This window comes from Tamandua tetradactyla, chromosome 8 (assembly GCF_023851605.1).
Source record: "Tamandua tetradactyla isolate mTamTet1 chromosome 8, mTamTet1.pri, whole genome shotgun sequence".
NCBI lineage: Eukaryota > Metazoa > Chordata > Mammalia > Pilosa > Myrmecophagidae > Tamandua > Tamandua tetradactyla.
In genome coordinates, this window is record NC_135334.1 from 71,373,941 (window position 1) to 71,833,745 (window position 459,805).

Consider the following 459,805-nt stretch of genomic DNA (forward strand, 5'->3'; position numbering starts at 1 on the left):
TATCACCCAATGGCACTTCTAATTTTACAAACTTTTTTTGTGTGACATGCCCAAAGTTCCAACTATGAATCTGAAGCTGATGAATTCACCAGATCTACGTTTTTAGCCAGACCTCTTTTCCAAGCTTCAGAGCCATTCAACCAGCTATTTCAGATATCCCATAGGCACTTCAAATTTAATGGTTCAGACCTAAGCTTCATTTATTTCTCATCTCTGACTACTGCCGCCCCCCCACGCACACATGCACACACCAAATTAAGTTCCTGGTTCTGCTCATCTTATTTCCTAATTACATGAGAACTCCTTAATGCAATAGGATGAAGGTGAGAAGTGAAAAACAAAAAACTGAAGTTTATGGAGTATATGATTGTTGGGATTATGGAGCCAGCCTGGAGTTCTGGAGTTTGGGTTGTGCCATCCAAATCTAGCTACCCCTAGCTGCACCTGAAAACAATTTCTGGTTCTGAGCCTGTTCTTTTCCTATTACGAGGTATTGAGCACCCAATGGGCACTTTCAGTATTCTGCCTAGAGATCTCCTTAACCAAATCCAAAAGTTCCTTAAGCACTTTTTTCACCTTCTATATTAACATAGGCAAAAGTTTTGCAAATTGTTCTGCAACTGTAAAACATGGGTTACCTTTTTCCCAGCGTCCAATAATAATTTCCTCACCATTGTTCCAGGCACCAGAATATTTGCTTGACATTTTTTCAGTTTCTACCTACACCCTGATCCCAAAGCCAATGTCATAAACTTAGAGTTTTGTTAAAGGTATCCCAAAATTGGTATCCCACTTTCAGATACCAATTTCTGTATCAGTGAATTTTTGCTGTGGAACAAACTACCCCAAAACATAGTGGCTTAAAACAACAATGTATATATTCATGATTCTGCAGATTGATAATTGGACTGAGCTCACCTGGATAGTTCTTTTGGTCCTACTGGTTTCATTCATGGGTCAGAGGCCAGCTGCCAAGTTGGGGAGGTTCTGGTTAAGTTGAAATGGCCTCAGCTGGGATGTCTGAGCTCTACCTCCATGAGATCTCTCATAGTCCAGCAGGCTAGTCCAGGCTTGTTTACATGCATGGCTGGACAGGGTTCCAGAAGAGAAGGCCAGAGCGTGGAAGGTCTCTTGGTGCCTAGGCTCCGAACTGGCACACTGTCCCTTCCATTGCATATTATTGGCCAAAGACAGTAAAATAAGGCCTTCCCAGATTCATCCCCCAGTGAATCAGGGGAAGCTACAGAGTCACGCAGTAAGTGGTGTGATCCAGGGAGGAATGGGGATCATGGTATTTTGACAGTCTACTACACCTTCTCAGAGGCTACCTCTTCATGAATTTGGTATGAATCCTTCCCTTCCATATTTGTATATCTGTATACAGAAAACATAGTATTTTTTCTGTGAGTTGTATAAATTTCGAATGAGCTATTTCATACATACTAAAGAATTTGTGTAATATAAATGTAAGGTATAAGAATAAAACACTTTTTTTTTACCTACTACCCAAGGAAAGGTGTGGAATCTTAACAATACGTTTTAAACTCCCTGAGTGCCCCTCCTAACATTAGTTTTTCGCCTGGATTACCATAGCAGCCTCCTGACTGGCCTTCCTGTCTTCAGTCTTGCCTCTTCCAATCAGTCACTATCCACAATAGTCAGAATAAGCTTTAAAAAACAAAAATGTAATCACATCATTCCTCCACTTAAAAATGTTCAATTGCTTCCCATTGACCTCAGGATAAAATCCAGATTCACTAATAAAAGGCCCTTAACCATCAGGCTCCTGTTTATACTTTATGCCTTATTTTTTGCCATCCATTCCTCAATGTGCTGTGCCTTTCCTCAAAACTTACTGACTTTTATCCAGAGAAAGTGGCTCCCATATTCCCTGTGTCCTCCTTCAGGGTATGCAGCACAGTTGTTATTGGCTGTTTACTTGTCTGTCTCTCCTACTCAACTGCAAGTGCCCTGAGGCCAGGGACACCATCTGTCTCCTCTGCTCTATCCCTGGTTGCCAAGCACAGCACCTGGCATTACATATGCTCAGTAATATTTGGCATTACATATGCTCAGTAATATTTGAATGAATGAATGCTAGCCACTGAGGACAAAGAGAAGCTCCACAAAAATCTCCTAGACTAAGTGGGAAACAGATGCTTACATTGGTAAATCTTTTTTTTTTTTTTTTTGGATGTGTGTGATAAGAACAGTGTATTTAAAAATTATATTGAGTTGGCTTCTAAGTTCCATGAGGGAGTACTGTGGGAACACCTCAAATTTCTCCTAAAACCATGTTATTTCCTTGGGAAGATCCTACCTACTTTGAATGGAAATGTGATTCTCAAAGATGGCGATGATTGTTTTGTTTTATATTTTAATTCAGTGCCCTGGATAAAGCTTTGTCTGAACCATCTATGAGTTTCAAAGACTGAAGTAACCCCTGTTCATATCCTCAACTTTGTGCCTGAGGGTTCTTCAACTTCGAATCAAGAGCTTTCACAAACATTATCTAATTTATCTACCATACGAATTTATTGAATTCCAGTCTCTGGAAAAATAAGGATACAAAGGGACAAATTTAATGTCTTAGATGCAAAGACTGTCGAAGCTGGAAGGAACTTTGTAAATCTTCTTATAAAGTGTTCTCAATTTAGATGTGCATAAGAATCACCTAAAGAGCCAGTTAAACAAATGTTAAAATAAATTTAGTAGATTGAAATGCTGGTGATCAATGAAAAGGAATGGTAAGGGGTATAGAAAAAATAGGGAAACAAAGGCTAAAATACATTGGATAAATGGAAATACTAGCAGTCAATGTGAGAGAGGGGTGAGGGGTACGGTATGTTTGAGGTTTTTTTCTTTTTCTGAATTGATGCAAATGTTCTAAGAAATGATCATGGTGATGATATTGTGAGTTTTGATTATATACCAAGAATGGGATGATCATATATGGTAAGAATGTTCGTGTTTGTGTGTTGTTATGTTTAAAAACATTTTTTTATTTGAAAAAAAAAGAGCCAGTTAAAAATGCAGATTCCTGTTCTTTACTCCCCCATTCAGATTCAACAAGTATGAGTGGGGCTCTGGAATCTGAATTTTTCATAAGAACATCTGCCTTCACCTCCACCCTATTCCGATCCTGAGGCACTTTGAGAAACATTGAACAATTGGTTTAATTGCTTAGTAATATAGAGGAGAAAACTGAGGAGGTGTGACACCCCCGCCCCCGAAACTCTGTGGAAGTTACAGAGTAGGCTGGCCCACAGACGGATATTGAGCAGCCTGAAGCAATGATGTAATGGAAAGAGCACCTAACCAAGAGTTGAAGGCCCAAAGATTTGTGATTTTGCAGCTAAGTCATTTAACCTCTATGAACTACAGTTTTTTCAACTGTAAAATACAGAAGTATACATACCTCACAGGCTTATAGTGAGGAATAAAATAAGTAATAAAAGAGATTGGTAGAGGAGGGGAGAACCCTTGATAAAAACACTGATTGATAGTGTCTTTATTTTGGCATTATTTTGAAAGTTCTTTCTACTTCATTTATTCTTTTTTTTAATGACTACTTACTGTTGTGAGGTGCTCTATTAGTCACAGTTCTGCCTTCATGAAGCTGATCTAATAGAGAAGATAGCCATTATTTATACAAATAAGAAATGATAATTTCAATAAATGATACCAAGACCATAGAGTGTGTTTTGAACAATATGGGGATTCAAACCTAGTCGGCAGAGTAAGTTCCTGAGGAAATGACACAAAGGATAGAGGAGTTAGTTAGAAATTATGGATGAATCAGGATAAAACATGGACACTTTTTTTAAACATTTTTTATTGTGAAATATATAAACAAAAAAGTAATAAATTTCAAAGCACATTGTAACAAATAGTTATAGAACAGATTTCAAAGTTTCGTATGGGTTATACTTCTACCATTTTAGGTTTTTCTTTCTAGCTGCTCTAAGACACTGAAGACTAAAACACACATCAATATAATGAATCAGCAGTGAGTTATTTGTTAAATCCTGTCTTCTCTGTTATAACTCCTCCTCCTCCTTTGATCCTATTCCCAATCTTTAGGGGTATTTGGGCTATGCCCATTCAAACATTTTCATCTTGGAAAGGGGTGTAGATAATATGGGATAGGGGGGTGGAACTAGTTAATGTTCTTGAACTGGTTGGCCCCTCTGGGTTTCAGAACTTATCTGGCCTGGAAGTTGTAGGTTTCCGTAAAGTAATCTTAGTACATGAAACTTATGTAGAATCTTAGATGGAGCCCTAAGATGTCCTTTAAGGGTAATAGGAATAGTTCTGGTTGGGGGTGGGCAAAGCGTGGTGATTAGCAATATCTAGCTGAAGCTTGTGAAGAGTGGCCTTCAGAATCCCACAGTGCCAGGGCCAGGCTCATCCCTGGGAGTCATACATGTTCCATGTAGCTAGGGAGACTTTCACCCCTGAATGTCATGCCCCACATAGCAAGGAGAGTGATGATTTTCCTTGCAGAATTGGGCATAAAGAGAGAGAAGCTACATCTAAGCAACAAAGGTTTTCTGGAAATAACTCTTAGGCATAACTATAGGTAGCCTTTAGGTTCTCCACTACAGAAATAAGCATCACAAAAGGAAGCCTCAAGATCAAGGGCTTGGCCTTTGACTTGGGAGTTCCTAATATTTGAGACGGTATCAGGGTTTTCTCCAGTGGTAAAGCTTAAATACTTCCGAATTTTTTCTCTCATCCCTTAACAGACTTTGCCAATATTGCTTTTTAATGTTTTTATTGAGGAATCCTCACACACATACATTCCATACATGGTATACAATCAGTGACTCACAATGTCATCACAGAGTTGTGTATTTCATCACCATGACCATTTTTTAGAACATTTGCATCACTCCAAAAAAAGAAATAAAAAGGAAAAACTCATACATACCATATACCTTACTCCTTCCTCTTATTGACCACTAGTATTTCCATCTACCCAATTTATTCTACCCTTTGATTCCACCCTATTATTTATTTTTTTAATCCATATTTTTTTATTCATCTGTTCATACCCTGAATAAAAGGAGCATCAGACACAAGGTTTTCACAATCACACATTGTAAAAGCTATATCATTATACAATTATCTTCAAGAATTAAAGCCACCAGAACACAGCTCAAGTGTTTGGGTACTTCCCTCCAGACACCCCAATACACCATGACTAAAAAGGGATATCTATATAATACATAAGAATAGCCTCCAGGATAATCTCTCGACTCTGTTTGAAATCTCTCAGCCACTGAAACTTTATTTTGTCTCATTTCTCTTTTCCCTCTTTTGATCAAGAAGACTTTCTCAATCTCTTGTTGCCAAGTCCTGGCTCATCCTGGGAGTTCTGTCTCACATTGCCAGTGAGATTTACACCTTGGGAAGTCATGTCCCATATAGGAGGGAGCAATAAGTTCACATGTCGTATTGGTTTAGAGAGAGAGGCCACATCTGAGCAACAAAAGAGGTTCTCTGGAGGTGACTTCCAGGCCTAATTTTAAATAGGCTTAGCCTATCTTTTGCAGGAATAACTTTCATAGGGGCGAGTCCTGAGATGGAGGACTCGGCCTATTGATTTGGTTGTCCCCACTGCTTGTAAGAATATCAGAAGTTCTCCAAATGGGGAAGTTTAATAGTTCCTCCTTTCTCCCCATTCCCCCAAGGGGACTTTGCAAATACTTCTTTATTCACTGCCCAAATTACTCTGCGATTTATCAGAGCATCACCTGAACCTGGACAAACCAACAAACTCTCATGCCCTCTGCAAGATTCAATGTATTTGTGGTGTTTAACTAAACTGACTGTACAAGTTAAATTAGGAAATGCACTACCCAAAATATAAATTTTGCACCCAATAATCAGTCTCACACAGAAGTTGAAGTTTTAAAATATGGACGGTATCATCCCTTACCCTGTATTCTGATATACCTTAGTCCTATCCAGATCAGCTTCATTCATATCTCTACTCAAAGTTTGATCATTTTTTCAATTTTTAAATAGTTTAAGTAGTTCTGTATGGGGTATTGCCGGCTTTCATAGCTTTAAAGCTCTAACTCTGAGTCTCAGGTGTCACATAAATAGCCGAGGTCTCTGGTAACAACCATGTTATATACAAACAGCTCAGTATCTCAGAATTTAGAATTAACAGTTCTAAATCAGTTACTCCTCCTGAATACATGTGACTGCTGTTAAAACTTACAATCTAGGACCCTTTACAATAAGCCCTAACCTGATAACCCATACTCTCAACTTTAGTACACCAAGTATTTATATTATAGTTAGTCCATATGATTGAAGCATGATATTATTTGTCTTCTTGTTCCTGACATTTCATTCAACATACTGTGCTTAAGGTTCATTCACCTAGTTGCCTGCCTCACAACTTCATTCCTTCTTGCAGTCATTCAGTAGTCTATTTTATGTATATACCACAGTTCCCCCTTCCATTCTTCAATCATTGTACCTTTAGGCCACCTCCATTCATTGTGGATTGGGGATACACCGCCATAAACACTAGTATGCAAATGTCCATTCTTGACCCTACACTCGGTTCCTCCAGGTATATACTGAGCAACTGTGTTTCAGGATCATATGGCAAATCCACCCCTATCCTCCTGTGGAATTCCTCCAAGGGGCAGCACCTCTCGGTTTCCCTACTGACAGTGATTAGGTACATCTCATTCTCTGCATTTTTTCTAGCACTTGTTTCTCTCTGTTAATTTTTAAACAGTTTTATTGACACATCATACAGTCCAATCTCTGTATATAGACGTGCCTTTGCCACCATACTCTATTGAAGACTTCCTTTTCTTCCACAGAGAATCCATACCATTTCTCATGCTTTCCGCCTGTTGACATTTAGTTTTGGCATAATGCCTTTGTTACACTCAGTGGAAGCATATTACGATGTTACTGTTGACTATAGATCCTAGCTTGCATTGATTGTACTTTTTCCCATATACCATCTATTTTCAACACCCTGCAATATTGACATTCATTTATTCTCCTTCATACAAAAATGGTTGTTTAATTTGTACATTTAATCACCAGCATTGTCCACTCTAGGCATTCCTAAATTATGCCATCTTAGTCTTTATCCTCTATCTTTTCTTCTGATTTCATACGTGCCCCCAGCCCTTCTCCTACTGTCATACTCACATTTGGCTTCATTCAGGATATTTTCATTATTGTGCCACAATCAGGTAGTACTGTGCTATCCATTTCTGAATTTTTACAATCAGTCCTTGTTCTAGTTTGCTAGCTGCTGAAATGCAACGCACCAGAGATGAATTGGCTTTTAATAAAAGGGGATTTAGTTTGTTAGTTCTTCAGAGGAAAGGCAGTTAACTTTCAACTGAGGTTCTTTCTTACGTGGGAAGGCACAAGCCAATCTCTGCTGGTCTTCTCTCCAGGCCACTGGGTTCCAACATCTTTCCCCAGGGTGATTCCTTTCTGCATCTCTGAAGGCCTAGACTGAGCTGCAAGTGCTGAGATGAGGTATGCTGAGCTGCTTGGGCTGTGCTACGTTAAGTTCTCTCATTTAAGCACCAGCCAATTAAATAAAATATCGTTCATTATGACTCCCAGGGGTGTGGACCTTCCTCGCAACATGGGACAAAGATCCTGGAATGAGCTGAGACTCAGCATCAAAGGACTGAGAAAAACCCTAGAATGAGCTGAGAATTAACATCAAGGAATTGAGAGAACCTTCTCGACCAAAGAGGGAAGAGTAAAATGAGACAAAGTGTCAATGGCTGAGAGATTCCAAACAGAGTCAGGAGGTTATCCTGGAGGTTATTCTTACGCATTACATAGATATCACCTTGTTGTTCAAGATGTAGTGGAGAGGCTGGAGGGAATTGCCTGAAAATGTAGTGCTGTGTTCCAGTAGCCATGTTTCTTGATGATGATTGAACAATGATATAGCTTTCACAATGAGACTCTGTGAATGTGAAAACCTTATGTCTGATGCTCCTTTTAGCTACTATATCAACAGAAGAGTAGAACATATGGAATAAAAATAAATAATAGGGGGAACAAATGTTAAAATAAATTCAGTTTGAAATAGTGGTAAATGAAAGCGAGGAGTAAGGGGTATGGTACATATAGTTTTTTTTTTTCTCTATTATCATTTTATTTCTTTTTCTGTTGTCCTTTTATTTCTTTTTCTAAATCGATGCAAATGCACTAAGAAATGATGAATATGCAACTATGTGATGATATTAAGAATTACTGATTGTATATGTAGAATGGAATGATATCTAAATATTCTATTTGTTAATTTTTTTAATTAATAAAAAAAGTTAAAAAAATATATCATTCATTACAGCAGGCACGCCTCTTAGCCAACTGCAAATGTAATGAGCAACAGATGAGGTTCATGTACCATTGGCTCATGTCCACAGCAACAGAACTAGACACACTCACCTGGCCAAGTTGACACCTGAACCTAACTGCCACAGTCCTATTGCACAGTCTGCATTCCTTCAGCACCAATTGTCCAATCTCTACCCTATTTCTATCCCCTGATAACCTGTGTTCTTAACTTCAATTCTCCAAGTTCACTCATTAATGTTAGTTCATATTAGTGAGACCACACAGTATTTGTCCTTTATTTCTGGCTAATTTTACTCAACGTAATGTCCTCAAGGTCCATCCACATTGTTACATGCTTCATGACTTTATTCTGTCTAACAGCTGCATAATATTCCATAGTAGTATATACCACAGCTTGTTTAGCAACTCATCAGTTGATGGACATTTGGGCTGTTTCCATCTCTTGGAAATTGTAAATAATGTGCTATAAACATTGGTGTGCAAATGTCCATTTTTGTCCTTGCCCTCATGTCCTCTAAATAGATACCTAGCAATGGTATTGCTGGATCATATGGCAATTCTATACTTAGCTTCCCAAAGAACTGCCAAACTGTCTTTCAGAGCAGTTGTACCATTTTACATTCCCACCAACAGTGGATAAGTGTACCTCTTTCTCCACATCCTCTCCAGCATTTATTGTTTTCTATTTCATTGATAATGACCATTCTGCTGGGCGTGAGATGATATCTTATTGTGGTTTTGATTTACATTTCCCCAATGGCCAGGGAAGTTGAGCATCTTTTCATATGCCTCTTAACCATTTGTATTTCCTCTTCTGAGAAGTGTCGTGTCTTTTGCCCATTTTATAATTGGGTTGTTTGTCTTATTGTTGTTGAGTTGAACAATCTCTTTATATATTCTGGATACTAGACCCTTATCTGATATGTCGTTTCCAAATATTGTCTCCCATTGCATAGGCTGCCTTTTTACCTTCTTGACAAAGTTCTTTGATGCACAAAAGTCTTTAATTTTGAGGAGTTCCCTTTTATCTATTTCTCTCTTTGATGCTCATAACTTGGGTGTAAGGTCCAGGAAACTGCCTCCCATTACAAGTTTTATAAGATATTTCCCTATATTTTTTCCTAAAAGTTTCATGGTCTTAGCTCTAATGTTTAGTTCTTTAATCCATTTTGAGTTAATTTTTGGACAAGTATGTGACATATGGATCCATTTTCATTCTTTTGCATTTGGACATCCAGTTTTCTAAGCACCATTTCTCAAAGAGGCTGCTCTGTCCCAGGTGGGTTGTCTTGACCACCATATCATAGATCAATTGTTCTAGATGAGAGGGTCTATATTTGAACACTCTATTCGATTTCATTCATCATTTTATTTATCTTTATGCCAGTACCACGCTGTTTTGACCACTGTTGCTTTGTAATATTCTTTAAAGTAAGGTAGTATGAGACTTCCCACCTCATTTTCTTTCTCAAAATCTTTTCAGCTATTCAGGGCACCCTGTCCTTCCAAATAAAATTGGTTATTGGTTTTCCTATTTCTACAAAGTAAGGTTAGGATTTTAATTGGTATTGCATTGAATCTATAAATCAGTTTGGGTAGAATTGACATCTTAACTATATTTATTCTTCCAATACGTGAACACAGTATGCCCTTCCATTTATTTATGTTTTCCATGATATTTTTAAAGCAATTTCTTGTAGTTTTCTGTGTATAGATCTTTTGTATCCTTAGTTAAATTTATTCCTATATTTGATTCTTTTGGTTTCTATTGTAAATGGATTTTTTTTTCTTGATTTCCTCTTCAGATTGCTCATTACTAGAATCTAGAAATAGTCCTGACTTGGAGGTTTTGATCAAAGTGTACCCTGCCACTTTGCTGTACTCATTTATTGGCTCTACTAGCTTTGCTTTAGATTTTTCAGGATTTTTTTTACATATAGTATCATTTCATCTGCAAATAGTGAGAGTTTTACTTCTTACTTTCCAAGTTGAATGCCTTTTATTTCTTTTTCTTGTTTATTTTCTCTGGGTAGACCTTCTGGCACAATGTTGAATAACACTGGTGACAGTGGGCATCCTTGTCTTGTTCCTTATCTTAGAGGGAATGTTTTCAGTGTTTCCCCACTGAGGATGATGTTAGTTATGGGTTTTTCATATGTTCCCTTTCTCATGTTGAGGAAGTTTCCTTCTATTCCTATCCTTTGAAGTGTTTTCATCAAGAAAGGATGTTGAACTTTGTCAAATGCCTTTTCTGCATCAATTGAGATGATCATGTAGCTTTTCTACTTTGATTTATTGATACGGAGTATTGCATTAATTGATTTTCTTATATTGAACCATCCTTGCATACCTGGGATGAATCCTTTTGGTCATGGTGTATAATTCTTTTCATGTGCTGCTGGATTTGATTTGCAAGTATTTTGTTGAGGATTTTTGCATCTTTATTCATTAAAGAGATTGGTTTGTAATTTTCTTTTCTTGTAGTATCTTTGTCTGGCTTTGATAATAGGGTGATGTTGGCTTCATAGAATGAGTTAAGTAGCTTTCTCTCCCCTTCAAATTTCTTGAAGAGTTTGAGCAGGATTGGTACTAATTCTTTCTTGAATGTTTGGTAGAATTCATATGTGAAGCCATCTGGTCCTGCACTTTTCTTTTTTGGGAGCTCCTTGATGACTGATTCAATCTCTTTACTTGTGATTGGTTTATTGAGGTCATCTATTGATTCTCAGTCAATTTTGGTCGTTCATGTCTTTCTTGGAAGTTGTTCATTTCATGTTTGCTGTCAAGATTATTAACATATAGTTGCTCATAATATCCTCTCATTACCTCCTTTATTTCTGTGGAGTCAGTGGTTATGACCCCTCTTCCATTTCTGCTTTTATTTATTTGCATCTTCTCTCTTTTTTATTTTGTCAACCTAGCTAAGAGGCCATCCATTTTATTGATTTTCTCCAAGAACCAACTTCTGGATTTCTTGATTTTCTCAATTATTTTCATGTTCTCGATTTCATTTATTTCTGCTTTAATCTTCGTTATTTCTTTCCTTTTATTTGCTTTGTGGTTAGTTTGGTATTCTTTCTCTAGTTCTTCCAAGTGAATAGTTAATTTCTTGATATTTGCTCTTTCCTCTTTTTTAATATAGGCATTTAAGACAATAATTTTCCCTCTTAGCAATGCCTTTGCTGCACCCATAAATTTTGGTAAGTTGTATTTTGTATTTTCATTTTCATTTGCCTCAAGGTATTTACAGATTTCTCTTGTAATTTGATGTCCTTAATTAATTTATTCTGGAGATTGTTTTCACTCTTTTACCTAGGATTTACTTGCTGGATGGCTTTGTTCTCTATCTGTTCTTCAACATTCAGTTCAATTTATTCTAGATCTGTAGCATAGGTTCTGTTTAACTGATCAGAATTTTTCAGCTCTTGTTTTTCTGTTTTTTTTGCCCTGCCTATATGGAACCTTTTTTCCTTTCTTTCTTTCTTTCTTTCTTTTCTTTTTTTGAGGAGGTTTTTCTCAGATATTATAGACCTCAGTCAGATTTTCCTAGACCAGACTGGCCTCCTCTCAGGAGTACAGAATCACCAGCATCAGTTTTCCCTGATGGTGAGATCCAGTAGGTTGTCAGAATTCCTAAGAAGCCTCTAGACTCTGTGCTTCTCCTGTCCTTCCCAGAACGTGGTATTTGTCTGTCCATGGCTTTCCACCAGCATAAAGTGATGTAGTGCCTTTAATTTCAGCAGGCTCTCCATGTTGGGGGGCAGGGTGAGACAGAGGTGAGGTTGTAAGTTGGCATTAATTGCTTCAGTTTTCAGATCCCTAGGACCCAAATTCTTGAAGGAGAGATTCTACTTGAGCTGGGCCCCACCTTTCTCTTGGGAAAGGTACAGCCTTCAGCGAATTAATTCCATTCGCCTGACTAGTTACTTTGTTTCTCAGACAAACCTAATTCTGCCATGCCTAGGACAGTGCTGGAGTCTGAGAAGGTTTCCAGTTCTATCTAATGAGCTGTTAAAGAGTAGAAAAAATGCAACCCCACCCCCCCACAAAAACAACCTTTTCAGTGTGAGACCTCTGCTTCCCTCTTGCCAATCAGAGCTTATGTTGGTATGTGGCTCTGTGTATCTCCAGGCTCTATGTGCCCCCTTTTCTTGGGGTCCAGTACTTTGTGGTATCCAACTCAAAAAGCTTCTGTTTTATCACTGTTGTTTTTTTCTTCCATCAGCTCTGGCCCCTTTCCACTACAGCAAAAACTCCTGCTATCTTTAGCACTGATTCCAGGTTTATCTGTGCTGGGGGCCTATTTTCAGTAGTCAGAATTTTTAAATTAATTCCACAATTGGAGCTTGGTTGAGTTAGGCCCTTGCTGCTAGTCCAGGCTGTTTCCTTTCCCCTTGGGGAAACAGCATGCTGCGCCCATGAGGGAGGGATGCTGGCCTCTGTGGCTTGGGGGTCGTACAGGTTTGTGTGGGATCTCAGCCTGTCCACCTGGTCCAGACTGGTGTGTGCTGTATATCTGGTCAGTGATGTAGCCCCAGCAGTTGTTCTGTACTGTTCCTGGCTATTTACTAGCTGCTCTGGAGAATGAACTAAATTCCACACCTCACTAAGCCGCCATCTTGCCCACCTCTGCCAATACTTTTTATTTTTTTGTCTTTTTGCATGGGCAGGCACTGGGAATCATACCCGCATCTCTGGCATGGCAGGTGAGAACTCTGCCTGCTGAGCCACCATGGCCCTGCCAATACTTTTTTTTAAAAAAACATAAAAACACAAACATTCTTACCTTATGATCATTCCATTCTTGGTATATAATCAATAATTCACAATGTCATCACATAGTTGTATTATCATCACCATGATCATTTTTTAAAACATTTACATCAATTCAGAAAAAGAAATAAAAAGAAAGAAACTCATATACACCATACCCCTTACCCCTTCCTCTCACTGACTGCTAGTATTTCCATCTACCCAATATATTTTAGCCTTTGTTTCCTCTATTTTTTCTATACCCCTTGCCACTCCCTTTCATTGATCACTAACATTTCAATCTATTAAATTTATTTTAACATTTGTTCCCCTTATTTATTTATTTATAATCCATATGTTTTACTCATCTGTCCATAAGGTAGATAAAAGGAGCATCAGACACAAGGTTTTCAAAATCACACAATCACATTGTGAAAGCTATATCATACATACAATCATCTTCAAGAAACATGGCTACTGAACACCATAAGTACATGGAACCTTGAGTAGGACATGAGATTTTGTGGGTTTGTCCAGAGTGATGCCCTGATAAATCCCAGAGTGATTTGAACAGTGAATAAAAAAGTATTTGCAAAGTCCCCTTTGGGGAATGGTGAGAAAGGGGGAAAATTCAACTTCTCCAAGTTGAATTCTTGATATCCTCACAAGCAGTGTGGACAACCAAAGCTATAGGCTAAGCCCCCGGTCTTGGGGTTTGTTCATAGGACACTTAACCCCACAAAGGATAGGTCAAGTCTACTTAAGATTAGGCCTAAGAGTCACCCCCAAGAGAACCTCTTTTGTTGCTCAGATGTGGCCTCTCTCTCCAGCCAACACAACAAGCAAACTCATCACCCTCCTCCTGTCTATGTGGGACATGACTCCCAGGGATGTGGACCTTCCTGGCAACATGGGACAGAAATTCTACAATGAGCTGAGACTCAGCATCAAGGGATTGAGAAAACCTTCTCAACCAAAAGGGGGAAGAGTGAAATGAGACAAAGCTGAGAAATTCCAAACAGAGTTGAGAGGTTATCCTGGAGGTTATTCTTATGCATTAAGTAGATATCACCTTGTTATCTAAGAGGAAATGGAGAGGCTGGAAGGAACTGCCTGAAAATGTAGAGCTGTGTTCCAGTAGTCATGTTTCTTGAAGATGATTGTATAATGATGTAGCTTTCTCAATGTGACAGTGTGATTGTGAAAACCTTGTGTCTGATGCTAATTTTATCTACCTTGTCAACAGATGAGTAGAACATATGGAATAAAAATAAATAGTAGAGGGAACAAATGTTAAAATAATTTAGTTTGAAATGCTAGTGATCAATGTAAGGGAGGAGTAAGGGGTATGGTATGTATAAACTTTTTTCTGTTTTTGTTTTATTTCTTTTTCTGAATAGATGCAAATGTTCCAAGAAATGATCATGATGATGAATATGCAATTATATGATGTTATTGTGAATTATTGATTATATATGTTGAACAGAATGATCAAAATAAGAATGTTTGTGTTTGGTGGTTTTTTTTGGTATTTAAAAAAAATTTTAAAAAAACACTACATCGAAATACTTTGAAGAAGTCTAAGTAGTTCAAAACAATTTTCTTTCATTAAAGAATGTTTCCAATTAAAAAAAAAAGAAAGAAATATGGCTACTGGAACACAGCTCTACATTTTCAGGCACTTCCCTCCAGCCTCTCCATTATACCTTAACTAAAAAGGTGATATCTATATAATGTGTGAGAATAACCTCCAGGATAACCTCTCAACTCTGTTGGAAATCTCTCAGCCATTAAGACTTAATTTTGTCTCATTTCTCTCTTCCTCCTTTTGGTTGAGAAGATTTTCTCAATCCTTTGAAATGAGTCCCAGCTCATTCTAGGACTTCTGTCCCATGTCACCAGGAAGGTTTACACCCCTAGGAGTCATGTCCCAAGTGTAGAGGGGAAGCCTGCCAATACTTTTTAATTAACTGCCCAACATACTCTGGAATGTATCCAGTTACTACCTTAAACTACACAGAATTACAAGCTCTCATTCCCATTCTGGGTTCCATTGTGTTTAAGTTATTTAAATGAGCTATCCAGACAGATTAAGTTAGATTATGTGCTGCAGAAAATTTGGGTTTTGGATAAAATAAAGCTCTCTTCCTTTGGTTTCGTAGAGTAGGTAAAGTTCTAAAATACAGACAATATCATCCTTACCCCTGTATTCTGATTTACCTTAGTCCCAAACTGATTGGCTCTGTCTTATCTCTAATTGAAGCCTAATGGTTTTTTTGGGGGGTGGGGGGCATGGTTCTTTAATAGTTGTTGTATGTAGCAATGCTGATTTTCAGAGCTGCAGATCTCCATTTCTGAGTCTTAGGCATTACACAGATAGCCAAAGTTCCAGGGAAATATCAGGTTTTATATATATATATATGTATATATAGCACAATATCTCAAAATCTAGAAATAACATTAACACCTCTGGACTAAATGTGTCTATTATAAAGTTTATAATCTAGGCCCCAATTTTCTTACAGGTATTTTCTAAAAGAGACCACACAATATTTGTTCTTTTGTTTCTGACTTTTTTTGTACTACCTAATGTCCCTAAGGTTCAGTCACCTCGTTGCATGCCTCAGGACTTCGCTCCTTTCTGTGGCTGCCTGATATTCCATTATATGTATACTTCACAGCTCACCATTCTACTCCTCAGTCAGTGTATCCTTTAGCATGGCCACTTTTTTGTGCTCTAGTATCCCCTAACTTGAAGTTAAGAAGTTCTGAAAGCCAGAATTGGGCACCAGAGCATGGACTGAGAGATCTGCAGGAAAAGCCTTCTAGTTCTGGCTTGTGAAGAAGGAAAGAAGACTCTTCACACTCACAGTGGGGGAAATCCCCCATTTTCTTGTGTGTTCGTTTTTCTGTGTTCTCCTACATCTCTAGATCCAGGTAGTTCATGAGCAAAAGTGGCTGCACTGAGGTCCTGTGGCTGTCTATACCTTGAGTCATCTTATCCATTACATTTATATACATTGAAATTGCATCAAATAATACTGTAATTTTTGCATTCAACAATCCTAACAGGTGAGACAAACCTCCATTGCTTTTTTTTCTCATGCTGTCCTCCTGCAACTTATACCTAGAATTGTGAACATCATGAGAGGTGCACAGCGGAGAGGATTAACTAAGACTCCAGCTTTCCAGGTGGAAGACCAAAAATGGGATCCTCAGAAGACTGGAAAGTACCAGAGAGATTATGGAGAGGGAGAAGCTCAGGAGAGCAACCCGATAAAGTTCTCTATGAATTCCTGGGCTCACCCTTCAGCTGTGCATGCATAAATCTGATGCTAAATAGCATACCATAGACTTCGTGTAGTGAACTATAGAATGGTCCACTGTCCAGATCGCAGGCTGGCCACTGGGTGGCACATAACTGGGACAAATCTGAATAGCAAAACTTTGGAAAGTGAACTGACATTGGAACCATGGCCACAGAAGGCAGGTTGAGACTTGTGACCTAAATCCAAATTGGTTGGCTGCATGCTAAAACAAAAATATGAATATTGTCCATAAAATTTAAATAAAATCTCAAATCTTACAATATTCAAAATGTCCAGTATTTAATTAAACAATGTTTAGCATACAAAGAACCAGAAAATTCTCAATTAGGATGAGAAAAAACAATCAACAGACAATCAACAGTAAAAGAGATGACACAAAACTTGAAATTATTGAAGACTTTAAGCTAGCTGTTATAAAAATTCCAATAAGGGTGAACACACTTGAAATAAATGGGAAAGTAGAAAATATCTACAAAGCAATAGAAAATAAGAAGATATAAATAAAGAAGAGCCAAATGGAAATGGATAAGTTTTACTAATACATATAGTCATGTGAAACTATTACCAGGCTTTCCCCACTATCCTGAGGGCCTTTTTAAAAGGACCTGTGTAAGTGAGGGCCCTTGAAACTTAAGCTTTAAAAGCTTCATAGTAAATCTGCCTCTGGTAGCGATTAAGAAGATGGACTCTAGTTCAGCTCCCTGCTCTCCCACTGCTTACTAATTGCTTCTGTTGATGGTGTGATGTTATGGACTGGGTTCTTCAGTAACAGATTCTGAGCTAGAGTTTGGACTGCAAGATACTTACTGGAGATCCGCATCTGTGAAAGTAAGAAAAATGATACAGTAAAATGCAGAGGAAGAGGTCAGAGAGGCCTTATGAAGCCTTGATCAGGATGACAAGAGTCTGTCAAAGTTGCCTCACATGGGGCCTAAATGGCTGGGCCTTTCTTCCCTCACCTCACTGAGTCACTTGGGGCAGCCTGCCCAAGAAAGGGAGCTGACAGCTGGAGACTTTTCTGACTGCATCCCCTGTAGCTGTGCAGCAAGTCCTTGAAGAGGGATCTGGGTGGCACATCTCCATGTCTACCACAAGCAATGATGTACTGGAGTTGGCTCACACTAGCTTGTGAGAACTAATTAGCACCTCTAACCAACTGCATTCAGTGATGTCATCTAGGTACCTTAAAATTGGTCATTGTCCTCATGCTTTGTGAAAACCTTGTGTCTGAGGCTGCTTTTATCCAGGATATGGACAGATGAGTAAAAATATAAGGACAAAAATAAATAAATTATAGTGGGGGATAAGGGGTAAGGGATATATGAGTTTTTTTCTTTTTTTTTTTATTTGTTTTTCTGGATGATGCAGATGTTCTAAAATTGATCATGGTGATGAATACACAACTATGTGATTATTTGTGAGCCACTGATGGTACACCATGAATGGACTGTATGTGTGTGAAGATTTCTCAATTAAAATATATTTTTAAAATGGTCATTGTGAGAGTATTTATCCCACAGAAACCAACAAATGCCATTATTCAGTGCTCCCCTTACCCCTACCCCAGGCCAGAGTAGTGGTTTACCAAAACACCTCTGAATGTAGTCCACAAAGGATTAACATTGGGTACCTTATTTATCTTCTCTGTGCCTTAATTCTTCATTTGTATAATGGGATGAATAATACTACCTATGCTATAGGCTTGGCATGAGAATTAACTGAGCTAAAACATGTGAAATGATTGAGGCAGTACCTGGCACACAGGAAACACTCAGTAAGTATTAACTATTTTTCTCCTGTTGCTGTTATTATTATTATTATTATTGCTTCCTGTCCTAGTTTGCCCAGCTGTTACGGCAAATACCATACAATGAGTTGGCTTAAACAATGAGAAGTCATTGGCTCAGAGTTTGGAAGTCTAGAAGTCCAGGCATCAGCAAGATGACGCTTTCTACCTAAAGTCCGTAGCATTCTGGTGCTGAGTTGCCACAGTCCTTGGGTTCCTTGGTTTGCATCTCTGCCTCCCATCACATGGCAATCTTCTCCTTGTGACTCTTTTTCCAGTTTCTGCTTGACCTACAGCCTTTGGCTCCCCTGACCGTGCCTGAATTCCCTCTCTTAATAAGGCTTCCAGTCATATGGAGTAAGGTCTGCCCTTATTCAGTTTGGCCATCCACACATAGGATCTTAGAAGATGCTATTGACAAATGAGTCCACATGGTAACTGATAATAAATCTAAAGAGGGTCCTATTTATGAATGAGTTCACAGTTCACACCCACAGGATTGAGAATTAAGATTAAGAACATGTCTTTGTTGGGGTACATAATTCAATCTACCCACCTCCTTAAAGATTTACATTGGTGGGGGGGGTGCAAGGGTAGTTCAGTGGTAGAATTCTCACCTGCCATGTGGGAGACACGGGTTTGACTCTCGGTTCATGCACTTCCCAAAACACAAATAAGCAAGCAAAACAAAACAAACGAAAAATTCAACAAATGGTGCTGCAATAATGGGATACTCACATGGAAAAATAGTGAAATGTGACCCTGCCACACAGCATACAAAAAAAAAAAATTTTACACTGGATTTTCACCGAGGATAGAATAAAGTCCAAATTTTTACTATGAATATGCAAAGCCCCTTCATAATAGGGCAGTCCCAACCATAAGAAAATTTTCTTCATTTCCAGAACTCAGACTGTTTTCCACCTTGGTAACATAGCTACATCCTTCCCTCACCTGTTATATTTGCAGACAATTGTTTTTCATCCTTGAGGAGCATACATCACCTCTGTGATGCCCACTCCAACATCTATTCAAGGGGCTTTCTTCTCAGGGTTGCCACAGCACATCCACAGCACTGTTACCCTAATCGTACATTACTGTGGTTATTTGTTTACACACTTGTCTCCTCTTGCGAGCTCATTTAGTACCAGGGCTGGATTTGCTATTTCTCTGGGTCCTCAGCACAGTGCCTTAGATGCCAGCAAGTACTTGTTGGATGAATGAATGAACATTTTCTGCAAAAGCGTAGGTACTCTGATAGGAAATAATACTTTTGTTCCCTTGCTTAAGTGACCATGTTTTAGGTTTTATGGGTCCTCGATTTATCATGCACTGACCCTAATGTCATTCAGTCTCCTCATGAAACATCCTTCCAGAGCACTCATTCTGTATCCTCTGTGAAGTGTTTCCCCCCCTTCTGCTCTCCCAGGACTTTTTTACATGCTTTTATTACTCTCCTAGTGCCCACAGAACCCAGTGGTGTTTCTGTTTCCACTCCCAGCTTCAGTGGTGAGTATTGTTGGAATGGCCTTGTCCAGCCTTATGTGGGGGGTCAGGAGCAATAAACCAGGCAATAAATCAGGCCCTAGCAAGAAGAAGGTATCCAAAGTCACAAGATCCAGCACGGGAAGTTCCCAAGAATTAAAAATTGAACAATAATCATTGTTAAGAAACTAAAAGAATGGGATGTGTTGTGCAAGAGCAAATGGCATTTCTCTGCTTCTGTAGATAAGATTGCTTGCTTACAGCTGCAAACCAAGATGTGGCTCAAAAAGATAATGTCCTGCCTTTTTGGTAGAGCCACGAGAAAGCCAGCAGATGCCGCCATGTTCACCATGTGCCCTTCCAGCTGACAGAGAAACATTGAACATCATCGGCCTTCTTGAACCAAGAAGTCCTGCTGGCTGTGAAACCCAAGTAGTCGCTCCTTGCCGGCCGCTGACCCCGTCGTTTATCCATATCGCTGGGCAGGGCTTCTGCTGGTGGCCGTGCGGAGTCGAAAGGCCTGTCGGGGTCTTGGCCGCCAAACACAGGGAGAAGATGGCGGCTTAGTAAGACGTGCGGGTCTTAGTTCCTCCTCCAGAACAGCTACTAAAGAAACAGAAATGGTACAGAACAGCTCCCGGAGCCACGACAGAAACCAAAAAGACAGTGTACCCCATTCTGGAACGGCTGAACTGCCTGGGAGAATCGCTGCGGTGAGATCCCTGAGGGGCGCGCGCTTCCCCGGGCCATGGCAGCTGGTGGCCGGAGCCCCTCCCTCCCTTCTTCCCGGGCCGGCTGGCACATTTGGACAGGCGGTCCCCTCAAGCCGCGGTGGCCGGCGCACCCCCACGCGCGGATTCGCGGGTCGGCTGGGAGATTTGGAGCGGCACTCCCTCAAGCCGCTTCGGCTGGCGAACCTCCCCCACAGCGAGAGTCTTCCAAAGTTAAAGGAGCCACAGCATCTTTTACTGGTGGGACCCGCAGACAGACAAGTACCACATACTGGGCAGGATAAGAAAAACAGAGCCCAGAGATTTCACAGGAAAATCTTTCAACCTGCTGGGTCCCACACCCAGGGAAATCTGATTAAATGCGCAGATGCCAGCAAAAAATAATGGATCACACCAGGAAAATTGAAGATATGGCACTCAGTCAAAGGAACAAACCAATAGTTCAAATGAGATACAGGAGCTGAGACAACTAATTCTGAATATACGAACAGAAATGGAAAACCTCTTCAAAAACCAAATCAATAAATAAATCAGACCAAACTGTCTTCATAGGACATGAAGAAGACATGGGCTGAACAAAAAGAAGAAATAGAAAAATTGAAAAAACAAATCACAGAGCTTATGGAAGTGAAGGATAAAGTAGAAAAGATGGAAAAAACAATGGATACCTACAATGATAGATTTAAAGAGACAGAAGCTAGAATTAGTGAACTGGAGGATGGAACATCTGAATTCCAAAAAGAAACAGAAACTATCGGGAAAAGAATGGAAAAATTTGAACAGGGTATCAGGGAACTCAACGACAATATGAACCGCACAAATATACATGTTGTGGGTGTCCCAGAAGGAGAAGAGAAGGGAAAGGAGGAGAAAAACTAATGGAAGAAATTATCACTGAAAATTTCCCAACTCTTATGAAAGACCTAAAATTACAGATCCAAGAAGTGCAGCGCACCCCAAAGAGAATAGACCCAAATAGGCGTTCTCCAAGACACTTACTAGTTAGAATGTCAGAGGTCAAAGAGAAAGAGAGGATCTTGAAAGCAGCAAGAGAAAAACATACAAGGGAAACCCAATAAGACTATGTGTAGATTTCTCAGCAGAAACCATGGAAGCTAGAAGACAGTGGGATGATATATTTAAATTACTAAAAGAGAAAAAGTGCCAACCAAGACTTCTATATCCAGCAAAATTGTCCTTCAAAAAAGAGGGAGAAATTAAAACATTTTCAGACAAAAAGTCACTGAGAGAATTTGTGACCAAGAGACCAGCTCTGCAAGAAATACTAAAGGGAGCACTAGAGTCAGATACAAAAAGACAGAAGAGAGAGGCATGGAGAAGAGTGTAGAAAGAAGGAAAATCAGATATGATATATATAATACAAAAGGCGAAATGGTAGAGGAAAATATTATCCAAACAGTAATAACAAAAATGTCAATGGACTGAATTCCCCAATCAAAAGACATAGACTGGCAGAATGGATTAAAAAACAGGATCCTTCTATATGCTGTCTACAGGAAACACATCTTAGACCCAGAGATAAACGTAGGTTGAAAGTGAAAGGTTGGGAAAAGATATTTCATGCAAATAACAACCAGAAGAGAGCAGGAGTGGCTATACTAATATCCAACAAATTAGACTTCAAATGTAAAACAGTTAAAAGAGACAAAGAAGGACACTATCTACTAATAAAAGGAACAATTAAACAAGAAGACATAACAATCATAAATATTTATGCACCGAACCAGAATGCCCCAAAATACATGAGGAATACACTGCAATCACTGAAAAGGGAAATAGACATATATAACATAATAGTTGGAGACTTCAATTCACCACTCTCATCAGTGGACAGAACATCTAGACAGAGGATCAATAAAGAAATAGAGAATTTGAATATTACAATAAATGAGCTAGACTTAACAGACATTTATAGGACATTACATCCCACAACAGCAGGATACACCTTTTTCTCAAGTGCTCATGGATCATTCTCAAAGATAGACCATATGCTGGGACACAAAGAAAGTCTTAGCAAATTTAAAAAGATTGAAATCATACACAACACTTTCTAGGATCATAAAGGAATGAAGTTGGAAATCAATAATAGGCGGAGTGCCAGAAAATTCACAAATACGTGGAGACTCAACAACACACTCTTAAACAATGAGTGGGTCAAGGAAGAAATTGCAAGAGAAATTAGTAAATATCTCGAAGTGAATGAAAATGAAAACACAACATATCAAAACCTATGGGACGCAGCAAAGGCAGTGCTAAGAGGGAAATTTATTGCCCTAAATGCCTATATCAGAAAAGAAGAAAGGGCAAAAATTCTGGAATTAACTGTCCAATTGGAAGAACTGGAGAAAGAACAGCAAACTAACCCCAAAGCAAGCAAAAGGAAAGAAATAACAAAGATTAGAGCAGAAATAAATGAAATTGAGAACATGAAAACAATAGAGAAAATCAATAAGACCAGAAGTTGGTTCTATGATAAAATCAATAAGATTGATGGGCCCTTAGCAAGATCGACAAAAAGAAGAAGAGAGAGGACGCAAATAAATAAGATCAGAAATGGAAGAGGAGACATAACCACTGACCTCACAGAAATAAAGGAGGTAATAACAGGATACTATGAACAACTTTACACTAATAAATACAACAATTTAGATGAAATGGACGGGTTCCTGGAAAGGCATGAACAACCAACTTTGACTCAAGAAGAAATAGATGACCTCAACAAACCAATCACAAGTAAAGAAATTGAATCAGTCATTCAAAAGCTTCCCCAAAAGAAAAGTCCAGGACCAGACGGCTTCACATCTGAATTCTACCAAACATTTCAGAAAGCATTAGTACCAACTCTCCTCAAACTCTTCAAAAAAATTGAAGTGGAGGGAAAGCTACCTAATTCATTCTATGAAGCCAACATCACCCTCATACCAAAACCAGGCAAAGATATTACAAAAAAAGAAAACTACAGACCAATCTCTCTAATGAATATAGATGCAAAAATCCTCAACAAAATTCTAGCAAATCGAATCCAACAACACATTAAAAGAATTATACATCATGACCAAGTAGGATTCATCCCAGGTATGGAAGGATGGTTCAACATAAGAAAATCAATTAATGTAATACACCATATCAACAAATCAAAGCAGAAAAATCACATGATCATCTCAATTGATGCAGAGAAGGCATTCGACAAGATTCAACATCCTTTCCTGTTGAAAACACTTCAAAAGATAGGAATACAAGGGAACTTCCTTAAAATGATAGAGGGAATATATGAAAAACCCACAGCTAATATCATCCTCAATGGAGAAAAATGGAAAACTTTCCCCCTAAGATCAGGAACAAGACAAGGATGTCCATTATCACCACTATTATTCAACATTGTGTTGGAGGTTCTAGCCAGAGCAATTAGACAAGAAAAAGAAATACAAGGCATCAAAATTGGAAAGGAAGAAGTAAAACTATCACTGTTTGCAGACGATATGATACTATACATCGAAAACCCGGAAAAATCCACAACAAAACTACTAGAGCTAATAAATGAGTACAGCAAAGTAGCAGGTTACAAGATCAACATTCAAAAATCTGTAGCATTTCTATACACTAGCAATGAACAAGCTGAGGGGGAAATCAAGAAATGAATTCCATTTACAATTGCAACTAAAAGAATAAAATACCTAGGAATAAATTTAACTAAAGAGACAAAAAACCTATACAAAGAAAACTACAAAAAACTGTTAAAAGAAATCACAGAAGACCTAAATAGATGGAAGGGCATATCGTGTTCATGGATTGGAAGACTAAATATAGTTAAGATGTCAATCCTACCTAAATTGATTTACAGATTCAATGCAATACCAATCAAAATCCCAACAACTTATTTTTCAGAAATAGAAAAACCAATAAGCAAATTTATCTGGAAGGGCAGGGTGCCCCGAATTGCTAAAAGTATCTTGAGGAAAAAAAACGAAGCTGGAGGTCTCACGCTGCTGGACTTTAAGGCATATTATGAAGCCACAGTGGTCAAAACAGCATGGTATTGGCATAAAGATAGATATATCAACCAATGGAATCGAATAGAGTGCTCAGATATAGACCCTCTCATCTGTGGACATTTGATCTTTGATAAGGGAGTCAAGCCAACTCACCTGGGACAGAACAGTCTCTTCAATAAATGGTGCCTTGAGAACTGGATATCCATATGCAAAAGAATGAAAGAGGACCCGTATCTCACACCCTATACAAAAGTTAACTCAAAATGGATCAAAGATCTAGACATTAGGTCTAAGACCATAAAACAGTTAGAGGAAAATGTAGCCGATATCTTATGAAACTTACAATTGGAGGCGGTTTTATGGACCTTAAACCTAAAGCAAGAGCACTGAAGAAAGAAATAAATAAATGGGAGCTCCTCAAAATTAAACACTTTTGTGCATCAAAGAACTTCATCAAGAAAGTAGAAAGACAGCCTACACGATGGAAGACAATATTTGGAAACGACATATCAGATAAAGGTCTAGTATCCAGAATTTATAAAGAGATTGTTCAACTCAACAACAAAAAGACAGCCAACCCAATTACAAAATGGGAAAAAGACTTGAACAGACACCTCTCAGAAGAGGAAATACAAATGGCCAAAAGGCACATGAAGAGCTGCTCAATATCCCTGGCCATTAGAGAAATGCAAATCAAAACCACAATGAGATATCATCTCACACCCACCAGAATGGCCATTATCAACAAAACAGAAAATGACAAGTGCTGGAGAGGATGCGGAGAAAGAGGCACACTTATCCACTGTTGGTGGGAATGTCAAATGGTGCAACCACTGTGGAAGGCAGTTTGGCGGTTCCTCAAAAAACTGAATATAGAATTGCCATATGACCCAGCAATACCATTGCTAGGTATCTACTCAAAGGACTTAAGGGCAAAGACACAAACGGACATTTGCACACCAATGTTTATAGCAGCGTTATTTACAATTGCAAAGAGATGGAAACAGCCAAAATGTCCATCAACAGACGAGTAGCTAAACAAACTGTGGTATATACATACAATGGAATATTATGCAGCTTTAAGACAGGATAAACTTATGAAGCATGTAATAACATGGATGGACCTAGAGAACATTATGCTGAGTGAGTCTAGCCAAAAACTAAAAGACAAATACTGTATGGTCCCACTGATGTGAACAGACATTCGAGAATAAACTTGGAATATGTCATTGGTAACAGAGACCATCAGGAGTTAGAAACAGGGTAAGATAATGGGTAATTGGAGCTGAAGGGATACAGACTGTGCAACAGGACTAGATACAAAAACTCAAAAATGGACAGCACAATACTACCTAATTGTAATGTAATTATGTTAAAACACTGAATGAAGCTGCATCTGAGCTATAATTTTTTATTTGTTTGTATTTTTTGTTTTTTCTTTTTCCTTTTTTTTCTTTTTTATATTTTTTCTATTTTTATTTTTATTATTATTTTTATTTTTTTCTCTATATTATCATTCTATATCTTTTTCTGTTGTTTTGCTAGTTCTTTTCCTAAATCGATGCAAATGTACTAAAAAATGATGATCATACATCTATGTGATGATATTAAGAATTACTGATTGCATATGTAGAATGGAATGATTTCTAAATGTTGTGTTAGTTAATTTTTTTTAATTAATAATAAAAAAAAGATAATGTCCTTTTTCCTGCTTCTGTGGATAGCTTGTGGTTTTTACCTTTATAAGCCCCCCCTTGAGAACTTCTTGGGGCTACTCTCTGATTCCTCCTTCTTGAGTTTCTGAGGCAGTCGCCAGTGGGCTAATAAAGACTCCTAATTGGCTTGCAAATTGCTTTGACTTGTGTGGTCTCTCTTTTGGTGCGCCCCACAACACTTAGGCGGGTGAATCCATGGCTCTCTTTGCCCTCTGCGTCAAATTTTACCATGTGTGAAATGGGCACACAGGAAACATCTTCCCAGGGCTGTAAATGAGTGGCGGGCAGGCGGAACTGAGATCGCAGGCCCTGCCCCTCAGTCTGGGGCGCTGAGGGGCAGGAGAGTGGGAGCTGGCAGCTAGAGGAAGCGGCGGGGACAAGGAGTGAGTGGGGTGAGGTAGGGTGGGGGAAGGAGCGAGGCGGGGTCAGCGGGCGGGGCCAGCGGGCCGGGCGCGGCCGAGGGGCGGGGCGCGGCGGGCGCGGGGCCGAGCCGGGTGGGCCGCCTGAGGAACGCGCGAGCGCCGGCCATGGGCCCCGCGGCGCCGCTGGAGTTGCTGCTGGCGTCGCTGCTGGCGGTCGGGTCCGGGAGCCCGGCGCGGGGGGACACGTTCTCCGCGCTGACCAGCGTGGCGCGCGCCCTGGCCCCCGAGCGCCAGCTGCTGGGGCTGCTGCGACGCTACCTGCGCGGGGAAGAGGCGCGGCTGCGGGACCTGACCAGGTGAGTGCGTGCGCGATGGTGGCGACAGAGGGGCGTGAGGGTGGGAGGCTGAGTCACAGGGCGAGCCTGAGACGCTGTGCGACCCCAGACTCATTGTCACCTGCGTGGGACCTGGGACCCGGTGTCTTGCTCTGAGACAGGCACCGTGATATGGGGTGGAGAGTGACTCAGGCTGTGTGACCCAGAGCCGTTGTCACCCTGTGTGGGACTCTGAAGCACTGTGGCACGGAGTACTGGGGAAATTGAGATGGAGTATGACCCCAGAGGCGTTGGGTCACAAACTGTGTCAGACCCCAGGCTCTGTCACACACCTACAGTGACACCCCGGATTTGACGTCACACAGTGAAGTTGATACACTGAAAAAGTGTGGTGGGGGTGACTCTGAGGCCACACACGACCTCACAAGGTGCTGTGTCAAGCTGTGTGGGACCCCAAACCAAGACAGATTGATGCAATGACATAAAGACAAGGGCGAGAGAGAGATGGTGAGATGGCAGTGACACCGTGGCCTCACAAGTATTGACCTTGTGAGTGGACACTGAGTGGGCCTTCTGAGAAACACTATGTGACCCAGCAAACCTGTGTTTAGTATGAGGAGTCAGGTGTGGTTCTGTGACCTTCTGCGAAATCTGTATGTCAGGGGGACTGAATGGGCATGACACTATGGATATCATGCTATGCATGTGAAAGATGCTGAATCCAGGTCACTATACGTTCATTACTTCATTCAACACAGACGTTTGAGTGTCTCCTATGAGCCAAACAAGTTCTAGGCACTGGAGGTAAAATTGTGAACAAGACCTAACCTTGCCCTAAAGGAGCTTGGAGTCTGTAGTGTCATAATTGTTAATCAGAGAGGTCCATCTCTTCTTTGTTTTCAACTCTCCCTTCTCTTTACACATGGTAAGAGCTCCCTAGCTTACTGTTTAAGTAAGAAAAGAGATGTTTTTCTGTGCTAAAGTATTTGACGTTGTGAAAAACCTTACGTCATGCTGGAAGATACTGAGTAGAGCATATGCAAGCAAATGCTCATCAATATTATTTTGCTATACAGTCAACAAACTCTAGTGGTACACACTATGGGATAAAATATTTTAATTCTTGGGACACTGTAATCATGCCTTTTCTGCGACATACTATGAAAGATGAATGACTGTATATATGATACCATGTGTATGAGTGTATGTTGTGCTTCTGTGTCATAAAAGCCTGTGTCTCTGTGCTTGGGGCATAAAGTCCATAACACAGTGAGAAACAGTGGTTCCGGCATCACTTTTAAAGTATCAATATTTTATGTATATCATGGGAATATAAATGATATTCTGCTGGAAACAACTTGAGAGGAGACAATAGATGTTTCACAATGCACTGCTTATAAAACTGAAAGTGAGTGTAATTGCTATATGATAGTAATAGTGATTCTAGGGCATCATGGAAAGAAGGTGGATGTGATGTTGTGCGTAAGGGAGCCCGTATAGAAGATTCTAAGTTTGTGGAGGTGTGTGTGAAAGATCTTATTACTCGATGGTGACTGAATGATGATGTGACCTTATAAATGGTGCTTGCCTATAAGCAGTTTGTACCTGTTTAAATGTACTGTTAGTTTGACTAGGTTTATATGTAGAGAGAGAGAATTATGTGAGTGTGTATTAATTTTGTTTAACAATAAATGTATAATAATTTAAATAATTCTTGTTACCTCTTTGGAATACATATTGCTTAACATTCTGTGGGTACATGTTTATAGAGAAAGATATTTTAATTTTATTTTTAGTCCAGGATCACCAAAGTCCAAGTTTATTGATTGAAATGGAACATATTTTGTAAATTTCGGAACCCAACATGCTCCTTAGTGCCCGTGAGTTTGTTTTCATACCCCAGTCCCTTTCCCTGCATGGCTCAAATGGAGATGCATGTCAGAATCCTGGGCTGGGTCCATCAGGGAAAAAGCTCCAGAGAGAGCTCTTGCAACATTGTCCAAAGCAGCTGGTCAGGGGGGCCCCTCTGCATGCCTGTTGTGTCACTGTCACAGCTTTGTCGCACACAGTCCTTAGATAAAGGTTTGTATTTCTCTCTTTTACCGTGATAAGCATGTATTACTTTTTTTTAACATAATTAAAATATGAGAAAACTAAACTTCATAGAGATAAATGAGCTTGTCCAAGATTATAAATTTATTAGGTAGCATATCTAGGAGTAGAACACAATTTTTTTTTTTGCTTTTAATTGTAATAAACTATACATAACAAAATTTACCATTTCAACCCTTTTAAAATGTACAGTTCAGCAGCATTAAATACATTCATAGTGTGGCACAACCATCACCACCGTCTATTTCCAGAACATTTTCATCCCAAACAATAGAACACAGTTGTTTTGACTGTTAATCCGATTCTTTCCATCATGCTATGATATCCCTGCTGCTTGCTTTATGTTATATACCAGGGTGACAGACTAAGCCCAAAACTACCTGAGGTTTTATGAGAGACCACAGCGCACAGTGGGTCGAGTCTGGATTCAGGAATTCAACAGACCTCTGTTTGAATCCCTGGCTCTGCCTTAGGACAAGTTTCTTTAACTCTTTAAAGCTTTGGTTTTCTAATCTGTAAAATGATGAAAGTGATGGTACCTAGCCCCATGGAATTGTTGGGATGATGACATGAAATTAGCCGTGTAAGGTATTTATCATTGTGCTTCAAATATAATAACGCTCAACGTTAGCTCTTTGTGATTAAGGTTTATTTCTTTTAAGTCTGGCTGGTGAAACTAGTTGCCATATTTGGCTTTAAGCATTATCTAGAATTGTGAGGGTCCAGATAGTAAAAAAGAATCAGAAGAATTACAGATTCTTTAGCAATTCCTACACCTTTGTTTTTGTAAAGTTTAGATGGATAGCTTGAGGAGTCTGTCATTCTGTTCTCCAGTCAGTGCTTTGAAACCTAGTGAAATGTTTGCCTTTTAAAGCAAGAATTTTGGCTGTTCTTGCTCATTTTTCTATACTCCCAACTGGTGATCTTATGTAACTTGAGATGTTATTTCTAATGGCCTCAGTGTTATGGGTCTTTGAGTTTTTAGGTTGAGAAATGAAATATTTCTTAAACTTAAAACTACACACTACTCCCAGTTATCGAATGAAAATTACACTAGTTATAGAAAATAAAGTTTACCCCTAATTTTTTGTTACAGTTTGAAAAACCACCAAGAGGATAAGAGTAGTATCAGCAGCAATTATTTCTCTGCTAGGAATTAAGCATTCAGAATGTTTCGGAAGAACTGAGACAAAGACATTTTCGAATTCTAAAAGAGAAACATTGAATTTAAAATGCCCAAGCATTGCTATTGGATAACCTTGCCAGGCTATATTTAATGCAGGGATTGAGTTGCAAATTTTTTGTGTAGATTCTTAAATGAAAGAATCTGATTTTCCACTCTCAGCAGTATTTGTTTTGCAAAATTTGTGTGTATGTTCTTAAAGGAAAGGATCTGATTTTCCACTCTCAGCAGTATTTGTTAAAGCACATGCTATTTAGAAAGCCCTGAAGTTTGAATTCAGCATCTTGTTACTCCATCTCTGGAAACCAGCTATTTGCTTCGAGACTGGGCATAGCTCCAACATTTGGATTCCAAACCAGCCTCATATATCAGTTGACAGGCTTTTCTCCTCTTTGTGCAACAGAAAAATGGTGTATCTGAGCACTGGATTGAATTGATGAGCAGTAGTAGAGGTCAAACCCCTGACCTACACAAATAGAACCCCATAATGCAAATTGGTGGGATATAAAGAGAACAGGAAGATAGAGAAGTAAGCTTTTGACTGTTGGATGACTTAAGTCAAATGTTCTCCTCTCTTCCTTTGCCTCACTTTCCTCTGATTCCTGTTAAACATTAGTTCTCAGGCACTAAATGTGGAATTTATATATTCATTTGTAGAAAAGGTGATAGGATGGCAAGGCCTAGGAGTTGCTTCCAGGAAATCTCTTTGTTGCTCAGATATGGCCTCTCCCTCTAGGCCTAACTCTGCAAGGAAAGTCATTGCCCCCTGCCCCCGTGGGACCTGACATTCAGGGGTGAAAATCTCCCCATGGCGCATGGCTTCTGGGATGAATCTGGTCCTGGCACCCTGGGATCTACAAAGCCTTCTGGACAAGGGGCAGGAAACAGGTATAATAAAATAAGGTATCAGTGGCCAGGGGAGATCAAATGGAGTCATGAGGTTATTCTGGAAACTATTCTTATGTAAGCTTCAGTTAGATGGTGCTGATTGCCATGGTTTGCTAAATCTCAACCAACATCACTCTTGTTGACTTTTGGAAACACCTAGGGCTTGAACTGAGACCAATAAAGGTTTCATGCACCAAGTTTGCTTTCCCGGAACCTGTCATTCCTGGAGGGTTCCTAGGTCAGATAAATCCTGAAACCCAGAGGGACCAGCCTTTCCAAGATTATCAATTAACTACATCCCCCTATCCATTAATGTGACACCTCTTTTCAACATGAAAAAGTCAGAATGGTCATTGCCCAAAGATCCCTAGAGATTGGGAGAAGGATCAAAGGAAACGGAGGCGGTATAACAGGGAGAATAGGATTTGGCAAACGAGTATGACTGCTGAATCATTATATTAATATTCCTGCTAGCTTCCAGTATTTAGGAGCAGCTAGAAGGAAAAATCTGAGATGGTGGACCTGGGGACCTGACAAACTCTGGGATCTGTTCTGTAACTGCTTGTTGAAGTATGCTTTGAAAATTATTGCTTTTTTCTTTCTTTGCTTTGCATATATATTTTACAATAAAAAATTTGAAAAAAAAAAGGTTATGGGAAGAAATGATAGAATGATCATGCTGAAAAGATCCATAGAGATATTCTGGACTAGACAGATTCTTTCGCTTTACAGGGGAGGAGACTTCGAGGTAGTTGCTGGCGGGGCAAGGATTGAGGTGCAAATTTGAGTTGCAAAAGAAGACCTCAGGTCTCCTCGCAGCTCCTCCTTATCCAACTGTCTTATAAAATCATTGCGCAGTCAGCCTCAGTTGTTCCTGGACACTTACCCTTCACGTTGGACTTAAGCCTAAGTCTCTGCTCATAGATTTTTTTCATGTAGCAGTGGAATATCTTTCACTAAGTAGTTCCATATGGAGCCAAAGCAGGAAAGAATAGGCAGTATAAAAAAAAAACCCACACCCTGGAGGCTGGTTTCAAAACGCAGGAGTTGCAGTGCTCAAACTACCCAGTCTTTGGGATCAGAGATAACCTGATCTGGTACTTGTCAGTCTTCCCACTTCCTCCTTGGGGCACCAGAAGTATCATTCCCTAGTTTATACTTGAATTCCCAACAGGTTACCTATTTCAGACCCCATTTCCCAGTGAGAGCCCCACCCTTAAGAAATCCTTAAATCTGACTCTGCTTCAAAGGGTTGAGCTCCCCCCACCCACACACCCACTTGTCTTCTCTCTCATTCCCCTTTCCACTCATGGAAAGCTCCCACACTTTCCTAAGGATACCTGAATTCTCATGAGTTCTTGCATACTTAAACAGTATCATAAAAGTCCATACCCTTTTCACTTTGCACATGCTCTTTTGTTTTTGACTTCCATTGTTATTGTTTTTGAAATTAATGATCTGAAAACAAGGGGGAAAAATTCTTACAGGACAGGACTAGAACTTAATCCTGCTGTATTATAGATAATCAATTTTGACAGTGTTAATCTTGTTAATATCTTAGAGATGGAGTACCCATAGTACATTAGGAATGGAATCAGCATCTTTTGCCTCTATGAACACATTTGTAGCACACGAGGAAGAGAAGTTTACTAGAAAGATGATTACTTCAGGCCCCCCCTTTCTGGCCTCCTTCTGCATAGGTTGCTGGGTGACTGGCCACGCTAGAAAAGTTGGAAGCATGCTGAATGGCCCTACCTCTTCATACCTTATGTATAGTCATCACCAGTTTCTGCATCATCTACTTCCTAAATACCCCGCTTGAATCAATCCCATTCTCTGCCCCGAATGCCTTGGCATAGACTATCATCATCTTTTGCATAAGTTATTGAAATGGACTCCTAAGAGGGCTCTCTGCCTCCAGTCACTTCCACCTCAGAACCCTCCTCCCCATGCTCACTGATTCATATACGTAAACAAATCATAGCACTCATCCCACTTTCACTTAAAATCTTTTGGTGGCTCCTCACTGTCCTCAGGGTTAAAACTAAATGTCTTAACCAGGCCTGTGAACCGCTGTTCATCTCTCCTGCCTGACCTCACACCTACCCTGTGCTCCAGCTGTACCAACTGTTTGTAGTGCCCCTAATGTTTCTCTCTGTACTTTTACATATGTTGAACTCTGTTTGCCTAGAGAGAGGCCTCCTCCTCCTTTCCTCATTAGTTGCATCCACCCATCAAGTCTTGGTTTGTTATCTCTTCTGTAAAATCTTTCCTGACCTGCTCTGGCCTAATTAGTCACCCACTTTCTGTACTCCTCCTAAGTCTTATTCTTAAATCTGAGGTTGCAACGCTACTGTAATTATTTGTGCCTATCTTACCTAGTAGACTGGGAGTCTTCAGACATAGGTTTTTGCCTTATTTAAATTTTTGTTCCTGGCTCCTAGGAGAATATCTTTCATAGAAATATTTTTGAGCTTAGATGTACAGTGATGAGAAAAAGTTATTTTTTTGCCTGTGAAATCTTTGTGCATTGGACCCCGTCTTGCCTCCACTTAGCATGGAGTCTGGCATCTAGCAAGTGACTAGTATAGATTGACTTATTGAATAAACAAATATGTGTCAAGGCTCTGTGTCTTTGTACACATTGGTCCTTGTTGGCACAAAACATTTTTCCTTCCTTTTCTGTTCTATAAAATGAAATAATATAGCAAAATCAGCCATTGGAAATAATATAGCAAAATCAGCTAAGAACTCAGGCTTCAGAGTCTGGTAGACTTGAGTTTAATCGGCTTTGCCATTTCCTAACACTGTGGCCTTTTCTCAGTTTCTTCTCCTATAAAAGGGCCATAATAAAATCTACTCCAGGGACTGTGAAATCAATGATTCCATCCTGACCAAAAGGGGGAAAAGAAGTCTAACCAATAAAGTATCAGTGGCTGGGAGAGTTCAAATGGAGTTGAGAGTCTGCTCTGGAAGTAGCTCTTATGCAAGCTTCAGTTAAACCTTGCTACCTATCATAACCTGTGAAACCCCAACCAGGACCATTCCAAACAACCTTAAAGAACACCTAGGGCAATAATATATAAGATTCCACAAGGGTTCCATGCACTAGGGTAACTTTCTAGAAACCTACAACCTCCAGAAGGGTCCCTGGACCAGATGTGTCCTGAAACCTAGAGCTCCCAGCCTCTCCAGAACATCAGCTGGTTCCATCTCCTTACCCCACATTAGTGACAACCCCTTCCAATATGAAAAAGTTAAAATGGCCATAGCCCAAATATCGCTAAAGAGTGGGTCAGAAAGATCAAAGGTAATAGTGGAGTTATACAGAGAAAATAGGATTTAACAAACGGATATGAATGCTGAATCAATAAATTGATATCTCTTTTAGTCTCCAGTGTCTTAGAGCAGCTAGGAGAAAAAACCTAAAATTGTGTAATTGTAAAACCTATGTCAATCTCTGAAATATGTTCTACAACTAATTGTGGTGCAGCACTTTGAAATTTATTGCTTTTTGTATATATGTTATTATCCACAAAAAAAAAAGAAAGAAAACAAAGTTGATTGTGATGATAAAAAAATATTTAAGCCCTTTAGCCTCCTATATTCTAGAGCAGCTAGAGGGAAAAAATCTGAGAGGAGGGTATAGTAGCCCATGACAAACTCTGGAATCTGTCCTGTAACTACTTGTTGAAAACTGCTTTGAAAATTATTGCTTTTTTATTTCTTTGCCTTGTATATATATTGTACTATACAATAAAAAAGTTAAAAAAATTAAATTAAAATATTAAATTTTTAGAAAAAAAAATCTACTCCAAGGGTGTTGGTGGAATTAAATGAGACAGTATATTTAAAGCAATTAGCAGGGTACCTAATACATGGTAAGGACTCAATAAGGGAACTATTAATATTTTAATCCTTCAAGACTCAGATCAAATGCTGTCTCCTCTGGGACATCTTCCCCTTCACCCTTCTTCATTCCACAAGGGTTAGATGCTGTATTCATTTGCTAATGCTGTCAGAAAGCAACATAACAGAAATGGAATGGCTTTTAAAAAGGAAATTTAATAGGTTGCAAGTCTGCAGTTCCAAGGCTGTGAAAATGTCCAAATTAAGGCACCAACAAGAGGTTACCTTCACACAAAAGAGCCTGATGCTGTCCAGAACACCTCTATTAGCTGGGAAGGCATGATGCTGGCATCTGCTGGTCCTTTTTCCCAGTTCCGTTGCTTCCAGCTTCTGATACCAGTGGGTTCCTCTCTAAGCATCTGTGGGCCTGCACTTAGTTCCTCCAGCATACAACTCTGGGTTCTGGCTTGCTTAGCATCTCATGGGAAGGCACATGGAGATATCTGCTGGTCTCTGCCCATTGCTAGGCATCAGCTTTTTCTGTCGGCTCTAAGCATCTACAAACATCCATGTCTCTGTCAGCTCCTAAGCAACTGTTCTCCAATCATCTGCATCAGTGTCAGCTCTGAGCTCTCTCCAAAATGTCTCCTCTTTTAAAGGACTCCAGTAAACTAATCACGACCCACCCTGAATGGGTGGAGTCACATTTCCATTTACTCAAAAGGCCACACCCACGATTGGACATGTCACATCACTATGGAGATAATCTAACCAAAATGTCACACCCACAACTCGGTGTGTCACATCTCTATGGAAACAATCCAATCAAAGTTTCCCACCCTAAGCAATAGGTCTGGCCCCACAAGACTGGACCAGGATTAAAACATGACTTTTCTAGGGTACATAGTAGTTTCAAACCGGCACAGATGCCCTGCCTACAAGATGCCATAGTACTAAAGGCTCACTTCTCCTATAGCATGTGTCACATTATTGTAATGAAGCCAACAACCTTTTTTAACTTCTACCAGATGCTAAGAGTTGGGTATAGAACAATGAGAGAAAAATTTTATTTTCTAGTCTATGAACTCTTTGAGACCTGGACCCTGTTTTGCCTCAGGTATCTAGAATGGTACCTGATATATAGAAATTGACTAGTGTAGAATGACTCATCAAGTAAACAAATGAATAGACTTACTTTTGTTGTCTTTGCGGTTTTCATATTCTTTGTTTACTCATGGCCTATTGGTTCAAGTGTTATGTGATTCTCCAGGGGTTCTGCATTTCAATTTTAAGTATTTTTTATGCATATATATACCATGCCAACCTTCCTGTTCTAGTCTGCTAGCTGCTGGAATGCAACACACCAGAGATGGATTGGCTTTTAATAAAAGGGGATTTATTTTATTAGTTCTTCAGAGGAAAGGCAGCTAACTTTCATCTGAGGTTCTTTCTTACGTGGGAAGGCTCAGGGTGATCTCTGCTGGCCTTCTCTCCAGGCCTCTGGGTTCCAACAACTTTTCCCAGGGTGATTCCTTTCTGCATCTCCAAAGGCCTGGGCTGAGCTGTGAGTGCTGAGAGGAGGTATGCCGAGCTGCTTGGGCTGTGCCACGTTGAACTCTCTCATTTAAGCATCAGCCAATTAAGTCAAACATCATTCATTGCAGCAGGCCCACCTCGTAGCCGACTGCAGGTGTAATTAGCAACAGATGAGGTTCATGTACCATTGGCTCAAGTTCACAGCAACAGAACTAGGTGCCTTCACCTGGCCAAGTTGACAACTGAATCTAACTACCACACTTCCCTTGGTATAATGGTAGGTGAGATCATTCTATCCCTCTCTTTCAGGTTCTATGACAAAGTGCTTTCTCTGCATGAGGATTCAGCAACCCCTGTGGCTAATCCTCTTCTTGCATTTACTCTCATCAAACGCCTGCAGTCTGACTGGAGGAATGTGGTACATAGTCTGGAGGCCAGTGAGAACATCCGAGGTAAGGAAGAGGAGGGCTGACAGGGAAGAGAGAAGACTCTATCTCTGACTCAGTGCCAAGGAGAGAGATTTTGATAGGATATGAGGAAGGATAATGAAATGGATAGCTATTATTGATCTTCTTAACTTTAATAATACAAAGCACAATACTACCTAATTGTAATGTAATTTTGTTAAAACGCTGAATGAAGCTGCATTTGAGCTATAGTTTTTGTTTGTTTGTTTGTTTGTGTTTTTTTCCTTTTTTTAATATATATATTTTTATTTTTATTTTTTTCTCTATATTATCATTCTATATCTTTTTCTGTTGTTTTGCTAGTTCTTTTCCTAAATCGATGCAAATGTACTAAGAAATGATGATCATACATCTATGTGATGATATTAAGAATTACTGATTGCATATGTAGAATGGAATGATTTCTAAAGGTTGTGTTAATTTTTTTTAATTAATAAAAATAAATAAATAAATAAATAATAGGGGGAACAAAAGTTAAAAATAAATTTAGTTTGAAGTGCTAGTGGTAAATGAAAGCGAGGGGTAAGGGGTATGGCATGTATAATCTTTTTTTTTTTCTGTTATCGTTTTATTTCTTTTTCTGTTGTCTTTTTTATTTTTTTCTAAATCGATGCAAATGTTCTAGAAATGATGAATATGCAACTATGTGATGATATTAAGAATTACTGATTGTATATGTAGAATGGAATGATATCTTAATGTTTTGTTTGTTAATTTTTTTAATTAATAAAAAAATTTTAAAAAATAATAATAATAATACAAAGAACTAGGTCTCCATGTTACTATGTTTATGTGATTATAAATTCAAAAGAGCTTTCATGTACATTCTGTCATTTGATCTTTTTAAAAAATTTTTATTGAGAAATCTTCACACACATGCAGTCCATACATAGTGTACAATCAGTGACTTACAGTATCATCACATAGTTGTGTATTCATCACCATTAACATTTTTAGAATATTTGCGTCACTCCAGAAAAAGAAATAAAAATAAAAAATAAAAAATTCATACATCCCTTACTTACCTCTTACCCCTCCCTCTCATTGACCAGTCTCTCATTTCATCTTCATTACAGTCCTGTGAAGAAGTACAGGATATATCTTCCCCTGTTTTTTATATGTTGAAAGAAATGGTCTTCTAATAATTTCTGTTTCATGAAATTGTCCCAATAATGTGAGCTGTAGCGAGATCACTTTTCTTATTTTACTCTACTTTGTTCTTTGAGGAGTGTGTTGGCTTTGTCACCCCAAAAAGACAAGATTCCTGGTGACAGATAGTCTGATGAAAGCGTGTGCCTTACTTTTCACTCCAGAGCATTTGTTCCTCCTTTAAAAAGTGCATTTAAGCATCCATGCACTTCATGATCCACTGGGAACATGAAGATTAATAAAACAGTATCTTTGTCAAAATCACAATGAGATACCACCTCACTCAGTAGGATGGCTATTATTTTTTAAAAGATGGAAAATAACAAGTGTTGGTGAGGATGTGGAGAAATTAGAACCCTTATACATTGTTGCTAGGGGTGTAAAATGATGCAGCCCCTGAGAAAAATGGTTTGGCAGTTCCTCAGAAAGTTGAACAGAATTACTGTATGACCCAGCAATTCCATTGCTAGGTATATACCCCACAGAATTAAAAGCAGGGCTCAAACAGATACTTTTATGCCAGTGCTCACAGCAGCATTATTCACAATAGCCAGAAGATGGAAATAACCTTAGTGTCCATTGACAGATGAATGGATAAACAAAGTGTGGTCTAGACATACAATGGAATATTATCCAGCTATGAAAAGGAATGAAATACTGATATATCTACAACATGGATGAGCCTTGAGGACATCATGTTGAGTGAAATAAGCCAGATACGAAAGCACAAATATTGTATGATTCCATTCATATGAAATGTATAGAAGAAGCAAATTCGTGGAAACAGAAAGTAGATTAGAGGTAATCAGAGCTGGGAGGGCGAGGGTGGGAATGGGAAATTTTTGCTTAATGGGTAAAGAATTTTTGTTTTGGGTGATGAAAAAAGTTTTAGTAATGGAAGGTGGTGATGGTAGCACAATATTGTAAAAGTCATTAATGCCACTGAATTGTACACTTAAAAAGTGATAAGGAATAGCAACTTTTATGGCGCATATATATGTTACCGCAATTAAAAACAAAAACAAAAACAAAACATTTTCTTTGCTCATGAAATATTTGAAGAGGTCATCATGCTTTACATGTAAAGTGCTCACGACTTGTTTTCTGGATGATGGATTGGTGTTTTCCTGACTTTTACAGCTCTGAAGGATGGTTATGAAAAGGTGGAGCAAGACCTTCCAGCCTTCGAGGACCTTGAGGGTGCAGCGAGGGCTCTGATGCGGCTGCAGGACGTATACATGCTCAGTGTGAAAGGGCTGGCCCGGGGCCTCTTCCAGAGAGTCACCGACTCCGCTGTCACTGAAGTGTACAGTCCCAGACGGCTGTTCTCCCTCACTGCGGATGATTGCTTCCAGGTTGGCAAGGTAACCATGTTCTGAAAAAAAGGTGAATTGTTTGGCTCCAGTTTCTTGTGGATTAAACCACCATGCCCTGATTGCTTTTACTTATTTCTAATTTTTACAGCAAACTTGGAAATGTAGTAATAGTCCCATTTTCAGATGCAGAGACTGAGGTTCAGAAAGGGTAAATAAGCTTGCCTGAGGTTACACTGTTTAAAGTAGCAGAACTGGATATCAAACCCAAGTCTTTTAATTCTAAATCCCATGCTCTTTCCATGATAGCTGTGTGATCATATTTAGGATACTCTTGAGAGTGAAAGGGGTGTTGTTAATTATGCCAAGACACAGACATAAACTGGGACCATCCTGAGCAAAATGCCCCTTTGGTCACCCTGACCATAGCACCCTGCTGGTAAATGAAGTGGGAAATGAAAAGGGGAAGGAGGTTTAATTTAAAGGTGGGGGCAAGGGATAAGGTAGTGATATAGAGTAAGATAATGGAAATTCTCTCAGAAAACCTCCTGAGACTTTTGGAATTCTTGGCAACATTTCTTAAGTGTTAAGAAATACTTAAAAAAAAAAAAAAGGGAAAAACTCAAGGCCATTCACATTCACATTACTTGAAGAATTACACTTTAGGAACATCCTAATATGTTTCCTGTTAGGAACATAACGTGAGGTATGTAATTAATCTTTGATCATGAGTTTTAATAATAGTTGAGATCATTTTGTTATATTCTCTTTGCTAGCCTTTGCTTTAAGACGTAATGGAGTAAGTATTTTTTTAATTTTAAAGATGCATATTGCAGGAAAATGACATTTTCTCTGTTCCTTTACAGTTTTCGTTAGCAGATCTGAGAGTGAGCCTCATGTGATTTCCAAATTTGGGAATCAGTCCTCCAAATCATTCAGAGTGGGTTCCTCTAAGCCTCCCTATGTATCGTTTTCCCTTTTCTAAGATACTACATGGAATCAGAGCTCAATCATCATGTTCATGGATAATTTAAATGTAAACCAATTCAAATAGTTCCACATATGGTGCTAACATATGCTTCATTAGTAAGGCCTTTCTGAATTAAAACCATATGTTGAAAGTGTAAGAAATAATTTCCTGAAAGCCACACTGGCAGTTTTTATTTCTGTATTTATTTACTTCTTTTGAAAGATAAAACGTTTGAAACATAAGAAAAGAACATAAAATAATAAGCAATTATATCTACAATTGAGATTAAAGATATGTTAAAATTTTGTTATATTTGTTTCAAATTTTTAAAAAGTTGTTATTTAAAGTTAAAGCCCCATTCCCATTTCTTCTCACTTCTCCTCACCGCTTCTTCTTCACCTTTGCCCAGGTAACCATTATCCTGAATTAGTGTGTATCATTCCTGTGCATATTTTTATACTTTTCACTATGTATATATATATGTTTCTATATACTTGTTTTGTAGTTTTTTTTAAATGTTGAATAAATAAAATCATGTTGCATATCCTCTTTTGCAACTTACTTTTTTTTACTTATGTGGTGAGATGAAACTATCATGTACCCCAGAAAAGCCATGTTCTTTAATCCTCATTCAGTATTACTGGATGGGATCTTTTTGCTTGCTTCATGGAGATGTGACCCACCCAATTGTGGGTGGTAACTTTTGATTAAATGGTTTCCATGTAGATGTGTCTCTACCCATTCAAGGTGGGGTTGCTTACTGGAGCCCTTTAAGAAGGAACGATTTCGAAAAAAGCTTTAGTGCCAACAGAACCCCCAAAACCGGAGATCTTTGGAGATACAGAAGAAAAATTTCCCAGGGAAGCCTTATGAAATGAGGAGAGAAAACTAGCAGACGTTGCCATGTGCCTTCCCAGCTGAGAGAGAAACCCTGAACTTCATTGGCCCTTTCTTTGAAATTAAGGTATCTTTCTCTGGATGCCTTAATTTGGACATTTCTATGACCTTAGAACTGTAACCTGCCACTTAATAAATTCCCTTTTTAAAAGTTGCCCCATTTCTGGTATAGTGCATTCTGGCAGCTTAAACAAAGTAAACCAGATTTGGTGCCAGAGAGTGGGGTGCTGCCACAGTTTGCAAATACCAAACATGTTGGAACTGTTTTTGACATGGATAAGGGGAAGATTCCTGAAGAGTTGTGAGGAGCTTGATAGAGAAGGCCTCGAATGCTTTGAAGAGACTGTTGGTAGAAATGTGGACTCTAAAGATACTTTTGATGAGGCTGTAGACAGAAATGATGTATGTGTTATTGCAAACTGGAAGGAAGGTGACCCTTGTTTTAAAATAGCAGATAACCTGGCAAAATTAACTACTGGTTTGGATGGGAGGCAGATTTTAAAAGCCATGAACTTGGATATTTAGTAGAAGAGATTTCCAAATTAAATCTGGAAAGGGTGGCCTGGTTTCTCTTTGCAGCTTATAGCAAAATGTGACAGGAAAGAGATAAACTGAGAACTGAACTCTTGGGTATAAGGAAACCAGAAATTGATGGTCTGGAAAATTCTGGGCTTCCAGAAAAGGAGACCCCAGAGAATAGTGCCCCGTGTGAGGATTTAACCAAACATGGAAGCAGCCAGCCATTTCAGAAAAAGCCAGGATTGGAGATGGAGTTATCCAGACAATAGACAATAAGTCCTATTGTCTGATGGTTATGATTCCAGCATACTGCATAGAAAACTATCAAGAGTGTTATGGGATCTGTGTAAACAGAACCACACACCCATCTGAGCTAAAATGGACAGAAAAGGGACAAATTGCAGGAAAAATAACTTCAGAGGCAGAATCATGGAAGCTAAGGTCTGAAGACAAGAAACTTTGGGCCAGGAGAGCGGACACCACCCCTGGACCCCACCCCTCCCACCAAGCACTTGGAGAGGGTGAGTTTACCCTGAAGGCAAAGGGTAAACCTTCCACCTTGATGTTCTGGAAGAGTTGTGCCCCAGGTCTCAGAGAGAGTGGAACACATTCCTTGGGGATTGGGGAGAGATTTGTTGCCACCACATTGTTCGAGTAGGTTAGGTGTGTGCCCTGGAGATGGCATAGAGCCTGGGCGTTGCCTGATGCTTGGAGATGGTACAGCTCAGAAAAAGGTGGTTTTCCCAATGTCTGTCAAGGTTGCAACTCTCACCCCAGCATTTGGAGAGAGCCTGGCCACTGTGCAGACCCTTGGAAAGAGTGGGGCTTTCTCTTTCTAAAACCCTGAGGATAAATGACTCAGATAGAAATCTAATGGAGTTTGCCCTGCAGGTTTTTAGAACTCTTTGGGTTTGGTGACCCCTGTGTTCCTTTCAATTCCTCCCTATAGAAATGGGAGTATGACTGTCCCTCCTTTGTATAACTTGTTCTGAGTTTTACAGGTTCTGAGCCAGAGGAGAATTTTGCCTTAGGACAGACCAGGCCTTTAGCTGACTTTGATGAGATTTGGTACTTTTTCTAACTTTGTATTGTTACTGAAATGGTTTAAGACTTTGTAGTATTCTGATGGAATGAATGTATATGGAAAGAACATGCCTTTCTATGGTCCAAAGGGTGGAATGTGCCAGTTTTGAAACTATTGTGTACCCAGAAAAGCCATATTCTTTCATCCTCATTCAAAATTGCTGGGTGGGATCATTTTTATTGTTTCCATGGAGATTTAACCCTCTGAGTTGTGGGTGGTAATTTGATTAGATGGTTTCCATGGAGATGTGTCTCTACTCATTCAAAGTAGGATTGCTTACTGGAGCCCTTTAAAAGGGAACCATTTTGGAAAAAGCTTTCGTGCCAACAGAGCCCACACAGCCAGAGATTTTTGGAGAGGCAGAAGGAAAACACCCCTGGAGAAGCCTTAAGAAATGAGGAAAGAAAGCTAACAGACATTGCCATGTGCCTTCCCAACTGAGAGAGAAACCCTGAACTTCATTGGCTTTTTCTTTGGACTTAAGGTATCTTTCTCTGGATACCTTAGTTTGGACATTTCTATGGCCTTAGAACTGTAACTTGCAACTTAATAAATTACCTTTTTAAAAGCCATTCCGTTTCTGGTATATTGCATTCCGGCAGCTTTAACAAACTAAAACAATTAAGAATTATGTTTTTGAGATTCATCCTTAGACACATTAGGATTCACATTTCTATCACTGTTCTATGATCTACTGAATGAATATGCTGCAGTTGATTATATATTGCTCTTAGTTCCCTACTTTATTTTTTTTATGATCTTATAAACAGTGTTTCAGTAAACATCCTTGTACATGTTTCCTGTGCACATGTGGGCAGGTTTTTCTAGAGAAATATGTAGAAATAAAATTGCTGGTAGAAGTAAAATTTCTTATTTGATCCATGAGTCATTTAGAAGTATGTTTTTTTGGTGATGTTTTTATTGAGATTTCTTCATGCACCATTCAGTCTATCCAATATATACAATCAGTTGCTTACAATATCATCACATAGTTATATATTCATCACCATGATCATTTTTAGAACATTTGCATCACTCCAGAAAAAGAAATAAAGAGAAAGAAGAAAATATATATATCTTATACCCCTGTCCCCTGCTTCTCATTGGGGATTGGGGAGAGCTTTGTTGCCACCACATTGTTCGAGTAGGTTAGGTGTGTACTGCTTCTCATTCACCCTTTATCCTCCCCTTATTTATTTTTTTGTCCTTATTTTTTTTTTTACTTATCTTTCTATAGCCTAGATAAAGGGAGCATCAGCCCTAAGGTTTTCACAATCACACGGTCATATTCTAAAAGCTATGTAGTTATACAGTTGTCTTCAATAATCAAGGCTACTGGAATACTGTTCAACAGTTTCAGGTACTTCCCTCTAGCCACTCCAATATGCCATAAACTAAGAAGGGATATCTATATAATGCAAAGAGTAACCTCCAGGGTAACCTCTCTACCCTTCTTTGAAATCTCTCAGCTACTGAAACTTTATTTTGTCTCCTTTCTCTCTTCGGCCTTTTGGTCAAGAAGGCTTTCTCCATCCCATGATGCCAGGTCCCAGCTGATCCCCGGGAGTCATGTCCGATATAGTGGGGAGGGTAGTGAGTTTACCTGCTGAGTTGGCTTAGAGAGAGGCCACATCTGAGCAATTTTCAAGCCTTTAGTATTTTTTTTGTTGTTTAGGATTTTTTTATTGTGAAATATAATGTACATACAGAAACGTGGTACATTCTGAAGTAAGTTTAACAAGTTGTTATAGAGCACATTTAAGAGTATAGTATGTATGGGTTACAGTTCCACAATTTCACATATTTCCTTCTGGCTGTTCTGATGCATTAGAAACTAAAAAGACATATCAATGCTCTGGTTTCTCTTCAGATTGTGTAAATCTTTCACCTTTTAAAAAGAAATATCTATATAATGATTCAGTAGTTGTAATCCTTTGTTAAATCCTAACTTCTCTGTTATAACTCCACCCTTTCATTTGATCATTCTCTCTATCTTCAGAGATATTTGGACAATGACCATTCTAACTTCTTCATGTTGAAAACAGGTATTGACATTATGGGACAGGGGAATGCAACTGGCTGGTGTTCTGAGAGAAACTGGTATCTCTAAGTTTCAGGGCTTATGTTGAGTAGGAATAATCTGGAGGTTTTAAATTTCTGAAAAATAAACTTAATAAGTAAAACTTCTATAGAGTCTTAGATTGAGCCCTAGTTTTCCCTTAGGGTTTTCAGGAATATTGTTTATTGGGGCTTGGCATACCATGGCAATTTATAATATCTGGTTGAAGCTTGCATAAAAGTAACCTCCAGAATGGGGTGGGCCATGGTAACTCAGCAGGCAGAGTTCTCGCCTGCTGTGCCGGAGACTGAGGTTCAATTCCTGGTGCATGGCTATGCAAAAAAAAAAGTAACCTCCAGAATGACCTTACAATTCTATTTGAAATCTCTCAGCCACTCACGTATTTTGTTACATTTATTTTCCCCCTTTTGGTCCAGAGACATTTTCAATCCCATGATACCAGGGCCAGACTCACCCATGGGAGTCATGTCCCATGTAGCGGGGGTGGGGGGTGGGGAAATTAAAGAGTTTATTTGCAGAATTTGGCTTACAGAGAGAGAGGCCACTTCTGAACAATAAAAGAGGTTCTCTGGGGGTGACTCTTAGGCATGTTTACAAGTAGGCTTAGCTTCATCATTACAGAAATAAGTTTCATAAGGACCAGCCTCAAGATTGAGGGCTTGGCTTATGAAATTGGAGTACCCAGTGCTTGAGAGAATATCAGGAATTTCCCACGTAGGGGAGTTTAATAGTTCCATATTTTTTTCTCCAGTCCCTCAAAGGACTTTGCAAATACTTTTTAACTAACTGCCCCAAATACTCTGGAATATATAATGGTATTACATTAAGCTATATAATCACCAGATCTCATTCACTAGTCTAGGCTCCATATTTAGGTTGTTTAAATAAACTGGCCAGACAAGTTAAGTGGAGTGCTACAGAAAATTTGAATTTTGGATAAAACAAACATCTTTTCCTTTGGTCTCACACAGAAGTTGAAGTTTTAAAGTACAGACAAGATCATCCTTTACCCTGTATTCTGATTTACCTTAGTCCCAGCCAGATCAGCTTCATTCACATCTTTAATTGTAGTCTGATCTCTTTTTCATCTTCTTTAACATTGCTGTATGGAGTAATGCTGACTTTCAGAGCTGTAGAACTCTTAACTCTGAGTCATAGGGTCACACAAGTACCTATAGACCTGGGGACTACCAAGTTACATACAAGGAGCACAACATCTCGGAATTTAGAAGTAACACTTAAAACTCAGGGACAGATGTGACTATATATGTATTCATACCATGGTATTACATACCATGTAATCATCATCCTGCTCATTGAAATCCTTTTTCTTCTTCAAGGAAAGCCCATTTCAGATGCTATTTCTTCCCGAAAGCCTTTCCTCCCTTGTCTATGCTTCCACAGCATAATTTGCGTATTTCCTTTAAGCACTCTTGCCATTCTACACAGTGTTATAGCTATTTGAGTTCATATTTTTTTCTTCCCTAGGTTATAAATTCCCTAAATGCAAGAACCCTTGTGTCCTCTCTACACCTAGTACAATGCCTTGCATTAAATAGATACTTAATAAGTTATTATTAAATTGAATAAAAATGAATTTGAGATTCAAAATTCCCTTCTCAGGTTGTGAAGTCTGTCTTATTCTTTGAATTGGCTTTTCCTTCCCCTCTACCTGTGGACTGAGTCTTCAGTGACGGTGCTCCCGTTCTCTACAGGTGGCCTATGACATGGGGGATTTCTACCATGCTATTCCATGGCTGGAGGAGGCTGTCAGTCTTTTCCGAGGATCTTACGGAGAGTGGAACACAGAAGATGAGGCGAGCCTAGAGGATGCCTTGGATCACTTGGCTTTTGCCTATTTCCAGGTAAGGGAATAAAGTAAGGCTCAATGCTTTCATCACAAGAAATATAATACTTTCTACCTGCTTTATAGTTAACTAAGTATTTTCACATCTCAATTTATTTCATCTTCCCAACAGGACCAAATGTGAGCTAAGCAGGGCAGTTATTTTATTATTTCCATAGCACATTAGTAAACTGAGTCTCCACACAATTATTAATTTGTCACAAAGTTCACAGAGCTGGGATTAGAATTCACATGTTTATGACTCAGTCTAGTGCTCTTTCCAATGTATTTACTACTTTCAAATTGTTCTCTCCTATTCAGGAGGCCATTTCTCACCTGTAGTAGCAGCAGCTGTATCCGCAAATGTTTAATGAGTCCATGGTTGTCTTAATTTACCAGGCTGCTATGACACATGCAACACATTGGTTGGCTTAAGTGAAAAGAAATTATTGGCTCATGGTTTCAGAGTCTAAAAGTCCAAAATCAAGGTCTTGACAGGCCAGGCTTTCTTCCAGAGTTGGTAGCATTCTGATGATAATGCACTGCAATCCTTGGGGTTCCTTGGCTTGCATCTCTGCCTCCTATCACATGACATATGTCATTCCTTGTGTCTATTCTTACCATTCCCGCTGACTTCTAGCTTCTGGGACTAACAACTTCCAAATTTCTTTTGATTATAGAGGACTCCAGTAACATCTTTGAAAGGCCTTGTTTATAGATGGGATCACACCCACAGGAATGTGGATTAAGATTAAGAACATCTCTGTTGAGGTACATAACTCAATCTGTAATGATGGTAAAAATGTAGATCACTGTTTCACTCTCACCAACTCATAACTCCTCACAGATGTGATGTTATGATATTGCCTTTGTTCAACAAAGAAGTTTGATGTCATCCCCTCCCATCTACAACTGAGTCCAACTGCAACGTGACTAGTGCTCCGCTTCAGAGCTGGGTCATTGTTCCATGGTACCAGCCTCAGTATCTCCTCAAGGTGTTATTTTCCCTTGGCACTGTTGATGCACTACCTGTTATGCCTCATGGGAAAGCTCATTTCGCTAACCGCTGGAAATGTGCTCCTTTTATGCAGCTAATTCCATTTCCCACTGGAGTTGTATCATCTCCAAGAACAGACTGGGAAAATTGCCATGGAGCCAGTTCCATAGAGTTCCTGAAGCAAATAAACCATTTCTACTCCCTACGTTCCTTTTTCTTTCCTCCTTCTCCCAAGAAGAGGAAGGGGGGTGGATGTAGTTGGTCCAAACCCATGTGATATGGTCAAAACAGATATTTCTCAGTGCAGCAAACAGTTCTGTTCCTCCGATGGAAGTTCCTGGTAAGTGGATCTTGGCCATAAAACTTTCCACCATGCTCACCCTGCTCAGCTACTACATATTAAAACCAAAAAAGAATAACTGTGAAGTAACAAAGAGGGGGACAAGTAATTGAATTTTAATAGAGGAAGAAAATGGAGACTTGACATGGAGAGACTCAAAGAAGATAAACCCAGAGACAGGGTTTTAAATGCAGGGCCCAATTTTTATTGTCCCCCCTCTCCCAACCATGATGGCTTAGATTTCCTTTACTCACTGGTAGAGGATCACTTTCCACAGTCAGGCTCTGTCTGGTGAAACTCTACTCTGCTTACATGGCACAGTTCAAATGTCACCTGCTTTGTGAAGTCTTTCTTAATTCTCCTCAGGCTCCTTCAGCTTTCCTCCTTTGCACTCTTTTTACAAAATTCCACAGTAATAAAACACACATGGCATTGTCTTATAGATGATTTATGTTCCCTTTTTTTACCCACCCTAAATTAGGGGTAAATGTCCCTCCACGGACCTTTTATTATCATATAAAATTAAATGTGTGTGTATTTCATTGTATATTTTAGTTAAGAACTATTTCAGTAACTGCTAGTAATGAGAGACAGTAGAGTGTAGTGGTTAAACCACAGTCTCTGGAGTCAGACAGACCTGGGATCAAATTCTGTGAAAACTTAGACAATTGAATCTCCCTGGGTCTCCGTTTTCTTATCTGTAAAAGGAGAATTATAATGATGATTGCCTCAAAGAGCTGTTATGAGGGTTAAATGCACTAATACATGTGAAATCTTAACATGAAGTGTGACAAGTAATAAGCACTCAATACTTGTAAGCCATTATGATTATATTATACATTACAAACTTGTGTTATTTTTTTCACTTAATATTATTTAGTATACACATTTCCAAGGAAATTTAACTGGAATTAAACTCTCACTTTGTTCTTGACAGAATATAATCTAATCTCATGATAAGGTCCTTGAATTTTAAAAATATGTAAAATTTTATTTTAGTTCTTTTCATCTCACAAAGAGTCTGAAGAAGGTATAACCTTGAGTTAATAACTGGTAGTTTAAGGTATTCCTGTATTACTTAACTATTCCTCTGTTAAGTATAGAACAGAATATTTCATGGTATAAATAATCAAAAACAATCTGTATGTCCAACAATCACAAATGGTTAAGTCATCTGTGATGTAATTTTAGGATGGAATAAAATATAGCTATTAAAATTCTGTCTATGTAATAACACAAAAAGACTCATGATAGCAATGTACAGTGAAACAATCTGGATATAAAAATGTATAAAAATATGATTTTAACTATGTGAAACTATATATTAATCAAAGTACTGACAATGTCTGCATTTCAGTGGAGCAGTTTTTCCCTATTTCCCATCTGTTTTAGATAGAATCTTCTGTAGTGAGAGTGAGCATTTGTAAATTTGTAAATGAAGAAATTGAAGAGACTTGATTGAATCAGGTCTCCATTTCTAGTCTGCAGCTCATTTCCATGAACTGTGTTATCTACTAGTGGTAAAAATACTCTTTACAGTTAAAAAAAATACATTTAAGAGATCTGGTCAGAGGAAATAGCCTCAGTATGGTTAACTGTTTCCTTTCCTTTCCTCTTTTTTTTAGGTGGGAAATGTTTCATATGCCCTCAGCCTCTCCCGAGAGTTTCTTCTCTACAGTACGTAATGATAAAAGACAAGCCAAAAGTCTGATTTATGGGGAAATCCCTTCTGCTCCTTATAATAGCTGCAAGTGAAATACAGATATCTATTTTTATTTTTCTACTTTCATAATCTAAAGCACATTTCAAATTTTGGATTAAATCTTAGTTATATGCAGATCAATGTATTGAATTTTTAATTAGTTGGAAAATGTTGAAAAGGAAGTATCAACCTTTTCTCCTCTACCCATAACCGGTTACATATTAAGGTTGCTTTGAAGGGGAACAAGTCCAGGGTTGGGAGCGAGTTTCTTTAGAGGTATTTTAAAGACCTAGGTTTTGGAAGTAGATCTGGGAATGAATGAAATCAATGAGAGCTGTGTGTGCAAAGAAGGAGTAGGATTATTCACTTTGGTTATTTACAGAGAGATATCAGTTCCCTCTTTAAACCAGAGCCTACTTTGCTATGCAAGCACCCTGCCCAATTAGCCTCAGAATTCAGCTTCAACTCCCTTCAGGGAATGCTTCTCAAACAGTGCAGTGAACTAAACAGAAGGGAGACTCTTCCTAGCTCAGCTCTCTACTATGCTTGGAGATTTTGCTTAGATTTTTGGTAGTAGGAAGCTTCCCAGGTTTTTCTGGAACCAGGTATTTAGATACTAAGATAAGATACAAAATCACTATTGTTATTTTTTAACTATTCATAAAGTATTTCATGTAGGACTTTTTAAGTGTACTTATTCATAACTTTTTAATGAGTCTATTTAGTAACATTATGCTTTTCTGATAATCTTGCAAAGAGTAGAATAAGGAAATAGCTGTATGGTCTGGAAATGCCTGGTTCATTAGTGATGGAGGCAAAACTATAACCCACCCTGCCTTTATTTCTTTGTGCTTGAGCAGTTAAAATCTCTGCCTTTTCCAGAGAACCCAACCAAATTGTGTCTCTTGTGAGTGGATAAGTAGGACATGGCAAATTGAGATTCCTGGTTCCATTTCTGGCTTTGTATTATTTTCATTGGTGTTTTGAGCTTACCATTTCATTCTCCAAAACTTCATTTCTCCTCTTGTCAAAAAAAGGTTGATAATTTTGGTCCCCTTCTTTCTTCCTTTGCCAGGGTGGTGGTGGTGGTTAGAAGCTCACTGAGCTCCTCAGAGAAAGATGCTTTGGGAGCATTAGAACAACTCAGCACCTTCTTCTGAGTTGCCCTGACAGTCATGCACAGAGGGCAGCAGGCCATAGGTACCTTCCAATCCACAGTGTATCTTGCAGCCAAAGAGGGCACAAACAGGTGGACACAAGCAAGGTGTAAGATGATTGGGTTTCCCCAGACCCTTGAGGAACTCCAGGCTAGAACCATTTAGTTCCATAGTCCTCTGCTCTGAATCTAGGCCAGTTAGGAATTCTGAAGGATCTAGTGCAGTACAGCATGAACTACCTTCCAGTTCTCCAAGGATGAATATGTTGGGTCCCCCTGCTAGAGATTTTGGCTGTCTGGACTTCTCTTTCATAATACTTACTTACGGTGTTTTGCTTCAAGTAGTTATTTAATATTCCTTTTTCCCATCAGACCTAAACTCTGGGCAGTTATCCTCTAGCACAGTGTTCTGTACATAGTAGATGTTCATAGAAGATTCACTGAATGGATAGCTGAATGAATGAATAAATGAATAAGGCTTCTTCCCTTTACGTAAAGCAGACCATTCCACTGTCCTATTATAGCCACCCTCATGATTCCTTGGTCTAAGACTGTTAAGTACCATTTTCCTTCCCAAAGCCCTTTGTATCTTCAGATCTACCCCACCCAACTCAATCTTTTAAAAATACCAGGTACTCCTCTGGGAATGAGAGCCTTTCATGCCCCTGTGCATTGACACAGGTAGTTAACCAGGGTGTCTAGTTGCTTTAGGAAACCCTGGCAGCACTCCCTTGGTGTAGTATTTGTTAATCTGCATAATTTTCTGCTGTGATTTCTCCCAGGTCCAGATAATAAGAGGGTGGCCAGGAATGTCTTGAAATATGAAAGGCTCTTGGCAGAGAGTCCCAATCAGGCAGTATCTGAAGCTGTCATCCAGAGACCGAATGTACCACATCTGCAGACCAGAGACACCTATGAGGGATTGTGTCAGACCTTAGGCTCCCAGGTAGGATTCCTCTGGAAAAGGGAAAGGGGGACAGGCTTGGCTAGAGAGTGAGAAGGTAGAATTGGGATAACATGAGTGGGCAGAACTGATGTGTTTAAAAAATAAAGCTTATTTGGACAGTATCGGAGTGACTGCATTCTGTATCCCTGCATTTCAGTTTTTCCATACCATCGTTCCCCAAAATGGGTTTCTACTCCTAGACCCTTCTTCTCTTCAGCTGAGTCTGCTTTTTTTCTTCCAGCCCACTCACTTCCAGCTCTCTAGCCTCTATTGTTCCTATGAGACCAATTCCAGCCCCTACCTGCTGCTCCAGCCTGTCCGGAAGGAGGTTGTCCACTTGGAGCCCTATGTTGTTCTCTACCATGACTTTGTCAATGACTCAGAGGCTCAGAAGATAAGAGGACTCGCAGAACCATGGGTGAGTGTCCCCAAAGCCTGCCAGGAACTTCCCTTTGTTTCTTCACATGCCTGAAGCTCAGCAGACGGAACACCCAGACACTTCATCAGTCCAGGACTTAGACACATGAACCATTCCATGTAATTGGTAGAATTAAAAAGGGGTTGACAAGGGCAAGGAGTGAAATTTTAGTGCAGACTTACAGAATTAAATTAAATATCTAGTTCAACTTTGAACTGGAAAAATTATCTAGTTCAACTTCATTATTTTGTTTAAGAGGAAACTGAGACCCAGAAAAGAGGGGGGACTTGGTTAAGCTCACACATTTAGCTAGTAAAGAGCCAGTACTGGAACTTTGAAGTACATTGATTGCTGCTCTGCTGTTCTGCCTTCTTGTGTCAGGTAGTTCAGGTGAACTCACGCTTGGTAACAGGCAACCCCAAAACCTCAGGGACACTAACAATAAAAGTTTGTTTTCACTTTCTCATATTACATGAAGGTCTTGGCTTGGCTGCAGCTCTGCTGTGCAGTCTATACTCCAGGACCTGGCCTGATAGTAGAGCAGTGTCTGTTTGAGACATTGCCAGTCTCATGGGAGAGAAAAAGACAGAAGTGGCAAGCCGTCCGTGTTAAGCTCCTGCTTGGAAGGGCCAAATATTACTCCCATCCATATTTCATTGGTCAAAGCAAATTGTGTAGCCACTACTGAAATCAACAGGGAGAAGGTATTAAATTCTTCCACAAGGAAGGCACTGTAAGTCACTGTGCCAAGCTCAGTGTCAATGGGACTCTTCCCCAAGAAAAGTGGCAAATTTTAGAAAAGTAATCCAGTCTACCTCACCACTGTAAGTATTTGCCTCTTTTAAAAATGGCAACCCAGTGCTGTCTGTCCAAAACTTATTTTTCCAAGTGCTGTGGGGAAAGGTCAAACCAGACATTGTACTTCAATAAGTGCTCATCCATGTGTCCATTTCATCATTCATCGATATATACTGAGAACCTGCTGTATGCCAGACCCTGTATTGGGCCTTTACAAAGATTAGGTATTGGTCCCTTCTCTTTAGGGGCTTACTGCAAATTGGGAAAAAACAAATATTTACAATACACTATGATACCTGTAATTGAGATGTGTGCAGAGGGTGGGGCTATGGTAGCATAAAACAAGTGAGTCTTCTCTTGAAGAAAAGGCAGTGTAGATGGCAGAGAGCAGATGAAGAGGAGAGGAAGAAATGGGGAAGGCTTCACTCTGGAGGTGACGTTTATCAGAGTAAAGTCGCAAAAGGCATTCCAGGAACACAAAACAATGTGTACGATGTGTTCAGAGAATGGGGAGGAACTTGGTGGCTGAAATGGATGGGTGGGAGGTAATAGAGACAAGGCCAGAGGGTGAGACATCATTAGGAAATGCTGTCAATGCCATGCTGGGGAATTTGGATTTTGTCCTTCAGGCAGTGGGAGGGCTGTACAGGAAAGTAATATGAGCATGTACACAGATTTTAAAGAAGATAGACAGCAGACATGGATTGTTGGGAGAAGATGAACAATAATCATTTCATCTAAAAGCACCCCAGGGAAGTCTGCAATCTTTGTCCAGAAGCTTTCTGTGACGATAAAGCCCCACTGATGATTGGAACAATGTATCTTCAATAGTTTTGGTTTCTCAGTGAGTTACCTATAGTATTTAGCATAAGTTGTTTTTTCCTTAGAGTGACTCTGTCGCCATGCTAACAGGACAGAAGGCCCACCCAAAGAGGCTCATTTAATCCTCTGACCAGGTCATCCATTTGACATACACAGTTGTTGCCAACGGGCTTAAGACCATGCTAGGAATTTAAAAAAATACAACAAATGATCCTTCCTAGCTTATAGTATAGTTGGGATGACAAGATACTAGTTCATGAGCTGTTACCAGACAACAGAATAAATAACAGGTGTGGTAATTAGATTCAGTTGTCAACTTGGCCAGGTGAAGGCACCTAGTTTTGTTGCTGCGACATGAGTCAATGGTACTTGAACCTCATCTGTTGCTAATTACACCTGCAGTCGGCTAAGAGGTGTGCCTGCTGCAGTGAATTACATTTGACTTAATTGGTTGGTGCTTAAATGAGAGAGCACAATGTAGCACAGCCTAAGCAGCTCAGCATACCTCATCTCAGCACTCGCAGCTCAGCCCAGGCCTTTGGAGATGCAGAAAGAAGTCACTCCGGGGAAAATTGTTGGAACCCAGAGGCCTGGAGAGAAGGCCAACAAAGATCACCCTGAGCCTTCCCACATAAGAAAGAACCTCAGATGAAAGTTAGCTGCCTTTCCTCTGAAGAACTAACAAAATAAATCCCCTTTTATTAAAAGCCAATCCATTTCTGGTGTGTTGCATTCCAGCAGCTAGCAAACTAGAACAACAGGGTAGATATAAAATCAAGTGCCAGAAAACTGGTGAGGGAAGTTTTGAGTTCAGAGGAAATGGGTCATTATATGTGGCCCCCAAAAATGTACACTGAATGAACCGATGGATGTGGAGGGGTGAGGGCTAATGGGCCTGAGGGAGATCTGGGATTTCAACTGAGTCTTCAAGAATGGGTAGGATGTAGATAGGTGGAAAAGTGACGAGAGAGCTTTCTTTGGAAAAGGGACAGTGAATAGGAAGCAGATGTATTCAACACAAGCCACTGTGGTGGCCACAGTGCTCAGTACCCATGGGGAGTCTGGTAACACAGAAGCCCGGGCTTATTCCTGGGGTGGGGATCAGCACCCTCCACAAGAGGCTTCTTGGGGGGGAGCGATCTTGGATCTTGTTCCCAGAGTAATCTTTAAAAAGTCAGATCTGACCATGTCAAGCCCTTGTTTAAAACTCTTTGGTGGGTCACTTTTGCCTCATATGCTTACAAAGCCCCATGGCCTGGCTGCTGCCGACCCCTCCTTTCACATCTCCCCCTTTCACTCTGCACTCCAGCCACACAAACCGCTTGCATTTGCTTGAATGAGCTACGTTCCCTCTAGCTCTGCCTATTCCTCTCAGCGGGAAGTGCTTTCCTTGACCTCTTTCCACTTGTATGATTCCAGTTTGTCTTTAGTACATCCTAGAATGCCTTCCCAGTCCCTCCACAAGAATGAGCTAGATGCCCCTTCTCTCTATTTCCATAGCACCCAGTTCTTCCCCGTTAGGACCCCATTAGATGATATATGGGCTGGGACCTTATCTGGTTTAACATATTGTTTTCCCAATATCTAGCAAGGTGATTAGCACAGGGAAGAAATGATAAATATTTGCTAAAAAAAAAAATGAATGACTTATAGAGACACAAGAAATAACTATTAAAGGAATTAACTGCAAGGTGGCTGTTTAATGGGGTTGTGAGGGGGATGAGATTTCCCAGGAATGTTCTTAAGTCATTGATTTTGCCCGCACGGATCTGAAGGGAGCTTCTTTCCTCAAAGAATGGCTCAGGAAAGGATGCCTGGAATGACATTTCCAGGTTGTTGTGAAAGAATAGAAGCAATATCAGACTCCCACTGATTTCCTGCATCCTAATATTGTAACATAACAAGGCTGAGAGGAACTTCTGAGGATGTGTTGTTCAAACGCTGCATCTTACAGATGGAGAAGCAAGGGTCCAAGGAAACAAAGAAGCTTTTCCAAGGCCATCCGCTTGGTTTACAAGCTCAAACTGTCAAATTACAGAAGGCAAAGGGTTTCTAGCTTGTGCAGTTCAGTGCCTGATGCACTGCTGTGACTGTGTGAAGCACCGGAGCTGGGTCTGAGTCCTTTGGGTACATTTAAGAGCAGCCTCATGTTGAGTTCATTCATTTGTTCATTTCACCTATCTTGAGCACCTGCTTCTTCCGGGATATGACACTGAAAAAAGACCAAGTTTTTGTCCTCATGGAGCAGACATTCTGATGACAGAGTAGAGAAACCCTAATGAAAAAATTAACACTGTTCTTTCTGTCCCTAGTACAGAATATAAATTCTAACATCCAGAACAAAATAGAGAAACTCAGTTAAATTAGTGACCTCAGACCTGGTGTTTTTTGTTTTTTGTTTTATTTTGTTTTCTGGGTGAGAAAGGCTTAAATGAAGGGGAGGAAGAGGAGAGAATCAATGTGAATTCTTTTTAAAAGATAAAAACAGTACTCAATGATTGAATATATGTTAGAGGTGACAGGAAAGGAGGGGATTAGGGATGAGTCCCAGAATTCTGTCTTAGGTTCCCAGGGACAAAGTTGTTTGTTGAGATGAGGACTATTAGGTTAGTATGGAAACTCTAGTTGATATCCTCCCAAGTTCTTTCTTAATATCTAAATTATATACATACATATAAATCATATGATGAATATAATTTTATATAATCCGTATATATAGTCACTTTGTACAAAGCAAACATGCCCCATTTAGAATAAAAAGTAAAATAATAATAACAACACTGTTTTCATTTGTTAATGCTGTGGGAGGTGCAATATACCAGAAATGGGTTGGCTTTTTTTTTTTTTTTGACATAGGCAGGCTTCAGGAATCGAACCCAGGTCTCCAGCTCGGCAAGTGAGAATTCTTGCCACTGAGCCACCATTGCACAGCCCCTGGGTTGGCTTTTATAAAGGGAATTTAGTAAGTTACAAGTTTACAGTTCTAAGGCCATAAAATGTCCAAACTAAGGCATCCAGAGACAGATACCTTACTCAAGAAGGGACCGCTGACGTTTGGGGTTTCCCTGTCTGCTAGGAAGTTACTTGGTGATGTCTGATAGCTTTCTCTCCTTTTTTAAAAAGGCTACCCGGGAGGCGTTTTCCTTGTGCCTCTCCAAAGGTCTCTTGTCTGTGTCAGCTCTGAAGCTTTTTCCAAAATGGTTCCCTCTTAAAGGACTCCAGTAAGCCACTGGGGTCCTTTAAGAATGGGTGGAGACACATCTCCATGGACACCACCTTATCAAAATATCCCATGCAGTAATATTGAATCAGGATTAAAGAACATGGCTTTTCTGGGATACATAATAGCTTCAAACTGGCACAAATATCAGCACCTAAGGACTTCATTACTAATTCTGCTTTTTTCATAATTATGTTAGTTATAGCAAAATAGAGCTTGATCTCTGTTAGGAAGGGCTTTTGTCAGAATTGTTCAAAAGAAGCAGGCTGCATCTGAAGTAGAGAGTTTTCTGTATTTATTCATTTAATCTGACAAACACTAAATACTAACAGAGTCAAACCCTGTGCTGGACTCTGGGATTACAAAGATAAGTGAGAAATAGCTCTTGCTATTCTTGCTTTGACAGAACAATCAGTCTTAGAGAATCAAAGGGGATTCAAATATCAGTCACTTTTAGTTCAGCAAACTTTTACTGAGTGTTTACTGCCTGTCAGAAATGAGTTTACTTTTCAACTCAGATTTTTTGTTACTCATTGTTTCTTATTTAGAAGATGATAGCTACCAGTCAATTAGTAGCATGTGCAAAATATCCTTTCATTAGGGAGGAACTGGTGAGCATTATGCTTAGGTTTGAGAGAGGGGCATATGAAATTCATTGTGGAAATAAGGGAGCTGCTTCCCTTTGCATCATAACCTCTTAGACTTTTTCTCATGTCCTTCTCAACAGCTACAGAGATCAGTGGTAGCATCAGGCGAAAAGCAGTTACAAGTGGAGTACCGCATCAGCAAAAGGTAAGAAGGATCCTTCTTTGGCAGGGACACCCTGCCTTAAGGCCCTCTGTCTTGTGGTAGGGCTGCCTGCCAGGTCAGCAGCAGCCATTCAAGGTCTGTCAGTGATACCATTGGGGAACCTTTGATCACGTTTTCATCTGCACATTCTGTTTGAGAGGGAGAAGTTTCCACTCTCCCTCACTCACAGGCCTTTCAGATTGTTATAGCATCTGAAACTGGATGAAGGGAAAGACTTATAAAAGCTTCTGTGCCCTAAACCAAAAAATAGTTATGCAGTCATTCTCCTACCCAGGATTACATTTCCATTTGTTATTTTACTTTATAAAATTCCATTCCCACCCCTTGACTCATATTCAAAGCATGATTTAGTAACATAGAGCCAGGAAGGATGAATAGACTATATGGATATAATGACTTCTTAGAGGAGCAGCTTCAGCTGTGAGAGCCCCAATTTCATCCCCTTCCCTCAATTTCCACTCCCCCCTCCCCCAACACACACTGCAGCTCTTTATTTGTGCTGTTAAGATGTTATGATGGGGCTGATGATATAGTAAAATGAGGACCTTCCCTCAGAGCCATACCAGACAGCAGTGTCAGAATGTTTTGGGAGAGGCCAGACTTCAGAATTTGTGGTTAGTCTTTGTTGTCTGGCCTACAACCTCTCTGGAAAGTGAGATGAGTGATGGAATCTGTGATTCAGAATCATTTGGCTTAATTTATTTGGTCTGGTATATTTAAGGACCTTTCACATTAGAAGTTATTCTCTAAACTTTGGAAGGTCCATACAACTTTAACTTCATAGTTTTTCTACCTTTCTGATATTCTAGTGTCAAAGAGGAAATGCATTTTTATATTTGGATTCATTGCTTTTAGGGGAATGGGTAGTATTTTCTTTACTTTTCAGACGGAGAAACTGAGTCCCTCATTGCCTCCTCTTTCTCATCTCCCATCACTTCATAAACCTTCGAATTTTGGTTCTACCCTCACAAATTCACTGAAACTGGTTCTCAAAGGTCACCAGTAAACTTCTAATCACAAATCATTTTCCTGCCCACAAACCTTTACCGACTAGCCACAATCCACAAAGTTTTGATACTTGACCACCACTGGCTTTCTACAACATGGCCCTACTTTTCCAGCCTAATCTCTGATTACTTCTTCCATAGACCAAATGCTCTAGCTATTCCAGGTGATCTCCTTCACATATATGTATCATCCAGCCTCCATGTTCGTGCGTATGCTGTTTCTTCAGCCTCAAATTATCTCTACATCTTTTCCATCTGTTGAAATTTTATGTTGTTGAAATTTTGCTTAAATATCACTTTACCCCATTGCCCCAGTCAGAATTAACTGCCCCTTTCCTCCGTACTCCTCCAGCGCTTTATTTCAAAGTCTGTTTCACATTTTTCAACCTACCTTAATTTGTGCTTAGTTATTTTCTTGTTTCTTTTCTCCCACTTAATCCATGAACGCTTTGAAGGCGACAGCTTTCCTTGGGTATTTTTGGAAACCTCAGAGCACGTAGTGTACTTTTCAGGAAAGAGTGAACAAGTTAATCTATGCTTTAAAGAGCAAACAAGTGCTATTCCCCATATCATGCCAAGGCACTTCCTTTCAGGGACCTCATAGTCTCTCCCAGGAGGCTCACTGGCTTTGCTTGGGAAGCACTCCCTCATTTTCCAGGGACCTAAATTCTAATTCCAAATCCTGCACTTCGTTAGAGCCTTAACAGGACATTCACGAACAAGAGACCAGATTTGTTCTTGGTTTGCTCCTGGAGCAGAGCAGAAGAGCAAATTATTTTATGTTTATCAGAATTCACTACAGATAGCTTACAAAGCATCTTTATATGCATAATCTCTCATAGTTGCTGCAAGTCTCGAGTAGATATTATTATTTCCATTTTATAGATGAACAAACTGAACCTTAGAAAGATTAAAAGTTAAGTACCTGACAGAGGATCAGGGACTAATCTTATTGCTCTAATATCCAAGCTTTTTCCATTGCACCCAGCTCCCTCTGCTGAAATGTCTCTTAAAATAGCAGTTTTAAAGACACAAATTATTATTATTATTAAGATATATTATATATTCACATACCGTATAATCATCCAAAGTGTACAATCTGTGGTTCAGAGTATCATCATATAGCTTTGCATTCACCATTGCAGTCAGTTTTTGAACATTGTCATTATTCCACCCCCCAAAATTAAAATTAACATTAAAAAAAAGAACACCCAAAACATCCCATTCCCCCATCCCCCCATCCCCCCATTGTTCATTTATTTTTTGTTGTTTTTTTTTTTCAACTCATCTGTCCATACACTGGTTAAAAGAAGTGTCAGTCACAAGGTTTCCACAATCACATGAACATACCTTAAAGGCCATATATTTGTTCATTCATCTTCAAGAAGCAAGGCTGTTGGATTACAATTCAACAGTTTCAGGCATTTCCCTCTAGCTATTCCAATACACGAAAAACTAAAAAGGGGTATCTATATACTGCATAAGAATAACCTCCAGAATGACCTCTCAACTCTATTTGAAATCTCTCAGCCACTGAAACTTTATTTTGTTTCATTTCTCTCTTCCCTGCTTTTGATCCAGAAGGCTTTCTCACTCCCATGATGCCATGGGAGTCATGTCCCAAGTTGAAAGGAAGGGATTTTATCTTACTCCTGCATTCCAGTGTCTGGGGGCTGTGAACCTTTACTTTGTGCCTTGACACTAGCACAGGGCCTGGCACTCGTTAGGCCTGAGGATGTTTGTTGAGGTGAAAATGGGAATGTTGAGATAAAGGACAAAATGGACTAGGCAGACTTAACTAGTGGGTTAACGAGGACGAGTGGGTATATAGGCATTTGTGTTTATCCTTCTGTCCTTCCTTCCTTCTGACAATTGACATCATTCACTTATTCATTCACTCATTCATTCATTCACAGGCATCCTTTAGTCATTTCTGGCATCAGCTAGAATGAGTGGGCCCTAAGTAGGAGTCACTCATGTCTCATCTGTGCTGTGTTTTAGTGCCTGGCTGAAGGACACCGTTGACCCCATGCTGGTGACCCTTGACCATCGCATTGCTGCCATCACAGGCCTTGATGTCCAGGCCCCCTATGCAGAGTATCTCCAGGTGGTGAACTATGGAATCGGAGGACACTATGAGCCTCACTTCGACCATGCTACGGTAAGGATGGAGTCAGTGACTAGTCTCCTGGGTAGGGAGCTGGGACATTTCTTTCCCTGAGTCAGAGCTCTCATGCGGCTCTTGGGGAATGCTAAGTGACTTCTCTGGAGAAATGTTGTTGTTCCAGAGATCTGAAAGCCTTGGTCCCAAGTTGATTGCTGATGACTCATTTTCTTATCTGTCACCATCACCTTTCCAAAATTTGCTAGTGGGGACTTTTCACGTGGCCTGTAATAGAGTGGCCTGCTTCACTCAGGGACTTTCCAGTAAGGAGTCTCATTCCTCTTGTCACTTCCTTTCTTCATGATCTCAGCTCCCCATCTGTACTGACAGGTACTCAGCAAATATATATATATATTTATTATGAATTTTTTAATTTTTAAAAAATATAACAGCAAATAAACACAAACATTTTTAACATCTGATCATTCCGTTCTACATATATAAGCAACAATTCACAATATCATCACATAGTTGCATATTCATCATGATGATCATTTCTTAGAACATTTTCAGCAAATATTTTTGAAGATTAAAAAGATGTCGCCAAAATTGATCTATAGATTCAACCCAAATTCTGTCAAAATTCCAAGAGCTTTTTCTTTAAATAGAAATTGACAAGCTGATCCTAAAAGGTATATGGAAATGCAAAGAGCTTAGAGCAGCCAAAATATTTTTGAAAAGAAGAACAAAGTTGGAGGAAGCACACTACTTGATTTCAAAACATCTACAATAATCAAAACAGTGTGGTATTAGTGTAAGAATAGACATATAGGTCAATGTAACAGACTAGAGATTCCAGAAATAAACCCACACATTTATGATCAACTAATTTTTGACCCAGTTAGGCTCAGTTGTAAATGAGAAAGAATAGTAAATGATATTGGGATAATTGAGTATGTATTGGCAAAACAAAAATCTTTAAATGTACTTCTCACTCCACGTACAGATATAACTGAAAATGGATCACAGATCTACAGGTAAAATGCAAAGCTATAGGGCGGGCCGCGGTGGCTCAGCGGGCAAGAGTGCTTGCCTGCTATGCCGGAGGACCCCGGTTCGATTCCCGGCCCCAGCCCATGTGGGAAACAAACAAACAAACAAAATATAATAAAACAAGAAAAAGTTTGAAGATGTTTCCCTTTCTTCCTCCCTTCCTTCCTTCTCTCTGTCTTTCCTTCCCTTCCTCCCTCTAAAAAAAAAAAAAAAAAGAAAAAAAAATGCAAAGCTATAAAACTTCCAGAAGAAAATATAAGAGAAAATCTTTGTGACCACTGATTGGGCAAAGTTTTATGAGATATGACACCAAAGCATGAACCATTAAAAAAATGATAAATTGTGCTTCATCAAAATTAAAATCCTGTGCTCTTTAAAAGACATTTTATTAAAGGGCAGTGTGATGGTGGCTCAGTGGCAGAATTCTTGCCTGCCACACCAGAGACTTGGGTTTAATTCCCGGTGTCTGCTCATGCTAAAAAAAACAAAAGACACCGTTAAACCATATGGCCTAGCAATTTCACGTCTAAGCATGTACAGGGACTCAGACAGATACTTGCGGACCAGTGTTCATAGTAGCATTATTCATAACAGCAAAAAGGTGAAAAAAATCTCGGTGTCCTCCAATAGATGAATAGATAAACAAAATGTATTCTAAGCATACAAGGAATATTTTCAGCCGTGAAAAGGAATGAAGTTCTGATATATACTACAACTTGCGTGAACTTTAAAGACATCATTTGAATGAATAAGCCAGACACAAAAGGACATATATTGAATGATCTCACTTATATGAAATAGTTAGAATATGCAGATTCATACAGTCAAAAACTAGAATACATGTTACCAGGGAATTAATGCTTAACTGGTACAGAGTTAATGTTCAGGGTAATGGAGAAGTTTTGGTAATAAATAGTGGTGATGGTAACACAACATTATGAATGTCATTAATACCACTGAACTGTGTATTTGAAAGTGGCTGCAATGGGAAGTTTTAGGCTGTGTATATGTTATCAGAATTTTTTTTAAAGCCCACAGAACTGTAAAAGGAAAAAAAAGGTTTGGTAATGGTTGGTGGTAATGATGACACAACACTGCAAATATAATTAATGCCACTAATTGTATACTTAAATATGATTAAAATGGCAAATTTTATGTTCTATATAGTTACCACAATAAATTTTAAAAACATTAGAAAATGAAAAGACAAGCTATAAACTAGGGGAAAGTATTTTCAAATCATATAAACTACTCAGCAATAAAAAGAAATGAACTCCTGATACATCCAACAAAGTGAAGGAAGCCAGACATAAAAGAGCAAATGTTATATAATTCTATTTTTAAGAAATTTCTTTAAAAGGTACAACTATAGAGACCAAAAGCAGATCAGTGGTTGCCTAGGGTTGATGATGGAAGTAGAATTTGCAGACAACCATGAGGGAACTTTTCTAGCTGTTGGAAGTATTCTAAAAGTGGGCTTTGAGATTGTTTGTACAATTGTTTAAATTTACTAAAACTCATTGAACTGTAAACTTACAAGGGATACATTTTATGGTAGTAAATTATGTCTCAATAAAACTGTTCCATGACAAAAAAAGAAGTTCTCTTCTTCAGCAAATTGGAGCTCCAGTCTTAAGACTTGATATTCCCACAAATATAAATACATATATAAAATATATAAATATTTCGTATATTTCACAAAGAACCCAAAGATGCAATTAACCATCAGATAGTCCTTTCACTACTGACGAACAATTCTGTCTGGTTAGTCTACAACTCACTTATATTGAATATCTAATAAATTTGAAACAAAGTATATTGAGTACCTGCCAGCAATCCTGGGCACATACTTCCCTAGGTATAGCTCAGTGCTCTATTCCATCTTTGTCACTCCTGTTATACTTCCCCCGCTCCATTCCCTGCCGCCATTATGGTGAAATCCTTGCTGTCACTCTAATGCCATCTGCATGAAATAATGATATGTTTTGTTTTTGCCTCAGTCGCCGAGCAGCCCCTTGTACAGAATGAAGTCTGGGAACCGGGTTGCAACATTTATGATCTATGTGAGTCTGTGGCTCTGGAGAGACCAGGGCTTCTTAGTTAATGACTGGTTATTTATCTTTCTTTTATTTTATGGTTTTCAAAGCAATTTCGTATATTGATTTTATCTGATACAACCACCATTGGATAGTTATTTAGCACAAAAATCTCTAGAAATTTTATGAATTTCAGACAATTTTTATTAGGGATTTTTGTTAGACACTATAAGGAGATACAAAGAAGTACAAGACAGAGTTCCTGTCCTTAAAAATCATATAGTCTTTAAATCTAAATATGGCCTCATCGTGGGCTGTGAATTAGGATGGCAAGTGGAGTTACAGTGAAGACCAGGAGGTGATGAGACTTAAACAACGCAGGAAGAGGATGTGTGAGGCTCTTTCTTTGAGGTCCCGAAGACTAGTTACTATTGAAAAGCAGAGATCTGTAGATGACGTTGTGGAGCTGTGAAGGGAAAGAAAGGGAAGAATTGAGGCAGCTAAGATTAAAAGAGGGACTTTGAGGGAAGAACAGAGAAGCATACAGATAAATTGAATAAATGTTGATTTCTGATAAATAATGAAAATGCTCTTTCTTAAAATCTACATTATACTCCGTTAAAAAAAAATTGGTCTCCTCCCTTAATTCCCCACCTAATCCAATGGGATTCAGTTCCAATCTTTAAGTCTAACCTACCCTTCCATTCAGATCATGTGGGTTTATTTTCCTCTCTGTGGAGAAGTCATAATTTCAGTCATCTGTCAATAGAAGAGACCTTACTGTTAACTGAAGGGATATACATGTTAATACAAGGGCTCTGCTAACAACCAAAGATGCAATTTTATCAGCTACCCCTGCCCTTGTATTCCCTCTTCTCTCGTGCTGCATCTGTTCTCCACAGGGCAGCCAAGATGGGACAATCAGAGGTTGACCTTCACTAGTCTTGAATCCTGGCAGTTCTTACTTGTTTCTTTTCGTGGCTCAGTTTTATACTTCCTGCAGAGCTGGAAGGCTGCCCACCACAATGGCATCTGGCATCTTAGTGGCCATTTTGAATGTTCTCCTCAGACACAGAGAGATGGATGAAATCAGCTATCCAGGCAGGGGGACATCTTGGATCAGCGTCTGTCACTGCACCTCTGTTTTACAACCCAGGCTGGCATGGGAGGTCATAGGCAGTGAAGATTATAGCTGTCAGCCAAAAGATGCGTTGGGCCCCATATACCCCTCTTCTATATTTTCCCAAAATCTCCAGCTGGTTCCCTAGTTATAGAGGTCCCAGTTACTATGGTAAAGGAGCATGTAAGATCCCAACAGTTTAAAATGGTAAATGCAGGTGTATGCTGCTTTAAGCATTTGAGACAGCGGTGTGTAAAGGGCTTTGAGTTTGAGTCAGCCTAATCCTGATTCTGCCACTTAATATGTGGTCTCAGGATGAATTGCATAAACTCTCTGAGTGTAGTTTTCTTGCCATAAATTCCCTCACAGAGTTGTTATGAGGATCTGATGAGATCATGTAGGGGGATATCACTCTGGAAAATTTCAAACAATATGTTTCTATCTTTGAATCCCACAAGGCAAGTAAAGGGCCCCTTTAAGGGGAATCAAGGTCATAACGACCTAAGAAGTGCTAGGTTATGTCCAATTCTCTAATCTTTAGTTTGAAGAAAAGTCCATCATAAACACTTCTGAAGACAAGCTTTAAGGCTTTTGGGAAACACAAGAGTAATATTGTAGAAACCCCAATGCTGTCTCAAACACGAGGGGTTCCTGAGTCAATAGGCCAAGCCCTTGATTTTAAGGCTTGCTCTTGTGAAGCTCATGTATGTAGCAGAGAACTTATAGTTATGCCTAAGAGTTCCTTCCAGAGAACTTCTTTTGTTGCTCAGATATGGCCTTTCTCTGCTCTACATGGAAAATTATTACCTTCCCACCTATGTGGGACATGACATCCAGGGGTGAAAGTCTCCCTGGCAATGTGGGAGATGACTCCCAGGGATAAGCCTGGCCCTGGCATCATGGGATTGACAATACCTTCCTGACCAAAAGGGGGGAAAGAATTGTAACAAGGTTTGAGTAGCTGAGAGAGTTCAGACACAGTGGAGAAGCCATACTGGAGGCAACTCTTATGCAAGCTTCAGCTAGATATTGTTACTTTCTGTGTTTTACCAACCCCCAACCAATCATTCCTGTTAACCCCAAAGAACACCTAGGGCTCTCTCTGAGATTCTACAAAGGTTCTATGCACTATGATTACTTTCCAGAAACCTACAACCTCCAGATGGGTTCGTAGGCCAGAGAAGTCCTGAAATCCAGAAGGGCCAGTCTCTGCAGAACATCAACTAGTTCCATCCCTCTATCCCATATTATTGACAGCCCTTTCTAACATGAAAAAGTTAGAATGGGCATAGCCCAAATACCCCTAAAGATTGAGAGAAAGATCAAAGGAGAAGTTGGAGTTATAACAAATAAGATAAGATTTAACAAATGGGTATGATGGCTGAATCATTATATTTATATTTTGTTTAGTCTCCATTGTCTTGGAGCAGCTAGAAAGAAAAACCTAAAATTGTGGAACTGTAACCCATACCAACCTCTGAAATCTGTTCTATGACTAATTGTTGCGGTGTACTTTGAAATTTATTGCTTTTTTGGTATATATGTTATTTTTTACAATAAAAAAGTAATATTATAGAGTAATATCGTAAATAATCTTTAAGACTACAGAGAATTGAGTTGAAATAGAAAGGGTAGTGTTTTCCTATTCAGACAGTACCGGTCCTAGCACAAAACAGTGGGAGACAGACAGAAGCAAGATTTCCTTTCCCTCCAACTGTCCTCACAACTCCTGGCCCCACTCATGTGCTTCCTAACATACAGAATTGGGTTTTCTTTTTAATTTATTGAATATGTTATTCCTTTCCATTATCTTATAAAACCACAGGTAAAGGAACCCAGGGAAGTCCAGGTTTTCCTGTTGTATCTAGCTTATACTCATGTGGCTGACATCAGGAGTTAGAGCAGAATCATGCATTTTGTTAGTTAGTTGAGCACATTTTTGCCCTCATCACCCTTTCCAGTGCATTACAGAGGGAGCCAAGAAGTACTAAAAATCACCACTGCCATTTTCAGGTTCTGAATCACCAAGTCAGTTCAGTTTTTCCAAACAACTGTCAACATCCTAATTCCTATGGGTGTGAAGTGGGTGACTGTGGTGGCATCTGAATGCTGCAAGAGTGAAGCACGTGACTGTTCTAGTGGACAGTGCTAGCCAGGGTGAGTTGAGACTGGCACTCTCATGATGTGATGCTGGCGAGAAAATAATTTAGCAGTATGCACTGAAACATTAAACTTGCATATAGCATTTTGACCCGATTACTAATGCTAGGACTCTTTCCTATGAAAACAATCCAAAATGCAGAAGTAATTTTTTCCATGAAGGTGTTCAACCCACTGTTGTTTACTTTCGTGAACATTTGAAATAACAATTAGGTTCATGAGCATAGCATAATGATTATGAGCAGAGGCTTTTAGCCAGATAACATGAGCTCAGCAAATCCTGGCTGTCGCCGGAGTTGTGTGACGTTTTGGAAAGTACTTAATCTCTCTGAGACTCAATTTTCTCATCTGTAAAATGTGAAGATAATAATCCTAAATCATAGGATTGTTGTGAGGAATAAATGAGATAATATATTTGTAAGTATTCAGTGTTATACCTAGCTTTTAGTTAGTGCTCAATAAACATCAACTATTGTTATATAAACTGTAACAGTGCTTTTCTCTGATGAATAATTCTACTTTTTCTTTACCTTGTGCTTTTCCAAATGTCTATGATTTATTTTTTATTTGTTTAACAATGAGGAAAAAAAATCTTTATATGAAGAGACACACCAATAATTCTTGAATTTGCCAGGAGTGGAGCGCCTTAGCTTAGGTTACCCAGCGAGGGTCTGAGTGATCTGGAGAACACACCGACGGTGCCATCAGTATCCCTATGATGTCCGCCTTTCAAAATTAACCACAGTCGTCTAAACTGTGTTTCTTAAGCCACAGGTCATGATCCATTAGTGGACTGTGGAATTAATTTAGTGGATCTGACCCACATTAAAAAAAAAACTGAACCAGAACAAAATAAAATAATACATAAAAGAGGCAATGGTATCTCGCAGTAAGAATAAGTATCATTTTGTGAAACTTTTTCATCTGATGTATGTTATGTGTATTATATCAGGATATAAAATATGTTTCTTCTGGAGGGGTTCAGCCCACACGTTTTGAGCCTACTGAAGTGGAGTGAAGCCCTCGATAAGGATGTTAGCTGAAGGATAAGAGAGGAGGAATTCCTAAGTCTGTTTCTGATGGCCCTGCAGGTGAACACCAAAGCCGTTGAGTAGGGTCCCTTAATGCCTAAATTGGATAATTATTTTTCAGTAAGTATGTCTCTTGGAGCTGGAACAAGGGAATACAGGAAGGAATCTATGCAGAAATGACATCTGGATGTCAGGTTAATGAAGATGTGATAGAATAGGGCAGTTGGCAGCTATTTCACCTCTGGCTTCTTCCTCTGGCATTGCAGCTGAGCTCTGTGGAAGCTGGAGGAGCCACAGCCTTCATCTATGCTAACTTTAGTGTGCCTGTGGTGAAGGTGAGTGGGGTACTGAACTGACACCTTAGCCTTCTGGCACTCTGAGCTTGCAAGCTGGTTCTTAGGAGGAGGGGATAAAAAGAGCTCTTTCCCAATTCTTAGAATCAAAGATAATCCCTCCATCTTCTTTACTACCATGGCATGTTCCTTGTACCTCTCCCTTTGTTTTATGTCCAATTATATGATAAGTAGATTACAATTGTAATCTATTACAATACAGCTCCTTCAGGAAGGAACTCTGTTTTATTCACTTTACTATCCTCCATGCCCTTTAGTCATTCATTCAGTGTACATTGAAGACCACAAGCACTGAGGGTACAGAGAAAAAAAATCAATATTCCTTGTTTTCCATAGAGGAGTTAACAGGCAGTAATGATATATTGTGACAAGAGTTATTAAAAGGTCAAAGAACCTGGGTTTGAGTTCTGCTTTTGCTCCTTATTACCTCAAGTCCCTAGGACTCAACTTCCTTGCTAGTAAAATGGGGATTATGATAATGCCTTCCTCTGGATATGATAACGCCCTGTTAAGGCAAGGCGAGCTTCTGAATTATGTTCTCAGTTGTGCAAGGAATATGTTGTTTCCCCACTGTGGTTTTTGTTAGGTGTCGCTCTTCATTGATCCAATGATATCCTGCGCTTATCTTTCTCCTGGCACTTGCTGCACTATATTGCCTGGACTGTTTTCATGTGTGTGTCTCCCTCTAGACTGAGCTTCCTGAGAGCAGGAATTGGACACAATTTGTCTCTGTACCCCCAGAGCCTAGAGCAGAGTGGGCCCTCAATAAATTGTATGCATGAACGAATGGATGAGTAAATGGCTACTTATGCCATTCCATGCCCTTTTATGCGTACCTTGTCACCAACTACATGGAAAGTTGTCCTGTTTAATGACATACATGTTTGAGCCCTTAGCCTATGCTTCTCAAGACTGGGATTCTGGACAGGCCCTCACTGGGCTGGGCCCTCTTATTTTCAGAATGCAGCGCTGTTTTGGTGGAACCTGCACAGGAGTGGTGAAGGGGATGATGACACTCTTCACGCTGGCTGTCCTGTACTGGCGGGAGACAAGTGGGGTAAGGCTGGACTTTCTGGGCTGAAAATGGGGTAAGGGGTGTGGAGTAAAGTGAAATGGGAGGTAGGTGGAAAATAGCCTAGCCCTTCCCTTCTGCAAGCTTCATTATAATGCCTCATTATACTGAAATTTTCAGATTCTGTGTCTGTTGCCCAGAACAGATTGGGAATCCCTAAAGGTCAAGGTTTATAATCACAGGCAGGTGTCAATAAAGGTTTATTGCTGTGACCTGCAGACCTTGCTTCCTGAGCACAACTGAGGAAGTATACGGCGTCAACTCCCAACCCTGAACTCCAAGAAGAGAACCATCAATCCATTACTTCTGTCAGTTAGCGCCACCATAAAGAAATAGTCAAATAAAAAGGAGAGAAATAAGCAGCAGAGGTGTTTATATCATATAGCTGTCTAAGAGCATTTACCTTTGAAAACAGAAATAGAAGTAGAAGAGTGACTCATGCTGAGATGGACACAGCCAGGAGTAGCCATCACTTTTTCTCTCATTAATCTGGCATGGCATCACGGAAGACGTGGGCTTTTAAAAGCTTCATGATAAAGAGAGTGACCTTAGTTCCCACAAGTTTGAAAATTACTCTGTAATGGATGGGACCTGTCAGGAACTTTTTCTGGAGGACAGTGTCCTTTTTGCTATTTATCTCTGGTCAAGTAACATCTTGTCATCCATAGCAAGCCCAGGACTAGGGTGAGGTTAGTGAGGTGCGTAGGATGCACGAGGAGACACTGGCATGGCCCTGAGAGTGAGCCCTACTCCATAGCAGTGGGTCTGCTGCCGCCTGCCCTGCTGACCTGCTCTCTTCTTCATCCCTGTTCTCTCCCAGTGGCCAACAAGTGGATACATGAGTATGGACAGGAGTTCCGCAGGCCCTGCAGCGCCAGCCCCGAAGACTAAACTGTTGGCAGAGAGGAGCTCCTGGAGTCCTACAGCTTTCCAGAGAAGCCAGAAGTCAAAGGCTAGGGTAGGAAGGGAGAAAAGAGCACAGCCTTCTGGAAGACGGCCTTGTCAGCACTGGCTGTTCTTGCAAGTGGGAGACAGAGAACTGGGGTTTACTAGGGAACATGTGAGAAGCTACATTTGTTCTTCTTTGAGCATTAGAGTCAGAGTAGAATGGATACTACAAAGGAGGGCATGATGGAGGTTTGAAAGAAGTTTCTGGAGCACAGTTACTCTCTGTTAGGAATGGGACATATTGACTATCTTTGAGGTTTGGTCCATGGTGTTTCTGCTACTTTGATCCTTGATCACAGGGGCACAAAAGTGGTAATGAGGGCACCGGCGGGAGGGGCTCACCCACCACCAGTGATTTAATTCCTCCCCCCCACCCCTGCTGCTGCTCAGGACCGTGCAGGAGTGTCACCACCTCAGGAGCACGCCTCATGTGAGTGGTGTATGACATGATGATTTTAAAATACTCCCATTAAAAATGTAGACAAATTACTTTTTATAACTGAAAATATTCTTAAATTATAATATTGGGTGAAAAAAAGGAGAGTATAAACTTTTATTTATGCTGTAATATTTCAACTTAGCTTACCTCCCTCCACTCCCTTTTCACATTCCTTCTAGTTCCTCAGAACCACTGTGCTCACTGCCATCAGCATTGTTCCCACTTCCCAGGCCTGTGCATTCGTTCTTTCTTCACATCTTCCCAGGCTGAACTCTTCTCATCATTCATTGTCAGTTCAGTGTCAATTCAGAGTGAACTTCCCTGACAACCCCTTTCTGGATTCAGCCATTCTCACATTAACCTGTTTTCTTCATAGCACTTATGTTGATTCACAATTACTTTATACATTTATTTAATTCTGGTCCATTGTCTTCCCTGGCACCCCCCAGAGTGAGTATTTATAACTCCATTCTATTTTTTTTTTTTTACATGAGCAGGCACAGGGAATTGAACCTGGGTGTTCGGCATGGCAGGCAAGAACACTGCTTGCTGAGCCATGATGGCCTGCCCAACTCCACTATACTTTTTAAGTGCATCTTTTATAGCTCCTGTATTAGGTTCTCTAGGGAAACAAAGACAACAGGAGATATCTGTAAACATTGTAAGATTTTATGAAAGTATCTCATGCATCCGTGGGACTCAGTTTATAGAATTGTCTCACACTTAATGTGGGGGTGCATGAGTCCAGATTCTGTAGATTAGGCTGCAAGTTGGTAATTCTCATGAAGGTTTTCAATGAATTCCCCAGAAGAAGCTGGCTGGGTAAAGTAGAGGTGAAAGTTCTCTCTTCTGACTACTGAAGTCATCACTTCTCCTTTGAAAGCCTTCAACTGATTGGATTAAATGTCTCTTGCTGCTGAAATTGCTCAAGACACTCTCCTTAGTTGATTGTAGATATATGAGCTATAATGCAGTCAACAGACTGATGATTTAAGTTCGCAGAATGTCCTCACAGTAATAGTGCTTGCTTGACCAGACAACTGGGCACCATCACCTGGCCAAGTTGACATATGAATCTAACCATCACAGTTTATCCCTTGTCAACTTGGCAGCTATACACATCACCTTAAACCATACTTAATCTTTAAATAAAAAACAACAAAGACATATTTTTCATCTAACAATGAAACAACTGTCTTGTGTACAACCGGAAACACACTAACTCTCTACAGAATAGGGTGCAAATCTTTGGGTAATATTTACTTTTAAATTTGATATCCTATAATTTAAATACCACAACATTAACAGTATAACTTATATCATGTGATAAGGGCATAAGATAGAGAAGAAAACAAAGGTATTTGCTTTGTGCACAAACATACTCAAAACAAGAAAGAAATATTCCTACCATTATAGTGCTTGTTTCTATAACTGGTCATGTGGTTGTAGTTTGTATTTATCACTACCCTCTTCCACTACCCATTCTATCTTCCCTTTACCCTCAGCAAGCACTTCAGCTGGCCCTGGTTCTTTGCATGGTGGGGTGACCCAAACCTTCATTCCTGAAGTTTCTGAGCCATTGGTAATTCTGCCTGGATTGGGTTGTTGCAATTTTCTATTGACTTTAATCACAGGATATGGTAGTACTAAGAAACACCCTAGGGGATCTCCTGTATTCCAGGAAAGCTCCTCTTTAAACTCTTTATCTCCATTGGATAGTTGCAGTCCTGTTTTCCCTTGATAGTCAGGATCAGTCACCCCAGCCAGTATAGTAACCCCCTTCTTTGCCTGTTGATTCAGAGGCGTGAGAAGCCCAAAGTGGCCAGGCGGCATTCTTAACTTCTAGTTCAGTGGAATAATTGTTGTATCTCCTGGTGGGAGCACTTCTCCTTTTGGAACAAAGACTTGTAAACCAGCAGAGCTTAAGGTTGCAGGGACAGGAATAAAAAAATTCTGTAGCTGCTCACTGAGGGTAATAGTGAGTGGTGCTTCTCCCATTTCTACCCCTTGATTCCTGGACCCGAGAATCCTGGCTATGGGAGAAACAGCACCATAGAGTGGACGCTGATTCAGAGCATACACAGTCTCCTGGAGAATACTTTCCCCCATCTTGCAATGAATTGAGGACCTAGTTGGTGCTGTAATTGAGTCTTCAAAAGATCATTCACCATTCTATCAATCCAGCTGCTTCAGTATGATGGGGAGCATAGTAAGACTAGAGAATTCCATGACCATGTACCCATTCCCACACTTCATTTGCTGTGCAGTGGGCTCCTTGATCAGAATCATTGCTGTATGGAATACCATAACAGTTGATAAGACATTCTGTAAATCCATGGATGGTTGTTTTAACAGAAGCTTTGTGTGCAGGGAAGGCAAATCCATATCCAGAGTATATGCCACCAGGTAGTAGATTGATCACTTCGGGGAATTGTGCCTTATTAGGGTCTGAGTGTGGGTCTCTGTTACTGGCAGATTGGGCACTCAGTGGTGTCTGTAGCCAGGTTGGCCTTGGTGAGTGGAAGTCCATGTTGTTGAGCCCATGCATAATCTCCATCCCTACCACGTTGTTCATGAGCCCATTGGTCAATGAGAAGAATGGCTGAGGAAAGGGGCTGACTGCCATCCACAGGATGGGTCATCTTATCTACTTGATTACTAAAACCTTCCTCTGCTGAAGTCACCCTCTGGAAAACATTCACATGGAACACAAATATCTTCATGCCTTTTGCCCACTCAAAAAGTTCTATCCACATACCTCTTCTCCAGATCTCTTTGTCACCAATTTTCCAGCCGTGCTCCTTCCAAGTCCCTGACCATCCAGCCAAACCGTTAGCAACAGCCCATGAGTTAGTATATGAGCTCACCTCCAGCCAGTTCTCCATTCAAGCAAAATGAACAACCAGGTGCACTGCTCAAAATTCTACCCATTGGGAAGATTTGCTCTCACCACTGTCCTTCAGGGATATATCCCATAAAGGGGCTGCAGTGCTATAGCTGTCCACTTTTGGGTGGTGCCTGTATATTGTGCAGAATCATCTGTAAACCTGGCCTGAATTTTCTCTTCCTCAGTTAACTGATTGTAAGGAACTCCCCAAGAGGCCAAACCTGTGGGCTGGGAAAGAGAAGGTAATGTGACAAGAGTGGGGGCTAGTGGGCATTTGAGCCATTTCCTCATTACTTGTGCCTTCAGGACCTGCTTGAGCCCTATCTCATGTGGCTAACTTTATGGCCTGGTGGATCAGACAATACCCAGTTCATGATAAGGAACTCTGGTCTCATGGTAACTTGGCAGCCCATGGTTAAGCATTTGGTTTCTACTAAGACCCAATAGCAGACCAAAAGCTGTTTCTCAAAAGGAGAGTATTTGTCAGCAGAGGATGACAGGGCTTGACTCCAAAATCACAAGGGCCTGCATTCCGATTCTTCTATAAGGGCCTGCCAAAGCCTCTAGACTGCATCTCTATTTGCCACTGACACTTCCAGCACCATTGGATCTGCTGGCTCATATGGCCCAAGTGGCAGAGCAGCTTGCACAGCAGCCTGGACCTGTCACAGAGCATTGTCTTGTTTTGGTTCCCACTCAAAACTAGCAGCTTTTCTGGTCACCCAGTAAGTGGGCTGGAGTAGTACACCCAAATTAGGAATAGTTGTCCTCAGAATCCAAAGGCATTGTGCCTCTTTTTATGATTGGAGGGGCCAGATGCAATAGCTTATCCTTCACCCTAGAAGGGATACCTTGATATGCCCCACACCACTGGACACCTAGAAATTTCACTGAGGTGGAAGGCCCTGTATTTTTGTTGGATTTATCTCTCATCCTCTGACACACAAATGCCTTAGCAAAAAATCTGGAATAGTCGCAAATTCTTGCTTGCTAGGTCCAATCAACATGATATCATCAATATAATGGACCAGTGTGATGTCTTTTGGGAGGAAGAAATGATCAAGGTCCCTGCAGACAAGATAATGGCATAGGGCTGGAGAGTTGATATACCCCTGAGGTCGGGCAGTTATGGTATATTGCTGGCCTTGCCAGCTGAATGCAAACTGTTTCTGGTGGTTCTTGCTGATAGCAATTGAGAAAAAAGCATTTGCTGGCTCAGGTGCTACATACTAGGTACGAGGGGATGTGTTTGATTGCTCAAGTAATGATACCATATCTGGAACAGCTGCTGCAATTGGAGTCATCTCCTGGTTAATTCTGTTGTAATCCACTGTCATTCTCCAAGATCCATTTGTTTTCTGCACAGGCCAAATAGGAGAGTTGGATGGGGATATGATGGGAATCACCACCCCTGCATCCCTCAAGTCCTTGCTGGTGGCACTAATTTCTGAAATCCCTCCAGGAATCAGGTATTGCTTCTGATTCACTGTTTTGCTAGGTAGGGGCCGTTCTAGTGGCTTCCACTTGGCTTTTCCTACCATAATAGCTCACAGGTCCACAGCCGGATGGGAATTTTGCTCCAGGACAGACCATACCTGTAACTGATTTTTTTTGGGGGGGAGGGGGTGCACGGTCTGGGAATCGAACACAGGTCTCCCACATGAAATGCGAGCATTCTGCCACTGAATCACCTGTGCACCTCTGTAACTGATTTTTTTTTTTTTTTTTTTTAAAGAGAGAGGGAGGAAGGGAAGGAAAGACAGAGAGAAGGAAGGAAGGATGGAAGGAAGGAAGGAAGAAAGGGAAACATCTTTAAACATTTTCTTGTTTTATTGTATTTTGTTTGTTTGTTTGTTTTTTACATGGGCTGGGGCCGGGAATCGAACCGAGGTCCTCCGGCATGGCAGGCAAGCACTTTGCCCGCTGAGCCACCGCGGCCCACCCCTGTAACTGATTTTGATGAGACTTTATACTTTACTGAATACTGTTACTGAAATGATTTAAGCTTTTGTAATATTGTGATAGAATGGATGTATTTTGCATATGGAAGGAACACGTCTTTTTGAGTCCAGAGAGTGGAGTGTGTTGGGTTGAAGCTGTTATGTACCCCAGAAGAGGTCATGTTATTTTAATCCATTCTGTGGATGCAGACCTGTTGTAGGTGGGACATTTTGGTTAGGTTATTTCAATTGAGATGTGACTCACCCCATTCAAGGTGAGTCTTAATCCTCTTACTCTAGTCCTTTATGACAGGATAAAAGACAGAAAAAGTCTAGAAAGTTAGAGAAGCCCCAGAGAAGCTGAGAGAAAAGGACACACATACAGAAGCTGAGAGAGAAAACCACTGAAGTGAGATGCTAAAGCAATGAAACCCAGGAGAGAAGGACCAACAGATGTTGGTCATGTGCCTTCCCATATGACAGAGGTGTTCCAGATGCTCGTGGTCTTCCCTCAGAGGAGGTGTCATCCTGTTGATACCTTAATTTGAACATTTTCTTGGCCTTAGAACTGTAAACTTGTAAGCTAATAAATCCACATTCTAAAAGCCAACCCATTTCTGGTATATTGCATTCCAGCAGCTTTAACAAGCTGAAACAGTCCCTGTCCCATAGAATTTCAGTATTTGTTAATTTGTCCGGCTGTTCCCTCTAGACTCTGAAGCTCTTTATTCCTCTTGCTATCCCCAGAAAAAGGTCTGGTCAAAATAAGGAGGCACTCAGCAAGTATTTTTGGATAAATGAGTATGAAAGCATCATTTGAGCTGTATTTTGGAGGCCAGTTAGAATTTTTATAGGCAGAGCCCAATGAAGAGAAGTGTTTCCTAGCAGAATTAGCATAAGCTAAAGCTGCATTGATGAGTGACTATAATATTTGAGCACTTGTGCAGAGGAGATTCCAGGCAACTTGGCTCTAGTTCCTGAACAGGGATGGTGAGGGGAGGGGTGTGTCTTGCTCACAAAGAAGCCACACAGTTGAAGGACTGGTACCTTTAAGGTGGTTAGAGGCTGTGGTGCTTCTGTCCCTCCCCCACCATGCACTCCATATCTCAGCTTCCTAAAGCTCTGTCTTCCCCTAGTCCCTGCAAAGGAAGGAGTTGTGATGTGCTAGGATTCAGCTTCCTCCAGAGTCTTTGTGAGCTCCTGGTCACATCCCAATATTTCTGCTGAGTGAACTGGGATTCTCTTACTAAATTACTGACACATATTTGCAACCTGCTTTATCCAGCTTCAGAGGAACAGTCCTGAGACAGAAAGCTACTGTGTGTGGGTGAGACTGCTCCCCTTTCCTCACAGTTGCCAGGATTGGAACAGGCACATCTCAGAATTGCAGGGTTGGTCTGAGCTAATAATAGTGGGGAGCACAGTGCATTTACTATGTGACAAGCTCCATTTTCAGGGCTTAGATGAACTTTATTTCATCCTCATCCCAACCCTGTGAAGTTGGTACAATTATTATCTACCGTTTACAGATTTCGGAGCAAGCTTAAAGACGTAGGTAACTTACCTAAGGTCCCCCAGTCACTTTGTGCCCTTTTTTTTTTTTTTTTTAACTTTTTTTATTGTAAAATATAACATATATACAAAGCAAGGAGAAAAAAAGCAATAATTTTCAAAGCACACTTCAACATGTAGTTGAAAAAAGACCCCAGAGTTTCTTGTGAGCTACCATCTCAGATTTTTCCTTCTAGCTGTTCTGAAACACTGGCACCTAGAAGGAATATTAATATAGTGATTCAGCAATCATATTCATTTGTTAACTCCCATTTTCTCTCTTATACTTCCTCTTCCTTTAGTCCTTCTCCTAGTCTATAGGGATCTTTGGGCAATGCCTATTCTGACTTTTTCATATTGAGAAGAGGTGTCCACACTCAAGTTAGGGGATGTGATTAATTGATAATCCTGGATAGACTGGTCTCTCTAAGTTTCAGGATTTATCTGCCCAAGGAACCCTCCAGGAATTATGTTCTAGGAAAGTAAATCTAGCAGATAAATATAGAGTCTCAGTTCAAGCCCTAGCTGTTCTCAAAATCAACAAGAGTGGGAAAAAAATCAACGAGTGATGTTAACTGGGGTTTACTAAACCATGGCAATTAGCACTGTGTAACTGCAGCTTGCATGAAAGTAGCCTCCAGAATAGCCTTTTGACTCCATTTGATCTTTCTTGGCCTCTGATGCCTTATTTTATTGCACTTCCTTTCCCCCTTTTGGTCAGGAAGGCATTGTTAATCCCACAATGCCAGGGCAGACTTGGCCCTGGGAGTCACACCCCACATTGTCAGGGAGATTTTCACCCCTAAATGGCTTGTACCATGTAGGGAGGTGGCAACAATTTTCCCTGCAGAGTTGGACTGAGAGAGAGAGAGGTCACAGCTGAGCAACAAAGAGGCTTCTGGAAGCAGCTCTTCGGCCTGTTATGGGTAGTCTTAGTTTCTCCCCTACAGAAATAAAGTTTCATAAGGGCAAGCCTCATGACCTTATGAATAGGCTTGGCCTATTTTCTTGTGAGTCCCCAATGGTTGGGAGGGTACCTGAAGATTCCCAGATGGGCAAGTTTAATAGTTCCATATATATATATCTCCCCCTTTAGACCCTTAAGGGACTCTATCAGTACTATTTAATTATCAGCCCACCATAGTCTGAGATGTATTCTGATATTATATTAAGCTATACAGAATTACAAGGCTACCTTGTGCTTTTAATGACTACTTTTTTTTTTTTTTTTGGGAGGGAACACATTTACTTTAGGTATAAAGTTTTACTATTAATAGAATATCACTATTATTTACATGTTTTATAAAATTGAAATAAAAATGACATACATGTTTGGTGCCAAAAGTGGCACATCCAAACTAATGTCAGTACAAAAATAAATTTTTAAGCTATATGTCTTTAAAATAAATGTCACTGAAACAGTAAGAAGAAAAAAATCTGTATCAGTTGCTGTGTTGAAATGCAAACATCTTCACAGCAAAGAAGCTCTGGGGCAACAATGTAGCCAGTACCTGCTGGAACAGCCACCCCATGTGTTCTTGCAAGAACCCAAGCAAACAAACTAACAAATAATAGTTATGTTCCTGAGCTACAGGAGTTTACAGCATCTAAACCGTTGTGAATTCCTGCTAAAGAAGGTCCGCCGTGGGGTTTGAACTGATAAACTTTCACTAGTGCTCATCAGGAAACAGTACTGTACTCTGAGAAAGCTAAGCCCACTTGTGAAATATATAAATCCTTTGCTAACAAGGAACAGTGCTCATAAGTCTTCTTTGTGGATCACTGGTTCCCTGCAAATATCCTGGCCACAGGTAAACAGGGACATGGGAAGAGGAAAAACAAGGTGCATGATTCGAGAGCCCCTGTGTCTGCCAGGCACACTCCCCTTGGCGTTCCTAGCATGTCCAAGGTCTCCTTCCTTCATAGATATACAATGTTCACAACTGGCAGGATGCCTCATGGTCAATACGGCTATGGCCCTGCAGGGAAAGCCAGCCCAAGAAATCCTCTGTCCACCTTACTAGGTGCTTCAGCCTTCAGCAGCTAACTTTCCTCCCTATTCCCATAAAGCTGGGCCAGGGCTCTGTGCCTGTTTGAAGTGGCAGGCTGGGCCAGCAAGTGTGCCCAGTCAGCCAAGGAGCATGGCTGCCAGTCCTACTACATCTGGCACAGTGAAGCCTCTAGCCTGCCCCATACATAGGCTCCTCCTGGATCTCAGGAAGATGGTAAATGCTGAGGGGCGTGGGAAGGAAGGGGCTATGGAATGGGCTGCAGCCACTTCCAGCAGCAGACGTTTCCACATGAGCTGATGCAGGCTCAGCCCCACCTCGACCAGGTGGGCAGCAGCATGGAAAAGGCACCAAGCAGCCCCTGCCAGCTGCAGCTGAGCTCTGTTCACTGGTCCTGGACCTTAGCCCTTTTAGCTTTCAGGGACAGGTGCGTTCCTTGTTGATAGAAGTGTGGAGCTAGCTCCAACAGCCAAGCAGATTCAATAGCAGTCACATCTCTCATATAATACTTGGAGGTTTGTATAACTTCATTGTAGATAACCCAGCGCTGGGGCTTCTCCGCGTAGAGGACTGACGCAGGGTGGATGTGCAACTCATGGTCATCACGGATTGTCCTATAGCTTCCAGTAGAATGAAACCTCGCTGCATTTGCAAAGAATCCCGACACAATGCACCTCAGAACTGGGTCTGGATCACCTTCGCTAGATTTCTTTGGCACCTGAAACTTGACAAGAAGTTTTTTCAATTGTTCTCTCACTGTTGCAGCTCTAACAAGACCCTTGTAATTCAGGAAATGCTGCTGACACCATTGAGAGTTCTTATTGTGTTTGATAAACGCTTCAAACACATTGAGCATAGTGAGGTGATCACCCTCCTCCACGACAAATTTTCAGTGCACTCGAATTGCCTGAGATTTTTGGTTTGGGGGGATCACAAAGATATTCTGGATCTGCATCATGGCTGCAATGCTGAGAATTTCCTGAGAACAGCCAAAATTTCCTGATTCAAGCAGCATTTTCGCAAACATGGGATTCAAAGGAAATTCTGCTATTCTCATGCCAAGTGGTTCAGTTAGGCGACAGTCTTTGTCCAGACCCTGTTTCTAACTCCTGCTGGACTCTGTTACCAATGGCATATTCCAAGTTTATTCTCGAATGTCCGTTCACATCAGTGGGACCATACAGTATTTGTCCTTTAGTTTTTGGCTGGACTCACTCAGCATAATGTTCTCTAGGTCCATCCATGTTATTACATGCTTCATAAGTTTATCTTGTCTTAAAGCTGCATAATATTCCATCGTATGTATATACCACAGTTTGTTTAGCCATTCTTCTGTTGATGGACATTTTGGCTGTTTCCATCTCTTTGCAATTGTAAATAATGCTGCTATAAACATTGGTGTGCAAATGTCCGTTTGAGTTTTTGCCCTTAATTCCTTTGAGTAGATTCCCAGCAATGGTATTGCTGGGTCATATGGCAATTCTATATTCAGCTTTTTGAGGAACCGCCAAACTGCCTTCCATAGTGGTTGTACCATTTGACATTCCCACCAAAAGTGGATAAGTGTGCCTCTTTCTCCACATCCTCTCCAGCACTTGTCATTTTCTGTTTTGTTGATAATGGCCATTCTGGTGGGTGTGAGATGATATCTCATTGAGGTTTTGATTTGCATTTCTCTAATGGCCAGGGACATTGAGCATCTCTTCATGTACCTCTTGGCCATCCGTATTTCCTCTTCTGGTAGGTGTCTGTTCAAGTCTTTTTCCCATTTTGTAATTGGGTTGGCTGTCTTTTTGTTGTTGAGTTGAACAGTCTCTTTATAAATTCTGGATACTAGACCTTTATCTGATATGTCATTTCCAAATATTATCTCCCATTGTGTAGGCTGTCTTTCTACTTTCTTGATGAAGTTCATTGATGCACAAAAGTGTTTAATTTTGAGGAGCTCCCATTGATTTATTTCTTTCTTCAGTGCTCTTGCTTTAGGTTTAAGGTCCATAAAACCACCTCCAGTTGTAAGATTCATAAGATATCTCCCTACATATTCCTCTGTTTTATGGTCTTAGACCTAATGTTTATTTTTTTATTTTATTTTATTTTTTTTTTGCCTTATCAAAGATCAAATGTCCATAGATGAGAGGGTCTATAGACCTAATGTTTAGATCTTTGATCCATTTTGAGTTAACTTTTGTATAAGGTGTGAGATACGGGTCTTCTTTCATTCTTTTACATATGGATATCCAGTTCTCTAGGCACCATTTATTGAAGAAACTGTTCTGTCCCAGGTGAGTTGGCTTGACTGCCTTATCAAAGATCAAATGTCCATAGATGAGAGGGTCTATATCTGACCACTCTATTTGATTCCATTGGTCGATATATCTATCTTTATGCCAATACCATGCTGTTTTGACCACTGTGGCTTCATAATATGCCTTAAAGTCCGGCATCGCTAGACCTCCAGCTTCGTTTTTTTTCCTCAAGATGTTTTTAGCAATTCAGGGCACCCTGCCCTTCCAGATAAATTTGCTTATTGGTTTTTCTAATTCTGAAAAATAAGTTGTTGGGATTTTGATTGGTATTGCATTGAATCTGTAGATCAGTTTAGGTAGGATTGACATCTTAATTATATTTAGTTTTCCAATCCATGAACACAGTATGCCCTTCCATCTATTTAGGTCTTCTGTGATTTCTTTTAGCAGTTTTTTGTAGTTTTCTTTATATAGGTTTTTTGTCTCTTTGGTTAAATTTATTCCTAGGTATTTTATTCTTTTAGTTGCGATTGTAAATGGGATTTGTTTCTTGATTTCCCCCTCAGCTTGTTCATTACGAGTGTATAGAAAAGCTACAGATTTTTGAATGTTGATCTTGTAGCCTGCTACTTTGCTGTACTCATTTATTAGCTCTAGTAATTTTGTTGTGGATTTTTCTGGGTTTTCTACGTATAGTATCATATCGTCTGCAAACAGTGATAGTTTTACTTCTTCCTTTCCAATTTTGATGCCTTGTATTTCTTTTTCTTGTCTAATTGCTCTGGCTAGAACTTCCAACACAATGTTGAATAATAGTGGTGACAGTGGACATCCTTGTCTTGTTCCTGATCTTAGGGGGAAAGTTTTCAATTTTTCCCCATTGAGGATGATATTAGCTGTGGGTTTTTCATATATTCCCTCTATCATTTTAAGGAAGTTCCCTTGTATTCCTATCTTTTGAAGTGTTTTCAACAGGAAAGGATGTTGAATCTTGTCAAATGCCTTCTCTGCATCTATTGAGATGATCATGTGATTTTTCTGCTTTGATTTGTTGATATGGTGTATTACATTAATTGATTTTCTTATGTTGAACCATCCTTGCATACCTGGGATGAATCCTACTTGGTCATGATGTCTAATTCTTTTAATGTGTTGTTGGATACGATTTGCTAGAATTTTGTTGAGGATTTTTGCATCTATATTCATTAGAGAGATTGGTCTGTAGTTTTCTTTTTTTGTAATATCTTTGCCTGGTTTTGGTATGAGGGTGATGTTGGCTTCATAGAATGAATTAGGTAGTTTTCCCTCCACTTCGATTATGTTGAAGAGTTTGAGGAGAGTAGGTACTAATTCTTTCTGGAATGTTTGATAGAATTCACATGTGAATCTGTCTGGTCCTGGACTTTTCTTTTTAGGGAGCTTCTGAATGACTAATTCAATCTCTTTACTTGTGATTGGTTTGTTGAGGTCATCTATTTCTTCTTGAGTCAAAGTTGGTTGTTCATGTCTTTCCAGGAACCCGTCCATTTCATCTAAATTGTTGTATTTATTAGCATAAAGTTGTTCATAATATCCTGTTATTACCTTCTTTATTTCTGTGAGGTCAGTAGTTATCTCTCCTCTTCCATTTCTGATCTTATTTATTTGCATCCTCTCTCTTCTTCTTTTTGTCAATCTTGCTAAGGGCCCATCAATCTTATTGATTTTCTCATAGAACCAACTTCTGGTCTTATTGATTTTCTCTATTGTTTTCATGTTTTCAATTTCATTTATTTCTGCTCTAATCTTTGTTATTTCTTTCCTTTTGCTTGCTTTGGGATTAGTTTACTGTTCTTTCTCCAGTTCTTCCAAGTGGACAGTTAATTCCTGCATTTTTGCCTTTTCTTCTTTTCTGATAAAGGCATTTAGGGCAATAAATTTCCCTCTTAGCACTGCCTTTGCTGCGTCCCATAAGTTTTGATATGTTGTGTTTTCATTTTCATTCGCCTCTAGGTATTTACTAATTTCTCTTGCAATTTCTTCTTTGACCCAGTTGTTGTTTAAGAGTGTGTTGTTGAGCCTCCATGTATTTGTGAATTTTCTGGCACTCCGCCTATTATTGATTTCCAACTTCATTCCTTTATGATCCGAGAAAGGGTTGTGTATGATTTCAATCTTTTTAAATTTGTTAAGACTTGCTTTGTGACCCAGCATATGGTGTATCTTTGAGAATGATCCATGAGCACTTGAAAAAAAGGTGTATCCTGCTGTTGTGGGATGTAATGTCCTATAAATGTCTGTTAAGTCAAGCTCATTTATAGTAATATTCAGATTCTCTATTTCTTTACTGATCCTCTGTCTAGATGTTCTGTCCATTGATGAGAGTGGGGAATTGAAGTCTCCAACTATTATGATATATGTGTCTATTTCCCTTTTCAGTGTTTGCAGTGTATTCCTCACGTATTTTGGGGCATTCTGGTTCGGTGCATAAATATTTATGATTGTTATGTCTTCTTGTTTAATTGTCCCTTTTATTAGTATATAGTGTCCTTCTTTGTCTCTTTTAACTGTTTTACATTTGAAGTCTAATTTGTTGGATATTAGTATAGCCACTCCTGCTCTCTTCTGGTTGTTATTTGCATGAAATATCTTTTCCCAACCTTTCACTTTCAACCTATATTTATCTTTGGGTCTAAGATGTGTTTCCTGTAGACAGCATATAGAAGGATCCTGTTTTTTAATCCATTCTGCCAGTCTATGTCTTTTGATTGGGGAATTCAGTCCATTAACATTTAGAGTTATTACTGTTTGGATAATATTTTCCTCTAACATTTCACCTTTTGTATTATATATATCATATCTGACTTTCCTTCTTTCTACACTCTTCTCCATGCCTCTCTCTTCTGTCTTTTTGTATCTGACTCTAGTGCTCCCTTTAGTATTTCTTGCAGAGCTGGTCTCTTGGTCACAAATTCTCTCAGTGACTTTTTGTCTGAGAATGTTTTAATTTCTCCCTCATTTTTGAAGGACAATTTTGCTGGATATAGGAGTCTTGGTTGGCAGTTTTTCTCTTTTAGTAACTTAAATATATCATCCCACTGTCTTCTAGCTTCCATGGTTTCTGCTGAGAAATCTACACATAGTCTTATTGGGTTTCCCTTGTATGTGATGGATTGCTTCTCTCTCGCTGCTTTCAAGATCCTCTCTTTCTCTTTGACCTCTGACATTCTAACTAGTAAGTGTCTTGGGGAACGCCTATTTGGGTCTAATCTCTTTGGGGTGCGCTGCACTTCTTGGATCTGTAATTTTAGGTCTTTCATAAGAGTTGGGAAATTTTCAGTGATAATTTCTTCCATTAGTTTTTCTCCTCCTTTTCCCTTCTCTTCTCCTTCTGGGACACCCACAACACGTATATTTGTGCGGTTCACATTGTCCTTGAGTTCCCTGATACCCTGTTCAAATTTTTCCATTCTTTTCCGGATAGTTTCTGTTTCTTTTTGGAATTCAGATGTTCCATCCTCCAGATCACTAATTCTATCTTCTGTCTCTTTAAATCTATCATTGTAGGCATCCATTGTTTTTTCCATCTTTTCTACTTTATCCTTCACTTCCATAAGCTCTGTGATTTGTTTTTTCAGTTTTTCTATTTCTTCTTTTTGATCAGCCCATGTCTTCTTCATGTCCTCCCTCAATTTATCGATTTCGTTTTTGAAGAGGTTTTCCATTTCTGTTCGTATATTCAGCATTAGTTGTTTCAGCTCCTGTATCTCATTTGAACTATTGGTTTGTTCCTTTGACTGGGCCATATTTTCAGTTTTCTGAGCGTGATCCGTTATCTTCTGCTGGCGTCTGGGCATTTAGTCAGATTTCCCTGGGTGTTGGATCCCACAGGTTGAAAGATTTTTCTGTGAAATCTCTGTGTTCTGTTTTTCTTATCCTGCCCAGTAGGTGGCGCTCGTGGCGCACGTTTGTCTACAGCTTCCACCAGTGAAAGTTGCTGTGGGTCCTTTAACTCTGGAAAATTCTCGCCGTAGGGGAGGTTCGGCAGCCGAAGCGTCTTGGAAGAGTGCCAGCCGGCCCAGGGTTCCGAACGCGGGGAGCGTCGCCGGCCGCTGCAGCACGGGAGAGCGTCTGGCCGAATTACCTAGTCGGCCCGGGGCTCCAAGCGTGGCGGGAGGGCGCCAGCTGTCGCAGCCCGGGAGAGTGCACTGTTCCCAGGCGGACCGGGGAGTCACGTGTTTGGAAGGGACCCCCTGATCCCCGTTCTCCGCAGTCTGGGGATTTCTGACCCAACTCTTTCAGTTGGTCCGGGGGGCCTTGCGTGGTGGGGACGGCAGCCGCCGCAGCCTGAGGGGACCGCCTGCCCAATTCTGCCAGCTGGCCTGGGAAAGAGGAAGGGAGGGACTCCGGCCGCTTGCCGTCCTGCCCGGGAAAGCCCGCGCCCCTCGGTAATCTCACCGGAGCTGGTTCTCCCAGACAGTCAGCTGTTCCAGGATGGGGTACGCCGTCCCTTTGATCTCCGTCGTGGGTCCGGGAGCTGCTCTGTATTGTCTCCACTCCCCCAGTAGCTGTTCTGGAGGAGGAAAGGTGAAGGTGGCAAGGCTGTGGAGGCCAGTGGCAGAGGAGCCGGTGAAGGCAGAGGAGGAGGGCGGGCGGGTCGGCTGCCACGGGGCGTGGGCACCGCGCAGCAGGCCGGCGGACAAAGAGCTTAATGACTACTTTTACAAGGTCAGAGATGTGGCAATTATCAAACATCTTGACCAGGCAACTGAGACCCAAGAGCTGTCTGACTATACATTGAGTAACAACTGCTTAATGAGCATTCCCTATAGGCAGGGCCTGAGCTCATTTGGTCGGGCTATGTAGGTGCAGGGAGCTGATGGCCATAGGGGGATGAGACAGGATAAGTCCAGAACTAAATGTCTGTAATGGTTAGGTTCTGGTGTCAAGTTGGCCAAGTGATGATGCCCTATTGTCTGGTCAGGCAAGTACTCACCTGACCATTGCTGCAAGGATATTTCATGGCTGGTATCAACCAGAAGGCTACTGTATTAAATCAGTAGTCAGTTGATTGAATTTGTGGCTGATTACATCTGCCATCAAGTAAGGTGTGTCTCCCACCAATGGATAATCTAATCAGCTGAAGGCTTTTAAGGAGGAAGAGAGACTTTTTCACTGTTTCTTCAGCTAGTGAGCCTCTCCTGTGGAGTTCATCAAGACCCTTCATCAGAGCCACCAGCTTCACAGCCTGCCCTATGGATTTCGGACTCTTCCATTCTCACAGTTGTGTGAGACACTTTTATAAATCTCATATTTACAGATATCTCCTGTAGGTTCTGTTTCTCTAGAGAACCCTAATACAATGTTTGTTTAGCACAATGTGAAAATGTTACATGTAACAAGAGATGAATCACCATTCATGCAGCAGTCACACAAAGGGAGATCATTGTGGCTTGGGGTACCTGGGAACATATCATTCATTTATTGATATTGTAACCAGAGCTCCACTGAAACCAGAGCCCAGCTATGCTCCAGGCTCAGAGTCTTGCCATGAAAAAAATTTTGAGGATGAGAGAGAGAAAGTGCAGGCGAATAGCAGAGTTTATTCAAGAGAGAGTACATGCTAAAGAATTAGTACAAGCTCAAGAGAGAGTCATGCCACTCGGGGGGGGGGGGATAGAGTCAGTCAGTTTTATAGGGACTTTAGCCCACAGCAATTTTTATTTTTCTGAGTATCAGATGTTCTTATTGTTTCCAAAAAGTTAATTTCCACCTGCATTTGTGGCTTTCTTATTATGTGCTTATCACATGGTTTCAAAAAGTTCTTTCTGCTGACTTAATGGGAAACTACTTTGCAAACTTCTCAGCCTACTGATGAGGTCATGTCTCAATTCATCCTGGGGTGCTAGTGGTAAAACTTTTAACTCTTTCAGGACTAGGTGGAGGACGTGTGATCATAGCACAGGTGCCCTATTCTATCCTGCCTCAGTTTTGTGTTGACAAGGTGACTACTTGGTGCCAGGCTTTTGTTGGTACCTGGGATGGAGAGATTAGATGCTACCCAGCCCTCCAGGATCTCATGGGCTAGAAATGGAGACTGACCCTCAAATCATCACAAGATGAGTGGTGACGTGAACAGAGGCTTCTTGAGGAAGGAGGGACGCTACCAAATCTTGAAGACAGGGAGGGTGTATAAAGGCTCAGAAGGAGAGAACTATGCAAGCAGGAGGTGTGATAGTTAGATTCAGTTGTCACCTTGGCCAGGTGAAGGCACCTAGTTCTGTTGCTGTGGACTTGAGTCAATATTTGTTGCTAATTACATCTGCAGTCGGCTAGGAGGCATGCCTGCTGCAATGAATGACGTTTGACTCAATTGGCTGGTGCTTAAATGAGAGAGCTCAATGTAGCACAGCCCAAGCAGCTTGGCATACCCCATCTCAGCACTCGCAGCTCAGCCCAGGCCTTTGGAGATGCAGAAAGAAGTCACCCCAGGGAAAGTTGTTGTAACCCAGGGGCCTTGAGAGAAGGCCAGCAGAGACCATCCTGTGCCTTCCCACATAAGAAAGAACCTCAGTGGAAAGTTAGCTGCCTTTCCTCTGAAGAACTAACAAAATAAATCCCCCTTTATTAAAAGCCAATCCGTTTCTGGTGTTTTGCATTCCGGCAGCTAGCAAACTACAACAGGGGGCATGCCTGTCCCTAGAGCTATTTGAATAGTAAGCACCTTACTTTGGGGGCAGCATATTGGTTTTCAAAACTAACCCTTCTTCTGAACCTCACCTACCCAGGGAGGAAAGTGGAGCAGTTATTATGGAAAGGAGGCCCACATAGGTTAGTGCCACAGGAGAGCTTGGGTCCAAGGCCTACTCTTCTGTCTCAAGCACCCATGAGCTCCTTCTTTTGAGATAACTTTCCTGTATTCAGAGGTCTGGAGTTTTCAAAGCCAAGTCCTTTCACTACACCCTACCTAGAGAGTGGAAAGCCCTAATTCTTTCGTATGCACATCTGTCTCCATGCCCTCTGGCTAGTCCTACAAGAAGGCAGTGTGGCTTTGGAGCCAAATAGCTAATTCTAAATGGGACTCACCGTGGCTTGGGGCATTGATTGTTGAGGCTTCGTTTTCTTTCTTGCATTCTTCTGCAAGCTTTTTTTCTAACAACCTTGCCCAACCTGGGCTCCCATTTGACCTATATGTCATTCGAAAGCCTCCGTACAGGATACTCTTTACAGTAGTAACCATATTTGGACCAGTTATGACAAGCACTGTGTGAAGAATTAAAGTGCATTTGTCTCCTTTAATCCTTACAACGAGTTAGGTACTATCGCCCCCATTTTATACTTGGGGAAATCCGAGCCACAGAAAGTGTAACTTGCCTGAATTTACACAGCTATGAAGTGGCAGAGGCAGGATTCAAATCCAGGTCTGTCTGTCAATAAAGATCTCAGCAGGCCCTGTATTGTCTGCACTATGTGTTATTTTGCCTTAGATTCTTTGCTTTCATTTTGGCAATAGTATCTTTTGGAGCCAGTAACTTGGAGGGGGGGATGGGGGGAGTCTGCAACATTTTCCCAGAACTTGAAAAGGTCTATCCACGATGCCTCTGGTGCCTAAGGGTTAAGAGTCTTGTCCTATGTAGATATTTGTTAAATGCATGAACGAATGAGCTCAATTCCACAAATATACAGTGAGCGCCTATTGTGTGACCAGCCCCATGCTAGGCACTCCATGAGAATCCGAGAGAATGAGGAGACATGGCCATAGTTCTTAAGGCAAAATCAGCACATACCCAAATATGAAGGCAGAGAATGGGCTATACTCAAGCTGTCTCTCCCTAAGGATCTTGGGAGTGGGGAAGAAGGGGGAAAGCCTTGTGGCCAGAGTGGGCTGAGAGGGTCTCCACATTGGAACCCCGGGAACACAGTGGAAGGTGAGAGTGCGTGCCTATGGAGGGTGGGGAGCAGCAACACTGCCCTCCTCCCCACCCCCACCCCCTTGCACACTCAGCAAGGGAGCAAGGAGAGCTGTCTGGAAGGAGCAAGTGAGAGGGCACTGATTCTGGGGGACTCTCTGTCTTGCAAAGCCACGAGCAGTACAAACTGCCCTTTCACGGAACCACTCAAAGACTTCCCTGTTTTGGGGCCTTGGCTGCTTAAGCCGGGAGAAGCCAGAGGAGCCACCTGTGTAGGAGAGGGTTTGGGGTGGGGAGAGAGGGGCATTTGCCTGCAGGTTCTTGTAAACTTAGAAAAACTATGAAATCAGCTAAGGGCTAAGAGGAAGAAACAAACATTTGTGCCTACTCTTGCCAGCTATTGTTTCTACCTTATATTCACAATGATTACGATCCCATTTTAACAAATGAGGAAACTGAGGCTCAGAGAAAAGACTTACCTAAGTTCACACAGCTATGAAGGGGCAGAGCTGAATGAAGCAAGGCAGGACTTCCCCCACCAGCTGCCTTGAAACTTTCTTTCTCTCTAGACTTTTCTTTCCCACACTTTCCTCCCCTTTAGGATTGGAATTGCCTCTTTCCCATCGTCTCTCTGTCCCCATCCCTCTTTTCTTCCCTTTCTTGGTCACCAGACCCCTTCCATCAAGTGCTGGACCTGCCTAAGGTTTAGAGGGTTCCTCTCTCTCTCTGATGGGCATATCTGCATTTGAAATGGGTAGCCTGGGGAAATCCAACATTATCTCAAAGAAATTTGGCTAAGGGTTTACCCCTCCAGCATGGCTTAGGAGGATCTCCACAGATAACTTCGCCTCTTCCTTCTTTAAAGTTTGGTCCCACATTTTAAATTGGGTGGCCGTATCATATCTCCTGCAGAGTTATTTTCTCTGGCCCAGAGAGGTAAAATGACTAGCCCGCAATTACACCTTATATCAATGTTAGGACCAACACAAGAAGCCAGAAAATTCCTCAGAGACTCATGGTCTTTCTAAAGCTTCACGGATGCTCCTCAGGACAAAAGCGCAGTTGGCAAATGTTGGCACCGATGCTTGATGGTGCTTTAACCGGAATGAATTGCATTTATGGTCTCTTATTCATTCATTCAACTAAGTATTACCAATGCCACTTGCTGGGGCTGGAGGTGCCAAGATGAATCTGATCCAGTCTCTGCCCTTGAAGAATTCCCAGACCAGAGGAGAAAACACACACAACGAGAGCATCAGGTGAAGAGAAGAACATACCAAATGTTAAATGAGTTCCAAAGGACCATGATTATCTTTCTCGTGTGAGAAATTGTTTTGGGTCTTGAAAGATGAGGAGGTTCAGGTAAGTGTGTGTGTGTGTGTGTATGTGTGTTTGTGTGTCAGAGAGCTGTGGGAGTTTGTCTCCCTAACTTACAGATTTATAATGAGTCCTTAGATCAATGTTTCTCAACCTCTTTTAAAAAATCCAAACCTTTTTCTTTTAAGAAATCTAAAAATCTCTTAGGTCTGGAAGTTCAGATATATCACTCAGGAGAAAAGATTTTGTCGTGCTTTACTTCCTCTAAACTGTTTTAAGAAAACAGCAGATTGTTTTCATTTACCAAATAAAAAGATATATTTGATATTCTTTTAAAAACATGGAGGAAAAAAAACAAAACTATGCATGGTCCCCTGGGGTGGGTGCCTAACCTAGAAACTCCTACAATACTCTGCAGATTCTAGGGTTCTGCACTCTCTGTTTTGATTCTCTTGTAATAAAAAGGAAATAAGAATTGTCAGTAGATTTACCCTGGCAGAGGAAGGCTTTCCTGTAGTCCTGCTCAGTCATTTCTTTCTTTCTGAGCTGCTGAGTCTTCCAAGTGCCTGGGACCAGAGAGACTCTTCCTCCCTTTTCAGCTCCCCGAACCTGTCTCTTATATGGGGATGGGGACAGGCAGGACAAGCCCCCAGTCCCCTCCTGATTCTGAAGCCCCTGTGGGGGATGTGCTCAGCCTCCAAGGAGAAGGTTGCCCACTCACTCTCTCCCTCCACATCAGGCTGCCTGAGGGTGCAAAAATCCGGGAGGGATATCCCCAGGCCAGAGGAGGGTTTACAGAATTGGGCAGGATGTCAGGCCACAAATGCACACTAAATCCAACTAACTCTGTTTTGCTTGAGAGCAGCCCCAACGGGACTGGGTAAGAAGGGGGTATCCAGTGGTCCTGGGATATAACCGGGCCCCTGCTGTGGTTACCCCTCCCTTTTGGGATTCCTAATCAGTGTTTAGGTACCATGGAATTTACCGCTTTTCCCTTCTACCACTGCAGATAGCACACATTTGCTATACTTTATATACTTAGGTCTCATCTAACCCTCAACCTTACGAATTAAGGATTATCAACCCTTAATTCAGGTTTTCAGATGAGGAATCTGAAGTTCTGAAAAAAAGTGACTTGTAGAGGTGGCACAGCTAGTAAGTGGCTGAAGTGAGTTTGGAGCCGGAGTCTCCTGTTGCCAGGTCCTAATTTTCTTCTGGATACACATGGGCTTCACCCTTCACCCCTTTCCTGGTCTTGTTTGGGAGTGGTAAGACATGCACTGGTGTGGGAGTCAGGTAGCTTGAGCTTTAGTCCAGATTGAACTACTATTTGGCCTTGGGCAAATCACTTTCCTTATCAGAGCCTCCATTCCCTCATCTGTAGGATGGCATTGCTGATCTGCCCTACCCATTCCTCCAGGGAGTTGTGAGGACTCAAAAGGATATGAATGTGCTTTATAAATGGTATATCCTGTAGGTGTCAACTATTCTACGGTGAAACTTGATTAATCATCAGATATGTGGCATCGTCATTGCTCATCAACAAAAATCTTTCTCCTCCATCATTCAGTTAACTATTTACTTCTCCTCCACTCATCTGGAAGAGGCAGGCCAGCTACTTTGCTTGTCTCAGTTTCCAAAGTTTTGCCTGGCTATGGGCTGGAGTTTTCTAGAAAACTTCTAGGATAGGAAGCCAGCCTGAGGAATAAGGGAACCTCGTGAGTTTATATAACTTTCTGAGCCCTGGACTCAAACTGAGAGTGTGTTAATTCTGGCTGCAGATGGGACAGCCAGCTGAGGCAGAAGAGATGGTTCAAAGATTATAGGCAAAACACTTCCTGCAAGGATTGTGACTGTCTTTTGCTTTCTTTCTCCACACTTGTTGTAGGGTCTATTCTTGTTTTTCCCTTGTTAAAGTCTTGAGCTTTTAACTCCCTCCCTCCAGTTCTGATGGCAGGCCCTGAACCCAACTTAAGAAAGTCCTTGGCACCTTATTTTCCAAATCCAATTAGTTTTTGTTTTGTTTATTCCACCTACAAAATATTGACTTGTCTCCTTTTTCTCATCTCTGTAGCCAGTCCTAATGAAGTACCTTGCTTTTCACCTGAACAACCAACTGCCTCCTTGCTGATCTCCCTGTCTCTAGCCTGGTGCTGACCAATCCATCTACACAGGTTACCTGCATGACTTCCCTTAAAAAACAAACCTGATCTTGTCCTATCTCTGCCCAGGAACTTCTTACAACTCACTATTCTTGTCACTTGTTTCAGTTTGCTAAAGCTGCTGGAATGCAATATGCCAGAAATGTATTGGCTTTTATGAAGGGGATTTATTAAGGTACAATTCTAAGGTACCAACAAGAGGATACCTTCCCTGAGGAAAGGCAGCATCCGGGTTCCTGTGTCACAAGGTGAGGCAAATAGTGACATCTGCTGGTCCTCCTGGAATGGTTTCAAAATGACTCTCTCACTTCCTTCTGTTTTCAGGTTTCTGCTGGGGGGGTCTTTCCTTCTGCATCTCCAAACATCTGTGTCTGGTTTCATCTCTCTGTATTGGCTCTGAGCTCTTTCTCTCTTGTGAGCTCTCTTAAGGACTCTAGTATAAGACCCACCTGGAATGGGCAGGGTCCCATATCCATGGAAACAACCTAATCAAAAGGTCTTCGGGTTCAATTCTTGGTCCATGCACTTCCCAAAAAACAAACAAGCAAACAAACAAACAAAAATTCAACAAATAATGCTGCAATAACAGGATACTCAAATGGAAAAATAATGAAATGTGACTCTACCATACAGCATACAAAAAGAAAAAAAAAACGTCCTATCGAGAATAGGTCTACTCCCAAAGATTGGATTAGAAGAACATGGCTTTTCTGGGGTACATAACAGCTTCATACCAGCATACTCAAGGTCTTTATGTCCTGGCTTATGCCTGGCTCTGTGAACTCTTCTCTGTCACAGCCCACTCTCCAGTCACACTAATCCTCCTACAAGTTCTTAGACAAACTTTCAAATTTCCAGGACTTTTGTCTATGTATTGCTACCACCTGAATGTATTTCTCTGCCTTCTCACTTCCACCTTGTGATACTTCAAAGCTCAACTCAAATGCTATCTCTTTTGTGAACCCTTCCCTGACTTGTTTCCAAATAAGTTTAGTCGCCCCCACCCCTTTCATTTAATGTGATTACAGTTTCTATAATTGTCCCTCTCTCTTAAGACTTCCAGCTTATTTTAAGGACTTCAAAGTCATTAAAGTGGACCCAAAACAGAGGATTAGGTTTGCTTACTGAGCAAATAAATGTTTATAACAATATGTTAAGATGAGGATAGCACTAAAGAGCCATGCCCAGGTTCTCCCATACTTTTAAGTCCTCTCAATCTCAATCTCAGCTACCACCAATCCTACCCCCAAAAGATCTATCCCCAAATTTGCCTTTCTTCTTCTTTAAAGGAGTTGCCTTCGGAGATTCGTGTGTGTGTGTGTGTGTGTGTGTGTGTGTGTGTAAACGGAATCGACTTTGATTTGACAAAAATATGCTCCTTCTAGCTCTGTTGCAATCTTTCATTTAAGCGTCTTGGGGTCTCCTTCTTTATTTCCTTCCCAAGCTCACGTGTACTGACATTAAGGATCCACAAGGACATTGTTGTACTTGGTAGTAGGTGCTCATTAATGTTAAATAGGAACATAGAAATGATGCCTTCTCTTGCTCAGTAGATGGCTCAGTAGACCTGAAGTCAGAAGGCAAAGATGCTGCCACCTCCTAGCTATGGCTGTGGGCAAGTTATTTCACATTTCTGAGCTTCAGTTTCCTTCTCTTTAAATCCAAGGTAATAATACGTATACTTCATATGAATACAGAGGATTAAAGAGGTGCCTAGCACAGTAACACAAAGCTTTTTCACTCTCAGCCTCCAGCCAGCCAGCCTGAAGAGGCCTTATTTCCCTGGTTATCCTCCTCTTGCTCTTCTACTTCATAGGAACGCGGACCAGGGGTGACATCTGTCCAGGCCCCCTGCGCCATCCAGGAGGCGGTGTGGAACAGAAGCAACCTGTGCTTGAACTCTGACAGTGCCTTCTGGGTGGTAGGAATTTGGACCTGTGTACTCATCTTTAAAAGGAACATGCCACCACCTACTTCACAGGGTTGCTGTGAGGAATTGAGAGATGTGTGTAAAGTGAATGAGGTAACTATTCTACCTACCTCAGAATTTGGTTACCTATTAGGACTTGTCTGGTGAACAAAATAGCTAAAGTGAATGCCCCTGAAAACCAGACAGGTTATCACGCTGCCCCCATGTGGACAGGAGGACACTTAGTTCAGGAAAGGGACCCCAAGGGCTCAGTGGGAAAAATCAGATCACTTCCAAGGCTCTTTTCTCCTCTGCTAGGAAGTTCATGCTTTACCCTGAAAGTTAGTGAACATCTAAACCAGAACTTCTCCGACATCACTGTGCTTGTAAAATGCAGATCAGATTCCACATCAATGTCTGGGGTGTCAAAGTTCTCCAACTCTAACAAGTTTCCAGGTGATACTGATGCTATTAGCCTATGTGACATAACAGGAACTATTTAAGTGTCTACTCTGTGGCGGAGTCAATTAATCTATAACTTACATAGTTATCAAGACCCTGTGATGCTGGTAGACTTTATCTCCATTTCTTAGATAAGGAAACTGCAGTAAATGGAGATAAAGTATTTGTCATATCATACAGCAGTCAGGGGCAGGCCTTGGGTTCTAATTTAGGCAGTCTGGCTCCAACAATGGCTAAGATGACCCCGATTGTGTGGAGGGAGAGAAGGGCTGTGATGGGAAATTAGCAAGAGTACTGCAGTGACCTAGGTGAGCTGGTGAGGCCTAAGCTAGGACAGAGGCTATGTGGATGGAAAAGAGGGGACATGAAAGTGAATGGACAAGGTGGTGCGATGGTGGCTGAGCGGCAGAATTCTCGCCTGCCATGCCGGAGATCCAGGTTCGATTCCCCGTGCCTGCCCAGGCAGAAAAAAAAAAAAGGGAATGGACAAGATTTGATATTAGTTTGGGTATAGGTATAAGGGAGTAGTCTGAAGTGAGGAGTCTGACTCCTTGCCAAAATCACATGTATGGTTTTTCAGGCCCAACCACAGGCACTTACAAAGGCTTTATCTGGCAGCCTCATGGGGGAAGCTGCACTCCCCACAGCAAACTTTTGTGCCCAATCAGTGCAGCACAGTCTCTGAAGGCAGCTGCAGTCAGACATTCACGATCCCCTGACCAGCCATGCTTTTATGTTTATTTGCATCTGTGGCCCAGGTGACTCCAGTCAGAGGCCTTCCCAGAACTCTGCTGAGCCCTCCTTACTGGGATAAAAAGGGGACCCTTAAAGACTCTTCTTTACTTTTAGTAGTCAGTACTTTTCTACAGCTAACACTTCCCTCTCCCTGGCCCCCAGGCCCATACAACAGTAGGAGCCTTTGGTTTGGGGTTCCCTTGGCATTGAGGCCATCGCCACAAATACACTGACCTACCTGCACCTCATTTGAAAAATGGAGCACTGGGAGAGCCAGCCCCTTTCTCCTGATTAGCTTCTTGTTTACACTTTTGTAGTAAGTGATTAAAGGCTTGACTTAAAAATTTCACTTTGGGGTGTGAGATCTTGTTGGTTTGTCCAGGTTAGTGCGATGCCCCAATATATCCCAGAGTAATTTGGGCAGCAACTAAAGAAGTATTGCAAAGTCCCCTTAGGGGGCTGGGGAGAAAAGAAGAAATAGTCACCTTCCCCATTGGGAGAATTTCTGATTTTCTCACAAGCAGTGGGGACAACCAAATCAACAGGCCAAGTCCTTGATCTTGTGGTTCACCCCACAAAACTTATTCTTAAGGAGGAGCTAAGTCTGCTTAATTACGCCTAGGAGTCACCCCCAGAAAACCTCTTTTGTTGTTCAGATACGGCCTCTCTCTGCCAACATGGCAAGTGAACTCACTCCCTTCCCCCACAATTGTGTGGGACAAGACTCCCAGGGGTGTAAATCTACCTGGCATTGTGGGACAGGACTCCCAGGATGAGCCAGGACCTGGCATCAAGGGATTGAGTAAACCTTCTTGACCAAAAGAGGGAAGAGAGAAATGAGACAAAATAAAGACTCAATGGCTGAGAAATTTCAAACAGAGTCAAGAGGTTATCTTGGAGGTTATTCTTATGCATTATATAGCTCTCCCCTTTTTAGTTTATAGTATACTGGAATGGTGGAGGGAAAAGTACCTGAAACTGTTGAGCTGTGTTCTAATAGCTCTGATTCTTGAAGACGACTGTATAGATATAATATTTACAATGTGACCGTGTGATTGTGAAAAACTTGTTTCTGATGCTCCTTTTGTCCAAGGTATGGGCGGATGAGTAAAAAATATGGATAAAAAATAAATAATAGGGGGTGTTTGAGTTTGCAAGCTGCTGGAATGCAATATACCTGAAATGGAACAGACTTTAAAAGGGGGAATCTATTAAGTTGCAAGTTTACAGTTCTAAGGTTGTGAAAATGTCCAAATTAAGGCAAGGCTATTAAAATGTCCAAATTAAGACATCCAGTAAAAGATACCTTGGTTCAAGAAAGCTGCTGTTCAGGGTCTGCTGAATGTCTGCTAGCTTTCTCTCCAAGAATCTTACTGGTTTACCATTCTGTTGGCTCTGTTGGTTCTGGTGGCTCCTTCCAAAATGGTTGCCTCTTAAAGGGCTCCAATAAACAACCCCCCTTGAATGGGTGGAGACACATCTCCATTGAAACCATCTAAGCAAGTTACCACCCACAATTAGGTGGGTCATATGTCCATGGAAACAATCAAAGAGATTCCACCCACCAATATTGAATGAGGACTAACTGACATGGCTTTTCTGGGGTACATGATGGCTTCAAACTGGCACAGGGGGATAAGGGGTAAAATAAATTAGGTAGATGGAAACACTAGTGGTCAATGAGAGGGAAAGGTAAGAGGTATGGGATGTATGAGTTTTTTCTTTTTGCTTTTTATTTCTTTTTCCTGGAGTGATGCAAATGTTCTAAAAAGTGATCATGGTGATGACTATACAACTATGTAATGATATTGTGCACCACTGATTATATACCATGTATGGAATGTGTGTGTGTGAAGATGTGTCAATAAAAATATTTTTTAAAAAACTTTCAGTTTGGCTTGTTGCCTCAATTGACTCCTTTGATACCTGACAGCTCAGCCTAGCTATAAGGTAGACTTTGAGAATCTGGTTTAGACAACTGTAGAGATTGTAGTGCCTACCATTTACTGAGCTTGGTAGAAAACATGGAAGAACAAGTTTCAGGGGGAAGGTGAGTTCAATTTTAGAAATGGTCAATATGAAGTACCTTTTGGTCATCTTGGAGAGATATGAGGTAAATGAACCTAAATGCCATGAGCTCAGAAGACATTATAGGCTATGGAAAGAGTTTGGGTGTCAGCATATGTGAAGCCATGTCGTGACTGAGGTCATCTGGAGAGTGTACAGACTGTCCCGTACTAAAGTCAACCCAACAAATAACTGGAAGAGAATGGACTGGTGTCCAGGTTTTCTTAGCTGCAGTGGAGGCTGGCTCTGTCCATTCCACTGGGCATTCTGGAGCTGAGGAGCAGGCAGAGCATAAGATGCTGACCAGTTGCAGAAAGGGGTTTCTTGAATTCCACGGTGACTAATCCAATTAATTGTCCACCCCCACAAACCCTTGGCCCCAGATCAGAAGAAATAAGAACTCTATAGATAAAAAGACAGGTCAATAAAGGTTGGGAAATATTTATTTTCTTTAAACAAGGTCATAAATAACAAAAAACAAAGTAGGTCCCAGACTTTGGACCGTGCAGCAGGACAGGGATAGGAAGTTGTTTGGTGGAGGGGGCTATGCATCACCTAAGACAGTCACAGAAAAGATGGGCCTCAGAAGACTGCCCTGCCCTGCCCTTGAAAATGGCGTGCCTGGGCAGCAGGGGGGGATGCTGAGCTGCACTGTTTCTATGAAAAGTGACATGAAACCACAAATGGTGAAGAGAAGCTGTGGGTCTAGAAGAGGCAAGCAGGCACTGTACATACCTTCAGGGACCAATTATGAAAATGGTTAAATTTGAATAATTATTAAAAATTCCAGCAGGCTTTTGGCCTGTGGCTTTGTGCACGGGCTGTATTTAACCTGGGTTGCTCTGTGGCAAGTGAGGGCTCAAGAGGCCCCTGGAACAGCCTGGCCTCAGCCCAGGGCAGGTGCCCAGACATGTGGGAGTGGGATAGAGGGCTCTCCACAGATGGGAGGCCATGTGCTTGGACCGGCTGAACCTGGTTTTCAGGCTGACTTCTTGTGATGCTATTCACTACCCCTCCCTATACCTATGGATGGAATCGTTGCCTCTCTGGGTCTCCTAAGCCTGAAAGAATATGACTGGAATTAAAAAGGTACCTGACAGGTATTTCATTTGAAAGGGGAAAAATAAGGACCACCCTTTGCATGGTCCATCCTATGAGGTAGGGCAGGACCATGCCAAGAACAATTTCAAGGAATGGAGGTCCCTGAGCCTGGGGAGACATTTGGACCCAGTTGCATGGTCTGATGCCAGAATAGGGGCCCAGGGTGACAGCTCTGATGGAGGCTTCACTCTGGGCAAGGCAGGGAGATAGGCAGATGCTTCCCCTGTACAAGAAGAGGGGAAGAGCTGGGGAGCCCTGGACTAAGGAGGCCGATGCTGGTCAAAGGCCCTGGAAAACAATGCTTTTGGCAGGAATACACGAAAGGGTTTGTACAACTGGGGATGCCCGTTCTACCGGGAGCCGGTGTCAATGGCTGAACAAGAAGGTGAGGAGACGGCGGCATCACAGTGGCCTCTGGTGCGATGTATTTACAACAGAGCTCAATGCTGAGGGAAAGACGGATAGCAGTTCTCTAACAACCAGGAAATACACTGTGAAGAGCAGGAAGACAAGGTAAAACAAAGGTGACCAAAATTAGCTTTCCCTCTGCTTATCCTGCCTCCTCCAGGAAGCCTTCCCAAATGAGCACCAGGGCCTTTGCAGATCATACCCATCGTCCCACAAGTCCCACACAGGCTCTGCACTAAGTACACTGCTGATATGACCAGACCCCAAATAGTCCAGAGGCCCCAGAAAGTTTTTTTGAGCGAGATTAAGTATATTGTCGATTCTTAGGACCCATCAGTGGTCAGGTGCTTAAAGAATGGCTCAGCATAAGGATGTTACTTCCATGGCTGACTGTACCAGGTTCCTGCCATCATCTCCAATGCCCACCCTGCCCTGTCAACCCCTCACCTCCAAGGCCCCGGCAATCAGAGTTCTCTAACGCAGGAGCCATTTCGTTTTCTTCAGTATCAGGAACTTTCTGAGAGTGGGATACAAGTTCCCCTGGACGCTTACTAAAATCAGATGAGACTTTCCAATAAGCAGGACTGTGACTTCATATCAGGTTTATGGGCTCTCTAAAGATCTAAATAGCAAAGGCTATAGTCCTGAGGTGGGTCCCAGGACACTGTGTCTCTCTCATCAGATGGAGAGCTGACATGGCCCCTCTTCTTCCTCTAAGTAAGTGGTTCTCAAATGATTTTGGCTCCCTTGAGACATAATATCTGGAGACATTTTTGTTAGTCACAACTGTGTGTGTGTGTGTGTGTGTGTGTGTATGTGCATGCACATGCACGCACAGGCATGCCACTGGCTTCGAATGGGGTTGAGGCCAGGGACAATGCTAATTATCCTCAATGCACAGGACAGCTTCCTACAACAAAGAACTCCCAATATGCTAACAGTGCTGAGGATAAGAAACCCTACTCTAGATCTCTGTGCAGCCTCCATGGCCTGCCCAGCTTCTCAGGAGTAGAGCGGAGAAGACATTGAGAACTTCCCTAAGAGTCCTAGATAAGAAAGATTCCCATCCAAGCCTCCTCTGAGAAGGGGCACTTCAAGATGAAGTGCACCTCCAAGAGGGAGGTGGGCATAATTTCATCGCAGCCTTGGCAACTACCCTCTGGACCAGATGACATGAAACAATCAACTACAGTTTTGAAACACACATGCCGGCAACTTTGTTGTGGAGGAAGAGAGACATGGTGACCCAAACCAGACAGGGGTAAGGCAGAGATATTTACAGTCTTGCAAATGTCTGTTTGTCAGAGTAGGCCAGCACTGCTGAGGTCCTTAAACCCCCACACTTTCTTACCACTGGAATCCACCGATGGGCTCTGCAAACCTATGCCGGATCAGGAAAGTAGCAACAGCTTCAGCTACCTGGGAGAGGAGAAATATTCCAGGCCACATCAAGGTTAGTGATTGGTTTCAGCCTTGGAGTTCCTGTGGGCTTCTGTTAGACTGTGTGGTGGACTCATGAGTCCCATAAGCCTGTATAACCTGAAATCAAAAGAACCTGCATCCTAGCAGGGTTCTCCACCATTCTTGCCAGGGACGGCTCCAGAGAGGTAAAGAGGAATGAGGTGAAAGACTTATTTACCCCTCAGACTTACAAGGCACCCTTTCCCTATGGGAGGACCCCCTATTAATTCCTAACTATGACTGGAGTTCAGAAAGCAATTTCTACCACAATCATACCTTTTACCATCTGGCTTTTAGGGAGAAAATGGAGAGTTAAAGCTTAAGATCTTAATTATAGGGCCCTGGAATGAAATATCAGGGTGCCTGAAGTTCCTCAGCCCACACCAAGAAAGCCAAGACCACCAGCAGCTGCTAGGGAGAGGTTTGGGAGCTAATGAATTTCAACTGCATAGGCCCCTCAACAGCTGGTTCAGGCAACACAGGCTAAGACCCAAGGGCTTCTCTTATCTTCTGTGAGAACCCAAAGGTTACTCTTAAAATTAGTCCTTTTATAGTCATCGAGCACCAGACCCACCTTGTCTGGGGCATCCTCGTGGACTGCGTGGCCACATTGGGGGAGGACCTGCATCTGGAACTTCCCTGGGGAGGAAACAGAGCCAGGCAACCTCAGAAACTACAACAGTCTCCTCCTAATTACTTCTACAGCCTTATAGGTCACTGCCCAAAACCTGACCATTCCCTGCGCCCCCTGCACTACTCTTCACCCAATAATCAAGCCCTTGATAAGGAGGGAAATATTTGAAACCATAACCTTCGGCATGCCATTTTCCCTTCACTGTACCCTTCTGTCAGACACACAGGAAGAAACAGCACCTGTTCTCAGGGTTTGTCTAGTTCAGTGGGGGAAGAAAACACAAAAATAAACTGTTTTAAGGCGGCATGTAGTTCCTATGATAAAACTGAACACATGGGGCTGTAAAACATAGGAAAGAGGTTTCATAATCAAATAGGGACCCAGGAAGGTTTCTGAAACAGAAAGAATACCCTATACAAAGGAAAGGAGGCTTGAAATGCTATTTGTTCTTAGAAATAAAATAAGTTTGACACCGTCCTTGTGAGAGTGGTTACCAATGAGGCTGAGAGGTAAGTAGGTACCATATCATTCCGGGTTTCTGTAAGCTCTGTTAAAGATTTTGAAATTATTAGAATAATAAACCATTTGATTGCTCAACCATGTGCCAGACACACTACTAAGCACTTTCCCACAGTATCTTGTGAAACACAGTAAGCTCACAACAAATGATAGTTATAAAGAGTGAGCAGAGATGATTGACAAAGCAAGATCCCTAAGGAGACTGAAGAGGATAGGACCCAGAGCTCCCATAGGTGGAGAGGGCAGTCTCTCAGAGCTTCAGTTTCTCTATTTGCAAAACAAGGGAAATAAGCTCTGGAGGTCCTTTTGGCAGTCATGTTCTATAGTTCTTAACCCAATTATACAATGCTTTAAAAAGGCTTCAACTGTAGTCTTCTATACATTTTTAAAGTGAATTCCTCAAATCTACCTAATATTTGTCAAGCCAGGACAAATAGTGAAATCTTTGTTTGAGACAATGAGCTTGAGATCAAGACTAGAGAAATGATTTGCCCAAGGCCACTTAATTAGTAGAGGAACTAAGACCATTCCAAGAATGCCCAGCTTATGCCTGTCCTCTAGTAAGTTGCCCCTGGTCCCAGCCCAGTCATCTCTCCCCTCTAACTCCTAATGTACTACTGTTAATGAACCATCATCTAAACACTGAGTAGCTTGTGCACCTCTTGTTTTGTAAGATTGTATTTTCCATGCCACTGGAGTTTGCCTTCCCAGGAGTGTGTCATTTCCCTTAGAACAGGGGTTGGCATTATTATTTGCTCTATAACTTGAATAGAGCTGGGCACTGAATAGGTACCTAATAAGTCTTGGATGGATGAACGAATAACCAGATTCAAAACTGACAACTCCAATCTCCTTGGTCTTTCTATTAGATCAATTTCTGATGACTAGGGATTGATTTTTCATTCCTCTTTGAAGAATGGGTATAAAGAATCAAGGAGGAAGACTCACACATGCCAGTAACATTGGGCCGGGTACACATAAATAACATAATCATGGATAATCCTCATAACTATTCTATAAGATGGGAATATTTCAAACTCTCCTCTCTGATTTTATAGGAGAGGAACCTTGGGCTTAGAATGTGAATTATTCACCCAGTTATACCATGAATAAGTAGTGGGTTTCTAGGATTCTATAATTCAGTTGATTTGAACAGAGTGCAGAGAGGGCTACGGTTTGGAATCTATGCAGACTTAGTGATTCCCTTTGTGTTATGGGATATCCTTAATCCCAGCCATTTACTCTCATACTCATGGGATGCTTTGAAAGAGAAGGTGGCCTTGGCATAATCCATACTGGGGAAACAGGAAGGCATCTAACGAGGAATCATAAGTACTTCTTGAATATAATGAAAGGCATCATTTTTCAGACTCCTCACCCACATTTTCTCATTTAAACTCACACAAATGTATTGAGGTATATCATTGTCTCAATTTTATAGATGAGGATTAAAGGATTAAAGAAATTAGTAAATAACTCAGGTCACAAAAACCAGTAACAGTGATTTAAACCCAGAGTTGTCTGATTTCAAAGCTGGTAATGAACAATGCTTCTGAACATTATTCCATTCCAGGTCAACTGCTTTCAATAGTATCCGGGGCCTCTCTGTCTTCCCAGCATTGAGCACAGGTCTTGCACAGAAAGGGTACTTAGGAAAGGTTTACTCAAATTGAATTTAAGCTTAGAGTATCTGTCTAAGCCCAGCATTATCATTTGTGTCACAAAGGTCACAGTCTTAGCCCATGGTTCTGCTCCAGGCCTCAGGACACGATATAGTTAGAGGAAGGGAAAAGTGTGAGGATTTGGGCCAGAGTCTGATAAAACATTCGAGTGCCTCTGAACAGTATTGTAAGGAAATACAGCCCTTTTCTCTGCGGAGAGCTTAAGGCTGGCTAAAAGAATATTTTGAGGGACCATGAGACATCCAGGTAGACATGTCCAGCAGACAACTTGATACGTGGGCTGGGCATGGAGCTGAGGAGAGAGGTGTGAGCTGGACATATAACTATGGTAGTCTTCAGAGTATAAATGAAAGCCTTGAGATTGCCCAGGGAGAGTGAGTAGAGAAGGAAAGTCAAGTCTAAAACTTTGGTCTTGGAGATGGTATCTCTTCTTCCCAGAACCCAACAGTTGCCAATGCCTACTCACTTTCATTCATATAAATCAAAAGCCTCCAGAAAATTGTCCCCCACTGCCTCTATGGTCTCTGGCCAACATAGCCTGCACTTGTGGCATGGTATTGAACACATCACTTTCCTATCTATTGTCTCATGGTACCTGTGAGGCAGCCATCAATATTCTCATTTTAAGGATTAGAAAACTAAAGCCAAGGCAGGCTGTGTAACTTGCCCAAGGTAAAAAAATTGTAATCAGATCTAGTTCTCCGGACTTCAAAGCCTTTGTTTTTACCATGCTGTCTTCTAAAGAGGTTGTATATCTTTTTGCATCTGGACTACTGTGGACCTTTCTTAAGAATTCTAATAATACAAAATACAGAAAAGTATTCAGGATATTTCCTTTCAGAATAATATACATCTACAGAGTACTTTATAGTTTATAATAGTCTTTCAAACATACTGCCTTATTTTAATTCTTATAACCACTGAGACATACATAGCTTAATTCCCATTTTTACATGGAAAAAAAAAATGAAGCTCAGAAAAGGTAAATGACTTGCCTATAATAAAACAGCTCATTCTCTCTCCATTGTACCTCACCATCTCAGAACATTAGTTTCCACATGACCCTGCCTCTTTTCTCTTCTCTTAGAGCCTGACAAGGCCCAGGGGCTTCAATTCTTGATAACTCACCTTGCATTTGGCCAATGGTCAGATCTTTATCTAACCTATCAACACCTAGAACAAAACAAGAGAATCCATGAGTATCTTACCAGAAAAGGCCGCATGAAATAGCTTTTGCTATCCAAGTACTACACAGCTGTAAATATGATGACATTCTTAATTAATGTTAATGCCAAGCCTAACTCCCAAAGGGTAGATTCTCACCAGATGAAGTTGGCCAGGCTTAGCTTCTTCAGCAATGACTTTGCTCATTTAAATGGGTTTCTATAAACAGGGTTTTACTTTTTTGATTCTCATTGCACTCAGAACACTCCTACACCACTGTTTCTAGCTGTAGGAAAGGATACGGCCTTGAATTAAGCCATTCCAGGTGAATGCTCAAGCTAAATTAGGATTAGGGATTTGGTGTGAGAAGGGCATAGATGAATGAGGACAGTACTTCATTTTGAAAATCACTTCCCATTTGGTGAATAGTTGTAATAAAGACATATCTGGGTGATAACATACCCACACATACACACTTACCAGCCAACAGCAGCAATTTAGGAATAGGACAACTAAGAAAGAGATTGGATAAACCTCGGAACCAGCCATCCCAGTATTTTTCTGTTTTTGCCAGTTCAATCCTCCAAGTGTATGGATGGTCTTTCTTGGTCTGGAGGAATAAGAGAAAGGTCTGAGTAACTCCTGAAGGAACAGGCTAAAAACTAAGATCTCTTGAGAAAAAGAAAGGGAAGGACATTAGCATTTATAAAGGACCCATTATGTCTCAGGCATTTTAATATATATTTAATCCTTACAACAGCCTTGTGAGATATGTACTTGTTAAAATTTCCATTTGTAGATAATTAAAAGTTTACTTCTATTAGTTTTAGTGAACTTAAACTTTCTTAAGATCACAAAGCTAGTAAATAAATGGTAAAGCCAGTTAAGCTTTTCTTATACCCAGTTGACAAAAAGGACATATCAAAAGGATGATTACAAAGAACACGCTGCAGTATGAAAGAATAGCTTATGATATGATGTTAAGTGAAAAAAAATCACAGTACAACATAGCATCTAAATTAGGATTACTACTGGAAGAATGTGGTATACATATGGGAAAGAAGTGGAAGGGAAAAGTGAAATAGATTGATTTAAATAGTACTTTTTCCTAATATTTTGATTTATGATAAAAATATAATCTTCCTGCAATAGTAATTAAAAAAGGAAATCTGACACAAATGTGCAAAATGTTGGCATCTATTAAATCTTGATACTTTAGTGAATAGGCACAGAATATGCACTAATCCAATAGTAGTTAAACAAATTGATTCTCTGTACCTTTCTGCATAAATGAAACATGAACTATCATAATTGAAATAAATAATTGGTGTGCTGGTTTGAAAGGAAGTATGCCCCCTAGAAAAGCCATGTTTTAATCAAAATCACGTTTCATAAAGGTAGAATAATCCCTATTCAATACTGTATGTTTGAAACTGTAATCAGATCATCTCCCTGGATGATGTGATTTAGTCAAGAGTGGTTGTTAAATTGAATTAGGTGATGACATGTCTCCACCCATTTGGGTGAGTCTTGATTGGTTTATTGGAGTCCCATAAAAACGGAAACATTCTGGAGAAAGGAGATGTAGAGAGAGCAGAGAATGCTGTAGCACCATGGAGCAGAGTCCACCAGCCAGTGACTTCTGGAGATGAAGAAGGAAAATGCCTCCTGGGGAGCTTCATGAAACAGGAAGCCAGGGGAAGAAGCTAGCAGATGATGCTGTGTTCGCCATGTGCCCTCCCAGCTGAGGGAGAGGCCCTGACTGTGTTCGCCGTGTGCCTTCTCACTTGAGAGAGAAACCCTGAAAACCATTGGCCTTCTTGAACCAAGGTATCTTTCCCTGGATGGATGCCTTTGATTGGACATTTCTATAGACTTGTTTTAATTGGGACATTTTCTCGGCCTTAGAACTGTAAACTAGTAACTTATTAAATTCCCCTTTTTAAAAGCCATTCTGTTTCTGGTATATTGCATTCTGGCAGCTAGCAAACTAGAACAATTGGGATACTGCATCAACCACAATATGATAATCAACAAGTGAACACCAGACATGAGACAGTTAACATATTAAGTTAAAGATGGGGAATCTGCAAGGTTGAGTCTTCTAAGACCTGTCTGTGTCACTAGTTTGCTCAGGTTCCTTCACTTTTCTGGGCACTTGTTTTGTCATCGGTAAAAGGAAGCATAAAGGTACTTTATGGCACTGACAGTCATGCAAAACAATTCCTTTTAGTCTCTTCTATTAGTATTTTCCAGGCACAGGACACTTTTAAGTGAACATTAATTTCCACTTCAACTTGAACTTCAGACTATCCCATTACCCTGTTATATCTTCCATTTGTAAGTCATTTCTAGTAATTCAGCTCCATGATCAGAGACAGAACACAATCTTACAAGCCTCTTCCAACATGTACATTGGACTTCACATGCAAATGATAAATCTAGTAAGAGAAACCTGAAAGATGATAATATTTTAAAAAGAAATGAAGAAAAAAAGAATTCATCTCAAGTCCTGAAATTTGCAAAAACACAAAAAATTCTGAAAACACCCTGTATTTAGGGTATTGGAAATAAATTCTTTCCCTGAAGAGTTGAATCATGAGGTTAGTTTAGTTTAGATACTTCCCTCTGATAAATGGCAATAAAACAGGTTGACATGATGAAAATCTGGTTGTTGAAAGGGAGAAGTTAAAAGCTGGCTATTAATCTTCCTGTAATGTTCAACTGGGCAGGATGCAGTTGTCACGGAAAGGCATCCCTCAGGGTCCTATCATTATCTCCAATGCCTCACTTGAAAAGCGTTTAAAAATATAGGCTTTGTGTCAGTCAGACCTGACAGAATACAAATTCCAGCTCCATTATTAACAAATAACTATGGGTATGTAAAGCAATAGGAATATGGCCTGGCACATAGTATTCAAAAACATTTTTTTTAAGAATTTGGGATTTCAATAATCTTGAAAAAGACAAAATTGGAAGAGTCATCTTTTCTGATTACAAAGCTTACTACAAAGCTACAAGTAATCAAGAGAGTGTGGTACTGGCATAAGGAAAGACATGTAAACCAATGGAACAAAATAGAGTCCAGAGATAAACCCTCACATTTACGGTCAATTGATTTTTGATAAGGGTGCCAAAACAATTCAGTGGGGAAAGAGGAGTCTTTTCAACAAATGATTTTGGGACAACTGGATGGACCACATGTAAAAAAAAAAAAAGAAGTTGAATGCCTTCATCATATACATATAAATTTAAGTCTAAATGTATCACAAACCTAAACTATATATAAATTTAACTCCAAATGTATCATAAACCTAAACATAAGAGCTAAAACTAGACAACTCTTAGAAGAAAACATAAAACATAAATCATGGTGACCTTGAGTTAGGTAAAGTCTTAGATATGACACCCAAAAGCACAAGTGACAAAAGAAAAAATAGATAAATTGAACTTTATCAGAATTTCAAACTTGTATGCTTCAAAGGACACCACCAGGAAGTGAAAGGATAACCCAACCCAGAGAATGGGAGAAAATATTTCTAAACCATAGATCTGATAAGGGACTTGTATCTAGAATACATAAAGAATTTTTACAGCTCAATAATAAAAAGACAAATAACCAATTAAAAATGGGCAAAGGATCTTAAAAGACATTTCTTCAAAGAGATATACAAATGGTCAATAGACACATGAAAAGATGCTCCACATCATCAGCAATTATGGAAATGCAAATCAAAACCACCATGAGACATCACTTCATATTCACTAGGATGGCTATAGAAATTGGAACCCTCATACCCAGGTGGGAGGAATATAAAATGGTAAAGTTGTTTTGGAAAAGTTTGGCAGTTTTTCAAAAGGTTAAACTAGAGTTTCCATATGAGTCAGCAATTTCACTCCCAGGAGAATACCCAAGAAAAATGAAAACATGTCTATGTAAAAATTTGGATACGAATATTTGTAGCAGAATTATTTTTGAGAGCCAAAAGTCTATCAACTGATGAATGGATTTAAAAATGTGGTATATCCATATAATGAAATTATTCAGCCATAAAAAGGAATGAAGTGGGAGATGGGGAAGTTGTTGCATAATGGGTACACAGTTTCTGTTTTGGATGATGAAAAAGTTTTGGTAATGGATGGTGTGGATGGTAGCACAACATTACAAATGTAATTAATGCTACTGAATTGTACACCTAAAAATGGTTAAAATAGCAAATTCTGATATGCTAACACACACACATACGTACACACACACACACACACACACACACATAAAAAGGGAATGAAGAACTGACATATGCTACAACATAGATGAATCTGAAAACATTATGCTAAGGTAAAGGTTTCTTTTAGAGATGATAAAAATGTTCTAAAATTATGTTGTGGTGATTGCTGCACAACTCTGTGAATACACTAAAAACACTGAACTGTAAACTTTTAATTGGGTGAATTGTTTGAGATGTGAATTATATCTAAATAAAGCCATTAAGAATGAAATTTATGCATAAAGGAACATGTCTAGGGCAACTCAGTATACTCCTTTAAGGACACACATTTTTCCCTTTTTTTGTTTTATTTTAAACATTTTGCATTTGAGCCCCCCACCCCATAAAATGTATATCATCTTCTTTTAAAGAGCAAAATGGATAAAACTGTCCTCTTCTGTATGTCTGAGTATCATTTCAAACACTTCTTTTTATATTGTGGTCCTACAGGCTAATGGGCCCTAAATGGCCCCTGGCTATCATATTTTAGAAGTTGTGACGGTAGCTTGTAGTTTTTTTGTGTCCTTCCTCAGGTGTAGACTGTTCGGCTATACTCCTTATTGCTCAAAGGGTCTCAGTTTGTCCTTCCAACAAAATTGCTGGTGTTTACAAAATCATATAATTGAGCCTATAAAAAACTGCAATGAATAAATGAGTTGGATTTAAAAATCAGAGCATACGGATGTCAATTTTGGCTCTCACATTTATGTGCAATCGTGAACAAGCATCTGTACACACACTTCAGTTTTCTCAGTAATAAAATGGTGCTAATATCTATTATGTAAAGCTGAAATGTGGATTAGAGAAGCATTTAGCATAGTTCCTAGCACAAAGGTGAAAAGTAATTGATGGCTTTTATCAGTCTCAAATCTACTAAATAGTTGCGTTATTATCTTGGGCAAGTCTCTTAACCTCTGAGCCTAGTTTCTATGCTGGAACATAGCAGAAAAGATTTCTTCCCACTTTACAGGGTGTTGGAAGAATCAAATGAGATCATGCAATATTTATATCTTTGATACACTTAAGAGGTACAAAGTATTGCTCTGATCATTAATTTAAAGGATGCCAATAAGACCCTCTTTAATTAAAAATCCTTTTTTAAAAAAATGTACTCTCCTCGCTAATAGAAGCATCTTCAAATGCAAAGGATTAGGTACCATACAAGTCCATTACCTGCCATTAGTCAGATGTTTACAATCCACTCTATAAAGTCTGCTGCTCAATCTCACAAAATATTTCCTAGAAAAAAATCACTCCTTCCCACTACTATCTTCAAATCAATTGCTCACTTACTATGCACACAACTCTGAGCTAAATGCTGAAGGAAATGCCTGTAGAACATCAGTTCCTGTCCTCAAAATAAAGATTTCGGGGGCGGGGAGGGCTGGGAGATAAGCACAATAAGGGAATACCATAAATCAGCATTCTAAGGGCAAAATATGAATTATGAAAATCAGTGTTATGACTTAATAGCCATAACTTCAAGAAAAGAGTACAAAATTTTGTCCTACAGATTCTTCAGTGCTGTATCAGAGAGAGGCTGCCCTAAACTGATGTCAGGCAACTTCCCAAAGATCTGAATGGGTTTAGGATGGACTGGTAGGAGATGGGAATTTCTCATGAGAGAAACCACAGTAACAAAAGTACAGAGGTGAGAAAGCAGTCTTTTTGAGAGTAGGGTATACAACACCATAAGTTTTATGTTCTAGTTTGTGACAGCTATCAGCAAGTGTTTTATATCATAGTTAACCTAAGTATCTCTTATGACAATATCTTTGCCCTCTAAAATATCCAGTGATATTCAGTAGATATCCAGCAGATGCTCTGCATTCCCTACCCTATCCTTCCAAGAATGAGGCTATCACCCACCTCCATGTCATCTTCCTTTTTCCTCTTATTTACTGATTCACTTCCTTCCTCGTCTTCTTCTTCTTCCTCTATGATTCCTTCCACTATAGATTTTGAGCCTTCTGGACTTGTAATTCCTTCACACCTAGGTTAAAAAAAAAAGTGCTATCACATACCTGCATCCTATACACAACTAGCTCAGATATATTGATACCATAACCTTTTACAATCAAATATCAGCCAAAACTTCACAACTTTCTGGGAGAAGGAGGATCTGAAAATGTGCATTTTAAAATACGCGAAAGTCCACAAAGACTGTGGATGTCATAGCCGATGCATGACTATACTCCAAGTGTTGCTTTCTAGTTTGTGCAACAATCCTGACTCACAGGAAAGTAGCAAACATTTCCTGAAGAAAAGTGACAGGAGACTTAATGGCATTATCTGAAATAATTTTTAAAACAATCCTAGAAAGGAGCCCTGAGAAGTTAGTAAAATTGGGGTCAGGGTCATGAATGCATAAGGCTAGGTGCAAATCCAGGACCAACTAACTCTGAAGCATGGTGTTGTTCTGCTGTACCCTGCTTACAGTAGAACAAAGCTCAAATCAATGGTTAAAGACATCTACTTTTTAATTAGCCGGTAGAAACTGGCAATTACAAACACGGCAGCTGGGCCTTGGAGATTAGAACACGTGTTCCAACCTATTATTATTTTTTTCAGCCTAAAAAGCTTTATCTCTTATCATGTAATGAGGTAGAAAAATCATCAACATATGAACATCTGGTACCGTAATTCCTTTCAGAGACAACTCTTTGGAAAAATACACTAACAAATGCTCGAGGTAAAAATCTCAAAGGCCTGTGTAGGAGTTAGTGCTAAGGCTTGCTTAGCATAAGATCAGAGAGAGGAATTTGTTATTTTGCTGATGAGGAGGAAGGAAAGAAGGAGAACAAATTAAGATAAAAAAGAGATTGGGATAAATTGAAGGGTCAGTAAAATTTCATTCATAGTGGTAGATTTTTAACAACAACGGTACCTTCTTTGTCTTCTCTACCAAATTTCCTGTGAAGAGTATGCTTACAAATGTTTTGCTAAGTTGGTTTTGTGGTTCATTTTTTTTTTTTTGTGGAATTTGAGGACCCAAGTTCTGCAACTAGGTGAAGGAGATTTAACAAAGAAACAATATGTGCTTTGGACTTACAAGGTTTCTGAAATTAAAGTTAATTTCACCTAAATCAGGAAGGGCAGGGAAAACACCAGTTGATATTTACGTAACAAAGTACATACAGTCACACACATACTCACTTATGTCTGTAACTGAGAAATTGGGATTTAAGGGATGATTATGATTACTGAATCATTATATAGATACTCCTTTCTTCTTTCTGGAATATGACAGTACATAGAGGGAAATAACTGAAATCTTTGAACTGTGATCCAGCGGCCTTGGTTTCTGATAATGATTGTATAGCCTTTATGCATGTGCTCTTGTGATTGTAAAAACTTTGTGACTAACCTTCACTTTACCCATTTTATACAGTTTTTCGATGTTAGAATCTTTTTTTTTCTTTTTTTTTATTAATTAAAAAAAGAATTAACAAAACAATTAGAAATCCTTCCAATCTACATGTACAATCAGTAATTCTTAATAACATCACATAGTTGCATATTCATCATTTCTTAGTACATTTGCATCGATTTAGAAAAAGAAATAAAAAGACAACAGAATAAGAATTAAAACAATAATAGAAAGAAAAAAAAACAAAACAAAAACAAAAAACCTATACCTCACATGCAGCTTCATTCAGTGTTTTAACATAATTGCATTACAATTGGGTAGTATTGTGCTGTCCATTTCTGAGTTTTTATATCCAGTCCCGTTGTACAGTCTGTATCCCTTCAGCTCCAATTATCCCTTCTCTTTTTTTTTTTTTTTAATTAACAGAAAAAAAGAAATTAACCAAACATTTAGAGATCATACCATTCTACATATGCAATCATTAATTCTTAACATCATCACATAGATGCATGATCATCATTTCTTAGTACATATGCATTGGTTTAGAAGAACTAGCAACATAACCGAAAAAGATATAGAATGATAATATAGAGAAAAAAATAAAAGTAATAATAGTAAAATCAAAACAAAACAAAACAAAACAAAACAAAAACCTATAGCTCAGATGCAGCTTCATTCAGTGTTTTAACATGATTACTTTACAATTAGGTATTATTGTGCTGTCCATTTTTGAGTTTTTGTATCTAGTCCTGTTACACTGTCTGTATCCCTTCAACTCCAATTGGCCATTATCTTACCCTGTTTCTACCTCCTGCTGGACTCTGTTATCAAGGACATATTCCAAATTTATTCTCGAATGTCTGTTCACATCAGTGGGACCATACAGTATTTGTCCTTTAGTTTTTGGCTAGACTCACTCAGCATAATGTTCTCTAGGTCCATCCATGTTATTACATGCTTCATAAGTTTATCCTGTCTTAAAGCTGCATAGTATTCCATCGTATGTATATACCACAGTTTGTTTAGCCACTTGTCTGTTGATGGACATTTTGGCTGTTTCCATCTCTTTGCAATTGTAAATAACGCTGCTATAAACATTGGTGTGCAAATGTCCGTTTGTGTCTTTGCCCTTAAGTCCTTTGAGTAGATACCTAGCAATGGTATTGCTGGGTCGTATGGCAATTCTATATTCAGCGTTTTGAGGAACCGCCAAACTTCCTTCCACAGTGGTTGCACCCTTTGACATTCCCACCAACAGTGGATAAGTGTGCCTCTTTCTCCGCATCCTCTCCAGCACTTGTCATTTTCTGTTTTGTTGATAATGGCCATTCTGGTGGGTGTGAGATGATATCTCATTGTGGTTTTGATTTGCATTTCTCTAATGGCCAGGGACATTGAGCATCTCTTCATGTGCCTTTTGGCCATTTGTATTTCCTCTTCTGATAGGTGTCTGTTCAAGTCTTTTTCCCATTTTGTAATTGGGTTGGCTGTCTTTTTGTTGTTGAGATGAACAATCTCTTTATAAATTCTGGATACTAGACCTTTATCTGATATATCATTTCCAAATATTGTCTCCCATTGTGAAGGCTGTCTTTCTACTTTCTTGATGAAGTTCTTTGACGCACAAAAGTGTTTGATTTTGAGGAGTTCCCATTTATTTATTTCCTTCTTCAGTGCTCTTGCTTTAGGTTTAAGGTCCATAAAACCGCCTCCAGTTGTAAGATCCATAAGATATCTCCCAACATTTTCCTCTAACTGTTTTATGGTCTTAGACCTAATGTTTAGATCTTTGATCCATTTTGAGTTAACTTTTGTATAGGGTGTGAGAGATGGGTCTTCTTTCATTCTTTTGCATATGGATATCCAGTTCTCTAGGCACCATTTATTGAAGAGACTGCTCTGTCCCAGGCGAGTTGGCTTGACCGCCTTATCAAAGATCAAATGTCCATAGATGAGAGGGTCTATATCTGAGCACTCTATTCGATTCCATTGGTCGATATATCTATCTTTATGCCAATACCATGCTGTTTTGACCACTGTGGCTTCATAATATGCCTTAAAGTCAGGCAGTGCGAGACCTCCAGCTTCGTTTTTTTTCCTCAAGATGCTTTTAGCAATTCGGGGCACCCTGCCCTTCCAGATAAATTTGCTTATTGGTTTTTCTATTTCTGAAAAATAAGTTGTTGGGATTTTGATTGGTATTGCATTGAATCTGTAAATCAATTTAGGTAGAATTGACATCTTAACTATATTTAGTCTTCCAATCCATGAACACGGTATGCCCTTCCATCTATTTAGGTCTTCTGTTATTTCTTTTAACAGTTTTTTGTAGTTTTCTTTATATAGGTTTTTTGTCTCTTTAGTGAAATTTATTCCTAGGTATTTTATTCTTTTAGTTGCAATTGTAAATGGGATTCGTTTCTTGATTTCCCCCTCAGCTTGTTCATTACTAGTGTATAGAAATGCTACAGATTTTTGAATGTTGATCTTGTAACCTGCTACTTTGCTGTACTCATTTATTAGCTCTAGTAGTTTTGTTGTGGATTTTTCCGGGTTTTCGACGTATAGTATCATATCGTCTGCAAACAGTGATAGTTTTACTTCTTCCTTTCCAATTTTGATGCCTTGTATTTCTTTTTCTTGTCTAATTGCTCTGGCTAGAACCTCCAACACAATGTTGAATAATAGTGGTGATAGTGGACATCCTTGTCTTGTTCCTGATCTTAGGGGGAAAGTTTTCAATTTTTCCCCATTGAGGAGGATATTAGCTGTGGGTTTTTCATATATTCCCTCTATCATTTTAAGGAAGTTCCCTTGTATTCCTATCTTTTGAAGTGTTTTCAACAGGAAAGGATGTTGAATCTTGTCGAATGCCTTCTCTGCTCTATTGAGATGATCATGTGATTTTTCTGCTTTGATTTGTTGATATGGTGTATTACATTAATTGATTTTCTTATGTTGAACCATCCTTGCATACCTGGGATGAATCCTACTTGGTCATGATGTATAATTCTTTTAATGTGTTGTTGGATACGATTTGCTAGAATTTTATTGAGGATTTTTGCATCTGTATTCATTAGAGAGATTGGTCTGTAGTTTTCTTTTTTTGTAATATCTTTGCCTGGTTTTGGTATGAGGCTGATGTTGGCTTCATAGAATGAATTAGGCAGTTTTCCCTCCACTTCGATTTTTTTGAAGAGTTTGAGGAGAGTTGGTCCTAATTCTTTCTGGAGCGTTTGGTAGAATTCACATGTGAAGCCATCTGGTCCTGGACTTTTCTTTTTAGGAAGCTTTTGAATGACTAATTCAATTTCTTTACTTGTGATTGGTTTGTTGAGGTCATCTATGTCTTCTTGAGTCAAAGTTGGTTGTTCATGTCTTTCCAGGAACCCGTCCATTTCCTCTAAATTGTTGTATTTATTAGCGTAAAGTTGTTCATAGTATCCTGTTATTACCTCCTTTATTTCTGTGAGGTCAGTAGTTATGTCTCCTCTTCCATTTCTGATCTTATTTATTTGTATCCTCTCTCTTCTTCTTTTTGTCAATCTTGATAGGGGCCCATCAATCTTATTGATTTTCTCATAGAACCAACTTCTGGTCTTATTGATTTTCTCTACTGTTTTCATATTTTCAATGTCATTTATTTCTGCTCTGATCTTTGTTATTTCTTTCCTTTTGCTTGCTTTGGGATTAGTTTACTGTTCTTTCTCCAGTTCTTCCAAGTGAACAGATAATTCCTGCATTTTTGCCTTTTCTTCTTTTCTGATATAGGCATTTAGGGCAATAAATTTCCCTCTTAGCACTGCCTTTGCTGCATCCCATAAGTTTTGATATGTTGTGTTTTCATTTTCATTTGCTTCGAGGTATTTACTAATTTCTCTTGCAATTTCTTCTTTGACCCAGTTGTTGTTTAAGAGTGTGTTGTTGAGCCTCCATGTATTTGTGAGTTTTCTGGCATTCCGCCTATTATTGATTTCCAACTTCATTCCTTTATGATCCGAGAAAGTGTTATGTATGATTTCAATCTTTTTAAATTTGTTAAGACTTGCTTTGTGACCCAGCATATGGTCTATCTTTGAGAATGATCCATGAGCACTTGAGAAAAAGGTGTATCCTGCTGTTGTGGGATGTAATGTCCTATAAATGTCTGTTAAGTCTAGCTCCTTTATAGTAATATTCAGATTCTCTATTTCTTTATTGATCCTCTGTCTAGATGTTCTGTCCATTGATGAGAGTGGGGAATTGAAGTCTCCAACTATTATGGTATTTGTGTCTATTTCCCTTTTCAGTGTTTGCAGTGTATTCCTCACGTATTTTGGGGCATTCTGGTTCGGTGCATAAATATTTATGATTGTTATGTCTTCTTGTTTAATTGTTCCTTTTATTAGTATATAGTGTCCTTCTTTGTCTCTTTTAACTGTTTTACATTTGAAGTCTAACTTGTTGGATATTAGTATAGCCACTCCTGCTATTTTCTGGTTGTTATTTGCATGAAATATCTTTTCCCAACCTTTCACTTTCAACCTATGTTTATCTTTGGGTCTAAGATGTGTTTCCTGTAGACAGCATATAGAAGGATCCTGTTTTTTAATCCATTCTGCCAATCTATGTCTTTTGATTGGGGAATTCAGTCCATTAACATTTAGTGTTATTACTGTTTGGATAATATTTTCCTCTGCCATTTTGCCTTTTGTATTATATATATCATATCTGACTTTCCTTCTTTCTACACTCTTCTCCATACCTCTCTCTTCTGTCTTTTCGGTTCTGACTCTAGTGCTCCCTTTAGTATTTCTTGCAGAGCTGGTCTCTTGGTCACAAATTCTCTCAGTGACTTTTTGTCTGAGAATGTTTTAATTTCTCCCTCATTTTTGAAGGACAATTTTGCTGGATATAGGAGTCTTGGTTGGCAGTTTTTCTCTTTTAGTAATTTAAATATATCATCCCACTGTCTTCTAGCTTCCATGGTTTCTGCTGAGAAATCTACACATAGTCTTATTGGGTTTCCCTTGTATGTGATGGATTGTTTTTCTCTTGCTGCTTTCAAGATCCTCTCTTTCTCTTTGACCTCTGACATTCTAACTAGTAAGTGTCTTGGAGAACGCCTATTTGGGTCTAATCTCTTTGGGGTACGCTGCACTTCTTGGATCTGTAATTTTAGGTCTTTCATAAGAGTTGGGAAATTTTCAGTGAAAATTTCTTCCATTAGTTTTTCTCCTCCTTTTCCCTTCTCTTCTCCTTCTGGGACACCCACAACACGTATATTTGTGCGGTTCATATTGTCCTTGAGTTCCCTGATACCCTGTTCAAATTTTTCCATTCTTTTCCCGATAGTTTCTGTTTGTTTTTGGAATTCAGATGTTTCATCCTCCAAATCACTAATTCTATCTTCTGTCTCTTTGAATCTATTATTGTAGGTATCCATTGTTTTTTCTATCTTTTCTACTTTGTCCTTCACTTCCATAAGTTCTGTGATTTGTTTTTTCAGTTTTTCTATTTCTTCTTTATGTTCAGCCCATGTCTTCTTCATATCCTCCCTCAATTTATCGATTTCATTTTTGAAGAGGTTTTCCATTTCTGTTCGTATATTTAGCATTAGTTGTCTCAGCTCCTGTATCTCATTTGAACTATTGGTTTGTTCCTTTGACTGGGCCATATTTTCAATTATTTGAGCGTGATCCGTTATCTTCTGTTGGCGTCTGTGCATTTAGACAGATTTCCCTGGGTATTGGATCCAAAAGTTTGGAAGATTTTCCTGTGAAATCTCTGTGTTCTGTTTTTCTTATCCTGCCCAGTAGGTGGCGCTCGTGGCACACGTTTGTTTGCGGGTCCCACCAGTAAAAGGTGCTGTGGGACCTTAAACTTTGGAAAACTCTCGCCGTCCGGGGGGTTCGCTAGCTGAAGCGGCTTGAGCCAGCCCGGGGTCCAAATGCAGGGAGGGTTGCTGGTCGCCGCAGCCCGGGAAAGAGCCCGTCCGAATTTCCTAGTCGGCCCGGGGCGACAAGCGTGGCGGGAGGGCGCCAGCGGCAACGGCCCACCCGAGAGAGTGCACGTTCCCCGGGAGTCACGGGTTTGGAAGGGGCCTCCCCCACCTGTCACCGTTCTCCACGGCCTGGGGATTTCCGATCCAATTCTCTCAGTTGGTCCGGGGGGCTGCGTGTGGTGTGGGCGCCAGCCGCCTTGGTTTCAGGGGACCGCCTCTCCAATTCTCCCAGCCGGCCCGGGAAGGGGGAAGGGGATGTTAGAATCTTATGATTACTAAAGACAGCCCCTAATGTTTATTAATGAAGGGTCTTGGGTCAGCCCAAAACTAACCCATCCCAGGTCTGAAGTTATCTTGATAACTGAAGCTGGATCTAACCAAAATGGGCCTGTCTGACATGTGCGGTAGCTCAGACTTTAACTTATAAGTCACCTATACCTCAGTATAATATTAAAAATCACACCCATCACCATATTAAGGCCATCATTTTCTTACATACATTCTATGGCTAAGCATATAATCAATTTGTGCAAGCTGAATAATTAGATCACCCGTAATTACATCATCTGGAGCCACTGTGATTATCCTAAAACATGCCCATCTTTTTTTTTTAATTAAAAAAATTAAGAACAAACAAACAAAAACATTAACATATAATTCCGTTCTACATATATATTCAGTAATTCTCAATATCATCACATAGTTGCATATTCATCATTTCTTAGAACATTTGCATCAACTCAGAAAAAGAAATAAAAACACAACAGAAAAAGAAATAAAACAATAACAGAAAAAAAAGATTATACATACCATACCCCTTACCCCTCACTTTCATTTATCACTAGCATTTCACACTAAATTTAACATTTGTTCCCCTTATTCCTTATTTTTTAAAAATTTATTTATTAATTAAAAAAATTAACAAATCAAATAAAACATCAACATATATAATCAGTAATTCACAATATCATCACTCAGTTGCATATTCATCATTTCTTAGAACATTTGCTTTAATTCAGAAAAAGAAATAAAAAGAAATAGGAAAAGAAATAAAACAAACACAGAAAAGAAAAAAAAAAAGATTATACCTACCATACCCCTTACCCTCACTTTTATTGATCACTAGCATTTCAAACTAAATTTATTTTAGCATTTGTTCCCACTATTATTTATTTTTATTCCATATGTTCTACTCCTTTGTTGACAAGGTAGATAAAAGGAGCATCAGCCACAAGGTTTTTACAATCACACAGTCACATTGTGACAGCTATATCATTATTCAATCATCCTCAAGAAACATGGCTACTGGAACACAGCTCTACATTTTCAGGCAGTTCCCTTCAGCCTCTCCATTACATCTTGAATAACAAGATGATATCTACTTAATGCATAAGAATAACCTCCAGGACAATCTCTCGACTCTGTTTGGAATCTCTCAGCCATAGCCACTTTGTCTCATTTCACTCTTCCCCCTTTTGGTCAAGAAGGTTTTCTCAATCCCTTGATGCTAAGTCTTAGCTCATTCTAGGGTTTTTCTCAATTCCTTGATGCTGAGTCTCAGCTCATTCTAGGATTTCTGTCCCACATTGCCAGGAAGGTCCACACCCCTGGGAGTCATGTCCCATGTAGATAGGGGGAGGGTGGCGAGATTGCTTGTTGTATTGGCTGGAGAGAGAGGCCACACTTGAGCAACAAAAGAGGTTCTCTTGGGGGTGACTCTTAGGCCTAAATTTTAAGTAGACTTGACCTATCCTTTGTGGGGTCGTTTCATATGAATAAACCCCAAGATTGGGGGCTCAGCCTATAGCTTTGGTTGTCCACACTGCTTGTGAGAACATCAAGAATTCAACTTGGGGAAGTTGAATTTCTCCCTGTTCTCACCATTCCCCGAAGGGGCTTTGCAAATACTTTTCCATTCACCGACCGAATCATTCTGGGATTCATCGGGGCATCACTCTGGACAAACCAACAAAATCTCATGTTCTACCTGAGATTCCATGTACTTATGGTGTTCAACCAAACTGTCTACATAAGTTATATTAGGAAATGCACTAGTCAAAATGTAAATTTTGTAACGAACATTTTTTGCTTTAGTCTCACACATAAGGTGACATTTTAAAATATTAATTACCATCTATTTTCAGTACCCTGCAATAATGACATTCCTTTGTTCTTTCTCATGCAAAAACATTTTTAAAATTTGTACATTTAGTCACTATTATTATATACTCTAGAACATGCCCATATTTTAATACTACAAAACTCTCAGAATTACTGCAGTTGGGGAGAAAGATTTTGGGGTCAATAGGCTATTTGAACTCCAGTTTGGTGCCTAGCAATAAACTCTCTCTTTGAAACCTTGATGTCTCAGGAATTGGTCATTGACTGCATCAGGAAGAGATGGTACCTAGCAATAAACTCTCTCTTTGAAACCTTGATGTCTCAGGAATTGGTCATTGACTGCATCAGGAAGAGAGCTCACTGCCTTTGTCTGGTACCATGTTTACATAAGAGAAACACCATTTGAAGTAAGATTTAAAAAATCACAAAATACCTGCATATAAGCCATATAACTTCCTCACAAATATACTTTATTAATGCTTAGAGAAATCATATCTCAAAATATTCAGACACTGAAAAGTGGGAAGTCTCACAGGTTGTACAAAGCCTATGCATTATGGCTGCCTAATTTTATTATTCAAATGGCCCTTTTAGGCAAAAAGTTCGTAATACAAGCCTTAAAGTCAAATATACAGGAGTTTGAATCTCAGCTTTGTCATCTACTGGCTGTGTGATTCTGAGAAAGTCCCTTTACCTCTCTGAACTTTCATTTCCTTACCTATAAAACAGTACGTACCTTGACGAGGTATTGTAGGGTTAAATAAAACATTGCAAATAAATAAATAAGTCCAGATAATGATTATCAATGACTACTAACATTCAAAAAAAGAGACAAACATTATGGGCTTCCTAATGGCATTATACAACATCACTTATAAAATATTCTTGCAAAAAAAATCAAAGAAAAAACAAAACAAAACAAACAGACTTGAACTTGATCAAACTTCTGGATCTGATAATTTACAGGAAAGATAGGAAACAAAGGAATATGCTAAATTACACCTGGTAGATGCAATCGCTAAATTCAAATCATGGGAATTTCTACAGGGCAAACAACATTTCCTTAAGTAATAAACGGCAAGTTTTTTGTTTTTCTTTTTAAAGTGATAGAGTTGGAACCTATAGGTTAAAAGTTACTTAAAAGCTGTATCATTTGCTATGTACTTATCTAATTTTGATTCTGATTTGAACAAAGTATAAAAAAAGTATTCATGAGACCATCACAAATGTGCATATTGATTAGGTATTTGATGATATTAAGGAACTGATGTTAAATTTTTCAGACAATGGTATTGTGGTTTCTTAAAGAGTTCTAATCTTTTAGCGCATACTCAAATCTTAACAGAAGAAAAAATTATACGTGTCCAGAACTTGCTTCAAAATATTTTGTGTTTAGGAAAAGCAACTAGGGATTAGTAGCAATAAGACTGGCCATGGGACAATAACAGCTGAAAAGGGACAATGGGCACATTGGAGCTCATTGGATTATTCCACTTTTATATGTATGAAATTTTCCTATAATAAAAAGCTTTTTAAAAATGTAGTGCTAACAAAAAGAAAACAAAAAAATTGTAATGGTATAAAATACCTGCACAGTGCCAAGCAAACAGTAGGCATTCAATAATGTCATTATCATTACCATTTCTTCTGCTACTGTCTGTTCTGCTGGGCAACGTTTTCTCAGTTCACCTAAAGTTTATTTTTTGACTACATAGAAATATTCAGGACTCATGTAACCCTATTAAGAAAGATCAATTGGGCTAAAAAATCTTAGCTCTCTATTAGGATCTGGGATTCATTTAGGATGTGCCACACCTTTTATATTTTAATTTCCTCACAACCAGGTTTGACTTAGAAGGAGAATGTCACCAGAATAAAACCATAGCTACCTGTCTTAGAGTGGACACTTAAGTTTTAATATTCATTCTATAGGATTCTTCACCTTTTAACACCTAGAATTGTGCTAAGGTAATCCAGTATTATACAGAAGGTATTAATTGGCGTTGAAATTTCTTAAAAAGAAAGGAAAAGGAAAAAGAAAGGAAAGGGAAGTAAAAGAAAAGGAAAAAGAAAAAGAAAAGAGAAAATCTATATAGTTGCCCATTTTGAGCTTACTTATAAAAATATCTGAAATAATGAAGGCATTCATCAAAATGATAGGATAGGTATATGACAGAAGGGCAATCTGTAATTCTTTCACCATGTTTCAAGCCTCTAATCAGCCCCCAGAGGGGAAAATATGACCTACTGTTTGACTTGGCCAACCATTGAGACACGGGCAGACTCCAGATTTCGAATCTGGCCACTCTTCACACTAGGAGAGAAAAATGAGAAGGAAGAGAGAAGGTTATTCAACAACCATCTTATCATGCCACCCGAGTCAAATGAATAATTCTAGATTCTATGAGACCTACTAAAAATGATCTGCTTCTGGGTTGTGATTACCAGCCTGGTTTATTGTGGAGATTACCACTACTCCTCCTCCTGGCTGTTGTGGCTATAAACCAGGTAGTGAAAATTAAGTAACCATTATCATAGCCATCTGAGTTCTACAAATATGTACCAAGAAGATACTATGTGACAGATCTGTGTGTCAAGAAGCACATAATTCAGTGGGGTGAGAGAGACATAAACAGATACTTTTAATATAATAAGGTAAGGTTCAAAGGAAACACCTTATTCTGAAAGGGGAGGATAGAAAAAGTTTCCCACAAGTTTTACCTAACCAGAGGATTTTGAGGATAGAAGATGAGAAGTCAACTAGAAGATAAAAGAGGGTGGCCAGAGCATTCTAGGCAAAGGGCATATTGTGAACAAAGGCACTATGAAGTGATAAAAAGTCAGCAGGATGACCTGGGGAAGGTAAAGAGGAAGGTGTGACAGAATAAGATAAGTAGGCAGGAATTAGGCCCTAGAGGGTCTTGCATGCCTGACTGTAGAGCTTAAATGGCTATCTTCATAGATTAGTCTTCTCACACTTGCCTATCTAAGTGTGCTAAGGGCAAAGCAGAATGATAATATCCCAGGGGGAACTGGAAACACTACCTGAAACAGATCACCAAAAGAACATATTTCTTTAACACAACATTTAAAGCACCCCCATATTGATATCAAATCATTTCTTATTTTAATGATAAATGATAAGCAATGAGAACTACTGCCTTATCTTTCTACCACCAGTTGAATCTACTAATCTACCAGTATCTGCATATATTCTGCCTTGGTGCTTATTTAATATAAGAAACGTCTCTCTGTTTCCATTCAAGGCCAACCTTAGGTACTAGACTAGTTCCCATCCTTTTCTGTCTATGAAAAGACCTTGCTTCCTTCGGTTATCCTGTTTCTATCTTGCATCAACAATTTTTCTTTCTCTACTGGATATCATAAACAAAACTATGCTATCTAGTCTTTAAAAACATACTCAACTTCATATTCCCTACCAGCTCCTCTCCTAGTTCTCTCCTAAACAATAAAACTCCTCAAAAGATGTGTCTTACTTGCTTTCTCCACTTTGACACTTCCCATCCTTTCCCCAACCAATTTTATTGATGAGGTTTTTGTTTCCCACTTATTTTCTGAAATTACTTTTGTCAAGATCATTAAGATCTTGCCAATTCCAGTGGACATTTCTCCACCCTCTTCTTACTCATTTTTCAGCACCATTTGACACAGTTGTTCTCTTCCTCCTAGAAACACTTGTACTTTGGGTTTCCTTCAATCTTACAAACTGTGCCTTTTCAGTTTACTTTGTTGGATTTTCCTCTTTCTTCCCAAGCTCTAATATAATATAAACATATCCCTGAAGGGAGGATTAGAAAATTTAAGGGGTAAATAGTACAATATAATACAGATTTACTGAGGGATTATCTGAGTAGTTCAGGGGAATTAAAGAAGGAGTTCTGGAGAAAGGACGAGATAGATTTCTAAGAATAAGTAGAAGACAGGTTGGTGAAGATATTTTATTCCAAAACTGATTTCCTTGAGGGAAAGAACAGTGCTTTACTTATCTTGAGTCTTCATCTTTTAGCACAGAGTAAGTGTTTAATAAGTGTTTAAACAAATGATTATTGAATTAATTAATAAATTAATGACTGGCCTACACTTACGTAAATGGAAGCCAAAGCCAATTCTGTTAAGTGATTTTTATGAAAGCTAGAGGCTGAGATAAATTATTTACCTAAGATAAAAACATGGGAAAGGAATCTATACGCATCCTCTCTGTTACTCCATCATTTTATCTGGGACACAGAAAGTGAATCTAGAACTATGAAGCATCACAAGTGAAAGAGGCCTTACAGACTGTCTAGTCCAAGCGCTCACCTAGAGCAAATAGTAAGAGGGCACACAATCCTTAATTACTAAGATTCTAGGAGGTAATATAGGGTACTGGAAAAAGGACAGCTTTTAGAATTAGACAACTGAGCAAAGCCTGAAATGTTTTAAGTATTTCAACAATTCTGCTCATTACACAAATGTTTCCATTTAATACAACAATGCTAAGGCTTGGAAACTTGAACTTCTATTTCTTTGAACATGGTGCTTGAGCTGATGAAAAAGGAAAGCCACAATCTGACGTCTAAAATTAAGAAAACAAATTCGTGAGTTACCTCCATTCAATGGCATTCTCCAAAGACTTGAAGGTTTTAGGACGACCACGCAAGAAATTCTGCATGCTATTAAGTGCATCCATGGCGGTACCTAGATGTTAAAAAAAAGATACAGTTTAAGAAAACCAAGGCAATTGATGATATAGCCAGCCTCCAAGATGGCCCTAATGATTTTTGCTCCCTGGTTTTCACTCCCTGTATAGACCCCTCCCATACCGAATAGGGCTGACTTTTTAAACTAGTAGTGTGACTTCTGAGGCTGGGTCATAAAAGATGTGGCAGCTTTCACCTTCCTCTCTTTTGGCTCCTTCACTCTGGTTGAAGCTAGCTGTCATGTCATAAGGACACTTAGACAGTCCTATGGACAGGTGTACATGACAAGGAAATAAGGTCTCCTGATAACAGCCAATATTAACTTGTCAGCCATTCAAGTGAGCCATTCTGCAAATGGATCCTACTGCCTTGGTCAACACTTCAGATGACTAAAACCTTAGCAAGCTGCAACTTCATGATAAGACTCCCTAGGTAGAAACATCTAGCTAAGCTACTCCCTGATCCACTGAAACTATAAGATAATAAATGTTTATTGTTTTAAGATGCTAGATTTTGAGGTAGTGTATTTATGCAGCAACAGATAACTGATATAACCGATTTATAATGATATAATAAAATCCTCAAGTCTAAAACCTCTTTTCCCCCCTATTATTTATTTTTACTCCATATGTTCTACTCATCTGTTGACAAGGTAGATAAAAGGAGCATCAGACACAAGGTTTTCACAATCACATAGTCAAATTGTGAAAGCTATATCATTATACAATCATTTTCAAGAAACACGGATACTGGAACACAGCTCTACATTTTCAGGCAGTTCCCTCCAGCCTCTCCATTACATCTTTTTTTTTTAATTAATTTTTTGATTTTTTTTTTAAATGCCAAAAAACATCAAACAAACGCAAACATTTGTAACTTTTGATCAATATAACCAGTAATTCACAATATCATCACATAGTTGCATATTCATCATCATTATCATTTCTTGGAACATTTGCATCTATTCAGAAAAAGAAATAAAAAGAAAACAGAAAAAAATTCATACATACCATACCCCTCCCTTTCACCAATCACCAGCATTTCACTCTAAATTTATTTTAACATTTGTTCCCCCTATTATTCATCTTTATTCCATATGTTTTACTCATCTGATGATAAGGTAGATAAAAGGAGCATCAGGCACAAGGTTTTCACAATCACACAGTCATACTGTGAAAGCTATATCATTATACAATCATCTTCAAGAAACATGGCTACTGGAACACAGCTCCACTTTTTCAGGCAGTTCCCTCCAGCCTCTCCACTACATCTTGACTAACAAGGTGGTATCTATTTAATGCGTAAGAATAACCTCCAGGATAACCTCTCGACTCTGTTTGGAATCTCTCAGCCATCGACTCTTTCTTTTGTCTCATTTCACTCTTCCCCCTTTTGGTCGAGAAAATTTTCTCAATCCCTTGATGCTGAGTCTCAGCTCATTCTAGGATTTCTTCCCCACGTTGCCAGGAAGGTCCACACCCCTGGAAGTCATGTCCCATGCAGACACGGGGAGGGCAGTGAGTTTAATTGCTGTGTTGGCTGGAGAGAGGTCACATCTGAGCAACAAAAGAGGTTCTCTTGGGGGTGACTCAGGCCTAATTTTCTGTAGGCTTAACCTATCCTTTGTGAGGTTAAGTTTCATATGGTTGTCCACACTGCTTGTGAGAATATCAAGAATTCAACTTGGGGAAGTTGAATTTTCCCCTGTTCTCACCATTCCCCGAAGGGGACTTTGCAAATACTTTTTTATTCACTGTTCAAATCACACTGGGATTTAGCGGGGCATCACTCTGGACAAGCCAACAAAATCTCATGTCCTACTCAAGGTTCCATTTACTTATGGTGTTCAATTACGCTGTCTACATAAGTTATATTAGGAAATGTACTAGTCAAAATATAAATTTTGTACCAAATAAACATTTTTTGCTTTACTCTCACACATAAGGTAAAACTTTAAAATATTAATGACCATCTATTTTCAGCACCCTGAAATAATGACATTCCTTTGTTCTTCCTCATGCAAAAACATTTTTAAAATTTGTCCATTTAGTCACTATAATTATACACTCTAGGCATTTCTCGATTATACCATCTCAGTCTTTATTGTTTATCTTTCTTTCTGATTTCATTTGTGCCCCCAGCCCTCCTCCCTCTATCATTCTCACATTCAGCTTCATTCAGGGTTTTAACATAATTGTATTAGTTAGGTAGTATTGTGCTGTCTATTTCTGAGTTTTTGCATTCAGTTCTGTTGCACAATCTGTATCCCTTCAGCTCCAATTACCCAATATCCTACCCTATTTCTACCTCCTGATGGTCTCTGTTACCAACTGAAATTCTCCAAGTTCATTCACTAATGTCAGTTCATATCAGTGAGACCATACAGTATTTGTCCTTTTGTTTCTGGCTAATCTCACTCAGCATAATGTCCTTAAGGTCCATCCATGTTGTTACATACTTCATAACTTTATTCTGTCTTACAGTTGCATAATATTCCATCATACGCATATACCACAGATTGTTTAGCCACTCGTCTGTTGATGGACATTTTGGCTGTTTCCATCTCTTCGCAATTGTAAATAATGCTGCTATAAACATTGATGTGCAAATGTCTGTTTGTGTCCTTGCCCTCATGTCCCCTGAGTAGATACTTAGCAATGGTATTACTGGGTCATATGGCAATACTATATTTAGCTTTTTGAGGAACTGCCAAACTGCCTTTCACAGAAGTTGTACCATTTGACATTCCCACCAACAGTGGATAAGTGTGCCTCTTTCTCCACATCCTCTCCAGCACTTGTCATTTTCTGTTTTATTGATAATGGCCATTCTGGTGGGTGTGAGATGACATCTCATTGTGGTTTTGATTTGCATTTCCCTAATAGCCAGGGAAGTTGAGCATCTTTTCATGTGCCTTTTGGTCGTTTGTATTTTCTCTTCTAAGAAGTGTCTGTTCAAGTCTTTTGTAATTGGGTTGGTGTCTTTTTGTTGTTGAGTTGAACAATCTCTTTATAAATTCTGGATACTAGACCTTTATCTGATATATTGTTTCCAAATATTGTTTCTCATTGTGTAAGCTGTCTTTTCACTTTCTTGACGAAATGCTTTGATGTGCAAAAGTGTTTAATTTGAGGAGTTCCCATTTCTTTCTTTCTTTCTTCAATGCTTTTGCTTTGTGTGTAAGGTCTAGGAAACTGCCTCCTAATATAAGATTTATAAGATATTTCCCTACATTTTCTTCTAACCGTTTTATGGTCTTAGATCTAATGTTTAGGTCTTTGACCCATTTTGAGTTAATTTTTGGATAAGGTATGAGATATCATTCTTTTGCATATGGATATCCAGTTCTCTAGGCACCATTTATTTAAGAAATTGTTCTGTCCCAGGTGAGTCAACTTGTCTGTCTTATCAAAGATCAATTGTCTATAGTTGAGAGGGTCTATTTCTGAATAGTACTCTATTCCATTGGTCAGTATATCTATCTTTATGCCAGTACCATGCTGTTTTGACCACTGTAGCCTCATAATACACCTTAAAGTCAGGTAGCGTGAGACCTGTGACTTCATTTTTTTCCTCAGGATACATTTAGCTATTCAGGACACCCTGCTCTTCCAGATAAATTTGGTTATTGGTTTTTCCATTTCTGAAAAGTATGCTTTTGGGATTTTAATTGGTATTGCATTGAATCTGTAAATCAATTTAGGTAGAATTGACATCTTAACTATATTTAGTCTTCCAATCCATGAACATGGTATGCCTTTCCATCTATTTAGGTCTTCTGTGATTTCTTTGAACAAATTCTTGTAGTTTCCGTTATATAGGTCTTTTGTCTCTTTAGTTAAATTTATTCCTAAATATTTTATTCTTTTGATTGCAATTGTAAATGCAATTTCTTTTCCTTTCTTTTCTATTTTATTTTTTTACTTTTTAAATACCAAAAAAAAAAACACTAAACAATCGCAAACATTCCTATTTTGATCATTCCATTCTACATATATAATCAGTAATTCACAATATCATCACATAGTTGCATATGGAATTCTTTTCTTGATTTCCCCTTCAGATTGTTCATTACTACTGTATAGAAACACTACAGATTTTTGAGTGCTGATCTTGTAAACTGCCACTTTGCTGTACTCATTTATTAGCTCTAGTAGTTTTGCTGTGGATTTTTTTGAGTTTTCAACATATAGTATCATATCATCTGCAAACAGTGAGAGTTTTACTTCTTCCTTTCCAATTTTTATGCTTGTATTTCTTTTTCTTGTCTAATTGCTCTGGCTAGAACTTCCAACACAATGTTGAATAACAGAGGTGATAGTGGATATCCTTGTCTTGTTCTTGATCTTAGGGGGAAAGTTTTCAATTTTTTCCCATTGAGGATGATGTTAGGTGTGGGTTTTTCATAAATTCCCTTTATCATTTTGAGGAAGTTCCCTTCTATTCCTATCCTTTGAAGTGTTTTCAACAGAAAACAATGTTGAATTTTGTCAAATGCCTTTTCTGCATCAATTGACATGATCATGTGGTTTTTCTGCTTTGATTTGTTGATATGGTGTATTATATTCTATATCTGAGCACTCTATTCGATTCCATTGGTCGATATATCTATCTTTATGCCAATACCATGCTGTTTTGACCACTGTGGCTTCATAATATGCCTTAAAGTCAGGCAGTGCGAGACCTCCAGCTTCGTTTTTTTTCCTCAAGATGCTTTTAGCAATTCGGGGCACCCTGCCCTTCCAGATAAATTTGCTTATTGGTTTTTCTATTTCTGAAAAATAAGTTGTTGGGATTTTGATTGGTATTGCATTGAATCTGTAAATCAATTTAGGTAGGATTGACATCTTAACTATATTTAGTCTTCCAATCCATGAACACGGTATGCCCTTCCATCTATTTAGGTCTTCTGTGATTTCTTTTAACAGTTTTTTGTAGTTTTCTTTATATAGGTTTTTTTGTCTCTTTAGTTAAATTTATTCCTAGGTATTTCATTCTTTTAGTTGCAATTGTAAATGGGATTTGTTTCTTGATTTCCCCCTCAGCTTGTTCATTACTAGTGTATAGAAAAGCTACAGATTTTTGAATGTTGATCTTGTAACCTGCTACTTTGCTGTACTCATTTATTAGCTCTAGTAGTTTTGTTGTGGATTTTCCCGGGTTTTCGACGTATAGTATCATATCGTCTGCAAACAGTGATAGTTTTACTTCTTCCTTTCCAATTTTGATGCCTTGTATTTCTTTTTCTTGTCTAATTGCTCTGGCTAGAACCTCCAACACAATGTTGAATAATAGTGGTGATAGTGGACATCCTTGTCTTGTTCCTGATCTTAGGGGGAAAGTTTTCAATTTTTCCCCATTGAGGAGGATATTAGCTGTGGGTTTTTCATATATTCCCTCTATCATTTTAAGGAAGTTCCCTTGTATTCCTATCTTTTGAAGTGTTTTCAACAGGAAAGGATGATGAATCTTGTCAAATGCCTTCTCTGCATCAATTGAGATGATCATGTGATTTTTCTGCTTTGATTTGTTGATATGGTGTATTACATTAATTGATTTTCTTATGTTGAACCATCCTTGCATACCTGGGATGAATCCTACTTGGTCATGATGTATAATTCTTTTTGGTGTATTATATTAATTGATTTTCTTATGTTGAATCATCCTTGCATACCTGGGATTAATCCTACTTGGTCATGATGTATAATTCTTTTAATGTGTTGTTGGATTCGATTTGCTAGAATTTTGTTGAGGATTTTTGCATCTATATTCATTAGAGAGATTGGCCTGTAGTTTTTTTTGTAATATCTTTGTCTGGCTTTGGTATGTGGGTGATGTTGGCTTTGTAGAATGAGTTAGGTAGCTTTCCCTCCCCTTCAATTTTTTGAACAGTTTGAGCAGGATTGGTACTAATTCTTTCTTGAATGTTTGGTAGAATACACATGTGAAGCCATCTGGTCCTGGACTTTTCTTTTTGGGAAGCTTCTTAATGACGGATTTAATTTCTTTACTTGTGATTGGTTTGTTGAGGCCGTCTACTTTTTTTCCTGTTAATGTGGATATGAATGTCCCCTCTTTACTGGGAAATAGCTTCCTCAGAGTCTGGACACAACACTGTATGCCCTATAGCCAGGAATCCCTTACCTCATGAAGTCTTTTGAATGGTCTCCCACAGCAAACCCTAGGAGAGCTCTGTGAGCTACCTACCACACTCAAGGCAAGTTCAGGACAGAGAGTTCCTCAGATCACCACCAGAGATCAGACCTTATAAATATGCTCCCAATATGTGCATGAAAGTATTATGCTCCATGTAGAACCAGGGCCAGAGATCCAAACTGGGGACATAGGCCAGTGAGGGGATGGGGGAAAGTCTAGAAAGGGCAACAGAAATCCTCACACTTTTAAGTGTTTTTTTTCTTGATTCAGCACTCTCCTTCTGCTAATACTACAATCATTTAGCTATTTTCTGGAGCTTTGAAAAAGATGTTTCTGGAAGTTCTTACTGGTTCTTGAAGCTTTCTGTGGAGAGATAGAGTCCTGAAGCTTCTTACCCTGTCATCTTGATTGGGGCAGACTCCTGAGTAAAGATTATTTCTGAACACTGATTTTACCTTTACAAAGAATTTAAACAGTTATTTTCTCTTGCTGTTCTCTGTTCACACAAATATTTTCAAATTATTTTTAATTAAAATCGTTGTGTGTGTGTGTGTATATATATATATATATACACACACACACATATACACATATATGTTTGTATGTAAAATCTCCGGATAAGAGTGCACTGCGTGACTGTGATTACAATGGTGGGAGGCTGCCTAAGACATTGGTAGCTACATAAAGCATAAAGTCTTTTTGCTTGTTTGCTTCTTTGTTTTTTAAGTCTATTCATGTTTTCTATTTATAAAAAAATTTTTATTAATAAAACCAATCAACATACAACATGAACATTCTTAACATATGAACATTCCATACTTGGTGTGCAATCAATGGCTGACAATATCATCACATATTTGTATATTCATTAACATGATCATTTCTCAGAACATTTACACACTCCAGAAAAAGAAATAGAAAGAAAAATGGACAAACTCATGCATACCAAACCCCTTACCCCTCCCTCTCATTGACTACTTGAATTTCCCTCTATCCAATTTATTTTAACATTTGTTCCCCCTATTATTTATTTATTTTTAATCCATATTTTGTACTCATCTGTCCATAACTGTAGATAAAAGGAGCATCAGAAAAAGGTTTTCAGAATCACAGTCACTTTGTGAAAGTTATATCATTATACAATCATCTTAAAGAAACATGGTTACTGGAACACAGCTCTACAATTCCACACACTTCTCTCTAGCCTCTTTAATACACTTTAAACTAAAAAGGGGTTATCTATATAATGCATAAGAATAAGCTCCAGGATAACCTCTAGACTCTATTTGAAATCTCTCAGCCACTGATTATTTTGTCTCATTTTTCTCTTCCCCCTTTCAGTCAAGAAGGGTTTCTCAATCCCTTGATGCTGAGTCCCAGCTCATTCTAGGATTTCTGTCCTACGTTGTCAGGGAGGTTTACAACCCTGGGAGTCATGTCCTATGCAGAGAGTGGAGAGGGCAGTGAGTTTGCTTTCCTTGTTGGCTGAGAGATAGGCCTTATCTGAGCAACAAAAGAGGTTCTTGGGGGGTGACTCTTAGGCATAGTTTTAAGTAGGGTTAGCCTATCCTCGGTTGGGATATGTTTCATATGAAAAAACACCAAGATTAAGGGTTCAGTCTGTTGATTTTGTTGTCCTCACTACTTGTGAGATATGAAAAAACCCCAAGGTTGAGGGTTTGGCCAATTGATTTTGTTGTCCTCACTGCATGCAAGAATATCAGGCCTTCTCTATATGGGGAAGTTGAATTTTCCCTCTTTCTCACCATTCCCCCAAGGGGACTTTTGCAAATACTTTTTTATTCACTGTTCAAATCACTCTGGATTTATCAGGGCATCACACTGGACAAACCTACAAAATCTCAGGCCCTACTCAAGGTTCCATGTACTTACGGTGTTCAATTAAACTGTCCATGTAAGTCATATTAGCAGGTGCATTAGTCGAAATATAAATTTTGTACCAAATAAACATTTTTTGCTTTAGTCTCACACATAAGTTAAAGTTTTAAAATATGAATTACCATCCATTTTCAACACCCTGCAATACTGGTATTACTTTGTTCTTTCTCATACAAAAACATTTTTTTATTTGTACATTTAATCACTATCCTTGTACACTCAAGGCATTCCTAGATTATATCATCTCAGTCTTCATCTTCTACCTTTCCTTCTGATTTCATTTGTGCGCCCAGCCCTCTTCCCTCTATTATTCTCATATTCAGCTTCATTCAATGTACTAACAATATTGTATTATAGTTAGGTAGTATTGTGTTATCCATTTCTGAATTTTTACAATCAGTACTGTTGGACCATCTGTATCCCTTCAGCTACAGTTACCCAATATCTGTTTTTCACTGAAATTCTCCAGGTTCATTCATTAATGTTAGTTCCTATCAGTGAGACCACACAGTATTTGTCCTTTTGTTTCTGGCTAATTTCACTCAGCATGTCCTCAAGGTCTATCCATGTTGTTACATACTTCATAACTTTATTCTGTCTTATAGCTGTGCAATATTCCATCATATGAACATACCACAGCTTGTTTAGCCATTCGTCTGTTGATGGACATTTGGGCTGTTTGCATCTCTTCGTAATTGTAAATAATGCTGCTATAAACACTGGTGTGCAAATGTCCATTTGTATCCTTGCCCTCATGTCCTCTGAGTAGATACCTAGCAATGGTATTGCCAGATCATATGGCAATTCTAATATTAGTTTCCTGAGGAACCGCCCAAATCCCCACCAACAGTGGATAAATGTGCCTCTTTTCCCACATCCTCTCCAGCACTTGTCCTTTTCTGTTTTATTGATAATGGCCATTCTGGTGGGTGTGAGATGACATCTCATTGTGGTTTTGATTTGCATTTCCCTAATAGCTAGTGAATTTATCATCTTTTCATGTGCTTTTTGGCCATTTGTGTTTCCTCTTCTGAGAAGTGCCTGTTCATGTCTTTTGCCCATTTTGTAATTGGGTTGTTTGTCTTTTTGCAGTTGAGTTGAACAATCCCTTTATATACTCTGGATACTAGACCCTTATCTTATATATCATTTCCAAATATTGTCTCCCATTGTGCAGGCTGTCTTTTTACTTTCTTGATAAAGTTCTTTGATGTACAAAAGTGTTTAATTTTGAGTAGTTCCCAAAATTTCTTTCTTCAATGCTCGTGCTTTGGGTGTTAGATCTAGGAAATTACCTCCTATTTTAAAATTTATGATTTGTGATTGCTGAATCATTAAATTAGTATTTCTTTTGGTCTGTAGTATTTTAGAGCAGCTAGAAGTAAAAACCTAAAATCGTGGAATTGTAACTCATATCAAACTCTGAAATCTGTCCTACAACTAATTGTGCTGTGCTTTGAAATTTACTGCTTTTTTGTATACACATTATTTTTCACAAAAAGGAAAAAAAAGTCGATTGTGATGATAAAAAATATTTATTCCTTCTAGCCTCCTTTATTCTGCAGCAGCTAGAATATAGGATGGTATGGTAGCCCATGACAAACAATGGGATCTGTCCTATAACTATTTGTTGAAGAGTGCTTTCAAAACTATTGCTTTTTTCTTTCTTTGCTTTGTATATATGCTATATTATACAATAAAAACGGTAAAAAAAAAGATGTCAAAGTGAGGGACATATTTCAAGATGTATGAAATCAAAAATTATAACAACATAACAGTAATTTACCATGTCTGTCTCATTTAACTCAAAGATTCTGATTCGATCAGCACTAAGAAAACTTACCTTCCACAACATCAATCATGCAAAGACCCAGGAGGCTTGGCACCAGGTTGGATGATGCTGTGTGGACTGCAATAGCACCACCCATGCTATGTCCAATCAGCATAACTGGAGGAGGAAGGTCCCCATACATGGCCTCAACCACATTTCCAACATCTCTACAAAGAGAAGAAAACAAAACAGGGGATGTTCTCTGACAACTATGTAAAATGGTTTTCTTTCCCAACTCCTTCCTTTTGGTCTGTAACTAATCATCCTGGAAGACTGCGAAGATCTACTGAGTCATCTTGTATACATATCTATATAAGCCTACAGGTAACTAAATACCTAACTTACCTGGTACATAACAGGTTAAGGACTAAGAACCCAAATTTCTCGATTTTCCTTTGCAATACATTTTTCACTGTTCCACAGTTAGTACAAATACATAAACAAATAACTTTATTTTTAACTTAAACTCAAAACTGGAAAAAACCATGTAACTGCTTTATGCCTCAGTTTTCCCTTCTATAAAACAGTAAAAAAATTCATTGCACATCATAATGAAATGAAATTTGGAGTCATAAGATGAACAGCAGCTCCAGTTTGGTTTTTTTTACTATGTGATCTTGGATTAATTACTTAATATCTCAGGCACTACATTTCAACATCTATAAAATGAAGAAAAGAATATCAATTACTATAGATTGTTGTGAGGATTAAGTGAGACAATGAATGTGAAACTACTTTGAAAAGAGTAAAATGCTATACAAATTTTAATTATTTACAATTTGTCATGTAGAGTTGTTTGAAGGATAAAGAGAAATTTCAGTATACTCTGAAAAACTAGAAAGGTGTTTAGAGCTAATTTTCATTGACTTCTGTTCTAGTTTTCAATCATGAATGCGTGATTGAAACTTTAAAGCTTTTGAAAATGGGAACTGAAGTATGAAGTTTAGTTTTTGTTTGTAATATAGGCCTTCATTAGTATAACAATAAGTAGGATAAAAAACAGTAAGATATGTTGTTAGAGACCCCAAGGCTCTACTGCCTTCTTTTGGGAGTGGCTGAGTCAACTCTAAAAGATAGGTTGGTCTTGATGAATATCATTAGATACCTCAAATACTCACTCAGTTAGCAAGTGTGGATAGAAGGACACAGCCTTTCAAATAGGTCTTCACAATATTAATAATGGTGTGGGTAAATATCATTAATTAATGCTGAAGGAATTAATTTTGAAAATGTTGTACAATTTCAGGTGTGTATAATCTTAACTGCAGCATCTGCAAACATCTAAATGGAAAATAAGGAGACTATTCAATTTGATAAGTGAAAACAAATAACAGCTAAATATTGTTTCAGAGTTTAAAGGTTGAGAATGTAAAGCAGCTCAGGCAGTTAACTGAAGAGATAATATAGTTAAGGTAGAAAGTCCAAGCTTCTTTGAAACCAGTTCTGCTTCTATCTAACAAAAAATTCTCTCGGGAGGACAAAACAATATGAAGGGGAACAAAGAAACTAATATTTACTGTCTATTAGGTGCTATGAATACTCCCATAATCTAATCTAATATAATCCTTCAGCAGTATATTTACTGCTGGATATATCTATATATCCATATATCCTTCAGGTATATTTACTAGGCTAGAAAGTGTTATGATCAAGCACTTTATCATTCATCACTAGAGAAATTTTTTTTATTAATGTCTGGCAAAGTATTCAGTCACCAAGAATAATGCCTTACTTGAAACATGCCCTGAAATGCCAGAGAAATAAAATAAAGATGAAGTAGCAAGGGTTATCTATAAATCTAGCTTGTAAATGATGTACATTAAGGTACATCCTTTCTAAGAGGATTCTGTCATATTTACCGTAATACTAGATTCAGTTCTTGAGAAGTAGGATAGCATAGCACAGAATATCACAATGACCTGCACTCAAATCTTGGCTCTTTTACTTTCGGTGATGTTATTTTATGTACGGCTTAGGTCTTGTAGCTGACACGTAAGGCAAAAATCATGTCAAAACCACTTGAAATTCCTATTAAGTATTCCCATATTAATATTTTTTTTTCATAGAGTGATTGAATTCATAAATTATATAAACGTTTTATTGCTTGGATAATTTCAGCAAAAATCCAACTTGTTGGCTTTTCTAATTCTTGGTCATCATCTTTATTTATTGAGAATGATTTTTATCATATTTTTCTTTTCAACTTTTTGTGCCAGTGATCAACTTATTGCTTCTCTGCTCCAATTCATTGCCTGCTGTGCTAAAAAAAAAAAAAGATGGGGCTGAGCCCTTTAAATATTTAAAAAATATTTTTCCTTTGCCAGCTGGCATGATGTTAAATTATGTCAGCAGACAGCACTAAAGAGACATTGCAGAAAAAAACGGTTTTGCTTCCTGGTTCCTGTGTGCTCATTCTGCAGCTTGCAGGACTTCTGTAGTACTAGCTCCTACAGCATGGTGGCTTCTCCAGCACTTCAAAATCCCACACCCAATGTTTTGCAGTTGGGTGCCTGTGGTGAGGTACCTCCTAATGAACAGCCTCAAAAATCCTAGAGGGCAGCTTTCTGTCAAGTTCCAGAGGGCAAATTTCCAGAAAGTTCTGCCAGCATAGCATCACAGGGACTTGATCTAGATCTCAGCTCTAGAGGGGTCTCCTTTTTGAGTGCTCTACCTCCACCTGGGGGTTAATGGTTTTAACCTGCCATTCTTATTTTCTTTCGAGTTCTCTTTACTTCTTACACCTCAATCCCTCATTTGTCACTCCAATCTCCTGTTACAGTTAATAATTCTTTAAACTTTCCCTGTTCATATTTCTGCATGGTTTCTCTCTCTTGACTGGACCCAGGCTGATACACTTATAAGTCAATGTTTCCTTAGGTCCACAATTAATATCTTCCTTTAGAATATCAACCAAACCATCATCATCCATTTTTCTGGCTGCCCGGTCATTCAGATGATGCATTTTATTTTTTTTACCAATAGTCATGAAACCCTTTAAATCCTTAAATATCATTCACAAATCTTTCCATATTTATCACCAACATGCTTCAAGCTTTATTCTCATATTGCAAAAGACATTAGGCATTAAAACCAACTGGGGAGACAAATAGTTCCCTTTTAGTCTCTAAGCCATATGTTCATTGAGTTGAATGGTTCCCACACTATCTACATTGTTATTTCTCTCTCTTTCTCTCTGGCAAGCACAATAGCTGAATGGTGACAATTCCAGTCTGTGTAACTCATACAAATTATTCAACTTATATGCGTCTGTTTCCTCATCTGTTAAAAAAGGGGAAATATCTTTTTAAAGAGTTAATAATGTAGATTAATTGCAATAAATTAGTTGAAAATTTTAAGTTAAATTACTTAAACTGAATGAATACTTAATGACACAATAAAGCCTGGCAGATAGAAAACACACAAATAGCACCTACTATGACAATAAAATTATAACCACATGAGTTTGGGCTCCAAGGAAATATAGCTTCCTCTTGGATTAAAGTTCTAATGTAAGGGTGGCAAGATTTTCTTTTTTTATTTTGGCCAAAGCTGGTCAAATATCTGAGAGCAAAGATATTGAATACTTGAGAGACTATACAAAAGGCATGTAGTTAGAAGGATCCTGTTCACATTATAGGTCAGTGGTTTCCAAATACCAATCATTGGACTTCCTGTATTAGATTCCTTTATAGAACTTTTTCAAAATGTGAATATGCAAGTCCTACATAATAGAAATGGTATTTCCATAGCTCTGGGGTAGGGCCAAATGATCTATAGTTTTAATTCATTCTCAAGTGATTCCAATGAGCAATCAGGTTTGAGACCCACTATATATACTACGTTAATGTTTTACTTTGAGGCCCAGGAGAAAGTTTAATTAGTGATTCTTTAATACACTGTTTCCATCTTTCTATGAAACTGGATAAGGACACCTTAACATATTCTCAGAGCCTCCTGCACACAACTACTTTTCCAAGCATTGCTCCCCAACAGTACTGTAGATTCTGTTCACCTGCAACAACAGAAGAAAACTTTTCAAAAGCCAACACATTTACATAAGTTAAAAACTTATGTCCACACAAAAAAATGCATATGAATGTGTATAGTAGATATATTTATAATTGTCAAAAACTGAGAGCCACCAAGATGCCCTTCAACATGTAAATGGATAAAGAAACTGTGGCACATTCATTTAACAGAATATTATTCAGCAATAAAAAGAAATGAGCTATCAAGCCACAAAAAGACATGGAGGAATCTTAAATGCACATTGGTAAATGAAAGAAGCCAGTCTGAACAGGCTACAAACCATATGATTTCAACTATGTGACATTCTAGAAAAGGCAAAACTGTAGAGAAACAAAAAGATCAGTGGTTGTCCTGGGCTCAGTTGGGGAAAAGGGGGAAGGATGATTAGGTTGAGTACGAGGCACTTTTAGGGTAGTGAAGCTATTCACAGTATGATACCAAAATGGTGGATCCATGGTATTATGGCTATGTTAAAACCCATAAAACTGTGTAACACAGTAAATCCTAGTACAAACGCCAGATTTTAGTGACTAATAATGTATAAATATTAGTTCATCAATTGTAGCAAATGTATCACACTAATGCAAGATATTAATAATAGGGGAAACTGTGACTGGGTTAGGGTTGGGGGGTTGATATATGGGAATTCTGTACTTGCTGTGCAATTTTTCTGTAAGCCTAAATAGCTCTAAAAATAAAAGTTTACCATTAAAAAAAAGAGAAAAAGTCAGCCCAAACTAAAATGTGTCTTGAAGAATTTTAAAGTATTTTATGTGATAACCATCATAATGGACATAACAAAAATAGTAAAGAGTTGAAACCAAAATAAAAGGAAAGAGAACGGAAGCAAAATTTTCTCTTTGCTAATTATAGTTGAATAATTACACGGGGAGAGGGATGAAGTTATACTACTAATTATAGTATTTATGGGAGCCAGGCAATGTATAAGTAGTATTAGGTTACTTACTTTGCCATAGTTTCTGCAGACAGGTCTTCTGAATTCTTGACTTTTGTTTCACCTAAAAAGAAAATACTTTAAAAATAAAATTCCCAAGGATAGGAGTCATAAAAGCAAGAGTACTCTCTTCTAAAATTTCACCTTTTGACAATGACAATGAAATAGGCACTTAATATTATATGATGGGCTTAGTGAGGATTTCTAAATTACAGACACAGCAGTTAGCTGTGAATCTACCATTAAGGAGGGTAATCACAGTAGGCTAGCAAAGATTATCCATATTCCTTATACATTGCCAGCATCAGGATTTGGCTACTTTAAGAGTCATTTTATGGCTTGGCAACTATGTCACTGAGTCAATGACTAATTAAAAACTTCACTCACCATGACTTCGCAGATCCAAAGCCACAATCCTACACTGAACCCTACTAATGATCGCGGCCTAGGAAGAAAAGATAAAGTAGTAAGATACATCTGGGAGAGTAAGTCTTGTGCAGTTATCAGTTGTAACTTTGCTACATGAACTGAGATAAGAATTCAAAGAAAGCAAATTTTCCCAAGGAAAACTTTACACTTTTAAGCCAAATAAAAGAAAGATGATTCTCTGCCTTTCTGGTACCTATGCTGCTTGTCCCAACTTCAAAATATGGTTTTCTCTAGTTCAAATCCCTCTTTAAACTTTAATTCTTCCTAGCCTTTACCAAACACAAAGTAAACATCACCAGGCAATAACCCCCTGAACTCTATGGTTTTCATCTATATTTCTTGGATATCTTTTCCCTACTTTGGAAAAGGAAGTCCTTAGACAAGGAGTGTCAGTCAATTTATACCTTGGCTCTGGACATTATGCAAACATGACATTCAAGACATGAATAATTAATCCAAAGCAATGCAAGTCAGGAAATCTACCAATGACTGACTTAAAATTGATGCAGCTATATACACAAGTTTGTGTCACAGTTGAATATGTACTGGAAAAGACATCACAATGTCATTGGGGGAGATACAATTTTAGAAGTTTAAACACACCGGTGATCTTCTTACTCAATTGAACTAGATTCTTTGACAATAACATATCACAATTAGCGTTGGTAAATGTCACCAACCTATTATAGCTTTTAACAACAAAACAGGAGACCATCTAGTCCACAATGAACACTCACAATGAATGAATGAGGAAACTGAGACCAAGAGAAAGGAAATTATTTGCTCATGGTCACATAGTAGTATTAGTTAAAACTAGAACTAAAACCAAGTTACTAATACAATAGACAGTGTCTAACACAAAAAATCAGATTCTTAAAGAACATTTAAAAAATGACCTAGGAAATCAATCCTGTTTTCTCTTTTATAACTCTGATACTTAAAAGTCAACAACAGATTGAAATTCTACTAAACATTGCTATCTGTTCCTGAAAGCTAATTTTAGGAGTTAAGATGTAATGGCGATAGTAAAGCTTTCATGCCAGAAATAAATGTTTGTATTTAGAAAATGAAATTAAGGGGCACAGGCAGTGTCAAATTTGTTTGACTGCTCTATATTAAAAAAAGAAAAGTAGAAATAGATTCATAAAACAGCAACAAAATACATTTGAAGTCAGTAATCGTCAATTCTAACCTTTAAACACTAAAAAATAATGTTAAGAACAGATTTTTTTCATTAGCTTATTCAACAAATCTTTCTAAAGTATATCTGCTATAAATCTGGCACCAAATGAGTAATGGGAGAATAGTACTGAAAATACAGGCAACGTTCCTGCTCTCATGATGTTTGCATTCTAGTGGGACAAAGGCTAGAAAACAGTAAAACAGCAAAGTAAATTCAGAGGCTAAAACATGCTTTATAGACAATGAAAAAATGTCAAGGTCTGTCAGTGGAAATTATTCCAGATCATGTCTCAAGCAATACAACTTTGCCACTTCTGGAATGGTTGAGTGAAAAGCAGCTTCTTTTTTTTTTTGGTAGTTTTTAAAAATTTATTAATTTAAAAAATACAAACAAAAACATTAACATATAATTCTGTTCTACATATATATTCAGTAATTCTCAATATCATCACATAGTTGCATAATCATCATTTCTGAGAACATTTGCATCAATTCAAAAAAAGAAATAAAATAACAGGAAAAAAAAAAAACATTATACATACCATACCTCTTACCCCTCACTTTCATTTATCACTAGCATTTCAAACTAAATTTATTTTAACATTTTTCCCCCTATTATTTATTTTTATTCCATATGTTCTACTCATTTCTTGACAAGCAGCTTCTTAAGAATCAATTTAGCCAACCGTTCTCTCAGCAGAATTTCTTGTGTCAGTAACAGCAATAATAGTAGTAGCAGCTAACATTTATTAAATCTTACTATACGTCAGGCAACAATTTCAATGTTTCAAATGTTTTATCTTTCTCCTCACAACTCTTTACTATTCAGACCTAATTTTCATCATTTTACAGGTGAGGAAATTATACAGCAAGATCAAGTAACTTGCCCAGGGCCGAATAGCTAATAAAGTGGTGGAACCAAGATTCGAATCCAGGCATGCTGGCTCCAGATGGTTTTCATCTCCGGCTACATAACAGAATCACCTAAGGAGCTTTAGGAAATACTGCTGCCCAGGTGTTACCCTACCAGAAATTCTGACTTAAGTGATCTATAGTGGGGGTCAGAGCTTCTTTATATTTTAGAATTTCCCAGGTGATTCTAATGTACAGCCAAGTTTGAGGCCCACTAGACTAGAGAATTGGAGACTAGACTGGAAATAAAGAAGATCTGGGCAGTAATAACATGTTTCTGTATCACTCACCAAATTATCTCACATTATTTTCCAGAGGAGGAGGCTAGGAAAATATTAGTGTAATATTGTAGCTGACAAAACAGATTCTGAGAAGTGTATCAAGCATTGGTGAAGGTGTGGAGAAAAAGGGATCCTTACAAACATGTAATATCCTCAAACTTTGTAATTTTGGCCAATTTTGATGTATGAAAAATAGAATCTCATTTTACTTTATATTTTTCTTATTAACAAATAATGAGGTTGATATCTGTATACCTCATTTGAACAACTGAAACACAGGGAGTACAGAATAAGAAAGATTTCCTTTAGTCCTGTATAGATTATTGGAAAGCCTGGATACATTCTAAAGTATATTAAGCAGACAATAAAAAAGAACTGGCAAAGTCCCCTGAGGGATGGGAGAAAGAATATGGAACTATTAAACTATACCATCAGGGAATCCCTTGATACTGTGTCAAACTTTAGGGACACCCAAATCAATAGGCCATGCCCTCGACCATGAGGCTTACTCTTGTGAAGCTTATGTAGGTAGTGGAGAAGCTTAGACTACCTTTAGGCATGCCTAAGAGTTACTTCTGGAGGACCTCTGTTGTCCTCAGATGTGGCCTCACTCTCTCTAAGCCCAACTCTGCAAGTGAAATCATTGCCCACTCCCCTACGTGGGACATGACACCCAAGGGTGAATCTCCCTGGCGATGTAGGAGATGACTCCCAGGGATGAATCCAGACCTGGCACTGTGGGATCAACAAGTCCATCCTGACCAAAGGGGGGAAAAGAAGTGTGGTTAATAAAGTATCAGTGGCAGAGAGAGTTCAAACAGAGTCGAGGGGCTACTCTGGAGGTTGCTCTTATGCAAGCTTCAGTTAGACCTTGCTACCTATCATAACTTGCCAACCCCCAACCAAAAACATTCCAGTCAATCCTAAAGAACACCTAGGGCAATATATAAGATTCCACAAGGGTTTCAGGTACTAGAGTAACTTGCCAGAAACTTACAACCTCCAGATGGATCCCTGTTCCAGTTAAGTTCTGAAACCTAGCCCAGCCTCTCCAAAACATCAGATAGTTCCATCTTCCTACCCCATATAAGTCACAGACCCTTCCAATATCAGAAATTTAGAATTGTCATAGCCCAAACAGCCCTAAAAAGAGGGATGGAAAGATCAAAAAAGATGGTGGAGTTATACAGAGAAGATAGGATTTAACAAATGAGTATGAATGATGAATCATTAAATTGGTATCTATTTTAGTCTCCAGTATTTTAGAGTAGCTACAAGTAAAAACCTAACATTGTGGAATTGTAACCCATGTCAAACTCTGAAATATGTTCTACAACTAATTGTGGTGCTGTGCTTTGAAATTTATAGCTTTTTTTGTATATATGTTATTTTTCACAAAAAAAGAAGGAAAAAAAGTCAATTGTGATGATAGAAAAATATTTAAGCCCTCTAGCCTCCCATATTCTGGAGCAGCTAGAAGGACAAGTGTCAGAGTTTGCCCATGACAAACTCTGCGATCTGTCCTGTAACTACTTGTTGAAGAGTGCTTTGAAAACTATTGCTTTTTTATTTCTTTGCTTTGTATATATGTTATACTATACAATAAAAAAGTTGAAAAAAAAATGAGTTGAGCAAATTTTATGAGTTTATCAGTTATTTATATTTCTTCTGTGAATTGTCATTTCATATCTTTTGTTCATTTTTCCACAGGATTGTCTTTTTTATTTTGCTTTGTAGGAGTTTTTTTCCTTCGTAATAAAATGAAAACATTAACCCTTTTATAGTGAAAATATTAACTCTTTGCCTATTATTCATATTGTACACATTTCAAATATTTTTTACCTAGCATGGAGCTTGTGTTTTAACTTCAAGATGTCTTGCTCAGAAATTTTTGTGTGTGGGGGAAAACCAAATTCATCATCAATCTTTCCTTTATGGATTTCACTTCCTGTGGCTAAGTTTAAGAAGGTCTGCCTGTCCTAAGGTCATGAGTGTTTTTATGGTCTGCTTTTAAAATCCAGTCCTTTACTCCATTGGATTGCTACTTTTATCAGTAATTAAATTCCTTTTTATACGTGGGCTTTTTATTTTATTTTATTTTTTTTACTTTTCAGCCAGTACTATACTACTAGTTGAAAGAATTGTATATCTTTTGGTATCTGGAAAGGCAAAGTAGTCTCTCTCTTGTTCTTCTTCAAAATTATGCTATCATTGGGCATTGATTCTTCTGTATGAATTTTAGAGTTTGTTGATCAAGTATCACTGGGGTTTTTACTGGGGTCACCAGATTCATACAGTATATGACTTAATCCACTATCCAGGTTTCCTTTATATTCTTCAGTGAAGTTGTATCATTTTCTCGAAAAACATCTTACACTCAAAAATATAAGGCATATTCGTTGCTTTGTTGCTTTTATGAATATCATTTTTCCTATCACGTTTCCAAATTAGCAAGTGCTAATATTTAGGAAAATTAGGCTTTTTGTATTGACTTAGTAAAGTATCACTTAATTCGTTTGTTAGTTGATCTTCTAGGGAGATAAAATCTGCAAATTATGACTGTTGTAATTCATTTTTCTTTCTTATTATTTGTTTAGAACCTCCAGTACGATGTTGAAAATAGAACCTTTGCACCTGACTTTAAAAGGAATGTGCCCTGAGTTTTGGTATGGAAGCCTTCCAAACCTTCTCTGTCACTGGCTGATCCACGGCTGAAGAATTTCCTTTTTGAAAGAGGAAACATGCTCAGCAGAAACCAGGCATCTTTGTGGATCAACTATCTACTCCTTCTACAGGCCTGGTTCAGGCCAGAAACCTGGGAGTCAACAACTCCCTTGTTTCTGTACCTCCACCCTACCCCAATCCCCATACAACATTTAAGCCAATCCTGTCTGCAGAATTTATCACTAATCTTCCCACTTCTCAACTCCTCCTCTGCCTTCTCCTGGTTTGACTGCAACATCACTCCACAGAACACACACAGTCTCCTCCCCCCTGGTCTCTGGGATCCTGCCCTCACCCCCTCAGCAGTGTCCCCCCAGGATGTCCTCCCCGCAGCAGCCAGAGGGCGCCTGTGAGCACCGCAGTTGGGACAAATCTTCCCTGAGGCCCACCAGGCCAGGCAGGACATGCCCTTCCCCACCCCCCCTCCCCTCTACCCACTCTCCCTCCCACTCCCTTCACCCCAGCCACAAGGGTCTCCCAGCTGTTCTTCCAACTGCCAGACCTAGTCTTGCCTCAGGACCTTTGCACAGGCTGTTCCCTCTGCCCAGAATGCTCTGCCCCCAGCTGGAATTATTTCATTTCATTTCTTTTCTTTTTTAAATGTATGTCAAGGAGGTAAATCCCAAGAAGGCAGAAGCTCTGTCTATTTTGGTTAAAGTTGTCTTCCTGGTTCCTCCCAGAGTACCTAGCATATAAGAGGTGCTTAGTAAAGATTCCTTCCAAAAGGGAAAGCATGAATTCATGGAACCTCAGAATTAAGGGAAAAAAAACCAGCCTTGGTGTATTTCCTATATCCTGGCTAGGAGCATTCCGCCAGACATGGATTGAGATGTTGAAAATAAATAATGCCTCCAAATTAAAAAAAAAAAAAAAGCAATGTGCTTAATGTTTCTCCACTAAATATATTTATATAATTTTCTGGTATATAAACATTATTAAGTTAAGGAAGTTTCTCATCTATTCCTCTTGTCAAGAATTTTCATCCTGAGTGGATACTGTATTTGATCTTATGCTTTTCTGACATCAAGTGAGGTGAGAGATGGATTACATTGATAGATTTTCTAATACTGAATAATTCTTACATTTCTTAGATCAGACCTACTTTGTCATGGTGTATTATTCTTTTATACACTATTTGGATTCAATCTGCTATTATTTTATTTAGGATTTCTGCATCTATTTTATAAATGAGATTGGCTCACAGTTTTCCCGCATTATTGTTGCCCAGTTTTGGTATTAGGCTGATGCTACCTTCAAAAATAAGTTGAGTAGCTTAAAATAGTACCATTTTAATTAGTGTTTTTACATGGTGGGAAATTTAAATTGAACTTTCTATTTGTTCAGAAGAATTAACATTCCATAGGATGTTAATATTCAGATATTAAATAATTCTGAATATTAAGGTACTATTCAGAATTGGAACTGAAGTTTTAACTAGTCTCATAGCTTCCAGTTTGTGTCCCCTACTCAATCCATCATGTATATTAGTACCTTGATTTTTCTAAAGCCCTTCAATACCTTCCTACTGCCTACAACAGTGACCCTCAATTACAAATAGGTATATGGGAATCAAAGAGCTCATCTCCCCAGAAATTTATAACCTGGACTTACTTGCAATTGTTTCAAGAAAGTGTGCTTTAAACAATTCAAACACTCCTCCTCCCCAAATTTGGCATTGCTAAAATGTGTTTAGTGTGGATGTGGGTAGGGGAAGTGAGCTGTTTAAAATATTTCTCTGATTTAAAGGATACGGTGCAATTCCCCAGCTAGATACACAAGGTCCTTCCATAATTCTGGCTGTTATCGTTAGTCATTTCTTCCCCTTCCCACAATCTCATACTTTATACTTAAACTACAATCAAGCTACTTATAATTTCAAAATATGCTTTACTGTTATTCATTCATCACTACCTTTGCTTTTAGTTTTCCTTAGGATGCCTTCTCTGCTACTACAACTTCTATGCAGTCTTTAAAACCCAGTTTTAAAGATGACCTCTCTCTTGTGTCCCCTTACCCATCACCACTGAGTTTAATCATTCCCTTCTTTTGTTACCTTTGTATCTTGCACATAGATGGTATAAAACTCATCTAACCACCGAATGCTTACCTGAATCAAGTCCTTTACCAGAAACGTTACATCTCTTGCTTAGCTAGGTTTATCATACTCATTTTGCAGATTAAAAAAACTAAAGTTTAGATAGATTAAGCTGCTATGAGATTTAAAGCCATCTGACATTAAAGCTTCCTAAAATTATTTATATTATTTGTCTATATATATGCTCCATCTTCCTTTTTTCCTATCTTCCTCATCAGACTTCCCCATTTGCATCTAAGGACAGGAGGATAGTAAATATGTCTGTTCAATTTTCCATAAACCTAGAAAACACCTGGTACACAGGATGGGTTGAATAAATATTTGCTGATTGATTTTATTAGGGGGTGAATTTGCCCAAATGAACGGAATTATTAGATAGGAAATAGGAATCAGCAGACACTTTAGATTCAATTCTTGGCTTCAATTAATCAATCCATTCTTGGTTGGTTTGAACCAACACAATTACTTATGCACTTCAGAACTTCAGGTCCCTCAGAGGTACCAAACCTGAAAATAACTGGAGGCTGGCAAAATCTATCTAGCTGAACCTACATGTGCTAATGAGCCCTCATTGCTTCTCTTATCTCTCTTTTGGGTCAGTTAAAATGCAGTCTCCTCAGTACTGGGTTCTCCTACTACTATTATACTCAGTACTTGCTGATGGAGAGAGGCATAGTAGTCCTAAGTATTACCTATTTTATATGATCATTTTGCTTACAAAAGCAGCAACTACAGTAATAATTAACCAAGGGATAAAGGTGTGATAGGTTGAATTATGTATGCCAGAAAAAAGAAAAACATGTTCTTAATCTTAATCCATTCTTGTGGTTGTGAATCCATTGTAAACAGGACTTTTCGAACAGTATTTTTAATTAAGGTGCGGCCCAATTGAATGAGGTTGTGCCTCAATCCTATTAATGGAAGCTTTATAATGAGAAAGCCATTTGGAGGAGAAGTTAGACATCAATGGATCCCGGAAGGGAAAGAAGCTTTCTCCCACAGTGCCCAGGAAAATTATTTTAAAAGGTTGTACAATATTCTGTCTTATAGGCACATCCAATTTATTTAACCATTTACTTATTGCTGGAATTAGGAACTGTTCATTTCAAACAAATAGCTTTGCCTCATATTTAGTATTAGTTCCTTAGAACAGAGTCCCTGAAGTAGAATTTCTCTATCAAATAGTATAAATACTTGATTTGATGGTAGTGCCAATTTACTTTCCTAGAAATTTTCTTTACCAATACTAGAAAACATTAGTAACTTGAAAGCATCATTAATTTGACATGTAAAAAGTGGTATCTCCTATGAATCATATATGATTACTAGTGAGGATGAATGTTCCCTATGGTTGTTCTCCAGGAATTGTCTGTTCCTGCCTTTTGGCTTTGTGTTTGCTGGAGTTTGGGATTTTTCCCAAAACTGTCATGTTATATGACTTCTTTATGTATCAGACATATGTAAATGACTTACTGTCATTTGATAAAGGCTTTAGTATACATATCTTTTTGCTTTCTTAAACAGAATACAATAAATGAAATTTAATCCCTTCTTAACTGTTTGGGATGAACGTTAAATTTTTCAAGGAATAATTATTGAGCACCTACACCATAACTGGCCCTGAATCAGGTACTAGATATATAAAATGGAATAAGGTACAAGCCTTGCAAAAAGCTCATAGCCTAACATTACAAATATCAATCACAGTTGTTTATCTCCTCCTCGGGCTGTCAGTGTACTTGTCCTCCTGCTATTTTATTCCTCATTGCTTATAATTTACTGCCTTATTTTACCAATATTATCGGGGTGAAGGTCTGAGGGAAATTCTGTCTCTCCTGATTAAAAGGTGCTTGGATTTATTTCTGCGGTTTGCCATAGTCTTCTGGATCCAGAGATATGTTCCAATGCTTGACAAAATCTGACTTCTGAAGTCAAGTCAACTGCTAGAGTACTAACTTTTTGCAGTCTTTTTAAAATTTTCAAAGCACCATCACATATAAATTCAAGTCGGTGGACTGGTACACTGTCAGGAATAATAAAAAAAGGGCAGGTAAATTTAACCAGCCAAAGTCCAAACTACTAAGTTAATTGAGCGGTAGGGAATATCCTGCTATAAACTAATATAAAAGCTTCTTGGTTATACAAATAAACCAGGTAAGCAGTTGGAACATAACGATTTATCTAATAGAGTTTCCCAAAGTGCGAGATACTAATAGGTGTTTTAGAAAAAAGGAATTGAGTGGTCAAAAACATTTGAAAGACATAATTAAAATTAAATATTTTAGAACAATATCTAAGAGCTTTTTAAAAATTTTTTTGGCATGGGCAGGCTCCAGGATTCGAACCTGGGTCTGGCATGGCAGGCAAGAATTCTGCCATTGAGCCACCGTTGCACTGCCCTAAGAGCTTTTCTCTTGCTGCTTTCAAGATCCTCTCTTTCTCTTTGACCTCTGACATTCTAACTAGTAAGTGTCTTGGAGAACGCCTATTTGGATCTATTCTCTTTGGGGTGTGCTGCACTTCTTGGATCTGCAATTTTAGGTCTTTCATAAGAGTTGGGAAATTTTCAGTGATAATTTCTTCCATTAGTTTTTCTCCTCCTTTTCCCTTCTCTTCTCCTGCTGGGACACCCACAACACGTATATTTGTGCGCTTCACATTATCATTCAATTCCCTGAGCCCCTGCTCAAATTTTTCCATTCTTTTCCCTATAGTTTCTATTTCTTTTTGGATTTCAGATGTTCCATCCTCCGGTTCACTAATTCTAACCTCTGTCTCTTGAAATCTACCATTGTAGGTTTCCATTGTTTTTTTCATCTCTTCTACTGTATCTTTCATTCCCATAAGTTCTGTGATTTGTTTTTTCAGACTTTCCATTTCTTCTTTTTGTTCATCCCTTGCCTTCTTCATGTCCTCCCTCAATTTATTGATTTGGTTTTTGAAGGTTTTCCATTTCTGTTCGTATATTCAGAATTAGTTGTCTCAGCTCCTGTATCTCATTTGAACTATTGGTTTGTTCCTTTGACTGGGCCATATCTTCAATTTTCCTGGTGTGATTTGTTATTTTTTGCTGGCGTCTGGACATTTAATCAGATTTCCCTGAGTGTGAGACCCAGCAGGTTGAAAGACTTTCCTGTGAAGTCTCTGGGCTCTGTTTTTCTTATCCTGCCCAGTATGTGGCGCTTGTCTGTCTGCAGGTCCCACCAGCAAAAGATGTTGTGGCTCCTTTAACTTTGAAAGGCTCTCCCTGCTATGTGCGTGGTGGAGACAGGGGAAAGGTTGTAGGCTGGTTTTAATGGCTTCAAATTGCGAAGTCCTGGGATCTGAATTCCCTGAGAGAGGGACTCCACCTGAGTTGCGTTTCACCCCTCCTGTGGGGAAGGTTCATGTGGTAGAGAGCCCTGAAAGCAGCCTGTTTCTGTGTTTGGGGCAGTTGCACCTTGTGTAATCCTGGCGCTGAGCCCAGAGGCCACCGAGCCTCTGTAGAAACAGCCGCAGAAGGCTCTGTTTCGCCCCCTTTCCTCTTTTTCAGTTAGCCCAATAGGCGACTTCCGCCTTGATCAGTTTCGCCTGAGCTGGGGGCCTACTTCTAGTAGTCAGAATTTGTCCATTAACACCACTATTGGTGTTTGGTTGGGCTCAGTCCCCGCTACTGTTTGGAAACTCTTTCCTTTCCCTCCGGGTAGCCGCCTATGGGGGAGGGGCACCGGTCGCCAGCGTGGTTTGGGAAACTTGCGATCTGAGACCTGCCACCAGACCAGGAAGCCACCTGTGGGGGAGGGGCGTCGGTCGCCAGCCGCTGCAGCCTGGGAAACTCGCCGATCTGAGACTCGTAGCCGGTCCGGGAAGCCGCCCGTGAGGGAGGGGTGTTGGCCGCCGGCCGCCGCGGCTTGGGAAACTCGCCTCTCCGAGACTCCCAGCACGTCCGGGAAGGAGGGAGGGAGGGGCGCCAGCCGCCAGCAGCCGCGGCCCGGGGAGCTCACTGCAGCGGATTCTCGCAGCCGGACCAGCCAATCCAGACTGGGGTACACTGTGTGTCCGGTCCCTGCCTTGGCCCCGATAGCTGTTCTGCACTGTTTCTGGTTATTTAGTAGATGTTCTGGAGGAGGAACTAAGACGCGCGCACCTTACTAACCCGCCATCTTGGCCCCCCTAAGAGCTGTTAATATATTAATATGTAAGGCGAATTTTCAAGGAAGAGATAAGAAAGTAAAATATTATAGGCAATATTTCTTCTACTCATTGAATCACAAAATGCATATTTCATTAATTTCTCTTGGAATTAGTAATCTGTAGAATTTACTTTGGTAAAAGAAGAAGAACTAGGGTTTTCTCTACAATGATAACAAACACAATAATGTTAGCAGCCATTTCTCAATCACCTCCTAGTTGCCAGGCACTTTCCATGTTATTGAAATAACTTTCCATGTTATTTCATTGTTCCTATCTATAAACTAAAAATATTAAATATCAATACATGTTAACAAATAGCTTACTATAATATCTGTATAAGCCTTTATAATTTACACGCAATTTTCATATGCATTATTTTATATAATCTTCAAAGAAACCTTGAAATGTAAGGAGACTATATTTGGGGAGTAAAGGCTTAGGTATCCTGCTCAAAGTCATATAATCAGTACGAGTGAAATCAGGCTAGAAATTACATGTGTTAACTTCCAGATCATTTTTCCTTCCCTTAGTAGTAAAAGCCATAGAAGTTTCATGGAAAATCTGTTCTAAACCTCCCTAGGCCCTTCATTTTTAAGGATCTTCAATGTTGAAATAGGTAAATTAGCTCTGATTTTTTTATTGGAGCCCTGAGGAGCTATTCAAAAGTTCAAAGATTAGGGGGTACAAGGGTAGTTCAGTGGTAGAATTCTCGCCTGCCATGCAGGAGACCTGGGTTTGATTAAAATGGCAATACTTTGGATATACTGTGTTAAATAAAACCAGTGTTAGTTAAATTAATTTCACTTGCTTCTTTTTGCCTATATAATATGATTAGAATGATCAAATGACTTGTCCCCTGTCTTGTTTGTTTGCTACTTCCTTTCAGACAAATATATTGCCAGTGTCTTCCTACATGGGTTAGCCCACCCTAGAGTAAAGGCTATCAGGAAGATCAACCTTTGGCAGCATTGACACAGACACATATTCTCTTCTCTGAACGAGGGTATCATCAACCAAGTATTATTTACTTCTGAATAGTTCATGTGTCACTAAAACATAAAGTATTATTTTAATAAAGAAGAAACAATTCCCACATGTTTATGGGACATCTACACAACCAAAGCACCACAATAAGCTCTGTGAAGGAGACAAATAAAGCCAGACACATTATCTCTATCTAAGCACTTGAATAAAATATCCCCATTTATCTATTATATTACTAGGATATAGACCCACACTTCAATGATATACAAATTTCATCCCTCTCATCTCAATGCACATATATGCAAATTTTACAAATTCTTTCAACAATTCATAGACCAAGGCCCACCCCAGTTAAGAACCTCTGGTTTAAACATTTGGTTTAAGTAATCTTATCCCTATCATGACAAATATTTGGAATCTACTCAAATCCCTTATCTTCTTATATAAAGCCATAAGTAATATCAGAAGGAAGACTTAGGTTAAATTCATCAGAAGTAAATGACTGTGCTAACATTAACTTCTTCTATCACCAACTTACAGTGAACACAGCCCAGGAGAGGGCAGAATGGCCTCCTCCATGCAGAAGGAGCAGGACTGGACCCTCTGAACCACTCTTGTAAACTCGAAAAGTGTATGAATAGTTAAAGATAACATATCCAAGTTTTTGCTCACAGATAATTTCAATTATTTAATCATAATACTCATTAGAAAACCCAAGCAGCACAAAGCATATACAAAATTGCACACTTCCCAATGTAAACGAAACTTTGTTTAAGTTTGTTTAATACACTAAACTTCTGTTTAGAAGCATATAGCCAGCATGCCCATCTTTTCAATGGAAAACCAAAATGATTCCCTTTGCCCTAATGAGAATATAGTCCCTGGTTTCTAGTAGCTATTTACTTAAATCATGAAACCCTCCTTTGGGCCTTTAAAATATATCAGATTCAGGAATTTAAACATCTCAATGCTTTCCTCATACATTAAACAATTATAGCCAAGTAAGATATTGGCATGGACTTACAGGTAATACTCCATGATGCATAAAGAAAGGGAATAAAGTAGAATAAACATAGGACTAAACATTTTAAAAACTTCACAAGTCTTCAAACTTAGACAACATTATAAGCTTACTAAAGAATAAGCCATTTTGCAAAAGGATATATCTTTGCCAGTTTCATTTTCTACTTCCACATCTTCCATGGACTCAAAGTACTGACTCCAAGAAACAGGAGAAAAGTCTCGCTTTCGTCCAGGACTAAGGAAATCAAAAAAGAAAGAAAGAAAAAAAGATAAATTTCAAGTGAAGAATAGTTATGCATGAAAAGATAAAATCTTGATCAAGAAATGCTAAATGTAAATTGAAATGAAAAGAGCAAGGGTATGTTCTCTTAAAGACATGACGAATTTTCATACCCAAAACATCATATCAAAATGTTTTTATTACAAGTTCAAATATAGAGTTAAGGGTGCTATTTCTAGAATTCTAGAAAATTAATTCATTAATATATTTATTATAATATATAAATGTGCTTATATATACCACAAAACCTACCAGTAGTCTCTCCTTGTTCATGGCTATTGGCTCATTCCTACCTTCTCACCCCACTTTAATACCATTCTTGCTACAACTGTTTTGGTCAGTACTGCTTCATCATACTTTAATTCCTTATACTCTTTCAGGCTTCTTTGTCATTTCCCAGCCAATCAATATACAACTGTCATGGAGAGCAAAGTGATAATATCAGTACCCTTATCTTTAAGAATTTATCTGAAAATATGCACACCCAGAAGTGAAATGAGTTATCTATTCAACGTAGCATTGTTTTTAACAGAGAAAAATTGGAATCAGCTTAAATGCCCATCAACAGGGGACTGGTTAAATAAATTGTGGTACATAGAGAAACACTATTAAGCTATAAAAGGAAGGGATTATTATATACTGATGAGATTCTTTATTTAAAGATATGTAATAACTCCAAGATACATTGTTAAGTAAACCAAACAAACAAGCAACATGACACATATACTACTGTCTGGGTAAAATGGAAAACATAGAAAATATTCCTAAATAACTCTCGAAGGAAACCAATAACATTGATGCTATCCTGGGAAAGGAACAATGATTGGGAGATGAGAGAATTTTCAATATATATCCTTGTCTATGTTTTGATTTTTGAACCATGTATAATTTAAAAATATAAAATTATTTTAAATCAGGGCGGGCCACGGTGGCTCAGCAGGCAAGAATGCTTGCCTGCTATGCTAGAGGACCTGGGTTCGATTCCTGGTGCCTGCCCATGTTAAAAAAAAAATTATTTTAAATCAAAATAAACCAAAAATAACCAATAAATGTCTATTTGCAATCTACATCTTCATCCTTCAATAAGGCACAGAAGAAAGAGAAAACCTGAGCCTTGTTCTGTTTCCACATCTACTTTTCTCCCCAGTAATGGAAAATGTTATCTCCTGCTGATATCTTCCTTGTATATGCCACAGGGACAAATGGAGATTACGTACCAAGTGCAACACAAAGTCCCCTTTAAAAATTTAAGTTAATACAAAAGTGCTCTTGATGCTATAATACTGGAAAGAATTATAATGGAGCTGGGTAGTCAGGCATGTACTCTTTCAAGAGTCAAGCATTTACTGAATAGTAAGGTCAGTAGTTTCTCAATCTCTGTAAAATGAATAAATCTGTGAACAATGAATCTCTGTTCCACCTGGGGAGCTTTAAAAAATCCTGATGCTTGGAAAAAATGTTTATGTGGTACAAAATTTATATTTTTAACTAGTGCCTTTCCTAATATAACTTATATGGACAGGTTAGTTGAATACTATAAGTACATGGAACCTTGATAGGACATGATATTTCATAGGTTTGTCCAGTGATGCCCCGATAAATCCAGAGTGATATAAACAGTGAAAAAAAGAAGTATTTGCAACGGTGAGAAAGGGGGAAAATTCAACTTCCCCATTTGGAGAATTCCTGATATTCTCACAAGCACTGGGGATAACAAATCAATAGGCTGAGCCCTCAATCTTGGGGTTTGTTCATATGAAACTTATTCCTGCAAAGAATAGCTAAGCCTACTTAAAATTAGGGCTAAAGGTCACTTCCAGAGAACCTCTTTTGTTGCTCAGATGAGGCCTCTCTCTCTCTCTCAGTCCTCATCACTTGACACGCAAACTCACTGCCCTCCTCCTCTCTATGTGGGACATGACTCCCAAGGGTGTAAACCTTCCTGGCAAGATAGGACAGAAATCCTAGAATGAGCTGGGACTCAGCATTAAGGGATTAAGAAAATCTTCTTGATGAAAAGGAGAAAGAGGGAAATGAAACAAAATAAAGTGGCAATGGCTTAGAGATTTCAGAGTTGAGAGGTTATCCTGGAGGCTATTCTTATGAATTATATAGATATCACTTTTTTAGTTAAGGTACATTGGAGAGGCTGGAGGGAAGTGCCTGAAAATGTAGAGCTGTGTTCCAGTAGCCATGTTTCTTGAAGATGATTGTATAATGATATAGTGTTCGCAATAGACTACAGGTAGCAAGGAATTGTCATTATCTTTGTATTCTAGTCAGAAAAGAATATACTATATTTTAGGGATGATGACAGTTTTAGTTCATATTTTTAATGTTCTAGTTTCTCATTCTTTTAGCCCAGTTATTCTGAATGTTAATCATTATTAACCTATGGTAATACAGCCTGTGTAGGTGTTTTAGTAATACTTTTTAAAATAAGTTAACTACTTTTTCCTCCATGGGGGTCATAGTGAAAGAATTTTGAAATAATGAAAAGAACTTTCAAAAGCATAGGAACATTAAGTTATACTTTAAAAATAATTCACCCATTCAACAAATATTTAGCAAGAAACTGTTACATGTATTAGGGCAGAACTGAGGATAATTATAAAACTCGTGAGAAGCTTCTGCCCTCATGAAGCTAATGTCAAGCCCATAAATATCTAATATGACATACAAAGAATTAAATATCCTGACAGGGACAATTAAATTATTGTGAATGTTCAGAGGAAGGAGGAAAGATTTCTTTCAGCATGGGGAATAAAAAGAGAGTCTTCACAGGAAAAATAACATTTAACCTAATATTTGAAGGATAGATAGAATTTGAATTGATGGAAATGGGAGGGGCGTGGGGTGGCGCTGTAAAGAACACATTTCAGCCAGAAAGAAAAGTATGAATAAGGATCCAGTATGGTGTCTGCTATAGGGGAAACTGAAATGAAACAAAGACACAAAGAAATATCTAACTGGAGTGATGTGAGAATAAGGTTAGCAGTTTTTTAAAAAAATTTATTAATTAAAAAAATAAAGAAACAAAATAAAACAACATAATCAGTAATTCACAATATCATCACTTAGTTGCATATTCATCATTTCTAGAACATTTGCATTAATTCAGAAAAAGAAATAAAAAGACAGTAGAAAAAGAAGTAAAACGAACACAGGAAAGAAAAACAAAAAAGATTATACCTACCATACCCCTTACCCCTCACTTTCATTGATCACTAGCATTTAAACTAAATTTATTTTAGCATTTCTTCCCTCTATTATTTATTTTTATTCCATATGTTCTACTCCTTTGTTGACAAGGTAGATAAAAGGAGCATCAGACACAAGGTTTTCACAATCACACAGTCACATTGTGACAGCTGTATCATTATTCAATCATCCTCAAGAAACATGGGGACTGGACCACATCTCCACATTTTCAGGCAGTTCCCTCCAGCCTCTTCACTACATCTTGAATAACAAGATGCTATCTACTTGATGCATAAGAATAACCTCCAGGATAACCTCTTGACTCTGTCTGGAATCTCTCCCACCAACAAAAGATGTTGTGGCACTTTTAACTTTGGAAGACTCTCCCTGCTGGGGGCGTGGTGGAGGTTGTAGGCTGGTTTTAATGGCTTCAAATTGCCAAGCCCTGGGGTCTGAATTCTTTGAAAGAGGGATTCCACCTGAGTTGGGCTTCACCCCTCCCCTGGGGAAGGCACAGGTGGGAGACAGCCCTGAAAGCAGCCCGTTTCTGCCTATGCCTGGGGCGGTTGCAGCCCGAGAAGTCCCACCGCTGAATCCAGAGGCTGCCAAGTCTCAGTAGAAACACAGCCACTAAAACCTCCGTTTCCTCCCCTTTCCTCTTTTTCCTTGAGCCCAATGAGCGAACTCCGCCTTGACCAGGTTTAGAGTGTCTTTCCTTTCCCTCTGGGAAGCTGCCTGTGGGGGAGGGGCGCCGGGTGCCGCCCGCTGCAGCTTGGGGAACTCACAGTTTTGGGGAGGCTTGCAGCCAGTCCAGCTGGTCCAGACTGGGGTACGCTGTGTGCCTGGTCACTGACGTGGCTCCGGGAGCTGTTCTGTACTGTTTCTGGTTATTTAGTAGTTGTTCTGGAGGATCACGCACATTGCTAAGCCACCATCTTGGCCCCTCCCTCGTTCAGGTTAGCAGTTTTGAAAAACTAAGAGACTGACAACTAAAACTAAATTGCGGAGAAGGCTGCTAGATATAATAAAGTGGGGAATACATATTTTCTGTTACTTGTATGTGTGTGATATTTTGTACGTGTGTGATATCCAAACACAGTTTGGATGGTATTATAGAAAATGAGAATCTGTACAATAAAATGTACAGATTAAAGTATTTTAGAAGGATCAATCTAATGAAACATACGAGATATACTAGATTCTGAAAAGAAATATGTTGTGAAACCTATTGAGCGGAGGGGAGCCTAGTTTGGAAATGGAATTTAAAAGGAGAAAATGATAAAGACCTTTCAAAAGGCAATCAACAGCTGGTCAGGACTCCGCCCGGGAGAATGTGGAGTGGGGGGTGGGTGGAAGGGGTGCAGGCTGTGCAGGCGCACCAGAGGCAGCTGCAATGGCGCTGTCATGCACCTTCCGCAGGTATCCGCTGCTCATGGAGCTCCAGAGTAAGGCAGGTGACATCGGGGTAGAAGCGCTCAGGGCCGTGTTCGCGGTGTCAGGCCATCCTTTGGCTAGTTTTCCTTGTTGATGAGAAGAACTTCAGAGGACCAGTCCTTTCCTTTCCTCTACTTCCTAGGAGGTGAATTTCAGACAGGCTTTTGCATGTGTTCTTCATTGTCCTGAACATGTCATCCAAGTTATATTTATACCACGATCAAGTTTCTCTCCTTGGGTCAAAATTTAAGTTTACACTTAATTTAAATTTAATAACATTTAATTTAAATGTAAATTTAAGTAATATTTAAGTTATCCTCTTTACTCTCTTATTAAAATATATTCGAGACCAGAATATATTCAGACTTCTCATTTTTTTATCACCTTGTTCTTCAGTCAGGAGAAGTGGAATTAGGCTCCATCTTTTGAAACCTTTGTCCGATGTATGATTTCCATTTTCTTCCATTTACTTAGCTGTGTCTTAACCTTTTTGAAAAGGTCTTTTGGGGCACCGGGGCATTTGATATTGAGGAGCTCCCCTTTATCTATTTTTTCTTTTGCTGCTTGTGCTTTGGGTGTGGCGTTTGGGAAGCTGCCTCCTATTCCCAGGTCTTGGAGGTGTTTCCCTGTATTTTCTTATGGGAGCTTTGTGGTCCTGGCTCTTATATTTGGGTCTTTGATCCACTTTGAGTTGATTTTTGTGTAGGGTGTGGGGTGGGGGACCTCTTTCATTGTTTTGGCTGTTGATGTCTGGTTCTCCCATGCCCACTTGATGAAGGGACTCTTCTGTCCCAGTTTGGTTGATTTGGGGGCCTTGCCGAAGATCAGTTGACCGTAGATTTGGTGGTCTGTTTCTGTGCTCTTGATTCAATTCCATTGGTTGGTGCTTCTATCTTTGTGTCAGTACCATGCTCTTTTGACCACTGTGGCTCTATAGTAAGCTTTAAAATCAGGAGGTGTTTTGGGGATGTTTTGGGCTGTTCAGGGTTTCTTTCCCTTCCAGGTGAATTTGGTGACTGGCTTTTCTGGGTTTTCACGATGGCTTTTTTGGAGTTTTGACTGATGTTGTGTTGAGTCTGTGGGTCAGTTTGGGAAGAACTGACATGTTGGCTACGTTTGGCCTTTCTGTCCATGAGCAGGGAATGTCTTTCCACCTGTCTGGGTCTTCCTTGATTTCTTTTACTGTGTTGTGTGGTTTTCTGTGTACAGGTTCTTTGTGTCCCTAGTTGGGTTTATTTCTAGGTATTTGATTCTTTTGGTTGCGTTTTGAATACAGTATTTTCCTTGATTGACTCCTTAGTTAGGGCATTTTTTGTTGTGCCTGTTTGAAAGGATTAAGTGCCCTAGAAAAGCCATGTTTTAATAATCATGTTTAATAAGCAGCCATTTCTTTTAAATCCTATTCAGTTACTGTATGTTAGAAAATTGATTATCTCCACAGAGATGTGACTCATCTAATTGTGGGCAAAAACCTCTGATTAGAGGGACATGTGACTCCATCCATTCTAGGTGGGTCTTAGTTAGATTACTGGAATCCTTTAAAAGAGGAAGCATTCTGGAGAAAGCTTCAGAACGAGACTGAGCCACAGTCTCTCTCAAGAGAGCCACATATCCAGGAGAGTCCACATAGCAAGAGACCTTTGGAGATGAAGAACGAAAACACCACTGGGGGAGCTTCATGAACCAAGAAGCCTGGAGAGAAAGCTAGCAAACATGGCCATGTTTGCCACATGCATTTCCAACTACGAGAGAAACCCTGAAAGTCACTGGCCTTCTTTAACCAAGGTCTCTTTTTCCCTGGATGCCTTAGATGGGACATTCCTATAGCCTTACTTTAATATTGGATGTTTTCATGGCCTCAGAATGCTAAACTTGAAACTTAATAAATTCCCCTTTTATAAGCAGGAAAAAAAAAGGCAATCAACAAATCCCAGGTATGTACAGGAAATGGAGGGTGATCAAATTCAATTCTACAATTCTGAACTAAAGAGAGATGAATGTATAATTTCCCCACTCCTCCAGCTATCAGAGGGATGAGTTTGGAGGTAAAGGTGCTACTGGAAGATACAAAGGAAATATGGCTTCTGCCTAAACCACATGAATCAAATGTGTTTATGCACATTTTGCTATCATCACAGACCCTGTGCATAATCTGGTGAAATCTATGAACTCTGATTGCAGAAAAAAATGCACACACATATATTTTGTATACAGTTCTACTGGGACCAAGAAGCCCATCCATGAATATGAAAATAAGAACTCTTGGGCTATACCTTGTCCTTAGCAACCTATTTCCAACAATCAATCAATAAAAATTCAAGAAGGAATAAAGGTAGAATGAAGAGATACTGTTCCCTTAATGCTTCCTAAATCTAATAATTGCGTGATCTTTGGGCAAGTCACTTAACTTCTGTAAGCCTGAGTTTCTTTAAGTCAGATGAGGTTGTGATATTAACTATTTCATTGGGTTTGTTTTGAAGAAACTTCTCATTCCTTGCTTACTCCTAAATTACTGTTCTATTTTTATCATAGAACTAATTAATTTCTAAAATTATTTTGTTCCTGTATTATCTTCCAGTTGTCCCAACTAACTTGACACTAATGTGAAATCTGTAAGAACAAGAACATTTTCCATTTGTTCAACACTGTACTCTAAGAGCCTGACACATCACTGATCAGTGTGTGTTGACAGTATGAAATTAGGTAATGTACATGAAGCACTTAGCTTGGATGTCTCAATAAATATTTATTATTACTATTATTAAGTGGCTCTGAAGCCAATAAACAGCACCCCCCTCGTAATCCTATACTACTACAAAGGTACAGTAATCAAGACAGCTGGGTACAGATAAAGGATAGACGTATCAATCAAAAGGAATTGAGATTTCAGAAATGAACTCTGACATTTATGATGAACTGATTTTCAACAAAGGGACTGAGAAATTCAATGGGAAAAAGAATGGTCTTTCCAACAAATGGTGCTGGGACAATTGCTCATCAACATGCAAAAACATGAATCTGGACCTCTTCTTCATATCATCCTCAAAAATTAAAGCAAAGTAGATCATAAACAGAAATGTGAGAGCTAAAATTATAAAGCTCTTAGAAGAAAACACAGGAGTAAATCTTCATGATGTTGGTTAGGCAATGTTTTATTAGATACAACGGTAAAAACACACTGGTAAACTGGGCCTCATCAAAATTAAGAGCTTTTGGTTAAGACCATATGCAGTTTTTACATGATGGCTATATGCAGAGACAGTAAGTATAGTTTCAATTACGTGGGCTCTGAAGTCAGACTGTCTTAGTTTAAATCTCATTCTGAATAATTACCAGCTTTATGACCCTTAGATAGATCAATCCCTGCCTCAATTTCCTCAACTATAAGCTTTGAAAAGTGTTTACAATAGTAATTCCATTTATTTCATACCTGTTACTCATTACAGAAATACTGTTCACAGCTAAGCCACATGGTGTACTGACTGTATTTTCTTTCTAGTATAACCTTTTGCTTTTTTCTAGAACAATTGTCTTTGGTTTGATTTGCTTAGTTTTCTATTCACCTGTCACTAATTGTTCCCCCAAACCTTATGATAGGCAAAAGACATTAGCAGGCATTTTACAAAAGATGAAACACAAAAAGCCCATTCATAAATTCCCAATTTCATTAATAATCAAAGACTTAAAATTTCAATCATGTTAAGATAACCATTTCACATTCATCATGTTGACAAACTTTAAGATGCCAGACATTACCAGGTGTTGGTGAGGATGTTGATCAGATCTTGATCATTGCTGGTGGAAGTGAAAATGGGGGAAACTGTTTGGAAAACAGTGAGGTTCTACCTGGTAAAAGTGAACAGATGTTCTTCAATCTAACAGTTTAACTTTACAGAGAAACTGTTGCACATAGGCCCTAAGATACACATTCAGGAACGTTCACAGAAACATTTCCATAAAAACAAAGAATTGCAAGCAAGCTTAATGTCCATTACCAATGGACGAGATAACAAACAGGCAACAGAATCTGAAACAGCAGTGAAAATGAATATATCACAGGTAAATGCAATAACATAGATGAATCTCAAAAACATGATACCTAGAGAAATAAACATGAATAAAGGCAGCATGATTCCATTAACAGTAAGGTTCAAAATCAGACAAAATTAAATAATATCTTGTGAATGAATATATATATGTAGTAAAACTATAAAGAAAAGTAAGGGGATGACTAACATGCATTCCAAGACAGTGTGGGGACAGGGTATGCTCTTAAGGAGAGGCAAACGAGCTTCTAATGTACCTGTATTTTATTTTACAAGCTAGGTGGCAGATACATGGGAGTTTATTATTATTCTTTGAACTGTAAATATATATACATATTATATATATAATATATATTTACAATGACAATTTTAAATTAAAAAAAATTTTTTGAGAAACCTGTAAAACTTCTCTTAATATGCTCAGTTACATCAAATAATCTATCAGGTCCATTTTCCCCTTAGAAACATCAATTACTGGCAATCTCCATTCATCTGCTCCAATTGGAACTGTTTGCTCTCTGGATATGATGTATGCTATCATTTCACCTGTTGAATCTCAGATTCCCATATCCTACCCCATCCCTTTTATCGCATATATTTTCTTATTTTGATGGAACATATCATTCATTAGTTTCCAGTGAATGTAACATTAATTTTGAAACTGCATGTCAGAAAATGTTGTTACTCCATTTTCACACTTGCTGACAGTTTGGGAGGGTACAGAAGTCTTATTTGGGGTTACTTCCAACAATGGTAATAAGGTAATTCCAGCAATGGTAACTGTTCTAATTTCCTAGCTGCCAGATGCATATACCAGAAATGGAATGGCTTTTTGGGGAATTTAATAAGGTGCAAGTTAACAGTTTTCAGACCACGGAAATGTTCCAATTAAAATTAAAAGCAAGCACAAGCACAAGCACAGGAGAAGACACAGGCCCAGAAGAAACAGAGGAAACTCACTTCATATTCATCTGGGGCTGATTTCTTGATAGAAGGACTAAACTCTGAAGGAAAGCACCAGCTAATGCAAAGCCAATTTGCAAAGACTGTGAGCACTGTTTTTGCACTGGTTTGTTTGTTACTGTCAGCTCCTGGCACTTAAGGAAATTTCTGTCATATCACTAATTGGATACAAACTTAAGGAACAAACCTCAAAGCTAACATATGAAAACAATAAAAATGTACAGTATGCAATAAAAGATTATAAGACAAAGAAACAGGAAATGATGGCCCATCCAAAGGAAAAAGATAAAAATCCAGAAATCATCAATGAAGAAGATCAGATTTTGGATATTCTGGATAAAGACTTTTAAAAAGTGATCTTCAATTTATACAAGAAGATAAAGGATAATACAACAAGAGAAATAAAAGAACAGCAGGAAAACAATGAATGAACAATAAGAGAATGTCAATAAAGTGAGGAAATTTTTAAAAGGAACCCAACAAAATACTGGGGTTTAAGACTACAGTCTTAGCAGTCTTGGCAGAAGAAAGAATCATTTATCTCACAATCAGGACAATTGAAATGCTTCAGCCTGAGAAGCAGAAAGAAAAAAGAATTTAAAAAAAGGGAAGAGAGCCTAAGAGACCTGTGGGGCAAGATAAAGCATACAGACATATCCATTTATGGGAATCCCAGAAAGAGAAGGAAGAGAGAAAGGGGCAGAAGGTTTATTTAAAGAAATAATGGCAGAAAATTTCCTAAAATTATTGAAAGACATGGATATGCATATTCAAGCAGCCCAATAAAACCCAAACAGGATAAACTCAAAGAGATCCATGACAGACACATAGAAATCAAACTGTCCAATTCCAAGGTCAAGGAGAGAGTTCTAAAAACTGCAAAAAAATAGGGAATGTGTAATACACAAGTGAGTGTGGATGCTCTCCTTCTCCCACCCTCTCTTGGGCTCCAGTACTCCATGGGCTTTCCATCACTGTGGACCCTCTCCCCAATCAACTAAGACTCTAACCCCCCAACACTATGCCTCCACACGGATATCTTTCTCCCACTGGGGCTCCAACACCCCACACCAGTCACGCATACTCTGACACTCCACTGGAACACACGCCTTACCCTGCTTGGGCTCTGATCCCTCATACCTTTTTGGCTGACACCCCATCTGGGCAACAACAACTCCTTCCCTCCTCACATCATGCCTTCCTTGATCCATTCTACTTAATGGTTTCAGGACTGACTGGTCCAGAAGGAAAAGGGGAAGCATCAGTTCTTTGACTTCATTAAGACAATTTTAATTGCCTAATTTTGTTTTACTACCAGTTTGTGCTCTGTGGGAGGATCAGTTGAACTTAAAAACTTTCCAATGATATCAAAAGTGTTTCAGGGCAGGCCACAGTGGTTCAGCAGGCAGAGTTCTCGCCTGCCATGCTGGAGACCCAGGTTCGATTTCCAGTGCCTGCCCATGCAAAAAAAAAAAAAGTGTTCCATATCAGGGCAGTGCAGTGGTGGCTCAGTGGCAGAATTCTTGCTTGCCATGCTGGAGACACGGATTCAATTCTTGGAGCCTGCCCATGCCCCCCCAAAAAAGTGTTTCATGTCAAATACAACTCTTAGGTCAGTTTGTAAGAAACTTTCCCTGGATACAGTGAAAATAATTTTCATTGTTAAGGAATTACTAATGAGTCTAGTTAAATAAGTTTAGGGATATACTACTTTCTAACTGATATTCACCATATTTTACCTATCTTTAAAACATTTAGAGCAAATAGAGAACAGTTCAAGAACATAGTTCCACTGAATCGGGCTAGCAATTTCTCTACAAAAACAAATCAGGGCGGGCTACGGTGGCTCACTGGCAGAGTTCTCGCCTGCCATGTCAGAGACCTGGGTTTGTTTCCTAGTGCCTGCCCATGTTAAAAAACAAAACAAAACAAAATCAGTTGGTTGTCAATTCACACGTTTTCTGCCTAGGATTTTAGAGTTTGACATTCACAGTTACTAGTGGAGTAGCACTGCTTCAACTCCACATATCATAATACCACCTTAATGTCTGAAAAAGGGAAATTATTGTATTGCCACTTTTTTGTTTGCTTCACTGACTTTTCTTCTTTTCCCAACTAGCTTAAACTCCTAAGCAAAAGTGGTATCTATCTGGATGTCTTGTTCTCCATGGTGCTCAAGCTTGCTTGGTTCTTTCTTCTATACAAGGGTTTTTTTACCAATCATTATTATCCTACAGCTGGAACCTACCAATCTTCTTCCACCTCTCCCTAGGGATTTCTGGGTGTATTGGAGTTGCCAGCTTTGGTGATTTTAATACTAAGGAACCTAGTATTATTTTGAGATTAGTATTGAAACTGATAAGGAAATGACCCTAGACATCAGATTATAGCCAGCCACTTCCTGGGTCTCAAACAAATTATTTAACCTCTGTTGGCCTTACTTTTCTCATTTACAAAACAGGGGTAATATAATAAATAACTGTAACTCCAGAGGGTTGTTATAGAAATTAATTCATGTGTTTGTCTCCATTGCCTCTCAACACATATAAATTATAGTAATTTGGAAAAAATAATAAAACCTAATGATAAAGAGGAGGAAAGATCAAATGAGATGCCAGCAAAATTTAGGATGACAGAAAGCAAGGGGAAAAATATTAACTCATTTAGCAGAACAGAGAAAACTGAAACCTAATCATTTACAGGAGACTCCAAAAAGAGAAGATAATGCATATCACAACCCTGTAAAGGCTCAGGAATTATAGGTGTTAGGGATCCCTGAGAGGGGGGCTACAAACAGGAGGATTGTTTCAAAATCTGCATAAGGCACCATTAGACTCCCAGATTCCCTCCTTTCTCCCAACATGACAAGTGAAGGAAGACTGAGTTTCTAGTCTGCAGGAATTGAACAAGAGTTACTCTGAACTCAAGGGTACTATGGCATGTGAGGGCAAAGTTAGACAAAAGGATGAAAGCAAGGCTTAAGTGGAAGTGTTCATTCTGTATTCTAGATATCATCATAGCTTACTACCTCAGTTTCTTCAGGTCTGCTTAAAGATCCCTTCCTTGAACACCTGATTTAAAATTATAGCTCCTCCTAATCTAGTACTCACTGTATGCCTTCCTGGCTTTTTCTCTCCAAAGCACTTATCACTACCTCACAGATTTTTACTTATGTTTCTCCTTTCTAGACTATAAACACCATAAGAGTAGGAATATTTATCTATTTTCTTCACCATAGTGCCTAGAATAGCAGCTTGTAGGAGCTTGTAGTTCAATGAGTATTTGCCAAATGAGTGAACAAAGGAGACCATGCAGATCCTCTTCCAGAAGGATAACAGCTAGTATTATGTACCTAGGCAGGAGACGGGAGTATTTCTTTCTAGTGAAGCTGAGAAGCCCAAGAAAAAAAAAAGACCTGTAGATATTGATGTTTTGGAGAGTAGCTTTCCATTTAAAAGGCCTCTACTTAATAACTGTGTATATAAACTCTGCTCTCTCATTTAGAGAATCACCAGACATCTGGAGAAAGCCTGTGAAAATCAAGACAGGGGCCAAAAAGTGAAAAAGGGAAAGAAACATAATGCAAGAAAAAGAAAAACAAACCTTAAAACAACTAATAACATCAGAGAGATAAGAGATGATACATATCTGTGAAACAAGCAAACAAACAAACAAAAAAACACAACAGAAATAATTCTTGGATATGAAAAATATAATAGAAGGTATGAATTCAGTAGAAGAAAAAGTTCCAGGAACTCTCCTAGAAAGTAGTTTGTTCTACATTAAAATTCGAATTTAGAAATACACGAGATACAATCTTGGGGTTCACCCATATGAAACATTCCTGCAAAGGACAGTTTAAACCTCCTTAAAATTAAGCTTAAGAGTCACCCCCAAAGAACCTCTTTTGTTGCTCAGATGCGGCCTCTTTCTCTCTAAGCCAATTTGGCAGGTGAACTCACAGCTCACCTGCCCCATGTGGGACATAACTCCCAAGGGTGTAAATCTCCCTGGTGCTGCGGAAAAGAACTCTCAGGATTTGTTGGGATCTGGCATCATGGGATTGAGAAAGCCTTCTTGACCAAAAGGGGGAAGAGAGAAAAGAGACAAACAAAACACAGTTTCAGTGGCTAAGAGATTTCAGATTCAAGAGGTTATCCTGGAGGTTATTCTTATGCATTATATAGATATCCCTCTTTAGTTTATGGTGTAGTAGAGCAGCTGGAGGGAAGTACCTGAAATTGTTGAGCTATGTTCCAGTAGCCTTGATTCTTGAAGACGATTCTATAACAATATAACTTTTATGGTATGACTGTATGATTCTTAAACTCTTGTGTTTGATGGTCCTTTTGTTCAGGGTATGGACAGATGAGTAAAAAAATATGGATAAAAATAAATAAACAATGCAGTGGGGGGAAGGGGTAAAATAAATTGGGTAGATTGAAATACTGGTGGTCCAATGAGAGGGTAAGGGGTATGGGATGTATGAGATTTTTCTTTTTCTTTCTTTTTCTGGAGTGATACAAATATTCTAAAAATGATCATGGTCATGAATACACAACATGTGATTATATTGTCAGCCACTGACTGTATACAATGTACAGAATGTATGTGTGTGAAGATTTATCTATAAAAAATATTTTTAAAATAATAAAAAAAGAAACACAGAGGATAGAAAGATATTTAAAAATTCTTAACAGCAATACCTTAAACTAAGAGGATAGAAAAATGTCTTTAAATTTGATAAAACCTAAAATTGTTTTGGGGAATCTACCTACTTTATTTTTTTTCATCCCTTTCATTTTAAAACTTTTTGTATCTTTTTATTTTAGAGGTGTCTCCTTTAAATAGTATATGACTGGAATTTCAAAAAAATCTTATATGAGGATATTTGTTTCATGCCTAGAGCAATAGTCCATCACTTTTATTTCTACAGTTTTATTTTGAACTTTGTTTTCCCTAATCTGTTTCTTTTTCTCTTCTTTCTTTTTACTTTGGATTACTTTTTCTCATTCCATTTTTTCTGTACACATGAGTTTAGAAATGATACAATTTATTCTATCAGTGGTTACCCTTATTTTTTTTTGTAACTACTTTGAGATAGAATTCATATACTATACAATTCAGCCATTTAAAGTGCATATTTCAATTTTTATTATTATAGTCACAGTTGTGCAATGATCACCACAATCAATTTTAGAATATTTTCAACACCCCCAAACCTTGTACCCTTTAGCAGTAACTCCTCATTTTCTCCCAAACTCAAAACCCTTGTCAAAACAAATCCATTCTGTCTCTTGGCCTAATCTGGACATTTCATATAAATGGAATGATACAATATGTGGCCTTTTCCACTATTTGTGAATAATGCTGCTATAAACAATGGCATATAAGCAGGGTGTCTGTATCCCTGTTTCAGTTCTTTTGGGTATTTACCCAGCAGTGGAATTGCTAGGTTGTATGGTAACATATTCTCCTTTCTTTAAAAAAAAATTATAGTCATCCTAATATGTGTGAAGGATAATTATTTTTACATGCTCCAAGTGTTATCAGGGCAATGGGAAGTAATGTTGCAGCTTGTACTATACACTCATAGTAAATAAACATTAGCACGTCGCACTGTGAATGCTCTCAGCCAATAAGTGCTATATTGTGCTAACAAATTTGAAATTTTCTAATAGCTATTAGATGGGGAATTACTGAAAGATTTCAAGGTGGGAATGACTCAATAAGGTTTACATTTTAATAAGATTCCTCTGGCAGCTATATGGAGGATAGATTAGAAGAGGGCCAGGCTAGAGACAGCCTGGGATAGGATAGGGGAAGGTGGGGAGGAGTAAAAATAATGAATAATAATGAATGATAATGAATGGAAGGAGCAGGGCAGAATGAGAAGGAAAAATCAGACAATTCTCACATTTCTCTGGTGTCATTCACAGAGAGAACAAAAGAGGCTTATAAAAGAGTTCTAATGTTAAATACTAGTCCACCATGTGCTTGAAATTAAGAGTCTTAGATTTTATTCCATTACTTTTCTATGTTGGCCATTAGTTAGAATGTCGGTTGTCTCAGAATTGGACACTTCCTACTCCATAAATGGAAAATAGTGCATTTCAAAGTCCTACGTTAGACAAAGCAGGATTATAGCCAATTTATGGTACAGTTTCAAGTAAATGAAACCTTACCTGACCTAAAACCATTTTCAGAAAAGACACCTTATCCACAGGAAGCTCCAACCTGCTGAGTCAGACCATACAAAAATTGATTTTAATGGATGGAGAGAGAGACTATGACAGCATAAGAAAAGCTATAATTTTATACCTTTAATAATAAGTAATTCTGTTTTGCCTAAGTTAAAAAAACACTCTAAATTTTATATCCACTACCCATCCAACCTGATAACAGTAAAATTAATATATTCTTTGCCAAAATCCTAAAAGTAAACAGAAAAAAAATAATGACAACTTCTCTAAAATGATCTGGGCTGAAACAAAAAACATAGCCACTGAGGCACCATTAATGAAGCAAGAAAGCAGACAAGAATGAAAGACTTTTTGATGTTTTGCAAGGGCTAATTACAGCTGTTCACCCTTCTAATCAATGTCTGTGGCATTACCCCCAGCAATCAGACCTTATGTAACCTATTATTCTGACTAGACATTACTGCACAGGAAGTAAGCAAGCAGGTTTGGGATCAGAGTTCAAAAGACAATGAAGTTTATATGGAAGCCTCTAATGAAGTAAATTTCAGAACCAACAGCCATATACAACCGCTTTGCCAGACTCACTTGAATGCACATGATGATCTACAATAAAAGACATTTCATTGCAAATACCTTCAGGGAAATTATTTTACACTGTTTTCTCAGTTGCTTACATAAGCAGCTAATTTAATTCTAATCCAATTAAAGAGACATTTGAGCATGTTCTCTATGCCAGGTCCTGATAACTTCCTAGTTACTGGGGAAATCAGGAGGCCAGATGTTCCCAGTGATGAACAAAACTTGTCCTTCCCCTCAAGGAGCTCATGCCTTAGGGGGAAACAAACAAATAAACAGTTACTTTATGACTGAAATAAAGTTTAATGTACCAAGAGATTAATAGATGGGACATTCAATCTGCTTGGGACACATATGGAGCTGGAAGTGGGTCTGGGAGGGATTCACAAAAAGGATGTCAGGTGTGAAGATTTTAAGTCAAATATTAAAAAAATTTAAAGTACTATCCTTATTAAGCATTGACCTGAAATGAATTGGCATTTAATTTTAATTAGCATTAAAAGATTATGATTTCCTAGTATTTAGCGAAAAAAATATATAAAGCATAAGTATTCTTCAATTCAAAAATGGGTATATATACTGTTAAGCTATGTTCCAGTAGCCTCGATTCATGAAGAAGACTGATTAACTACATAGGTTTTACAATGTGATGGTGTAATTGTGAAACCTTGTGTCTGATGCTCCTTTTATTCATGGTATGGACAGATGAGTAAAAAAAAATAAGGATAAAAATAAGTAATAGGGGGAGATAAAGGGTAAAAACTAGGTAGGTTGAAATACTGTGGGTCAATGAGAGGAAGGGCTAAAGGGAAGGAGTTGTGAGAGTTCTTTTTTCTTCTTTTTTTTTGGAGTGATACAAATGTTCTACAAATGATCCCGGTGATGAATACACAACTATGTGGTGATATTGTGAGCCACGGATAATATGGTTGGATATATCTGTGGATATATCTTAATAAAAATATATATTTAGAAAAATTTTATTTACAAATCTTCATGCACATACAGTCTATACATGGTGTTCTAGTTTGCAACCTGCTGGAATGCAATATACCAGAAATGGAATGGCTTTTAAAAAGGGGAATTTAATAAGTTGCGAGTTTACAGTTCTAAGGCCGAGATAATGTCCCAATTAAAACAAGTCTATAGAACTGTCCAATCTAAGGCATTCAGGGAAAGATACCTTGGTTCAAGAAGACCGATGAAGTTCAGGGTTTCTCTCTCAAGTGAGAAGGCACATGGCGGACACAGTCACGGTTTCTCTCAGCTGGAAGGGCACATGGCAAACACGGTATCAACTGCTAGCTTCCTCTCCTGGCTTCCTGTCTCATGAAGCTCCCCAGGAAGCATTTTCCTTCTTCATTTCCAAAGGTCCTGCCTGGTAGACTATATGCTTTGTGATGCTGCAGCATTCTCTGCTCTCTGAATCTCCTGCTTTCTCCAAAATGTTTCCTCTCTTACAGGATTCCCATAAACTAATCAAGACCCACCCAAATGGGTAGAGACACATCTCCACCTAATACAGCTTAACAACCACTCTTGATTGAGTTACGTCTCCAGGGAGATGATCTAATTACAGATTCAAACATACAGTATTGAATAGGGATTATTCTGCCTTTACGAAATGGGATTTTGATAAAAACATGGCTTTTCTAGGGTAAGTACATCCTTTCAAACCAGCATACATGGTATACAATTAATGGCTCACAATATCATCATATAGTTGTATATTCATCAGTATGATCATTTTTAGAACATATCATCACATCAGAAAAAGAAATAAAAAGATAGAACTCATATATTCCGTATCCCTTACCCCTGCCTTTCACTGACCACTAGTATTTCAATCTACCCAATTTATTGTACACCTTATCCCCCAAATTATTTTTTTACCCATATTTTTTTACTCATCTGTCAATACCCTGGATAAAAGGAGTATCAGACACAAGGAATAAAAATATTTATTTTTTAAAAATGGGTTTATATTCCAAAAATCTGTCAAGTCGGTAGTTGGGAATATAGAAGGCACATTTCCCCTGATAAAGAGTATTAAAAAATATGAATTGTTTGCTGGATAGCCCCACCCCCAAGCCTTCTTAGCCCTATGATGCTAAAACACAAAGGAGTTTGCAATTAGGTAGGGAAGAATAATCAAGTAGATCACAATCGTGTCAGTAGAATACATGAAATATGGCATACACAAAGCATTATTAATTGTAGCATGAACCAACATCTATGTACCACTAAAAAAAAAAAAAAAAGAGCCAGTAATTAAAGTATGACACTTTATCACTCAGGATTTATTTTATATGCTTGGAAAGAGCTCTTTTATACTTACACAGATCTATCATATATTACCTATGAGCATATATATAAAAGGAAAATGAGAGCAAATAAAATATTTAAGGTATTCCTAGCCAACATCTTCATGTTTAGAGTCCAATTCTCTGTGAATTACTTGGGCTAATACAGTCCTCTGTGCCTCACAAGAACATTGGTGATGAAGTGTTTCTTAAAATTAAATACCAGCTATTTAAATAAATTACAACTATGCACAGCCTTCTTACTTTTGACTCTCACTTTAGGAATACTGCTTACCTAATATGATCAAAAACCCACTCCTGCCCATAACTATCCAGTTCTTTGCAGTTAAAAGAGTACTTCACCTTTGTCCCTAGGATTTTCTTCCAAGATGCCAATGTCTATTTGGCAAGTTTTAATATTAGTTTGGATGTTCACACATGTACAGGCAATGACAACCAAGTTACAACTGTTGCCAGAGCAAAAGTAATTCTTGACACTATCATTTTAAATATGAAAAAATATCTTAGAATTGATGAAAAACAATAATTAAGTTTCCATTATAGAGCTTTGCAACTTAAATAATGATTATCTACATATACAGTCCCAATTTCTCCTCAAAAACAAATCTGTTCATGTCAGAAACCTGGGTTTGTTTCCCAGTGCCTGCCCATGCGAAACAACAACAAAAATCTGTTGAATATTTCACAATTAAATAAATAAGTTATTTTAAAAAATGAATTGGAACTCGGCAGGTGAACTCACTGTCCTCCCTCCTACATGGAACATGATTCCCAGGGGTGTAAAATTCCCTGGCAAAGTGGGACAGAAATCCTGGGATACACCAGGACCTAGAATCAAGAGATTCAGAAGGTATTCTTGACCAAAAAGAGGAAGAGATAAATGACACAAAAATAAGTTTCAGTGGCTGAGAGATTTCAAACAGAATCAAGAGGTTATCCTGGAAGTTATTCTTATGCATTATATATAGATATCCCTTTTAATTTATGGTATATTGGAGTTGACTAGAGGGGAGAACTTGAAATTTGTGAGCTGTGGTCAAGTAGCCTAGATTCTTAAAGATGATTGTATAAAGATATAATGTCCATAACATGACTGTGTGATTTGGAAACCTTGTGTCTTGATGCTCCTTTTATCCAGGGTATGGACAGAGTAGTAAAAAATATGGATTAAAAAAATAAGTAATAGGAGCGACAAAGGGTAAAATAAATTGGGTAGATGGAAACACTAGTGGCCAATGAGAGGGAGGGGTACGGTATATGGTATATATGAGTTTTTTCTTTTTATTTCTTTTTCTGGAGTGATGCAAATGTTCTAAAAAATGATCATGGTGATGAATATACAACTGTGTGATGATATTGTAAGCCATTGACTATACATACATCATGTATAGAATGTATGTGTTTGAAGATTTCTCAATTTAAAAAAAGTGAAAAAAAAAACCAAAAAATAAATCTGTTGATACCATCCATGTTTTAAAACTTCAACTTCCGTGTGAAACCAAAGGGAGAGATGTTATTTGGTGCAAAAATGTGTATTTTGGGTAGCACATTACCTAATTTAACTTGTTAGGTCAGTTTAGTTGAACACTATTATTACATGGATGGAATCTTGAAGAGGGCGTGAGATCTTGTTGGTTTGTGCAGGTTAGTGTGATGCCCCCATAGATCCCAGAGTAATCTGGGCAGCAAATAAAAAAGTATTTGCAAAGACCCCTCAGGGGGATGGGGAGAAAAGAGGAAATATTCAGTTTCATCATTTGGGGAATTCCTGGTATTTTCGCAAGCAGTGGGGACAACCAAATTAATAGACCAAGCCCTAAATCTTGGGGTTTGCCCTATGAAACTTATCCTTACATAGGACAGGCTAAGTCTATTTAAAATTAGGCCTAAGAATCAGCCCTCGAGAACCTCTTTTGTTGCTCAGATGTGGCTTCTAAAACCCACACAGCAAGCAAACTCACTGCCCTCCCTGACCCCGTCCCCATGTGGAATATGACTCCCAGGGGTGTAAACATTCCTGGCCATGTGGGACAGAAATCTTAGGATGAGCTAGGACATGAAATCAAGGGATTGAGGAAACCTTCTCAACCAAAAGGAGGGAGAGGGAAGTGAGGCAAAATAAAGTATCAGTGGCTGAGAGATTTCAGAGTCAGAAGTTAATCCTGGAGGTTATTCTTACACATTATATACATATCCCCTTTTTAGTTTATGGTGTAGTAGAGTGGCTAGAGGGAAGTATCTGAAACTGTAGAGCTGTGTTCCAGCAGCCATGCTTCTTGAAGATGATTGTATAATGATATAGCATTTGCAGTGTAATTGTTTGATTGTGAAAACCTTGTGTCTGATGCTCCTTTTATCTACATATGGACAGATGAGTAAAAACTATGAACAAAAAGTAAACAATAGGGGGAAAAAAGGTTAAAATAAATTGAATAGATTAAAATACTTGTGGTGAATGAGAGGGAGGAGTAAGGGGTATGGCATGTATAAGTTTTTTCTTTTTTTATTTCTTTTGCTGGAGAGATGCAAATATTCAAAAAAATGATCTTGGTGATGAATACACAACTATGTGATGATATTGTGAGCCATTGGTTGTACACCATGTACAGGATGTTTGTATGTCAAGAATGTTTGTGTTTGTTTGTGGTGTACAATAAAAAAAAAGTCAGATATTGCCTCTCTCTCTCTCTAAGCCAGCTTGGTAGGTGAACTCATTGCCCTCCCCACTAGGTGGGACATGACTCCCTGGGGTGTAACCTCCCTGGCAACATGGGACAGATGAGCCTGGCATCAAGAGATTGAGAAAGTCTTCTTGGCCAACAGGGGGAAGAGAGAAATGAGACAAAATAAAGTTTCAGTGGCTGAGAGATTTCAAACAGAATCAAGGGATTATCCTGGAGGTTATTTTTATACATTATATAGGAGGGCATAAAGGGTAAAAAATTGGGTAGACTGAAATACTGGTGGTCAATGAGAGGGAGGGATAAGGTGTATGGGATCTATGAGTTTTTTCTTTTTAGTTCTTTTTCTGGAGTGATGCACATGTTCTAAAAATGATCACGGTGATGAATACATAACTATGTGATGATTTTGTGAGCCACTGATCATATACCATGTTTGGAGTGTATGTGTTTGAAGAATTTTCAATAAAAATATTTTTTCCTTTTTTTTATTAATTTAAAAATTAAAAAATATATAACACAAACATTCTTAACATATGATCATTACATTCTACATATATAATCAGTAATTCAGTATCATCACATAGTTGCATATTCATCATCATGATCATTTCTTAGAACATTTGCATCAATTCAGAAAAAGAAATAAAAACACAACAAAAAATTCATACATACCATACCCCTTACCACTCCCTTTCATTGATCACTAGCATTTCAATCTACTAAATTTATTTTAACATTTGTTCCCCCTATTATTTATTTTTATTCCGTATGTTTTACTCATCTGTTGATTAAAGTAGATAAAAGCAGCATCAGACACAAGGTTTTCACAATCACATAGTCACACTGTGAAAGCTTTATCATTATACAATCATCTTCAAGATACATGGCTACTGGAACACAGCTCTACATTTTCAGGCAGTTCCCTCCAGCCTCTCCATTACATCTTGACTAACAAGGTGATATCTATTTAATGTGTAAGAATAAACTTCAGGACATTACATCTTGACTAACAAGGTGATATCTATTTAATATGTAGGAATAAACTTAAGGACAACCTCTTGACTTTGTTTGTAATCTCCCAGCCATTGACACTCCATTTTGTCTCATTTTTCTCCTCTCCCTCTTGGTCGAGAAGGTCTTTTCAATCCCTTGATGCTGAGTCCCAGCTCATTCCAGGATCCCTGTCCCATGTGCCAAGAAGGTCCACATCCCTGGGAGTCATGCCCCACATAGACAGGGGGAGGGCTCAATAAAAATATTTTTTAAAAATCATATGGTTAAAAAAAAACATATGGTTAAGAACCTAAAAACAAACAAACACATCTGTGAGGTTAATTTTACCCTCATTTTACGACAATCAAGTCAGGCTTGTACCAGTTAAATAGTAGTAGGAGTAAAGTCAGAAGAGAAATCTTTTATTTAAAAACCTATTTTCTTTCTGTTATAAGGCAACAGAACTATATAAATATAATCGTATCCCTTAAATTCTGATTTCTCAATTACAATTCCACCCTCTCATTTGATAATTATCTCTTAATCTTGAGGGATACTTGGGTGATGACTCTTCCAACTGCTTCGAGACTGAAAAGGGGCATTGGCATTAAGGGGCCAAGGAATGAAATGATGAAACCAGTTGTTGTTCTTGGAGAGTCCAGTATTTCTGGGTTTCAGAGTTTCTCTGGCACTGGAACAATCTGGAGGTTCTAAGTCTCTGAAAAATAAACTTAATAAATACGGTTTTATTCCAGGAATATTGTTGGTTGGGGTTTGCCATACTGTGACAGTTTGCAATATCTGGCTGAAATTTGCATAATGGTAACCTCCAGAATGACCTCTCGACTCAATACGAAATCTCTTAGTCACTGAAACTCTATTTCTTCCCCCCCCCACCATAGTCAACTAATGCACAATGCCAGGGCGAGGCTCATCCTTGGAAGTTATGTCACATGATGCCAGGGCCAGGCTTATACCAGGAAATTATGTCCCATGTATGGGAGAGGTTCAGAGTTTGGCTTAGAAAGAGACCACATTTGTGCAACAGTAGAGATTTTCTGGAGATGACTCTTAGGCACTAATCATGAGTAAATTCAGTTTGTTAATACAGAAGTGAGCTTCAAAATTGAGGCCTTGGCTTATTAAATTGGGACTTTCCTCTTGCTTAAGGAAATGTCAGAAACTCCCCATGTGGGAAAGTTTAATAGTTTTGTTTTTACCAATCTTCAAGGGACTTTGCAAACACCTTCTAATTTTTTGTCCAAAATATTCTGAAAACATCATGGTATACCATTAACTTGTACAGAATATTAAGATTTCATTCCTTATTCTAGGTTCTGTAGTAAATAAGGCAGCTGTTTCTTTTAACAAAGAAATTTGTCAAAATTTCTGAGTCAAAATTGTAGGGCAGAAACTTTTGATTAGATTATCTCCACAGAGATGTGATGTCCAATTGTGGGTGTGACCTTTTGACTAGATGTGACTCCATCCATTCAAGGTGGGTCTTGATTAATTTACTAGAATCCTTTAAAGGGGGGAACATTTTGGAGAACCTCAGACACAGACACAAACACAAATACTTGGAAATGCAAATACTTGGAGAACAGTTGCTTCAGAGCTGACAGAGACAGGAATGTTGAAGATGCTTGGAGTGCTTTGTGTCCTGGAGAAACTAAGTCAAAGCCCACAGACACTTAGAGAGAAAAACATTGGCATCAGAAGCTGGAAGCAATGTAACTGGGAACAGATGTCAGACATGCCTTTAAAGCTTTCAGAGGTGTTCCAGACAGTATCAGCCTTTCCTGAATGAAGGTAACCTCTTGTTGGTGCATTAATTTGGACACTTTCACAGTCTCAGAACAGCAAACTTCAAGAGCAGATATATATGATCCCACTGATAAGAAATAATTACAATAAGCAAACTCATAGATTCAGAATCTAGAATATAGGGTGCCGGGGGCTGGTTTGGGGACAGGGAATGCGCAGTTAATGCTTAAATTCTACAGAATTTCAATGTGGGATGATATAAAACTTTGTAATGGATGGTGATGATGGTAGCACAACACTGCAAATATAATTAACAGCACTGAATCAGATATGTGACTGGTTAAAAGGGGAAATTTTAGGTTATCATATATATGTTACTAGACTAAAAATTAAAAGAAAAAACATAGGCTTATACACAATGAACCCTCTTGTAAACAACTGACTACAGTTAAAGGTACACTTATTAAAATGTTCTTTCGTGAATTATAACAATTGCACCACACTAATGCAAGGTGATAATGACATGGTGGTATATGGAAACTGTTTTATATATTTATGCATGATATTTCTGTAAACCTAAAACTTTTCTAACAAAAAAATTTTTTAAAAAGGAAAAAGGAAAAAAAATCCAGTGGCAATACATGAGAGTTGGCCTCATTAAAATTTTAAAACAAAACTTTTTACATGATAAAATATGCCATGAGCACCTAAAAGGCAAATGGGAAAAATATTTTCAATACTTATCATAAAGAGAAAAATCCCTCAGAGTTTCAAAATATATAAAAAGGCAGGTTACAGAGAGAAATTGAAGCAGTCCTTGAGCATACAATTCAATGCTCAATCTTAGTCTTAAAAAGAAATGCATATTAAAATTGCACATCAATACCATTGCTCAGCTTTTATACTGGCAAAATTATAAAAGTTTGAAACATATTGTTGGCCCTCTCAAAAATCGTTAGTAGGAATATAAAGATGATATAATCCCTATTGAAGGAAATTTGCAGTTCCACTGTTAGATATGTACCCAAGAGAATTGATAACATATATTCAAATAAAAGCTTGTACATGAATTTTCACAGCAGCATTACTCATAAGAGTCAAAAGGTGGAAACAAATAAAATATTAATCAATAGATAAATGGATAAACAAAATGTGACATATACATGTAATGGATTATCCAGCCATAAAAAGGAATGAAATATAAAATTGCATTAAAAAAAAAGGAATGAGGGCAGTACAAAAGTGGCTCAGTGGCAAAATTGTCACCTGCCATGCCAGAGACCCAGGTTCAATTCCTGGAGCCTGTCCATGCCAAAAAATTAAATAAATAAATTTCGCAAAGTGACTGTGTGATTGTGAAAACCTTGTTCTGGTGCTCCTTTTATCTATGGCATGGACAGATGAGTAAAAAATATGGATTAAAAATAAATAAATAATAGGGGGAACAAATGTTAAAATAAATTGGGTAGAGGGAAATACTAGTGCTCAGTGAGATGGAGAGGTAAGGGGTATGGTATGAATGAATTTTTTCTTTTTATTTCTTTTTCTGGAGTGATGTAAATGTTCTGAAAAATGATCATGGTGACGAATATACAACTACGTGATGATCTTGTGAGCCATTGACTGCACACCAAGTATGGAATACTCACATGTTAAGAATGTTCATGTTGTATGTTGATTGGTCTTAGTAATTAAAATTTAAAAAAGGAATGAGTTATAGATATATGCTACAATATATATGAACCTTGAAAACATTATGCTAAGTGAAAGAAGTCAGACACAAAAGGCCACATATTGCAGGATTCCATTTATATGAAATGTCCAGAATGGACAAATTCAGAGAGACAGAAAGGAGATTTGTGTCTACCAGGGTCTGGGTGAGTGGAATAAACTGCTAATGAGTACAGCGTTTCTTTGTGGAGTGATGAAATGCTCTGGAACTGGATAGTAGTGATAGTTGTGCAACACTGTGAAATGTACTTAATGTCACTGAACTGTACATATTACTATAGTAAAAAAAAATGTGAATTTTATGTTATATGAGTATTATCCCAATTTTTTAAAAAAGCAAAAAATTAAAAATGGGCAAAGGATCTGCACAGACATTTCTCCAAAGATATACAAAAGGCAAGTAAGCTACAAATAGATGCTCAACATAGTCACGTGGGAAATACAAATCAAAACCACAATGAGACGGAAGATCCACTAGCATGACTACAATCAAAAAGACAGATTAGTTTTGGTGAGTGTGGTGGTTTGAAATATATGTACCCCAGAAAATCATGTTCTTAAAGCTAACCCATTCCTGTGGGTGTACACCTATTACAAACAGGACTTTTTGATGAGGTTACTTCAGTTAAGGATGGCCCAGGGTGGGTCTTAATACTCTAATTGGAGTCCTGTATAAATAGACTGAAATCAGAGAGAGAGAGAGAGAAAGAGCTACAGAAGCAAGAAGCTGAAATAAAGCAAACCCGGGAAAGAAGGGAATGATCAGTAGACACCACCATATACCTTGCCATGTTGCTAGTAGCTGGTCTTCACGAACAAAGTATTACCTTGATGATGCCTTGATTTGGACATTTTTCCCAGACTCTGATCATAAGCAAATTAATTCCCATTGTTCAAGCCAAACCATTTCATGGTACAGTGCTTTCATCAGCCTAGCAAATCAAAACAGTGAGGATGTGGAAAAACTGGAATCCTCATACACTTCCGGGAGTAATGTAAAATGGTGCAGCCACTTTGGAAAACAGTCTGGCAGTTTCTCACAAGGTTAGACATAAGAGAGTTACCATGATTCAGCAGTTTCATTCCTAGGTTTCAAAACCAAGAGAAGTGAAAATACATACCCACCAAAAAACTTGAACATGAAAGTTCATAGCAGCATTAGTCATGATAACCAAAAAAAATGGAAACAGTCAAAATATCCATCAACTGATGGATATTATAATGCAGTATATCCATAAAATAAGATGTATTTTGGCAGTCTTGCTTCAAACATGGATGAATTTTTAAAACATTTGCCAAGCAAAAGAAGTCAGACACAAAAGGCCATATGATCCCATTTATATGAAATGTCTAGAATGGACAACTCCATAGACAGAAATTATATTACTGGTTGGAAGGAATGGAGTATTGAAAGAAATAGTGATTGCCAATGGGTATAGGATTTCTTTTAGAGGTATGAGAAATGTTCTAAAATTTAATGTAATGATAGTTGCACAACTCTGCGGATATACTAAAAACCAAGGTTATATACTTTAAATAGTGAATTATATAAAGCTTATAAAATTTTATAAAGTTTACAAAATGTTTTACTAGGTCACCTTTGGAGGTTCCTAGGGCTCCATCTCATTAAGAGTTGATAAAGGGAAAGAATCGCACATTTATCCTGCCTTTCCTGTAAAGGTAAGAACTTTGATGGGGTAAAGTTCTTTCTTAAGAAGAATTCCAGATAATAGATGGAGAAAGAATAAGATAATTAGTAAAATCATCTTGCAAATCCTAAAGACATAATAGAGCTATTTTGGAAAATGATAATCAATAACTGCTAAAACTGCTGCATGAAAGGCTGAATACACTTTTAACACAATAAAAGTAGGACAACCAAACGTTTTATGCTTACTAATTGATGAAAAGAGAAATACACAGTAACATCCATGAATTATTCTTGGTGTTAAAAATAATATTAATAAAAAGGAGAAGAAAGACAAGAATCAAACTCATAACAGTTCAAGCCTCTGGATCTATCATTTTCCTGGAAACACAGAGGATAAAGGCACATTTTAAATGACATCACAATGATGCTAACTGTGTGACCAGAATGTGGCAAATTACACAAAAAATTCTGTTTTTCAACAAATAAATAGCATACAAAAAGTAAACTGTGGGCAGGCTATGGTGGCTCAGCAGGCAGAGTTCTCACCTGCAGGCGGAGACCCAGGTTCAATTCCAGGTGCCTGCCCATGCGGAAAAAAAAAAAAAAAGGAAACTGTGACAGATTTGGAGACTTAAACATATCCATCAAATAAAATGCATAGTTTGTTGGATTCTGATTCAAATAAGACAATTGTAAAAAAAAAGATATTTTTTAAATAAATAAGGAAAATTGAAAAACAAAAGCAAAAACTAGGTATCAGTTTTCTTGGGTATAACAACAGTACTTTGGTTGTTTTTTCTTTTTCACACGGGCAGGCACCGGGAATCGAATCTGAGTCTCTGCATGGCATGGCAGGTGAGAACTCTGCCTGCTGAGCCACCACTGCCCCACCCTGGATGTTTTAGTAAAGTCCTTATTTACTACATTCATACTCATATATTTACAAAGGAAATGATACCATATTTAGGATTTGCTTTATACATTTCCAGGAAATAAAATGCAAAGTATACAAGAAACTAGAACAACAGCATGCTGATGGTTGTTGAAAATGGATGATGAGTACTTGGGATTCATTGAAATATTCTCTCTACTTTTGCATGTTTTTGAAAATTCTACAAAAAAAAAAGTTTAAAACAGGAGAGGAGTCAGATAATGCTCATCCTTGGAAAAGAACACAAGTTTTAAAGGCCACTTAGTCTTGGATCTGAATTCCAACTCCGCATCTTGCCAACTGTGTGACTGTGGGCATGTAATTTCTGAGCCTCAATTTCTTCATCTATGTATAATAATATCTACTTTGAAAAACTTAGTAAGGACTAAATAATTTACGTGCATTTTTAATACAGTCTAGCAAACATTCAAAGCAGAAAGATGTAGGCTCTCAATGAATAATAACAATTATTACAATAGGTTTCACAGTAAATACAGACTGCAAGAGGCCCCCTATAAGAAAATTCAGTAATCATATTAACACACCCTTCCATATTTTATACAGATATAATTCATAGAAGAGTATAACTATCAAAATTACCTAGGAGCCAAAAAGTCACATTACAACTAATTCAAGAAAACATTATGTGCATGGAGTATTCTATTTGCCTCTTCACCTCTTGAAAAGAGCAGGCTCTGTAAATCCTAAGGCTCAAATCTAACAGTACAAATCTAAAGGAACTGATTACCCCAGGTGAGGGGATCAAAAACACTAGGATTAGGAGATTTACTAACTCCTTCTATGAGGCCAATATTGTCCTGATATCAAAACCAGAAAAAAAGATATGAAAGGAAGTGAAACAAAGAAGCAATATCTTTTATGAATATAGACACAAAAATTCCAACAAAATTCTAGCAAACTAAATGCAGCAGCATTATGCAAAATATTATATATATTAACCAAGTAGGATTCATCACAGGAATGCAATGTTAGTTCAAAATATAAAAATCAATTAATGTAATACACTTTAGTAATAGAATAAAGGGCAAAACCACATGACCATTTCAACAGATGTAGAAAATCATTTCATATAATATAGCATCTTATCATGTTATAAACAATGGACAAACTAGGAACAGGAAGGAGCATCCTCAAACGGTTAAAGATTATCTATGAACACTAAAAACTAAGATCATACTTAATGAAGAAAGAATGAATGCTTTCCTCCTAAGACCAGAATGAAGACAAGGATGTATACTTTTGCCACTTCCATTTAACAGCGTACTGGAGATTTCAATCAGGGCCATTTCATAAGAAGAAGAAATAGAAGGCATCCCAACTGGAAAGGAGGAAGTAAAACCACCCCATACAAATGACATGATCTTATATATAAAAACCCTAAAGAATACACACACACACACACACACACACACAAACCTATTAGAATGAATAAACCTGTTCAGCAAGGATGCAGTACTCAAGGTCAGTATATCCAAATTAATTTCTCTACACTGGCCTACAAAACTCTGAAAATGATATTAAGAAAACAATCCTATGTACAAATGCATCAATAAGAATAGGTTAAATAAATTAAATTTTAAAAGTACAAGACTTGTACACTGAAAACTATATAACATTGTTGAAAGAAATTTAACTAAATGTTAATTGATTGGAAGACAATATTGTTAAATGGCAACATTCCCCAAATTGACCTACAGATTTTTCTTTTTTCTTTTTTATTTTTTTTATTAACGGAAAGAAAGAAAAAAAAAGAAATTAACACAACATTTAGAAATCATACCGTTCTACATATGCACTCAGTAATTCTTAACATCATCACATAGATGCATGATCATCGTTTCTTAGTACATTTGCATCGATTTAGAGGAACTAGCAACACAACAGAAAAAGATATAAAATGTTAATATAGAGAAAAGAAATAAAAGTAGTAATGATAGTAAAAAACAACAACAAAAAAACCCTATAGCTCAGATGCAGCTTCATTCACTGTTTTAACATGATTACGTTACAATTAGGTATTATTGTGCTGTCCATTTTTGAGTTTTTGTATCTAGTCCTGTTGCACAGTCTGTATCCCTTCCGCTCCAATTACCCATTATCTTACCCTGTTTCTAACTCCTGCTGGACTCTGTTACCAATGGCATATTTCAAGTTTATTCTCGAATGTCCGTTCACATCAGTGGGACGATACAGTATTTGTCCTTTAGTTTTTGGCTGGACTCACTCAGCATAATATTCTCTAGGTCCATCCATGTTATTACATGCCTCATAAGTTTATCTTGTCTTAAAGCTGCATAATATTCCATCCTATGTATATGCCACAGTTTATTTAGCCATTCTTCTGTTGATGGACATTTTGGCTGTTTCCATCTCTTTGCAATTGTAAATAGCGCTGCTATAAACATTGGTGTGCAAATGTCCGTTTGTGTCCCTGCCCTCAAGTCCCTTGAGTAGATACCTAGCAATGGTATTGCTGGGTCGTATGGCAACTCTACATTCAGCCCCCCGAGGAACCGCCAAACCGTCCTCCACTGTGGCTGCACCATCCGACATTCCCACCAACAGTGGATAAGTGTGCCTCCCTCTCCGCATCCTCCCCAGCACTCGTCATTCTCCGTTTTGTTGATAATGGCCATTCCGGTGGGTGCGAGACGATATCTCACTGTGGCTTTGATTTGCATTTCTCCAATGGCCAGGGACATTGAGCATTTCTTCATGTGCCTCTTGGCCATCCGCATTTCCTCTTCTGGTAGGTGTCCGTTCAGTCTTTTTCCCATTTTGTAATTGGGTTGGCTGTCTTCCCGTTGTTGAGATGAACAATCTCTTTATATATTCTGGATACTAGACCTTTATCTGATATGTCATTTCCAAACATTATCTCCCATTGTGCAGGCCGTCCTTCTACCCTCTTGACGAAGTTCCCTGATGCACAAAAGTGTTTAATTTTGAGGAGCTCCCATTTATTTATTTCTTTCTTCAGTGCTCTTGCTTTAGGTTTAAGGTCCACAAAACCACCTCCAGTTGTAAGATTCATAAGATATCTCCCAACATTTTCCTCTAACTGTTTTAGGGTCTTAGACCTAATGTTTAGATCTTTGATCCATTTTGAGTTAACTTTTGTATAAGGTGTGAGATGCGGATCTTCTTTCATTCTTTTACATATGGATATCCAGTTCTCTAGGCACCATTTACTGAAGAGACTGTTCTGTCCCAGGTGAGTTGGCTTGACTGCCGTATCAAAGATCAAATGTCCACAGATGAGAGGGTCTATATTTGAGCACTCTATTCGATTCCATTGGTCGATATATCTATCTTTATGCCAATACCATGCTGTTTTGACCACTGTGGCTTCATAATATGCCTTAAAGTCTGGCATCGCGAGACCTCCAGCTTCGTTTTTTTTCCTCAAGATGTTTTTAGCAATTCGGGGCAACCTGCCCTTCCAGATAAATTTGCTTATTGGTTTTTCTATTTCTGAAAAATAAGTTGTTGGGATTTTGATTGGTATTGCATTGAATCTGTAGATCAGTTTAGGTAGGATTGACATCTTAATTATATTTAGTCTTCCAATCCATGAACACGGTATGCCCTTCCATCTATTTAGGTCTTCTGTGAGTTCTTTTAGCAGTTTTTTGTAGTTTTCTTTATATAGGTTGTTTGTCTCTTTGGTTAAATTTATTCCTAGGTATTTTATTCTTTTAGTTGCGATTGTAAATGGGATTCGTTTCTTGATTTCCCCCTCAGCTTGTTCATTACGAGTGTATAGAAAAGCTACAGATTTTTGAATGTTGATCTTGTAGCCTGCTACTTTGCTGTACTCATTTATTAGCTCTAGTAGTTTTGTTGTGGATTTTTCCGGATTTTCGATGTATAGTATCATATCGTCTGCAAACAGTGATAGTTTTACTTCTTCCTTTCCAATTTTGATGCCTTGTATTTCTTTTTCTTGTCTAACTGCTTTGGCTAGAACTTCTAACACAATGTTGAATAATAGTGGTGACAGTGGACATCCTTGTCTTGTTCCTGATCTTAGGGGGAAAGTTTTCAATTTTTCCCCATTGAGGATGATAATAGCTGTGGGTTTTTCATATATTCCCTGTATCATTTTAAGGAAGCTCCCTTGTATTCCTATCTTTTGAAGTGTTTTCAACAGGAAAGGATGTTGAATCTTGTCAAATGCCTTCTCTGCATCAATTGAGATGATCATGTGATTTTTCTGCTTTAATTTGCTGATGTGGTGTATTACATTAATTGATTTTCTTATGTTGAACCATCCTTGCATACCTGGGATGAATCCTACTTGGTCATGATGTATAATTCTTTTAATGTGTTGTTGGACACGATTTGCTAGAATTTTCTTGAGGATTTTTGCATCTATATTCATTAGAGAGATTGGTCTGTAGTTTTCTTTTTTTTGTAATATCTTTGCCTGGTTTTGGTATGAGGGTGATGTTGGCTTCATAGAATGAATTAGGTAGTTTTCCCTCCACTTCGATTATGTTGAAGAGTTTGAGGAGAGTTGGTACTAATTCTTTCTGGAATGTTTGATAGAATTCACATGTGAATCTGTCTGGTCCTGGACTTTTCTTTTTAGGGAGCTTCTGAATGACTAATTCAATCTCTTTACTTGTGATTGGTTTGTTGAGGTCATCTATTTCTTCTTGAGTCAAAGTTGGTTGTTCATGTCTTTCCTGGAACCCATCCATTTCATCTAAATTGCTGTATTTATTAGCGTAAAGTTGTTCATAGTATCCTGTTATTACCTCCTTTATTTCTGTGAGGTCAGTAGTTATGTCTCCTCTTCCATTTCTGATCTTATTTATTTGCATCCTCTCTCTTCTTCTTTTTGTCAATCTTGCTAAGGGCCCATCAATCTTATTGATTTTCTCATAGAACCAACTTCTGGTCTTATTGATTTTCTCTATTGTTTTCATGTTTTCAATTTCATTTATTTCTGCTCTAATCTTTGTTATTTCTTTCCTTTTGCTTGCTTTGGGATTAGTTTGCTGTTCTTTCTCCAGTTCTTCCAAGTGGACAGTTAATTCCTGCATTTTTGCCTTTTCTTCTTTTCTGATAAAGGCATTTAGGGCAATAAATTTCCCTCTTAGCACTGCCTTTGCTGCATCCCATAAGTTTTGATATGTTGTGTTTTCATTTTCATTCGCCTCTAGGTATTTACTAATTTCTCTTGCAATTTCTTCTTTGAACCACTCGTTGTTTAAGACTGTGTTGTTGAGCCTCCATGTATTTGTGAATTTTCTGGCACTCCGCCTATTATTGATTTCCAACTTCATTCCTTTATGATCCGAGAAAGGGTTGTGTATGATTTCAATCTTTTTAAATTTGTTAAGACTTGCTTTGTGACCCAGCATATGGTCTATCTTTGAGAATGATCTATGAGCACTTGAAAAAAAGGTGTATCCTGCTGTTGTGGGATGTAATGTCCTATAGATGTCTGTTAAGTCTAGCTCATTTATAGTAATATTCAGATTCTCTATTTCTTTACTGATCCTCTGTCTAGATGTTCTGTCCATTGATGAGAGTGGGGAATTGAAGTCTCCAACTATTATGATATATGTGTCTATTTCCCTTTTCAGTGTTTGCAGTGTACTCCTCACGTATTTTGGGGCATTCTGGTTCGGTGCATAAATATTTATGATTGTTATGTCTTCTTGTTTAATTGTCCCTTTTATTAGTATATAGTGTCCTTCTTTGTCTCTTTTAACTGTTTTACATTTGAAGTCTAATTTGTTGGATATTAGTATAGCCACTCCTGCTCTCTTCTGGTTGTTATTTGCATGAAATATCTTTTCCCAACCTTTCACTTTCAACCTATATTTATCTTTGGGTCTAAGATGTGTTTCCTGTAGACAGCATATAGAAGGATCCTGTTTTTTAATCCATTCTGCCAGTCTATGTCTTTTGATTGGGGAATTCAGTCCATTAACATTTAGAGTCATTACTGTTTGGATAATATTTTCCTCTACCATTTCACCTTTTGTATTATATATATCATATCTGACTTTCCTTCTTTCTACACTCTTCTCCATGCCTCTCTCTTCTGTCTTTTTGTATCTGACTCTAGTGCTCCCTTTAGTATTTCTTGCAGAGCTGGTCTCTTGGTCACAAATTCTCTCAGTGACTTTTTGTCTGAGAATGTTTTAATTTCTCCCTCATTTTTGAAGGACAATTTTGCTGGATATAGGAGTCTTGGTTGGCAGTTTTTCTCTTTTAGTAACTTAAATATATCATCCCACTGTCTTCTAGCTTCCATGGTTTCTGCTGAGAAATCTACACATAGTCTTATTGGGTTTCCCTTGTATGTGATGGATTGCTTCTCTCTCGCTGCTTTCAAGATCCTCTCTTTCTCTTTGACCTCTGACATTCTAACTAGTAAGTGTCTTGGGGAACGCCTATTTGGGTCTAATCTCTTTGGGGTGCGCTGCACTTCTTGGATCTGTAATTTTAGGTCTTTCATAAGAGTTGGGAAATTTTCAGTGATAATTTCTTCCATTAGTTTTTCTCCTCCTTTTCCCTTCTCTTCTCCTTCTGGGACACCCACAACACGTATATTTGTGCGGTTCACATTGTCCTTGAGTTCCCTGATACCCTGTTCAAATTTTTCCATTCTTTTCCGGATAGTTTCTGTTTCTTTTTGGAATTCAGATGTTCCATCCTCCAGATCACTAATTCTATCTTCTGTCTCTTTAAATCTATCATTGTAGGTATCCATTGTTTTTTCTATCTTTTCTACTTTATCCTTCACTTCCATAAGTTCTGTGATTTGTTTTTTCAGTTTTTCTATTTCTTCTTTATGTTCAGCCCATGTCTTCTTCATGTCCTCCCTCAATTTATCGATTTCGTTTTTGAAGAGGTTTTCCATTTCTGTTCGTATATTCAGCATTAATTGTTTCAGCTCCTGTATCTCATTTGAACTATTGGTTTGTTCCTTTGACTGGGCCATATTTTCAATTTTCTGAGCGTGATCCGTTATCTTCTGCTGGCGTCTGGGCATTTAGTCAGATTTCCCTGAGTGTTGGACCCCACAGGTTGTAAGATTTTTCTGTGGAATCTCTGTGTTCTGTTTTTCTTATCCTGCCCAGTAGGTGGCGCTCGTGGCACACGTTTGTCTACGGGATCCACCAGTAAAAGTTGCTGTGGGTCCTTTAACTCTGGAAAACTCTCTCCGTAGGGGAGATTTGGCAGCTGATGCGTCTTGGAGGAGTGCCAGCCGGCCCGGGGGTCCGAACGCCGGGAGGGTCGCCGGCCGCCGCAGCACGTGAGAGCGCCCGACCAAATTTCCCAGTCGGCCCGGGGTGCCAAGCATGGCGGAAGGGCGCCAGCTGTCGCAGTCCGGGAGAGTGCACTGTTCCCAGGCGGACCGGGGAGTCACGTGTTTGGAAGGGACCCCCTGGTCACCGTTCTCCGCAGTCTGGGGATTTCTGACCCAACTCTTTCAGTTGGTCCGGGGGGCCTTGTGTGGTGGGGACGGCAGCCGCCGCGGCCTGAGGGGACCGCCTGCCCAATTCTGCCAGCTGGCCTGGGAAGGAGGAAGGGAGGGACTCCGGCCGCTTGCCATCCCACCCAGGAAAGCCCGCGTCCCTCGGTGTTCTCACCGGAGCTGGTTCTCCCAGACAGTCAGCCGTTCCAGGATGGGGTACGCTGTCCCTTTGATCTCCGTCGTGGCTCCGGGAGCTGCTCTGTATTGTCTCCACTCCCCCAGTAGCTGTTCTGGAGGAGGAAAGGTGAGGGCGGCAAGGCTGTCGAGGCTGGTGGCGGAGGAGCCGGTGAAGGCGGGGGAAGAGGGCACCATGGTGGTTGGAGAGCCGCTGCCGGAGCAGGAGGGGGAAGAGGGGAGAAGGAGGGCGGGCGGGTCGGTTGCTGCGGGGCGTGGGCGCCGCGTGGCGGGCCGGCAGATAAAGAGAGGGGAGAAGGAGGGCGGGCGGGTCGGCTGCTGCGGGGCGTGGGCGCCGCGCGGCGGGCCGGCGGAGAAAGAGAGGGGAGAAGGAGGGCGGGCCGGCGGAGAAAGAGAGGGGAGAAGGAGGGCGGGCGGGTCGGCTGCTGCGGGGCGTGGGCGCCGCGCGGCGGGCTGGCGGAGAAAGAGAGGGGAGAAGGAGGGCGGGCGGGTCGGCTGCTGCGGGGCGTGGGCGCCGCGCGGCCTGACCTACAGATTTAATGCAATCCTTTTCAAAATTCCAATTGCCCTTTTGAAGAAATTCAAGTGGAAATGCAAAGGACACAGAATAGTGAAAATCTTGAAAAAGGAGAATGAAATTAGAAGACTCACACTTCCCAATTTTATAACCTACCACAAAGCTACAGTAATCAGGATACTGCAGTACTACATGAGGATAGACACATTTACAGTTGATAGATTTTCAACAAGGGTACCAAGACAATTCAGTGGAGAAAGAATAGTCTCTTCAACTTATTATACTAGGACAACTGGACTGTCACGTGCCATATACAAAAATTAAAACAATGGATCAAAAACCTAAATCTAAGAGCTAAAACTATAATTAAAAGAAAACAAAGGAATAAATCTTTGTTACCTTGGGTTAAGCAAAGACTTCTTTGACATGACACCAAAAGGACGAACAACAAAATAAACTGGCCTTTATCAAAGTTAAAAATTTTGTACATCAAAGGACACTATAAAGAAAGTGAAAAGACAATCCACAGAATGGAAGAAAATATTTGCAAATTGCAGCTCTGGTAAGAGAAATGTATTTTAACTATATAAAGAACTATTACAGCTCAATAATAAAAAGACAAAAATTCCATTGAATTTTTGGAATTTTTGTCAATCAGACAAAAGGTCTGAATAGACATTTCTTCAATGATATACAAATAGCCAATAAGCACATGAAAGATGCTCAGCATCACTAGATATCAGGTAATTACAAATCAAAACCATGAAATTCCACTTCATACCCACTAGGATAGCTAAAATAAAAAAGATAATAAGATACGTTGATGAAGATGTGGAAAAATTGGAACATTCACACATTGCTGTTGGGAATGTAAAATGGTGCAACTGCTTTGGAAAACAGTTTGGCATCCTCAAAAAAGTTAAGCAGAGACTTTTTAACATGATGAAGTTGGAATGGGCATGGCCTATAGATTGGGAATGGAATGATAGGAAAGGGAGGAGTTACCAAAGAGAAGATAAGATTTTAACAAATGAGTATGACTACTGAATCACTATAATGATTTTTCTTTTCGCTTCCAGTGTTTTGGAGCAGCTAGACAGAAAACCTGAAAATGTGGAATTGTGACCCATACCAAACTTTGGAATCTGTTCTGTAATTATTTGTTAAAATGCACTTTGAAAATTATGGCTTTTTTTGTTTGTTTGTTTTGCTTTCATACATGTGATATTTCATAATAAAAAACCTTCAAAACAAAAAAGGAGAAAAGGAAAGAAAAAAGTTAAGCAGAGTGCTATCATATGACCCAGCTATTCTGCTCCCAGGCATATATCCAAGAAATATATTTGAATAAAAATTTGTACACAAATGTTCAAAGCAGCAGATTCATAATAACCCAAAAATGGAAACAACCAAATATCCACCATATTTGGATAAAAAATAGATAATCAAATAGACACACAATGGAATATTATTCAGCCATAAAAAAGAATGAAATACGGATACATGCACTGATACAAGAACTACAACTTGGATGAATACTGAAAATATTATGCTAAGTGAAAGAAAAAAAGACCATATATTCTTTGATACCATTTATAGGGAATGTCCAGAATGGTTTATCCATAGAGACAGAAAGTAGATCAGGGTTGCCAGGAACTGGGGAGGGGGAAAGGGAGTGATTGCTAAAGTATGAAGGGTTTTGTTACAGGACCATGAAAATATTCTGGAACTACATAATGGTAATAGCTGTACAATTTTGTGACTACTGAATTATATACATATATATTTATATACACATACACTTTAAATGGGTGAATTTTATGTATATGAACTATATTCTCGTTGAGTTTTTTAATTCAAAAATAACAAAAAAATAAAAACACAGGGATTTGGTTCTCTTAGTAACTTAATCTGTGATCTTGAGCATATCACATCACTCTGCCCTTTATTTCCCAATTTGTATGAATACCTCATTAAAGACTTTCTAAGAGACCTGATATCCATAGTAAATAAAAGACTATCTAATCGGATATAAATAACCGTATTGTCTGAGGGAAAATAAAGCTGACATAATAAATTGAAATGAGAACTTCTGTTTTCATAAAGAATAAACCTTTCTCACAGTTGTCAACATATAACAATTCTACTTACTATCATTCATCAAGAGCTTGTGTCAGGAACCACACATAAGTGCTTTCCATATATTATCTTACTTTCATAGTACTCTATATGGTAAGAAGAGTTACCCATATTTTAAAGATGAAAGAACAAATGACTTGATCAAAGTAAATTTTCAAGCTGGGCTTAAAACTCACATCTCTATCACTCAAACACCAATATCTTGCTTCCATATCACTTTGCTCCTAGGTATAACAAGAAGCAGAACAATCAACTAAAAATCTGAAGTCCTAGGTATAAATCTTGTTTCTGCCATTTAATGATTTTATAATTTCAGGCAAGTCAATGCATATTTGTGAATTTTCTCATTTATTGAAAGAAACTATTAGCCCTGTCCTAGAGTTTACCTCTCAGAATACAAAAACACTAATATATACACTAATATATGTATATTATAATATATCGGCACTAATATATACATCATTAAAACTCCATTGAAATGTAAGAGATAAAGTATTACAGAAAAGTAGTATGTTGATAAACAAAAATTGTATTGAGTAATGAATGGTTTTAATATTCTGTAGATTCTCTAATGGTAATGGAATGTACTAAAGCAGTGATTTTCAAACATATTCCTCTCAAGTACCTCAGAGGGGTAAAGCAAGTAGGGATCCTAAATCTGTAACTCCCAGAGCGTTTTTAAAAAGTTTAAAAACTACTATGTTTTTGGTACATCTACTTGGCATCTATTAAAAAATGATGAAACCAGTATTTCAGGTATAATGAAACTGAAAGTGAGAGATTATGAAAAAAAAAAGTTGAAAAAGTAAGACACATGAAAGACTGTCAAAGGAACAAGCCCACTTGAGAGTAGGTTACCACAGGGGAGTGGAAAAAGAAGGGATAATAAGAAGAAAATCAAATGATCAGAAGGAAAAATAAGGTGGGATACTTAGAAATTGGTGGGAGTGATGCTTCATATATCAGGACTAGACTGAGGAAAAAGACTGAATCCTAGAATATTTGCAAAGAAATAAGATATATAACTCAAATTAAGTATTCCCAGGATATGAACTATGAATAAAAAAAACACAGCAAATCTCAAGAATCAAGAGACCCTATTCTTTGTGGCTAAGTTCCTAGGATGTCAGGAAGATTTGAGTGTCAGTAATTTCATTTATTAAAAAAAAATATTGTCCCCTGCCTTAATTTACTTACAGAATACAGAATTCTCAACCATAATACGAAGGGGTGAGATAATTTCTAAACTCTCTTCCAGGTTTATGATTCTTGGGGAGGAGATGGTCTATCTTATCACTAATGTTAGACTTAGACAAGGTCTGCCTATACCAATAAGAAAGTAGAAAACTAAAATAAAGGAAAACAAGACACCTGAAGACTACATAAAATTCACTTAGATGGGTAAAAAAACATGATCTACCCAACATGCTAAAGAAACAACTTACTAAAGAACTTTCTTTTTCAAGATAAGAAGTTAAGGCTTCCTGCTGTCTACGTGGGACATGACTCCCAGGGGTGTGGACCTTCCTGGCAACGTGGGACAGAAATCCTAGAATGAGCTGAGACTCAGCATCAAGGGATTGACAAAATCTTCTCGACCAAAAGAGGGAAGAGTGAAATGAGACAAAATAAAGTGTCAATGGCTGAGAGATGCCGAACTGAGTTGAGAGGTTATCCTGGAGGTCATTCTCACGCATTAAATAGATATCACCTTGTTAGTCCAGATGTAATGGAGAGGCTGGAGGGAACTGCCTGAAAATGTAGAGCTGTGTTCCAGTAGCCATGTATCTTGAAGATGATTGTATAATGATAAAGCTTTCACAATGTGACTGTGTGATTGTGAAAACCTTGTGTCTGATGCTGCTTTTATCTACTTTAATCAAAAAATGAGTAAAACATATGGAATAAAAATAAATAATAGGCGGAACAAATGTTAAAATAAATTTAGATTGAAATGCTAGTGATCAATGAAAGGGAGGGGTAAGGGGTATGGTATATATGAATTTTTTTCTGTTGTCTTTTTATTTCTTTTTCTGAATTGATGCAAATGTTCTAAGAAATTATCATGATGATGAATATGCAACTATGTGATGATATTGTGAATTACTGATTATATATGTAGAACGAAATGATCATAAGAATGTTTGTGTTAGTTTGTTGTTACAGTTTTTTAAAAAATTAATAAAAAAAAGCTTTAAAAAGTAAAAAAAAAAAAAAAAGTTAATCTAAGTCACAAAGCCTAAAGGTTCCCTTTAAAAAGGATAAACAACTGAAAGGGATGTTATTAACAACTATACAATCTTGTAAACAGATTTCTCCTGTTTTTTCTTTGTATTTTCCCCCTAGTTTTTCCTCTTCAGAGAACTTTTTTTATAACAAATATTTTTATTGACAAAAATCTTCACACACACACACCCACATTCCATACATGATGTATAATCAATGGCTCATAATATCATCACACAGTTGTGTATTCATCACCATGATCATTTTTAGAACATTTGCATCACTCCAGAAAAAGAAATAAAAAGATAAAAGAAAAACTCACACATCCCATACCCCTCACCCCACCCTCTCATTGACCACTAGTATTTCCATCTAGTCAATTTATTTTACCCCTTATCCCCCCTATTGTTTATTTTTTATCCATATTTTCTTACTCATTGTCCATACCCTGGATAAAAGGAGCATCAGACACAAGTTTTCATAATCACAGGGTTACATTGTAAAAGCTATTTAGTTATATAGTCATCTTCAAGAATCAAGGCTACATCTCCAGAACATCAAATAGTTCCATCTTCCTACCCCATATTAGTGACAGAACCTTCCAATATAAAAAATTTAGAATTGTCATAGCCCAAGCAACCATAATGAGAGGTATGGAAAGATCAAAGGTGATGGTGGAATTATACATAGAAGATAGGACTTAACAAATGAATACGAATGCTTAATCATCAAATTGATATTTCTTTTAGTCTCCAGTATTTTAGAACAGCTAGAAGTAAAAACCTAAAATTGTGAAATTATAACCCTGTCAAAGTCTGCAATATGTTCTACAACTAATTGTGGTGCTGTGCTTGGAAATTTATAGCTGTTTTTGTATATATGTTATTGTTCATAAAAAAAGAAGGAAAAAAGTCAATTGTGATGATAAAAAAGTATTTAAGCCTGCTACCCTCCTATATTCTGGAGCAGCTAGAAGGAAAAATATGAGAGGATTGTATGGTAGCCCATGACAAACTCTGGGATCTATTCTGTAACCACTTTTTTGAAGAGAGCTTTGAAAACTATTGCTTTTTTATTTCTTTGCTTTGTATATGTTATACTATACAATAAAAAAGTTAAAAAAAAGAATCAAGGCTACAGGAACACAGTTCAACAGTTTCAGGTACTTCCCTCCAGCCACTCCAATACACCATAAACTAAAAAGGTGTACTGAATGAATAAGAATAAGAATATTCTTATTCTTATATGAATAAGAATAACCTTCTTATTGAATGAATAAGAATAACCTTCAGGATAACCTCTTGACTCTGAAATCTCTCAGCCACTAACACTTTAGTTTGTCTCATTTCTCTCTTCCCTCTTTTGATCAAGAAGCCTTTCTCAATCCCTTGATGTCGGGTTCTGGCTCATTCTGGGAGTTCTGTTTCATGTTGCCAGGAAGATTTACACCCCTGGAAGTCATGTCCCACACAGTGGGGAGGGCAGTGAATTCACCTGCTGAGCTGGCTTAAGAGAGAGAGGCATCATCTGAGCAACAAAAGAGGATCTCTGGGGGGTGACTCTTACGCCTAATTTTAATTAAGCTTAGCCTATCCTTTGCAGGAATAAGTTTCACAGGGGCGAACCTCAAGATCGAGGGCTCAGCCTACTGATTTGGTTGTCCCCACTGCTTGCTAGAATATTAGAAATTCTCCAAATGGGGAAGTTGAATATTTACTCCTTTCTCCCCAGACCACCAATGGTACTTTGCAAATACTTTTTTATCAGAGAACTTTTTTTTGACAAAGTGAGGAGCTGAACTCTAATTACATTTGCCTAAAGACTATATAGTTATTAAAATGATAATTGCTCATTATTTAGTTTTATACAGACAAAGGCTAATGATAAGTTCAAATTTTAGTTTTAGAAAGGCAATTAAGATACAGATCGATAAATGCCACATTAATTTTACTCCAGGTTAATTCTCTTAAATAATCTGTTACAGATCAGTTTCCAGATCCTTTTATTTATGTTACAGTATTACCTTTCTTTATTCCAATGCCAAAACAATTCTCATTTTATCTTACAGGTTTATGTAGCCACAATCTACCTTGTCTTCTCAACGTTTTCTCATTTCTTCTACTGTAACTCACAAGCCATCACTTCAATTCTTAATTTCCTTCCCTAGTTTATTTAATCACTCCCATCACCTCCTCTATTGTACTGTTTTAGTTTACAGAATTCTCCTTTCACTTCATTCTTAGAACTTATTTTTACATTACGGCATCTTCCATCCTCCTCCCTGTTCTGAGCAATTTTTGTACATTATTACTTTTTTAGACCATAAGGCTTCTCTTCACTAGTCCTTATTTCCCGAATATCTACCAACCCATCTCTGCAGTCCCAAACATATTCCTGACTACCACATACCTAAGTAATCTTCCTACTCCTATTCTCTTTAGTCAATAGTCCCCAGAATCCTGCCTGATACTACAAACACCCCTCAATCCCAACTGCCTATTCAATTCCCTCTGCTTTCCAGCAATTTCTTTTCCCATCTTCAACTTATATTCTCTCTCCTATGCCTAAGTATCCCCAAATCTGGCACAAGCCATTCAACAACCTAAAATTCCAAAGCCTGTTCTTTCAACACAACTCCTCCCTTTCCAATATATTTTTCCCCATAAAAACTTTAAGCGGCTACTCCCAATGCTTCACTAATTCACTGAGTCTTATCAGATCAGTACATGGATTCTCTCAGACCTATCTGCCCAGTATATATCATACCCAAATATTCCTCCTCAGGCTTCCCAGATTTTGCCTCTGCACCACTTTCATTTACCAAACACTATTCCAAATTATTTCTCAATCCCTCAAGCCCATGGTCACTTTCTCAGCAATTCAGCCCTTTCCCTTTTCTTCCCTTATTCCCACCAGCTTCTCAGCACATTCTTATTACACTTAACAGTCTTCCTGGCTGTTCTCCATCTTTCCTTAGGCCTATTCCCCAAGGTTTCTCAATTCTTCCTTAGGAGACATAATCTCCTAGTCACCCCTCATTCTCTGAATCTGCCTCTTATACCTCTGGGAACTCTAGAACCTTCTGTTCTCTGACTCTCCTCTTTGCGTCTCCAAATCTACTCAAGCGTTCCCTACTCCCCTCTGCTTTTGTAAGATTCTGTTCTCACAGGTCTTACTCCTCTGAAACCTTTCCTTTGTGGTTCCCCTAATTCCCTTCAACTTTTTTCTCAGTCATTCCCATTTCCCTCAACATGCCCTAGCAGATCTCCCCCTACCTCTATCATTGCTCTATTCCTTTTTCTCAAACTTCCTTCATCCCTTCTTCTAGAGGTTCCTCCTACCTCCTTTAAATTATCATCTTGGCTTCCCCAATCTTTGCTTCATTCCCCATTTCCCTTCAACACTACTAAGAGCCCAAATTTCCTTCAAGCCTTTTTCTGATGGTGTCCTCCAATTTCCATCGACTTGGCACCTCCCCTAACCCCAAATCTGCTTTCTACTCCATACATATCTCTCCCAGGCAGCCACCAACCTTCTTTCCTATCATTTACCTCCCCTCCGTGCAGTTCTAAACGCTCAGAAACACCATTCTCCAATGGCCGCAGCCCAGACTCGAGGGAGAAGAGGCACGGGTCACGTACCCCATTCGCATTTTGGCTCCGCTCTGACTGCCCCCGCTGCCCGGTAAGGGAGGGCGAGAAGGCAGGCGGCCGAGGTGCATACTCTTCTCTAGGGCCGACATGAAGGGAAGGCCGCACGTAGTCAAACAGCAGCCAAGCTTTCGTCCCACGCTACGTGCTGCCCAACCGATCACAGTTCGCTGCCCTAGCGACGCCCTGTCGCCTTTGGACAGCCCCCAGCTACCGGCAGTACCGCCCACCGCCCACCGGCTTCGAAAACCCCACCCCCTTTCTTCAGCGCCTCCGCCGGAAGTGCGCAACAGCCCTCCCACAAAGGAAGCTGGGTAACAGAGTGTGCGCATCTCTCGGACCCGAAGTGGAGAACTCTACAACCCTCGCTGGAAAGAGGAGCGCTCCTAAGGGCAATGCATTCTGGGCAATGGAGTCCTCAAAGGGGCTCTACCTTTGCGCTTGCGCAGCTGGAGATGACAGCCTCATACCCCAAAGAGGTATAGTAGCAAAGTATCCTGGGTGTTGTAGTCTATTGTCTAGAAGGCGACTTGGCGCCTTCTCTTCTAACCGGTTCCTACTGACTGTTAGAGGAAGAGTCACTTGTTCCTGCTTCCCAGGCTTCCCAGCGGCACCAGTTGCCAGGGGACGCGGGCGCTCTGGAAGGGATGGTGGGGCCAAGGGTACGGCTTTGGTGCCGGGGCTGTAGTTAAGTTGGTGAAGCTCGCGGTCGCCATGAAACAACGAAAAACTCCGGGGCTCGGGGGCGGCCGTGGCCGCAAGAAAAGAGGTAACCAGAGAAAGCTTAACAGGGTGGGCGTTGGGGGAGCAAGGTGGAAGACACAGCTATCTCGCCCCTTCCCCCCCTATAGATTAAGGGACGGAGAAGGGCGAATAACCAGGGAACCAGAAGGTTAAAGGAGAGGGCACTTGACTCTTCAAAGAATGGAAAGGAAATAGGGGCTGGAGGACGGGAGTGGCAAAACGGGGAACCAGATGGGGCGGAGTGAGGGCTACAAGGTTTCCTCTCCCCTCTAGGGAATAGGAACAAAAATTACAGGACTGTTGTTGAAGATAAAGTTGAAAGTGAGGGGAGAGGTATAATTTTGGATTGCCGCATGGGACTGGAAGACACCTAAACTGTGTCCGTGATCCTAATGGGCAATGACCACATTTTATACATTATTGGATTCCCAAGGACTAGCACAAAGCAAGTCCCTTAACTCAGTGTTCTTGGATTCTTCTACAGGTTTGAGTGACATTTCTCCATCTACAAGCCTACCACCTCTGGTTGAAGGTCAGCTACGCTGCTTTCTGAAACTTACTGTTAATAAAGTCATATGGAAGATTGCAAAGCCTCCCACTTGTGTACTTGTCCGAGTGAGATGGTGGGGAGAAACATCAGATGGAACCCTCTTTTGTCCACGGGATACTTTGCAGACTGAACCAAAAGCTGTGAGAACAACTACACGTTATGCTATTCGCTGTGGTCCAAAGCAGTTTAACTCTTATCTAACAGGTATATTTTTTTCTTATCATTTCACTAGTAGTCTAACAAGAAGCATTCCTTTATGTTCTTAGCGATAAGTGTTATTGTGTACCTAATATGTGCTGGACACATTGAGGAGTCAAAGAGGTTTGATAGTAACCACTTTTGATTGTGTATGATATCGTGGCAGTTTATACATATAATTTTTAATCCTTACAAAAATCCTGCAAGATAGGTAATTTCTGTTTTATAGACAAACTGAATCAGAGGGTGAAATAAATACTCTGTAAGGTCACATAGTTGATAAATAACAGAGCTGGGATTTGAACCCACTTCTGTGACACCAAAACTCATGCTCTTTTCTGTACACCATACTTCTTCAGGTAATAGCTGTAGTCTCTATCTGGGCTTACATTATGTCTGTGGAAAGAAGATATAGATATAAAATTTACTAATACTACAAGGTAATACATGTCAAATGAATGGTTTGGCAAGTTAGTAATACAGATTTTCAGAGGAGGGAAGGATCCCTCTGTATGGATCCAGGAAGACAAGATTTCTTCATTTTGGTACAAGAAAGCATTCTAGATATACAGTGTAAATCCTTTATTTGGGTTAAGTAAACACATTTTGGATAGTGGGGTTATTTATCAAATCAATACCATTCAAGTCAATAAAAATTGAATATTTATCATATAAATGCTCTTAGGCTAGGAAAACTGGATTGTCAGAGGCAAATTAGAAATTAACAATGCCTTAAATAGCTATATCTATCAAGAAATTTTTTTAAAAAAATATTAAAGTAAAAAATAAAGAACAGGGTGGACCACGGTGGCTCAGCAGGCAGAGTTCTCACCTGCCATGCCGGAGACCTGGGTTTGATTCCCAGTGCCTGCTCGTGCAAAAAAAAAAAAAAAAAAAAAAAAATATATATATATATATATATATATAAAGAACAAGTAAATGCCATAATTCAGTTATTTAACGAATATCTTGAACACTTTCTCTGTGCTAGACATTGTGCTAGATGCATACAAAAATGAATCAGGAAAGTATCCAGTTTTAACTAAATTCACAGAAATGTTTAGTTATAAGAGTAGATGGAAAGTGACCACTGCTACTAAGGAAGTATAAATAACATACTGGGAAAATTTCACTCACATAAAGGAGTGTAAAATGTATAGGAGTGAACTATTCCTTCCTAAAATGAAGATGTAATGAAGATTCATGGGGAAGATGCTATTTAATCTGGGTCTTAGCAGAAACTTGAAGACATGGAAATATGAGGGTTGTTTTGGATGCAATGAGAAGTTTAATGACTAAAGTGTAAGGACTGTGGAGGAAGATGAGACAAGATGAAATTGGAAAGTTGGCTTGGGACCATATGTGAAAGGACTTCAGTAGCCAAGCTAAGGATTTTGGACTTTATATCCAGTGAAGAATCACTAAATATTTTTTATTTTAAAAGTAACCTGCATTTTAGGATGGTTAGTGTGACTTTCAGCAGGTGAATTGGAGGGGAGAGACTAAAGGCAAAAAGATCACTTAGAGGGCAGGCCACAGTGGCAGACAAGAATGCTCGCCTGCCATGCCAGAGGGCCCGGGTTCGATTCCCGGTGCCTGCCCATGTAAAAAAAAAAAGAAAAAAAGGATCACTTAGACTGTTGCACTGAACCAAGTGAAATGTAATAACTCTTTAGTTCAGATACCTGAACTAAACAACAAACAATAGAAGGCAATCTTGAGATATGATGAAGGAAAAATAGCAATGGAATAAAGTAAACTCTCTCCCCCTATTCTCCTTTGGTTTGCTATTAGGTGTTCTTATTTTTGCAGCATGTTTTTAGTTTTTTATTTTGGACTGATAGCTACAGTAAGTATTTAACTTCATTTTTATGCCAGCCATTTGGTTTCATTAGCTCTTCTGAAGAAGTTTCATAGACTTTCTCTGTTGCTTGCTTAGCCGTATTCTTTTGCTCACATTTAGCTAACAAGAATGATTAAGGGAATGTTAAATTTACATTGTTTTGCCGTAAACCTAAACCTTAAGTCCTCAGGTGGTATTTTTATATAATTTAACAAAGAAGTATGATTAGAAATTCTTCAGTAAGAGTGAAGATATTATTAAAATGAAAGACAAGAGGTCAGATATTTATTTGTGCATCATGTGGTATAATGAAGAATGGGACCTGGCATCTGAACAACACCTGTAGGGCTTTGGGCAAGTTCCTTTGCATTTCTGAAAAATCTGTAAAATGGGATCAAATAGCTGCCCTTTCACCATCTAACGTTTTTCATGAAGAAGCAACCTGGTTGAATGGGAAGAACATGGGCTTTGAAGTCAAACAGTCCAGAATTTGGACTTTGTTTCTAGGACTGGAAAGCCAAGTGATGTTAGAGATTCCGTAAGACCTTGTAGCCTCAGTTTCACATTTGTTAATTGAGGGTAATAACACTTACCTTGTAAGGATTGTTGTGGAGATTAAATGAAAAAATGTCTGTAAAATGATTCACCTGTATATGGCACATTGTAGGTGCATGTCTTCTAAAAATGTAAAGTCTTGGTAGGAAAATATTTAGAAGCTATACTGCCCTGAAACGATCTTAGATTACATATATACATACATCATATTTCTCTTGCTGTGAATTATGGCCATGAAGGTATTAGATCTAAGGGACTAATTGAAGGATACAGTTAAGTTCCATTCTTCTTAATTCCAAGGGCTCTGATAACCAGGGGAATCTGATCTCAGAGATCAGATATAACCGAGAAGTAAGTAGTTAGACCCCCTGGGAGGCAGGGAGCAGCCCTTACAGCTGTGCAAGAGCAGCCCTTTGTCTAATTCAAAACCAGAAATGATGAGAATGAAAGAACTGAGATTTGGTGCTTTTATATTTCAAAACTGAACCTATGTTCTTGAAAAATAAATTTTAAAATACTCTTTCAACGTAATTTTCCTTATGCTAAATATTTTCATTCAGTGTAACATTTTTTCTCAGTATGAGGTATCTGTAAAACTTTATTGTTCTTTTCATTTTGGGTTCAAGATCAAAATTCCCCCAACCCAGAATGGTATGGTAAGTGACTGTTTTATTTGAAAATAAAAGAATGTTTTTAAAATAAGAAAAATTTTCCAATGTATGCCAATAAAAGTAAATGAAATATAATGTATATATGGAATCAATAAGTTGTACTTGTTTTTGATTAGATATGGCTGTGCTGGTGCTGGAAGTAATCACCAAACTTGATCATCTTCCAGTTGGTAGAGTTCAGATCGGTGGATTAGCCCAGCTTTCTCCAACCCATCAAATCAGTGGATTTTTTACCATTATTTCATCAATATCTAAGAAACTTGGAGAACTTCAGGTAAACATATTCTAATTCTTTGCTGCTTAGAATAAAATTGGAGGGCAGAAATAGTTGAGTCAGTCTGTAGAATGGTTGTGTACATGACTCCCAGATACAATGCTAATTCCTACTTTAATGCCTTTGTTCATGTTTTCCTCAGAGTCTATAACCTTCCTTTCTCCCCACTTAATCCAGATCCTCTTAGCACTTTACTATCCATTTCAAATTTCAGGAGCCCTCAATTCCTATTGCACTGTCTATTAAATTCACAAAACCATTAGATTATGTAAAAAATTACATAATCACTACTCTAATTAAAAACCTGCATGTTCTCCAACATTGTGTATTTAATTAATTTATAGATTCCTTGAGAGGCTAACATAGTGCCAAACTATAAATGCTTGTTTGGATCAAATAAGAGCTATCTTTAATATACTCAATTCATTGATTTGGGTTATATGTTTTAGATACATTTGTTATGTGCCACTGCTTTAGGATATAGAGATAAAAGAGATGGTCTTTACCTTTAGTTTTGCAAAGTAATGGAGGAGGAAAAATAACAAATAGGACATAGTCTGCTTCCCTGTTATGCTATAGGTAGGCACAGGATGATGGGGGAGAACACAGAAAAGTTGATTTCCTGAGGGACATTCTTTAGAGAGAGCTTCTTAGAGAATTCTGAATATTCAAATCCCGTAGGAATTTGGAGGGTGGGGTGGGGTTATGCCTTGTCAAATATATTCTGAAATTCATATAGAAAATTAAAGTTATATAAGAAAATAGTAAAAAAAAAGTAAAGAACTAATATTTCCAGATATAAGAACCTGTTAAAGAATCACAAGCATAGCTATGATTTTGCAATTGAAAACAATTTTTGAAACTTTAGGTTTTTTGTATATATGTTTTTTTCTAACAAATATATTTAACTGTATAATTGAAATTCAGCGGTTAAACTTCATAATACAGAAATGGATGACTTGGTTATGTAGTAAAACAGGTCAGTTATACCATTGAAAATAAAGTGTGTATGTTTGAAATTTAAGTCATTAAAGTAATGCGTTGCTTTTGAAGGCAATCAATTTGAAATATATAATTTCCTGATATTATTTGCATTGTGTTAGAAAAATAGTAGACAATATCAAATCCAGTTTTGTTAAAAAAAAAAAAAGCCTAAGGTTTAAGGTGTATACAGAAGAAGGAAGAGTGTGCAGTCTTAGAGTGACGTATCATACCTCAGGTATGGTGTATGGATTGGTTCTAACACTTGAGCAAAGAAATGAGTACTTAATGTCTTACCTGCAACAAGTAAATGTATTATTTCTGTTTTAAAGACACTGTATTGAAATAAAAAATTAAATTAAATTTAGAAAAACCTACAATCATATAATTATGTTACTGGAACAGAATGATGAGTCCAGAAATAGCTCCAACTAAGTGAAAGACATTTATATTTTCTTTACTGTGTTTATCATATTTTTATTTAAATATGTAAATAAAAAATAACAATACCTTGTATTTATGATAAAGTTAGACTGGTACCCACACTTTTTTAATGATGCTATAAATTTGCAGCATACCTGCAAGACAGTTTGGCAATATGTTTCTCTTTTAGTAATTTAAATACATCATCCCACTGTCTTCTAGCTTCCATGGTTTCTGCTGAGAAATCTACACATAGTCTTATTGGGTTTCCCTTGTATGTGATGGATTGTTTTTCTCTTGCTGCTTTCAAGATCCTCTCTTTCTCTTTGACCTCTGACATTCTAACTAGTAAGTGTCTTGGAGAACGCCTATTTGGGTCTAATCTCTTTGGGGTACGCTGCACTTCTTGGATCTGTAATTTTAGGTCTTTCATAAGAGTTGGGAAATTTTCAGTGAAAATTTCTTCCATTAGTTTTTCTCCTCCTTTTCCCTTCTCTTCTCCTTCTGGGACACCCACAACACGTATATTTGTGCGGTTCATATTGTCCTTGAGTTCCCTGATACCCTGTTCAAATTTTTCCATTCTTTTCCCAATAGTTTCTGTTTCTTTTTGGAATTCAGATGTTCCATCCTCCAAATCACTAATTCTATCTTCTGTCTCTTTAAATCTATCATTGTAGGTATCCATTGTTTTTTCCATCTTTTCTACTTTATCCTTCACTTCCATAAGTTCTGCGATTTGTTTTTTCAGTTTTTCTATTTCTTCTTTATGTTCAGCCCATGTCCTCTTCATGTCCTCCCTCAATTTATCGATTTCATTTTTTAAGAGGTTTTCCATTTCTGTTCGTATATTCAGCATTAGTTGTCTCAGCTCTTGTATCTCATTTGAACTATTGGTTTGTTCCTTTGACTGGGCCATATTCTCAAGCTTCTGAGCGTGGACCGTTATCTTCTGCTGCTGGCGTCTGGGCATTTAGTCAGATTTCCCTGGGTGTCGGACCCAACAAGTTTGTAAGATTTTTCTGTGAAATCTCTGGGTTCTGTTTTTCTTATCCTGCCCAGTAGGTGGCACTCGTGGCACACGTTTGTCTGCGGGTCCCACCAGTAAAAGGTGCTGTGGGTCCTTTAACTTTGGAAAACTCTTGCCGTCCGGGAGGTTCGCTAGTCGAAGCAGCTTGGAAGAGTGCCAACCGGCCCCGGGTCCAAACGCGGGGAGGATCGCTGGCTGCCGCAGCCCGGGAAAGCGCCCGTCCAAATTTCCTAGTCGGCCCAGTGGCGGGAGGGCGCCAGCCGCAGCGGCCTGCCCGGGAGAGTGCACGTTCCCGGGAGAGTGAACGTTCCTGGGGAGTCACGGGTTTGGTAGGGCCCCCCCCCCCCGTCACTGTTCTCTGCGGCCTGGGGATTTCCGATCCAAATCTCTCAGTTGGTCCGGGGGGCTGCGCGTGGTGTGGGCGCCAGCCGCCGCGGTTTAAGGGGACCGCCTGTCCAATTCTCCCAGCCGGCCCGGGAAGGGGGAAGGGAGTGACTCCGGCCGCTTGCCGCCCCGCCCGGTGAAGTCCGCACCCCTCGGCGATCTCACCAGAGCGCGTTCTCTCAGCCAGCCAGCCGTTCCAGGATGGGGTACGCTGTCTTTTTTTATCTCTGTCGTGGCTTCGGGAGCTGTTCTGTATCGTTTCTACTCCCCTAGTAGCTGTTCTGGAGGAGAAATTAAGATCCGCACGTCTTACTAAGCCGCCATCTTCTCCCTACCACGCAATATGTTTCAAAAGCTGTAAAAATTAACATATATCATCTACCTCAGTAATTCTACCCTGGGAATTTGTCCTAAGGAAATATCTTACAAAGAGGAGGAAGCTGTATACTGTAGCACGAAAACCAGGAATGAGGCCGCAGGCCTTCAGGAACCTTCTGCGAAGTTAGAACAGGCTGAGACTAAGGATCCATAGTTTCGTAGTTTCGGGAAGCAGGTTTATTAGCTCGCGGGCAGGAGGGCCCAGATGAGTCACCTCAAAAGTCTGAGCCCCGAACAAAAGGCAACCTTAGCTTTTATAGACTTTTTGACATGATAAAGACAATGTACATAATTGGCTGATTTAAGTTGAGAATGGCCCAGAGCTGAACCGTTGAGGGGCCCCCACCCCAGGAATGTCTTCTTTTACCTATGTGCATTTTTACCAGTTCCTGAAGGCTAGGGGAGGGGGTTTCTATACCAGGAAATGAACCTTATCTCACTTGCCTGCAAGGAGAGGGGGTTTGGGGATTTTCCACAGAGAGCACAGCTAAACCAGAAAGAGGGCAAGGCCTGCCTGCTACATACAATAGGTATTTTTACAGTAACACATTTTAAATATTGAAAGCAATTTAAATATTCAACAATATTAAAATTTTTATAATTGTGTAGAACCTTGGAAAAATGATTTTGGATTGGTGACAGAGGAGAATTAAAATAACGTCCACATGTATGCACATGGTCTGTGACTGGGGGAAAAATAAGGAAATAGAACAATTGAGTGGGGATTCTAGGTTTTTTGCTTTTTTTAAATTATGGTATAATTAAAGTGCACTAGTTCATGGGTTGTGATATATTCACAAGGCTGTGCCACTGTCACTGTTATCTAATCCAGAACATTTCATCTCCTGATGAAACCTCATACCCATTAGCAGTCACTCCCCATTTTCCCCTCCCACCAACTTCTTACAACCATTAATCTACTTTCTGTCTCTTTGGAATTTGGTGATTCTGACATTTCATATAAGTGAAATCATATAATATGTGGCCTTTTGTGTCTAGCTTCTTTCACTTGGTGTATGTTTTCAAAGTTTATCCATGTTGTAGCATGTATCAGCAGTTCATGCCTTTGTATAGCTAGACAATATCCCATTGTATGGATATACCACATTGAAAAAAATTTTTTTAGTAAACCCTTGCCTTTTATTTCCGTCCTAAGTGCATTTCAATTGCATCCCCCCTAAAACTCCTGTTTTTTTTACTTTTTATTTTAAAATAGTTGTATCTCCCATATCAGTTGATTGGTTATCTGCTGATTCAGTTATCCACAAAAAAAAAAACCAGAAAAAAAAAATTGGCAAATTCCATAATAAAAAAATAAATGGTTTATAAGTTTCAAACCGCCCACCAAATAAATATAGCTTGTATCAAGGTGAAGTCTGCCAGCCTACTGCATGATTCATCTTTCATTGTTCCCATACCTAGTCTACTGTTGGAAGCTTTCCTCCAGTCTGCTTCCAGTGTTCTTACTTATCACATTCCTTATAACATTATGGCAGCACATTTGTTTAAGAAAGCCCTTACTTACTGTAGTAATAGCCCCAAAGAGCAAGAATAATGGTGCTGGTAGTGCTTCTAAGTCTAAGAGAAGCTCTGAAGTACTTCCCATTAGTGAAAAAGTTAAGATTCTCATTATGATTTTTAAAGGAAGAAAATCATATGTGGAGAATGTCAGGTTATATGGCAAGAATCAATCTTCGATTCGTGAAGTGATGAAGCATAAAGATAAAATTCATACTTGTTTTTCTTTTGCACCCCAACCTGTTAAAGGGTGTGATAGGATGTTGGTGTTTGCTTATATCTGTGGTTTCAGTTATGAACAGTAGGTCTTCAGGAGGTAGAGGGGCCCTACTGTACTTTACATGGGCAGGCACCGGGAATCGAACCCAGGTCCTTGGGCATGGCAGGCAAGCACTCTTACCTGCTGAACCACCGTGGCCCACCCCCTACTGTACTTTAAAATTTACAGGACAGTTAACAAAAATACAGCATACCCCATGCAAGAGAACTCCAGCATACCCCTAGCCACCACCACCCACATCCAGGTCCAGCAATTTTAACATTTTGCCACATTTGCTATATTTGTCTATCCATACCTCTATCAGTCTATCTACTTATCAGTCTTTTCTGAACACTTGAATGTAGGTTGTATACCTCACGCTCCTTGAAAACTTAATACTGCTAGGTACATTTCCTAAGATTAAGGATATTTACTTATATAGCCACCGTAAGTGTAATGGTCAAGCTCAAGAAATTTAACATTGATATAAAGCTTGCAGTTCTATATTCCAATTTTTAAATATATCCCAATAATGTCCTTTGAACCTTTTCTCTTCCCTTGCTGGATCCCTTCCAGGATCATGTGTGGTATTTAATTATCATTGTTTCTTTAGTTGCTCTTTCTTTATTTTAATTGTGGGAACATGTATGCAACACGGCATGCAAACTGGCCTGGTCCTCCTCAATGATGGTTTCTAATGCTTTAATATTCTCCTTTGCCTAGACTATCACTTTGTTACTTTGTATGTTTTGTAACCTTTTGTTAACACAGGCATATTTTTGCTATTTTGTTGTGTTATTGCAGGAATTTAGAGTTTGAGACAGCTAGTATTAGGACAGAGCTTCCCTTCATTGCCTGGAGCTAACAAAAAAAGGAAAAAAGAAAGCATCTTTCCTAGTCTTTGCATACTGATTTATGAATGCTGTCCCTTGAGGACTTAATGGATTTAGAAAATAGCTCCAGGCCAAGCATAGGGGCCTCCCAGATTCTTTCAGTGTTTCATATTGTTTTAGGTATGCCTGCTTTGCCCTAGGAATTCCCCCATTTAAAAGATTCTGAAGGTACCCCTCCTAAGGAAGCAGTTTCTTCACTGTCCTGGGCACTGCACCAGTCCTGCATTTGGTTTCTTTCCACTTTTTGAATAGTGAAACATTTGGTTTGTCTTATTGTAAGCAATGTTGTTATGAACAGTCATGTATAAATTTTTATGTGAACATAAGTTTTCAGTTCTATTGGGTATTATACCTAGGAATAGAATTGCTGGAGCATATGGTATGTTTAACCTTTTGAGGAACTGGCAAACTTTTCACTTTATCACTTTTTTTATTTTTATTTTTGAATGCCTATTGATGCAGTAATATCTGCAGTTTTTATTTACAGGTCTTGAATATATTGGAGAACTGTTTTAATAGAGCAGTGAAGGTAGAAGTCAGATTTTGAAAAATGAATGATTAAGGAAATAAGTAGTAATTACAATTAAGTAGTAGCAACAATTAAAGATTTTTGTTTCCATCGTTCATGGCAGTGAATTGAGAGAGAGATAATGTGATATAATAGAAAGACACTTGAACATGGAGAAATTAGGTAGAAAAACAATTCTGGTGTTTACTAGCTAATCATTTATATTCTCCAAACTCCAGTATTCTATTTTGCAAAATGAGCATATTAATGCTTTTACCTCACAGCATTGTTGCAAAGATTAAATTATGTGGCACATGAGGGACACAGCAAATTTACTTGAATTTGAGAGAGAAAACAGTATTGAAAGCTGGTAGCAGAGTTTAGAATTTTGTTGAGAATGTTATTATAGCAGGGGTTGGCAGACTTAGCTGGTGGACCAAATTTAGTCTTTGAGTTAAAAATGGAATTTATGTATATTTTTCCTTTTTTGATTTCAGCAATTTATTTTATCTAATATTACTATAACTGCCTATAGCTTTTTTTTTACACTTTTTGTTGTTGTTGTAAAATATAACATGTATTTACAAATAAAATAAAGAAAAAAGCAATAATTTTCAAAGCTCACTTCAACAAGTAGCTACAGAACAGGTCCTAGAGTTTGTCATGGGGCTATCATTCCCTCATCTCAGATTTTTCCTTCTAACTGCTCCAAAATACTGAAGGCTTTACCATAGTTATAATAATGGAATCACACAGTATCTGACCTTTTGTGTCTGACTTATTTCACTCAACGTTATTTTCTCAAGGTTCATCTGCATTGTCAAATGTTTCAGGACATCATTTTGTCTAAATGCTACATAATATTCCATGGTATGTATATACCACATTTTGTTTATCCACTTGTCTGTTGATAGGCACTTGGATTGTTTCCATCTCTTGGCAATTGTGAATAGTGCCGCTGTGAACATCGGTGTGCAAAGATCTGTTTGTGTCACTGCCCTCAGCTCTTCTGGATATATACTGAGTATTGGTATTGCCAAGTCATAGGGCAATTCAATATTTAGTTTTCTGAGGAATCGCCAAACTAAATTCCATGGTGGCTGAACCATTACTCATTCCCACCAGGAGTAAATAAGTGTTCCAATTCCTCTACATCCACTCCAACATTTATAGTCTCTTGTTTGTTTAATAGCAGCCATTTTTATAGGTGTGAGGTGATATCTCATTGGCATCGTAATTTACATCTCCCTTGTAGCCAATGAAGATGAGCAGCAGCTCTTCATGTGTTTTTTGGCCATCTGCATTTGCTCTTCAGAAAAGTGCCTATTCATTTCCTCTGCCCATTTTATAATTGGGTTGTTTGTTCTTTTGTTGTTGAGCTGTATTGCTTTATGTACACAGGATATCAGGCTTTTATCCAATATGTGGTTTCCAAATATTTTCTCCCATTGAGTTGGCTCCCTCTTCGCCTTTTTAACAAAGTCCTTCGAGGCACAGAAGCTCTTGATCTTAAGGAGTTCCCGTTTGTCTATTTTTTCTTTCACAGCTTGTGCTTTAGGTGTAAAGTTTGAGAAGTTGCCTCCTATTACTAGATCTTGAAGATGTTTTCCCTACATTGTCTTCTAGAAGCTTTATGGTACTGGTAGAACCCCTTCTTTCTTTTTTTTTTTTTTTCTTCTTCTTTTCTTCTTTTTTATGTTGGCAGACACCAGGCATCGAACCCAGGTCTCTGGCATGGCAGGCAAGAACTCTGGCACTGAGCCACTGTTGCCTGTCCTGAGACGCCTTATTTCTTAAGAGAATATCAGGCATTCCTAGGTAGGGGAGTTTAATCATTTTACTTTTTTTCAGTCGTTCAAGGGACTTTGCAAATATTCCTTCATTTTCTACCTAAAGTACTCGAAATGTGTCAGGGTATACAGTGCCTTGTACAGAATATTAAGATTTTATTCCTTATTTTAGGTTTAATGTTAAATTAAGCTAAATTAGGTTGTTTAAATAAAATGACCAGACAAGCTAGGGTTTTATATTTTTAAAGTATGCTTTAAAAAAGAAGAAAAAGGAAGAAGACAAAATAGGCAATAAACCTTAAAATATTTACCATCTAGCCCTTTATGGAATAAGCTTGTTGGCCTCTTTTTTACAGTATAGAAGACCTGATTTGGTTTGTAGACCAAAGGGTGGAGCAACTAAAGGAAATGAGTAATCATTGAGCCAGTAAGGCCCTGAGTGGAATAAGATAGGCATAAATTCTTATCATGAACACCATTGATAGGATTACCTTTGGAAAGAAGGAAATATACCTAGGAGGGAAAGAAGAGAAACATTTTTAGATGAATTGGGGCAAAATTGAGGGAGGTCATGCTGATAAATTCTTAATTAATATTTGCTGCAGGCCTACCTACTGTATGTTAGGGACTATACATTTTATCTAATTTTATGTTGTTTTTAGTAAGTAGAGATAGATATACAAAAGAGCATTTTATATGTGTAAGCTACAAAAGAAGCCATAAGTGAACACCATTAGCCCCTTACCCAGATTAAGAAATATTAATAGAATATTGTTGTTAACTTTGAAATCCTGGGTGCCAATATCTGATCTAATTCCCCTTTCTTTCTCATCAGATGTAATTACTTTTCTGAATTTTGCATTCATCATTCCTTTGCTTTAATTATAGTTTTACCACATGGGTTTGTATCCTAAACGAATATATTTAGTTTTTTGTATTTTTGAACGTTATACAATTGTGTTAATACTGGATTTTTAGCTTTTTCGCTAATGTTATGTTCTCAGGATTGTTTTGTACTCTTGCATATAGCTGTACTTTATTATTTTTTACTGCTGAGTATATTCCATTGTGTGGTTGGTTATACCCAAATTTACCTGAGTTTTATGGATGAACATTTTGGTTGATTATGATTTACAGCATTTGCAAAAGGTGCTACCATGAACGTATTTGTATATGTCTCCCAGTATATATGTATAAAAGATTCACTAGGGAATATGCTGTGTCACAAGGTTTGTACATCAGCTTTACATGATGATGTTAAATTGTTTTCTAAAGTGATAGTTTTTATGTCCATTTGGTTGTTAAACATTCTTGTCAACACTTGATATTTTAAGTCTTTTGAATTTTTATCTGGTGGATATAAAATGTCACTGCTTTATGTCATTTTTATTTCCTAATTACTAATGTAGTTAATAGCTAATGTTCCTTCTATATGAAGTACCTATTTAAGTCCTTTATCCTTTTTTTATTGTATAAAATATACATAACAAAAATCATTTTAACTATTTTTCTGTGATATTAACTACATTCATGATATTGTATAACTTTCTTCACCATTTCCAGAACATTTTTATCATACCAGACAGCATTTCAACCATCAAACGATAACTTCCCATTCCCCCCATACCTGGTAATCATCATTCTACCTTCTATATCTATGAATTTGCTTATTCTAAGTATTTCATAGAAGAGAAATATTTTTCCTTTTGTAGACGCAAAATTATGTTGGCTTATTCCACCCAACATAATGTCTTCAGGTTTCCTTCATGTTGTTACATGTATTGGTGCTTTTGGGACTGAATAATATTCCGTGGTATGGATGTTCCTCATTTGTTTATTTATTTATCCTTTGATGGACATTGGATCACTTCCACCATTTGGCTTTTGTAAATAATGTCGCTATAAACATTGGTGTATGGTTATCTGTTCGAGTCCCTGCTTTCAGTTCTTTTGAATAGATATCTAAAGTGGAATTGCCAGGTCATAGGTAATTCTATGTTTAACTTTCTGAGGAACTGTCAAACTGTTATCCACAGTGACTGTACCATTTTACTTTCCCACTAGTAATATGAGTGGTCCTATTTCCCTGTATCCTCACCAGCACTTGGTTATTTTCTGTTTTTTGTTTGTTTATTTTTAATAAAAGACATCCTAGTGGGTTTGAAGTATTATTTCACTGTAGTTTTGACTGGTATTTCTCTAATGGCTAATGATGGTGAGCATCTTTTCATGTGCTTATTCTTATGTACTTATTATATCTTTTCATGTACTTATTGGCCACTTGTATATATCTTTTTTTTGAGAAATGTCTACTCAGATCCTTTGCCCATTTTTACATTGGGTTGCATTTTGCTGTTGAGTTGTAAGAGTTCTTTATATATTCTGAACATTAAGCATTCATCATGTTAAGCATCCATCATGAAATCAAGCATTTATAAGATACATGATTTCCAAATATTTTCTCTCCTTCTGTAGGTTGTCTTTTCTCTATTTTTAGTCTTCTTTCTGAAGGTGGCTTTGGCTATTTGGGACCTGTGTTAGGCAAGGTCTACCCGAATAGGTGGAGACATGCCTCTACCCAATCCAGTTAACAACTGCTCTTGGTTGAGTCACATCTCCAGGGAGATGATCTAATTAAAGTTTCAAGCATACAGTACCGAATAGGAATTAGAAGAAACGTCTGCCTTTACAAAATGAGATCAGGATTAAAACATGGCTTTTCTAGGGTACATACATCCTTTTAAACTGGCATATGGTGTATTACATTATTGGATTTTGTTATAACGACTCTTGTGTACCTGGGGTAAATCCCACTTGATCACAGTGTGTACTTCTTTTAATGTGCTGTTGGATTTGGTTTGCTAGCATTTTATTGAGGGTTTTGCATCTGTATTCGTAATGGAATATTGGTCTGTGGTTTTTTTGTGATAGCTTTATGTGACTTTAGTATTAGAGTGATGTTTACCTAGATGAATTAGGAAGTATTCCCTCCTCTTCAGTTTTTTTGAAGAGTCTGAGCAGGAGTGATATAATTTTTCTTGGAATATTTGGTAAAATTCACCTTTGAAGCTATCTGGTCATGGGTTTTTTTAGTTGGGAGGTTTTTTTGTTTTGTTTTTAATATTTTTATTGACAAATCTTCACACACATACAGTTCATAATTGGTGACTCACAATATGATCACATAGCTGTGTATTCATCACCATGACCATTTTTAGAACATTTGCATCACTCCAGGAAAAGAGAAACTCATACATCCCTTACCCCTTATCCCTCCCTCTCATTGACCACTAGTATTTCAATCTCTTGAAAGTATTCAGTCACTTTACTTGTAATTGGTCTGCTGAAATTTTCTGTTTCTTCTTGAGTTACTGTAGGGTAGTTTGTGTGTTTTTAAGAGTTTGTCCATTTCATGTCCATTTCCTTATTTTTTGATACTTAAATTGTTGCTTCAAACAACAGTTGCAGACATTGTTTTGCAATTATATTTTTAAGAAATTAAAAAGCTAAAAAAGTTTTATTTTTACCCATTTTCTATTTTTCACATTGTCTCTTCAGATTCCAGTTTCCATCTAGTATTATTTTACTTCTGCCTGGATAAGTTCTTTTAGCATTTCTTGTAGTTCAGTTCTTTTTCTGAAAAAGTCTTTATTTGACCTTCATTTTTGTCAGATCTTTTTGCCGAGAATAGAATTTTAGATTGATAATATTGTTTTTCATTTCTTTAGACATGATAATCAGGTTTTTTTTTTTTTTTGCTTGTACAATTCTCAGAAAAAGTCTACAGTAATCTTTCCTTAGTTCTGTTCACAATGTGCCTATTTTCTCTTACTGCTTTTAAGATTCTCTATCACTGTCTTCTACAATTTATGATACACCTTAATGTTATTTTCCTTTTATTTACCTTGGCCATGGTTCTTCGAAGGTCTTATATCTTCCTGATATATCTGAAAATCTTAAGAGGAGATTTAGACAACTGGAAAAGAGTTTGGAATTAACTTAATAATTATAACAACTAAACAAATGAGGTAGCAAGGAAATTGCCATTTGTGGAAAGAAAAAGTAATCACTGTATCTCTTTTTTTCAGCTGTTAATAGAAGTCACACTCATAGTATAATTTCGGTTAGATCAGTATTCAGTGTTTACAGCATAACTATATTGGCAAGTTGGAAGAATGGAGGATGTGGAAGAATGTGTGAAGGAGCTAAATTCTCATCTATCATATTAAAAACTGGGGAAAATCAAGATATAAAAATAAAATTGCATTATTGAGAAATATAGAGCTAAATACCTCAAAAACAGGTACTTTTGGGTAAAAGTGGTGCTTTTGTGTAAAGGGAAATGGGGTGTGTGGGATGGGTTTTTTTAAGACAGACTTGTAAAGCTGTTTAAGTCTTTAAATTGCATGTATGGGAAATATCACATTAAAATTAAAACTTAAAAAAATCATGCAGTGAATGATGGCACTTGATTTCCTGTTTTTATACCACTGCTTTGCTGCCCTAAGAACAGTAGTAACTAAACATGTGATCTTTCCTGAGGAGAGAGGTAAGTGAAGCCAGCAGGGAGCTGATAAATTAGAAGATGGAGAAAGAGAGGTAGCATTGGAATGTTACTCTGAGGGGGAGGATCAAGTTTAGTTAGATAGGGGATGGCAAACCTCAGAGTAGAGAGATACAGTCACTAAAGGAAACTGGGAGTTTGGAGTTAGAATAGTTTTAAATGATGATAAGGTCCAAGGTGCTGGAGAGTGCCAGAGTAAATTGACATTAAAGATTCTTCGAATCAAGCTGATTGAGAGAGGAGGACTTTGTTATAGTCCATTATTGGTACAAATTAGGTGTCGCAGATAACAAGTGAATAGGCAGGCTGTTAGAAAAATAAACTGCTAAGAATATAATCAGATTTTCTGTAATATCAAACTATTATACTATTATATAAGCATGTAATATAATATGGACCTCTATATAAATGTATTTATGTTTGTATGTGTGTATATGATTGTATTTAAATTGGGAAACAAAAATACATAATAATAAATTTTTTTCTTTTGAAATCCATTCCTTTGATTTGGCCAGAAACTTGATACTTTTGCTTCTTTACCAAGTTATCAATGACAGGTATTGTATATTTGATGTGCAATACAGCATTCAGTTTTATATCATTTAATTAAGAGTAAGATTTCGTTTTTACCAGTTTCATAACAGAAAGTAGCCATTCCAAACATAGGTGTTTCCAAATGAACATGGAATCTTGGGATGTTAGTTTTGATAGTTAGGATACTATTCCTAAGCTATGTGTAAAATTTAGATTTTCAGACATCATATTTAATCCTTAGTATTCTACTGTACTTCATTAACTTCAATATGTTACACTTTCAGTATAAATTAAGAAAGTAAAAGCTTTCATGAAGTTTGAAATTTTAAAAATCTCATTGGGATTTTGATCTTCAGCTCTACAATTTTACGAATATATTTCATGCCATCACTGATTTAATTCCTGGAAGTCCTCTTTCAATATAGAAAAATATATAGGAAAGTACTGTAAGATTCAATTGCTAAAGAATGAATAGAGCGGGCCACTGTGGCTCAGCAGGCAGAGTTCTCACCTGCCATACTGCAGACCCACGTTTGTTTTTCAGTTCCCGGAGCCTGCCCATGTAAAAAAAAAAAAAAAAAGAATGAATAAATTCAGTGGTATAAATTCCTTTTGAATACACTTGCAGATTTGTAATAAAATTATTTACATATATTATAACATCAATTCAGATAGCCCTATATTTCATCAGTTTCTGCTGGTGATTTGGGACAAGGCTTTCTCAGTTGACATGAACCAGAAAACTTCTTTTAAACTCAAGCTCAAAAACATTTCTTTAAACACCACACCAAGTGCTAAACTACCTAATATTATCAAGCAAAACTGACTACAGGAATTTCTGTAATTCATGGTGCTAATTATATGTACTTGTTCTTCAGCTTGTTTGGTGTTAATGCATACACATGTGGTTTAATTTATAGCATTTCAGACTAAGTAAACAACACAGTGAATAGGTTTGTGGTCCCTTGACTTTGCAACTTTGGGTTTAGGTTTTGGAACAAATCCATAGTCAACAAAGAACATTGCAGGAGCATCTTCCTCCTTTGTCATCAGTTCTTAATGAACATTGCAAGACTTTTTGTAATTCAAAGAAATATTTCTTTTTTTTTTTTAACGGTTGACTGGTGACACTTTATTATAATCTGTTCACAGCACACAAACCAATATTAATTAAACTAGAACCATGCCCACTAGAAGTGGACAAAGATTATGTAGCCATGTAACAGTGTGCATTTAATCATCATGTTTTAGTTTCTTGATCTTCTGCTTGTGCCGCTCGATTTCTTTTTGCAGACACTCAATCTCTGTCTTAGAATGAACGATCTCATCTTCATGGTGTTTCTTCAAGTCTCCCAGTTGCAGTTTAGTCTGCTGTCGGAAGTATCGCTACTCTTCTGCCACCTCTCTCTTTCCGAAGGCCCCACCAACCTCCCAGACCACGCCAGTGCCTTCAGACTGGTCCGAGTTGAAGCCTCGATTTTGCGTGACCCTTACGCCCCATGCGAGAGCCGCATCCGCGAACCCAAGGCTGAAACTGCCATTGGTGCTTGTGTCACACCTCACCTGTCACTCCAAAGAAATATTTCTTGATGACGTTTGTCATAAGTATCAGGTCCAAAATTCTTTACTCACATCAGAATTTTCTCATTGATACTTTAAGTAAGTATAGCTGTCAGGGAGGTGTTTTTCTGCATGTTCACCTACTACAAAGAAAAATGTGCAAATCTTTTAAATTTTTCATTCAGCTCAACTTGTAAATTCACAGCCATATTATTAGTATGCTGAATAACTGTAATTTTAGTTAGACCTGCATATGCAAATGCTGTGCACACAAATTATGCTGCAATCCCTAGACACTCTTTTATAAAATTTACTATCTCCTAGAGGCCTTGATACCTTAACAGCTTTTCATCTTAGTACATAATTGCATGTCACAGGAGTACCACTTATTTTATATGCATTAAAAAAGAAGCCCTGAAGAATCATAGAGGGAGGAGGGCTGGGAGCACAAATGAAATGACAAAGAAAGATAGACGATAAAGATTGAGATGGTATGATCTAGGAATGCCTAGAGTGTATAATGATAGTGACTAAATGGACAAATTTTAAAATGTTTTTGTATGAGGAAGAACAAAGGAATGTCATTACTGCAGGGTGCTGAAAATAGATGGTAATTAATATTTTAAAATGTCACCTTATGCGTGAGACTAAAGCAAAAAATGTTTATTTGGTACAAAATTTATATTTTGACTAGTGCATTTCCTAATATAACTTATGTCGATAGTTGGTTGAACACCATAAGTACATGGAACCTTGGGTAATACATGAGATTTTGTTGGTTTGACCAGAGTGATGCCCCGATAAATTCGAGAGTGATTTGAACAGTGAAGAAAAAAGTGTTTGCAAAGTCCCCTTCAGGGAATGGCGAGAATGGGGAAAAATTCAACTTCCCCAAGTTGAATTCTTGATATTCTCACAAGCAGTGTGGACAACCACAGCTATAGGCTGAGCCCCCAGTCTTGGGTTTGTTCACATGAAACTTAACCCCACAAAGGATAGGTCAAGTCTACTTAAAATTAGGCCTGTGGCTCAGTGGCGAGAATGCTTGCCTGCCATACCAGAGGACCCGGGTTCGCTTCCTGGTGCCTGCCCATGTAAAAAAAAAAAAAAATTAGGCCTAAGAGTCACCCCCAAGAGAACCTCTTTTGTTGCTCAGATGTGGCCTCTTTCTCCAGCCAACACAACAATTAAACTCACTACCGTCCCCCTGTCTACATGGGATATGACTCCCAGGGGTGTGGACCTTCGTGGCAACTTGGGACAGAAATCCTAGAATGAGCTGGGACTCAGCATCAAGGGATTCAGAAAACCTTCTTGACCAAAAGGGGAAGGAGTGAAGTGCGACAAAGTATCAATGGCTGAGAGATTCCAAACAGAGTTGAGAGGTTATCCTGGAGGTTATTCTTATGCATTAAGTAGGTATCACCTTGTTAACCAAGATGTAATGGAGAGGCTGGAGGGAACTACCTGAAAATGTAGAACTGTGTTCCAGTAGCCATGTTTCTTTTTTTTTTTTTTAATTTTTTATTAATTCAAAAAAAATTACAAGAATGAAACACATTCTTAATATATGCTCATTCCATTCTACATATATAATCAAAAATTCACAGTATCATCACATAGTTGCATATTCATCATCATGATCATTTCTTAGAACATTTGCATCAATTCATAAAAAATAAAAAGACAACAGAAAAATACAATAAAAACAGTAACGGAAAAAATTTTTACATACCTTACCCCTTACCTCTCCCTTTCATTGATCACTATCATTTCAAATGAAATTTATTTTAACATTTGTTCCCACTATTATTTATTTTTATTCCATATCCTCTACTCGTCTGTTGACAAATTAGATAAAGGAGCATCAGACACAAAGTTTTCACAATCACACTGTCACATTGTGAAAGCTGTATCATTATACAATCATCACCAAGAAACATGGCTACTGGAACACAATTCTACATTTTCAGGCAGTTCCCTCCAGCCTCTCCATTACATCTTGGTTGACAAGGTGGTACCTACTTAATGCATAAGAATAACCTCCAGGATAACCTCTCGACTCCGTTTGGAATCTCTCAGCCATTGACACTTTGTCACACTTCACTCTTCCCCCTTTTAGTCGAGAAGGTTTTCTCAATCCCTTTGTGCTGAGTCTCAGCTTATTCTAGGATTTCTGTCCCACATTGCCAGGAAGATCCACACCCCTGGGAGTTATGTCCCACGTAGACAGGGGGAGGGTGGTGAATTTGCTTCTTGTGTTGGCTGGAAAAAGAGGCCACATCTGAGCAACAAAAGAGGTTCTCTTGGGGGTGACTCTTAAGCCTAATTTTAAGTAAACTTGACCTGTCCTTTGTGGGGTTAAGTTTCATGTGAACAAACCCCAAGACTGGGGGCTCAGCCTATAGCTTTGGTTGTCCACACTGCTTGTGAAAATATCAAGAATTCAACTGGGGGAGGTTGAATTTTCCCCCGCTTTGCAAATACTTTTACACTAACTAATCAAATCACTTAGGATTCATCGGGGCATCACCTGGACAAACCAACAAATCGCATGTCCTACCCAAGGTTCCATGTACTTATGGTGTTCAACCAACTATCTACGTAAGTTATATTAGGAGATGCACTAGTCAAAATATAAATTTTGTACCAAAAAACTTTTGCTTTAGTCTCATACATAAGTTAAAATTTTAAAATATTACCATCTTTTCTCAGCACCCTGCAGTAATGACATTCTTTTGTTCTTCCTCATGCAAAAACATTTTTAAAATTTGTGCATGTACTCACAATCATTATACACTCTAGGCATTCCTAGATTATACCATCTCAATCTTTATCGTCTACCTTTTTTGTGATTTCATTTATGCCCCCAGCCCTCCCCCCTCTATCATTCTCACATTCAGCGTCATTCAGGGTTTTAACATAGTTGTATTACAGTTAAGTAATATTGTGCTGTCCATTTCTGAGTTTTTTTTTTAATTTTTTTTTATTAATCAAAAAAAAGAAAAGAAATTAACACAACATTTAGAAATCATTCCATTCTACACATGCACTCAGTAATTCTTAGTATCATCACATAGATGTATGATCATCATTTCTTAGTACATTTGCATCGATTTAGGAAAAGAACTAGCAAAACAGCAGAAAAAGATATAGAATGTTAATATAGAGAAGAGAATTAAAATAATAATACTAATAAAAATATATATATATAAAAAAGGAAAAAGAAAAAAACAAAAACAAAAGATACAAACAAACAAACAAACAAAAAACTATATTTCAGGTGCAGCTTCTTTCAGTGTTCCAACATAGTTACATTACACTTAGGTATTATTGTGCTGTCCATTTTTGAGTTTTTGTATCTAGTCCTGTTGCACAGTCTGTATCCCTTCAGCTCCAATTACCCATTATCTTACCCTGTTTCTAACTCCTGCTGGTCTCTGTTACCAATGATATATTCCAAGCTGATTCTCGAATGTCGGTTCACATCAGTGGGACCATACAGTATTTGTCCTTTAGTTTTGGGCTAGACTCACTCAGCATAATGTTGTCTAGGTCCATCCATGTTATTACATGCTTCATAAGTTTAGTCTGTCTTAAAGCTGCGTAATATTCCATCGTAGGTATACGCCACAGTTTGTTTAGCCACTCGTCTGTTGATGGACATATTGGCTGTTTCCATCTCTTTGCAATTGTAGATAATGCTGCTATAAACACTGGTGTGCAAATGTCCGTCTGTGTCTTTGCCCTTAAGTCCCTTGAGTAGATACCTAGCAGTGGTATTGCTGGGTCGTAATCCATTCTGCCAGTCTATGTCTTTTGATTGGAAAATTCAGTCCATTAACTTTTAGTGTTATTACTGTTTGGATAATATTTTCCTCTACCATTTTGGCTTTTGTATTATATATATCATATCTGATTTTCCTTCTTTCTACACTTTACTCCATACCTCTCTCTTCTGTCTTTTCATATCTGACTCTAGTGCTCCCTTTAGTATTTCTTGCAGAGCTGGTCTCTTGGTCACAAATTCTCTCAGTGACTTTTTGTCTATAAATGTTTTAATTTCTCCTTCATTTTTGAAGGACAATTTTGCTGGATATAGAAGTCTTGGTTGGCAGTTTTTCTCTTTTAGTAATTTAAATATATCATCCCACTGTCTTCTAGCTGCCATGGTTTCTGCTTAGAAATCTACACATAGTCTTATTGGGTTTCCCTTGTATGTGACAGATTGTTTTTCTCTTGCTGCTTTCAAGATCCTCTCTTTCTCTTTGACCTCTGACATTCTAACTAGTAAGTGTCTTGGAGAACGCCTATTTGGGTCTATTCTCTTTGGGGTGCGCTGCACTTCTTGGATCTGTAAATTTAGGTCTTTCATAAGAGTTGGGAAATTTTCAGTGATAATTTCTTCCATTTAGTTTTTCTCCTCCTTTTCCCTTCTCTTCTCCTTCTGGGACACCCACAACACGTATATTTGTGCGCTTCATATTGTCATTCAGTTCCCTGATCCCCTGCTCAAGTTTTTCCATTCTTTTCCCTATAGTTTCTGTTTCTTTTTGGAATTCAGATGTTCCATCCTCCAGTTCACTAATTGTAGCTTCTGTCTCTTTAGATCTACCATTGTAGGTATCCATTGTTTTTTCCATTTTTTCTTCTTTGTCCTTCACTCCCATAAGTTCTGTGATTTGTTTTTTCAGATTTTCTATTTCTTCTTTTTGTTCAGCCCATGTCTTCTTCATGTCCTCCCTCAATTTATTGATTTGGTTTTTGAAGAGTCTTTCCATTTCTGTTCGTATATTCAGCATTAGTTGTCTCAGCTCCTGTATCTCATTTGAACTATTTGTTTGTTCCTTTGACTGGGTCATATCTTCAATTTTCCGAGTGTCATCCATTATTTTCTGCTGGTGTCTGGGCATTTGATCAGATTTCCCTGGGTGTGGGACCGGGCTGGTTGAAAGGTTTTTCTGTGAAATCTCTGGGCTCTGTTTTTCTTTTCCTGCCCAGTAGGTGGCGCTTGTGGCGCTCGTCTGTCTGCGGGTCCCACCAGTAAAAGATGCTGTGGCTCCTTTAACTTGCCAATCCGAATCTCGCAGTCGGCCCGGGAAACCGCGCGTGGAGGGGGGGTCGCCGGCCGCCGCGGCTTGGGGGAGTGCCGGTCCAAATTGCCCAGCTGGCCCGAGACGCCAAGCGTGGCGGGAGGGCCCCGCTATCCAACGTTCCCAGTCAGACCGGGGAGCCACGTGCGTGGAGGGGACCCCAGTCGCCAGCCGCCCCGGCCGGGAAAACGCGCGCCCCTCGGGTATCTCACCGCAGCGGATTCTCCCTGCCCATTCAGCTGTTCCAGAATGGGGTACACTGTCTTTTTGGTCTGTGTCATGGCTCCGGGAGCTGTTTCGTATTGTTTCTGTTTCTTTAGTTGCTGTTCTGGAGGAGGAACTAAGACCTGCGCTTCTTACTAAGCCGCCATCTTCTCCGCCATATCCCCCATTTCTGAGTTTTTATATTCAATCCTATTGCACAGTCTGTATCCCTTCAACTCCAGTTACCCAGTATCCTACCTTATTTCTGTCTCCTGATGGTCTCTGTTGTACCAACGAAATTCTCCAAGTTTATTCACTAATGTCAGCTCATATCAGTGAAACCATACAGTATTTGTCCTTTTGTTTTTGGTTAATCACACTCAGTATAATGTCCTTAAGGTCCATCCAAGTTGTTACATACTTCATAACTTTATTCTGTCTTACAGCTGCATAACATTCCATTGTATGTATATGCCACAGTTTCTTTAGCCATCCATATGTTGATGAACATTTTGGCTGTTTCCATCTCTTGGTAATTGTAAATAATGCTGCTGTAGACGTTGGTGTTCAAATGTCCGTTTGTGTCCTTGCCCTCATGTCTTTTGAGTAGAGACAGCGTATAGATGGGCCCTCTTTTTTAATCCATTCTGCCAGTCTATGTCTTTTGATTGGGGAGTTTAATCCATTAACATTCAGTGTTATTACTGCACGGGTAGTACTTTCTTCTACTATTTTGCCTTCTGGATTTTATATGTCATATCTAATTTTCCTTCTTTTTACCTTTACTCATAGTCTTCCTTTCTACACTCTTCTCCACACCTCTCTCTTCTGTCTTTTTGTATCTGTCTCTAGTGCTCCCTTTAGTATTTCTTTGCAGAGCTGGTCTCTGGGTCATGAATTCTCTCAGTGATTTTTTTGTCTGAAAATGTTTCAATTTCTCCCTCATTTTTGAAGGACAATTATGCTGAATATAGAATTCTTGGTTGGCAGTTTTTCTTTTTTAGTAATTTAAATTACTGTCTTCTGTCTTCTTGCCTCCATGATTTCTGCTGAGAGATCTACACATAGTATTATTGGGCTTCCTTTGTACGTGATGGATTGCTTTTCTCTTGCTGCTTTCAAGATTCTCTCTTTCTCTTTGACCTCTGACATTCTGATTAGTAAATGTCTTGGAGTATGTCTATTTGTATCTATTCTCTTTGGGGTACGCTGCACTTCTTGGATCTGTAATTTTAAATCTTTCATAAGAGTTGTGAAATTTTCAGGGATAATTTCCTCCATCACTTTTTCTCCTCCTTTTCCCTTCTCTTCTCCTTCTGGGACACCCACAACACGTATATTCGTGTGCTTCATATTATCATTCAATTCCCTGAGTCCCTGCTCATATTTTTCCATTTTTTCCCTATAGTTTCTGTATCTTGTCGAATTTCAGATGTTCCATCCTCCAGTTCACTAATCCTAACCTCTGCCTCTTGAAATCTACCATTGTAGGTTTCCATTGTTTTTTTTAATTTGTTCTACTGTATCTTTCATCCCATAAGTTCTGTGATTTTTTTCAGACTTTCCATTTCTTCTTTTTGTTCGTTCTTTGCCTTCTTCATATCCTCCCTCAATTCATTGATTTGGTGTTTGACGAGGTTTTCCATGTCTCTTCGTATATTCTGAATTAGTTGTTTCAGCTCTTGTATCTCATTTGAACTATTGGTTTGTTCTTTGACTGGGCCATATCTTCAATTTTCCTGGTGTGATTTGTGATTTTTTGCTGGCGTCTAGACATTTAATTACCTCAATTAGTTTATTCTGGTGATTGCTTTCACTTCTCTTACCTAGGGTTTGCTTGCTAGATGAATTTGTTGTCTATCTATTCTTTGACCTTCAGTTCAGCTTTTTCTGGACCTCTAGCTTAGGTTTTGTTTCACAGAGGATAATTTTTCAGTTCTTGTTTTCTTGTTTCTTGCCTTGCTTGCATGGTACGTTTTCCCACCACCCTTAGGAGGGTGTATGTAGGTATTATAAACTCCAGCTGGGTTTTCCTGGACTAAACTGGCCTCCTATCAGGGGGAAGGAGTCACCTGCATCAGTTTTCCCTGAGGGTGAGACCCAGCAGCTTAAAAGACTTTCCTGTGAAGTCTCTGGGCTCCGTTTTTCTTATCCTGCCCAATATGTGGCATGTCTGCCTGCTGGTCGCACCAGCAAAAGATGTTGCGGCACTTTTAACTTTGGAAGACTCTCCCTGCTGGGGGCGTGGTGGAGATGGAGGAGAGGTTGTAGGCTGGTTTTAATGGCTTCAAATTGCCAAGCCCTGGGGTCTGAATTCTTTGAAAGAGGGATTCCACCTGAGTTGGGCTTCACCCCTCCCCTGGGGAAGGCACAGGTGGGAGACAGCCCTGAAAGCAGCCCGTTTCTGCCCATGCCTGGGGTGGTTGCAGCCCGAGAAGTCCCACCGCTGAATCCAGAGGCTGCCAAGTCTCAGTAGAAACACAGCCACTAAAACCTCCGTTTCCTCCCCTTTCCTCTTTTTCCTTGAGCCCAATGAGGGAACTCCACCTTGACCAGGTTTAGAGTGTCTTTCCTTTCCCTCTGGGAAGCTGTCTGTCGGGGAGGGGCACCGGTTGCCGGCTGCCACGGCTTGGGGAACTCACGGTTTTGGGGAGGCTTGCAGCCGGTCTAGCTGGTCCAGACTGAGGTACGCTGTGTGTCCGGTCACTGACATGGCTCCGGGAGCTGTTCTGTACTGTTTCTGGTTATTTAGTAGTTGTTCTGGAGGACGAACTAAAACGCACACATTGCTAAGTGCCATCTTGTCCCCTCTCCCAGGAGTGAGAAGTTTTGACTCAAAGGAATAGACTGAGGGAGTTTGGAGTTCTATATACTCATGATGTATGTATGAATCTATACATATGTTAAATTTCGTAGACCTGTGCTCTTGCTAAAAGATCAATGTACTTTTTAAAAAAATCATTACTCTGTTGTATTGATCAATAGCAACTGTTAGTCTGTGTTCTATTTTGCTAATTTCCAGAATGCAATGTACCAGAAACTGAATGGCTTTTAAAAGGGGGAATTTAATAAGTTGCTAGTTTATAGTTCTAAGGCTGAGAAAATGTCTCAGTTAAAGCAAGTCTATAGAAATGTCCAATTTAAGGCATCCAGGAAATGATACCTTGGTTCAAGAAGGCCGATGACATTCAGCGTCTCTCTGTCAGTTGGAAGGGCACATGGCAAACATGGTGGCATCTGCTGTCCTTCTTGTGACTCTACCAAAGACAGGACTGTCTCTAAAATGTTTCCTCTTTAAAGGATTCCATAAGCAACTCCACTTTCAGTGGGTGGAGACATACCTCCATGGAAATCATCTAATCAAAAGTTACCACCCACAATTAGGTGGATCACATCTCCATGGAAACAGTCAAAATGCTCCCAGTCAGCAATATTGAGTGAGATTAAAGGGCATAGCTTTTCTGGGATCCAACACATATTCAAACTGGCACAGTCTACCTCACATTGGGGAAACTATAGAGAGTGGCTGGGGATTTTGCAAATTTTACCTCCATCCTGACTAAAGCCACTAGCCTATTCCATCTGATTTTTGGCCCACTGGAATGAGAGCCTAGGATTATTGCATCTTATGATTTTTCAAGAAAAGCTAGAAATCCAAATTTTAACATGAAATCTACTGATTTTTTTAGAGCATTGTTAAGTAATTTAAGATTTTGAAAAATAGTCTGCTAAACAGTTTACGTCTGAAAAATAGATGTACTAATTTGCTGTCTCTGATATTGACAGATGTTATAGCTGTGGTACATAATTGTAGGCAATTTAGTGCTAAAGAGAACTTCTAGTCATTTGAGAGAAGAATGATGGGAGTCCTTAAGATTGCTCTACCATGGATGTGAGGATCATATCACATATTTGTGGTATTTATAGATGGCATGGGCTTCAGAAGAGCTGTGATATCTTTAGGTGACAGAATGATGATTTATAGGTGACAGAAAGAAAGGAGTATGTTAGCTTGGCATATTGTGGGTTAAAAGATTTTCCACTGGAGAAGATTGGGGAAATGGGGACATTTTAAGAAAGGAATGTTCAGGTATTTTGTATAAAATAGACATGGCACAGTGAAGGAGGTTGGCAGAGGAGTCAGCACAGGGATGAATCGTGATTGGGGAGGAACATGACTGAGGTGGACAGGAATGAAGATCTGAGAGATGAATGCAGGTACTTATTGGGTACATGGCTGGGAAGCATAAAGATTGGACATGGTGATCCCTTGGATTAGTAGGAATTGAGGAAAACAGCTTCAACTCATGCTCTTCCCTGTTTCTAAAATGCTCTCTCCCGAACTTTCTTACCTTTATCTAGTTAGTTCATATTTAAGATTCTAAACTTAGATTTTTGAATTTCACTCCTGGATGACATCCCTGGCAGTCCTTCCTTGCTGCTCCCCAAGTCTAGTCCTTCCTTAGTGTTCCCACAGTACCCATTACAAACCTTTATCTGAGAACTCACCACTTTATATTAAAATTACCTCTTTTTAATGTTCTCTATAAGGTATTGTGAATCCATGTTTCATTCATCTCTTTGCTACAGGCAGCTAGCATAAAGTCTGGCAAAGATCTGATATCAATAAATATTTGTTTAATTTTACAGAGGAGTTAATGCTGGCCGCTGTATTTTTTTTTTTCTCAAACTATTTGTTTTTGTTGGCTAAAGCTGCCAGAGTGCAATATACTAGGAATGGATTAACTTTTACAAAGAGGATTTCTTAAGCTACAAGTTATAATTTTGAGGCTATTTAAATGTCCACATTAAGGCATCAGCAAGAGGAGATCCTCACTCTAGAGAGGCTGATTGAATCTGGGTTCCTTTTTCCCATGGGAAGGCACATGGTGAAGTCTGCTGGCCCTCCTCTTCTAGGTTGGTTTCAAAATGGCTCTCTTAATTCCTGTCAGTCCTTTTAGTTTCTGCTGGGAATTTTCTCTCTCTCTCTCTCTCTCTCTCTCTCTCCCCCCTCCCCTCTTTCTACTAAAGCAACATAAAAACATACAAAACATTCTGCACATACAAACATTCCATGCGTGGTATACAATTAATAACTCACAATATCATCACGTAGTTGTATATTCACCACCATAATTTTTTTTTACATTCTACATATATAATCAGTAATTCACAATGTCACATAGTTACGTATTCATCATCATGATCATTTCTTGGAACCTTTGCATCTATTCAGAAAAAGAAGTAAAAAGAAAACAGAAAAAAAATTCGTGCATGCCATTACCCCCCTCCTCTCCCCTCACCGATCACCGGCATTTCACTCTAAATTTATTTTAACATTTGTTCCCCCTATTATTCATCTTTATTCCATATATTTTACTCATCTGTTGATAAGGTAGATAAGAGGAGCATCAGACACAAGATTTTCACAATCACAGAGTCACATTGTGAAAACTATATCATTATACAATCATCTTCAAGGTACATGGCTACTGGGGCACAGCTCTACATTTTCTGGCAGTTCCCTTCAGCCTCTCTACTACATCTTGACTAACAAGGTGATGTCTATTTAATGTGTAAGAATAACCCCCAGGATAACCTCACGACTCTGTTTGGAATCCCTCAGCCATTGACACTTAATTTGTCTCATTTCAGTCCTCCCCCTTTTGATCAAGAAGGTTTTCTCAATCCCTTGGTGCTGAGTCTCAGCTCGTTCTAGGGGTTTTCTCATTCCCTTGATGCTGAGTCTCAGCTCGTTCTAGGGGTTTTCTCATTCCCTTGATGCTGAGTCTCAGCTCATTCCAGGATTTCTGTCCCACGTTGCCAGGAAGTTCTATACCCCTGGGAGTCATATCCTACGTAGACAGGGGAAGGGTGGTGAGTTTGCTTGTTGTGTTGGCTGGAGAGAGATGGCCCCTGTATTTTAGTTGAAAGATGATTGTGGCAGGTGTCTGGACTTTCTCCGGCCTTTCTTCAAGGGCCAGTTGTGGAATAGACCTATAAGCTGTTTTCTTCCTGCTTCTCATCTTCTTAGGGTAAAAGCAAAACTCAATAGCTAGCCAATAAGTTATTGTTAAGATCAGGGACATAGCCTTTATAACCATTGCTTCCTTTGGATAGAGTGGCAATCTTTTGGCATATAATTCTTTCTGACATTAACAATTTGGCCAACTAACATTTTATGTGATGCTATTACAGTGATCACTGCACAGAGTATTTATTCCACTGCATTCCTTTCATTTGTCTTTGTAGAAAAATCTTGATGAGTAATAGATTTAAAGGACTTAATTTTACCTGGTTCATGAACAGAATTCTCATCAGGACTTAGATATGTTTTATTGTCTTTTTCCTTGTCAGTTTTTCTATGTAAATGAGTCCATTGACCTTCCCAGAGACATCATACAAGATCTAACTGCAATCTTTCTTTTTTATGTTAAGATGTTCATCGTTATTTGACTCTCCTTTGCTGCTTAAACAGCTCCTTCTGCTTTCTTTGTTATTGAAACTGAAGTTTGAACACTGCTGTTTTTTCTTCTAGATTATTTGATTATTCTTCAGTTTCCTCTCCAGAGTTTTACTTAGGTTCTTTTTGTTTTATTTTTTTATTTATCCATTAGGCTTTTCTATGTCAGAGGACTAGAGAGCCTTTTAATAGAGAACCTGAACTCAGGAATGAGATGATAAAGGAAACTTCAAGTGATTACTTTTTCGTTAAAGTGTTCCTTCTCCCAGCCCTAATCCCAGCATAGAATTAGGGCCTTATTTTTCTCAAGCAGCTTACAGTTAGAATGCAGAAGGTGCTATGTCATTCTTATTAGGCATCTATTATGTGTATATCAGACACTATACTACTTAGTCCATCTAAAAAGAAGAAGATGTCCATACCTTCAAGGAATTTATAACCTAATAGGGATGATAAATAAACCTTAAATTACAAAAACTTACTTTTTCTATCCTCTGCTTGCTTTTTCCTTTTCTTCTCGTCTGTAAATTGGGATAATATATTTTCTTGACAGGGTTATATCTTCACATGAACTTCTCTCTGTGAGTACTTTAGCATACAAGTCTCGCCTGTAGTAAAGGGTTCAATATATGGTGGTAACCACCATCTGATAAGAATGGAACGGATGTGATGTCTCCATCTGGACAGAACAAAGAAGTTTTCACAGAGGTAGAAATGCTAGAGGAAACTGCATCTACAAAGGCATAAAGGAATGATATATAGGTATATTTAGAGAACCTTAAAGTAATTGGTATATCTAAGAGAGGGGAATGAAGGAGGGGCTCACAATGACAGATGTGGTTTCTCAGATTGGCAGGAATTTGGACTTAATCCTGTAAGGAAAGAGGAACATTAATTTATATCAAGCAAGAGAGTCTTAAAACTGGTTAATCAATTCTCAGGAAAATTTTTAATATATTACACATCTCTTTCAGGTCTCACTTGCCCTGGAGCCTTTGTCAGAAACTTATGACAGCTACAATCCTTTTCCTACCACTGACGCGACAGAAAATGTGCCTTCATCTGAGCAGGGAGTCAGAGAGAATATTGAACTCAGTGATACCCAGTTTCTGGTTTCATCAAGGGCACATAGGATTCCTACCACCAAAACTGATGGAAAAGAATTAGAAACAAACGGTAGTGGGTCGCCCACTCCAAGGTAATTATTACAACAAACACTAGCCAATCTGTCAGCTAACTCCCACTACACTCATAATTTCTACCTTTCATTTTTTAAGTAAAAGACTAATGACAGAGAAAGGTACAGTCATTCATTCAGCAAATAACTATTAAAAACCCACTATGTCTCCTGGCCCAGTAGCAGGCAGTGAGCATAGAAATCAGTAAAGCAATTCCTGTTTTCTAGGTCTTCTCACAAGCTAGTGGGAAGGCCAGCGTACAAACAGATAAGTAGGACTACGTGATATACAGATGCCATGATAAATGTCCATGAGGGAAAAGAAGGAAAAAGCAGTATTTTGTGAAATAGAATGAAATAAGAAAAACAGATTTTTGTTAAAGTAATTATTTATCAAGCACTTGTTTTATGTTTAGGCTCTATGCTAAGTCCTTTATTTCGTTGTCTCACTTAAGCCAGAAATGTGAGTAAAATATGTATTATATCCTTTATTTGGGAGACGAAAATCAACTTTGCATAGTCACATAGCAAATAAGTCACCTTTTTCAAAGTCCAGGCTACATTGCCGTAAACCACTGATCTACTTTCTGTCTCTAAGTAGAATGCTAACTAACGTAGAATATATTGCTGAAATTCTTCTACATTTTTTAAAACAGGGGAAAGGACCACTTATACTTTGCAGAGAACGCTGATCCAATGAAGGATTCTTTCTTTGGACCACAGCACCATCTTAATTCAGAACAGAGTTTAGAGTTTATAACTCTGAAAGGTGAAGCCCTACGGAAACAGATGTCTCTTAACAGTTCTGAAGTTCAGCCTCAAACTAAAACAGTTGCAAAGAGTCACAGTGACTCGTGCATTCTTTCTTCAAACAATCCCCCTACCAAGGATCTTCTTTCAGGTACATGCACTCATTTGTGGGCTTAGATTAAGTTATATTTATTAGGATTGCTCTGCTTATTGGCCAGCCTACAAAGAGAACCAAGGTTTTTTGAACTAGAGAGCCAAATAAAAGGTAGCAATCTTGCTAAAGTCCAGTATTTCTCACCATTTAAAGGCAGCCCTATAAAACCACTGAGTAACTATTTAATAGTTACTAAATGCTTTAAGTTGTAGGTTTGGGGAAAGAACCTGGATATAGGGAGTAAGCCTTTTTAGTGAAAAAAAATTAGTCCTTATTTTTTTCCAAAAATTTCAAAGCAATTAAGATTTCTGTCTTATGATCACTATTCACTGTACCACTATGGCAAGGCTAGTACCAAATCCTTTCCACATTCTGAAAACTTGGTTTCAGTGGAAATACTCAGTGCATAGTAACTCATGATCTTAAGTCTGGGAATTAAATATGATTCATGGGCAGATGAATTTTAAAAGAATTATTTCTCTTAAAGACAAACAGTAAAGGGTCAGTTTATTAATATAAAGGCTTAGATTGACCTAAAAAAGTAAATAGGAAAAGAATTAGATCACCTTATTTTATAGAGTGTTATAATAAAAGCAATTGAGGCGTCTTACATTATACTGACTTTAATGTTTGACCATACATCTCTGCTGTCAGGAGCATTACAAGTAAAATTGCCAAAATAGAGTATTAGTAGCATTAGCAGAAAAGTCTTTTAAATAACTGTTTGAGTACATAATTAACATTATAAGGAAATTTGTTAATGAAGAAAGATTCTGTTCATACTTTTTCAATTAAAATAATCCATAATCCCCTATTTTTTTTAAAATGAATTCCAAGTTATAAACTATTAATTTTATATTAACTAAAAGAAAATAGTCCCATTATACTCAGCTTATCTGCTCACACCTGGAATATTTTGTGTGGGACTAGACACCAGACACTGAGAAAGATATTTGTTCATTCAGCAGTTACTTATTCAGGACCTGTTAAGTACCTAGTATTCTCCTAGGCATCAAGAATAGAGCAGTTGAAAAACCAAAGACACAAATTCCTGCTTGTGGATATTATATTGTCATTGGGAAGACAAATGATAAACCAGATAATTAAGTAAATGTATAGTATTAGATGGTGAGAATGGCAGCGGGGTGAAATGAAATGGGAAAGGTGAGAGGAGGGCATGTTGGTTTTACATATATTGGCAAAAAGGCCTCACTGAAAAAATAACATCAAAATAAAGATCTAATAGAAGGTGAATTCCTTCAAAGGAGAGTAGCTAGAATGGTGAAGGGACCACCAAGAGATTTTTAGCCTGGACATAACAGCTACCATTTATTGAGCACTCATGTGCTAGCTACTATGCTGACTTTGTGAAGTAGGGATTGTTATGCCCATTTTTAAAATGAAGACATAGGCTCAGAGTTATTAAATGATTTGTTTTTTAGCAAACTCAGATAACTTCAGGGGCCAAGCAAGCACATAAATGCTATGAATGAAGGCAAGAATAAGGAGCAGGGGAGCTCATGTCCTGTTAAACTGAACAACTGCGCCTCAGCTCCAGTCCATTATTGTGTAAAACTCTAGAGTAAAGTTCTCTGCTTTACCCTTCTGTAGGTTCATTGTTTACCTAGACCTGTTGTTTTTGTTGTTACTGTTTTTTATTTTGGTAATAAAAACTATGCTAACCAACCGTGCAGGCCAAACAAAACATATTGAAATATATTGTCACTATATGCCCTAAAGGTTTAGCTGGTCTGGTTGTTAGTGTTTCTTGGGTAAGTTTGAATTTAAAACTCTTATCATAACAGGATCCAATAAGATATTGAGATACAAAAATAGTGTATAGATTTTACTAGCTTTATTGTAACTAAACACTAATTGGAAGACTCAATGAATGGATATAATGACTCCTCTGAAGATGTCATTCTCTCCAGAGCATAGACAAACTTCACTGCCATAATGCCAGCATCTGTAACAATACACATAGTAGAAGCTCAGTAAACATTTGTTGTTAAGTGTATATCTTCAAGGAATTTTCAAGCTAATAGGGAAGCCCTTATAAAACATTGCAGTAAGTCCTGAGATAAAAGGAAGTATGCTGAACATTACAAGCATTTCTACTAGATTTTAGAGTTTCCATATTCTGCTTTTACCTTCTTCAGCGCTCATTGAACAAGGCAATAAACTTCGTAATGCCATGGCGGTTTCGGCAATGAACTCAAACCCAGATAATACCATGTTGTTGGATGAAGCTCATCCATCAGTAGAAGAAGATTTTCTTAGAACATCAACACGGTAAGTTACCCTTACACTTAATTTCTTAATAACTTTTTAAAATTTTTATTAATAAAACCAACCAACATACAATATGAACATTCTTTTTTTATCACAGTTATATATTCATCGTCATAATTTAGAATATTTGCTCAATTCAGAAAAAGAAAACAGAAAAAAATTCATACATACCATAGCCCTTACCCCTTCCTTTCATTGATCACTAGCATTTCAATAGACTAAATTTATTTTAACATTTGTTCCCCCATATCTATTTATTTTTAATCCATATGTTTTAGTCATCTCTCCATAAGGTAGATAAGTACCATAAAGTACTCATCCCATCCTCCAGTTCACTAATCCTATCTTCTACCTCTTGAAATCTGACATTGTAGGTTTCCATTGTTTTTTTCATCTCTTCTACTGTGCCTTTCATTCCCATAAGTTCTGTGATTTGTTTTTTCAGACTTTCGATTTCTTCTTTTTGTTTATTCCTTGCACTCTTTATATCCTCCCTCAATTCACTGATTTGATTTTTGATGAGGTTTTCCATGTCTGTTCAAACATTCTGAATTAATTCTTTCAACTCCTGTATCTCATTTGAATTGTTGGTTTTTTTCTTTGGGCCGTATCTTCAGTTTTCCTAGTATGATTTGTTACTTTTTGCTGGCGTCTAGGCATTTAATTACCTGAATTAGTTTATTCTGGAGATTATTTTCACCTTTTTTTAGCTAGGATTTTCTTGCTAGATGACTTTGTTGTCTGTCTGTTCCTTGACATTCTGTTCAGCTTATTATGGACCTCTAGCTTAGGTTTTGTTTATCAGATCAGAATTTTTCAGTTCTTGTTTTCTTGTTTCTTGCCCTGCCTGTATGGTGCTTTTTTACCCCACTTAGGAGGGTCTGGTTAGGTATTATAGACCCCAGCCAGATTTTCCCAGACCAAACTGGCCTTCTGTCAGAAGCAAAGAGTCACCTGCATCAGTTTTTCCTGAGGGTGAGATCCAGCAGATTGAAAGTCTTTCTTATGAAGCCTCTGGACTCTCCATTTTTCCTATCCTGCCCAGTATGTGGCACTTGTCTGCCTGCAGGTCCCACCAGCACAAGGTGATGTGGTACCTTTAACTTCAGTAGACTTTCCCTGCTGGGGGTGTGGTGGAGACAGAGGAGAGGTTGTAGTCTGGTTTTAATCGCTTCATTTTTCCAGATCTTGGGGTCTGAACTCCTTGAGGGAGGGATTCCACATAAGATGGGCCCCACCCCTCTCCTGGGGAAGGCACAGGCTCCAGATGAAGACCCAAACAAGCTAAATTTGCCTATGCCACGGCAGTGGAGCCCAAGAAACCTTGCAGGTGTATCCAAAGAGCTGTAGAAACAAAGCCACCACAATGAAAGAGAAAAATCCCTGAGAGCAGGACCCCGTTCCTCGGGGATGCCAGTCAGGAGCTTAAGTTGGTACATTGCTCTGTGTATCTCCAGGTCCTATGTGCCCCCTCCTTTCCTCCAGGGCCCAGACCTTTTCAAATCCAAAACTCCTCTGTGTTTTTTTTTCCTTTTTCCGTTAGCCCTGCCCATTCTGTGCTGGGGCAAAAACCAGTGACCTCTGCTTTTACTTGAGATTCAGCTGAGCTGAGGGCTTATTTTTAGTAGTCAGAATTTGTTAATTAATCCCACAATTGGAGTTTGATTGCGCTCAGCCCCTGTTGCTGGTAAACTCTCTTTCCTTTCCCCTCTGGGAAGCAGCCTGTGGGGGAGGGGCACCAGCTTCCATGGTTTGGGGGACTCATGGTTCTGGGTGGGCTTGCAGCCAGTCCAGCTGGTCCAGAATGTATGTTGTGTGTCCGGTCACTAACTCAGCAGTTTTCTGTACTGTTCCTGGCTATTTACTAGCTGCTTTGGAGGAGGAACTAAATCCAACACTTCACTAAGCCACCATCTTAATTCGTTAATGACTTTTAACCTGTGTTTTTCTGTCATGTTATGGAATAAATAATCTTAGAAATGTTCAGCAAATAATTCTTAATATGGTAAAATAGAAGCCTAAAATATGAATTAAGATAGTCAAAATCTAGTCCTAGGGCTGGCATTTCCTAAATGGGTAAATGTGTAAATTCTTTGAACTCTCTGAATTTGCATTCTTTTATGTAAAATGGAGATATTCTTTTCTTCTTATATCACAGAAATGAATTAAGATTTTAGTGTGAGAAAGGGCTTTGTGAATTGTAAATTTTACAAATATCTAAAGCTGTTTAAAGTATATTACATTTTCAGTATTGGGTCTACTCCATCTATCAACTCATAGCTCAGTTTATTATGATTTATATTTTTCCCGTCTGAGTAACTGATTATTTTTCCAAACCTTAGAATCAGAGCCAAGTCTAGGGATCAGTTTAAAGGCAACATTCAAGATCATATTCTCCCTCCGACTGAGAATACATTTTGGAAACATGACATAAGAGCTGATTCTAGAGCCATACAGCTGCTATTAGGCAGGTAAGAGTTACTAAGTAGCGTTCTTCTTTTAAATTCTTCCTCCAATTCATTGTGTACATCATTTCTTTGTATGTTTCGTAATCTTTTGTTGAAACTTGGACATTTTGGTATTTTAATGTGTTATTGCTGGAATTTAGACTCTGAGCTGTCTGTCTGTTAAGCTAGTGTTATGACAGATCTTTGAATGTCAGGAACTAGCTAGAATAAGAAAACACCTTTCCCAGTCTTTGCAAATTGTCCTGAGCAAGTGCTCTCCCTCAGAGCTTAACCTACAGTGAGTTTAGAAAATAGCTTGAGCAAAGGTGTAGTGCCTTCCCTGGTCCTTTCTGTGTATATGCCTTGTCCTTGAAATGTATGTGTGATCCTAGGAATTCCCCAGCATGGATCGGAATATCCCCTCATCCATAGGAAATGGCATTTCCTCGCATTCCCAGGCACTAAACTGTGAGTTCCACAGCCAGCGATCCTGTGCCCTAAGCAGCGTCCATTTGACTGTTCTACAGCATTCTGTAGGAGAGATTTGTGAGCTTCCTTCTTATACGCAGGGCAAGTTCTGGAACAGTAAGCCCATGACCGGTGTCCTGGCTCAATCCTTCAAGCTGCCACCACACAGTGTGGCCTAGACATACATGTTCCTAGTAAGTGCACAAGGATACACTGCTTATTCTAGAACCAGAGTTTTTCACTGAGAGTATGTACTGGTTCCAGGATAGGAGATAGGGGAAGAACCAGCAAGCATGCTTGCCCTGTCACTGCAATCCTTTAATTGTTTTCTGGATCTTTGAGAAAGATGTCTCTGCGAGTCCTTGCATGTTGTTCAAAGCTTCTGTGGGGGCATGGAGCCCTGGAGTTTCTCACTGTGGCATCTTGATTGGGGCAGGTCATTGTGGACATTAGCAGATTCATCTTCCTAAAGCAATACTTCTTAGAATAACCAAATCATTCCCTCTTCCTTGAACTACTCCTCATTGCCTACTAAATAAAACACTATCTTTAGCCTTGGCTTCTGTTTCTATTCTTATCTTCTCTTTTCCCAATAAAAGTAATATCATGGTATAATGAAAAAAGAGTAGATTTTAGGCAGACAGAAGTCGAAGTCCAGAGTCTATCTCTTATTAGCTCTGTACCCTTAAGCAAATATTTCTGCAGCACAGAGTGGTCATTAAAATTGGAATTATATATAACCTTGAAAAATTGTTGTGAGAATAGAAATGATAAACATAAAATACTAACATTATGCTTGATGTATAGTAGGTATTTAATAAGTGGTATTGTTACTATTATTGTTAATATTATTACTAGCATGTGCCCTTGAGCCAGGCTCACTGTTATCTCCTGAATAAAATACTATCCATATTATTTGTCTTGGAAGGGTAGTAAAGCATTGTAGTTAAAAGTAATATGTGAGAGAACAGGTATGTTTTGCAAACTCCAATTAGCTGCATTTGGCTAAAGTTTAGATTTCTTAGAGGTAAGTGGCAAGGCTACAGAATGATTTGGTATGGCTAATGTTAGGGTAGACAGAGTGAGTAGAGTTGTAATATGAAAAGTTAGTAAAGCCATATTTTGAAAGACTTTGAAATTATGTTAATGAGCTTAGACTTTTACTGGCTAATCCTCAAAAGTGTTTTGAGCAAAAGAGTAGAAAGATCATTCTAGCAATAGTATGGAAAAGCATTTGAAAAGGAAAGATGGGAAGGTATGTAAGGTATCTTTCCCCCTACTAGAGGTGGAAAAGTAAGAAAACAAAGGTTGAATTGACAGGACATCATGACTGATTAGTTGACTAAAGAGAGGGCAAAGAGTCAAAAAGACCCCTAGAATTTTTGCTGTAGTGACTCCATGGATTATAAAGATTAATTGATCCAGCAGTCTTTAGGCAAGAGAAAACCAAAAATTCAAGTACCCACTACTTTTTTTAAACCTCAGTAAAATGTTGATAAAATAATAGAAGAGACTTAAGTTTACAAGAACCTAAGAACCACTAAGAACAGCAATGAAAGATGTTAACAAAATTTTGGAAACCAGAAAGCAGATGAGTAAGAGTAATTGCGTTAGTCAGGGTTCTCTAGAGAAACAGAGCTGTCTGTAAATATGAAATTTATAAAGATATCTCATGCAAACATGGGAATGGAAGAATCCAAAATCCAGAGGGTAGTCTGTGAAGCTGGCGGCTCCAGTGAAGGATCTAGACAAACTCCACAGGAGAGGATTACTGACTGAAGAAGCAATGAAAGAGTCTCTTTTCACCCTTAAAAGCCTTCATCTGATTGGATTATTTCATTGTGGGAGACCTGCCTTCTTGGTCACAGATAGAATCAGCCACGGGTAGAATCAACTGAGTGTTGATTTAATATATCAGCCTTCCAGTTTATCAGCGAGCCACAAGATATCCTTGCAACAACGGTCAGGCCAGTGCTTGCCTGACCAGACAACGGGGCATAATCATTTGGCCAAGTTAGCACCAGAACTCCTAACCATCACAGTAACCAACCTATAAAAGTGCCAAAAGCTATACATACTCTGAGCTAGAAGGCCAACAATTTGATTGTAGAAGCCCAGAAAGAGGCAGGAATTAGAAACAGTATATATCTCTGAAGGCAGTGTCTGCATTTGAGGCTAAAAACACAAAGACTGGTTAAGAAAAATAGCAGCAGTTAGATCCTGCACCACTCTTGCTTCAAGACCTAGAGACTGTTAATGTAGAGGTTAGTCATGAGGCCTAACCTGCTTATGTTTGAATCTGAGCTCTGCTTCTCACTGGTGGTAAAACTTACTTAAGTTACTTAACCTTTTCTTCTGCAGTTTCCTCAAATGCAAAGCAGGCATAATAATATGTCTTATTTGAATGATAATATGTTCTATAGATTGAGTGAGTTAATTTCTATAAATTTAGAATACTGCCTAGCACAGAGTAACCTCCCAATAAATGTCAGCTATTATTATTATACTACTCTCCTCAACTCGCAGAACCAAGAGACTGTCAATCCCTCACCCATATGAATGACTAAAAGTTTGTTCTTTGTAGAGTTATAGTTAGCAGATCTCTAGAGTCAATGATATCAAGCCCAACTGTGAGGGTAGGGCTACAATGGCCTCTAAGTGTTCAAGTGAAAGAAAGACTCATAGGTCTCTCACTTTAAATCAAAATTTTAGAAATTATTAAGCTCAGTGAGGAAGGCTTGTTGAAAGCCAAGATAGCCCAAAAGTTAGGCCTTTTGCACCAAATGGGTAGCCAGTTAATGAATGCAGAGGAAAAGTTCTTGATGGAAACTAAATGTGCTACTTGACTGAAAACATGAAAACAGCCTTATTGCTGATCCAGAGAAAGCTTTAGCTGCTAGGATAGAAGATTGAACGAGGCACAAAATTCCCTTAAGCCAAAACCTGATCCAGAGCAAGGCCCTAACTCTCTTCAGTTCTATGAATACTGAGAAAGGTAAGGAAACTGCAGAATTGTTTGAAGCTAGCAGAGATTGTTACATAACGTTAAGGAAAGAAGCCATCTGTGTAAAATAGAAGTGCAAGATGAAGCAGCAAGTGCAGATGTAAAAGCTGTAGCAAGTTATCCAGAAGACCAGCTAAGATAATTGATGAAGATAATTACATTAAACAAAAGATTTTCAGTGTAGACAAAAAAAGCCTCATATTGGCAGAAGATGCCATCTATAACCTCATTGCTGGAGAGATGACAATACCTGGCTTCAAAAGACAGTTGACTGTCTTATTAGGGGCTATTTGCAGCTGGTCACTTGAACTTGAAGTCAGTGCTCACTTACCATTGTGAATATCCTAGGGCCCTTAAGAATTACGCTTAATCTACTCTGTCTATGCTTTATAAATTGAAAAATGTAGGCTAGATAACCCTGCATGTGTTTATAATATGACTTATTGAATATTTTAAGCCCACTGTTAGGACCTACTGTTCAGAAAAAACTGATTATTTTTAATATATGACTGCTTCATTTGCAATGCACCTGGTTACCCAAGAGTCAAGATGTACAACAATGTTGTTTCATGCCTACTAACATAACATGCATTCTACAGCCTATGAATCAAGGAATCATTTAGATTTTTAAAGTCTTATTTTTGAAGATGTACATTTTGTAAGGCATTTATCTGATAGATCTAGGCAAAAGTCAATTGAAAATCTTCTGGAAAGGATTAACCATTTTTTTTTTTTTTTTTTTTCACTCAGTAATTCTTAACATCATCACATAGATGCATGATCATTGTTTCTTAGTACATTTGCATCAGTTTAGAGGAACTAGCAACACAACAGAAAAAGATATAAAATGTCAATATAAAGAAAAGAAATAAAAGTAGTAGTAATAGTAAAAAACAACAACAACAAACAAACCAACAAGCAAACAAAAACAAAAAAAAACCCTATAGCTCAGATGCAGCTTCATTCAGTATTTTAACATGATTACTTTACAATTAGGTATTATTGTGCTGTCCATTTTTGAGTTTTTGTATCTAGTCCTGTTGCACAATCTGTATCCCTTCAGCTTCAATTACCCATTGTCTTACCCTGTTTCTAACTCCTGCTGAACTCTGTTACCAATGACATATTTCAAGTTTATTCTCGAATGTCCGTTCACAACAGTGGGACCATACAGTATTTGTCCTTTAGTTTTTGGCTGGATTCACTCAGCATAATATTCTCTAGGTCCATCCATGTTATTACATGGTTCACAAGTTTATCTTGTCTTAAAGCTGCATAATATTCCATCGTATGTATATACCACAGTTTGTTTAGCCACTCTTCTGTTGATGGAGATTTTGGCTGTTTCCATCTCTTTGCAATTGTAAATAACGCTGCTATAAACATTGGTGTGCAAATGTCCGTTTGTGTCTTTGCCCTTAAGTCCTTTGAGTAGATACCTAGCAATGGTATTGCTGGGTCGTATGGCAATTCTATATTCAGCTTTTTGAGGAACCGCCAAACTGCCTTCCACAGTGGTTGCACCCTTTGACATTCCCACCAACAGTGAATAAGTGTGCCTCTTTCTCCGCATCCTCTCCAGCACTTGTCATTTTCTGTTTTGTTGATAATGGCCATTCTGGTGGGTGTGAGATGATATCTCATTGTGGTTTTGATTTGCATTTCTCTAATGGCCAGGGACATTGAGCATCTCTTCATGTGCCTCTTGGCCATCCGTATTTCTTCTTCTGGTAGGTGTCTGTTTAAGTCTTTTTCCCATTTTGTAATTGGGTTGGCTGTCTTTTTGTTGTTGAGTTGAATAATCTCTTTATAAATTCTGGATACTAGACCCTTATCTGATATGTCATTTCCAAATATTGTCTCCCATTGTGTAGGCTGTCTTTCTACTTTCTTGATGAAGTTCTCTGATGCACAAAAGTGTTTAATTTTGAGAAGCTCCCATTTATTTATTTCCTTCTTCAGTGTTCTTGCTTTAGGTTTAAGGTCCATAAAACCACCTCCAGTTGTAAGATCCATAAGATATCTCCCAACATTTTCCTCTAACTGTTTTATGGTCTTAGACCTAATGTTTAGATCTTTGATCCATTTTGAGTTAACTTTTGTATAGGGTGTGAGAGATGGGTCTTCTTTCATTCTTTTGCATATGGATATCCAGTTCTCTAGGCACCATTTATTGAAGAGACTGTTCTGTCCCAGGTGAGTTGGCTTGACTGCCTTATCAAAGATCAAATGTCCATAGATGAGAGGGTCTATATCTGAGCACTCTATTCGATTCCATTGGTCGATATATCTATCTTTATGCCAATACCATGCTGTTTTGACCACTGTGGCTTCATAATATGCCTTAAAGTCAGGCATCGCGAGACCTCCAGCTTCGTTTTTTTTCCTCAAGATGTTTTTAGCAATTCGGGGTACCCTGCCCTTCCAGATAAATTTGCTTATTGGTTTTTCTATTTCTGAAAAATATGTTGTTGGGATTTTGATTGGTATTGCATTGAATCTGTAAATCAATTTAGGTAGGATTGACATCTTAACTATATTTAGTCTTCCAATCCATGAACACGGTACGCCCTTCCATCTATTTAGGTCTTCTGTGATTTCTTTTAACAGTTTTTTGTAGTTTTCTTTATATAGGTTTTTTGTCTCTTTGGTTAAATTTATTCCTAGGTATTTTATTCTTTTAGTTGCGATTGTAAATGGGATTCGTTTCTTGATTTCTACCTCAGCTTGTTCATTACTAGTGTATAGAAAAGCTACAGATTTTTGAATGTTGATCTTGTAGCCTGCTACTTTGCTGTACTCATTTATTAGCTCTAGTAATTTTGTTGTGGATTTTTCTGGGTTTTCTACATATAGTATCATATTGTCTGCAAACAGTGATAGTTTTACTTCTTCCTTTCCAATTTTGATGCCTTGTATTTCTTTTTCTTGCCTAATTGCTCTGGCTAGAACTTCCAACACAATGTTGAATAATAGTGGTGATAGTGGACATCCTTGTCTTGTTCCTGATCTTAGGGGGAAAGTTTTCAATTTTTCCCCATTGAGGATGATATTAGCTGTGGGTTTTTCATATATTCCCTCTATCATTTTAAGGAAGTTCCCTTGTATTCCTATCTTTTGAAGTGTTTTCAGCAGGAAAGGATGTTGAATCTTGTCAAATGCCTTCTCTGCATCAATTGAGATGATCATGTGATTTTTCTGCTTTGATTTGTTGATATGGTGTATTACATTAATTGATTTTCTTATGTTGAACCATCCTTGCATACCTGGGATGAATCCTACTTGGTCATGATGTATAATTCTTTTAATGTGTTGCTGGATACGATTTGCTAGAATTTTATTGAGGATTTTTGCATCTGTATTCATTAGAGAGATTGGTCTGTAGTTTTCTTTTTTTGTAATATCTTTGCCTGGTTTTGGTATGAGGGTGATGTTGGCTTCATAGAATGAATTAGGTAGTTTTCCCTCCACTTCGATTATGTTGAAGAGTTTGAGGAGAGTAGGTACTAATTCTTTCTGGAATGTTTGATAGAATTCACATGTGAAGCCGTCTGGTCCTGGACTTTTCTTTTTAGGGAGGTTTTGAATAACTAATTCAATCTCTTTACTTGTGATTGGTTTGTTGAGGTCGTCTATTTCTTCTTGAGTCAAAGTTGGTTGTTCATGTCTTTCCAGGAACCTGTCCATTTCTTCTAAATTGTTGTATTTATTAGCGTAAAGTTGTTCATAGTATCCTGTTATTACCTCCTTTATTTCTGTGAGGTCAGTAGTTATGTCTCCTCTTTCATTTCTAATCTTATTTATTTGCATCCTCTCTCTTCTTCTTTTTGTCAATCTTGCTAAGGGCCCATCAATCTTGTTGATTTTCTCATAGAACCAACTTCTGGTCTTATTGATTTTCTCTATTGTTTTCATGTTTTCAATTTCATTTATTTCTGCTCTAATCTTTGTTATTTCTTTCCTTTTGCTTGCTTTGGGATTAGTTTGCTGTTCTTTCTCCAGTTCTTCCAAGTGGACAGTTAATTCCTGCATTTTTGCCTTTTCTTCTTTTCTGATAAAGGCATTTAGGGCAATAAATTTCCCTCTTAGCACTGCCTTTGCTGCATCCCATAAGTTTTGATATGTTGTGTCTTCATTTTCATTTGCCTCTAGGTATTTACTAATTTCTCTTGCAATTTCTTCTTTGACCCACTTGTTGTTTAAGAGTGTGTTGTTGAGCCTCCATGTATTTATGAATTTTCTGGCACTCCGCCTATTATTGATTTCCAACTTCATTCCTTTATGATCCGAGAAAGTGTTGTGTATGATTTCAATCTTTTTAAATTTGTTAAGACTTGCTTTGTGACCCAGCATATGGTCTATCTTTGAGAATGATCCATGAGCACTTGAAAAAAAGGTGTATCCTGCTGTTGTGGGATGTAATGTCCTATAAATGTCTGTTAAGTCAAGTTCATTTATAGTAATATTCAGGTTCTCTATTTCTTTATTGATCCTCTGTGTAGATGTTCTGTCCATTGATGAGAGTGGTGAATTGAAGTCTCCAACTATTATGGTATATGTGTCTATTTCCCTTTTCAGTGTTTGTAGTGTATTCCTCACGTATTTTGGGGCATTCTGGTTCGGTGCGTAAATATTTATGATTGTTATGTCTTCTTGTTTAATTGTTCCTTTTATTAGTATATAGTGTCCTTCTTTGTCTCTTTTAACTGTTTTACATTTGAAGTCTAATTTGTTGGATATTAGTATAGCCACTCCTGCTCTTTTCTGGTTGTTGTTTGCATGAAATATCTTTTCCCAACCTTTCACTTTCAACCTATATTTATCTTTGTGTCTAAGATGTGTTTCCTGTAGACAGCATATAGAAGGATCCTGTTTTTTAATCCATTCTGCCAGTCTATGTCTTTTAATTGGGGAATTCAGTCCATTGACATTTAGAGTTATTACTGTTTGGATAATATTTTCCTCTACCATTTTGCCTTTTGTATTATATATATCATATCTGTCTTTCCTTCTTTCTACACTTTTCTCCATGTCTCTCTCTTCTGTCTTTTTGTATCTGACTCTAGTGCTTCCTTTAGTATTTCTTGCAAAGCTGGTCTCTTGGTCACAAATTCTCTTAGTGACTTTTTGTCTGAGAATGTTTTAAATTCTCCCTCATTTTTGAAGGACAATTTTGCTGGATATAGGAGTCTTGGCTGGCAGTTTTTCTCTTTTAGTAACTTAAATATATCATCCCACTGTCTTCTAGCTTCCATGGTTTCTATGTGTAGAGAAATCTACACATAGTCTTATTGGGTTTCCCTTGTATGTGACAGATTGTTTTTCTCTCGCTGCCTTCAAGATCCTCTCTTTCTCTTTGACCTCTGACATTCTAACTAGTAAGTGTCTTGGGGAACGCCTATTTGTGTCTAATCTCTTTGGGGTGCGCTGCACTTCTTGGATCTGTAATTTTAGGTCTTTCATAAGAGTTGGGAAATTTTCAGTGATAATTTCTTCCATTAGTTTTTCTCCTCCTTTTCCCTTCTCTTCTCCTTCTGGGATACCCACTACACGTATATTTGTACGGTTCACATTGTCCTTGAGTTCCCTGATACCTTGTTCAAATTTTTCCATTCTTTTCCGGATAGTTTCTGTTTCTTTTTGGAGTTCAGATGTTTCATCCTCCAAATCACTAATTCTATCTTCTGTTTCTTTAAATCTGTCATTGTAGGTATCCATTGTTTTTTCCATCTTTTCTACTTTATCTTTCACTTCCATAAGTTCTGTGATTTGTTTTTTCAGTTTTTCTATTTCTTCTTTATGTTCAGCCCATGTCTTCTTCATGTCCTCCCTCAATTTATCGATTTCGTTTTTGAAGAGGTTTTCCATTTCTGTTCGTATATTCAGCATTAGTTGTTTCAGCTCCTGTATCTCATTTGAACTATTGGTTTCTTCGTTTGACTGGGCCATATGTTCAATTTTCTGAGCGTGATCCGTTATCTTCTGCTGGCGTCTGGGCATTTAGTCAGATTTCCCCGGGTGTTCGACCCCACAGGTTGAAAGATTTTTCTGCGCAGTCTCTGGGTTCTGTTCTTCCTATCCTGCCCAGTAGGTGGCACACGTGGCACACGCCTGTCTGTGGGTTCCACCAGCGAAAGTTGCTGTGGGTCCCTCAACTCTGGAAAACTCTCGCCGTAGGGGAGGCCCGGCAACCGAAGCGTCCCGGAAGAATGCCAGCCGGCCCGGGGTTCCAAACGCGGGGAGGGTCGCCGGCTGTCGCAGCACAGGAGAGCGTCCGGCCAAACTAGCTAGTCGGCCCAGGGCACCAAGCGTGGCGGGAGGGCGCCAGCTGTCTCAGCCCGGGAGAGTGCACTGCTCCCAGCCGACGGGGGAGTCACGTGTTTGGAAGGGATCCCCCGGTCACTGTTCTCCGCAGTCTGGGGATTTCCGACCCAACTATCTCAGTTGTTCCGGGGGGCCTCGTGTGGTGGGGGCACCAGCCGCCGCGGCCTAAGGGGACCGCCTGTCCAATTCTACCAGCTGGCCTGGGAAGGTGGAAGGGAGGGACTCTGGTCGCTTGCTGTCCCACCCAGGAAAGCCCGTGCCCCTTGGTGATCTCACCGGAGCTGGTTCTCCCAGATAGTCAGCCGTTCCAGGATGGGGTACGCTGTCCCTTTGATTTCCCTCGTGGCTCCGGGAGCTGCTCTGTATTATCTCCACTCCCCCAGTAGTTGTTCTGGAGGAGGAAAGGTGAGGGCGGCAAGGCTGTCGAGGCTGGTGGCGGAGGAGCACGGTGAAAGCGGGGGAAGAGGGCACCGTGTTGGTTGGAGAGCAGCCGGAGCAGGAGGGGGAGGAGGGGGGTAGGGAGGTCGGGCGGCTCGGCTGCTGCGGGGCGCGTGCGCCGCGCGGCGGTCCGGCGGAGAGAGAGAGGGGGTAGGGAGGTCGGGCGGCTCGGCTGCTGCGGGGCGCGTGCGCCGCGCGGCGGTCCGGCGGAGAGAGAGAGGGGGTAGGGAGGTCGGGCGGCTCGGCTGCTGCGGGGCGCGTGCGCCGCGCGGCGGTCCGGCGGAGAGAGAGAGGGGGTAGGGAGGTCGGGCGGCTCGGCTGCTGCGGGGCGCCAGGATTAACCATTTTAAATGCCGTTAAGAATACAAGTTTTCTTAATTTAGAATGTGAATCCATTCTTAATGCCATTAAGAACATTTGTGATTCATGGAAGGAGTTCAAATTATCAACATTAACAGGAGTTTGGAAGAAGTTTATTCTGATCCTCTTGGATAAATTTGAGGGGTCCAGGAGTTATGTGGAGGAAGTAACAGCAAACGTGGTAGAAATAGCAAGAGAATTAGAATTAGAAGTGGAGCCTGAAGATGAGATTGATTTGCTGAATCTTATGATAAAATAAGGACAAAATAAATAAATAATGGGGGTGGGGATAAGGGGTAAAAGAAAAAATTGGGTAGAATGCAATACAAATGGTCAGTGAGAGAGGGGGTAAGGGGTATGGGATATATGGATTTTCTCTTTTGTTATTTCTTTTTATGGAGTGATGCAGATGTTATAAGGATGATCCTAGTGATGAATACACAACTATGTGATGGTTTTTTAAAAATGGGCAAAGGACTTAGATGCATATTTCTCCAAAGATTTACTGATAACCAATAAGCACATGGAAAGATGCTCAACATCTTTGGCCATTAGGGAAATGCACATTAGAACCACACTAAAACCCTGCCTTGATCAAGATGGTGAAGTGAAATGCTTCAGGGCTCATCTGCCCTCAGAATCTTTCAATAGCCAGCAAGAACTGGCAGAAATACTCTTCTGAAAGCTCCAGAAAGCACTTTGAGGACTGTAGTAACAAGACTAGCATTGAATCACAAAAAGCCTTTTAGCCCTTCCCTCACCCATCACCAGCTCAGCACACAGCTGGCCCAAAGCTCACTGTTGCCAGTTCTAGAGGGAGCAGAGTAACCTTCATGCACATATTGGAGCATATATGTCTGGCCCAATCTGCCTGATGGTGTCCTGAAGAACTTTCAGTCCTAGAACGCTTTCCCTGCATATGAAAGGCAGCTCATGGAGCACCCGTACAGAATGCTGGAGGTGGGGGGGAGCAATAAAGTGGCTGCCCGGGGAAAGGGAATACAGGCTGTAGGATATACAGTGCCCGGGATCATGAAGAAATTCTTTCCTAGGGAAGAGGGGACATTCATATCCCGTAGGGTCACATGCACATGCCCAAGACAAGATGCATGCTCCTAGTTTGCTAAGGCTGCTGGAATGGAACACACCAGAGATGAACTGACTTTTAATAAAGGGATTAATTTAGTTACAAATTTACAGTTCCACAGAGGAAAGGCAGCTAGCTTTCATCTGAGTTTTTCTGTCATGTGGTGAGGCATGTGGCAACATTTGTTGGTCTTCCCTCTTGGCTTCTGAGTTCCAGTGGATTTCCCCAGGACGATTCCTTTCAGCATTCCCAGACATCTGGGTCTGAGCTCCATGGAGCTATGATGAACTCTCTTCTAATCTCTCTTTTAAGCCTCCAGCTAATTCAGTTAAATGTTACTCATTGTGGAAGGCATGCCCATTAGCCCACCACAGATGTAATCAGCTGTAGAAGAATTTCACATGCTGGTGATTTAAGTCCCCAGAAACAGAACAACTGGGCACTATCATCTAGCCAAGTTGACACTTAAATCTGACTATTACACATGGGCAGAAAGGGTCAAGGACACCCCTATGCTTTGACTGAGAGCTATTTTCTAAATTCATTGTATGGATAAGCTCTGAAGGAGAACACTGGCCCTGGTTAATCTGCAAATACTGGGGAAGGGTGTTTTCTTTTTCTTTTCCTCCTCCCTTTTTTTTTAAATTAATTTTTTTTTGTTAGCTGGGGACACAATTAAAGCTCAGTCATAACACTAGCTAGATAGAAGCTTAAGGAACAAGATGCCTCAGAGTCTAAATTCCAGTGATAACACTAAAATATCAGAATGTCCAGATTTCAACAAAAGATTATAAAACATACTAAGAAATAGGAAGTGATGGCCCAAGAAAAGGAAAAGATTAAAACAATAGAAACCATCAATGAGGAGGCCCAGACCTGTCACGTAGCAGAGAAACTTTAAAAATTGTCCTAAATATGCTTAAAGAGCGAAAGGAAAACATGGCCAAAAACTTAAGGAAATCAGGAGGAAGATAGATGAATACAAAGAAATGATAGAAATTATGAAAAGTAACCAGAACTAAAGATCATAGTAACAGAAATTAAAATGGCCTAGAAGAGTTCAACAGCAGATTGGAGCTGACAGAAGAATAGAATCTGTGAACACAAAGATAAGAAAATTGGAATCATCCAATAGGAGGAGCAGAAGGAAGAAAGAATGAAAAAAAGTGAACAGAGCCTGAAGAACCTGTAGGGCACCATCAAATGTACTGACGTATGCATTGTAGGAGTACCAGAAGGAGAAGAGAGAATATTCAAAGAAGGGCTGAAAACTTCCCAAATTTAATGAGACGTAAATATAAACAACCAGTGTGCTCAGTGAACTCCAAACAGGACATGCCCAAATAGATACACATGTCACAGTATATTATAAACAAGCTGTTGATTATAAAATAGAGAATTCTGAAAGTCATGAGTGAGAAGTACAAGGGAACCTCAAATAAGATTAAGTGCTGATTTCTCATTGAGAATCAGGAGAGCAAGAAGGCAATGGGATGACTGTTTAAAGTGCTAAAAGCAAAAACCTACAAACAAGAATTCTATATCTGCCAAAATTGTCCTTCAGTTTTTCATTCCCAGATATACAAATGCTGAGTTCTTCATTAGTAGACCAGCTGTAGAAGAGGTGCTAAAGGAAATTCTAAAGGTTGAAAGGAAAGGATACTAGACAATACATTGAAAGCACGTGGAAAAATAAAGATATGTGGTAAGAACAACAGGACTATGTATAAATGCCAGTATATCTGGGTAATAGCTCCATTTTTACTTCCTACGAGATCTATAGGGCAAATGCATAAAATGTAATAAGTGAATTGTTTTTAAATCATAATGTGTAAATATATAATTTGTGACAATAATACTGTAAAGGTGGGGGGATTAGAAGGTTATAGGAACATAGGTTCTACATACTATTGAAGTTAGGTTAGTATCAAAGCATATTAGTTTGTCACAGATTTAGGATGTTAAATTTGTAACTATAAGGAAAATATCAAAGAATATGCAATCTCATAGAGATAGAAATTACAGTATAGCAGGAGCAATGGGAAGTTAATGAGAAACAGTTGCATAATTTAGGTTTGAGGAGATGAGAAAGTTTTAGTAGTGACAAAATGGTGAGGGTACCAGCACATAGCATATGTGATTAATGCAACTGAATGGTTTGATTCAGGGTGGTTGAAGTGGGAAAGTTTATGTTCAATACGTAATCCTACAATAAAAAAACAAAAAAACCGAGGTTCTGGGCCAAGATAGCGGCTTAGGAATGTGCACATTTTAGTTCGTCCTCCAGAAAAACTACTTAATAACCAGAAACAGTACAGAACAGCTCCTGGGGCCACGTCAGTGACTGGACACACAGCGTACCCCAGTCTGGACCAGCTGGACCCCAGAACCATGAGTTCCCCAAGCCATGGCGCCTGGCACCCCTCCCCCACAGGCTGCTTCCCAGAGGGGAAAGGAAAGAGACTTTACCAGCAGCAGGGGCTAAGCCCAACCAAACACCAATTGTGGCATTAATTAGCAAATTCTGACTACTAAAAATAGGCCCCCTGCTCAGGAGAATCTGGTCAAAGTGGAAGTCATTCATTTTTGTCCCCCACTACTTGGCACGGGCCAAGGGGGCAGGGCTGATGGAAAAACGAAAAAAAAAAAGGAAGCAGAGGTTTTTGTGGCTGTGTTTCTACAAAGGTTTAACTGCCTTTGGATACAGCAGCAGGACTTCTCAGGCTGCAACTGCCCCAGGTATAGGCAGAAACAAGCTTGTTTGAGGGCTTGTCTGAAGCCTGTGCCTTCCCCAGGGGAAGGGTGAAGCCCAACTCAGATGGAATCCCTCCCTCAAGGAATTCACACACCAGGGCTTGGTAATTTGAAGCCATTAAAACCAGCCTACAACCTCTCCTCTGTCTCCACCATGCCCCCAGCAGGGAGAATCTGCCAAAGTTTAAAGATACTGCATCATCTTATGGTAGTGGGACCTGCAGGCAGACAAGCACCACATACTGGGAAGGCTAAGGAAAACAGAGTCCAGAGACTTTACAGGAAAGTCGGTCAACCTGCTGGGTCTCACCCTCAGGGAAAACCATCGCAGGTGACTCTTTCCTCCGGATAGGGGGCCAGTTTGGTCTGGGAAAATCCGGTTGGGGTCTAGAATACCTACGTAGACCTTCCTCAGCGTGGGAGGAAAAAGGCACCATACAAGCAGGGCAAGAAACAAGAGAACAAAAACTGAAAAATTCTCCTGTTAAACAAAACCTAAGCTAGAGGTCCAGAAAAAGCTGAACTGAATGTCAAAGAACAGAGAGACAACAAATTCATCTAGCAAGAAAACCCTAGGTAAAAGAAGTGAAAGCAATCTCCAGAATAAACTAATTAAGGTAATTAAATGCCTAGATACCAGCAAAAATTAACAAATCACACTAGGAAAATTGAAGATGTGGCCCAGTCAAAGGAACAAACCAACAATTCAAATGAGATACAGGAGCTGAAACAATTGATTCAGAATATACGAAAAGACATGGAAAACCTCATCAAAAACCAAATCAATGAATTGAGGGAGGATATAAAGAAGGCAAGGAAAGAACAAAAAGAAGAAACTGAAAGTCTGAAAAAACAAATCACAGAACTTATGGGAATGAAAGGCAAGGTAGAAGAGATTAAAAAAACAATGGAAACCTACAATGGTAGATTTCAAGAGGCAGAGGTTAGGATTAGTGAACTGGAGGACGGAACATCTGAAATCCAACAAGAAAAAGAAAATATAGGGGAAAAAATGGAAAAATATGAGCAGGAACTCAGGGAATTAAAGGACAATATGAAGCACACGAATATACATGTTGTGGGTGTCTCAGAAGGAGAAGAGAAGGGAAAAGGAGGAGGATAATTGATGGAGGAAATTATCACTGAAAATTTCCCAACTCGTATGAAAGATTTAAAATTATAGATCCAAGAAGTGCAGTGTACCCCAAAGAGAATAGATCCAAATAGATGTACTCCAAGACATTTACTAATCAGGATGTCAGAGGTCAAAGAGAAAGAGAGAATCTTGAAAGCAGTAAGAGAAAAGCAGTCAGTCACATGCAAGGGAAGCCCAATAAGACTATGTGTAGATTTCTCAACAAAAACCACGGGGGCAAGAAGACAGTTGGATGATATATTTAAATTATTAAAAGAGAAAAACAGCCAACCAAGAATTCTGTATCAAGCAAAATTGTCCTTCCAAAATGAGGGGGAAATTAAAACATTTTCAGACAAAAAAAATCACTGAGAGAATTTGTGACCAAGAGACCAGCTCTGCAAGAAATACTAAAGGAAGCACTGGAGACATACAAAAAGACAGAAGAGAGAGGTGTGGAGAAGAGTGTAGAAAGGAAGACCATGAGTAAAGGTAAAAAGAAGGAAAATTAGAATGGATTAGGGAACAGGACCCATCTATGTGCTGTCTCTACTCATGAGGGCAAGGACACAAACGAACATTTGCACACCAATGTTTATAGCAGCATTATTTACAATTACCAAGAGATGGAAACAGCCAAAATGTCCATCAACAGACGGGTGGCTGAACAAACTGTGGTATATATATATATATGTATATATACATGGAATATTAGGCAGCTGTAAGACAGAATACAGTTATGAAGTATGTAACAACATGGATGGACCTTAAGAACATTAGGCTGATTGAGATTAGCGAGAAACAAAAAGGACAAATACTGTATGGTCTCACTGGTATGAACTGACATTAGTGAATAAACTTGGAGAATTTCGTTGGTATACTGAATGAAGCTGCATGTGAGAATGATAGAGGGAGGAGGGCTGGGGGCACAAATGAAATCAGAAAGAAAGATAGACGACAAAGATTGAGATGGCATAATCTAGGATTGCCTAGAGTGTATAATGACAGTGACTAAATGTACAAATTTAAACAACGTTTTTGCGTGAGAAAGAGCAAAGGAATGTCATTACTGCAGGGTGCTGAAAATAGATGGTAATTAATATTTCAAAATTTTACCTTATGTGTGAGACTAAAGCAAAAAATGTTTATTTGGTACAAAATTTATATTTTGACTAGTCATTTCCTAATATAACTTATGTAAATAGCTTGGTTGAACAAACATAAGTACATGGAACCTTGGGTAGGACATGAGATTTTGTTGGTTTGTCCAGAGTGATGCCACGATGAAGCCCAGAGTGATTTGATCAGTGAGCAGAAAAGTATTTGCAAAGTCCCCTTTGGGGAATGGTGAGAACGGGGGAAAATTCAACTTCCCCAAGTTGAATTCTTGATACTCTCACAAGCAGTGTGGACAACCACAGCTATAGGCTGAGCCCCCAGTCTTGGGGTTTGTTCATAGGAAACTTAACCCCATAAAAGATAGGTCAAGCCTACTTAAAATTAGGCCAAAGAGTCACCCTCAAGAGAACCTCTTTTGTTGCTCAGATGTGGCCTCTCTCTCCAGCCAACACCACAAGCAAACTCACCACCCTCCTCCCGTCTGTGTGGGACATGACTCCCAGGGGTGTGGACCTTCCTGGCAATGTGGGACAGAAATCCTAGAATAAGCTGGGACTAAGCATCAAGGGATTGAGAAAAACCCTAGAATGAGCTGAGACCCAGCATCAAGGGATTAAGAAATCCCTCTCGACCAAAAGAGGGAAGAGTGAAATGAGAGATAGTGTCAATGGCTGAGAGATTCCAGAGTCGAGTGGTTATCCTGGAGGTTATTCTTACTCATCAAGTAGATATCACCTTGTTATCCAAGAGGAGATGGAGAGGCTGGAGGAAACTGCCTGAAAATATAGAGCTGTGTTCCAGTAGCCATGTTTCCTGATGATGATTGTATAATGAAATAGCTTTCACACTGTGACTGTGTGATTGTGAAAACCTTGTGTCTGATGCTCCTTTTATCTACTTTGTCAACAGATGAGTAGAACATATGGGATAAAAATAAATAATAGGGGGAACAAATGTTAAAATAAATTTAGTTTGAAATGCTAGTGTTCAATGAAAGGGTGGAGTAAGCGGTATGATACGTATAGTTTTTTTTTCTGTTTTGTTTTATTTTTCTGTTGTCTTTTTATTTCTATTTCTGAATTGATGCAAATGTTCTAAGAAATCATGATGATGATGAATATGCAACTATGTGATGATATTGTGAATGACTGATTATATATGTAGAATGGAATGATCACGTATTAAGAATGTTTGTGTTTCTTTCCTGAATTTTTTTTAATTAATAAAAAAAAATTCAGTTCAGGAAAAAAAAAAACAAATCCAAAGTATCTAAAGAGAAAACGACCATAAGTATAGTACATGATCTTCAGAAGGAACCAAAAAGGAAGACAAGAAGACTTAAAAGGATATTATTCCATACACCCTAGACAAAAATTAATTCAAAATGGCTTAAAGGGGTGGTGCGGTAGTGGCTCAATAGGCAGAATTTTCACCTGCCATGTCGGAGACTTGGGTTTGATTCCCGGTGCCTCCCCATGCAAAAAAAAAAAAAGAAAGAAAGAAAGAAAAAAATAGATTAAAGATCTAAATATAAGAGACAGTACCATAAAATTTCTAGAAGAAAATATAGGGAAACATCTTCAAGACTAGTAATAGGAGGTAGCTTCTTCAACTTTACACGCAAAGCACAAGCAACAAAAGAAGAAGTACGTAAATGGAAACTACTTAAAATAACAAACTTTGTGCTTCAAAGGATATTGTCAAAAGAATGAACAGGGAACCAACTTGATGGGAGAAAATATTTGAAAACTACATATTTAATAAAGATTTTATTCCCTGTGTATATAAAGAGATTATACAACTCAACAAAAAAAACAATCTAGTTGTAAAATGGGCAAAGGATATGAATAGTATATTGGAGCTGGTGGTTGTATACTTCGGATGGTTTGTAAGGTATGTGAATATATCTCAATAAAATTGCATTCAAACAAACAAACAAAACAAAAACAAGTATATATATATATTACTTCTTGCCTCCAATATACTAGAGCAGCTAGAAGGAAAAATCTGAGATGGTTTGGTAGCCCATGACAAACTCTGGTATCTGTTCTATAACTACTTGTTGAAGAGTGCTTTGAAAACTATTGCTTTTTTCTTTCTTTGCTTTGTGTATATGTTATATTATACAATAAAAAAAAGTTAAAAAGAAAACAAGGTATCATTGACCTTACTTATGAGAAACTTCAACAGAAAATGTATTGATAAAAAGACGGAGAGATAGTGCAAGTCATGGTGGCTCAGCAGACAGAGTTCTTGCCTGCCGTGCTGGAGGCCCAGGTTCATTTCCCAGTACCTGCCCATGTGAAAAAAAAAAAAGAGATAGATGAATTGATGAATAGTTGGAATGGTATGGCAAATCTAGCAAAATGTTTAAATTGGTGGATCTGGTTATTTTGGGGGATAAGGGTGTGTTTAAGTTCTCTGTAGTTAACTGGTTTATATTACGTTTGGCAATTCCTCAAAAAGTTATATATGGAACTACCATATGACCTGGCAATTCCCACAAGAATTATATATATATGCACCCCCAAACATTGAAAGCAGGAACTCAAATGTGGTATATACATACAGTAGAATGCTATTCAGCCACAAAAAGGAATGAAGTTTGGATACATGCTGTAACTTGGATGAACCTTGAAAACATTATGCTAAATGAAGGAAGCCAGTCAAAAAAGCCTATACCATATAATTCCATTTATTTAATATGTCCAAAATAGGCAAATCTGTAGTTGAATAATTAGATTAGTGGTTGATCAGAGCTGTAGGGATTATGGGAGTGGAATAAAAGTGATAGCTAAAGGCTACAGCTGTTCTTTTGAGGTGATGGAAGTGTTCTAAATTGACTGTTTTAATAGTTGCATATATCTGTGAATAAACTTATTCAGTTGTACATTTTTAAGTGAGTGAATTGTAATGCCATGTAAGTTATATCTCAGTAAATCTGTTTAAAAAAAAAAATCAGAAATCCAGCTTATTGAATGAAAAGACACACCAATTGCCCTAATCATGATATTTTCAGAATACTGTTCATGAGGAGATGATCTTAAAAGTTTCCAAAGAGTAAAACCAGTCATGTAGGCAGTATCAGAGATTGGAATGACATCAGATTTCTCACCAGCAACCCCAGAGTGGAGTTGATAAATGTCCTCAGAATATGAAGGAAAATTATTTTTGACCTAAAATTCCCTTCCCAAGGGTGACTGACGTTAGAGTCAAATTAACTTTTACTCAGAGTCTCAACAATTTACCTCTCTTATACACTATTCCTCAGAGGAAACATCAGGAGGACATCCTCTACCAAAAAAGCAATAAAGGAAGAAAGAGGAAGGCATGGAATTCAAGAAGTAGGAGTTACCACATAGAAGAGATAAAAGAAAGTTCAGTATGTATGTCATACTTAGAGAGCTAATCCATATCACAGTTGGACAGATGGCTTCAGTAAGGGCATTTCTAAGGGGTAGGAAAGTGGAATTTATTTTTATTTCCATATATGTTAGAATAAGTTGAGGAAGTTTTCATTTCTCTTTGAAAGTTTGGTAATGAAATAGTTGTAGGTACATGGAAAGCTAAAGAAATGAAATTAAAGGTAATTAGTAATTCAAGGAAAACTGTATGTTGTATAAGAAAGGAAATATAATAAATTATACTATACCTTGAAAATAATTTTGAAAAATAACAGTAATAAAAATTAGGAAGATGGGGAAAGGCAAATGTGTGTCCAAGAGTAATGGTGCAATAGTGAGTTTCATTTTTTGTAATAGGAAGTCAGTAGATAATTTAGAAGCATGAAAGATCAGAAATTAGAAGTACATATGTATTACTTAATGTGCTGGTTTGAAATGATGTATGTACCCTAGAAAAGCCATGTTTTAATCCTGATCCCATTTTGTAAAGGCAGCCATTTCTTCTAATCCCTATTCAGTATTGTATGTTTTGAAACTGTAATTAGATCATCTCCCTGGAGATGTGGTTTAATCAAGAGTGGTTGTTAAACTGGATTAGGTAGAGGCATGTCTCTACCCATTTGGGTGGGTCTTAATTAGTTTCTGAAATCCTATAAAAGAGGAAACATTTTGGAGAATGGGAGATTCAGAAAGAGCAGAGCAGACGACATAGCCACGAGAAGCAGAGTCCACCAGCCAACAACCTTTGGAGATGAAGAAGGAAAATGCCTCCTGGGGAGGAGCTTCATGAAGCAGGAAGCCAGGAAAAGAAGCTAGCGGATGATGCTGTGTTTACCATGTGCCCTTCCAGATGAGAGAGGAACCCTGACCATATTCACCAAGTGCCTTTCCAGATGAGAGAGAAACTCTGTGTTTGCCATTTGCCTTCTCACTTGAGAGAGAAACCCTGAACTTCATCGGCCTTCTTAAACCAAGGTATCTTTACCTGAATGCCTTAGATTAGACATTTCTATAGACTTGTTTTAATTGGGACATTTTCTTGGCCTTGAAACTGTAAACTAGGATCTGATTAAATTCCTCTTTTTAAAAGCCATTCTGTTTCTGGTATATTGCATTCCAGCAGCTAGCAAACTAGAACACTTAAAATTATGAAAATAATTGCCAAAAGAAACATCTAAAGAATTGAAAGTGATTGAGGAGTGCGCAGCTACTGCTTTCTTATTATAAGCCTTGTTGTCCTATTTGACTTTTGAAGTAGATATGGGGTTTTTTTTTATTTAAAAATATGTTTAATCTTGTATCTGATGCTCCTTTTGTCTACGGTATGGACAGATGAGTAAAAAATATGGATTAAAAATAAATAAATAATAGGGGAAACGAATGTTAAAACAAATTGAATATGTTGAAATACTAGTGATCAATGAATGGGAGTGGTAAGGGGTATAGAAAAAAAATAGGGGGAACAAAGACTAAAATATATTGGGTAGGTGGAAATACTAAGTGGTCAATGAGAGGGAGGGAGAAAGGGTATGGTATGTATGAGTTTTTTCTTTTTTCTTTTTATTTCTTTTTCTGGAATGATGCAAATGTTCTAAAAAATAATTAGGTGATGAATATACTACTATGTGATGATATTGTGAGCCATTGATTGTACATCATGTATGGAATGTTTGTGTTTAAGAATGTTCTTATTTGTGTGTTGTTTTTTTATTTGTCAGTTAAAAATTAATTAATTAATTTAAAAGAGATGTATGTTTAAGAAAGAAACGAAAAGGATAATGCTTATAATGTGCTTGTCTTGTGGACACATTCACACCCTTTTACTGTGTCATAGGAGAATAAATTTTTTAAAAAAATCAAGAAATGTAAATTTTTTTTAAAAAAGGTAGAAAGTAGAGGAGTATATACCAAACAGTGGAGAGCTCTGTAATTTTGTGTGTTTAAAGGAAACAAAAAGGAAGCAACTGATTAGAAAAAATTTGAATGTGTAAATATTAAATAAGAGAGTTTGTACAATAACAGGAAGAGAGTTTGAAAAGCCATGCTAAAAAGCTGCAGTGATGCCGAGTAATGTTGTTAGTTGTTGATATAGGTAATATACGAAATTGTTTTGACCTTTGAAAGAGAGTATGATTACCACAGATTAGTGGTTTTTCAACCAGGGTTAATTTTCTGCATTCTCCTCCCCACCATGGGACATTTGGTAATGTTTGAAGACATTTTGGATTGTAACAGTGGGGGAATGCTATTGGCAACTGATGAATAGAGGCCCAAGGACTGAAAATTCATGGGCTAGCCTCCCACAGGAAAGAATTATTGGCACAAAATGTTAATAGTGCTAATGTTTAGAAACTCTGCTTTAGAATAAGGAAAGAATGAAGGGAGGAAGGGAACATTTATTGAGCTTCTGCTTGTTTGAATATAGCAACATGATCTAATTTAAAGGTAGTGATTAGGTACTATTTTCAAGGGAGAAGGTATGGCAGCTAGCTTGAAGGGAAAGGAAAGTTGAAAGAATCAATAAATGAAATGTTTAGCACAGTGCTTAACCCATAGTAAATATTTAATAAAAATTATTGCTTTTGTTCTTAACAGATCTCCATTAAGAATGATTTAAGTTCATTAAGTGCTAGTCACTTTTTTTATTGTGAAAAATAACATATATACAAAAAAGCAATAAATTTCAAAGCACATTACAACAATTTGTTATAGAATATATTTCAGAGTTTGATATGGGTTGCAGTTCCATAATTTTAGGCTTTTCCTTCTGGCTGCTCTAAGACACTGAAGACTAAAAGAAAATCAATATAATAATTCAGGAGTCTTGCTCGTTTGTTAAGTCCTATCTACTCTTTTATAACTCTGCCTTCTCCTTTGATCTTTTTTAAATTATTATTTATTTTTTATTGATGTGTATTATATATTCACATACCAAGTAACCACCCCAAATGTATAATTAATGGTCCACAACATCATCATACAGCTGTGCATTCGTGATCACAATCAACTTTTTTTTTCTTTTTAGTGAAAAATATCATATACACAAAAAAATGCTACTCACTTTAAGAGAAACAAAAATGAAGGAAATATACATACAGTTAGCCCTCAAGGAGCTTATATTTTGAGAGAAAATGCAGTATTCATGCGGGGCCCTAAAATAAAAGGTAGAAAATAAAAATTGCTATTAGAAAAGATAACAAAATGATATGAATAAAAAAAAAAGAAAGTGCTCCCCAAAATTTTGAGATTATAGTTATTTGTGTTCTTATTCGTGTGTAAACTGTTTGTTAGTAGGATTTCTGTTTTACTTATTTCTTCATCCCCCATATAACTAATCTTGGCATAATTAATTGAAAGTACACACTTTTTTCCTGAATTAATGTGTTTATGAACTAGTCATTTTTTTTCACAAAACATTATGTAACATTTAAGTCATTGAATTATAGATCATTTATCTTTTATCTGCCTGCAAGAACATAAGCACCATAGGTATAAGGTTATATTAGCTTAGCCATCTATCATCCAGTACCTAGGATTATGTCTGACACATAGTGGGGTCTAATAAGTGTTTGTTGAATAAAGGAATGACATCACAATCACTGTAATGGTATGTTTTTGAATACTCACTTTTGCCATTGCAGAGGAGGGGGAAATATAATTTGTAAATATTAATCAGATAGTCTTTAAGATGACTCCTGTGTTTAACATTTCTTCTTCTGTGCTCAGAACTTAAGAAATTTTTCACTAAAGAAAGAATAGCTCAACTGAAACTTCTCTTGAAGTTCTCTGCTTTGTTTTTATTATCTCTGTAGTGCTGACTTATCCCAAGGTCATTCTTGGGATGGGCTTGGCTCTCCTCCAGATTCTCCATCTCCTGGCAGTGACGTGTATTGCAGCAGTGAACTAAATGACCCTCAGTATGACCAGAGTCTCCTGGAGAATTTATTTTACACAGCACCAGTAAGTCATTGAATCTGAAGCTTTGGGGATTATAGTACAAGAGTATTAACAATGTTAGCTGCAGGGATTAGCTGCCAAAATTAGCTGTACCAGTGTTATCACATGCCAGACAAAATGTTATGTCTTTTACATATCTTATAAAATCATAATGATACCCTTGAAGAGAAAGATGTTATCCTCATTTTACAGATGAGGAGAATGAGACTCAGAAACAGTAAGAGAGAATAAGTATTTTGTCCAAGGATATATACCAAGCTCATGTTAGAGCAGGATTCAAATTCAAGTCTACCTGATTTCAAAGCCTGTGTTCTTAATTAATCTATTATATTAATGTGTTCTTAATTAATCATATATATTATGTGACTTCCATAGAGCTCTTCTAAGGAAGAGCTGGTGTAGATGTACTCTCAGAATCACCCTTGACTGATGTCTATTCTAAATATTCCAGAAACCCTTAATATATTACAAATACCTCTACTAGACTGTAAGACAAGGTATTCTCTTTTCAAGCAGATATAGTTGTTTCAAAGTTCTTTCTTATATCAAGCCCTAATTTGTTTTATTCCTTGGTTTAGTAACTTCTAGAATACATATATAAGTTCAATCCCTCTTCCACTAATAATCATTTATATATGTGTGAAGATTGCTGCCGTATTCCTGATTTACCTTCTCCCTAGGTCAGAAATGATAACTGAAATACAAGTTAGTTTATACCAGCTCAGTGGTAAGACTGAGGACTACCAGAGTGCATTCAGAGGAAGCAGAACTTCCACATGAGATAGTAAGGAAAGAGCATCATGAGGAATAAAATATTTTAATTGAGACTTGGAAGATAAGTAGTGTTTTAAGAGGCAGAGAAAAGATATGAAGTGGGTGCAGAAAGTATGACCTATGTAGAGAAGCATATTTATGCATTGCAGGGGAATCCATTTTGATTAGATGAGAATTCCTGTAAGAAAGAAAAGGCATTGATAATGCAGGAAAGGACATTTCAGCCACTCTGTGGAGGCTTTTGAATGTCGAGTGAGGAGGAAATGACATAATAAAATAGTATCTTTGGAATATTAATCTGGCAGTGGTAGCAGGAGACAGACTGAAGGGAGAAGAAGCAGATTGAAAGCCATTGGGTTATTGGAGGTGTGAGAGAAAGAGAGCCTGAATTAGAATGGCAACAGTGGGATTGGAAAGGAGATGGATTTGAAAGATATCATGAATTATTAGGATTTCATGACTTCCTACCTTACAAATCATCATTGATTCCATGTTATCTATAGGATAAAGAGGAAAGGAAGCTTAATTTGTTGCACATTTTTTTGTGTGTCAGGGATTTTACACATTCTCTGTCATTTATTGAGTAATTAGTATGTCCCAGGCACAGTACCAAATGTTTTAAATTTGTTTCATTTAATTCTTATACCCAGCCCAGTTTGAAATAACATCTACAAAACAAAAAAATCTACAGCTTAAAAGTTTTAGCTTGTGGTTTGAGTTCCTGGAATACTTAGCTTTTGAATAACCTAGTTTATATTTACCATAATTTCTTTCAGATTAGACTGATCAAGATTTTGATTGCTTTGTCAATACCCATTTTTAAAAACTACCACTTACTAAAGAAAAACCTAAAAGCAAAAGGCTTCATAATTTTGCCTTAAAAAAGTTGTACTGATTCTTAGAAGGGTATTCTCTTATGATTATTTGACTCCTCTTATCATGTTTGTTTCAATGTTAGTTTCTCCCCATTAACAAGGGGTACCACACTGATGCATCCTGAGATACTGAAAAAAGGGAGTTTGTGTAATAAACTTAAAAGAACTTTGCAGTGGTCTCTTGAATTTGTTAGCAAACTTTATACCTTTTTTCAGTAATTTGGAACCACATCCATGAAATCCTGGCTTTTCTCTTTGTTTTGTATTTTGCTGATCAGTTGACTGTAATGGCTACCTTCTCCCAAAATGAAAAAAATTACAAATGACTTATCCACTGGTTTCCCCAGTGAAATATAATAAATAAATCATCTTAGCAAGATTAAAAGCAGAATGAATCATTAGTAATAGGGAGTGGTGAAAAAAAGCACAGCCTTACATCCAGCTAATTAGGTGATATTGCACCAGTCATTTCACTTCAAGCTGTGGTAAAAATGCATGCTTGAAATCCATGGAGAACAGAATCTGGCTTTAATGATTATAGCTATGGATCATAAACAAACTATTTTCTCACAGCCTTTGTTTTCTCACTTGTAAAAAAAAAAACAAAAACAGATATTGAGATAAGGATATCTTGTAGAAATGTAGGGAGTATTAGAAATACACTCGCAACATTGAGCATAGTACCAGACACATAGTAATGAGCCAGTAGTGGTTGTGGTTATTGTTGAGAATTTAAAATACTCTGGTTTCATTTATAATTATCTTTGAACTGAACTTGTACATTATTTTTGTGAATTTCAAATTATTTCTGTATAATCAACAGAAACATGGGATTAACTCCTTGTTGTCAGTCAATTATCTCTTTGGTTAAAAGAATGGTATATGTTCAAAGAACAGTTTCCTTACTTTTAGAGAAATGTTTTATTATCACTATCCCCAAAGCAGTTATTTTTTAGTGCCCCTCTTTTGTCACTCCTCCACCCCATCCCCAGAAATCTGATGCCAGCATCACCGATTTCCTCAATGAAGATAATATTGTCCCTTCTGAAAAAATGAACCAGTCAAAAGCTCCTGCCGCATCTCCTAAGGTTCTGGAATCAAGTGATCATAAATTGAAGAAGAAAGCATCAGGCAAGAAAAATAGGTGAGTCTCTCTGAGTGCTTGTTTGGCAAAAGCAAAGAAACATTATTTTCACAAGATCTTCTAAAGAGAAATGATCTGCATTTATCCAAGACAGTCAAAGTGGTTAGGTAAGTTACATTAACTCAGTAAGTATTGATTCCTTAAAAAATGTGATAACGTGAAAACATGGGTACAATAAAATAGTATTGGGAAAAAGCAGAATTCTAGGTTGTATGTATGCTGTGATTATGACTGTGGAGAGAATACTTATAAGGAAAGCATGTCAAAAGGAATATTCCAAAGAGACAATACTAGTTATATTAGGGTAGTGGTTTTTTTGTTTTTATTTTCCATCTATATTCCAAATTTGTTATAATGTGCATATGTTAGTTTGCTAAATGATGCCAGAATGCAATATACCAGAAATGGAACAACTTTTTAAAAAGGGAATTTAAGTTACAAATTCACAGTTATAAGGCCATAAAAAATGTCCAAAGTAAGCCGTCCAGAGAAAGATACCTTGACTCAAGAAAGAACAATGTCTGACACATGAGAAAGCATATTGCTGGTGTCTGCTGGTTCTTGTCCCCAGTCCCATTTTTCCTCTCTTGTGTCTGTAGGTCTTCACTTAGCTCCTCCAGAACACAACTCTGAGTTCTGCCTTGCTTCGTATCTCATGGGAAGGCACATGGTGATGTCTCCTGTGCTGTGCATCTCCAAATGTCCGTGTCTAGGCAACTTCTCTCGCTGTTGGCACTTAGCATTTCCAAACATCTGTATCTCTGTCACCTCTGAAGCAACTGTTCTCCAAGCATCTGCATCTGATATTTCTCAAAAATGTTTCCCCTTTTATAGGACTCTAGTATACTTATAAAGACCCAGTTTACATAGGTGGAGTCACATCTCCATTTAATAAAAAATTCACACCCACAATTGGGTGTGTCACATCTCCATGGAAACCGTCCAATCAAAAGGTACCACCCTCAGCTGGGTGTGACACATCTCCATGAAAAAACCCAGCCAAAGCTTTCCAACCAGTAGTATTAAATCAGAATTAAAAGAAACATGGCTGCCCCTATAAGATTGGATCAAGAAAAAGGACATGGCTTTTCTGAGATAAATAACAGCTTCAAACTGGTACAATGTGCTTACTTTAATCGTTTTGGGAAAAAAAATCCCATAGTTTTTATACTTGTGTGGAGATAAAGCCTTAGGTTAGAAAAATGTTTCTGCATTTTGTGAGATTTCTTTCACTGTAGATTAGGACCCAAATTCTGATAATACCATTTCTCAGTCCTTAATGACTCACAAATCAAGATGCTTACTTCCTTTCCTCTAGCCTGTATAAATTCATGTTGGGTCTCTGACCTTCTGCCTCACTGTGCCTTAACATATGATTGTATGAACTCCTTTCAGAAATTTGGTTGAGCAACAGATGCTCTCAGAAACTCCAAAAGATGCCCAAATGATGATGTTAAGTGTGAATAGACTGGCCCTTCTGGGTAGAACACATTCAGTCAGAATCATCATTGAAACAATGACAGTTCCTCCAGATTGTCCTGAGATGATTTCTGGCAAAAAAAGCTTTCCTGGAAGACCACCTGGGCTGACAACAGTAAAGAAGCGGTATGTGTCATATGGGAAAGCTGAATTTGACATTTTTGGAAAGTGTGTCTGATGATAATATAATTGCATAATACTATGATTTGTAAAGTGCTTTCATATGTATCATTCAATCAGCAAACATAGACTGAATCCCCCACTAGGTCTTAAGTACTAATTTGTATATATCTAAGAATAAAGAAAATTAAGACCCAAGCTCTGTTTTGACAGACCATACAGTAAGCTGGAGAGAGAAGCATTTAAACAGCTGTACATGACATGGAGTTTTAGGGGCCAAAATAGATGTTTATTAAAAGTGCTGCCAGAGTACAAGGAAGGGAACTTTTAATTCTGACAGTACTGGTGAAGGCTATGAAGAAGAGGTTGCATTGGATAAGTCCTTTAAAGATATATAGGGTTTTTCAAACAGAAAATAGGTTTACTGTTTGGTTTGTTTTTTAATCACTCTTTTTGTTTTTATTTTTAGCACATTCTTCGTGGAATATCATTTTCCTGTGGCCTTTTCCAAAAGTGGATTGGGAAAGACAACTCTGATCACTGAGGTCATTCGGCTTGCCTCCAATAAAATTACAGATGGAGGTAAGAGAGACTGGTTTTCTGCACCTTAGATATTTTGATTTTGGAAGAATATTTGAACCCCTAATTAATTACTCATCTGATTTTTATAATGTGGATCCTAGCGTTTTCCTATCCTAGAAAGAATTTTTTAATTAATCTATTCTAATTCCTTATTTATAAGTGAGAAAACTGTTCCAGACATGCTATGACTGTCCTGAGATAAGGCAGCAAGTCAGTAACATTGCCAAGACAAGAACTCAGGACTTCTGACACTTAAATCATATTCTGTTATCTGTGGCCATTTTTCTTTTCTTTTCTTTTTTTACAAACTTTTATTAGATATAATTTACATAACATAAAATTTACCCATTTGGAATGAATTCATTGTTCCTTTAGCAAATTCTCAGAGTTATACAACCATCACCACATTTTAATTTTGAAACATTCTCTTTACTTCTAAAAGAAGCTCCATACTCATCAGCAGTCAGTCACCATTCTCTACCTCTACTCTGTCCCTACCCCAAGGAACCACTAATCTATTTTCTATCACTCTATAAATTTGCCCATGTAAATGGAATCATCTTTGTGACTGGCTTCTTTTATTTTCAAAAGTTCACCCATGTTGTAGCATGTATCACTACTTCGTTCCATTTTCTTGTTGAATGATACTCTATTTTAAAGTGTAAGGCAGATTTTGTTTATCCATTCATCAGGCGAAGCACATTTGGGTTGTTTGCACATTTTGGTTTCTGTGGACAATACTGCTATAAACATTTTGGGATAGGTTTTTTTAGATATATGTTTTCATTTCCCTTGGGTAGATACCTAGGAATGTAATTGGTAGGTCGTATGATGGCTCTTTGTTTAACTTTTCAAAGAACTGCCAGAGTGTTCTCCATAGCACATGTACCACTTTAAATTTTGTACCAGAAATATATGTTTTTCATTGCCTGTTTTTAAATTTTAATTCTAGGTATATCCTATTGTGTGTCAAGTGGTAGCTAGTGATTTTGATCTGCATTTCCCTGAGGCTATAGATGTTGAACATCTTATGCTATTGCAAAAAATTGCATATTGGCTATTTGTATATCTTCTTTGGAAAAATGACTGTCAAATCCTTGCACTTTTTGTTGTTGTTGTTTTTAACTTTTTATTTTGAAATACTTTCAAACTTACAGGGAATTACTAGAATAATATAAGTCACATACAGAGAATTCCAACATACCCCTATGTGCCCTCACCACTCCAGTTACCTAGATCCACAAATTTTAGCATTTTGCCATATTTGCTGTATCATTCTATCTATCCATCTATTCATCAATCCATTTTGAACATTTGAGTATAAGTTGTACACATTACTTGAACATTTAATACTGCCATGTACATTTCCTAAAAACAAAGATATTCAATTATGTAATAATCTTTAGTTATCAAGTTTAAGAAATTTAACACTGATATTAACTTTAAAGTCTATATTCCAATTTTTTAATATGTCTCAATAATACCCTAACTTTAAGGCTTTTCTCCTTCCTTTGTAGGTCCCATCCAGGTTTATGTATCACATTTGTCATTTCTCTTTAGTTGCTCTTTCTTTTTTTGAATTGTGGGAACATATATACAATATCAACTTGCCCACTGGAACCACTCCTAAGCATAACATTCAGTGGGATTAATCACATTCCCATGATGGTGGTACTGTCATCCTCACCACCTTCCATTCCTAAAACAAAAACCCTTACCCATTATGCGTAGCTTCCATTGCCCATCCCTGAGAACCTATGCTCTAATTTCTGTCTCTGTAAACTTGCATATTTTCTTTGTAGAGGACTTAATGAGATTAACCTGTAATAATCTCATTTGCTTTGATACCAATTTAACTTCAAATGTATATACAAACCATGTTCCTATATCCCCTGTCCCCCCATCTTTATGTAATTCTTTTTACAAATTACATGTTCATGCATTGTGAGTACAAAACCACTGATTTGCATTTATATTTTATATATCTGCCTTTTACATCCTGCAGGAAGTAAAAAGTGGATTACACACCAAAAATACATACTCGTGGCATGTATATCTACCCAAGTCTTTCCCGTCTCTGGAAATCTTGTTTTCTTCATGTGACTTCGGTTTATTGTCCTGTCCTTTCAAGCTGCAGAACTCTCTTTAGCATATCTTGTGGGGCCAATCTAGTGATGACAAAGTCCTGCAGATTTTATTTAACTGGGAATGTCTTAATCTTTTCTTCATTTGTAGGATGCAGTTTTGCTGGATATAGATCTTGGTGGGCAGTTTTGCCTTAGCACTTTAAAAATGTCATCCCACTCTCTTCTTACCTCCATGGTTTCCAAAGAGAAACAGTACTTAATCTTATGAGGCTCCCTTGTATGAAATTTTCAGAATTCTTTGTATCTTTGGCTTTCATCAGTTTGCTTATAATATGCCATGGTGTGGGTCTATTTTTGTTTATCCTGTGTAGAGTTCATTGGCCACCTTAGATGTATATATTTCTGTCTTTTGTTAAATTTGTGAAGTTTTCAGTCATTATTTCTTTGAATATTCTCTCTTCTGTTTTCTCTTCTCTCCTTCTGGGACTCCAGTAATGAGTACATTGGTATGCTTGATGGTGTCCCACAGGTTCATCAAGCACTTATCTTCATTCTTTCTTCCTTCTGCTCCTTAGACTGAATGATGTCAATTATCTTATATTCGAACTCTTTGATTCTTTCTTCTGCCAGCTCCAATCTGCTGTAGAACTCCCTGTTCTTGAGGTCTGTTTGGTTCCTTTTAATAATTTCCATCTCTCTATTGATAGTCTCTTTATCTTCATCGTAGTTTTCCTGATTTCCCTTGGCTTTTTTTTTTTTTAATTATAGTGTTTTTTTTAAATAACAAAAACAAAAAAGATAAAAATTTGAAAGCACCAATTGTGCTATTAGATACTTGAGCAGAAGTACTCTAATGTAATGGTAAGGTTGAATTTGCACTCTGGACTCTGAACACTTTTTTCTCCTTCACATGGAATCTCCAAGAGAGTCAGAGTCATCCAAGGATAGAGGCAGGTACAGGTCCTGAGTCAGCTGGAGACTTGCTCCCGCACATAGGGCCAGGACTCTTGGCTGAACTCTTCTGTGGTGTCAGGGATGCCTTTGGGCCAGCTGCAACTGATGGATTTCCCTTCATGACTCGGCATTCATTTTCATCCAGAGAAAAGTCATCCTGAGCATAGCGAAATTTTTCAGGACCACAAGCAATAAACACATCATCATCACCAAAGAAATCATGGAGACAGGTTACCTGTTTTCCATCCAGGGTGTAGAGTTTTTTGACAACCCCCCGGTCTCCAGTTTGATGGCTTCAGTGATATCAGTGAGGACTTGCTCAAATGAGTGGGCCGTCTTCTTGTTCAGAAGCACACGAACAGCCTTTCGAGGTTTCACCCCACTGCGGATGATGGTCACCAGTTTGGGGCGTACAAAGTCCTTTTTCTCCCTGGCCTGGGCACTATTGCTGCTAGCCAGGGACTGAGGGGCTTTCATATTGGCAGATGTCTTCACATTGACAGACCAGTTGGGATTGACATTTTTGGTGTACTCCACCTTTTTAAAGAAGTTGTCTGAGGAGCAGACATAGCTTTCCCCTTCCTCTAGTTCATCCATGCTTCCAATCTTTCTGGATCCATCAATAGTGTAAATGTATCACATCCTTGAGGCAGGTTGATGTTGTCAGACAGAGATCAAGTCAGGTCAGCCGGCAAGGCATCGAAGCTGCGAAAACGGTCAGAGGACACAGCGTACACAATCCCCTTGAAGTAGCGGTCCCCATTGTGGTAGAAACGTACCTTCTTGGCTTTCTTTTCATTACTCAGTGCCTGTGCAAGGTTCTGGTTTGGTAGAAGCTACAGTGGGCACTGTGAGTGGGACTAGGCAGTCCATTCATCCGTGTGCCTCGCATGTTCCTGGATGTCTTATCTCTTTTGTCATAGTGTCCAAAATCAAGTTCCATATTTTGGTGGAATCTCAGAGACCTGCAGGAATATGGATCTTCTTCCCTTGGCTTTTTATCCATGCTTTCCTTTAGCTTTTTATGCATGTTTAGGACCGTTAATAAAATCTTTGCCTGGTATTTCTCAGGTCTGTTCATGCTCATTGATAGTTTCTAATGCTTTAATTTTCTTCTTTACCTGGGCTATCACTTCCTATTTATATATTTTAACTTTTTGTGGAAACCTGGACATTTTGATATTTTAATGGATTTTCACTGATATTTAGCCTCTGAGGCATCTATCTGTTATGCTTGTATCTAGCTTTTGTATTACGGCAGAACAGAAAATACCTTTCCCAGTCTTTGCAGATTGACTTGAACCAGTGCTCTCCTTCAGAGATTATCCATATAATAAATTTAGAGAAAACTCTAGGCCAAAGCATAGGGGCCTCCGTAATCTTTTCTGCACATGTGTCTTGTTTTGGGAATGTGTGTGTGTTCCTAGGAATTTCCCCATTTGTATCATTATGCATATCCCTTGTTCCCTAGGAAATGGTTTTTTCTCAGTCCCAGGCACTGTGCTATATGTCCTATTGCCAGCAGCACCATGCCCCACACAGCCACCACTGACTGTTCTCCCATAGGGTTCTGTAGGAGAGCTCCATAAGCTGCCTTCTACAAGCAGGGCATATTCCAGGATGGCAAGCCCCTCAGGCTACCACTGGACAGAATGGGCCTGACATACAAGCTGCCATTATATGCAGGAAGGTTCCTCTGCTTGGTCTGTAACCAGGACCAAGGATTCACACTGGCAGTATGGGCCAGCTCCATGCAAAGCCGGTAAAGAATGAGGGAGGTACCAGGAGAGCCTACACTTTTGAGTTGCCTTTTTCTTGTTTTAATACCCACCTTGCAGTCTTTCAACTCTTTTGTGAAGTATTGAGAAAGATGCTCTGCCAGTTCTTGCTGGTTGTTCAAAGATGTTGTGTGAGGCATAGCTCTGAAGCATCTCACTCTGCCATCTTGAATATGTTGGGCTTTTATATTTTAAATAATTGGCGCTATTTGGTTTTTAATAACTTGTAAGAATTCTTTATATTTTTTAAATATAAGTTCCTTATCAGACCTATGCTTTGTAAATATTTTCCCCCATCTTGTGGATTGTCTTTTCATTTCTTGTTGGTATCATCACAAAGTTTAATATTTTTTCTTTTGTTGCTTGTGGTTTTGGTGTTATTTTCTATTTTGTTAAAAAAAATTATACAAAAGCACATTGTTTTATTCTTCCCATCACCTTAAGGAAAAATTAGGACATGTAAAATATTTCATGTATTTCCTTCCTGTCTATACGGTTAAATTATCAGTAGTATCAGAAACTGCTGTGAAGGTTTGTTCAGAGCAGTCAGGGTTGTATTAATGGTCCTCTTGGCTGAAAAACAAGCATGTTTGAGGACATTTAATATGGTTAAACTGCTTTCATGAAACCCCCATGTCCAAAGAAATATTTTAGTTCCCTTTCTCAGGTCTTCCCTTTCTACCTATGTTACATTTGATAGGTTACTTAAAGCTACAAGCCTCAGATTCCCCATCTGTAAAATTGAGATTCAGGAGTCCTCACTTTGCATGTTAGTGTTATTGGAAGCTTGTACCTTTTAGAACTTAGATCTCATTTACCATGAAATCATGCAGAGTGAGGACATGGTTCAAATATGCACGACTTTTAGTTAATGTGGAACCTGCAAAGCAAGGTGATTACAGAGGGATCAATGGACAATCAAATGGAATAATAAATGTAAAGCATTAAACTCTAAAATATTATGTAACTCACATTTATTGGGCATTAGACTATGTGCCAAGTACTCATTATTTTTTTTACATGCATTACCTATTTAATCCTTAAATGCACACACAGAGATGAGGAAAGAAGAAATGGAGACATAAATCAATTAAGTAGCCTTGTTTAAGATAACAATTGGTTTATGGCAGGATTTGACGCCAGAATGGTTTTGACTCCAAATTATGTGCTTTTTTTAAAAATTTTTGACCATTCCGTTCTACATATATAATCAGTAATTCACAATATCATCAAATAATTGCATATTCATCATCATCATCATTTATGGGAACATTTGCATCTATTCAGAAAAAAAATAAAAAGAAAACAAAAAAATTCATACATACCATACCCCCTACTCCTACCCCTCACCAATCACCAGCATTTCACTCTAAATTTATTTTAACATTTGACCCCCTATTATTCATCTTTATTCCGTATATTTTACTCGTCTGTTGATGAGGTAGATAAAAGGAGCATCAGACACAAGGTTTTCACAATCACACAGTCACATTGTGAAAACTTTATCATTATACGTTCATCTTCAAGAAGCATGACTATTGGAACACAGCTCCACATTTTCAGGCCGTTTCCTCTAGCCTCTCCACTACATCTTGACTAATAAGGCGATATCTATTTAATGTGTAAGAATAACCTCCAGGATAACCTCTGGACTCTGTTTGGAATCTCTCAGCCATTGACAGTTTATCTCATTTCACTCTTCCCCCTTTTGGTCTAGAAGGTTTTCTCAATCCCTTGATGCTGAGTCTCAGTTCATTCTAGGATTTCTGTTCCACGTTGCCAGAAAATTCCACACCCTTGGGAGTCATGGCCTACGTAGACAGGGGAGGGTGGTAAGTTTGCATGTTGTGTTGGCTGGAGAGAGAGGCCACATCTGAGCAACAAAAGAGAATATCAAGAATTCAACTTGGGGAAGTTGAATTTTCCCCCGTTCTCATCATTCCCCAAAGGGAACTTTGCAGATACTTTTTTATTCACTGTTCAAATCACTCTGGGACTTATCGGGGCATCAGTCTGGACAAACCAACAAAATCTCATGTCCTACCCAAGGTTTCATGTACTTACGGTGTTCAATTAAGGTATCTACATAAATTATATTAGGGAATGCACTAGTCAGAATATAAATTTTGAAATTATGTGCTTTTAATCTTTATTATTTCTCATGCATTATCATTCTTGCCCACAGTAGTTGAATTCTTCACATGACCTTCTGTGAGAAAGTGTATGGGAGATGTGGAATAAGCATCAAGCTAATAATTGGAACACTAGGATTATACCATACACTAATTGTGTGACCTTAAGCAAAATCACGTTTTCCCCTCTGGTCCTTTCAACAATGATATGGATTCAACTATGTATTTTTAGAATTCCTACCAGCTCCTTAATTAAAAAAAAAAAAAGGTCTTGGTCATTGCTAGCAATTTATTGAGATAAATTTCTTCTATTCTCTTTCTAAACTCAGTTTTGGTGATTATGAAAAAAAAACAACTTAAGAGACAATTATTTGAGAAATAAGGTTATATAGTACAAAAAAAGTACCTGGGAAGTGAGGAGAAGTCCAAGAAGCACCAGACTGAAGTAGAGCTCCAAAAGACTTTACAGTATCCACAGTGCTTTCTCAGTTATGACCTATTTTGAGCCTCCCAGCACACCAATGAGATATAGGTATTGTCTTACTCTATTTCCCTGGTAAAACAATCAGATAAACCAGTCTAGTAGATGAGAGCCTTTAGGGTAGTCCTTTTGTTCATAATTCCGATATGTAGATCCAGATAGCAAGATCTAGATCATGTCCAGGAGTCCCAAGAAAAGGAAGTATACAGTGTGAAAAATTCAAATGTCCACAGATGAATAAAGAGATCAGTACAGACACTTTTAATGAGAATACCAGAGATAGCTGAATCTCTCTGTAACTGGGCTTTTTGTGAGGGTTCTTCAAATTCATTTTAAGGGCTTAGAAATGAATGGACAGAAAAATCATTTTACAGGTGATAACTTGTGACTGAGTTTGTTGTAAGTAACAGACTGATGAACACCATCACTTTATCCCGTTTACACTTAGGCCAGCAGAAACCCTTTCCAGTCCACCCGAAAGACAGATTCTAATTTAGCCCAACACTGCTAACTAAGATCATACCTAGTACCTTGTCTCATTAACAGTAGGGATTCCTCTTTTATTCAGCCAAAATATAAACTATATACTTTTTGGTTATGATTTTTGATTCAGTTCTTCTATTCATTTAGCTCTTATTGTCCCACCCCCAGCCAGGCCTTTTCTGATGTACAAAGTTATTATCTCTCTGTACAAAACCACCTGTTATACTGCCTAGCAACTTGTCTTTTAAAAATAGTAAGTCCTTTTTACCATATACCCAGGTAAGTGTGCAGATATGTCTCCCTGCACATCCTGTGCTCTTATGCTTTGCATTCATTTCTTATATCAAAGAAGAGCCACATATCACTACTTATTTTCCATATTTTGTCTCTCCTCCTTCAATCCTATAACCTTAACACTTTCTGTGAAGTCATATTAACTAGATTTCTATAAGTGTTTTTGGATAGATTTGAAGGGAGTTAGGATGGGGGAAGCATGGATTGAAGATGGCTCTAGTTGGGTGGTATGACATGTGCCCATGTGCCTGTGTGTCTGGTTCTCCTTTCAGTGGTGAAGTTCCAGCAACGATTTCTATTTCCTGTACAGTTTGATGGTTCAATGATAGAACACTGGTGGAATTCCAACCTCATTTTCCAAATTCACACAAAGAAAAGTCCACAGAAAAAGGTATTTGAAGACCTTTTGCCTTACCATTTAAACCAGGGATTTGGACCATGCTTAAAATTATATTCCTACCTAAGCTAGAAATTTCTCCAGACTGAAATAAAACTGTTTATTATTTTTTTATTGTTAATGTTATTCCTAGTCTGTGTCTGCTGTTTGTTATAGGCCAGATGTGCTAATACTCTGTACAAGCACACTACCGAATTTAATCTTCACAACAGCTCTGCAAATTAGGTAATATTTATTTTCATTTTATAGATGAGAAAGCTGAGATTTAGTGAATTTAAATAACTTGTCCAAGATCGCCAGTGCTAACAAAAGACAAAGCCAGGAGCTGTTAACCTTTTTACTATGTTTCCTACTGTAAAAAGTTGACTGTATTGATATAGGCTGGCTTTTAATTATCTATTGATATAGGTTGGCCTTAAATTACGACTCTACTTCCTCTTTTCAGGCAGAATAAGAAGGTATTCAGTCCATGTCCAAAATAATATATTTGTGGATAGCAATTTTGATCAGCTAATTCCAAATTTATAAAATCTACTTGCATCTGGCTCAACATAAAGCAATAAACTATGTTATGAGCAGTTGTTTTTACTTCCTTCCGTAAAAAAGTAACCTTTTATAATCTTTTGACCTCTTCTTTGTGGTGGATTGCATGAGTAATGCATCTTGGGGTTTTTTGCTTGCACTTTTCAGAGAATAGTAATAATACAAGTTCATTTGGGGAAATATTGTAAAATAGGAAGATAAGAAAAATACATAATTCCACAACCTTAAGACCATCTCTGTTAACATTTCAATATATTTACATTGAATCATTTTGCTATTACTAGTTAACGGCTTTTTTTGAATTTTGAAAGAATTATACATTTTTTTTGTAGAAACTTGAAAAATATAAAAAAGCAAAAATCACCTAGAATTCCCATGACCAAAAATAGCTTTTATTAACATTTAAATGTATCTTCTTTGTCTTTTCTAAATGAGTACAATATGTTACACATACATACATCTTTGATATTACGATAATTTTGTATACAATTCTTTTTCATTTGGTCTGGTCTTGAGTGTTTTTATTCATTATTCTATAATATGTATTTAATGTTTTCCACATAATTTTTAAAATATTTGAAAGTTTACTATGCATATAATGTAATACCCTGGTATTCTTATTGAACATTATTAACAAATATTGTTCATATTATTACAAACTCAATAAATATTTTCACAGCTGTGTATAATTTCATTTGTAGGAATATGCTGTGTTATTTATTCCTGATTATTAGACATCTGGTTACTTATTTTTAACTACTTTAAAAAGTGGTGGGAAGAATTCATTTCTGTAAAGTTTTTTTATATATTGTCAATTAACTTTTAGTATAAATTCCCAGAAGTGAAATTACTGGACCAAAGAGTATAAAATTTAAAGCTCTTTAAAATTTGTTTTCAAAAGTTTATTGCCAGGGGTGGTGCAACAGTGGCTCAGTGGCAGAATTCTTGCCCTGTCATGCCAGTTGACCTGGGTTTGATTCCTGGAGCCTGCCCATGCCAAAAAAAAAAAGGTTTATTGCTAGTTTATATTCCCAACTTCATGCATATGAAATCTCTATTTCTCCACAGTTGTATTCTATAATTTTACTAGCTTTAAAGACAAAACTTTTACCATCTAAATTTCATTTTTTATTTTAACAGTGAAGTTGAACATTTTTCATAAAGAGCTAATCTTCCAACCTATTTGTGGCTTGTGAAACCCCCTATAATCTTCCAGGGAAACACAGTGAAACCTAGAGGTGGAGGGCAAGAAAATGGCAGAATGTGGAATCCCATTTGGAATTGCTAAATTATTGAGCTATTTGTTTCATATGACATGGGTTTTGTTTTATTTTTTATAAGCCATCATATATTGTCACTTTATTACTCTTTAATTTAATCTAAACCTTTTCTTTCCTTCACCCCTCAGCCAGAAGTAATTGGATCTGCATCACTCCCTTTGCGATTTGTCATTCAGTCAAAGCTGCTTTCTTTTAGTGATCAGCTTCCAGTGCAACAGGAAAATGAGCAGACACCATTTGGTCACCTCAAGGTATATAGATATACATTCAGATAGTCAGGAGTATGTTCTGAGCACATGTGATTATCTGGCACTAAAAAGTCTACTCTAGTAGAGTTTATATTGAAATAGGGCAATGGAAGTGCTGTGAAGGATGTATAATGTGATAGTGAATACCTGGGAGGAAGTAGTAGATGGTGGTCAGAGGTCTTTCTAAAGAGGTGAGAGTTGAAGAATAAGAGGCGGCAACCAAGTAAAAAGCACAGGGAAGAACCTACAACCTCCAAATGAGTCCCTGGACCAGATAAGTCCAGAAACCTAGAGGACCCAGCCTCACCAGAACATTAGCTAGTTCCATCTCCCTACCCCATATTATTGACAGCCCCTTCCAAAATGACAAAGTTAAAATGGCCATAGCCCAAATACCCTTAAAGAGGGAAATAGAAAGATCAAAGGTGATGGTGGAGTTATACAGAGAAGGTAGGGTTTGACAAACAAATATGACTGCTGAATAATTAAATTGGTATTTATTTTAGTCTCCAGTATCTTAGAGCAGCTGAAATTAAAAAACAAAATTGTGGCATTTTAACCCATACCAAACTCTGAAATCTGTTCTGCAACTGATTGTGGTGCAGTGCTTTGAGATTTATTGCTTTTTTGTATATATGTTATTTTTCACCAAAAAGGAGGAAAAAAAATCGATTGTGATGATAAAAAAAATATTTATTCCTTCTAGCCTCCTGTATCCTGGAGCAGCTAGAAGGAAAGATCTGAGATGATGGTATGGTATAGCTCATGACAAACTCTGAGATCTGAGCTGTAATTACTGTTGAAGAGTGCTTGGAAAACTATTGCTTTATATCTATGTTAAACAATAAAAAAAGCTAAAGAAAAAAAAAAATAGCACAGGGAAGATTATTGCAGAGAGGGAGAGAATGACATATACAAAGGCCCTAAAGCTGGAATGGGTATGGTGTCATCAAGGTACAGAATGCTGCCACAGAACAGTGAACAAGAGGAAGAGTGGTAGAAAGTAAAGTTAGACAGGCAGACAGGAGCCATATTTTTCAAAGCTTTTTAGGGCAGGGTAAAGGGTTTAGATTTTATGTAAGAGCGGTGGAAGGACATTGAAAGCCAAGGAGAAATATCATCTGATTTACATTTTTAAAAGATTACCATATGGAAAATAAAGGACAGCAGGAAAAATAGGTAGGCCCTTGCATTAGTTCCCAAAAGAGATGATGGTGGCTTTGACTAGAAACTAGGCAGTGAACGAGGAGAGAAGTAACAGAGTTTGTGCCTGTGGGAATAATTCTAATATGTAATTCATTGGAGAGTGTCCTTTCCTTGTATTCAGAAGCATCAGGGTTCTATAGGTAGCAATATTTGATTATGTGACTTCAGGATAGCTTTGTTTTAGTGTCTTGATAAGCTTTTAAAATTATCATTTCCAAAAAAAGAAAACAAAAAAATTATCAGATCCATACCTAAAACATTTCCATGGCTCTTATCACCTAAAGGATAAAAGCTAACAGTCTGACCTTGCCTTGCTGCTGCAGCCTCCTGTCTTACAACTTCCCTGTCAATAACCATGTCATGCTATATATAGAATCTGTATTTCCTGCTGGTTTATGCCTCCATGCTTTTCTTCTTGATTTTCATACTGTTTTCTCTTCTTGGAAGCCTCCTCTCCTTTCTTCCAGATCTACGTAGTAAATGCCATTTAGGCTTTTTGTTTGCTTTGTTTTTGTTTTTATTTTTGTTATAAAAATGTTTGTTTACCAAAACCAGTAGGTCTCTTATCAAATGCTGCTTGGTAACATAATCTTATCACAGTTTTTTTTTTAAAAAACTTATTATTTGTCCCATTGTCATTAGTTAGACTTTTCTGCAAGGTTGCTTAATCCAGATTTAGTCACTGCATTAATCAGATTCTCAGGTGTTGCATGTATTCCCTCTTGACCTTACCAGGCAACTTGTATCTGCTTAGGTCTCATCTTCAGATCTTCACTGAAACATTCAGTCTTCCTTATTTCAGTCTTTCATTTCAAAGTAGTGAGCCAGAAGCTTCCATTGTTCACCCGCTTTTTAGCAAATATGTCTATTTGTTCTCCTGTTATAAATTTGTCTTACCGCACATCAGAACCTGTTTTCATTTCTTCAGAAAGAAGTAATAATGCCTTGGCTAGCTTTATTTAAATCTTTTTTTTTTTATATTTATATGTTTTTGTTGTTTGTTTTTTTCTTTTTTTTTAGATTATTTTTTATTTTTGGCTTAGCTTTATTACCTTAGTAAATACCATTTAGTTTTGTGGGGGGGTTTTTTGTTTTTGTTTTTTGCATAGGCAAGCACAGGAAATCGAACCTGGGTCTCCAGCGTGACAGGAGAAAACTCTGCCTGCTGAGCCACCGTGGCTTGCCCAATACCATTTAGTTTTAAAGATTTGTGTGATACTATCATTGAAAAAAAATTATTTTCCATTACTCTTCTAGTATACAAGTTTTATTTTTACTTGCCTGGTTCATTCTGGTCTACAAGGTTAAAATCCCAAAGAGGTAATAAGTAGAATTTGGACCAAAAATTGTTTCTGTCCTGGCTCTGTAGAAAGAAGTGCTGTTCTAGATAGATTGCTATCTGTATCCAATAGAGCCAAATAAGTTTGCTTTATAAGTCCAGTAGGCTCTAGATAAAAGGACATCAAGTCCCCTTTATCCCTACTAATTCAGTCTTACAATGGTGATGATCATGTCTATGGTCAGTTATCATTTATGCTGCCTCCTTTCTTTTTTTTATTTTTTAACATTTTATTTACTTTTTAATTTTGAAATAATTTTAAAGTTACAGAAAGATCATAAAAATAGTACCACAATCTCCCATATAACCTTTACCAGGATTTACCAATTGTTAACATTTTGTTTTTTGCTTTCTGTCACTCATTTCTTTCGTTTTTTAAAATATTTTTGTTGAGAAATATCCACACCCATACAGTCCAACCATATTATATAATCAATCGCTCACAGTTATTATCACATAGTTGTGTATTCTTCACTGTGATCATTTTTAAAACATTTGTATCACTCCAGAAAAAGAAATAAAAAAAAGAAAAAGGAACTCATATATGCCATACTCCTTACCCTTCCCTCTCATTCACCCACAGTATTTCAGTCCACCCAATTTTTACCCTTTATCTACCCCATTATTTATTTATTTTTTTATCCTTTTTTTTTCTCATCTGTCCATACCCTGGATAAAAGGATGTCAATTTTTCCTTGTTCTCTCTCTATATCTTTCTATTCACATATGTGTGTAAATATCTTTCTATTCACACATATACATACATCCATACACTTTTTTTTATGAATTATTGTTTTAGTTTGCTAAAGCTGCTAAAATGCAGTGTACCAGAAATGGAACAGCTTTTTAAAAGGGGAATTTATAAAGTTTCAAATTTACCATTCTAAAGCCATGAAAATGTCCAAATTAAGGCAGAGCTATAAAAATATCTAAACATTTTTTAGGCATCCATGGAAAGATACCTTGGCTCAAGAAGGCCAATGATGTTTGGAGTTTCTCTCTCAGCTAGAAGGGCTCATGGTGACGTCTGCTAGTTTTCTCTTCATTCTTCTTCAACATCTTCCCCAGGAGTGTTCCCCAAAAGTCTCTGACTGTGAGCTCTATTGGCTCTAAAGCTTTTTCCAAAATTGTTCCCTCTCAAAGGACTCCAATAAGCAACCCCACCTTGAATGGGTGGAGATGCATCTCCATCGAAACCATCTAATCAAAAGGTACTATCCACAATCGGGTGGGTCACATCTCCATGGAAATAATCAGAAAGATCCCACCTAGCAATATTGAATGAAGATTAAAGGGCATGGCTTTTCTGGAGTACTTAATGGCTTCAAACCAATGCAATCATTTTAGAGTAAGTTACAGGCGTCATACGTTTTTCTCCCTAAATTCTTTAGTGTGTTTTTCAGGTATTTCCCAAGAACAAGGACATTATCATGCATAGCATTGTACAGTTAAAAAAATCAATTTAACATTGATAACTATGTTCTGTTTACAGTCCATACTCAAATTTCACTGATTATGTCAATATTTATTTTATAACAAATTTTTTTTCTGGTTCAGGATCATACATTGCAGTTAGTTGTCATATATCTTTAATCTCTTTTAGTTTGGAGCATTCTGCGCCCCTTCATCTTTCATGACATTGATGTTTTGAAAAGGGAAGAGAGTTATTTAGACTATGCCACCATTTAGGCTTATCTGAATCACTTATAAGTTTAATGATTGCAAAATAGTGATTTCCTAATTCCATCATTCACTGTGCATTTATTAATTGGTAGTCTACTATATAGAAGAGTTATTCCTCTCATTTATTTATATCAGTATAGACTCATGGATTCTTATATTATTCAATGGGTTATAGTCCATTACTGTTATTATTAAGTTTGATACTCAGATTGACCTAGATTTGGCCAGAGGGAGCCCCTTCAAGTAGATTTTGTATTCTTTCATCATGTCATCATCATTTTCTGAGCACTTCCTTATTTTTTTACACAAGAAGATATTCCATGCTCATCTTTTGTGTAATTGATAATCATCGGCCTAGCTTTTCTGAGTTCTGGCAAGTTAATGTATGTGCAGTCTGTTAGTTTTCTTACTATTACAATGTTTGAAAATGAGCTCATTCATTTCCTTACAATCTGAAGGAGGTCACTTCCAGCTCTAAAGTTCTGATTCTGATTCTGATTCTGATTCTAGAGGACATTCTTACTGATTCTTTTCCTTTTGTGTTTTTTACAGGTAACCATGGAGCTTGTTATAGATAACAAAGATCTCACTTGTATCAACACTAAGTTAAGTCACAGCACCCAGCGTACCCCACTCTGTGCTCTTACAAGTCCAGATAAGGTACCACAAGAAGTTAGCCAAGAGATTGCCCCGACAAAAAATTCAGAGTCCTTGAGTGAAATTCATAAGGAAATTGCAAAGGAAACACAGAATTTGGTGTACCCCAACCCAAAGTCACCAAGCCCTGTAGAGCCAAATCCTTCAACCTTTATGGCTGTGCCAACCTCCCACAATTTGATAAATCAGACAAATGGGTCAACAGAAGAGAATGCTTTGCTATTGCATGTCCTGTTGATGGTTCCAGACGGTAAAGATTTCATTACTGGAGAATCTGAGAAACAACTGCCATGCAATGTTTATTTAAATTGCAAACTGTTCAGCACAGAGGAAGTTGCCAGATCTGCCATCGCATGGGGCACAACACAACCAATCTTTAACTTTTCTCAGGTAATTTTTGTACATATCTTAGCATCCAATCTATATATGTTAGAGATGATAGGGATGGGATAAAGATGTGTCCTAAATCATAGTTCACTCTTGAAAGAAATCTAGAATGTTCCTACTAGAAGGGAACTTTGCAATCATTTGTTAGTGCCAGACAATCCCACTATTGGATAGGAAGAAGAATAGACATTGCCAATATTTAAAAATTTTTTGTGTGTCTTTATTTCTCTCCTGTCTGTTACTTTTGATGTGGTTTCCTACTATGACTTTTATCTGAGTTCAGGATTCTGTTCCTTTCTGCTTCCTCTGGGACTTTGATCAGTTAAACTTTTCTCCTCTTTTCTTTAGTCATTCCATCTTCGTTTTTTTTCCTCACATTTATTTCTTCACTTATTTCAATATTCCTCTTAGTACAATGAATGAAGCGGAACATGAGAATCATAGAGGGAGAAGAGCTGGGGAGCGTAAGGGGAAGGAAAGATAGATGATAAAGACTGAAATGGTATAATTTAGGAATGCCTAAAGTATACAATGATGGTGATTAAATGTACAGATTTAAAAATGTTTTTGCATGAGGAAGAACAAAGGAATAGCAGTATTGCAGGGTGTCGAAAATCGATGGTCATTCATATTTTGAAACTTCAGCTTCTGTGTGAGACTAAAGGGAGAAATGTTTATTTGGTACAAAGTTTATTGAAAAAGTGATCAGACTTTGACTAGAGATATGAATGAAGCTGATTTGGATAGGACTGGGGTAGATAAGAATAGAGGGTAAAGGGTACTATCACCCATATTTTAAAACTTCAACTTCTGTGAGACCAAAGAAAGAGATGTTTATTTGGTGCAATATTTTATTTTGAGTAGCATATTATCTAATTTAACGTGTATGGTTAGTTTAGTTGAACACCATAAGTACATGGAATCTTGACTAGGGCATGAGATTTTCTTGGTTTGCCCAGGTTAGTGTGATGCCCTGATAAATCCCATAGTGATTTGAACAGTGAATAAAGAAATATTTGCAAAGTCCCCTTGGGAGAATGGGGAGAAAGAGGGAAAAATTCGACTTCCCCATTTGGAGAATTCCTGATGTTCTTGGAAGCAGTGGGCACAACCAAATCAATAGGCAGAGCTCTTGATCTTGGGGTTTGGCCCTGTGAAACTTATCCCTGAAAGAGATAGGCTAAGTTTACTTAAAATTAGGTCTAAAAGTTACCCCCAGAGAACCTGGGGGTTTTGTTGCTCAGATGTGGCCTCTCTCTGTCTCTAAGTTGACACAGCAGGCAAACTCACTGCCCTTCCCTCTTTATGTGAGACCTGACTCCAAGGGTGTAAACCTCCCTGGCCATGTGGGACAAAAATCCTGGGATGAGTTGGGACTCGTCATTAGGGATTGAGAAAACCTTGTTGACCAAAAGGGGAAGAGAGAAATGACACAAAATAAAGTCTCAGTGGCTGAGAGATTTCAAACAGAGTCAAGAGATTATCCTGGAGGTTATTCTTAAGGATTATATAATATCCCCTTTTTAGTTTATGGTGTATAAAAGGGGAGTAGCTAGAGGAAAGTACGTAAAACTGTGCACTGTGTTCCAGTAGCCATGTTTCTTGAAGGTGATTGTATAATGATATAGCTTTTACAATAAAACTGTGTGGTTATGAAAACCTTGTTTCATGCTCCTTTTAACAGCTTTTTTTTTTTTTTTCACATGGACAGGCACCGGGAATCAAACCCCGGTCTCTGGCATGGCAGGCAAGAATTCTGCCACTGAGCCACCGTCGCACCGCCCTTTTTTTAAACAGCTTTTTTTTTTCTCTCTCTTTTTTCTGATGCTCCTTTTATCTAGGGTATGGACAGATGAGTAAAAAGTATGGATAAAAAATAAATAATGAGGGGAAAAATAGTTCCTTTTATTTCATTTCTCTGTAGAATTTGGTGCTATTTCTTAAATGGCTTCCTTTCTTGGCTTTTGTGACTGCACTCTTATTTCCTTCTTGATCCAGCACTTGTTCTTTTTTGATCATTAGGCCAGGAGGAAAATTATCAGAGGATTATGATCCCAGCACTTCTCCCTTTTTCTTACTTGAATTTTTCGTGCTCCCTTTGCTCTGCCCTTGGCACTTCCCCAGGGCTATCATATCTTCATATATTCATATGAATATATGAATAGCTTCAATTATTTTATAAAGATAGCTTCCAAATCCACAATTTTGTGTAGGCCAAACATTTCACTGTAGTTTATGATCTTTATATCTACCTACTTATTTGTCATCAGTACCTGGATGTCTCAAAAGCATTTCATACTTAGTACCTAACACTTTGCCTGGCATATAGTGTGTATTCAATAAAGATGTGTAAATGTAAATGTATCCAAATTTGAATTTAATGTTCCTTCCAAATATTTTGCTCCTCCTTCTGTATGGCCTAACTCATAAAATAATTTCCTCAGAACCCTGGAAGTTGAGAGACGCTTTATCAACTTCTCTTGTCTCCATTTCTACCACTTCCCTTCACACTAGATACTTCAGCTATACTCAGCTACTTGGAGTTTCCTGAATATTCTCTTCTCCTACCTCCTTGTCTCTACATGCACTTTTCCTTCTGCTTTGAATTTCTGTCTCACCCTTAATGACACTCATTGGGCAGAAATGGCAGAGATTTTAGTTCTAGTTAATTCCTTCTCATCCTTTAGCTAAGTATTACTTTTTCTCAGACGATCTCTCTGAAACCTCCTTACCTGTGGGTTAGGTTGCCATGTTAGTTTTTATTTGTTTGTTTTGGATTTCAAAGAACAGAAATGTGCTCAGAGTATCTTATGTAATTGGAAATTCTGAGGCAAATACAAAAGTAGCTTTTTTTCTCGTTCTTTGTTTTTCTAGTGACTTCCTTTCATTATGCCTTATATCTGGTTTCACCCTTTTTGCCTTTCATTTTTCTGTGGTTTCATTATTAGACTTTTCTCCCCTCTGCTATTGCAGGCTTTACTATAGCTTACATTCCTTCAAAATGGTAGGTCCTTGATGCTACCAATAATTTGACTGAGCTGCTCTTTACTCTAAATCTTTTGTTCTCTTTGTGACTTCTCTTTTCTCTTTCAATTACTAGCTGACTAATTCTGGAGTAATTTTATGCTGAAAATCCAGATGGATGATTCGCCTTACTATTGAGCGAGTTTTTGCACTAAGCCATTTCATAAAATACCATCCAGTCATTGGATTGGCTGCTCCAATCAATCAGTAGCCATCATGGTTTTAAAAACTTGTTTCACTTGGTCACCTTTCCTTGGAAAGAATTGGATGTGCTTGGCAGGCACTATGTTGACCTGGTCTGACTTTCTCTGGATCTCCGAAGCCCCCTATCTGAGCTTTGTCCTCAGAGAATGCATATTATTTCATATTTTGCCTTTATGTTTTGGTCTCTAACACTAGACTCTGGCTTCTTTTGAGGATACAGAGTAGATTTTATTCTAATATCTCCAGCTCCCAGCACTATGCCTGGCACATAGGCTTTCAGTAAGTATATTGAATGAAAGCAGAAATTAATCCTTTTTCTTAGGTCTGGGTTTTGTTTTATTTTGTTTTTGGTTGTTCTTTTCCACCAGGTGATTCCTGTCTCTCTGTCTTCCAAATACCTGGAAAGGCTTAAGAACAATGTGATGATAATTGAAACTTGGAACAAGGTGCGGAGCCCAGGACAGGACAAGCTGCTCGGGCTGGTGAAACTCCCCCTCCATCAGTTTTACGTGTCATTCAAGTAAATAGGATCTTTTGGAGTATTCTTTACTTTGCATCTTTCACTCTGTATGCACTGAAGAAGAATTCCTTTCATTTGCAAACATGAGTAGCCCAATAATTCCTTGGAGTACTTTTCTCAAATTTACCACAGTTGCTGCTCTTTCTCCTATTTTAAAGTAATATTGCAGCTACTGCTTGCTATGTTATAGGTGCTATACAAAGTACCTTACATACGTTAACATCCCTCTGAGGCAAATACTATTATTTTCCATATTTTATAGATTAGTTAACAGAGGAAGAGAGAAAAATTAAATAATTTGTCACATGTATAAATAGTGGAACCAGAGTTAGTACTGAGATAGCCTAGCTTTAGAATACGCTCTCTTTACCAAGAAGCTCTACTGCCAGACATTATTGCCCCACAAAACTCATGGTTTATCTCTCTATTATAAAACATCAAATAAACTATAAAATACAGCCCTCCTTATCTATTTGTAAGATTTCTATGATGAATAATGTCATGTTTTACATTTTATGAAGAGTACTTTTGTAGGCAATATATCATTTGAGCCTTGCTGTGATCCCATGAAATATTATCATTATCCCCATTTTACAAATGAGGAAACCTATCCTTTGATTTGGACACATCATTTAATCTCTCTGGCTTTCTTTTCCTTATCTGTAAAATGAAGGTGATGATAGAGTCCCTAGCTCTCTCCCAGAGTATTTGTTAGGGTCCAGTGAGAAAATGATTGGGTAACTCTTCTGTGCAAAGTTAAATATGTTGGTAACATTAGAAAGCATGGTCAGGCTAACAAGTACTACTGGAGTCATGTCAGCTATAGGCTCTAGACTTTTCCCATTTTTTCAGTAGTGATGTTAGTCTGGTATTCTTCTTCCCCTTTCATTCCATTGGTCTCAATTCTTTGCTAAGAGATTGTAAAACAAATAGTAGTTACCAATTCCTGAGCAGCTACCACATACCGAGCATCATAGTTGGTATTATATATCTGTTATCCCAGTTTAGTCTTTGTGGCAGCTGTGATGGCAGTTTTATTACCTTTATTTATTTCTACATTACTTGAGGAAACAGACTGAGAAAGGTTAAATTGATTACCAGAGTCAAACGGCAAATAAGTGGCAGGGCTAAGATTCAGCATGTTATAGTGGAGAGCATTTGGGCTTTAGAATCATATGGACCAGAGTTTGAACTTGAGCTCAATCTCCTAATAGTTGTGTATTGTTAACTTAATTACTTTACCTTTCTGAATTTAGCTTTTCTCACCTGTTAATAGAGGGTAATACCAAACTTTACACTGTTAGAGGGATTAAAAACATGTATATATGTATGTATGTATTATAGTGCCTACCACATAATAAGTACTCAGTAGATGGCAGATATTAGTATAATTTTATCCAAATCTTATCTGCCAAACTCCAAAGTCCATACTTTTTTTTTTAGTAACCGTACTGCTTCCCTGTAAAATAGTGCAGTGCAGCAAGCCTCTACAAGATATTGCCTGATCCCAGGTACTGGACTTGGGGCCATGATGATACAGAAATAAATCAGATACAATCTCTGTTCTCAGTTGCTACATTTTGAACTTATATGCCTGATAATTTTTATTTGATGGGTTACTGATAAAATCACACTTAAAAAAAAAGGCAACTATTACCTTCTTAGTTGTTGATCATTTATTTCAAAAAAGCTATATAGTATAGAAACAAAATTTTTCAAAGATTTTTACTGTAGTAACATAAATGCAGCATAACGTTTCTCATTTAACCTCTCAAGTATACAATTTAGTGGTATTTAAATACATTCAATGTTGTGCTACCATTACCACCATCCATGACCAAAACTTTTCCATTATCTCAACATAAACTCTATATTTACCCATTAAGTATTAATTCCCCATTGTAGATCATTTTTAACAAACTGAGAAAATGAGCCAACTAAGAAATGACATGATTGATGATTGTTGTTTGCTCATCCACAATTTCTCTCCTAGAGATCCCAAGATTTCTCGCCTGCTGCTTGATTCCCAGTACCCAGTCGTTGCTGTGGATAGCTACATGCCTGTGATTGATGTGTTCTCAGGCCGACAAACGGGAAACCTTCGAGTCTTTTTAGCTATGGGTTCTTCAGTTCAGATAATAGCATTACAAAAGCTAAAGAATGAAGAAGGAATGTTCTCTCAATTCAGCCCTAGGCCAGCCCATTTCCTGGACCAGCCTTCTATAGCATCTGTTGCTACGGTAGTGACTGAAATTTGATTGTTCACAAAAACGATACCTCATTTTATCTTGCATATTTCAGTGAAACCATTGCCCAAAATTCTTCAGTAAAGAAAGGCTGAACGAAAGAACTTAACTGACATTTCAGTGCTTGTTATAAATCAAAAGAATCCGTATTTTTCTGATATGGCTGAAATGGATCCCTGTGTCCCTCTTAGGTCCTTGAATTTATAAAGAAAATGTAATTGGGAATCCAGATCTTAAGCCTCTAATTTACTGACTTTATTTCCATTTAAGAAACATGTGAGTTAAGGGTGGTGGATCCATGGGGGATCTCAAATGAAAGCCAGCACAATCTAGTTATTCAACTAAGTCCATGTTGGAAAGTTATAATGAGGTTCCTTGCTTTTCTTCTAGTAGTTTAAAAGTAATTTGTTTTGTACAGTGCTTTCGATTGAGAAAGCACATCCAAATATTTTATCATGTTTATTTCCCTAAACAACTGTGTGAGGCAGGTCACTGTCATTTTGTTTTTGTTTTTATTGTACACTGTGTGGTGGGGGTCATATTTCATTCTTTTTCCATATGACTGTCCCATTATTGCACCACCTTTTGTTGAATTTTGGGGGATTGGGAGAGTGGAGGGTGGGGTGAGCGTATAGGCCAGGAATCGAACGCAGTCTCCCACATGGCAGGCCAGAATTCTGCCACTGAACTACCTTTGCACCCCTGTCATTCAGTTTTATAGGCAATGAAACAGAGATTCAAAAGGTTTTGTAACTTCTCCAAGGCCAAATATCTAGGAATGGAAGAACTGGGGTTCAAAACACAGGTCTTCTGACTCCAAGCCCAGTTTTCCATTCACAATATCATATCCTACTATATTTTACATTTGTTGTTCTTACCAGTATAACCAAATCTCAAGTCTCCACAACATTTAAGTATGTAATTTTTTTTTGTATGCAGTGTTTTTAATTTGGATCTGAGTGACAAATTTAAATGTTCTTAGCAGAGAAAGAACTATTAGGAAAATATCTTTAATAGGGTATTGCTTATTTGTTTGCTATGAACGTTAAACTTTGCTGTTTCTGTTAGATAATAGTGTCTGTCAATAAATAGAAGTGTTTTTTAATTTTGAAATTACAGAAAAGCACAAATAAGAAACCTATAATTTTTTCACAGCTTCTTAGGTGTTATATGGCCCTCACTTTGCAGAATAGAGTCAGCTTTTGTAAAATTCCATATGGAAAGTTAAAAAACATTCACTGTAAGCGCAGAGGAAGTCCTTTTCCCAAGAAGGTAAAAATCTGCAGATACTTTTCTCCTCATATATTCATGTCCCTCATCCTGTTGAGCATCTGCTGAACTGAATTGTTAAATTGCTGTAATACTATATTGGCAAATTATGTAGTCTTTCTGAGTCTTTTTTCCCCCATTTCTTTTTCTCCAAGAAATTAAATTGCAGTTTTCTGTTTCCCTAGGAAAAGCTCTTTTTGTTTGTTTTTAATTTTTATTTTAGTGACATAAAATTTCCCCTTTTATCTGCATTCAAATATATAATTCACTGGTGTTAATTACACTCACAATATTGTGCAACTATCACCATCTATAACCAAAATCCTTCCATCACCCCCAGCAAAAATTCTGTATGATTTAAGCTTTAACCACCCCCATCCCTAGCCCTTCCCAGCCCCTGGTAACCAGTTTTCTAGTTTCTGACGCTATGAATTTACTTATTTTAATTGTCTCATATCAGTGAGATGATACAATATTTGCCCATTTGTATCTGGCTTATTTCAACATTTTGTCACATATATTAGCAACTCATTTCTTTTTGTGGCTGCATAATATTCCTCTGTGTGTGTCTGTGTGTGTGTGTGTATATATATATGTATACATATATATATATGTATACACACACCCCCCACATTTTGCTTATCCATTCACCCATTGATTCACCTTTTCTTTATTGAATTGTAGGATTTCTTTATCGATTCTGGAATTAAAACTTTATCAGACAGGTGGTTTCCAAATATTTTCTCCCATTACATAGGTTGTCATTTTAGCCTCTTGATGAAGTCCTTTGATGCACAAAAGTTTTTAATTTTGATGAGGTACCATTTATCTATTTTTTATTTTTGCTGCTTATGCTTTGGCATAAGGTCTAAGAAACCATTGTCTAACACCAGGTCCTGGAAATGTTTCACTAAGATTTTCTTCTAGGAGTTTTATAGTCCTAATTCTTAAATTTCATCCATCTTGAGTTGATATTTGTATATGGTGTGAGATAGGTGTCCCTCTTCATTCTTTTACATATGGATATCCAGTCTTCCCAGCACCACTTGTTGAAGGGACTATTCTTTCCCAATTGAATGAACTTGTCACCCTTGTCAAAAATCAGTTGGCCTGGGTGGGCCATGGTAGCTGGGCGGGCCATGGTGGCTCAGTAGGCAGAGTTCTCGCCTGCCATGCCGGAGACCCTGGTTCTATTCCCGGTTCCTGCCCATGCAAAAAGAAAAAAATCAGCTGGCCGTAGATGTTAGGGCTGGTATATGAAGTCTCAGTTTGGTTCCTTTGGTCTAGATATTTATCCTTGTGCCACAACCATGGTGTTTTGACCAGTGTAGTTTTGTAATAAGTTTTAAAGTTAGGAGGTATTAGTCCTCCAACTTCATTCATTCTTCAAGATAGTTTTGGCTATTTGTGGCTCTTTACCCTTGCAAATAAATTTGATGATTGTTCTTTCCATTTCTGCAAAGGAGGCTTTTGGAATTTTGATTGAGATTGCTTTAAGTATAAATTATTTTTATAGAATTGACATCTTCACAGTATTTAGTCTTCCAGTCCATGAGCATGGAATATCCTGGGTAGAATTTACATCTTGACAATATTTAATCTGTGAATAGGGAATGTTCTTTCATTTATTTAGGTGTGCTTTGATTTCTGTCATCAATGTTTTATAGTTTTACGTGTTTAAGTCCTTTACATCCATGGTTAAATTTATTCCTAAACATTTGGTGCTTTTAGTTGCAATTATAAATGAAATTTTTTCTCAATTTCCTTCTCAGATTTTTCATTACTAGTGTAGAGAGACACTACTGTTTTTGGCATGTTCATACTTTACCCCACCAGCTTGCCAAACTCATTTTTTAGCTCTAGTAGCTTTGTTCTGCAGTTTTTTAGGACTTCGAAAATATAGGATCATGTCATCAGCAAATAGTGAAAGTTTTACTTCTTCCTTTCCAAGTTAGATGCCTTTGAGTTCTTTTTCTTGACTAATCACTCTGGCTCAAACTTCCAGTAAAGTGTTAAAAACAGTGGTTTCAGTGGACATCTTTGTCTTGTTCCGAATCTTAGAAGGAAAGCTTTCAGTCTTTCACCATTGAATATGATGTTAGTAGTGGATTTTTCATTTATGCCCTCTAACATATTAAGGACGTTTCCTTCTATTCCTAATTTTCTAAGTTATTTTTAACAAGAAGGGGTGCTGCATTTTGTTAAGTGCCTTTTCAGCATCAATTGAGATAATCGTGTATTTTTTCCCTTCATTCTATTAATATGCTATATTACATGAATTCATTTTCTTAGGTTGAACCACCCTTACATACCTTGGATAAATCCCATTTAATCATGATGTATACTTTTTTTTAATGTGCTATTGGATTTGGTTTGCTAGTACTTAATTGAGGATTTTTGCATCTGTATTCCTAAGGGATATTGGTCTTTAATTTTCTTATCTTGTATCTTTATCTAGTTTTGGTATTTGGGTGATGTTTACCCAGTAGAATGAGTTAGGAGTGTTCCCTGCTCTTTAGTATTTTGGAAGGGTTTGAGCAGGATTGGTGTTAATTCTTGTAATGTTTGGTAGAATTCACCTATAAACTCAGTCAGGTCCTGGGCTTTACTTTCTTGGTAGGTTTTTGATGACCAATTAATCTCTTTACTTATAATTGACCTTTTGAGATCTTCTGTTCTTGTAGAGTCAGTTTGGGCTATTTGTCTAGGAACTTGTCCATTTCATCTAAGTTGTCTAATTTAATATACCATTGTTCATAGTATCCTCTTAAGATTCTTTTTATTTTAGTGGGGTCAGTAGTATTAACCCCTCCCTTCATTTTGGATTTAATTATTTGCATCCTCTCTTTTAAATTTGTCAGTCTAACTAAAGATTTGCCAATTTTTATTGATCTTTTCAAAAACTGACATTTGGTTTTGTTAATTCTCTTTGTTGTTTTTTATTGTCTGTTTCATTTATTTCTGCTCTGATCTTCGTTATTTCTTTCCTTCTGCTTACTTGGGATTTAGTTTGCTGTTCTTTTTTAGTTCTTCCAGTATGTAGTTAGGTCTTTGATTTGAAGCCATCTTTTTTCATGTAAACATTTAAGGTTATTAGTTTCTCTCTGAGCAGTGCTTTTGCTACAACACTGATATTTTGATATTTATGTTCGCTTTCATTTGTCTCAAGATAATTACTGATTTCCCTTGTGATTTCTTCTTTGACCCATTGTTTGTTTAAAAGTGTTATTAATTTGTGTATTTGTGGATTTTACCCTAAGGACAGCTTTTAAGCAAGTGTAACAGACATATGTTTTTAGTTTTCAAAACAAACACCTGAAGCGATCTGTGTTCCAAATTTATTGGATTAGTAGTTAGCATGCAGTACACTTATAAAGCATGTAATCTAATCCAAATTTAAATCCTGAATTCCTCCTTTGGCTATTCCCAACAATCAGTTATCTAATGTCTGCTGAGGCCTTATAGAATAGAGGCAAAGAACACTGGCATTGGAGTCAGACTACCTGGGTTCCAGCCCTGTTTCCACTGCTTTAGTGGTATGCACATAAAATTAGCTAATATAAGTGAAGTCCCAAGCCCATAGTAAATACTCAGTAGACGTGCTATTATTGAAGTTATCAGAAATAGTACCTTCAATGACATTGTATTTACTACCTCCCCAATAGTCTATACCATTAATAGAAGTTCCTGATATTATTCCCAAATTTATTAGAACTAGTAAATAATTAAGTTGATAACTGTCCTTTTCAAATATTTGTTCTTTATCATGTCAGGGAAACAGGCTTTGATTCTTAGGCTACTGAGAATTTTTATCAGGAACAAATGTTGTGTTTTATCAAATGCCTTTTCAGCAGTTACTGAGCTATTTTTTTTTCCTTTGTTCCAATTAGGTGCTGAATTACATTAATGGATTTCCTAATATTTACTCAGTATCTCTGTCTAGAGTCAATGCTTCTTGATCTGATTATAGTGAGCAGTTGTGGGATTTATACACAGCAAAAATTAAGTATTTGTTTTAATGTCAGCCAATTATTTATTTATCTATACTCAGACTTCATGGAGAAGCAGGAATATTCTAAGCAAGTTAAACTTTAAAGCCCACCAGTATTTCTGTTTCATTTAATAGATGGAAGGCCAAGAAAGTGGATTGATGGAGCACCATTTTGAGATCCGTGTAGAGATGGTTAAAGGACTAGCCCCTCTTCAGGCAACAGTCTGGGGAGAAGCAGATTGTTACGTCCAGTACTACTTTCCAGCTCAAGACTCCCAATCCAGTGTGCTAAATGGACCTGAGTTCCTTGAAAATGGTAGGTTTGGACAATTACAACTTCTCATGGTTGTATCATTCATTTATTAGATATGTTTAGAAATTTTTTTTCCTGAATAAATTTTATATTTCTTAATGTGTCTGGTCTTAACTTATACAGTAAAACAGGAAATGGGCTAATATTTTTTCTTTTTCTTTCTTTTTGATTATTTTTTGTAGCTTTTAAAAAATTTGATTTCAAATTTACAGAAAAATTGCAAGACTAATGAAAAGAACTCTAAAACCTTTACCCAGATCCACCAGTTTTTTTACATTTGTCCCATCTTATATAACTTAACATGCCTACTCACTCTATCCATCTGTACGCGTATTTTTCTGAACCTGGACCATAGTAAACATTGTGCCGCTTTATATCTAAAACAGTGATTCTCAGCCATTTTGGCGATTTTACCTCCCAGGGGACATTTGGCAATGTCTTTAGACATTTTTGGTTGTCATATCTGGAAATTGCCACTGACGTCTAGTAGGTGGATGCCAGAATGCTGCTAAACATCCTACAATGCACAGGACAGCCCCCAAAATGAAGGATTAGTCAACTCAGATTGTTAGTAGCAACAAGGTTGAGAAACTCTGCTCTAATGCTTCTATCCCTTACATGACCGTGGAGCACTAATCACAATCAGGAAATCTAACATTAATACATAGTTAATATTCTAACTTTGTCAGTGGTTCCAGTGATATCTTGTATCAGATAAATAATATCTTAGCTATTTTTTTTTCTAGTCCAGAATCAGATCCATTATTATGTACTACAGTTAATTTGTCCTACTCTGGAATATCTCCCCAGTCTATCTTTGTCTTTCATGACCTTCATGTTATGAGAAGTAAGTACTTCATTTGAAGAGTATTTTATAGGAAGTCCTCAATTTAGATTTGTCTGTTATTTCCCCACAGTAAGACTCAGGTTTGTGTTTGGGGCAGGAATACCAGAAGTGATGTTGTATTCTCAGAACATATAACTTGGCGCATGATGTCATTTGATCCTGTTATTGCTGATGTTAACTTTGGTCACACGGTTAAGCAAGTATGCCAGGTTTTACCACTGTAAAATCACTATTTTCTCCTTTTTTTAATCAGTAAGTGGTGTGGGAAGATATGTTGTAAATATCTTGTTCCTCATCAAACTTTTGTTGGCTTTGGTATCTGTTTTAGATTTTTGCCTGAATCATTGTTACTGTGGTGGTTGCCAAATGATGATTTTACATTCCATCATTCTCTCTGTATTTATTGGTTGGAATTCTACTGTAAGGAGTTTTCTTTCTCCCCATTTATTCATCTATTTTTTATCAGCATGGATTTGTTGATTCTGATTTCATTTAATGACTTAAAATCAATTACCATTATTATTTACTTTGATGATCAAAATGCCCCAGATTTGGCCAGTGATAGCCTTTTCAATCTGTTTTCAAGTCCTTTTATTCATTGACGTTTTCAGGTTTATATTGTGCTTTCTCTGCCCTGGTTCCTTTTAGTGAGAATGATATTTATAAACCAAGATGTGGGTACAGATGTCTTAATTTAAAAGTAGGGAAAAAGAAACTATAAATCTTTTTATTTTTCCTTACTTATAGGTACTGGTGAGCTGGAACCAATTGATACAGGCACATACGAACCAATTGCTAAATTTTCATGAATTTGATGAGCTAGTTGACATATTAGTAGCTTAAAATTGACCATGGTGTTTTTACAACACAGTAGTCAGCAAATGTTAACAAATCTTTTTACTGCCAGAGAGCTAGTTGTAAGTATTTATCAGCACAGCAATGCATAGGTACATTTATATCACATGGAAAGTACATATCAGGTTAGATCATTTTATGTCTTATAGCTGCACAAAATGGAATATATTTAGAAAAAAGTTTTGTTTTGTTTTTTAATACCAAAGACCTCAGTTAATTTACCAATGCCAAATAACCTATGCTTTACTAATTGTGGCATTCACGATTTCCCACTATTTATAAGCAACCCGAAAGCCTATTTTGTGTAGTCGTATTTTCTGAGGCACATATTTGAATTGCATACACCATGAAAATAATGTGTAGCCTCTAGTTATTTTTAGCATGGGAGCCTAGCTGACTATAACACCCACCAGAAGGAATATTAGGTTCATCTGATTATTGAAACAGGAATATCATAGATCAAATTTGGCACCATTCTGACTAGGATATGTAACATGTGTCAGCAATTCATATAGCAATCCACAAAGCTGTCTTCTCCCCAGATAGCTTAAGTACAATAAGATGAGATTCATATCAGTGGAATGAGGGGTCCACCTTGGTTTTAAAGCCCCATGCCCCATAGGAACCAGTATCTCTATAACATTCCTTAGGCATAGCTTCTTCTCTGCTAGGAACATGAAGGTTACAGGAGTCAATGCAGTCACTGAAGCCTGAAGCGTGATGTGCCTTTCAGATATTTATAATTATTGTATAGTTCTTCCCAGTCCAGAGGCAATTTACCTGTCAGGGGTCATTTTTATTATAAGCAGTGTTGCTTAGTAACTTGTTTGACACATACCATCCTTATCAGGTTACCAGGGTAACAGAGCTAGAGAATTTAACAGAAGGTCAAATTCTCATATAGTAAGGAAAAATATTTTTTAGCTCTTTACCTGCACTGACTTTCCAGATTCTACGTGTGTATCAGTCTGTTTTTCTTACTTTCCAAGTGTTCTGACCTGGATTGTGTGTTTATTTTTATTTTTATATTTTTAGTTTTTATTGTAATAACATAGCATGACATTTCCCATTTTAACCACTTTAAGCATACAATTCAGTGATAACTACATTCACAATGTTGTATTACTATCACCATCATCCATCAGCAAAATTTTCCATCACTCCAAACAGAAACTCTATACCCATTAAGCATTAATGATCATAATTAAGTATTTTTTTAAGGATCATAATTAAGCATTCATTTGTGTCTGGCTTATTTCAAACTCAACAGTGTCTTCAAGGTTACATATGTGATATATCAAAACTTTACTCCTTTTTAAGGGTGAATACTATTCCATTGCATGTATATATCACATTTTGTTTATCCATTTCTCTGTGATGGACACTTGGATTTCAGCCACCATAGATCACAAAGTTGTGTACTTTACCTGCATTATATCTTAATTCTCACAACAACTCTATGAGATAGGTTCTGTTGTTATCCCCATTTTACAAATAGAAAACTAAGGAGTTAAGGAGAACCAGAATATGTCAAGAGAATCAAAAAATAAGGCCAATGTAGCTAACTATGGTAGGATCCAAATCTTACATGCTGTTAATAACTTTGCTTTCTTTCGGTCTATTTTCTTTAGTTAGTTTTAAAGATAAAATTCTGGCTACTCTGTCAGCACTAAAAGGATTTAGGGAAGTTTTGTGCGCATCTGACTTCACATATTTCTACTGCTTGGAATTCTTTGTCTTAGTTTAGCCAAACTCTGATTGTCTTTCAAACTTAAAGGCAAAACCGCAAACCAGATCCGATTTTCTCCTGTTAAAAAATGAGAAGCTCCTATTTGTCACTGTAATTGTTACTTAGTTTCTTGTCTCTCACAGATTTTTAGATCCTTGGAGGTAGGGACTAATACACACATGACAAAGAATAGATGAAGGGATGGATAGATGGATATATTAGATTACATTCTCTATACACAGGAAACTGCACTAATCCAGATTTTTTTCTAATATTTTTATTGAGAAATATCCATCCACATGCAGTCCAACCATTTTACACAAATATTGGCCCACAATATCATCACATAGTTGTGCATTCCTCACCATGAACATTTTTAGAACATTTGTATCACTCCAGAAAAAGAAAGAAAAAAGAACTTATACATCCCCTACCTCTTATCCCTCCCTCTCAAGACCCACAATATTTCAATTTACCCAGTTTTACCCTCTATCTCCCCCTATTATTTACCCATGCCCCCCTTTTTTTTTGTTTTTACTCATCTGTCCATACCCTGGACAAAAGGAGTATCAGACACAAGGCTTCCACAACCACACAGTTACATTGAAAAGCTGTATAGCTACACAGTCCCTCCTAGAATCAAGGCCACTGAAACAAAGTTCAGCAGCTTCAGCAACCTCCCTTCAGCCACTCCAACACACCACAAACTAAAAGGGACATTTATATAATGCACAGAAACAACCTTCAGAATAACCTCCCATCTCAACTCAAAATCTCTCAGCCATTGAGACTCTACTTTGTCCCATTTCTCTCTTCCCCCATTTGATCAGGAAGGCACTTCCACTCTCAAGATGCTAATATCAGGTCCTACTCATTTCCTGGAGCTAGACTCCATGTTGCCAGGGAGATCCATGCCCCTGGGAGTGTGTTCAAGATTTTGTAATCCATTCTTATTTAGGCACTTCAGACTGATATAAGAAAAAGCTCATTACAGGAAATTTGAGGCCCAGGATTTAAATTCAAAAGAGGCATATCTCATAGAATTGTTAAAAGGAATAAATGAAATAATAGCTTTAAAAGTGCTTTGTGGGCAGGCAATGGTGGCTCAGGCAGAATTCTCACCTGCCATGTCAGAGATCCAGGTTCAATTCTCAGGACCTGCCCATGCCAAAACAAGAAAAAGTGCTTTATATCCTGCCCAAAAGGGGGAAAAGAAATGTAACAAATAAGGTATCAGTGAGAGAGAGTTCAAATAGAGGTAAGAGGCTTCTCTGAAGGTCATTCTTACCCAAGCTTCAGTTAGATATTGCTACCTATCATAGCTTGCCAAGCCACAACTAAAACCATTCCTGCCAGTCCTAAAAAAACCTGCAGTGATATATAAGATTCTACAAAGGTTCCATGCACTATGTTCCATGTAACTTTCCAGAACCTACAACCTCCAGATGGGTCTCTGGACCAGATAAATTCTATAATACAGAGCGGCCAGCCTCTTCAGAACACCAACTAGTTCCATCCCCCTATCCCATATTATTGACAGCCCCTTCTAATATGAAAAAGTTAGGCTGGGCATAGCCCAAATACCCATAAAAAGCTGAAGGAAGATCAAAAATGATGATGGAATTAAACAGAGAAGGTAAGGTTTAACAAACAAGTATGGTTGCCGAATCATTATATTGATATTTCCTTTAGTCTCCAGGATCTTAGAGCATCTAAGAATAAAAACCTAAAATTGTGGAATCGTAACCCATACAAAACTCTGAAATCTGTTCTACAATTAATTGTTTTGCTGTGCTTAGAAATTTATTGCTTTTCTGTGTATATTGTTATTTTTTACAAAAAAAAGTAAATTGTGATAATAAAACAGCTATATGATGATATTGTGAACCATTGATTGCACATTTTGTACTATTACGTGGTATGTGAGTATATAATATATTTCAATAAAAATAATTGAATTTGTTAAAAGTGCTTTGTAAATTGTGAAGTACTACTGCATGAATATCTGTTACTGTTGTGATTGCCTCAGCAAGAGTAAGATTTGCATTCCTTAAAGTTTTACTCTTAAGGTGATTTTTTTCATGCCTTCTGGTCTCAAGATTATGGCCACAGGGATATTAAAGTCACCAAGAATAATTTGGAGGTTGCCAAGGACTTGTTTGAAAGTGTTTTCAAGTCTGACCGAGAACTCTGACATTTAGAAATAAATAAAAAGATAAGTATTTAAAATCATGTTTTCTTTTCAGGAAAAAGAATAAAAGGTTTTCTCTTACTGCCTTCTGTTGAGGAGTATCAGAGTTATCACATGCTTAAGCATCTCCACAGAAGTGGAGAGAAGAGCCTTTGAACTGGACTCCCACCCCCTTTCATTATCTAACTTATCTCCTCAAGGGAAGAGACTTTCAAATAGCCATTTATCTGTATAGTGGCTTTTTCTTTTGATTTTCCTTTTGGAAATTTTCTACTACTTTTTCTTTGTTTTCATTGAAACCAGTCCAATGGATATTTAACTTAGTTAATAGTATTGTGAAACCAGATTGTAGAATTTATTAATAGTGCTGTAAACTATGTAACAACAAAAGGAGCCAAAATTTTGAGCAAGGTAGATCTAGAAATCTTTAAAATTGTTTTTCTTATGTGGAGTATCAGCTAAATGGGAGTGATGGGATCAGGGGTTCCTGGGGAAGATTATAATATGAAATATATGAAAATTGTGAAACTCTTAGAACAAAATGCAGTGTAAGTCTTCATGACTTTGGATTTGGCAACAGTTTTCTTAGATAGGACACCAGTGAAAGAAAAAAAATAGATATATTGGACTTCATCAAAATGTAAAACTTTGTACATCAAAGCATACTATTCAAAAAGTGAAAAGACAACCCACAGAATGAGGAAAATTATTTGAAATTCATAGATCTTATAGGGGTTATATATTGAGAATATATAAAGTCTTATGACACAATAGTAAAAAAGAATTCCCAATTAGAAAATGGGCAAGTGTTTTAAATAGGCATTTCTCCAAAGATATATAAATGACCAATAAGCATTTATTGAAAACATGTTCAACATCATCAGTCATTTGCAAAATGCAAATAAAACCAACAGAAAGATAATACTTTACACCCTCAAGGATGGCTGTAGTAAAAACAGAGAATAACAAGTTTTGGTAAGGATGTGGGTTAATTGGAGCCCTCGTAGATTACTGATGGGATGTAAAATGAAACAGCCACTGTGGAAAACTGTATGATTCAGCAGTTCCCCTACTAGATATTATTTCATTACGCAAGTAAAGTGGAAACATCTGCTACCCAAAAACTTGTGCACAGATGTTCATAGCAGCATTATACATAATAGCCAAAAATGGAAACAATCCAAATGTTTATGTCTATCAGCTGATAATGGATAAACAAAATGTGGTATATCTGTACAATAGAATATTATTTAACCGTAAAAAGAAAGATTTGGGGTGGGGGCGTGACATCATCAACATAGTGAGGTAAGACATGCTGAATTAAAGAAAAGAAAGACACCAAAATCACTTAGTTAGACCCGTATCCTTCAGTCTGGACCCTTCCCTCTCACTCAGTCCCTTATTGCTTAAGAGTCACACACAAGCAGCACAGCCTTGGTCCCTCCTGCTGCAGCCAAAGTCAATAAAGCCACTTAGAGCAGCAAGTTAGAACTCCGTGCATATCCAGGCACAGGGACCCAAGTCCACAAAGACCCAGGATGGAATACAAGCAGCTGAGGAGTGCCACACAAAAGAGACATGAGTGTTGGCAAGAGGTACACATACTGAATTGAATCTTGGTGTGCTGGACTACCTACGTGCAGGATGCACCTTTCTGGATTGATCATATCTGGCTCCCTGGGGCAGGATACCATAATGGAGAATAAACTAGAGCCAAAAAGCTTCATGGAAAAAACGGTCAGGAGGTTGTTGGACACTGAACTGCTATAAGATGGGACGTGTCCCAGAACTGAAAAGGGGGTACTGAGTGAGGTACCATACAAAAATGAAGTGTTGTTAACTTGCGTCTTACTATATATAAAATAATAAATGATGTGTTGTATTATTCTGAATTGCTTTTCTTTTCCAAAGAAATCACTCTGAAGCCCTTCAGATCTGCAACCACGCTCTGTATTCCAGATCCCATCTTTAATAGTGAGCACCATCACTCTCTCCTGTTGCCAACTGAAGTTCCAGTGCAAAGACTCCTACTCAGTGCCTTCTCTGCCCAGGGGCTTGTGCTTGGAGCTGGAATCCAGTTTGAAATCTGGTGCAGGTATAATACTGAGAACCCAATCCTATGCCTAGAAAGGAGGGAGGGCACAATCATAGGTTATCCTATCCTTAACCAGTATGGGTTGAATTATCATAAGGATGCTAAGTAGCCCCTTCTGCCCTGTTTTGTCTTATTGGGATTTTATAGCAACTCTTCCCCAGATTTACTGAAATTTGTTAAATTTTTAGGCTTTTGGAAACAGCTGTATCACATACTTAACACCACTACTCACATTTTAAAGTGAAGTCCTATCAGCTTTACCTCCTACTATCTTTTCAATGTATCAGTCTCCTTTTTTTGCTTCTCTTGCTGCCTTATTTCATTCCAGCTCTTATGGTGTCATGCCCAAATTATTGCTAAGGCTCCGAACTGATCTCCCCACTTCTAGACTCATTTCTTGGCATGTGTATTTCCCATTGGCAGAAGAGTGGCCTTTCTAAAGTTTAATTCTATCCATGTCCCAGACTTTGGCAGAGATTTCAGGAAAGACAATGCCATAAATACAGATGTTCAGCTTTTCCTTTTTTCAATGGCATGAATACAGATGTTCAACTTTTCCTTTTTTTTGTTTCCACCTCAAAGAAACTAAGTAAAATGACCAAGAAGGGTATAAATATAAATGGAGGGCAAACACTATCGGGAACAAGACTGAAATAGTGCCATCAACATGCTAGAAATTTCTCCTAAATACAATCTGGAAACAGATTTAATGAAATCACCTAGATTTGATTTACAACTTTCTGATTTAAGAATAGAGTGTGTTGTGTGTTTTTTGTTTTGTATATTGTGTGGTGGGGGTCACATTTCATTCTTTGTCCACGTGAATATCCCATCATCCCAGCACTGTTTGTTGAATTGTGTGTATGTGTGTGCCTGGGCTGGGAATTGAACCCAGGTCTCCCACATGGCATGCAAGAATTCTACCACTGAACTACCCATGCATCCCCTGAATGGAGTATTTTGACATGAGAAGGCTAGAATAGATAATGACAGATCCTCATTACACATCCAAATGAGGAGAGTAGGCTGGAAGACCAGGAAAATGGAAAAGATTGGAATTTCACTTAGAACCAGTTTGGTGCTGTGGGATAAGAACTTTCAGGAAGGATACTCCCAGAGGTTCAGACTAGATGCATACACCCCAGCAATAAGCCCCTGAGATGGGTTTTGTCTTGAACACAGCATATGATTTGTGGTGTTCCTTCTCTACATGGTGGGCGGTAAATCCAGCCAGACACAACCACATCTGAATACCGATGGTACAGATCAGGCTCCAAAAATAACTACATACTGATAGCTGACCCCTGGATCAGACTGAATCATTTATCCACTTAATTCTTCCAAGTGACAGCTTGTGTTTTGGTGGTTTACAGATACTATTATCCTGAAGTGAGAGACCAGATGGTCGCCAAAGGAACCTTGCCATTATCAAGGATCTGTACTGTAGTAACCATGCAGCACCATGAGGATATGGGAATACAGACCTTTAATCTCCCTTTAACACCCAGTCTCGAGAGGAGGAAAGAACTGAGGAACCAGTCATCAGGTAACTGAAGATTAGTTTATGTTTTCAATTTCAAATTCAGTGTATATATATATCCATTTTCTCTCTAAATTAGCAATTTAAAGAGAAACACACCCCCCCCTTTTGGGGGTTGTGCCAGTTTGAAACTATTATGTACCCCAAAAAAGCCATGTTTTAATCCTAATCCAGTCTTGAGGGGGGCATCCATGTTTTTTAAGCCTGATTCAGATTATCTCCACAGAAATGTGCATGCCCAACTGTGGGTGTGCCCTTTTGATTAGATGGAGATGTGACTCCACCCATTCCAGGTGGGTCTTGATTAGTTTACTACAGTCCTTTAGAAGAGGAAACATTTTGGAGAAACCTCAGATGCAGATGCTTGGAGAACAGATGCTTCAGAGCTTATAGGGACACAAATGTTTGGAGACTCTTAGAGTGCCACCAGAGAGAGCAGATGCCTAGATACAGGCAGAGTCCAGCAGATGATGCCATGTGTCTTCCCCTGAGATACTAAGCAAAGCAGAACCCAGAGTTGTGTCCCAGAGGAGTTAAATGAAGGCCACAGACACTTAAAGAGGAAACCATTGGCATCAGAACCTGGAAGCAATGGAACCAGGAACAGGGACCAGCAGATGTCAACCACAGGCCTTCACAGCTAACACAGCTCTTCCAGAAGGCATCACCTTATCTTGAGTGTAAGTAACCTCCTGTTGGTGCCTTAATTTGGAAATTTTCACAGACTTAGAATTGTAACTTGTAACATAATAAGTTCCCTTTATAAAAGCTGCTCAATTTGTAGTATATTGCATTCCAGCAGCTTTAACAAACTAATACAGGGTACTTACCCTTATGAGGATCTGTTGAAAAGTTGACACTCTTAAAAAAATCGAGTGTTAGTGCATACACTGCAAATTTTGCATACAATTTTAGAAAATTTATAGTTCTATGAACCTCTACTCTATATAAATGTTGCTTAACTCCTTTCACCTTTAACTTCAGCGAGCATTTAATAAGCCCTCATGGTTTAAATAGAAAGTATCATTCCAAGGAAACATGAACAGATGTGTGATTGGTAGAACATAGCGTGTTCTGTGCATTTCCTTTCAGGGAATCCTGAAAGGAAACAGGCTATGATGTAAAGTCAGAAGCATTATTCACAATATATAAGATTGTAGAAAGTTTCCATACACTAGAATAACTTTCCAGAAATATACAATCTCCAGATGGTTCCCTGGACCAGATAAGTCCTGAAACCTAGAGGGGTCAGCCTTTCCAGAACATCAGCTAGTTCCATCTCCCTACCCCTTATTAATGACAGCCCTTCCAATGTGAAAAAGATAGACTGGGTATAGCCCAAATACCCCTAAAGAGTGGGAGAAAGATCAAAGGTGATGGTGGAGGTATATAGAGAAAGTATGGTTTAAAAAAAGAGAATGATTGCTGAATCATTATATTGATCTTTCTTTTAGTCTCCAATATCTTAAAGCAGCTAGGAGCAAAAACCTAATATTGTGTAATTATAATCCCTACCAAACTCTAAAATCTGTTCTATAACTAATTGTTGTGCTGTGCTTTGAAATTTATTGCTTTTTAGTATATATGTTATTTTTCGCAAGAAAAGAAAAAAGGTGATGATAAAAAATCAGAAAGCATTATTCAGAGTTTTGAGTAGTATTATATTACTAATGCTTCCTGCAGGATGACCTACCCTCCAAATACATTATCAGATAACTGTGATTAGCCTCCCTTAATCGGGATACTGTGCGTCTTCCTGAAGAGTATCTGCCACAACAACAGGTTTTAATTTTGAATAATTAAGATGGTGTTTTTATTTCTGACTTTCACTCATCACCTCGTTTTCTTGTTTCTTAAAGCTTTTCTTGAAATGTGATGGTAAGGTGGTAGGATTTTTATAAAATAATGACATTTTAAAGAGGCAATAGGAGGGTGGTAGGCATATTTGAAGTGTGAGAAAATAAAAGAGGCCATTCTCAAGAAAGCCCAGCTCAAATCTAGAAATACAACTGGTATTAGGTTTTGCCTCTAGTAGTTGCTAGAGCTAGCTCGTAATTGTTTTTCTGAGTCATAGTTTCTTAGTTGTAAAGTGGGAATAGTAGTTTCCATTGTGTCTTTATTAACCTTAAGTACATTAGTTTGTTTAAAGCTGCCAGAATGCAATATACCAGAAATGGAATGGCTTTTATAAAGAGAATTTGATGAATTACAAGTTTATAGTTCTAAGGCCAAGAAAATATCCAAGTTAAGGCACCAACAAGAGGTTACCTTCACTCAAGAAAGGCTGATGCCAACATATCAGTTCCAAGATGGCGGCTTAGTGAGATGTGAAATTTAGTTCATTACCCAGAGCAGCTAGTAAATAGCCAAGAAATAGTACAGAACAACTGCTGGGGCCACATCAGTGACTGGGCACACAGTGTATACCAGTCTGGACAAGCTGGACCAGCTGTAATCCCACCCAGGACCATGAGTCCCCCTAAGCTGCAGAGGCCAGCGCCCCTCCCCCACAGACTGGTTCCCAGAGGGGAAAGGAAAGAGACTTTACTAACAGAAAGGGGCTGAGCTCAACCAAGCTCCAGCTGTGGAATTAATTAGCAAATTCTGACTACTAAAAATAGACCCCCAGCTCAGCTAAACCTGGAATAAAAACTAAAGTTACTAGTTTTTGCCCCAGTTCAAAGAGGCAGGGCTGATGGGGGAAAAAAAACCTGAAGCTTTTTGGATCTGGCAGCACAAAATACTGGAAAAGGTCTGGACCTTAAAAAAAATAGAGGGGGCACATAGGACCTGGAGATACATAGAGCAGCATACCACTTAAGCTCTTGATTAACAAACCTGAGGAATTGGGGGAATTGTCCTGCTCAGGAAAGGATTTATTTATTTATTTATTTATTTATTTATTTTATTTTTTTGCTGTGTTTCTACTGCCTAACTGCTGTTTAGATACAACTACAAGGCTTCTCAGGCTCCACCTGCCCCAGGCAAGGGCAGAATTAAGCTTGTCTGAGAGACAAAGAGGCTGGTCAGGTGAAAGACAATTCCCTGAGTCTGGGCGTTGCCCAGGAGAGGGGTGGGCCCAGCTCAGGTGGAATCCCTCCCTCAAGGGATTCAGACCCCAGAGACTGGAAAACTGAAGGGATTAAACCCAGCCTACAACCTCTGTCTCAGCCCCTCCGCCAGCAGAAAAACTGTGCTCAAGTTAAAGGTACCCTATCGCTATATGCTGGTGGGACACACAGGCAGACAAGCGCCACATACTGGGCAGGATAGGAAAAATACCAAGTCTAGAGGCTTCATAGGAAAATCTGTCAACCTACTGGGTCTCACCCAGGTTTAAATCCTGCTGCCTGCCCATGCCAAGAAAAAAAAAAGACATAGACTGGCAGAATGGATTAAAAAACAGGACCCATCTATATGCTGTCTATAGGAGACACATTTTAGACCCTAGGACAAACATAGATTGAAAGTGAAAGGTTGGGAAAAGATACTTCATGCAAACAACAATCAGAAAACAGCAGGAGTAGCTATACTAATATCCAGCAAATTAGACTTCAAATGTAAAACAATTTAAAGAGACAAAGAAGGACACTATGTATTTATAAAAGGAACAATTCAATAAGAAGACATAACAATCATAAATATTTATGCACTGAGCCAGAGTGCTCCAAAATACATGAGGCAAACATGGAAAAGAGAAATAGGTACATCTACCATAATAGTTGGAGATTTCAATTTCCCACTCTCATCAGTGGACAGAACATCTAGACAGAGGATCAATAAAGAAACAGAATTTGAATAATACGATAAATGAACTAGACTTAACAGACATTTATAGAACATTACACTCCACAACAGCAGGATGTACCTTTTTCTCAAGTGCTTATGGACCATTCTCAAGGATAGACCATTTACTGGGTTATAAAGCAAGTCTCAGTAAATTTAAAAAGATTGAAATTATACAAAACACTTTCTTGAATCATAAAGGAATGAAGTTGGAAATCAATTACAGGCAGAGGGCCAGAAAATTCACAAATATATGGAGGCTCAACAACACTCTCTTAAACAACCACTGGGTCAAGGAAGAAATTACAAGAGAAATCAGTAAATACCTCAAGGTAAATGAAAATGAAAACACAACATATCAAAATTTATGGGATGCAGCAAAGGCAGTGCTATGAGGGAAATTTATTGTCCTAAATTTATTGCCCTTAGTGCCCTGTTCTAGTTTGCTAGCTGCCAAAATGCAATATACCAGAAACGGAATGACTTTCAAAAGGGGGAATTTAATGAGTTGCTAGTTTACAGTTCTAAGGCCGAGAAAATGTCCCAATTAAAACAAGCCTATAGAAATGTCCAATCCAAGGCATCCATCCATGGAAAGATACCTTGGTTCAAGAAGGCCAATGTAGTTCAGGGTTTCTCTCTCAAGTGAGAAGGCACATGGTGAACACAGTCAGGGCTTCTCTCTCGGCTGGAAGGGCACAGGGCAAACACAGCATCATCTGCTAGCTTTCTCTCCTGGCTTCCTGTTTCATGAAGCTCCCTGGGAGGTGTTTTCCTTCTTCTTCTCCAAAGTTCACTGGCTGGTGGACTCTCTGCTTCGTGGTGCTGCAGCGTTCTCTGCTCTCTCCAAATCTCCCATTCTCCAAAATGTTTCCTCTTTTATAGGACTTCAGTAAACCAACACCACCTTCAGTGGGTGGAGACACACCTCCATGAAATTCATCTAATCAAAAGTTACCACCCACAATTGGGTGGGTCACATCTTCATGGAAACAATCAAACTGCTCCCATCCAGCAAATTGAATAGGAATTAAACGCCATGGCTTTTCTGGGGTCCACCACAGATTCAGATCAGCACATGCCCTAAATATCAAAAAAGAAGAAAGAGCAAAAATCGAGGGATTAACTGTCACTTGGAAGACTAGAGAAAGAACAGCAAACTAACCCCAAAGCAATCTAAATGAAAGAAATAATGAAGATTAGAGCAGAAATAAATGAAATTGAGAACATGAAAACAATCAAGAACAAAATCAGAAGTTTGTTCTATGAGAAAATCAATAAAATTGATGGATCCTTAGCAAAGTTGACAAAAAGACGAAAGAGGATACAAAGAAAATCAGAAATGGAAGAGGAGACATAACCACTGACCCCACAGAAATAAAGGATGTAATAAGGGGATACTATGAACAACTTTACACTAATAAATTTGACAACAGAAATGAAATGGACAACTTCCTAGAAAGGCATGAACAACCAACATTGACTCGAGAAGAAATAGATGACCTCAGCAAACCAATCTCAAGTAAAGAAATTGAATTAGTCATTAAGAAGCTCCCAAAAAAGAAAAGTCCAGGACCAGATGACTTCACATATGAATTCTCCCAAACATTCAAGAAAGAATTGGTACCAATCCTGCTCAAATTCTTCAAAGAAATTGAAGAGGAGGAAAGACTATCTAACTCATTCTTTGAAGCCAACATCACCCTCATACCCAAGCCAGGCAAAGATACTACAAGAAGAGAAAATTATAGACCAATCTCTCTAATAAATATAGATGCAAAAATCCTCAACAAAATTCTAGCAAATCGAATCCAGCAACACATTAGAAGAATTATGCACCATGACCAAGTAGGATTCATCCCAGGTATGCAAGGATGGTTCAACATAAGAAAATCAATTAATGTAATATACCATATCAATAAATCAAAGCAGGAAAACCACATGATCATCTCGATTGATGCAGAAAAGACATTTGACAAAATTCAACATCCTTTCCTGTTGCAAACACTTCAAAGGATAGAAATACAAGGGAATTTCCTCAACATGATAAAGGGAGTATATGAAAAACCCACAGCGAACATCATCCTCAGTGGGGAAAAACTGAAAGCTTTCCCCCTAAGATCAGGAACAAGACAAGGATGCCCACTGTCACCATTGCTATTCAACATTGTGTTGGAAGTTGTAGCCAGAGCAGTTAGACAAGAAAAAGAAATACAAGGCATCAGAATTGGAAAGGAAGAAGTAAAATTCTCACTGTTTGCAGATGATATGATACTATATGTCAAAACCCCCAAAAAAAAAAATCCACAGCATAACTACTAGAGCTAATAGATGAGTATAGCAAAGTGGCATTTTACAAGATCAATGCTCAAAAATCTGTAGTGTTTCTGTGCACTAGTAATGAGCAATATGAGGGGGAGATCAAGAAAAAAATTCCATTTACAATTGCAACCAAAAGAAAATATTTAGGAATAAATTTAACTGAGGATACAAAAGACCTATAGAAAGAAAACTACAAGAAATTGCTAAAGGAAATGACAGAAGACCTAAATAAATGGAAGGGCATACCATGTTCATGGATTGGAAAACTAAATATAGTTAAGATATCAAGTCCACCTAAATTGATTTATAGATTCAATGCAATACCAATTAAAATTCAAAAAATTTGCAGAAATAGAAAAACCAATAAATTTATCTGGAAGGGCAGGGTGTCCCAAATAGCCAAAAGTATCCTGAGAATGAACAGTGAAGTCAGAGGTCTCACACTACCTGACTTTAAGGCATATTACGAAGCTTCAGTGGTCAAAGCAGCATGGTACTGGCATAAAGATAGTTATACTGACCAATGGAGTCTAATAAAGTGTTCAGATATAGACCTCATCTGTGGACAATTGATTTTTGATCAGGCAGTCAAGCTGGCTCACCTGGGACAGAACAGTCTCTTCAATAAATGGTGCTTGGAGAACTGGATATCCATATGCAAAAGAATTAAAAGAGGATCCATATCTCACACCCTATGCAAAAATTGACTCAAAATGGATCAAAGTCCTAAACGTTAGATCTAAGACCATAAAACGTATACTGTACAACTGCTGTGGAAGGCTGTTTGGATTAGAGAGGCTAGATGGAAGTCCCTGAAGCTGTGGAGCTGTGTTCCAGTAGCCATGTTTCTTGAAGATGTTTGCATGGTGGTATAGCTTTTGCAGTGTGGTTGTGTGATTGTAGGGACCTTGTGTCTGGTGCTCCTTTTGTCTACGGTATGGACAGATGAATGAAGGATATGGTTTGAAGATGAATAAATAATAGGGGGAACAGATGTTGGAATGGATTGAGTGGATTGAAATGCTAGTGATCAATGAAAGGGAGTGGTAAGAGGTATAGAAAAAAAATCGGGGGAACAAAGGTTGGAATATACTGGTGGATGGAAATACTGGTCGTCAGTGGGGGTAGGCGGGAGGAGTATGATATGTATGAATTTTTTTCTTTTTTCTTTTTGTTTCTCTTTCTGGGTAATACCGATGTTCTGGGAAATGATCATGGTGATGAATGTACAACCATATGGTGATATTGTGAGCCGTTGATTGTACACCAAGTATGTAATATTCATATATTAAGAATGTGTGTGTTTGTATATTGTTTTGTTTTGTCAATAAAAATGTATTTAGAAAAAGGAAGAAAGATGCCATCCGGAACACCTCTGTCAGCTGGGAAGGCACATGGCTGACTTCTGCTGGTACCTTACTTCTGGGCTCCATTGCTTTCAGCCTCTGTTCCTGTAGGGGTTCCTCACTTTGCTTCTCTAGGGCTGAATTTCACCTCTTGGCTTCCCTTGGCTGTCTCCAGGTTCTGGCTTCCTTCGCATCTCATGGGAAGACACATGGCAACATACGCTGTGTTTAGGCATCTGCCTTCTCTGTCAGCACTCCAAGCATCTCCAAATATCCGTGTCTCTGTGAGCTCTGAAGCAGCTGTTCTCCAGAGCATCTGCATCTGAGGTTTCTTCAAAATATTTCCCCTTTTAAAGAACTCTAGTAAACTAATCAAGACCTACCTTGAATGGGTGGGATTACATCTCCATCTAATCAAAGGGTTCGTCCACAATCAGTCAACACACATCTCCCTGCAGATAATCTAATCAAACAGTGCTGTCCTACATGACTGAATCAGGATTAAAAGAAAAGGCTGCCCCCACAAGATTGGATCAGGATTAAAACATAGCTTCTCAGGGGTACATAATAGTTTCAAACTGGCACAGGCCTCTTATCATTCGTTAGGATTGTAATGATTATCCTTCTTCTTCCTTCCTGACCAGGACTTACTGTTTGGTAGAACAGATTCTTCTAACCAATCTTTCCATCCTTTTTCATTTTGTTTTCGTTCTTCAGGTTTCCTGGATGTGGGCCTAAGGTACAGGCGTACTCTAAGGACAGCAGAGGGAGTTCTTGCTGCTGGAGCTGTCTCCATTTCAATCCTGATTATCAGAGCCTGTGGTCTGCAAGCAGCAGTCAAGTGAGCTCACCTTAGAAAAGCAATTTGCAGACCTCAGTCCACATGACGTATGGTGTTCAGACACATAAAGCTTTCTTATGTACTATTTCCAGTTCACTAACCACAACTCCACTCTTCATTTTCTCTTAAAAAAACATTTTAAATTTAAGTGAGTAAATCACTTGCAAACTTTGCTCTTTTTTTTTTTTTAACATTTGGTAGCATTTTAATCACCTCCTTAAAATATTTGATATTTTTCAGCAATTTCTCAGGAAGAAAAAACCAACTTATAAAACCCATGAAGCACAAAGTAGATTCATAGTGTATCTATCTATAAATAGTGTAAAGACAGAATTGAAAGAAGACAAATAAAGCATATTTTTCCTTACTTCATTGAACTACCCTTCGTTATAACAAATGGTCACTAATTTTTGAATTGACAGTTCTCTGTAGTTGGTATTGATGGTGTTTCTCTTGCCACCTGCAGCTTCCAGCTTGCTCTGTCTTCACAAGCAGGAAAATCATAGACCACTGCCCTGGAGTCATCCCTGGCTCGGTCTAATCAATAAGGACTTATTTCCTGTCCATTTGCTGAGGTCACAGGAGTGAATCTCATTAATTATTTCTGCTGCTGCAACCTCAATTCTGCTGCTTCTGGCATGACTAGTGAAAACTGCTTCACCTTTTTTTTTTTTTTCTCATTTTATTTGTAGGAGTTCCAAAAATAAGGCAGTTTTCATTTAGCAATGTGATTAAAGGAAGAAATATATATATATATTTGACAGTCTTTAATCACATTGCATATTTTATCATGAAAGCTCTCTGGATCACCTCATTTTCTAGTTTTTTCAGCACACAAACAATAATGTCTTTTTAATTTGGCATCTCAAAAATCTGGTCACAGTAAACACAATGTTTTCTAAAGCAGATCTGGCCTCTGAGGGAGGAAAGCTCTCCAGGGTTTCCAGTACTTTGTTTCCATGATAACAACACAGATCAATAGCTGAAGTCATACTTTTGCCAAGTTTGATTGCTTCTCACAACTTTGCATAGTCTAATCTTCCTTTTTCTTGAGCCTCTCCAATCCGCTTAATCCGCAGGTCTCTTCCAAGAAGCTCCTGATGCAAGACTATGGAAGCTGAATTTAGAATAAATGCCACAGAGTCACTGTTCTTTTCTTTAATGAAAGGCTGGAGATCAGAATTTATCTTATGACTCATGGCCATTTGTTTTCCATACTGAAATGCCATATTCTGAACCTCAGTATCATACTTTGCTAATTCCATTGCAGCTTTGCTGATAAGGCATCATGGGAGAGGAAGTCTACTCCTTCCAAGTTAATATTCCAATATCATCTGTGATGTGATTTTCCTTTGTTAAAGTAAAATTTTCATGGTATACTCCTTGTACCAAATCTGTAAGAGCACTTGCTAAGAGTTCCACAGCCTGGATATTAAAGCTGTGATCTATTTTTTTTCAGTTGTAATTCAAGTAAAAAAAAAATTTTGTAAGCACAGCATTTGACTACTATATACAATAAGCCAGCCACTAATAGCCATTTTAAACATAAGCTCGCAAACTTTGCTCTTTTAACTGTTAGTAGTAACTTAGTTCCTTGACCTTCTCAAACAATCTTATCCTCTACTTTACTTAACCACTTACTTCCATGATCACACTGTACACCCTCAAACCATACCATAACCAATCATTGCAACTCCTGTCTAGTTTCATGTTCAAGTATTTCAGTCTCTTTTCATTCCTTAGCCAGTTATCCTATTAAAACTTAAGTGAGCTCTTGACAAATGAGTATAGACTGCTGAATCATTTTATTTATATTTCTTTGAGTCTCCAGTGTCTTAGAAGAACTAGAAGGAAAAATCTAAAAATGTGGAACTGTAACCCATACCAAACTCTGAAATCTGTTCTATAACCACTTGTTATAACGTACTTGGAAATTTACTGCTTTTTGTATACGTGTTATATTTCACAATTTAAAAATGTTAAAAAAAAAAAAAGTATATAGAAACTAATCTTTACAGTACCCGGTAGGTATTGTATTAATTTTTTTAGTCACTGTTGATGTTTTACTTGTCCATCTCAGTTTTTCCTAAGCATATTTATATTTCATAATATGCTATAGTATGGACACTATATAGTACTTAACCAATCTTCTATTAATGATCATTTAAGTTGTTTCTCATTTTTGATTAGAAACAAAATGGCAGGAAACATCCAAGTTGCATACATCTTTACTATTAGTTGTATTATTTTAGCAAAGAGAAAACCAAGACTTGGAAGAGGTTGAATAACTTGTCCTAGACCTGTATAATTCCAAATTACTATCCTCCACTGGTATATACTAAGTACCTGAGGTTATTATAGAAAGGAACCCCTAAATCTGCTTTGGAGATATCTGTGATTAATTTAAGAAGAGGTGAACTCTTAGCCCAAACACATTAATCCATTGGGGAATTTGGGTGAAAGAATTTGTCTCATATTGTACCCATATGCAAAAGACACTTGTCTTCTCTTTATGAATGTTAATTAAAGGAGTGGAGAGTCTATCTATACACTGTGAAACAATTATATGAGAAAGAAAAAAAGTAGTCCCTGATAACTGGTCTGATATTCAGCTCAGCTTTGGAGTATTTCTGTTGAATATAAACAATCTCACAGAATACTAGCATCGACAAGCCTACTCTGTGACCATGATGAAGTGAGACAAAAAACAAGACTACTCCATAATCTTGTCTCAATATAGATAGAAATAAGGTCACTATGCAAATCAGAAAAATGCCAAAAATCCTCCTATTCTAATTGAAGTAAGTGGCTGTTTTTTTTGTTTGTTTTGTTTTTTGTTTTTTACATGGGCAGGCACCGGAAATCGAACCCAGGTCCTTGGGCATGGCAGGCAAGCATTCTTACCTACTGAGCCACCGTGGCCCGCCCAGTGGCTGTTCTTTATCAATCACAGCTATAGTCTTACTCGAGGCCTCTCTGCATCTCCCTCTTTCTACATAACGTTTATTAAGAAACCAATCCAGAGCAAAGCTCCACTTCCTTGAACTCTCCCTAGTACCAGCTAATAGTAGTCCAATCCTAAAAGTCCTTTTTGACATCCCATGGTTCCTCATCATGTATATTCTCCATCATTGCAATGAGCAGTAAACCTAATTTGTTCAGCTACAGTTGGTTTCTGGTGGTCTTTTGCTGAGGGGCATTAACATTACAGTGGAGTGTCTTCAAAGTGTCACTTGGGTAGGCAGATGAATGTTGTTACCCACCCCCATGTACATACTTCTAAATTGCTAAGAAGGCGCATTTGTGTTTCTGCCAAAAGCCTAGTCAGGGGAAGCATATGGTTGTTTAGTCTTCTTGGTGGCCTTGTAGAGATATTTTCTAGGCAATCAAACTAATTTCTGATATTACCATGGCTCCTTCTAATTCCCATTCTTCTCCCCTACAGGGCTTTGGCTGAGCAGGAACCTGCTCTACAGTTCAGTGCCACAGTTGGGGTCAATGCCTCTGTCACCGCTCATCTCTCCTTCCTGCCCAGGGGAGAGCAGCGCCAGACCCGTTCTGTGGCCTGTTCTTTCTACCCTGAGTTCTCCCATCACATTGAGTTCCCATGTAACTTGGTAACTCAGCATTGCAGTGGAGAGGCGTGTTTCTTGGCAGAGCTGTTGGAGTTTGCAGAGGTCACTTTTGCTATCTATCATGAAGATATCAACTCAGGTTAGTACCAGATGACTCATTACAATCAGAATTTAAAAGGGCTCAGTTTTGAATGGTATACCCCTTTATTATGTGTTCAGCAAATAATTGGGTACATATTATAAGCCAGACAACTGTTCTGGTTGCTAGGGATGTGATGGTGAGCAAGAGACTGTCCCTGTCTTCATTAGACTCTAGTAAGGGAGACAGCGTGATGCGTAGTGTAACAAATTTAAGTGTATTAATTAGGGGTCAATAGGAAGAGCTTCCAGCCAAGTTTTAGGAGGTCAGGAAAGTCCTGACCTGGCTTCTAGTCCCGACTTTGCTGCCTTGTTTTAAAAACTTGACAGAAAAACTTTGGGATATATTATCAAAATACATTTGAAAACCTTCTCCCTGGACATTTTAAAGATCAGTCATTTTTTTAGAATTTGTTATGTGCCAGCTACATGATAGCTACAGGGGAAGAAAAAGAAGACATTATATCAGTCTTTAAGAAATTTACAGTGTGATAACTAGGAAGTTAAACTGTTGTACAATTACTGTAGAGAGGGAAGAAATTAGCATTTTGGTATTAATATAGGGCTATCTTTCTGTGCTAATTTTAATTCTGCTCAAACAGGGAAATTGATAAACTAAAAGATATTTCAAGGACTTACCCAACCAAGAATTCCTTATTGATTTCCAAACAGTTTTTATCATGAACATTGTATTTGATTTTTTCTAGACTATAGTCTATACCTGGGCTTTGAACACTGTTTATGTAGGTGAAATTATTACTTCTTGAATATAAAATACGTTTTATGAAAAATTTGGAAAACACAAATATATTGAATAACAACCTATCAAATGATAACCACTCTTAACACTGCTGTATTTCCTTATACTTGTATTAGATTATTTTTTGTTACAATTGAGCCTTCCTAAGTCAAATAATCTTTGAAAAAAATTGATATACTTCATTTAAAGGTGCTTTAGTTTCCTTTGACTGCTCAAGCAAATATGATGTAAAGGGTTGGCTTAAATAATGGGAATTTATTAACTTGTGGTATTAAGGCTAAGCGAAAGTCCAAATTAAAGTGTTGTCAAGGCAGTGGTTTCCTTCCAAAGACTGGTGTTCTGAGGCTGGCTGCCAGCAATCTGTGGTCCTTGGCCCTGCTGTTACAGGGCAGTGCACATGGCAGCCTCTCCAGGGCACTCTCTTCTCTTTTCCAGGTTCTGTTGAATTTCATTTTCTTGCTTCCCATGACTTTCTCTCTGTCTGTCTGAGTTTCATTCTGCTTATAAAGAACCCAAGTAACAGGATTAAGACTTATCCTGAGCCACACCTTACATAACCTCATTAAAAATTCCTACCTAGAATGGATTCATACTGACAGGAACAGATTAAGAACATGTTTCTCTGGGGTACATACAGCTCCAAACCACAATAGGGATATACTATAATTTGTAAGTTCAGTATTGTTGAACATTGAGGTTTTTTCTTTAATTTCCAAGACTAGATCATAAGAATAGCAATCTTTGTGAGAGCTTCCTTTCTTAGAAAGGGTTATGCAGGCTCACCTACCATTATTTAGTCAAATTACTTAATTCCTTCTGCTTTTATCTAGGCAACCCCTTCATCCATCCTCTACTAAATGTGACCTTATCATTGCTAGAATTTGAAATAAGAGGTTGATATGTCTCGTTAGAGACCCTAAGGTTTTTCCCTTAGTTGGACAAGTTCAAAAAGATATTTTATTACCAAAGATCCCCCCCCTTTTTTTTAATAAAACCAATCAACATACAATATGAACATTCTTTTTTTATCACATAGTTGTATATTCATCCTCATGATCATTTCTTAGAACATTTGCATCAATTCAGAAAAAGAAATAAAAAGAAAACAGAAAAAAATTCATACATCCATACCCCTTACCCCTCCCTTTAATTGATCAGTAGCATTTCAGTCTACTAAATTTATTTTGACATTTTTTCCTCCTATTATTTATTTATTTTTAATCCATATGTTTTACTCATCTACCCATAAGGTAGATAAAAGAAGCATCAGACATAAGGTTTTCACAATCATACATCACATTGTACAATCATCTTCAAGAAACATGGCTGTTGGAACACAGCTCTCCATTTTCAGGCAGTTCCCTCCAGCCTCTCTGTTATGCCTTAACTAATAAGGTGATATCTATTTAATATGTAAGAATAACCTCCAGGATAACCTCTCGACTCTGTTTGGAATCTCTCAGCCATTGACACTTGGTTTTGTCTTATTTCTCTCTTCTCCCTTTCGGTTGAGAAGGTTTTCTTAATCCCTAGGTGCTGAGTCCCAACTCATTCTAGGATTTCTGTCCCACATTGCCAGGAAGGTCCACATCCCTGGGAGTCATGTCCCACGTAGAGGGGGGAAGGGCAGTGAGTTTGGTTGTCCTGTTGGCTGAGAGAGAGAGGCCACATCTGAGCAACAAAAGAGGTTCTCTTGGGGGTGACTCTTAGGCCTCATTTTAAGTAGGCTTAGCCTATCCTTTGCGAGATTAAGTTCATATGAACAAACCCCAAGATTGGGGGCTCAGCCTATTGCTTTGATTGTCCCCACTGCTTGTGAGAATATCAAGAATTCTCCACTTGGGAAAGTTGAATTTTCCCCCTTTCTCACCATTCCCCCAAGGAGACTTTGCAAATACTTTTTTATTCACTGTTCAAATCCTTCTGGGATTTACAAAGATCCCTTTTAAGGCTTTCTTTTCTTTTTCTTTGGGGAGTAAAGGAGGAAGTTGGTGGTGAGCATAGAAGATAGAAAGAATTTGTTTCTGTTAACTTTCGCAGAGATCTTTACTTTGTGGCTTTCTTCCTCAATTCTATAACATAAACAACTCTCAGCACGCTAAAACCATGCATTATTTTTCCAGAGGGGTTTCCTAACTCACCTAACTTTACCACATTTGTTCCTTTCAGCATATTTTAGGTAGGGCAGGTGGTAGTTCCACCTTATGTAATAAAGAAACTGAAGCACTCAGAGGGAGAGTGACTTGCTGAAAGAGACACAGCAAGTTTTTAGCAAAGAATTTAGAAGGCATGCTTCTGATTCCTTTCTAGTGAATATTACATTGCTTTACATTACTCCTCTGACTTTTTTGTTTAACTGAATGGCTTTCCTTTCCTTATGGTCAGACTTCTAGTGACAACTTCGTCAAATTGACTCAGATTACTTTGTAATTCATGGTGAGTTATCTATTCCTACAAAAGAGATATCTAACTGATAAACAAGTACATGATGAACACTTAACAATTTTTCCCAAAAATGTTAGGTACCAGGCTTAGCAGGAATTGGGGGTGAGGTAGCAAAAATACCAGAAAAAGTTACTAATGGTTTTGAAGCTCAAAGAACTCAGTTAGTTGATAATTTCCATGGATCCTACCCTTGAGGTCTCTTACTTGCCTCACCCTGGTTCAGGATATCATCATATTTTGAGTATACTACTGTAATTTCCAAAGCGGGATCCTTTCAGGTATCTATCTTCTCAAATTATTCCTGCAAACTATCTCTAAATAATTTTTCCTAAAGTACAATTCTAATTATATCACACCCTTATTTAGAAATCTTCATTCCTCTCATTGCCTGCTAAATTCTCTTAACTTTTTAGTCTAGCATTCAGAACCCATTCTCTTCCCTAGTGGCTCCTAAATCTGGCTGTGCATCAGAATCACCTAAGGAGCTTTTAAAAATTCAAATACTTTGGCTCAAACCCAAAATAACTGAGTCAGAATATCCAAAGAGTCTGTATAGGTTATTCTAATGTAGCAAGCAGGCTAAACCACTGCTTTATAATCTAGCTTCAATATTACCCATGTTTCTTTATGTTCTGCTTCTCTCTCCTATTTTTGCTGTATGTTCTGGCCAACTGGGATAACTCTCTTTGCAGAAATCTACCACATACTTCCTCACCTTTTGAGCCTTTCTTCATGCTCTTGCCTCTGCCTGTAGTGGCCTCCCCAACGTGTCTCTCCCTCGTATACCAAACTGACCTGTCCACTTTATATGTGTTCTGAACAAAATGCAGTGCATAATCCTGTGTTAGATTTTTAATTGGAAGAAGGAGAATGGTCCTATGAATGACACAATATTAGGATAAGCATTACATTTTGAATATAATTATATTAGATAATAGTATTATATCAACATTGAATTTCCTAAATTTAATAATTCCACTGTTATAATGTGTATGAGGGGAAAAAATCTTGTTCCTAGGAGAAATATGCTGAAGTGTTTAGAAGTGAGGGGTGATAATTTCTATAACTTACTTCTTATGAATATAGCAAAGAGTAAGAAGAATATGTGTTGTGTGTGTATAGGGTAGAGGTGGGAGAGTTGGAAGAGAAGGAAGGAATAAAGCAAATGTGTCAAGATGTTAATAATAGGTAAATCCAGGTGTAAGACACAAAGGAGTTATTTGTAATAGTCTTACAACTTTTTTATGTCTGAAATTTTTCAAAATAATATCTTTAATTAAGGAAAATGATTTAGAGGGGATTCAAGTATTGACTGGGATGTAGGCAAAGGTGACCTCCAACACTGAAAGTAGATCAGTATGGCTGTAGGGTTATATGAATAATATTGTAAACATAAGCTTTTTGGTCAATAGACCACCAAATAATTTTTCCTTCTTGCTTGATTTTAATAGCCAGGGATATAGCCAGTATCCAGCCATCCAAAAATTATCTGCTCGGAGTAGTAAAGGTTCCAACAAAAGAATTACTGCTGAAGAGATCTGGTAAGAATCCTGAATTAGCACTTTCTGATTCTAGCCTTTCCCATTCACATCCCTACAATGTGTCATCTTTTCTGGTTCCCTAGCAAGATAGGCAAAAGAAAGCATGACCCTTAATATATTCTGAAGTCTCCCAGTTACCTTAAAAGTTTCCTGAAGAACTTTTTCTCCAAATCATTCCAAAGCATTTCTAAGAAAACAAAGGTAAAAACATTATGCTGTCATCCTGCTCTAGAAAAGAAGATGCTAACAATAATAATGAATATGGCAATACCCATTACATTGTATAGCACTAGGTAAATATATGTATATATTTAACATTTTTATTGTGAGATATATACAGAAAGGCAATAAATTTCAAAGTACATTTTAACAAGTAGTTACAGAATACATTTCAATGTATGGTATGGGTTACAGTTACACAATTTCACGTATTTCCTCCTAGCTGCTCTAAAAAGAAATATCAAGATCAGAATTGAGTAGTCATACTCAATTGTTAAATAGTATCTTCTCTATTATAACTCCTTCTTCTCCTTTGATCCTTCTCCCAGTCTTTAGGGATATTTGGGGAATGACTATTTTAACTCCTTCGTGTTGAGAAAGGATGTTGACATAGTTTAGGGGGATGCAACTGGTTGATGCTCTTGAAAAAATTGGGAACTATGGATTTCAGGACTTATCTGGCCTTGGAGCCATCTGGAGGTTATAGGTTTCTGAAAAATAAACTTAGTGAGTAAAACTGTTATAGAGTCTCAGATAGAGCCCTAGGTATTCTTAAGCATTTACAAGAATATTGTTGGTTGGGGCTTGGCATACCAGGGCAATTAGCAATACCTAGCTGAAGCTTGCATAGGAGCAGAATAGCCTCTGTACTCTATTTGAAACCTCTTAGCCACTGATACCTTATTTTGTTAAATTTCTTTTCCACCTTTGGTTCAGGTAGGCATTGTTGATCCCATAATGCCATGGCGAGGGTCACCCCAGGGAGTCATGTCTCACATTACCAGAGAAACATACACCCCTGGATGTCATATCCCACACAGAGGGGAGGGTAATGATTTTACTTGCAGAGTTGGGCTTAGAGAGACAGGAGCCTCATCTGAGCAACAAAAGAAGTTCTCTGAAAGTAACTCTTAGGCATAATTATAGGTAGGCTTACATTCTCCATTACCGAAATAAGTTTCATAAGAGCAAGAGAGAAATGAGACAAAATAAAGTTTCAGTGGCTGAGAGATTTCAGAGTCAAGAGGTTATCCTGGAGGTTATTTTTATGTGTGATATGGATTATGTAGATATCCCTTTTTAGTTTATGATGTATTGGATTGGCCGGAGGAAAGTACCTGAAACTGTTGAGCTGTGTTCCCATAGCCTTGATTCTTGAAGATGATTGTATAAAGATATAACATTTACAGTGTGACTGTGTGATTGTGAAAACCTTGTGTTTGATACTCCTTTTATGCAGGGTGTGGACAGATGAGTAAACAAATATGGATAAATAAATACTAGGGGGGACAAAGGGTAAAATAAATTGGGTAGATGGAAATACTAGAAAGTCAATGAGGAAAGAGTAAAGTATATGGTATGTGTGAGTTTTTTCTTTTTATTTTTTTCTGGAGTTACATAAATGTTCTGAAAATGATCATGGTGATGTTTACATAACTATGTGATGATGCTGTGAGCCATGTATACAATGTATGCGTATGAAGATTTCTCAATAAAAATAAAAATAAAAAATTTGTGATTATTTAGTTGGGTGCTTATATGTTTTTTTTAAAAATAGGGTTCCCGGGCAGTGCAACAGTGGCTGAGTGGCAGAGTTCTCGCCTGTCATGCCGCCTGGGTTTAATTCCTGGTACCTGCCCATGCAAAAAAAAAACCACAAAAACAAAAAGAAAAAATAGCTTTAAGAGATACTTATTGAAGAATTTCAGAAGAAAAGGTGGAATTCCTTCAAAATAATCCATTGTTTGTGGAGGACTCAGGGAAAAGTAGATCTGTTTAACTATAAACAAGATTAGCTGTTTGTTGATAACTCTTGAGCTGGTGATTGGTTCATGGGGTTGCTTATACTGATCTCTGCAGTTTTGTGAATGTTTGGGGTTTTCCATAATAAAAATTAAAAAATAAAATAAAATTTTAATTAAAGGAAAAAAGATCAAGGGCCTGGCCTATTGAATTGGGAGTCCCTAATGTTTGAGAGAATATCAAGGATTTCCCAAGTGGGAAAGTTTAATAATTTCATATTTGTCTCTAGTCCCTCAGGAGAGTTTGCCAATACTTTTTATGTATTCACATACCATGTAATCATCCAAAATGTACAATCAGTGGTTCACAGTATCATCATAAGCTGTGCATTTATCATCACAACTGACTTTTGGGGGAGGGGAATAACATATACAAAAAATATATAAATTTAAAAGCGCATTGCAACAATTAGTTGTAGAACATATTTCAGAGTTTGGTATGGGTTACAGTTCCTCACTTTTAAGTTTTTACTTCTAGCTCCTCTAAGATACTGGAGACTAAAAAAATATCAATATAATGATTCAGCAGTCATACTCATTTGTTAAGCCCTATCTTCTCTGTATAACTGTACCATCACCTTTGATCATTCTCCCACTCTTTAGGGGTATTTGGGCTATGCCCATTCTAGCTTTTTCATGTTGGAAGGGGCTGTTGATAATATGGGATGGGGAATGGAACTAGTTGATGTTCTGGAGAGACTGGACCCCCCCTTCATTTCAAGACTTATCTGGTCCGGAGGATGGTGGTTTCTGGAAAGTTAACCGTAGTGCATGGAACCTTTGTAGAATCTTATATATTGCCCTAGGTGTTCTTTAGGATTGGCTGGAATGGTTTTGGTTGGAGGTTGCCAAGCTATGGTAGGTAGCAATGCCTAACTGAAGCTTACATAAGACTAACCTTCAGAGTAGCCTCTCAACTCTGTTTGAACTCTCTCAGCCACTGAGACCTTATTTGTTACACTTCTCTTCCCCCTTTTGGTCAGCATGGCATTGTTAATCCCACTGTGCGGGGCCAGGCTCCTCCCTGGGAGTCATCTACCACACTGCAAGGGAAACTTTCATCCCTGGATGTCATGTCCCACGTAGGGGGAGGAAAATAATTTCACTTGCAGAGTTGGGCTTAGAGAGAGGCCACATCTAAGCAACAAAAGAGATCCTTTGAAAGTAACTCGTAGGCATACCTGTAGGTAGGCTAAGCTTCTCCACTATGTACATGAGCTTCATTAGAGCAAGCCTAAAGATCAAGGGCTTGGCCTATTGATTTGGGTATCCCTAATCTTTGACACAGTATCTGGGGTTTCCCTGTTGGTAAAGTTTAATAGTTCCACGTTTTTCCTCCCATCCCTCAAGGGACTTTGCCAGTACTTTTTGATTATCTGCTTAATATACTTTGGGGTGTATCCAGGTATAACATTAAGCTATACAGGATTAAAGGCCCTAATTCTTATTCTTGGATCCCTGTGTTTGGATTGTTTAAATAATCTATCCAGAAGGTTGAGTTAAATTATGTGCTACAGAAAATTTAAGTTCTGGAGAAAATAAACCTTTCTTCCTTTGGTTTCAAAGAGTAGATGAGGTTCTAAAATATAGACAATGTCTTCTTTACCTCTGTATTCTGAATTCTCTTAACCCTGACCTGATTGGCTTTGTTCTTATCTCTAAATACCAGGTTGTACATATAGAAAATAGCCTCTGAAAATCCAGAAATAACATTTACCACTCTGGACTAAATGTGACTGCGATAAAGGTTTACAATCCAGATCCCTGTTTTCTTATACATACTTTCTAAATAAGACCATACAATATTTGCTCTTTTATTTCTGGCTGATTTTGCCTCGCTAAATGCCCTACAGGCGCATTCACAATGTTGCATGCCTCACAATTTTGTTCCTTTGTGGCAGCGTGATATTCGATCACATGTGTACACCATCATTTACCAGTGTCCTTCTCAGTGCATCCTTTAGCCACCTCCATTCATTGGGCATCATGTAAATTTGTTCAAAGTCAACAGTCCATCAATGCTCTCAATTTTAGATAATTTCATTCTTCCTAAAAGAAAGATAACCAATAAACACACCCTCACCAAATAGGAAATCTAAACTTCTTAACTCTTGTCCCTCCCCCCATTATTTGCCTATGCTGCTGTGGTGGTGGTGCTGATGGTTTCCTTTTGAACATAGCCCATAGCATGCACTAGCTGTTTTCCCCTTGTACCCTGGGCGTAAATACTCTTTGTACACGAATCATACCTTTGAAGTAATTCTTGGAAGAACTAATTTATATTTCTAGTGTAAATCCATAGGACACGTAGGTCTGTACAATCCCTTTCAATCATATTTGTCTTCAATATGCTAATATTACCTATAGACCCACTAATGAACTGCCTTCGCTTTTGTCTATTCCCTTACATTTGAGTTCAACATCATTAGCTAACCGTTCACTGATTTGTAGCTTCCTTCTATCTTTAGGTCCCCTTATTCTTTATTATAAGACTGTGATTTTACCTTTACCATGGTCATGAAAGTGAAATCATAGTGTCTATCGTTTGTGTCTGGCTTATTTGACTCAGCATTATGTCCTCAAATTCACTATCTTGTCATGTGCTGCAGGACATTACTTTGTCTTACTGCTGCATAATATTCCATTGTATGTATATACTACATTTTGTTAATCTACTCGTCTGTTGATGGACACTTGGGTTGCTTCCATCTTTAGGCAATTGTGAATAATGCTGCTATGAACATTGGTGTACAAATGTCTGTTTGTGTCACTGCTTTCTGCTCTTCTGGATATATACCGAGTAGTGATATTCCCAGGTCATAGAGCAACTCAATATTTAGTTTCCTAAGGAACCACCACACTGTCTTCCATAGCGGCTATACCATTATACATTCTCACCAGCAGTGCGTAAGTGTCCCAGTTTCTCCACATCCTCTCCAGCATTTGTAGGTCCCTGTTTAATAGCATCCATTCTTATAGGTGTGAGGTAGTACCTTATTATAGTCTTGATCTACATTTCCCTTAAAGCTAATGAGAATGAGCATCTCTTTGTGTGCTTTTTAGCCATCTGTATTTGCTCTTCAGTAAAATGTCTATTCATATCTTTAGCCCTGTGTTAGTTAGATTCAGTTGTCAACTTGGCCAGGTGAGCATACCTAGTCTTGTTGCTGTGGACATGAGCCAATGGTACGTGAACCTCATCTGTTGCTAATTACATCTGCAGTGGGCTAGGAGGCATGTCTGCTGCAATGAGTGACGTTTGACTTAATTGGCTGGTGCTTAAATGAGAGATCGCAACATAGCGCAGCTAAGCAGCTCAGCATTCCTCATCTCAGCACTAGCAGCTCAGTTCAGGCCCTTGGAGATGCAGAAAGAAGTCACCCCGGGGAAAGTTGTTGGAACCCAGGGGCCTGGAGAGAAGACCAGCAGAGACCATCTTGTGCCTTCCACGTAAGAAAGAACCTCAGTGGAAAGTTAGCTGCCTTTCCTCTGAAGAACCAAGAAAAGAAATCCCCTTTTATTAAAAGCCAATTCATCTCTGGTGTGTTGCATTCCGGCAGCTAGGAAATTAGAACAAGCCCCTTAATAATTGGGTTGCTTGTACTTTTGTTCTTGAGTTGTATGATTTCTTTCTGTATATAGGATATCAAACCTTTATCTGATGTGTGATTTCCAAATGTTTTCTCCCATTGAGGTAGTTGCCTCTTCACCTTTTTGTCAAAGTCTTTTGAGGCACAAAAGTATTTGATTTCCCGTTTTGTCTGTTTTTTATTTTGTTGCTTGTGCTTTGGGTGTAAAGTTTAGAAAGCTACCTCCTATTACTAGGTCTTGAAGATGTTTCCCTCCATTTTCTTCTAGGAACTTTATGGCACTGGTTCTTATATTTAGGTGTGCCAATACTTTTTTTAAAAATTTATTTATTAATTAAGAACAAACAAACAAAAATAACATCATTCTGTTCTACATATACAATAATCAGGAATGCTCAATATCATCACATAGTTGCATATTCATCATTTCTTAGAACATTTGCATCAATTCAGAAAAAGAAATAAAAAGACAACTGAAAAAGAAATAAAACAATAACAGAACAAAAAAGATTATACATACCATACCCCTTACCCCTCGCTTTCATTTATCACTAGCATTTCAAACTAAATTTATTTTAACGTTTGTTCCCCCATTCCTTATTTTTATTCCATATGTTCTACTCGTCTGTTGACATGGTAGATAAAAGGAGCATCAGACACAAGGTTTTCACAATCACACAGTCACATCGTGAAAGCTGTATCATTATTCAATCATCATCAAGACACATGGCTACTGGAACACAGCTCCACATTTTCAGGCAGTTTCCTCCAGCCTCTCCACTACTTCTTGACTAACAAGGTGATATCTGTCTATTTAATGCATAAAAGTAACCTCCAGGATAACCTCTCGACTCTGGAATCTCTCTCTCAGCCACTGACGCTTTGTCTCATTTCACTCTTCCCCCTTTTGGTCGAGAAGGTTTTCTCAATCCCTTGATGCTGAGTCTCAGCTCATTCTAGGGTTTTTCTTAATCCCTTGATGCTGAGTCTCAGATCATTCCAGGATTTCTGTCCCACGTTGCCAAGAAGGTCCACACACCTGTGAGTCATGTCCCACATAGACAGGGGGAGGGTGGTGAGTTTGCTTGTTGTGTTGGCTGGAGAGAGAGCCCACATCTGAGCAACAAAGAGGCTCTCTTGGGGGTGACTCTTAGGCCTAAATTTTAAGTAGACTTGACCTATCCTTTGTGGGGTTAAGTTTCATATGAACAAACCCCAAGACTGGGGGCTCAGTCTATAGCTTTGGTTGTCCACACTGCTTGTGAGAATATCAAGAATTCAACTTGGAGAAGTTGATTTTCTCCCCGTTCTCACCATTCCCCAAAGGGGACTTTGCAAATACTTTTCCAGTCACTGATCAAATCACTCTGGGATTCATTGGGGCATCACTCTGGACAAACCAACAAAATCTCATGTCTGACCCAAGATTCCAAGTACTTATGATGTTCAATCAAGCTATCACCATAAGTTACATTAGGAGATGGGTATGCCAATACTTTTTAATTATCTTCCCAACATATTCTAGACTGTATCCAGGTATTACATTAAGCTATACTGAAATACAAGCCCTTGTGCCTAATCTAGGCTCTATGTGTTTAAATTGTTTAAATGAACTGGCCAGACAGGTTAAGTTAGATTGTGTGCTACGAAAAATTTAGGTTTTGGACAAAATATACCTCTCTTCTTTTGATTTCGTTTAGTAGGTGAAGTTCTAAAATTCAGACACGCTTATTCTTTACACTGTATTCTGATTTACCTTAGACCCAACCAGATCAGCTTCATTCTTATCTCTAAGTTGAAGCCTGATCTCTTTTTCAGTTTAACAGTAGCTGTATGTAGTAATGCTGACTTTCAGAGCTACAGAATTCCAACACTGAGTCTTAGGTATCACACAGGTGCACAGAGTTCCAGGAAAATAGCAGGTTATGTACATATTGCACAACATCTCAGAATTTAGAAATAAGACTTAAAGCTCGGAAATAAATGTGACTGTTCTAAGAGCTTACGGTCTAGGCCCCAATTTTCTTATAAGTATTTTATGAAAGAGTCTATTTTATAAAATTTGTCCTTTTGTTTCTAGCTTATTTTGCCCAGCATAATGTCTTCATGATATATTCACCTCATTGAATGCCTCATGACTTCGTTCCTTTCTGTAACCACACAATATTCCATCATAAATATATCCCATAGTTTGCCCTTTACTTCTCACTCAGTATATCCTTTGGCTACCTCCATCCATTGGGTTTCATAACTAACATTGCCATAAACACTGTGCAAAATGTCTATTGGAGTCCCTGTTTCAGTTCTTTCTCGTATACTCCCTGTAAAGGATTACCTAATCATATGTCGACCCTGTATTTAGCCTCCTGTGGATCCACTAAATTACCCTCCAGTGGGGCTGCCGCGTTCTGCTACCCTACCAGCAATGAATAGGTATACGTCTCTCTCCACATTTTTTCTAGTACTTGAATCTTTCTTTTCAAAATATATGTATATATATATATATATATTTCTCAGATTTTGTTTCATCCTTATGATAACCCTGCCTAGCAGGCATTTTCATTTGACAGACATGAAAACTTAGATTCAGAGAGTTTAAGTGATCTGCCAAAGAGTAGTAGGAAAGGAAATTAAATCCATATTCACCCGTTATTTTTCACTCCTTTCTCATGAAGAAGAGATAAGAGTATGGAGTAAAAGTCTTGAAAGAATGGATGTAACCACCAAGGCAGTCTGAAAATATTGGCCCCATCCAACTTACTTACCAAGTGATTTGACCTCTCTGAGCCCCAGTTTTCTCACGTCATGTATGGAGGTGGTAAATTCTGATAAGTCAACAAGCTAAGAATTGATGAAATAGAATATATAGAGTACTTGACATATAGTAGACACTCAGTAGATGTTAGTTTTCCTTTTCTTGCCCATCTTCCTCTCTAGGATTGTGTGGTCTAATTTCCAGAATTCTGTCACACATCTCCCATGTTTAATTGTGAATTAAAATTTGACCAATACCTTTATGTATTAGGGTTCTCCAGAGAAACAGACCAACAGGATATATTGTATATCAATATTAAGAGATTTATTCTCGGAATCAGTTAACAATCCCATGTGGATTGGCAAATCCAAATTCCGTAGGGCAAACCACAAGTTAAAAATTTCAAAAATGGTAATTCTGACTTTGAAACCGTAAGGCAAGCTGCAAGCTGAAAAATCCAGTGAAGGTGAAGTTGTATTCCCCAGGAGAAGCTGGCTGGGTAAAGAAGAGGCAGAAATTTTTCTTTCTGACATCTGAAATCCTCAGTTTTGCTATAAGACCTCTAACTAATCAGATGAAGAGACTCCCCTCATTGCCGAGGGCAAGTTACTCTGTTGGTTATAGATGGAATAATCCACAGAGACAATCAACTGAATTCATCCATGATATACCTTCATAGTATCAATCAGTCCAGTGCTTGCTTGACCAAACAACTGGACACCATAACCTAACCAAGTTGACATATGAAATTAACCATCACTTTGCAAGTAGGTACTATGTGCCTGCCAGAGAGAAGTCTGTCCAACTTGATATGGGGTTCAGGTCTGTGATCTAGAACAAGTCATTTCATCTTCCAGAGCCATCATTTCCTCATCTGTAAAAATGGAAATAACAAAATTATTGAAATATTCAATAAAATTATACACGTGAAATATCTTGGCACAGGGCTGGGCACATAGGACACCTCAGTTTTCTTCCTCCTGAAATTTATACCAGAATCTTTCAGGGAACAGGTACCATCTTGGAAGTTCCATCTCTAAACATTTAAATTAAACCCTAGGAAATAAATCTTTGAAACAATTTGGGATATATATTTGTCTTTGTAGTCAGAGTTCTTCCAAAGTAAGCGTTGTTTTGTTTTCTCCTGCCAGTAATCTTTTTTGCTTTGTTTTCATTTTGGTTTTGTTTTGTTTATATAATTGTGTGTATAAGGCTTCAACCGCTTATAGTCAAGAATTCATTGGTCATAATTTTTTAAATGCATTTTTAAAGATAAACTATTTCAGAGCTTGTCTGATAAATTTCACATTCTAGGTCAGGTCTATTCATTTTTCATCGATAATTGACTTGCCACCAATAAATTTACAAAATTTTCACTACAAATGCTTTACAAAATCTTTTTCATATTTATCATGGAATGTTTGATGAGGGTGGCAGCCATGACAAAAATGCCTATATAAGTCCTAATAAAAGTTCTTACATAGTCATAGCCTTCTATCTAGCTAGCAGGTCTGTGCTTTTTATTTTTATTTATTTATTTTTTTGTATGCTGTGGGGGGGGGGTGTCACATTTCATTCTTTTTCCATGTGAGTACCTTGTAATTGCAGTACCATTTGTTGATTTTTTTTTAAATGCATAGGTCAGGAATTGAACCCAGGGTTCCCCCATGATAGAAGATAATTCTACCACTGAACTACTCTTGTACCCCCAGGTCCATGCATTTTTAAAGCAGTTTTACTGAGATATATTCACATATTACAATCCATTCCTGCCAGTAATCTTAATTATAGAACCATAGTTTTGTTTCCTGTAACCAATGATTTTAATTATACAACCATAGAGAAAAAGACAGCATTAAATCCAGCAGTTCTTAAACTCTGAAATTTTGTATGTATGTTCATTTATGCATTTTTCTGAGGATAATAGCTTTCATTGTAGCTAGAGTAATCTCTATCAAAAAAATATTAAGAGCCACTAGGCTGTGGGAAAGCTAACACCCAAAGATGAGAAGTTACTTAAGTCAAGGATGTATGTCTTTAGAGTATCCAAGCCTAAAGGAACCTTAGAAATCAACATATTCAGCCTTTTCATTTTATAAACAAAAACTTGAAAGTCCCCCAAATTAAATTCTTGTCTAAAAGTCATAAAATCTTACATGCCCATTGTTGAGCCCAAATCTTCTTATCCATAAAATATAATTTAATAAAGCTTTTCTCAGAAAATTTCCATAAAGGCTTTTATACCAATCCTCAATCCTTTATACACAGTTCTAAAATCCAAAAAGCTCTGAAAATCAGAAGCTTTGTTTTATTAACTCAGCCAAACTGACCTCAATTGCTATCAAACAATTTTACAGTCTTTATTTTCTGAGTTAGGCCCACTACCTATTCTTGTAAAGTCTCACTGAAATACAGCCATACCCATTCATTTACTTGTTGTCTGTGGTCACATTTGTGCTACAACAGCAGATCTGAGTAGTTGCCATTGAGGCCATATGGCCCACAAAGCCTAAAATATTTGCTATCTGGCCTTTTACAGAATAAATTTGCCAACCCCTGATTTAAATAACCCCTGGCTGGCACATACTATTCATTTTATGTACCACATTACCTTTCTGAAATCTGAAAATTTCTAAAATTAGAAATAAATCTGTTCTTAACGGTTTCAGATAAGAGATTGTGAACCTATAGTAGATGTTCTAGTTTGCTAGCTGCTGGAATGCAATATACCAGAAACGGAATGGCTTTTTAAAAGGGGAATTTAATGAGTTGCTAGTTTACAGTTCTAAGGCCGAGAAAATGTCCCAATTAAAACAAGTCTATATAAATGTCCAATCTAGGGATCCATCCATGGAAAGATACCTTGGTTCAAGAAGGCCGATGATGTTCAGTGCTTTTCTCTCAAGTGAGAAGTCACATGGCGAACACAATCAGGGCTTCTCTCTCAGCTGGAAGGGCACGTTGCAGACACGGCATCATCTGCTAGCTTTCTCTCCTGGCTACCAGTTTCATGAAGCTCCCCGGGAGGCGTTTTCCTTCTTCATCACCAAAAGTCCCTGGCTGGTGGACTCTCTGCTTCGTGATGCTGCAGCATTCTCTGCTCTCTCTGAATCTCTCATTCTCCAAAATATTTCCTCTTTTATAGGACTCCAATAAGCCAATCAAGACCTACCCAAATGGGTGGAGACATGTCATCCCCTAATCCAGTTTAACAACCATTCTTGAGTAAATCATATCCAGGGACATGATCTCATTACAGTTTCAAACATACAGTATTGAATAGAGATTATCCTACCTTTATGAAATGGGATTTATATTAAAACATGGCTTTTCTTAGGGGGCATGCTTCCTTTCAAACCAGCACAGTAGATAAGAGGGTAGACTTTGGTACCAGCTAGACTTGGATTCATATCCTAGCTCTACCCCTTGGTAAACTGCAGTAACTTGGGTATTTTTGTGTGTGTGTGTGTGTGTGTGTGTGTGTGTGTGTGTGTGTGTTTTTAAATACCAAAAACACCAAACAAATGCAAACATTTGTAATTTTTGATCATTCTGTTCTACATATATAATCAATAATTCACAATATCATCACATAGTTGCATATTCATCATTAACATCATTTCTGGGAACATTTGCATCTGTTCAGAAAAAGAAAACGAAAACAAAAAAATTCATACATACCATATCACCAGCATTTCACTCTAAATTTATTTTAACATTTGTTCCCCCTATTATTCATCTTTATTCCGTATGTTTTACTCGTCTGTTGATGAAGTAGATAAAAGGAGCATCAGACACAAGGTTTTCACAATCACACAGTCACATTGTGAAAGCTATATCATTTACAATCATCTTCAAAAAACATGGCTACTGGAACACAGCTCCACATTTTCAGGCAGTTCCCTCCAGCCTCTCCACTACTTCTTGACTAACAAGGAGATATCTATTTAATGCGTAAGAATAACCTCCAGGATAACCTCTCAACTCTGTTTAGAATCTCTCAGCCATTGACACTTATTTTGTTTCCTTTCACTCTTCCCCCTTTTGGTCGAGAAGTTTTTCTCAATCCCTTGATGCTAAGTCTCAGCTCATTCTAGAGGTTTTCTTAATTCCTTGATGCTGAGTCTCAGCTCATTCCAGGATTTCTGTCCCACATTGCCAGGAAGGTCCACACCCCTGGGCGTCATGTCCCACGTAGATGGGGGAAGGTGGTGAGTTTGCTTGTTGTGTTGGCTGGAGAGAGAGGCCACATCTGAGCAACGAAAGAGCCTCTCTTGGGGTTGACTCTAAGGCCTAATTTTCAGTAGGCTTGACCAATCCTTTGTGGGGTTAAGATTCATATGAACAAATCCCAAGATTGGAGTCTCAGTCTATGGCTTTGATTGTCCGCACTGCTTGTGAAAATATCAAGGATTCAAGTTGGGAAAGTTGAATTTTCCCCCTTTCTCGCCACTCCCCAAAGGGGACTTTGCAGATCCTTTTTTATTCACTGTTCAAATCATTCTGGGATTTATCGGGGCATCACTCTGGACAAGCCAACAAAATCTCGTATCCTACTCAAGGTTCCATGTACTTATGGTGAGTAACTTGGTTTTGACTCTTGAGCTTCACTTTTGTCATCCATAAAACAGGAATTATCTCATTTAGTCCTCAGAATTTCACAGGCCTAGCAGGAGAATTAAGTGAAATTATATATGCATATGTATATATATATATATATATAGCACTGGCAGAATTTCTGACACATAGTAGAATCTCAGTAAAGAATAGCTGTTATTTTGAAATCTAGTGTCTGGTTCTTGGTATGTGCTCATTAGGTGGTGGTTTTCTTAGTGGATGACCTGGGGAGTAGATCCCAAATCTCCTGACTTTTTGTCCCAAACCTTTTCCATTTTATTCATAATATCGTTATACTATTTCACATTTTTTATGACACTTCTCTCTCAAAGCTCTTCTAAAACCATAATCTCACTTGACAATCACAAGAACTTTGTGTGATAGGCAAGATCGGCATTAATTTTCCCATTAGTTGGATAAGGTAACCAAGGTGCAGGGAAATTGATGGCTTACCCAGAATGAACCACGGTTTTGGGCTGAGTGAAGGAAAAATCTTGGGTCTTCTGACTCTCCTAGGCTTTGTTCTTCCTACAAAGTTTCACTGCCTTTCAGTGGTCAGATGAAGCACAGGCTGTATTTACCTATGGGTATTTGTTTTCTGTTCTGTGTTGGGCCAGAATGGTGATGGCTCTGGGGTGAGGCAAGTTTTTTGTTTGTTTGTTTTGTTTTTTAAGACAATAACTCACAACTTTTCTTTTCCCCCTTTAGGAATCACAGGATGGTATCCTGTCATTTTTCCAGAAGATAGAGTCCTGCCTCACAGCTTGGAGTTCATGCAGAAGATTGTGGGTGGTCTGGAGATTTCAATTTCCTTTACCCATCCTGGAGATAGAGAGCGGGTATTGGAAGCTGCCAAGCTTTTGGGCTGGAGCTTTGAGAACAGCCTGACGCATCTTGTCAAGATGGACGAAGAGGAGCCAGCCACTGTCACCATCTCCACTCCACGGCTCTGGCTGCCCCTCCATTGTGTCCTGCTTGCTGGCCAAAAGCACATTCATAAGAACACCTATTGCTATCTTCGCTACAAGCTGTATGATCTTGAAGGCTTTTGGACCCCTCTCAGGAAGCCTAAGGAATCTACAAATAAAAAGCAGGTCATGGTTACTTTCAAAGCATCCAAAAGAGCAGATGTCACCAGGGGCCCATCACTGCTTTGGTACTTTAGAGAGGAGAGGCTAGAGATACAAGTGTGGCGGGCGTATGGCAATGATAGTGTGGAGAGGCCTCACCAGACAGACAGCTGGATTGGATCAGCCTTCGTGGACCTGAGCAGACTTGGGGAGAGGTCAGCAAGGACACTAACTGTCAGTGGTAAGTGAGAAGCTAGGCTCAACTCAATAGTTTGAATACCTACTTTGTGTCAGATATCATGTGAGATTCACTATCACCCATTATTTTATTTTATTTGGTCTTTCCAGCAATCTGGTGAGAACTCAAGCACAAACATCCTTTTTTTTTTTTTAAAACCAGTATTTATTATATTTTATTTTCTAATTCACAGCATGGTTGTGCATTCAGCCCCATGAGTAAATTTAGAACATTTTCATTACTCAAAAAAGAAATAAAAATAAAAAAAGAAAACCCTAACCTCCCATACTCTTATTCCCCACCATGTTATTGACCCTTTGTGTGGGTGTGTTGCATTTGTTACTGTTGATGATAGAGTATTAAAATATTACTGTTAACTGTAGTCCATAGTTTGCAATAGGTATGTTTTTCCCAATTACCCTTTTATTATTAACTCTTTATAATGATGTCATACATCTTCTAGTTTATGAGAGAACTTTTTAATATTTGTATAGTTAATCACAGACATTGTCCATCACAAGATTCACTGTGTTATACATTCCCTTGTTTTAACTTCCAACTTTCCTTCCGGTGACATGTATGTCACCAGACCTTTTGACCACACTCATACACCATTCAGTGCTGTTAATTATTCTCATGATAGAATACAACCATCACCTCTGCCCATTTTCAGATGTTTAAGTTCACCCTAGTTGAACATTCTGCATGTATCAAGTAACCACTCCCTGTTCTTTAGTGTCATTCTATATCTTCTGTAACCCTATATCCTGTATTTTGTCTATGAGTTTACATTTTATAAATAGTTCATAACAGTGAATCATAAAATATTGTCCTTTTGTGTCTAACTTATTTCACTTAACATAATGTCCTCAGGGTTCATCCATGTTGTCACATGCTTCAGGACATCATTCCTTTTTACTGCTGAATAATATTCCATGATATGTATAGATCGCATCTTGTTTATCTATTCTGTTAATGGACACTTGCCTTGTTTTCATTGTTTGGCAATTGTGAATAATGCCGCCTTCAGATTCGTGTGCAAATGTCTGTTCAGTCCCTGCTTTTAGATCTTCTGGGTTTATCCTGAATAACAGGATTATCAGGTCATAAGGCAACTTTCTACTTAGCTCCCGGAAGAACCACCAAACCATACTCCACAGCGGCTGTAACATTTAACATTCCCACCGTTAATGAATAGGTGTTCCAATTTCTCCACATCCTCTCCCACACTTGTAGTTCCCTGTTTAATAGCAGCCATTCTAGTAGGTGTGAGATGATATCTCATTGTGGTTTTGATTTGCACTTCCCTAATAGCTAGTGAAGCTCAGCATGTTTTCATGTGCCTCTTAGCCATCTGTATTTCTTCTTTGGAGAAATGTCTATTCATGTCTTCTGCCCATTTCTTAATTGGGTTGTTTGTCTTTTTATTGTTGAGTTGTGGGGTTTCTTTATTTATACAGGATATCAAACCCTTATCAGATTTCCAAATATTTTATCCCTTGAGTTGGTTGCCTTTTCACCCTTTCGGCAAAGTCCTTTGAAGCACTGAAGTATTCAATTTTCAAGAGTTCCTATCACCTATCACTAGATCTTGAAGATAGTTCCCTATATTTTCTAGGAGTTTTGTAGTATTGGTTCTCATATTTAGGTCTTTGATCCATTTTGAGTTAATTTTTGAAGAGGGTGTGAGATAGGGGTCCTCTTTCATTCTTTTGGTTATGAATATCCAGTTCTCCCAGCATCATTTATGGAAAACTGTTTTGTCCCATTTGGGTAGGCTTGTGAACCTCATCCAAAATCAGTTGAGGGGGGTGCAAGGGTAGTTCAGTGGTAGAATTCTTGCCTGCAGGAGACCCGGATTTGATTCCTGGGCTGTGCACCTTCCAAAACAAAACAAGCAAGCAAAACAAAAAACAAAAAAAATACAACAGATGGTACTGCAACAACAGGATACTTACATGGAAAAAGAATGAAATGTGACCCCTGCCATACAGCATACACACCAAAAAATCAGTTGAGGATAACCAGTCAGCATGGAATGAATAGACCTGGTGACTAAAGTGGGAGATGAGCTCCATCTGTGAGTGGCTCCATGCCTGGCTCTGCATTGGTGTTTAATGCCAAGGAGCTGTAGATGGTTTTGCACTGAGAGGAATTGGGAAGATCTGCCTGCTCTGCTACTCTGGACTAGATTTTCAAGAGGACTCTACATGCTGACTTCACTTCCCATGGGTTTTTGGCCACCTTTTATGTGGTGGCAGGACCTGTGATTCAGCAGAGTTAGCTGCCATGGGGCATTTTGAGTCTTATGCACCTTGGCCATTTTGTACTGGATCAGAACTAGGGAATACCTAAGCTCTGACGCAAAGAGGAGGTAGAAAGAATGGTATTAAACATTCATAGGCCAAGATCAAGGTCACATGGAGTTTCTTTTCCAGAAACTTCCTTTCCCAACTGAGTTCCGTCTAGATCCTCCCATTCCAATCAAAGATCATTCCTAGCCCTGTGTAGATAATGGGAAAGTCCCACTGTATGAAGAAGATTTGTCAACAGCAACAGAAATGTTCAAGAATATGTTGGATTCATGATGTTCAGGAATATGGCTGTAGACTTTTTTCTCAGGAGGAGTGGAAATGCCTGGACCCTGATCAGAGGGATTTATACAGAGATGTAATGTTGGAAAACTACAGCAACCTGGTGTTACTAGGATTCTCCATTTCCATACCTGATGTGATTTTCTTTTTGGAACAAGGGAAGGAACCCTGGTTGATTATGAAGGACATGACGAGAGAATGGTGCCTAGAACTGGGGTTCATATGTGCAACCAAGAAGTCTGTTCACAAAAAGAAACCTATGAAGTAGCATCATCCCAGGGGATGAAAATGGAAAAAAGTCATAGCCTTGTGAGCTTCAGTGTCTGAGATGACTGGGAATGTAAAGACCAGTTTGAGGGACATGAGATAAATCAGGAGGGATATTTGAGGTAAGCATTAATCACCTATGAAAAAATGCCACCTTCAGCCAGCAGACATCTCTTACACTATGTCAGCAAATTCATTCTGGAGAAAATCTCTATAAATTTAAAAAATGTGTGAAGACCTTTACTTATAGTTCAGAACTTAGATAACAGCTAAGAATTCAAATTGGTAAGAACTCCTTTAAATGTAAGAAATGTGGAAGGGCCTTTAGACTGCATTAACAACTTGGTCAACATCACCAAATTCATACTGGTGAGAAATCCTGTGACTGTGCACAGTGTGGGAAGACCTTTGTTTGTGGCTCACAACAGTATGGTAAATTCATACTGCCGAGAAACCTTATAAATGCAAGGAATATGGGAAGGCCTTTATCAATGGTTCAGAACTTAATGGCTCAGATCATCATTACTGGTGATGATCCTTATGAATGTAAGGAATATGGGAAGGCTTTTAGATAGTCTGCACGCCTTACTCAACATCAGAGAATTCATACTGGTGAGAAACCCTATGATTGTAAAGAATGTGAGAAGGCCTGTAGATTGCATTCACAACTTGGTCAACATCAGCAAATTCATTCTGGTGAGAAATCTTATCAATGTAAAGAATATTGGAAGGCTTTTAGACAATCTACATACCTTACTCAACATCAGAGAATTCATAATCTAATTTATTTGTATAGGTAACCCTTTACATGCCATTCATTTGTCATGGATCATCAAATTTCATACTAGAGCAAAATACAGTATATGTGGGAATTTCTTTTAACCTTATACTCAATTATTTAACATCAGAAAATTTAATACTAAAAAATTGATAATGCAGAAGAGTTTTCTATTATAAATCAAACTTTGTTGAAATCCTACGAATTCATACTAGGGATTGTAAATAAGAAAAGGCTAATTAACTTCTCTGTGCTTAAATTTAATAATTGGTAGATTGGTGAAACTAATCATATATATTTGTAATAAAGTATCTAACTCCAAAAAAATAAAAATCAATTGACCATAGATCTGAGCATCTATTTCTGAACTGTCAGTTTAATTGCTTTGATCAATATGTCTATCTTTACATCAGTACCATGCTTTTTGACCACTGTAGCTTTATAATATGCTTTAAATTAGGATGTGTAATAAAATGGGCTTTAAATCAGAGCGCTCACTACTTTCCATTGTTGGAGGTAGTAGATAAGGTAAAAATTCTTGTGTTGTATACCAACATCAATGTCTTTTGCAAATTGGTATATTCAGGCCTCTGACAAAGGAGAAGGGACCCCATGTACCTTCAGTGAGTATTTCCTCCTAGATTAAAAAATGTTCTTGGTATCTACTTGCCTGGCCTTATTCTCCCATTCCTCTTGCAGGTGTGTATCCTCTATTTGGACGAAATGCTTCCGACCTCTCAGGAGCTGCTTTACGAGTTCATGTGGTTCTTTCCTCTCTTTCCCCACACCCTGGACCCACTTGTGAGCCAGACTCCATGGACCTCAGCAGCCACAGTGAGGATGAGCCCCCTTCCAAAAAGGATGAGATGCAGCTCTCTCCCTGTCATGGCAACCAGAAATCTCCTCCTGCCTGTGCCCAGGTCCCTTGCAACAGAACCACAATTGAAGACTGCTCAGCCCACGAAGGCCCTGCTGAGTTGGTTGGAACTTTTGCAGTCAGTATCCTGGTAGAAAGAGCAATGCACTTAAGCTTGAAAGGTAAGCTCTGCTTACTTATTCAAGAACATATGTCTGACTTCTCAGTGTGGTCCTCTTTTCATGAATATTTCAGATCATGTCAGTAGCTACAAGAACTATTAATCACCTCAATCAATAATTATTACATTTCTCAAGCCCGCAGGTGTAAGCAACTTGAAAGCCATTCTGAGCTTTCAGTCAAAATGTGAACTTACAGTCAAAATCTGTCTTAATTTTAAATACCATAAATTCCCCAGTCCAGAAACCCATCATTGACACTTTTCTACAATTAAATTACCAGGTCTATTCAATTACTTTCTTTCTTAAATTTCTATCAGATCTCTTCTTTCTTTTCCATCCCCACCCACTCAGGGCCTCTTCATTATGCACCAGGGGTCAGGGTTTCTTAATAGTGGGTCCATAAACCCCCAAAAGGTCCATGAATAAAACTCAAAGTCAGTGAACTTGGAGAGGAAAATGATTACATCTTTATTGTTATAAGCCCCATAACATTTCCTCCATTATGTATATAGCCAATAAACCCAGGTAATATTGGAAGTAATAGAAGTCGTGAGGATTTTTCATAACACGTTAAGAGTTTTTGCAGATACCTTAGAATATCATTTATACCCATCATATACTTTGAATTGACAGTAGCTATCAAACCACATGGTTAGATCCTGCTAAATGTTAATAAAGCACATATATGACTGTATTACAAACTATTTTAGTGTTTCTTACAACCTATGTCACTGTATTAGATTTCTTTGTAATCTTATGTATTTTACATTATGTATTATTTTTTGTTTTGTTTTGGTTTTCTTTTGTTTTGTTTTGTTTTTTTTGCATGGGCAGGCACCAAGAATTGAACCTGGGTCTCTGGCATGGCAGGCGAGAATTCTGCCACTGAGCCACTGTTGCACCACCCTACCATAATTTTTTAATTAGAACAGTTAAAGGTTTACAGAAAAATACTTTAAAATAGTTTACAAACACTATTTCAAAAAGAGACCCATGGAACTCACCAGACTACCAAAGGAATCCTTGGCACAAAGAACCCTTGCCCTACCTTCATTCAGCCTTGTAATCTCTCCTAAATTTTTCTTTCTGACAGCACCTTTCTCACTTGTCTGGTTAATTCCAACTCCTCTTTTATGACTCAGCTCCAGCATCACCATTTATTTGATGGCTTCCATAACCTAAAGGCCCCTCCTAGTTTACTCCACTAGTACTTTTGCCTTCTTTTTCATAACATATATCACGCAGTACTAAAATTGTTTGTTTGCATGGTTTTCTTTCCCACTATATTTAAGCTGTTTGAGAGCAGAGATCTTATTCATTTGTTTGTTCATTCATTCAGCAACATAACTTAGCAAACACATTTGCTATGTGCCAGGCACTGTCCTAGGTGCTCAGAATATAGCAGTGAACAAAACAGACAAATACTTTGCTCTTTGGCACTAACATTCTAATAGGAATATATTTTGTTCTGTATCTCTAGCCAGTAAATTATGTGTGTGTGAAACTTTGAGCAAGTTAACTGTTTCTCTCTTTGTTGTGGATTTTCCATCTGTAAACAGCTGTGATTAATGGCTGAGATGCGTGATGACTATGAATCTAGAGCCTAGAAGGTTTCATATACATCTTGTGATTTGGTCTCCCTCTTGGCTCCCATCATGTCTGTTTTGGCCTCTCTCAGACTATGTTGTGTGTCCTTAGTGTTTTGGAACAGAAAGAAAATTCATGCTCATAGTAACTATTATTTCTCTTTCGTTCCTGCCCCTTTACCACCACCACCACCACCTACAGTCATCATCCCTAGGGTTTTTGGGTGTTTTTTTTGTCATGGGCAGGCACTGGAAATTGAACCCAGGTCTCCAGAATGGCAGGCAGGAATCCTGCCACTTAGCCACTGTTGCACTGCCCTTTGCCTAGGGTTTTAAGTTTCGGAGATCTTGAAATATTTTATCTCAAGATGAAGTCTTCCCCAAGCACAGTTTTGCTTTGCTATATTAGAGATACTGAGAACTCATCGCCGTCACAAAATTGGGAAGCAATTTTTTATTTTTAGCTGCCCCGCCAAAGCAGCCCAATTTTTTTTTCATTTTAAGTAATATTTTAACATTTTCTTTCTATTTATTTATTTATTTTTTGTTTTTAAGTTTTTTTATTGTGAAATATAACATATATACAGAGAAGTAATAAATTTCCAAGTACATTTTTAATAAGTAGTGATAGAACAGATTTTAAAGTTTGATATGGGTTACAGTTCCACAGTTTTTCATTTTATCTTCTAGCCGTTTCAAGTCACTGAAGACCAACAGAAATATCAGTATAATGATACAGCAGTCATACTCACTTGTTAAATCCTATCTTCTCTGTTATACTCCTCCTTCTCTTTAAATAAGATATATGCATAAAAGCAATACATTTCAAAGTACATCACAACAATTAATTGTAGAACAGATTTCAGAGTTTGGTGTGAGTTACCATTTACAATTTTAGGTCTTTATTTCTAGCTGCTCTAAGTTACTAGAGGCTAAAAGAAATATCAGCATAATGATTTAGTACTCTTACTCATTTGTTAAACCCTACCTTCTCTGTATAACTCCACCATCACCTTTGTTCTTTTTCCCACTCTTTAGGGGTATTTGGGCTATGCCCATTCTAACTTTTTCATGTTGGAAGAGACTGTCGATAAAATAGGATAGGGAAATGTAACTAGTTGATGTTCTGGAAGGGCTGGCCTCTCTGCATTTCAGGATTTATCTGGTCCAGGGACCCATCTGGGGGTTGTAGGTTTTGGGAAGTTACCCTAGTGCATGAACCTTTGTAGAATCTTATATAATGCTCTAGGTTTCTTTAGGATTGGCAGGAATGGTTTTGGTTTAATTAGAACAGTTACAGGTATATAGGAAAATACTTTAAAATAGTTTACAAACAGTATTTCGAGAAGAGACCCATGAAACTCACTAGACTACCAAAGGAATCCAAGATATTGCTACCTATCATAACTTTGGCAAATTATGATAGGTAGCAATGTCTAACTGAAGCATGGGTAAGAGTGACCTCCAAAGTAGCTTCTCAACTCTATTTGAACTCTCTCAGCCACTGATACCTTACTTGTTACAGTTCTTTTCCCCCTTTTTGTCAGGATGGCATTGTTGATCCCATAGTACTAGGGCCAGGCTCATCCCTGGGGGTCATCTCCCACGCCACCAGGGACATGACATCATCCCTGGATGTCGTGTCTCACATGGGGGGAGGACATTGGTTTCACTTGCAGAGTTGGAAAGCAGCCCAATTTAACAAGTCTGATAAAAGAAAACTGAATTTTTAAAGAGAGAAATCAATAGATGATTGGGTTTAAGAAAAATACAGAAAAGCTTTATTGATTTTTGCAAGGATTTTTTGTTGTTGCTTTGAAAATTAAATTTAATAAACAAAAATATGGTATACATTCCATTTTAGGAGGAAACCCTCTTCATTGCAAAAGCAAAATACTTGTAACTTTTCAGTAAGACAGTGACTTATATTTTTTAAACACAGCTTGGCAAGGTAATTTGACAGTAACTTTTTCAGTGTCTTCTGTGTACCAGGTTCTATTCTAGTTTTTATACATTACCTTGTTTAATCTTTACCACCCATGGGATTTCAGTGTGAATAGATTATGATACATACTCATTTGACTAATAAGGCTCAAAAAGGTAAAATGGGCACTTCAGAACTAATCTGGACTCACCGCCACCATATTCCTGGGTCATCATTTTTACTTCGTCCATTCTCTACACTTAAGATCTTCGTTCCGGAGCCATGTCTGAAGGGGTGGACTTGGTTGATATATACACTGAGGAGAAGTTTGGTCAGGACCCAGAGTTCAACAATGCAGAGCAGATTGACCTGTATGATAATGTGCTGACAGCCACCTCACAACCTTCAGATGACAGAAGCAGCAGAACAGAGACACCTTCTCCAGTTTGTCAGGAGCCACCTCCCAAGCCCCACAACAAGACGCCTGCAATTCTGTATACCTATAGTGGTCTGCATAATAGATGGGATACTCTCTGTGTGGGCAGCTTTTCCTGGTGAACCACTGACCAGCAGCTGACCCAGGTTATTCACTCTATAGGAATCTATGATGTGGAATTGAAATTTGCAGAGAATCAAGCAAATAGCCAGTCGAAAGAATATGCTGAAGTGGTGGTAGCCTCTGAAAACTCTGTCTAAAAATTGTTGAAACTTCTGCCAGGAAAAGTTTTTAATTGAGAAATAGTAGATATGACACCAGCCACCTGGTAGAACCTGTCATAGTTTGAGACATAGGCTCAGAAACATGAGTGCATCCAAGTCCTAAGAGGTGGAATACCTCCATAGGCCCACTCCTGAGATTCTAGTGATACTGCTGATGGATGCACCACACCCTCTGAGAATCTTGTACCCTCATCTGCCTGTGTAGATAAACCCCCAGTTTATCAGTTGCCCTCCTTCAGCACTCCCCCTCATGGATCCGACCCCATCCCCAGTTCCACCACCTCTATCTTCAAGTTTTGGGATCCCACCTTCTCCTCCTGGTATCCACTACCAGCATCTCATGCCCCCTCCTCCTTGATTACCTCCCCATCTGGCCGTACCTCACCCTGGGGCCATCCCATCTGCCCTTCAACTAAGTCCAGCCTTCTTCCCCTCACCAAATGCTATAGTGGGGCCTCTACCATATACTTGCATGAAGTTCTCTGTACCCTATAATACCATGGCAGTCGAGATTCGGGCACTCCACCCTTCACGGTGAGTGAAGCTGAATTTGAGGAGATCATGAAGTGAAACAGCAATTTCCAGCAGTGCCATTTCCAAACTGGTATCTGAAAGCCAGTGCAGTGGAATACAGTGACTCAGTTGAGACACTGTTCACAGCCATTGGTGCTATCAAACAGTCCTGGATTGCCAGTGATGAGCATTGCTGTGTCCTCATCTCCACTCTTAAGTACTGTCTTCATGGAATTGAAGCTAAGTCCTATAGTGTGGGTGCTAGCAGGAGGCACCAGGACCTGCTTCGTAATGAAAATAGGCATAACGATTACTTCCAAGAAAGGAAGCGGGAGCATGAGAGACACCCGGGTAGAGAACAGGACAGGCACCACTGAGGAAGGAGTCTCATTGGAAGCAAATGTTTTTTTAATGGACTTTCATCTCCTCGCCTTGATCAGAACTAAAGGACATAGGCCACTTAGCCTTTCCCCTTCCTATAAATCCCTGACTCCCTCCACATACCCAGGGAATACGCTCTGCCCCACAGGATTGAAGATTGCTTGACAGCCCTTCCAATTCTACACCTCCTGTTTGCCAGGGGGATATACCCTAAAAACGTTATATGGTTGGGAGGGGTGACTGACAGGAAGAAAACACCATATCCAGGCCTCTGGTTGCCATAGAGAATGGTGCTTAGTCAAAGTAAATATATGAGTTTCTGATTCTCCAGGAACAGTTCAGTGGTCAATGGGAAGACTTTCTTCCCAGAGAAAATGGATCCTCATTGTGAGGTCTAAAAGAGTGCCTGGGTGTGCCAAAATACGCCTCAGGTTCTGCTCTTGGCACTAAATTTGGTGGGGCTAAGAGTGTCCAAACTCCTTGCTAATGCACCACTTCTGTATTTAACTCTTCTTTACCTCCCAGCTCTTTGAAGAAGTTATCTGAAAACAGAAATCATCTTAGGAAAAGCTACTTCTCTTCTTGCTTTTCCTTCTCACATATTGATAGTTTATTTCCCTGACCTCCCCAGAGGGCTGAATCCTTTCAACTCCCTCCTGCCTAGCCTCCTCAGCGGACTTACGACCCTGACAGGTTGTTTTCTGCTGGGGAGCCTGTCAGAGCCAATTACCACCCTGTGCTGCTCAGTGCTATTTGCCTTGCATAATAACCAGCACTGTTAGGTGTTTTCTTTCCCTGGGAATTTTCCATTTCACACATGGAGCCCTTCCCCCATGAAGGCTGCTTAAGAAATAGGTACTTGTTTTGGAAAAAGGTACTAACCGGGATATTGGGACACTGGGACCTCATCAATGAAGAACCCTTGTGATATACCAGGACTGGGAAAGGAGGTGAATTGGGCTGGATATGGCCTACTTCCATAGACTTTACTTTTCCAAGTTTAATGTAAGCATGGGCTTACATTCTCGAGGTACATGCCTTTACATATTATGGGATAACCTGGTACTAGTTGTCAGGTAAAGTCACAAATTTGGGGTCTTTCCGTCTTTCAACTGTTGACTGAATAGTTCCTCTCGCCTACACCTAGAGGTACTTCTGCCTCTAATAAGGAGCAAGGAAGAAATAGAGCCTGACTTGAATGAACACAGCTCAGAGTTCTAAGAACCACCACTCTGGGGGCCACTTTTTACACAACAGATGAAATTGCTTCTCCCATAATATCTAAATTGTGATTTGCATACTGTGATGTCCTGCAGTACCTACAGGGTGATGCTAATTCTACATACATCTACTGGACATATGACATCTAAAATGAGAAGAGACATGGCATGTGAGATGTAGGGTCACTGGAGACCCTTCTGGCTCAGAGAGGAGACACCAAATTTGACTGAACCCTTCCTCTGTTCCCAGCATGTTTCTGACTGACATAGTTCTCAGTCACTGTGGGAGACCCCCTGGGTTGAAGAGGCACATTCAACTTTAAAGCACGACACCCCCCACCTGGCCAAGTGTTAAGTGACGTGCTTATACTCAAGCAGCTCCAGGTATCTTTTTCAAGTGTAGAGAAAACCAAGTAAGGTGGCATTTTAAGGAAAAAGATACATAGAATACCAGGAAAGCCGGTTATTAGAGAATTTTTTTTCTCCACGTTCTTTTATTTTGTTTTTACTCAATGACATACTTTTTAGTTTTATTTCCTGATAGCAAAAAGGAAAAAACACCCAATCTCAAAAAGATCATGGCCCCAGCCGCCTGTTGTTGGTGATTTATTTGTCTTTCTGATAGGTTGTAAATTGTATAATAAACTTGATACTGCCAACCTTTTATACTGAAAAAAGAAAAAAAAAGTAAAATGACCTGATGTTATACAGTTACTAAGCTGCAGAACCAGAATTTGAATCCAGCTATTTCTAGATCCAAAGCCCATAACATTTCCTCTATACCATCTGCCTCTCAGGTATTAGATATAACTGTGTTTACCAGTTAGCCATGTCTGCACTGTGTGTTTATCAGTCAGTCAAGTGCAGAGTAGGTATGTGTTGCACATGCTGTCCTCTGCTAACACTGTGGGAATGGGTGGTTCGTTTCAGCAAGTAGTAAATCTGTGCCAGGCCAGCGCCAAGCACAGAGTGTACAGAGACAAATGACATAGTTTCTGTCCTCCAGGAGCTGCTTACCCAGTTAAAGGGATTAGCAGTTGCACAGTTATGGTCTATAAAGTAGAATGTGTTGAGGGCCAAAAGGGTAATACAGTATCTAGTGTTTAGAAGGTTTGGAAAACAGAGAAATTGGATCTGCCTGGGAAATCAGGAGAACTTTTTAGAATGAGTAGGATTTCAGAAAGATTGGAATGAAATCCCAGGAGGGCATTTCAACTTGAACAAAGGTATTGAAGAAGGAAAGTATACCTGAGCTTGCTCAGAGAGGGGTAGATATTAGCAATTGATCTACCCCTGGAACTCGTTGGCTGGAACTCATGGTCATCATGATCATAGCAAGGGAGCTATAAGGAATCATGAAAAGATAAAAAAGAAAATCGCTGAGCAGCAGCCAGCGATTTAGCCAGGCCTGCCTAAAACTAATTAGCATGATTTTAGAGAATCCTTGGATGAAATACTGCTTGCTTTTGTCCAGCATTGCTTGTCTTCCTTTCACTTCCAGCTATACTAAGTGATAGGCTTCTCCTTGTTCCTGTGTTCATATACCTTTCTTACCCTGGATTTCTTTATAGTTTACCCAGCTACCAAACTCCACCCATCATCATGTTCTTCATTCACTCTGTTCCACACTGGCCTCTGCTTTTTCTTGAATGCATAGGCAAACTCTTGCCTCAGAGTCTTTGAATTTTATATTCTCCCTGCCTAGGATATTTCTCACTTCTCTTAGATCTTTACTGAAAAAAAGTCAACTTGTCTCAGTGAGGCCTTCCTTGGCCACCCCATCTAAAATTGAAGCCCCTTCCCCAAATTTTCTAACTCCCTTTCCTGCTTTATTATGTTTTTTCTCTTGCCTTTAATAGTGTATTTATTTTCTGTCTTTCCTAGACAAATAAAAGTCTAGGGAAGTTTTTTGTTTTATTTTAGTTACTGCTGAATTCCCAACACTTAGAATTGCACCTGGCACATAATAAACAGAAAATACTTGTTAAATGAGAAAGTGGATGAATCCAAGACCTAGCTCAAATGCCTTCTTCTTACTATCTTCTTTGCTTTTGCACATGAAGGTTGCTTGTGGGGAACTTAACAAATTCTTATAAAACTTCCACTGTTTCCAAGACACAGGGTATAGGATCATGGCTTCTTAGACAGAAACTTATCTTTTTTCCACTCTCACTGCCACCTTGATGTTCAGGCTCAGAACTTGGACAAATGCAATAGACTTCTCAGTGTCTGCTCCTTCCATTAGTCCCCTCCATTATTTTCTTCATTCTGCCACCATGGTTATATGTTGGTCAACAAATCTGACCTTGTCCCTCCATTGATTAAAATACTTATTGGCTTCATATCACTTGCTGAATGAAGTTCAGTCTCTGTAGCATAACATGCAAAGTGCCTTCAGTTTAACCTAATCAATCTTTACATCTTTATCTCTCACTGCTTCTTATTCATAATTCAGCAACTTGCTTTTTGCCAATACCCCATTCTTTTTTTTTTTGAAATCTTTTTTTTAACTTTTTTATTTAAAAAAATTAACATACAAAACATTAAGATATCATTCCATTCTACATATACAATCAGTAATTCTTAATATCACCACATAGTTGCATATTCATCATTTTTTAGAACATTTGCATCAATTTAGAAAAAGAAATAAAAAGACAACAGAAAAAGAAATAAAATGATAACAGAGAAAAAAAGATTATACATACCATACCCCTTACCCCTCACTTTCATTTACCACTAGCATTTCTAACTAAATTTATTTTAACATTTGTTCCCCGTATTATTTATTTTTATTCCATATGTTCTACTCTTCTGTTGGTATAGTAGCTAAAAGGAGCATCAGACACAAGGTTTTCACATTCACAGAGTCTCATTGTGAAAGCTATATCATTGTTCAATCATCATCAAGAAACATGGCTACTGGAACACAGCTCCACATTTTCAGGCAGTTCCCTCCAACCTCTCTGCTACATCTTAAACAACAAGGTGATATCTACTTAATGCATAAGAATAACCTCCAGGATAACCTCTCAACTCTGTTTGGAATCTCTCAGCCATTGACACTTTGTCTCATTTCACTCTACCCCTTTGGTCGAGAAGGTTCTCTCAATCCCTTGATGTTAATTCTCAGCTCATTCTAGGGTTTTTCTCGGTCCCTTGATGCTGAGTCTCAGCTCATTCCAGGATCTCTGTCCCACGTTGCCAGAAAGGTCCACAACCCTGGGAGTCATGTCCCACACAGAGAGGGGGAGGTTGGTGAGACTGCTCATCACGTTGGCTGGAGAGAGAGGCCATATCTGAGCAACAAAAGAGGCTCTCTTCGGGGTGACTCTTAGGCCTAAATTTTAAGTAGGCTTGACCTATCCTTTGTGGGGTTAAGTTTCATATGAACAAACCCCAAGACTGGGGGCTCAGCTATAGCTTTGGTTGTCCACACTGCTTGTGAGAATATCAAGAATTCAACTTGGGGAAGTTGAATTTCTCCCCACTCTCACCATTCCCCGAAGGGGGCTTGCAAATACTTTTCCAGTCACTGATCAAATCACTCTGGGATTCATCGGGGCCTCACTCTGGACAAACCAACAAAATCTCATGTCCAAGTACTTATGACATTCAATCAAACTATCTACATGATTTATATTAGGAAATGCTCTAGTCAAAATATAAATTTTGTAACAAATAAACATTATTTGCTTTAGTCTCACACATAAGGTGACATTTTAAAGTATTAATTATCCTCTATTTTCAGCACCCTGCAATAATGACATTCCTTTGTTCTTCCTCATGCAAAAACATTTTTAAAATTTGTACATTGTACATTTCACTATTATTATACACTCTAGGCATTCCTAGATTATACCATATCGATCTTTACCATCTATCTTTCTTTCTGATTTCATTTATGTCCCCAGCTCTCCCCCCTCTATCATTCTCACATGCAGCTTCATTCAGTGTTTTAACATAATTACATTACAGTTAGGTAGTATTGTGCTGTCCATTCCTGAGGTTTTATATTCAGTCCTGTTGCACAATCTGTATCCCTTCAGCTCCAATTATCCAATATCTCACCCTATTTCTATCTCCTGATGGTCTCTGTTACCAAGGAAATATTCCAAGTTTATTCACTGATGTCAGTTCATATCGGTGAGACCATACAGTATTTGTCCTTTTGGTTCTGGCTAATCACACGCAGCATAATGTCCTTAAGGTCCATTCATGTTGTTACATACTTCATAACTTTATTCTGTCTTACAGCTGCATAATGTTCCATCTTATGTAAATGTCACAGTTTGTTTAGCCAACTCTCTGTTGATGGACATTTTGGCTGTTTCCATCTCTTGGTAATTGTTAATAATGCTGCTATAAACATTGGTGTGTAAGTGTCCATTTCTGTCCTTGGCCTCGTGTCCTTTGAGTAGAGACAGCATATAGATGGGTCCTGTTTTTTAATCCATTCTGCAAGACTATGTCTTTTGATTGAAGAGTTTAATCCATTAACATTCAGTGTTATTACTGCATGGGTAGTACTTTCTTCTACTATTTTGCCTTCTGGATTTTATATGTCATATCTAATTTTCCTTCTTTTTACCTTTACTCATAGTCTTCCTTTCTACACTCTTCTCCACACCTCTCTCTTCTGTCTTCATATCTGCCTCTAGTGCTCCCTTTAGTATTTCTTGCAGAGCTGGTCTCTTGGTCACAAATTCTCTCAGTGATTTTTTGTCTGAAAATGTTTTAATTTCTCCCTTATTTTTGAAGGACAATTTGCTGGATATAGAATTCTTGGTTGGCAGTTTTTCTCTTTTAATAATTTAAATATATTATCCCACTGTCTTCTCGTCTCCATGGTTTCTGTGCATAGTATTATTAAGCTTCCCTTGTATGTGATGGATTGCTTTTCTCATGCTGCTTTCAAGATCCTCTCTTTCTCTTTGACCTCTGACATTCTGATTATTAAATGTCTTGGAGTATGTCTATTTGGATCTGTTCTCTTTGGGGTACGCTGCACTTCTTGGATCTGTAATTTTAAGTCTTTCATAAGAGTTGGAAATTTTTCAGTGATAATTTCCTCCATTAGTTTCTCCTCCTTTTCCCTTCTTTTCTCCTTCTGGGACACCCACAACACGTATATTTATGCGCTTCATATTGTCTTCCAATTCCCTGAGTCCCTGCTCATATTTTTCCATTTTTTTTCCTATAGTTTCTGTTTCTTGTCAGATTTCAGATGTTCCATCCTCCAGTTTTGAAATCCTATGTTCTGTTTCTCAAAATCTACCATTGTAGGTTTCCATTTTTTTTTCATCTCTTCTACTGTGTCTTTCATTCCCATAAGTTCTGTGATTTGTTTTTTCAGACTTTCAGTTCTTCTTTTTGTTCTTTCCTTGCCTTCTTTATATCCTCCCTCAATTCATTGATTTGGTTTTTGATGAGGTTTTCCATGTCTGTTCTTACATTCTGAATTAATTGTTTCAGCTCCTGTATGTCATTTGAATTGTTGGTTTGTTCCTTTGACTGGGCCATATCTTCAATTTTCCTAGTCTGATTTGTTATTTTTTGCTGGCGTCTGGGCATTTAATTACCTTAATTAGTTTATTCTGGAGATTGCTTTCACTTCTTTTATCTAGGGTTTTCTTGCTGGATGAATTTGTTGTCTATCTGTTCTTTGACATTCCATTCAGCTTTATCTGGATCTTTAGCTTAAGTTTTGTTTAACAGAGGAGAATTTTTCAGTTCTTGTTTTCTTGTTTCTTGTCCTGCTCGTGTGGTGCCTTCCCCCCCACACACACACACACACTTAGGAGGGTCTACTTAGATATTATTGACCCTAGCCAGATTTTCCCAGACCAAACTGGCCTCCTATCAGGAGGAAAGAGTCACCTGCATCGGTTTTCCCTGAGGGTGAGACCCAGCAGGTTGAAAGACTTCCCTGTGAAGGCTCTGGACTCTGTTTTTCTTATCCTGCCCTGTGTGTGGCACTTGTCTGACTGCAGGCCCCACCAGCATAAGATGATGTGGTACCTTTAACTTTGACAGACTCTCCCTGCTGGGGGCATGGTGAAGACAGAGGAGAGGTTGTAGGCTGGTTTTAATGGCTTCAAATTACCAAGCCCTGGGGTCTGAATTCCTTGATGGAGGAATTCCACCTGAGCTGGGCCTCACCCCTCCCCTGGGGAAGGCACAGGCTCCAGACAAGCCCCCAAAAGAGCTCACTTCTGCCTATGCCTGGGGCAGTTGCAGCCTTAAAAGTCCTGCCGCTATACCCAGAGGCAGTCAAGCCTTTGTAGATGCACAGCCACAAAAAACTCTGTTTCCTTCTCTTTTTTTCTCCTCTTTTTCTGTCAGTCCTGCCCCCTTGGCGCTGGGGCAAAAATGAGCGACCTCCGCTTTGATCAGGTTCACCTAAGCTGGGGGCCTATTTTTAGTAGTCACAATTTGTTAATTAGTTCCACAATTGGCGTTTGATTGTGCCCAGTCCCTGCTGCTGGTAAAGTCCTTTCCTTTCCCCTCTGGGAAGCGGCCTGTGGGGGAGGGGTGCTGGCCGCCGCAGCTTTGGGAACTCACGGTTCTGGGGGGTGCTCGCAGCCGGTCCAGCTGGTCCAAACTGGGGTACACTGTGTGTCTGGTCACTGATGTGGCCCAGGAGCTGTTCTGTACTGTTTCTGGTTATTTAGTAGTTGTTCTGGAGGACGAACTTAAATGCGCACATTGTTAAGCCACCATCTTGGCCCGAAAGTGCCAATACTGCATGCCTTTTGACATTGCTGTTTTCTCTACGTAGAATGCCCTTTTCCTCTCTTATTCATAAACTTGCTCCTCATTCTTCAAGAGTAAATTAAAGGAAAATGATTGTGGTGATGAATATACTACCATATGATGATATTGTGAACCATTGATTGTACACCATGTATGGAATATTTGTATGTTAAGAATGTTCATGTTTGTATGTTGTTTTGGCTTGTCAATTAAAAAAAAAAGTAAATAAAGGGACAGTTACCACTTTGATACCTGCCCTGACCACTCCCATTAGCAGAGCTTCTCCACAGCACACACACACAGACACACACACATGACTTTTATCTTTCATATCATTTATTACTCTCTATTGAAAATATTCGCTAGTTTGTCTCTCCACTGGGCTATCTGTTCCTTGGGGAACAGGGACTGGGCATGTTTATTTCTGTATCCCGGCATCTTTATTGTCACAGTTGCAACCAAGAAAACATAATGTCCTCCTCATTTGTGTATATGAGATATATCACTCTCACATTTCTGGCATAAATTAAAGATCTGTAAATCACGTGTTCTTAGGCCTCTTTCTGGCTATCCAGGTCATATAGCAAGCATCAGGGTGACCTGACAGTCACAAGTCTCTGTTGCATTCTGATTACCACTGTTGTAATGATAAGCTCATGTAGTCCTTCCTCCCACAACCATGTTAGTTAGTCAGTGTGCTGGGCCCTGAGAATATAGACCTGCCATTATCTCTCTGAAGTGTACCTTCTAAATGATGATATAATTGAAAGAATTCTGGGATTGGGAGTCAGGAAACCTGGTGGGCTGGTTGAAATGATGTAGTAACCTAGAAAAGCCATGGTTTGATCTTAATCCCATTTTGTAAAGGCAGCCATTTCTTCTCATCCCTATTCAGTATTGTATGCTTGAAACTGTAATTAGATCATCTCCCTGGAGGTGTGATTTAATCAAGAGTGGTTGTTAAGCTGGGTTAGGTAGAGGCATGTCTCTACCCATTTGGGTGGGTCTTGATTGGTTTACTGGAATCATAAAAGATGAAACATTTTGGAGAAAACTAGAGATTCAGAGAGAGCAGAGTGTTCATCAGCCAATGACCTTTAGAGATGAAGAAGGAAGATGCCTCCCGGGGAACTTCATGAAACAGGAAGCCAGGAGAGAAAGCTAGCAGATGACCCCGTGTTCGCCATGTGCCCTTCCGGGTGAGAGAGAAGCCCTGACTGTGTTCACCATGTACCTTCTCGCTTGAGAGAGAAACCCTGAACTTCACTGGTCTTCTTGAACCAAGGTATCTTTCCCTGGATGGATGCCTTTGATTAGACATTTCTATAGACTTGCTTTAATTGGGACATTTTCTCGGCCTTAAAACTGTCAACTAGCAAATTCCCCTTTTTAAAAGCCATTCCTTTTCTGGTATATTGCATTCCTGCAGCTAGCAAACTATAACACCTGAGTTCTGGCCTAAGCTGAGCTTTGTGACTTTGGGAAAACCCATTTCTCTTTTCCTCAGTTGATTCTCTTCATTCTTCATCTTTTAAAACTAGGGAGTTCAAGGAAGCATGAGCCACTCTCTGTGAGTCAGCTACAACTTCCCAAGCTTTTGCAAAAATCACAGAGCTGCTTCCTTAGTATCCACACTGGCTTCCTCCTGCTTTCGACAGTTGTGCTCAGACTGTGTCTATCCCTCACATGCCTTGGAAGCTTCCTCCTTGAGGAAGAAAGTGAGTGGTTTCTTAGTGTAGAGTAGCCTGCAGAAGTTTCACAGAAAGCAGCTTTGAAACTTTCTGTGCCCCTCACACAGAACTTTATGGATACTTTTGTTAGAAAAAGCTCTGGGAAACCTTCCTTTAAAAATCACTTTCAATACTCAATATTAATGCACTTATATTAGACAAGACGGGTACCTCTAGCCCTGTTTTATAATGAGGCAACTGAAGATGAGGGGTAAAGTGATTTGAAATGATGTAAGTTATACCTTAGTAAAAAAACAAAATCATCAATATTATCAGCTTGCAGTAGCTCTCTTTGACCCATCCAGGCGGCGCTACTTGCCACTCTAGGTTCCCACAGCCCCCTCTGCTTCTGGCATAGTTTTTATCTTATTGTATTTTAATTACCTGTTTGTCTGTCTCCCCCAGATCAAGAATCAAATCTGACTAATCTGTGCACCCGGTTTAACACAGGAGTCCATTAATGCTAACTTAATAGAACTTGTGCTGATTTAAAAGGAAGTATGCCCCCTAAAAAATCCATGTTTTAATCAAAATCCCCTTTCATAAAGGTAGAATAGTCCCTATTCAATACTGTATGTTTGAAAGTGTAATCAGATCATCTCCCTGGATGATGTGATTTAGTCAAGCGTGGCTGTTAAACTGGATTAGGTGACAACATGTCTCCACCCATTGGGTGGGTCTTGATTGGTTTATTAGAGTCCTATAAAAAAGGAAACATTTTGGAGAATGAGAGACCAGAGAATGCTGCAGCACCACGAAGCAGAGAGTCCACCAGCCAGTGAACTTTGGAGATGAAGAAGGAAAATGCCTCCCAGGGAGTTTCATGAAACTGGAAGCCAGGAGAGAAAGCTAGCAGATGACTCTGTGTTTGCCATGTGCCCCTCCAGCCGAGAGACTGGAGTTCACCATGACTGTGAACCATGACTGTGAACACAGCCCTGACTGTGTTCACCATGTGCCTTCTCACTTGAGAGAGAAACCCTGAACTTTATCAGCCTTCTTGAACCAAGGTATCTTTCCCTGGGTGGATACCTTTGATTGGACATTTCTATAGACTTGTTTTAATTGGGGCATTTTCTCGGCCTTAGGACTGTAAACTAGCAACTTATTAAATTCCCCTTTTTAAAAGCCATTCCTTTTCTGGTATATTGCATTCTGGCAGCTAGCAAACCAGAACAGAACTGAACTAAAGTTTTATTAATATACCAATTATCTGTCATCGGAGAGGAAAGCTTCCGTCCATTCACTCCAGGCCATATGGGGAGCTCATCTCTTAAGCAGATAGAAAAAACTAATAAGAAATCTTGCAATAGAAAAACCCTGGAGTAGAAATCAAGAAATCTATCTGGTTCTTGCAAACACTAGTGAATCATACTTAGGCAAACCATTTTCTCTCTGTTCCTCAGCCTGCTTTATTTGTAAAATAGGAACAGAGACACCTGTCTTGTGTAACAAACAAGACATTCTAAAAGATGTTGTCAGCACAAGTTTAGTGTGTAAGAAAACAGTTTGCAAGTTATAAAGAGGGTTTTATTTTAATCTCATTGGCACAATTATGCCCTTCTTGATGCATGAACTTCTTTCAAACTTATGTAACACACAGGAACATCCACGAAACCTACTGAAGTGGGAAAGCTAGTTTATCTCAAATTAGATACAGTGACTGTTTTCTGGGCTGCCTCAGAAAGTATTTCAGATTTTTACCTTTTCCAGAAGTCTAACAGACTCAACTGAATTTTCACCCACAAAGGGAAAGCCAGAAACACCTGACAGACCTGCTCTCACAAGCTGACTTCTTTATTGCCTGCCTCTTTAGCTTAAAGGAGTATTTCTGTTCCATACAGTAAGAATCAATTTTTCTCCAAATTCAAAATACCAGTTTTGTTTCAAGGCCTTCAGCAAGTAGCAGCTTCAAAAATAACAAACCTCAAAGGGAGGGGAAAGTGGTATGAGAGAGGGAACTGAGCAGTTCTCTTCTGTTGGTATCATCAAGAATCAGGGAATTTTTTTTTTGCAAGTGATTTGAGAGTACATTTTTCAATTGAGGAAACAGAGACCTAGAGAGCTAGAATACACTAAATCAATGGCAGAACCTAGATGTCATGCCTCTCAGAACAGCAATTGAACATCTCTGCTAATCTCTCTCAAAACCTTCAAGAGCAGAGGTTGCTGTCCTCTCCTGGTGTTCATTGGAAGCAGACAAGGTAATTCCTCTCTCTCTTTTCCAAATCTGGCAACCATCAGCAGACAAAGGGCCATGGGGAGTCTGCAGTCCTGTAGGAAGGAAGGACCTTGGACCGTCTCCATACCAAAACTAGGTCCTATGTTAAAAAGTCAAAGGAATCAAGCATCAGCTTTGCATATAAGCTCTCACTCTAGTGAGAGAAACACAGGTGCACAGATACTATAGAATATTGTGGTAACTGCTGGTTGAAGGCATTTTATCCCACCCTAACTATAATGGTTTATGACTTTCTGTTGGAAGAAATCAGTTGAGAAGCTTCAGACCTACTAAGGATGTGTGTGTTTGTGAGTGAGAGAGAGTTGAATGCTGTATCGGGGAAAGTCCAGTTGTAAGAAACAGAAACCACTCCAGTCATTTTAAGCCGTAAGCAGTTTAATATAGAATATTAAGATACTTCAAGTCATTGAAAGTGGTAAAAAAGTGTGCTCTAGACAAAGCTTTCAGGAGGGGGCCGCTTTTTGGGGGGTTTTTTGGTTTTTTTGACAGTTCACTATTGGGTTGTTTTTTTTAACATTTTTTCATTGTGAAATATATGTACAAAAAAGCAATAAACTTCAAAGTACATTTTAACAAGTAGCTGTAGAACATTTCAAAGTTTAGTGTGGGTGACAGTTCCACAATTTCAGGTTTTTCCTTCTAGCTGCTCTAAAGCACTGGAGACTAAAAAGAAATATCAATATAATGATTCAGCAGTCAGACATTTGTTAAATCCTAATAACTTCTCTGTTATAACTCCTCCTTCTCCTTTGATCCTTTTCCCAATCTTTAGGAGTATTTGAGTTATACCCATTCTACCTTTTTTCATGTTGAAAAGGAAGTCAACGGTATAGGATAGGGGATGGAATTGGGTGATGTTCTTGGAGAGATTGGTACCTCTGGGTTTCAGGACTTATCTGGCCTAGGAGTCATCTGAAGATTTTAGATTTCTGAAAAATAAACTTAGTGTGTACAACTTTTGTAGGATCTCAGATAGACCCTGGGGTGTTCTTTAGGTTTAAGAGGAATGGTGTTGGTTGGGGTTTGGCATACTAGGGCAATTAGCAATATCTAGCTGAAATTTGCATAATAATAGCTTCCAGAAAGCCTCTCAACTCTATTTGAACTTTCTTAGCCATTGATAACCTTATTTTGTTACAATTCTTTTCCCCTTTTAGTCAGGAAGGCACTGTGGGATCTTCCAGGGCCAGGCTCCTCCCTGGAAGTCATGTCCCACACAGAAGGAAGGGTAATGATTTTCCTTGCAGAATTGGGCTTAGAGAGGGAGAGAAAGGCCACTTCTGAGCAACAAAAGAGGTTTTCTGGAAGTAACTGTTAGACGTACTTATAGGTAAGCTTTGATTCTCCATTGTAGAAATAAGTTTCATAAGAGCAAGCCTCAAGATCAAGGACTTGGTCTATTAACTTGGGAGTCCCTGGTGTTTGAGAGAGTGTCAGGGATTTCCCAGGTGGGAAAGTTTAATAGTTCCATATTTTCTCTTCATTCCCTCAAGGGATTTGCCAGTACTTTTTGATCATCTGCCCAACATACTCTGGAATGTATCCAGGTATTTCATTAAGCTATACAGAATTACAAGCACTCATTCCCATCCTGGGCTCCGTGTATTTGAGTTGCTTAAATGAATTGCCCATACTGATTGAGTTAGATTGTGTGCTACAGAAAATTTAGATTTTGGACAAAATAAACCTCTTCCTTTGATCTTAGGCAGTAGGTGAAGTCCTAAAATACAGACCATCATCCTTTCTGCTTTACCTTAGCTCCAACCAGATCGGCTTCATTCTTACCTCTAGTTGAAGCCTGATCTCTTCTTCAATTTCTTTGGCAGTTGTTGTATGTGGCAATGCTGCAGAATTCCAACTGAGTCTTAGGTGTCATACAAATACCCAAAGTTCCAAGGAAATACCAGGTTATACAAATAAAGCACAGCCTATCAGAGTCTAGAAATAATACTTCAAGCTCAGTGTAACTTAGCTCTGACAGCATGACTGCTGTAACAGCTTACAATCTAGGCCCCAATTTTCTTTTAAGTATTCTCTAAAAGAGACCATGCAATATTTGTCCTTTTATTTCTGGCTTATTTTACACAATATAATGTCCTTGAGGTTCATTCACCTCATTGCCTGCCTTTCTACTTCCTTCCTTTTATTAGCCATACAATATTCCATCATATGTATATACCACAGTTCAGCTTTCTGCTTCTCAGTCATTTTACCCTTCAGCCACATCCATCCATTGGGTATCATGGATAATGACTCAAGTAAACAAACTGTCTCACCATATCCTTATTTTGTTTCACAATTGTGCTGGTTTGAAATGATATATGTACCCTAGAAAAGCCATGTTTTAATCCTAATCCCATTTTGTAAAGGCAGCCACTTCTTCTAATCCCCATTCAGCACTGTATGTTTGAAACTGTAATTAGATCATCTTCCTGGACATGAGATTTAATCAAGAGGAGTTGTTAAGCTGGATTAGCTAGAGGTGTGTCTCCATCCATTTGGGTAGGTCTTGATTAGTTTCTGAAGTCCTGTAAAAGAGGAAACATTTTGGAGAATGAGAGTGATTCAGAGAGAGCAGAGCAGAACAACACAGCCACGAGAAGCAGAGTCCACCAGCCAGCAACCTTTGGAGATAAAGAAGGAAAATGCCTCCCTAGGGAGCTTCATGAAACAGTAAGCCAGGAAAATAAACTAGCAGATGAAGCCATATTTGCCATGTGCCCTTCCAGATGAGAGAGAAACTCTGACTGTGTTCGCCATGTGCCCTTCCACTTAAGAGAGAAACCCTGAACTTCATCAGCTGCCTTTTTTTTTTTTTTCACATGGGCAGGCACCAAGAATCAAACCCGGGTCCTCTGGCATCGCAGGCAAGCATTCCTGCCTGCTGAGCCACCGTGGCCTGCCCTTCATCAGCCTTCTTGAACCAAGGTATCTTTCCCTGGATGCCTTTGATTGGACATTTCTATATACTTGTCTTAATTGGAACATTTTCTCTGCCTTAGAACTATCAACTAGCAACTCATTAAATTCACCTTTTTAAAAGCCATTCTGTTTCTGGTATATTGTATCTGGCAGCTAGCAAACTAGAACAACAATCATCATCACTCTCAATTTTAGACACTTTTCATTGCTCCAAAGAGAAGAATAATATACCTTCAACCAAAAAGAAAATCCATAACTCCTCTTAACTCTTGTCCCTTCTCCCCCAATTATTTACTTCTGGCATTGCTGTGGTGATATCCTCCTATTAAATATAAGCCATATCATGCAATAATAGTTTTCTAGGAGGGGGCACTTTTAAGCTAGAATATAATGCCAAATGTACAATCCAAGGCTAGAAAGTTCCTCATTGCCATTACCATAAGGCACCCAGCCAGAGAGGGACAAACACTGGAGAGGAAAAGTCAACATCTGTATACTTATCTCTGTACTTACCTGTAGCAAAAGTATAGAAGAAATAAAAGAGATAGAAGAGATATCCTCTGCCTTAAGTCAACCCTCCAGATCTATAGTGAGAGCATCTGAATGGTAGAGGCCAATTTGCATCCATAACCTTGGCTACAAATGAGTCTGGGAAATGTAGTTTTTACCCTTCCAACTTCTGCAATAAAGGAAAGCACAGCTGTATGTGGGGGTTGATATTGAGCAAATCAATCCATATTAATACTGTTTATTATTTACTTTTACGAAAAGAAAACTTTTAAAAAGAAAGCTCACTATATAAAGTTAATCTAAATGTTTTTCTATACACTTTACATTAGTAATATGCTTACTCTGCTATTAATTTTCATTACTTGTTCTTTGTTTACTAGAATTGTATTTGAATAATTTTTCCTGCTCTTTCAAGGATATGCTTTGTAATATTGTGGCCAAGACTTTTTTTTTTTAATTAAAAAAAATTAACAACAAACAAAACATTAAGATATCATTCCATTCTACATATATAATCAGTAATTCTTAATATCATCACATAGTTGCATATTCATCATTTCTTAGAACATTTGCATCGATTTGGAAAAAGAAATAAAAAGACAACAGAAAGAGAAATAAAACAATAATAGAGGAAAAAAGATTATACATACCATACTCCTTACCCCTCGCTTTCATTTATCACTAGCATTTCAAACTAAATTTATTTTAACATTTGTTCCCTCTATTATTTATTTTTATTTCATATGTTCTACTCTTCTGTTGATATGGTAGATAAAAGGAGCATCAGACACAAGATTTTCACATTCAGAGTCTCATTGTGAAAGTTATATCATTGTTCAATCATCATCAAGAAACATGGCTACTGGAACACAGCTCCACATTTTCAGGCAGTTCCCTCCAGCCTCTCCACTACATCTTGAACAACAAGGTGATACCTACTTAATGCATAAGAATAACCTCCAGGATAACCTCTCGGCTTCGTTTGGAATCTCTCAGCCATTGACACTTAGTCTCATTTCACTCTTCCCCCTTTTGGTCGAGAAGGTTCTCTCAATCCCTTGATGTTAATTCTCAGCTCGTTCTAGGGTTTTTCTCGATCTCTTGATGCTGAGTCTCAGCTCATTCCAGAATCTCTGTCGCACGTTGCCAGGAGGTCCACACCCCTGGGAGTCGTGTCCCATGCAGAGAGGGGGAGGGTGGTTAGACTGCTCGTCATGTTGGCTGGAGAGAGAGTTGTGGCCAAGACTTTTTAAATTCTTTTCCTCATTAAGTTTATCTTTAGTGTTTTTCTGATTCTGAGACTCTTTTGCATCATCTTTCTACAGATCTTGCTTTGTTGACAACCCTTACACATGTTTTTGCTCCCTCCTGCCTGTTGATGCTACCAGATCTTACTTCAAAAGCTAGCATTCTTCCTCTTTAGTTCACTTTCCTCTGACCTTGCAAAAGCTCTATTCCCTTTTCTCTTCTCATTTCTAGCTTCTTTCTTTCCTAATTATCCCCAGTAAAAGGGACTGAAAAATTATAATGCCTTCTGGTCTGATTGCATACTCTGGGGTACTAGAAGTCAGATTAAATAACAAGTCAATTTTGACCAAGATCTGAGGACAAAAATATTGTTTTTTAATTTAAGCAAATATGGCTGTATTATGGAATATAATATAAAATCATCATGAATTTTTAAGGTAAAATACAAGCCTGCTCATAAATGTCTTGCTTATTGTAGCTGTTTCAAGGCAAGTAGAAATGCCCACACTCTAAAGTTTGGTGTTTACAGTTCTCTAGATTATTGTGGCATTGGTGGAAAAGTTTGATAAGAATTTGTCTACTCACATTGAAATTCTTATGGTTGAGGAAAAGATACAAAGCAAAGCTATAGGTACTTTGGTTTCCCAAAAAGGAAATTTGAAGTTGGAAAGATCTAAGCGTTCAGTGATGATTCTAGCCTAGAGTCAAGAGAGGCTTCTTACAACTGGGCAAATGAAATCCCTCCCCTCCCCTCTGCATAGGACATGACTCCTGGGGATGAGCCGGGACCTGCCATCATGGGATTGAGAAAAACTTCTTGACCAAAATGGGGAAGAGAGACATAAGACAAAATTCGTCTGAGAGATTTCAGAGTCAAGACGTTATCCTGGGGGTTATTCTTCTGCATTATACAGTTATCCTTTTTGAGTTTATGATGTATTGAGTGGCTAGAGGGAAGTACCTGTTGAACTGTGTTCCTGTAGCGTTGATTCTTAAAGACAGCTATATGAATATATGACTTTAACAATGTGACCATGTGATTATGAAAACCTTGTGTCTAATACTCCTTTCTCCAGGTATGGACAGATAAGTAAAAAAAAAAAAAAATTAGGATAAAAATAAATAAATAAATAATAGGGGGGATAAAGGGTAAAAAAAAATGGGTAGACTAAAATACTTGTGGGCAATGAGAGGAAGGGGTACAAGATGTATGAGTTTGTTTCTTCTTTTATTTCTTTCTCTGGAGTGAGACAAATGCTCTAAAAATGATGAAGGTGATGAGTACAGAACTCTGTTGTATATTGTGAACCATTGATTGTATACTATGGTTGACTGTTATGTGTATGAAAATTTCTCAGTGAAAATGTATTTTAAAAAAGAGAAAGGTGGTAGGCCATGGTGGTTCAGCAGGCAGAGTTCTCGCCTGCCATGACGGAGACCCAAGTTTGATTCCCAATGTCTGCCCAAGCTAAAAAACAAAAAAGAGAGAGAGAGACTTCTTAGATGGCGCTAGAGTCTATCTTTTAAAGGCTACTTAGTAAATGTAAATGCTGCTTGTGGAAGGGAATATAAATTTGTTCATCAGATTGCTTTCTCTCCATAAGAAAAGTTCAAGGTCTCTAGAGGAGAAGTAGTTCCTGAAAAGAACAACCATGTAGAGAAAGAGCAGGGTGGAGTCCCAGAGGTAAACTTCACCTACAGGGTAAAATGGGAGTATAGAGTTGGGGAAATCTTGACCTAGGCAGATAAAGGAAGACAAACCAGGTAGAATCCACATGCAGAATTTTTTCCTATAGATCAAATAAATTATGTTTAAAATATGTCTTTTCCCACCCAACTGTCTCCCCTTCCCTTCCCCTTCCCTCCACCCTCTTCCCACTCTTCCTCCTCTCTTACTCCCCCCCCCCCCCCCCCCCCCCCCGCTTTCCATTTGTCATCCTGAGATTCACAGCATTTGGGGGCTGGGAGAGATTTTATTGAATATATAGAAACTATATTATATAGAGTCTCTTATCCAGTACGGTTCAAAAAAACTCTGCTATAGTGGAAATGTTCTGTATCTTCACTCTCCAGTATGTTAGCCACTAGCTTCATGTGGCTATTGAGCACTTGAAATGTGGTTAGTACAACCAAAGAACTGAATTTTTTATTTAATTTCATTTAACTTAAAGTTAAAAAAACCACACATGGCTAGTGGTTATCATATTGGACAGCTCAAATACCAAACCAACCATTTTCATTTTACATTTTTATAAAGAGAGGATACATGACTTGACTGGATCTCCCACATTGGAAACCTGATGTTATAAAAATTACCATTAGGTGTCACACAGTACCCAGTGTTTTATATTCATTAACTCAGTAGTTGAAGAATATAAGAAGATGGCTTAGAGTGTGGACTCTGAAGTCAATATGCTTGAATTCTTTTTCTTTTCTTTTAAAAAGAACGGGCCCACTACTTAAAGTTAGGCCTACGAGTCACCTCCCCCCCGCCAAGAGAACCTCTTTTGTTGCTCAGATGTGGCCTCTCTCTCTCAGCCAACACAACAAGCAAACACACTGCCTTCCCCCTCTCTACATGGGACATGACTCCCAGGGGTGTGGATCTTCCTGGCAATGTGAGATAGAAATCCTAGAATGAGCTGGGACTCAGCATCAAGGGATTGAGAAAAGCTTCTCGACCAAAATGAGGAAGAGTGAAATGAAATAAAATAGAGTGTCAATGGCTGAGAGATTCCAAACAGTCAAGAGGTTATCCTGGAGGTTATTCTTATGCATTAAATAGATATCACCTTTTTAGTTAAGGTGTAATAGAGAGGCTGGAGGGAAGTGCCTGAAATGTAGAGCTGTGTTCCAGTAGCCATGTTTCTTGAAGATGATTGTATAATGATATAGCTTTCACAATGCAACTGTGTGATTGTGAAAACCTTGTGTCTGATGCTCTTTTTATGTACCTTATCGACAGACAAGTAAAACATATGGATTAAAAATAAATAAATAATAGGTGGAACAAATGTTAAAATAAATTTAGTAGATTGAAATGCTAGTGATCAATGAAAGGAAGGGGTAAGAGGTATGTATGAATTTTCTTTTTATTTCTTTTTCTGAATTGATGCAAATGTTCTAAGAAATGATCATAATGATGAACATATAACTATGTGATGATATTGTGAGTTATTGATTATATAACAAGAATGTAATAATCATATGGTAAGAATGTTTGTGTTTGTATGTGGATATGTTTCATAAGTTAAAAAAAAAAAAAAGAATGGGCCCAGCATGCTTGAATTTGATTCAGTTCCCTACTTAATTCCTCTGATAAATGGATGGTCTTGAGCAACTAATGCAGTCTCTCTGTACCCCATATTTCTCATCTGTACAATGCAGATAATAATATCCATCTCATAGGGATTAAATGATTTAATATTTGTAAAGTACTTAGAACAGTGCCTGGCACAGAGTAAGTGATATATATGTTACCTACTAATATTAACATTTTAATCCTTAAAACATCTTAGGATGTATAATATGCCCCATTTTTAAAAAGATGTGGTATGGATAGTCCTTAACCCAGGGTCACACAGGATGTATGTGACTGAGCTGATAATTAACCATTTGATTCTACATCCAGGATTCTTTGCAGTCCAATCCCATCTTTTGCTTCTCAAACTCCTATTTTCCAGATTGCAGGGTAGAAGGAGCTCAGAGATGGGGGAAGTCTCTTCTCGCTGGGGAATATTTATGAACTGGGCCTTGAAAGAACAGTTGAAATATCAGAAAGGTCACTGGAAACACTTCAGACACAGGGAATCACTGGAGCTCAGATCCGAAGATAGGAGAGGGCTGGGAATGGCCCTGCTTATACCTGTATAACAGGAGTCTTTCGGCACATTCTTTTTGGTATACCCTAACGTGCAGTTGCTCCACTGTATTCTTTTTCAGGGACCCCCTTGACAGAGCGGAAAGTATCAATACCCAGTTGTTGTGTATCTTTTGTAACAGCCGACGGGCCAACTCCTATATACAGCCAAGTGATTGAAAACACAGATTCCCCCATCTGGAATTTTCAACAGCAGTCAAGGTTTGTATTTTCTTATGTGTCATCACTCTTTCAGAATCTACCTTTTGTTCCATGAGACCAACTTGGGGCAAGGAATTTAACAGACACAACAATATTTGAGCAGTCTTGGAAAGTGCTTTCCTTATCCAAGCAGTGTTTTTGTCCTGGTGCTTATGAATTCACAGATAGTAGTGGTTTAGAGTTTTGTTAGGGTGTTTTTAAACTCTGCTCAGTACAGCTCAAAAATGATTCAGAATTCTTGATATTCTCACAAGCAGTGTGGACAACCAAAGCTGTAGGCTGAGCCCCCAGTCTTGGGATTTGTTCATATGAAACTTAACCCCACAAAGGATAGGTCAAGCGTACTTAAAATTAGGCCTAAGAGTCACCCCCAAGAGAACCCCTTTTGTTGCTCAGATGTGGCCTTTCTCTCCAGCCAACACAACAAGCAAACTCACCACCCTCCCCCTGTCTACGTGGGACATGACTCCCAGGGGTGTGGTCCTTCCTGGCAACGTGGGACAGAAATCCTAGAATAAGCTGAGACTCAGTATCAAGGGATTGAGAAAACCTCGACCAAAAGGGGAAGAGTGAAATGAGACAAAGTGTCAATGACTGAGAGATTCCAGAGTCGAGAGGTTATCTTGGAGGTTATACTTATGCATTAAATAGATATCACCTTGTTAGTCAAGATAGAGTGGAGAGGCCAGAGGGAACTGCCTGAAAATGTACAGCTGTGTTCCAATAGCCATGTTTCTTGATGATGATTATATAATGATACAGCTTTCACAGTGCGACTGTGTGATTTTGAAAACCTTGTGTCTGATGCTCCTTTTATCTACCTTGTCAACAGATGAGTAAAACATATGGAATAAAGATGAATAATAGGGGGAACAAATGTTACAATAAATTTAGAGTGAAATGCTGGTGATTGGTGCGGGGGAGGGGTGGGGGGTATGGTATGTATGAATTTTTTTCTGTTTTCTTTTCATTTCTTTTTCTGAATAGATGCAAATGTTCCAAGAAATGATCATGATGATGAGTATGTAACTATGTGATGATATTGTGAATTACTGATTATATATGTAGAACAGAATAATCAAAAGTTACGAATGTTTGCGTTTGGTGTTTTTTGGTATTTTTTTTTTAATTTAAAAATTAAAATATATATTTTTTTTTCTCAAAACAAAAATGATTCACAGCAGGACCTCTTACATGCCCAGTTCTGCTCTGAACACTGGAGAGTTGAAAATGATTTAGATAGCCTTTGCTTTTAAGGAGTTCATGGTCTGCGTGGGAAGAAAGACAAGTAAAAAATTATAATAGAATATGAAAATGCTGTAATATGAGTAAAAAAGGATGCTAGTGGAGCTTGGAAAAAGGCTATTTAAACTGATGTGAAGGTTTAGGGAAGGTTTCCTAAATAAGACACCTCAGCTAAATATTGAAGAATATATACAAGTTATCTAGATAAGGACAGATGGGGAGGGTATTCCAGCCGAGAAAACTAATTTCAGGAAAGGCTGTGGATTATCCATCCTTGGAAAAGATCCCTGGGCACTAGAAAGAGTCTGTGCTTTAGAACCAGAGGGACTTGGCCCCCACCACTTGTACACATCTAGCTATGTGAACAAGTTATATAACATGTCTGAGCTTCAGATTCCTCGTCTATTAAAAAAAAAAAATTTGTTTACAGGATTGTGAGTTGTGAGTTGTGAGTTCCAAATTAGGTAACATTTAGAAATTTACTTCATGGTACATAGCAGATATATAACAAATATCAGATCTTTTTTGGAAAGCTAAAAAATAGTAGGCAGAGTCCTCAGTAGCACTCAGTAGCAGTAGCACTCAGAGGTAAGGGGCTGGGGAAGGAAGCCCATTCCTGGGGTGGAAGGCTTGTCCTCCCTTTTCTTCTTTTATCATCATCATTACTAATGAACTCTAAGACTAATTATATTTTATGTTAACATTATAGTTGCATCAGCTTTATAAGGTTTAATTCTTATCCACCTATGCAACATGGTGTCTGAACTGCTATTTTCTTATAGTGCTTGAGTCTCAGCAATTGTTCACTTGTTCAGTGTTTCATAATTTGAGAGGTTGGCATGAGTCAACAGCTAGAATTACAGTGAAAACTCAGTACTATCTATGCTGAGCTTCTGAAATTATAAAAATTCCAAACATAGTTTCCAGGGTATTTTATCAAAAATACCAAATCTTCCCCCAAAAGGTAGTTGAACTTCTGGATGAAGGTGCTTGATTTGTTGGGGTTTTTTCCATTCAGAGCCCAACTTTACAAACTTGATTAAGGGGCATTAGCAATCTCCTGATTTTTCATCCTCATAATGGTTGAGACTATGCAGGTCAGAAAATTATATAGTCTTTGGGGAACATAGGTGGAATTAGAAGAATAGTAGTTTTATCTGTAAATTCTTTATGACAAAATTGTTTCATTTGATTGTCCTAGAAACCATGCAAAGTAAATAATAATATCCCATTTAGAGGTAAGAAAACCAGGGCTCTAAGAAGCTACTCACATGCCCAGCTAATAATAGTAGAGCTGTGATTCAAAGGTGGTCTTTTGACTTCCAGCTCAAATTTAAATCTCTGACATGATACTTGTTTAACTTTAGCATACTTCTTCTCATTTAAAGTAGATTCTTTTTAGTTACCCAGTAATGTTTGAAAAGTGCTGTATGAGATTGTCTCTTTATTTTCCATGTAGCTCCATCTTGCTCATCTGGAACAGTGAACCAGATTTGGAATTTTCCAAATCTTTGTTTGTAGTTTTTAACTGTGTGATTCCCTTCATATAAAATGAAGTTGTACAATTAGTTGTAGAACAAATTTCAGAGTTTGGTATGAGTTACAGTTCCACAATTTCACGTTTTTACTTCTAGCTGCTCTAAGATACTGGAGACTAAAAGAAATATCAATTTAATGGTTCAGCAATCATATTCATTTATTAAACCCTTCCTTCTCTGTATAACTCTTTCATCACATTTGATCCTACCATCCCACTCTTTAGGGGTATTTGGGCTATGGCCATTCTAACTTTGTCATGTTGAAAGGGGTTGTCAATAATATGGGGTAAAGAGATGGAACTAGCTGATGTTCTGGAGGGGCTGGACCCCCTAGGTTTCAGGACTTTCCTGATCCAGGGACCCCTCTGGAGATTGTAGGTTTCTGGGAAGTTACCCTAGTGCGTGGAACCTTTGTAGAAGCTTATATATTGCCCTAGGTATTCTTTAGGATTGGTTGGAATGGTTTTGGTTGGGGTTTGGCAAGTTACAATAGGTAGCAATGTCTGACAGAAGCTTGTAGCAGAGTGACCTCCAGAGTAGCCTCTCCACTCTAATTGAACTCTTTCAGCCACTGATAATTTAAACTTCTTTTCGCCCTTTTGGTCAGGATGGAATTGTTGATCCTACAGTGCTAGGGCTGGACTCATCCCTGGGAGTCATCTCCCACGCCACCAGGGAGACTTTCACCCCCGGATGTCATGTTCCACATACAGAGGAGGGCAATGATTTCACTTAAAGATTTGGGCTTAGAGAGAGGTCACATCTGAGCAATGAAAGAGGTCCTCCAGAAGTAACTCTTAGGCATACCTGTAGGTAGTCTGAGCTTCTCCGCTACCTACATAAGCTTCACAAAAGTAAATCTCAAATCAAGGGTATGGCCTATTGATTTGGGTATCCCTAATGTTTGACACAGTATCAGGGGATTCCCTGATAGTAAGGTTTAATGGCTCCATATTTTTCTCCCATCCCTCAAGGAACTTTGCCAATACTTTTTGATTATCTGCTTAATATATTCTAGGTTGTATCCAGGCCTTACATTAGGCTATACAGGATTAAAGGCCCTCATTATAATTCTGGACTCCCTGTGTTTCACTTGTTCAAATGAGCTATCCAGACAGGTTGAATTAGATTATGCGCTACAGAAAATTTACATTCTGGACAAAATAAGCCTTTTCCCCTTGGGTTTCAAAGAGTAGGTGTGGTTCTAAAATATAGACTGTGTTTTCCTTATTTCTAAATACCAGGTTATACTATATAAAACAGCCTCTCTACAGAAATAATTACCACTCCGGACTAAATATCTCTGCTATAAGAGCTTACAGTCCAGGCCCCTGTTTTCTTATCAGCGTTTTCTAAAGGAGACCATACTTTTGTTTCTGGCTTATTTTGCCTCACCAAATGTCCCACAGGTTCATTCACATTGTTACATGCCTCAAGACTTTGTTCCTTTTTGTACCAGCATGAACTGTAGCTGCAGTTCGCCAGTCTACTTCTCAGTCAGTACATCCTTCTGCCACCTGCATTCATTAGGCATCATATATACAGTTCATCCCATGTCATAGGTTTTTGTGAAAATTAAATGTATATGAAATACCTAGCACCAGATCTGACCCAAGGTAGGCACTCAATAAATGTAAATGTTCTTCTTCTCCTCTTCCTTCCTTCTCACTACTCCCATCCCCACCCCATGGCATAAGAAAAATCCTCACCTGTTCTAATAATATGGCTCATTACATGTTGAGGAGATGCCTTTCCATACTATGTCTCTTGTGTAAGAGAAACACTATTTGAATGTGGCAGATACTTTGTGGGGATTGGGGTGTGGCAAGAAGGTACTGAATCAGGTAAACCTGTTTTCAGTTCTTGGCAGTTGCTTCATCGCTACATCTCTCTGAGGTTCTATCTCCTCATTTAAACTGTGAAAATAAAAATGTATTCTAGAGAAAGTGCTTGAAGATAAAATGAAACAGTGTTTGGGAAAGTGCTTTGCAAATTGCAAGGTATTCCCCTGTGTAGTTAGATTCAGTTTGTCAACTTGGCCAGGTGAAGGCTGTTGCTGTGGACATGAGCCAATGATATGTGAACCTCATCTGTTGCTCATTACATCTGCAGTCAGCTAAGAGGTGTGCCTGCTGTAATGAATGATGTTTAATTTGCTGATGCTTAAATGAGAGAGTACAATGTAGCACAGCCCAAGCAGCTCATACATACCTCATCTCAGCACTCGCAGCTCAGCCCAGGCCTTTGGAGATACAGAAATAAATCACCCCGGGGAAAGTTGTTGGAACTCAGAGGCCTGGAGAGAAGGCCAGCAGAGATCACCCTGTGCCTTCCCACATAAGAAAGAACCTTAGTTGAAAGTTAGCTGCCTTTCCTCTAAAGAACTAATGAAATAAATCCCCTTTTATTAAAAGCCAATCCATCTCTGATGTGTTGCATTCCAGCAGCTAGCAAACTCGACATCCCCAAATCTAAGATTCATACTACAGAAGCTTCCTCTACAGTTAATTTATGGTCATAATTTTCTTAACAGACTATCAAAGGAACTTCTTCTGGACCCACAGCAAACACTGGTCTTCAAGGTTTGGCACAAAGGAGGTATGTACCCTATTCCATAAATATATATATCTGGTTCCATGAATATATATTGGGTTCCAAAAATAAATTAACTTCCTATTGACAATTTGCCAAACCTTTTCTATTTTTAGCCTAGTGAAACCACATGACTGATGGTATTGGGTATGTATATGTGTCAAAGGGTATTCACAGAAATTTAAATCCTTAGAGAGTATATCATTTTTGTTTTGTTTTGTTTTGTTTTCGAGAGTATATCATTTTATTTTATTCTTCTCTTGCTTCCTGTTCTTCTCTTCCCTTTAATTATTCTGGAGATTGTCAAGCAAAGCAAGGTCTGCTTCAATTCAACAAACAATTACTTTAACAGGAAAAAAAAATAAGCTTTGATCTTATGCCAGACCTGGGTCCAAATCTTGGTCCTGCCATTTCCTAACTGTGTGACCTAAGATAAATCAATTTACCTCTTTGAGCCTTATGGTAACAGTACCTGCCCTATGGGGTTTTTGTGAGGATTAGTGATAATATATAAATAAACTGCTTAGCAAGCTGTGTGCAATACATGTTTGAGTTCCTCCTGAAAGCTAGGTATACAGAGGTGAAATACAGATGTGATCCCTCACCTCACAGAGTTTACAGACTGGTGAAAGGTACAAACAATTACAATATAGTATGATTAGGAAAATATGGGTCCTCTTTGTAGAGGACATCTAACTCGACTTAGGTTGTCAGGGAAGACTTTCTAGAGAATATCTCAGGTGAAAAATGAGGGGACAGAACAAACTATAGTCACAAAGAACAGCAAATACAAAAGTCTGGAATAGGAGAGGGTACTAGAGAAGTTCAGACTGACTAGAGCATAAACTGAAAGGGGGAATGGTGAGTTGTTCTGCTAAATCCACTGTCAAATTTAACCCTTCTTCAAAGCCGCTGTTTTTTTCACAGTGATCGTTTACCCAGAGATTTCCTTAAGTATCTTTAGGATATGGTGCTCTTAAAATTCTCAAAGTGGGATTACCCAAAGTTACATAGTTTTGACTTTAACACATTAGTTGAACTCCTTGAGCCTCAATCCCTTTCAGTTTAGACAGGTTACATGTAAAAAAAACAGGTTACATGTCCATTAGCCAAATAAAACAAGGTTAGTTTCCTTGCTATAACGAATCTTCAGAGTGCAAATTAATGGTTCTAGCCATAACTTTTCACTCCCAGTGGGTAAGAATTACTTGACCCCTACTCTGGAACATAACTCCAAACAGTGTTATAGAACCACAGACTGTCTAACAGCTGAAAGGAATTGAGACTCAAGGAGTTCAACTAATGTGTTCAATTCAAAACTATGTTCCAATTCGCTTTTGGCAAGCTCCTTCTTTGTCGGATTTGCTCTTGTGGCAAGCTGACAAAGGTCTCAGCTTTTAGGTAGATCTCAGTCTATAGAAGAGCAAGATGTGTAAACAAGTATTATACAGTGTGTGATGAGTGTCAGCAGTAGTACGCCCAAGGAACTCTAGGAGCGTCAGGACTACTCTTCTTGAAAATTCGTATTTCTCGATTTATTTAGCAAATTGAAAATCTGTAGTGTATATCAAAGTTGCATAGATTTGGCCTTTTATAGTCACAGTACAGAATGGAACATAGGAACTTGTGGTGTGAGAAGGGCCTGATTGTCCTCAGCTGTTTTCATGTTAGAAATGAAGAACAAGGAGCAAAACATTTGAAAACAAAGGTCATTGCATGGTAGTTTGTCCAATCAAGAAGACACCTTCTCAGGCATTAAGAGCAGCCCCTTCACCATGTAGAGAAGAACCTGACCCCAAGTTCATTTTGTACCCTGTACGGATTTTATAATTTGTCACTTTTGTTCTTAGATATAATACATATGTATGTTATAGAAAATCTGAAATATACCAATCAGTATAAATAGGAAAATGCAAATCCCTCATAATTCCAAGGGTGTTGGTCTTTAAAATGATTCCCTTCAAGACCCATTGCCCTGAAGAAAATCCCTGGGACATGATAGCTTAGGAAAAAGAACAGCTTTTCTTAAGTTTAAGGGGTATTGTTCAGTTGCCTATTTTAAGAGCTTAGAACTTGACCCTGTCAGCTTTTTCCTGCCATACAGAGAGGAAATTCATAATAGCCAAAGCAGGCTCTGGTGCTAGTCTCTCTCATCTCTGTTAGCTGTCTTCTGTGTTAGATATGAAATCCCCCAAGTCAACTTCTCTGTGTGTAACCTCTAATCTAATAGCAGGATGTACCCAGCCACATTGCCCTATTCTTCTCTTTTCCCATACAGATGAGGAAAGGGTAATTGGCTTTGCCTCAGTGGATCTCTCTCCACTTCTCTCTGGCTTCCAGTTTATCTGTGGTTGGTACAACATCACGGACTTCAGTGGAGAGTGCCAGGGGCAGATAAAAGTTGCTGTCTCCCCTTTGGAGAGTTTGATGCATTTCAAAGAAGAAAGGCAAGCAAGACGTCAGGTACAGACGTCACTGGTATGTATCTTGATTCATACCCCTATAACCAGTAAGGGTTCTACTGAACAAAACCTGTAAGAAAATCTTTTACATGGTTGGTTACTTGCCAGCTTATGGTACACATTATATATTTGTGTCTCACAACTGACCTCATGAAAAAGACAAGGCGGTGTTCTTATCAACAATTTAGAGTTTAAGAAACTGAGATTCAGAAAGGTGAAGCTACCAACTCAGTGTCACACAGCTAGGAAAAAAGAGCCAGATCTGACTCTAAACCAAGTTGTTTATAATCGATGGGTGGAGGATAGACATGTGAAGAAATAAGTCGGTGTAATATGGTAAGTACTAAAAAAAGGTATAAATCCAAGGGAATATGAAGATAACACCTGGATGTGTTAACAGTATTCTGGAAAGTAAATGGACAGGTGATAAATGAGTTAAGGCTAGAAAAAGCTGACACCTAACTGCCTGCGATGGGGGAAGCCACAAAGAAATAAGCTCCCATTTGAAACAGAATACCAGAAAGGTTCAAGTATTGAGGGATTATGAGTGATTCTGAAGGTGGAGGGAACAATTATTTGAAAGACCCTGTAGTTTCCCTGAAACAGAGAGTTCTTGACTCAAGCATATCAGTCCCAATCTTTAGGAGTAAAACTAGGGTCTTAAAATAGAGGGATTAAATGAAAGTCTTTGAACCAAATGGTAATACCAACATGTACTCTTCTAACAACCCCCTACAACCTCAGCTCTCAATATCAATACCACTGGCATCCAGATTTACATTTTACAGGCAAGAGACTGGAGGAATTTTCTTTGGGGAAACTAGTCATTTGAACAGAAAAAATAAATAACAAGTAGGGTTCCCTGCATGAAACAGCTAATTCTTTTCCCCCATCATGATATAGGGAAGCCTTCTAGTCATCAAGCTCAGTCCCCATATGCTGATCTTTCAGGTAGCTTTTTGTGTGTGTGTGTTTTATTTTGTTTTTTTGGCATGGGCAGGCTCTGGGAATCAAATCCAGGTCTCTGGCATGGCAGGTGAGAATTCTGCCACTGAGCCACCATTGTACCACCTTTCAGGTTGCTTTTTTTAGTGCTACATTCTTAAATGCAAACAAATGGCAAATAACCAACAGATAGTTTAAAAGGCCTCTAATTTCTGAGATTTATTTAATAAATAAACATGACATTTCCCACACACACACACCCACAAAAATCTATAATATTTTCAGGGAGAAAAGAGAAAATTGTGCATCCATGAAACAAGAATAGAATGTATAAAAAGGAACACTCACAGCAAGAAAGAGCTATTACAAATTTAAAATATTACTGCAAAACAATTTCAAAGCTAACTTTGGAAGCTAAAACATTGATGGATACTTCTAGAAAATAGGAGGCTGAAAGAAGCAGATGGGAAAGACAAGAAGAAGATTAGAGGGAATTATGTTCTCCAGTCCACTCATCTGGCAGCTGAAGAAAATAAAGGTGAGAAAAGGAAAGTAACTACAAATCATCAGCAAAGGTGGAATTAGAATCCATATCTATGGTCATAGTGTTTTTCCATTTGATAGGAATAGACTTCCTTCAGTGGCAGGTTAGAATTAATTTTTCAGAAAAACAGACTCAAAAATTTAATACATCCTACCTGAAATACAACTGTATTTTAAGATTCAATGATAATTTTATTTGGTGTATATATATATATATAGTACTTAACCATGTGCTAGACACTGTGGAGGAAAAAAACAAGAGATAAAAATACCTGCGTATGCAGAGCTTACATTCTAGTCAAGGAGACATACAATAAACAAATGTAAAACATATATATTAGAATGTGCTAAGTCCTTTGGAAGAACCATATCAGAGGTGGTAACCAAGAAGTACCAGAAGAAGGGGAGGCTGAGAATGCACTTTTAAATAATTGGGTATTTAGAGAAATTTTTAACTCTGTTACATTATAATCCATTGTTCTGTCATTAAAAAAAAAAAAAAGGAAAAAAAAGAGGCAGTCCAGAGCCAGACCAGCCACAGACAAGGTGAAGTCCTCTCACCAACGAGTCTGGGCTGGACAAGTTTGACACTACGCTCCAGGAGGCTTAAGAGAAAGCTCACACTCTAACCTTCCTATCAGGCTTGAGGTGATCTTCCAGGAAAGGTCTACTCACCCCGAGAGTTCTTATAATCCAAATTCACATAGGGGAAACTTGCACAATAGCAAGGCCTTATGGGAAATGAAGTCCAAGGCTACAAAAGTGGCATTGCCAGCAATAAAAGCAGGTTATAAAGTGACCAAATAATGTGATCCTCAACTGAAGCAGAAAGACAAGCCTGGATGGTGGGGAAAAAAGTGGAAAGGAAGTCTATTCAGAAGAAGCCTAAGAAGATAGTGAGGTAACAAGACTTGGGAAGCAAGCTGCATCCATCTTCAGTAAAAAACAGACTGAGAAGAAAAAGCGATAAATATAAGACAATTGGAAAGATACTTCCTCTCACCTTGGAACTTTTTTTTTAATGCAGTCCCTCTTTGAACTCGCCTCATAAGAGTTTGAAATGCAATTTAGACTTATTTCATTATGAAGGAAGCTGGAGGGAAAGAATCATCAATTTAATTCTTTAAATCCTTCTGCCACAACTTACTGCTTGTGTTAATAACTCCATAAAGTGTAAGTCAATGTGAAAATGCCCTCTGTTAAAAAAAAAAAAATTGAACCCTACTGTTAACAGAACATTCATACTGGAGAAAAACCCTATGAATTTACTGAGTTTGGGAAAGCTTCTTTCATTCACATGTCATACTTCATTAAATGTAGAAGTCATGCTGAGAGAAATCCTGTGCTTCTAAGGAATATTGAAATGCCTTTAGCTAGATGACAAATCTCCTTGAGCATAAGAAAATTCATACTGGAGAGAAATCAGTGAATATAAAGAAACTTCCTTGAGGTTTAGAAAATTTGTAGAGAAGAGACACCTTTGAATATACTGAATATGATGAAGTTTTCTCTCAGATCTCATTTCTTACTCTACATTTGAAAGGTAATACAGGGGAAAACCTTACAAATGTAAGAAATGTGGAAAAATCTGAAATCAAAAGTAAATCCTCATTTATCAAAAAATTCATACTGGAGAAAAACCTCATGAATGTGGGTAAGCTTCCATTCAGATATCAAACCTCAGTCAGCAGATAATTTATAATGGGGAAAACTCCTTTGCCTGTGAGATATATGGGAAAGTTTTCAGTCACAAATCAAACCTCACTGAGCATGAACATTTTCATGAATGTAGTAAATGGAAAATCCTTCAGCCAGTACAAAATCTTTTTTTACCACCAGAAGATTCACACTGGTGAGAAACCATATGAGTGTAAGGATTGTGTAAAAGTTTTCATTCAGAAGTCAAACCTCATCAGACGCGAGAGAACTCGAATGGGAAAGAAGCCCTTTCTTTGTAAGGAGTGTTGGAAAACTTTCAGTGGCAAATCAAACCTTACTGAGCATGAGAAAATTCATATTGGAGAAAAAACTTTGAATATATTGAATGTGGTACAGCTTTTGGCCAGAAGAAATACGCCATAAAATATGAGAACATTCACACTGGAGAGAAACCCTATGAGTGTAATGAATGTTAAAAGCCTTCTCTCAACAAACATGAATTATTGTACATGTGAGAATCCATTCAAGTGATAAACCTTATGAATGCAGTGTGTGTGAAAAAGCCTTCTCTCAGAACTCATCCCTTACTGTGCATGTGAAAAGCCATACAGATGAGAAACCTTACGGTTGTCATCAATGTGGGAAAGCCTCTCAGTTTTCGACTCTTGCTCTACATTTGAAAATACACACAGCTAAGAAGCCTTATCGGTGTAGTGAATGTGAGAGAGCTTTCAGCCAGAAGTCACCCTACATTAGATAACAGAAAATTCATGTTCATTAAAATCCCAAGAACACCTTGAAGATGTGAAATTTTTCATCAAAAATTTACATCTTTTATAGCACATCAGAAATAATTATTCTGCAGCAAAGCAACATAGATGAGGGAAACAGCAACTAAAAACTTGTGGGACACCAGAGATTACATACTGATGAGAAGGACATTCTTATGATAAAAAGCCTGTGACTAATAAAAAACCCATAACAAACAGCAAAGGTAATACTGAAACTTTAGAAGCATTTCCCCTAACATTGGGGACAAAAACAGATGACTGCTCTCATCATTGTTATCAGCATAGATCTGGAGATTCTAAACAATGTTATAAAGAAATAGTTTTAAGTGTTGGAAAGTAAGAGATAATACTAGATATCATCTACAAATTATATAAAACTATTGTGGTATTGATGGAGCAGAAAAGAAATGAGCCCAGAAACAATCTCACACACTTAATACAATTTGGAATATGATAGAAATGGCATCAGAAAATGATGAAATAATGGGACTATTTTAAAAATAGTTTGGAGGTAATTTGTTGTCCAGGGAGGGAATAAACCATATACAAAAATAAAGTGCCTTAAAAAAAGAATATGAAAAAACTGTATACTTAAATGATCTCGAGAAAAGGAAAGAATTCCTTAAAACAAATTTTAAAATACCTGGCCAATTCTTCCCTGAGTATGTATGCACAGGAGATATGTACCAGGAAGTTATTTACTGTGGCATGATTTGTAGAAAACAACTTAAATGCCCATCAGGAACAAAATGGAAAATTCTTGTAATGGAATACTGTATCTGTAAAATGCAGTATAAGAGACTTGCATTAGTGAAACCATCGCCCTCCCCACTATGTGGGCCGTGACATCCAGGGATGAAAGTCTCCCTGGCAGCATAGAAGATGACCCCAGGGATGAATCTCCTCCCGGTACCATGGAATCAACAATGCCTTTCTGACCAACAAAGGAAAAAGAAGTGTAACAAGTTATCGGTGGCTGAGAGAGTTCAAATAAACACAAGAGCCTATTCTGAAGGTGATTCTTACGCAAGCTTCAGTTAGACATTGCTACTGTCATAACTTGCCAAACCCCAACCAAAACCATTCCTGCCAATCCTAGAGAATACCTACAGCACGATATAAGATTCTACAAAGGTTCCACGCACTAGGGTAACTTTCCAGAAACCTCCAGATGGGTCCCTGGACCAGTTAAGTCCTGAAATGCAGAGGGGCCAGCTTCCCAGAACATCAACTAGTTCCATCCTCCTCCCGTATTATTGACAGCCCCCTTCCAACATGAAAAAGTTAAAATGGCCATAGCCCAAATACCCTAAAGAGTGAGAGAAAAATCAAAGGTGATGGTGGAGTTATACAGAGAAGGTCAAATGAGAATGAGTGCTGAATCATTATATTAATATCTCTTTTAGTCTCTAGTACCTTAAAGCAGCTAGAAATAAAAACCTAGAATATGGGAATTGTAACCCATACCAAACTGAAATCTGTTCTACAACTAATTGTTGTGATGTACTTTGAAATTTATTGCTTTTTTTGTATATACGTTATTTTTTACAAAAAAAGGAAGAGTGTAATAGGGACGATAGGATTTAACAAATGCGTATAACTGCTGACTCAATATATTGATATTTCTTTTGGTCTCCAGTGTCTTGAAGCTGCTAGAAGAAAAAATGAAAAATGGTGGAACTGTAGCCTATGCCAAAGTTTAAAACCTGTTATATAACTACTTGTTAAAATATACTTGGAAATTTTTAAAAAAAAAATTTTTAATGATAAAAAATGTACTTGGAAGTGTATTGCTTTTTTTATATATATATGTTATTTTCACAATTAAAAAATGGTTAAAAATATTTTTTAAAAAGAGAGACATGCATTAACAGAGGAAGATGTCAAAAATCATGTTGAGAGGGAAAATTCAAGTTGCACAGTGATACATACAAACAGTGAAATTTTTGTAAATTTGAATAAAGACTTCCCTCATAAAATTCAGTAGTATATATTGATAATCGAAGTATATTCAATGTAAATTTTTTTTAATGGATTGGAAGGACACAGACCAAACTCTTGATAGTGTTTGCTTGTGAAGAGTGAAGGAGGGAAGGGAATGAATGTGAGGTAGGGTGGGGATTGATAAAAGGGGATTGCAGCTTTGTATATAACTAACCATTTCTCTTAAAAAACAAAAAAGACTGCAAGTAAATATAATAAAGTACTGGTTAATTCTGGATTGTGCTATAAGAATATCTTGCTTATTTTTTGTACTTTTCTGTATTTTTAAAATTTCTCAATAATAATAGAGGTAAGGACGGGAAAGCTGTACCTTTAGAAATAGTATCATAATGGATTCATTCCAATCAAATACTTAACTTTGTATGGAAAATATTTCTAAAATTTTATCAATGGTGAATGGATGGATTTGTTCTCTAGTTTATATGAAATTATCTATTTTATTAAAATTAAAATGACAGCATAAAAATAAAAAATAAATAGAATGGGAAGAAGAATTGAAGATAGTTACATGTAGGCACCTCTGCTAAGGAGTTTAACTATAAAGCAAAGGAAAATTTTCCTACTACAGACTATCCCAGATTAGAGAGCTCTATCAAGACTAAGACCATTTTGTTCACCTCTCTGTCATACACACCTGGCCCAGGGTCTGGCACAGAATAGGTATCAATAAATATTTAATGAATGAATGTATGTGAAAATGGCAAAAAAGTTCGAGCATTCCTCTATAGAAAAGTGTTTTCTTTAGCTTAACCCTGCTAGTCATGGAACAATAAATGTCATAGCCAGATTACCCTTACATATAAAATAAATGTAAAATAATGCCCCAGCCAGAGCTTATGAATTAGCGGGAGAAATAAGGCGATACACTAAAAAGCAATCTGATAAGATAATCTGTAAAAAGAGGATGATAGTTCCTGTCACCTATGATTATTGTGAAGTTTAAATAAGAAAATGCATGTAAATTACTTAGCACTGTTCAATACATAGAAAACTACTCAGTAAGTTATTGTTATGCACACACGATCAACTTTACAAATATATTTATACCCTGCTTTGTGATAAAAGAATTTATGGTGACAAATGCATCATTTTTCTCCTTGCTTCTACAGATTCCAACATATAGTCTCTTTTCCTTCCCTGCTTCTGATATGTATACTGTATTCCCTAGCTGCATTGCAAGACACTCCCCAGAACAACCTACTCACATCTCTTCAAAGGAGCTTGATTTCTCCTCTCCTGGGAGGTGAGTGATTTCTTGATGATAATAAAAAATAGGGTTAAAGAGTAGAAGTGGTGAACTAGCTTATCATCACTCTTTTTTCCTTTATTAGAGGAAGAAATTGAAGACAGGGTGTGATGGTTTTGAGTTATGGACCCCAGAAAAAATACATTCTTAAACTTAATGAATCAGGTAGGCCTTTAATCTGGATTACTTGAGTCCTTTATAAGCAGAGTGAAACCAGGCATAAAAGCCAAAGGGAGCAGCCGGAAGTTGAACATCATTGGAACCCAGGGAAGGGAGAATCCAGAGGAGGCTGTCATGTGCATTGCCATGTGACAAAGAAGCCAAGTTCCAACAACCACTAGCGCCCAGCCCAGAACTCCGCAGTTTTTTGGGAGAAAGCATTGCTTTGATGGCCCCTTGATTTGGGCTTCTAGCCTCAAAACCACGAGCCAATAATTTCTCCTTGTTTAAGCCAACACATTGCTTGGCATTTGCTTTAGCAATAAGAAAACTAAAACAGATTTTGGTGCTAGAAGAATGGGATGCTGCTTTTGCAAATATCAAAAATGTAGAAAGAACTTTGGAATTAGGTAATGGATAGATGCTTAAAGAATTGTGAGGTGCTTGATAGAAAAAACTGAAATTGGTTCGAAAAGACTATTGATAGGAATATGAATGCTAAGATTTCTTCCAATGAGGACCTAGAAGGAAATGATGAGTGTATTATTGGAAATTTGAGAAAAGCCAATTCTTGTTTTAAAGTGGCAGAAAACTTGGTGAAAGTGAATTCTGATGTCAGATGAAAGGCAGAACTTGAAAGTGATTAACTTGGATATTTAGCTGGAAGATTTCTAAGCTAAGTGCAGAGGGTACAACCTGGTTTCTCCTCACAGCTTATAGTAAAACATGAGAGGAAAGGGATAAACTGAGAAATGAACTCGTAAGCACAAAGAAAACCAGAAATTGATGGTTTGGAAAATTCTGAGCCTATCTAGAAAGTATGCTCTGAGACTAGCACCAGAAGCAGCTCTTGAATCAAGGACCTCCCTGAGCTTCCAGAAAGGTACATCCCTGGAGAATAGGGCTCCATGTGAGGGTTTAACTGAACATGGAGTCAGTTTGCCATTTCAGTGGAAATCAGGATGGGAAATTCAGTTATACACAAGTATTTGTGGAAAGTTCTATTATCTGATGGTTTGGTTCTATTATCTGTAAACTGCATACAAAGCCAGCAAATTTTTAGCAAATTTTAGCAAATTTTAGCAAAATTTGAATGAACAGAATCACCACTATCAACCTGGGTGAAAAGGGACAAAGAAGGAACAATTGAAGGAAGTATGGTATCAAGGGCAGAACTGTGGAAAGTAAGGTCTAGATCAAAGATCTCTCCTTGTACCAATGCTTGGGAATGGAGGGGCCTGTGCTTTGGCATTTGTGGAGAGCCTGGCCACCACCTCAGTGCTTGGAGAAAGGTGCCTGTGTCCCAGGATTTGCAGAGAGCCTAGCTGCCAACTCAGTCAGTGCTCAGAGAACGTAGGGCCTACACCCTAGTGTTCAAAGAGAGCACGGCCATCGTGCAAGGTGTGGGGTTGCCATCAGGCCCAGAGGACAAAACATTGATCCATAGATGACTCTCAGACCTTGAAATCCTACAGAGTTTGCCCTGCTGGATTTCAAAATTGTTTGGGACTTGTGACCCCTGTTTTCCTTCTCATTTCTCCCTTCTAGAATGGGAACATCTATCCTATGCCTTTTCCCCTATTGTATATTGGAAGCAGATGACTTGTTTTCTAGATTGCACAGGTCCACAGACAATGGAGAATTGTACCCAGGACAGACCACACCCATAACCAATTTTAATGAGACTTTGTATTTAGCATTGTTAACAAATGACTTAAGGCTTTTGGGATGTTCTTATGGAATGAATGTATTTTACATCTGAAAAGAACATGTCTTTTTTGGAGTACAGAGGGCAGACTCTGGTAGTTTGGAGTTACTACCCCAGAAAAACATTTTCTTAAACTTAATGAATGGTCTGGACCATTGTAAATAAGATTATTCAGGATGTTATGTCAGTTAAGTTGTGACCCAGATGAATCAGGTTGGGTTTAAATCTGGATTACTAGAGTCCATTATTAGCAAAGTGAAAGACAAAAGCCAAAGGGAACAGCCAGAAGCCGAACATCATTGGAACCCAGAAGAGAAGGGAATGACCAGGAGAGACTACCATGTGTATTGCCATGTGACAGAAAAAGTCAAGGACCAGTAATTATCAACAACCAGCCCAGAACTCCAGTCTTCTGGTAGATAACATCCCCTTGATGATGTCTTGATTTGAACTTCTCCTAACCTCAAAACCAATAGCCAATAAATTCCCCTTGTTTAAACCAACCCATTGATGGTATTTGCTCTAGCAATGAGGACATTAAAACACAGGCAAAGAGTTTTGTTGATCTGTCACATCCACTGAAAGTCCCAAGATCAAATGAAAACAAAGTTTTTATAAGATAATTAGAACTTCTATTGCTTCCCTAAAAGTTCACTTTAATGAAAAGAACACTTTCCTCCTCCTCAGAGGCCCTTAACTTTTTTCCCTAAATCAGTCAACATCTGTGTAGGAAATAAACCATGATCTTCCCCTCTTAAATCTATGTGCTGAGTTCTTTTGCAAAAAGTAACTGGCCTAGGGTGCACGGGTGATTCATTGGTAGAATGCTCCCCTTCCATGTGGGAGACCGAGGTTCAATTCCCAGACCAAGCACTCAAAAAAAGAAAGTAACTGACCTATCTTTCACCAGCCAACCTTGGGTATGCATTATGATCAGGGTTAGAGCATAGTTCATCCTATCAAAAGGGCAGGGTTTAAGAATGAGATTGCTTCTTTCCACCCCACTTCCTTTCAGGCCCTAGTGCCATTTGATATCCCCTGTTTCCACCAGTCTTTCCCCTATCGTTTTCTTCTCCTTGGAGGAGAAGACAAGAGATGTACCCACTCAGCAGCCATTCTGACAACAGCAATTACTGAGTAGACCTTTTATTACAAGAAATACCCTTATACTGCTTAACCACTCAAAGGCCAAATTCACTGCTATGTAGCTTTCTACCTGCTCACTGCATGAAATGATCCTTTGCCTGCTACATGAAGAGAGCCCAGGTGTCCTAAGATCCCATATTTAGATAATTCCTCAATTATCTACTTTATAGGTGTTACTTTGACGTAGTCAGTCATTGAGTCACAAGGGTAAGATGAAGAGGTGTCTCTTGTTTCTATTATTTGGTAATTTTAAAAGTTGAAAATTTGTACTTTGCTTTTTGTCTACATCAAAATGTCCCAATCGCTACTTCAAAGGGGCCATATCAAAATGTCGTATAACACAATAATCCATTCATCTGTCCAAGGCTATTATAATTCCCTCTGTAACCACCTCACCAGAGATCCCACACCTTCTTGACCCTGCATTGCTCCAGGGCCTGATTCCCAGGGAGTCACCTATAGCTATATGTGACCTTAGGCTAATTGCTTCAATTCTCTAACCATCATCTTTCCTGTTTGTTAAGGGAAAATAATATATTACCTCAAGGTTGTTATAAAGAATAAATGAGCCTAGAAATTACTTATATTTATATACACCTTATATAGATTAGCTCATTGGATTTTCTCAGTACCCTTAGGAGGGATAATTTATTATTAATAAATACATGAAATGCCTAGAGCAACAGTTTCCAGGCTTTTGATCTTTTCACTTTATTGGTAATAGCCAAACAGGAACCAATTTATATATCCATCAACAAATAGGTAAATGATAACCAAACTGTGGTATACCCATACAATGCAATACAACTTAAAAATAAATGTACTGCCAAAGGAAAGAAGCCAGATAAAAAAAGAGTTTAGAGTATACAATTCCACTTATTTAAAACTCTACAAAATGCGAACTCATCATAAGGACAAATCACATCAAGGGTTGCCTAAGGACAGGGCAAGATAAATAGGAAAGAGGGAGGGATTTGTTTACCTCAAAATGTCTCTGTCACTACTTCAAAAGGGCCACATCAAAATGTCATATCAAATGCCACATCAAAAGAACAGGAGGAAATTTTACCAAAAAAATTACATTTGTTATTTATCTTGGTTGTAGTGATGATTTCATAGATGTATATGTATGCCAAAATTCATAAATATGTATATGTTAAGTATGTGAATTGTATTATATGTAAGTTATACCTTAGTAAAGCAGTGGTTCTCAAGCATTTCCATTTCAGGATGCCTTTACGCTCTTAAAATTTATTGAGGTCCCAGAGAGATTTGTTTGTGTGGATTATATCTATTGGTTTTTACCATATTAGAAATCAAAAATGAGAAATTTTTAATGTAATATACTAAATCAATGATATTTCCATATATCAGCAATGAATAATCCAAAATGAAATTAAGAAAACACTTCCACTAATAGTAGAATCAAAAAAGGAAAAATAGGGCCACGGTGGCTCAGCAGGTAAGAATGCTTGCCTGCCAAGCCCGAGGACCCGGGTTCCTTTCAGGCCCTAGTGCCATTTGATATCCCCTGTTTCCACCAGTCTTTCCCATATCGTTTTCTTCTCCTTGGAGGAGAAGACAAGAGATGTCTTCCTGGTGCCTGCCCATGTAAAAAAAAAAAAAAAAGAAAGAAAAAATACTCAGAAATAAATTTAGCAAGAGAAGTAAAACTACAAAACATTTTTTAATGAAATTAGAGACCTAAATAAATAGAAAATATTCCATGTTCATGAATCAAAAGACTCAGTATGGTTAAACTGATTGTACTCCCAAAATTGATCTCCAGAGACAGTACAGTCCTCATCAAAATTTCAGCTGGCATATTTGCTGAAATGGACAAGCTGAACCTTAAACTCATGTGGAAATTCAAGAGACATAGAATAGGCAATGCAATCATGAAAAAGAACTAGGATTCCAACTTCAAAAAACTTACTACAGAGACAGAGATGCAAGCCAAGGAACCCCAAGGAGTGCAGCAAGTCAGCATCAAAACACTACAGACTTCAGGGAGAAAGGATGGCCTTGGTGACACCTTGATTTTTGACTTCTAGCCTCAGAAACCAGTGATACTTCTCAACTTGTCCACTCCTTGAAAACCCTTATACCTCAGAAGAACTGAAGTTAATTTGAGAACAATTCCTTAACTAGGAGATAATTTTACATATGTAAGTCACTCGGTGATAGTTAACTCTTTAAAAAGGTGTATTGGGGTGCAAGGATAGTTCAGTGATAGAATTCTTGCCTGCCATGCAGGAGACCCGGGTTTGATTCTTGGCCCATGCACTTCCCAAAAATACAAAACAAAGCAACCAAACAAAAAAAGAAAAGACAAACAAACAAAAATTCAACAAATGATACTGTAATAATGGGATACTCAGAAAAAATAAAATGTGATACCCACCATACAGCATACAAAAAAAAAAGAAAAGAAATTTTAAAAAGGGTATATGGGCTTTTGATTGAAGAAGATAACAGCGAAAGATCCTCCAGGGTACCATTCCCCTACAGAGTAAACAACCAGCAAAAATGACAGATCGATCTTCCTCAGAATGACAGAAAACAGTTAAAGGGTCATAGTAACTGGGCAAGGACAGAACTAATCCTTTTAAAGCTTTTTAAAGCTGAGAAAACACAGCTTTAAAAAGAATAGGAGATCACGGCATCCTTGCTGGCCCCACTCTCATCCTGTCCGCAGTGTGATGTGAAGCCAGCTATGCTTCCATTGTAAGTCCCTGGCCCTGTTCCTGAGCGACCAGAGTAGCCCATAAGTGCATGCTAGCATTTATGAACCATATCTGTTTGTATATCAATGCTAGTCTATCAAGTCTATCAACTTCCACATCTTGAATTGATCTTCTTGGTAGGAAAACTAAACTGTGAAAAAAGAGCTCCAACCAACCCAGAGTCAATTAGCAAAGACTGTGAAAGGAGCTTTTTTCCATTAATTTGTTTTTGTTAACTCCTGGCTCTCAAGAAAATCACTGTACTATCACTAGCTGGATACAGACTTAGGGACAGACAGCTCAGGAACTAAATTCTAGAGTTAAGACTGGAAAACATTTAAATGTACAGAGTGCAACAAAAGATTGTAAGACAAAGAAATAATAGATGATGGCCCATTCTAAGAAGCAGAACAAAAATCCAGAAACCATTTGCAAACAATACCAGCCCTTGGACATACCATGTAAGATTTTAAAAATTGATCCTCAATATACTCAAGAAGATAAAACACAGAAAGAAAAGGAAATAAAGGACATTAGGAAAACAATGAATGAACAATATGAGACTTTGAATAAAGAGAGAGAAATTTTTTAAAGGATCCAAATAAAAATACTAGAGTTGAAAACCTTAGTAACAGGAACAAAAAATTCCCTAGAGGGCAGAAGAAATCAGTGATGTTGAAGGCGAGACAGTGGAAATGATTCAGGTTGAAGAGCAGAAAGAAAATAGAATTTATAAGAAGAGAACAGAGACAGCCTAAGAGACCTATGAGATACTATCAAGCATACCAATATACATATCATGGGTGTCTCAAAAGAAGGTAAACCCCAGCCGAAACCATTCCAACCCATCCTAAAGAACACCTAGGGCAATATATAAGATTCTACAAAGGTTCCAAGTAACAAGGGTTACTTTTCAGAAAACTGCAACCTCCAGATAGGTCCCTGGACCAGATAAGTCCTGAAACCTAGAGGACCCAGCTTCTCCAGAACATCAGCTAGTTTCATCCCTCTATCCCATATTATTGACAGCCCCTTCCAACATGAAAAAGTTAGAATGGGCATAGCCCAAATACCCCTAAAGAGTGATATAGAAAGATCAAAGGTGATGGTGGAGTTACACAGAGAAGGTAGGGTTTAACAAATGAGTATGATTGTTTAATTGTTATATTGATATTTCTTTTAGATCAAATGTCCATAAATTTGGTGGTCAATCTCTGTACTCTTTATTCTATTTCATTGGGATTTTTATTGTTATTGCATTGAATCTATAGATCAGTTTGGGTAGAATTTACATCTTGACGATATTCAACCTTCCTGTTCATGAGCATGGACTATCTTTCCATCTACTTAGGTCATTTTTAAATTTCTCTTAGCATTTTTTTGTAATTTTCTGTGTATAAGTCCTAGATACCTGATTCTTCTGGTTGCTATTCTGAATAGAAGTTTTTCTTTACTTGTCACCTCAGATATGTCATTGCTTGTATACAGAAGCATTACTGATTTTTGTGCATTAATCTTGTTTCTTGCCACTTTGCTGAATTTGCTTATTAGCTCAAGTAATTTTTTTTTCCTTTTTTCCGTCTACTCCTTGCTTATTAGCTCAAGTAGTTTTACTGTAGATTTCTGAGTTTTCTAAGTAAAGGATCATGTCAATTGCAAATAATGAAAGTTTTACTTCTTCCCATCCTATTTAGATGCCTTTTATTTCTTTCTCCCATTGAATTGCTCCAGCTAGTACTTCTAATGCAATGTTGAATAATAGTGGTGACAGTGGGCATCCTTGTCTCATTCCTGATCTCAGTGGAAATGCTTTCAGTTTCTCACCATTAAGTATAATGCTGGCTATGTGTTTTTCACATGTGCCCTTTATGATATTGAGAAAGTTTCCTTCGATGCCTAACTTTTGAAGTGTTTTTATCAGGAAAGGATGCTGGATTTTGTCGAATGCTTTTTCAGCATTTTCTAATTTGCTAGCTGCCAGAATGTGATATACCAGAACTGAAATGGCTTTTAAAAGAGGAATTTAATAAGTTCCTAGTTCACAGTTCTTAGGCCATAGAAATGTCCAAAAGCAAGTGTATAGAAATGTCTGATCTAAGGCATCCAGGGAAAGATACCTTGGTTCAGGAAGGCCGATGAAGTTCAGGGTTTCTTTGTCCACTGTAAAGGCACTTGGTGAACAGGGCAGCGTCGACTAGCTTCCTCTCCAGGCCTCTTGCTTCATGAAGCTCCTCAGCAGCCTTCTCCTTCTTCATCTCCAAAGGTCGCTGGCTGGTGGACTCTGTGTGGTTCTCTCATCATTCTGTCATGGTTCTGTGGTTGTCTTCTTATTATCAAAAGAAAGCCTCTTCAAAATGTCTCCTCTTTTATAGGATTCCAATAAACTAATCAAGACCCATGTCAAGTGGGTGGAGACACATCTTCATCTAATCAAGTTTATGCTAGGACAGATGCTTCCTGGCCAGCCCTCAGAAAACTCACTGAACCACATCTTGTTCCTCACCAACTTACCAAAAGAGACCAACAAACTCATACTATGGTTTTCAACCAGTTCCCTGGCTTCTGGGGGGTTCAGCTGGTCCCTGGATGGCACGGCATCACCTTTATGGAGTTCGATGAGATACAAGCAGGGGCTGCTCGCAGTGCCCTGCAGGACTTCAAGATCACCCAGAACAACTCCTTGAAGATTTCCTTTGCGAAGAAGTAGCACCTTGCCCCCATACCTGCCCCTGCCCCCGTTCTGGAGCCACCCTTTTCCCCCTTGGTTAGCCCCTGAAGGTAAGTCCCCCTTGGGGTGCCTTCTCTGAGCCATGTGTGAGTGAATGGTCACCACACAGCATTGTACCCAGAGTCTGTCCCCACATATTGCACCTGGCACTATTAGGCTGAAATTAAAGTCTTTTTTTTTTGAGGTTTGGTTTTTCACACACACACAAACTTAAAGCTACAGTACTCAAAAACAGCATGGTATTAACACAAGGACAACATAAAGACTAATGGAATCAAATCAAAAGTTCAGAAATGAACCCTCACAACTACAGTCAATTGATTTTTGGTAAGCATGCCAAGTCCACTCAATGAAGAAAGAATAGTGTCTTTAACAAATTCTGGGAAAAATGGATATCCATATGCAAAAGAATGAACATGGAATTAATCACACAGTCATGCACAGAAATTAACCCAAAATGGATCAGAGGCCTAAATATAAAAACCAAAGCTATAAAATTCCTAGCAGAAGACAGAAGCATTCTTCAGGGTCTCATACTAGGTGATGGTTTCTTAGACTTCACACCAAAAGCAAAAGAAAAAAATGGGGCTTCATCAAAATTAAAAACCTTGTATGAAAGGACTTCATTATGAAAGTAGAAAGACACTGTAGAATGGGAGAAAATATTTAGAAACTACATAGCCAGTAAGAGTTTAATATTAAGAATATATGAAGATTTGAACTTCCGGAGAAGATGGCGGCTTAGTAAGATGCGCGGATTTTAGTTTCTCCTCCAGAACAGCTACTAGGGGAGTAGAAACGATACAGAACAGCTCCCAAAGCCACGACAGAGACAAAAAAGACAGCGTACCCCATCCTGGAACGGCTGGCTGGATGAGAGAACCCGCTCTGGTGAGATCACCGAGGGGCGCAGGCTTCACCGGGCGGGGCGGCAAGCGGCTGGAGTCCCTCCCTTCCCCCTTCCCAGGCCAGCTGGGAGAATTGGACAGGCGGTCCCCTGAAACCGCGGCGGCTGGTGCCCACACCACGCACGGCCCCCCGGACCAACTGAGAGAATTGGATCGGAAATCCCCAGGCCGCGGAGAACGGTGACGGTGGGGGGGCCCCTTCCAAACCCGTGACTCCCCGGGAACGGTGCACTCGCCCGGGTGGGCCGCTGTGGCTGGCGCCCTCCCGCCACGCTTGGCACCCCGGGCCGACTAGGAAAATCAGATGGGGGCTTTCCCGGGCTGCGGCGGCCAGCGACCCTCCCCATGTTCGGACCCCGGGTCGGCTGGCACTCTTCCAAGCCGCTTCGGCTAGCGAACCTCCCGGATGGTGAGAGTTTTCAAAAGTTAAAGAACCCACAGCACCTTTTACTGGTGGGACCCGCAGACAAACGTGTGCCACGAGTGCCACCTACTGGGCAGGATAAGGAAAAAAACAGAACCCAGACATTTCACAGAAAAATCTTCCAAACTTTTGGATCCAACATCCAGGGAAATCTGTCTAAATGTGCAGACGCCAGCAGAAGATAACGGATCATGCTCAAAAAATTGAAAATATGGCCCAGTCAAAGGAACAAACCAATAGTTCGAATGAGATACAGGAGCTGAGACAACTAATGCTGAATATACGAACAGAAATGGAAAACCTCTTCAAAAACGAAATCGATAAATTGAGGGAGGACATGAAGAAGACATGGGCTGAACATAAAGAAGAAATAGAAAAACTGAAAAAACAAATCACAGAACTTATGGAAGTGAAGGACAAAGTAGAAAAGGTGGAAAAAACAATGGATACCTACAATGATAGATTCAAAGAGACAGAAGATAGAATTAGTGATTTGGAGGATGGAACATCTGAATTCCAAAAACAAACAGAAACTATCGGGAAAAGAATGGAAAAATTTGAACAGGGTATCAGGGAACTCAAGGACAATATGAAGCGCACAAATATACGTGTTGTGGGTGTCCCAGAAGGAGAAGAGAAGGGAAAAGGAGGAGAAAAACTAATGGAAGAAATTTTCACTGAAAATTTCCCAACTCTTATGAAAGACCTAAAATTACAGATCCAAGAAGTGCAGCGCACCCCAAAGAGATTAGACCCAAATAGGCATTCTCCAAGATGCTTACTAGTTAGAATGTCAGAGGTCAAAGAGAAAGAGAGGATCTTGAAAGCAGCAAGAGAAAAACAATCCATCACATACAAGGGAAACCCAATAAGACTATGTGTAGATTTCTCAGCAGAAACCATGGAGGATAGAAGACAGTGGGATGATATATTTAAATTACTAAAAGAGAAAAACTGCCAACCAAGACTCCTATATCCAGCAAAACTGTCCTTCAAAAATGAGGGAGAAATTAAAACATTCTCAGACAAAAAGTCACTGAGAGAATTTGTGACCAAGAGACCAGCTCTGCAAGAAATACTAAAGGGAGCACTAGAGTCAGAAACGAAAAGACAGAAGAGAGAGGTATGGAGAAGAGTGTAGAAAGAAGGAAAATCAGATATGATATATATAATACAAAAGGCAAAATGGTAGAGGAAAATATTATCCAAACAGTAATAACACTAAATGTTAATGGACTGAATTCCCCAATCAAAAGACATAGACTGGCAGAATGGATTAAAAAACAGGATCCTTCTATATGCTGTCTACAGGAAACACATCTTAGACCCAAAGATAAACATAGGTTGAAAGTGAAAGGTTGGGAAAAGATATTTCATGCAAATAACAACCAGAAAACAGCAGTAGTGGCTATACTAATATCCAACAAATTAGACTTCAAATGTAAAACAGTTAAAAGAGACAAAGAAGGACACTATGTACTAATAAAAGGAACAATTAAACAAGAAGACATAACAATCATAAATATTTACGCACCGAACCAGAATGCCCCAAAATACGTGAGGAATACACTGCAAACACTGAAAAGGGAAATAGACACAAATACCATAATAGTTGGAGACTTCAGTTCCCCACTCTCATCAATGGACAGAACATCTAGACAGAGGATCAATAAAGAAATAGAGAATCTGAATATTTCTATAAATGAGCTAGACTTAACAGACATTTATAGGACATTACATCCCACAACAGCAGGATACACCTTTTTCTCAAGTGCTCATGGATCATTCTCAAAGATAGACCATATGCTGGGTCACAAAGCAAGTCTTAACAAATTTAAAAAGATTGAAATCATACACAACACTTTCTCGGATCATAAAGGAATGAAGTTGGAAATCAACAATAGGCGGAGTGCCAAAAAATTCACAAATACATGGAGGCTCAACAACACACTCTTAAACAACGAGTGGTTCAAAGAAGAAATTGCAAGAGAAATTAGTAAATACCTCGAGGCAAATGAAAATGAAAACACAACATATCAAAACTTATGGGATGCAGCAAAGGCAGTGCTAAGAGGGAAATTTGTCGCCCTAAATGCCTATATCAGAAAAGAAGAAAAGGCAAAAATGCAGGAATTAACTGTCCACTTGGAAGAACTGGAGAAAGAACAGCAAACTAATCCCAACGCAAGCAAAAGGAAAGAAATAACAAAGATCAGAGCAGAAATCAATGAAATTGAAAACATGAAAACAATAGAGAAAATCAATAAGACCAGAAGTTGGTTCTATGAGAAAATCAATAAGATTGATGGGCCCTTATCAAGATTGACAAAAAGAAGAAGAGAGAGGATGCAAATAAATAAGATCAGAAATGGAAGAGGAGACATAACTACTGACCTCACAGAAATAAAGGAGGTAATAACAGGATACTATGAACAACTTTACGCTAATAAATACAACAATTTAGATGAAATGGACGGGTTCCTAGAAAGACATGAACAACCAACTTTGACTCAAGAAGAAATAGATGACCTCAAAAACCAATCACGAGTAAAGAAATTGAATTAGTCATTCAAAAGCTTCCTAAAAAGAAAAGTCCAGGACCAGATGGCTTCACATGTGAATTCTACCAAACATTCAAGAAAGAATTAGTACCAACTCTCCTCAAACTCTTCAAAAAAATCGAAGTGGAGGGAAAACTACCTAATTCATTCTATGAAGCCAACATCACCCTCATACCCAAACCAGGCAAAGATATTACAAAAAAAGAAAACTACAGACCAATCTCTCTAATGAATATAGATGCAAAAATCCTCAATAAAATTCTAGGAAATCGTATCCAACAACACATTAAAAGAATTATACATCATGACCAAGTAGGATTCATCCCAGGTATGCAAGGATGGTTCAACATAAGAAAATCAATTAATGTAATACACCATATCAACAAATCAAAGCAGAAAAATCACATGATCATCTCAATTGATGCAGGGAAGGCATTTGACAAGATTCAACATCCTTTCCTGTTGAAAACACTTCAAAAGATAGGAATACAAGGGAACTTCCTTAAAATGATACAGGGAATATATGAAAAACCCACAGTTAATATCATCCTCAATGGGAAAAATTGAAAACTTTCCCCCTAAGATCAGGAACAAGACAAGGATGTCCACTATCACCACTATTATTCAACATTGTGTTGGAGGTTCTAGCCAGAGCAATTAGACAAGAAAAAGAAATACAAGGCATCAAAATTGGAAAGGAAGAAGTAAAACTATCACTGTTTGCAGACGATATGATACTATACGTCGAAAATCCGGAAAAATCCACAACAAAACTACTAGAGCTAATAAATGAGTACAGCAAAGTAGCAGGTTACAAGATCAACATTCAAAAATCTGTAGCATTTCTATACACTAGTAATGAACAAGCTGAGGGGGAAATCAAGAAACGAATCCCATTTACAATTGCAAGTAAAAGAATAAAATATCTAGGAATAAATTTAACTAAAGAGACAAAAAACCTATATAAAGAAAACTACAAAAAACTGCTAAAAGAAATCACAGAAGACCTAAATAGATGGAAGGGCATACCGTGTTCATGGATTGGAAGACTAAATATAGTTAAGATGTCAATCCTACCTAAATTGATTTACAGATTCAATGCAATACCAATCAAAATCCCAACAACTTATTTTTCAGAAATAGAAAAACCAATAAGCAAATTTATCTGGAAGGGCAGGGTGCCCCAAATTGCTAAAAACATCTTGAGGGAAAAAAAACGAAGCTGGAGGTCTCGCGCTGCCTGACTTTAAGGCATATTACGAAGCCACAGTGGTCAAAACAGCATGGTATTGGCATAAAGTTAGATATATCCACCAATGGAATCGAATAGAGTGCTCAGATATAGACCCTCTCATCTATGGACATTTGATCTTTGATAAGGCCAACTCACCTGGGACAGAACAGTCTCTTCAATAAACGGTGCCTAGAGAACTGGATATCCATATGCAAAAGAATGAAAGAAGACCCATGTCTCACACCCTATACAAAAGTTAACTCAAAATGGATCAAAGATCTAAACATTAGGTCTAAGACCATAAAACAGTTAGAGGAAGATGTTGGGAGATATCTTATGAATCTTACAACTGGAGGCGGTTTTATGGACCTTAAACCTAAAGCAAGAACACTGAAGAAGGAAATAAATAAATGGGAGCTCCTCAAAATTAAACACTTTTGTGCATCAAAGAACTTCATCAAGAAAGTAGAAAGACAGCCTACACAATGGGAGACAATATTTGGAAACGACATATCAGATAAAGGTCTAGTATCCAGAATTTATAAAGAGATTGTTCAACTCAACAACAAAAAGACAGGCAACCCAATTATAAAATGGGAAAAAGACTTGAACAGACACCTATCAGAAGAGGAAATACAAATGGCCAAAAGGCACATGAAGAGATGCTCAATGTCCCTGGCCATTAGAGAAATGCAAATCAAAACCACAATGAGACATCATCTCACACCCACCAGAATGGCCAATATCAACAAAACAGAAAATGACAAGTGCTGGAGAGGATGCAGAGAAAGAGGCACACTTATCCACTGTTGGTGGGAATGTCAAATGGTGCAACCACTGTGGAAGGCAGTTTGGTGGTTCCTCAAAAAGCTGAATATAGAATTGCCATACGACCCAGCAATACCATTGCTAGGAATCTACTCAAAGGACTTAAGGGCAAAGACACAAACGGACATTTGCACACCAATGTTTATAGCAGCGTTATTTACAATTGCAAAGAGATGGAAACAGCCAAAATCTCCATCAACAGATGAGTGGCAAAACAAACTGTGGTATATACATACGATGGAATATTATGCATCTTTAAGACAGGATAAACTTATGAAGCATGTAATAACATGGATGGACCTAGAGAACATTATGCTGTGTGAGTCTAGCCAAAAACTAAAGGACAAATACTGTATGGTCCCACTGATGTGAACGGACATTCGAGAATAAATTTGGAATATGTCATTGGTAACAGAGTCCAGCAGGAGGGAGAAACAGGGTAAGATAATGGGCAATTGGAGCTGAAGGGATACAGACTGTGCAACAGGACTAGATACAAAAACTCAAAAATGGACAGCACAATAATACCTAATTGTAAAGTAATCATGTTAAAACACTGAATAAAGCTGCATCTGAGCTTTAGGTTTTTGTTTTGTTTTGTTTTGTTTTTACTATTATTACTTTTATTTTTTTCTCTATATTAACATTCTATATCTTTTTCGGTTGTGTTGCTAGTTCTTCTAAACCGATGCAAAGGTATTAAGAAACGATGATCATACATCTATGTGATGATGTTAAGAATTACTGATTGCATATGTAGAATGGTATGATTCCTAAATGTTGGGTTAATTTCTTTTTTTCCGTTAATTAAAAAAAAAAAGAGAGAAGGGGTAATTGGAGCTGAAGGGATACAGACTGTGCAACAGGAGTTGATATAAAAACTCAGAAATGGACAGCACAATACTACCTAATTGTAATGCAATTATGTTAAAACATTGAATGAAGCTGCATGTGAGGTATAGGTTTTTTTTTCTCTCTATTATCGTTTTAATTCTTAAAAAAAAACTACAAGATAAATTTCTGTTCTTTTAAGCCAAAAAAAAAAAAGAATATATGAAGATTTGTAAATATGTTACCACAATAAAAGTTTAAAAACTACCCACACACACACAAAAAAGAATATATAAAGAAATCCTACAGCTCAAAAACAGAAAGACACACAACCTTATTTTAAATGGGCAAAAAACTTGAATAGATATGTCTCCAAAGAAGATCTATAAATAGCCAAGAAGAATATGAAAAGATACTTAACATCATTAACCATTAGGGAAATGCGAATCAAAACAACAATGAGAACATTTCCCACCCACTAGAATGACTACTATTAAAAAATTGGAAATGCAAGTATTGGAGAGGATGTGGAGAAATAAGAACATTCATTCATTGTTGCTGGTAATATAAAATAGTGTGGCCACTGTGAAAAACAGTTTGATAGTTCTTTAGAAAGTTAAGTATATGGAATATGTTAATTGTAAAAATATTTATATCTTCATATTTTCCTGAAATAAGGAAAATATTTAGTAACATAGGTCTTTACTATAGCAATGCAGATATTTGTAAGACCTTTCTATTTGATATTTTGAGAACATTCAGTTTTAACAGCTGATCAAATGGAATCTAGGTTAGTTTTTAATACTTAGAATTTAAGAACTTTGCTATCTGAATATGTAGATTTTTTTCCATGTTGTCTTAATTTTAAATTGGTTTATGAAACTTATTGCACAAACACAGGTTTTACAATGATTATATGGATCCTTTGTTTACATATGCCTATGGTTAAGCTACGATATCCATTTTTGGTGGTTCTAAGTGTGTTGTTTGTTTTCTTAAATTAAAAAAAAGTTTAAAAAATTAACTATCAAAATACCATATTACAGGTGCATGGGTGGTTCAGTAGTAGAATGCTCACTTTCCATGTGGGAGACCTGAGTTCGATTTCCTGACCATACACCTAAAAGAAAGGACATACTACCCAGCAATCCCACTAAGGAATTGAACTTAGGAATGTGAACAGATAGTTGCATGCCAGTATTTATAGTGTCACTGTTCACAGCTGCCAAAAGATGGAAGCAGCCCAACTGTCCATCAACAGATGAATGGATAAACAAAATATATATACATACAATGGAATATTATGCAGCTGTGTAAAGAGACAAGGGTCTGATGCATGTGATAACATGGAGAAACCTTAAAGATACCACGTTGAGTGAAATTAACCAGACACAGAAAGACACTGATTTCACTGATATGAAATAATTATAAGAAAATTCTTAGACTCAGAAACCTGACTACAGGTTATCAAGGGCTGGAGTGGGAGTACAGAATGGGTGATTAATGCTTAATTGTTACAGAGTTTCTAGTTGAAGTAATAGAAAAATTTTGATAATAGGTGATGGTGATGATGGCACATTGTGAAAATAATTAACACCACAGAATTATATATTTGAATGTGGTTAAGAGGTAGAAATTTTATGCTGTAAATATATTACTAGAATAATTTTTTTTAATCTATAGGACTGTACAACACAAAAAAGTGAACCCTAATGTAAACCATGGACTATAATTAATAATACAATTGTAACAACTTTGTTATAATTGTAACAGAATTGCCACATGAATACAATGTGTTAATAATAAGGAAAACTGCATGTGTGAGGGGTGTTATATGGTAACTCTATTTTCTCTATGATTTTTCCATAAAACTACAACTTCTCTAATTGAAAAACAAAAGCTTATTACAGAGCTACAGTAAATAACACTGGGATATTTGCATAGGGTTAGACCTATAGATCAATGAAATAGAGAGTTCAGAAATAAACCCTCACATTTACAATCAACTGATTTTCAACAAGGGTACCAAATCAATTCCAAGGGGTAAGATAGCCTTTTCAACAATTGGCAATGGAATAACTGGATATGCATTTATAAAAGAATGAAGTTAGATCCCTTTCTCACATAATACCAAAAAGAAAAAAAAACCTCTAAAACAATCATAAATCTAAATGTAAAGGCTAAATCTATAAAACGCTTAAAAGAGTAAATCATGATCTTGGATCAGGCAGTGATTCCTCAGATATGACACTGAAAATACAAGTGACCAATAAAAAGGTAAATTGGATTTCATCAGAATTAAAAATTTGTGCTGCTGACTGTACCATCAGGAAAATGGAAAGACAATCCGCAGAGTGGGAGAAAATATTTGCAAGTCATAGATCTGCTAAGGGACTTGTATCCAGAATATATAAATAATTCTTACAACTCAATAATAAAAAGACAACCCAATTTAAAAATGGGTAAAATATCTGAACAGATGTTTCTCCAAAGAAGATATAAAATGGCCAATAAATAGATGAAAAGATGATCCCCATCATTAGCCATCAGGGAAACATAAGTGAAAACCATAATGAAATCATCGCTTCACACCAACTAGGATAGCTGTCATCCAAAAGACAACAAGAGTCGGTGAGAATTTGGAGAAACTGAAATTCTCATACACTGCTGGTATGAATGTAAAATGGTACAACCATTTTGGAAAATAGTCTGGCAAGTCCTCAAAAGGTTAAGCATTGAGTTACCATATGACCCAGCAATTCTACTACTAGATATACCTGGGACAAATGAAAACATACGTCCACACAAAAATGTTTACATGAATGTTCATAGCAGCATTATTCATAGCACCCAAAAAGTGGAAACAGTCCACATGTCCATCAAGTGGTGTATGGATAAATGAACTATGATATATCCATACTATGAAATTTTTTCAGCCATAAAAAGCATTGAAGTACTGATACATGCTACAACACAGATCAACCTTGAGACCATAGTACTAAGCAAAAAGGATAGTCTTAAAAGACTACATCTCTATGAAATGTCCAGAACAGGCAAATCTGTAGAGAGAGGAAGTGGATTAGTGTTTGCCTGGGGCTGCAAGGGTTGGGGAAATGCAGAGTGACTCTAATGGATATGGGGCTTCTTTTTGGGTGACGAAAATTCAAAAGTTGTGGTGATGGCTTCACAACTGTGAATATTCTAAAAACCACTGAATTTTATACTTATTTAATTAGATGAGTTGTATAGTATATAAAGTACATCTCAATAAAGCTTTTATTTAAAAACAAAAGATTGCTGAGGTCTGAGGTCAAGTTCTTGAATGTCATGCTAAGGAATTTGTGATATATTTTGTATCTAAAATGAAGAAACCAAAGGGGGAAAGGAATCAGTGATGATTAAATAGGTTAATACATGTCCAGTTCTTAGGCCAGTACTTGTCATGTAATAAGAAATATATAAATATTGTTCTTGTTATTTCAGATTTATATTTTAGAAAGGTCACTCAGGCTATAATGTGGAGAGTGACTTAAGAGGAGGAAGGTAAAACTGAAAGCATTATTATTTGGAAGACAATTACAATCCAACTGTCATACGGAGTTGATGAAGGCAGAACTGTTGTAGTGAGGATGGATTTGCAGTACTATTTCAGGAGGGTAATTTGTTTATTGTTACACTAGGTAATTTGTTTACTGTCGCATTGGTTGGGAATTTATTTTGCCTCCATTTCTTCTTTTTTTATATTCTTTCCTTAAATTGTGGATAATAGTGGAGGTAGAATTGGATTAAAAGAAGATATAAATGTTAATCTGTTAGAATGTATACATTTTATTCTGGATATATATTATTCTGGAAGATGAAGTCAAAGGATCATTCCAGGAATGGCCAACTTTTTATTGCTTAGTAGTGCTACTTCATTCACACACTTCCTTTACTTCATGTGTGTGAACTAAATCTTCCCCAGGTACAGATTTCTCACCCTCATTTACCATTAGTTTATAAGAGCTATTGTTTTTTGTTTGTTGGTTAGTTTTTATTCTTACAAACAAATACTCCACCTTACCCCCTTCCCCTCCATTCCTCCCTTTTCCCATAATCTCTAATCTGCTTTCTATCTCTGAATTGGCTATTTCTAGTCACCTAAGTGATATCATACAATTTCTATCTGTATGTGCCTTGCTTATTTTACTGAGCTTAATGTTTTTAAGGTTCTTCCATGTTGCAACATATCTTATAACTTCACTTTCACTTTTTTTATGGCTGAATAATTTTCCATTGTGTATATGTACACATTTGTTGATGGGCGCTTGGATTATTTCCACTTTTGGTTATTGTAAATAATGCTGCCATAAACATTGATGTACAAGTATCTGTTTGTGACCCTGTTTACACACTTTTGGGGTATATACCAACAAATGGGTTGCATGGAATTGTGTAATTTGATATTTAACTTTTTGAGGAACCGCTATATCGCTTTCCACAGTGGCTGTACCATTTTCCATTCCCACCAATGGTGCACTAGAGTTCCAATATCTCTGCGATCTCTCTAACACTTATTTTGTGTTTTTTTAATAATAGTCATCCTTGTGGGTGTGTAGTATATCTCATTGTGGTTTTAATTTGCATTTCCCTAGTGCCTAATGATGTTGAGCATCTTTTCATCTTCTTCTTAGCCATTTGTATATCTTCAGAGAAATGTCTACTTAAGTCCTTTGCACATTTTTTAATTGGGTTGTTTGTCTTTTTTTGCCTAATTTTAAAAATTATTTATATATTTTAGATATTAAGTCCTTATCCAATACATGGTTTGAAACTGTCTTCTCTGATTTTGTAGGTTGCCCTTTCACTTTCTTGATAAAAGTGTTTAATTTTGATAGAATCAAATGTATTGTTTATTTTATTGCTTGTACTTTTAGTGTCATATCTCAGAATCCATTGCCAAATCCCAGGTCATGAAGATTTGCCCCTGTGTTGTCTTCTAAGAGTTTCATAATTTTAGCTCTTTTGTTTAGGTCATTGATCCATTTTGAGTTGATTTTTTTTGTATAGTGTGAGGGTAAGGATCTAACACTGTTCTTCTGTTTGCGAGTATCTAGTTTTCCCAACAACATTTGTTGAAGAGAGATTATTCTTTCCCCACTACATGCCCAAAAGTCAACTGGCCATAGATGTGTGGGTCTATTTCTGGACTTTAAATTCTGTTCCATTGATCTATTTGTATATCTTTGTGGCAGTAGCACATTGTTTTGATTACTGTCACTGTATAGTACAACTTGATATTGGGAAGTGTGAGTCCTCTAAGCCTGTTCATCTTTTTCAAGATTGTTTTTGCTATTCAGGGCCCTTTTTGATTCTATATGAATTTGAAAATTGTTTTCTTTTCATTTCTGAAAAAAAAGCATTGAATTTGTATATTGCTTCAGTTAATACTGCCATATTAACATTAACTCTTTTGACCTATGGACATGGATGTCTTGCCTTCTTAATTTCTTTCAGCAGTATTTTGTAGTTTTCAGTATTTGGTTTTTTGTTTCTTGGTTAAATGTATTCCTAAATATTTTATTACTTTAGATCATTGTAAGTTGTCAGTATTTTTAGATACTGTAAATAGATTTGTTTTCTTAAGTTCCTCTTTGTATTCTTCATTGCTAATATATAGAAACACAGTTGTTCCTCCTGTGTTGTTATTTGCCCTGATATTTTGCTGAAGTCGTTTATTAACTCTAATGGTTTTCTTCTGGCCCTCATTTATTCTTGATAGAAGCAGTATCTCAAAAAACCAAGCATCACGTCATGAAGAGCATGTGCAGAACATCCGTCGATTTCATGAATCCCTGCATCAGGGAGAGGCAGCCCTCCCAAGTAATGACAAACTGAGTACATCACCTTTATCCTCCCATACCTCCCTTCTGAATTCTCTCAGGTAAGTCCCCAAGAAAAGACACAGGAAGCCATAGTGGAGTACCAAGTGAATGGGCAATAGCAAGATACATACTATTCTTTTATCTGCTGCCAGTGCTCTCAGAGGTTTAGCCATTGCTCTCATGCGTATCAGTGCCAGGTTGGTCCCTGGAACTTCATAGGACTCGCATAGATGAATCTATCTCAGCTTTGTGGCCTTTGCTTGGGAGCTCTATCACTCATCCAACTATAAACACAGAAACTTAAAGTTATTCTCCAAAACTTAATATTAACCACCCTCACATCTACACAACCATATGTCTCCTTTACAGTTTGCAAAGCCTCATCTTGCCCCCTATCCTTATCTTCACAGCCTCCAAATCAGCCTCTGTCCTGTCCCTTTCTTAGCTTAATCAGCATGTAAGCCAGAGAATTACTGTGAGAAATGAAAAGACCAATATGGGTCATTTAGACCATCCCCTAGGTAATTTCTAATGAGACGTGTGGTAAAATGTAAAGACCTGCCTTCAGAGTAAGATAGACTTGAACTCCTGTCCTGACTCTGCCATTCCCAGAGGGGGATATAGCCATGTTGCTGGAGAAGTAATGCACTGTGATAAGAGCTACATATTTGGTGAAGAGTTTTTCCTTGGTCAAGGTTTAACAGCATCCTGGCTTGGTCACAGAAAGATTAAAGAAGTCTTCTTTGAACTTGTCTTCAAGGGAATAGGGTGACAAGCAGGCAGGACAATCTGCATAGAAATAGCATGTTCAAAAACTCAGAGGTTTGGTAGAGCAAGTCCAGTTTGAAGAAATAACAGAAGTGCTGCCAGGATAAAGTTGAGCATAAGATGCAAGGGAAGAAACAAGGCAAGTTATGTAGGGGTCATATCATGAAGGACTTTGAATGTCAGGCTAAGAGTTTGAACTTCTAGAACAATGATTCTCAAATGGGAAGTGATGGGAGGGAAGAATAAGAGAGTGTAAAGTTTGGTAAAACATTAAATATAGTTTATATTTAGGGAAGAAAACTAACCTATTCATTTGTTTCATAATGCAAACTCAGAAAAGTTGGCAGAGTCTTTTTGGTTGGTGGGACACGGGCTAAAAGTGTTAAGCAACAGTGATATAAGCAGTGGGAAACTGCCCAAACCAATATTACAAGTAAGTAATATGTTCAAATTCTCATTTTAGTAAGATGTGGAAATTGGAGGCTAAGTAAAACTGTTACTGTTTGGTTGCACTTGATTGGGTCATTCACATAACATATATTGAAACCCACTGAAAAAGGAGAAAAAAGACTTTCTTTGGTTCTAGAGCAGTTTCTCTGAACCTTGGTGCTGTTGATATTTTAGCTATATATTTTGTTGTGGATCCTATTCCTGTCCTTTATAGGATATTTAGCCTCTAGATATCAGTAGATTCTTGCCTTAGTTGTGACAACTGAAAATGTCTCCAGACATTGTCTCATGTTTCCTGGAGGACGCAATTCTGCTGTAGAGCAGGAATTCTTGAAATTCATTGTTTATCAGAATCACCTACTAAAGGGCTTGTTAAAACAATTCTGATGGTCTTAGATGGTTAGGTCTAGGATGGGGCCTAAGAATTTGCATATCAAACAAATTCCCAGGTAATGCTAATACTACTAGTCCTAGAACCAGGCTTTGAGAGCCACTGACCTAGAGGAATTCTCTACCAGCTGGAGATTAAACAAGATAATTTGAATTTGCATTACTTCCATTGGTTCACACAGAGCCCTACCACAATATCTCATTTGAGTTATAAGGATCTCAAAAGACCTGCAGGTGAAGTATTAATAATCCTGTTTCACAGATAATAAAAGTACAGCTTGGTGTTAGTAGGTTAGTGTACCATCATTGTTCTGCCTCCAGAACCTCTGACATGGCCAGTAAGTTTGCATATTTTTTAAAGTAGCACACCAGTTGACATTTGCTCGAATGTTCTTACTGTAGGTATTTATCCATGTGACATAAACCAGGATAAAGCCATGGTGATTTGATAAGAGTCATGACTTCTATTGATAGAATAAGGATTAGCTCTACCCACTCATTTAATTTTTAAAATCTCTTTTGAGATTTGGTTTTGACTCTTAAGACATGAAAAGTTGTTCCTTAAACACAGATAGAAAGGGGGTTGCAAGGGTAGATCAGTAGTAGAATTCTTGCCTGCCATGAGACCTGAGTTCAATTCCTGGCCCATGTATTTCCCCAAAAAACAAACAAACAAAACAAAAATTCAACAAATGGTGCTGCAATAAGAGGACACTCACATGGAAAAAGAATGAAATGTGACCCCCACCATCAGCATACCAAGAAAAAAGGATAGAAAGACTTCGAGTTCACTTCGCAGGTATTTAGTGTCTTTGTTGGACCAAGTACATTGAGTATAGTAAAGAAACAGAAATGTTTGATATATCATCTTCTATTCCCAGATACTCTTGGTCTACTTAGAGAAATTGAACTAATACATAGAAAATAAGGGAAAATCTAAGACAGAAAGTGTGATGGGGATACCAAGAGTAAAGGAATTTAAGAGAGAGGTGGCCCACTGAGAGGTATTAAAGTCTTGGTTCAAGTGGTAGAATGTTGGGGAACATAAAAGATGCTTGTCACTCCAGAGAATGACCCTTTTGTGCTCTTTTCCCTTCTTTTCTTACAGAAAGAATCTGAGTGAGCTAGATCAGATTCAGCAGTACTTCAGCCAGAAGCTCACCAAGCCTTTCCTACCCCTCAGCCCTCAGGCTCGTAAGACCATGTTGCAGTGCCAAGAGAGCAGTAGGGACCAGCTTGGGCCAGAAGCGAATGGTCTAGACCCTGAGAGCCAATGCATCCTAGAGAAATCCAATAACCTGGTGTTACAAGTCAGCTCTTTAATCACGGGTATGACTCAGAACCATTCTTGTTGGGAAACAATGGTCATTGGGTACCCATTCAAAAAGTATTTGTATATCTGCCCTCAGACAAACCCTCTGAGAAATAAAGACTATCTTCCTCTTAAAAGGAGAGGCACAGTCTTAAGTAGCAAGTAGTAAGACATAGGAACTGGGACAATGGAAAGAACATTGGATTGGGAGGCAGGAGACCCGGATGAGGTATTTGACTTTGAGTGTATCCTTTTCCCTTCTTGAGCTTCAGTTTCCCCAACAAGAAAAAGACGTGCATTATATGACTGATTTCTCAATCACATTTCATGAACTGATATCACTTTATTTTCAAAAATATCAACTACAAACTTGTAATAAAATTCTGATTCTCAGAACCCAAAAATCTGCACTTCTTAATAAGTACCTCAGATGATTCTGTTGGTGGGGCACAGGCCACTTTTTGAAAAACACATTAGAACAGCGGCTCTCATTTTGGTTGCATATTGGAACTATTTAGAGATCTTTTAAAAATCCAGATGCCCAGGCTGCACTATAGGTCACTTGCATCAGAATCTCTGAGGATGGGACCCAGGCATCAGTATTTTTAAAAATTCCCCAGATAATTCTAGTGTGCCAAAGTTGAGACTGTATTTACAAGTCTTACCTAAGTATAAGAATCACCTGGAGCACTTAATTTAAAATATATATTCCTGCATTCTGCTGAATCAAAACCAGTGCTAAGTCTAGAAATCTGTGTCAGGCAAGCTTTGGGGAACACTGAGTAATCAACCATATTGGCATATTTAGCACTTGATATAATTTTTGTTCTAGCAAAATGTGTAGATTCAACATAGGGATGAATAAGTTCTGTTTTCTGCACTTAAAGAAGAAAAGAAAGAGCCATGATTGATATTAGGTAAAACCTCCTTCCTACCCTCTTTCCCCAGATACCCAAGCTGTTGCTATCCAGGGCTCTAGACATACGCTATTTTCGGCTTCCACTTGCTTGAATATATGCAGTCAACAGTTTATTGAGCAGCAACTATGCAATATCCTATTACCAATTCCAAGAGGATACAGTGGTGGACAAGACAGGATTTTGTCTCTGTCTTCGTCAAGCTTACAGTCTATAGACAACCAACCAAACATCCCCCCAGACGAAAAGTATAAGAGCAAAATAGGAGGCTCATTTAGGGTAGAGGTGGAAGAAAAACTAGCACTTTAATGGATTATATTAAAAAGGAGAGAATAGAGAATTAAAGAATTGATTTCTCAATGTTCCCCTGGAGGCCAAGCCTAGGAGTTTAATACTTATCCTTGAAGTACACAGGGAGTCTGGACAAATGGATGACAGAATGAGAATTGATTTTCACAAGGACAGAATGAATTTGGAAAGGGAAAGATAATTGAATCCACCATGCCTCAGTACTTTTGTTTTTTAATGGATCATGGAAAAAGTGGATAGAAGTAAAACTTGAAAGTGAGTTACTGAGTGAAGGTTTCATTTATGCCACACACATCTATGTGCCGAACCTTATTTTTTAAAAATATTTTTGTTGAGAAATCTTCACACACATACATTCCATACATGGTGTACCATCAGTGGCTCACATTATCATCACATACTTGTGTTTTCATCACCATGATCATTTCTTAGAACATTTGTATCACTCCAGAAAAAGAAATAAAAAGATAAAACTCATACATCCCATAGCCCATACCCCTCCTTCTCATTGACCACTAGTATTTCAATATACCCAATCTAGTTTACCCTTTGTCCCCCTATTATTTATTTATTTACCATATTTTTTAACTCATCTGTCCATACCCTGGATAAAAAGAGCATCAGACATAAAGTTTTCACAATCACATAGTCACATTGTAAACGTTATATCTTTATACAGTCATCTTCAAGAATCAAGGCTACTGGAACACAGCTCAACACTTTCAGGTACTTCCCTCCAGCCACTCCAGTACACCATAAACTAAAAAGGGATATCTGTATAATGATTAAGAATAACCTCCACTGATGTAAATGTTCTGAGAAATGATCATGGTGATGAATATACAACTATATGATGATATTTTGAGCCATTGATTGCACAGTATGAATGTTCATATATTAAGAATACTCATGTTGAATGTTAATTGGTTTTATTAATAAAAATTTTTTTAAAAAAGAATAACCTCCAGGATAACCTCTTGACTCTGTTGAAACCTCTCAGCCACTGAAACTTAATGTTGTCTCATTTCTCTCTTCCCCTTTTTTGGTCAAGAAAGCTTTTTCAATCCCTTGATGCCAGTCCCCACTCATCCCAGGATTTCTGTCCCACGTTGCCAAGGTGATTGACACTCCTGGGAGTCATGTCCTACGTAGGAGGGAGGGTAGTGAGTTTATGTGCCAAGCCTTTTTGCTGGGCGCTGAGACATAACAAGAATCTTGTGATCTCTGCCTTTGAGAAGTCTAATGGGAGAAACATACAGAGAGATTATTACATGATAGCATGTTCTTAAGTTCTTCCTTATAGAATTAAACTATATACTGATCCCATCCAGCTGATGCATCTGGGAAGCTATTAGAAGGAGATACAGGAGAAAAAGGCTTTGAAAGATAGGCTGGTTTGCAAAAGGCAGGAAGACTGCTCCAAGTCAGAGTAGTAGTTCACGCCAAAAGGAACAGGTTCAACTAGATTTGCTTCCTGGTTCCTTTTTCTGTTTGAAGGTAGGGATATTCCATTTTCAGACTCATTGCTTTTAGAGACCTAGAAATTTCCAATGTTTTAAACTCAGCCAATACCTTCTGAAAGTTGAGCACTCTGTTAGGTGTCATGAGGGAAATGTGATACCTACTCTCCAAGAGTCAAATTTCCCTCACAGTTCCTGACTTTCTCCTCTCAAATAATTATGCAAATGTATATAATTTACTAGGCCTATTTATTAAGTGTTATATGTGCACCAACCATTTTATGCCATTTATCTCATATGTTCTTTAACATAACTGTGAAATGGGGGTGCTAATCATATTTTAAAATAGAGAAACAGATTCAGAGAGAATAGCCTGTTCATGATCACACTGTTAACAAGTAGTGGTAAGAATTGGAACCCAGGATTGATATGCTCCAAAACCTATGCTGTGTCCAACACACTGCTGCATCCATTTTCTCTGTAAACTTCCTCTGCCTTTATCGTTTGAGTGATAGATATTTCCTTGCCTTTATTTTACAAGTAAAATAAATAGTTTTAATAGCTGTCATCAAATAGGTAAATAAGTGAATTCTCATTTTGGTTTTTAATATAGGTAATTACTGAAGTAAATGGAAGCATGAACATGCCTGCCAGGACTCCCAGCTCCCAAGAATTCCTGAGCATGAGCAGATAGTCTCTGAAAGCGTTTCCACAGATGTATCCACAACTATAAATAGATTAGATTTTGATCCTCTGGTATTAGAATAAAGTGCTAGAAATTGTACTGCCTTGAATATAGTTTCAATGACTCTTGGGTGGATTATCTGTCTTTAAGATTTGTTCAAAGTCTGATTACAAGAATACTTCTGAAGCTACAAGCTAATGTCGAAACTTGAATAATCTATGGTTCTGCTTTTTGTAATATGAGTGATTATCTGTTGCTGTTCAGATCTGCAGACTATCACCAGGAATTCTCAAGCAACTTTTTCTCACCAAGCCAGAGAGGTTACCATCCTCCCAAATGTTCAAGACACAGAGGCCATACAAGAACGAAGCAGAACTCCAGACCAGTCATTGGCAAGAGCTTCAGATGAGGGCACAAATTCCCTGCCTCCCTCTACCCTTGAAGAGACTCCAAATGGAAGAGGAATGCTCCATGAGTCCCTGGGAAATATAGCACCCATAAATGACGCTGTGTCATCGGCGTTTACAAGAATGCAAAGCAGTGAGGACACTGAGGCAGGCCTAGCATACAGCGATGAGGACTTTGAAGAAGACATCATTGAGCCCAGAACTCTAAATGAAATCACCGTTGTGACAGACAAAACTAGCCCTTGGTCCAGTTTTGTATCAGATACAAGTGAAGTCATCAGCGTTCAGCCTGATGAGGTGCAGAGGGAAATCCCCCATTACCCTTCTTCAGAGCCTTTTCCCAGTGAGGAGCTCAAGGTCAGAAATAACACTCTGTCCAGCTCAGTAAAGGTCAATCCCTACTTGCCTATCCAGGGTTCTCCTAGCCAAAATCATGATCCTCGTAAGGACGAGACTTCTAAGGCCAGGGCTGGAGATCCTGCCTCAGCAGACCCTCAGCTCATCCCACACTTGACACTCTCAGGAACCCAACAAAACATGTTTATTGGATGGAGCTCATCAAAAGCAGGTCAAGACAAAGAGCTCAAGCCAGAGGCCCAGACTGAGAATGAAACTGCTTCCAGTGAATTAAGTGACTCTACTGAAAGCTTTGAGAAATTCCCTCTACACATAGCCTCTCAAAGCAGAAGGGAAAACCATAAGGAGCCACCCATCAACTCCCCTGACATCAGGCAGAAGCAAGTGATTACTGGATCAGAAGTGTCCACAAGACAGAGCTGCCTCCTGTATCCTTTGGCATTGCCCACAAGTTGCCTCTTAGACCATCTCTAGGCATTTTGAATACTCATGCTTAGGCTAGCCTAGCTTGTGGGCCACGAGTGTAAACAGTGTCCACCCTCATGGAATGCACTGAGAGGCATGGGAAGATCCTTTTTTCAAATATCTCTGCCCTGACAAGATGCCTACAGATCTACATTAATGCCAGTCTTCTGAAACCTATAATGCTTCTGAATGGGTTTAGATGTTGGTAACACGTTCATTAGTCTAGCCAAGCCCAATCTGATTAAGGCGAGGCTCTGGAACTAAGGAGTTAAATAAAAGTGGAGGGCATAGAGAGGAAAAAAAAGGAATACTATTGATTGAGCATTTACTATGTGCCAAGCACTTTATGTACATTTTTCAGTGAGTCATTGCAGCTTTTTTAAGGTGTAGGTATCATCATTTCTGTTTTGCAGGTAAGAAAATTGAGGCTCAGAGTTATAGTGACTTACCTTACATTTAATTTTTTAAAATGGCAAGTGATGGAGCCAAGGGTAAATGAACACCTTTGAGTTGAATCTAGTGCCCAAGCACTGTAATGGGAAGAAGGGACACCTGACATTCCCCTTCTCCCTCCTTTGAAATGCAGGCTGGCATGTTATGGAGAAAAGGCGACACTTAGATCATTATCAGCCCTCCCCACCTGTAACCTAATTAACTGATTAAGATCACGCCTCTGGTATCCTGACAACAAGCTGGTAGATGAAGCAGACTGCTTTATTGAATAGAGATATTTTTCTACTAGAAGTAAAGGGGTAGCAGAAGCCAGGAGCCTTCTAAACAGAGCTTCTTATTACTTATGAAGCTTCAGGCATATAGTTTAACCTTTCTTCATCTATAAATGAAGGTACTAATCCCTTACCCACCAGATAAGCTCTCCAAGTTAGGGACCTTGTCTTTTTTCTGTGTTCCCAGCATCAGATATTGGACAGAGAGGGATCAGTAAATATAGATGGAACTGAATTACCATGCTTTCACAGAAGTGAGAAAATCAAATGAGTCTAAACACTTGTACACAATGCACAGATGGAAGGCATAGAGAAACCTAAGGATAGGGTACATGGACGCAGGAAACGCTTAAAGTTGGAACTGGCTGGAGACTGAGCACCAAAAGCAGGCTGCCTCCTGTGGAGTTCTTTTCAGTTCTTATTCATCCTGGCTTCTGCATCTCTACCTTTACAGTCAAATTTAGTTGTGCTATTGAGCAGACATATATGCACATCTCCTAAGAGTACTGCTTTAATTTGGACCTTCCCAGCTGTTCATTCCTTCCAAAAATAAGTATTGCCAGACTCTGATGTCAGAGATTTGAATCAGACCTTACCTCTAGAAGTGACCATTATGACATAGAAGACAAACAGGTCATGACAGTTTATTGTTCTAGGTGCTACGATGAGACATGGACAGAGTCCATGAGGGAACAATAGGAGTTAGCTGCCATAACTCTGCAAGGAAAAGTCTTATTCAGAAAGAACTGTGTGCAAAGGCATAGTCAGGTGAAAAGCCTAACATATTGACAGTAGTTCACTGTAGCTAGAGCTCAGGGTGTAAGTGGGATGATGAGAGGTGAAGCGCAGGACCTGGATTTTAGAGGACCTTTATGCCTAGCTGAGGTGCACAGTAGGGAACCTGCCTTCTGGGGCTCACATCCAGGTTGGGTGGACCAGCTGTATCCACTGCATCTTCTGTTCCAAGCCTCTTATTAGACCCCTTATTTCTGGATGTGAGCAGAGAGCATCCAGGAAGGCAAGCCCTTATTTATTACCAGGCATCTCCCTCCAACCTAATACACTGTTTCTGGAACTTCCCGCCCCCACCCTGTCTGACTGACTTCTGACAGGTCAGTTTTGGGCCAGCAAGTCCTCCACAAGTATCAACAATTTCTACCTACCAACCTTACATGAGGCTCTAGGGAAGAGTAGTAAGGTGACTGAAGGGAACTGTACCATCTCTCTGCCCTTGAGAAACTTAAGGAATATCGAGGGGAACAAGTTGAAAATCCTATCAGACTAAATAATCAAGCCTTAATCTGTGATACAGACCATACTCTAGGATATGAGGATGAAGGGATTACTGTGGGCTAAGAGTAGGAGAGGGCATCCCAAAGGAGGCAGGATTTGAACTGATACATAAAGTATACACTGATTTGTTAGGAGCGAGCCAGGCCTTCTGAGTAAAGGGAGTTGCTTGAGCAAAGGATTCATGGATAGGAATAAGTTAGGAAAAGAAACTTGACTGCCCGTGATTGAGGTCAATGGAGATTCTGATCTGGCAAGGAGATAAGACTTCTGGGCATTTTTGTCCCTTAACTGCCATTTTAGCCCAGAGCCCATTGTGGTGCCCAACTTCTTTTTGCCTCCCCAGCAGTTGGAGGCCTCTATGCGGATACTGTCGCTTTCTGCAGATTTGCCACCCCAGACCACAACAGATCAGGTAAGAGAACAGCCACCTAACCTTCCTTTCTCCTACAGAGTTGTCATCACCACTTCTGTAAAAAATATATACAGAATATAGAGCTGACTTGGGTCATCTTCCTGGGAAGAACAGCATTGATCACTCTTTAAGCTTGTACTGAACATGTTCTGTGGGCCCAACAGTGGGCAAGGACTCAGAAAAAGTGAAGAAGAGCAAATGGTAAGAGTAGGTTATTGCCAGCTGAGACAGACATGTCCAAGAAACAAATAGTGCAGAAGCATAAAAGCAGTGTTCAGCTAAGAAATGCAAACTGAGTGCTGTGGGAGCTCCAATTAAGCAAAGGCAGATATGAGCAAAGGAGGCTTCAAACAGGAGGTGTACCCTCAGGGGGTCCTTTACAAGTGAGAAGGTCTAGATGATGAGAATATCATCAACAATGGTACAGCAATTTCCTGAATGCAGAAAACCTTATAACTGTTCATCATTCAGCTGAGTTAGATAGTTGGAACCCTGTTGCAAATCCCAGCTCTGCTCTTTCTGCCTTGGCACAGCACCAGGCATGCAGTAGGTGGCAAAAAAATAAGCAGTACTAACTACTGCTTCTCTAATTGTTCATCATTTATTTCTTAGCACTAGATATTTGTGCTAAGATGTAGCAGACATTGTGGTAGATGCTGAGGATATAATAGTAAGTATGAGAGATAAGGCCCTACCTTCATGTAGCATAAATTCTACTTAGACCAGTAAACGAAATATAAAAGAAAATATTTACAGATTGTGATGAGTACTGGGTTCTCTGATAAAGCACAAGATTGGAACATAGAAAGTGGCACAATGAGGTTGAAGAGCCTAGGTTATACAGGATCTTATAAATCATGGAAAAGAATTTAGAAGCAAGGGGGTAATAATGCAGCTTAAATTTTCAAGAGCTTACTCTAGGTACTGAATGGAGAATGAGTTGTCTTTTGGATTTGGCAGCATGGAGGTCACTGGTGATCTTAAAAGTGATTGCAGCCTGCCCATGCCAAAAAAAAAAAAGTGATTGCAGTGATATAGTGGAGACAGGAACCATAAATTACTATTTATGTGCCAGGCACTATTCAAGGCCTTGGAGTGAACTAGGCACAAAGCCCATCTACCTTGTGGAGCTTAAAAAAGTTTCAGGAAGTGGTACATGATGTGAATAAAGTATTAATAACAGCTCTTTATCCAATGCTTACTGTGTACTAGGCACTATTCTAAGTACTTCACATATGTAAACTCATTCAATTCTGATAACATAGTTAGGTAAGTACAATTGTTATCCCTATTAACTAATTATAGGTAATATTGTTATCCCTCTAAAGCTCAGAGTTTCCCATACAGACCTGCGAGGTAAGTATTACTATTTCTAGTTTATATATAAGAAAACTGAGGTGCACAAACATTAAGTCACTTGCCCAGGATCACCCAACAAATATGTGGTAGATCTAGGATTTAGATCTTGTGACTCTGAACTCCAAGACATTGCGTTATTTGGTATATGAATCACTCTAAGTGCTCACAGAACTCATTTTTCATCAAATTTAATCCTCTCCTAAGGGAAGAGAGGTGCCACTCCTTGCCTAGGAGATTCTGCAATTTTTTGGCCTTTATTCCTATTTTGGTTTGTGGTCACCAGCCTGTCTTCTCCCTCTTTGCCTCTTCCTTTGCACTTCTCACACAAGCCCATCAACATTTCTGCTAGGGTCATATGGCTATGTACAGAAACCAAACACAAGCTTTGTAACTAGACAGTCATGAATTGAAATCTTGCATCTACTACTAAGTAGCTAGATGATCTTGGGCAAGTGACTTGACCTTTCTGAGTCTCAGTTTCCTTATAAGTAACATCAGGCTAATAGTTCTTATATAATAGGGTGATGGAAAGAATTACTTTAGAGGGAAAATGTAGGTCCTTAGTTTCCTTCCCTCTTCCCTTTGTAGCCAAATGAGTGAAGTGTCAGTGAGTCAGCCCCGTAAGAAGGGAAGTTAGTGAGCCACTTTTTCTGAACTGTCATCCCTCACCTCTCAAGCAGAACCGCTGTTCCTGCTTTTCTGCCTGTGCCTTCATGACTTATCAACCCAGAGGGGGATGTATCATCTTTGATCTATTAAACATAAGATGCAAAGCACATTAGAGGGAGTTTTCACTTCAATTAAAGGAGCAGTCTACTTTTGAGAAGGCAAGTCTCATATACTTTTCAGCCTTTTTTTTTTCCTTGCCCTAAATAAACAAAACAGCATTGTTTGTTTGCTGCTCTCAGGGCCACCTCTCTCTTCAGGACCTCATTCTGGATCCTAGTTTGTGGAATAATGGTCACAGTTTGCTGGAATTGCCCCAGTTTTAACATTGAAAGTTATGACCTGGAAAATCCTGGAAATGTGGTCACCCTAGTTAGTGATGGGTATATTTGTTGCCTTTGTAGTAGCATATTTTCTCAGTCTTATGCTCTTAGATGGCTGTCAACCAGTGCTGGATAACCTAGGAAGCAAATCAAATACGTACTTTAGGGCACTAGCAAGCAGATATCAAAAATTAAGAGAAAAAAATAGTTAATAAAAATTATGAAAGAAACAAAAATTTATAAAGGATTGCCCCACAGTGTTGAGGCCTCTTGCCTCTCACCTTTTTATTCTCGCAAGAGTTCCCTCATGTTCTGTCACATGCACTCCTAATAAACTTGCTACCTGCTTTAAAAAAAGAGAGAGAAATTGTTCTTTTTTAGAGCACTGAAATAGTTACCGTGGGATAAATCAGAAGCTTGATTGATATCTTTATACTTATGGTTTATTTTAAATTTAATTGTGAATTATATTTGTGCAGGGACACCATAAATCTTCTCAGAACTTAGAGTCTCTGAAGGTCTTAAAGTGGCCTCATTTTGAATAATTTCAGGCAAAAAAAATTGTCTTTATATTTACCCACATGCTTACCATTTCTGGTATTCTTCATTTCTTTTTCTATCTGGGATAATTTCCCTTTAGCCTGAATAACTTCCTTTAGAATTTCATGAAGTACAGATCTACTGTTAACTAATTCTCTCAGCTTCAGTTATCTGAAAATGTCTTCATTTTGTCTTCACTTTTTTTTTTTTTTTTTTTCTGTATGCTGTATGTTGGGGTCACATTTTGCCTTCACTTGAAAGATACTTTCACTGGATATAGGATTTGGAATTGAATTTATTTTCTCTTTTAACATTTTAAATATATCATTCCCTGGTCTTGTGGCTTCTGTTGGTTCTTGTGAGAAGCAACCATCTTTATTGTTGTGGCCCTAAATGTAATATGATCTTTATTCTCTGGTTGCTTTTAAGATTTTCTCATTAAAAAGTTTGGTTTTCGAAAGCTTGACTATGATGTTCATAGTTGTGGTTTTCTTATTTTCTATTTAATTACCCAGCTTGAGTTCATACATATTGGAAAATTTTTCACCCATTATTTCTTCAAATATTTCTTCAGGACTCCTCTTTCTCTTGTCTTCTTCTGGGACTCCACTTACCTATATGTTACACTAATTTTATACCATAGGTCTCAGATGCTGTTTCTTATTTTTTTCATTATTTTTTCTCATTCTTCAATTAGGATAATTTTTATTTGATTTCATGAATTTTTTTCCCTCTACTGTTTCCAGACTGCTGTTTGGTACATCCTTGTCTTTTTTAGAGTTTTTGGCTTTTTCTTTAGAGTTTCTAATTCTCTGCTTTGATTCCCCATTTAGTCAACCATTCACCCTTATCTTCTCCTATAAATTCTTTAGCATATTTATAATAGGTGTTTTAAAGTCTCTGCTAATTACAATGTCAAAGTCAAATGTAGAGCTGCGTCTATTGACTTTTTTCTCTTTTCTCTTATGGGTTACATTTTCCTTTCTCTTTGAATCTCTAGTAATTTTTTTTGTACCACATTGTGGATAGTGTATAGCAGACATTATGTTTGATGCCTTGTAGAGATTGGATTATGTTAACTTTCTTCTAAAGAGGTTGAGAATTGTTCTAACAGGCAGTTAAGTTACTGTTGGATCACCTATATTAAGTGGATTTCAGGACAAAGTCCTCAGTGTTTATCAAGCCCCTCTAACTGGGTACAACTAGAAATCCAAGCACTCTCCCAGCACCAAGCAGCGCTAAAATTTCTATTCAACTCCTTGGCCTTCCAGCTGCTTCTTTCTGCTGGGAACCTTGGAATCTCATCCTCTGCATGTGCAGTTTAGGAGTTGGCCAGGAATTGAAAGGGAATTTATATAAAGATTTGGGGTTTTCTCTACCCAGTGGCTTACTCCTGTCTGAAATTTTCCACACCAATTTTCACCTGCTCTGAAAGCCCTGAATTGCTTGAACCATATTCCCCCCATGTCCATCATCCTGAAAAGTGCACTTAGTCAATAAAGAGTAAATGTAGAAATCATCTAGGCTTTTTTTTTGTAAAATATAGCTTATATACAAAACAAAAAAGAAAATAATAATTTTCAAAGCATACTTCAGCAAGTGTGTGATCTTTTCAACAAGAACAGATCCCAGAGTTTGTCATGAGTTACCATTCCCCTATCTCAGATTTTTCCTTCTAACTACTCCAAAACATTAGAAGGTAGTAGGACTATTAATACAGTGATTCAGCAGTCACACTTGTTTATTAAATCCTGTTTTTTCTGTTATACTTCCTCCTCCTCCTTTGATCCTTCTCCCAATCTGTAGGGATCTTTAGGCTATGTCCCTTCTGACTTTTTCATGATGAGAAGGGGTGTCCACACGAAAGGGTAGGGGGATAAAATTAATTGATAATCTTGGAGAAGCTGATCCTTCTGTGTTTCAGGATTTATTTGACCTAAGAACCCTCTGGGAATTATAGGTTCCAGGAGAGCAAACTTGCTATATGAAACCTTTATAGAGTCCCACTTTGAGCCCTAGGTGTTCTTAAGAGTCAACAGGAGCTTCCTACACTGGCTGTGCTGCTTATGACGGCACTGGAGAGAGGGCGCTCAGCTGTTGGGTATGAAGTATAACAGATCAGACTTTACCACCTGAAACTGCTGCCGCAAGTTCATATCAGGCAAGGAACAAATGTTGTAACAACCAATAAGACCACTTATTAAATACACTTAAGTTAAAGGCACAGCACCTGATCTGAAACAAAAAGTTTGTGTCTACTCAGCAGCTTTGAGAGAGCACTTCCCAATGCTGCTAGTTGTCTTTGTTTTCATCAGTGCTGTACTGTGAGATTGCTCGATGCAGCACAGTTGTATTCTTTATTAGCTTGATACATCATTTTCTCTCACTCTTTTTTTAATACTAACAACTTTCATCTTTTGAAGTATGCTAAAAAAAGAAGCAGCAGCAAACACTACTGAGAGTGTGATATTTCATTATCACTGAGAGATGCGCTTTGATCCAAACCATCTCCATAACAATGAACACATGGGTACCCCAGTGATCCATCAGCAGCACTGCATGAAACTGCTAAACTCTTACAGATTTATTCAGTGTTCAGAATATCAAGCTAGTCTTTTCTTCCGTTGTTCATGGTAAAATGGCAACCTGCAGCACTTAAAAGTATGAGATGATATTGAATTTGAAGTATCATCTGACTGGTAGGCTGGAAACTTATTACTGTTAAATTAGTAAAGATAAAACCAGAAATCCTCCCTAAAGAACGGATTAATGGGCAAGAAGTGTTTTATCTGACTTATACCCCTGAAGGTGTCGAAGGGAACATTCAGCTGGAAACCAGAGATAAAATAAACTTTGTAATTGATAACAATAAATATACTGTTGCTATAAATACTCATAACATTATGCTGTTGAAAAAGAAATGAACCCGCTGTCAGGGAGTAGTTTGTGCTATGAAAGAGGCTTTTGGCTTTATTGAAAGAGGTGATATTATAAAAGAAATATTCTTTCGCTATAGTGAACTTAAAGGTGACCTAGAAGCCTTAGCCTGGAGATGATGTGGAGTTCATAATCCAGGACAGAAATGATAAAGAAGTCGCAACAGATACCAGACTATTGCCTCAAGGAACAGTCATTTTTGAAGATATCAGCATGGAATATCTTGAAGGAACTGGAATGAAAGTGATCCCAAAAGTACCCAGTAAAAAAACAGAATGACTCATTGCCAGGATGCATCAAAGTTGACTTTGTGAGTCCTAAAGAACTTCCCCTTGGAGACAAAGATACCAAATCCAAGGTGACCTTGCTAGAAGGTGACCATGTTAAGTTTAATATTTCATCAGATCAAAGTGACAAAGTAGAACAAGCAACCAACATAGACATTCTATCAGATACATTTCATTTCATAAATGAAGCCAGAGAAATGGATGTGATTGCTGCCGTGAGAGATGATTTTGGTTTCATCAAGGGTGTGGATTGTGATGCTTGCAGGTTCTTCCACTTCAGTGAAATTCTCTATGGGAACCAGCTCCATAATGCAGATGAACTAAAGTTTACTGTGGTTCCTGATATGCTCTATGCCCAAAGAAACCATGCTATTAGGATTAAAAAAAACTTCCCAAGGACACGGTTGCATTCCATTCCCATTCAGATCATTATTTCTTGAGCACTGTAGAAAAAGAAGCCACTTTTTTTAAATCTCAAAACCACTAGCTCAAATGAAGGCAAAAAGAAGTCGGCTGAGGACGGCATTATTGCTTATGATGATTGTGGGGTAAAACTGACCATTGCTTTTCAAGGCAAGGATGTGGAAGGATCTACTTTTCCTCAAATAGGAGATAAGATTGAATTTAGTATTAATGACAAGCAGAGTCCTGAACAGCAGATTGCAACTTGTGTGCAACCTTTAGATCGTATTTCCAATTCCAAGAGGCTCTTGGGTTATGTGGCAACTCTGAAGGATAACTTTGGATTTATTAAAATGGCCAATCATGATAAGAAAATCTTTTTATTACAGTGAGTTCTCCAGTGACGTTGATAGCCTGGTGGAGTACATGGGAGAGTACAGCTTGTCCAAAGGCAAGGGCAACAAAGTCAGTGCAGAAAAAGTGAACAAAACACACTCAGTGAATGGCACTATTGAGGAAGCTGATCCCACCATCTATTCTGGTAAAGTCATTCACCCCCTGAGGTGTATTGAACCAACATAAACTGAGTACCAAGGAATGATTTGAGATTGTGGAGAAGGGAGATATGAAAGGTGAGGTCTAGCCATTTGGCCAACAAAGGGGTTGCATGCAGAAAGAGAAGAGTGTCGAGTTTCAGTTTTGTGTCCTGGGCCAAAATGCACAGACTAAGCCCTACAACATCACAGCCCTTCCTAAGGCCACAGTGAAATGTATGAAAGATCAATTTGGCTTCATTAACTATGAAGTAGGAGATAGCAAGAAGCTCTTTTTCCATGTTGTGGTAGTTAGGTTCAGATGTCAACTTGGCCAGGTGAATGTGCCTAGTTCTTTGCTGTGGACATCAGCTAATGGTACGTGAACTTCATCTGTTGCTCGCTACATCTGCAGTCGGCTAAGAGGTGTGCCTGCTGTAATGACTGATGTTTGATTTAATTGGCTGGTGCTTAAATGAGAGAGCTCAATTTAAGCACAGCCCAAGCAGCTCAGCATACCTCATCTAAGCACTCGCAGCTCAGCCCAGGCCTTCAGAGATGCAGAAAGAAATCACCCCGGGAAAAGTTGTTGGAACCCAGAGGCCTGGAGAAAAGGCCAACAGAGATCACCCTGTGCCTTCCTGCATAAGAAACTCAGTTGAAAATTAGCTGCCTTTCCTCTGAAGAACTAACGAAATAAATCCCCTCTTATTAAAAGCCAATCTGTCTCTGGTGTGTTGCATTCTGGCAGCTAGCAAACTAGCATCCCACCAGCCCAGCCAAACTGTCCTTCAAAACTGAGGGTCAGATTAAAGTTTCACAAACAAAGAAGTCCTGAAAGAATTTGTCAAAAAGAGACCAGCCCTACAAGAAATACTAAAAGGAGTTCTGCCAGCTGAAAAAAAAGGACAGGAGAGGGAGATCTGAAGGAAGGCACAGAATTGAAGAGTACCACTAAGGGTAATTTAAAGAATATGAAGAGAAAGAGGGAAAAGAATATATAGATCTGACAAATAAAATTAAAAAGATAAGATGGTGAATTCAAGAAATGCCTTTTCAGTAATAACTTTGAATGTTAATGGACTAAACTTACCAATTAAAAGATACAGATTGGCACAATGGATTAAGAAACATAATCCAGCTATATGCTGCTTACAAGAGACTCATCTTAGACACAAGGATACAAATATATTCAAAGTGAAAGGATGGAAAAAAGATTTTCCACGCAAGTTGTAACCAAAAGAAAACAGGAATACCTATACTAATATCGGACAAACTAGGCTTTAAATGTAAAGATATCATAAGAGACAAAGAAGGACACTATATACTAATTAAAGGGTCAATTCACCAAGAAGGTACAACAATCATAAATGTTTATGCTCCCCATCAAGGAGCTCCAAAGTACGTGAGACAGACATTGGCAAAACTGAAGGGAGTGATAGATGTTTCAACAATAATAGTAGGAGATTTCAATATACCACTCTCCTCTATAGATAGAACAAGCAGACAGAAGATCAAGGAAATGGAGAAGTTAAATAACTTAATAAATGAATTAGACCTAATATACATGTATAGGTCATTGCACCCCAAAACACAAGGATATACATTCTTCTCTAGTGCTCCTGGAACATTCTCCAGGGTAGATCGTATGCTGGGACACAAAACAGGTCTTTATAAATTAAAAAATATTGAAAATTTTCAAAGCACTTTCTCTGATTACAACAGGATGAAGCTGGATCTTACTAACGATCAAAGAATGAGAACAATCACAAATATATGGAGACTAAATAATACATTCTTAAACAACCAGTGGGTCAAAGAAGAATTTGCTAGAGAAATCAGTAGCTATCTGGTGATGAATGAAAATGAGAATACAACTTATCAGAACTTATAAGTTCTGTGGCAAAGGCTGTGCTGAGAGGGAAATTTATCACCCCAAATTCTTAAATTAAAAACAGGAAAGAGCAAAAATTGAGAATGTAACAGCACACCTAGAAGAACTTGAGAAAGAACCGCAAACTAACCCCAAAGCAAATAGCAGAGAAATAACAGATTAAAACAGAGATAAATGAATGGGAGAACAGAAGAACAATAGAAAGAATCAATAAACCAAAAGTTGGTCCTTTGAGAAAATCAATAAAATTGATGGGCCACTAGCAAGACTGACAAAGAAAAAAAAGAGATAACAGGTAAATAAACAAAATCAGAAGTGAGAAGGGGTGCATTACCACAGACCCTGAAGAAATAAAAGAAATCATAAGAGGATACTATGAATACCTATATGCCAACAAACTGGACAACTTAGATGAAATGGAGAAATTCCTGGAGACACACAACAAGCTACACTGACTCGGGAAGAAATAGAAGATCTCAACAAACAATCAGAAGTAAAGAGATTCAATCAGTCATCAAAAATCTTCCTACAAAGAAAAGCCCAGAGCCAGATGGTTTCACATGGGAATTTTATCAAACATTCCATAAAGAACTAACACCAGCCCTGCTCAAACTTTTCCAAAAAATTGAGGAAAAAAACTCTACCTAACTTATTTTATGCAGCTAATATCAGTTTAATACCAAAAGCAGGTAAAGATGCTATAAGAAAGGAAAACTACAGACCAATCTCCCTAATGAACATAAATGCAAAAATTCTCAATAAAATACTAGCAAATCAAATCCAGCAACACATTAAAAGAATTATACACCATGACCAAGTGGGGTTTATACCAGGAGTGCAAGGATGGTTCAACACAAGAAAATCAATTAATGTAATACAACACATTAACAAATCGAAAGGGAAACAAAACACACGATCATCTCGATTGATGCTGAAAAAGCATTCGACAAAATTCAGCATCCTTTTCTGATAAAAACACTCCAAAAGATAGGAATCAAAGGTAACTACCTCAATATGATAAAGAGAATGTATGAAAAATCCATAGCCAGCATTGTACTCAATGGAAGGTGACTGAAAGCTTTCCCCCTAAGATCAGGTACAAGACAAGGATGCCCACTGTCACCACTAGCATTCAACATTGTGCTAGAAGTTCTAGCTAGAGCCAGCAGGCAGGACAAAGAAATAAAAGGCATCCAAATTGGAAAGGAAAAAGTAAAACTCTCATTATTTGCAGATGATATGATACCATGCTTGGAAGATAATAGAGAAATCTTCAGTAAAGGTGGCAGGATATAAAATTAATGTGCAAAAATCAGTAACATTTCTATACAGAAGCAATGACCTGGCTGAGGAGTCAGTTAAGGAAAAATTTCCATACAAGATAGCAACTAAAAGAATCAAGTCCTAAGGAATGAACTTAACTAGGGATGTAAAGTATTTGTACATGGAAAACTGTATAACATTGCTAAAAGAAATCAAAGTAGATCTAAATAGGTGAAAAGACATTCCCTGCTCATGGATAGGAAGGCTAAATATAGTTAAGATGTCACTTCCCCAAATTGATCTACAGAATCAACACAATACCAATCAAAATTCCAACAACTTACTTTGAAGATTTGGAAAACCTAAGTACCAAATTCATCTGGAAGGGAAAGAGACCCTGAATAGCTAAAAGCATCCTAAAAAACAAGAACAAAGTGAGTGGATTAACACTCCCTGACTTAAAAACCTGTTATAGATCAAAAGTTATGAATGTTTGCATTTGTTTGGTGTTTTTTGGTATTTAAAAAAAAATTTATAAATTAATAAAAATGAAAAAAGAATATTGTGTTAAACCATGTGCATTTCTATTACACTTCATACACAGAATGAAAGGCATGGCTTTAAGACAAAATTTAGAAATTTCATAATTCCTCAAGAGCTAAGCATCATCTGTATACTGGAAAAAATTAAAATTAAAAATTAAAATGCCAAAAAAAAAAACCTATTATAAAGCCACAGTGGTCAAAACAGCATAGTACTGGCACAAAGATAGCGCATTGACCAGTGGGATCGAATCAAGAGTGCAGAAATAGACCACCAAATCTATGGTCAATTGGTTTTTGATAAGGCCCCCAAATCCTCTGAACTGGGACAAAATAGTCTTTTCAATAGTTGGGCATGGAAGAACTGGATATCAGTAGCCAAAAGAATAAAAGAGGGTCCCTATCTTACACCCTACACAGAAATTAACTCAAAATGAATCAAACACCTAAATATAAGAACTAGCATCATAAAGCTTCTAGAAGAAAATGTAGGGAAACATCTTCAAGACCTAGTAATAGGAGGTAGCTTCCTAAACTTTACACCCAAAGCACAAGCAACAAAAGAAAAAATAGATAAATGGGAACTCCTTAAAATCAAATGCTTCTGCACTTCAAAAGACTTTCTCAAAAAGGTGGCAAGGCAGCCACCTCAATGGGAGAAAATATTTGGAAATCACATATCAGACAAAGGTTTGATTTCCTGTATATACAGAGAAATCATACAACTCAACAAAAGAACAAACAACCAAATTAGAAAATGGGCTCAAGATATGAGTAGGCATTTTTCTGAAGAGCAAATATAGATGGCTCAAAAGCACATGAAGAGATGCTCATTTTCATTGGCTATAAGGGAAATGCAGATCAAGACTACAATGAGATACCACATCAAACTATAAGAATGGCTGCTACTAAACAAACAGGAAACTATAAATGTTGGAGAGGATGTGGAGAAACGAGGACAGTTATGCACTGCTGGTAGGAATGTATAATGGTGCAGCCACTATGGAAGACCATTTGGCGGTTCCTCAAGAAACTAAATATTGAGTTGCCCTATGACGCAACAATAGCACTACTTGGTATATACCCAGAAGAGCTGAAAACAATGACAGAAACAGACATTTGGACACCGATATTCATAGCAGCATTATTCACAGTCACCAAAAAATGGAAACAGAGCAAATGCCCATCAACAGACGAGTGGATCAACAAAATGTGATACGTACATACGGTGAAATATTATGCAGCAGTAAGACAAAACGACATACTGAAGCACATGACAAGATGAATGAGCCTTGCGGACATAATGCTGAGTGATGTTAGCCAGACACAAAAGAATAGATACTGTATGATTCCACTTTTATGACCAGCATAAAGGTATAATCAGAGGCTTATAATACCGAATATAGGGTATTTAGTCATACATAGAGGCTAGAGATTGGTGAACTGTTAGCTAATGAGGTTGAACTCCAATGTAAGGGAATATATAGGAGTGAAGGTGGTTCTCTAGTGTGTAAGTAATATTACCCTATTGAAGACGAACAAGATTGAACGGGATTGTATAGACCTACGTGTCCCTCTGATTAACACTAGAAATATGAATTAGTTCTCACAAGAATTACTTCAAAGATATTATTCCTGTATAAATAAAGAGTGTTTAAGCCCAGGGTACAGGGGGGAAACTGCTATTGCATGCTATGAGCCTTGTTCAAAAGGAAACCATCAGCACTATCACAGCAACAACAGAGGTAGATAGTGGGGGGAGGGACAAGAGTTAAAAGGAGGTTCAGATTTCCTATTTGGCGAGGGTGTCTTTATTGGTTTTCTTTCTCTTGGGAACAATGAAATTATCTAAAATTGAGAATGTTGATGGACTATGGACTTTGGGCCCTCTGCATGATGCCTGATGAATGCAGGTGGGTGAAGGCTGCACTGACAGAGAAGTAGATTGGCGAACAATGGTGTATACTTATGAACGAAGGTTGTGCTGCTACAAAAAGGAACAAAGTTGTGAGGCATGCAACGATGTGAATGAACGTGTGGGACATTGGTAAGACAAAATAAGTCAGAAATATAAGAACAAGAATGGTATGGTCACCTTTAGTAAATGCTTATAAGAAAACACGTTAGTTTGTAAGCTTTTAGAGCAGACACATCAAGTCCGAAGTGGTGGTTATTATTTTGGATTTTGAGAGGCTGTTTTATATCTCTAACCTGACATTTAGAGATAAGAACGAAGCTGAACAGTTTAGGGTTATAGTTCAGAACATAGGGGTAAGGAAGACAGTACCTGTATTTTAGAACCACACGTACTCTTTGAGACCAATAGAAGAAAGGTTTATTTAATCTGAAACTGAAATTTTCTGAAGTGCATTATTTAATTCAACCTATCTATATAGATCATTTGAGCAATTGAAACACAGGGAGCACAGAATAAGAAAGAGGTCCTTTAATCCTACATAGATTATTGTAATGCCTGGATATATCCTAGACTATATTAAGCAGATAATCAAAAAGTACTGGCAAAGTTCCCTGAGGGATGGGAGAAAAATATGGAACTATTAAACCTTACCATCAGGGAATCCCCTGATACTGTATCAAACTTCAAGAACACCCAAATCAATAGGCCATGCCTTCAATCAGGAAGCTTATTCTTGTGAACCTTATGTAGGTAGCAGAAAAGCTTAGACTACCTATAGGCATGCCTAAGAGTTACTTTTGGAGGACCTCTGTTGTTGCTCAGATATGGCCTCAGTCTCTCTAAGCCCTTCAAGTGAAATCATTGCCCTCCTCCATATGTGGGACATAACATCCAGGGATGAAAGTCTCCCTGGCAATGAGGGAGAGGACTCCCAGGGATGAATCCAGACCTGGCACCATATGTTCAGCAAATCCATCCTCAGCAAAAGGGGGAAAAGAAGTATAATTAATAAAGTATCAGTGGCAGAGTTCAGATAGAGTTGCAAGGCTGCTCTGGAGGTTGCTCTTATGCAAGCTTCAGTTAGATGTTGCTATCTATCATAACCTGCCATCCCCCAACCAGGACCATTCCAGCCAATCCTAAGAACACAATTTATAAGATTCCACAAGGGTTCCAGGCACTAGAGTAACTTTCCAGAAACCTACAACCTCCAGATGGGTCTCTGGTCCAGATAAGATGTGAAACCTAGCCCAGCCTCTCCAGAACATTAGATAATTCCATCTCCCTACCCCATATTAGTGACAGACCCTTCCAATATGAAAAATTTAGAATACCCCAAAGAGAGGTATGGAAAGATCAAAGGTGATGGTGGAACTATACATAGAAGATAGGACTTAACAAATGGTTATGAATGCCGAATCATTAAATTGGTATCTCTTTTTAGTCTCCAGTATTTTAGAGCAGCTAGAAGTAAAAACCTAAAATTGTGAAATTGTAACCTATGTCAAAGTCTGAAATATGTTCTACAACTAATTGTGGTGCTGTGCTTTGAAATTTATACCTTTTTTTTTACCATATACTATCGTTCACAAAAAAAGAAGGAAAAAAAGTAGATTGTGATGATAAAAAAGTATTTAAGCCCTCTAGCCTTAACACGTCTTAACACATAAAGTTCAGTTTTTATTTGTGCAGCTGCCTGTTCCAGTTGACATTTCTGTAGCTTCCTGTTATGGATTTACTCCTCCACCTCTCTGTTATACTATATGCTCATGGCTGTTTGGACAACTGGTATTTTGGTATGGAAATCCCTTTAAGGCAGAGTCCTCCTTTGATCTACAAACTCTTGGCACAGATGTTAAACCAGCTCCTTTTGGTCATAACAGTACAATGTTTTATAAGGGCTTTCCTCAATACCAGTTTCAGTATTGTCACTGGATATTTATAAGATTATTCCAAATTCCCAAATTTTAAAAAGTCACTATATATAAATATAAAGGTATTTTCTTACAAAAATATAATTTAAAAATAGAAAAACCTCAGAGACTCTTCATAATTTAATATAGCACTTAAACTCTTTATCAAGAATGATTTTTTTCTAATAATTTCTAGTGTCATAGACCTCTTTAGCCTCCATCACCAGTTTGAAAGTTGATATTCTTTTCAGAGCTTACACGTATACCCAAATCAAGTTTTTATTAATTCCTGAACAGCCCCACCTGAACAAGACCAGTAACTAGCTGAGCACACTTAATTGCAAAGAGACTGATTAGAAAATTCCATTTAACAGTGAGCTGGGTTGCTCACGAGTGTCAAGGGCCTACTATTGTTCTGTTTCATAGGAAGGAAAATTTCGTTGACATTGCTTCTCAGGTCCACTTAATCCCCATAAGCCAACTTTATTTCCACTTTTGATAATTAGAACCTTTCAACATTACCCGTAACCCTCAAAGTTACAGCTGTAACTAAGTGGTGATGGGGGAAATGCCCCTTCCATGACTGGCATGATTCTACCCCTACATAGTCCTCACGTAGACCCAGCCTGAGGTCTAAAATAGCAAGTAAAGAGTTGGAAATTTCCGCAGCCGTCCAAACCTAAGAAAGACTTCTCCTCAATGAATAGGAGACAGACAGCCCAAAGAGTAGAAAGGTAGTTTGGGCCTCAGACTCAAAATATACATTTTTCAGCAAATGTGCAAAACCATAGTCCTGGGCTAGGTGCAGGAGGAGACAGAAGAAGGCACTATGGCCCGTTTACTGAGGGAGCTTACAGTCCCCAAAAGAGTCAACTTTGTCAGTTGTACCAGCTCCTACTGAGAGCGTCTCATGCTTAAGTACATAAAATTAGTGCTATGGACCCTGCCTGGGGGGATCTCACAGTTCTCTGAGAAGTACAGCCTCCAACCACTCACTAGTTTTCTATAGTGACCTTAGCCTATATAAGCACTAAGTTAAAAGAAAAAAGAAAAAAAAGGCAAAGGGAATAAGTACAGAGAAAGGAAGATGGAGTCACATGGTAAGTAGAATTCAGCAGAAATAAGGGAAAGACTTTGAAGGCTATGCATGTGGAGAAAAGAAACCTCTCAGAATCAACAGGATTTGGCAAATGATGGTTCAAATTATGTGCTAGAGGAGGTCAGAGGAAGAGAGTGATGAGCCTGAACAGAAACAGTCAGGGTAGGGTAGGAATTGGAAGCAAAAAGCAAGAAGCAACCTGCTATCCTTGCCCTGCCTACATAGTAGCTCCTTACCACGAAATGAGCCTTTTCTTGTTCTTTGCCTTCCCCCATTAAGTCCAGGCTCTGCCTACATCATGAATGAGTCCCTGAATTAATCATAGGCAAGGGCCAGATGCTGTTATTTCATGAGGAGTCAGTGTAGGAGGCAAGAAGTAGGAAACAAGGTCAGACATGAGTATTCCCTTAAAAGCCCTGAGCTGTCTACCCCTCCCACCCTGTTGTTCTCCCCTCCACTCAGCCAGATCATAGTTTCAGACTAGTCACTTGGGACAGAGGTACTCCAGACCAGTTGTGGAGCTGAGAGTCAGCAAACCTGGTTTCTTGCCCTGGCTCTGCTCCTGATTTTCTGAGGTATTGGACAAAGTCTCTCCCTGGTCTCCAGAAAGTTAACACAGATTTAATTGGTAGCAGTATTTCTTTCTATTTCCTACCAGGCGATTTTGTATAGTGCTTAGGAACATGACCTCTAAAATGCAAACTGCCTTAAGCTCAAAGCTCAACTTTGCCATTTTCTTAGGTAACTTGCCCAGGCCACACACTTAACTTCTCTGTGCCTCAGTTTCCTTATCTGTAAAATGGGTATAATGATACCTGCCTCATAGGATTTACTGAGGATTAAATGAGTTAATATACATAAGGTATTTAGAACAGTTCTTGGCACTTAACATAGTAAATGCCATATGATTATTAGCTATTATCATTGAGACATCTTCCCTCATATACTGTTGTGTTCTAACATGGGGAAAGGATTCTGGTAGAGAAGAAAACTAAAACGGGATGGAGACATGGTCATATGCTTAGAATCGGGGGAAGAGAACTGGAAAGTTGGGAAACAACAGAGCAGTCCCAGAAGCATGGAGAGCAGTTCTCAGGGCTGTAGCAGTTCACTGTGTGCTTAGTTCAGAGGCTGAGTTAGAGGCCCAAGACAACAGAGCACCTACCTAAGTGTGATTGAGCCCTGCTCTCAGAAGTCTATGGTGACCCTTCTGTGAATCATGGCTTAAGACTGCTTCTTTTCTCCAGGAGCCCAAAAAGGTTTTCCATCCTTGGTTTTCCCTTCCACAAGGCCAGAGGTATTTGGGAAATGCACAGTCCTGGTAGAGAAACCCAGCCCTCCACAAAGTCACCAGATTAAAAGCAGTAGGGCTTGGGCGGGCCATGGTGGCTCAGCAGGTAAGAGTACTTGCCTGCCATGCCCGAGGACCCGGGTTCGATTCCCGGTGCCTGCTCATGTAGAAAAAAAAAAAAAGAGCAGTAGGGCCTGATGTTACCTCCTGAGTCCAGGTCCTCTCCCATCCTGTGGTCCAGGTCTCATGGCCAAACTGCTCCAATGGGACAGAACCCCCTGGCCTATTGCCTCGTTTCTTCTCTGCAGAATCTCGTTGGGAAAGCTAAAGGTTAAAGGCTTTCTGATAAAGACCACACAAAGCTTTTGGGAGGAGATACACTCCCTTGCCAAGAGTGTACAGAAGTCAGAGGAAATAGCCAGAACTGGCTTGTGTCTACCCTGGCCCAGACTGCAATTGGGCAGGCATCTCTGGGAAGAGGGCCTAACGATCTGCCAGGCAGGTGGTAGGCTTAAGTTCCTGAGCTGCTCTAAGGCCAGAATCTGAGAGGAGCCAGGAGCTCTTCCAGGAGTGTAACTTTAACCTCTCCATCCTAGGAATCTGTACTTTTAAGCCCTCTGACTGGCAGGACATGGGTTCATAAGATTAAGGAACCTTGACCAAGTTAAGCCACTTCATTATATAGATGGGTCAAGTAAGTGGCCCTAGGCACAGAGCTTGTTGGTCTCCTGCGCCCTATAGAATGGGCCAGTCAAGGAAAGGATTCTCAGAGAAAGGATAAGGAAGCTTTCAGTTGATGCTGAGCAAGAGAGGGAGCATTTAGGTGTTGAGAACATGACCAGAGCTCTAACATAAGAATGGAGGAGGAACTTTGAATGTGGAGGCCAGCCATGCTGCAACCAGCCTGGGTGGGTCAGATTTAGAATTTGGCTGTCAGAGCTGGGCTCCTGTCTAAGTACCATGTCCCCAGTTCCTCCTGCTTCTGTCTGTGACTGCTGAGTTTGCTAATCTCTTTAGCACCAAGGAAGAGGCAGCACAAGGCTCCAAAAGCCACCCCAGGAGAAGGCAGCCAGCCAAAGGGGTGAAAGTTGAACAAGGCAGGCAGCTATATTGAGCCCTCACTCAGTCTCTGAAGCAGCTATCTGTTGACAGGACCATCTAACCAGCCAGAACCAGGCAGCTGTCTACTTTCAGTTTTCAGATCTTTTGAGAGTTTTGCCTCCAGTTCCCATGTCAGTGTTTATGTCACTTAGAGGAGCTGCCCTAAAAAAGAACAAGATACCAACCATGATACCAGAGGCTCATGAGGATGACAGGAGTGGATTGCTTAGCCACCTCTGGGCAAGGCAGAGGGAGGTACTGTACTTTGGTTCTACTCAGGATGTTTTGAGCCTAAACCCCTGCTGGGGTGGGGCCTGGGAATAGCAGAGCTTCACTTTACTCTCTATAACTGGTATCAGCCCTAGTACCAGCCTAACCCCTGGGTTTTGCAAAATAGTATACCTGGTCAGAACCCTAGTCATACCTGAATTTCATTTAAGCTTCACAATATACCTGGGGTAAGGAGATCGACAAGAGTTCTTAGCTCCTTTTGACAATGAAGATACTAAAACCCAGCAAGAGGTGTCTTGCTCATGAGAGAGTGAAACAGTTGACCTGGACCACAGACTACCACACTATACTCTTGGAAAGTCCCAGGGACCCCTGGATGCAGAAGTAAGTGGGGGCATCTCCACCCACCATCCTCCTGGGATCATGTTGTCTGTTCAAGGGGATCCATTTTAGGACTGGAGTGGAGGAAACCCAGAAGACTGTCTTGAATCAAATCACATTTCAGACCAAAGAAGAGGGCTGGCCTCTACTGAGAGAGCTTTTGGAAAAGAGGCTGCACCACAGGAAACTGGTCAAAAATGAAGTTAAAGTGTGTTCCAATAGCCTAGATTCTTAAAAATAATTGTATAAAGATAAAATGTTCACAATATAACTGTGTGATTGTGAAAACCTTGTGTCTGATGCTCCTTATATCCAGCGTATGGACAGATGAGTAAAAAATATGGATTAAAAAATAATAGGGGGGCAGGGGGGTAAAATAAATTGGTTAGATGAAAATACTAGTGGTCAGTGAGAAGGAGGATTAAGGGGTATGGGATGTATGAGTTCTTTTTATTTCTTTTTGTGGAATGATGCACATGTTCTAAAAAATCATGGTGATGAATACACAACTATATGATGATTTTGTGAGCCATTGATTGTACACCATATATAGAATGTGTGTGTGCAGATTTCTCAGTTAAAAAAAAAAAAAATGAAGCCAAAGGCCAAGATAAATCCATGGTTTTTAGAGCACATCAGCTTGTACTATCTGCTCATCCTGATTGATCCCCATTTTCAGATGAAGGAACTGAGGCCCAAAGAAAAAATGACTTTCCCGAAGTCACTTAGCTAAGAAATGCAAAACAAGGACCAGAACCACATCCCCAGCTAGGCCTCCTGATTTGAGGAGCCCCCGCAAGCCCCAAATTTTCCATCACATCAGTACTCCTTAATTCTTCCATAGTGCTTTAATTTCTCCCAGCAGAGTTCCATCTTTGCATTGAAGCCTTCTTTAAGAAATTTATTGCCAGAGAGGCCAGTTCATGATCACGGCCTGGTGTCCAGGTTCCAGAAAAGAGCAGATCCCCAGATTTAGAGGCAAAACAGTTGGAAGAACTGAGTGAACTGAATGGTGGCAGTGTGAGATTCCCTGGCCTGCTGCCATGCTTGATACTCAGACCACAGTAATGCCAGTTCAATCCTTCAGGTCAGGAAAGTGTCACCCCACAAAGACCTTTTCTCTAAAAGGCTCTAACAAATCAGCTTGTTGAGGTCCAAGAGGAATAAGGTCAAATTCCTTACCCAGACATTCAGAGACTTCCTTGACTAGGCATCATGATACCCATCTTCCCAGGTTTGTCTTCTGTTGCCCTCCGTACCCAGCATCTAGCCAGGCCCATTCCCATTACTTTCCCAGCCAGGAAATTCCTTCTTTACACCTTTGCTTAAGCGAGCATCCACCAGGAACACGTTCATCTTCCTATGTTCAAATTGCACTTTCATGGTTTTTCAAGTCTCTCTTCTTCAAAGTACCCTCCCCCAGAAACTTCCCCAGCTATAACACCCACTATCTAGACTATGTAGCCCCTCCAGTTTTGATGATCCTGCCTCCATATGGGCTCCTTCGTGCCTCCCCAGGAAGGCTGATGGCTCCTGCAGAGTGCAGGCTGTGGTGAAGTTTTGATTCTTCTCACAGAGCTCCAGTAGGAGCATGGGAGTATTTCAGGGGAGGGGTTAGTACATGTGTTGAGTATTCTCACTGTGGCCAGTTTCACCTGTGTACCTCCCCTCCAGAAGAACCTTTACTGCTAGTCAAGATGTTTTTTAGACCCTGTGGAAGTAAACAAAAGCCAAATACGCTGAGAGAGTGTTCTCTGTCCTTCCACACCCCTGCCCTGCCCTGCCCTGTATACCCAGAGCCAAGCCCTGTCCCTATCCTGGTCCCTGAGCCTGGGCCATGCAGATAAGACCCCCTACGTCACTGGGTCCAGGTGTGGGTGCTAGAAGGTTGGCTGAACCAGCCACATTCAGTTCAGTTCTGGTGCAGATGTTTGCCAGATACAGACCTGTGCTCATGTTATTCCCTCTGCATAGAATGACCTCACACCTATCCCCAACTCTGTTGAAGCCCTGCACATCTCAGATCCCACCTGTGTGAAGCCTTCCCTGACCTTCCCAAATGTTGCTTTTTCTTAATGCTCCCAAGCACAGCCTCAACCATGTGATAGCTGGGTAAGTCAGTGTGTCTCTTCCCTCCAGCATGAGCAGCCCAATGAGGACAGGGACTCTGTCTGCTTATTGTTCATACAAATTGAGTAGATCCTAGGTTCCTGAAAGACTTGATGAATCACCAACAGGGGTCTATTTTATGATCATTTCATGAACTGAGGAATTTGACCCTTTCAGCCAAGGAGAACAAGACCCATCTGAGCCTCTCCAAAACAAGATTGCTTTTCTTCTAGCAGATGGAAAAACAGAGATCTGGTTATAAGATCTGAAATATAGAACCATGCCTGTGTTCCAAGCTAGCTTATAGATGTCCCCTGGGTCCCTCTTCACTGCAACAGAGAAATAAATGAAAAGTAAGATGTGGGTAGTGATCCCAAAGGTTCATCTGCATTACCTGCCAGGGGGCCTGGAACAGGACTCAGTGTCAACTCCAAATCCCAGATAGCTCAGAAAACAACAGTTTTAGGTCGTGGGGATGGAGAAGGGTATACAGAGGCTAAAAGGCTTTGACTCAACTAAGACATAGCACATGGTAGGCCATTAGCTCCTGGCTCTAGAACAAGTGATGGAAAAGTTTGCTGCAAGAGGCAGTCTTCTCCCCACTCCCTCCCCGGGTTGGCCTGCTTATCCTTAAAGCTTCTAGTCACCATGGCTCGATCCCACCAATTACTGGTCCAGCAATCACCAAGCTCCTATCTTGGACCTGACCCAGTTGGGAACACAAGAATCAGACTCAGTTCATGCCCTGTAGAGGAAGGCAACAAGCAGAGCCTGACTCACTGGCCTCCCCTGGCCTGAGGCATTATGGGGTGCAAGTACCTCCCTTATTTTGGAAGGAAGAGCAGCAAACACCAACAAATAGTGAGTTTCCTTTTTCCATTTTAGCCAGGGCCTGCCTAGACGATATATCTAGAGATATATCTTCTGTGCATGCCCAGCCCTGGTACAACTTTGCTTTTGGTTATAAGAAAACCTTGTCCATGGGCTGCAATCTGAGTGCTCACTCAGATTGTCCACATTCCCTTAACATTTAGAATTCCGGATTGACAGGAACCCTTAAGGTTGCCCACTCCACCTCATTTTTTGTAAGTGGGAGACTGACACCCAGGCAGTAGAATGGGAATGCCCAGGCAGTAAAATGGGAATCCATTCTGACTGATATTCTGATTCTTTGAGATCTGTCTCCCCAGCTTAACTCTGAGCCCTTGGAGGTCAGGAACTGAGTTCAGTTCATATGTGTCTCCCTCTCACAGTAGGCACTAAAAAGGGTTTAAAAAAAAAAGCTAAACTAAGACATGATTACCAAATGTTGTTGATCCCAGAAACAACTGTAGTCCTTTCCTCTAGCTGGGAATCAATTTATTTTTCTCAACCTCAAGAGTCTCCCCCAACTGATTCCCAGTATCCGGGGAGTGGTGCAGGCAGTGTGCGCTCAGTGCCCCATCATCTTGTAACAACCTCAGCTCATGGGATTTAGAGACAAGGAAGAAAGATCTAGCCATAGGGTCAGCTGCATGGGCTGTGAAATCAACCTGGTTTCCCCTTGTGGTCACTCCCATCTCCTTCAGCACTGCCTGTTCTGCCAGCCAGTCCTCTGTCCCTTCCCTTGCTCTCAGGTAGCTTTCTGGAGTGGCTTTCCTGAATAGTTTTGTTCTCCTTCAGGGCAGGAACCTCACAGGAAGTAAGCACACAAGAAAGGGTTGAATAATAAACAAATAGGTCATAGAGGAGTCTTTAAAGGGAGAATTGGTGAGGCCCATTGGCCTGAGACAGGAAGCTGCTTGGTAACAGGGCAGTAGGCATGCTCTTGTGGCTTCAGGTCACCTGGCAGCTGCAGGAACACCAAAGGGCCTCACAGAGAGTGTATTATTCACACACATCTTCTCCAAGGGTAGTCACAACTGAGAAGAGAAATGACTTGTCTAGAGTCATGCAGCAAGAGAAGGGATGAGCCTTCAGACCTATCCTGGAGGTGACTGTCCCCTCCTTCTCCAAAGGCAGCATCATATGACGGAGAGTCTAAGCTTTGGAGCCAGACAGGCCATGGTTGCAATCTTAGTTCAATTTCTCAGAACTGTGGGACCTTGCATTTATTTAATGTGAGCTACACTTTCCTCATCCATGACTTGAGGAGAACTGACCTCATGGGGTCCAGGTGAGGCTGAAACAAGAGAAGGTATGTAATATGCTTTGTAAACTGTTAGTGCTACATAAATATTAAAGAACCAGAAGATGAGAAAAATCAAGGTCATCTCTTGATCCTCAGTGCTAATCAAGCTGACTTCTTCCTCTCCAGGACAAGAGTGAGGCTAGCAGGACAGCTTTATCCCAAAGGCCTGGTCGCCCCAGACCCAACCCACTCCCTCCCGATCTGCCTGAGGAAGAAACTCGCAGGATTGCTCGGATATTCTCATCCCAGTACTCCCAGAAAGACTAACTAATGCAGCCTTCTGAGAGACAAAGGGAAGACCCACATGCCCGTCCTCTCTCAGCCTTGTCTGGATTGCAGGAGGCATCAGATCTGGTTTCCTCAGGACTATGATATCCCTGAAACCACCAACCGAGTCCATGGGTGCTTTAAGACCCCATCAGCCCAGATGGGAAGAACTTTCCAAATCTGCCAGGACTTCAGCTTCTTCCTTCTGTGGTGAAGCAAAGGCTAGAATAATGTGGATTCCAGGACCCAGGTGGCCCACTCTTCTTCCAACCGAGGACCCAAGAAGCAGGCTTCTTTCTGGTGAGAACTCCTCCCCATATCCTTGACCCAGCCGAACTGCTGACATGACATCCTCTGCTGAGGATGACAGTCCATTTTTACATTACAGGTTGTGGTGGGGGGGCCTATAATTCAGTGCACTGTGCAGCTGAGCAAATCCTAGGAGCACCTCTAGTTCATTTGCTTGGGAATGAGGGTATTTTGTAGATATAAATTATTTTTATGCTGCATTGAATTAATCAATAGGAGAAGGTGGGGAATCACCTCCTTCAAACTTTTTATCTGATTATCTGAAATTCTAACCATGCTTTTAACTTATTGTTTTACCCAGCTCTGAGGGTCATTGTTCCTGCCTGTATTTGAATAAAATCATATTGGTATTTGTATTTTGTGCATAAGTAGGTTTCCTGGGTTGGCCGCTGAAATGTGGATGTTAGGACTTCCTTTGTACTTCACACTGTCAGATAGAAAACTTGACAATCATCTTGTTCCTTGGAGAAGCTCATCTGGGAGAGAGGACCGGGCTGACCATGAGACTTCTGAGCTCCCCCAAGGATCAGTCAGTCCAGATTAGGATGACTCTAAGTATTTCCTCTTTTGGTTCCTAAAATCCCTTAGTAAAGTAGAGGTCCCCTCACCCTGTGGAGAGTATTTTAAAAGGGGGCAAAGATGTGTTCCTACCCCACCCAGGGGTATACAGTGAGCAAGAAGACGAGGTTGGAAAGGAATTACACAGAGGGCCCTGCTTTCCACCTCTAAGTACTTGTTTCATTTAGTCCTCAAAACAACTATTTTAACCTAGTATTATAATTTCCATTTTATAGTTAAAGAACCCAGCCTCCAAGAAGTTACTTGCCTCTGTTTATGTAGCCGCAAAGTGAATCATCTCCAGAGATGTTGCAAAACTGCTGTGCTCAGTGACCAAAACAGGGTACAGATGATAAGCACTCTGAATTCAGGGAGGGGGAAAATATGTGAATTGGAGCAGTTGGGGAAGGCTTCCTAGAAGAGATCATTCTCAGAGTGAGCCCCCAAAATTGGTCAGGCCCTGGACAGCTGGGGAGAGAAGTAGAGGGCAGTCTAGGCTGCATGCAGCTGGGGAGAAAGGAAAAGCCTGGCTCTGCCACTTCCTTGATATATCCCCTCAGGCTTGATTCTCCCTTTCCCTGACCCTCTATTGCTTTATCTGTAAAACAGAGATAATAACCCCAGCTTCATAGGGTTGTTATGAAGATTAAATGAGATGACATTTGTGAAAGTGCTTCACTGGCACCTGGCACATAGTCAAAGGGCTTGTGAAATGTCAGCCCCACCCACTCCTCCCCCACTCTCCTGAAGCAGATCAACAGATAGGCAACACACAAAAAATTGTAAAACAAGGCAGGATGTGCCCAGTGCCCTCAGGGTACAAAGTGATACAGGAAGTCTGAGAAAGGAGAAGATGCCTTCCTTATTGGTATTTTGTCCTCAGAATGGCTCCTGTCTATTTGCCCCCCTTTTAATCTATTTGTCTTGGCTCCTTACCCTTCAGCCTGCCAGCTCACCCCCTACCCATCACCACAGAGATCAGCCTCCCTCCCTCTTAGGTTGCCAGTCCAGAGCTTTCAAAGTCCAAGAATCCCCCTCCTTTGGGCCACAGGAAACATACAGAGGGGCAGTTGGGGACCCAGGGCACTTGGGGGCTCAGGCCTGAGGAGTGAAGCATAAGGTAAAGAATATTCCTCTCAAATCCTGCTCCAACTTCTATAAATAATCTGATCTGAGTAAAGTTAAGGCCACAAAAGGTCATGGGCTGCTCCTACCCCAGATGGAGGGCAGCCTTTAGTGACACAGATCCCTGAGAGTATGAAACCTACCTCCTACCTAAGTTCACAAAGAGTGTATTATTTACCAACTTCTGATTTCTTTCTATTTCCCAGTCACAGCTCAGAGGTGAAATGACTTTCCCATAGTAAGTGTTTGTTCCAACCCACAGAACTAGCCAACATCACCCTCATTTCCCATTGAGCACTCCCACCACAGAGACCTGAAAATAGTTGTTTCTGGTCACCCAGAGACTGGTTGCATCCAACCCCTAGCAGCCAACCTTGGAACTTCTGAGTATGAGCTGGATTCTGGGGACGGAGTCAGAGCAGATAGATGTAGTCCCGCCCTCAAGAAGCTGCAAAGCTCCCAAAAGAATTGAAAACAGGGACTCTGACAGATATATGTACACCAGTGTTGATGGCAGCATTATTCACCTTAGCCAAAAGGTGGAAGCAATGTAAATGCCCATCAACAGATGAGTGGATAAACAAATTGTGATATATTGGTATCATGGAATAGTATTCAGCTGGGAAAAGAAATGAAGTTCTGATACATGCGACATCATGGATGAACCTGTTGAGTGAAACAAGCTGGACACAAAAGGACAAATATTGGTGATCTCACGTGAAATAATTGAAATATGCAAATTCAGACAGACAGAAATTAGATTGCAGGTTATCATGGGGGTGGGGAATAGGGAGTTAATGCTTAATGGATAGAGTTTCCCTTTGGGGTGATGGAAAAATTTTGGAAATGGATAATGGTGATGGGAGCACAATATTATGAATGTTATTAACACTACTGAATAGTATACTTGAAAGTAGTTAAAATGAGAAATTTTAGGAATATATATATATAAATAACCACAATAAAATTAAGAGAAAAACAAGAACAAAAAACTTTAAAAATATAAAACAAATTTAAAGAAAAGAAGCTCCCAGGCTGCAGTAAGCTGAACGCTCCCTGAGTGCTCCCTCTGAGTTTCTCTAAGGCCTAAGCTCGTGTTGCATGACCATAAACCTTCAGCTTCCTAAGACATACAAGAGTGAGGGCTTGGGGTGATGGACCATTCTAACAGAGGAACAGGCACAGAGGCCACAACCCACTTAATGAACAGGTCAAAGAGCTTGGATTTCATGACTGGTGACCATGGAGCCCTACCCCACCCCTAATCACCTGCCTTCTGCTGCCCAGTCCGTCTGGCAGGGCCCCAGTAGGGTTGAGGATGTGGGTATCAGAGTCTTTGGGAAGATGTAATGCTGCTTTTCTGCATCTACAAAAAATATCCCAAAATAAGGGAAAGAGTCTCTATCCCTCATCTGCTCAGAACTACAGTGGCAAAGAGTGCAGGGGTGAGAGCACACCCTTGAGCCAGCAGGGGATGGGGTTCTGTCCTGTCTCCATCTCTCAGAAGCTGAGGGCTGTCATGTGAATTATTGTGCCCCCCAAGGATCAGCACCCTGAAAGGGACTGTAAAAGGTGCTTGTTTAAATTGACTTTTACTTAAATAAAGCAATGGTTCTCAAATTTAATGTGCATAAGAATCACCTGAATAGTTGTTAAAAAAAAAAGATTCCTGGACTCCATCCCCAGAGATGGGGATTCACAGGTGGAGATGGAAGCCTTTGAATTTGCATTTCTAACTAGCTTCCAGGTATGTCAATGCTGTTGGTCCAAGGATCACACTCGCTAGCATAAAACATCTAGCACCTCACAAAAGCAGGTTCTCAATGAATGGGTGGGCCCTTCTCCCCTTCCCTGCCATTGCCCACACAACAAAAATGAGGTACCTAAACCTGGCATTTAGTGTCTGGCCCTACACTGTCTCTCCTCTCCTCCCACTAGCCAGACCAGTGCATCATATGCCGCTTGCTGCCCATTGTTTGGGTTCCTACTATTTATCCTTCCCTTACCTCCTACCTGCCCCGCTGCAATTCACCCCACCACCAAATTAGCATTTTCGGGTGGAGCTCAGAACTGGCTTCCTGTGAGGATCCCTCCCAATCTCAGCAGCCCCTTCCCTTCTAACAGTAACTCTACTGCCTGTTCTGCTGGCATTTAGGGTGGGACCTGAACCAAGAACAGGAACAGGACAGGAATCGCCCAGGCTTTGTACATGCGTGTCTGGACTTCTAACTGCCCCATGCTCATGTGTATGTACCCAAGTCTAGAAATGACTCTTCCTCTGCCCCACTCCTCCCTTCCTCTTTCTGTTGTCACCTGGGTCCCAGGTCCCAGCATGCCCAATCCTTACCCTCAGTTTCTACAAGTGGGGCCTGCAGCAGCTACTCCAGGGAACCCTTCCCAACCTGTCCCCATACACCCTCCCTCAGCTTCCTTTGGCTCCAGCAGTGTCCATGCTGTCATGTCATACAGAGCAGCAGTCACAGCAGATAGACCCAAGGTACTTGACAATTTAGAGGAAGCTGGCGGTCAAGTTCCTCCCTTGCATTAGCTGTTTCCTCTGGGTAAATCATGGTCCCTCTTGAGACTCAATTTTCTCCTGTGTAAAATAAGCGTTAAAAAATTTAGAATCCTCAGCCATAAAAAGGAATGAAGTACTGATACATGCTACAACATGAATGAACCTTGAAAATATTATACTAAGTGAAAGAAGCTGGACACAAAAGACCATATATAAAATGACTCCATTTATATGAAATGTCCAGAATAGACAAATCCATGGAGACAGAAAGTAGATTACTAGTTGCTAGGAGCTATGGAGAGGGGAAAGGAAGTGTCTGCTCAGTGGTATGGAATTTCTTTTCATGGTGATGAAAATGTTCTAAGAATTGATAGTTGTGATGGATGTATAACTCTGTAAATATACTAAAAAACATTATATACTTTAAGTAAATGAATTGTAATATATGTGAATTATATCTCAATAAGGCTGCTATTCGAATCCTGATGGTACCTACCTCATAGGATTGTGAGAAATAGAAATAATATATGTAAAATTTCTAACACATACTAGGTACCAAGAAATGACAATCATCATCAGTATTATTAAGAGGACTCCTGGAGGAGCCCTGCCCAGCCTATCATGGGACCTTGGCCTTTAGACTCTCAAAGATGACAGGTCCAACCCCATATACGCTTGTCACTCAAGGTTTCTCTTCTTTCAGCAGTTTGAAGGAGCTATTTTAAAGAGCCAGAGTCAAGGAAATTGAACCAGATCTGAAACTCACTGACCTTCCCCCTCACCTCCCTGTCTCTTACAACAAGTCTCATGTCAAGTGATCTAGCCTGTCAATCAGATTTTCTAGGATAAAGTTTCAGGTCAGCTGGAGTGTATAAAGGTTGGTGCCAAGCCCGAGGCAGTAGAGAGAACAGTGAATGGCAAGGAGGGGCATACACATCCCTGCTGCTGCCCTCCTAGGATGGAGCCCTAAGGAGCCTTAAGGAGCCTCTGTGCTCCCCCTGCCCTGGCTGAACTCCCAGGTAAGACCCCAATCTCTTCCTCCTGCTCCCCTCTTTCTCACCCTTTCCATGACTTTTAGAGACTTACAGCAACCCAGAAGCTGGCAAGGACCACTAGCTAGCCTGTCAGAGGTGATAGAGATTGAGTCCAGCCCCGACCTTGCCAAGATGAGGAAACTGCAGCCCTGATGAGGGAGCTGTGCCCAAGATCACACAGGTCTCTGCTACAGAGCTGGGACTCAAACCAGCCACCTGTGTCACTCACCCAAAATTCATTTCCCCCTTGCTCAGCTGGTTGCCACTGGTGTGATTTTACAAATCCCCATAGAGATAAAATGGCTTTTCCCTTAGTCTGGCCCAGAAACCTCAGGATTTTTCCATATCATGAAGCTCTCTCCCCATGAAGATCCTAGGCCCCTCTTCTTGAGCAGGGATGGTGGGATCATCTATGGCCTGAAGCCTGGCCCAGATCATATGATGGGAGGTTTACAGAACCTGCAGGGACTCTTCATCCAGGGGCTTCCTCAGAGGGATGCTGTAGAAGCTTTGCCAGGGGAGGTGGGTCAGAGATGGAGAGGCAATATGGCATCAGGCAGGTGTCTCAGAATGGGGTGCTCTGACCCCTGCTTCAGAACTACCTAGAGGAACTTGTTTTTAATGCAGATTCCTGGACCCAACCCTAGACACAAACCAGGATCTCTGGGGCTAAGGTTTGAAAATCCACCTGGTAAACAAGTAGTTCAAGGGATCCTGAAGCTCTCACTGATATCTGAGACTCACTGGGCAGTGAACGGGCACAGGTTTGGATGTCAGACAAAACCAGGGCTCCAATCCCAGTTGCCTCACCTCAACTGTATGACTAGCTGAAGCTTTAAAACCTCAGGTCCCTTGTTTATAAAATGGGGAGAATAATAACAACTCCCTTAAAACCTTATAAAGGGATCAAATCAGTCAATGCCTACAAAGCCCTTAGCACAGTACCTGGTACAGGAAGTGCTCAGCAAACATTAACAGGCCACTACTACCCTAGGCCACTATCCCATCCCTCAGGTGCTTCAACAGAGCTGATTTGATGAGGATTCCACTGGACTTTCAATACCTGCCAGTAGCAAAGGTCTATTGTCTGCTATGGTTTCTTGAGTGCTAATTCAGGAGGCAGAAACAAGAGGCAATGAAGTTGGAGAGCACTGGCTTCAGGGGCAGCCCCTACTGCTCTCACCATTTTGGTCTGTACTCCCCACTACTAGAACAGTGAAAGTTCTAGAGCCTTCCCCACTTTCCCAGGTGTTGAAATCCTTCCCACCTTAAGGCCTAATTCATGTGACCCTCCTCTCACACCCATCGTGAAGTTTTCTCATTCCACCTCACAGCAAAGCCGATAGTCTCTCCCTCCTTTGATTCCCTTCTTGATTGCTCCTTCCCTGTGGCACTGGGGGCAGTCCATCTTGCACTACAGTTATTTCTGTGTATATGAGATGCCCCCACAGATTCACTGAGAGTTCCTTGAGAGTAGGCCCACATATTGCATTTTTGCCCCTTCTCTGGATTTCCCAGAGTGCCTAACAGAACCTGGCTGGGAGAAGGAAGTGTAGTCTCATCAATGTGTGCTGATTTTTAACTGATTTGAACTCCTAGCTTCACCCCTCAAGGGAATGATGTTAGGATGGACTTGGATAGGGATGATAAGAGGTTCCACTAATGTCTCCATCCATTCTTTCAACTCTTCTAGACACTGGGGTTACAGCAGTGGACAAAGCAGACCAAGTGGCTGCTCCCTTGAACATAGTGTTCTAGTGGGAGAGCTAGGCAGTAGACAAGCTCAAGGGATGGTTAGTGCTATGAAAAAGAGTGGAGGAGGAGAAGAGGATAGAGTGATGGGGAATTTTTACACTATATTGAACACTTAGTGAAGGCCTCTCCAAAGAGATGACATTTGAGAAAAATCTAAAGGAATTGAGGAATTCAGACTTTGTTCTCCTAAAGGAATTCCTAAAGGAATTGAGGAATTCAGTAAGATAGGAAGCCATTGAATAATTTTTAAGGCAAGGCAATGACATGATATGACATACGTATGCTTAGACAGTAGATTAGATCCCCATCTGGAAATCTCCTGCATCTGTTGTCCAAGCCCAATATTCCAGAACTGGAGCATAATATCCTTTATACCTCAATGCCCCTTAAAATGCCTACAATCATGACATGTAAATTGTATCTCAGTTCTAAGAGTTTAAAAAATAAAATAAAATCTTAATACAAATTCATGCTGAAAAGGATCAAAATAAAAGCTCCCCTTCCCACAGGGCAGGATTTAAAATCTATCCCTCTACACTGATGAGTTCCAGCCTCAGCCCATCCTCCCCCCTCCACCTCCTTCATCCTCTTTGGCTAATTTAACACCTCTTTGACTTCCTGACTTGAATGTGAGCTCCCTGAGGACAAGAGATGGACTGCATTCATTCCCTATTTTTTCTTCCCCAGTGCCTAGCGTAGTGGTCAGCAAGATAATCATAGCTTAGGAGGCTCCTTCCTAACAACAGTCTCTGCTGGGGAGGGTGGCAGCAAAAATGGATCCAGGGTGCCTGAGTGGGAGGGTAGGGGTTAAGGAGACAGCCAGAGAGACGGAATTGTAGATTGTAGTGCTGAAAGTAGCCTCAACAGTCAAGCCAACTCACCTGGGACAGAATAGTCTCTTCAATAAATGGTGCCTAGAGAATTGGATATCCACATGCGAAAGAATGAAAGAGGATCCATATCTCACAGTACCATGCTGTTTTGACCACTGTAGCTTCATAATATGCCTTAAAGTCAGGTAGTGTGAGACCTCCAACTTCATTTTTTTTTCCTCAGGATACTTTAAGTTATACAGGCACCCTGCCCTTCCAGATAAATTTGGTTATTGATTTTTCTGTTTCTGAAAAGTAAGTTGTTGGGATTTGGATTGGTATTGCATTGAATCTGTAAATCAATTTAGGTGAATTGACATCTTACCTATATTTAGTCTTCCAATCCATGAACATGGTATGCCCTTCCATCTGTTTAGATCTTCTGTGATTTCTTTTAACAATCTCTTGTAGTTTTCTTTGTATAGGTCTTTTGTCTCTTTAAATTTAGTCCTAAATATTTTATTCTTTTGGTTGTAATTGTAAATGGAATTTGTTTTTGATTTCCCCCTCAGATTGTTCATTACTAGTGTATAGAAACACTACATATTTTTGAGTGTTGATCTTGTAACCTGCCACTTTGCTGTACTCATTTATTAACTCTAGTATTTTTGCTGCGGATTTTTCAGGGTTTTCAACATATAGAATCATATCACCTGCAAACAGTGAGAGTTTTACTTCTTCCTTTCCAATTTTGATGGCTTGTATTTCTTTTCTTGTCTAATTGCTCTGGCTAGAACTTCCAGCACAATGTTGAAGAACAGTGGTGACAGTGGACATCCTTGTCTTGTTCCTGATCTTAGGGGGAAAGCTTTCAGTTTTTCCCCATTGAGGATGATATTAGCTGTGGGTTTTTCATATATTCCCTTCATCATGTTGAAGAAGTTCCCTTCTATTCCTATCCTTTGAAGTGTTTTTAACAGGAAAGGATGTTGAATTTTGTTGAATGCCTTTTCTGCATCAATCGAGATGATCATGTGGTTTTTCTGCTTTGATTTGTTGATATGGTGTATTACATTAACTGATTTTCTTATGTTGAACCATCCTTGCATACCTGGGATGAATCCTACTTGGTCATGATGCATAATTCTTTTAATGTGTTGTTGGATTCGATTTGCTAGAATTTTGTTAAGGATTTTTGCATCTATATTCATTAGAGAGATTGGTCTATAGTTTTCTTTTTTTGTAATATCTTTGCCTGGTTTTGGTATGAGGGTGATGTTGCCTTTGTAGAATGAATTAGGTAGTTTCCCTCCTCTTCAATTTTTGGAAGAGTTTGAGCAGGATTGGTACTAATTCTTTCTTGAATGTTTGGTAGAATTCACATGTGAAGCCATCTGGTCCTGGACTTTTCTTTTGGGGGAGTTTCTTAATGACTGATTCAATTTCTTTACTTGTGATTGGTTTGTTGAGGTCCTCTATTTCTTCTTGAGTCAAAGTTGGTTGTTCATGCCTTTCTGGGAAGTCGGCCATTTCAAGGGCATGAGATTTTGTAGGTTTGTTCAAAGTGATGCCTCGATAAATCCCAGAAGGTGTTGAAGAGTGAATAAAACAGTATATGCAAAGTCCCCTTGGGGGAATGGTGAGAAAGGCTGAAAATTCAACTTTCCCAAGTGGAGAATTCTTTATATTCTCACAAGCAGTGGGGACAACCAAAGCAATAGGCTGAGCCCCTAATCTTGGGTTTGTTCATATGAAACTTAACCCTGCAAAGGATAGGCAAAGCCTACTTAAAATTAGGCCTGAGAGTCACCCCAGGGGAACCTCTTTTGTTGCTCAGATGTGGTCTCTCTCAGCCAACACGACACGCAGAGTCACTGCCGTCCCCCTCTCTAGGTGGGACATGACTCCAGGGGTGTGGACCTTCCTGGCAACGTGGGACAGAAATCCTAGAATGAGCTGGGATTTGGCACCAAGGGATTGAGAAAACCTTCTCTACCAAAAGGGGGAAGAGAGAAATGAGAGAAAATAAAATGTCAGTGGCTGAGAGATTCCAAACAGAGTCAAGAGGTTATCCTGGAGATTATTCTTACACATTAAATAGATATCACCTTTTTAGTTCAGGCGTAACAGAGAGGCTGGAGGAAACTGCCTGAAAATGTAGAGCTGTTTTCCAGTAGCCATGTTTCTTGAAGATGATTGTATAATGATATAGCTTTCACAGTGTGACTGTGTGATTGTGAAAACCTAGTGTCTGATGCTTCTTTTATCTACCTTATGGACAGATGAGTAAAACATACAGATTAAAAGTAAATAAATAATAGGGGGAACAAATGTTAAAATAAATTTAGTAGATTGAAACGCTAGTGATCAATGAAAGGGAGGAGTAAGGGGTATGGTATGTATGAATTTTTTTTGTTTTCTTTCTATTTCTGAATTGATGCAAATGTTCTAAGCAATGATCATGATGATGAATATACAACTATGTGATGAAAAAAGAAGGAATGTTCATATTGTAGTTGATTGGTTTTATTAAAAAAAATTAAAAAAAAAAAAGTAGCCTTGAGAGGTGACCTGGCCCAGCCCCTATTTTCTGGCACCCTTTTTTTTAAAAAAAATTATTATTTATTTTTATTAAATGGTCAACTTGAAAACATTTTAAAAATCTTTAAAATGTTTAAAGATTTTTAACATTTGGAATCAAATGTTAAAAATTTGATTTTTAACATTTCTGTTTGGAATCAAACAGAAATGTTAAATTGATTTCTGTTTGGAATCAAATCGCTGGTTATCACGCCACTCATTTCTATTTTTTGCAGGTGGTTAAGCACTATTTACTTTGGAGATTTTTCTCAGACGGACATAAATGGAAAAGATGTGAGTTCTGTATCTGAAACCCCAGAAATAGATGTGCTGTCAATAACAACAAGAAAATGATTCCTGGTGTCTGAACCCATTTTCTTAACTATCGTCATCTAACAAAATTTCAACTTCAATTGTATGACACCCATCTTACCGCTAGCGAGCAGGTATGATATTCCCATTTACCTAAGAGAGGTTAAATGCCGCACCCAATGCTCTCCAATTAGTAGGCCATGAAGATAGGACCAAAGCCCAGGTTTTCTGACCACAGCTCCAGAATTCTTTCTATTGCCCTGTAGGGAAGGGTGCACTTTGCCACTTCACAATTCTGTGGGACTGGCTTTGGCTCTGAGGGATAGGACACCAAATAGGACCCCAGCATGCTAAGGGCACGTATGAGTTGTGGTGCCAGTGGATATGAAGAGCTAAGAGGTGGCATCAGCTCCAGAAGCCTGATGCACGGATGTCCAGAACTGCTTATGACAGTGTATCAGCTTCCCAAGAAGCCAAGGCCCAAATGAGACCCTCAGATGCAAACATGCCCTTGGCTAACCAGCGGTATGATGGATATGGGCACAAAGTGTGTGTTTATGAGTGTGTGTGTGTGTATGTTTGTGCATGCATGCATATACAAGTTCTAGAAGGGCAGGGGAGACCGCACATTCCCTTGACCCAAGAATGGTCTTCTTCTCTCTGAGAAGCTCATCTTTTCAGCTGAGAGGGGACGTCCTTGGAGGTGTGAGCAAAGACAGGACATGTGCCAAACCAGACAGATTAGCTGAAACTGCCCTTGCCCTCAGAGGAAGGACCCACTTCAGCCCCATTACCCTCAGAGCCCTCTGGGAAGGCAGAGTGGCAAAGCCACCTGGGACCAGTCTCCCTCTACCTTGGGGAATGCTGCAGTGTTAGGAGGAAAACAGCTTTAATCAGAAACCCTCTGATTAAAGGAATCACAAGCTGGAAGATTTTGTCTGTTTTGAGCTGAGGATTACAAGAGAAAAGGAATGGGAAAGTGACCAGTTATTATAGACCAGACTCACACAGCTTAAGCATGGCAATGCCAGGGGGCCAGACCAGAGAACACAGGTTCCATCTGCTTTCTCTGGCCTGTCTCTTACCTCCTGCAGCCTCCTCCCTGCACTAAAGCCCGGGGCTGCAGAGCACCTTCTCTTCTTGGGCCTCCCCTGGGCTCTGGAGGGACTGGGAAGAGCCTTCTGGAACCATGGTTGGACTGAATCCATCAGAGGTGCCTCCCACAACAGCTGTGAAGCTCCTGGGGGCAGGCACGGCAGCCTGTTTTGCTGACCTCCTCACCTTTCCACTGGACACAGCCAAGGTCCGCCTACAGGTAGGTGCCCTTTGCCAAAGGTCATTGCTCACATCAGAGAAGGACTCAGTTGCCACCACGACTGCACTGTCTGCTGACATCCTCTGACACAGACGCTGATCTGATCACTCCCTCCACTGCTTAAGGCACTCCCTTTGCACCTTTCTATCACCATTGCTCAGAGGAAAAATAAAATATATATATATACACTTACAAATTCCTTGGCATGATGTGACAGGACCCATCATGGCCTCCTCTTTTGTAAACCGTCAAGTGTGAGGTAAAGGTAAGGAATTGCCTCTGTGACCTTGGGTAAACCACGGACTGCGTGTAAAATGGGATGAATAATCTGCCCCGCTGATCAGTTCTGAGGAGCAAATGCCACATCATGCATAACAACACTGCTTTGTGAACCGTAAAATGCTGCCAACCTTCGCTGCCTGTCCTGCTAGGGGATGGCTGCAGTCATCCCGTTTGTTCCCAGGGTCCAGCCAGGCAGGTCGAGCCCCTCTCAGGTTCCCTGTGCATACCACCCCTTCCCGCCCCACCTTCACGCCGCTGCCGCTTGGCCCTCAGATCCAGGGGGAGAAGCAGGCGGCCTGGGTGACCTGCAGCGCTCGGTACCGCGGTGTGCTGGGCACCCTCCTCACCATGGTGCGCACCGAGGGCCCCCGCAGCCCCTACAACGGGCTGGTGGCCGGCCTGCAGCGCCAGATGAGCTTCGCCTCCATCCGCATCGGCCTCTACGACTCCGTGAAGCAGTTCTACACCCCCAAAGGATCACAGCGTGAGTGCCTGGGCTGGACAGAAGCAGAATCTAGACATGTGGGTTAGAAGACAGGGCAGTCCGGACGCTGAGAAACAGAGCTGGGGCCTGGGGACGCTGGTAACATGTTCGTGAGGAGACTGAATGGCCAGCAAGGAAGCTCCAAAAACCAAATCCAAGAAAAGAGCTCAGGCATTGGGCAGGGGCAGCCCCATGAAGAACAGCATAAATCCCACTGGGGTGTTTGATTCAGGACACTGGCCCACCCCTCTCTTCTTCCTCTCCATCTCCTCAGACTGCAGCGTCGCCACCCGGATTTTGGCTGGCTGCACCACAGGGGCCATGGCGGTAACCTGTGCCCAGCCCACAGATGTGGTGAAGGTCCGATTCCAGGCCAGCATACAGATAGGTCCCAGGGGTGACCGGAAATACAGTGGGACTATGGATGCCTACAGAACAATCGCCAAAGAGGAAGGGGTCAGGGGCCTGTGGAAAGGTTGGTCTGGGTGCCGTGCTCCAGTCTTTCCTAGGGATGGGGCAGGGAAGCAAGCAAGGCGGGGCCTCCAGCATGGTGCTATTCCAGTGGTTCCAAAAGAACAGAGGGAAATGGGATATTTAGGTCGGATCTCAAGGCTAACTAGATTCCAGATGTGTGGAGATGGAAGGGAAAGGACGTCCAAGAAAAGGTCTAAGGTTGGTAACTGCAGGGCACAGAGAAGAAACAGGTACAGCAGCAATCGGAGGGGCACACCAGTGAGGCGTACGGGGCAGGGAGAGGTGGGGAGGAGGAGTCTTCCTTAGGAGCAAAGACTTCAGAATTCTCCTCGGGTCTACACAGTGGCCACCCTGACAAATGCTGGAATATCTCCCATATGTGGACCTGGGGTCACATGAGCCCTTGCAAAAGAAACAAGTGACCCCACAAAGTGTTTAGGAGCCTATTGGCTTAAGGATGGGGCACCTGGGTCATAGCCTGGCTCTGCACTTACTTGCATGTGTCCTCCCAAACCTGAGTCCTCATCTGTGAAATGAGGGGGTTGGACCTGCCTCTCTCCAAGTGCCCTGTCAGTGACACCTACTATTATACTCTTCCCACAGCCTGGCCTCCCTCCTGCAAAGAAAGACTTCCTTTCTGGCTCCAGATTGATCTCAGGGAAGCATATTCTAATTTTAACAACTTTTGCCAATTGTCCTCCAAAATGTGGCCCAGACAAACACAAATGGGCTTCTCTGTTTTCTGTCCCTAATGAGGACATGGACAATCCAAGAGTTGTTAAATGCTAGAAAGGAAGGTATGGAATCTGCTCAGCTGGGGTGGGCTCCTCTGGCTGGAATGGGGCACTCTGCCACCCAAATTGAGTAACTGGGAGAAATTACTTCTGTGGCGTTGCAGCTAGGGTGCCCAGTTCTCCCATTCCCCATTCAACAGCCCCATCCCCACTCCTAACAGGAACTTTGCCCAACATCACAAGGAATGCCATTGTCAACTGTGCTGAGATGGTGACCTATGACATCATCAAGGAGAAGCTGCTAGACTATCACCTGCTGACCGGTGAGGCTGTGGGCTCTAGGCTGAAATAGCCTCCTCGCCACAGCCTGCCTACCCTGCCCAGAGCCCTGTGGGCCCCAGGAGGGAGGGAACCTGGTATCCTCTTAAGAGTGGATACCACCCAGAGGCAAATGGGCAGTGGGGGTGGGAGTGAGGGTGGGGGGTGGCAGTCCCAGTGTTAAAACCAGTACATTATTGTGATGAGTAAGAAGGGACCCTGGACTTGGAGGCAAGAGACCAAGGTGCCAGCCCAGCTCCTCCTCTTGCCATGTGGGGGTCATTCACCTTCTCTGGCTTCAGTTTCCTCATCTAGCAGATGAGGTACTTAGGCTGTAAACTTTCCAGTTCTTGGATGTAATGGTTCTATTTCTCCAGGATTTACCAAGTTCTCAGGCCTGGGCACTGTGGGAGACACGGGAAATGCTGTTCTTACTCTCGAGGAGGTCAGAGTGCACTTGGTGTCCAAAGATGAACACACACAGGACAGAAAGCAGGCATACTCCCCCGTCTCACAACCTGATGTTTGTTCCTTCCCTTCCTTCTACAGACAACTTCCCCTGCCACTTTGTCTCTGCCTTTGGAGCTGGCTTCTGTGCCACAGTGGTGGCTTCCCCAGTGGATGTGGTAAAGACCCGGTATATGAACTCACCCCCAGGCCGGTACTACAGCCCCCTAGACTGCATGCTGAGGATGGTGGCCCAAGAAGGGCCCACAGCCTTCTATAAAGGGTGAGCCTCCTCTCCTCCTTCAGCAGACAATTTATATCTCCTGATGTTAGAGTAGACACAACCAGCAAACAGAAGTCACTGTAAGTTCTCAAGCCTGGGAATGACACGATGAAACTCTCCTTCAGTTGACAGATTGTTCCTCTTCTATACGTGCCTCTGTCATTTCAGTCTTCAGCTGTAGCCACTGGTCTCAGTTTACTCTTTCACTCATTTAGTATGTATTGAGCATCTTACACATGCCAGGCCCTATGGGATGCTTCCCGCAAAGAGCAGCAGGCAGCTATGTAACATTTATTGAGCACTTGCTGGTACTGGGTCCTGTGCTGTGTGCTTCATAACATTAATTCATGTCATACTCGTGACACTGAGCCAGGAAACTGACGCTTAGATAAAGGTAGAAACTGGTAGATCCAGGATTGAAGTCAGATCTGACTCCAGTGTTCACAGTGGTGGCCTTTTCACTATACCCCTGTGAGGGGGCTCAAGGAAAGGCCATGGCCTGAGGTTACGGTGCCCCAGTTGAGTCCTACAGAGTGAAGAGCAACTGGCCAGGCAAAGAAGAGAGCAGGGGATATTCCAAGTAGGGGAGTAATAGGTGCAAAGGCATGGAAGAGGGCCTGGCATCCTCAGGGCACTTCAAGCAGCTGAGCCTGGCAGGGGCAGAGGGCACAAGTAGGGGGGGTGTGGAGAGTGAGGCTGAAGAGCAGGGCAGAGCTGAGGCAAGGACTCTCTCACAGGATCACTTGTTGACAGGACAGGTAGGCTCTCTGGAGATTAGCTAGATGTGGTGCCACAACTGGGCCCATGCTGGGGAAAGCCCTGGGTGTGGAGCTTCAGTTCAGATGGGGGGAGGACTGTCCCAGCCTCAAGGTGTCCTGGCAGGGGCCTCTAGGGGGTGGCCCCTCAGCATGTAAATGACCCTGAGGCCTCTCCCTTGGCACACACCCAGCGGCAGGGTGGAGTCAGAGCAAACAGAACTCATTTAAACCCCATCTCTGACATTTACTAGCTGTATAGTTTTAGTTGAATTACTTAAACTCCCTGTTCCTCCGTTTCTGAAAATGAAACCTGACAACAATGATCACTACCTAATAAGACTGTAGTAAGAATTGCCTGAGATAATATGTATGAACAGCAGTCTGGTTCAAAATAAATGTTAGTTTTCTTTCCTTTCCTGATTCCAACTTCTACCTGAATTCCTCCAGCAGAAAAAGAAAAGGCTGAACAGGTCTCAGAAAATGTGCAAGACTAAAAGCACGCCGGGCCCAGCAGCACGTCTGCTGTGAAGCAGGGGGCAAGGGGAGGTCTGCTTCTGTCTCTAAGCCTACTCCAGCTAACATTTTGGTTTTCCTCATCAGATTCACACCCTCCTTTTTGCGTTTGGGAGCCTGGAATGTGATGATGTTTGTAACCTACGAGCAGCTGAAACGGGCCTTGATGAAAGTGCAGATGTTACGGGAATCTCCATTCTGAACTGGCAAGAAGACCACTTTGTACTTGACGGGTGTGAAGCCAGTTCAGAGTGGGATAAAATAGTGTGTCCATGCACACAGGGACAGAGACCCCCACATGTTTACAGAACTGTTTTCTTCCTGCTGATTCAAGAAACAAAAGTAAAAGAAGAGAAAGGATTCCTGATTCCAGTCTTTGTCTTAAGAACACCTTGGTTTTGCACTGGCAAGATGGAAAATAAATTATATTAATTTTTGAAGCCCATTAAAACTGAATGTCTAACATTTAGGCAAAAGAAAATAAATCAAAACATCCATTTGGATAAAATGGAAATTTGCAAACTCATGTCCCCTGAAAATCTGATTAGACAATGAAGTAGAAACAGGAAAGACTGCAAGCACGGGCCATGTGTGGAAATGCAGTTCAGGTGGAAATCTGCTAAGGAGGGACACTGCAAAAGCAATGCAAAACTTGGGATTGCAGTCTTCAATTAACCATGAATCACCAGCCATATTTGTAATGTGTCTGCTATGTAGAATCCACTAGGATACTAGAAAGTGTAAGAAAAACAGAGAAAACCTAGAACCTGTGCCAAAGGAGCCCTGCTGAGCCGCTGGGAGGCTGAGGCTCACACATCTTCCCTGATGACATTGAAGAATCCAGAGGACACTTCTGTCCTCTTTCCTGTAAAATGGGAGTGATCTCGTCCCTGCCTGCTTCATAGGGGTGTTGTGATGGTCAAGTGAGAAGCTGGACATGAATGTGCTTTATAAAAGCTAAAAATCTGTGCAATGTACAGACAATGTAAGGACAGTGCCATGGAAAAGATGTTGTTGGGAATTGCTAGGGAGGTTGTTTGTTTGTTTTGCTAAGGAAGTTTTTGAAAGACATGATTGTGTAAAGGTGAGACCCAAAGAACCAGGAGTGGAGGGTGGGGGTGGGGGTGGTGACAGAAGTTGAAGTGAAGCTGCAGGAACCCCAGCTCCATGCAGCCCCCACGTTATGGCTGGGATGTAGGTGCCTTGAAGGGCTGTTAGGCTTTGGGAATAGAGGTTGTTACCTGGCTGAGAGCCCAAAGTAGCAGGACTTAGAATTTTGGGGAAATTATTGTGACATAATAAAGGAATTCACACCTTGGCTGTGGGAGTAACAACAGCCACTTTTCTGCTTTCTCTTTCTTGGATAGAATTTTCCCTTCTCGCTCAGTCTTCTTGTTTGTTACTTTTGGTCTCTATCCTGCCTGGCAGGCCATCTGGCCCCTACACCCATGCTTCCTTCTGCTCCCTCTTGCCCACTGTGGGTCTGCAGGCTAGTTGCTCTACCTTTTAGGGTTTTACCTCTGACTTCTGGTGAAAGGCTGCGTAGAACCAGATGATTTAAGGCTCTAAGGCCTGCAATTGCAAATGCTGAGAAACAGCTTCCTCCAAGCCACCACTTGCAGGCTCTTTCTAATCCTGGCCCCCATGCTGAAGCCAGGGGCTTGAACTCCTGAGCAGTTCAGACCACCAGCCAAGGCCTACACAGGAGGGCACAAGACGCCTCTGTCCTATAGCATTATAGCACTTGGAGACTCTGACAAAATGCCTGCATATCTTCATTTATTTCCATGCCTGCCTGTTCTTGTTGCCTTCTTTCCCCCCTCCTAGGAAGGAGCCTTCTTGAAGATGACATTTCTGAAGTGATAGAAAAAGAAGTGAAAGAAATGAGGGTAACACATCATTCCCTTCATACTTAAGACAACATCTTTCAAAGTGACAACAGGAACCCAGAATGCCAGCATCATTTTCTGCCTCGAGGCAGCATTGGGTGGCTCTGATGATAGTCAGAACTGGGTTCTAACCTCCTTACTGGCAGCCTAACCACCAGAAATCTGAAGGGGAGGCAAGATGGTGGCTTAGTGAGGTGTGGAACTGGTCCATCCTCCAGAGCAGCTAGTAAATAGCCAGGAACAGGACAGAACAACTGCTGGGGCCACATCAGTGACCGACACACAGCGTACACCAGTCTGCACAAGTTGAACCAGCTGTGACTCCACACAGAACTCTAGATACAATTGCAAGGCTTCTCAGGCTCCAACTGCCCCAGGCAAGGGCAGGATTAAGCTTGTCTGAGAGACCAAGTGGCTGGTCAGGTGAAAGGACTTAATTCCCTGGAGGCTGTGCCTTCCCCAGGAGAGGGATAGGGCCCAGCTCAGGTGGAACTGAACCTAACCCTAACCCTAACCCTCAAGGAATTCAGACCCCAGGGACTGGAAAATTGAAGTAATTAAGATCAACCTCCAACCTCACTTCTGTCTTGACCACGCCACAGAAGGGAGAGTCTGCTGAAGTTAAAGGCACCACATAACTTTACACTGGTGGGAAACCACAGGCAGATGAGAGCCATATACTGGGCAGGACAGGAAAAGAACAGAGTCTAGAGGCTTCATAGGAAAGTCTGTCAACCTGCTGGGTCTCACCCTCAGGGGAAACTGATGTAGGTGACTCTCCTCCTGAGAGGACGCCAGACCAATCTGGGAAAATCTGACTGGGTCTATAATATCTGAGTAGACCCTCCTAAAAAAAAGTGTGTGGGGGGGTCCATAGAGGTAGGGCAAGAAATAGAAAAACAAGAACTGAAAAATTCTGATCAGTTAAACAAAGCCTATGCTGGCAGTCTAAAACAAGCTGAACTGAATGTCAAAGAACAGATAAAGAACACCAGAAATCTCACATCTCAATGTCCTACCAGCAAAGTGGGACTAATAATCCCCACCTCATAGGCTTGTTCTGAGGACTGATATAAAGCACTTTAGAACACAGGAAGTACTCGGTATAGGTCACTTCCCTCCTTCTCTTCTCTGACTCCTCTGCACCTGGGAAAAGGTGAATATCCACTCATCCTAACTGCTTACCTAAATTTGAATTATAATTTGCAATCATTACCTAAACAAACTGGACAGTCCAATCAAAAACAAATTTTTTTTTAATTTAATGACTGATTTGGTTGGCCATATGGCTTTTAAATAAAACCCAATATTTTACAATTTCTCTTTATTTTTGTCTTGACTGATAAATGTGCAAAATCACCCTCAAACTCCGGTTCTTAGCTTGTAAGTTCCTGGGAAGCCAGACACTATATCTTCTTGAATTTCTTTGTAGCAATATTAACTCATCAGCTACCAGAAGAACTGTGCAGATGATGATGCTAAAAGAGAGGGAGATAAATTCTTCTAAGAATTACCTTTCTTGGGATCAGGAGTCTAAGTGACCTCTGATTCTAACCTTTTCAAGGAGGGAAAATAAGACTGGTAGGAGATATTGTGAAGTTTCCTGAGTAAGATACTAGATCTCTTTCCTAACTTCCTAAAGGCAGAGATTGAATCAGATGACCTAAGGTTCTGTGATTCCAATGACTAAGAACAGCTCCCTCTAAGCCACAGCACGACCTTTCTAGTCTGGCCCAAACTTCTGCCACCAGGAAGCCAGGAACATGAACACATGAGCAGGTGAGATCAACGGCTGAGGCCCACATGGAGAGGCCCACCCCACCCCACCACCCACAGACATCCACTTCCGTCAAATCATTCGAAATAAATCTGCTTTCTCTCGAAATCTTCTAGTATATCAGGCAAAAAATGAGGTAGTTTGGGAGCTGACTCAGTAATATTAGTGGCATCATGGGCAGTTTGCTTCACAGAAATCGTGTTAAGTCAAAGTAATATTTTTAAAAGTATTTTATTTAGGATGAATGAATGTTAAGTTCAGAAATGTAATTATGTCTCTATAGATGAGTCAATTTATGTTAAGGCCAAACTACAGAGTGCCATGCGAATTAAGATATTCATTGTGCATACATTATGAGCCACATATTGTACTAAATGCTGAATTGAACAAGGCCAGTTCTGACTTCAAGGACTAGGGTGAAGGATGGTGGGGCAGGAGAGGCAAATACCATCAATCACCGTACAGAGCGGTAAGAGCTACATTAGAGGTAAGCACGAGGCACTTGAGAGCAGGAACACAGATGAAGGTCGAGAGAAGCTTCTTGGCTGAAGTGACATCTAAATCTAAAGGACACCCTCCACGCAAAGGAGGGTGAGTGAAAGTCACTCCAGTTAGAGAGATGGGCTTGAGCAAAAGCCCAGAAACAAGGCAGGAAGAAGGTACATTCAGGGGATTTCCAGCTGTTCAGTTTGGCTGGGTTGCAAACTTAAAGAGAAATAGCGAGAGAGACTTAGAGAGGAAAGCAAGGCTCAGAAAGGCAGTAGAAACCACACTTAGGAATTTGAATTTGTATTCTGAAGATAATCTGTAGCCACTGAAGTGTTTTAAGTAGGGATTAACTGGCTGCAGTGTGGAGAATGAATTTGTGCAGTGGACTCTGGTGGGAGGATGATGAGCCTGCTGTCAAAACCCAGGTGAGAGGAGACAGTGGCCCTAATTATGGGGCTGGCAGTGGGATTGAGTGAACAGAATAGTAATAAAACCAGTAGCACTTGGTAAGGTTCAATTTGGCAGGAAGTAGTGAGGGGAGGGAGAAAGGGATGATACTTCTATGTTTTAAATAACATAGAAATATCTCAAAAACATCCTTAACAAAAGGTTTCCTGGCTTCTGAACCAGACTGCTTCAGTAGCAGTGGACTCACCATCTCCACTGGTCCCAGTGGATGTTCTACTGGACAGCCCTGCCTGGGAGAGCACAGCCTAATAATAAGCCATATTTACTGTCTTACTTCTGTTATGTCTTGGACATAGGCTGGGTTTTTGACATACTTATGGAACTTAGGTGGCCCTTTGATGAGCTCCTACAGCCCAGGTCACATTGTTTTATATCTTGTAGTCCACCTATCTCACTGTGCCACTAGTCTGTAAGTTCCTTATGGGTATGCACAGGGTCATGTTTACAGTTGCATCCCCCTGCCTTTAGTGGAGTGCCTGGGGCATTGCAGAATGAATGAATGAATGAAGTGTTCAAATATTTAAAAAAAAAACCCTCTTCCTGAAAAGCCAAAAACACTGAGTAATCTATTTTTGCAGGGCTGGGAATCTCTTCAGTATATGAGTATATGTCAAAGTTCATGCAAAAAAATTAGTATAGTCCAGTCCTTGATATCAAACTTAGAATCCCAGCTGTGGGATTTAACACATTACAAGCCATGTTAAACATAAAACAACTATGCAATCCAGCAATTCCATTTTTGAATATTTTCCCAAAAGAAATTAAAGCACATGTCCAAAAATAGAATTACATGTGAGTGTCCATAAAAGCATTATTCATAATAGCCAAAAACTGAAAACAACCCAAATGTCTATCAACTGGTGAATTGACAAACGAAATGTTCCATGACCTTGTAACAGAATACCAATCAGCAATAAAAGGAATAAACTACTGATAAATGCATTAACATGGATGAACCTTAAAAAACATTATGCTAAGTGAAAGAAGCCAGTCATCAAAGACTACATTCCATTTATACGAAAAATTTAGAAAATTCAAAACTGTAGGGAAAGAAGATCAGTGGTTGTCTGCAGTTGGGGCCTCTTTGAGAGAGAAAAGAAATTGACTGCAAAAAGACACAATGGGATTGGCAGCAAGATGGCAGCATAATGAGCTGTGGAATTTGGTTTGTCCTCCAGAGCAGCTAATAAAGAGCCAAGAACAGTACAGATCAACTGCTTGGGGGACTGGTGAGCGGACACACAGCTTACACCAGTTTGGAACTGGAGGAATAGCTGAGATCCCATGCAGAACTTTAAGTCCCCCTAGCCATAGAGGCCTACACCTCACAGGCATGGCAGGCTGGTTCCCTGAGGAGAAAGGACTTTACTAGTAGCAAAGGCTTAGCTTCAACCAAGCTCCAATTGCAGAATTAATTATTAAATTCTGACTACTGGGTGGGCCACAGTGGCTCAGTGGCAGAGTTCTCACCTGCCATGCAAGAGACCTGGGTTCGATTTCCGGTGCTTGCCGATGTTAAAAATAAATAAATAAATAAATAAATAAATTCTGACTACTGAAGACAGGCCCTGACCACAAATAAACTTGGAATATGAACTAAAGGAATTAGGAGTTTTTGCTTGGCAGAGAGGGGGAAGGGTTGACAGAAAAAAACAAAAAAGAGGCTTTTTGAGTTAGACAGCACAAAATACTGGAAGAGAGCTGGACCCCAAGAAAAGGGGATATAAAGGCTGGAGATACCCAGAGCCATGTACCAACTCAAGTTCATGATTGGCAAACCTGAGGAGTGGGGGCTGGTTCTGATAAGACTGTTTGCCTTCTTTTACTCCATAACAGCTCATTAGATAAAACTGCAAGCTCCTCTCAGGCTCCAGCACTGCCCCAGGCAAGGGCAGAACGAAGGCATATCTGAGAGACAGAGTAACTAGTCATGTGTAAGGGGTTAATTCCCTAAGGAGCATATCTTCCCCAAGGAAAGGGGGAGGGGGAGGCCCAGCTCAAGTGGAGGCCCTCCTTCAGGGAATTCAGGCCCCAGGGGCTGGAAAACAGAAACAATCAAAGCCCACCTACTACTGCAGCCTCTGTCCCAACCATGCCTCAGGCAGGAAGAGTCTGCTAAAATTAAAGGCACCACATCACATTAAGCTTGTGAAAAGCTGAAGGCAGACAAGTACCACATGCTGGTCAAGATAAGAAAAGTAAAGAGTCTAGAGGCGTCATAGGAATGTCTGACAATCTGCTGGGTCTCACCCTCAGGAAAAACTGATACTGACTACTCTCTCCTCCTGAGACATGGGTCTGGAGCTTGTCTGGTCTGGAAAATCTGATTTGGGATCTACAATATTCGAGGAGACCCTCCTCAAAAAAAAAAAAAAAGTTTCTATATAGGCAGGGCAAGGAACAGAAAAACAAGAACTGAAAAATTCTGATCAGTTAAACAGAACCTATACTAGAAATAAATTGAGCTAAATGACAAAGAACAGATAGAGAAAAAAGCTATCCAGCAAGAAACCCTAAGTAGAAGAATGAAAACAGCCTTCAGAATAAACTAATAAAGGAAATCAAATGCCTAGATGCCTGCAAAAAATAATGAGTCATACTAGGAAAATTGAAGATATGGGACAGTCAAAGGAACAAATCAACATTTCAAATGAGATACAGGAGTTGAAATAAGTAATACAGGATGTTCAAACAGACATGCAAAATGTCATAAAAAATCAAATCTACAAGTTCAGGGAGGATATAAAGAAGACATTGGGTGAACATGAAGAACTCGAAAGTTTGAAAAAACAAATCACAGAACTTAAGGGAATGAAAGGCACAATTGAAGAGCTAAAAAAACTATGGAAACCCACAACAATAGATTTGAAGAGGCAAAATAAAGGATTAGTGAACTAGAGAACTTGATATCTGAAATCGGATACACAAAAGAAAATATAGGGAAAAGAATGGAAAAATATGAACAGGGTCTCAGGGAATTGAATGACAACATAAGCACATGGATATACATATTGTAGGTGTCCCAGAAAGAGAAGAGAAGGGAAAAGAAACAGAAAGACTAATGAAGGAAATAAACACTGAAAATTTCCCAACTCTTATGAAAGGCATTAAATTACAAAACCAAGAAGTACAGTGTACCCCAAACAGAATAGAGCCAAACAAACATATTCCAAGACACTTACTAATCAGAGTATCAAATGGCAAAGACAAAGAGAGACTTCTGAAAGCATCAAGAGAAAAGCAATCCATCACATACAAGGAATGCTCAATAAGACTATTTGTGGATTTCTCAGCAGAAACCATGGAGGCGAGAAGGCAGTAGTATGATACATTTAAGATTCTGAAAGAGAAAAACTGCCAACCAAGATTTCTATAGCCAACAAAACTGTCTTTCAAAAATGAGGGGGAGAAAAAATGAGGGGGAGATTAAAATATTTTCAGACAAATAATCACTGAGCGACTTTACAAGAAATACTAATGAGCACTATAAGCAGACAGGAAAAGGCAGGAGACAGAGGTTTGGAGAAAAGCGTAGAAATGAAGGCTATTGGTAAAGGTAAAAAGAGAAAAAAAAGTTAGATATGACATAAAATCCAAAAGACAAAATGGTAGAAGGAAGTACTGCCTTTACATTAATAACAGTAAATGTTAATGGAGTAAACTCCCCAAACAAAAGACATAGACTGGCAGAATGGATTGAAAAACAGGTCACATCTAAATGCTGTCTACCAGAGACTCACTTTAAACCTAAGGACAAAAATAGGTTGAAAGTGAAAGGTTGGGAAAAGATGTTTCATTCAAAGAACAACCAGAAAAGAGCAGGGGTAGCTATAGTAATATCCAACAAATTAGACTTCAAATGTAAAACAGTTAAAAGAGACAAAGGAGGACACTATGCATTAATAACAGGAACAATTCAACAAGAAGACGTAACAATCATAAATATTTAAGCATCAAGCCAGAGTTCTCCAAAATTCACAAGGCAAATACTGACAATACTGAAGGGAGAGGTAGACACCTCCACCAAAATAGTTGGAGACATCAATTCCCTGCTCTTATCAATGGATAGAACATCTATACAAAGGATCAATAAGGAAACAGACATTTTGGATAATATGATAAATGAA

General features: G+C 38.7%; 4 protein-coding genes, 1 long non-coding RNA gene and 5 pseudogenes across 16 annotated transcripts; 6 read left to right on the top strand and 4 right to left on the bottom strand.

Moving 5' to 3' along the window:
• Nucleotides 1-26,708: 26,708 nt before the first annotated feature.
• On the top strand, nucleotides 26,709-71,353 carry P4HA3 (prolyl 4-hydroxylase subunit alpha 3). 2 transcript variants are annotated; one of them, XM_077113595.1, is made up of 13 exons: nucleotides 26,709-26,899; nucleotides 36,756-36,898; nucleotides 39,203-39,426; nucleotides 46,641-46,790; nucleotides 49,734-49,785; nucleotides 51,749-51,912; nucleotides 52,154-52,330; nucleotides 57,898-57,962; nucleotides 60,989-61,148; nucleotides 64,145-64,207; nucleotides 68,758-68,826; nucleotides 69,812-69,901; nucleotides 70,737-71,353. In XM_077113595.1, the coding sequence occupies exons 1-13, from the start codon at nucleotides 26,709-26,711 to the stop codon at nucleotides 71,046-71,048; spliced, it is 1,860 nt and encodes a 619-aa protein (XP_076969710.1). In that variant the 3' UTR covers nucleotides 71,049-71,353. The 2 variants fall into 2 exon arrangements, with proteins under 2 accessions (XP_076969710.1, XP_076969709.1); XM_077113594.1 differs by having other exon boundaries at nucleotides 69,805-69,901; nucleotides 70,737-70,923.
• A 27,552-nt stretch (nucleotides 71,354-98,905) lies between these two features.
• PPME1 (protein phosphatase methylesterase 1) lies at nucleotides 98,906-200,020 on the bottom strand. Of its 4 annotated transcripts, none has more exons than XM_077113608.1 (14): nucleotides 199,971-200,020; nucleotides 154,705-154,799; nucleotides 154,080-154,171; nucleotides 141,149-141,206; nucleotides 140,774-140,825; nucleotides 135,790-135,944; nucleotides 125,799-125,889; nucleotides 123,440-123,505; nucleotides 111,587-111,710; nucleotides 105,930-106,059; nucleotides 105,414-105,458; nucleotides 102,025-102,089; nucleotides 101,341-101,408; nucleotides 98,906-100,072 (listed from the first exon to the last, which is right to left on the bottom strand). In XM_077113608.1, exons 1-14 carry the CDS (start codon nucleotides 200,003-200,005, stop codon nucleotides 100,054-100,056), a joined length of 1,095 nt encoding a protein of 364 aa, XP_076969723.1. In that variant the 5' UTR covers nucleotides 200,006-200,020; the 3' UTR covers nucleotides 98,906-100,053. The 4 variants fall into 4 exon arrangements, with proteins under 4 accessions (XP_076969723.1, XP_076969720.1, XP_076969724.1 ...); XM_077113605.1 differs by lacking the exon at nucleotides 199,971-200,020 and adding an exon at nucleotides 199,529-199,807; XM_077113609.1 differs by lacking the exon at nucleotides 199,971-200,020 and adding an exon at nucleotides 199,439-199,538.
• C2CD3 (C2 domain containing 3 centriole elongation regulator) lies at nucleotides 199,857-435,109 on the top strand. Of its 7 annotated transcripts, none has more exons than XM_077113600.1 (34): nucleotides 199,857-200,016; nucleotides 200,766-201,035; nucleotides 204,215-204,372; nucleotides 231,929-232,152; nucleotides 232,788-233,032; nucleotides 235,195-235,327; nucleotides 237,670-237,798; nucleotides 261,680-261,827; nucleotides 264,466-264,617; nucleotides 266,013-266,222; nucleotides 266,686-266,798; nucleotides 275,280-275,398; nucleotides 277,356-277,478; nucleotides 282,256-282,750; nucleotides 286,344-286,495; nucleotides 288,489-288,735; nucleotides 289,897-290,013; nucleotides 294,137-294,317; nucleotides 301,896-302,031; nucleotides 303,405-303,577; nucleotides 311,743-311,866; nucleotides 315,312-315,580; nucleotides 320,236-320,325; nucleotides 334,017-334,619; nucleotides 338,955-339,293; nucleotides 364,988-365,126; nucleotides 370,443-370,507; nucleotides 372,780-372,979; nucleotides 380,015-380,148; nucleotides 401,166-401,327; nucleotides 403,985-404,205; nucleotides 407,824-408,751; nucleotides 411,107-411,218; nucleotides 434,304-435,109. In XM_077113600.1, exons 1-34 carry the CDS (start codon nucleotides 199,947-199,949, stop codon nucleotides 434,442-434,444), a joined length of 7,122 nt encoding a protein of 2,373 aa, XP_076969715.1. In that variant the 5' UTR covers nucleotides 199,857-199,946; the 3' UTR covers nucleotides 434,445-435,109. The 7 variants fall into 7 exon arrangements, with proteins under 7 accessions (XP_076969715.1, XP_076969714.1, XP_076969711.1 ...); XM_077113599.1 differs by lacking the exon at nucleotides 434,304-435,109 and adding an exon at nucleotides 413,258-414,704 and having other exon boundaries at nucleotides 301,848-302,031; XM_077113596.1 differs by having other exon boundaries at nucleotides 199,858-200,016; nucleotides 301,848-302,031.
• On the bottom strand, nucleotides 218,752-219,175 carry LOC143643463 (ATPase inhibitor, mitochondrial pseudogene; annotated as a pseudogene).
• LOC143643464 (neuronal migration protein doublecortin pseudogene) lies at nucleotides 269,820-270,803 on the bottom strand (annotated as a pseudogene).
• On the top strand, nucleotides 341,399-346,188 carry LOC143644519 (cleavage and polyadenylation specificity factor subunit 7 pseudogene; annotated as a pseudogene).
• LOC143643906 (uncharacterized) lies at nucleotides 374,405-379,061 on the top strand (annotated as a pseudogene).
• Nucleotides 398,373-413,919, bottom strand: LOC143644521 (uncharacterized). Its single transcript, XR_013156744.1, has 3 exons — nucleotides 413,848-413,919; nucleotides 413,247-413,703; nucleotides 398,373-401,552 (listed from the first exon to the last, which is right to left on the bottom strand). It is a non-coding gene; the product is annotated as an uncharacterized LOC143644521 (long non-coding RNA).
• LOC143644518 (cold shock domain-containing protein E1 pseudogene) lies at nucleotides 414,737-434,408 on the top strand (annotated as a pseudogene). Its single transcript, XR_013156743.1, has 2 exons — nucleotides 414,737-434,183; nucleotides 434,304-434,408. The product of XR_013156743.1 is annotated as a cold shock domain-containing protein E1 pseudogene (transcript).
• Nucleotides 435,110-445,333: 10,224 nt separating the features above from the next.
• Nucleotides 445,334-451,419, top strand: UCP3 (uncoupling protein 3). The gene is made up of 7 exons (XM_077113610.1): nucleotides 445,334-445,581; nucleotides 446,542-446,762; nucleotides 447,318-447,528; nucleotides 447,803-448,003; nucleotides 448,958-449,059; nucleotides 449,604-449,784; nucleotides 451,143-451,419. The coding sequence occupies exons 2-7, from the start codon at nucleotides 446,637-446,639 to the stop codon at nucleotides 451,255-451,257; spliced, it is 936 nt and encodes a 311-aa protein (XP_076969725.1). The 5' UTR covers nucleotides 445,334-445,581; nucleotides 446,542-446,636; the 3' UTR covers nucleotides 451,258-451,419.
• Nucleotides 451,420-459,805: the final 8,386 nt, after the last annotated feature.

What these genes read in the sequence shown, in the direction of transcription:
- P4HA3 (XM_077113595.1), top strand. Translation starts at nt 26,709, where the DNA reads ATGGGCCCCGCGGCGCCGCTGGAGTTGCTGCTGGCGTCGCTGCTGGCG. An exon ending in CTCACTTCGACCATGCTACG is followed by an intron (nt 61,149 to 64,144) that starts GTAAGGATGGAG and finishes TTTTTGCCTCAG; the next exon opens with TCGCCGAGCAGCCCCTTGTA. An exon ending in ACTGGCGGGAGACAAGTGGG is followed by an intron (nt 69,902 to 70,736) that starts GTAAGGCTGGAC and finishes GTTCTCTCCCAG; the next exon opens with TGGCCAACAAGTGGATACAT.
- PPME1 (XM_077113605.1), bottom strand. Translation starts at nt 199,629, where the DNA reads ATGTCGGCCCTAGAGAAGAGTATGCACCTCGGCCGCCTGCCTTCTCGC. An exon ending in AAATGAAACTGGCAAAGATA is followed by an intron (nt 154,172 to 154,704) that starts TATCCTTTTGCA and finishes ACTATTCATACA; the next exon opens with CTTTTCGAGTTTACAAGAGT. An exon ending in GAGAATGCCATTGAATGGAG is followed by an intron (nt 123,506 to 125,798) that starts GTAACTCACGAA and finishes TTTCTCTCCTAG; the next exon opens with TGTGAAGAGTGGCCAGATTC.
- C2CD3 (XM_077113596.1), top strand. Translation starts at nt 199,947, where the DNA reads ATGGAGTCCTCAAAGGGGCTCTACCTTTGCGCTTGCGCAGCTGGAGAT. An exon ending in GTTTAACTCTTATCTAACAG is followed by an intron (nt 201,036 to 204,214) that starts GTATATTTTTTT and finishes GTTTTTGATTAG; the next exon opens with ATATGGCTGTGCTGGTGCTG. An exon ending in ACCTGAGTTCCTTGAAAATG is followed by an intron (nt 294,318 to 301,847) that starts GTAGGTTTGGAC and finishes TCTTTTCCAAAG; the next exon opens with AAATCACTCTGAAGCCCTTC.
- UCP3 (XM_077113610.1), top strand. Translation starts at nt 446,637, where the DNA reads ATGGTTGGACTGAATCCATCAGAGGTGCCTCCCACAACAGCTGTGAAG. An exon ending in CACCCCCAAAGGATCACAGC is followed by an intron (nt 447,529 to 447,802) that starts GTGAGTGCCTGG and finishes CCATCTCCTCAG; the next exon opens with ACTGCAGCGTCGCCACCCGG. An exon ending in CCCACAGCCTTCTATAAAGG is followed by an intron (nt 449,785 to 451,142) that starts GTGAGCCTCCTC and finishes TTTCCTCATCAG; the next exon opens with ATTCACACCCTCCTTTTTGC.